Source organism: Equus przewalskii, chromosome X (genome assembly GCF_037783145.1).
Source record: "Equus przewalskii isolate Varuska chromosome X, EquPr2, whole genome shotgun sequence".
Classification (NCBI taxonomy): domain Eukaryota; kingdom Metazoa; phylum Chordata; class Mammalia; order Perissodactyla; family Equidae; genus Equus; species Equus przewalskii.
In genome coordinates this window covers 29265069-29841784 of record NC_091863.1, presented here as the reverse complement: position 1 = coordinate 29841784, position 576716 = coordinate 29265069, and the positions used below count along the sequence as shown (strand labels likewise).

The following is a 576716-nucleotide window of genomic DNA, read 5'->3' as shown; positions in this document are numbered from 1 at the left end:
TATTTTGAAATTTTATCAATTCCTTCTCATTTCCAGGGGAGAATGCCCTCTGAATAGACCATTTTTTATCACTATCATAATCACATTCTATTCTCATCATTCTTTTTACTGAATTAGCGTTGTAGAAGCTTACATTGATTACATTGATTACATTGTAGAAGCTCACTATGCCCTGGGCGCTATAAACACAGTGTCCTATTCAACCTTCAGAGTAAATGAGGCATCAGTGAAGCATTATTATTTCACTTTTACAGATGAGGAAACCAAGATTCAGAAAAGTTAACTCATAGGAAATTCTAGAGCTAGCGCGCTGTTGAGCAGAAACTTAAATTGTTCCAATTAACTATATCTGACTCCAAACATCCTACTATTTCCATTATACCATAATGCTTCACCACATCCTCATCTTCAGTTTACACAAAACATTTAATTTCCTGTTTTTTCTTCTCTATATCTACATAAATAATGGTAAAGTCATGTGTTACTTAACCATTTTATGAAGCCTTTTCACATAATTTATCCCATTAGTATTTCTCAAAATTCTGTGAAATGGACCAAATGGTATTATTTTCTTCATTTATAGATAAATTTTCTGAAATTCAGATTGCATAAGAAACTTTTGTAAAGTAAGACAGCTACTAAAAATGGTAGCATCCAGATCTGAACCTAAAATTTCAGATTCCAAATCCACGACCCTCAAAAATACATCACATCTTCTTGATGAAGTCTGTCTCTTTGGATATTGTGCATCTAAGGAAAGCATCAAAATTTGTTAACAAATCATTTTCATTGTGAGACAAAGTACATACTAGAGAGGAAATCAACAGGAAAATATGTATGTGATACTAAGCCAAAAATGAAGTAAAACTAATATATCCAAAAATATTTGAAATTAAATCTGGTTATTCTTTTTATAACATTTATCAATTTTATTAATTTTTACATAGAGAAAAGGGCATAAAATATAAAAATAAAATTTAACAAATAACTAAAAGGTAAACATCTAGTCAGAACTGGAACATTGCCAGAACACTCAGGTTATAGGTATACTCTACCAGAAGGAAAAAGATTCCAGGTGGAAAGTCTCAGATGGAACAAGGGAGGAAGAGTGAAAAATAGTAAATACACGTGTAGATTCACATTGATTGTGTTGAAATATTAATAATGTCTAATAGGTTTATAAATAGAATTATATGCAGGGCAGCATTACATGTTAGGATGAGATTAATTATTGTGCATTAAGCTCATTGTATTATTTGGGAAGATGGTAAAACTATTTTCCTTATTTTTAAATTAACTTTATTGTGTAATGTAACAAACATAGAAAATCCATAAAACATCAAAGCATAGTTTCGTGGAATATTAGAAGTGAATACCTTTATAACCATCCCATTTACCTATTGATCACAACCTCTTCCCCTCCGCCCAACGTCCGCTACCAGAGTAGAGGCTGCTCTGGCTTATGGTAATCACTTCTCTTTTTGGTTGCTATAATAATTAAGTATGTCCACTTTGTGGTCAATATTTGTAAGCGATCTATGTGATTGGAAATAATGTGTATTGTGTTGCTGTTGGGTCAAATGATTTATATGCACACACATGCATAACCATTAAGCCATGTTTGTTAATGGTGTTTAAATCTTCTATATCCTAATTGATTTTTTGTGTGATGATTGCCAAGAGGCATATGCTAAAATCTCCCATAATAGTTCTTGGATTTATCCATTTCTCATTGTAATTTTGTATCTTTTGGATCTATCTATCTACCTATGTATCTAATTTGTTTTTCTTCTTAATGAAACGGACTTTTCACTTTTATGAACTCTCTTTACCTCTTGTAATTTTTTATCCTAGCTAATTTAGAGTAGGACTAATTCATAGGCACGTGTTCTTGATTTTTTTCCCCTTTTTCTCCCACTCTGTTCAGCACCAAGATAATTTTTCTGCATCCCCTGGGGATGAGATTAGTTCTGGTTTACTTGGGCACTAAGGTTGTAATCCTTTGAGATCCTGGACTCTTCCGCTTGGACAGGCCCTGGGTCCCGACTTCTGTACTCCTCCCTCCTTCTTTCCCTCGTGCCTACTCAGGCCAGAGAATCTAACCCCCAGAATGAAAGAGGCTCACAGTCTTTGGGTGTGAGGGAGGGAGAGGTGAGACTGATTTTTCTGTGTTCTACTAAGCTCCCTGGGTTCTCATTTTAGAGTACAACTTTGGCCTGGAATTTTTCCACATCCTTATCTGCTATTTGATGTTTTTAAAGTGATGTTTTAAAAACTTTATCCAAAGTTTTGAGTTCATTTTAGTAGGAGGATTCGTCTAAATAATTTAGCCTACCATTACCAAAAACTGAAATTCAATAGATATAGCATTTTAGTGGAACAAAAAAAATAGCTGCTTTTGCATGAAATTTTAAAAACTCAGACAAAATATTCTTGATACCCAAGGCTTTATGCTGTAAGAGATGGCTTTTTGTATTGAGGAAATCATTAGAAACAAAATTTCCTGCCAACCCAGAAAACCTCTCCACAAAAGTGGAAGAGAAAGAAAACAGTTTTATTATTGACTAAGCAATAAACCAGAGTGCAATGTGCCTCACAGGCACCAGATAAAGTGATTGCAAAGACAAAAAGCTTACCATTTTAAATAGCCAAGTAGATGTAACCCATTACGTATGTGAGGGATAAGAATTTGCCACCCCACAATTTGTCTCTTAGGCTTGATCATTTTTAAGAACAAAAGACTCAGAAAGAATCTTTGACCTTCCTTCTAACTGCCTAGAAGAATTTAAGATAGAAGGCCTATGCCAGGAAGGAGCTATCACCATAGATAACACTGGGTATGGTAGACTGGAAGGAACCTAGCAAGATCCATTTTTATCGAAGTTCTCTCTCAGGTTCCATTGTCTATGATGGCCCAGCAGACATTTATTTACCAAACATTTACTTTTCCATCTCCATGTAAATTACCCTCCTCCCCTTTGAAGTCCTAACCACTACCCCCAACATCCTCCTTTGTCTTTAGCTGAAGATGGTATTTAAGGTGGTGGCTTCAGCCATTTTGGAGAGTTACTCAGTTTTCCTGGGTTTTTCTCATGTATACGTGTTATAAAATTTGTTTGATTTTCTCCTATTATTCTGTCTCTTGTAAATTTAATTCTTAGACCAACCAGAAGAATCTAGAGAGTAGAGGAATAGTTCTTCCTCCACATACATGTTCTTAAGATAAATGATACCTAATCCTCAAATAAGAGGACATGATAGCACCATTTGTTAAATATAATTTGTCCTAAATCTACTTGGTAATTGAGGTGGCCATCTGTGTTAGTTAATTGCTTTTATCCAAAGGAATAATACAACTTCTCTATATATATAACAGGTGAGTAGTTACAAGTTGGTGTCAGATGCCTAAGTCAGACTCTCAGGGAGGGGGCCAGCCCAGTGGCACAGCGGTTAAGTTCACATGTTCCGCTTCTCGGCAGCCCAGGGTTCACTGGTTTGGATCCCAGGTGCGGACATGGCACCACTTGGCATGCCATGCTGTGGTAGGCGTTCCACATATAAGTAAAGGAAGATGGGCATGGATGTTAGCTCAGGGCCAGGCTTCCTCAGCAAAAAAAGAGGAGGACTGGCAGTAGTTAGCTCAGGGCTAATCTTCCACACACACACAAAAAAAACTCTCAGGGGGACTAGAAGATGGTGATGGTGTCTTTCTTGATGTTTACATTTCAAAGAGATGTCTCCAGGCCTTTAAGAAAAATATGCCTGGATTGTAAAACTGGCAAGAGGCTTATTTAGCCTTTAAAAAGCCTTATATACATCTTATATAAATGCACAATTACAAATTTTCTAAAGGAAATACTTGAAGAAAGGGCAGGGGAAAGTTTCTTTCCTTTTTCTATTGCAGAGAATTCATTTTTTCCGTATTTTTGGTTTGTATTTACTCTAACATATGAGAGAAGAAATTTTTTTTCTGTGTTCCAAAATCTCTGCTTTTAGCATTGAGAGGTAAACCCCAAAGCACTGAACAGGTTTGAAAGAACCCATAATTATGAAAGAGCTGGTCTTTCCTACTCCTAGGAATACAGCTCCTTGCAAGAGAAGATAGAACTGAGAGAGGAGAGAAAGAGAGTCACTGATGTAGGTCCAGAAGGGGATGCTGCTAAGTGGAGCCAAACAAGTCCCAATTTATGATGAGATAGGATCACTAACATGATTTATTCCCTACTTCCTATCTGGAATTCCAAGAGTGCAACATGCCAACACCTACAGCCTCACAGTAGAAATGGCTATAGGTCAAATGTAATTGTGGAGAAATCCTGACACTGTCCCAAGTTGCTTGCATTCCCCAGTTTCTTACAGTCCAGCATGGCTATTGGAGAATGTTGTAGGTTTTAAACCACAAAAGATTTCTAGTGAACCTGAAAGGTGAATGGAGATAGTCTGAAGGAGAGTCAGTGGATTTGAAAGGACTCAGTGTTATAGATGAGGGAGGTGAGGTATGTCCCTTGTAAATCTGGCATCAGAGAGCAGGTCAGACATCATACATCAACATGTCACCATGGGATTGATGACAGAGTCAGAGGTGGTATCTCAGCAGAGGCCATAGTGTGCAGAAAGTAGTTGTGGACAAAATACAAAACCTAATATGACAATATAAAGTATCTCATTATGGGGGAGAAAAAAAATTTTCCCTCTATCATTCTAGGTTCTTGGCTGAGACTCCATTGTAAAAAAAAGACTGATTAACAGGTATAGGGAAGGAAGAACTATTCCTCTACCTCTAGACACTTCTGGCTGGTCTAAGAATTAAATTGACATGAGACAGAGTAACAGGAGAAAATCAAACAAGTTTAATAACACATGTACAGGGAGAAACCAGGAAAAGTGAGTAACTCTCCAAAATGGCTGAAGCCACCACCTTAAATACCATCTTCAGCTAAAGACAAAGGAGGATGTCAGAGGTAGTAGTTTGGGACTTCAGAGGGGAAGAAGACAATTCACATGGAGATGAAAAAGCAAATGTGTGGTAAAAAAAAAAAAAAAAATGCCTGCCCTGCCTTACAGAGACAATGGGACATGGGAAAGAATTTTATCAAATGAGCCTTGCTAAGTTCCTCCCTGTCTACCATGCCTAGTTCATATTATACTATAGTTCTCTATGGTGATATCTCCTTTCTGGAACAGGCCTTCTATCTTAAATTCTTTTAGACTGTTAGGGAGAAGGTCAAAGTTTCTTCCTGCATCTTTTGTTCCTAAAAATAATCAAGCCAAAGAGACACATTTTGGGGTGGCAAATTCTGGTCCCCCACACGGGAGAAAAACAAACAGAAAATTCAATAAAACGTATACCTCCTGTACATGGGAGAGACCTAGGAAAACTGAGAATCTCTCCAAAATGGCCTAAGCCATCCCCTTAAATCCCATCTCTAGCTAAAGACAAAAGACAATGTTGGGGATTGGGAGAGCCAGTTATGGGAGGTGACCAGGAAAAGCATAGTAGGGGCCAGCCCTGTGATTGAGTGGTGACGTTTCCTTGCTCCACTTTGGTTGCCTGAAGTTTGCCAGTTTGGATCCTGGGCGTAGATCTACACACCCCTCATCAAGCCATGCTGTGGCGACATCCCACACAGAAGAACTAGAATGACTTACAACTAGGATATACAACCGTGCACTGGGGCTTTGGGGAGAATTAAAAAGAAAAGAGGAAGATTGGCAACAGATGTTAGCTCAGGGCCAATATTCCTCACCAAAAAGCATACCTTAAAAAAAAAAAGGTTAAAACAAAGCATAGTAAACAAGAATAAGTTTGTTATGTACATTTAAGTCATTGCTTTTTTCATTGATAAGAGTTTTTAGAGATTTAGTCATCTTTCTCTTCCTGGTACGGAGAAGGAGACAACCATACAAATGTAGATTTCCCTTATAAATGTAAATGTCCCTTATAAAAGGGTAACTTCTACTCAGTTTTCAGAGCTTTTCCATGTATGCTGTTTCTTAAAAATAATCAGTCTAAAATAATCCTTATGCCAAAGAGACATATTTTGGGGTGGCAGATTCTGCTCCCCTTCACCACCATCCAGTGTAGGTAGCCCATTGGAAAAGCACTGAGGAAGGTGAAAATCAGAATTTCCTCTCTAAGTAATACTGAGAGAAATCAAGAAGTGGCTGAGTTTACCCTAAATGTTCACGTTTGTTTCCTTTTCTCAGCAAATTGGGAAATGGAGAGTAAAGTTTGCTAAAAAGGTAACACAAGTTACATCTTTGCACACTAGATTTTATAACTTTGGTAATTGTGTTACCCTAAATGGGGCCTGGTCTAAGTTTCCAAGAATCTTGTGCAGTGTATGTCTGCCTCAAGGACTGATACTAAGCCTAGATGGGAAGGGGAGTGAGTCAGTGTGAAGCCAAGCCTCTGATCTTCTGAGAGAAGAGGCATTGACTCTCAGAAGTCATTACTGACTTGCAAACAATGGATTGTAATGAGACTGAGTGTTAAGACTATTGCATAATTCATTGTATCCCCTGGGCTGACACAGGAATGTTACCTTAAGAAAAAACATTTATGGATGGCTATGGGAAAATATTATGAATGCCTCTATGTGAATTGAGTTGTTCCTGCAAGAACCAAACTTTTGAGAAAGGAAAAAGCAGTTCCAGCTTAGGGTGTTAAGAGCATTACCTGACAATTTGGTGTTTCCAGGAAGAAGTAGGAGTTCATTTCTAAGCTAAAAAGCCCAGTCAGTTCCTGGGTGGAAAATAAAAGTTTCTGGTCACTAATTCCAATGGGTGGGTGGGGACGAGGTTCACCACACTAATAAGTAATTTTCCAACACCAGTTGAGTGTCCTACTGTAACCACAGGACCAGGAACAGAATTTCCTACCCCAAAATGTGCCTCTTTGGCATAAGGGCTATTTTGAGCTGATGATTTTTAAAGGACAGTAGACACAGGAAAAGCTATGAAAACCTAGTAGAAGTTACCCACATGTAAGGGAAATTTATATTTATAAGAGAAATCTCCACTTGTAAGAGGGCTTCCCTGTCTGTGCCAAGAAGAAGAGGATGACTCTAAATCTCTAAAAACACTTATCAATAGGGGCTGGCCCCGTGGCCGAGTGGTTAGCTTCGCGCGCTCTGCTGCAGGCGGCCCAGTGTTTCGTTGGTTCGAATCCTGGGCACGGACATGGCACTGCTCGTCAGACCACGCTGAGGCAGCGTCCCACATGCCACAACTAGAAGAACCCACAACGAATATACAACTATGTACCAGGGGGCTTTGGGGAGAAAAAGGAAATAATAAAATCTTTAAAAACACTTATCAATGGAGAAGGCAATGAATTAAATCTACATAATTTTTTTTTATTGAGGTCATATGGGTTTATAACATTGTATAATTTCAGGTGTACAGTATTATATATCAATTTCTGTATGGACTGCATTGTGCTCATCACCAATAGTCTAATTTTTATTTGTCACCATACATATGTGCCTCTTTTGCCCACCCCCCACTTACTTCCCCTCTGGTAACCACTAATCTGTTTTCTTTATCCATGGGCTTATCTTACACATATGAGTGAAATCACATGGTATTTGTGTTTCTCTGTCTGACTTATTTTGCTTGACATCATACCCTCAAGGTCAATCCATGTTGTTGAAAATGGCATGATTTTATCTTTTTTATGGTTGAGTAGTATTCCACTGTATATATGTATACAACATCTTTATCCATTCATCCATTGATGGACACTTCGGTTGCTTCCAGATCTTGGCTATTGTGAATAATGCTTCAATGAACATAGGGGTGCATAAACCTCTTTGTATTGTTGATCATGTTCTTTGGATAAATACCCAATCATGGGATAGCTGGATCGTATGGTATTTCTATTTTTTTTTTCCTTTTTCTCCCCAAAGCCCCCCAGTCCATAGTTGTATATTTTTAGTTGCGGGTCCTTCTAGTTGTGGCTGGTATTTCTATTTTTAATTTTTTGAGAAATCTCCATACTGTTTTCCATAGTGGCTACACCAGTTTGCATTCCCACCAGCAGTGTAAGAGGGTTCCCTTTTCTCCACATCCTCGCCAACATTTGTAATTTTTTGTCTTGTTAATTATAGCCATTCTGATGGGTGTAAGGTGATATCTCATTGTAGTTTTGAGTTGCATTTCCCTAATGATTAGTGATGTTGAACATTGTTTCTTGTGTCTGTTGGCCCTCTGTATGTCTCCTTTAGAAAAATGTCTGTTCATATCCTCTGCCCATTTTTTGATCAGGTTGTCTTTTTGTTGTTGATTTGTATGAGTTCTTTATATATTTTGGAAATTAACCCCTTGTCAGATACATGATTTGCAGATATTTTATCTCAGTTGGTGAGTTGGCTTTTCATTTTGTTCATGATTTCCTTTGCCCAGCAAAGCTTTTTAGTCTGATGTAGTCCCATTTGTTTATTTTTTCTTTTGTTTTCCTTACCTGAGTTGGCATGGTATTTGAAAAGATGCTGCTAAGACCAAAGTCAAAGAGTGTACCACCTATATTTTCTTCTAGAGGCTTTATGGTTTCAGGCCTTACATTCAAATCTTTAGCCCATTTGGAGTTAATTTTTGTGTGTAGTATAAGATAATGATCTACTTTCATTCTTTTGCATGTGGCTGTCCAGTAGTCGCAACACCATTCATTGAAGAGAATTTCCTTTCTCCATTGTATGTTCTTGCCTCCTTTGTCAAAGATTAGCTATACATAGATGAGTGGTTTTATTTCTGGGCTTTCAATTCTGTTCCATTGATCTGTGAGTCTGTTTTTGTGCCAGTACCATGCTGTTTTGATTACCATAGCTTTGTAGTATATTTTGATGTAAGGGATTGTGATGTCTCCAGTTTTGTTCTTTTTGCTCAGGATTGTTTTGGCTATTCATGGTCTTTTGTTGTTCCATCCTAAAATTCCAATGAACTTTAGGATTCTTTGTTCTATTTCTGTGAAGAATTTCATTGGGATTCTGATTGGGATTGCATCGAATCTGTAGATTGTTTTAGGTAAGATGGACATTTTAACTATGTTTATTCTTCCAAACCATGAGTGTGGACTATCGTTCCATGTCTTTATGTCTTCTTTACTTTCTTTCAATAATGTCATAGTTTTCAGTGTATAGGTTTTTCACCTCCTTGGTTGAATTTATTCCTAAATATTTTATTAGTTTCTTTATGATTCTAAATGGGATTGTATTCTTGAGTTCTCTTTCCGCTAGTTTGTTATTAGTGTATAGAAATGCAACTGATTGTCATAAGTTGATTTTGTACCCTGCAACGTTTCTGTAGTTGTTGATTATTTCTAATAGTTTTCTGGTGGATTCTTTAGGGCTTTCTATATATAGAATCATGTCATCTGCAAACAGTGAAAGTTTGACTTCTTCCTTTCCAATTTGGATACCTTTTATTTCTTTTTCTTGTCTAATTGCTCTGTCCAAAAACTCCAGTACTGTGTTGAAGAGGAGTGGCAAGAGTGTGCATCCTTGTCTCCTTCCTGTTCTCAGAGAGATGGCTTTCAGTTGTTCACCATTAAGCATGATGTTGGCTATGGGTTTGTCATATATGGCCTTTATTATGTTAGGGTACTTTCCTTCTATACCCATTTTATTTAGAGTTTTTACCACAAATGGATCTTGTCAAATGCTTTCTCTGCATCTATTGAGATGATCAGGTGATTTTTATTCCTCATTTTGTTAATGTGGTGTATCACATTGATTAATTTGCAGATGTTGTACCATCTCTCTGTCCCTGGTATAAATCCCACTTGATCATGGTATATGATCTTTTTAATGTATTGCTGTATTTTGTTTGCCAATATTTTGTTGAGGAGTTTTGCATCTATGTTCATCAGCTACATTGGCCTGTAATTTTCCTTCTTTGTTTTGTCTTTGTCTGGTTTTGGTATGAGGATAATGTTGGCCTCATAGAATGTGTTACAAAACATTCTGTCTTCTTCAAATTTTTGGAATACTTTGAGAAAGATAGTTATTAAGTCTTTCTTGAATGTTTGGCAGCATTCTCCAGAGATGCCATCTGTTCACAGACTTTAGTTTTTTGGGAGGTTTTTGATTACTGTTTCAGTTTCCTTACTTCTGCTTGGTCTATTCAGATTCTCTATTTCTTCTTGATTCAATTTTGGAAGGTCTTATGAGTCTAAGAATTTATCTGTTTCTTCTAAGTTATCCAATTTGGGGACATATAGTTTTTCAGAGTATTCTCTTTTAATCCTTTGTATTTCTGTCGTATCCATTGTAATTTCTCCTCTTGCATTTCTAAGTTTATTTATTTATGCCTTCTCTTTTTTCTTAGTGAGTGTGGCTAAGGGTTTGTCAATTTTGTTTATCTTCTCAAAGAACCAACTCTGAGTTTCACTGATCCTTTCTATTGTTTTTTAAGTCTCTATTTCCTTTATTTCTGCTCTAATTTTTATTATTTCCTCCTTCTGCTCACCTTGGGCTTTGTTTGTTCTTCTCTTTCTAGTTCCGTTAGGTGTAGCTTAAGATTACTTATATAAGATCTTTCTTTTCTGTTGAGACATGCCTGTATTACTATAAATTTCCCTATTAGTACCACTTTTTTTGCATCTCATAAGAGTTGGTAAGTTGTGTTTTCATTTTCATTTGTCTCCAGATATTTTTTTATTTCTCCTTTGATTTCTTCAATGATCCAATGGTTGTTCAGTAGCATACTGTTTAGTTTCCACATATATTTGATTTTCCCAGCATTTTTCTTGTAGTTTATTTCTGGTTTCATAGCATTGTGATGGGAAAAGATGCTTGATATGATTTCAGTCTTCTTAAATTTATTCAGGCCTGCCTTGTTTCCCAACACATGGTCTATCTTTGAGAATGTTCCATGTGCACTTGAGAAGAATGTGTTTTCTGCTCTTTTGGGATGGAATGTTCTCTATATATCTATTAAGTCCATCTGGTCTAATATTTCATTTAAGTCCACTGTTTCCTTGTTGACTTTCTGTCTGGATGATCAATCCATTGATTTAAGTGGGGTGTTGAGGTCCCCTACTATTATTGTGTTGCTGTCAATTTCTCCCTTTAGGTCTGTTAATAGTTGCTTTGTATACTTTCGTACTCCTGTGTTAGATGCATATATATTCATAGATGTTATGTCCTCTTGGTGAAAAGTCCCTTTTATCATTATATATGGCCCCTCTTTGTCTCTCATTGTCTTTTTTATCTTGAAGTCTGATATAGTTATGGCAACACCTATCTTCTTTTACTTTCCATTTACTTGGAGTATTGTCTTCTATCCCTTCACTCTGAGCCTATGTTTGTCTTTAGAGCTGAGGTGTGTTTCCTGGAGGCAGCATATTGTTGGGTCTTGCTTTTTGATCCATTCAGCCACTGTGTGTCTTTTGATTGGAGAATTCCATCCATTTACATTTAGAGTGATTATTGATATATGAGGGCTTGATACTGCCATTTTATCAAGATAATCTTGTTTTCTGATTATTCTATGTTTCTATTGCTTTTTTTCCCTTGTGTTTCTGACTGCCATTTCAGTTTAGTGGTTTTTTGTGATGATTTTCTCAGTTTTCTCTTTATTTATGAATTTTGTCTCTGCTCTGATTTTTTTATTTAGTGGTTGCCATGAGTTTTCTATAAAAGAGCTCATAGATGAGATGGTCCATTTTCTGATAGCCTCTTATCTCCATTAGCCTAAGCAGGTTCCATCCTTTTCCTCCTCCCCTTCTGAGATATTGTTGTCACAAATTATTCTTTTTTGTGTTGTGAGTTTGTGACTGAGTTCAAGTGTTTATAGTTATTTTTGATGCTTTCTTTCCCTTTATATTTTATGTTATAATTAAATGTTTACTAACCTATTCTGATATAAAGCTGCAATTTTCTGATTTTATCTGTCTATTTATCTCCTTGCTCAATGTTTTGTGAACCTTTGCTTTTTAGTTTAAATTGAGAGGGCTTCTTTCAACGTTTCCTGTAAGGCAGGCCTAGTGGTGAGGGACCACCCTCAGCTTTTGTTTATCTGGGAAGGCTTTTATTTCTCCATCATATCTGAAGGATAGTTTCACTGGATAGAGTATTCTTGGCTGAAACTTTTTATCTTTCAGTATTTTGAATATATCATTCCATTCTCTCCTAGCATGTAAGGTTTCTGCTGAGAAATCCACAGAAAGTCTGATAGCCATTCCTTTGTATGTTATTCTCTTCTACCTTGCTGCCCTTAATATTTTCTCTTTGTCATTGACTTTTGCCAGTTTTAATATTATATGCCTTGGAGAAGGTCTTGTTGCATTGATGTAATTAGAAATTCCGTTGTCTTCATGTACTTGCAAGTCCAGTTCTTCCCCCATGTTTGGGAAGTTATCAGCTATTATTTCTTTGAACAAGCTCTCTGCTCTTTTCTCCCTGCCTTCTCCTTCTTGAATATCTATAATACTTATGTTGCTTTTCCTAATTGAGTCAGATATTTCTTGAAGAATTTCTTTATTTTTTAAAAATCTTAGTTCTCTCCTTCTCTACCCAAAGTAGTTCTTTATTTCTATCCTCTAAATCACTAATTCTGTCCTCTATAATGTCAGCTCTGTTTTGTATGGTTTCTAGATTATTTTTTATCTCATTAATTATGTTCTTGTTTTCCAGAATTTCTGTTTGGGTTTTTTTAGAGCTTCAATCTCTTTGGTGAAGTATTCCTTCTGCCCATCAATTTTATTTTTGGGCTCATTGAACTGTCTTTCTGAGTTTTCTTATAAGTCATTGAGTTTCTTTATGACAAGTATTTTGAATTCTCTGTCATTTAAGATGTAAATTTCTTTGACTTAAGGATTGGTTTCTGGGAGATTTGTCAGTTTCCTTCTGCTCTGAAGTATTACAGTAGTTCTTCATGGTGTTTGATGAATTGATCCTTTGCCAGTGTGTTTGTGGTTTATCAGGTCACAGATTCCACCTCCCACTGCTGTGGGGGAACAGGGGCTGTGTTTTCTGATCCTGCCCCACCTGCTGGAAGTTGTGCAGGTAGGGCTGGTCTGTGTTTGTGTGGGCAGGCCTTGGCCACTGCAGGTTGTACTCATGAAGGGTCTCAGCATTGGGCAGGCAGGTCATGCACTGTAGGTGAGGCCTTTGTGCTCGGTGGGCAGGTAGCTTTCATGTAGGTTGGGTCACCTCACTCAGCTGGGGACTGGCTGAGCTACCAAGCTAGGCTGCAGGGGCACCTACCTTGGGGCTGAGCTGCCACTCAGTGAGTCCCACTAGCTCCTGTGCTCTGTTGGCAAGGCGCCTTCTGAGCAGGCAGGGCACCTTCTCACCTGCACTGTGCTTGGTGGGCAGTCACCATCATGAGTGCTGACACACCACTCAGTGGGTCCCATAGAGTGCTGTGCTCCATGGGCAGGGCACTTTCTTATGGGGTGGGGTGCCTTCTCGCCTGTGCTGTGCTTGGCAAGCAGGTGCCTTCCTGGGGGATGAGCTGCTGCCACTTGGTGGGGTGCATTTCCATGGGGGAGGCTGCTGCAGCACAGTGCATACTCCCATGGACCAGGCTACCAGTCCAATAGCATTCGCATAGGCTGGGCTGCCCCTGCCTCATCTTAAAGTCACACTGGCCACTGTGTGAGGATCTGTGATTTGGCTCACTGCCACTGGGGAAGTGGAGGAGTGTGCTCACCTATTTCCACTGCCTTCTAGGGATCCACCTTCAGATACACAGCTGTGTGGATCTCTCAGACATCCTGTTGTGCTGTGCAGGGAATCCTCTGCTGGTTAATGAATGTCCATTTAGTTGTAACTTAGAGGGGAGAGACAAAGGGAACAACTCACTCCACCATGATGCTGATGTCTATATAACAACTTTACCTTTGTTTACTGTACTTTTCCCAGTAACCTCCCATAACTGACCCCATCTTAACAATAGTATGTTAAAGCTATTTTCCAGGGGCAGTGAGCCAGCCAGGAGCATGTGCAGAAGAGAAGATTTTGATCTACCAATCAAAACTCATCCTGCCAGCACTTCTGCATACAAGCTGGCCTTCCTTGACCCCTCAAAGTTTACCCCATACCTTGGGTGTGCAAGACAGATTTGACAGCCTGGCCTCCTGTTTCCTTGCCAATTGATTGCACAATAAAGCCTTTCTTCCCTCAAAGACCAGTGTTCCATGGTGTCAGCTTCTGTGTGCATTGGTTGGTGAGCCCTTGCTCAGTATCACCACAATTTAACTCAACTTTGACTCTATCTGCCTAGGGATAGTGTCAGTTCCTACACTTTAAGGGGTCAGTCCTACAAGACTGCCCTCTCCCCACTTCAGATGCAGTGTCAAGTCCAAGTTGTCACTTGTTCTTCTGACCAAACAGCTATAGATGGGCAGCTCCAATGACCACCCCCTTCCCCCTTCAATTCAGCTACTTTGCTAGAATGACTTGCAGAATGCAAGAGAAACATTTTACTTACTAGATCACTGGTTTATTATAAAAGGATATGACTCAGGAACAGCCAAATGGAAGAGATGCATAGAGCAAGGTATGAGGACAGGGCCACAGAGTTTCCAAGTCCTCTCTAGGCATGCCACATTCTCAAATATCCACATGATCACCAACCCAGAAGCTCTCGAAATCCTCTTCTTTTGGGTATTTATAGAGGCTTCATTACATAGGCATGATTGATTAACTCATTGGCCATTGATAATTGATTCAATCTCCAGCTCCTCTCCCCTCCCTGGAGGTCAGGGTGTGGGACTGAAAGTTCCAACTCTCTAATCACATGGTTGGTTCCCCTGGCAACCAGACCCCATCCTTAGGTTACCTAAGGGCTTTACAAAACTCTCTTTATTAACATAACAAAAGACATCTTTATAGCTCTCATCACTTAAGAAATTTCAAGGGTTTTAGGAGCTCTGTGCCAGAAATGGGAACAGAGAGAAAATATATATATATTTCTTATTATAAATCACAACATCACAGAAATGGTAGAGTATTTCCATGATAGCCAAATCTCTCATTATACCACAAGCCCCCTAGTTTCTACTTTCTTTAAAACACAAAAGCATAACCAAAAAATTTTGTACAGTAGTTCCCTCTTATTATCTGGGGATACATTCTACAACCCCCAGTGGATGCCTGAAATTGCAGATAGTACCAAACTCTATATATAGTATGTGTTTTTCTATATATACATACCTATAATAAAGTTTAATTTATAAATTAGGTAAATATATATTAACAATAACTAATAATAAAATAGAACAATTATAACAATATACTATAATAAAAGTTACTGTAGATCTTTGCAACCTCAGCATATGATTTTTTTTTCCTTCCTTATTAAGTCAAGAACTTTAACCTTTTCACTTAAAGGAAGTACTTTCCAGCTTCTTTTTGGCATATCTGAATTGCTACCATCACTACTCCCGTGCTTTGGGGCCATTATTGTTACTGCACAAAGGGCATGATCTGTTCACTGCAAGACAAAAGCCAATCCATCAAGAGGCAAGATAGTGGTAGAGAAAGGACTTTTATTAAGTGATGAGCAAGCTTATCAGAAGATGGTGGACTAGAATCCTAAAGACCCATCTTAAAGGGGTACAGAATCTTAAAGCAGTTATATAGGGCTAGTGGGCTATAGAGATGGGCGTCAAGAATGTTTACCCCCTAGTGTTGCAGACTGGGAGTCACCACATCAGACCTTTCAGCCATCATTGATGTTGGATACCAGTATAGAATCTCTGTCCAAGAGTCATTACATTCCTAAGAAACTCAAAAGAACAAACTTATTGTCTTTTCACAGCTGGAAGTTACATAGGCAAGCAGGGGCCATAAAATCTATAGAGCATGTATATCTTCTGGAGGGTGCATATCCAGCTGGGTTAGTTAATCACAGGTCATTCAAAGTTACAGCATGGCTTCCTTTCTACAATATGGCTTCCCTCTGTCAACCTTGTGTTGAGCTGGTATCATTATTAAGTAAAATAAGGGCTACTTGAACACAAGCATTGCCATACTGACAGCTGCTAAGTGACTAATGGGCAGATAGCATACACAGTGTGGATCCACTGGACAAAAAGTTGATTCATGTCTTAGGTGGGATGGAGCCAGATGAAGTGGGATGGTGTGAGATTTCATCAGACTACTCAGAATGGCATGCAACTTAAAACTTATGAATTGTTTATTTCTGGAATTTTCCATTCAATATTTTCAGACCACAGTTGACCACAAATAACTGAAACCAAAGAAAGCAAAAGTGCAGATAAGGGGGGACTGCTGCAATAAGTTATGTTAACCTACAAAACAGAAACCAGTATAAGAGACAAAGCATTTATTTGGAATCAAAGAATTGCAATTTGGGGAGCACAAATTCAGGTAGGAACCCGAATAGTGTTCCAATTATAGGAGAGGGGCTCAGTGTTTTTAAGGGAAAGATGAAGGAATATGAGGTAAGTTGTATTAAAGAAGAGTTCATTGGTGCTAGATGAGGTAAGGCCAGGTTTGTACTTTATTGATTGGTTTGAGATCTGGTCCTCAGGCAGAAGGCTAGATTTGTACCTCATTGATTGGGTAGAAATTCAGTTATTAGCAAAGTCCAATTTCATCCATCCTGTCAAACAGGATATTCTTGTCCTTACTGACTTCTTGAAATATTGGTAGTTTGGTCTAGTTTGGAAGATAAAACGAGAAGTGCAAAGCAATTCCTCTGAAGTGGTTGCTGCAGTTCTATTTTAATATGGCTCCACTCGAGGCATCTTTCACAGCTATTACCATTAAGAAAACATGGCCAGTAGTATAGAAGGTGAGGCAGGATTAGGAAGCCACTAAGGCCCAAGAGACTTCAGGAGTAGGGTCACTCTATTACTGAGAGAGCCTGAAGGTTGTCCTTACCTATGTGTTTTTGGAGCTAGACAATTAATGCCAAGAGACAGACTATTGTTACCCTGGCCCCCTGACCCCATAAGACATTGACCACAAACCCTGCCCAGAACAAGCCTAACACATTCTCTTTAGCTTACAGGAAACCACAAAGAGAGGAAGGAGGAGATGGCTGAGACATATAGTCGAAACCAGTTAAAACTGGTTGAAGGCAACGTGGCAGTCTGATTTGACCTGACATAGACCCTGCAGTTCTTTATACACTCATTGTAATACATCACCATGGTACATAAGACACCTGCTGATGCCATGACTGTTTAAAACTGCCATGGCAACAGAAGGATATAACCAAATAAGGAAAGAAAAGAAGTGGCACCTTTGTTCCCCTGAAAAGCCTACACAGTTCCCTGAATAACTATGAATATTCTTCCTCTTCATTACCTTGACCTCCTATAACAGCTGCGTAATCTCCCCAAGAGCTGAGAAGTTGATTTGTGAACGTAGTTCCTATTTCTCCATTCTTTGGCCATTGAATAAAAGCTTGTGCTGTTGAACACTCAGTTTTGGAATCATTTCAAATCTGTGACACCAAACAGAAAAGGACCATCTGAGGAAGAAAGGGCTGATTGTGGGTTCGAGGTCCACTGGCCCTGGGCTCTTCCATTCGTCCCTTCTGATTGTGGGTTCAAGTCCCACTGGGGGAAGAAAAGTTGGTAAGAGAATTTGGTGACCATGAAGGGACGATGGTGATCTCCCCACTCTTCTGTTTAGCATTTGCAGATTTCTCATTCTGGGACAAAACAGCCACTGGCCAAAATTGGGCGCTTGCCTTCCTGGGCCCTCTGTCCCTGGAATGTGTGACCCACCAGAAGCCAAATTAAGTCTGAGCAGTTCTCTTCAGTGAAGCAGGGGCGGGGTTCAAGTTCCCCCCAGGAGCTGGGTTCAAGTCCCACTCCAGGTAAGGAAGACCTCCTGAGCTACTACAGGAGAGGATGCTTGCCTGGATCAGGGTTGAGGCTTGGGATGCCTGGCCTATGGACAAGGGAATTTGTGGGTTAGAGTCCCACCATGGAGTTCAAGTCCCCCAAGAGTTGGGTTAAAGTCCCAACAGTACTAGAAGCCCAGGAAGGAAAGAACAAGGAGCTCCAGCCGGTAAGAAGTCTATGTTCTGCCTACTTGTTTCCTGGCAGTTTACCCTGCTTTTGCCACACTTGTGGGCACAGGTTGAGCACTTAAGTACTGCTAGGGTGCTCACCACTTGAAGACTCCTGTGAAAGGATTAGTTGGTCACAGACCAGGGTGGATTAGCTTTAGGTTCCCTGCTGACTGGAATCAAATGTCCATGCAACCAGGAACACCATAAGTCATATAAGCATCCCAAACCTGCAGCCTCACCCTTGCTAGGTTTTATCAAAAAGCTCAAGGGCAGAACTGAATCAGTCTGTCCACCTCTACCCATATTGTCCTCTCTGTGTACTGTACGTTTGTATGTCCCTTTTGAGTTTGTCACTGCTGGGACTTTAAGCCCTTTTAAGGGCCCTTTTGTGTCTGTGACAGAAGGAGCTGATCTCTCTGAAGTTATAGAGTCTGAGTCTTAGCCTGTATCTGTGGTAAAAAGTGGGGTTAGGTCCCTGCAGTCAGTCTTAACTGTTGAACCAATTGTAATAAAGTAGCTGGGGACGCCCAGCAGATTATCTTGATATCTCTTTCAGTTTCCTTAACAAACTTGCTTCTAGGTCTCTCAGATCTCTCTGTTCCTCTGTTTCTTTATCAGCAGTCAGTGGGGAAAACTTAATACCCCCTGTTCTTATTTCCCTTGCACTCTCTGCTAGATGATTTCCATCGACCTCTCCTTTCCTAGATTACATCTTCCTGGAGTCATTTGGTCTCTTTACCACCTTCAAGAGGCTGATTTTGCTTTTTATGGTGAAAAAAACTAGGCTCAGAACTTGAGAAAACACTATGACCGTTCTCTAGATAAGAAAGTATGGCCAGAGATTTATGTTTGGGGATCAGACCATTTTACGTGCATTTTCCAAACAAAGACAACACTCTATGCTGTTTTCTCAAGGTCATTTAAGACTGAGCACTACTATTACCAGGATTAAAATTTCTTTGTTGAGGTGAAAGGGAGACAAAGCAAGTGCTAAGAGGATATAGTCTCCTGGGAGAAACAAATATTGACTCCCAATGGAAGAAGATGAGAACACACCCTCCCAATGGAAAGAGATGAAAGGCTCCAGGTTACCCATATGATGACAGTGGACAGGGGTGTTATACTGCCTATTAATATATTTAAAATTCTAGACACACATACACACACACACATATTATATGCGTATTATTTAAATAGTTCAAACGCTAACTCGGGTCCAAATATCACACTAAAGAACAATGCACAATCTAGTCGTGGTCAGCTGGCACTCAAATAGGAAGTCCATACTCAAGAGGCAGCTACTGAAAGTTCTTTTGTTCCTTTTTTTTCAATCAACAAACTAGGCTTTGCAAACTAACATGTTAAATACCAGAAATAGAATGTTATTGGTGAAATAGGCATGTTGACTGGAATGCTGATTTTTGTAAATAGACTCACATATGTGAAATAAAAAGTAGTTAAGGTTTATGGATAGGCTGAATCTAGTGTGAGAGATACTGCCCACCCCTGCACAAAGAGTTTTTAAGAATTTAATGAGGTTCGTATACTTTACCCTTGGGAATGGAGCCCAGGGCTTGATTCCTAAGCAGTCATGTGTCCCGATACTTGTTTGAGAATATAGTTCTTAAGCTTGGCTGCACATTAGACGTACTTAGAATGCTTTTAAAAGCTGCAAATGCTCAAGCCATACCTCAGAACAACTAAATCAGAATCCTTGGGGGAGCAGTCCAGGCATTAGTAGTTTTTAAAGCTTCCTAGGTGATTCCAATGTGCAGCCAAGGTTGAGAGGCACTAGTCTGAGTGGATATATAGTCATAATTATTATAATGTTTGCAGATTCCAGCCTCTGTAATGATTTTGGATCTGTCTAGAGTGACCCTTTCATGCAAGGAGGTAGTTGAAGTACCTAAAGGGACAGAAATATGGAACTCACAGAATAGGTTGTATGAACTGTTTTGTGCCTGCTGATAATCAATGTTTGATTAATCTGTATCTGTATATGTGGCAGCATTTGTTCTAAGATTTAATTTTTCCTGACAGAAAATTTTATGGGGAAGCAACTGTCTTTCCCCTCTCTAACTTTTTAGCAGCATTGTCTACCAAGAATAAACTAAGGATTGTGCAAGGCCAAATTGGCCTAAGTCAGATTGCAGTGGGTGCTGGAGATGTAACCTATTACCGACCGAATCATGAGCTGTTTTGTGTAAAATAGTCACTACTTTAGGATGCTAAATTCTGGACAGAGACTTAATTATATTCATCAAAGGGTACAGACATTAGATAATAAGTAAATAATTTGTCTCTAATCAGGAAAGCAAAATTATCCTAGGTAGAGATATATTTGATATAGTCACCAACCACAGGAGGGTAAACATGTCCCTATCTTTTTGCCTCTGTAACTGGACTTAATTTTGATCTTGAGCTTTCATTTCAGCTCAGTGGTAGAAAATTTAATCTTTCAAATTGAAGGTAAATTCAGTAAATTCTAGTTTGAAACTCAATCTCTTTTAAGGTAGCACTCTTTTAGTTCAGGAATTTCCTGTCTTCCCTTTCCTTCTATTTCCCCTAGAGGTGATCTATGTTCCAGGGGGATTTGCAAATAACTAGGCATTTGGGATGGATGGAGAGAGAGAGGAGGGAGGGATTATGTATAACTTAACATTGGAACTAGGAAACCATGCTAGCTTTGGCTGAGATGTATAATTTTAGTTGGTTTTATTGATTGACATCTATCTTCTGTCTCTGTGGCTCAAATGCCCACATCCTTTCTGCTCTGTGACACCTAGTTTATGGCAGCCCAGTGTGCGTCTTCATTTTCCTGTTATTTTGAGAGCCCTCTGAGTCTCCAGCCTACTCTTAGCCATTTTTATATCCCTCTGAAGGGAATAGGCCATTTATGGACTCCTCCAGCACAACCGCATTAAGAGATGCACTCACAACTTGCTACTCTAAATTTCAGATGCCAAAGTGGCCTTGATACTTTTCCAGGGGCCTTTCACTAACCCCTTTTTATGTTTGGGTTCCACTAACCCTATCTAGATTTCTGTCACATACCAAACCCTAGAATCTGATCTGGGATATTTAATCTACAATTTAACTCCCTTGATCACCTCTGCCAAATATTTTGCTTTCCCTAAAGCAAATACTTGGGTTCTTTATCTGCCCAGGGGCAGGAAACTGTTCTCACATCTTTTGAGTTAAATGCTTATGGCATAAGCTGTAGTCTGCTTCCTTCAAGGCTGAGTTTACTGGAATGCCAGTTTTTCACAACTCTTGTGTCCTCTATGAGTTTAAAAAATGTCCTCAGAAACTCGCTTGACTTCTTTATTCTCAGCTGAGTTAGCCCTTCGCTGACTGTGGTAAAGAATGCCACTAACTAAAACTCAAGATTGTAAAAAATAATGGGAGAAAGAAAAGTCTTGGTTATCATCAAAATGTTGCTTCCTGCCATATCTGTGACAAAGACTTGTGGCTAATTGGATGGCTTGGCTCGGGATAACATTTTATCAGGATATCTGTATTAGCTTATGTTTAAAGTGCCTCCTTATGAGAAAACTGAAGCTCTGATGTATTAAGTGCTAATTAATAGCAACTCTGGGTACAGAAAAGTACAGTATTTTCCAGTTTCTGGAAGCTCTAAACTTGGATTGGAGAAATAGAAAGTAGCTTCTGGCTAGCTCAATATCAAGGACTCACAAACATGGCTGTGTATTAGAATCAGCCACAGAGCTTTTGCAAAGCACATATGACTCTCCCACAGAAAGCATGCAGATTCACCAGGCCTGGGTTATGTTCCATGCCTCTGTTTTTAAAAATAATCTCCACAGATAATTTCTATGCTTTATAAATTAAGCAAAGCTAAAGAGCATGTGTAATACACATTCAATCAGCCTCAAATGTTACCTTCCCTGGTGTCCTTTCAGCAGCTTTTTCCTGGTCTCTTCCAGCTCCCAAAGATCAAATAGGAGGCAGCTAAGGCAGGCATCAGCTGTAATGTATGCACAACTTGAGGCAGTGGTTTTAACACTTCTGTGTGCTTCCAGAATATCTAGGATACTTGTTAAAAATGTAATTATCAGGTGTTACTCCCAAGTTGCATGAACTGCTTTCTGAACACTTGATAATGGTTAATTAATGAATGGATATATATTAGAATTTGATCTGAAGTTAGTTTTTACTATTACCTGGAAGTGAGGCTTTGGGTCCAATTAAACACTTACCCATCTCAAAGCTTTTGGCTGCTCTTGTTGTGTATCTACCAAAAAGAACTTAATAAACATGAATGACCAAGTTGGTTTAGGTCATAGGGATTACTCACCCAAGTGTTTGCCTCTAGTAGCTGAACCTTTCTTCCTCTGGAGGCTGCAAACAGCCTGTCTCCTGGTCTTGCCTTTGGAACACAGCCTGGCAGTGTGTAGAAAGTGAGCATGTTTGTCTGTTGGGGGATTTGGCAGGAAGGCATTTAAAACATTTCCCAAAGTAATTCTGAACCTGCTCATAGACATACCAACATCCTTCCAAACCTATAAAATGAGCAGTGATATTTACTAAGCGTTGAGTTTGAAAGCACTGAATTTGCTGATTGATAAATGCCTATTTGGAGAACACAGAATGCCTGCCAAGCACAATCTGCCACTCAATAATTTTCAGGGAACACAGATGGCAAGAATGTTTGGACCTTAAAAGCTCTGGTGACCCAGAGGATTTGTTTACGGTTTAATTATTTTGCAGGTAAAACAGGGGACAGATGTATCACACCAGGTCCAGCAGCAGGATGAACCTGGGTATTGGACCAAACCATCACTCCTTGGCTCCTTGCATGAATTCTCCGGGAATATAGAGACAAGAGTCCAAAAATCTGTGTGCTGAGCTCCATATCCTGTACTGCCAGACAAGGCAGGTGAGAACCATTAGGAGAATGCCTCTGTCAGGATAATTATTGGGGCAGCCTCCTTACCAATAGATTTATGGCCAATGGGAGGAAAACTTGAGAGAAGGGGGAGGAAAATAACAAGAGAAATAAAGCAGAAGAAGAACTGGAAGATGAAACTGCAAAATTAGAGGTGATCCTGGGAAGACACTAAGGAAATGCTATTTCAGCCAAGAACAGCCTGCCTCCTGATTTGCTTTGCTGTCTGCTGCAGATCCAGGGAAGCCTAAAAATAGTGGGGAAGTCAGAAAACATAAAAGAAGTGACACCTGAAGAGCACTGAAAGGAAACGAAATAGAACAAAACAAAAACATTTTCTTATGGAAAAAATATCATTCTCCTTGTGACTGGTTTTATTCACTGAAGTGGCAGTGATGTAATTGTCTTTTTTATGTGTTACCCTAACTGCACTCTGAAAACGTTGAATGGAGGCATGATATGAAATTTACTGTGGTATTCCCAGCACAAAGCATGACATGTACAAATGGTAGGTGTTTAATTCATGTTTGTTGAATGAATGAACATAGTGAAAATGACTCTGTTGAAGTGGAAGAGTAGAATGAGGCCAGAAGATGAGATATGAATTCTATGGGCATATGTAAGGACACTCATACTTCTAAAATTGCGTCCCTATGTTCCTTATTTATTGCCTTCTTCCTCCCTCTCTCCATTATTTCTTTATTTCCTTCCCTTTCCTTCCCTTCCCATACTCCTTTCTGCTCCCTTATTCATCTCCTTCCATCTTTTCTTCCCTCCCTACCTCCCTCGCTCCTTCTCCTGAAACTGAGAAAACAGAAGCTGAAAGGGGCTAGATGACATTTCCAAGTTCCTCCATTAAGGTGATGGCAGAGCTGGGACAAAGACAACTTCTTTTGTGACCCAAGCTAGCTCTCTTTTCGCTACATCATACACACTCTCCCTAGTTTACATTTATGTACAATTGAAGAGAGGCAAGCTGTCACCTTGACACTGAATGAAGCTCCTAATTATTCTCTATGCATTTCTCTGAAATCATTACATCTAAAGAAATTAGAGGCACTTCACACTATGCTGTATCTCAGGCATAGGAAATGCTTGGCTGTAATGGCCATTAAAAGGACAGACATGAGTGATAGGAAATAAATTTTGTTAATAAGTACGTGTCAAAAAGTACAACATGCATGGATTATCAACACAATAAGTGTTTTCTAAAATGGACTGGTCTGAGTTTCAATTACTATCTTGGGCTTTGTCACACTTCAGCTGTATCCTCACAACACCCAAGTTAATATGAAAATATGAAAACTCTGTCAGTTCATATTTGAGTACACAATTCCATAAACGAGCGTGTGGTTTTTCCTGCTATATCAATCTGTTATTTTGGTATCATGCAGACATTTCTCCAATTATAATTTTACTTTTTGTATTGCTAAGTGAATATTTCAGGAGGCGGAAGACTTGCATATCCTTAGGGCTTTGACAGCCTCGCAGTAACTTGGAAATAAGTTACTTAGCCATGGTCCTACCCACTAATATTAAAACTCATAAGAAATACCCTTATACTGTTTCACAGAGGATTTTGAGGGCAAATTAAATGACATTCAATGCATAGAGGAAGTTTTCCAAGGACCAGTAGCAAGGATTATTCACTTTGGTTTTTAAGTGGAGTGAAATGGTAATATTTGTTGAGGGACTAGGAAGCACTATGAGGAACTGACCAACTTTATTTTCCCTCCTGCATCTTCTTGCTTTTCCCCAGAACTAATGAGCCCTGACTCTGCTCGGCAATAGAGAATAATCACATCCAAAGTTCTACTCAAATTTTGCTCTGCTGTTGAGTTTTTTCTCTTGCATTTGTACCTTCCATTTAAATTTACTTTCTCATATACACTTTGCTTATTAGAAATTGTGCTTTAGGGAAACTGTTTTAATTTTTTATTCTTTTACCTCTAGCCGTGATTCTTACTTGATGCAGTTTAATTTAAAGGAGTGGAAGGGAAGAAGCTGTAGGCAGGGAGGAGATTTAGAGGCCACCAGCTTGTGAATCAGTTAAGTCCTTGGTGAGTGACAATCAAGAATGCCATAAATTATAAAAAAGAAACATAGTACTTTTTTTTTATTCTGACCTAGAATTATCTGTTAGTTTTTATTGGCTTTTCTAAAACATGATAAATGAAGTTAATATTTTCTAAGTACTGGAACTCTAGAACAAAAGTTATATCCAATGAAAATATCTGGCTAGTGTCCCTCAGTCTTCTCTCCCATCTATAAGAAGTGCTAAAAACCGCAAAAATAACAACAAAAAAAGAGAAAGCAAAATGAGTAACATAGAAAAAGTAAGTAGTTGAAGACAATTTATCAACATAATCTGCCTTAGAAATTGTTCTTATTACTTGCAAGAAAGAGAACATAGCAAAGTTGAATCTTTTTTTTTTCCTTTTTTCTCCTCAAAGTCCCCCCAGTACATAGTTGTATATTCTTCGTTGTGGGTGCAAAGTTGAATCTTGAGTATTGGAAGAGATAAAATTCCACAAGTCATTTTGCACCATGAGAAAGTTGAACGAGATGTCAGTGAGTGGCAGATGGATGGAACCAGCTTGTACGGTTTTGCTGGTTTTGGGGCCTCCAATGTGAAGTTATCCTGGGGGGAGCTAATATGCCATAAATCTCTACGTCTCATTGGGTTTGGAAAATTACCCCTGAGTATGCACAGAGGTTTCACTTGACTAAACAGATCTAGGGCTTGTTAATACACTTTAATCAAGGCTTTCCTAATGAGCATCCAGGATTACTTCAGAGGCAGAACTATTATCCCATGCAGAACCTAGTGGAAATCCATTTCCCTTGGAATGGTACACTTAGATTTAAACCAACTTTAAGTTAAACATTCTTCCTCCTCCAGAGTCTAAGAACTTCTGAAAATGTTTTGTATGTGTGGTCATATTGTGTTATTTAAAGCTTTATTACTTGTGACTTTTTTGGTTTCTTGAAATGTAGGCAATAAAATTCACATTAACTCACTAAACTAAATCACCTCTTGGTTTTTTTTTTAAGATTTTATCTTTTCTTTTTCTCCCCAGAGCTCCCCCGGTACATAGTTGTGTATGTTTTTTAGTTGTGGGTCCTTCTAGTTGTGGAATGTGGGATGCCACCTCAGCACAGCTTGATGAGCGGTGCCATGTCCACGCCCAGGATTCAAACTGGTGAAACCCTGGGCTGCCAAAGCGGAGCGCGCGAACTTAACCACTCGGCAATGGGGCCAGTCCTCTGGTTTTTGTTTTAATGTTTTGTTTGTTTGTTTGTTCTTGGCCTTTAGCTAATCCTACAGTTTCAAATACTAAAGACTTTGAAGCATCCTGTTAAACCTATAGGTCATAAACTTAGATTGCCTTGTTGTAAATCCTATTCCTACTATTGACTAGAAAGGCACCCTTAGGTTACCTTGCTAAGCTCTCTCTTTCAGTTTTCTTATTTGGTAAATTGAGGAAGGAAAGTGGTATTTGAATTCCTTATTGATATGGTTGTGAGAACTTTATTACCTACCATATATCAAGCTCATAGTAAGCATTCAAGAAAGGTTAGCTATTAATAATAATTATTCAGTGTATAAAACTCATTTCTCCCACTGACTTGATTCTTATCATAAAACATGAATGGAGATTTAGGAGTGATGTCAGCAAGATGGCAGAATAGGAACCTTCAGACTGCATTCCCCACAGAGACATGGACTTAAAAATCATATATGGTCCAGAAAGCCTGTATGAGAACTCCAGAAACCAGTCAGGATGACTCAGTAACCCAGGAAAGGGAAAAGCCAAGAATAGCCACATTAAAATGGATCAGAAAAGTTGTTGCATTTCTCCCATGATAGCCCTTCCCTCAAGCGAGCACAGCTTGGGGTAATGGGAAGAAAACGCTCAACTCAGTGCTTCTCCTTCGGGAGGGAAAGAGAAGAGTAGAACATACATCCAATGTTCCACCTTTTAGGGGAGCTGCCTGAAGGAATGGATTTTGTCACACCTGACTCAGAGTGCTAATGAGGAACCAGCTTACTTTTCAAGCCTGGAGGCTGCTGAGAACAAAGAAGAGCTTGGCGGCTTGTTGCAGCACCAAAGAACCTAGAGAACTGTAATAAACACCAGAGGGAACAAAAGATTACAAGCTCCTTAAAAAGAAACTGGAAAATCTGTATAGTTGGGAAGTTACATGAACAAGTACAGAGAAGACACATCCTTAGAAAATGTTTGAGAAGCCCCTAGAATCTCTAGCCAGGTTGATTGGTGAAGGTCTTCTGTACAAAGCCAGTCTATAAAGACTGGAAGAGGTGGATGTTTTTTCAAATACCCAAATCCCAGCAAAAAATAATAAGGCGTAGAAAGACATAGGGAAATATAACTCAATCAAAGAAACAAAATGAGTCTCCAGAAATTGACCCCGAAGAAACAGACATCTATTAATTGACAAAGAATTCAAAGTAATTGTCTTATAGAAACCCAATGAGCTTCCACCAGAAAAAAGAAAAAAACAAAAAAAAAACCCAGAAAATAACCTGTTGGTGAGGATGTAGAGAAATCAGAATGTAAAATGCTGGGAATGTAAAATTTGTGCAGCTGCTATGGAAAACAGTATGGAGGTGCCTCAAAAAATTCAAAACAGAATTATGATTTGATCTAGGAATCCCACTTCTAGATATATAACCAAAAGAATTGAAAACAGGATCTCTAAGAGATATTTACATACTCACATTCATTGCAGGATTATTCTCAATAGCCAAGAGGTAGAAGCAATCTAAATGTCCATGACAGATGAATGAATAAGGAAAATGTGGGATATATGTAAAATGAAATATTATTCATCCTTAAATAAGGTGGAAATCCTGTTTTATGCTATAATATGGATCAACCTTGAGGATATTATGCTAAGTTAAATATGCCAGTCACAAAAGGACAATTACTGCGTGATTCCACTTATATGTGGTATCTAAATTAGTCAAACTCTTAGAAACAGAAAAGTGGAATGGCTGTTGCCAAGAGCTGCTAGGATGGGGAAAAGGGGAGTTGCCTTTCAATGAGTATAGAGTTTCAGTTTTGCAATATGAAAATTTTCTATAGGTTTGTTGCATAGCAATATGCTTATAGTTAATATTAGTATACTGTACACTTAAAAATTTTAAATTTTTAATGAGTTTTTTAACACAATAAAAAAAATTTCATGCTAAGGTAAGTCCTAAAAAACTTATTTATACTTCATCTATTCTCCTCTATTACTATGCCAGCATTTCATCACAGTTTCTCTTATTGTCTCTTCTTGAACTTACTACTGTGTCCATTTCCTTTGTCTTTCAAAAATGTCAACCATCTGAGAATGATTGTTTTCAAATTCCTTTAATAAATCCTTACAAGAAAAGTGCAAAATTCTGGAGATTCAATCAACAGATGTTGGTCTAAATCACAATTGTTTCTCCATGCTACACCAATCTGTAACTATGATTAGCTCTTTGCATAATCTATTGTTGGGGAGGAAAAATAATTTTCCCTCTACCCTTCTATGTTCTTGACTAAGACCCCTCTGTAATAAAAAGACGGATTAACAAGAAAAAAACAAACGGACTTTTAATAACATGTATACCTCCTGTATACATGGGAAAGACCCAGGAAAACTGAGTAACTCCCAAAATGGCCTAAGTCATTACCTTAAATACCATCTCCAGCTTAAGACAAAAGAAGATTGGGGAGGGGGTGGAGCCAGTTATGGGAGGTTATCAAGCCAAGCACAGTAAACAAGGGTCAGGTTGTTATGCAGATTTAAATCATTGCTTTCTCCATTGATAAGTGTTTCTAGAGATTTAGACACTGTCCTCTTCCCGGTACAGGAAATCACCCTTATGAGTGGAGATTTCCCTTATGAATGTAAATATCTCTTACAAAAAGGTAACTTCTACTTAGTTTTCAGTGCTTCTCCTGTGTCTGCTGTTTCTCAAAAATAACCAGCTCAAAATAATCCTTATGCCAAAGAGGCATATTTTGGGGTGGCATATTCTGCTCCCCTTTAGTATAAACCAATTCTAAATCTCGGGAAGGTATAGTAAATGTACCTCCAAATTTAGTAAAGATAAAAATACATTACACAAAACAAAAACCAAACCATGAATTGAGTACCCTCATCCTAACATTAGTTTCCTATCTTATGTTTTATCTCTTTGCCAATTGTCCCATCTGTTTGAAACCTATCTTATAGATTTCCCTTGTGTGAAAACTTGCTAAAAGAGTAAAGAATGTAAGTCTTACCTTCCTTTGTAAAGTCGAATTCCCATTTCCATTTAGAAGTTATTATTTTGCTGGAATCATGAGTGTATTTAGCATATCACTTTACCATAAATATTCACTCATTAAAGAAAGAGGAAGAGGTCAGTTTTTTAGGTTATTTTTTTTTTTGAGGAAGATTAGCCTGAGATAACTGCTGCCAATCCTCCTCTTTTTGCTGAGGAAGACTAGCCCTGAGCTAACATCCATGCCCATCTTCCTCGACTTTATATGTGAGATGCCTACCACAGCATGGCTTGCCAAGCGGTGCCATGTCCGTACCTGGGATCTGAACCGGCGAACCCTGGGCCACAGAAGTGGAACGTACGAACTTAACTGCTGCGCCACTGGGCTGGCCCCGGTTAATTTTCATTTTCTTTTGTTTTTTATGTTTTTGATTTTGAGTTTCTACACTTTGTCAAACACTGTATTAGGATGAGAGGATTAAATAACAACAAACAAATAAAATCCGTAGTTTTCTTATCCTAAAGATTCTATTACCACACAAAAATAGGATTCTCCTAGCCAATGCACATAAAAAAGCCAATTAATTATGGCATCAGCTTTTGGGAAAAGAAATCAACTTTATTATGCAAGATCGACCTGCAGGGAAACAGGGGGTGTGTGCCCTCAGATCTGTCTCCTCAATCCAAGGCTTGGGGCACAATTTATGGGATGAAGGGCAGGGTGGTCTGAAGTGTGGAGATAGATGAGGTAATTGATGATCTGTGCAAGTGTAGTCAAGCTTCATGCCTCTTTATAGTACACATGTTCACAAAATGGCAGTGTTACCGTGATATGAAGCTGGAGGTTTTAGCCCCTTGATGTCAAAAAGGTCACTTGTCGAGCATTTGAGCAGTTGATGGGTTTGTGGTCTCAACTGGCCTGAACTGGACAAGGGGTCTCAGTTCACTCTTTATTACTCTGTTGATAACATGTGGTCAATTCAACTGGTCCTGGATGGCCCATTGTTACAATTCTAGTTAAGAACTATACTAGAAACTCAAGTTGAACAAATTTAGGCACAAAGGGGACTTTACTGACATAGTAACCAAAGGGAAGGTGATCAGTGGTGCAGCCAGGCCTCAGAGACAGTGGAAACAGTGGCACGCTCTTTGCCAGGCTCTGTTTCTCTGTGGTGGTCTCCTTTTTTTTTTAAAGATTTTTTAATTTTTTTCATTTCTCTCCCCAAAGCCCCCCAGTACATAGTTGTATATTCTACGTTGTGGGTCCTTCTAGTTGTGGCTTGTGGGATGCTGCCTCAGCATAGTTTGATGAGCAGTGCCATGTCCGCGCCCAGGATTCGAACCAACGAAACACTGGGCCGCCTGCAGCGGAGCGCGCGGACTTAACCACTCAGCCACAGGGCCAGCCCCTGTGGTGGTCTCCTTTATCTTCTGTAGGCCAACTTCCTCCACAAAGTTCTTCAGCCTGGCTCCCACAGCTCTCCTCTTCACGGTTTCACCTCACAGTTTCAGAGAGGAGCTGAGCAGAGCTGAAGTCCCAAAGAAGCACTCTGACTCCCAGGTACAAACTCTACACTTATTGTGTCTAGGAAGGTGCACAACTGTGATTGGCAGTGTGGGGGATCAGAATTTGCCACTCCAAAATGTGTCTCTTAGGCTTGATTATTTTTAAGAACAAAAGACTCAGAAAGAAACTTTGATCTTCCCCCTAACTGCCTAAAAGAATTTAAGATAGAAGGCCTTGGGGCTGGCCCAGTGGCACAATCCTTAAGTTTGCACATTCTGCTTCAGCAGCCCAGGGTTCACCAGTTTGGATCCTGGGCGTGGACCTACATACAGCTTGTCAAGCCATGCTGTGGCAGGCATCCCACATATAAAGTAGAGGAAGATGGGCATGGATGTTAGCTCAGGGCCAGTCTTCCTCAGCAAAAAGAGGAGGACTGGTGGCAGATGTTAGCTCAGGGCTAATCTTCCTCAAAAAAAAAAAAAAAGAAAAGAAAAAACAAACAAACAAAAAAGATAGAAGGCTTGTCCTAGGAAGGAGCTATCATCATAGATAACTCTAGGTGTCGTAGATAGACAGGAAGGCACCTAGCAAGGCCCATTTTCATCAGTTCTCTCTCCTGTCGCATTGTTTATAGATGGTCGAGCAAATATGTATTTACCAAACATTTGCTTTTCCCTCTCCATGTGAATTGCCTTCCTCCCCTTTGAAGTCCCAAACCACCACCCCCAACATCCTCGTTTGTCTTTAGCTGAAGATGTTATTTAAAGTGGTGGCTTCAGCCATTTTGGTGAGTTACTCAGTTTTCCTGGGTTTCTCCCATGTACATATGTTATTAAACTTTGATTTTCTCCTGTTATTCTGTCTCATGTCAATTTAATTCTTAGCCCAGCCAAAAGAACCTAGAGGATAGAGGAATAGTTCTTCCTGCCCTACAGCAGCCTCCACTAGAATCCTTTTGTTGCAGTGAAAGTGCAAATGACTGAGCTGTGGCATATGCTATGAATGTTAATAAGTATTTTGTTAGATCAAAATAGATTTGGAAGAAAGTCCCATCCCCCCAGGCCTATGTTAGTTGAACGAGACAAAAAGGTATGGATGGATTCAACTATTATCCCATGGGGTATTTCTCAAAATAATTTTTCACCCGTATATTTTTCCCTTTCAGAGAGAAAGTTTAAAACAGCCTTGTTTGGAGTAAATACCTAGTTTTCTGTCTGGACATGATCATTTTTCTTGAAAGACTATTCATCTGTAAGTCCTTGGTATAAAATTACTGCTGGATCCTGCAGTTTTCTCCTCCTCCTATCCTCCTTCCAATACATAGCTGAGTTTTGCTTGTGATATTTTATGTCTAGGCATCTATTCAGGTCAATTTTGTTAATTTATTTCTCCACAGGAAGGGGAAAACCATGTCCCCTCCTGGCAAAGGAAGGATTTTATCTCATTTTATAGAATGTTTTACACAGCATTCATTTTCACTTTCCTTCATATGATGGATTGCAAATATCTCTCATATAATGTCAGGTCAGTGCTAAAATAAAATATGAAGATTTACAATTATCTTTTCAAAAGAAATATTTTCCATTCACTCTAAGGTAATTAAGAAAGCACTGGACAATGTAGCAGAATGAGGGAGAAATCTTGATGGTGGGAAAAAATTCCCAAAAATAGCATTTCGGTTTGGTTGACCAAAGGGAGACAACCTGAAATGGTGAGCAGCACAATGTGCTGAGGTGTGTGCATGATAATACCATGCACTAAAAAGTAAACCTCCCAATGACAAGTGTTTGAACTAGGTCATAAAAGGCCGATTTAGACGTGGTAGACTGATTTCTGCATCATAAACAAGGCCATATAGAGTGTGACTGCCATTAAAAGGACAGACATGAGTGATAGGAAATAAATTTTGTTAATAAGTACGTGTCAAAAAGTACAACATGCATGGATTATCAACACAATAAGTGTTTTCTAAAATGGACTGGTCTGAGTTTCAATTACTATCTTGGGCTTTGTCACACTTCAGCTGTATCCTCACAACACCCAAGTTAATATGAAAATATGAAAACTCTGTCAGTTCATATTTGTTTGAGTACACAATTCCATAAACGAGCATGTGGTTTTTCCAGCTAGATCAGTCTGTTATTTTGGTATCATGCAGACATTTCTCCAATTATAATTTTACTTTTTGTATTGCTAAGTGAATATTTCAGGAGGCAGAAGACTTGCATATCCTTAGGGCTTTGACAGCCTCACAGTAACTTGGAAATAAGTTACTTAGCCATGGTCCTACCCACTAATGTTAAAACTCATAAGAAATACCCTTATACTGTTTCACAGAGGATTTTGAGGGCAAATTAAATGACATTCAATGCATAGAGGAAGTTTTCCAAGGACCCGTAGCAAGGATTATTCACTTTGGTTTTTAAGTGGAGTGAAATGGTAATATTTGTTGAGGGACTAGGAAGCACTATGAGGAATTGACCAACTTTGTTGTCCCTCCTGCATCTTCTTGCTTTTCCCCAGAACTAATGAGCCCTGACTCTGCTCGGCAATAGAGAATAATCACATCCAAAGTTCTACTCAAATTTTGCTCCGCTGTTGAGTTTTTTCTCTTGCATTTGTACCTTCCATTTAAATTTACTTTCTCATATACGCTTTGCTTATTAGAAATTGTGCTTTAGGGAAACTGTTTTAATTTTTTATTCTTTTACCTCTAGCCGTGATTCTTACTTGATGCAGTTTAATTTAAAGGATTGGAGGGGAAGAAGCTGTAGGCAGGGAGGAGATTTAGAGGCCACCAGCTTGTGAATCAGTTAAGTCCTTGGTGAGTGACAATCAAGAAAGCCATAGTCTTCCACTCAATTGGTAAAATACCAAGAAGTATGATTGCTGGATCTTCTGACTAAACTATGTTTATTTTTGCAAGAAACTGTCAAAGTGTCTGCCAAAGTGTCTGTAGCATTTTGCATTCCCAGCAGCAATGAATGCAGGTTCCTGTTGCTCCACTTCTTCACCAGTACTTGGTGTTCTGGATTTTAGCCATTCTCATAGGTGTGTAGTGTTTTAATTATCAGTTTCCTAATGACATGATGTTGAGCATATCTTCATAAGCTTATTTGCAATCTGTATATCTTTTTTTGATGAGGTGTCTGTTCAGAACTTTTCCCTATTTTTTAATTGGGTTCTTTGTTTTCTTATTGTTGAGTTTTAAGAGTTCTTTTTATATTTAAGATATTTTATCATATATGTCCTTTATCATATACATGTTTTGCAAAGATTTTCTCTAAATGTGTGGCTTTTCTTTTCATCTACTAACAGTGTCGTTCACAGAGCAGATGTTTTCAGTTTTAATGAAGTCCAGTTTATCAATTTTTCCTTTCATGGATCATGCTTTTGGTGTTGTATCCAGAAAGTTATTGTTAAACCCAGGGTCACCTAGATTTTCTCCTATGTTATTTTGTAGGAATTCTATAATTTCGCATTTTAAATTTCAGTCTATGATCAATTTTGAATTAATTTTTGTAAAAGGCATAAGGTTTGTGTCTAGATTCAGTTTTTGCATGCGGATGTCCACATTATTCATTGCTGATTGACTTTTGTATATTGACCTGGTGTCCTGAAACCTTGCTTTACTTGCCCATCAGTTCTAAGATTTTTTTCCAAGAGTTTTCCAGAAGATCATTTGGGGATTTTCTAGAGAAATCATCATGCCAACTGAATAAAGACAGTATTATTTCTTCCTTCCTAATCTGTATAGGCTTGTATTTCTTCTGCTTGTCTTATTGCACTAAAGGAGTGGTGAGAGAGGATACTCTTGCCTTGTTCCTGATCATAGGAGGAAGCATCCCATCTCTCACCTATAAACTATAGAATTTTGGAGATTTTTTTTTAAATTGAGAAAGTTCTCTATTCTTTGTTTGCTTAGAGTTTTTATTGTGAATGCATATTGTATTTTGTCAAATGTTTTTTCTACAGTAATTGATATGATCATACAAATTTTCTTCCTTAGCCTGTTGGTGTGGTGGATAACACTGATGATTTTCAAATGTGAACCAGTCTTGCATAACTGTAATCAATTGCATATGGTTATGGTAAATAATAGCTTTTACTCTTTTCGGACGGGATTTGTTAATATCTGGTTGAGAATTTTTCTGTCTATGTTCATAAGAGATATTGGTCTGTAGTTTTCTGTAACGTCTTCTCTGGTTTTATCATTAGGGTAATTCTGGCCTCAAAGAATGAGTTAGGAAGAGATTATGGAAAGTTGGTATTATGTTTTTCTTAAATGATTGCTAGAATTCACCGGTGAAACCTGCACTTGGTGATTTCTTTCTTGTCAATTTATTAACTATCATTTGAATGTGTTTAATAAATATTGAATAGATATAGTGTTATTCATGTTATCTGTTTCTCCTCGTGCAAGTTTTGGTAGTTTGTGTATTTCAAGGAATTGGTCCATTTCATTCGAGTTATCAAATTTATGGGCATAGTGTTGTTTGTAGTATTCTTTTATTATCCTTTTAATATTCTTATATCACTAATGATAACCTTTATTTTTTTATATTATTAATGTGTGTCTTCTGTCTTTTTTTTTTCTAGTTAGAATGGCTGGTGTCTTATTGATTTTATTGACATTTTCAAAGAACCAGCTTTTGGCTTTGTTGGTTTTCTCTATTGTTTTCCTGATTTCACTTTCATTGACCTCTGCTTGAATCTTAATGATTCCTTTTCTTCTGTTTGTTTTAGGCTTAAATTGCTCTTCTTTCTGTAACTTTATTAAGATGGAAGATTTAGTTATTGAATTTAGATATTTTTTCTATTCTAGTATATGAATTTAATGCTATAAATTTCCCTCCAACACTGATTTTTCTGTATGCCACAGCTTTTGATGAGTTGTGTTTTCTTTTTCGTTCAGCTCAAAATAATTTGTTTACATTTCTCTTTAGTATTCTTTTTTGCCCCATGCCTTATTTAGAACACTTGCATCATTTCAAAATATTTAGAAATTTTCCTATCATTATGTTATTGTTTTCCAACTTAATTTCCTTTTGATCTGTATAAACATATTTTGTTGTTATTCTTTAAATTTGTTAAGGCATGTTTATGGCTCAGGATGTAAACTAGGTGAATTTTCCATGTAAGCTTGAGAAGAATATGCATTCTACCTTTTTTGGATAGAATATTCTATAAATCTCAATTAGATCATGATGATTGATAGTGCTGTTCAAGTCATCTACATTTTTAATGATTGATATATAAATTACCGAAAGAGAAGTACTGAAGTCTCCAAATCTTATAGTTGATTTGTCTTATTTCTCCTTTCAATTCTGTCATTTCTGGCCTCATGACTTTTAATAATCTTTTATTATGCACATATATGTTTAGGATTTTTATGTCTTCTTGGAGAATTGGCAACTTTAATACTATGTTATGTCCCTCTATATCATTAATAATTTACCTTGTTCTGAAATATGCTTTATTTTTAACCTGTTTGAGATCTTAGTTTTTATATTTAAAGTGAGTTTCTATTTTTATTTCTTTTTTTTAATCTACCTTGGCTATCCGTGACTTTTAATGGTGTATTTAGATTATTCACACTTAAGGTGATTATTGAGATAGTTGGATTAATATCTACAATGAGTGTAACTGCTTTTTATTTCTTGCATGTTTTTGTTCTTTTCCCCTTCATTTTCTACCTTCTCTGGTTTTAATTAATAATTTAATATGATTTTTTTATCTCCTCTCTTAGCATATCAATTATGCTTCTTCTTAAAAAAAAATTAGTGGTTGCCCTAGAGTTCAAAATATACATTTTTAACTATTGTAAGTCCACGTTCAAATAACACTATATTGCTTCATGTATAATGCAGGTATCTGATAACAGAGCATTACCAATCCCTCCCTCTCACCCCTGTGACATTGCTGTCATTCATTTCACTGATACATATGCTTTAATCACTCAATTCACTGTTACTATTATTTCTTTAAGAGTTATCTTTTTATATCAATTAAGGTTAAGAAAAAATATTTTATTTTACTTTCATTTATTCCTTCTTCACCATTCTTTCTTTATGTAGATTTGAGTCTCATCTATATCATTTTCTTTTCATCTGAATTTTTTTTTCCATTTCTTACAAGGAAGCTCTATTTGAGATAATTTCCCTAAGCTTTGGTTTGTGTAAGAAATTCTTTATTTTTCCTTCAATTTTGAAGGAAAATTTTGCTGGATACAGGATTCTAGGTCGTTGGATTTTTTTTTTAATCCTGAATCTTTAAATATTTTATTCTTCATGCTTCTTCCTTGGATGGTTTCTCACAAGAAATCCACTGTACTCCTTATTCTTGTTGCTATACAGGCAAGATGCTTACGACCCCACCATTATCTTCTTTCAAGATTTTTTCTTTGCCTTTGCTTATGTGCAGTTTGGATATGATATACATAGATGAGGCTTTTCGGTTGTGGTTTTATGTTGTTTTGTTTTTGGGGATTTATCCTGATTGGTGTTGTGTAATCTTCCCGGATCTGTGGTTTGGTGTCTGTCAATAATTTTTGGATGTTCTAGGCTATGAATACTTCAAATATTTCTTTTGTTCTGTTTTCTTTTTCTTCTGCTTCTGATATTCCAATTACTCATAATTTACACCTTTTGATATTGTACCACTGTTCTTGGATGTTCTATTCTGTTTATTTATTCTTTTTTCTCTGAGTGTTTAAATTTGAGAAGTATCCATTATGTACTGATAAGCCATTGAAGGCTTTCTTCATTTATGATACTATTTTTTTTATTTTCTAGCATTTACTTTTGATTCTTTCTGAACATTTCCATCATTTTGCTTATTCTACCCATCTATACCCATTCTTTCATATTGTCGATTTTTTAAGAACCATTAGCATATTAATCATAGTTATTTTATTCTTTTATTTATTTATTTATTTTAAAGATTGACACCTGAGCTAACAACTGTTGCCAATCTTATTTTTTTTGTTGTTTTTTATTCCTCTCCCCAAAGCCCCCCAGTACATAGCTGTAGATTCTAGTTGTGAGTGCCTCTGGTTGTGCTGTGTGGGACACCACCTCAATGTGGCCTGATGAGTGGTGCCATGTACGTGCCCAAGATCTGAACTAGTGAAACCCTGGGCCGCCAAAGCAGAGCACACAAACTTAACCACTCGGCCACCAGGTTGGCCCCAATCATAGATATTTTAAATTTCCTTTCTAAAAATCCCAACATCTGTGCCATATCTAAGGCTGATTCTGATGCTTATTTTGTTTCCTCAGACTATTTTCCCTTGCCTTTTGGCCTGCCTTTTCATTTCATGTTGAAAGCCGGACATGTTGTATCAGGTAACAGGAACTGAGGTAAACAGGTATTTAGTGTGAGTATTTATTTTAATCTTGCTAGGAGTTTGCTTGTGTTTAATGTTTGGTGTAGCTATAGATGCCAGAGATTTCAACTCCTCCAGTGTTCTTGATGTTTTTTCCTCCTCTTGACTTTACGTTTCCCTAAATATTGTTCCTCAGAGAGAGCTGTCTCACAGCTCTTTCAACTGTCATCCACTGTTATTATACTAGAGTCCTGTTGGTGAAGTGGTAAGATATGGGAATGGGAACATATTCTACAATCTTTTGGTTAAATCTCAGTCTTTCTGTGGCCCCCTTTGCAAGACTTTCTCCAGTGGTATAGCTTTTTTTCCTCCCCTCAGCTCTGTATTGCCTTCTCTGGATGCATCATCACAATTTATTTTCTTGAAGCCCTGAATCTTTTTGACTATGTTGTTCCCCCTTTCTGTGATACAGAAAGACTGGAGGAGACTGGGATGGGAAGAATTCCCTTCTCCCAGCTGAGATAATGCTCTGGAAAAGTCCTTTGCCCTGTAGAATTTTGTTATGGAGAAGGCTCAAAATATATTTCACAATGGTTACTCTTTTCTTTTCCTTGCCAGAGCCATGAGGAGATCTTTCTTGGATTTCACCATGAACGCCTGGTAAGGTTCCTAGAGATAAAGCCCACAAAAGTGCAGAGGCTCTCCTAAGACCGGCCCTCCAAGAGTTTCTCACTCTCATGCTAATTCACACCCAGCCTCTAGCTTTCCATCAAAGTTTCTATTTACATGTTCCTATCAGTTTATAGTTCTAGCAAGTTCTTCTCAAGTAAACAGATCTTTATTTTTTTTTAAAGATTGGCACCTGAGCTAACACCTGTTGCCAATCTTTTTGTTTTTCTTCTCCCCAAAGCCCCCCAGTGCATAGTTGTATATTCTAGTTGTGAGTGCCTCTGGTTGTGCTATGTGGGACGCCGCCTCAGTATGGCTTAACGAGCCGTGCCATGTCCGCGCCTGGGATTCGAACCCGCAAAACCCTGGGCCGCCCAAGCAGAGCACGTGAACTTAACCACTTGGCCATGGGGCCGGCCCCAGGTAAATAGATCTTGACTGTGTCTCTTTGGATGTGTTTGTCTCTTCAGATTTTGGGGTAGCAATTCACCCTGTGACCTTAGTTCTCTGATGGGTCCAAGAGAAGTCATTAATTTTGTTTGTCCAGTTTCTTCTTGTAAGGCTGGGTGTGATGACTTCCAAGCTCCTTATGTATTTGAGTGGAAATTAGAAGTGCAAATGTTTCTATGTACAGATTAAGCTATTTGTATCCATGAAGGTCAAATATAAAAAATATAATTTATTCTAGTTTATTCACAAAATTAATATTCAAAGTTAAAATATTTTTAGGAAGAATGTTTTATGTCTAATGAGAACATACATGGCAAAGCTGAAATAAAGTGAAGCTTGCACTAAATTTATGCCAGTATAATTGCATCTGTGTGAATTTGCTTCCCAGTAAGCATTTTTATACCCTAGACTGTGTGTGAAACGTGATTCTGTGCCCCATCAACACAAGGATGCACAAGAGTAAAACCACCAAACTCAGGGAGCTGACATTTACTTGGAGATAGACCAGTGAATAAAGAATATGACATATGTTATAAAGAAATATGAGCATGGTATTATGGGAAGAATGAGGTGCTTCTTAATATGGAAGTGCAATTTCAGAGTTAGTTTTCCATATATTCATTTATATTTCTGTCGCAAGTACTTTGAAATGCACTTGGTAAAAGGGTTTGTTCCCTGAAGGCCATGTGATTTTGGAGAATGCCAGGGACATATGTTAGAGGGAGTCGTGCACATAAATTGCATTAGCATCGGTGTTAATCCCTATTTACCTAATCAGCTTATTGAAAACCATATCCAATATTGACATTTCTCTGTCTTATCTTCTTTTCTAAGAACTTTATAGTCCAGTTTTGACAGGTATACGCATATTTAATTCTCAAGAAAAGTACAGATATTTGAGATATCACAGCCTTTAAATGGTTTTTCAAAAAAGCACTATTATTGCATTCTTGAAGAACAAAATGTGATGCATCGTCTCAGAAAGCAGAGATAGGCACTCTACAAAGAATTATAGAGTCACCTGACTGACACCGGGACATGTATTACCTAGCAACTTTCTGTGATTTGCATTGATTAAGTCAGCAGGTTCCATAGTCCCAAGGCATAAGGAGATCTCTGTACTATTCTTTAAAATATTTATAAAGTTTTTCAGCTTCCAAAGTTTGCACGCAGTCATTTCCTTTTGCTTTTATATTGTCCTTCTGGTCTGGGCATGGATTGATTTGTGAGTCTCCTTTGCAGTTTGACAATACACACAGACCATTTGCTTACAAAAAATGCTACAGTTCTGAGCTCTCTCTCAGACCCCTTGATAAAGTTGGCGTTTTGCCTATGCCTCTATTATTTTAATTTTCCTTTTCTCACACCCTCACCTCACAGACAATATGTGCCTCACTCACACAGCCACACCAGGGGTACTGATTTTTCTTGGTAAGTTAATAGTAGTGCCTCTTGGATTTTATAATCTCTAAAAGGCTAAGGAAGACTAGAGTTTAAAAGAAAATACTGAAATGCTTCCATAATTTAAAATGGAGTCACAACATCTTATTTTTATTCTTTTGGGGACCACCATTTGTTTTTGCTGTTATTGTTAAACCACAGAAAGGAGAGAGATATGTGCCCAAGTGAGATGACTTATCAGAATCCTCTTCAGAGAAGAGCAGTGGTGTCTCTGACTCAGTGTTCACGTCAAAGCCTGCTGCTGTATAAGCAGTGTCCTTTTCCTGCCCTCTCTTCTTACTGCTCTCTCATGAAGGCTGTGGAAAATTTAAAAAGACCAAAAGGTCTTCTAATTTTCAGTATTCTTCTCCCCATGTGTTCAAAATCTTAAACGGCCTTTAACATGTCTCTGTGCCTCTGGCTTCCCCTTTCTAAATGCTACAACATAAAACCTGAATGGCTCCCAAGGCAAGCCCTTGGCCTTGCCTTGCAAGCACTGGCCAGTCAGCCAGTATAGTTACACCAGAGCCTAGTGCTGGCCTTTGGGATAGTCATTGTTCAAAGCTGTCACACCTGAGCTCAGGCTCTCTATCCATAAGCGCAGTGGACATGGTAAAAGATTAGAAAATAAATCTTGTCAAGTTGCTGAGAGGCATATTTCTCTCTTCCTTTATTAAAGAGACTTGCTTAGTAATCATGAAAATGAAACCCTGTAGTTCTAGTTCTTTATGCCTTGTCACATATCCCGTGTGTAGGATAAGCTAACTATATGATCTGTTCTTTCACTGAGAAGTGAATGCAGGTCTCCCAGACAAAGTCAGAACAGACTGGCAGAAGCCCTCCATTGTGCCTGGTGGAGTTAGGGATGGGCCAGCCTCTGCAGTGGACTCACTCCTTTTCTGTGGGGATCAAAGTTGCCAGTGTCTGTGTCTACATATTCCCCCTAGATCCATCAGGACATATTTGAAGTAGATTTAGAGGATGCTTGGGAACCAACGTTAGCCTACAGCCTTAGCACATGCTGTCTCCACCTGAGTGATTTTGTTATTAAAAAGTTTTTGGAAGAGGGAGCACATGAGAAAAAAGTAGAAGCTCAGTCTACTAAATGTTCCCTAGGTTGTTCTAATATTTCCCTGCGAGAATAAACTAATGAATTCATGGATTATTGGTATACATATTGCTCAAAAATCCCTTTGGTCTTCTGGAGGCCATGAAAATGAGAGAGCCAAATGATCCACTTATTTCTTTCATTTAGCATTCATTTATCATCTGAAACATGGAACTGACATATGTTTGTCATAGCAAGTTGTAGATGCCATTTTTATGTGCAAGTTAATTCTCTGGGATTACTTGATTTCAAGTGCTTTTTCACTCATATAATAGTACATATGTGGCTCTTCCTCACCTCATACCCCATTCTTAATCTTATGTTATTTAAATATGAAGAAAAAAATCAAATAAGGAAAGACACTATGTTCACTAAGTACCTTGTGAAAAACATAGGCATCAGGAGAACTTGAGGCTTGATCTGTTCCCACAAGTAAGCTACAAATGGAGCACTTAGGCAATTCCACACATATCAAACTCAAAGGCTATTTATCTGAAATATCCAACAGATGGATGCTATGGTATTTTCTTGGCTTGAATTATTCACATGGTTTCCTCCATTTTCCATCTGGCTTTGTATAAACAGACCCAAGCCAAAACCAAGAGAAACCTCTGTCCAAAACCATATCCTCCATGGTCACTGCTTTCACTGTGACTGTTGGAGTTCATAAGGGCTAGCATTGTTGACTGGTGCCATATTGTTGAAGGCAGGTTGGCAAAGGGAGATATAAACAGTGAGAGAGTCAGTGAACAGGCGGCTGTTCTCCTGTGGGTGGGATGAACTCAGACTTAATTGAGGGCTTCAGAAAGGAGGGGTGATCCCCAGAGGACATTAAAGAGAACTGACCAGACTGACTTTTGGTGAGATGAGAGGGGTAAAGGATGATATTTTAAAAAATGGCGCCATACTTATGCTTCCAGCCAAGATACGTTAATGAGGACTGGATTTACCCTTTCACATAAAACAACTGAAAAAAACTGGCCAAAATGTATGAAAAACTATTTTTCAAAGCATCAAGCAATGAGGTATAGTGATTGCTGAGATTTGGAAAACAAACTCGTCAACCTAACTATTGATGAGATGGATGGGGTAAATATGATTAAAAAGTGGCAACGGATTTCAAACGCTGGGAGATGGACAGGTCATGCGCCATAAAAGTAAGAAAGCACTTAGACAAGCCACGACTGTAAAGACAGATGAAGGGTGATACTTTAGTTTGGACTTTTCTTTTCTTTTTACTTTTGCTTGTTTTGTTTGTGTGCTTTCCTAGAGACATGCTCCAAGTTCAGAGGTGAGATGGACAGGCCCTAAACACAATGCACTCTGTGGCCAAAGATCAGTAAATCAAGACCAGGAAAGAGGAATTTTTAAAAAATCAGACATTGACCAATGCCAGCTGTACTTTAAAAAAGATAGGAGTTCTGTAAGGGAGGTCAAATCAAAAGAGTTGAATGCTAAGACTGACCCATTTTCCCTAGAAAGTTGTTGAGATGCATTTCATTTTATCTTATACTAGATCTTTATAGCCCAAACTGTTGTGGAGGAGTGGCAATTGTCCACTGAGTTGAGGTAGTAAATAATTCAGCCTGAAACCTAGTATGTCTTCAATTTTTACATAGTAGAGTTGAAAAGCAGATGTCTAAGAAATAGTTCTCATTTGTCTGTGTTTGGGACATTTTCTTCTTGTCATTATCAGTAATCTAAATAAGAAGAAAATTCACAAGCTATTTATTAACATTATTTAAATATTAACAAAATAAAAAAAGAAGCTCCTTTAGTTTCAGCATAAACATATACGCATTCCTTTCCACTAAATGCTCTCCCATCTTTATGACATTCATTTGCTCATTTATCGCTGGGATTTCTGCCAAGCTTCTGGTGAAATAAGACATGTTTATGACTAAGACTTACTTTCACAGCTTCAAAAAACTTTTAACTAGGTACTTGAGAAACTTAACAATATCTTCCTTCCCTAAAGTCACTATAATTCATGTCAAGCATAATCAATGTCAAGCAATTTGAATTTCCTATGGTTGCCAGAGTTACGATCAGTATTTTATAGTTAATGGATCTATTAAGAACACCTTTACTTCTCTCTTGAGTTTGCCTGAAGAGTAGCTTGATTTCTTTGACCTGCTTTCATACCTTTCACCTTCTAGGGTTATCTCACGGGGTTTTATATTATTTCTCCCAATGGAAAATATAAAAGACTTTTATAAATTAGGGCTTGATATTTAAAATATTCATTGCTCATCAGATATACGGTTTGCAAATATTTTCTCCTGTTCTGTAGCTTGCATTTTCACTTTGTTGCTTCCTTGCTGTGCAGAAGCTTTTTAGTTTGAGGTAGTCCAATTTGCTTATTTTTGCTTGTGCTTTAGGTGTCATATTCAAAAAGTCATTGTCAAGACCAGTGTCGAGGAGTTTTCCCCTATGAGTTCTTCTAGAAGTTTTATGGTTTCAAGTCTTAAATTTAAGTCTTTAATCCATTTTGAGTTGAGTTTTGTGTATGGTGTAAGATAAGGGTCTAATTTCATTCATTTGTATGTGGATGTCTTGTTTTTCCAATCATTTATTGAAGAGACTATCCTTCCCCCATTGTATATGCTTGGTCTACTTGGCAAAGCAAATACTATATAATCTCACTTATATGTGAAACCCAAAAAAAATCAAACCCATAGAAGCAGAGAGTAGAATGGTGGGTTGTCAGGGGCCAGGGGGTAGGGAAAATGGAGGAATGTTGGTCAAAGGGTAAAACGTGTCAGTTATAAGATGAACAAGTTCTGGGGAACTAATGTACAGCACGGTGACTACAGTTAATAATACTATATTATATATTTGAAATTTGCTAAGAGAGTAGCTCTAAGTGTTCTCACCACACACAGAAAATGGTAATTATATGAGGTGACGGATGTATTAATTGGCTTGATTGTGGTAATAATTTCACAATGTATGTGTATATCAAATCATCACATTGTACACCTTAGATATATAAAATTTTTCTTGTCAATTATACCTCATTAAAGCTGGAAAATAATAAAATAAAATAAATATTCATTGCTTCGTAATGTTCCCATTTGGCAATGAGATTCAGAAATTACGCTGTCACTAGCTATGCAATATATTCAAATTTTAAAACTTGCCTCAACATGCACTGTGAAAACATAGATATTTGGCTTTGTTTTTGAACACTGTCACCAGCAGAATATTAATTCTTGGATAAGTGAGCTCAAAGTTCAACTCCAGAAGAGCTTGTGGCAATACCCACATACTCCTCTACCAGATTCTGATACACAAACATGTCACTCCTGTAACCCCAAGCTTCAAGCACTACTTCAGACCTGTGAGGAATGATGGTAGTGAAACAAACACTACTGTACTTCCATATGGCTTCTCTACCAGGCCTCCAAACTCTTCCCTGACAGCCCTTAAGATCAGCCAGTGTATTCTATTTCCTAATATTTATCAGGTATTTTTAAATATTTTTTGTTGTTATGTTTTTGGTTTTTTTTAATTATTTTATTGAGATCATAATAGTTTACAACATTGTGAAATTTCAGTTGTACTTAATTATTTGTCACTCATCATATATATGTGCCCCTTTACCCCTTATGCTCACCCCTCAACCCCCTTATCCTCTGGTATCCACTAATGTATTCTCTTTGTCCACGTGTTTGTTTATCTTCTACATATGAGTGAAATCATGCAGTGTTTTTCTTTCTCTGTCTGGCTTATTTAATTTAACCTAATATCCTCAAGTCCCATCTATGCTGTTGCAAATGGGACGACTTTGTCCTTTTAAATGGCTGAGTAGTATTCCATTGTGTGTGTGTGTGTATATATATATATATATATATATATATATATATACACCATGTCTTCTTTTTTTTTTGAATTTTTTTTAATTGAGTTATTGATAGGTTACAATCTTGTGAAATTTCAATTGTACATTAATGTTTGTCAGTCATGTTGTAGGTGCACCACTTCACCCTTTGTGCCCACCCCACACCCCACCTTTCCCCTGCTATCCACTAAACTGTTCTTGGTCCATAGTTTTAAATTCCTCATATGAGTGGAGTCATACACAGATTATCTTTCTCTTGCTGGCTTATTTCACTTAACATAATTCTCTCAAGGTCCATCCATGTTATTGCAAATGGAATGATTTTGTTCTGTTTTGCAGCTGAGTAGTATTCCATTGTATATATGTACCACATCTTCTTTATCCATTCGTCTGTTGATGGGCACTTAGGTTGCTTCCACGTCTTGGCTATTGTAAACAGTGCTGCAATAGACATTGGGGTGCACAGGACTTTTGGGATTGCTGACTTCAGGCTCTTTGGATAAATACCCAGTAGTGGGATGGCTGGATCGTATGGTAGTTCTATTTTTAGTTTTTTGAGGAATCTCCATGCTGTTTTCCATAGTGTCTGCACCAGTTTGCATTCCCACCAGCAGTGTATGAGGGTTCCTTTTTCTCCGCAACCTCTCCAACATTTGTTGCTATTAGTTTTAGATATTTTTGTCATTCTAATGGGTGTAAGGTGATATCTTAGTGTAGTTTTGATTTGCATTTCCCTGATGATCAGCGATGATGAGCATCTTTTCATGTGCCTATTGGCCATCAGTATATCTTCTTTGGAGAAATGTCTGTTCACGTCTCCAGCCCATTTTTTGATTGGGTTGTTTGATGTTTTGTGATTGAGTTGGGAGAGTTCTTTATGTATTAGGGATATTAAGCCTTTGTCAGATATATGACTTGCAAATATTTTTTCCCAGTTATTGGGTTGTTTTTTTGTTTCAATCCTGTTTTCATTGGCCTTGAAGAAGCTCTTTAATCTGATGAAGTCCCATTTGTTTATTCTTTCTATTGTTTCCCTTCTCTGAGAAGGCATGGTGTCCGAAAAGATCCTTTTAATACTGATGTCAAAGAGTGTACTGCCTACGTTTTCTTCCAGAAGCCTTATGGTTTCAGGTCTCACCTTTAGGTCTTTAATCCATTTTGAGTTTATTTTGGTGAATGGTGAAAAAGAATGGTCAATTTTCATTCTTTTACATGTGGCTTTCCAGTTTTCCCAGCGCCATTTGTTGAAAAGACTTTCTTTTCTCCATTGTATGCCCTCAGCTCCTTTGTCAAAGATAAGCTGTCCATAGATGTGTGGTTTTATTTCTGGGCTTTCAATTTTGTTCCATTGATCTGTGCACCTGTTTTTGTACCAGTACCATGCTGTTTTGATTACTGTAGCTTTGTAGTATGTTTTGAAGTCAGGGATTGTGATGCCTCCTGTTTTGTTCTTTTTTCTCAGGATTGCTTTAGCAATTCGGGGTCTTTTGTTGCCCCATATGAATTTTAGGATTCTTTGTTCTAATTCTGTAAAGAATGTCATTGGGATTCTGATTGGGATGGCGTTGAATCTGTAGATTGCTTTAGGTAGAATGGACATTTTAACTATGTTTATTCTTCCAATCCATGTACATGGAATGTCTTTCCATCTCCTTATGTCGTCATCCAATTCTCTCAGAAAGGCCTTGTAATTTTCATTATATAGGTCCTTCACTTCCTTAGTTAAATTTACCCCAAGGTATTTTATTCTTTTTGTTGCGATTGTGAATGGTATTGTATTCTTGAGTTCTTTTTCTGTTGGTTCATTACTGGAGTATAGAAATGCTACTGATTTATGCAAATTGATTTTATACCCTGCAACTTTGCTGTAGTTGTTGATTACTTCTAACAGTTTTCCAATGGATTCTTTGGGGTTTTCTATATATAAGATCATGTCATCTGCAAACAGCGAGAGTTTCACTTCTTCCCTCCCTATTTGGATTCCTTTTATTCCTTTTTCTTGCCTGATTGCTCTGGCCAGGACCTCCAGTACTATGCTAAATAAGAGTGGTGATAGAGGGCATCCTTGTCTCGTTCCTGTTTTCAGGGGGATGGGGTTCAGTTTTTGCCCATTGAGTATGATGTTGGCTATGGGTTTGTCATATATGGCCTTTATTATGTTGAGCTACTTTCCTGCTGTACTCATTTTATTGAGAGCTTTTATCATAAATGGATGTTAGATCTTTTCAAATGCTTTTTCTGCATCTATTGAGATGATCATGTGATTTTTATTCCTCATTTTGTTGATGTGGTGTATCACGTTGATTGATTTGTGGATGTTGAACCATCCCTGCATCCCTGGTATAAATCCCACTTGATCGTAGTGTATGATCCTTTTAATGTATTTCTGTATTCAGTTTGCCAATATTTTGTTTAGAATTTTTGCATCTATGTTCATCAGCGATATTGGCTTGTAATTTTCATTCTTTGTGTTGTCCTTGTCTGATTTTGGGATTAGGGTGATGTTGGCCTCATAGAATGTGTTAGGAAGTGTTCCATCTTCTTCAATTTTTTGGAATAGCTTGAGAAAGATAGCTATTAAATCTTCTTTGAATATTTGGTAGAATTCTCCTGAGAAGCCACTTGGTCCTGTACTTTTGTCTTTTGGGAGGTTTTTGATTATTGTTTCAATCTCTTTACTTGTGATTGGTCTATTCAGATTCTCTATTTCTTATTGATTCAGTTTTGGGATGTTGTATGAGTCTAAGATTTATTCACTTCTTCTAGATTGTCCAATTTATTGGCATATAGTTTCTCATAGTATTCTTTTATAGTCCTTTGTATTTCTGTGGTATCCATTGTATTTTTCCTCTTTCATTTCTAATTTTATTTGAGCCTTCTCTCTTTTTTTCTTGGTGAGTCTGGCTAAGGGTTTGTCAATTTTGTTTATCTCCTCAAAGAACTAGTTCTTTTTTTTTTTAATTGGTTAAATTGGTTAAATTTGTTCATAACATTTAGGTTTTAAAGATTTTATTTTTTTTTCCTTTTTATCCCCAAAGCCCCCTGGTACATAGTTGTGTATTTTTAGTTGTGGGTCCTTCTAGTTGTGGCATGTGGGATGCTGTCTCAGCGTGGCTTGATGAGCGGTGCCACATCCGCACCCAGGATTCAAACCTATGAAACACTGGGCTGCCTGCAGCAGAGCATGCGAACTTAACCGCTCGGCCACTGGGCTGGCCCCAAAGAACCAGTTCTTAGTTTCATTGATCCTTTCTGCTGTTTTCTTGGTTTCAATTTCATTTATTTCTGCCTAATTTTTACTATTTCCCTCCTTCTGCTGACTTTGGGCTTTGTTTGTTCTTCTTGTTCTAGTTCTGTTATGTGTCGTTTAAGATTACTTATTTGAGATTTTTTCTTGTTTGTTGAGGTGGGCCTGTATTCTTACAAATTTCCCTCTTAGGACTGCTTTTGCTGCATCCCATATGAGTTGGTATGGTGGATTTTCATTTTCATTTGTCTCCAGATATTTTCTGATTTCCTTAATTTCTTCTTTGATCCATTGGTAGTTCAGTAGCATGTTGTTTAGTCTCCATGTATTTGTCCCTTTCCCAGCTTTTTTCTTGTAGTTTATTTCTAGTTTCATAGCATTATGGTTGGAAAAGATGCTTGATATGATTTCAATCTTCTTAGATTTATTGAGGTTTGCCTTCTTTCCCAACATACAGTCTATCTTTGAGAATATTCCATGTGCACTTGAAAAAAATGTGTATTCTGCTGTTTTGGATGGAGTGTTCTCTATATATCTACTAAGTCCATCGAGTCTAGTTTTTCATTGAATTCCACTATTTCCTTGTTGACTTTCTGTCTGGACGATCTATCCATTGATGTAGGTGGGTTGTTGAGGTCTCCTACTATTATTGTGTTTCTGTTAGTTTCTCCCATTAGGTCTTTTAATAGTTGATTTATGCACTTTGGTGCTCCTGTGTTAGGTGCAAATATATTTGTAAGTGTTATGTCAACTTGGATGAGTGTCCATTTTATCTTTATATACTGCCCCTCCTTCTCTCATTGACTTTTTTTATCTTGAAGTCTACTTTGTCTGATATAAGTACAGTAATACCTGCTTTCTTTTCTTTGCCATTAGCTTAGAGTATTGTCTTCCATCCATTCACTCTGAGCTTGTGTTTGTCTTTAGAGCTGAGTTCTGTTTCCTGGAGGCAGCACATTGTTGGTTCTTATTTTTTAATCCCTCCAGCCACTCTGTGTCTTTTGAGAGGAGAATTCAATCCATTTACATTTAGAGTGATTATTGATATATGAGGGCTTAATACTACCATTCTACCACATGTTTTCTGGTTGTCCTGTATTTCCCTTTTTTCTTGTCCCCTGTATTTCCAGCTGTCAGTTCAGTTTGGTGTTTATGACGGTTTTCTCAGTTTTCTCTTTACTTATCATTTGTGTCTCTGTTCTGGTTTTTTGTTTAATAGTTACTATGAGGTTTGTATGAAAGATCTCATAGGTGAGATAGTCCATTTCCTGATAGCCTCTTATTTCTTTAGTCTAAGCATGTTCCATCCCTTACCTCTTCCCTAAGTTATTGTTGTCACAATTTATTCCAGTTTGTGTTATGAGTTTGTGATTATAATCATTTTTGGTGCTTTCCTTCCCTTTATCTTTAATGTTATAATTAAGTTTTTGCTAACCTGTTAACCTGTTCTGATAGAGAGCTGCAACTTTCTGATTTTGTCTCTCTATTTATCTCCTTGCTCAAGGCTTTGTAAACCCTTTCTTTTTTCTTTCAGGTATGTGGGCCTTCTTGATCATTTCTTGTTTGTGTGTTTGTGTGTGGGGGGGTCTCATCATTTCTTTATCGGGGAATGTTTTTATTTCTCGATTATACTGAAGGATAGTTTCACCAGATAGAGTATTCTTGGCTGAACGACTTTGTCTTTCAAACTTTTGAAAATATCATTCCACTCTCTGCTAACCTGTATGGTTGCTGTTGAGAAATCTGCTGAGAGCCTGATAGTGGTTCCTTTGTAGGTTATTTTCTTCTGCACTGCTGCCCTTAATATTTTTTCTTTGTCATTGACTTTTGGCAGTTTTACTAATATGTGCTTGGAGAAGGTCTTTTTACATTGATGTAATTAGGTGTTCTATTAGCTTCATTTACATGTAATTCCAGCTCATTCTCTAGGTTTGGGAAGTTCTATTATTTCTTTGAACAAGTTCTCTGCTCCTTTCTCCCCCTCTTCTCCCTCTGGAATGCTTATAATCCTTATGTTGCATTTCCTAATTGAATCAGACATTTCTCAGATAATTTATTCATTTCTTTTTAGTCTTAGTTCTCGCTCCCTCTCCATCTGAAGCATTTCTATATTTCTGTCCTCTAAATTACTGATTCTGTCCTCCATAACATCAGCTCTGTTTTTAAAGGAAGCCAAATTTTTCTTTATCTCATTAATCATGTTTTTATCTCCAACATTTCTGACTGTTTTTTTTTATAGTTTCGATCTCTTTTGTGAAGAATTTTCTCTGTTCATTAATTTTATTCCTGATATCATTAAACTGTCTTTCTGAGTTTTCTTGTAACTCACTGAGTTTCTTTATGATAACTGTTTTGAATTTTCTGTCATTGAGATTGTAAATTTCTGTAACATCTGGATTGATTTGTGGGTACTTGTCATTTCCCTTCTGGTCTGGAATATACCTCTTCATGCTATTTGATGGGGTGGATTTTTGCTGTTGCATAGTGGTAATATTTGGTTGCACATTCCACTTGCTACCACTGGGTGGGGCAGGAGCTGTGTTTTCTGAGCCCTCTGCGACCACTGGCAGATGTGCCTGTCTTTTGGAAGCTGTGCCGACAGGGCCCATCTGCATTTGGTCACTGGCAGCTGCTGCTTCACACACACATGCATGTACACTCTGGCAGGAATCCCCTGCTCTGGCAGACTGGCTGAGCTGGTCCACCAAGTGGGAGTGGTGCTTTGTTTTGTGTGTGAAATCCTGTGTGCTCCTGCTCTGCACTCACTCTCTGCCTGCCTGGGCTTCTCAGCTTGGCATGCACACCCCTGCAATTGCTTAGCTGCCTCAGTGTGGAGCATTCTCACAGCCTGGGAGGCAACTCCAAGAATGCAAGTGTTCCTGCAGAGGGCTGCCTTCTTCCCCTTCTTCTCTCAGTGTTGCACACTGGCCACCTGATGAGGTCCTGCACCCCAGATCACTGCCACTCGAGAGAGAGAGGAGATCTCCTTACCACCTTGCCCTGCCTCCCAGGGGGATCCAGCACTCCCACCTTCAGACGTGTGGCTGTGTGGATCTCTCAGATGTCTATTGTGTTGTGTGAATGTCTTCTGTTGGTTTATGAATTTCCTTTTTGCTGTATCTTGGTAGGGAGACACCAAGGGAAGAGCTCACTCTGCCATGATGTTGATGTCACTCCCTAAAAATATTTTTGCTGTAAAATTAATGATCAGTGTAGAAAATTTGGAAAATCTGGGAAAGTGTAAAGAAAAAACTTAAATAACCCATAGTTTTATACTCTAGAGAGAACTTCAATTGTTTTGGTGTGTTTCCTACAAATATTTTATGTTTTTGGTTTTTTTTTTTTTTTTTGCTGTATTACCCTGATCATTGTTTCATATCATTAAACATTCTGTAAAATTAATTATAATGGTTGTATAATGTTTTATTGTATTTATGTAATAATTTATTTGACCACATCACTATAGTTATGTATTTTAACACATAAATCTGTTTTTAACATTTTTTAATTTGGTGATATAGTACATGTGCTGGAACATAATCCTCTGACTCACAATAGATATATGCCTTATTTATGTATTTTTCTTTTTAATTATCTACTATCCTTGCCTTGGCTCACCAATACTCTCCATCACACTCTCTTGGAAACAGTGATTAGTCAAGGGGTGTTTTCATGACCTAGGTAGGTCAATCCAAGACATCTGGTTTGATAGGGAGATGCTAGGAGAATAGAAAAAGAAATGCTCTTTTACCTCTGTAGTTGCTAAAGCAGAGAGGATGGGAATCTGCAGCTGTTGGGAGCTATATTTTTTCCTTTGAGAGGAAACCTGTCTGAAGAATGAAGTTAAGTGAAACTGGCAGAGAGGAACAATAGACAGAGTCTCGGAGAGTCCTGGCATATACTGCCTGACCTTGGGCCCTGAGTGTTGCAACACTTCCTTCAATTTTGTGAATTTCCTTAGTATTCTTTCTAGCTTTAGGAGCAACCATATTTCCATTTTCTGCTTAAATTATTTTCAGTTGGGTTACCACCACTTACAACTGAAAAAAACTTTTGTTTATTCTCACATCTATGATTTCCTTTTGGGAACTGCTTTTTAGAAGTAGAATTCATGGCTCAAAGTATAATAACATTTCAAAGCTCTTGATATGTATTCCAAAATTGAATTCCAGAAAATTAATATTAATTTGAATTCTGTTGGTAATGAATGTATGCCACAGACAGTGTTCTGAAAAATCTCCAAATGATGATGCATCTCTGGGTTTGAGGCTGTTTATAGTTCTTAATCTTCATTTTATTTATTCAACCAATAATTATAGAACAGCTGCTACAGGGTGCTAGCAATTGTCCATGAATTAAAGTATAAAGAAGGAGACACAGGCCTAACTTAAAGGAGCTCATGTCTGGTGGGAGGAGGAGAAGATTTTCCATCTAAATATATCATGATGTGATCAGTGATATAACAATAACATGCTTGGAAAGTGAGGAAACAAAAGGCTATCAGCACCCGAACTGGCTTTGCAGGATTGATAGAAGGTATACAGTCATAAGTATCTTCCCACAAAATGGAATAAGAAGTATGGAGCAAGCATATCCTTAGAAAAGATCCGAGAAAACCTCAGAATCCCTAACAGGGTTGAAGGAAGATATTTCTCTCCCAAAGCCTGTAAAGACTGCAGGAATTGACTGCTTCTTCAAATGTGAAGTCTACAATGCAAGACTTCAAGGAACTTGAAAAATTGGGGAAATACGATGCCACCAAAGGAACACAACAATTTTCCAGTAACTGACCCCAAAGAAATGGAGATCTACAGTTTTGCCTGATAAAGAATTTAAAATACCTATTTAAACAAAGTTCAGCAAGTTACAAGGAAACAAAGACAATTCAATTAAATCAGAAAAACAATACATTAACAAAATGAGATGTTTAACAGAGGCAGAAAACATAAAAAAGAATGGAACAGAAACTCTGGAGCTGAAGATTATAATGAAGAAATGAAAAATGCAATAGGGAGCATCAATATCAGAGTGGATCAAGAAGAAGAAAAAATCTCTGAAGGAGAATACATATCATTTGAAATTATCCAGTCAGAGAAGAAAATAAAAAAAGCATGAAAAAGAGTGAAGAAAGCCTACATGAACTATGGGATATTATTAAGAGAAACAGTCTAAAGATATCATTGAGAGAAACAATCTACACACTATCAGTGTCCCAGAAGGAAAAGAAAGGGAAAAAGTATTAGAAAGGTTATTTAAAGAAATAATGGCTGAGAAGTTCCCAAATCTGGGGAGAGATTTGAACATGGAAGTTCATGAAATTCATAGATGTCCCCAAAATTTCAACACAAAATGATCTTCTCCAAGGCACATTATAAAAAACTATCTAAAATCAAAGACAAAGAAAGAATTTTAAAAGGCACAAGAGAAAAAAAAAAAATTCCTCACATACAAGGGAACCCCCATAACGCTATCTGTATATTTCTCAGCAGAAACTTTTCAGGCCAGAAGAGAGTTGAATGATATATTCAAAGTGCTGAAAGAAAAAAAACTGCCAACCCAGAATATTTTACCTGGGAAAGTTGTCCTTCAGAAATCAAAGAAAGATAAAGACTTTCCCAAGTAAAAGCTGAGTGAGTTTACCACCACTAGACCTGCCTTACAAGAAATCTTCAAAAGAATTATCTCTGTTTGCAGATGATATGAGCTTATAGATAGAAAAATGCCAAGACTCCACCAAAAAACTATTAGAATTAATAAATGAATTTAGTAAAGTCGCTGGATACAAAATAAACATATAAAAATCAGTTGCATTTCTATACATTAACAATGAAATATCTGAGAAGAAATAAAGAAAACAATCCAATTATAATAGCATCAAAAACAATAAAATATTTTGAGTTAAGTTTAACCAAAGATGTAAAAAATTTGTACACTGAAAATTTAAGATACTGATGAAAGGACTGTAAAAAGACAAAATAAATGGAAAGATAGCCCATGTTTGTGGATCAGAAGAATTAATATTGTTAAAATGTCCATACAACCTAAAGCCATCTAAAGATTCAGTGCAATCCCTATCAAAGTTCCAAAGGCATTTTTCACAGAAATAGAAAAAAAATCCTAATATTCGAATGGAACCACAAAAGACTCTGAATACCCAAAGAAATCTTGAGAGAGAATAAAGCTGGAGACTTTACACTTCCCGATTTCAAAATATATTACAAAGCTATAGTAATCAAAACATTGTGGTACTGGAATAAAAAATAGACACATAGACCAATAGAACAGAATCAAGAGCCCAGAAATAAACTCTCACATGTGTGGACAACTAATATTTGATGAGGGAGCCAAAAATACTCAATGAGGAAAGGATAGTCTATTCAATTAATGGTGATGGGAAAAATGGATATTCACATGCAAAAGGATGAAATTGGACCCTTATCTTACACCATTCACAAAAATTAACTTGAAATGGAATAAAGGCTTAAATGTAACACCTGAATCCATATAACTGCTAGATCTCAACATAAGGATCTTTGATATTGGTCTTTGCAATGACTTTTTGGATGTGACACCAAAATCACAAGCAACAAAAGCAAAAACAAACAAGTGGGACTACACCAAACTTAAACGCTTCTGCACAGCAAAAGGAACAATAAATGAAATGAAAAGGCAACTTATAGAGTTGGAGAAAATATTTGGAAACCATACATTGGATAAAGGGTTAATATCCAAAATATGTAAGGAACTCATTCAACTTAATAGCAAAAAAAATAAATAATAGGACTAAAAATGGGTAGAGGACTTGAATAGACATTTTTCCAAAGAAGACATCCAAATGGCCAACAAGTACATGAAAAGATGCTCAACATCATTAATTATCAGGGAATGCAAATTAAAACCACAATGAATCACACCTGTTAGAATGGCTATTATCAAAAAGACAAGAGATCACAAGTGTTGGAGAGGATGTGGAGAAAAGGGACCCCCTGTGCATTGTTGGTAGGAATGTAACTTGTTATAACCACTATGGAAAACAGTATAGCAGTTCCTCAAAAAATTAAAAGGAGAACTATCATTTGATCCAACAATCTCACTTCTGGGTATATATCCTAAGGAAATTAAATCATTATCTTGAGAATATATATGTACTCCCATATTCACTGCAGCACTATTCATGATAGCCAAGACGTGGAAACAATGTATGTGCCCATTGATGGATGAATGGATAAAGAAAATGTGATATATATAGACAGATAGGTAATGGAATATTATTCAGCCATTAAAAGATGGAAATCTTGCCATATGCAAGAACACAAATGGACCCTGAGGGCAGTATTCTAAGTGCATAGGATAGAGAGAGTATAGGCTTCTGTATTAGTTTGTTAGAGCTGCCATGACAAAGTACCATCAACTGAGTAGTGTAAACAACAGAAATGTATTGTCTCATAGTTCTAGAGGCTAGATGTTCAAGATTAAGGTGTTGGCAGGGTTGTTTCCTTCGAAGTCTGTGAGGGAGAAAATCTGTTTCATGACTCTCTCCTGGCTTCTGGTGGTTTGTTGGCAATCTGGCCTCCCTTGGCTTGTAAGAAACATCATCCTGATCTCTGTCTTCATCTTCACATGGCTTTCTTCCTGTATGCATCTCTGTCTCCAAATTTTTGTTTTTATGAGGACACCAGTCATATTGAATTAGAGCCCATCCTAATGACTTTATCTTAACTAACTATATCTGCAAAGACCCTATTTCCAGATAAGATCACCAAGGGTTAGGACTTCAACATATGAATTTTAGGGGGACACCACTCGATGTATAATAGCCTCCTTCTTGGCAAATCAAAGGGAGATGGAAAGTCTTCTAGAAGGTCCCCTGAAGAATCATGGAGATGCAATGGAAGACTAGAAATTGTGGTGTGGCCTGTTCCAGGTATAAGGGGCAACAGCACCCTCTTTCTCTCTTAATCATCCCATGGTTCCAAACAAATAACAGAGAACATCCAAAAGCTCAAATGATACCCCAAGAGACCATGGACGTTAGTTGAGAGAGAAATTGCTGGAATACCTGTAGATGTCTTGAAGCTAGCTCAAGGGAATGCTGCAACGGAGGGTGCATTTTGGACTGGCTTTGGGATTCAGGTGAGTTTGTGAGTCTCTGCTGATGGCAGAGTGAGAGGAGACAAACTCAAAGACCAGAGTGCATGAGTTATATCACTTTAGAAGCCAGCACAGGACCAACGTGAAGCAAGATGGAGAAATAAATGCTGCCTCTCCACCAATGACATAGTGGCATTTGTGTAAGCCAGTGGAATTTAAAATCAATCTCCCCCAAAACAGGGCTAGAGTTCAAATCCTGAATTTGTCTGAGTTAAAACTTAAATGACTGAGAAAATCACCAAAATAACTAGGCTTATCTGGAAGTGATGATAAGATCCTCGTTATTATTATTGTACCAGAGAGAAAAGGGGCTGGTGTAGTGTATGTAGTGATAGAAATTAAGTTAATTTGTGGAAAAAACTGGAAGTTACATTTTGTCACAGAACACCTAAGTTTGTGGTCTATCAAATTTACTTCCACTAAGTTTTCTTTAACCAAGGATATTCTAAATAGTAGAATATTGGATGGATGACTTTCTATGTTTTGATGTACTATTATGAATATTTATACAGTACTATATAAAAATTAAAAATTTCATATATTTTACTAGCTGGAAAAATGTATAGTATGGGTAAAAGCCATATTATGTTTTTTGGGGGTCAGATGATCAATATTCCTTGCTAATCTTCATTAAATATCAAATAATAAATGGATCACCTGAAGTAATATAGGAATAAGGCTTGTCCTTTTTTTTGTAGCATAAACTCCTTCCAATGGTTACTTACAAACACTTGTTCACTGTTTAAGGCAGATCAGCTTACTCCAGGAGACATGACCACAGCCACCCTTGCGTTCCACCTTCGGGTCTTTGACTTTACTCATAGCGAGCTGACTCAGGACAGTGTCAATTCTACCTTCCTCTCCCTCGATGCCTTTCCAGGTTATACACAGTCATTATACCCCCTTCCCTGCTTACTGGTAATTTTTTCCCCTTTAGTGAAGTAGGTTTTCTTCTGGAAAAAATCTTGGAGACCCTGGTTTTATAAGTTTGATGGCTCTGACAATAACTTGTCATTTAGAACAAAAATATGGCTTCCTAAACCATCTACATGTCGTGCACTATACATATGTTTAGGAGTGTTGTTCTCTTTAATTTTCACTTTTTTCACCCCTTCTTTACTAATCCTGTCTTTCCTTTTGGAAGCCTTACACGCCGTTCAGGAGGATGAGGTGCATGAGTGTTGCAAGAATCTCTCTTGCGGTTCCATTTATGCTTCCTCCCATCAATGCACCACAAATCAGGATCCTGATTAATGAACACGTCTCCTCTCACCTGACTGCCAAGCTGGACCACAGTCTCAGAGCAACTCAAGTAATAAGAACACTCTTGACGATTTGGTCCGTCACGGATGGCTCCTTCCTTCCAAGCCAAGGTCCTCAATCATTTTGCTTCTTGGCCTTTCCTACAATGTAACAACTACATTGAGGAATGCTTCCTCTCTCCCCTCATTCTTGCTACTTTCCAGTAGGAGTTTATGGGAATCTACACACTAAATCATCCCACAACGATGTAAGATTCTCTCTTTTATGGTCCTTTATATATTGTGACATTTAAAAATAAAGATTGGAACTTGTCCTAGTAGTTAAGACCACTATAAAGGAGCAGATAGCCTGTGTGTACTAAAAAGATGAGCTCTCTGAACAGGTTTTACACCGATTTGCAAGGGACAAAAGATGCCTTTATTTTGATTTGCTTTTTTGTTCTTGTTAAGTTAAATGAGAAATGACTCACAAAGTAGTCATGGCCACTGCACTCCTTAAGAAAGGAGTAGTCTGTTAGCAATATTTCCAAGGATATATGTATAAGCAAAGGCAATTTATAAAGAAAAATGTATACTATTCTAATAAAAATTAGTAACCATTTACACTGCCCTGTCACGTAATTCTCAATTTAAGTATTTATATACATTCCTACGTAAATTTTAAACTCCTGTAAGAAAGAGGAAGCCTCTATCATGTGTTTTAATTCTATCTAGGACATCTAACAAAGGGCTTTTCCCATAGTGAGGCTTTCATATACATGTCATGTATGTGAATACACGTGTATATACTAAATATATCACATATATATAAAGTATGCATATGATATATCTAATATATATATCTTTAATTAATATTTTCATACTTTGGTGTGATTCTCATTTTTAACAGACAATTATTTTTCCCTAGGAAATGACAGCCAAAGAAAAAGATTTAGAATCTTAAAGAGACCCATGTTGGACTTTTGGACATTAATGATGCTATGCTAACCAAACACGATTAAATGTTGTGAAAAACACTGGGTGGGAGCAAAAGAGAGGACTCTAGCTTGCAGAAGAGCCCTCATTCTCGGAACAGCAGGGTGAAATAAGGACACCAGAGCAGAAAGTGATCTGACGTAATTGTGAAAATTCTCCCAGGGGCAGGATACAAATCCCTCCCATTACATATTCTGATGCTGTAAATAGGGCTCATTTCACCATAACTGGAGAATTCCTCATTATTCTTTCACAATGTGGCAGACACAGCCTCTTAAGCCGTTTTGTGTGGCGCTCTTCAGTCTAGACAGGCAAGATTTGTTTGGATGTTGCAAGGTGAAAGGGCAAACTCCGGAAGGCTCCCTCATGAATTTCACAGGCAAGTCTCTTTAACTCAGTTGCTTGTTGGACCTGCCAACTGAAATAAGTGGGTGAGAAATAAAATCAGCTTCCAGCAAGAGGCTACAATGCCGGCTTAATCTCGGCCTTCATCTAGTGTGATTGTGTTTTAATGCAGTGGACGTAATTCCACAGGGAAATGGAACTATGGCAACGTGTTTGGATCGAAGATAAGGTTTCAAGACATGCCCCGAAAGGCTCGAGTTGGGACAAGTCCCCTGAGTCTCTGTGCCATGGCCTGTGGAGAAGCTGCTTTGGCAGCTGTCTGTGCATTTGCACATTCCCAGTTGTGGTTGTCAACTTGTCATCCTCAGCTGTACTTACCTCTTTTCTAGCTTATTCTGTAATCAGCATCACATAGTGTATAAATCTACTTCCTATTGCATGTCCTCCGTCGACCTGTTGGTGACTCTAATACCCAGGGTGCATATTAAACACACTCAGAGCACCAGAGTTCATTTTCAAGGCTTTCAAAGTAGATTCTCCTCATTGCCTTTCCCTTCCCTCCTTCCTTCTCATTTTCATGGCTTCATCTATGCAAATATGGCCTCCTTAAGATCTAAAACTGCATTCCACAGTACATATTCTGGCTCCTTCAGTATCAAAAGAGAATTATCTTTTCCTTAATTTTCCCCCTTTGGTGAGGGATGGAGGATTAGTATCGAGAAGCCAGACAGGACAATAAACCAAATTCCTCCACATTTTCGTACATGGATTACTAAATGTATATTGCTAATCACGTCATTTTGTTTATGCGAAACAAACCAGCAGAGAGAGAAAGAGAGAGACAGAGAGAATATGAAGATGTTGTTATTCACTGCTAATTACAGATGAGAGAGGATTAAGTTGGAAAGAATCTCACTGCAGGAAGATGGCAAAGGAAAAAAACAAAGAAAGAAGCCTAATATTGTTATTATTCAACAAAGACAACAAATAAAGAAAACAGAGTTTAAGCCTTTTTTCAAAGAAACTGTAGAGGCTATTTGATGGATTTTTACAATCTAATTAGCTTAGGGTTTTTTTACAATCAAAAGTTCAAACTGCACCATAAGTACATTTTTAAAACAAGTGAACTCACGGAATGGCAAACTTTCCCCAGCAGGGACAGGAAAGAAAAGGGCTTGGTAATTTCATAGTAAGGGGTTCTCTACTGGGAAATCTTTGATTTCTGTCCCACTTTTGCTGCCTTCTGCCCAGTATTCTCTACTTCCTCATAACATCATAAGCTTTACACCCAAGTCATCTAAGCAGCCAAATTTCTCAATATGCTTTTGAAACCGTATTTGTCATGCTACATTAATCTTAGCCTACAATGTAGAATACACATTCTTGTGACTCAGAAATGTATTTGTTCATTTTCAGGTGTTTGAAGGAATAAATTACTTTGCTGCATAATGCAACAATTCCATGCCTCATTGTGCTCTTAATACTGATTGAACTTGTCTGCTAAGAGAGAGGTTTTGAAAGTTAACAGCCTCAGATCTCCAAACCCAGTAAATTAATATTATCTATCAAACAAACATGGTGCGACCTATAGAATCGACAAGGAAAAAACTTGAGCCAATTGCTGAAAATAAATACCTTTTAAATTTGTACAGGTCTCCATCATTATGGAATAAAATGATTCCTCTTTTAATTAATACTAACAGTTTTTAAGTGAGATAGTGAAAAATAAAGTTTTCTTCCAATTTTTGAAATTATATTGGCTCATCTCATGATTCACTTGATTCATGTCCTATGATGTATAATGTAGCTAGAATGTCTAAAACTTTCATTATCCTTCAATAAATATGGAAATATAACTAACTATGAATATTTACAAAACTGGTAATATTATTTCTTTAGAGAAGTTATGATGAGCTGACTTTTGTGGGAGAAGAAGCAGAGTGAGCTAAAAGCTAATGTGATGGTATTTTGTCTGCTAATGCAGATAAATCTGCCCCTAATAAAGGCCTAGGGGTTTCTGCAAAATGCAGTTGTAGAGAAAAGTTGGTTATAAGGTAAACGATGTAAGTTTAGCTCATAGAGAAAGCAAAGGTAATTGAAATCTTTATATCGTTTCCACACTTTTAGATATTCATCTCTATCTTTTTCCAAAATAAATATTGTAACACAATCTATAGTGTTGTAACTTTTGAATATAAATCTAATGGTAAAAGAGCCACTTGGATTAAATTTTTTAGAATTGACGAGTCAGTCAATCAATCATTCCAAAAACAATTATTGAGCATCTACTCCATGCCACATGTGCTGGGGGTTAGAACTGTGATAAGAGATTCACAACCTGAGCCCTAACAGAAGCTACAGCTCCGCAGGTCTGAGTTTGCTCTATTTTTCTATTCTTCTAAGGCCGATAGTCATCCCAATCTCCTTTCACTAACAGCTGACTCCCAAGTAGAGCTGTGATCTGTGGCTGTGGCACAGAAGTTTCTCTTTGAGAAGAAATATCATGGGGGTGTAGGGGAGGAAGAACCATTCCTCTAGCCTCTAGATCCTTCTGGGTGGTCTAAAAATTAAAGTGACATGAGACAGAATAATAGGAGAAAATCAAACAAAGTTTAATAACATGTATACATGGGATAAACTCAGGAAAACTGAGTAACTCACCAAAATGACTGAATTCACCATCCTAAATACCATCTTTAGCTAAAGACAAAGGAGGATGTTGGGAGTAGTGTTTTGGGACATCAAAGGAGAGGAAGGCAATTTACATGGAGATGGAAAAGCAAATGTTTGATAAACAAATGCTGACCATGCCTTGTAAAGACAGTGAGACATGGGGAGGACTTCGATTAAAAAGCCCTGGCTAGGTTCCTCCCTGTCTATCACATCTAGTTTATATTATACTATAGTTTTCTTATGGTATTAGCTCTTTCATAGAACAGGCCTTCTATCTTAAATTCTTTTAGGCAGTTAGGGGGAAGGTCAAAGTTTCTTTCAGAGTCTTTTGTTCTTAAAAATAATCAAGCCAAAGGAACACATTTTGGGGTAGTGAATTCTGATCCCCCACTACCTGCTGATCTGCAACTGAATATCTCTTTGAAAGTTTGATGGATACATATCCTGAGCGTGTTTGATGTATCTCCTTTGTTCTAAAAAGGCATAAAACTATACTGAAAACTATGCTTCTCCAGAGTGCTTTCTTTCTTTGTGAAGGCTGCTCTCCCAGGTTATAATCCTCAGTTTGACTCAAGTAAAATTCACTTTATCTGTCCTATCTATAGAATGGTTATTGGTTATTTGCATTGACAATGGTACCTACAGACACAAGTGCCAGGGCTGGCTGACCACTAAGCAAACATCTCTGTGTGAATGTGGAAGGGAGGGGCTATATCAAAGGCACTGATGTCACTACCTGAAGAGAGTCTGATCTTTCATCAACAGCTGACACCAGAGCATGGAGATTCACAAAATTCTGTAAGCAAGGAAACCATTATCTGATAGAACAAATGGTATAAAGGGACCCTTAGCTCCCTGGAGGAAGCTGTGCTTACCTGAGTCCACATGGAATCACTTAAGGTTTAGTTCTGTATAAGTCAAAGTAAAATGGCTGAGAAATGGCATTTCTTTCAGAATAGATTGTTTTCATGTACTATATAGGAAAAAAAGTGAAGAAAATGAAAGGGAGCAGAATTTGCCATCCCAAAATATGCCTTTTTGGCATAAGGATTATTTTAGGTTGACTATTTTTAGTAAACATCAGACGCAGGAAGAGCTCTGAAAATCGAGTAGAAATTACCCTTTTGTAAGAGACATTTACATTTATAAGAGAAATGTCCATTTGTAAGGGTGCCTTCCTCTCTGTGCCAGGAAGAAGATGACTAAATCTCTAGAAACTCTTATCAATAGAGAAAACAATGACAAATCTATATAACAACTTTACCCTTGTTTACTGTGCTGACCTCATCTTAACAACAGAATGTTAAAGTTACTTCTCAGGGGCAGTGAGTCAGCCTGGAGTATGCACAGAAGAGAAATTTTTTTTTTTAAAGATTTTATTTTTTTCCTTTTTCTCCCCAAAGCCCCCCAGTACATGGTTGTATATTCTTCTTTGTAGGTCCTTCTAGTTGTGGCATGTGGGATGCCGCCTCAGCGTGGTTTGATGAGCAGTGCCATGTCCGTGCCCAGGATTCGAACCAATGAAACACTGGGCCGCCTGCAGTGGAGCACGCGAACTTAACCACTTGGCCACGGGGCCAGCCCCAGAAGAGAAAATTTTGATCTGCTAATGGAAATTCATCCTGGCAGTGCTTCTGCATACCAGCCTGTCCTTCCTGATCCCTTAATCCTTACCCTATACCCTGGATCTGGGAGACAGAGTTGAGAGCCTCTCCTGTCTCCTTACCAATCAATTGTGTAATAAACTTTCTTCCCTCCAAGACCAGTATACCACAGTATCGGCTTCTTTGCACACAAGTGGAGAGAGCGCTTGCTCAGTAACACTCCTTTAGAGAGTGAGATCTCTTTCTCTTCCTTTTCTTATACGGGCACTAATTCCATGCTAAGAATCACACCCTCATGACCTAATCTAAACCTAATTACTTCCCAAAGGCCAGATTTCCAAATGCCACATATGAATTTGGAGGGACACAAACATTCAGCCTATAACAGGGTGAGAACAAGGAATTTCAATTTTAAACAAATCTCCTGAGTGAATATTAAATGCATAATTTTTGAGACCATGTTATATACTTTTTAAAAAAATTTTTTAAGATTGGCACCTGAGCTAACATCTGTTGCCAATCTTTTTTTTCTTCTTCTTCTCCCCAAAGCCCCCCAGTACATAGTTGTATATTCTAGTTGTAGGTCCTTCTGGTTGTGCTATGTGGGATGCTGCCTCAGCATGACCTGATGAGTGGTGCCATGTCCGTGCCCAGGATCCGAACCGGGAAAACCCTGGGCCGCAGAAGTGGAGTGTGCAAACTTAACCATTCAGCCACGGGGCCGGCCCGTATACTTTTCATATATTTCCCTAATTTAAAGTTTATAGCAATAGTATGTGGTGCATTTTATAACTGGTATTTTTAAAAAGGAGGACTGAAAATTCAGCAAGACTGAATAATTTGCCAAATTCCAACAACTACAAAGCTCAGATTGATTTCAAATATGTGATTTCCCCACCATGTTTCAAGCCCTTTGTACGCCTACTACTTTTTATCCTTCTGGAACCCTTTGCACATCAGTCTAAGTCAAATAACAGTAGCTTGATTGTATTAAGGCTGAGAAAATACACTGGCTATCAAAAAAAAAAAAACAGCTGTGTTCTGGGAAAAATAGATGTGGTTGGTAATTCTGAGTTAAAAGTACTATGGTAAGAAGTCATCCAAAAGAACATAAAGAGAGCCATTTGGAGAATATATTCTTCATTATGATACTTTTTCAGTTAGGCATTGGCTGATGATAGAAAGACCATACTTCCTCTGTTTACAAAAGCTGAAGTAAGCTGAACCTGGGTTTAATGACATGTAATTTAGTGGACTCCAATTTATAAACAAAGTATAAAATACATTTTCTTTTGTAAGTTGGAGGGCCAGGATATGACCGTTTGCCATTTAGTCCTTCCCTTCCTCACTCCAGGGCACTGCTAACCACATCATCAATGGACCTGCAAAACATCATGCCATGATTCACCCAGTGATGGTAGCTTTCGCTCTGGGAGCAGGAAGCCTTCCACTTCAGCTACTGAGCTGGAATATCCTGGTTGTCCTTCTTCAACTGCATCTCAAGTGAAGGCTCATTTTTCACTCAGAGGTTTGAATGACACCATGGGAGAGAGTTCTTATTTTCAGCTCCTCTGAAAATGTTATGTCCTTATTGACAACACTCTGTGGCTTCCGGGGAAAACCTTTAGGATCGAGCATGCCAAGAAATAAGCAGCACATCCAATGAAAATTGACTCAGCACTGATGAAAATTCTCAGGAAAAATATATGTCCTCTGTGAAGTAGTCCCATGAGATACATTAAACGGTACAACAAATCTCAGTTTATCAGTTTGGTAATGGCAAATGTGCTCTAACACTGAATTAGGTTAAGGTGTTTCCTGAATGTTTAATATAGCTCAGAACAAACATGAAATAGGAATTTAGTGTACAAAGGGGGGCAGGGGGGACCCCCCAGAGAAAAATAGTTATCAAAGATAAAATTTTCAATTTTGAAAGTTTAAAACATTATCATTGACATATGTATAACTCTCACCCAACAACAGCAGAATATATATTTTTCTCAAGTACTTAAAATGTTCTCCAGGACAGATGATATGTTAGGCCACGAAACTAAAATTTTCAAAGTTTGAAATCATACAAAAGTTCTTCTCTGATCACAATTAAATTAAACAAGAAATCAGTAATAGAAGGAAAACTGGAAAATTCACAAATATGCAGAAATGAAACAACATACTCTTAAGCAACCAAAGTCAAAACGAAATAGCAAGTGAGATTGGAAAGCACAGAGATAAATGAAAATAAAAACAAAATATGCAAAAGCTTATGGAACACAGTGAAAGCAGTGCTAAGAGGGAAATTTATAGCTGCAAATACTTGTATCATAACAGAAGAAAGATCTCAAATCAATATCTAATCTTACACCTCAAGGAGCTAGACAAAGGAGAGAAAACTAATACCAAGAGTAGCATAAGGAAAGATATAATAAAGATTAGAGGGGAAATAAATAAAATGGAGAATAGGAAAACAATAGAGAAAATCAATGAAACCAAAAATCGGATTTTGTAAAAGATCAACAAAATTAACAAACCTTCAGCTCGATTTGCAAAGAAAAAAAGAGAAAAGACTCAAATTACTAAAATCAGAAATGGGAGTGGGGATATTAATACCAATTTTACAGAAATAAAAAGGATTATAAAAGAATACAATGAACAATTTTTAAAAAATTTTTCCTTTTTCTCCCCAAAGGCCCCCAGTACATAGTTGTGTATTTTTAGTTGTGGATCCTTCCAGCTGTGGCATGTGGGACACCGCCTCAGTGTGGCCTGATGAGCAGTGCCATGTCCATGTCCGTGCCCAGGATTCAAACCAGTGAAACCCTGGGCCGCCGAAGCAGAGCGCAAGAAATTAACCACTCAGCCACAGGGCCAGCCCCTACAATGAACGATTTTATGCCAACAAATTGGATAATCTAGATAAAACAGAAAAATTCCAATGAACATACACCTACCAAGACTGAAGCATAAAGAAAAGGAAAATCTGAATAGACCAAAAACTAGTAAGGAGAATGAATCAGTAATCAAAACTTTACAACACATAAAAGTTATGGAGCAAAGAGTTTCACTGATGAATTCTACCAAACTTTTAAAAGAAGAATTAACAGCAATTCTTTGCAAACTCTTCCAAGAAATTGAAGCGGAAGAAACACTTCCTAACTTATTTTATGAGGCCAACATTACCTTGATAACAAAGCCAACCAAAGATACTATAAGAAAATAAAACTATAGACCAGTATTTCTTTAAGAATATTGATGCAGGGGCCAGCCTGGTGGCGCAGCAGTTAAGTTTGCACGTTCTGCTTCGGTGGCCCAGGGTTCGCCGGTTCGGATCCCAGGTGCAGACATGGCACCGCTTGGCACACCATGCTGTGGTAGGCGTCCCACATATAAAGTGGAGGAAGATGGGCATGGATGTTAGCTCAGGGCCAGTCTTCCTCAGCAAAAAGAGGAGGATTGGCAGCAGTTAGCTCAGGGCTAATCGTCCTCAAAAGCAAAAAAAAGACAGACATATATCAATGGAATAGAATAGAAAGCCCAGAAATAAACCCTCTCACATATAGTCAAGTGATTTTCAACAAGGCTGCTAAGACCATTAAATGGAGAAAAGACAGTCTTAACAAAATGGTGCTGGGAAAACTGGATATCTTCATTCAAAAAAAATGAAGTGGGACTCATCTTACATCACATACAAAAATTGACTCAAAATGGATCAAAGATCTAAATGTAATAGCTAATACTATAAAACTCTTAGAAGAAAATGGAAGAAAGTCTTCATGATGTAGGATTTGGTAAAGATTTGCTTGGATAAGACATTCAAAGCACAGGTTAAAAAAAGAAGAAATACGTACTTTGGACCCAATCAAAATTAACACCTATTGTGCAGCAAAGAAAACATTGAGAGAATGAAAAGATAACTCACAGAATGGAATAAAATATTTGCAAATCATATATCTGATAATGAATTAATATGCAGAACATAAAGAATTCTTAAGACTCAACAACAAAAAAACAAACAACCCAATTAAAAGCTGGACAAAGGACTTGAATAGACATTTCTCCAAAGAAGATACGGAAACAGCCAACAGACCATGAAAGATGTTCAACATCAATAGTCTTTAGGGAAATGCAAATCAAAACCACAATAAGATAACACTTCATACCCATTAGGATAGCTTTTATCAAAAAAATGGAGAATCACAAGTGTTGGTGAGGTCGCAGAAAAATTGAAACCCTTGTACATTGCTGGTGGGAATGTAAGATGATGTAACCACAATGGAAAGCAGTTTGGTAATTCCTCAAGGTAAAATAAAAACTTTCATTTTTGAATTTTTTACTGATCTAACAGAAAATAGTTTGTTAAAAATAATAATAGCAATAATCTATTTGATTATGTATACATATATATAGTTATGTATACTTATGTATAAGTGAAATGAATGTCTGTAATTATACAAAGGACTGGAGGATGGAATTAAGAATATTTTGTTTTTATAAGGTATTTGCATTGCATGTGAAGCAGTATAATGTTATTTGAAAATGTACCTGGATTGGTTGCAAATATGTATGGCAAACTCGAAAACAGTAAAAGAACAGTAAAGAACACTAAAATCAGTAAAGAAGTATAATTTATATGCTAAGAACAGAGAGAAAATGGAATCATATAAAAAACTCAATTAAAACCACAAAAGGCAGAAAAAGAGTGAAATGCAAAAATAGGAAAAAAGGGCAACAAATGGAAAACAGTAACAAATATGGTAGATATTAATCCAAATATATACCAATGAAGAGACAGAGATTGTCAGAGTAGATCAAAACACAAGACCTAGCTATATGTTGTCTATAAGAAACTTACTTTAAATGTGAAGACCCATAGGAGCCGACCAAGTGGTGCAGTGGTTAAGTTTGCATGTTCTGCTTCGGCAGCCTGGGGTTCACCGGTTGGGATCCTGGGTGCGGACCTATTCACCGCTTGTCAAGCCATGCTGTGGCAGGCATCCCACATATAAAAAGTAGAGGAAGATGGGCACAGATGTTAGCTCAGGGCCAGTCTTCCTCAGCAAAAAAGAGGAGGATTGGCAGCAGATGTTAGCTCAGGGGTAATTTTCCTCAAAAAGAGAAAAAAACAAGTTAAATGTAAAGACCTATATAGATTAAAAGTAAAAGGACTGGAAAAACAAACAATTCAATTAAAAAATGGGCAGAAGATCTGAATAGCCATTTTTCCAAAGAAGACATACAGATGACCAACAGGTACATGAAAAGATGCTCAACATCACTAATCACTAGGGAAATGCAAATTAAAACCACAGTGAGATATCACCTCACACCTATCAGAATGGCTATTATTAAAAAGACAAGAAATAAGTGTGGGCAAGAATGTGGAGAAAAGGGAACCTTTCGCACTGTTGGGGGAAATGTAGATTGGTGCAGCCACTATGGAAAACACTATGGAGTTTCCTCAAAAAGTCAAAAATAGAACTACCACACGATCCAGCAATCCCACTTCTGGGTATTTATCTGAAGAAAATAAAAACACGCATTTAAAAGAGTATATAGACCTCCATGTTTACTGAAGCATTGTTTATAATAGCCAAGATATGGAAACAACCTAAGTGTTCACTGACAGATGAATGGATAAAGAACAGGTAGTCGGTATATATATATATATATATTTGTATACACACACTTACACACAATAGAATATTATTCAGCCATAAAAAAGAATGAAATCTTGCCATTTGTGACAACATGAATGGACCTTGAGGGCATTATGCTAAGTGAAATAAGTCAGACAGAGAAAGACAAATACTGTATGATGTCACTTATATGTGGAATCTAAAAAATAAAAAACAAACAAAAAAACCAAGCTCATATATACAGAGAACAGATTGGTGGGTGACAGAGGTGGTGGGTGGGCTTGGGGGTAGGCAGAATAGCTGAAGGGGCCCCCCCTCCCTGCCTGATCTGAATATCTCTTTTACCAGCCTGTCTTAATTGTTCAACTGATATCTTTTGGGTTAAAGTACTATTTTCTAGACAGCCCTGTGAGAATGAAGGTACACACTTCCAGGTATAGAATAAATAAGTCATGGGGATGTAATGTTATGGTGACTATAGTTAATAATACTGTACTGCATATTTGAAAGTTGCTAAGAGAGTAAATCTTAAAAGTTCTCATCACAAGAAGAAAAAACTTGTAACTATGTATGGTGACGGATGTTAACCAGACTTATTGTGGTGATCATTTTGCAATATTTTCAAATATTGAATCATTATGTTGAACATCTAGAATGTCAATTATACCTCAATAAGAAAAGTAAAGAAATGGAAAAAGATACACCATGCTAACACTAATCAACAAAAGTTGGAGTAGCTATATTAATTTCAGACTGAGCAGACTTCACAGCAAAGAAAATAATAAAGAGGGGCACTGCATAGTGATAAAGGGGTCAATTCTCCCAGAAGGCATAGCAGTTCTTAATATGTATACACCTAACAACAGAGCATCAAAATATGTGAGGCAAAATATAATAGAATTGCAAAGAGAAATAGATGAATCCAAATTTACAGTCGGAGACTTTAACACTCCTCTATCAGAAATGGACAGAACCAACAGGCAGAAATTAGTAAGGATAAAGCTGAATTCAAGAGCACTATCAATAAAGTGAATATAGTTGATGTCTACAGACTATTCATCCAACAACAGGAGAATTCACATTCTTCTCAAGCTCACATGAAACATTCAGCAAGATAGACAACATTCTGGGCAAAAAACATACCTTAATAAATTTAAATGAATATAAATCATCCAATGTCTGCTCTTCAACAACAAAGGAATTAAACTAGAAAGCAGTAACAGAAAGGCAGCTGGAAAATCCCAAAACACTTGGAGATTAAACAACACATTTCTAAATAACACATGGATCAAACAAGAAATCTCAATAGAAACACTTTGAACTAACTGAAAAAGAAAATACAACATATCAAAATGTGTGGGATGCTGAGAAAGTAGTGCTTAGAGGGAAAACTTCTAGCCTTGAATTTATATATTAGAAAAGAAGAAAGATATTAAATCAATAATCTAAGTTTCCTTCTTAGGACACTAGGGAAAGAATAGCAAAGTAGCAGAAGAAAAGAAATAATAAAACCTAGAGAAGAAATCAATAAAATTGAAAAGATGAAGTCAACAGAGAATATCAATAAAACTAAAATCTGATCATTGAAAAGATCAATAAAATTGGTAAGTTTCTAGCCAGTAACTAACAAAAAAAGGGAGAGGACACAACTTAGTAATATCAGAGATGAAACACGGGATGTTACTACAGATCCCATGGATCTTAAAAAGATAATAAAGAAATACTATTAACAACTCTCTGCCCATTAATTTGATAACCTAAATGAAATGCACTAATTCATTGAAAGATACAGTCTTCAAAAACTCACACAAGAAGAAATCAACAATCTGAATAGCCCTATATCAATTTAAGAAACTGAATCAGTAATTAATAACCTTAACCTTTGTCTTTCACCTCTGGGAAGAGGTTCCAAGGTCCTTTTTAAAAATGTCTATGATACAGTCCACTACAGTGAGGATGGGTACGTATGTAAGGCCAGTCAGTTAGTGTTAAGGGAAATTGAGTCTGATATTTGCATACAAATATTCCTGGTTTAATGCTGTTATGGAACTAGTTAGACAGAAATTTAATAGAGGTTAAATGGCGAAGAAAAACTCTGAATGTCGAATAACTTTTTTAGTCTCAGGAGAGCATCCCACACAAGTTGAAAGCAACACTAATTTATTACATTTTCACCACAAAAAAGAAGTAGGTAGGCCTTGAGCACCAATTATAAGAGAGCACAATTACTTTTATCTATCCAGAGTGATTTTATCTTATTAACAATGGAACTTATGGAGTGAACACTCCATTTATGTGGTGTTCCCTATTATTAGAAAAGCTCCTGGTTCATCAACTCTTCTATGAGGATGGAAGCTTGGACAGAATCTTTAATGTGTGGTGGATTTTAGAACCCCATATGGCAATAGAATTAGTTTAGCCTGCAGTGTTATATGCGACCATTTCAATGCAGGGGAGACATTTTCAAGATGGATACTTGATTGGTAACAGTATGATTCCTCAAGTTAATATCTCAAGCAGACAGGATTAATAAGCCTGCTGGCAACAACAGTCTTTTTTGTACACTAGGCAAACATTACAGTTTAAACAAATGCCGTTTGAATGTTTTGGATCTTTTGTTTGCTTTGGAATGGCATGACCCTCTTTGACTTTAGAAATGATCATTTCATTTTCTTCTTCTGACTGTCATTGATCATAGCCGTCATGCCTTCCAGCTCAAAAAGACATATGGCATCAGGCGCTGTCAAATCCATTGTGAAATAGAGTAACGACAAATATTGAGGCTTAAAAAATACTTTTGAAAAGTTTACCCTCCTTGGCCCCCCTCCCTGCCTGATCTGAATATCTCTTTTACCAGCCTGTCTTCATTGTTCAACTGATATCTTTTGAGTTAAAATACTATTTTCTGGACAGCCCTGTGAGAATGAATATATGGTGCATAGATGGGATAATATAGACACTGGCATACAGCAGAGGCCCAATAAATGTTTGCTGAATGAAAGGTTTTTGAAATAGCAACACTCTTAAGCATGTTAGTTTGGATTAAGTATTGAGTTCAAGATCATAAACAAAAATCCTATGAGAATGGGACCTAAAGCAGAGGGATGTCCATAAACTGGGGCAGGATACAGAACAGGAAGTACATGAGCGCTGAGATCTGTAAGCATTTATTAGAAGTAAGCTTCAAAAATGAAGGGACCTTGGCTGACCTTCTCCTCAAAGATAAACAGTGCCAAGAACAGTGCATGGCAACCTGCAAGGTGTTTAGTAAGTACTTTTAGTATAAGAAAGTGAAGGCAAGATTCACTCACATCAAAATTTTGCTTGAAATTAGATGCGATCCTGTTTGTGCTGCTAATGAGCATTTTCTTTCTAGAGCTGGAATTGTTGACCAGTAAGTGTTTCACACATACTCTACCCTGTCCTGTGAACAGCTTATTGACAATCCCTAGAAGAAGGCAGCCAATAAATCCCCAGCAGATTGATTCTCTGATGCTTCTAGAGAAGCCAGCATGATGTCCTAGAGAGGGCAGTATTCAATATCTTTAACATCCATTAGAAAAAAAGGGAGAGAGAAAATATCCCAGTTGAAAACTGAATTTAAAAATATACAAGCAATTCCTGACAGAATTCATGCAAATGCCCAATCAGCATATGAAGATATGTTCAACCTTAGTTATAAAGCATGGCAGAATAATATAACAATTAGATTACGTTTGCCTATAAAAATAGCAAATATTTTATTGCTCTTTTTTGGTGGGTGATGAATGAGATAGGTAATGAAATGTCTTATTTGCCGATCATTGGTACAAACTCTCTAAAAGGCAATTAACAACATGTTATCAAAAAACTTAAAAATACACGTGGTCTTTGATTAAGAAATTTACAATCTGGCAATTTAGTCTCAGTAGATAATAATGTATGTGTACAAACTTTAGCTACAAGGTTGTTCATCATAACATTTATTAAAGTAAAACAATCATAAACTAAATATTCAACAATAGGTGGTTGGTTAAATAAGAATGAGTAGGAATAAATTTTCTGAATGCAAAAATCAGACTTGTAATATAGGAAAATATCAAATACAGTCATGTGCTGCATAACGACGTTTCAGTCAAAGACAGCCCGCATATACGGCAGTGATCCCATAGGATTAGTACCATGTAGCCTAGGTGTGTAGTAGGCTACACCATGTAGGTTTGTGTAAGTGCACTCTATGATGTTCACATAATGATGAAACCACCTAATGACGTATTTCTCATGACATATCCCTGCCATTAAGTGACACACGACTGTAGTATCAAATATGATGCCAAATAGGGTGTGTGTGGGGTGGGGGTGAGGGGGGTTGTAACACAGGAAATGACTACAGAGGCTGAAAATTGGAGAATGCTCCAAGGGCTCAGCAGGGATTTCCTTTCTGTAAAGAAAAACAAAGAAGAATGAAATGGGCCAAATAGTCTATAAGTGAGGGGGAAAAAGGGTCAATAGTGAGAGAAGGCAATTAAGGTTTTCCTCCTTGAACAGTCAGTTTGTCATCTGTGTTGTGGAGCACTTTCATGTATTATCTCATTTACTCCTAACACCAATTATGAACTTACATCTATTATCATCTGTATTCTACAGATGAGGAAACAAAGACATTGAAGTTCACACAGCTAATAAGGGACAGAACTGAAATGCTAGCTTTCAGAGCTTTTGAGGAGACTGAACAGCGTAGAGGACATAAGATACTTGTGTACGTAAATAAGTTCTGCGAATCATGATTCTGAGTCTGGTGTGGGTAGGTGAGACTGGCCCATGGGCTTCAGGTGGTGTTTTGTCTCTGAGACACAGAGACACCCTGTGTCCTCAGCACCAACACTGCAGAGAGGCAGAGGTTCTATGAAAGATTGACATTTGGGGAAGCCAAGGTCATGGGGAAGAGTTTCAGCTTTCATATATCTGTGCTGTCTTCCTATCGGTTACACATTATTTTCTGAAAATTAAAATTTTTTACTGGATCTCTAAAAGTGCTCACTAGAATTGTAATATCTGTAGGGCAGCAGAGCAGGGAACAACATAATGAAAAAGAAGGCTAGCAATAGGTAGACACAAATATTCCTAGGAAGTCCCTATGCACCAAACTACTTGCATATTTTGTTTGATTTAATCGTCAAGGTGCAGGCCCCATGGCTGAGTGGTTAAGTTTGCGCACTTTGCTTTGGCGGCCCAGGGTTTCCCCGGTTCGGATCCTGGGCACAGACATGGCACCACTCATCAGGCCATGTTGAGGTAGCGTCCCACATGCCACAACTAGAAGGACCCACAACTAAAACATACAACTATGTACTGGGGTGATTTGGGGAGAAAAAGCAAAAAAAAAAAAGATTGGCAACAGTTGTTAGCTCAGGTGCCAATCTTTAAAAAAAAAAGAAAAAATCCATAAAAATAAGAAAACAGAGAAAGTTAAAAGGAAAACCTTATGAAATAAGGATTATTAGCATCACTGAGTGTTGAAGAGATTTATTTTGTCTCACAAACATTAAGACATTTCCCCAGTGACAAAGTGCTAACAGATGGTGGAGTCAGAATTGCTCTCTGAAAAATAAACATCAGAATGAATGACAGAACCCAAACTTCCATCAACTGATGAATAGATAATGTTGTATATCCATATAATGGAATATTATTTGACAATTAAAAGGAATGAAGTATTGATACATGCTAAAATATGAACGAACTTTTGAAACACTATGCTAAGTGAAGGAAATCAGTCACAAAATACCACGTATTGTATGATTCCATTCATATGAAACGTCCAGAATAGATAAATCTATAGACACAGAAAGTAGATCCGTGGTTGTCAGGGTCTGTGAGAAGTGAGGAAAGGGGAGTTACTGCTAATGAGTAAAGAGTTTCTCATTGGGCTGGTGAAAATGTTCTGGAGTTAGATATTGGTGATGATTGCACAACCTTGTAGACATATTTTGAATATCTAAAAATTGCTCAATTGCATACTTTAAAATGATGACTTTTATGGTATATGATTTATCTCAATAATAAAAAAAGAATGAATGACAACGAGGTTTTGTTGGGTTGGGTGATTATGAATTTTCTTTTTTTATCTTTTCCAAATTTCTGTAATGTGGTTAACTAATTTTCAAAATGGAAGAGGAAAAAAAAGTTAGACGTAGGTCTAAATAGAATCAGCAGCACTGACGACAGCCATATCATAACAAGTTACCAGATTTGTTCCCAGCTAAAACCTAAGAGAAAGGATCGTTACTACACAGGAAAAGAGTTTAGGAGCAGCTGCTCTCTGTTACCATGGCAACTGGAGGCCCTGACCTCCCTGAGATGCAGCACCAAGTAAAATCTACCAAATGCCTTTAATCCCTTCCCTCTGTAACAGAATCACAGTCAACAGGCCTGTTCTCCCTGGGAGACGTGCCTCACCCCTCCGACTAAGCTACAGGACGATGAGAAGAGGAAAGTGGGGCACGCTTTTGATTTAGTGAGATGGACAATGGTGGAGCTGTGGCCCCTTGAATGTTATCTTGGCCCAGCACTGACCAGCTGTGGGACCTTGGACAACTTACCTGACTTCTCTGAACCTTGTTTCCTCACTTGTTACCTATGGCTCAGTTGTCGCTAGGACTCAGGGACATATTAGCCTGCAAAGTGCTTAGCCCTGTACCAGGCCCTAAACGAGTGCTTAATAAACATGGCCGGTTCCACTATGGACTTTTATCATTTCTTCTCTTCCTTCTACAAACGTGTATTGATTGCCAGCTCTGTGCCGGGCACTGTTCTAAACACTGGGAACACAGCAGAAAACAAAACAGATAAAAATTACAACACTCACCTGCTGGTGGGGATACACACAAAGATTTAAAAATAATATATAGTATATTAGGTAGTGACAAGTGCTAAAGAGAAAAACATGAAAGAGGGAGCTGTGAAGTGTCAGTATGGAGAGCTGACTTTAGTTCGAGGGGCCAGGGAAGGCCTCACTGCATGGGACCTTTGAGTAGAGACATGAGGAAGCCATCGAGGAGCCGGGCAGGTATCTGGCAGAAGAGCATCTCAGGTAAAGCAAACGGCAAAACCAAAGGTCCTGAGTCGGGAGCTTGCCCGGCAGGTTTGAGAAGCAAGGAAGCTGCCGTGTTGAGATCAGACTGCAGGGGGCGGGGAAGAAGGGGGAGCTCTGTTCAGGGGCAGGAATTCAGGAATTCAGACATTCAGACCAGAGGCGAGCTTAGACCAGGCCCGTGATGGTGGAGATGCTGAGCAGTGGTCAGATTCTGGATATCTTCTGAGGGCAGAGCTGACAGGGTACGCTGATGGAACAGCACAATCGAGAAACACTGAAAAGCCAAGGCTCTACGCTAGTTTGAATCCACTACAAGGCGGGAAATAACGACCTACTTGTGGTGGGCACTTCCGAAATACCTAACATTCTCAGAGTTGGAAGAGTCTTTAAAGCCTGCCACTGAAGCCATGCTATTAGTCCTTGGCTTTTCTTTGTAACCACTGTCTGGGTTTAGTCAAACTAGTCTCCAACAAATGCCAGAGAACTCAGTACTTCTCAGGGCAATTCATTCTATCCTTAATCAGTTCTTATCTCAAGTGTAGACTATTTCTCTATAGCATTAAAAAACAAATAAATATGAGTATATGTAGATCTATTTCATGTTTCCAATTGCCAAGGGTTTTTTTTTTGAGGAAGATTAGCCCTGAGCTAACTGCTGCCAATCCTCCTCTTTTTGCTGAGGAAGGCTGGCCCTGAGCTAACATCTGTGCCCATCTTCCTCTACTTTCTATGTGGGACGCCTACCGCAGCATGGCTTGTCAAGCTGTGCCATGTCCACACCCGGGATCTGAACTGGCAAACCCTGGGCTGCCGAAACAGAATGTGAGAACTTAACCGCTGCGCCACCAAACTGGCCCCGCCAAGGGTATTTTTTTTATATTTAGTTTCTGCCATTGAACATAGTCTATTTCATACCAATTATTGTTGTGTGTACCTGGAAGTAAGAAACCTTTAAGATTTTATCCAAAGTACTGACATAAATGAGGAGGGTAGTGCCAAAGACAGAATGCTCCCACTGCAGATTTCTACTGCAGCCATGCCAAATCATTTTTAAGCAGCATTTTAGCCATGATAAACCAGCCAGTCACAAAATCACCTAACTATATAATTTAGCTATAGTTTTCCCATTCTTTTTTCCCTAGGAAGATAATATGACATTCTAATACTTTGTTGAAATCCAGATATATTATATATTTTGCATTTATTAGTCTGGTTGGTCTTTCAAAAAAATAAATTTGACTTTTCATAATTTATTCTTAGTGAACCTATGCAAGATCCTTGTGATTAGGGCTCAGTTTTAAAAGTACAGTATTTAAAAATCCTATTATTCATTATTCATCAACAATAATGGCTGGCTTTCTAATCATATTACTCTAACAGGACTGTAGATCATATAATTGATTCTCTTTCCCAAACTGAAAACTGGAAATGTATGTATACATTCCAACCTTTTGGCAAATGTCTATATCTTTCTGATTCTTCAGAGAACGTTAAAAGTTTTTTGAGAAAGGCGCCGGGCTGTGGGTGTCTATCACAGTGGGCTTGCTGAGGCAGAGGCAGCATCGAGAGGAGGCCTTTGCCCCCAGGCCGGATCGGGGATGTCGAAGAACACGGTGTCGTCAGCCCGGTTCCGGAAGGTGGATGTGGATGAGTATGACGAGAACAAGTTCGTGGACGAGGAAGACGGGGGGCGACGGGCAGGCCGGGCCGACGAGGGCGAGGTGGACTCCTGCCTGCGGCAAGGAAACACGATGGCTGCCCTACAGGCAGCTCTGAAAAACCCCCCATCGACACCAAGAGTCAGGCGGTGAAGGATCGAGCAGGCAGCATTGTCTTGAAGGTACTCATCTCTTTTAAAGCTAATGATATTGAAAAGGCAGTTCAATCCCTGGACAAGAATGGTGTGGATCACCTCATGAAGTATATTTATAAAGGCTTTGAGAGCCCCTCTGACAATAGCAGCGCTGTGTTATTGCAGTGGCATGAAAAGGCACTTGCTGCCGGAGGAGTAGGGTCCGTTGTTCCAGTCTTGACTGCGAGGAAAACCGCGTAGTCTGGCAGGAACTGGATGTCTCCTGCGGGTGTCGGAGTTGCTGGTACAAAGACCAAAATAACCAAATGCCACTGCTCCCCTTTGGGTAGCATCTGTTTCGCTCAGCTTTGCCTTCTTGCTTCCCTTTTCATATTTGTAAAGAAGAAAATTACATATCAGTTTTCCTTTAATGAAAACTGGGATAATATAGAGGAGATGTTTTAACAGGAGTGTTTCCTGCTCTCGGAACTATTTCAGTGACGTGTATACCAGTCTGTATATAATATGATTTACATTCAAGTTCAATTGTGCAATTTTTAACCCCTGTTGACTGGTGTTTTTGTTTTTTGGTTTTGTTTTTGACTAACAGTGAAAAATTTGATCAGGATTTGAGGCCAGTTTCCTGACTCATTGCTAGCCAGGAAATGATCTTTATAAAAGAAAATATGTTTGAGAGACTGGCAGCTATTAACATTGCAAAACTGGACCATACTTCCCTTATTTAAGCAAAATGTGTTTCTGGAACAAGTGGTGGGTGAACACCACTACCAACTTCCGGCTTTGTCTCTGCTTGCCTTCAGATCATGTGACTTTAAGTATGCCTCTTCCTCTCAGCGTCCCATAATCATGGCCTCTTGATTTCTTCGTGGTCACCCAGGGTCCAGAGCAAGGAAAGGAGTCTTGCTCTACACAAATGTATCTGTAACATACCAGAGCCTGTTTGGCGTGAGCGTACGACTTTTGTTCCAATCATATGGCCCTATTTGGAGAAACTGCTCCAAATCAGAAAGGATGTGGAAACTATGATGTAGTTCAAACTCTGGGCAGCTTCTGAATGAAATGCTGTTTTCTGTAGAAATACAGTAGCTGCCTTAGACATTATGAGGTATATAACTAGTATTTAATATGCCCTATAAATGTCTTCAGTGTTCTTCAGGGTAATTGGGATCTCAGAAGATTTGGTTCCGATCCAAACACATACACATTCTGTATTTTAGCTCAGTGTTTTTTAAAAAAAGAAAATGCCACACAGGAAAAAGTGTTTACTTCGTTGGACTAACCCAATCAGTTCTCAACAAATGACCGGTGCTTATAAAAAGTTATTACTCAGTAGCAAAAAGAAACCGCCTGAACGCATATGACCAAGAGAAAAATCAGCCTGTGTTTAGTATTTACAGTGGACACCAGTTTCATAATCACTGACTTGTGTGAAAACTGGTGCAGAAATTCTGTAAACTCTGCTGTTTTTGATACTGCTTTTTGTTTTGTAAAAATGATAAAGTTCAGAAAATAAAATGTCAGTGTTGAATAAAAAAACAGTTTTTTGATAACCTCACTATATATTGTTACTCTATAAAGCAAAACTTTTTGTAAATAAATTTTATTTTTGAAAAAATTCTCACCCTTTCAAGTCTTTCAAGGTACATTTTTAATCTGACAATTTGGCAGTGGAACATGGGGAGAGGAAAGGGCAGGCTGTCCACCCAGATTTCAATTCACATCAAAGAAACTATATCTAGAAAGAACCATCAAGTACTCTAAAAACATATTCCTCCTTAACTGGGAACTGTTTTCCTTGAAACATTTCAACTTGGGGCCTGGAATTTCTCTTTAACTCTTACGTTTGTTCTTCAATTTTCTTTTAAGAGTCATTCTACTTGATGGAAAAAAACCCCATAAGTAACATGAGATGAGGTGTTTCCTCTCTGTGATCTATTATCATAACATCAGCCCATCTCTTTTCTTATTCTATTTACTGCAAATATAATTCAGAGGTGATTTATTCTTGTCCTCCACATTTCTTTCTCAAGCCTCCATTTATTATAGATTTTAATTGACCTCATGCTAGTCTTATGGTTTCACTCTTTTCTATTTGCTCTTTCTGTTATATTTTCTACGTATAATCAGGATTCTTTATATATAACATTGTTTTTTTAAAAATCAGCACACACAACTTCCTAAGTGATGTAATTTAAGGAACATTGGGGAACATTTCTCTTTCCTCTCAAAAGTCATTTATAATGCATATTGGCAAGTAAAATTGCTTTAAAACAGTTGAAGCTTTCCTTCTGCAATTTTAGGATAGGCATGGAAATGCATGTAATCTTTAGAGAGCCAATGTTTTGAGATTAAACACCCACCAAGTATTAATGACTGAGGAAGTCCTTTATCAAATCGGGTTTCACTATGAAGAACTAGAGGAGAGAGCACAACACTGCCTAAAATGGTAGGACACCAGAACATCATGTCGTTTATACCCATAAACATCTTTTTCCTCACACAATATTGCTCTTAGGAAGCCAGACACATCACCAAGCCTAGGGTCCCACAGTTCCCTCTGTGCAGCCTCACCAGTCACACTGGCCCCAGCCAATGTGCTTATCCTGGATCTCCCAGCACTGGTCTTCCCTTCCCCCACTCAATTTTGGGGTTTTATTTTTATTTTTTAGTCTAACTTTTGGCTTAAATTAAGATCCTTGAATTTGTATCCTTCCGTTCAGGAACTCTCCCATATACCACCTAGCTAACAATTCACTTCAGATCTTTCTTCTTTGGAAGGCAGAGGGGTTATCAAGGAAAAATGAGAATGATCCTGCTTTGATTTTGCCTGGCTTCAAGGGATTCTCATGCCCTCTTTATACATCATAGGTGGCTTGACGTATAGGTGCTGGGCTCTCTCTTACATCATTATAACCTCTTGGTTTAGTAAGAGACCCATTTTCTCTTTCTAGGAAATCGATTTCTGAGAGGTTTCAATGGGAGTATCCATAACAAGGAATTTGGATGTGGACCACAAGAAGGCTAGGGGCATGAACATGCATCACTTTTGCTTGGAGGTCTTTAGGTGAAGTGATGACTGCTGTGAAAAGGAGTCCTCCTCAGATGCTTGTACAGCCCCAGGGCCCAGGCAATGCAAGGCACCTTGAAATTAGGGGTTTGGCAGTGGATGCTGATGACTCAATTTCAACAGGATTCCTGTGCACATTAACAATGCCCAAATATCATGGCCATTTGCTGCGCTATCATTCACTCCTCTTAGACAGCCCGTTCAAGTGTCTGTCTGTTCCTCCAAACTTCGACTGATGTTTTCTTTCTCGTGAATTTCTCCCATTACTTCTTTTATCCCTCAATCCCTAGGAATGCCTACAAGCCTAAATACGGAGCCTCACCATTTCCCAATCCCAATCTCTCAAACCTACCTTTCCACTCCCTATGGGTCATCATGAAAATGAAAATATATTCTTAGCATTTTTCAAGTGTCCCAATAAATTTAGTGAAGCTGTTTTAATTTAAGAACACGCAAATTTTCTTTTCAAAGAGTCAAAAGTTCTCTTACTTCATGCAAAAAGGTACTCTGGCGCTGCTAGAAACCGACTGTATAACTCTTTCTGTGAGAAGAATGGCCTGTTTTCTTTCTAGACAACTGATTCTCAGTCTGTCTGCTCATATGAGTCACCTAGGGATCTTTAAAAACACTGATGCCTGAGTCTCATCCTCAGACTGATTTAATTGATCTGGAATGAGGCCAAGATTTGGGAGTTTTTAAAAGCTCTAATGAGCAGCCAAGATGTATGACATTGGTCTAGTCCATTTGCACCTAACTCCCTTGAATCACAGAGAAAAGGAACTATTTGTCTCATAACCTATAGCCTGTATTTTAAGGCAAATTCTACCCTATGATACAGCTGCTATTGCTTTGATTTGACAATTCCAAACAGCAATTTTTCAATGCCTCTTTGATTTCTTACAACAGATATTCAGAGAAATGCTTGAGGGCATCAGATTTGGCTCAAGAGAAAAAAGAGGTGTATACATGTTTCAGCATTTTTTTCCCCTCCACGGAACAGAAGGAAGTCAAAAGATAGACATGTCTATTGCTTTGATTGTGGTGATGATTTCACAGGGGTATGCATATCTCCAAACTCATCAAATTGTATACATTAAATATGTGCAGTTTTGTTTATCAGTTACACTCAAAAATGCTTCTTTTTTTTTTTTAAAAAAAAAAGATACCTCAGCTAATCCACCCACACAGTTCCCCAGGAAGATTTACTTCATGCCTATGTAGCAGAAAAAATTGCTATAAGAAGGATCTTTTATGTACAGAATTATAATGCAACTGCTAGCTATTTATGAAACACCCATTTAAAAAAATTAATTTTCAAATGTTCATAGAAACTAAGTAGGAAATGATTTTTAGCATTCCGGTGTAAATTTCTCTAGGACAGTCTTGATTCTAAATTTCACATTTGTTCTTCTGACAGTGTGTCCTGTGAATTTCAGAAGAGAATTCCTTACTTTTTTTCTTGAAATCATAGATCTTAAAATGATGTCTTAGACTCAGATATAATATCATTCCTACGACATTTGGTCTCCAGTTCAGCAACGTCAGTATCTCCTAGAAACTTTTTAGAAGTTCACATTCTCAGTACCATGTCAGAACTCCTGAATTAGAAACTCCGCATGTGGGACCCAACAATCTATGTTTTAATAAACCCATGATTTGGACACATACTAAAGTTGAAGACTCACTGATATAGAAGATACAGGCATTTATATTTGCACTCTGGCCCTAGAGAACTTTTCAACTTGACTTGGCCCTAAAGAAAACTTTGGAAATCAGTTTATCTATTGTTTTCCCTAAACGAGGATCCACATGGACTTTGTAAAGAAAACCCCTAAAGGAGCCAGGACCACAAAACCATTGCATGATACTTTTAATATTCTTTAACTTCCTTTATACTTTTTGCTTCTTGTTCACTTTAGAAATAGCCAAGGCCACACCCATGTATTTGTTTTATCTCAAATATAACAATGTTTATCTTAATATAAATATCTGCATGGAATTCTCTTTAAAAATCTACAAAGGCAAGAAGGAAGACATTCTTGATAGTCTGCTCTCTTCTAGGAGTTTGTATTTGTTCTCCTACTGTCAATAAGACTCTTCATTTCATTCCAAATTTATTACCCTTCCTTGTCCCTAAGAAAAACCTCAAGGGAAGCTTAATGCTTAAATCTGGTGAGTAATTTCCCTCTTTTGTGATGTTCATGTTTCTGTTTTCTTCTTCTGTTTCATGTAATTCACATCACCTCATTTATCTTTGTGATTTCCTTATAATTGAAATCCTATTCCTGTTCATGACAAGAAGTCTCACTCATCTTCGCAGGATTTCTATATGACCCACTGCATGCACGCACAGAATCATTAAACTTATCATATCTTAGTCCAAGTTCCTTAGAAAACAGAGCTTATAACAAAGCTTAAATTCTAATGTTTCACTGAGGATGGAGTGGGAGGAGTGTGAAATCCCAGGGAAGCAAGTGAGGTGACAGAGGAGGAACTGAGGCAAAAAAGAAAACACAAAACAAAGGAAAAATAAATGTAACAGGTTGTATGATCAAGCTGGCCACAGCTTCATAAGGACACGTAGCTGTTTGCTTGATCTCATGGGCCATCCCTTGAGAGGATATATGAAGCCATTGTATCTCAGAAGAATATTTGTGAAGAAGAAAATGAGTAGGAATTATTTAACAAAATCTTTTTGCTTACTGTATTACACTGGCTCGTACTTGCCACACAGAATATTAATTCCCGAAGTCTCCAGGTTTTGTTACTGAGCTCCTCCAGGCAGCCACTAGGAAAGTCAGATCCCCTCATCCATGATGCAGGACGTCATATAAACCAAGAAGAGGTGGGAAGAGCAATAACTTCTGTGGGTTGTAGCCCTGGGGTGTCCGAACTGTGGTGGCTGCTGCTCTGAGACCATGTGGAAGCCTAGTATCACCCTGAGAAGCGGAGAAAGCTGGCAGTGTTAGGAGAGGTGTCCATGAAAATGATAGCTGAGGCTCTCCATGAAACAGGTGAGAAAACTTTAAGTGGTGGTTGTGGGTCATGTAAGGCCAAGAGAATCAGGGGAAGTACAAAAACCATGTTAACCAACTGTACCCCTCCAATCTACTTGTACTCTGAGAGTGAAAGTGAAGAGCCAATCTTTGCAAACTGGAATCTCCTAAAAATATAACTATTTTTGTGACTGCTGCTGTATCTGGTCTGGAGGCCGTAATAGATACTCACCATCTTCTCTTTTACCACAACTCCAGATTTCCGTCATCATCTGCCAGCACTTAATCCCATCTGGGTTGCTTAGCTGTAGGGTGAACCAGAACTTCATTTCCAAGGCGTCTATGCCCTTATTAGTCTTTCCCTCGTTGAGCCACTGTTACTAAAATTGCCCATTTTTACTAATCTCTTGAGATAGAAGCATCAAGAGATGTCCCAGTGAAACCCCCGGGTGTGAGATACACTCCCCTTTGCCCTTATTGTGCAGTAACATTTTTGTTCTTCATAGTAATCAAAGTATATTCCATTCCCCAGTTCAGTAACTCCTTACTTGCTTTCCCACTGATATAAGGAGTCCCAAATTGACGGGTGGTAACTGCATCTTCTCATCTAGTGGAATTCTTCACGTGTTCCTGTCAGTTTATTCCCCCTCTGGGAACTATGACCTCTAATCTGGGAGAGCTAAAGATTTCACAAGTGGGTCTGTGAGAGTAGTGGTGAAATGGGTCAATCCTACATTCTGTGTATTCTAGCTATTAAGGACAAAGCACCATATATTTTTTGTCGCTTCAGTGTATTTACTGCACTTGGGGACACTGCTGCTATCTCATATCTGTTTTGAATGGGGTCCGTTTTGAGAGAGGGCTCTTCAGCAAGTCTAGTGTGACGTACAAGTTGCATTAATCCTTGGGTCATGTGACTTAGACCTGATGATGCTAGAGGTATCCGGAGTGGATAATGATACTGTGTGAAGTCTCTGGCAAGCCCCAATAGGAAAGCAGTGGAGCAGACCTCTACAGTTCTGAAAATAAGCCGTGTTCTTCATGACAAAAAACTATCCTTCTAAAACAAACCCCAAAAATCAGCTCCCAGTGTGCTACTGGACCCTTGTAAAGACTGAGCTCCTGGATATCGAGTGGCTAAGAGACCAGAGCTGCTCATCATAAACCGGGTATTATCAAATCTATTAAGTTGTAAATTGAAGCTGAGTTAAAAAAAAAAAAAAGGAGAAGCTTATTAACTGGGTCCAGAATAAATCATGTAAGAGACTGTTATTGACTGAAAGTTTGTACCCCCCGAAATTCATATGTTGAAGTCCTAACCCACAATGTAACAGTATTTGGAGACGGGGCCTTTGGGAAGTAATTAAGGCTAGATGATGGGGCTCCCATGACCTGATTAGTGCCCTTATAAGAAGAGACACCAAAGAGTTGCTCTCTCTCAGTGTGTGTGCAAAGAATAGGTCACATGAGCACGCAGTGAGATGGTTGCCACCTACAAGCCAAGAGAAGAAGTCTCAAATTGAAACCTACTTTGCTGGCGCTCTCACTTTGGACTTCCCAGCCTCTAGAACTCTGAGAAAAGAATTTCTATTGTTTAAGCGACTCGGTATATGGTATTTTCTTATGGCAGCCTGAGTTGACTAATACAAAGACCAAAACAAAACAAAAATTTACAGGTACAAAAACATAGAATATTAAAGATAGAAGGGATCTTTGTGAATTTATCAATTCATTTTATAGGTAACTTGCAGAGTTCCTCAAAATCTACAGAAATTGAGAGAAAGAGGAAATTCCTTATGTTCCAAAGCTAAGTATGACTAAATGGGACCAACCCTACTGTTCTTTCCATTAAAGCACTTGGCTGCATTTAAAGATGGACAATGTGAATCAGAATCCAGAGAGCTCCATTTCACAAAACCAGCTACCGGGATAAGGGTAGTACTCACAATTCAATTTACACACCATCCAATACCTCAAGACTGTTACCAAGGAAGGTTCTAATGATGTTATAAAGCATATCACTTATGTAAAAATGAATGTCCTTTAATTTGTACGTCTTTCTAGAAAAATTCATAGCTCTTTTTTGCATCTCATATGAATGGAAAGGAAAAAAATAAATAAGGAAGGAAGAAAAAAGTAGGCTGATTTAGTTAGATTTGTATTTGAAAAAATAATTATATAGATCCTACTCTGTCAGTGCTTCATAAATATTACCCATTTGAGTTTATAACAAACATAAAGTAAGTTCCATTATTATTCTCTTTTTACAGATGAAAAAACTTTGTGACCTTGACCAATTTTTTGTCTCAGTTTTCTTTTTTGTTTTTTTTTTTTTTTTGAGGAAGATTAGCCCTGAGCTAACATCTGCTGCCAATCCTCCTATTTTTGCTGAGGAAGACGGGCCCTGAGCTAACATCCATGCCCATCTTCCTCTACTTTATATGTGGGATGCCTACCACAGCATGGCTTTTGCACCCGGGATCCGAACCCGCCAAACCCAGGCTGCCGAGAAGCGGAACGTGCGAACTTAACCGCTTCGCTACCAGGCTGACCCCAGTGTCTCAGTTTTCGTATCTGAAGTTGACAATTATATTACAGTTATGGAATAAAATGTCCTTATTCTTAGGAAATTCAAGCAGGAAGTGAACAGTGGGAGATTTTATTTTCAAAAGTCATACTGAGTATCACAATTCAAAAGTTTCAAAATTATCGTAAATCAGCAAAAATCATCACCAGAGTTTAGCCTTTCGTAAGATTCACAAATAACAAAGAAAGGCTAGTGTTTGTCATGACAAAATTAACTGATCTCCCTTCATAAAACAATGCTGAAATAAAATTCATGTTTTCAGCAACTGAAATATTAGTAAACCTGTTGTTAAAATGTCTGTGAATTCCAAAAAGAATCCTCAAACTGCAGAGAAAATAAGTTTACAGATATTGCAAATGGCCCATATTTGCAGCAATAAGAATAAAGTGTTTTTATCTGAGTTGAATGTCTTTATATCACCACTGAGATTCATTTCTTGGGAAAAAGCTAGAACCTATTTTCCCCAAAGTTCTAACTCTGATGGAAAATCAACTTCAGAGACAATAACAATCTAGTTGAAAAAGTTTCTCATCTGAGACACTCTGGGGGAGAAAACCATCCTTTTGGCTGTTGACAGATAACGTTAAGCAGTGGACCATGAGATAGAACAATATCCTTCTACTGTGCACTAACCGTGCCAATCAGGACTTGTCATGCACTGGAAATTCCCAGAGAGCTCATGAGATGTCAGTAGGATACTTAATGAGCAGCAAATTTCCTAAATGAGTGTATGTCTATCATAGAGTGTAGAAATGCCAATCTATTCTGCACAAGATTATATCTTGCCTCCATTTCCATTCTTTGTGATATTTGTCACAGGGAAATACGACTGGTATGCTGAATGGCCTTGCAGAAGAAGAGAGACTTTTGAAGATTCCTGTCATAGCAGTCTAGATTGTTCTGAGTGGGAAATGAAAGTTTGTGTGTTCTTAACTGATTTGGGCCCCTTAACTGATGCTGTTAGTGCCCTATGCCTCTACCCTTGGCATTGACCTCAACATACTAAAGGCTGCTTAATGCAAGCACTTGCTACTCTCTGCTTGAAGGCTTGTTTGGAGCTACCTCAGTCTCTGTAGTGGACAGACCAAAGTCCCCAAGAGAGTTAGTACCCCAAGAAGCAGCTCTCAAACAATGATGGGCAGGCCGGAGGTCCTTAATGGGACCGAGCTCCAATTGTTTGCAGTAGTAACCACCTTACTAATGCACTGTTTATGGCTTCCTCTCTTTCTTGTCTCACTTCACTATCCCCTAAGGAATTTCCAAAGAATAACTTCCAAATAAAATACCTGCCTCTGATTCTGCCTTTTAGGGAAACCCATGAACACAGACTTTCATTGATGAATTTTTAAAGCCCCTTTGATGGGAAGTAACATCCCTCTAGGCCATCAGGCCCAGAGTGAATCATATATATTTTATTATAGATGAAATAATTTTTTAGTAAACATCAATGCTGTCCTTTAAGAACAAAATATCTCACAAAATGCATATGCAGCTTAAAAAATATTTGAAAGGAAGCAGTTCTGTCTGTTTTGGCCTGCTGGCAGTATGGAGTTCACATCTTATTAGATGCAACATATATTTACATAGGTGAACCTAGGTATTTTGAGTATCACTTGTAGGAGCAATTGTTTTCATCTGCTTGGCCTTTGCCTCTAGATTCCCTAAGTCGTTTCTTCACCTGATTCATCAATATAGACTTAGATAAGAGCAAGATCTTTACCAACCAACACTTCTTAAACCTTGGGATAACCCTTGTATGGCTTTCCTTGAGAAGTTGGGAGCGGCATATTCGGGAAAAAGGTATGAACCAAGAGCAAAGGAAGGAATAAAGATTTGTGTTAGAGAATTAGGGAGGGCAGCATCCCCAGTGTTCAGGCTTTGCTGACATTCCTCTTCCTCTCCACCCAACATCATTGCCACTGATAAATCTCAAGTCTTTTAGATTTGGGTTGGTGCTTTGAGGAGAAAATCCCATGGGTGCTTTTTTCACAGTTGTGCCTTTATTACCCTGAGAAATATGTCTCCAGAAGTTCTTGGTGGCCAGGGAGTCCCAGGCAAAATTGTAAAACAGAAAAAAATATGTGCTGGAGTCTATGACCTCTCTCTGTGACAATTCATGACGCTCTCATCCAAGACAGTCTTTCTTTCCTACTTTACCCTTTAGACCCACTGTCAGGAAATATCTTCACTTCAGTTACTTACAAATTAGTTGCATTAGCTCTCCTAAAAGTATTTGAATTCTCCTTAATTATGTAATCGACCATTTTGTATCTCGTTAATCATATTTTGGACACAAGCAAGTAGGTGAGTAATGGCTGTAGGGAGTGGGAAATCTTCTGCTTAGAAAGGATCAACTCACAATTGCCTCTTTATCCCTAGAATTTCCCACAGCCATTTCTCCATAGAATTTATGTCTTTCATGGACCTTAAGTGAAATCATTCGACCTGTAATTTTGTTTCAAAGAATTGCTATTATCTGACTACATGGCAAACAGTATGTATTCACTGGACCACTTGGAATGAAAAGTGTGGCAAGGATAATAATTTCTTTAAAATTTGCCATCGGATTCTTCATAGTCTTTTTTTCTTATTGTGGTAACATTGGTTTTTAACATTAAGTAAATTTCAAGTGTATATCATAATATTTCTATTTCTGTGTAGATTACACCATGTTCACCACCCAAAGACTAATTACAATCATCTCTATGCACATGTGCCTAATCATGCCTTTTACCCTCCTCCCTCCCCACTCCCCCTCTGGTAACTACCAACCCAATCTCTGTCTCTTCATAGTCTTTTAAAACTCATTTTATTTGAGGGTTCAAATGTTGCTTTCCTGAACAATAAAAAGTATCATAAGTGTGAAGTCAGTCTGGTCCTTTACGGGAAAAAACTAAATGGGGTCAGTACGTCTTCAGGTGAAGCATGTAAGAAAATCTAGTAACACATGTCCACCTTACAGCATTTTATTGACAATATACAGAGCTGCATTGATCCCATTTCTACCCTATGAGGCCTGATGCTAACTTAATCTCAATTTAAGATAAAAATTTAGACGCTGAGGTAGAAGGCAGCAATAGGAAAGATTTGTTCTCTTCCTTGCAATTCTCTTCCTTGCAATACATGTAGCATGAATGGTTGTTACTTGATATTCTTTCTTACATATTAGATTATGAAAGGACATTATTCTTTTTAAATAATGCTAGTCATAGTCATATTATTTAGTGTACTTAGGTAATTTATTAATAGTTAATGTAAAGACAAGCATTTAAAAATTAAAAATGGTGTCAGCAGCTTGTTCAGGATTAATTCCTGTTGAAAAAAGACAACTCATATTTTGGGTTTTTTGAAGGATTTTTTTCTATTTCTGTGAAAAACACCATTGGAATTTTGAAAGAGATTGCATTGAATCTGTAAGGTCACTGGGCAGAATGCTCATTTTAACAATATTAAACTTTCCAATTCAAGAACACAGGAAAGCTTTCTATTTGTCTTTCAATTTCTTTCATCAATGTCTTATAGTTTTCTGTGTACAAGTCTTTCATCAACTTAGTTAAATTTATTTCTAAGTATTTTATTGTATTTGACGCTATTATAAATGGGATTGCTTTCTTAATTTCTCTTTTAGATAGTTTGTTGTTAGTGTACAGAAGTGCAACTGATTTTTGTATGTTGATTTTGTATCCTGTAAATTTATTGAATTCCTTTATTAGTTCTAACAATTTTTTGGTGGAGTCTTTAGAGTTTTCTATATATAAGATCATATCATGTGCAAACAGATATAATTTTACTTGTTCATTTCCAGTTTGGATGCGTTTTATTTCTTTTTCTTGCCTAATTTCTCTGGTCATGACTTCCAGTGCTATGTTGAATAGAAGTGAGAGTGGACATCCTTTTCTTATTTCTGATCTTAGAGAAAAAGCCTTTTGCTTTTAATCCTTGAGTATGAGGTTATCTGTGGGCTTGTTATATATGGCCTTTATTTTGTTGAGGTACATGCCTGCTATACCTGATTCGTTGGGAGTTTTTATCATGACAGGATGTTGTATTTTGTCAAATCCTTTTTCTGCATCTATTGTGATGATAATATGATTTTTATTTTGTGTTCTGTTAATGTGTATCATATTTATTGACTTGCATTTGTTGAACCATCCTTGTAGCCTAGGGATAAGTCCTTCTTGAATATGGTGTATAATCCTTTTACCATACTGTTGAATTATGTTTGCTGGTATATTTTGTTGAGGATTTTTGCATCTGTGTTCATCAGGGATATCGGTCTGTAATTTTCTTTTCCTGTATTGTCCTTGCCTGGCTTTGGTATCAGGATAATGCTGGCCTTGTAAAATGAGATTGGAAGTGTTCCTTCCTCTTCAAATTTTTGGAAGAGTTTGAGAAGGATTGGTGTTAATTCTTTAAATGTTTGGTTGAATTCACTAGGGAAGTCATCTGGTCCTGGACTTTTCTTTGTTGTGAGACTTTTGATCCTGATTCAATCTCCTTATTAGTTATAAGACTATTCAGATTGTCTATTTCTTCATGATTCAGTCTTTGTAGGTTGTATATTTCTAGGAATTTATCCATTTCATCCAAATTATATAATTTGTTAGTATATAATTGTTCACAGTAGTCTCTTATGATTTTTTGTACTTCTACAGTATCAGTTGTAATATCTACTCTTTCATTTCTGATTTTATTTCTTTCTTTTTCCTTAATTTTTCTCACTAAAGGTTGGTCAATTTTGTTTATCTTTTCAAAAAACTAGCTTTTGTCACATTGATCTTTTCTATTGTTTTTCTATTCTCTATTTCAATTATTTCTGCTCTGATCTTTGTTATTTCCTTCTTTCTGCTAACTTTGGGCTTATTTTTTTCTTTTGTTTTTCCTAGTTCTTTGAGGTGTAGATTAAGGTTGTTTGAGATCTTCATTTTTTTCTTCATGTAGACATTTATTGCTATAAACTCCCCTCTAGAACTGCTTTTGCAACATTCCATAAGTTTTGGTATGTTGTGTTTTTGTTTTTGCTTGTCTCAAGATATATTTTGATTTCTTCTTTGACTCATTGGTTGCTCACGAGTATGTTATTTAATTTTCACATACTTGTGAATTTTCCAGTTTTCTTCCTGTTATTGATTTCTGGTTTCATACTACTGTAGTCAGAAAAGGTAGCTGGTATGATTTCAATCTTCTTAAATTTGTTAAGACTTGTTTTGTGACCTAACATATGATGTATCCTGGGTAATATTCCATGTGTGTTTGAGAAGAATGGGTATTCTGCTTCTGCTGTTGAATGGAATGTTCTTTAATATTTGTTCTTTAGTATTTGGCCCCTGGAGACTGTTTATACTACCCTGCACAACATACCCTCATGTTTAAGGTGAAGTTGCTTTGCATTAATGATCATTTCTCCTTAATGTGATTAAAATAATTTTCAGAGCCTTGTGAGATAAAGTGGGCAGCACCCATTAATTTGTCTGTTTGCTGCCCCAAAAGGAAAAGAGAATCCTACTATTTATAATATTTCATGTAACTTTTGGGGTAATAATATAACATTTGCTCTGAAAATAGCCCACTGCTCACTAAAAATATTACCCAGCTATGGAAAAGTCTGACTCTTGTCATTCCCCTACAACAAAATTCAACTTGTCTTTTCAAAGGTTTAGGAAGCAAGTAGTTTTTTTAAAAAGGTAATTCTCTATAGAAAGAAGGTTAAATAGAATATTAAATAGATTTACTCTTGCTTTTTATGAACCCCAGTATGCATCTTTATCCCTTCTAAACTGCAGCGATAACTTTAGCAAGTGTCCTAGATGAGGGCTTTCCAAATTGCAATGTGCACAGAAAACCCCTGGATATCTTGTTAACATGCAGATTCTGATTCAGTGGTACTGTGGTGGGGTTCAAAATTCTGCATTTCTAACAAGTTTCTAGCTGATGCTGGACCATGTACCAGTCTTTAAGTAGTAAGCAGTCATACATGCTGAAGGGTCAAATTTATTCTGCCCAGAGCCCTGGTAGGAATAAGTTATCTTAACCCTTATTCCTTTCCATTTTGTGTTTTAGCTTGGCATGAGCAAAAGTGACCCACTTTGGGATAAAATTGCAGAGTTTGATTATAGTTTTAGGTGCTCTGAGGCAGAACCAAGTATAATAATTTTTTGTGAGATTTACACAAAATTTGGGCTATCTCTTCCTACATCCCGAATTGCCACATTTAGCTTTTTTGCACCTAGCTTGCTTTGAATTAATCCACACCAAAGCATTCTCTGCCTCCTCCCTTTCTTGTTCCTAGACCTGAAAAGAACTCAAATATCTGCATCCAGCACAGCAGCCACACACTCTTTTGAAAATCCTATAGAGCACACTCAAACGGAGAAGCAAACTGCGAAGTGTGTTTGAGGCCTGTTATCTGCCTCCCTCTCATCCCTGTTTAATTTCTTTGGACACTTGCACAGGGGAGCCCAGGCTTTTCTGATCACTGTAGTCCAGGACACGTTCCACTGGAGAAGTTGGCGACTGCCTCTGCAAACGGTCCTTCACTCTGACCAGGGTCTTTCTACAGCTCATTGCAGTTTGCGATATTCTGCACTGGTGAGCCTGACGGTATATCGATAAGTTGCAGCAACAGAAACAAAAAAAGAAAACAAAAACTGGAGCAGTTTCTAAAGTAGGAAAACTGCTATGACTTTCCCCCACTACAAGAAGACAAGCCATTTCATTAAAACTGAGTTGATTGGCTTTATAAAGCTTTCTCATTAGAGGCCAAGCTGGTAGCTAACAGATTCTGTTCCTTTAATTTAGTGTGTCTCCTTAATGGACCAGCACTACGTATGATTTTAGGATGAGATGAGCAGGAAGAAGAGAAGAAGGGGGTATTGTTTACAAAGGCTCCTACTAGAAAGGCCCTAATTAATTAAACAATACTGTCTGACAGGCCTCCTCTGTGTACTCTGCAAGGGATGCCATGAGGAATGGTGCTTTGAGGTGACATAATCTGCAAGATATACACTGCCCACAGCACTCGATTGCTATTAGGAAATGGTATTCTTAATAAAATTAAAGGAAAATGCCAGGGCCTTTTCATTTCCTGGGCATTATTAGTGTGAGCCTGACAATTACTGACAGCTAGTCAGAACATTGTTTGTATTCTTTGCTCTCTGGGCATTTCCTAATTATGAATAATAATTCCATTAATTATGCATTTGAAACAAGTAAATTATTCCAGCAGAACAGCATAATCAGTTGCATCAGAGAGCCTTCCGGGAAGCCCCCATGCGGCCTTGTTGTAGCTTCCCCGTTTGCAGCTCTCTCCAGGTACTTTCAGGAAGTCAGGAGTCAATGGCTTGTCTCCTAGCACAGGAAGGCATCCATTAGTAGATGCCTTTGCAAATGAAGCCACATCCTTTGAAGTAAGGGTTCTTATTCATTTATCTAGGTTTAATGACAGCTTCATGCTTTGCTAGACTTACCCTGTGGGTGACCACCAGGCGATGCTACAGGCTGACAGTGATCATTTGCTCCTTTTCCAAACCTTGCAAAGGACAGGTCCTTCCTTGGCAGCTCCTAAGGGTTCCTGACATTCATGTTTCATCCCAGCTGCCAGCTGGACCTCCCTGTTGTATTTAGATGTTCTGATCCTGGAAGTAAGCCTCCCCCAATCATAAAATTATCCTCAGTCCACCGACAAAATCAAAGGTGTTATTAAAGTTACTCAGAGGAGCCTCCCAACCTTCAAATTTGGTGAACAATTACTTCCTATAACCTTCTGCCTTTCCTCCCTCCCTCCTTTTCTTTATTCCTTCCTCCCTTCCTAAATTTGTGTTGATATATGAATGCTTGGATCCCTCAATTATAACATATCTTACTCCCAGCCTTTCTGGATGTCACTGGAGTGGCAGGTCCCAAAAAATGGTAGTCAATTTTTTTTAATATTGCATTTCTTCTTCTCAGTATTTCTTTTATTATCCCTTACTTTTGGGGATTTTATTCTTTCCATTAAGAAAAAGCAGACAAAATGAATTAATTTCAAAATCAGAGTCAGAACTACCAGCAATAGCAAGTGACACAAAGAAGCAAAGGGAAGAAGGTAAAACATTCTGTAGTCAGTTATTCTATTGAACATAACATTTACTGTGACCCTCCTGGGCAGCTGGTGCTGTAGGGGAGGAAGACATTTCCTCTACCCACAGTGGATCCTTCTGGCCAGAAAAAAAATTAAATTCACATGAGACAGAATAACAGGAGAAAATTAAACAAAGCTTTATAACATGTATACATGTGAGAGGCTCAGGCAAACCGAGCAACTCAGCCAACTGGCCGAGGCTACCTGTTTAAGTATCTCCAGCTACAGATAAGGAAGACATTTGGGGCAGTGGTTTGGGGTTTCAAAGGAGAGGAAGGCAACCCACGTAGAAATGGAAAAGCAAATGTTTGGTAAATAGAACTTTGATAAGAGTGAGCTTAGCAAGGATCCTCCCAGTCTACTGGAGTCCAAAGTTATCTATGGTGATGACCTGTCCTGGGGACAGGCCTTCATTTTAAATTTATTTTAAGCAGTTAGGGAGGAAAGGTCAAATGTTCTTGCTGAGTCTGAGACTTTATTGTCTTCAGCTCGAAATAGCCTGCATACCAGAGTGGGGCATCTTGGGGCAGCCTGCTCTGAATCCCATCAGTGCCCTGCCAGGCCCGGTATTTGTGTGTGTGTGTGTTGGAGGGAGGGGGAGGAGAAGGGAATGGGTATAAATATGAATAAAAGATACATATTTTTTTGTCAGGGAATACAAACTTTATTTGATCAAAAGGAAGCTGAAATGTGACACAAATTGAGTCAAGTCACACAATGACTCCAGTTCCATGTTTACTATATTTACTTTTCTTAACAGCTGAACGTGCTGGGTAGCCAAATGTTATTTGGCTGTATAGAAGTGGTTAATGAGTATCTAATGAGGCATCACAAAACACTAATTACACTTGTAAAATTAATAGAAAAGCTGGAGATGCAGAAATCTACTGTGTGATTAGGTGTGGGAGCCAGGGATATGTGCAGCTTAGATTTCCTTTCAAGAAAGAACTTGCTGTTCAGCTGCAAGAGGTGCAGTTGGCTGACAGTCTTCAGTTCTATCACCCTCAGGATCCAACTCAGGTGTTATGGACTGAACATTTGTGTCCTCCTAAAATTCACATGTTGAAATCCTAACACTCAATGCAATGGCATTAGGAGGTGGGGTCTTTGGGAGGTGATTAGGTCATGAGGAAGGAGCCCTCATGAATGGCATTAGTACCCCTATAAGAAGAGACATGAGAGACTACTTTTTCTCTCTCTGTTCTCCACCATGTGAGAATACAATGAGAAGACAGCCATCCTCAAATGAGGAAGTAGGCCCTCACCACACACCAGATGTGCAGCATCTTGATCTTGGACTTCTCAGCCTCCCGAAGTGTGAAAAACAAATGGCTAAGCCATTCAGTCTATGGTATATTTGTTATAGCAGCCCAAACTGACCATGACATCTTTCTAGCTTATGCCATGCTCTTCCTGGACGTCCCCTAGTCAATGGCTGTACAGAGTGGGATTACTAAGGTCCGGCTATTTCTGCCCAATGCAGAGGTCTAACAAGCAATCTTTGCTACCCAGCATCCTACTGGGTTGGTTGAGACTGTCAGATCTGCATTGTGGGCTAAGGCTCTCTCTGCCCAATCCTGCTACCTTCCTCTTTATCTTTCTCAGGCATTATCCCACAATAATCTTCTTGTACTCATAGCTCTGTCTCCATGTCTGGATCCCGAAGGACCCCAATGAGCCACTGTATCTGCCTAAACCTGTAACTAATTTAAAGAAAAATATAAATAATTTTAAATCAAGGCCAGAGACTATAAAATGTCTGGAAAATTCTCTACCCCTAATAAATTTTGTTTCCCTAGGAAAGGAAGTTTTGTTTCTTTGGGCAAATCACCAAGCCAGTGTAATGGCTTTTGGGGAGTCTCAGTTGAAAATTGTGTAACAAGAAGGAGGTTTGGTAGGGACTGCTCCAAGTACAGGGAGTGCATTGTCTCTGAGAGATTAAAAATAATAAAGTCAACTAAGTTTGTATGCTTTTATTATCAACATGTGCTAAGTAAATTTTTAAAATGTCAGTGATAAAATAGTTTTCTCTGTCAGGGTAGAATGCTCCTGTGCCTGCCACCCCCACTTTGGCACACCACTGTGAACTGGTTAAATTATAAACTTGAAATAGTCTTTCTTTTAACTACTTTTTAAACTATGAAATCTCAAATTCTCCCTTTTCCAGTCCCTTATTATAAATTTGGAAAAATCTTTTATATTTGGGCATTAAATTGTTGTCCTATTTAGAACTCTAATATCACATTTATTATTTTAAAGATCTTACAGTTAATATTGGGTTTGTGTGTCAAGAGGACTGGAATAATAGAGGTTGTGGTTTGTTCCCCTTCCCACTTCTCCTTCCCTTAATGTAGCACTTTATGTGTATGTGTATATGTTAGTGGGGTCTGGGTCTGGGAGATTTCTTTTATCTTGCTCTTACACATGTAGCTCCTCCAGGTTTGGGAACAGGGAGGGAAATCACGGGCTTAGAAATGCTCATATGTAACTGTTGCCTGTTGGAGTCCCATGTCTCACTCTAATTTGGTTTGATTCTGCCTGGCGCTATTGATACGTAGGTGGTGTGGATGATACTTGGGGTAGGCATCAGCTTTACTCTTGATCACTCCAGCACTGAGGACCCCTACAGAGCAGTAATGTATTATCTCCCTCTGGCTCCCTGTCGATATTCCATACTTCCAATCCCTTCTTTGGGTTGAGTGTTCCAATGCTTGGTCAGTCAGTGGCCTGAGAAACTCTGAGCTCCTCTTGGAGCCACAGGAACTGCTGTTGTCCCCTAATCTAAGAACTATGGCAAACTGGGATGGAATGAAGATGCTTCCATATTTTTCCAAGCCCTCCTATGCCATGATCTCTTGAAGCCTTGCTGGCCTCAACCTCTGCAGTGGGACTCCCATCTTCAGAAATCTCTAGATCAGAAAGTGGCATCAATCTCTCTGTTTAGTATGCACCAACCTCCAGAAAATGCCTGTCAAACTACTCCCAAAATTCTCTAATGACTGTGGTACCAGGACATCCAGATGAGTAAGGAGGAGTAGAGAACCCAGTTCCCCTTCTTGCAGACTCAGCCATAATTTATGAGTGATTCTCTTAGAACAGACCCATCACTATCACCACTTGGATTTAAGAGAGTCTTGGAGAGGGAAGGGAGGAGCCTTTCTTTGGGCACCTTGCATGCTCCCCAAACTTCAGGTATGATTCTCCTTCTTCCTGTTTCTAGGTCTTGGCCAATTCTGGGATGAGAGGGTGCATGACGGTAGTAGAGCTGATTCTGTTGCCTCTAAATACCTTTGAGTAGACGGTGTTCATAGAAAGACTCTCTTGAGATTAAGTGGATTTATAGGATCTTTTTTTTTTTTTAAAAGATTTTATTTTTTCCTTTTTCTCCCCAAAGCCCCCCGGTACATAGTTGTGTATTCTTCGTTGTGGGTTCCTCTAGTTGTGGCATGTGGGACGCTGCCTCAGCATGGTCTGACGCGCAGTGCCATGTCCGCGCCCAGGATTCGAACCGACGAAACACTGGGCCGCCTGCAGCGGAGCGCGTGAACTTAACCACTCGGCCATGGGGCCAGCCCCGATCTTTTTTTTTTTTTTTACCAATTGTTTTTCTTCATAGGCTAACTGGGGAAATCTCACTCAAAATCCCATAAATCCAATTTCTTACCTCTAAAATGAGGGATTAGATAAAATAATCTCTAAAAGTTTCTTTCAGTTCTAATAGTGTGTCAGCTATCTCTTACCAAGATTGGAATTAGATTACTTCATCACCCCTGAAGCTCATTTATTTACTCATCACACGTTTATTGAATCCTAACACTTACTCTATATCACATCACTACATAATTTGTTACATATGTCTCTTCCTATTATACCATAAGTTCCTCAATGGCAACGGAACTGTGTTTTATTCTTGGTGCATCCCTGTCACATAATGGACCCTCAATAAATCTTGTTTGAAGGAATGTGTTTTTTTATGCAAATTAGATTACTGACTGTCAGTCATGGCTTGTGGTTAAAAAAATATAGATGAGCAAACCAGTTTCTGTTATTCCCTTCTTATGAGGCCAGCACCATGTCATGATTCTGGAAGCTTGAGGGGAAACAGAAGACATGGTTCCGACCTCATGAAAAACAAACTCTAACCGGGAAAGAAAAATGAAACTAAAGAAGATAGAGCTGTGTCTTAGCACACAAGCTGGAGTTTTCCTAGAAAACAGATGAGCAAGAGATCAAAAAGCAAATATACTTCTAGTCATGTGCTCTTACAACTACCATGATAAGACATGAAATAAGTGGCCCTCCACTGGGGGTGAAAGAACACCCATTTATAGCTGAGGACCCCACGTCGCAAATATATACCATGCAAGCATTAGTTGTTCCTGCCGCCTGGTAAGGTAATAGAAAGTTGCAATTAAGTCCACAATCTCCAGAGCCAACACAGACTTTAGCTCTGTTATGTTACGAAAGTTAATAATACTCTCTGTGCCTTAGCTTCCACATATGTAAAATGGGAATAATCATAGAATTTTCCTCATTGGGTTATTATGAGCATCACGTAAGTAAATATAAGTAAAGAACACGGCAAAGCACTTAATTACTGCAATACCAATGTTAGCCTTGTTACTAAATATATCACACTGCTGAGGTTGTGAAAATACTAATGCAGAATTTGTGTTAATCTTAAACAACTAACAATCAGAGCCCTTGATAGGAGCTACACACACACACCTTGCTCATGCATTGCTCTCCTGACTTCAGTGAGCATCTTTATGTTATTTCGGATTCTCTGTTGGGCAATTTTCATATCTCTATTTCATTAGGGTTGGTTTCTGGAGATTTATCTTATTCTTTTATTTGGAAGGAATTTCCTTGTTTCTTCATCTTTCCTTTACTTTCTATGCTGGAGTCTGCACATTAGACAAAACAGCCAACTCTCCCAGTTTTCACAGACTGGCCTTGTACAGGAGAAGACACTAACCAATCAGCCCAGCCAGAGATTTTGGGTGCTTCTCAAACCTTTGTGCTATTCCAAACCACTGTCTTGTTCTTGGTAGCCCTCAGGCATCTAGAGCATGCCAGGTCTCGTTAGTGCTTGGAGACAGGCAAGACTGAAATCAGTCCCTTGAGTAGCAGCAAAAAACTTTGTGGTGCCAGATGTGTGGTCCAACTCCTTTGCTCCTCAGGAAAAACCTTGGAGCTGAAGTTTATCACCCGTTTGCTCTGCACTGAGCTGGAGGAAGAGCTGTGGTGTGTGCCCCTATGCTTGTTCAAACTGCTGCTTTGCTCTCCGTAGCCTCCAGGACCTGGCATATGTCAGGTCCTGTCAGCTCTCAGAGACAGGCAGGTTAGAAGCCAGTTTCTTGGGCAGCAGCCGGCAAAGTTGGGTGCTAAATGTGCAGGCTAACTCCTTCCAGGGAGAACATGGGAGTTAGGTTTTGTTGCCTGCTCGCTCTGTGCTGTGCCAGGTGGAAGAGCTATGGGAAGTGCCTGCATGCTTGTTTAAAACCGCCACTTTGTCCTCTGTAGCTCCCAGCCGAGTACCATATGCCAGCCCTTCCAGCTCCCAGAGACAGGTGAGTTAGAAGCCAGATCCTTGGATGTAAATACCCAAGAGACAGCACTTGGGGGACAAATATGTAATTAGGCATAACAGTGACCGGAGGTGGATTCCCCAGGAAGCAAATGATGCTTCAGCATCATCAGGACCTCTCAAGTGCATGGGCCCTTGAGAATGCTGGGAGTTCCTGGGGAGTTGTAGAGTGCTCGAGGTGAGGAGAAGAAGGGAGGTTGCAAACCGAAAACCAGTCTATGGAAGCATTGCTGGGAAATCTCCTTTTCCAAGACAATCAAAACTTGTTGTCATTTCTTTTCTCATTACAAATAATTATTCAATTTTCTGCCTAATCTTGTATTTATTATATCATTATCCTTATAGGTGCACCCCAAAATTGTATAAACTTCAGATCCCACAAAATCTGGACCCAAACTTGCAACTGACCTCTTAGTTTCTTCACTAACTTGTATTATTTGCTCTGAGACCCTTTCTCCATCCTGCCCATCCCATTTAATTTCTGTTGGTCTCCTCAATTCTAATTAGTGGGAGAAAGGTAAATATTCCCAAATTATTTCCTTTTTCATGAATCAGCAAACTAGGACTATAGATTTGATTTGGAATGTCAGTGAAAGAAGAGCTATTGTTTTATGTTTACAACTGCATTGTATTCAAATTGGTACTAAAGCAAATTAATTAATTATTTAATTAATTTCATTACAAGTAATCTAGGTCTCCAAGGCCATACCATCTTTCGATCAATTATAGCCTTTCATGCTGATTCCATTCTTTCTTTGGTAGGGACTAGCACACAGAAATAGAGTACTTCTGTCTACTATTTTTGATTATATAGCTGTTGATCCTGATTGATTTCTCAAGGTGGTCAACCTAAAATGCCTCACATTCTATGCACTGATGCAAGAATATGGATAATTTACCTGCTTAAAAAACAACAATGTCTATTTTTATCACCATCATCATTATCATACATTATACATATAAAATAGCATGTTACCATATATAACATATCTAAAAAATAATGAAGTGATCAATACAACCGCTAGCCAATACAATACCTTTGTGTGATTCGAGAAAACTCTACTTCAGGCTGTGCATCAAATTCTGGTCTTCCCAGGATTTCAGAAAAAATGGCAACATAGGACAACTCAACTTCCCTGTCCTTCCACAAATATCAATGATTGGACAGCAATCCATGAACTAACATAGCTCTGGGAGACCTCTAGAGTCCACTTAGGAAGTTTTAGCAACACAGTAGAACACAAAAACTGAGAATAATTGCACGAGAAGAAAAGGAAGACAACTTCATTTTGCCTTCATCATCCCATCCCCCAAGCTGGCATTGTTCAGCACCAAGAAGGAACTTCCTAGCTATTAAGAGTTCCTCTGACCGGGAAAGGAAGAGCGAGGTAAGTAACCAGCTTCTCAGGATACTGCGTGAAGGTCCTACTTGGGTTTCACCCCACCAAGGCCAGCAAAGCTGAGACAGTATTGAACTGGGAACAAGGAAGAAAAACAGAGGCTATTAATAGCAGACATGCAATGGGAGGAAGCTTGCTCTGCAGACAAACTTAGATTTTGCCACTTATGAAGCCAAAGGCCAGCACAGCCACTGCAGATTCCTAAAAATCTCTCCAGCTCTTGCCCATAGGTTTTCACGTTTGCTAATACCAGAAGCCTGAGTTGTTCCTTGCTTCCCCACTGCACTAGACCTGCACTGGCAGAAATCCATGGTCTCTGTGGCTGCACATGTGTAAGACACCAACTGCCTCAGTACCTCCTCACCCCCACTGGAGCCTGAGAATGACACTTGCAGCCAGTTCTGGCTTCTGCAGCTGTGAGAGTAAAGATACAACCTAAGCCCCCCTGGCTGAACCCCACTATTGGGCTATTGGGCCTGTGCTTGGGGCTAGCACATCCAAATGTGCATCTGCATGCCGCTGGCCTGACGCCAGTCACCAGCCTCCACTTCAGCATGCATACCTGGGGGGAGAGTGTACAGGCACAGGAGAGCACACTGAAAAATAGGGCCCTGGAATCTGCTTGTGGGCCCAGATCAGGCCCTGCCTTCTGTCACTAGCTGGCACCAATGTGCCCAGCTGTAGCTAGGTCCTCCAGCTGTGCACTTGCACACCCCAGCTAAACCTCTGTCATGGGACTTCACTGCAGTGTGCAGACCCAGGGGATAGTTGCATCTATAAGAGAGCATGCCGACAGCCAGAGTCTCCACAGCTGAGCCCATAGTGGGCCCTGGCCCTTGCTCTGTGCCTTGACCCCCATCACTATAAGTGTGCCTGCAACTAGCCCCTGCCACTACATAGGCACCTGCAAATGGCCCCCACAGCCAAATGTGTGCAAACAACTGACTCCTTGGCTCCAGCCACCACTGCTGCCTGCCCTGGTCCTTAGCTACCAGATCTGGAGGCACATATTAGGACCCCAACAGCCATTTTAGCCACTGCAATCCCCCCATAGTGTTCGCCAAGGACCACACAGTTGTTGATACTGTGGACTTCAGTGGCCTGAGATGAAGAGACTTCATGCCCTCTTTGACCCTGGTGCAATCACATGCCTCTGCACTTGCCACCCTGCACCACTATACCCAGGGTCACAGCACAAGCCAGCATACTCCCACCCACAGGTGAAAGGCTTCGCTTAATGTAAAGTCTGGAGGAGGTGACCGTCTCTTCAAGTGTGCAGACACCTATACAAGGCTACAGGGATTACAAAGAATCAGGGAAATATGTCTCCACCAAAGGAATACAGTAAATCTCCAGTAACTGGTTCCAAAGAAATGAAGATTCAGGAATTGCCTGACAAAGAATTCATAATAATTGTTCTACAGATGCTCAGAGAGCTACAAGAGAACATGAATAAATAATTTAACAATATCAGAGAACAATACAAGAACAAAATGAGAAGCTCTACAAAGAGATAGAAAACATAAAAAAGAGCCACACAGAAATTTTGGAGCTGAAGAATACAATGACTGAATGGAAAAATTCAATATAAAACTTCAACAGTAGACTTGAACAAGCAGAACAGAGAATCAGTGAGTTAGAAGACAGATCAATTGAAAAAATCCAATCAGAGGTACAAAAAGGAAAAAAAAAAGAAAAGGAATGATGAAAGCCTATGGGACTAATGGGATACTAGCAGAAGAAATAATGAATACATCATTGGAGTCCCAAAAGGTGAAGAGAGGGAGAAAGGAGTAGAAAGCTTCTGTCAAAAAATAATGACTGAGGGACCAACCCCATGGTGGAGTGGTTAAGTTTGCGTGCTCCACTTCGGCTGCCCAGAGTTTCACCGGTTCAGATCCTGGGTGCAGACATGGCACTGCTCATCAGGCCACGCTGAGGTGGTGTCCCACCTGCCACAACTAGAAGGACCCACAACTAAGATATACAACTATGTACTGGGGGAATTTGGGGAGAATAAGCAGAAAAAAAAAAAGATTGGCAACAGTTGTTAGCTCAGGTGCCAATCCTAAGAAAAAAATAATAATAAATGGCTCAGAAATTCCCAAACCTGGGGAGATACTTGGACATCCAAATTTATGAAGATAATAAGTCACCTCAAATTTTCAATCCAAAGTGACACAATAATAAAACTGCTTAAAGCCAAAGACAGACAGAAATTTTTTAAAGTAGCAAGAGAAAAAAAAAGTGTCTCAGAGAAGGGAACCCCAAAAAGGCTATCAGAAGATTTCTCAGCAGGGACCTTGCAGGCAAGGAGAGAATGGGATGACATATTCAAAGTGCTGAAACAAAAAAACTGCCAGCCAAGAATACTTTACCCAGCAAAGTTATCCTTCAAACTGAAGACCAAATAAAGACTTTTCCTAATAAACAGAAGCTAAGGGAATTCATCACTGCTAAATATGCCTTACAAGAAATGCTGAAAGTAATTCTTTAAGCTGAAGCAAAAGGATGCTAATTAGTAACATGAAAACATATGAAAATATACAACACACTGGTAAAGGTATGTATATAGTTAGATTCAGCATACCCTAATATTATTAATTAACTCTAGTATAAAGGTTAAAAGACAAAAAATATTAAAAATAACTATAGTTACAATAATTAGTTATCAGATACACAATATAAAAAGATGTAAAAGGTGACATCAAAAACATGAAAGGGGGAGCAAAAGGATGGAGTTTTTATATGCAATTTAAGTTAAATTGTAATCAGCATAAAATAGATTGTTACATACATAAGATGTTTTATGTAAGCCTCATGGGAACCACAAAGCAAAAACCTATGATATATACACAAAACATAAATAGAAGGAAATTAAAGTATACCACTCTAGAAAATCATCAATTTATAAGGAAGGCAACAAGAAAGGAAGAAAAGAAAAAAGGAACTATAAAATAGCCAGAAAAAAATAAGATGGTCTTAGTAAGTCAATGATTACTCTAAATTTTAATGGATTGGATTCTCCAATTTAAAGGCACAGAGTGGCCAGATGGATAAAAAAATAAGACCCAACTCTATGCTGCCTAAAAAAAATTCACTTCAGCTTTAAGGATACACACAGGGTTAAAGTGAAGAGATGACAAAATATACTGCATGCAAGTGGAAACCAAAAGAGAGCAGAAGTAGCCATATTTATATCAGACAAAAATAGGCTTTAAGCCAAAAATGGTAACAAGAGACAAAGATGACCATTATATAATATTAAGGGGGCCATTAAAAAGATATAATAATCATAAATATATATGCACCCAACATCAGAGCATCTAAATATATCAAGCAAATACTATATAGATCTAAAGGGAGAAAAAGACAACAACCCAATAATAGTAGGAGACTTCAATAGCCCCCACTCAACAATGGATAGACCATCCAGGCAGAAAATCAACAAGGAAACTTTGGACTTGAATCATACTTTAGACCAAATGGAACTAACAGACATATACAGAACATTCCATGCAACAGCAGCAGAATACACACTCTTCTCAAGCACACAGGGATTATCTCCAGGATAGATCATGTGATAGGTCACAAAACAAGTTTTAGCAAATTTAATAAGATTGCAATCATACCAAGTATTTTTTTACCACAATGGTATGAAACTACAAATCAGTAACAGGAGGAAATGTGGAAAATACACAAATATGTGGAGATTAAACAACAGACTCATGAACAACTGATGGGTCAAAGAAGACATAAAAAGGAAAAACAAAAAATATTTTGAGATAAACGCCACATACCAAAACTTATGGCATATTGAAAAAGCAGTTCTAGAGGGAAGTTTACAGAGATAAATGCTTACATTAAGCAACAAGAAACATATGTCAATTATATCTCAATAAAAAAAAGAAACAAGAAAGATCTCAAATAAACAATCTCACTTTATAATCAAGGAACTAGAAAAAGAAGAACAAACTATGCCCAAAGTTAGTAGAAGGAAGGAAAAAACAGAGATTGGAGCAAAAATAAGTGAAATAGCAAAAAAATAGAAAAGATCAATGAAACTAAGAGAGAACTCAAAAAATGAAATAAGAAATGAAAGAGGATACGATACAACTAATGCCACAGAAATACAAAGGATCATAAGAGACTACTTTTAAGAATTATATACCAATGAACTGGATGGCCTAGAAGAAATGGATAAATTCCTAGAAACACAAGACTGAATCATGAAGAAATAGAAAATCTGAATAGACAAATAACAAGTAAGGAGATTGAATCAGTAATCAAAAACCTCCCAACACAAAAAAGCTCAGGACCAGATAGTTTCACTGGTGAATTCTACCAAACATTTAAAGAAGAATTAACTCCAATCCTTCTCAAACTCTTTCAAAAAATTGAAGAAACGTAAACACTCTGAATGTCATTTTACAAGGCCAGCATTGCCCTGATACCAAAGCCAGGTAAGGACACTACAAGGAAAAAAAAAAAACTACAGATGTATATCCCTGATGAACATAGATGCAAAAACTCTCAACAAAATATTACAAAACATTAAAAGGATCATACACTATGATCAAGCAGGTTTTATTCCTGGGATGCAAAGATGGTTCAACATACACAAGTCATTGTGATACACCATATTAATAGGATAAAAGATAAAAGTCATATGAACATCTCAATAGATGTATAAAAAGCATTTGACAAAATGCAACATTATTTCGTAATAAAAAGATTCAACAAATTGGGTATAGAGGGAACGTACTTCAACACAATAAAGACCGTATGTGACAAACCAACAGCTGAATTATACTCAGTGGTGAAAGGTTGAAAGTTTTTCTCATAAAACAGGCACAAGACAAGGGTGCCCACTCTCACCACCCCTATTCACCTTAGTACTAGAAGTCCTAGCCACAGAAATATGCAAGAAAAAGAAATAAAAGGCATGCAAATAGGGAAGGAAGAAGTAAAATTGCCCTTGCTTGCAGATGGTATGTGATCATATATATATATATAGTAAATCCTAAAGATTCCACCAAAAAAAACTATTAGAACTAATCGATGAATTCAGTAAAGTTGCAGGATACAAAATCAACATACAGGAAACGGTTACTTTTCTATATACTAACAACAAAATATCCAAAAAAGAAATAAAGAAAGCAATCTCATTCACAATAGCATCAAAAACAATAAAATACTTAGCAATAAATTTGACAACATGCTGAAAGATCTGTACTCTAAAAACCATAAGACTTTGATGAAAGAAATTGAGGAAGACAGAAACAAATGGAAAGATATCCTGTGTTCACAGATTGGAAGAACTAATATGGTTAAAACATCCATATTACCCAAAATCATCTGTAGATTCAATGTAATCCCTATCAAAATTCCAATGGTATTTTTCACAGAAATAGAAAAAACAATCCTAAAATCTGTATGGAACCACTAATGACCTTGAATAGCGAAAGCAATCCTGGGACAGAAGAACAAAGTCAGAGGCCTCACATGTCCTGATTTTGAATTATACTACAAAGCTATAGTGAAAAAAAAATGTATGGTGTTGGCAGAAAAATAGACACCTAGACCCAGGGAACAGAATTAAGAGCCCAGAAATATTTGACACGGGAGCAAAGAATATTCAATGGGGAAAGCAGAGACTTCAGTAAATGGTGCAGGGAAAACTGTACAACCACACGCAGAAGAATGAAATTAGATCCCTATCTTACATCACTCGCAAGAGCGAACTCAAAATGGATTAAAGATTTAAATATAAGACCTGAAATTGTAAAATTCCTAGAGGAAAACATAGGGAAAATCTCCTTAACCTTGGTTCTGGAAGCGATTTCCTGGATATGATACCAAAAACCCAAGCAACAAAAGTAAAATAAAGAAGTGAAACTTCATCAAACTAAAAAGTGTCTGCACAGCAAAAGAAATTATCAACAAAGTAAAAAGGCAACCTGTGGAATAGGAGAAAATATTTGCAAATCATATATCTCATAAGGGGTTAATATCTAAAATATATAAAGAACTCATACAACTCAATAGCAAAATACCAAGTAAACTGATTAAAAAATGGGCAGAGGACGTGAATAAACAGTTTTCCAAAGAAGGCATACAGATGGCCAACAGTTACGTGAAAAACATGCTCAGTATCACTAGTCATCAGGGAAATGCAAGTCAAAACCACAATGAGATATCATCTCATACCTGTTAGAATGGCTATTATCAAAAAGACAAGAGATAAGTGTTAGCGAGGGTGTGGAAAAAGGGGGACCCTTGTGCACTGTTGGTAGGAATGTAAATTTGTATAACCACTATGGAAAACAGTATAGAGATTCCTCAAAAAATTAAAAATAGAACTACTGTATAATCCAACAATCCCACTTCTGGGTAATCATCCAAAGGAATTGAAATCAGAATCTTGTACACTCCCACATTCATTGCAGCACTATTCATAATAGCCAAGTTATGGTAACAACCTAAGTGTTCGTCAACAGATGAATGGATAAAGAAGATGTGGTGTATATATATATATATATATATATATATATATATATATATACACACACACACACATATATATACACATATACATATATACATATGTATATGTGTGTATATACACACACACACACACACCCCACACACACACAGTGGAATATTATTCAGCCATGAAAAAGAAGGAAATCCTGCTATTTGCAACAACTTGGATAAAGCTTGAAGGCATTATGCTCAGTGAAATAAGCCAGACAGAGAAAGACAAATATCATTTGATGTCACTTATATGTGTAATCTAAAATAATCTGAACTCAGAGAAACAGAGAGTAGAGTGGTGGTTCTCAGGGACTAAGGGGTGGGGGAAATGGGGGAGACGTTGGTCAAAGGGTAAAAATTTTCAGTTATAAGATTAACAGGTCCTGGGGATCTAATGTACAGCCTGGTGATTATAGCTAATAATAATAATAATAATACTGTATTATATACTTGAAAGTTGCTAAGAGAGTAGATCTTAAATGTTCTCACCACAAAAAAGAAACAGTAATTATATGACGGGATGGGGGTGTTAGCTAATGCTATGGTGGTAATCATTTTGCAGTATATAAGTGTATCAAATCAACACATTGTACACTTTAAACTTACACAAGGATATATGTCAATTATATCTCATTAAAGCTGAGAAAAAATTCAGGTATTCCCATGTGTCTTATTATGAAACACAGGCTGAAGGGACAGTGGCTACCTAGGGCATATTCTTCTCACGGCAGGAATCTAAATTTCCCAGAGGGGTGGGTGGAAATGTACAATGCCTCTCAAGACCTAGGTTTGGAACTGGCAAACTGTCACTTCCACCCATTTTCTATTGGCTAAGGCAAGCCACATGGGGAAGTTTAGCATCAATGGGCTGGGAAGGGGCAGGTATGCTCCCATTAAGGAGACCGTGGTGATAGATAACTATTTGCTGAAAAATAATATAATTTATCATAGCCATAATTTTGAAACCCCTTTTACTTCTTTAAAAATAATGCTAATATGTCTGATAATGCCAATATCTACAGTCTTTGTGAATCTTTTTGTCAACATTCTTTCATGGTATTTTGCTTGTGTGTGTGTATGTGTATTACTGTGATATTATATATCACAGAACTTTAACCAAAGCAATTTTTGGAGTTTAAATTACAACCTTCCAGAGAGAATTTGATTTACTTCCGCTAAGTAACTGACGATGTATTTAGCGACAGAGTTTGTGAGAATTCCAGCTCCCATACTTTTTGAAGGAAGAGGCAGTTTTTCAGGAAAGACACAGCAGAGAAATTAGCAAAGGAGTCAAGTATTCTCCAGAGAAAAGATGTGAATGGGATCTGACTACTTTCCCATTTGGAGATCCCACATTCTTTGAAAACCTTTTATACTTGAACTGGGTCAGAGAGCAGTAGGAAGGAATTCAGGGTGGTAACTAAGGTTTAAATCAGGCCTTAAGCTCTTAGGATGTATTAAACCAAGAAGGTTAACCAGTGTATCTGCCAACCCCCAAATCTTACTGGCTTAATGTAACTCAAAAGTAGCACTGGCTCATGCAACAGTTCCACATGGGTATTCGGTGGGTGGCCTTTGACGGAATGCTGCAGGGGCCAGCTTCATTCCTTCTTGTAGCACCACTACCTCCTAGGACCTCAGGGTCTCCTGCTGGGTTTTCTTTTTCTGCCAGAAGAAAGTGAAGGATAGTGCAAGAGATATTTTGATGGCTTGCATCTGGATGTGGTGTCTATAATTTCCATGCTCATGGCCCCATCTGCTGCAAGGAACATCAGAAAAGGTACATATGAATAAAAGGAAATTGGTTTGGTAAATAACCATCCCATGTCTGTGACATATGGAGTTATAAGCATAACGGGCTGAACCTGAAAACTTTCTAAGACTAAATAACTCAGACACCATGGGATGGCTTTGGTATTAGTGACTCTATACTAATGGCAAAATAACAGGTTATAATGTTGGGAAGTCTGACCTATGATGCTATGTGGTAGCCAAAGCTGAATGTGACAGTTGGGGGAGAGAGTACATTTTATGTCTATACTCCCTCACTCTCTCATACCCTTCTCATTTCTCTCGTCCCAAATAGCCACAATGACAGGAACCTAAAGAAAACCTGAGAAGTTACAACTGGACCAATAAATGTATTACTGCATCAGTAAACAGAAATGACATACAACTGTTGAAAGCATCTGGTTTTAACAGTGACGATGCAAGGTAGGGATAGTGTGGAGTCAAATCTGGCTCTGTGGGTTTTGCTTATGGTGAGTCATCTTGGCAGGGAAATAGAGGTTTGAGAATAGTCTCCCCAGATTTCTGTGCATGAGCATTAGTCTCTGGCTTCACTGTGAGCTACCTGGCTTCCAGTGGTAGATGTGGAATTGCTCAACTTCTAGTTGGGTTTCAACTCCAGACATGAACCCACAGAATACAATATTCCAGTAAGTGGTCTCTGACTCATACCGGGAGTGGCATGATCCTGGTGATGAGCCTATGGAAGGAGGGGTGGATAGTCTTGCAGTGCTGACATTGGGACCTCATAGAAATGCTGACTTTATTATTAAAATCGTTGTGACCTTATTTGCACCTCTAGCATGTGAAAAGGGCTTTATCAGTTACGGTTAGAATTAGAAAAATGTGATTGCTGCCTGTTACAGGGAGAATGAAATTGATCGTCACAAAATATACTCCAATTTTACCATCATATTGATGTAGCTGTGCACTTCCACGGTTTGTAGGTCTACTTGGCATGGCTTTCATTGCCCCATAACTTCTGAGTCCTCTGAAGCGGCACATAGATATGTGCGGGGGCTGACTTTCCTTTACTCAGAAAGAAACTCACCTTGAAAATTGCCATCAGCTGGCAAAATAATGACCCCATTTCCTGTCAAAATAAGCTATCCATTTGCTCCAAAAATATCTGTTGTAGAAGATGAAAAACAAGGTTAAAAAAATGCCCCGAACCAAGAAGGCTTGAGTTCGCAAATAGCATGGTTTGTACCCTGAATGCTCGAGGCACTGCTTCCTGCCAGTCCTTTTTGTTTTGATTGTCTCACAAAGCTGCCAGGGCCATGTGGCAGAAGAGTGGTGAACCAATGTTCTCCTGGAATAAATCTGGCCATGGTCAGTTTTCATTAGTATATTCTGTTTTTCATTTTCTTCAAATTTCCTGCTTGTGTTTTTCCACAGTGAGTACAAGGTGTTCTATTTGTGCTCAGTGTGCCTGAAGAAAAGCCTGACTCACAGGGGCTCCTTCAACTCTGATGTTTATGTCCTAGGTTGCATGCTCTGTAGTATAGACCAGGTTATAAATCCTTGACTTTGGGCATGAGATTTTCTGTCCCATAACACCAAAGCATACTGCTCACAAATCCACAGATTCTCAAGAGACTCAACCGATTTATTATAATGAATTGTTCCTTGTCTCTGACCTCTGAGACTTGTTCGCATTAGTACATGTTGTAAATCATGTAGAATCAGGAACTGGGACCTAGAATTTGAGTTTTGCATTGCATTTGGGAAGTATTCCTAAAGGAGAGAGAGGAACTAGGTGCGTACTAATCAAGCAAGGGAGACCCAGATGTCAAATTTCAGGATGAGATGTCAATGGGTGCTATATTTAAATAACAAATAAATAAAACCCACAGCCTGAGTTCCAGGTCCTTGTGGGTAGAGTAAATTGCTTTTAGGAATGGAAAAAAGTTTTATCATAAATCCAAGCAAATCTCAGGAATGCAAGAAAAAGGGACACTGGGGCTCCCCCCATGCAAAAAGCCACCAAGATTTACTATGTAAACAGTTCTAGTGTATGGTAAAACAAGAAGGCACTGATGGTAGTCCAGGTTCTGTCTTATCCACATGTGCCATGGAGATGAGGTCCAGCAGCAATATGTGCATTCCTGAATCAGGTCCTAGAGCAGGCCAAGTGAAAGCGTCCTATACAGGATTCCTAAGAAGAAAGTCAGGATGGGTTCTATATTAGGTACATTCAGGGGATGAGCCTCAAGTGAGGGCCAAGTGAAAGGGAGTCCTATGCTGGACTCCTAAGAGGAGCGTACAGGAAGTGGCCAGCTTATGTGCACTCAAGGCATCATGGACAAAAGAAGACATTGGTGAAAGGGCATCCACTGCAGGGTTCCTAAGATTTAAGGAGGGGAAGTTGCCTGCATGTTTGTACTCAGGAATCAGACCCCAGAAAAGGCCAAGTGAAAGGAATTCTATGCTGGATTACTAAAAGGAAAGAGCAGGAGAGCACCAGCATGTGTGTTCCTAGGGAAAAAGGCCAAGCGCTTTCACTTGCTCCTAACCTGGATTCCTAAGAAGTAAGGATGGGAGTGTCCTGTATGTGTGCACTCAGGGAATCAACCCTAAGAGAAGGTCAAGTGAAAGGAGACCCAGGCTGGATTCCTAAAAGTTAAGGGTGGAAAGAGGAGAGGACATGAGAGTAGGAGCTCCTAGGCACATCCATTATCAACTGATGAAGAGAATTTGACCAGATGTCATAAAGGGAGAAAGTGAATCTTGGCTAAGCTCTTTTGTTTCCTCCACTTTGGTTTTGCATCAGGGCAGTGAACACTGGAGCTACTGCTCCCTTACTGTATTTATTTATGAGTTCACATTATTTAAAACAATGGAGTAGCTTTTCTTCTAGGTCTTTGATTAGATATGATAACCCCAAGTCAAAAACATTCTAGGATGCAATGTATTGATAATACATATACCAGGCGTGGAAAATAAGTCACAGTGAAGAGATCAAGCTCAGACTGCAAAGGCAGTCTATTAGGACACAATTCTCCATGGGTCTCTCATATTTCTGCACATCTTATGAAAAGAGATTCTAAGTGCCTTTGTTCTAGGCTGTCTTTTCAAGGATGCTTGTATAATGAACAGCCTTGGAAGACAGAGGTAGTGTCTCTTTCTGGAATAAAGGGGAATTTCTCTTACTGTCCACTATAATAAACACAATATTTCCCTCTGGATCAAGGGAAGGCATGATTACTGCCCATTATAAAATGATTGAGATTCTCTAATCTCAGGGCTGCTCTTCAGAAATGCAACTCACTGTTTATGCAGACATCTGCACAGACCCATTTGTTGCCTCTATGGAACGTGGGGCAAAGGGAACTGATGCAAATATTCTCATGCTCATGCTACTCGCTGTGCTGTAAGTAATAATTTCATTTATCTCTGACACAGGAGTCTCATGTTTTCTGACAGTATCTTTGAGGGAGACTAACTTATTAGCTTACAAGTAGTGTAAATTCTGAGACCCTTCATAGTTGTTGACACAGCCTAGGTGGGAACTTGAGTCCCAAGCTGAAATATAAGCATATTAGTGATCTAGAGTTTTCAACTTAGGGTACTTTGCTGTAGTTTACAAAAATTGATTACTCACCAAGAACTCAAGACCTATATATATACTATATATTATTCTATTAGAGGCTTACTTATGAGTGTGTTGAATTGTTACCTGAACTAAATCATGAAGCTGAGAATAAAGGACAATTTTAGGTCACAAAAAAATTTCCTGAGAAAACATGTATTATTTGAGGTCTGTAATATGTCCATACTGATAACTAGAAATAAATAATTTCAGGGGACAAATAAAAGGGCCATTAACAGAAGGAAATTCAGTGTACATAAATTGTATGCACATTTAACTTAGGCAAATTCAATTTTATGTTTTTAGGAGAGAGAGTTATAGCAAGAATGGGAGTGACAAAGGCTGAGAATGAGGGGAGAGAGAGAATGGGGGTGGGAGAGAGAGGGAGAATAAAAGTTCAAATAATGTGAACAATTCAATCTACTATTCCAGTAAACATATATCCTAGAGGAAAAATAAGGTGAGAAGCATGAATATGCTGTTACCTTGGCTGGTCCCAGTTCAGGCACACCTCTCATAAAGTGAGCAGCTGTTTGTTTTGAGTGCGATTCTAGTGTTTAAAGATGTGTGCTTTTCATATAGTATGGCTTCTAAAAGCCAGCCGGTCACTGCATTTGGTGCTGAACAAAAGAAACAGCAACCTACTCCCATGCTTTGGAAAAATCACGTGTTGGACTTTTTGGGTAATTTTTTTAGCCCGTAATGTGTCACCTTCCTGAGGAATTTTCAATGTAATTTTGATTTAATCTAATGACTTTCATTCCTAACTCTCCAAACACTTCTTTCTCAGCATAAGATATGGATCCATGACTATCCATCAGAAATCAGTCAGCACGAGAGATCCCACCCTAAGCATCTCAAATAGAAAGGGATTTAATATAGGGAATTAGCGTATTAAACAACCATTGAAAATGCTGGAGAAGTAAAAGTCAGAAATAATACTCTTGGCTTTCAGGAAATCTGGAAGTGCAGGAATCTGTGCAAGCTGCTGAAGATGCTCTCAGCCACCTGCAGGACTAAAGCAAGTGATTCACAGGAGCTCACTCTAAGTCTACTGCAAGCTCATGTTTGCAATTTTCCAAGTCTCTTTTTAATGCTGCTGGATAATAATAGCTTCTACTTCTCTTCTGCCTTCCAAATCTGACATGGATGCTTCTTATTGGCAAACGCTAACCTGGAATTCTGCTGGCAGTGGAGTCCTAAAAATGTAGTTCCAAAGCTTCTCCACTGTGGTACAGAAGTATAAATCAGGGTCTAGATCATATTGATTTGACACAATCTGGCACACTATGCCCCTTTGACAAGTCAGTGTCTATACACACCATATTTAACTTTCAAATGACAAAAATGGGAACAAATCCTGCTTCTACCTAACACGATGTGGTTATCTCTGATATAAATAAGACACTCTCACTTTCTACCCCAAATATGAAACTCTAAACTCCCAACATTCCTTCATTCATTTTTCCGTGATATTTATTCCCCTTCTCTTTCAGTCATGGTCCATTTTTTATGTTCTTTAGTCTTAAAATTAAATTATAAGGTTAACCACCCTTGAGTACACATTAGAGAAAGTAGTACGTGAAGAGAAAATAGGGGACATAAATTAATATCTATGAATATATGACATAGCAAGCAAAAAAATCTAATGTCTTGATTTCTATAGTTGGTCACAATATAGATATTTATAACTTCTTTCTTCCATTATCCAATTATACCTTGGCTCACAGCTGATCACGGTTGTTTAAGCTTATTCCTAAAAGATGTGAGTCCTTAAAGATCCTATCTGCATTGGGTTGCTATATATTCCATCAGTTTTTAACACTAGACACAGAAGTACAAAGAGGTCTTCCAGAGAATCACTTGAATTCCATACTCAACAAATATCCACCTTGGTAACACAGTGAAGCAGCAACCCTACTTTCTCTTAATAATCAGGGTCAATTAACACAGGAACTAGAGTAATATTTTGCCTGTTAATTAACTGGTATGCTGAATCTTAAATGGATCATTTGGCAATTTCAGTTTTCACATTATTAGAATTGTTGTGGCTGTGGTGGAACTAATACTCTTAAACCAGCAGAGCTCTCAATGATGTAAAGGATTAATTGTAATCAGTCTGCCACCTTGTAGGTCACTGCCTTCTCCCCCACAATGGGGCCATGTTGGGTTCTAGCATTTGTCTTTGCTATTGGCAGATTGGTCACTCAGCAGTGGGAGTAGAGAATCAGTAGGCAAACTAAGAAACGGCGACTTACCTAAGGTAATGGGAAATCAGGGCAAGCCCTTTTTCTCATACTTAGGTTTTGTCAAACCTAGATTATTGCTCACATCATGTATATAAAGTTTTGTCCCCGTTGCATAAAAAAAATCTGTGAATAAATGTCTACATTTTCTTTCCCATTCATACCTCATTGGCTCCCAAGGAATTTGAAGACAAAAATTCTCTTTAAGATTGTGCAGCCAGGGACTGGCCCATTAGCATAGTGGTTAAGTTCATGTGCTCCACTTAGAGGCCTGGGGTTTTGGGGGCTTGGATCCTGCGTGTGGACCTACACACCACTCACCACTCATCAAGCCTTGCTGTGGTGGTGTCCCACTTACAAAATAGAAGAAGATTGGCAGCAGATGTTAGCTCAGGGCCAGTCTTTCTCACCAAAAAAAAAAGAAAGAAAGAAAGAAAAAAAGATTATGCAGCCAGATTATTCTATACCATCTCAAATGGCTAGATTGCATGCTTTCTTTTGGCTTTCTCACACTGGAACTAGAAAGTTGTCTCAAAATAGAAAATTTGAAACTTGTCTCAAAATATTTTTGACTTTTAATGGGTGCAACATTGATATTGCCAAAACAATTTAATAAACAATAAGAGTAAGCAATTCCAAGGCACTTAAAGTACTGTGAATTCTCTATGTGTAATGAGTCATTTAATCCTCACAACACCCTCAGGAGGTGGGTACTAAGTCACAACCATTTTACAGATGTAGAAAGTAAGGCAAGGTGGTTAAGTTACTTGTCAAAGTTCACACAGCTACAATTTGATGGAGTGGGTATTCAAACTCAAGTATTTTGATTCCAAAGTGTACGCTTCTATCCTCTTAGCTATATGTCTCACACTCTGCCCGCAATGGCACTTTTTTGCTAACCTCATTTTGAACTTTCATCATTAATTTACCTCCTAGCTTGCTACAGAATTTCTCTGGGAGAAAAATCAGTACATAGTCTAAAAATTGTCATGTTTAAAAGTTGTTGAGTTAAGCAAGATTTTAAATCTCTATCTTAATTTAAATCTTAACACAAAATATTTGAATTTAGGCATTGATAGCCTGTTATTTTGATCATCATTAGAACTTCCAAAAAAACCTTGTGATTTTATTTTGGAAAGGTTCAAGTTCCTTATCAAACAATGCATTAGATATAGTCTCAAATAGTATATGTCCAAGGGCTTTGACTTATTTAGAGATTTTCCTGTGTCCATTTATTCCCTTACTTAAAAAAGTCATCATGCTATTTTATGGTGTATTGATGCTTTTATAACCTTTTAGCTAATCTCTGAGCCTGGATATCTAAACAGTTTTGAGAAAATTAAATTGGTAAAGATGGAATAAAAGCACTGCAATATTACTGATCACATGAGTGAGCCCTGGTTAAAAGGTATCTTGGTATCAAGTGTTGGTTCAACTTGGTATATTAAGTTGGAGGGAGAATTGATAGAACAGAAACCAAATGAATGTTTGCCAAATATATGAGATAGCTATTGGCTTCCCAATTGCTACTCTGGAATCATTTAGGTACATGGGAAGTTGAGACAGGGAAGAAAGACATGAGAAATATATCCCCACTTTTATCAGTGCATTCCATCCCTGCCCACAGATATTTACAAACAATGTAAAGACCATGCCAGCAATATTAATTGAGAACATTACTCTAATATTGTTATAGCATCCTGTACCCGTGTATGGTCTGAGAGATACAGTATTGGCAATGTAGATGAATCCATATTTTAAGAGGAAAATCTAAATGATACATTACTAAGGCATCAAATTGAATTACCCTGGGACACTTTTGTGAATTCATAACCACAGATCAAACCTTCCTCTCCTTCTCTGAGGCAAGCAAGGAGTCGTACCTCTGTAGTAAACAGAACAGTTGCACTAGCTCTTTAAATATCAGTCCAATTAGCATAAAGAACTGTAATAGAGCAGAATGGTCACAGCCAACAAGCCACCTACAAACACTTCATATTCAAAGGAAGAATATTAGCATTTAATCATGGAGATAGTCACACTTTAACAGTGACATTTGAAAAATTATCATTACTGAGAAAGAAGGAATGTGACTGACGTGTAAAAGGAAAAAAATACCATTCCCACAGTCAGATAGAACCTTCACAAGGACAGATAGCATAAACTGGAAAGGCAGTATAAGCTTCACCCCAGATATTTACTTGATCTGTGTTGCTCCTTTGATCTACGTAAAATAGAACAATTCTCTCTTCTCTCACTTGCCCATTTCTTTCCTCATCTTTTCTTTCTGCTCTTTAAGTCTATCTAACTTTAATTTCCCACTTTTCTTGCATCTATCGTGGGTTGACTTTTGTCTCCCAAAAAGATATACTCAAATCGTAACCACCAGTACGTGAGAATGTGACCTTATCTGGAAATAGAATCTTTCCAATTTAATCCAGTGAAAATGAGGTTACACTGGATTAGGGTGGGCCTTAAGTCCTTATTTCCTTATCCTAGTGTCTTTATAAGAAGAGACAGAGACACAAGGGAAGAAGACTCTGTGATGATGGAGGCAGAGGTTAGAGTCATGCATCTTAAAGTCTAGTTTGTCTGGTATTAATAGAGCCACTCCAGCTTTTCTTTCCATCTTTTTACTTTCAACCTAGTTGTATCTTTGAATCTAAAGTGGGTGTCTTACAGACAACATAGACTTGGATCCTACTTTGTTTTTTTAAAATCAATTATGCCATCTCTGCCTTTTCATTGGAGCATTTGACCCCTTTTCATTTAATGTAGTTACAAGTAAGGTAGGATTTATGTCTGCCAATTTGCTATTTCTTTTCCATATGTCTTAAGTAATTTTTATTCCTCTATTCCTCCATTATTGCTTTCCTTTTTGTTACATTGTATAACATTTTAATCCCCTTGATTGTTTACCTTAAAATATTTTTTGAGTTATGTTATTATTGGTTGTCCTGGTGGTTACAATTAGCATATAAACTAAACTATCTAGTTTGGATTAATACTAACTTAATTCCAATAGCATACAGAAAATCTGATCCAATATAGCTGCGCCCCAGCCTTTTTCCTGTTATCATCATTATAATAACCTTTTCATACATTGTAAGCCCCTCAACATAATTTATATTTGTTGTCTTTTGCAATTGTATTTTAAAGCAGATAGAAAGAGGCATAAAAATAGATTTATACTATCTTTATGTTTACCTATCTTTACCTTTAGTGGTACTCTTTATTCCCTCATATGGATTCAAATTACCATCTAGAGTCCCTTAATTTCAGCATGAAGGACTCCCTTTACTGTTTCTTGTAAGGCTGGACTACCAGTGACAGATTATCTCAGTTTTTGCTTTTCTGGGAAAGCCTTAATTTATCCCTTATTTTTGAAGGCTAATTTTGCTGGCTATAGAATCCTTGGTTGACGGTCTTTTTATTCAGGAAATTAAATATATTATCTACCACCTTCTGGCCTCTGAGGAGAGAGGAAAGGGAGTGGGCCAAGCTAACATATCACAAAACCTGCTATTCTTACCAAGCTTCTACGGTTTTTCTTGAATAAATGCTACACCAATTTTTCCAACCCTTTTGTTAATTTCCAGAGTTCTGAAAAAGTTAATTTTCTTTTTTTTTTTTTGCCAATGTTTCAATGTTTTTATGGGGGAGTGAAGTTATGGAGTTCTTCATTGCACCATCCTGGAAATCCCACCCTTTCTATATTGTATTGTAAAGCACACACTTGCTTATCAATTATAAAAATAACCAACCAAGTGTTTTAGATCTTGATCCAAACAAGGGTGAGAATAAGGCACATTCAATCACTTTTCTGGGTATAAAATTGTTTAGTGGTGAAAGCCCAGTTTCATGATTGTAAGTAGCATCGTGATTTTAGTAATTTATGTTGAAAATATTTAGTCATCAAGAGCAAGACACTGCATCTTTGGTACAAACTATCATAAGAAGAGAGACAATTAAACGCTTTTTTGGCAGTCCTCTCGATATATGAAGAATTCCCTTTATTGCAATAATAGGCGTACTGGTAGAGTTGTAAACTCATGAAACATTGCTCATTTTATCTGTGTTTCACTTAGCTCCTCCAAACACATAATGTGATAGCTGGATGTAAATAGAATTGATATTTTTCACTTGTCTTTATTCTGAGGACAATAAAAGAGAAGTGTGGGCATTAAGCATTGATAGTATCTAGACCAGCCTTGTTTTGGGCCCATGTTGTACTTTCCATCTCTCTGCCATAGTGGACACTCTCTTATTGGGCCCATTGCAGCAGCTCTGGGGTATTCAAGGAGAAGCTTTCTGATCTATACACAGAATCATTCACTCTCTCCACTTGGTTATTGAGAGCATCCTGTGATATGAAGGCCCTCTGATGGGCACTGAAGTGAGATTTAATGATCTGAAAACTTTGCCTACTTATATAGGGACATACAGCTGCCTCTCCTAGAACTGTTTCCACAAATGTTCCAATCTTGTCCCTTCCAGAACTCTGACCAACCAGCCAGGACATGGATATTTCCCATTGCCCGGGAGTCCACATATGTCTGTTCTTAAGGCAGCCTCTCATTACATATGAAGTAAATGAAGAAGTGAACTATTCACAGATCTACCACTTGGAAGATCTCCCTTCACCAGTGTACTTTATGACTATTCCTAGGATTATCCTTGACTAGGACTCTAGTAAAGCAGCAGTCCAGTTTCATGTTGACTCATCTGGGAACCAAGCCCAAAGTCCTTTCTTATTACTTGACTATACTGAATTCCCCACAAAGTAATAGGAGTAAGGTTAGAAGAGGAATCGGTACAACAGAATTAGGTGATATGGGAGTCTTGGCCATATGTTCCTATAATTTACTTTTACCTTTAGGCCTGCTTGGGTCTGTTCCTAGCCCTTTATACAATGGTTTGGTTTTGTGTCTGTCATAATTTATGACTCAGTGAATTTGGCAATACTCGTATAATTATGGAAAGATCCAGTTGCACCATCATTTAGTGTGGACAAGAGGAAATGTTGAAGCCTAGAGGAAATGCTGTCAGCTCCTATTATGAAACCAGAAAAATCTTTGATGCCCAAAGCTGACAAGGGTGCTTTAAGAAAAGATAATTGCAGACCAATCTCCTTCATAAATACAGACAAAACATCCTCAATAAAATATTGTAGAAGTGAATAGCCAATATATTAAAAAATAAAATATCACAATCTAGAGGACTTTATATAAATAATGCAAGGTTGGTTCAACATTCAAAACCAAAGTAATTCACCAAAGTAGCAGAATAGTGAAGAAACATCATAAAATCATCTCAATAAATATAGAAGCATTTGACAAAATTAAGTGTCTATCAATGATTTAAATCATTAAAATGTTCTCAGCAAACCAGAAATACCAGGAATCTTTCTCAACGTGATAAAACACATTTATAAAACAACCTATATCTACAATGTTCTTACTGGTGAAAGAATGTATGCTTTCTCATTAAGCACAGGAAGAAGCAAATAATGACCATTCTTGCCAATTCTTTTCAATATTATTCTAGAGGTACTATCAAGTACATTAAGGCAAGAAGAAGTAATATCTATCTGCATATGGCACAATTGCAAGGAGATTGCAGAAATAATTAGAATTAATTGATGAACTTGGCAAAGTCACAAGATATGTGGTAAATAAAAAACTCAATGAACTATTATGAACTAGCAAACAATAATTAGAATATATTAGCTTCAAAAAATACAAAAGAACTTTAACAAAATATGGGCAAGATATATAACATGATCATGGATAGGAAGACTCGATACTGCTAGGATGTCCAGGCTCCCCAAATTTCCTATAGATTCAGTGCAATCATAACAGAATGCCAGCAGTCTATTTTGTAGAAATGTACAAGCTTGTTCTAAAATTAGGTGGAATTGTCATAGATCCAGAATACTTGAGACAATTATGCAAATTAAGGAAAAAGTGAAAATATCTATACTCTGATTCAAGACCTAGTATAAATCTATAGTAACAAGACAGTGCAGTGTTGGCATGAAATAGACACATAGATCAATACAACAGAATACACAGTTCAGACATATACCCACACATGTGATCAGTTAATTTTCAACAAAGGTGTCAATCTATTTTAATGGGGAAATAAAAGGATAATCTTTTTGACAAATGGAACTATGGTGCTAGGAGATTTGGATAAGTAGAAGGAGAAAAATAAGTATTAACTCATCAAACCATACAAAAAAAAAGTAATTCATAATAGATCAGACCTAAACATAAAAACTAAAACTGTAACGTTTTTAGAAAAAAAGAAGGAAAAAACTCTGTGATCTTGAGACAACTTTGTGTCCTTAAGACATCTCATAGGATACAAAAAGAACAACCCATAAAATAAAAAATAATAAACTGCATCAAAATTGAAAATCTCTGGTTGTTAATGAAAAGTGTTAAGAAAACTAACAGACAAAGATGTAACCTGTGGAAAAATATTCCCAAAGCACTCATTTGACAAAGGACTAGTATCCTGAAAATAAATACAAATATTTATTATTTATATTTTTAAGTAATATAAATATATATATAACAAACATACATGTATGTATATTTTACAATTTAATAAGAAGAAGACAAATGACAAAAATTGGGGAAAAATTTGAAGAGATACTTCAAAAAAGAACATATCGGAATAGCCAATATTGTGAAGCACATTCGATGATGATCAACATCATTAGTCATCAGGGAAATGCAAATTAAAACCAGTATGTGATACCAGTACACATCTCCCAGAAGACCAAGTGTTGCTGCAGATGTCTAGCAACTGGAACTCTCATACTTTGCTAGAGGCAACCACTTTGGGTAACAATTTGGCAATTTCTTATAACATTAAAAATATATTACTATATAACCCAGCCATTCCACTTCTAGTTTCTATCCAAGAAAAATGAAAGCATATGTCCACATAAAATCTTGAACATAAATATTCTTAGTACCTCTATTCTTAATATCCAAAATCTGGAAGTAAAGCATATGTCAATCAACAGATAAATGGATAAACAGACTGTTATATTCATATAATACAAAAGTACTCAGCAATAAAAAAGAATGAATTACTGATACACACAACATGGATAGATTTCAAAAACAGGTTTATTCAAAGAAGTCTCACACACGCACACACACACACACACAAACACAAACCCAAAAGCCCAGACTATCTAATCTCATTTATATATGTCTTTGGAAAGGGCAAAATTAATCTACAATTAAAGAAATCAGAGCATGTGTTATCTGGGTCAGAGAGTGGGAAGAGTTGACAGCATGGAACACGAGTAAACTTTCTGGGATAATGGAAAAGTTCTATATTTTGATGAAAGTGTTGGCCAAAATGGTAAATAAATTTTTTTGAAACTCCTTAAACGGTACCCTTAAAACAAGTACACACATTGTATGTGAATTTTACTTTAATAAACTTTATTTTGTAAAATAATTGGAAAGGTAAATGACCATTTAAGTACAATAATATTCAACTCAACATCACTTTCAAAAGCAAAAAGGTTGGAAAATAGAGATGTGTTCTATTATTTTGCTAGCGCTGCTGTAATTGAGTACCACAAACTCAGTGGCCTAAACAGCAGGAATTTATCATCTCATGGTTCTGGAACCTAGAAGTCTGAGATCAAGACGTCAGCAGGGTCATGCTCGCTCTGAAGGTGCTAGGGAAGGATCCATTCCGGGCTTCTCTCCCAGCTTCTGGTACTTCCTTGGTTTGTGGCAGCATAACTCCAACCTTCCCATAGTGTTCTCCCCGTGGGCATGCATAGTTGTCTTCACATGGCTTTCTTTTTTTTTTTTTTTTTTTTTTTTTTAAAGATTTTATTTTTTCCTTTTTCTCCCCAAAGCCCCCCGGTACATAGTTGTGTATTCTTCGTTGTGGGTTCCTCTAGTTGTGGCATGTGGGACGCTGCCTCAGCGTGGTCTGACGAGCAGTGCCATGTCCGCGCCCAGGATTCGAACCGACGAAACACTGGGCCGCCTGCAGCGGAGCACGCGAACTTAACCACTCGGCCACGGGGCCAGCCCCATCACATGGCTCTCTTTTTATAACGACACCTGTCATATTGGATTAGGGGTCCACCTTACTCCAATACGACCTCCTCATAACTAGTTACATCTGTGACAACTCTACTTCCAAAGAAGGTCACACTCTCATGTACTGGAGGTTAAGACTTCAAAACGAACTTTTTGGGGGAAACACAACTCAACCCATAATGTGTTTGAAATGATGCTATATCTGTGAATCAGAATAGTATCCAACTTTTATAAATCATGTTCTCAATTATAATTAAGGATATTGCAAAATACTGTTATGTTGTATTGTTACATGAGTAAAATCAGATTAATATATACACACATATGTATGAATCTATATAAAAATACATATAGATACATAAATATATATGTATATATGATGTATGTATATGATTTTTTTCTCCTTCTTCTCCCCAAATCCCCCCAGCACATAGCTGTATATTTTTAGTTGTGGATCCTTCTAGTTGTGGCACGTGGGGCACCGCCTCAACGTGGCCTGACGAGCAGTGCCATGTCTGTGCCCAGGATCGGAACCAGCGAAACCCTGGGCCGCCAAAGCGGAGCACGAGAACTCAACCACTCGGCCATGGGACCAGCCCCTGTATATGATTTTTATAAGTACAATTCCGAGCATAAGATAGGCACCACAACATTAACATCCTGTTATTTTCTGATGATACAAGTATAAATTTCTCGAATGGTAAGCTGACTATCCCATGGGGATGGATTTAGCTTTCTGAGTCCTCTCCTTCATTCACCACAAACTCACATGGAATAACAATAGCTCATTAGATGAGAGTTGGAGCTTTTGTATCATGCAAAGATAGTCTGTATCGATAGGATTATTGTATCATTGTTTGAAAAAAGTTTCTCCAAATGTTTCTAGATGGTAGGAGCATACTAGGAACATTGGATTTCAGAGTACATCAACTGAGGAAGACTGGTTCACTGAGTCTAAAATCTCAGATCCTGTAAACGAGTCATCAAATTTCCTTAAAAACCAATTTAAACTAGCTTTTATTCATAATATTATTTCGACACAGACCAAAGAGTCGCCAAGTTTGACAGGAAAGCAGCAACTGAGACAGAAAACATTAAAAAGTAAGACCCTCTGAGCATAATGATAGCAATGATTTGATCCTAATGCACTTTAAACATTTCACATTCATATTTTGAGGTATGGGAAGAAACTAAGCAAAGGAAAACTAAAGTATAATTTTATGCAATGGAAAGAAAATCTCTCTTTTAACATTTAGAGAGCTCTTGGTGTATTTTTAGTGGAGGATGGGCGAGTAAGCTGCCTCAGTTTCCCCAACAAAACTGAGAACAGAACAGCGTAAGAGAGACAAAGATTCCTGCAAGGTCAACATTTGTTTAGGCACCTTCTGAGCTGAGAGAAGGCAGACAGCACAGACACTGCATTCACCAAACAGTGAGCATACAGCCCCAGCCTCAGCACCCACATCGCTATTACATTTACCGTGAATAACACAGACTTGGTAGTTGCTGATGGTTTTATTTCAACTTACAGCAAAATTGCATCCATACTTTCTCTGGAAAAATAATATATATATAGCCTTGGATTAGACTGGTCAGAAACCAAGAGAACACCTGGGAGCCCCTAATAGTTACTGTGTCAAAGACAAGACTCTTCCTTGCATAATTTATGAGGTCACGAGTTTAGTTTCAACGTCAGTTATGGACCCATGACATAGCCCCATTGATATACCTGTTGTCCTAAGCAATGTCAGACATCTAACCATTTTACTGAGATTATTTGCCAACTCTCTTTTCATCATGCCAAATCGCAGGTGTGGAAAGTTTAGTTCATCAGACTCTCATCTTAAAATGCACTGATATTCCCCATCTGTGAAAGACACCTGTGCTGTGTATTTAAATTTTTACCTTTTCCCCATTTGTGCTCCCATTTTATTCTCTCCTGGAGTTGTCCCCTTTAATACATCTGACATATTCCCTCACATGTGTGGAATCTTATAAAAAATTTAGTGTAATTTTTTCTGAGTGTGTGTGTGTACCCAGGCACACGTATGAGTTTAATTTTGGACATGAGGAATTTGAGGTTTCTGTGCAGACACCCAGATGGAGGCGAAACTAAAGAACTACATATGCCAGTTTGAAACTCGGAAGTGGGATCTTAGTTACAGATAACACCAAGGATACATGAGCTTTTAGGTGACAGCAGGAGATAAGGGGCTAATGTAGAGTGAGAGAAGATATACATGCGTGAAACTTAATGCAGTGGGTTTAAAATGGCACTATAAACGTTCTGTGCTAAGGTACACAAGTATAGTGAAATATAAAATTGAAGAACTCATCTACATACTTAAGACCAAAACAGATACTTTAGTCTAAAATGATGACTTGAATCAATCAAGTTGAAACAATTTTATTTTCTTAGATTTCAACTGCATCATGTAAGGACCCAGCATCAGAAACTTTGATATGTTACAGCATATTCAAGCAAGGAATGCTTTCCAATATCTATTAAAAATTTGTATTATCTTTGTAGCATTTCTTGTAAGTAATAATAAATTGTTAGGATAGTATTTTTCTAAGGTAGAAGTTATAAGGGCAGATTAAGGGATTTCCTAAGATTTGGGGTAAATATAATGAATCAATTAAGTAACTTAGCCCTCTGTTCTGATTATGTCTTTCCCAGGAGTCATAGTATCATCTTGCTCCCTTGGTTATATTATTGCTCCGAGAATTTGCAATACTACCCTTCATTCTCTTTAATGTTGGTTTAGAAAATAGATTGCACAGAAAACCACTTAATATGTCCAAACACAAGTGACCCACTATTTTTGCCAAATGGCAAGGGCAGGGCTGGAAAACATAGGATCATGCTATTGGCACACTCTGACTTGATTTCCTCCACTAATACCCAGAATAGCTATAAAGGAAGACTATATTTCTATGCCATGCATTTCTAGAATGGAAAGGAATGATGTTTTCTGGCTAGTGTGGGCTCTCTGGCTAAGAGCACAAAAGATCAGAGTGACATCAAAGCCATATGGTTAATCAGCATTAGGAGCTTGTTGGGAATTTCCAAGGACTGAGGTTTACCCAACGTTCTTCATCAGTGCACTAACTGCTGAGGTTAACAAGAACCCTGTGGAGAACATTCCATAAAGAAGACACTTTGGAGAGTTTGACTTCAAACAGATGGGAGTAGTGCTGGTGTCATAGGTTAGTTATAGCGTTTCCTGGTTTTAACTATAATATAATACACATTAGGTGAGTGTCTTAAAGGTTTATAGGGACTAGGGAAACAAACAGAAAACTACTGGCAAGCAGTATTTTCCAGTGGCAAATTTGCACACAGGAAAATAAAAACTGGCAAGTTCCTGTACTGAACTTAACAACTAGGCCATGGAAATGGCCCCCCAGATACATTTGACTTTTAATGAAAGGGATTAATTTAGTCAATGGAAATTCTTTAAAAATATATCCGTTGAGCATTGAGAGCTATCAGAGGTGCAGGAGATAAGGACAGATGAGTGACATGCTATGTCTCAGCCCCAGGATCTTGCAATGCACTGAGGGAGGTATGAACGTATGAAGTAAATAGGAGCACAGAGGAGAAAGGCTAACTCGTTCAGGGAAGGACAATCAGAAAGCTTTTCATTGAGGAAGTGAAGTTTGAGCTGAGTCTACAAGTTCTAGCTCGTTAGGAAGACAAGGATAAAGGGCATTTCTAGCAGAGGGAATGGCATTTGCAAAATCATGGTGGCATATGAAGGCATGGAGGTTTTAAAGAACTAAAAGTAGTGTGGTACTCGTAGAGTGAAAGGCATGTGACGACGGATGGGGGAGTTGAGGCAAGAGAAATAGGGCTAAATCACAATGTATCTTGAGTACAAACTAACGGCATTCACCTTTATCAATCATCACCCATATGGACAATAATTACCCACAGCCTCAGGCTGAGTATTCAATGGCAAAAACCTGAACGTACATGGAAGAGAAGAACAAGGTATTTTGAGCACCTATTATGTACCAATTTCAAAACTAAGGACTTTTAACATATGGTCATTTTTAACTGACATAAAATATATGGAGAATTCCATCCCCATACACACTGCCACAGATAAACTCCCGTGCAAAGGTTCTAGGGGAAACACTATGGGAAGACAAAGTTGTGCCTATTGGCTGCTGCTGCTGCTGCTGCTACTTGAGTCGTTTAAGAATATCAGTTCTGGTGTGGGAGAGCCAGGATCAGGTGAATATATGAGAGTTTATGACCCTGCAGTGTCCGGCATTGGGTAAGTCCACCTCTCCGGACATACTTCCACTGTAAAACATGAAGGGATAGACCAGGTGACATCTGGTATTGTTTCCTGAAAAAAAATTTAGCTAGACTAAGAAAAAAGAGAGATGGCTTAAAGTAATGAAATATGAAAAAGACATTAAAACTGATGCCACAGAAATAAAAAGGTTCATGAGACTACCATGAATGATTATATACCAATAAATTGGACAACCTAGAAGAAGTGAATAAATTCCAGAAATATACAACTTACCAAGACTGAATTATGAAGAAATAGAAAATCTGAATGGATCTATAATTAGTATCAAGGTTGAATCAGTAATCAAAACCTCTCAAGAAAAAACGCCAATGACCAGATGGCTTCACTGGCTAATCCTGCCTAACATTTAAACAGGAATTAATAACTATAGTTAATAAGACTGGATAGTATACTGGAAATTTACTAATGTAGATCTTAAATGTTCTCACCACACCAAAAAAAAAAAAGGTAAGTATGTGAGGCAATCGATGTGTTAATTAACTTGATTGTGGTAACCATTTCACAATGTATATGTATGTTAAATCATCATGTTGTACGCCTTAAATATATACTTTTTTTGGTCAATTATACCTGAATAAAGCTGGAAAAAAGTTAATGTCAATTTTTCTCAAACTTTCAAAAAATTGAAGAGAAGGGAACACTTCCAAACTTGTTTTATGAGGCCAGAATTACCCTAATACCAAACCCAGACAAAGACAAAACAAGAAAAGAAAACTATAGGCCAATATCACAGATGAACATAGTTCTAAAAATTCTTAACAAAATACTAGCAAACTGAATTCAACAGCACATTAAAAGGATTATATACCATAAACAAGTGGGATTTATCCCTTGGATGAAAAGGTGGTTCAACATATGAAAATAAATAAATGTGATACAGCACATTAACAGAATGAAGTATAAAATTCACATGATAATCTCAATAGATGCAGAAAAGGTTTATGATAAAATTCAATACTTTTTTATGATTAAAAAATCTCAACAAATTAGGTATAGAAGGATTTTACCTCAACATAATATGATCACATCACCTGCAAACCCTAAAGACTGTACAAAAAACTATTAGAATTGAGAAATGAATTGAGAAAAGTTTCAGGATACAAAATCAAAATACGAAAGTCAACTGTATTTCAATACACAAACAACAAACTATCTGAAAAAGAAATTAGGAAAACAATCCCATTTACAACAGTAGCAAAAGAATATTTAGTAATAAAACTAAAGAAGTGAAGGAATTGTACATTGAAAACTAAAAAACCATTTATGAAAGAAATTAGAGACAACACAACAAATGGAAAGATATCCTGTGCTCATGGATTGAAAAAATTAATATTGCTAAAATGTCCATACTACCCAATGTCACTTACAGACTCAAAGCAATAGCTATTAATATCCCAATGGCATTTTTTTCAGAAATAGAAAAAACAATTCTAAAATTCATATGGAATCCCAAATAACTGAAACAATCTTTAAAAAGATGAATCAAGCTCAAGATATTACACTCTTGATTTCTATATATATTATAAAGCTACGGTAATAAAACCAGTATGGTACTGGCATAAAGACAGATGTATAGACCCATGGAACAGAATAGAGAGCTTGGAAATAAATCCATGTGTATATAGTTAACTGATCTTCCACAAGTGTGCCAAAAATACACAGTGGAGAAAGACTAGTCTCTTCAACAAACGGTGATGGGAAAATTGGATATCCACATGTAAACGAATAAAATTGAATCCTTATCTTACACCATACACAAAAATCAACTCAAAATGGATTAAAGATTTAAATGTAAGATGTGAAACTGTAAAACTCTTAGAAGAAAACATAGGGGAGAAGATTCATGACATTGATCTTCACGATGATTTCATGGACATGACACTAAAAGCACAGGCAGCAAAAGCAAAAATAGACAAGTCAGACTATATCAAACTAAAAAGCTTCCACATAGCAAATGAAGCAATCAATAGAATAAAAAGGCAACTTATGGAATTGGAGAAAATATTTGCAAACCATATATCTGATAAAGGGTTAATTTCCAAAATATATAAGGAACTCCTACAACTCAATAACAAAAACACCCGTAATAAGCTGATTTAAAAAATGGGTAAAGGACCTGAATAGACATTTTTCCAAAGAAGACATACAAATGGCCAACATGTATATGAAAAGATGTTCGACCTCACTAGTCATCAAGGAAATACAAATCAAAACCACGATGAGATATCACTTCACACCTCTTAGAATGGCTGTTATCAAAAAACAAAAGGCAACAAATGTTGGTGAGGTTGTGGATAAATTTGAACCCTTTTACACTGTTGATGGAAATACAAAATGGTGCAGTGACTACCGAAAACACCACAGAGGTTCCTCAAAAAATTAAAAATAGAACAATCGTATTACCCAGCCATCCCACTTCTGGGTATTTATTCATAAAAAATTGAAATCAGGATCTCGAAGAGGTATTAGCACTCCACGTTTATTCTAGCATTATTCACAATAACCAAAATGTGGAAACAACCTAAGTGTCCATCAACAGATTAGTGGATAAAGAAAATGTGGTGCATACATACAATAGAATATCATTCAGCCTTAAAAAAAGAAGGAAATTCTGCAATATGTGACAACATGGATGAACCTGGGGGACATTATGCTAAGTGAAGTAAGCCAGTCACAGAAGGACAAATACTGCATGATTCCACTTATATGAGATACTGAAAATTGCTAAACTTATGGAAGTAAACAATACAGTTGTGGCTTTCAGGGGTTCAGGGGCTGAGGGGAGGGGTAAATAGGGTGTTGCTAATCTATGGTTATAAAATTTCAGTTATGCAAGCTGAATAATTTGTAGAGATCTGCCGTACAATATTGTGCCCATAGATTACAATACTGTATTGTGCACTTAAAAATTTGTGAAGTGTTCTTAAGTTCTTATGTTAAATGTTCACAATAAAATTAATAATAATAAAAAGAAACCAACCTTGATCTTTGACTTCCAGCTTCCAAATTTCTGTTGTTTAAGCCACTGAGTCTATGGTCTTTTGTTACAGCAGCCCAAATAGACTAATACACCGGGGAACTCACTGCCATGTTGTTCCTCAAGTCTCAAGGTCCCTTGTCATCTCGCGTCTTCCTGCCTTTCAGAGTCTCCCTATGTTTGCTTGTTGTGTTAGGTTCAGGGCTTTTAGTCATAAGACAAGATCTGTAAGAAAAGGGCCTCCTCTATCTTGGCTGGAATGGGAAGTCTCCTCCTCTGTTCTTTGAATGCAAACAGTTAAGGGTCACCAGGCAGAAGTACGTGATGACTACATTATGTAAAACCTTTCCCATTTCTAAGGATCAAATAAGATAGGTATATTTCAGATATGTGTCAGGATTAGATACTTTTTTGTGACTCTCCTCTTTATATCATTACACTCTCAGTAAGAATGGGAATAAAATAAGCATCATTCAGTCCCCGTTTCACTGTTCTTTTCTCTTTTAATTTACTCTCTAAATAAGAATACCTGCCTAGAGACCCTGACAAGCTTAAGCACCTAGACTTGTTTCTTCTTTGCTAGTTCGTGCATCCATGGGGATTTAACTTCCTTTAAGACACATATAAACACCTATCTGTGCCTTCGTTATAAATCTCTGTAGTTGCAGGGTTGCAAGCCTTACATTTGCTCCTTGTGCAGCTTAACTCTAGCCTGTTGCTGTTAATATCTGCAGGGATTAAATAATAATAATAATTTTTTGGTGTTTTAAAGTTAAGTATCTACTTTATCCACAGGACACTTTAAATCTGTAAATAATAGACCACTATGGGATGGAAGGTGTTTCCTATGGATTGTTATGGAGGATTAACACTTTTTCTCAGGCCTGAATATTGCATTCTCTGAACCCAGAGTTCCCAGTACCTTGACACCTTCCTGGTCTCCCATTAAATTGTTCTTTAACAGTGATTGGAAGGAGTAAGCAGCAACTCTGAGAGCCACCGTGATGGCTCCCAGTCCTCAGAAGTATTATCAGCATCTGTGAGTGTGCAGGGTGTAATAACAAGGGAAGATCTGGCCTTCTCTTTGTAGCTCAATCATATCTGAGAAGAAAATGAGCTCTTTCTTAACTCCCAGACTGTTGGTTTGAAACCTCAGGAGATCCCCTCAGGGAAATTTGAAACTGGTCCTCATACATGGAGGGCAAGGAGAGATGGAAGAACAGACCACTCCAGATTGGTAGGTTGCAGTTTTTTGGGTTTTTTTGCTAAGGAAGTTTCACCCTGAGTATGAAATCTTGCCAATCTTCCTTTTTTGTGTGTGGGTCACCGTCACAGCATAGCCACTGATGAGTGGTGTAGGTCTGCACCAGGGAAACAAACCCAGGCCACCAAAGCAGAGTGCGCCAAACTTAACCACTAGGCCACTGGAACTGGCCCAGATGGCAGGTTTAATAAGCAAGGGGAACTCACTTACGAGGCTTGTCTTGAACTCACTTACGAGGCTTGTCTTGGGCGGCTGCAAGAGGAGTAGATCTCTGTACCCACTCAGAATCTTAAAGTTTATACAGAGGCCTTACCTGGGTTTAGTCACATATACCATCCAGATGGTTTCAATAACACCTTACACTCTCAAGGCCGAATCCTTGAAGTGGATCCTTGAGGGGAAGAAGGAGCCTCTGATTGCCTGGGTCGAGCTCTCGGGTCAACCTGTGGTCATGTTCGCCTGATGACCTCTTCCAACACAGACCAATACTATTTTCATTACATTAGTGATCTTCACATTTTAGTGATGTATCAGAATCACCCGGAGGGCATGTTAAACCACACACTGCTGGGTACCACCCTCGGAGTTTCTAATTCAGTTTACCTGAGATGGGGCCCAAGAATTTGCATTTCAAACAAGATCCCAGATAGCCGCTGATACTGCTGCTACCAGGGACCAATCTTGGACAACCGCAGCCCTATAGTAGTCTCCTCTTATATTTATATATTATTTTACATTTAAAGGAGTTTTTTAAAATTTTTATTTTGGAGAGTTTTGAAAAATACACAAAAGTGAACAGAAGTGTATTAGGAATCCTCAAATGTCTATCAAGCACTGACGCCCAGCCAACAACGGGCAAGCTCGAAGGACTTAACGTGCTACTTTACTTTTTTCTGCACCTTCTCCTGGGAGATAGGTACTCATAAGTTCCAAAATTCTAATGAAAATTAGGTTTTGTGTTATTACTCTACTAATTTTCAGTTTGCAGTGTTGCTTAATGTACACTGTCTCTACAACTCGAAGAAAAAGTGGAGACAGTGGTTCAGCAGCTTCCATATTACAGTGCGGGAAATGGAGGCTCAGATGGTTATAAAGTGGCTCACCCGGGACTTGTACTGAAGTCTGCCTCAAGAACTCATCTCGACAGATATTATTATTCAGTGGTTTCAATTAAAGTCAAACATATGATTTTAAGGCAAAAAGCACATTACTGGTGGCACTTACTTTCATACGTAGCCAATAATGGCGATCCAACTTTAGCACTTGTAGCCAAGTATTATGTGGTTGGTAGCACAGGAAGATTCAGACCTCCTAGTGGAGTGGAGATGGCTGCATTTTCAGTCAAACTCCCAGTGTAGTTTATTGCTATTAGGATTTAGACACCACCATCCGACTCAATGTTCATGCCAGAATATGGAGTTCTTCCTACATTTAGCACCTGAGCCCCGCTGGGACTCTTGTCTCTTGCTTTCAGAAATGTGCATGGTTTTTGTCATGTATGTGCCTCAGACAACTTGTGAGGCTTAATGAACTATTTTTTAGACGAAAGTTCATTTATAGTAGCGTGTGTCTGCAAATTGTTTTGTGTATTATACACACATATTCATATGCATACACATTATAAGTAATACATATGCACTTATGATTCATTACTCAGACAATATTATAAAACACCTATGTGTGTCAAATAAAATGCCACTGATCATGTCTTGTGAAATCTTATCCTAAACTTCTAACTTTTGCAATGTTCTAATAGATATCACCTTTGAGACATAACTGATTTAGTCAGTGTTGTCACGTGCCTCTCTGATTATTTGTGATGGACAGTGCGCTCTGGACGTTTCATGATTAGCACAGAACAAAAAGTAATAGGTCGGAAAAGCTCTGTCTGAGATAAAGCTTGGCAGTTACAGTACTTTCTTACCACTCACCTGTGGCTTTGTTATGTGATTCTGATTCCCTTTCTTCAAGTTTATTAAATTGGAATAATAATGAATGGTTTTATGGAATTTGTGAAATGACAGCTGTTTTTATCGAAGATCTATGAAGAAAAATGAAAATATCTAGTTTCTGATACATTTTTATTGAGAGATAATTGACATATAACAGTGTGTAAGTTTGAGGTGTACATGTTGGTTTGTACATTTATATATTGCACTATGATTACCACCAGAGCATTAGCTAAACACCTTTATCACGTCACACAGTTATCATTTCTTTTTTGGGGTGAGAACAATTAAGATCTAGTCTCTTGGCAACTCTGAAGTGTATCATACAGTATTGTTGACTATAATCACTATGTTGTGCATTAGATATCCAGAACTCAATCTACAAGTTTGTACCCTTAAACAACATCTCTCCAATTTCTCCATCCCCTAGCCCCTGGTAACCATCATTCTACTCTTGTTTTTACAAGTTCAGTTTTTTTAGATTCCACATATAAGTGATATACAGTACTTGTCTTTTTCTGTCGGACTTGTCTCACTTAGCATAATGCCCTCAAGGGACAACATGGATGGACCTTGGAGCAGTATGATACTTTTTATATAATTTGCTTCCAATTCAGATTGCTAATTAATATACGAAAAGGTGCTCAACATCATTAATCATGAAAGAATGCAAGTTCAAACCTCAAGGAGGCACCACTAGACCACCACCTGAATAGTAAACACTAAAAAGGCCGGCAATAGCACATGCTGGCAAGGATGTAAGGTAGCTAGAACTCTCGCACATTGTTAGTTGGAGGGTAGAATGGTAAAGCCACATTGGAAAACTCGTTGACAGCAACTAGTAAAGCTACAAAACAAATACCCTAGGAATTGGCAATTCCGCTCTTGGCTATATACATAACGGAAGTGTCTACACATATGCACCAAATAACACGGACAAGAATGTTCTTGGCAGCTTTGTATATAATGACCAAAACCTGGGAATAATGCAAATGTCTATCCACAGGTGAAAGGATCAATATATATGATATATTCATATAATGTGATATATTCATACAATGAGATATAACTCAGCAATCAACGGGATATAACTCAGCAATAAAAAGAATAAACTACTGATATATGCAAAACATGGATGAAACTCACAGATAAAATATTAAGTGAAAGAAAGACAAACAGAAAAGAAGACAAACTACATGATTCTATTTATATGAAGTTCAAAACACCCACAACTATTCCATAACGACAGCGTTTGAAATTGTAGTAACCTTATAGGGAGTATTAACTAGGAGAGGGCACAATGGAGCTTTCTTTAGAGCTCGATATGTTCTATTTCTCGATCTGGGTACTGGTATCATAGGTATACACATGTCAAAATTCATTTACCTTCATACTTGAGATTTGTTTACTTGCTAAAATATTTTAAATAGAAATAAGATTATATATCCAGTACTATAGAAAGGCCCTGTTGAAGTGATGCTTCTGGACTGGCTGATTTCCGGGCACCTAGCCTTCGTCCCAGAGTGACCTTATTTCTGGAGCTTCTGCATGGGCAATATAATCTAAATGCTGCGCTTAGGAGCAAGTGATGCTGAAATGTAGATCTGGTATCATCTCTTTTTATTATGAAATGCCACTCAGTCATATAACTCATCATTTTCTATTCTTAAACACAGAAGTTAGCAACTTAAAAACAATTTACAGCCTGCATACACCTATGTAGCCAGCACAACTTACACAGCTCCTTGTAAGCTATTGTTTAAGTAACTACTAGGTGTATCTATTCTTGGAAGACTGTAGCGTAAGTCTAAGAGAAGAGCTTTGCTTAATAAAATCTTTAACCTTTTTTGAGATTTATAAAAATAGATGTCTTATAAATATCTTATTTCATAATTTTTTCATTTATGTGTCTTATTTTCAGACATAATATATCATCGTTTCAAAGAATAATAAGTAATATGCAGACCTGGAAGAAAGGTCCAGCCCCCATTTCCAAACCACACTCTGAATGGGACTATTTTCTACTTGAGCTGGACTATCCTACAAAGGCACACAAAATAGGCAGGTGCTCTAGACACGGAAGAAATTCAACCACTAAGACATCTGCTGAGGTACTGAGTTTTGCTTTTGCTAGTTTTGCACGGTCCTCTGTGAGTGGTTGTCCCAGATACAAAATCACACAGAGAATTAACTCCCAGGGATGAAGCTGAAGTCACAGGTTTTGTTTGTCTTTGGAAATCTCAGAATTCTTTTTCAACACTGCCTTTCTGATCTTTGAAATGGAGCAAACCCTCATACTTCGGAGTTGATTTTTACACCAGAGGACAAGCTTGAATATCACTTTTCTTTTGGAAAGTGTCTGTGTCTTAAATGGTAACCTTGGCATATTATTAACTGTGTCACTTCTCCCAATTAAAATATCCTTTTACAAGCCAGGTGCCACTCTCAGCATTGTAATGGCTGAAACAAAGTAGAATATGAAAGATTTTTCACGTCAGTGGAAGTGGTTGAGCCAGAAAATGAATCGGATTCCTTTCAGATGAATCTTTTATGGATCAGCAGATTTATTCAGAGTTACTTAAAAAGCAGTTAATATTCCATTAGCAACAAACTGTGATCTGTGTCAGCAATAAGACACTCTTTAGTCATTTAGTGCAAGAAGCCACTTCAGAAAAAATGCAATTATTGAATATATAAGAGGCAAATAAATACTGAGGCAAAACTAGGTCATTTTTCTTACAGAATTATGGACATTATGCTTGATTCTTTGCTTCATTTAATCAAAGCATTTAGCTGTTTTATTTTTGTAAGTTTATGATCAGGAAAGATGAAATGATTTTTTTTAAAAGAACAGTAAAGCTAACATATTTTCACAACGTTCATAGCAATGATTTCAATACCAAGTGCTTGGAGTATTGTACAAAGTAGATGGGAGATGCTATTTGGGGTTTCCCAAGCCTATATTGTGGGACAGGGGCACTACCAGACATGAAGAGTGGCCTGGCCTCAAATGCTAGGGAATCTTGGAGAGGCCAGTGTTCATGTGTCACTTAACGATGATGATACGTTCTGAGATATACGCCATTAGGCGATTTTGTTGTTGTGCAAACATCATAGAGTGTACTTACAAACCTAGATGGTATAGCCTACTACACACCTAGGCTATATAGTACTAATCTTATGGGACCACCGTCGTACATGCAATACTCCAAGTCATATATGCCGTCCGTTGTTGACCGAAAGGTCATTATGCAGCATTTACTGTATGACTGTAATAAGAAAGCTATCATAAAAAAGTTATACAAAGAGATACTCTTAAAAACACTTTAGATGAATCAAAATGGGATTAAAATAATGTATAAGTAACCCACAACAAGATAAAATAAACAGAGAAACAAAAAATGGAGTGAACAAAGAAAAATTTAAAAATAAAATGATGAAGAAAAATAAGAAGATTAGCATTTTTCTATTAGGAAAGAAAGAAGTTGTATCATTACAGACCCTGCAGGCATCAGAAGGCTAATAAGGGAATAATACAAAAAAATGTCTACACACATACATTTGCCAACTCAGTTGGCAAGGATGTGCAGAAATTGGAACCCTTATGCATTGTTGTCGCTAATGTAAAATGGTGCAGGCATTATGGAAAATAGTATTGTGGGTCTTCAAAAAATTAAAAACAGAGTTACTTTATGACTCAACAATTCCCCTTATGGGTATATACTCAATAACTGAAAGCAAGGACTCAAACAGATATTCATACATCCATATTTATAGCAGCATTATTCACAATAGCCAGAAGGTGGAAGCAACCCAAGTGTCCATTGATGGATGAATGGATAAACAAAATGTGGTATATACATACAATAGGATATCGTTCAGCTTTAAAACGAAAGAAATTATGCTACAACATAGATGAACCTTGAGGACATTAGGCTAAGTAGAATAAGCCAGTCAGAAAAGGACAAATAGTGTATGGTTATACTTATGAGAGGTATCTAGAGTAGTCAAATTCATAGAGACAGAAAGTAGAATGGTGGTTTCCTGGGTCTAGGGGGAGGGAACAATGGGAATTATTGTTTAATGGGTATGCAATTTCAGTTTGGAAAGATTAAAGTGTTCTGGGATGGATGGTGGTGATGGTTGAACAACGATGTCAATGTACTTAATGCCACTGCGCTGTACACTTAATGGTTGAAATGGTAAATTTTGTCATGTGTATTTTACCATACATACATAAAAAATGTTAAAATGAAAAAAAAATACTTGACTCAGATATATAAATAAAGTACTCCATAGTATTTGTTTATTTCTGGTTATATACATCATCTCCCTCACCTGGACTTGGTCTGACCCTGGTAAAATGTGGAGGCCATGAACCTCCTATATCCCTTATTCCATACACCAGTATTCTTGTGCTTCCTCTTTAAACAGGTCCCGAAAGAAATCCATCTGCTAAGTTCATTCAGGGTAAAGAATTTTTGCCCAAAGTTTAAGTGTAAAGGAGATACCTGTCAGAATGATTCAGGTGTAACTCAAGGATAAACCATACAGGCAGACCTCCCCAGTGATATGAACAAGCCACTGGAATGCCATTAGTAAGCAAGACACATCATAGAATCTCCACTTTGTCTCCCTCTGTACATTTACCTTATTTCTCTATCTGAAGTCGGGCCTTATTGACGTTTTGCCTGCTGCATACATTGCCATCCCTCAGCTCCCAAGTTTACCTAACTGAATAATTGAGATCAAAAGAGTTTCTCCAGTTCCAATGCCAAATTCCTAGAGAGATAATCTGATGGCTTTTCCCAGGTCAGTACCATGCTCTTTATCCAATTGAGTGTGGAGTCATGTAGGAGGATGAATATGGATATTGAGGACTCAGATCTAGAGTCCAATGATACCTGTCTTTTGGAAGAGATGATGTGCAACATGAAACTATTGGTAAGAGAGAATTATAGGCATGAATGAAGCAGATAACTTTGGCTGAACCCTTTCTTGGTGTCTCACAAATACTGCTGTCTGGATAGCCTATGTATGCAGTGGGATGGCCTCATCTATCTGTTATATAGATTTCAAAAGTTCCTATATCAGTATTAGAGGATGGGAGTGATTCATCAGTTCCTGTTAGTACCTCCCCAATATTCTTCCAACACTTACTGTCCAGTGCCTGACAACCCTGTCCCATTGCGAATTTCTACCTAACGGCTTTCTTTCACACATGTGTGAGTTAATGCTCTTAGAAAGTCAATGCTCCCAGGGAGCAGCCCTTAGCAATGACAAATGGGAACTGGAGGATAAATATGAACCCAACTTGGCTCTGAGAAAGAAGGAAGATAACTGAGACGCAGTCTGTCCTGCAATCCAGAGATCCTGAGAAGTGAGCACCATTTGCATGTAGAACAAACCTAATAACTCATCCTTTTTTTTGGCTTCCACATATCATCTCGCTTTCTCACTCCACTAATGGTGCTTTCTGTGATCAACTCCCAAATAAACTACCTGCCCTCAAACACCTTTCTAAAGGTTTCCCTCTTTGGCATGCAACTTAAGACAGGGGCATAGGGCATAAATTGCCAAATGGCCCCTCTTCAGAGTTGGCATGATGGAGGGGAATGGGAGAGGTCAGTAGTTGACAAAGGTAAGAGAGATAAGCAGGAGCCATAAGAAAGCTTCAGGTCTAATGTGGATCTAGCTGAGTCAGGACACACAGCGTGAATACAGCTTGAACACTGGAGGAAGGTCTGATCTCTGCAGTGAAGGAAAAAAGAATCATTGGAGAAGAGGACTCAAAGTCCTCACCCAGATCATGGAACAAGATCCGTAACAGACAAGCTGAGTAGGACTCATCCCCTTGGAATCTCAGCAGATGGGAACATAAAGGGAGCAGGGCCTGCTGACTGCCTGGGGACATGGGATTCCCGGCCTGTGGTCAGCGACCTGAGGTGTATTAGGGAACCTTCTCAGCTGAGATGCAGGGGTGGGAATCAACCCGTCAATATAGTCCTAGTTCATCTGACTAACTGCTAATCTGTCTAAGCATAAGCATGCAGACTTATCCACAAATAGATCATTGGCTAATGTTTCACTTTAGATTAACGAAATGCTTCTTGTAAGAGGAAAGAGTTGTTTCCTTGTAGATATAATTTTAAAAAGATAAGGCCTTGATTTAAAAACTCTATAAAACACAATATTTTAAGGCTTAAAAACAGAGAGTACTTCAGAGTTTTACTCAGGAATATGTTAATTAACAAGCAAAGATACAAAGATCCCAACAATACGATATTCAGTGAGAATATGTGAACTCTGGCAGAAAAGGGCATAAAAATTGCTTAACTAATCCTAAAATGTAGAGACCAAGGCTCCTCTCAGTGATAGTTGATGAAGGAGAACCAGTTCTAATATTCTTCACTAGCTGATTGAATTGCAAAGTTTTACATAACTTTTAAAAGCTAAGCATCTCCTGAAACAGAGGAACAAAAAAACTTTAGTAACTGATTATAATCTATATATTTAAATCTCTAGAAACTCCATGGCTATTTCTACTTGAAAGTAATTAGATTTCCTTTATTAATTATATTTCCAAAACTCTAATGGAATTTGCAGTTTAAAATTAACTCAGAGACACTAGTAAAAAGGCACCCAATGTTCCTTCTTTGATGTATACCCTTCGGCTCTAAAAATTTAGCAATCAGGGATACAATATAAAAATATACAATCAAAGAGACTTAGAGAAGATAAACATGTCCATAGACAAAACACAATATAGAAAGCTGGAGTGGTTAATGGAGCTGACATCCAAGTTCCAAAGCAGGCAGTGGGAGAGGCAAGTTCACCTCCTTTGGGATAAGAAGGACTAGAGGTCTTTCATGTGAAAAGAGGAAATGGAATCAGCCTTACTGCTTGAATCCACAGCTATGATTCCTAAAAGTAGGGTGAACAAATACTGACAACTGCTGCCTGGGGCTACAGTTCACTATGGAGCTGCCTGAGGCTCACTAACCAGTTCTGCAAATCCTTCACATCCGGACCAGGGAGGAGGCCCAAGCCCTCATTATAAGAGCTGCTCCTCAACCAAGGGCCCCAGGACATTCATGGAAGTAGCACCGTAATTTCTTGTCAGGGAGGAAGGAGCCCACAGAGTGAAAGAAAAACAATGTAAAGCAAAAAGGACGTCTCCCTTAAATAAGCCTATGATCCACCATTCTAAAATGCATGAAGAAATCTAATGCTAAGAATGACAGCCAACAAGATAAACATCAGAACAGGAATTATGTCCTGATGATGTTATTATATAGAACATTTTCACGAATGTTTTATAGTAAGCATGGCTGAGATACTCAAAGAGATAAAAACTTAACATTCAAAAATGAATAAGAAAATATTAAACAAGTAGTTAAATATATTAAAAGGGAGAATATAAAAAACTAGTTGAAATATGAGAAATAAAAAATAGACAATAAAATCGGTAGATAGGATAAACTCTAAGCAGAACATTACCAAAGAAATTATTACTGACTTGGAAGATGGCACTGAACACTTCACCTACCGCACGGCAAAGAGGTAACAGGTCAAATACGTGCATGAGACCTTAAGATTCTCACAAGATCTACTGAAATCCTTTCCACTTCAACTTCAGGCCCTGATCTCTTGAGATCTCTTTCCAGAATATAAAGAATGCAGGCGCTGGCAGAGAAGGAATATTCGATATTAGCTGAGAATTTTCTGACGTTGAAGAGCGATATAAGTGTTCAAATCGATACTGTACTTTGAGTACCCAGCAGACTGATAATGATGATGATGATAATAATAATAATAATATAACAACATAATAAATCTATTGCTGGAAACATAGAGAAAGTTTTAGGAAATCAAGAATGAAAGAAAAGCTGAAAAGCTGAAAAGAAAAGTCAGTTTACTTAGAAGTTAATAACTTGACATATAACAGATTTCTCATTATCAACAAGAAAGGCCATAGAAAATGAGGTAATAGCTTCCAAGTGCTGAGGGGAAAAATAATTATGAACTCAGAATTCTATACCCAGGAAAAGTGTAATTTGACAGTAAAATGAAGACCTTTTTAGAAATAAAAAGACTAAAAGAAGTTGCCACAAACAAAACCTTACTTACCGATTTTGGTTAGAAGAAAGACCCTAAATGAATGACATTGTTTTTCTTTGGACAAGTATATTTCAACAGTGTGTTTACAGGGAGGTTGGACTCAAAACTTTCCCCAGGCTCCTCACATGCCCCCCTTAACCCTTTCCTTCCCAGTGGTAAATATACCACATTGTCCAGCCTGTTCTCCAGGAACTGTACCTCGCTATGTGGTTGGCTGGCTCAGTGGGGACAAGACCCCTGACTAGTGTACCCCTATGCTGGGAGCAGGATCTAGACGTTTCTTTTATCAATTTCTTCTCAGTTTATACGACTGCCTCTTCTTCTCTCTGCTTGCTACTCTTTAAAAATGTTTGTTTTTCAGAGTTGTATCAGTGCCCCTCTTCTTTTAATATTTTACCTTAATGTGTGAACATTAGAAACACCTAAACACATGTTAAAATGTAGATTCTTGCATCTAGCCCCAAACATACTGACTGAGAATGAAGGAGAGTGAACCTTATAACTCTTCATTTTTAGCAATCAACTCAGATAATTCTAACACATACTAGAGTTTGAGAACCACTGCTTGTATAAGCTTTCTATGCGTAATATCATGTTTAGCTTTGCTTTTGACTCATAATAAGTCACCGATACGTCTAAAAATTTCTACTAGAATCAAGCCCATGTTATAAGTTCTATATGAATATATCTACCTGCTAACTGGCCATTTCAATATAGGTGTCCTATATCTATATGTACAAAATAGTACATCCAAATTTGAACCCATCTTCTTATCCCTTTATTCCATGGAGTCCCTGAGCTGAGAAGGTGAATTACCTTAAGCTCCTCTGTTCCCACCTACATTTGTTCCCACGTTTTCTGTCACTCCCCAAACCATTTATCCTGAGCTCCAAGCACTGCTTACTTGTTCCTGGATGTGCTATGTTCTGTCACATTTGTATGCTCTGGCATATGTTCCTCCTCTAGCCTGAGAGGTCATACTCCCTTTCTATACCTGGAAGACTCCAACTCCATTAATACCCTGGTCAAATGTGACGTTTTCCTTGAGGCCTTTTCTCACTCCCCAGACATTTCCTCACCTCTGTTTCTACACCAAGGTCTCAATCACAGCACTTTCCATATTGCCTGGAAACTACCTGCTTACACTTGTCTTTCCAACCCAGGGAGCACTTGCAGGAAAGGTCTGATCAGGGCTCACTTGATTTTATGTCAAGGTTGAGTACAGAACGTAACTTGGAGCAGGACTTAACATCTGTTTATTAGGTAAGGGCATAAACACATGAGTGAATTAATACATATTTGACCAAGGTTTAAAGAATTCACAATAAAATTCTAAATCAGCATATGTAATTTTTAAATGTACAGTGTCAGCTTCATGTGGAACTTTCAGATTCCCAGAAAACTCTTATCTTTCATTCTACAGGAAAGTCACATACTAATGAGCAAGTCATGATCCTCAAATAAGAACCCCCAAGCAAAACCTCTTACTGATTTTTCAGACTCCTTTTCAAATACGAAGCTATAAACATCAACACAATAAAGCATAGTCCTTATTCTCTGAGAGTTAAGGAAGAAGTCTGTAGACATTATTAGACCTTTTTCTGGTTACTCCCCATGTGACTGCTCTGTCTAAATTGATTTGATGCCCTTTGATTTTAAAAGCCATTGACATTCACAAGTGCTGGACTAAGAAATATTCTGAAGTATACAATGCATTAGTTTCCTCCTCCTGCATCCTTTTCTGACAGCTTTGGATTCTTAGAATTTTCTTCACTATTCAGTTTTGTCTACTTGAGTTGCCCCCACCTCATTTTCATTTGGACAAATAATAGCACACTGACATTTCAAATTACAGATGCCTCTTCTGAAGAAGGTAATACCCAGAATAAAATTTGAAACATAACAACCTAGCATCAAAATTTTAAGCATTTTTGAAATATTCACAACATGAAATAGTTACTAGCATGTCTCCCAATATCTCATCCTCACTCCCGTCTCTGATGAAGAAAAGTCAAATCCAAATGCACTCCGTTCTGGGTACCTTAATTTCAAGTATTGGAGCATTCCAGATTGGAGAGCAATTGTGATTCTCAGAAGGCTTAATATAAAAAGGTATAAGATTATTTAAATATTGTGCATTACCGTAAACACCAAAACATCAAAGCAATTAGATCTTTAGAGATCTAATGTACTTAGGTACATTATGGCAAATGTGATTTTACTTTCCTAAGGATTTCGAGAGGTCTTCTGAAGGCTTTGAGAGAAATATACTCAGAGACTGACCACCCTGCCACCCCCTACATACACAGTACAGCAGAGGAAAGGACAGACAAATGCTCTGTCTCTGTACTCAAAGAAACATCTTTAGAGGGCCAGAGAACAAGAAGGGCTTTTAGAGATTCACAGAATTTTAGCTCTTATCCTTTCTAGGGATGGCAAATCTAGGGTACATGGGCCTCCACTCTCCTCTACTTCAATCACTGCAGACAAGAATAATTGATCCCACAGATGTGTCCCCAGAATTCTACTTAACACCATGTGGAGAAATTATGATCAACCCATTCGCAGTGGTTCCTATAGGCCAAGAAAGGTTGCCAAACTTTTTCTATAAAGTACCAGAGGGTAAATATTTTAAGCTTTGCAGCTATATGCTTTCTGTCCACTCAACTTTGCTGTTAGAGCATAAAAGCAGCCACTGACAATACAGAAAGAAATGACTGTGGCTGTGTTCTCATAAAACTTTATTTATAGACAATGAAATTTAAATTTTATGTAATTTTCTTGTGTCACTCAATAGTCTTCCATTGATTTGTTCCACCATTTAAAAATATAAAAATCCTTACTTACTAGTAGGCTGTATAAAAATAGGCGGCAGATTAGGTTTGGCCCACGGGCTATAGTTTGCCAACTCTTGTCCTACTACAGTTCTTTTATTTTGCACACAAGGAAACAGGATACAAAAAAGTTAAGCCACTTGCTTAAGATCATGTGAATGATTCGTGGCAGAGCCAGTCATTTTGTGTCAAATTGTCTTAAAGATGGTCCACATTAGCTGTTTATTATATTTCCGCTCAATGATAAGTACTAAGCAACATATTTTTCTTTACTTTCAGAAAATGAACTTTTCCCTGGATCATTTTGAAATATACCTTTATTATTTAAAGACTCACTATAGGAGCATATGGCCTACGTACACTTCTGTGCATGGATTTTTAAGTTGAAATCATTTTTCAGTTTTACTACAAATGTACTCTTGTACTTTAAAAATAAGACGATCTCAATATTTGCAACCCAGTATTTGCATTTTAAAACATACACATAACTCAGAAATTAGGTATAACATATTCAGAGAATAGATTTAGTCAATGTTTTAAAAAATATAGAAGGCCTATTATAATTGAAACATTATTCCTCAGAAACATTCCAAAAGATGAAATAGCATTCATGAAAATCCGTCCAATTCTACTTAAGACCAAGAAATATTTTGGAAAAAATGATTTTTTATTTATTCTTCAACATCAAAGGAGCACCCTTGATGGTAGAGGACACCCCTGTCCTTATGAGTTTAGCATTTTCACGGATAAAATTGGTCTGCTGAACTGGCTTGCTGTCAAAAATCTTGTTAGTAGTGTCAACTTTGGCTTTTACATTCTTTGGTGGCTCGGTAGCTTGAGGCAACCCATTGACATTGTACAACTGGTACATATTTTCTGTCTGGAAACAAAGAGAGGGAGAGATTTATATGAAATATCCGGGGACTGAGAAACACGTAGAAAAAAGTTTACGAAATTAACACTTTCTCTCTTCCGCATGTAAGGTACAGGAAAGATACAAAACTGAAACTGCATCGTTCACTAAAAAGTTTCTCACAGTTAGAGGTCTGCCCTGTGGGTGAACTAAGCATCCATCTGATCTAAGAGGAAGCCATCTCTTTGGTTTGTATGAAACTGTTGCCCAGCGTGAACTGTAACTAATGGAAACAATACCTTGCAAGATAAACTTTCCCATGAGAACTCAAGTGTGGCCATAGAACCGACTGATAAAATACATCCATCTTCTGTTTTTTAGATTATGAAAGTACATAATTAATACAACAGCTTGAAATTACTGAGCATGGGGTAAAATCACTAATGAGAATCATAATCTAAATCCAAGTCAGTACAACTTATACAGGGATTTATTTAAAAATCTTTCATTTCTTGTGCATATATGCACAGGGTGGCAATATTGAATTAGGTAGTCTAGCATTTTCTGAATGTTTATGTTCATACTTAAATCCTGTTGCTCTTGCAGAATTTCCTGACGCTCCCTGTGTTTTTCTAGGCCTTCTTTCTCACAGTGAGATTTGTATACCATGTATGTGCAGAAAACTCATTCAGGATAAGTCCAGGCCAAGTGAATATTGCAGTAACATCAGGGTTTATCATGTAGTGTTATCTATCAAAGAATGTTAAGTGTAGGAATTTCTTGCACATCTAGAATGGTCCTATTTTAATCATAACTGGCCCTTCTATCCAGTGTTCATGGTAATTCAGTATTCAGAATCAATGAGTTATAGTGGAACAAACCAAGAACCACACTAGAACTGGGTTAAATAACATTTTACTTCATATAAGAATGTTTAATTTGAAAAACAAAGCTTCATTTTGGTGACTGTGCATATGTCATTGTAAATTTTTATATTACAAGTGACCCATTTCACAAATACAAATGCGAGAGTTACATAAAGGGACTTGCTCTCCTGCCTGACACTTAGTGAGTACACAAGGAGTGAGCTACACGAAGGGATGTACACTCTGATCTGAAACCTAGTGGGTACAAATGGGAACTACATGTAGGGATTTGTACCTGTGCCTGACACATCGCCAAGACTCTTTGAAAATAATTACCTATAAACACACTATTTGTAAAGTCCTAAATGTTACTGTGTGCATTTCAATTAAGATTCAAATAATTTTGCAATAAGTGATGCTGAGTGTGTGTGTATATATATTTGTATATTCTCTTTTTCTTTTTGAGGAAGATTAGCCATGAGCTGACATCTGCTGCCAATCCTCCTCTTTTTTGCTGAGGAAGACTGGCCCTGAGCTAACATCCATGCCCATCTTCCTCTATTTTATATGCAGGACGCCTGCCACAGCATGGCTTGACAAGCAGTGTGTAGGTCCACACCCAGGATCCGAACCAAAGAACCCTGGGCCCACCGAAGCAGAATGTGTGAACTTTACCATTACACCACCTGGCTGGCCCTATATATTCTTAAATATATATAATCCAAATATAAGATATATTTGTAAGAAGTTCTTCGTGTCCTTTCTTCCAACAATCTATATGGTAATAAGAATATGTTTATTTTATAAAGATTAAATATTACAGCTCTTATATCTATAGTTAACTTCCCTCAATCAAATTGTGAATAAAAACAATTATTTATGTTTTCAAAAACATTTCAAAGACCTAGCTCTATATCTTCTACACTCAATCTCCTTTTGAAAATATAAATAAAAAAGGAGTTAAAATAATACAGGAATAAGTCAATAACTCCATGTCACTAACGCCTCATAGAATCACTGTGTTAATTTTTACAAAAGAATCCCAAATTGACAATTATACTCCTCAACTATTTATTTAAAGAAATATTAAAAAAGAACTACTTGTTAAACAGATAACATTTCCATATTTAGGTAATGTCCCTCTAGTCTGAAAAAGGATCAGCCAAAGCCAAAGAACCCGGAGAATAAATGCCCAAAGCTTTGTTTTAAAGGGCACATTCTTATGAATGGAAACAACTGATAACCCACTAGCAGATGTGGTCTGTGCCCACCGACATCCCTCAGCTGTTTCCATTTCACTGCTTGCCCCAACTTCCATTTGCCAGTATCTCCACCTCTTTGACTTAGAGTTTTTCAGAAACTCCAGAAAGCTTTTCTGCTTCCAGGGAATTAACAATCCCTGGGAGCATTCCTCAATCAATGATTGAACAGTGGCAGTTGGCATATAAACACCCAAACCCCTGGCCCCCTCGGGTGTGAATATTCTAGGGGTGCATTCCACACTATTTCTCAGAGAACTCCCATGGGATTGAATTCCAGGTGCCCACTGTGGTAGCTGCCTCGATGAAGCACCCTTTCTGGGTTTCCATTCCCTCTCTGTCTCATATCCTGGCTTCTCTATGTCTGTTTCTTGAGACCACATAGCAAATACGCTACTTGGACTTGAATTCTCATTTCAGCATCTGCTTATGAGGAAATACAAACCAAGATATATTTATATTGATAATGCTATTTCCCACAGTTTCATGACAATGACCAATTCCTTTAAAAGCAATGCATTTACATACATGTTACTCATGTCCGGTTATGTCTCTAGAGATAACAGGTCCGTCTATATATACAGACGGTCCCTTCTTATGATTTCTTTTACTTTTCGATGGTGTGAAAGCAATACGCATTCAGTAGAAACCATACTTCCGGTTTTGAATTTTGGTCTTTTCCTGGTCTGGTGATATGCTGTACGATACTCTCTTGTGATTTGATTCTGGGCAGCAGCAGCGAGAGCAGCTCCCAGGCAGCCCTGCCATCACCAGGGTGAACAACTAATACACTTACAACCATTCTGTACCCATGCCACTGTTCTGTTTTTCACTTTCAGTACAGAATTCCATACATTACAGGAGACATTTAAAGTTTTATTATAAAATAAGCTTTGCGTTAGATGATTTTGCCCAACTGTGGGCTAATGTAAGTGATCTGAGCATGTTTAAGGTAGACAAGGCTAAGCTATGATTTTCAGTAGGTTAGGTGTATTAAATGCATTTTCGACTTAAGATATTTTCAACTTAGGATGGGTTTATTGGGACCTAACCCCATTGCAAGTCAAGGAAGATCTATAAATATTACTTTTGTACAAGCATTATATGTTTTATATTGGATAATTCTGATGGTACTCAGATTTTTATATAAACTATGTAAGATTTATCATGTCCACCACGGAAAGTTGAGTGGACTATCTACTCTCTTTGAGTAGCACTGCTTTTTTTAACAGTCTGATCAAGTTAACTTAAGTCTCTCTAAGCCAGTGCCACATACCTTGTTTAATAGTGAGGGAAAGGCAGTTTTTAATCACTCTAAATATGGTTTAATTGAAAGGGAAATTACGAAGCTTGCTAATGTGATTGTTGAAGTTCGTGTAGGCTAATATTTAACTAAACTATTCTTAAAAATCCTCATTCTTACTTCCAAGTAAAGCACAATGAAGATCATGTTTCATTTATGTTACAGGTATTAATTGACAATGCATAAAATCAATATTTTTAAAAAGATGATATGTAAACAATAATTTTCATTTAGATAATGAATTACCTTTTAAATTCTTCACTTTTATCATGTGAGACATCACAGTGTTGTCATTAAGAGCAGGGTTTTGAGTAAGACAATGTTTGAACCATGATTTCAAAATCATTGATTTGATATATGCAGTAACTTTTGTGAATCTCAAAAGCATTATACTTAGCATAACAAGCCAGTCTCAAAAGGTGACATAGAGTATGGTTCCATTTATATAATATTCTAGAAATTATAAAATCATGGAGATGGAGAAAAGATAAATGGTTGCCAGGGATAGAGAGGGAGTTACAGTGTTGGACACGACTATAAAAGGTTAGCATGACACAGTTCCTCGTGGCAATGGAAGAGTTGTGTAGCTCAGTTGTGACTGTAGCCATATACATCTACACATGGGTTCAAATGGCCTAAAACCACACACACGCACACACACACACACACGCACACGCACAAATACGTGCGAAAAATGCTAAAAATGGAATAAGGTCTCTAGCCTAGTTACCAGTATTTTATCAATGGCAATTTCCTTGTTTTGATATTTTACTACAGCTATAAAAGATGTCACCATTGGGAGAAGATGGGAGAAGGAGTCACAGAACTCTATGTACTATTTTTGCAATTTCCTTTAAGTCTATACAGATTTTTTTAAGTTAAGAAATATGAGATTTATGAGTCAATTGGAAATTTGAACACTAAATGAATATTTGATAAGTGCTGATATTAAGGAATTATTTTTCGATGTGATAATGGTATCATGGTTATGATTTTTATCTTTTAGAGATTAATAGGAAATATTTGCAGATAATAGGGTGTCTGGGGTTTTCTTCAAAATAATATGGAAAGTGGGGAAGGGGGTGGGAATAGAGCTGAAGAAGGATTGGCCGTGAGTTGCTAAGTGTTCATACCAGATGATGAGTACATGGAGGTAAATTATTCTATTTCTACACATATTTGGAATTTTCCATAATAAAAATAGAATCAACAAAATAGTGACAAACACATTTCAATCTCAATTTTCCCCACATAAGCTTTGTCAAACTGTACTACTTCAGACTAAATGAAAATGTCATCTTCTCAGTTGATCCCATATACCAACTTATTCGCTCACAGAAACCCCTCAATTCTGCTGCCAGTGATTTAATTGTCAAATCTACACGGGAAACCAGGCAGATTTTGTTGGTAGAGCTTCTTAAGTAGTTAATTTCAGAAATGTCTACTGTATGCTAAATAAAATGAACACCATTTTAATTTGTAAATCTATTTTTAAAGATGTCGTTTTATCCCCTTAAAGTATATAATTATTTCTTGAGAGGCAGGTTCAACAATATGATCACTTTGAATCGAGTATCAATGCAGCAAAAGGATATGTACAGCAAGGCTCCAGAGGCTCTACATTTTCATTACTCGGGTTATAAAGACTCTCAGAAAGATGAAAAATATAAATAATTTTTGCAAGCAATATTCAACATTATTCCTTTTCTCTATTCATTAAGACAGTAACAACACATTTGTCTGCCCGTGGCACTGCCTAATTAGTGTCTTATTTAGAAGTCTAGTAATCACTTTAGCATCAAGTAGTTGTGTCTTGAAACATGACCACACATCCTTTGTGCCTGTGCTACTGAAAATAGACAGTGGCAATAGATATCTTTTCAGAAATAATTTGAAAGTTGCCTTTAGCTGAAAAGTTCTGAGTAGAATAGATTTGTGAAATTTTGTGGAGAAATTTTGCTTACCAGATAAATTTTCAAAATTTTTTTGATCTTATTTATTTAACTTTAAATAAAATGATCACTTTACCATCTTTTATATTAATGGCCCATTTTACATTGTGCTTTTTTCAATTCAAAATAAATTTTATCTTCTATTTAATTTTCTTCATTTTAGACTTTAACATTTTGACAATACCTTATGCCTTAAATCATAGGTTCCAAAATCTCTACCTCAAATCACCTAAAGTCTTTGACTAGGTTATTATGGAAAATAAGATGTGAGGGGCCGGCCCGGTGGCGCAGCAGTTAAGTTCACACGTTCCGCTTCTCCGCGGCCCGGGGTTCGCTGCTTCGGATCCCGGGTGCAGACATGGCACCACTTGGCACGCGTCCCACATGGAAAGTAGAGGAAGATGGGTACGATGTTAGCTCAGGGCCAGGCTTCCTCAGCAAAAAGAGGAGGACTGGCAGTAGTTAGCTCAGGGCTAATCTTCCTCAAAATATAAAAAAAAACATAAATAAAAAAAGAAAATAATATGTGAATATACAAATCACTTTACAGTAATTATTTATCTCTTCCATATTTCCTTAATATGGAAGAGGTAAATAATTTCTTACTTTCCACTGGTGATGGCAAATTTTTGTCATATTTCATATTTTGAAAGTTCTTTACTGGACAAAAAGAAATTAAAACAAGACAGAGCAGTTGAAATATGTTGACTTTTCCAAGATAATGTTGTTATTCTTTACCTGCGATCACTGGGTGAAACCTTTTCTCCCTAATTCATTTAACGCCTTTAGTAACATCAAACATCCTTGACTATTGCTTTTACAGAACTCACCTGTACTACTAAATTTGCTTTGTATTTCTTACTGTACATTTGCGGTTTAAATCCCACAGTGATGACAGTTCCTCTAGTGTTAAAAGGAAGAAGTTCTCCAACCTGAGGTTTTACAAAAAACTCAGGATCACTGCCAGGTAGGAAGTATGCAGTGAATGGCTCAGGATGTCTGGAAAAAAATATAAATATCAACCTTTAAATTTTATTATTACTCCATTCTCTTGGTGAGAACTTGATAGAGTTTATATCCGGTTGCATTGGACTACTGTTAAACATTAATGCTTCTATGCAGCTGTGAGTCTGATATTTGTTACTTGATGGAAGGCCTACAGAATAATAGTGAGGAAGCATTTTTAAAATTACTAAAGAGTATAATTCTCCCCAGGGTAACAAAATGGAATCTTAAAGATTTTGTCAATCACATCTTATATTTACAGTCTACAAAGAATAAAATGCTGTCTCTATAAAAATTGGAAGAACTCGATGTCCCAAATGAAAAATCAATCATTTATAAATAAATTCATATCTAAAATGCCTGATCACAAAAGCTATCATAAAGCCTTTGTTTTTACTACTATTCCAATGTGATATTTGCTCACTCTCCTTTAGCTTTCCAATTGCTAAGTCAGGTGAAAGAACTTTAGGTTCATTAAAGATTCAAGTAACTATCTTCATGTCAAAGATTATTATATTTGAGGTGAAGATTGTGAAAGTTGAGGAACTTCTTAGTAGTATAGAGCAGGAGAGAGGCACAGTACATGGGAGGTTGTAGGTGAGGAATTTAAAATCCAACAGACAGGGAAGATGCAGGTAGAAGGTAAAGAACAGTTTCCTAGAACAGATAAAACTGAAATGATACCAAGCATCTTTTCTGACCACAACAGTCTGAAACCAGAAATCAACTACAGGAAGAAAATCAGAAAAGACACAAATATATGAAGATTAAACAAAATGCTACTGGAACAACGATTGGTTCAATGAAGAAATCAAAGAAGAAACCCAAAAATACTTGGAGACAAATGAAAATAAAAATACAACATTCCAAAAATTTATGTGATACAGCAAAAGTGGTTCAAAGAGGGAAGTTTATAGCAATACAGGGTTCCCTCAACAAATAAGAAAAATCTCAAATACACACTCTGACAGTGCACCTAAAGGAACTGGAAAAAGAAGAACAAACAAAGCTGCAAATCAGTAGAAGGAAGGAAATAATAAAAATCAGGGTGGAGATAAATGAAATAGAGACTAAAAAAAAAAAAATAGAAAAAATACCAATGAAACAAAGAGCTAGTTCTTTGAAAAGATAAACAAAATTGACAAATCTTTAGCTAGACTCACCAAAAAAAAAGAGAGAGAAAGCTCAAATAAAATCAGAAATGAAAGACAAGAAATTACAATGGACACCTCAGAAATACAAAAGATTATAAGAGAATACTACAAAAAGCTATACACCAACAAATTGAATAATCTAGAAAAAATGAATAAATTCTTAGATTCATACAACCTTCCAAAACCGAATCAAGAAGAAATAGAGAATTTGAATAGACCAATCCCTGGTAAGGAGATCAAAAGAGTAATCAAAAAACTCCCCAAAATAAAAGTCCAGGACCAGACAGCTTCCCTGGTGAATTCTACCAAACATTCAAAGAAGACTTAATACCTATCCTTCTCAAACTCTTCAAAAAACTGAAGAGGAGGGGAAGCTTCCTAACTCATTCTATGAAGCTAACATTACCCTGATACCAAAACCAGAGAAGGACAACACAAAGAAAGAAAATTCCAGGCCAATATTACTGATGAACATCGATGCAAAATCCTCAACAAAATACTAGCAACTCAAATACAACAATACATTAAAAAGATCATACACCATGATCAGATGTGATTTATTCCAGGGATGCAGGGATGGTTCAACATCTGCAAAACAATCAATGTGATACACCACATTAACAAAATGAAGAATAAAAATGACATGATCATCTCAATAGATGCAGAGAAAGCATTTGACAAGATATAGCATACATTTATGATAAAAACTCTGAATAATCAGTAGCATTTCTATACTCTAACAACGAACTAACAGAAAAAGAACTCAAGAACTCAATCCCATTCACAATCACAACAAAAAGAATAGAATACCTTGGGGTGAATTTAGCCAAGGAAGTGAAAGACCTATACAACGAAAACTACAAGACTTTCCTGAAAGAAATTGATGACGACATAAAGAGATGGAAAGACATTCCATGCACATGGATTGGAAGAATAAACATAGTGAAAATGTCCATACTACCTAAAGCAATCTACAGATTCAATGCTATCCCAATCAGAATCCCAATGATGTTCTTTACAGAAATAGAACAAAGAATCCTAAAATTCATATGGGGCAACAAAAGACCCCGAATTGCTAAAGCAATCCTGAGAAAAAAGAACAAAGCTGCAGGCATCACAATCCCTGACTTCAAAGCATACTACAAAGCTACAGTAGTCAAAACAGCATGGTACTGGCACAAAAACAGGTGCACAGATCAATGGAACAGAATTGAAAGCCCAGAGATAAAACCACACATCTATGGACAGCTAATCTTCAACAAAGGAGCTGAGGGCCTACAATGGAGAAAAGAAAGTCTCTTCAACAAATGGTGCTGGGAAAACTGGACAGCCACATGTAAAAGGATGAAAATTGACCATTCTTTTTCACCATTCACAAAAATAAACTCAAAATGGACCAAAGACCTAAAGATTAGAACTGAAACAATAAGTCTTCTAGAAGAGAATATAGGCAGTACACTCTTTGACATCAGCATCAAAAGAATCTTTTTGTACACCATAACTCCTCAGACGAGGGAAACAATAGAAAGAATAAACAAAGGGGACTTCATCAGTCTAAAGAGCTTCTTCAAGACAAGGGAAAACAGGATTGAAACAAAAAAAACCCCACTAGTTGGGAAAAAATATTTACAAGTTATATATCAAAGGGTTAATCTCCATAATATATAAAGAACGCACACAGCTCAACAACAAAAAAATCAAACAACCCGATCAAAAAATGGCCAGGGGACATGAACAGACATTTCTCCAAAGAAGATATAAGGATGGCAAATAGACACATGAAAAGATGCTCAGCATCACTAATCATCAGGGAAATGCAAATCAAAACTATACTAAGATATCACCTTACACCTGTTAGAATGGCAAAAATAACCAAAACAAAAAGTGACAAATGTTGGAGAGGTTGTGGAGAAAAAGGAACCCTCATACACTGTTGGTGGGAATGCAAACTGGTGCAGCCACTAAGGAAAACAGTATGGAGATTTCTCAAAAAATTAAAAATTGAAATACCATATGACCCAGTCATCCCACTACTGGGTATCTCTCCAAAGAACTTGAAATCAGCAATTCCAAAAGTCCCATGCACCCCTATGTTCATCGCAGCATTATTTGCAATAGCCAAGACGTGGAAGCAACCTAAGTGCCCATCAACTGATGACTGGATAAAGAAGACATGGTATATACATATATATATATATATATATACAATGGAATACTACTCAGCCATAAAAAAGGACAAAATCATCCCATTCACAACAACATGGATGGACCTTGAAGGTATTATGTTAAATGAAATAAGCCACATAGAGAAAGACGAACTCTGTATGACTCCACTCATAGGTGGAAGTTAGCATATAGACAAAGAGAACTGATTGGTGGTTACCAGGGGAAAGCGGGGGTTGGGGGAGGGCACAAAGGTGAAGGGTGCACCTACAACATGACTAACAATAATGTACAACTGAAATTTCACAAGGTTGTAAACTATCATAATCTTAATAAAAAGTTAAAAAAAAACCCTCTGAATAAAATGGGTATAGAAGGAAAGTATCTCAACATAATAAAGGTCATATAGAACAAAGCCACAGCTAATATCATACTCAATGGAGAAAAACTGAAAGCTATCCCTCTAAGAACAGGAACGAGACAAGGATGCCCACTTCAACACTCTTATTTAACATAGTATTGGAACTCCTAACCAGAGCAATCAGGTAAGAAAAAGAAATAAAAGGGATCCAAAATGGAAAGGAAGAAGTGAAACGGTCACTATTTGCAGATAACATGATTTAGTATATATAGAAAACCCTAAAGAATCCACCAAAAAGCTTTTAGAAATAATAAATGAATATGGTAAAGTTGCCGGATACAAAATCAACATAGAAAAATCAGTTGCATTTCTATACACTAACAACAAAGTAGCAGAAAGAGAAATTAAGAATACAATCCCATTTACAATTACAACAAAAAGAATAAAATACCTAGGAATAAATTTAACCAAGGAGGTGAAAGACCTGTACACTGAAAACTATAAACCATTGTTGAAAGAAATAGAAGACACAAAGAAATAGAAAGATATTCCATGCTCTCGGATTGGAAGAATTAACATAGTTAAAATGTCCATACTTCCTAAAGCAATCTTCAGATTCAATGCAATCCCCATCAAAGTTCCAATGACACTTTTCACAGAAATAGAACAAAGAATCCTAAAATTTATATGGAACAAAAGACACTGAATAGCCAAAGGAATCCTGAGAAGAAAGAACAAAGCTGGAGGTCACACTCCCTGATTTCAAAATATACTACAAAGCCATAGTAATCAAAACAGTATTGTACTGGCACAAAAACAGACAGATAAATCAGTGGAACAGAATTGAGAGCCAAGAAATAAACCCACACATGTATGGATAGCTAATTTTCAACAAGGGAACATACAAGAACATACAATGGAGAAAGGAGGGTTTCTTCAATAAATGGTGTTGGGAAAACTGGACAGCCACATGCAAAAGAATGAAAGTAGGCCATTATCTTACACCATACACAGAAATTAACTCAAAGTGGATTAAAGACTTGATTGTAAGACGTGAAACCATGAAACTTATAGAACTTCTAGATGAGACAGTATGCTCATCATCATTGGTCTTAGCAGAATATTTTCAAATACCATGTCTGACCAGGCAAGGGAAACAAAAGAAAAAATAAACAAATGGGACTACATCAAACTAAAAGCCTTCTGCAGAGCAAAGAAGACCATCAACAAAACAAAAAGACAGCCAAACAATTGGCAGAAGATATTTGCAAACCTAATATCTGATAAGACATTAATATCCAAAATATATAAAGAACTCACACATCTCAACAACAAAAAACCTAACAATCCAACTACAAAATAGGCAAAAGATCTGAGCAGACATTTCTCCAAAGAAGATATACAGATGGCAAACAGGCATATGAAAACATGTTCAGCATCACTAATTATTAGGGAAATGCAAACCAAAACTACAACGAGATATCACCTCACACCCATCAGAATGGCTATAATTAACAAGAAAAGAAATAACAAGTGTTGGAGAGGATGTGGAGAGAAGGGAACTCTCATACACTGCTGGTGGGAGTGAAAACTGGTTCAATCTCTATGGAAAACAGTACGGAGCTTCCACAAAAAATTAAGAATAGAACTACCATATGATCCAGCTATTCCACTGCTGCATATTTATCCAAAGAACACAAAAACATGAATGCTTAAAGATATATGCACCCCTATGCTCACTGCAGCATTATTTACAATAGCCAAGACTTGGAAGCAACCTAGGTGCCCATCAAGGGACAAAAGGATAAAGAAGATGTGGTATATATAAACAATGGAATACTACTCAGCCATAAAAAGGATAAATCTGGCCATTTGTGACAACATGGATGGACCTTGAGAGTATTATGCTGAGCAAAATACGTCAGAGGGAGAAAGTCAAATACTGTTTGATCTCATTCATAAACAGGAGGTAAAAACAACAACAGATAAACACATAGAGACAGAGATTGGATTGGTTGTTACCAAAGGGGAAAGGGGGAGGGAGGAGAGCGAAAGGGGCAGGTAGGCACTTGTCTATGGTGATGGCTGGTAATTAGTCTTTGGGTGGTGAACATGATGTAATCTACACAGAAATCTAAATAGAATGATATACACTTGAAGTTTATATAATGTTATAACCCAATGTTACTTCAATAAAAAAAATAAAGTTTCATAATCTACCCCCCAAAATAAATAAATAAATAAACTTAGGTAAATTGCACTTAAAAAAAAAAAAGAGATCCCCAACAATCCCCCACTGCATACTGTGAAGATATAAATGTTTTCCAAAAGATTGTTACTTAGCCTGATAATTTTATAGAAGAATTGCAAAAATATAGTTGCTTTACTCATTTCCTGACCCAAATGAGTTTAGTCCTATGACTACAAAAATAATTTATTAATCGTGTCACTCATATATTAAAACTTCTCTAAATATTATCCATTACTTCAAAGTACAATCTTGTGGTTTAAGCTCTTGTTTGCCACATATACTATAAACCTACTGGAAGTATTTTTTTAAACCATTAACAAAGCTGTTGCTTTAACATAAAGCAATATTTATATCCTTTCCTTTAATGAAGAAAAACAGTAATATCTTTGGATTGTTATGAAAAAGGTAAAGGATATTTCTGGACTCAAGAGTCGAGAATTTTACATCATGGTTCCTCCCTTTTCTTTTTCTTAACTAAGCCCAATGATTACATCTTACGAGGAAACATTAGGGCTCTGGACACCTATCGAACTCCTATCAGCAAATTACATTTCTGCCAGATAAATCGCTTCCCCCCAAAGCATATGTTTTGAAAGTTGATCATTCATGCATTTTGCCATCAAGAGTTGCAATGTCTAGAGATATCACATTTACTGAGAAAGTGTTTAAATGGCCATTTTAAATTTTCCATTAAGGACAATAAGATATTTTATATATATATCTCAGTAAACACTAGTATAGACAATGAAACTCTATATGGAACAGAAAATTAAAATACACAATAAGTGTTACTGTGTTCATAAATCTAATAATACTAGTATGTGTTAATAAATACTAATATGATCCATATATCTATTTAATATTTAATTTTCTAATGCTTGTGATTTCTGAATAGCTGACTAGGTTGATCCTTGAGATGTTTCTCTCTATTCTAATTTCATGAATTTATTCATTTATTCACTATTTATTGAAGTCCTATAAGGTATAAAACACTTTACCAAATGCTGATGTTGTGCTCTAGAATCTCATGCTCTTGAAGAATGAGAGCTAAAAAAAGACATCAAATATTTACTCTAATTCTTGACTACAGAACAGACTTATGAGCACAGAGGAATAGAACAGGTAGGTGTGCAATAACCATTGCATTAATAAATCAGAAATGGTCACCCACCACATTATTCTGCTCTGTCCTTCAGGCATGATAAACGAATAGAATCACAGACACCAGGAGCCCTATGGTCCTCTAGTTAGGTACTTCTGAATAGATGCCAATTCAGCCTTACCTGCTCCCCGTCTCCCCATGGCACTCCAAACTCCAGCAGTTCTAACTACTTGCAGTTCCTTCAGTGGGACTCATTGTCTCGCCCCTCTGGAACTCTGCAACACTATACCCTCCTCCTGGAACTCCTTCACTCCCTTCCTTGCTCTGCCCCACAAATGGTGACTTAACCTTCAAGACTCAGTTTAAAATGTCTGTTGTTTGAAATAATTCATCAAGCATCTATGTAGTGAGTTTGCAAAGATGAATAAAACATGGTCGCATGTGGAACTCACTTTCTATACAGTAAAATATAATCGAAATAAAACACCACCTTTCCACATGCTTATTCCCTAATGATATATAATAATTATAAAGCTCTATCTTCTTTGTATTTGCCTGCAGCAAACAGCATGCCTCTTAGTTGATTTCACACCTAAATTAATATTTATTGAATACTAACTTTGATTCAATCATTTACAGGAGAAAAACATATTAAAATCTCATAATTCTTCAAAATAAATGACCATATTGTAAGTTTCATTATGGTTTTATATTTTAATATTCAGGTAGAGTGCCATTTTGTTCTCTTCCACACAACAGTAATTTTTCTAAGTGAACACTTGCATCATATTGGCCTAACTGGAATATTTATCTTTGGAAATTCTGTTGAATAAATAAGTAATTCTAAATTATTTTTCTAAGGTTGAGGCATTACTAGATATTTAATAAGAGGTAAGAACTAATTCTGAACAAAGTCCAGCACTGGAAATGTAAAGGACACAGGACAAATTTCAAAAAAATAAATTCTATATATTGCCTAAGGAATAACTAAGGAATTATATATATATAACCTGACTAGGAAAATAAGGAAAATGCACTAAAAACCAACAACAGAAACAATTATTGGTTTACACAGTGCTATAGGAGTTTAAGGTTTGAATGGTCAAGTAAGATTATATTGTGATGAGAAGAACAATGAGTAGAATTTAGAAAGTTGGAGAGGAGTTAAGAAGGGCATTTTAGAAGCAGAAAGAAAATGAACACAGGTGAGGAGTAATGGACAAGACAGGCTCTGAGAACAGTGCCTTTTTTTCCTAAGACTGAAGCATAAGATCTGTTTCAGACAGCAGAGAGAGGAAATCTGGAAGGTCAGAGTGGGCTAGGACCGTGAACAGCCTGCATAATTTGGATGCCACCTTGGGTAAGCAACAGGGAACTGTCAAATGCTCTTGCCAAGGAAAGTCACATGTTAATAACATCATTTTAAGGAGATTGGTTTTACTGCAATGTATAAAATGGCATGGAATGAAAGGGACTACATACAGGCAGAGAATCTAATGAGGTAATTTCAATAGCTCAAAATGAAGTGAAAACCATCTGAGCTAGGATGATATTACTGAGATAAAATATGTATAATGATTAAGAGTAGCAAATGTAACAACATTGGGTATAAATGAAAAACACAATTTGGGAGGCTTATTTTCAACTTTTTTTTCTTTTTTTTTGCCAATATGGCATTTGAGGAAATTATTGGTTATGTTGCAATCAGTTGAAACTATTTCACTAGCCCGGAAAAACTTTTTGAATGCATTAAATCAACTTACATGTAAACAAAAATATCTAATAACTTGAAATATCTTTGGAAGTTGTTGAATAAGACTATAACAGACTCAAGATGGCTAAGCGAAACCCAGTCCTATCAAATGTGAGAACTCCAAATATTACAGGGGATTATACATTTAACTGTCCATCATTCATTTTGAACTAAGTCCATAGAATATATTCATGCATGCCCAGTACCTTTGTAAAGTTAGTTTCTATGGTGAATACACAGACTAGCATGAGCCATCATGAAACACAGGCAGGCGACTCATTAGTTTTAGAAATGAAGGAAACCAATAAATTAAGTGCTGCCTTCTCATATTCCACTTCTCAGGTCTTGTGCAGCATAAGTGGGGAATGTGCTTACTATGACCCAGTAACAGGAAACCCTTCTTTCTCCACTCATCAAAGCTTAGCTTTCTGTGTTCAGTAGATAACCTTACTCTCATTAAGAAGGGATCTGACCTACACAGACCCTGTAGTGAAGAAAGTTAGAGTAATTACCATTAGACCCTAGTCAGCACTTTACATATAGAATTTCAGGGAACATTTATATGCAACTATAGTGTATTTAAAATATATTGTACAGGATTCACTTCCAGTTGACTGGGTGAGGTTAACAAATCTTCTCCCCCAAAAGCAACTATAAAGCTGGACAATGACCACGTTAAAAATGACCATTTCAGCATTCTGGAAATTGAGCAAATGTATACAACAGACGGAGAGGTGCTTATTCATGAAAACTACAGAACTTCAAATATGAATAGTGTAAGAAGTCACAGGCAAAAGACTACATATTGGAATTCCAGTTTCCAGATCCACATGGAAGGAGCTTGGAAGTCACCACTCCATTCTAACAAGTGAAAAGCTGAACAGACTGAAAAATCAACAAATCCTCTTGGATCCAAAAGAGAGGGGAAGAAGCAGGGTAAACTGCTGATCTCAAGATTAGACAGAAAGGCAAATACAGGGAGGCACGGCTTACTGGAGCAGAGTCATGAGTGGAAACTGCCACAGGAACCAATATCAAGGTAGGAAAACCTGAACCGTTACTGACGAATTGCTGGAGGCTCAGTGTTGACAAGTCTGGGAGTTAAAAATTCCATAGGACCCAGTCACAGGGAGGCCCCCAAAATATTCTGAAGTTTATCTCCAGTACCTTGAGCATATTCCCACAGTAAATATCAGAGAAAAATTCCTTTGGGCTTCTTGCAGTGAAAGGGGGAAGGGAACCATTTTAAAATACCCCAGAGCACTCTGTTCTTCCTAACAAGGTCTACCCTCAGGGGAAACTAATTAACCAGAGCCTAACCTGCTGAGGTACTATCAGAGCCTAACTGACCTGAGGAAGGGAAATACCCAACTTCAGCCCAATCTAGTCATTCTGTCCCACCTAAGAGGGGAGAAAAAATGAGAAACACTCATGGAGTTCAGTCCAGAGGCAGAGGCTCACTAAAAGAGTGAAAACTAATCATAGGACTATAGAACTCTTCGTCTCTCCACACACCACAACACCATGTTACTAAAAACCTATTTACACCAGTTTTCTTTTACCCAGTATATCAAGTCTGGTGATCAAGAAAAAAATTGCAAGACATACCAAGAGGCAAAAAACACAATTTGAAGAGACAGAGCAAACATCAGAAACAAACATGGCAGGGATGCTGGAATTATTAGAAGGGAAATTTAAAACAATTGAGATTAATATGCTAAAGGACAATGGATAAAGTAGACAGCATGCAAGAACAGATGAGCAATGTAAGCAGAGAGATGCAAATCTTAAGAAAGAACCAAAAAGACATGCTTAAGATAAAAAACACTAACATAAATGAAGACTGCCTTTGATGGGCTTATTAGTAGACTGGACACAGCTGAGGAAAGAATCTCTGAGCTAGAGGATATAGCAATAGAATCCTTGAAAACTGAAAAGCAAAGAGAACAAAGACTTAAAAAAACAGAACAGAATATCCAAGGACTGTGGGACAACTACAAAAGGTGTAACACAGATGTAATGGGAATACCAGAAAGCAAAGGAAGAGAGGAAAGAACAGAAGAAATATTTGAAACAATAATGACTGAGAATTTCCTCAAATTAATGACAGACATCAAATCACAGATGCAGAAAGCTAAGAGAACACAAAGCAAGATAAATGCCAAAAAACCCACTACATCTAGGCATATCATTTTCAAATCACAGAAAATCAAAGATAAAGAAAAAATGTTGAAAGAAGCCAGAGGAAAAAAGAATCTTACATATAGAGGGACAAAGACAAAAACTGCATCTGACTTCTCAGAAACCATGCAAGCAAGAGAATACAGGCATACCTAGGAAATGTTGCAGGTTTAGTTCCATGCCACTGCCATTAAGTGAATATCACAATAAAGCGAGTCATATAAATTTTTTGATTTCCCAGTGCATATAAGTTGTGTTTATACTATACTGTAGTCTACTGAGTGTGCAATAGCATTATGTCTAAAAAAATGATGTACATGCCCTAATTAAAAAAAACTTTATTGCTTAAAAGTCACATTATGGGAAAAGTAGTGCCAATAGACTTGTTCAATGCAGAGTTGCCACAAACCTTCAATTTATAAAAAACACAATATCTGTGAAGCACAGTAAAACAAAGTATACCTGTAAAGCACTTAAAGTTTAGAGAATAAACAAAAAAAACCCCATCAATCTAGAATTCTAAACCCTTTAGAAATGTCCTTCAGAAGTGAAGGAGATATGAAGACTTTCTCAGACAAACAAAAATGGAGAGAATCTGTAACAAGGAGACCTGCCTTGCAAGAAAGGTTGAGTTCTATGGAGAGAAGGAAAATAATATAGGTCAGAAACTTGGATCTACATCAAGAAAGGAAAAGCATGGAAGAAGGAATAAGTGAAGGCAAAATAAAAACTTTATTTTTCTTATTCTTAATTGATCTAACAGATAACAGCTTGTTCAAATAATAACAGCAGTGATATATTCAAGTATTTATGCTTATGTACATATATTGTGTGTGTGTATATATATCTTATGTATACTTATAAATAAGTGAAATAAATTATAGCAGTGAAACAAGGGATGGGAGGAAAGAATTAGGATTGTTTTGTTATTATAAAGTACTCACATTACCTGTGAAGTGTATAGTGTTATTTGAAAGTGGACTTGCACTACTTGTAAACGTATATTGTAAACTCTAGGGCAATCACTAGAAAAAGTAAAAAAGAAATATATGTAAAAAAGGAGAAAAAATGAATCATATAAAATGTTCAATTAAAACCACATAAGGCAGATACAGAATGGAAGACAAAAATAGGTACAAAGAACAAGGGCAACAAATAGAAAATAGGAATGAATATGGAAGATATTAATCCAGCTGTATCAATAATCACTTTGAATGTCAATGGTCTAAAAACACCAATTAAAAGACAGAAATTGTCAGGGTGGATCAAAAAACGTGAACTAACTATATGTTATCTACAAGAAACCCACTTTAAATATAAAGACACATATAGATTAAAAGTAAAGGAATGGAGAAAAATATACCATGCTAACACAATCAAAACAAAGCAGGAGTAACTATATGAATTTCAGACAGAGTAGACTTCAGAGCAAGGAAAGTTATCAGCGATAAAGAAGGGCATCACATAATAATGAAGAGGTCAGTTCTCTAAGAAGGCATAACAATTCTTAACATGTATGCCCCTAACAACAGAGCATCATTACATGAGGCAAAAACTGATAGAACTGCAAGGAGAAATAGAAAAATCCACTATCATAGTTGGAGACTTCAGCACCTGTCTCTCAGTAATACATAGATCCAGCGGGCAGAAAATCAGTAAAGACATAGTTGAACTCAGCAATACCATCAATCAACCGGATATAATTAACATCTATAGACCGCTTCATCCAACAACAGCAGAATTCACACTTTTCTCAAGCTCACATGGAACATTCATCAAGAGAGACCACATTCTGGGCCATAAAACACACCTTAACAAATTTAAAGGAATAGAAATCATACAATGTCTGCTCTCAGACCACAGTGGAATCTAACTAGAAATCAATAACAGAAAGATAACTTGAAAAACTAAAAATATGTGGAAATTAAAGAACACACTTCTAAATAACACATGGGTCAGAGAATAAATCTCAAGAGAAATTAAAAAATATTTTGATCAAAATGAAAAGGAAAACACAACTTACCAAAATTTGTGGAATGCAGTGAAAACAATGCTAGAGGGAAATTTCTAGCACTGAGAGCATATATTAGAAAAGAAGAAAAATTTAAAATCAATAATCTAACTTTCCACCTGAGGAAACTAGAAAAAGAAGAGCAAATTAAACCCAAATTAAACAGAAGAAAATAAACAACAAGAATTAGTGCAGAAATCAATGAAATTGAAAACAGAAAATCAACAGAGAAAATCAATGAAACCATACATATGCTGGTTCTTTGAAAACATCAATAAAACTGGTAAGCCTCTAGCCAGGCAAACTAAGAAAAAAGAGACAGAACACTAATTACTGATATCAGAAACGAAAGAGGGGACATCACTACAGATCCCATGGAAATTAAAAGGATAACAACAGAATACTATGAACAATTCTAGGCCAACAAATTTGATTTCCTGGATGAAATGGACCAATTCATTGAAAGACACAATCTGCCAAAACTCACACAAGAAGAAATAGATGATCTGACTAGGCCTATATCTATAAAAGAAATTGAATCAATAATTAATAACCTTCCCCAAAAGAAAGCAGCAGGTCCAGATGGGTTTACTAGTAAATTCTACCAAAGATTTAAGGAAGAAATTATACCAATTCTCTATAATCTCTTTCAGAGGATATAAGCAGAGGAAATACTTCCTAACTCATTCTATGAGTCTAGCATTACCCTAATAGCAAAACCAGGCAAAGATACTACAAGAAAAGAAAACTAAATACCTATATCTCTCATGAACATAGATGCAAATATCCTTAACAAAGTATTAGCAAACTGAATCCAAAAATATATAAAAAGAATTAATACACCATGCCCAAATGGGATTTATCCCAGCTATGCAAGACTGGTTCAACATTTGAAAATCAATTAATGTAATCCAGCACATCAACAGACTAAAAAAGAAAAATTACACAATCATATAAATAAAGGCAGAAAAAGCATTTGACAAAATCCAACACTCATTAATGATAAAAGTTCTTAATAAACTAGGACTAGAGGGGAACTTCCTCAACCTAATAAAGACAATCTACAAAAATCCTACAGCTAACATCGTACTTAATGGGGAGAAACTCACAACTTTCCCTAAGATCAGGAAGAAGACAAGGGTGTCCCCTCTCACCATTCATTTTCAACATTGTACTGGATAACCTTGGTAATGCAATAAGGCAAGAAAAGAAAATAAAGGTATACAGATTGAGAAGGAAGACATAAATCTGTCTTTATTTCCAGATTACATGATCATCTATGTAGATAATCTCAGAGTCAACAGTAAAACTGGAACTAATAAGTGATCATAGCAAGGTTTTAGGATACAAGATTAATATACAAAAGTCACTTGCTTTCCTATATACCATCAATGAACAAATGAAATTTGGAATTAAAAGGGTAAGACCATTTTCATTAGCAACCCCCAAAATGAAATACTCAGGTATAAATCTAACAATATGTACAAGATCTATATGAGGGAAACTACAAAACTCTGATGAACAAAATCAAATAAAAAATAAATAAATGAAGAGATATTTCATGTTCACAGATAGGAAGACTCAATATTGTCAAGATATCAGTCTTCCCAATTTGATCTATAGATTTATGCAATCCCAATCAAAATCTCAGGTAGTTATTTTATGGATATCAACAAATGGATTCTAAAGTTTATAAGGAGAGGCAAAAGACTCAGAATAGCCAGATCAATACTGAAGGAGAACAACAAAGTTGGAAGACTGACACTCCCTGACTTTAAGACTTACTCTAAAGCTACAGTAATTAAGACAGTGTGGTATTGGTGAAAGAATAGACAAATAAATCAATGGAACATAAAAGAGCCCAGAAATAGACCCATGTAAATATAATCAACTAATCTTTGTCAACGGAGCAAAGGCAATACAATGGAACAACAAATGGTGCTAGAACAACTGGACATCCACATGCAAAAAAAATGAATCTAGATACAGACCTTACACTTTTCACAAAAATTAACTCAAAATGGATCCTAAATCTAAATGTAAAACAGAAAACTTTAAAACCTCTAGAAGATAATATAAGAGAAAACCTAGAAGACCTTGGGTATGGTGATGCTTTATTAGATACAACAGGAAAGACATAATTCGTGAAAGAAATAAGTGATTAGCTGGACTTCATTAAAATTAAAAACTTCTCCTCTGTGAAGGACAATATCAAGGGAATTAGAAGAGAAGCTAGAGACTGGGAGAATACATTTGCAAAATACACATCTGATAAAGGACTGTTATCAAATATATACAAAGAACTCTTAAAACTCAATAGTAAGAAAACAAACAACCGCATTGAAAAATGGGCCAAAGATCTTATCAGATACCTCACCAAAGAAAATATACAGATGGCAAGTAAGCATTTGAAAAGACACATGACATCACATGTCATAGAGAAATGCAAACTAAAACTATAATGAGATACCACTACACTTCTATTAGAATGGCCAAAATCCAGAACACTGGCACCATCAAATGCTGGCAAGGAGGTAGGGCAACAGGAACTCTCATCCATTGTTGGTGGGAGTGCAAAATGGTACAGCCACTTTGGAAGACCGTTTTGCAAATTCTTACAAAACTAAATATATTCTTACCACAGGATCGAGCAATCACGCTGCTTTGTATTTACCCAAAAGAGTTGAAAACATATCCACACTAACACCTGCACCCAGTCGTTTATACCAGCTCTATTCATAATTGCCAAAACTTGGAAGCAACCAAAATTTTCTTCAGTAGGTGAACGGATAAATAAACTGTGGTATATACAGACAGTGGAATATTATTCAATGCTAAAAAGAAATGCACTATAAAGCCATGAAAAGACATGGATAAACCTCAAATGTAAATTACTAAGCAAAAGAAACCAATCTGGAAAGGCTACATACTATATGATTCCAATTATATGACATTCTGGAAAAGGCAAAACTATGGAGACAATAGAAAGATCAGCGGTTGCCAGGGGTGGGGAGAGAGATGAATAGGGAGAGAGCATGGAGGAATTTTAGGGCAGTGAGAACACTTTGTATGATATTATAATGATGGATATATGTCATTATACTTTTGTCCAAACACGTAGAAGGTACAACACTAAGAGTGAACCCTAAGGTAAACTGAGGACTTTGGGTGATTATGATGCGTCAATGTAGATCCATCCTTGTTAAAAAATCTATCATTCTGGTGAATAACGTTGATATTGGGAGAGGCTATGTATGTGTGGGGACAGGAAGTGTATGAAAAATCTCTCTACCTTCTTCTCAATTTTGTTGTAAACCTAAAATTGCTAAAAAAAAAAAAGTTAAAAAAAGACTATATATTGAGTGATTTTATTTATATGCAATATCCAGAAAGGCAAGGTTATAGAGACAGAAAGCAAATCACTGGTTGTCTGAGACTGGGAGAGAGTGCAGGGGATGACTGCAAAGGGGCTTGAGGGAAATTTGGGGGGAGATGGGAAAGTTCTAAACCTGGAATGTGGCTATGATTACAAATTCTATAGATTCTCAAAAAATTAAAGCAATACACACTTACAATGGGTGACTTTTATGGTATGTATGTTATACCTCAAAAAAGCTGTAAAAATATACTTTATGTGTGAGATAGGCAAAAGTATCGTTTTTCAAAAATTTATCTTATTGAGGTCACATTGATTCACAACATTATATAAATTTCAGATGTACATCATTATATTTCGACTTATGTGTAAATTAAATTGTGTTCACCACCAAAAGTCTAGCTTCCATCCATCACTGTACATGGATGGACCTTGAGTGTATTATGTTAAGCGAAAAAAGTATTGTTATCATGTTATCTATGTTATTACAAGTATCACAAAGATATCTATGGTTGAGCAGAATAATAATATAGAAAATGGAGTCAACATAGATTACTCAATCATCTTTGTTTAGTCAAACCACTTGACAATCCAACACCATTAAATTTACTGAAAGACATTCCATCTATCTTTGAAAAAATACAGTAAAATATCCTTTGAAAAGTAAATAGAAATATTATCCTAAATTTTAATAAATAACTATTTACTTTTGCTTCTCATTTTTTGGTCTTCATGTTGTAGAACCTATTTTCCTATTTTTAAATAAAAAACTATGAAATATATAAAGCTTTGATTCATAGAAGCAATACTGCTCTGACTTAACCAGCAAAAGATGACATAATAGAATTTTCTGTCTTAAATTTTCTCAGTTCAGCATAAATTACATTCACAAAACCAGTTACATAATTTTGCTTGATATATTACCTTGTCTGACTTGTCAGCCTGAAGTCAATAGTAGATTCCTTAAATAAACCAACTCCTTCAATATCAATGACATCGTCCACATCAGGCTGAGAAGCAACTAACGTTATGGGAAACTTCCAGATCCCATCTGTTATGCACTCTATTTTCAGTGAAATATGAGACCTTGAATAGAAAAAGAGATTATAAAGGATACCACAGGAAAATTAGCAAAGAGAATATAAGATAGTAGATCGATATCTGAGATGAAAATGTAAGCAATCCCTGTGGTTTCAGTAAAAACACTGGGATTTTTCATTCTTAAAAAAAAAAAGTAGATGACTGTTAACTACATTCAGGAATAATTTTTAGGTCACAGGTTATATTATTCTCCTCATAAGGTAATTATTTTGTAGTACATCTTATCTACTCTCTAGTTATTTACTAAGAACCAGTAGCATATGCAAAATTGACTCCATGAACTTTCTGTACCCAGCATAGAATATCAGAATATTTAAGAATCTAAGGGGAGTTCAGCAAATGGATTCAAGTGTTACACCAATAGGTATTCCATATGGGAATTTTCTGCCCAAAATGAGACACTGTGAGAAAGTTTTTTCAACTCTTTCTTCACACAGAAAAATTATATTTTCTGTGAACACTTGCAAAGCCCCATAAAACTGACAAACTGAAGCTTTTAAGAAATTCAATTGCATTTGACAAAGACCACAAACACCTCACGGGGTAACATATAACTGAGTGGCAGTTGAATTAAAGAGAGTAGAGACGGCTTGCCTGAGCATTTGGCTATGAAGAGTGGAGCCACAGGGAAGTTGCCGGAGTTGAGGACTGGTTACCTGTTTGTTTGCTTGCTTAGCGGGGAAATGACTCAAACATGTGATGGTGTGGTTGCAATATCACATGTCAGGATTGGACAAAGAAATTAAAATCCTCTTATCTAAAACTGTCAGAGAGAACAGTTCTGGAACTCCTATCCTTGTTAGATATGACTATAAAGTTATTCTACCATTTGGGGAACAATTGGAGAATATCTTACCAAATTTGAAAGTTGCACACACTAAATCAGCAATTTCACTATTAGTAATTTCCCCCAGAGATATGCCTCAAAGATTTCAAGAAGTGATGTGTATGAGGATGTTCATTGCTTCATTATTTATGCTATCAAAAAACCGGTACTAAAATTTTAAAAATATTCCTTCAATAGAGTGCCGCTAACAATAAAGTATATTGCATTAAAACAGTGGGATACTAAGCAGGATAATTAGCCCATGGTGACTGATATATCATCTTAAACTTATACCCAAAATGTAAACCCTAAACCTATACCTCTCTCACACTCTCCTGTCTTAGTAAATGAAACTGTATTCCTCTCAGCACTGTTTCAAGAGCGCTAATTCAGTAACTGGTCTTCCCACTTCTACTCTTGCCATCCCACAAGGAGGAGAGGACTTCCACAAGTTTGAGCTATTGTTTTATTTTGGTTTTTCTTATCTAATTCTGTATCTACCTTTCAACCATCTCAAATTCATTTGGAGCAAGAAACAGCAGAAGTAATGAATATGTACCTGTATGCACAAAATAGAATCGTTACACTACATCAGACCATCATAGAGCACTTACAGAATTTTATGAATCCTGTACACAAATTGTCCTAAATCAGTCCCCCCTCCAATTTATCCTTCAGTCATTTCCAATCATTTCTGGCATAAAAGACAAATTTATACGCTCAAGACCCCGTGTGATGGGATCCTGGCCAAACTCTCCAACCTTACTTTCTCCTTTGCTCACTGTGTTAGAGAAACATTGGCCTCCTTACTATTCACTGTTCATACCAAACATTTCCTGGTCCCACAGCCTCTGTTTCAAATACCCTTCCAAGCTCTTCTCATCTGTAAGGTATTCGTTCAGAAATCTCCTGTCCACAGAAGCCTAACTGTCCACCTTGTGTGATGTACATCCTTCATAGCTCTCTATTTCTCCTTATTTATTTCCTTCTTGGAACAATCTAAAATGTTGTCGTTTACTTATACATTTCTCTCTTATCTATTACTCTCACTAGACTATATACTCCAATAGTGCAGGGATTTTGTTTCTTTTGTAGATGCTAAATGATTTTTAACAAATGGACGGACATGTTCAAATGAACAATGTTGAATAGTTCCATTCAGCAGACCAATTCTCTGAGTTAGTGGGAAGCCACTGAGTCAACCTGTTTGTCCCAAAGCCGAGGAAGACTACCCAGTTTCAGCGATAACTCAGCGAACCATTTTATGGTCAATACTGTGGATGCCTAACAGTGTTCATATATGATATTTCCTATGCCAAGTTGTCTCTCCCAAACTCTGTGAAATAGAACTTTAGGTTCTCATTCTGTTCATCTCTTGAGCAGGTGAAAAGTTCCAGGAAAAAGTCAAGCTAGGATAATCATTATTTCTAAAGACACCCTAAGACAAATTATATCTATCATTTCTCTATTTTAAAAAAAAATGTTTAGACCTGTATTAAGTTAGAATCATCAGACTCATTTATGACAATATTAACTATTGATCTCTTAAGTTTTTGTATTGGACTCGATTTTTATTGAAAGAAAAGGTCAAGACCTTTAGGAATAATATCCACACCCTTTCTTTTGGTAAATTCACCATTTAGGGCTCTGACCATTATTTTTATTATATACAATACTATTCTGTGAAAAGATAGATGTGAAAAATTACCTGTATTTATCATTGTGAAACAATGTTATATTTTCTTTTTAGCAAAACGTGAAAATTTTGTCTTTTTACCTTGCCAACCAAGAAGAGAAGAGTTGAATTCGATGCTTATTTTAATTATCAAGGTAAAGCATGGTTTGGGTATAATTATTTTCTTATTATTCTTTTTCATATTTAGAGCTATTGGTTTTATTTTGTTTTTTCTTACTTAACTGTGTGTCTTGCAGTAAACCACTTCAAATACACATAAATGACAAAAGTAAATAAACATATACATATATGCACAAAACAGAATTATTAAACTCCATCATAACATCACAGAACACTCACAAAAATTTATGAATCATGCATACAAGTTGTCCTAAGTCAGTTTCTCATGTCTTTACCAAGAAGCCCTAAATCACAAAATTTCGAATGAGTATAAATTCACACTGCTTCTGTTCATATTCACCAATGTTAACATTTTCCCTTTCTGGTTGTTGCTAGTACTTCCATATCATTAAAACAATACAATACAAAGCTAAGTGTGAAAAAATGCTAATAAACATAGAAAACTATGAAAACGAAAGAAAAGATAAAAGAGGGTAATGTCAACATTTATAGTGTACTTTCTTCCTGCAGCCTGACTTTATTATTGCTCCCTGAAGATGACTATTGTATCTTTTAGTTATTGGACTACATACTCAAAGCCACTTTAATTACATGCCTGGCTACATCAAATACATAGTTAAACTATAGAAATGATGAAAAGCATAAGTGTTTTTTCATTGCCACGCTGTATTTTGTACTTTGTGTATACTGTGGTTCTGATTGGTATCTTTGCATAAAGACATAAATAAAGGCATGTTTCAGATGTGACATATCACAGTATTTTCAGGTGCTAAATATCAGTTGCCCCAAAAATAAATATAAAGGTACTGGATGAAGTTTCCCAGAGGACAGACATTCAAAGCTCACTATTCTCATAGATTCCAATATGTTCCTCTTAAACCTTACTCGAGGATGTGCAATGTTATGGTCTTGGGTGGTAAAAGGGTAATGATGTAATTGCAAAGCAGAACATAGCTTACACATTTTCATCATTTGAACTGGTTCTGAGAAGTAGTATCAAGAAATATCATGTTGCCAACATACGGCATCAAGTCAGTAATTTTTTTTTAAATTTTACAAAGTAGACTGCTTTCTTTTGTTAGTATTATACCCTAATGACCTTAGGGAGGTCACAATTCATGAGGGATATCTTAGATTTCTACCCATTTAGGTTATTTTTTCTCATCAGAATACTTTTCATAGCTTGATAGCTAGAAATAACCTAGCCCAAAATATTTACCTCAACAGCATCGAAGAGGTAATACAATCCAAATAAAGAAAGATGGAAAGAAAACTCAACGTTATTTAGTTTAAAAGAGTAATAATATTTGGTTTAAAAGAGTAGTAACATTGTTTAAAGAAAAAAGGGGTAAAAGCAGGTTTACCTCAATGGTTTCTTTGGTGCAAATATCACAATGAAGACCAATGTTATCTTTTCAGCACTGATACTATAAGATTTTTTGATCAAATATAAAGCCAAGCAAGATTCCAAGTTAGACTTATCAACTTCAGATTCAAATTGAATTTCATATTCAAATTCACGTCTTCCAGACAATTCTAGGAAAATCAAGATTAAAATATACTTCAATTTAGTTAAATATGTACAGATTGAACATCAGCTATATGCCAACAATAATCATGCACAGGTATTTACAGGGAGTGAGAGGGCATATGTTACTTAGCTTTGTGTTCATAATACCTAGTGCATTACCAGGTATATAATAGCACTCAGTATGTTTTTGTTAAAAGGTAAATAAATAAATGGATGAATATAAAAAAATAAATGCAGAAGACAATTCCTCCCATCCTTAAATCTTTAAAATTCAGATTTATGAAACAAGAATTAGCCAAATGGAAATTAATATTTACTAAAAAATACAAATAATATGACATACTCTAAATAATTAATATATTAAATGCCTATAGACTTGTAATTTATAAAGAAAGATTCGAATTAAGTTTAAATAATGTTAAAACAGCATCCCAATATATTAGGGTAGAATTTTCAAGTTCTGGTATATTTTTATAAAAGAAAGAGTTCTTCATATTTTAGTCGGGGTATTATAGACAATATGTTTAACCATATTTTCTTAACCAGTAGGCTACCAGAGGAAAGTTATATCAGGGTTTTGTTAGGTATATGTGAAAAATATCTTAAAACCAGGACTGGCATGTAGAAGAGAAACACAAACATCTATTATATTTACTCTTCATGTACATGTAGGGAGCCCAAATCCCAAATCAAGAAGTTTGTTGCACGAAGATCATGGAAGAGAGGTCAGAGAACCATGGCTTGACCTGGTCCTCAGCTGAGCTAATTTCTAAAGTCTGTCTCTAGTGTATAAAGGTAAAAGTGATCCTTGGATTCACAGAACTGATGGCCATCTTTCCCTAAGCAATCCTAACAGAAACCAGACCACCTTTCAGAAGTCATTGATTATAATTTCTGCTATAGAACTCTGAAAAATAGCTTGGCTGTAACAAGCCCAAGTCACATTTAATGATTATTCAGCAAACCTTATTAATGTAAAATAACTGACTGACCCACACCCTTACAAGATCTCTTTTTTTCTTTTTCCACAAGTAAAAATAAATCTCTGACCTCCTGAATTGCTGGTTTTTACCCTATTGACAAAATCGGCAATTGTTGTTCCTATCAATAACCATCCTTTGCTGTAGCAAAATCAATGTGTCTACATATAATGTGTCTTTTTGTTCTGGGAATGGGACATGGAAATGTTCCATAGGAAGTTATAATCCATAGAGAGAAATAGCATTTAAGAATTTTAGAGTGTTTAATGGGAGATGAAATTTCCCTTGCATTCAAATAACATAATATTTTCTAAAGCAAATACTGTATGTAGTTGAGACCTGCAGCTGTTTCTGCTTAATCATTGAAGCCTTTATGGGAATGGCTGTGTCAGAATGAAGATAGGAAACGAGACGCTAAAGTTAAGTTTCAGAAGCATTGGACTCCCTGTGGGGAATCTGTGACTACCGATGTCATAATTCCAACCATAAGAAGATCCATTGGTCCAAAATAGAGATATGATCATCAGCTAGGGGATGGGGGCGGGGGATGAGGCAAATAGCAACCACATGAATCTATTTTTCAAACTACACATACTCCCCTCCCACCCTCATCTATAACTCCAACGTATTGATATGAGCACCGAAGGGAGGGGGACAGAGTCTGGTGGGACAAAATCATGATAAACTGACATTGCGTATTGTGTCTTAAAGCTATTCTGTTAGAGTTTCTGCATTTTATTTGAAAAGTCATGGTACCAAGTAAGAAACATGCCTTTTGTTATGTTCCTAACTTGAAGACAATCTATACACTACTTTTATGTGGATTAGGATGGTAAGAGCTAAATTAGTGAGGCCAGTGTAAATTATCATCTGATTATTAGATAAAATTAATGTCTCATGACAAACGTAGCTCATGACTTTAAGAGAATAACTGCACTTTTTAAAAAAAAAGTATTTAATAAATGTAGTTTCCCATAATACACATTACAATTTCAAAGTTATTGGGACTACTGTAATAAATTTTTCAATATTAGAGGAAAATTCTGTCCTTTTATAGAAAATCCTTAAAAAGACACTTGAATTCATGAAATTAATAGGATAAATATACATTTAACTTCAATTGTGTTTTAAAAGGTATGTAAATGTTTACTAATCTCTGTGGGGTTTTTCAGTACTGTACTCATACCCTTAACATATATACAAAATATTTAATCAAACAGGTTTCAGAAAATTGCAGAATATGATATCTATCCATGTATCTATCTATCTAGATATCTATACCTATTTATTAATCTATAGTGTCATAAAATAGTAATGGTAATAATCGTTTGAGTATGGCAGCAAAGTCATTATATTGAACAAAAGGGGTAAGTCTCCCATAAAGATATTATTCATGCATAATTATCATTCAACCTAATGCCTGTATCATAGTGCCAATAAATTATGAAGCGGGAGCTATGTTGGCCAAGGGTTCCTGTTACTTGGGTGAATTTTCTCAGGACAATGACTCAAATTTATTCAATGTGGAAGAATATCAGTGATTTTTAAAAAGAGAACACGACTAAATACAATAAATAATCAAAAAGTATTGAATTATAACAAATCTATTTATAAAATATGCTTTGAAATTATGTATTATTATGCCATATACATTTTCATCTGTAAGAAATATATTTCAGGGGCCGGCCCAGTGGCACAGCGGTTAAGTGCACACGTTCCGCTTCTCGGCGGCCCGGGCTTTGCCAGTTCGAATCCCGGGTGTGGACATGGCACCGCTTGGCATGCCATGCTGTGGTAGGTGTCCCACATATAAAGTAGAGGAAGATGGGCACAGATGTTGGCCCAGGGCCAGCCTTCCTCAGCAAAAAGAGGAGGATTGGCAGCAGTTAGCTCAGGGCTAATCTTCCTCAAAAAAAAAATAAATAAAAGAAAAGACATATATTTCATAGCAAACCAGCAAAAACATCTCAATTATGGAGAAATGAATATCAAAGTATAATGAACATTGTTATTCATGTGATTTCTCTAAATTTCTGCAGTTCCCTCTTCATTGATAATATGCATATACATTTATTTGACAGAACATAATAATAATATAAGGAATGAATGGAGTACTGAAGATAAATCTGAAACAGCATGAAGGCAACATGATATTCAAAGAAAATAGAGAATGCTGGATAAACTACCTAAAGCTATTTTCTTTGAACAGATAATGAAGAATGGGCATCCGCACACTCCTATTATTTTTATAAAATTGTGAATCTTTTTGAAGGAGTATTTCATTTATGTGTTTTACTTCACTTTCATAAGGTCATTTAATAGACCAAACATTTTGACTAATTTAAAATGACCACATGTTCCTCTGATATGACTGCAAGTACAGTAAACTACAAAATGAAAATTAAAGGAAGAAGGTGACCACACAGCTGATGCTCTTCTTACTCATTTTATTTTAAACAAGATATCAGAAATAAAAGATAAAAGGACTTCTTGTACCATAAATATTTTATCTGAGCTTTTAGCAATTAGCATCAATTTCAGACTCTAAGATTTAGGTACTATTTTTTTCTCCTTTCTTTTTGATAGAATATTCTTTTACGTATTAATGAGAAAACTCACTGAATGTCATTGAGAGGATTATGTTTCCATCTGAAAACACATTTGTTGGCGACTGAAGATGGGCCCTCTAATATATCACTGTCACAGAATACCCAACTAGAGTTTTAAATGATAATAACGGTAATATCTAACGCTTATGGAACACTCACTGAGAACAAGGCACTTTGAAGAATTCCATGCATTTACACTTAATCTTCAGAAATATCCTATGAAGCAGATACCATTACTATCTCCACATTACAGTTGAAGAAACTGAATTTATAGAGAGGTAAAGTAATTTTCTCAAGGCCCCACAGAGACTGAAAGGAAGAACCCAAGCTGTCTGACTTCAGACTTCACAATCTAGGATCTCAGGCCTGTCATACAGCACAATTCCTGAAAAAAAAACATCAGCATCATCACCTGGAAGTGTGCAGAACATAACCTATGACCTGTGCAGTGGAGTGTCATGGCCCTAAGGCAGAGCCCTGAGTCACTCAAACATTTAGATCCTGATCAGAGGAAAAGTAGTCAACAACAGAGTTGGAAAAGGAACAACCAGTGAGATAATAAATGAATAAGACTACTCCTGAAAACCAAGAGAAGAAAGTTCTTCAATTGAGTCAACTGGTAAACACTGCTGACAGGTTGAGTAAGCTCAGAACACAAATCTGACCATTGGATTAGGCATACTGGATAGGGTTGACAGTTTTGTCAAGGGTAGTCTCATTAGAGTAGTTAAGACAGAAGACTTAATGGAGTGAGTCGAGCAGAGAAAGCAAAATGTAGAGAAGCAGAGGAAAGTGTCAAGGTGTGGAGGCTGGTGTGGAGGCCAATGTGGGGTCATGGGAGGACCAATAACAGGTTTCTCAGGAGCTGTTTGTGATGACAGACCAAACCCAGCATGGGCGTTTACGTACAACATGCAAACAACATACAGCAAGATGACTGGCCTTGAGTGAAATGAGACCAACGTAACACCTAAATCAGCAAATCAGACACAAGAAAGACAACAGATTAATCAAAGAAAAATATCCTCAAGCTACAGAACACCTGGGAAATAAGAGGAAGAGGCATGAATCTGATGTGCAGTGAAATGATAAATCCACTCTCACAGAAAAAGTCCCACAGAGAAAGTCACTGAACTAATCCCCAGAGAGGCACAAAGAATACGTGGACCAGCAGTTATTTAGGAAGAATAAATACCATTATAGGGAAAATCCTGCCCACAGAGAATAATTCATAATCTTATAGAAGTGACATTGCAAAATACAGTCTAAAAATCCAAGTATAATCATATGCCATAGGGCAATACCAATTGATTTAAATAGTACAGGCGCATAAATCCAACATGTTGGATGGATGTTCTTTGAATTTCTTGACAACAATCCACGTCTTGCTAATTTTGGCATCTCTGGGGTTTAGTATAATATCTGGCAGCAAAGATGCTTGCTAGATTGTTGTTGAATGAAAAAGATATGAAAGTGATCAATCCTGGTTAACTCAATGGTTTGTGTGAGGAGTGCTGGTATTTTCATTTAATGAAGCTTGATAGTTTTATTAGACTCTCCAATAACGGGAGGATGATGGGAAGGGAGTGGTGGGGATTCTTATCTCCTACTTATCATGTTTACATAGAAGGGCCTATTCACTCACAAGAAGAGCAAAGTATAGGAGGAAAAAAATCACAGCCTCAATCTACCTCCTCCATCATGACTTGCCGTCGGAGGAAAAGCAACACATTCGATCAGTGAAGGAATGGAACATGAGCAGATGAGCAGACTCTTCTCTTTCTTTCCCAATATCTTGAATTCAGGACGCACACTTTCTCCCCCCTCTTCACATGTAGGTTGTTTGCTCTTGCAGAGAGTCTAAAACTGGCTATTTGGGGATGAATACACTCTCAATTTGGGTGGAAGGTATTAATAAGCCCAAATGAGTCCAACCCACCAACTTGGAGGAAATATCTGCAAATCATATATCTAACAAGGGATTAATTTCCCAAATACATAAAGAACTCATACAACTCAACAACAAAAAAATGAACAACCTGATCAAAAAATGGGCAGAGGATATGAACAGATGCTTTTCCAAAGAAGATATACAGATAGCCAACAGGCACATGAAAAGATATTCAACATCACTATCAGGGAAATGCAAGTCAAAACTACAATGCTATCACCTCATGCCCATCAAAATGGCTATTATTAACAAGACAAGATATAACAAGGGTTGGAGAGGATGTGGAGTAAAGGGAATCCTTATACAGTACTGGTCGGAATGCAAATTGGTGCAGCCACTATGGAAAACAGTATGGAGATTCCTCAAAGAATTAAAAATAGAAATACCATATGATCCAGCTATTCCACTTCTGAGTATTTATCCAAAGAACACGAAATCAATAATTCAAAAAGATTTATGCACCCCTATGTTCATGACTGCATTATTCACAATAGCAACACATGGAAGCAACCCAAGTGCCCTTCAGTGGATGAATGAATAAAGAAGATGTGGTATATTTATACAATGGAATACTACTCAGCCACAAAAAAGACAAAATTGTGCCATTTGTGACAACATGGATGGACTTTGAGGGTATTATGCTAAGAGAAATAATCAGACAGAAAGACAAATACCATATTATTTCACTCATATGTGGAAAATAAACACATAAAGAGAACAGATTAGTGGTTACCAGAAGGGAAGGGCACGGGGGAGGATGAAAGGGGTAAAGGGGCACATATGTATAGTGACAGATAAAAACTAGACTATTGGTGGTGGACACAATGCAATCTATACAGAAAATGAAATATAATGATGTACGCTTGAAATTTACACAATGTTATAGGCCAATATGACTTCAATAAAATAATTTTTAAAAAATCCAAAACTATTTTACTATCTCTCGTATACTCTCTCTATATTCTTGTATACTCTTCGTCTCTCTCTTCAGTTATATCTCATTTATATTCTTTTATCACTGAAATAATTAGATCAGACACAGAGATGATAGTCCTGAGATCAAAGTAAAAACTATAGCTATGAATGAGAAAACCAGGGAAGATATTTGTTTCTGTAAGGAATTTCATACTTAATTTTGTGGTCAATTTGTTTTTTAAGTAATACATAAATATAGATTTTTCCTCCTTGATTTTAATGAAATACTGCTATAGGAATGTCCCTTTCACTGTGATATAGGAGCATTCTACTTTAGTTCATCTGGAAGAAAGTTGAAAAAGAAAGTTTGCATCACTGGGATTTGATTTTGCCAGACCACCATATTAACTTTTTGAAAAGTCTTGTTTAAGACTCTAAATGTCTGAGGAATTACTATACAAAATTTATTTGGGTATTACATCTAACTTATGTTAATTTTTCTATTTCTTTAAATAAGAAATATTTCATTCAAGGTTGTGCTTCTAAATTTAAAGCTGCAAGACATGGTTTCAACCAAATGTCTTAAGTCAGAAAGAGAGAGCAAAGAAGAAATTAAAGTTGAAAGAAGCAGAAATTACAGTTACTACAGTTTTTCCTCTTCTCACTAATGACAGAATCACAATCTATTCTTATAAATCCACTAATAATACATTTTGGGGATAACTACCATATGAACAGAACAAACAGAACTGAATGCTCGTTGAGCACTACTTTATTGTAAAGGAAAAATAAACGGGCATGGATTTTCGTGAAACCGAGTAATCAGCAACCTGCAGTTTAAGGAAATTGAGTTTTTATTTATTATCATTTTTTTATATCCACGATTGTGGTTCTCTTACCATTGACATCTTCATAAGAATCATATGAGGTTCTTTTTGGAATCACTACAAAATCCATCGGTTCTAAGATAGGATTTTCTCCCCCAAAATCACCAGTCATTGTGACTTCCACATCCTTTTCTACCCGCTTCCGGGCTTGACATGTTATGACAACTACGGGAGAGAAATATTTGCAGTTAATTTAACTGCTAGGTATTATGATCATTCTTGAGATGGAAGAAAAGGAATTATGTCATGAAAAATAAAAGTTCCTTTGGCATCCTTTGACTTGTCACTGCATCTGGCATTAGTGCACAAACATACACTTACACACACATGCTCATGCAATATCTACATACATTGACATTTTGGAAGCAAATATGAATATTAAATAATATGTAAAAATAGCATTACTAGAGATAAATCTGGATGCTAAACACTAGATTATAGAAGATTATATTAGGATGTAGAAATTTGATTTAGGAACTAACCTAGTTATATCAATAATTCAACTGGTGGTTATGAACAAGTGAATTTTTCAGCTATCTGTATGTTCATTGTGGTAAATACCAAACTCTACTTACATAATAACATTATAGCAAATACCTTCAAATAATTTTAAAAATAAGTTCTGTAACATTTATTTTGTAATAACACTTTAAAAATATCTCCTATCAGATTATTTACTTACATGCACCTTAAAATTCATATTTAAATTAAGCAAAATATTTTGATTTTCATTTGTGAATTGCTTTTAAATTTACAAAATAGACTATTTAGCAGTTAAAAATAAAATTATAATGAATTATTTAAAATAATATTAAAATGTGATTACATGTTAATTTAATGTATAGCATTAAAACTTTATATATTTATATATAAATTAAATTCCAATATTTTCTTATATAAGAAGTTGTCAATGATCTTGTGAGAAACCAAAATATTGTTTCTATATGCAACTAGTAATTATATAAAGGAGTATTAATGGATTCCTTTGGCATTAGCTCTATAATATTGTGGGGCCATGTATACTAGAGTCCACATAAATAAGAATATTATCCCTCTAAATTATATTAAATGTTGTATTTTTATTAATTCAGATGCACATAGGACATGAATATAAGGGATAAAAAGGGAATCATAATACTAAAAAAGCTACTGAAATGTATTATGCTATGCTTTTGTGGCATCCACCATAATATATTCACCTAAACTGCAAAATGAATAATGTACTCAGATTTATGTGTTTTCACAATACATACCACATTTATAGTATAAAAATATTTAAAATAAATTTATTTTTACTTCTAAAATTTATAAGTTGACATTGAACATTTTGGACTTAGAATAAGCATGTGAAATGTACATTAAGGGTACAAAGTTAGATGTAAATTAAGAGGGTTGAAATGGCTTAGGAAAATGTACAAGCTTTTCTGGTTATAATTAGTTTCACTCTTAAAGCAGTAAATTGGAAATTAGTGAGATCAAAGTTACAATTAGTATCATGTCACTGGTCTTGTCCTATAAGTCCTTAGGAAATTAGTGCCCTGGCAATGTGAGGATCACTAAATCACAATGGATTCACACTCCTTTGTCTTTACACTGTGACAGGTAGGGGAGTCCTTTTCCAATTATCTGCCCCAGTGGACAGGAGAAGATAAGAATGCACAGAGAGAAAAGGTGGCTCACAGAACAACAGTACCCTGGGTTTGAGAATAACCTGGGTGATAGACACATAAAAAAGAAAAGAAACAATAAATATTGATAGCGATATAGTTGAGCAGGGAAAGCAATAGACTATTTCTGATGTGTTCTTCAAAATGAAGAATGGACTGTACAGAAAGTAAATAATATGTATTTATAAAATTATACCCATTTGTTTCTCAAGGGCATTTGTAGATAAAAATAATTACTAGAATAGGTTTTAGACTTTTGGTAAAATGATTTAATAGCTAGTACCCAACATGTTTCACAGCACTGATGTCACTACTAGGCTGTGCTAATACATTAAGCTAATACATAAGCTATTTACACAACTCACATTTAATTTAAAAATTGAAGAATTACCACGAGAAGTAACTTGACGGAAAATGTCTTTACATTTCTGGAGCATGTTTAACTTTCTTTGAAGAAGACTGTGCAAGAAATTTATGTTTTTACGTTCTCACAGGCTTTGTTTTAGACTGAAAAAAATCTACTTTAAATCTTTAATCTGAGAAAAACAAAACTGTCTGCAGCAGACATGAGCAACACTGCTGTTAAATTCCAACAGAGTAATGTCTCGGCTTTATCACATCCTTTGATCAGATAACTGTATTATAAATTTTAAACCGTTCGGCTCTACAGAAAATATACAAAAAACTAATTTCTAGAAGGAAATAAAAGAAACATCTTGACATGTTCGTGAAACATTCTGAAGATAATTTAGTATATTTGAAATACTTGTATGTATTAATAATTTTTTAACTCAAGTAAAAATACTTGAAATAAAACAGATGACATTTATTGTCAAAGGTATTGCTAGGTATGTGGATTTTTACTCCAGTTAAAATTAAACTGCATAAGGAATATGTAATCTTGGCCTTTCTTGATAACCAGTGTATCTGGGGAAATGCTGTCATTCACAAGCAAAACTTACTCTTTTCTCTTCTTTCTAATTGTAGTGATGTAATAATTTATGTCAGTGGAAGATGAACTATTTTGCACTAGCAAAGATTGGTATTGGAGGGAAAAGGAAAATTCAAAATTGCAAGACTTGTTTTAGCTCATCTGTGTTGCCCAAGGGGGAGATCCAAAATAGATACCCCTTTGCTGTGCAGAGCAATTCAGTGCATCTCAGTTATGAGGAACTATGCCTAGAGCCTGCTAACAGGTTGGGATACTAAATCTCGCTGTATGGTTATCTAAGAGGAATTGCATTTCTTAGGCTGATCCTGAGAAGAAAATGGAAAAAAATAAAGGAATGTGGAAGAAATGAGAAGAGTATTGAGGAAAGAGAACACACAGAAACTTGTGAGAATCCTGGAGTATGTGGAGAAAAGAAGGGGCTCATTGAGAAAAAGAAAGGCATTTTAAGAGTAGAGAGTTTACGTTGTGTGTTTAGTGGCAAAGCAAACCTCCTTGAAAACTTGAGTACATTTTTTGTCCTCTGCCTGGTTTTTGGAGAACATCATAAACGTTTGTGTCTGGGACAACTAAGAGAGGGATCAGCGTCTCCATAGGATAGTTCTTGGATAAGACTTGGAGTTACACAGAAGCTGGAATACGATGATTAAATGTGACCTGAGAACCAAAGTACCTGGGATCTTACAGATCTAGTGCAGGGCTCTGTACGCCTCACAGAATTTGGGATAAAGGGGCCTGAAGTTAACGTTATTTCAATCTTTCCTGATTTCTAGGTTTCACCAACAGGAAGGGCAACAGGAAATGGTGTGGTTTTATGGAAAGATCTTTAGACTTATTGTTAGAAGACCAGATTCAGTCCTAGCACTCCCCTCAATAGGGCTGGTCCCTCCACAACTTACTTTCTCAGGACTGTGATTTTCCTACTTACACAAAGAAGAAATGGGAATTGAGGGCCCTAAGGTCCCTTAGCATCCTGATGTTCTCTGACTCTAAGATATACCTACCTGGAGGAGGTTTAGGATGTGGTGCCTGTGGGAGTCCAAGAATAGGGTACACCCAGTGTATCGCTTGCATTTCTCTGCTGTCTATTCCCATATATCTAATTAGAAATTAAATTATTAAGAGTGAACAAAAAACATAAACACTTTCAATATTAGCATAAATGAGCATATTCTTTATTAACCTAATAGTATTTTAGCAAAGCTTGTGAATTTAACTTTGGCAAGGAGAAACTAAGTATGAAACACAAAACATTTTCTGCAAACGTTGATTTCACAAACACTTCAAAGCAAACCCTGGGAAATTATCACAAAGAAAAACGTAATGTAACCATCATGAAATGTAAGTTAAAATTAAAGAACTTTTTCCCCTACACTTAAAGGTTGGTATTGCTATTTATTGATGTGACTCTACTACGATTAATCAGAGGTAATACAGTTCCCATGGGTTACAGAGTAAATTGGACAGGCAAAGCACAAAACACAGAAAACGCCATGAAGTACAAGACTTCAGAAATTGATGGGGAATCTACTTTTAGGGGATACTAGTTAAAAGAAAGAGGGCATTTGTCAAAATATTCTAAGTCTATCATACACCATCAGGAGGACAGCAATACTAGAAAACAGTTCTGATCATTGTTGAAAGCGGGCTTTTCTTGTTAAAGATGAAACATAAATCGTGGCAGGTAGGACCAGCACTGTGGGCACGTGACCTGTGCAACAGTGCAAGAATCCCACACTTGGAATTGCTCCATGCTTGTTTAATGCACTACAGTAACTGTCTTGAAATTCTTAATAACTTTTAAACTTTTTCATTTTACACTCGGACCCACAAATCACTTAGGCAGTCTTGACTGCAGGAGTGTGAAAACATGGCAGAGTGGACATGAATGGGCCCAGAGGAAAGAATATTTTAAAATGTGAAGAAATAATGCATATGAAGGACAAAGTAAGAATTTCTTTTTAATTAAGATTTCTAGGCCATTACTAATTAAATTATAAAAGCACAGAAAACATTTAAATTTTCCATAATTTTATTGGAGCTTAAATTTCAGCTCAGCAAAGAGGTACTTGCATTCTGGCAATGACACAGTATCCCCTAGTCACAGCAGTGTTTTCTCAGGATGTCATATCCTCCAGGCACAGTGCCATCACTTGGTGAATGCCAGCATTACAAGTCCTATTCTTCGCCCAGACAAGCCGTTTCAGGTTGCTTTCTAGATATAGATTATTTACTGTCTTAGAAGTAACTATTTTCCCAGTCAAAAAGGAGTCCCTTTGCATGTCTCTGACTCTGATTCATTGATATGATACTTAACATTGGCTTGTTCATCACCATGAACTTCAAATCAGCAATGATATATACTATACCCATATAACAAATATATTTTCCTCCTCTGAATATATACATTTCAACACTTCAGAGAATATAAAATCATGAACTTGACATTGCATAACATGTAAAAGAAACGCATCACATTGTCACATTAGTGCCAGTCAAAATGAAATCATTTTCCTTCAATGTCCTTATCTGAATGTTACCTTTTCATCTCTGTGTGCAATTCATCAAAATTGTCAATAAGCCAACTTCTTCTATTTGCCCTTATCATTCGAACAATGACCATTGTCTTGTATAATTTCATAACTTTGGGGATAAATAACACCGGGATATCTACATTCCCTTTAGGAGGCAATGCAATTCCTGTAAAACACACAAAAATAATACTTAATGTGGTAAACATTTTTGGAGTGCAATTTTAGTCGCAGAAAGTAATCTCCTAATTCCTTTACTGATTATCAATTCTTCAAAATCACCTGTGAACAAAAAATACATTATGCTACATTATAAATGGACTTCACTGGCTTCACTAATTTTCCTCAAATGTCATCAACCCAACTGAAAAACATTTTATCCTGAGGCAAGAAGGCTCCCTTGAAGAGGCTGGAAGGGCTGAAGAAATGTTGAAAGTGATGGCTTGGGTTTCCCAGTGTGATAAAAGAACCATAAGACCCACGAGTCTTTTCAAGTCTTATCACATTTTTCAAAAGAGAAAGTATAGCAATTTTTTGAGCCTTTACTTTCTTGTGTATTTTTTTTCCTAGACTATAACAGCTCTAGGTTTCTGCTTGGAGCCCCAAAATTGTTACCAGTAAACTGTTCATTTATTTAACTGATCCATGAGGGAAGCCAAAGCTTATCTGTGAAAGAAAGGGGCATCCACTCCAGGTTGTAAAAATCAGAAGGCAGAAAAACTAACAGCATTTTCTTGTATTCTGACGGATTCAAATTTTTCAACCTTTACTTTACATAAGAACCCCCTGCAAAACTTGTTCAACATGAAGCTTGCTGAGCCCCAAGTTGAGAGATTCTGATTTATTCAGCCTGGGCTACTGCCCAGGAAGCTGCATGCTTAAGTAGCACCTCATGGGATCCAGAAGCAGACAGTCATGAGACGATAATTTGAAAAAAAAAAACATAACTCTACCTGTTGGACAAGTATTAAGAGGTTGGAAGAGTGGTGAGCTTCTGGCCATTTGTCACAGTGAGGATTTCCAAGTGATGGGGGTCTTTATTGTGAAGAGAAACACTACTTCTTTATACGAAAATGAGAGATTATTGACTATAGTCTGTCTTTTTAAATTCTTTGTTGTAAGAGAGATGATATTCAAAGCCATTTTGTCTCAGATGAGAATACTGTACTAAGCTATTAAGAACATCAAGAAAGGAAGTGGAAAATGGCCCCTACGCAAAACATCTCAACTCAAAATTCTTTCAAATTTTCAGTTTTATTCCCTTAGGAAATGAAAACGTTCTAGGGTTTAACATCATGGTTAATAACAATTAATAATTAATATGATTACTAGTTAATATTTATTGAGTAGTGACTATATGCTAGGCTCTGTGCTAAATACTTTTCACACAATGTCTCATTTCATTCTCAGAAAATCACCATAAATTAAGTGCTATTATGTTTCTCAATTTAGAGATGGGGAAATCGAGACAATTTGGTTAAATAACTTGCACAAAGTCCCAATGAAAGATTATATTGTTGACTAAGATATCTAAACAATGCATGTTATCTTCAACTTTCTCTTTATGAGCTCTATATTTTTAATGTATCATTGCATTCAAATGAAGAAAACAGTAAGAGCTGGTATAAGATAGGATAAAGAGCTGGAGCATGATAAAAAATAGCAGAGCTGAGTCAAATAGACCATACATGCATCCCCAAGGAAATCCAGTTTAGAAATGATCATTCATCCTTACAAAATTATATTATCACTAAGAATAGGTTATGTTATGACTAAAAACAAACCTACACATTTAGATGGTGTAAGGAGTCAAGACAGAGATACAAAAGGGTAATTCATTGCTTACACCATACTTTCTTATAATGTTTGAATTGAAAGTATGGAAAGATAATGCCATGATAAATAAGCCCATTTAACCAAAAATTTAGTAACCAGTTTGTGGCTCTAACTTTTTACCGGTCTACAAGTAGAACTGTAGCTCCCTGCTGACTTCACTGTAAGTTTCTTTAACTATCATTACACACTTAAACAGTAAGAATCGCTGTGATGTTATATCACTTCCAAGATATCACTAAAATTTAACATTGAAAAGAATTTGGGGAATTTATCAAATTCATTTTGTGTCTCACAAATGAGTTTTATTTCCTGTGGTTTTCCCATGGTCCTTTGCAACACTTTGAGTAGAGACAGGAAAGCTGTCCTCACTTCTATCTTACAATCTACCCACGTTTTCTTCTAATACCTATATGCTTTCATTTTTATAGATAAATATTCAGTCCATTTGTAATTTACCCATGTGTATGGAATGAAGAGTGTATCCTATGTTATTGATTTTCTGTATGAAACCAGTTATCCAAAATCCCCTTATTTCAAAGATTACTGATTTGAAATGCTGCCTTCATGGCATTTCCGTGTGTATTTTGGTCTTTTTCTGGATTCCCCAGATTTCTTTAGTCTTTCTTTCTCTTCATGTGTAAGTACCACCTTGTTTTAATTACAGATGCTTTATTTTGTAGTAGGATTAACTGCCTCCTCCTCCAGCTTATTCTTTAAAAGAATTTTTCTTGGAATGAACAGTTAGCTCCAGGAAATGGATGGGGTGGGGCAAATAGTGCTTTTAATGGGAGCACCCTACATTTATACACGAATTTAGAAATAATTGATACTTTGTCCATTCACAATCCATCCAAGAGCAAGAGCATAGCCTTTATTTTACTTTTCTCATTTGAGCATTATATAAGGTGCTTCTAGGTTCTTGGAGTAGGTTTTTCAACCGGTCTCAGTTTTCAGTGTTATTAGAGGCTTATTTCAGCATCTTCATATGTGTTTAGCAGGAAGCTGGGCAGAAACCACATCAGTTGTCTTTACCTTCCAACTGCGAAATCTAGATAGTATGATGATTACTATATTTATTAGCTTAAACAATATCATAAAACATATTCTAAACTCAAAACATTTTCTGCACCCATCTCTTTCTGTTTTACTCTATTCTCATATAGTAACAACAAAAACTACAGATATATTTATTTTTTCTATTATAGTTATCATTCTTGAGGTTCAAAACCCTAATAAACATCTGGGGGAAAATGTGCACCTTTCATTTTACATAATTTGTGTATTTATATATTTTACGAGAGGTATACATTATTTATAGAATTTTCAAAACCCTACTAATACTTCACGCTTAGTATCTGAGAAATATTTAAAAGAGTGACATTCATTGTATTATTATGGTTTTGCTTTTGAAATCTGCTATGGCCCAGTTGTGCTTAGCATTCAAATTTTAGTCAGTGTATTTTAAAACTGCTATTTTGATTACTGGTTTGATTAAAGGTGTTAGAAATGTTTATGTACTATTCTCCTATTTGAAATATAGAAATTGTACAATGCTTTAATGGCTATGAGGTTTACTGCCTTCCTAGAATAAAATCTTATTAAGAGAGTAAAAAAGGCATAATCCTCATTTTAGTGATGAAAATAGTTCATTCTGGGAGATTCATTTTTAATCACTTTAGTGGTATTACGTTACTGCTCCCCATAGCATAATTTCTAATATTTAGCATGGCATTAGAAATGGCCCATGTCAGGTAATCAAAGAGATACTAAGAAACATACTAGCACCTAAGTCATGCTATTAACTTTGCTATAGCAGTTTATTATAATAAGAATACCAGCTTTTATTTTTAAAACATCATCACCGAGAACATGACTTTTCGTTAACCATTTTCAAACATGAATTCTATGCACTTGCCAATTGAATATATTTTTAATAACTGATTTTTTGGGAAAAATAATCTTTAAATTATGACTAAAAATGGAACAGAATCCTTAACGTGGTGGTTTGGAGAAGAGTCCTTTCATTGGTTCTTCTCAGATATTATAGGCTGAATTTTGTCCCTCACCCCTATTTATATGCTCACATCCCAAGCCCCAGTATCTCAGAATGTGACTGTATTTGGAGATAGGGCCTTTAAAGAGGTAGTTAAGTTAAAATAAGACTGTTAGGGTTGGCCCTAATCCAATCTCTCTGGTGTCCTTATTGTAAGATGAAATTTGGACACACAGACACACGCTAGGGACACACACACACAAAAGAAAGACCCTGTAAGGATACAGTGAAAAGGCAGCAATCTACAAGTCAAGGACAGACACCTCAAAAGAAATCAAACTTCCTGGCTCCTTGATCTTGGACTTCTAGCCTCCAGAACTGTGAAAAAATAAATTTATTTTGTTTAAGCCACCGAGTCTGGTATCTTGTTATGGCAGCCCTAGCAGACTAATACATGAAATTGTCTTTTCTTTTATGTTCTCTCAGAGTCTGAGGCACGGGATGCCACTGAAGTCGCTTACAGAAATTGTAACTCCAGGCTCTCAAAACACAGGGCAGATAGAGAAACTTGACCCTGATTGTCACTTGGCGGTGGCGGCTACGATAATGGAAAATCTAGGTACCAAGCATTCTTCCTTTCCTACCTGTGCCTCGTCAACTGAATGGGGGCATCTATTGAACAGCAAGAAGGGCATTTAAGGGATTGAATTTTCTTCCTGAAGGATTAGAGACTGTTGCTGCTTTATCCTGCCCCTCTTTTATAGAGCTACCTAATATTTGAGATTTAATAAAGAAGTTGTCGGAAGAAGACAGCATCAAAGGGACTAGTGTCGAAAAAGCCAGCACTAAGCAGAAGGTCACATTTACTCATAGAGGCGATTGGGGAAAAGACACAAGTCCATGCTTAGAAAAAAATGTTCAGTTTGAGACATAATTTTTTTAAGTAGGTTTTGGGGTTCTTCAACACAAATATGATTGCTAAGGTAAATTTTACACCATGAATTAAGCGCCTGTAAAAGTTCAAGTTTTATGTTTGCTTTTTTATCTTTTTTTTTTTATAGAGACTGAAGGGTTTGTTTGTTTGTTTGTTTTGTTTTTTTCTGGGAAAGATTCGCCCTGAGCTAACATCTGTTGCCAATCTTCCTCTCTTTTTTTCTTTTTCCACCCCAAAGCCCCAGTACATAGTTGTATATTCTAGTTGTAAGTCCTTCTAGTTCTTCTGTGTGAGCTGCCACCACAGCATGGCTACTGATATGTGGTGTCACGTCAGTCACTGACGAGTGATGTGGTTCCATGCCTGGGAACTGAACCCAGGCTGCTGAAGTGGAGCATGCCAAACTTTAACCAGTAGGCCATCAGGGCTGGCTCTATGTTTGCTGTTCTAAAAAAAGCTAAGAATACACTAGCAAAAATAAAAACAAAATTATACTTAAGAAATATACTTAAGACATAATTAAGATATACTTAAGTATACTTAAGATATAATATACTTAAGAAAATATTGATTTTAATGTAAACATTTCATTGCTACCTCAAAATGAGTGAAAGAACCACTATCAGAGCCTCCTGACCAGAGACACAGTGAAGGAGAGCATTTCCTGTCATTGAAGGCCATCAAGCACATGCCGCATAGCCAATGACAGCCAGAAGAGAGAAGGGTTTTGAGCTTTCCATGAGGGTTTGGAATAAAATATCTTAATGCTCCTTCTAGCCCTAATGTTCTATGATGACATTTTTCCTTATAAATAGAAAAGATAACTAGGATTAAAAAAGTTAATGTCAGGGAATTGAATATTTTCTTGGAAAGCAGATAATTTTAATTTCAATTAAAATTACCCACAGAGAATTTTAAGATAAAATAATGTCTACTACTACGACTAATATTTAAATTTTGAAGTGAGCCTTTCCTCATATGAAAAAAGAAGCTAATATAATATATATAGCAAGGTTTTGCTATGGCAAAGGTACTACTCCCATTCCATCCAGATCATCCCATTTTGTACAGTATACACTGATTCTACACCATCTTGTTCTTTCATTTATTTATTCAGAAAATACTATGTGCCATGCATTGTAATAAGTACTAGAGATAAAATAGTGAAGAAAATAAATCCCCTGCTTTCCTGGATCGCATACTCCAGAATGTGTTGGGGGCGGGGGGAAATAGAAGGCAAACAACAAATAAAATGTATTACATGTACATATGGTGTTGTTAAGTAAAACAATAAAGGGTTAGAGAGTGATGTAGATATTAATGTGAGGTGGTCCAGGAAGACCTCTCTGATAAGGTGTCACTTGAGCAGAGCACGTAAAGAAGTTGGAGAAGCCTCATAGACATTGGTGGGGGGGGGATATTGAGATACCAGGTAGATATATGAGTCTGAACGCAAGCAGAGATCAAGGCTGGGGCTATCAATTTAGAAGTTGTTGGAATCTCATGTTCGATTAAATGAGATCTCATCAGGAATGAGTGTGGATAGAAATGAGAGGAGGAAAGAAGACTGAGTCTAGCACCTCTGGGAAGTCAGGGGGATAGGAACAGGAGAGAAACATGCAAAAGAGAAGGAGGAGGGCTTCCGAGAGAGATAAGAGGAGAATCAAGCAAGAATTCAGTCATGGAGGCCAATTGTTTCCAAAACAGTGAGAGATCAGCTATGTCAAGTAGAGCTCATGGGGTGAGCTATGTCAAGTAGAGCTCATGGGGACTGCATATAGATGATTAGATCTGGCAATGTTATATTACTGATGACCTTAAAAAGAGTAGTATCTTATTACAATGCATGGCACATAGTATTTTCTGAATAAATAAATGAAAGAACAAGATGGTGTAGAATCAGTGTAGATTGATGGGGAATAAAGCCCGATTAGCTTGGGTTCAAAAGATAATGGTATAAGAAGTAAGGACAGTAAGTATAGACAACCTTTCAGGTTATTTTGCTATAAAGAGGGATCAGAGAAATGGGATGGTAGCTGGCAGGGATAAAGGATCAAGAGAGGCACATCTTTTAACATCAAGAACTACTATAGCATGTGCATGTTGATGCGAATAATCCCATAAGAATTATTATAGAGAAGACAGACGGAAGAACTGCAGAGTCCCACATAGTTGAGTAGGTGTGAGATGCAGTGAACAAGCAAAGGTCTGGCCATAAGAGCACAGAGAGCTTTTCTGATGATTACATCAGAAACGGGAGGGGGTACAAGGCACATGGATGAAAACAAAACTAGGCTGGTTGATGTAATGGGAGAAGCAGACAATTAGACTCTAATTTGACTCTATATTCTTAATGAAATAGGAAGGAAGACTACCACATGAGAGAAGGGAAGGAAATGCTGGATGCCAGTAGTAGACATCAGATTTTAATTCACTGTAGGAAATTTTACCATGGTCAGTTTTACTAAAGGAAAACCACGCCCCATCAAAAGTTCATACCTCACTCACAATTTACTTCATTCTCTCTCTCTTTTTCTACCTATCCATCCATACATCCATCAACCATTCTCCCTGTCGTAAAGGCCTGACATTCTATAACTCCTAAGCAGATATTAGTCCTCTCTCTGTTAGAATATTTACCTGCATTTCTGAGACTAAGAAAATTGCATAAAATGACAGAAAAGAGAAATGGCACTGTGCCTTGGGTTCTACTTTACAAGCCCAAATCTTATAAACTGTTTTAATAAGTTCAATTTCTTTTCTCTTCATAGAAATATTCTAGTGGTATAAGTAGGTCTAAATTCAGGTTGTAGACATTTTTCTGAAGGGCAGGCATCCAGGCACCTTTGCATAACAAGAGCTGTAGCTTTGCGTTTTACAATAAAGTCAGTAGCTTCACTGACTAGCTAGGAAATCCACCTGCTTTATGCTAAAAATCATAATTACAAATCTATGTGACTGGAACCTGCGTTCATTTGTGTGGAAAATTGGTCATTTGACATAATAGGAAGGGAAATATTATAAAAAGTGTGATATCATGCTCAGCTGCCGACATAATTTAATAAGCACTCATGACAATTATCTGGAGACCTGGGTATGCTTTATGTCAGGCAGCAGCACACATCATTAAATGTCACTAAGCAGTGAGTTCTTGAAGATATTTTCCAATTCACACATAGCAACATTCAATTTCAAAAACACATTATTTTTGCAAATAACATTTTTATTATTGATGTCAAACTACATGATATATGATAACTAAAATTGACATGTGACAGCAATTATCTCTCATAAGGGAAAAAAATGTCTCTTTTCTAACTGCTAATGATAGAACTCTGATTATTAGCAATCATATGAACACAAATGATGCATATTTTGTCCTTTAGAAAACAGATACTACAGATACGAAACATAGTGTATATCTTTATCCTTTTGGCTATTCTCTTATATAATATGATATAATCCTTATCCAATACAAAAATATTTGAGATAGTTATAAACATCCACTTGTAAGAAATGAAAGAGAAATCCCATGTACCCTTTACCCAGTTATCTCCCAGGGTAACATCTTATAAAACCATAATACAATACAAAAAACCAGAATGTTTATATTGATAGTCAAGATATAGAAGTTTCATCACCATAATGATCCCTCTGGTTAAACTTTTATAGACACCCCACCCCACCCCACTCCATCCCTGAATGATTACAACCACTTATCTATTACACGTTTCTATAATTTTATCACATGAAGAATGTTAAATAAATGGAATCATACAGTATATCACCTTTTGCAGTTGACCTTTTCACTCAGCATAATTCCCAGGACATTCAATCAAGCCGTTGTGCTTATCGATGCTTCGTTCCCTTCTATTTCGGGGTAGTACTCCCTGGTATAGATGTACCACAGTTTGCTTAGACATTCACCCATTCAGGGCATCTAGGTTGTTACCAGATTTTGGCTATTAAAAACAAATCTGCTGTGAACATTCATACGCATGTTTTTGTGTAGAGATAAATTTTAATTTTTGTGGAATAAATTCCCATGAGTGCAACTGTTAGATGGCAGGGTAGTTGCATATTTATTTTTATAAGAAACTACCAAACAGTTTTCCAGATTGGCTGTTTCCTTTTACATTCCCACCAGCAATGTATGAGCAAGCCAGTTTCTCTACATCCTTCCTAACATTTGATGTTGTCACTATTTTTTATTTTAGCCATTCTGATAGGTGCGTAGTGAAATCCAATTGTGGTTTTATTTTGCATTTCCCTAAAGATTAATGATGTTGAACACCTTTTCACGTGCTTATTAATCATCAGTATATTCTCTTTGGTGAAATGACTGTTCATGTTCTCCGCCCATTTTCTTTTTTTTTTTTTTTTTTAAAGATTTTATTTCTTCCTTTTTCTCCCCAAAGCCCCCCGGTACATAGTTGTGTATTCTTCGTTGTGGGTTCTTCTAGTTGTGGCATGTGGGACGCTGCCTCAGCGTGGTCTGATGAGCAGTGTCATGTCCGCGCCCAGGATTCGAACCAACGAAACACTGGGCCGCCTGCAGCGGAGCGCGGGAACTTAACCACTCGGCCACGGGGCCAGCCCCTTCTCCGCCCATTTTCTAATTTAATTGTATTCTTATTAGTGAATGCTCAGTATTTTTAATATAGTATTCTAGATACTAACCCTTTGTCACATGTGTGGTTTGCAAATATTTTCTTCTCCCAGTTTATAGCTTTCTATTTCATCATCTTCTCATGGGCTTTTACAGAGCAAAATATTTTAGTTTGATTATGTCCAATTTATTAATTTTTGCTCTTACGGAATTTGCTATTGGTGAAATCTAAGAACTATGTGCTTAGCACAAGGTTGAGTTAATCTTTGCATAAGAAGTGAAAATCTTGACTGGAATTACATTAAACCTGTAGATGAACTTGGGAAGAACTGTCATCCTTACTATATTGAGTCTTCCAATTCATGAATACAGTGCACCTCTCCATTTATTTATATGTTTGATTTTTGTCATTTTCGGTATACAAGTTCTATACATGTTTTGTTGGATTTCATTTATTTGGAGAGATTGTAAATGGTATTAAGCTTTTAATTTCAGTTTCACATTTCCATTGCTAGTATATATATGATTGATTTTTTGGTGGTGTTCTTGTTGATTGTGACCTTGTTGAACTCACTTAATACTTCTACAAGCTTTTATTTTTGTTTGTAGATCTCTTAGAATTTTCTGGTAGACAATCACGTGATGTGAAAATAGGGGCAGTTTAGTTCTTCCTTTCCATTCTATTTGCCTTTTGTTTCCTTTGCTTGCCTTATTGTACTAGCTAGGACTCCCAATAGGATGTTAAATTAGTGGTGAGAGTGGGCATCCTTGTGTTACTGCCTATTTTAGAGAGAAAGTATTCAATGTTTCATAATCGAATGTGATTTAGCCGTAGTTTTATCATGTAAGCTCTTTATCAGGTTGAGGAAGTTCCCTTTTATTCCTAGGTTGTAAAGAGTTTTATAAGGAATGGATATCGAGTTTTTTCTAATGCTTTTTCTACATTGATTGACATGTGATTTTTTTTTCCCTAGTATTTTCCACAGGGTGGATTACATTAATGAAATTTCAAATATTGAACTAGCCTTTACTTCTGGAATAAACCCCATTTGGTTGTGGGTATATTTTTTGTTATAACTTTTTGGATTCAGTTTACTGACATTTTGTTGAAGATTTTTGTGTTTAATTTCAAGAATAGTATTAGTTTGTAGTTTTCTTTTCTTTTAGTTTTCTGGTTTTTGTATCAGGGTAATGCTGGCCTCATAGAATAAGTTGAGAAGTGTTCTGTCCTCTTCTCTTTTATGGAAGAGTTTGAGAAGGATTTATGTTAATTCTTCTTTAACTGTTTGGTAGAATTCACGAGTGAGGCCACCTGGGCCTCAGGATTCTTTTCGGAAGCTTCTCAATTATTAATTCAATTTCTTCAATAGTTATAGGACTATTATATTATCTATTATCTATTTCATCTTTGGAGAATTTTAATAGTTTAGAATTGACTAGAAATGGATCAATTTCCCCTAAGTTGTTGAATTTATGTGTTTAGAGTTATTTATAATATTACCTTATTTTCCTGAGGTCTTAGTTTATCTGTAGTGATATTGCCATGGGTTACTTGAACCTATTGTAGGATTTATAGTATTTTTGAGTGTATCACTTCATACAATTTTTTTAGTTGTTTTAAATGGTAATTCAATATGCATATGCAACTCATTGCTGTCCACAAGTATCAATGTTTTACTACTTTGAATGAAGCATATAAACTTTATGTTTTAAAATGTACCTGGGATTTGTTTTAATCAGGTATGGTAAGAAATGCAGACACAGAAATGACCATTATGAAGGAAGAGGTTATTACACTCAAATATCCCTAGAAACAAGAGGCACGGCATGACATGCAGGGCCACATGGAGAAGCATCAGAGTTGATCATGGGGTGGGGCAATGGGCAAGAGTCTTTACTGTGGTTTTCATGAGAAGGAATAAGCAAGATAGGGTAAGTCGGCTAGTGGGGTTAGGACTGGCTAGTTTGAGTAATTTCAGTGGGCTCTGAGGTGTAGGAGTACCTGGCCCAGGAGTGATAAGGGTAGGGGAATATTGGCCTGGAATGTAAAAGCCTGATAGAAGAGGTATGGGAGGTATGGGTTCTGGATTGGTTAGTTTGCATATGAAAGGCACTCTCACAAATGAGTCATTTACTATCTGGAGGAAGTAGCTAACCCTAGGAGGTGCAGTTCCATCCCAGTCAGCAAGGTCCCAGATACCGGAGCACCAAAAATACAGAATATAAAAAAATATAGTTAATATAACTGATTCTATTTAGATCACTTTATCTGCTCTATAGTTTAAATAGAATTATCTTAAGACTTTCCTCAATCTCTTTCTCTCTAGACAGAAAGATATAGATAATATAGACTCCATATCAGACAGTGTTGTAATTTTTGCTTCAATCAGAAAATATGATTTAAGGAACTCAAAAGAAGTAGAATCGTTTATTATATTAACATTTATTTTATGCATTCTGACGTTCTTCACTTTCTGAAGTTCTAATCTTTCTGTATGTTATCATTTCCTATCTGTTTAGAGAACAACCTTTAGACATTCTTTAGGAGCTGGTTTGCTTATAACAAATTCTCTTTCTTTTCCATCATCTGAGAATGTCTATAGTTTTCCTTTATTCACGAAGGATATATTCTTTAGATATGGAGTTTACAGTTCTTTCTTTTCAGTACTTGAAAAATGTGTACCACTTCCTTCTAGCCTCCACGGTTTCAGATGAGAAATCTGTCATTTGAATAGTGTTTCCCTATAAGTAATGCACTGTTTGTCTCTGGCTGCTTTCAAAGCTTGTTTATTTTTAGTTTTCATAAGTTTAATTATGATGTGTCTTGTCATGGATTTCTTTTACTTTAAACTATTTGGAGTTTACTCAGCCTCTCAAATCTCCAGGATTATGTATTTCATAAAATTTGGCAGGTTTTTCAGACATTATATCTTTGAATAATGTTTCAGTCCCATACTCTCCTTTCCCTCTGGGGCTCTAATAATATGACTGTTATCTCTTTTCTTATTTTCCTAGGGGTTCCGGAACTCTGTTCATTTCTGTTTTCAGTTTATGTTCTCTCTGTGGCTCAGACTGTGGAAATTCTATTCATCCATCCTCACATTCGCTGATTCTACTCTCCATCATCTTCATTCTATTCTTGATCTCATCCAGAAAGACATTTATTTAACTTTTTGAATTTCATCTGTTCTATAATTTCCATTTGGTTCTTTATTTAACTTACATTTTTCCCGAGATTCTGTATTTTTTCATTTGTTTCATGAGAATTCAAAATCATTTGCTGAAGCAGAACGTGGGGCACGATTAACATTGCCTCATTACAGAAGGGTACTATAGAAGTTCTGCTCCCTGTTAAGCCCAAGAGAAGAGGTGGAAGGAAGCAGAGTGCCAACCAAGCTCTACCTCTCACCACTTCCTACTACCTCATTGATGTTACATGGAGCGAGAGGCTTAGTTCCCCACTGGTCCTTGCTCACATTTGGAGAGAAGGGAAGCAGAATGCCAACCATCCTGCCTCACTTTTCTTCACTCTACCTTGTTGATGCCTGATAGGAGTGAAGACTGTGTTCCCCACTGGATCCCACTGACTCCAGGGATTGGGTTAGAGTAGGAGTGCCTGCTGACCCTGCATTACATCCTACTGGATCTTGCTGACACCAGGGGTGGGAAGAAAAGTGGATTGCTTACTAGCCCAACCTACACCAATTTGCTCAGTTTCCTTGACAACAGGTGCAATTAGAGGTGACTAGACCCTCCAGGCATCATCTCTTTAAATCTCGTTACCGCTGGCTGGGGATAGACTCTCAGCTTGTGACAACCCTGTTGACACTACCCTGGTGGGGTACTTGGAGCTCCACCTGCTTCTGCCAGGAAAGAAATAGAAGATAAACTCCCCTCTCAGTCCCACCAACACCATTCTGGCAGGGGAAGTGGAGGACTGCCTACTTCAAATGTGAGAGTGATAGATTAGTTTTCTGCTTGGCCCCATCAACACCACAGATAGGAGAGGGGAAGGAAATCAGAGTGTACTGCTTGTGAGGCATGAGGGTGGCATGGGGGAGGGTACAAAATTAATTATCTGCTTGGACCCACTGAACCTATGTGGGTGGGAGACATGCGGTTTTTCCATTAATGTTTGGCTAGAATAGGGTGGGAAGGAATAGGACTGTGCTATCTTGGCAAAACCAGAAGTCCAATAAATAGGAGTATTTAAAAAATGTTTTCTCAAATATAAATTGTTTCCAATATTCACAGACAATCCAAGATGTTTTTTCCATTTATATATTATGATTCCCTTAGTTCTATAAGTTTTTTTTGGAGTGACAGAAAATGTTGCCAAACATTAAAATGTAAAAATCAAGGGACACAAATAATTTGGATACTTAATGCCACCATCAATAACAATAACAGTGTATTTCAAAGTGGTGAGGAAGATTTTTCTAATTTCAGAGAACCAGTGTCTTCTCAGGGGAAGAGTCAAGAAGGTACAGAAAACATTCAGAGAAGTTGATTTAGGGGATATAGGGTATTTTCCTTATGAGAGATCATGAATTCTAGAGGATGGTGTGGTAAAATTTTAGGATTTGCAAAGGAGTGAGAGTGGTAAAAAAAAAAAAGTGGATGTACACTGCCCTTTGGGATATGAATGCTGAGAATGAGTGAGGGATGACCCAAAAGAACTGGTGTTCATGTGCCAGCAGCTATAAAGAGGGATAAATGTATAATTACATACTTCAACATGGAAGGAAGACAGATGATGATGGTAAGATCTCACACTCCTACGATCTTTGGGGATGAGACTTTGGAGGTGGATAGGAATGGATAACTTAGCAAACATACATCACATAAAAGGATTTGCTAATGGCTTGAAAATAATCCACCAAGTATTCAACACTTTCACTACCTAAACATATGTATATACTTTGCTATAAATGAATTTAGCATTCTCAAAACTCAGCCCTGACAAGTAACAAACTAATGTCAAACGTGGAGAGCTTGCTAATATATTCAGAAATTGAGTTCTTGTCCACAAGATAAATGTCTCACCATTTACTTTTCCCTCCTATCAGTTTTATTCCTGATAGAAGTTGTGATAAAAATCACAGTACCATTTACATGTGATAATAAGATGAATAACACTCAGTGATGGCTTCTTCTGCTCCTATCAAAGAGCCAGGGATTCCAATACATGCCCAGTTGCGATAGGAAAGGAAATCCATTATAGCCACCAGAATTCAGAAAGAATAAAAGTGGTGAAAGGTAATGAGTGGTTGTGCCTAGTCAAAATAGGGAAATTCTAGAATGGATGTTTTCATAAAATATATTCATCATTTCCCTTTTATGAGATAACTGAAAAAATGTAAATCTAATCCCTTCTGTAAGATTAAATTTTGACTTGCCCACAGAGCTGGTGACGGTAAAGAGTTTCAACTGTGTACTTATTTCCTGCTCATGGAGAGCATGACAGCATATATCCATTTGATCTTACTTTTAGACTTAAATATACATAGGGATGTCAGCTAAAAAATAAAATAAAATAACAATTTCAGCTCAGGTGTAATTGGATTTTTGACATATCAGATAGAGCTCTGATTACATTTGACAGATGCATATTGATTTTCATTTTAAACTCTTCTTATCCAACATATTTTGTTATTTCTTGAATTTTGTGCTGTAAATTAAATAAAGGTTTGAAGTGATAGAAGATTTTAATTAACCTCACTGACAATGTAATACCTACTCTGGAACTAGAGTCCAATATTATAGTTTTTCATGCAAAAAGAAACATAATGAGAAATTTAATATTTGTGTAGCATAAAGCAGGAATTCTGTTGTTTTGATTGTACCAAACAGGTCATAAGGCATGGTTTAGAACATATTTTTGCTTGTCAGAGTCTAAGAATTAAAACAAAAATGTGAAGTCTACAAAATTGCTTTGTTTCTCAAAAGTGACCCAGATGTGTTAAAGCTGTCACCACCTTTACTATTTCTCCAAACTTTCCTTACAGCTTCCATGTCTTGAGGCTCTTGCATAGAAGCTAATGCATTCTAATTTTTTCCATACCAGTGGATTCCATGCCAGTGATCTTCCATATTTTTGCCTTGATTTCTTCTCTATCTTATGCATGTGGCTAAATGCTCAATTTTAAGCATGTTTTCATATGTTTCCCCAAGGAAGGCTCTTGATATTTGCTCCCACCACAATAAAAACATTACTAGACCAATAAAACTGGAAAGAGGATACTGATACTACATTTTAAAAAACAAAATTGCACTCTCTAATTCACATCTTGCTTGATTCCAAAACTAGTAGGAAAGTATATGATTTGCCTTTCATTTTACTATCTGAGCACTTATTTTAAATTTTTCTTTCTTATGTCTTTTCTAGCATCTAAGAAAAAAAAGTGTTCCATTTTTTTAAGAAAGAGAAAATATTTTAAACTTAGCATCAAAAATAGATTATTCCGAAAGCAAACAAACCTATATAGATCTGTTTTTATTAATATCATTAACATAGACTGACAGAATCTTTGAGTTCTAATTTAATGGTCCTCATGTATAACCTCCCAGTGAATGCAGGAATATATTCTAAAAAGTCCATGGGAGATGGCCCCTCAGCAACCATTTGGACCCATCATCTGATGAAGAGTTCCTATTTCTTAAGGTACTCAGTTCCTGCATGAAGCAAAATTAGAAAGTTCTTCCTTGTTTTAGTCCCTAGTTCCACTGCTTGGAGCTACCAGTTTCTGGTTGAAGTTCTAGTCTCAGCAGCAATATAGGAAATCAAACTCCGTCTTCCACACTTGGAGAAGTCACTTTTCCATGCTCACTATAATTTATTCCCTCAAGCACTAGACCCACTTCTATACATCCGTCAATGTCTTGCTAGTTATCTAGGCTTCCAGGGATTTAAGATCCTGACTGTCTTGTCTTTGCTAGGTCCTTCAATATGCGATCCCAAACTAGTAAGGTTAGCTAGGTGTTATATTTCATCTATGATGAGTGATTTTCTGGATCTGCAAATACTGCCCTTGTTTTGGGACATCACCATTTCTACCTAGATTATAACATGTTGACTGTTGCCTTATCCTTAGTGTAAGATTTTCCAAATTTCTGACTTCACTCCTTCCTAACAGCTGTAGCTATGTCTGGTTTCTGCAGCACCAGTGTAGGTCTAGTTGCAGGTTTCGGTTACAGGTACCTGCAACAGAGTTGTCTGGCCATTTATCAGGTATTTACTAGCCATTTCCTGAGATATAACATTACACAATAGCCTTCCTTACTCACTATCCATGCAAAGAAGCACTCTATCTTCCAGTATCTTAATATACAGTATGTTTAATTGACCTAAATTATCCAGGTATGATCAAACTAGTGTGAAGCAGTTTGGAGCAATTACCTATATTCTTACATGTGAGAAAAGTGATTTTACTATTATGGCTCAAATTTACTTTAAATTTTTAGATAAACTTACTACAAAGTATGTTATCAAGAATGAAGTAAGCCAAAACCAAGTATGTGCTCCCAAGCTGCACACCACCATATTCCGTTTATGCTATTGATGCTTTGAACCCAAATGTCAGACATTCTATTATTTCCTTAATACTCTGTCTTAAAGACCTCAATAAAACATTACAGAATACTGAGATTAAATATGCACTTGGCATTCTAGCATATTGGTTTTCTCTTCCTGTTTTTTTGTGATACATAAATTTACTAAATAGTTTATGGGTTTAGACAAGATAGAAGTGGCATGGACTCAGATAAGACTCTATCAGCAATATTATAGCCATCCCTGCAGGATAATTCATTCATTCACATTGTCCCTTCACTAAGGACTTTCCTAGCCAGCATATTCAAAATTGCACCTCCAACACTATGATTTTCTTTATCTCCCTCCCCTGCCCATTTTCTCTCCCCATCCTGTTTGATTATTGTCTGCCTCTTCCCAACAATATGTAAATCCCAGGAGGGCAAAGATTTCTGTCTGTTTAGCTCCCTGCTGTATCTACAGAATTTAGAACAGGATTTTAGCATATAGCAGTTCTCAATAAATATTAGTACATGAATAAATCGAACAAGGAACTGTTCTAGTTTCTAGGAATACCGTAAAAAGTGAGACAAAAAATATCCCTGTGTCATGGAACTTCTAGTGGGGAAGAAGAAGAGGAATAAACAGATGACTATGTAATAGGTTTTAGGTTAATTATTTAAAGATAAAGGCTGTTTTGGGGGAAAACTTCTCCAGAAGAGTGACATTTAACGTAGGCTTAAAAGATTTAGAGGAAGTTAAACAAGAAGTGGGGATAAGAGTGTTCCAAGCAGAAGGGTGAGCAATTTAAAGGCCTAACTAGGAATTGGCTCAGAACGTTGATGTAGGATCTCAGGAAAGAGTGGGAGAGATTAGAGAAGGGAAGGTGAGAAAAAAAAGCAGGGACCAGCTCCTTTGGGGCCTTTCTGACCTTACCTCCTAAAGTTGAACAGGAAAACATGGGGAGCTTTTAAACAGTATGGCCCAATTTATGTTTTCTGAAAGATCATTCTGTCTTCTGTATGGAGGTTAGAGTGTAGGGTGCAAGACAGAAATAAAGGGAGCTGTTGCAGTAGTTCAGTTCGTACAGACTAGGGTGAAAGCAGTGGAGGTGGTAAAAAGTGGTCGGAAATGGGATATATTTTTATGGCTTTGGTATCAGTCTTCACTGATGAGCTGGAAAAGTGCAATGAGAAAAGGAAGGACTTAAATATGATCCTAGGTTTCTGGCACAATAAACTAGATAAAGGTGCTATTAACTGAGATGGAGAAATCTGTGGGGAATAAATTAGCATGAGAGGGAAGGGACAGGTATATCAAGACTAACATTTAGCAAGAGATACCTACTAGAGATCCATGTGAAAAAGAAAATATGCAGTTGAAACTCGAGAGAAAGTTTGGAGTTGGAGATATAAATTAGGAGGTCACAGTATATAGATGGAATCCACAAGCCTGAAAGAAATGACCAGGATGATAATATAACTGGAGAAGAGACAGGACCGAGCCCTTAATCAAGCCAACACCTAGAGTTCTGTTAGCAGATAAGAGACAGAAAAGAAGACTCAGAAAGGCGGAACAATGACGTAGGAGGAAAACCAAATGCCTAGTGAATATAACATTTCAAGGAGAGCAAAGTCAACTATGTCAAATGCTACTGAGCAATGAAGCAAAAGAAGAACATAGCATTGACCTATAGATATTACAACATGAAAGCCATGATTTCCCTAAAAAAGGCAATTTCAGTCGAGTTGTCAGGATTAAATCCTCACTGAAGTGAGTTAGAGAATTGAGAATAGAGATAAAGAAGTATAGTAAGTATAGACATTTCTTTCTAGAAATTTTGCTTCAAATAAAAAGAGAAAAATGCATCAGTGGCTGCAGGTGCCATCAGATCAAGGTGTTCATTTATATATATACTGCTATCATAACAAGCTAATATATACTGTGGGAATCATCCAGTCAATACAAACGTTGCAGATGTAGGTGAGATGAGGAATAATTGAGAGGCAAGGCTGTTGAATAAATTAGAACAGGTGGGATCTGGGGCTCAAGTGGAGGGGCTGCCTTGAGATAGGAGTACAAATAATTTGGCCCTAGTAATGGAAGTAAAGCCAGAGTTCTTTTTGTTTGTTTTTGCTCTGTTTTTTCTTTTTCTTTGTGTCCTTCAGCCATATTCAGCTCTACGTGTGCAAGTATAGAAATGGCAGAGAGTTGGTTTGTGTCTGATGTAGTAACTCGATCACTTTTCCCGATACTTCACTCCCCCTCTTTATTATAATTATATAATCCTGGCCATGCTTCGATTGTGATTTGACTTTAATGTTTCCTGTGTTAAGATAGGCCATTATATTTCCCATCTCCACTGATACTAAGCATGACTTCATCGACCAATGTAATGCGGGTGTGGGTGAGAGCATGCAAGTTGAAACCTTAAGAAGTATTTTGTATTTCCACTTGCCCTCTTGTGCTTCTTCCAGCCACAATGAGAACATGTTCTAGGAAAGTCTCAGAAAAAGTAAACATATAGAGCAGCCCTGAATCTGATGCACAATCTAAAGAAGAGCTTCCCAGATAATCAGCAGATCCATAAGCAAGGAAAATAAATGTTTCTGGTTATAAGACATTGGGATTAGAGGGATGTTTGTTTGCAGTTTTAATGCAGCAATCACTGACTAATTCACCATGGTTGTGGTTTTGCCTAGTGTATAGAAGGAAGATGGACAAGGGAGTTGAAAGCATAAAGAAGGGAGTGACTATAATGATAGATTGTAATGACCATTTATCAGAAGTTTGGGCTGTAAGTGTTCAATATACTAAAATCCACATACTTGTATCACAAGGATATAACGGAATTTGTCCAGTGCCTTGTGGAAAATGAAGAACATAATTATGACATATTTTCCGAGATCTAAGAGTTTAGCAAAATAAAATTAGGTCAATGTGTTAGAACTTGCTCTTAATCTACCCATGCTATTATTACTATTCACGTTTGTTTTTATTGTAAGCATTCTAAATGATTTTAAAGATATATTAATATATTTTTAGGAATTAAACTAACTGCTTAGCTTTGGAATCCTCCTTGTTCCACTTTTTGTGCAGTAGCAACCAAAACTCAACTTATCATCACATTACCATCCCAAATTCACCTAACACAAAGAAAGACACAGTCTTACAGGAATTCTAAAACATGCCATAGATTTTTTACAATAAAATTAAAAAATAATTAGTATTCAGAATAATTCCAGAAATGATATTATCTGACAGACTTTTAAAAAAAACTTTTTATTTGGAAATGTACAATTATCAAAACTAAGAAAGTAACATTGGTATAATATGATTAACTAAGCTATATACTTTATTCATCAGTTATTCCCCTAACGTTATTTTACATCCCAGGATCCACTCCAAGATTCCGCATTGCATTTAGATGCCATGTCCCCTGAGTCTCCTTCAATCTATGACTCAGTCTCTCCTTGTCTTTTATGACATTGACACTTTTGAACAGTACTGATAAGTTATTCTATAGAATGCCCCTCAGTTTGAGTTTGTCTGATGCTTTCTCATGGTAAGGTTGAGGATATATATTTTGGGGAATGATACCAGAGAGATTACTTCCCCTTCTCAGTGACTAATTATCAGGAGATATAATGATGTTGATATATTTTAATCCCAGTCATGTTAATCTTAATTAATTTGGTTAAGGTGGTATCTGCCAAGTTCTCCAGTGTAAAGTGAGTATTTTCTCTTTGTATTTAATAAATATTTTGTGGAAATACTTTGAGATGATGCAAATATTCCCTTTCTCTTTGAACTTTCACTATCTAATCTGATCATCCATCAGTGGACCTAGCTTGTATCAATCATTTATTTAGTACTACTTCAGACCCCAAAACATTCAGTTGACTATATTTGTGTGGGTCTAAATCTGGGTTTTCTCTTCCATTCATTTGAGCTTTATGACGATCTTTAGTCAATACAAATTGTCTATATGTCTATGTTTAGCCAATACAAATTAAAGTATTTTTTAGGTATATCTTAAAATCTGTTAGTGTAAGTATTCCAATTTTGTTCTTCCCTCTCAATTTTTTTTTGGAAATAAGTTCTTTTGTCTTTCCATATACATTTTGGAATCAGCTTGTCAATATCTACAAAAAAAGTCTGATGAGAAATAGATTGGAAATACATTGGATCTATATATCAAATTGAAGAGCATTGACATTTTAACAATATTAGGTCTTCAATCAATGAATGACATACCTATTTATTTAGGCTTACTGGATTTCTTTCATCAGTGTTTTGTACTATTCAGTATACAGATCGTGCACATGTTTTGTTAGATTTTTACCTAAGAATTCCAGGATTTTTTCTTATTGTAAATGATATTTTTAATGTCAAACCCCACTTGTCCACAGCTAGTATATAGAAATGCAATTGGTTTTTGCATATTGACCTGAAGAACTCTTTAATTCCACATTTTGAAAAGTATTTTTGCTGAGTATAGAATTATAGATTGACAATATTTTTTTCTTTAATCACTAAAGATGTCACTCCATTATCATCTAGCTTGCATGGTTTATGAAGAGAAGTCTTTATTCTTCCATATGTAATGTGTCTTTCTTTTAAATCTATCTCAAGATTTTCTTTTTGTTGCTTGTTTTCAGCAGTTTAAATATGATTTACCTAGGTTTTTTAAAAAAATGCACAGCTATTATCTTTTCAAATATTTCTACTTTTCATCTGCAGTATTCTTGCTATCTTTCTGCCTTCTGGAATTGCAATTATAAGTATGTTAGACTGTTTGATATTGTTCTATAGCTGTACAAGCCTCTTTTGTTTTCTATCTTATTTTCTCTTTATCTTTAACTTAGTGTAATTTCTATTGACTTGACTTGAAGATCACAAATTCTTTCCTTAGCTGTGTCAAATCTACTGACGAGTCCATCAAAGGCATTATTTGTACCTTTTTTTGTGCTTTCATTTCTAGCATTTCTGTTTGGTTCTTTTTAAATAATGTCCATCTCATTGCTGAAATTAATCCATTCTGTCACCTTGTCCACCTTTTCCATTCGAAGCTTAGATGTATTAGTCATAGTTATTTTGAGTGCCCTATCAGATAGTTTGAACATCTGTGCCATGTCACAGTTTGGTTCTAATAACTGATTTTTTCTTCAGAGTGTGTTATTTTCTCCTTGTCCTTTGTATGTCTCATAATTTTTACGTTGAGAGTGATACAATTTTGTTTAGTGTAGGGGCTAGTTTGCCAAAGGGTTTTTCCTAATGTCCATTCCACCCTCAGCTTTAGGTCTTCCCTTGGCACCATACCTCATATAGGGTCTGCCTTTTGCAACTTGTGCAGTGTTACTTGTGATTAATGCTCGTTAACCTTGTCATGGAATCAGTGACGGCAGTGTTCTCTGTTGTTCTGGTCAAGCCTGATTCCTATGCAGGCATCATGTCCCTTGGTCTTAGGGATGTGGCATTCTCAGTTTTATTGTCCCTCTGCTAGCTGTAGTTCTGCGTCTTACACATATTCCTGCTTCTCCTCAGGATTAGAAGTTTTTTTCCTCTCTCCTTCTTCCAACCAAAATGGGTTTTCACCAGGGCCCTACAGGCTAGGATATTTGTTGTTCTTCACCACATAGGTTAAGGCTTTTGTTAGGGAATATAAGAGGGAAGGGTGCAGGAAGATTTTATGCCCTTCTCAGAGAAGCTGCAGATCCCTTTTCCAAGAGACAACTTTTTAGAAGTTTTCCAGTTTCTTCTGTGAGAGCCAGAGGGGTTTTGGGGACAAAGCTTCCAAGAGGGTGCCATAGTCCCTATAACTTCAACCCTTGGCATCTTTCTACTCTTTCATCAGTGCACATTCAGTGTCCCAATTCTCCAAACTCCCTAGCTGAACTCTTCTTACAAGCGTAGAACTGTACTTGCATTTAACATCTCTCTGCAAGTGCCAGTCTTTGCTTAGATTTGGGGCCAGTTGATTTCCCTGTGACTTCAACTCTCATTAAAATACGAACTTTCTGTTTTGCCATCTTTTTGTTGTTGTTATGCATGTGAGCAATGCCTTTTCCATTGCTAAACACTGAAACATTGCTGAGCAGAACCTGGAAATGCCAACTGATAGATTTTTAAAATGAGAAAACTTCAAAGGTCTAGAGGATGTTTCTTGCCTAAGGTTATAGGAGCTGGCGGCAGGGTAGAGTTCACTGTAACCACATCAGCAAAACACTATTTCTATGGACCATTTGCTGGGGCATTAAAATATTTTATTACAAAGAAACTTTCTCTAAAACACATTTCTTTTAAATGGTGTTTATGATAATGGAGTTTTGTTTATACAGTGATACCTAAAGATGTACTAATTTTTAATCCATTTTGGTCTGTTTCTCTTCTGGAGATATTTGTTTTATTTTCTGAAGTAACATTAGTAACAATATGTTTTAAATGCAGCATTTTTTATTTCTGGGTGAAATGGATTTTCACTGGGGAGGAATTATTTATATAGTCCTTTAAAATGCTGGTATTTTACACTTTACTAAATATCTAGTGAATAACTGAGAAAACATGGTTGTTGCATTTAAAGCTATTAAATTCTAAAATACATATTCTTCGAGTATGTAATTTCTATTGATTATAGTAAGGATTCCAAAATTAGAATAACATTAATATTAACAGTGAAAGCAGTTGCAACAACAATAAAAGCAAAATTATTATCCTATAAATTTGTATATCCCTCTACATGTATAAAATGCTTTGAGACACAGAGTTTTGGCTTTACATTTATTATCTGGATTAATGCTGAATTAGAACATTGTCTTGGTGAATCATCATTAGCATAACTCATTGCTTAAAAATATACTTTCTCATTTTAAGGATTATACATAATACTTTCTATAAAAACATAACAACATAAAAATAAGAAAAATTGTATTATTTTATTCCAGAGAAGGATTTTGACTTTCATTCACTGGCAATAATATAACTGAGTTTTAACTAAGAAATGCTCACTTGAGAATTTATGAAATCATTTTTCGAAAACAAGTGTTTAAGTTGAGTGATATGTGTTGCCATTTAAACATTATAGACAGGTAATATAAGTAGAAGAGAAATTAACTTATCAAAAGGCACATGTAAAACTGTACGAAATACTGTATATAGTCACTGATAGAATTTTGTTCTTACTTCCCAGATATCCTATGCTGATGGTGGGCTATTTTTTAAACAACATCAAAATGAATAATTTATATCCCTGGTTTTTGATGTTTTATACTGAGAATAGAGAAAGGGGCTAGCCTTATCAGATAAACACATACTATAAAAATCACAATTTTTAAAAAGTAAGGTACTGACTAATTATAGGCAAATTAATTAATGAATCAACAAATAGGATGACCATAAATAGACCATAAAGTATGTGTGTATGAATATATTAACTATCTCATTAATATATCAATTGATAGACTAATAATATTGAATATATTAAACATTTAATATATTCAGTTATGCATCACTATATTATATATTTCCATATAAATTAACTTATAAATAACTGATTTATATTCGTTATAATAATTAATAAATAATGCATCATTTATATATTAATTACATTAATGGTATTTTTTTTCAGTGGGAAAGAGCTGGTTTATTTCACAAATGATACAATCGAAACTTGCTATCTAGCTAAAGGAAAAACAAACAGGAAATTTCACATACCAAATATAAATTCCAGATGAATTGCATATTTAAATTTTTTTTCTGCTTTATCTCCCCAAACCCCCCCTGTACACAGTTGTATATCTTAGTTGCACATCCTTCTAGTTCTGGGATGAGGGACGCCACCTCAATGTGGAGCGGTGCCATGTCCGTGCCCAGGATCCGAACCCTGGGCCGCCGCAGTAGGGTACGCTAACTTAACTACTCCGCCACGGAGCCAGCCCCTAAATATTTTTTAAAACTGTAAAAGTCTTGGAAAAATTTTAGTAGTCTATTTTCATGTTTGAAGGAGAAAACCTTTCTAACCAAGACAGGTGACTCAGAGGATATAAAAGACAGGACCATTCTACTATATAATTGGAAAAAAATTATGGGAAAAATTCTATAATCAAACACAATAAACAAATAATAGATTGGAAGAAATATCTCTCAGAGAGATATCAAAAATGTTTTTTTTCTTCTTCTCCTCAAAGCCCCCAAGTACATGGTTGTATATTCTAGTTGTAGGTCCTTCTGGTTGTGCTATGTGGGATGCTGCCTCAGCATGGCCTGACGAGTGGTGCCATGTCCGTGCCCAAGATCCGAACCCGTGAAACCCTGGGCCACCAAAGCAGAGCGTGCGAACTTAAACACTCGGCCATGGGGCCAGCCCCTAAAAATGTTTTTTAATGGATAATATGAGAAAGTGTTACAAATTAATGGCAGATAAGAAAACAACCTAATATCACATAAAATGGGCAAAAATTATGAAAATATGATTTACAAAAAGCCAACTATGAACAGCAATGTTAGATCTACAAGTTCTGTTTCCTGGGACCCAAAAGATTTCTTGTATCAGCCAATTAAATGGCTTCATGTTGACAATAGAGACATTAATTCGAAAAGAAGAAAGGGTGATGTTACCTAATATTTATTGATCTACCTATATATCTGTATTTAAATAAAGCTAAAATAGAATGCTGAAATTTTTAAAAGTTACATGAAAATGACACTAACTAAAATTATATCCAGTTAGTATTAATTACATGTAGAAAATTATGTGAAAAATAAAGGTTTGATGTTTTAAAGAAAAAATAAATTTAAGTGGAATAGAGCAACATGGTTAAATATATCTTCCCTGCTTTTCTGCCAGGAATCTTTATCAGACCAGAAGTAGGATTCCCTAATATTGCGATTACTCTGATGACAACAACCTAAATTGAGGCTCTAAATCTTTTCTTTTAAATTAAAGATAAAATTTAATGAGCACTTACAGAAATTATTAACATTGTGTAAAATGTTTTGAATAGCGTGCTAATCCTTTTACCACTGCATCATGGAATATCAAGAGTGCTAAAGTGATATAATAGTCATTATATAATAATACTTTTAATTATATTAATCTTTCTCATGAAAATGACTAAAGATTTTCTACTCTTGACCAGAGAAAATAAATTTTATTTATTTATTGTATTGAGGTCACATTGGTTTATAACAGTGTGTAAATTTCATGTGTACATCATTATATTTTGGCTTCTCTATAGACTGCATTGTGTTCACCACCAAAAGTCTAGTTTCCATCCATCATCATACATATGTGCCCTTCTACCCCTTTCGTGCTCCCTCCACCCTCTACCCCTCTGCTAACCACCAATCTGCTCTCCGTATCTCTGTGTTTGGAAAATTGTTATTTTAAGCAAAGCCTTCATGTTATCTACTAAGCAATAAGAGAAAATATGATAAAGTAAGCTGTTATGTTTAATCAGTAATAAAATATTAAGTATAAATAATCATAAAAGTAGTTTGTATTATGTGACAACAAATTGTATATTTTCTGTTGCTCTAATATCACAAAAAAGAATGAGATATCCTGTTAATACTATCGCTATTTTTAAAAGGTGCTCTAAAATGGTTTTGAGCATGATTTGTCCATTAGAACACATGCAAAAAATATGCAAAAATAAAATTTAAACATTTCTGAAGCACAAAGTTGATGAATTAGTGAAAATAGATAAAATCGACATTGATACAAAGATTCAATATCACAGAAATGTCATTTCTTCCTACGTGTATAAAGTTATAATTTAAAATAATCCCAATAAATACTCTATCAAGTTTTCTCTGGAGGTAGTCAAGTTTATTATAAGGTTCATATAGATAAAGAGACAGGGAAGAAGAGCCAGTAAAACCCTGAAAAGGAAAAGTAATGTGGGAGAGCTATCCTCAACACATATTAAAGTGCACCATAATGCCTCTCTAATTCAAAGAGTGCAGTTTTGGCTCTTAAAGACAGAGATCAGTGGAATAGTAGAGATAATCCAGAAAGAACCCAAGTACATATGGCAGTGTAGTCCATGATAATGTTGGCATATCAAATCAGTGGGGATAAGATGGGTTTTTAAATAAATCTTGGAGAAACAGCCATTTGGATAAACAGATGGAAGGAAATACCATGTTCTCAGATTGAAAGACTCAGTAACAATATTTCTAAAATGCCAGCTGTCCCCAAATCAATGTATAGTTTCAATACAATTTAAATAACAGTCCTAGCAGTGGTGTGTGTGTGTGTCTATGTATCTGTGCATCTGTTTGTGTTTGGAAATTAACTAGCTAATTCTAAAATTCTTAGGAAAGTGCAAAGGATCTAGAATAACTAAGAAAATCTTGAAAGAGAGGAAAACTTGGAAGGATTTATGTTACAACATAACAAGACTTGCCATATAGCTATAATACTTAAAACAGTATGGTATTGGTGCAAGAATAGACTCATAGAAATACTGTCACCAGATTCGGAAGAAGTGTCACTGCAATTCAATGAAGGAAAGGATAGCCTTTTCTATAAATGGTACTAGGACAATATGGTCTACATAATGAATAAAATGAACCTTGACTCCTGTGCCGCACCATATTTAAAATTATTGAGCTATGTTTCAGGAAAATTAAACAATAATGCTTCTAGTAAAAAGAGGAATATATCTTCGTGACTCTATGCTCCAAGTTATTGAGATTATTGCCAGTATACAGTACCTAGATATCAACTCTCTGGGGGAGTTGCCTTCAGCCGAAGAGAGTCACCTGACCAAGGTCTAACTCCTTTCCTGGGGCAGAGTGCATTTACTAATGGATTGATGTGGGCAGTGGTCGGGAGCGGGGGGAATGAAGGTATAAAATCCTGGCCTCCTTATTCCAAATTGGGGCAACTCTGAAGAGCTGTCCTAGTTTCAGTGCTTGCCACGGTGTGAGCTGATACCTCTGCCCCCAGCTTCTCCCTCTGCTCAGTCTTGCTTCATTCTCTTCTTTCCTCAGGGGTGTTGGTCCTGAGAGGACTCCCTAATAAACTTCCTGCATACTCACTTCCTTCTCGGAGACAGCTTCCCAGCAAAACTGTTTTGCAATAATGATACTTAAGATACTTCTGAGTGAAACTTGGACAGATATTTTAAAGTTTTATTTCATCATTTATTAATTGATATTTTATAGCTATCTTCTGTTTATCACAGTATTGTGTAGTTGGGCAAGAACCCAAGCCCTACATTCAAACCCAAGCTCCAGCATGTATTGTCTATGTGATTTGGGGCATAGCTCCTATATGTCTCAGTATACTCCTCTCTCACATAGGGGTATTAATAGACTCTATCACATAGGGTTGATGTGAGGACTAAATCAATTAATATTTGTAAAGTGCTTAAAATTGTTCCTGGCACAGAGTACAGTGCTATTGCTCATGGGAAGTGACACTGGTTTCCATTAAAATACTATTAAGTAAATTATTATATAAATGAGACAAAAGTATGGCAAAATTTGTGAAAGTGGTATATGAAAAACTGAAATTTGATGATTTTTTTAAATGGAAATGTTGAATAAGAGTAGAATACATAAAGGATTAGGGATATCAAAAGGAAGAACAAGGTTGGGTTATTTTAAAAATATAGATACAGACATAAATATAGATATTTACAAAGTTGGATACTTTTAAAATATAGCTATCTATATAGAAATAGATATCTACTGTTCTGTAAGAAATCCTTTTCTAGAAAACTGGTATTCCCCAAGAAAACAAGACTATTTCATCAATGAGTAACTGATGAAAATTAAAATCATTTGTCTAGTAATTGTTTTACCTAGGGAAAAAACCAGATTTCAGAAGAAGAATAACTATTACGTATTTCTTTGTTCATTTTTCAGAAATACATTTGCTGGCATGTACTGGCAGTGTTAGGTCTTGTTTCTTATAAAACCGAAGACAATCAGGAACCCATCGTTGCATTTTCCTATCTTCACCTATACAAACAATACTAATAACCAATGCTTGTGTATAATTTTAGTGTTTAGAAATTTCTTCAGACACACAAGTACATTTGTTCTTCCTAAAAATATCCTGTTAGGTAAAACTGATTTTCATTTTTTTTATAATGTCCAAAATGGGGTCTAGAGGGGTCAGAAACTACCTCAAGCTAACACAACTTTTCCATGTTACGGTCAAAACCAGAACACAGATTCTCCGACTACAAGTCTAATGCCCAGGCCCTGCAGCTTGGCTCCCTTCCTAAAGTCTCATCTTATACAGATGCACATTTGTAAAGTAGCACCTTATTCCCTAGTGCTACAGTATGATATATAACAGTGCTAATCCTCCTCCCTCCATTTTTTTAAATATCACAATCAGAGGACCCAGGAAAATGTTACAGCTAAGATTTTTTCCTCAAAGGTTTAATCTTGATTTTGCTTCAGTGACATTGGATTATTTCCTAGTGAAAGAGAAAAAGAACACTGCAAGTCTTATAAATGTATAAGCTTTGTAGAAGGATGTCTTCTGAGATTACAATTCATCTATACTCTTGTCTCATTCTTGGTTACTTGGCCTAATTAGATGTGTAGACAAGAATGAGCTTCAAAATGAAAACCTGGCAGGTTAAGATTCTTTACTGACAGGAAGACCTTTTTTCCCCCTCCTGTCTAGCTCCTGTCACCCATTTTGAGAGAAAGATAAGAAAAAGAACAGTGAGCTTGTTAAAAACAAAATGATGCATCTAGTTATCTATAGCATAGAATGGAATTCATTCTAAGGAAGAAAAGTTCTAGAAAAAAATATTTCCTTGGAGGAATAAAATGTCTTTCCAATGTAAAAAAATAGCGTCAATGGCTAGAGTTGTAGTGTTGGCCAATACCATAATATATAGAGATCCAATTTTATTAAAGGATTTCATAAATGCAAAAGAACTTGAAATTTCAGGAAGAAGTTAATATAAGGAATTTTTGCAGAAATTAGTTTTATCCATGTCTTTTTGTCACATATAGACCAAAATGTTGGTAAAGTCAGGTTGAGACTAGGATGATGCAGAGAAAAGCTTATCATGGAATGAAACAGCAGCATTCGTATCTGAGGTACACATACTAGTCTGGCCAGCTGTCACTTGGTCTCCTTTTAACGGCTAGCACTTAACTGAATTGAACTGAAGGCACTGTCACATTATACGGCAAATTGGAGGATACAAGTTTAGAACCCCTCTGCTGAATCAGTTCATCTGAGAGCACATTTATAAAGGTATGTTTCTTGGCCAGATATATGTTCAAAAAAATATAGCATTTCCTCCCTATGGAAATACACACGGCATTAGAAGAAAAAGTCCTAGGAAAACTTGTCATAAAGAAACTTTTGTTTAAGCTGGTATTTCACAAATTTATTTGAGCACAGAACTTAGTTTTTCTTTTTGTTAACATCATACCTATTTCCATTCCTTGAAATTAATATTCCACTCTACACATTTAGGTAAACACTGGTCAAGAACAGAGCCTCAAATATTCACCAAGGAAATGTTGCACTTAGATGTAGAAAGACTTAGTTTTAAGGTTACGAATGCTTTATATAGTATATGAGATTATCCCTAGAGGTAATTTTTACAATATGGTCAATGAATCCCAAAGTCCCTAAAAACGCCAAAATCAGTGTAAGAAATAGAGCTCCCATGTCCATTTACTCTTAATGTTTATGTTCCCCAGATCATCAGGACCATCCCTAACACTAATATTATACCATGCAAGAATATCAGAGCAAACAAGAAGTTTCTAGAAAGTAAAAAGAAACCCCTTTGGAGATTTTATTATATGGAACAGCAGGGAGTACATGTTGAACTGTTGACCCACTGCACGGGCAGAGTATGCATTGCTTATTGTAAAGACAAGTCACGGCAGGGACTGGAGAAATCAATAAGGAATCCACCAGAAAACTGGATTAAATTTGAAAAACAGTTGAAGACAGTAAGAACAATATAAATTATAATTAAGATCGATGAGATTTAGGATGCTGACATAAATGACTACAGTAAATATAAAAGAAAGTCATGAACCCATTTGTATTGGGATGTTAGTAGTGGTTACTTATTTCAGTTAGTAGTTTTGTATTAATTATGTTAAGATAATTCGTAGTTTATATTTACCATAACCATAATGATTAGTTTTTTGTAATTAAAACAAACATTATTTTAAGAAAATTCATATTTTTTAAATCTTCATTATTTCTTATGCCTTAGAGTTTTTCCTATTCATCAACATGCAGATGGGATGATTCATATACAGTACAAATAGATAGACATGCTGCAATAAATTTTCAGGGAATCATTAGCTTTGCAAAGATGCAATTATTTTTCATAAGTGTGAGTAGCTTTAGTACACTAGTTATTTTAAATTTTCCAAAATCTTCTCTGACTCATATACTTATGCATCAAGTGCTATGACATTTAATCATTCAAAATCTCAAAGATAAAATATTTTGCAAGTTGTACTTGTGTGTTATGGAATGAAAAACAGTGCAGATGTAATGAATATACATAAAGTTATACCATCCATATTTTTCTATCAATTTACGAAAATTTGTCAAAATTTTTAAATTGTATATCTAATTTTTATTAAATATTTATTAAGACAACATATATTTCATAATCTCTGAAATGTGATAGCAGATAGAATGACAGAATATAAGGTAGAAATCCTGTACCTTGTGTCCGACTCAAACCACCAATCTTGAACGCAGAAGTCTTATTGAGGAAGCTCTCCCAGTAATCGTCAATGTTGAGATGTCTGGGCCTTTCCCGACCTAAGGAAAATATAAAGAGCTATTACACTTCAACGTCACATTCAAGAGGAAAATATCAGTGGAGACTGAAACAGAATCAAAACTTTCCTCGAATGGGAAATTTCTCAGATTATTTTTCAAAGTATATTTTAAGATGACATTTAAATGGCACTTCTGAAGAACATATCCAACACTACAAATGGTTTTCTCTAGAACATTCAAAAACTACTATAAAATCAGCCCATAAATTCTTGGAATTTTAATTTAAACTACTCAAATAACAGATATTACGTAGACCCTGTTTGAGCCTGCTATCTAAAATTGGATTATACTGGTTAATATTTACATATGCAGACATATACATTTATGCAATGTTAACAATAATTTAAACCAATAAATACAAAGTCAATCAATTATCCAAAACATACTGGCTACATAACAGGTATTTGCTTTTAGTGCTACCACGTATAAAAGATAAAAATCTCTGTTAGTACAAACATTTATACTTTTAAGTATATTGAACTAAATATCAGCTGACAGTGTCCTTGGAAAGGAGTGGGAGTGCATAATGTTACAATCCTTATGAAGGGGATTTTTGTAACATATAGTAAAATGGTATATATATTTACTGCTTTACTCATCAATACCAATTGTAGAAATACACCTTAAATATACACCTCAAACAGGAAACCATATGCATACAAGGGCATTATTTGTACAGCAATATGCATGGGGCATTATGTATCCAGCAAATTATTACAAATTATGAAAAGGTCCATGTCCTGGTGGCTAGTTGTATATAAACAAGATACAGCAAAAAATTGAGGTACTAAAATGTCATAAAAATCAATGGGAAAGGTGTCCATTAACTATTTTATTGGGATTCCAGACATATTGTTAGGTAGTTAGCAAGGTGAAAAAGAAATTATATAGTATTCTACCTTTGTGTGAGATAGAGGATGAAATAGGACAATGTGTGCATATATGCATTTATTCATATACACTCATTTTTGCAAAAACAAACACAGTATGGATAAATTGGAATCAAGTGGAGATGGTCACCTATACAGTTGGTTGAGAATGTGGTGGATCGTGTAGACACGGAAATGGGATTTCTTTAAGTAGAACTTTGTATACAGCTTTGAGTTTTGAACAATATGTGTCTCAGAAATTCAAAAATAAAACTAAATTTAAAAAGTTTGAAAAAGCAAACCTTAAAACTGAATTTAAATAAAAAAATAAGGGCTCCATCTTTGTACAGACTGACAACAAAACTACACAGAGTGAAGAATTAATTAAAGAATATTTTGGCCACAGTTCTCTGATTTTTCTACTGCAGTGCAACATATTCTAGGAGGAAAAAGCAACTGCAAGATAGCTTGAACTTTATTTAGTAGTTTTTGGTTCCTTTTTGTTTTCTCCTCTTTTTTTGTAGTTGTGAGAATATAGTAATTTTGAAAATATGAGGGCTGCATGGCTGTGATAGAGCAAATGAGTACTGAATTGATGAGTTGGGAACCAGCTTTTTCATGGGGGAGAAGGGAAAGTGAGGTAAATTGAGGAGATTAAGGAGAATGCTACTAGTGAATGCTTACAAGGTTCAGGAAAATTGGTAATGTTTGTGATATGCTCCTGATGGCAGCATGAATTGCAATGATATAACCATTCTGGAGAGTAAGTTGGTTTTTATATCAAAAATCTTAACATATATATTCCTTTTAGCCGAACAATTGAACTATATAAAATGGATCACAGTAGTAGTAATTTTAGTAGAAGTAGAAATAATAGCTTAAAAAGATAAAATTAGTAACATCCAATATTAGATTTAAAATGTGTTTCAGAAAACTCATAATGAGTTGATTTTTATTTCAGACTCACACTATTCAGTCATTAAATAAAAAGTGATCAAAAACTCCACACGGTCTAATTTAAAAACATGGGTCTTCAATATGACAGGAAAAAGAGAACAAGCTTGGTTAGCGCCCAAATTTAATCCAAATATGCTATTTATAAAGAAAAGGGGGAAAGGAAACAAAGTCAGAACACTAGAATTTCTATAAACTTGTAAGGAATAAGCATTGGCATATTTGAATAATATCATAAGAATCTTACATAAGAATCTTACATAAGAATCCGTAAATCAACTAATTTACATATTTGGCTTTACAGATGAAATTGGAAGAACTTGACTTGGTAGATAGATTTCTACTTTCTGATTCTGGCTCCACCATTTACGAGCTGTGATTTCAGCCAAGATACTTCATCCCTCCCACCTTATGTTTTCTCCTTTATAAAATGATACTGTTGAGCTAATGGGTCTCCAAAGCTAAAATGCCTTGATTCTATGACACGATAGATGATATGATAATCTATGATAAAATAAGTTTGATTAATAATTACAAAATAACATATGAAAACATAAGAAAAACAACTTACTTGTTAGTATGATATCAACTAAAACATGTTCCTTGGTGGGATTGTGGAAACGTATAAATGTAGATGAATGAAGATTAAGGTACGTGGTTATTCTTTCTATGTTTAGAGGCCGAGGGACTAGCCCTATTCCAGAGAGGCAGAATCTCCATTCTTCAAACTGTTTCAAGACAAACACTCATAACATACATGTCCTAATTGCACACAGTCAATTTGCAACCCTTAATAAATGTACTACACATAAAATTACACAGGTAAGATAAGTTTCATTGTTAATATTTAACATGTACTGTTTTATCACTCCTTTCTTTTCCAAATTCCTATTGATTTTATTGAAAAATCAATGTGGTTTTACACTGAAAAGAAGAGGGCAAAAGACCGATATTCAAATATTAAACATATTTCAATGCATACAAGTTTATTTATAGCAAGATAAAAAAGAAATCTCAAGGAAAACCTTGCATTTCTGCTTAAGGTTTTTAAGAAAATCAATTTGTCTAACAAACTGGGTACTAAACACTGCATGAAGTTTCTAAAATCTTAGGGTGAATTTCAAAAGAAATCCAGAAAGTTATCACATGAAGGCAAAGAAGGTGAGGCACAGGTTGAAGTCCTATTAATAAGAGCACAACTGCGTGCCATATTATTTATCCCCATCATCTAGTACAGTGCATGTGCTGTTATCACGTGATGTGAACGAATGACTTGAAAATGATGTGAAGGAGATTGAATGTGCCCATTGTTCTTATCTGGGTTTCATAAGCCTGCACGGCTCTGTTTGAAATTGTTCTCTGTATTCATCTAGAATAAAAGTCCCCTGAGAGAACAACAGACTGTGACTCAGTTCTGCAACGAACACTTTGCTAATGTTACAGATGAATGAAGAGGTCATTCAATAAAAACCGACAAACAATAGGGGCCCGCGCAGTGGCGCCAACGGTTAAGTTTGCACGTTCTGCTTCAGCGGCCCAGGGTTCTCCGGTTCGGATCCCGGGTGTGGCAAGCCATGCTGTGGTAGGCGTCCCACATATAAAGTAGAGGAAGATGGGCACAGATGCTAGCTTGGGGCTGGTCTGCCTCAGTAGGAGGAGGAGGATTGGCGACCGATGTTAGCTCAGGGCTAATCTTCCTCAAAAAAAAAAAAAAAACCACCAATAACCTAGTTTATAATCTCTCAAATTATATAGGTGTTTCCAATCCTAAATCCCAATAAAAAGAGAGGAACTTGCTTTAAGATTGTTTCACAGTAGGATGGGTGGTGACAGGAAATCCATAAAATGCTGTCTCTGAGTAGGGAGGATTAGAGGCAAGTTTTATCTGCATATTATGTTCAAGTGACTGTATTGCTTTTAGTTAGAGATTCTACTAGCATAAAATAAATTCACTGTTTTCACTTATGATGTCTTCACTTGATTACATGTAATTGACTGAAATCAAGCATCAGGGTTCAATTAAATTGACAACTGTTTTACGTAAATTATTTACTTTTTGGCTACTTAACAAAATAAATCCTGAATGACAGAAATCAGGTTACTTTAAACCATTGGGAATGAGCCAAACTACAAAAACAAGGTTATGTTTTCATATTTTGCCAAGTGACCTGGAATACTGGAGCTCCTAAATGAAGCCACATGCCACCATCATTGAACACTAGCATGCAACAAGTGCCCTGGCATTACTTAAACTATGCACCTGGTTCAGAGAGGGAAATTAGAAAGCATCCCAGTGAACGTGTACATTAAAAATAATGTTTTTAGTGTGTCTTTATCTCAAACTTCTTTGAAAGGAGACAGAGTAAAACCATTAAAGATCCTATCCAATGTTTCTGAAAGATAAAAGAAGTGGAGGTAAAAGACAGTAAATTTGGCTTGCACACTGAGCAGAGCTCAAGGGCATTAGAGCTTGCTAAGAACGAACAGTTTTCCATAGACACAGGCTGCAAGGATCATAGACTCACACTGGGTAATAAAACCACTCTGATTTTACATCTTCTTCCTTCACTTTTGCTATTCCGACCTTTAGATACAGCGAATCACACAATCAAGTATGAATGAAATAGAGTGGCAACTGTTTGAAAATAAAAAGGAAACAACTGAAAACTGAGAAAGAAAATCTCAGAACATAATGTTCGATACCAAAGAGAAGGCCTGATTATCACATTTGCTGCTTACTATGGTTCCTCTTCTGTTATGCAGTAACACAGTCTCATTTAGAGACTAGAATTAGGAATTTATTATATTTGCAGTGTGATGTCCTAACCAAATTAATCTCAGGATTCAAAATCTGCAGCAACAACTAGCCTAAAGTTGGATTTTTACAATGCAGAGCTGCTCTTCACATGGATCCAAACCAGAAACAGGTGAAACAAATAATAAACCATAGCCATTTCCTTAAGTTCAGCAAAGAGTCACATTCAGAAACAGTTAAAACTTATCCTATAAGGGAGCAAAATGGTGGGGTGAGCTGACCCGGGATTCTCTCCCCTCCAAAATACAACAAAAGATTGGAAGAACTGAATTTCAGAGAATAAACATAATGCCAGCTCGTTAGAGACCTACAATACCAAGAAGGCGGAGATCATAAACCTTGCAGATGGCCTCAGAGGCGCTGGAACGGTAGGAGAGGACATCACTCCCTTCCCTAGAGTCTGCGATCGCTGCGGCGCGGGTTGGGAAGGAGCGGGGGAGGGGCTGCGCGAACAGGGGATCATCCAGGACTCCTGCTGCTGATTCAGTGGAGACCCGCTGACTGGGGGAAAGCTTCCGTCCGCGGGGACCCCATAAATCAAGGGCCTTGGGAGACCAGAGAACAGAACTGATCTGAACCCAGACCGGTGCGTGTGAGTAACAGCCCCTCCCCCCAGCAAAGCCAGTGGGCGCAGCCATCTTGCCCCAAGGCAGAGAGCTAACACGCTGCTCTCAACCCCCATCTAGTGGCCACAGCCTGTAACTGCAACTGAATTCTACCACCATGAGAAAAAACCGCTCCTCTACCATCCAGCAATTTATAAAAGCCCCAGACCAGAAGGAAAACAATAAAAACACAGAATTAAGTCCTGAGGACTTGGAATTAGGTAAACTAAGTGATAATGAATTCAGAGCAGCTATAATCAAAAAACTCAATGAGGTAGAGAGAAAGATAGAGAAACAAGCTGAGTTCTGGAGTTACTTCACAAAAGAGATTGAAATCATAAAGAAGAATCAAACAGAATTACTTGAGATGAAAAACACAATGGACCAGATAAAACAGAATACGGATTCCCTGAATGCCCGTGTAGACAATATAGAGGAGCAAATCAGCATAATCGAGGACAGACAGGCTGAATGGCGCCAGACAGAGGAAGAAAGAGAACTAAGAATTAAAAAAAACGAGGAAAATCTCCGAGAGATAATGGATTCAATGAGGAGTAAGAACATAAGGATCATAGGAATTCCCGAGAATATGGAAAAGGAAAATGGAGCAGAAAGTGTGCTTAATGAAATTATTGAAGAGAACTTCCCAAATCTAGGGATCAACGGAGAAATGTGTGTAGAAGAAGGTTTTAGATCTCCTAGATTTGTCAATGTAAAAAGACCCACCGCAAGGCACATAATAGTAAAGTTGGCAAATAGGAATGATAAGGAAAGAATACTCAGGGAAGTAAGAAAAAAAAAGAGAATAACCTATAAAGGAGCCCCTATCAGACTGTCAGCGGATTTCTCTACAGAAACCCTACAAGCTAGGAGAGAATGGAGTGATATATTCAAAGCTTTAAAGGATAAAAACCTTCAGCCAAGAATACTCTATCCAGCAAGAATTTCCTTCAGATATGAGGGAGAAATTAAATCTTTTCCAGACAAACAAAAGTTAAGGGAATTTGTAACTAAAAGCCCTCCATTACAAGAAATCCTCAAGAAGGCTCTCATACTTGAAAAAAGAAAAAAGGGAGAAAGGGGACACAAGCTACAGACTAGGGAGACTGATGGATAGAACCAGAACAGGATAGCAAATGTTCAACTATAGCATTAGGGTGAAAATAAGGAAACTACCAAAACAAGGACGATCTTAGCACTCTAACTACAAATTAATAAGACGAGTTGGAATAAAAACTGAAAATAATTATTTAGGAGGGGAAGAGCAAAAGGTCTAAATCAGTATTGGTCAACTAAGTAAGAGACCACCAGAGAATAGACTATATTATACACGAGATTCTAAATACAAACTTCAAGGTAGACACTAAAATAAAGTACAGAACAGAGTCACAAATCATAGATAAGGAAAAATCTAAGAAACCCAGCATAAGAAATTGCAGTATTAAATGGATAGTCTAAAGAACACAGGAAAAGAAACACAGGAAAACAAAATAATGAGCGACAGATTGACAGCATTAAGTCCAAACGCATCAATAATCACTCTCAATGTGAATGGATTGAACTCTCCAATAAAAAGACACAGAGTGGCAAAATGGATTAAAGAACAAGATCCAACAATTTGTTGCCTCCAGGAAACACACCTCAGCCCCAAGGACAAACACAGACTCAGGGTGAAGGGGTGGAGGACAATACTTCAAGCAAATAGCAAGGAAAAAAAGGCAGGTATTGCAATTCTCATATCAGACCAAGTAGATTTCAAAATAAGATAGGTAAAGAGAGACACAGAGGGACAATATATAATGATCAAAGGGACACTTCATTAAGAAGAAATAACGCTTATAAATATCTATGCACCCAACACAGGAGCACCAAGATTCATAAAGCAACTATTAACAGACCTAAAGGAAGATGTTAAAAACAACACAATAATAGTAGGGGACCTCAACACCCCACTCACATCAATGGACAGATCATCCAGACAGAAAATCAACAAGGAAATAGTGGAGCCAAATGAAAAACTAAAACAATTGGACTTAATAGACATATATAGATCACTCCACCCTGAAGGAGCTGAATACACATTCTTCTCAAGTGCACATGGAACATTATCAAGGATAGACCATATGTTGGGAAACAAGGCAAGCCTCTACAAATTTAAAAAAATTGAAATAATAACAAGCATCTTCTCAGATCATAGTGCTATAAGGCTAGAAATTAATTACAAGAAAAAAGTTGAGAAAAGCACAAAGATGTGGAGACTAAACAACACACTACTGAACAAGCAATGGATCATTGAAGAAATTAAAGAAGAAATAAAAAAATAGCTGGAAACAAATGAAAATGATAGCATGCCATACCAACTCATATGGGATACAGCAAAAGCTGTATTAAGAGGAAAATTCATCGCAATACAGGCACATCTTAACAAACAAGAAAAATCCCAAATAAGCAACCTTAAAGCACACCTAACTGAACTAGAGAAAAAAGAACAAACGAAGCCCAAAGTCAGCAGAAGGAGAGAAATAATAAAAATCAGAGCAGAAATAAATACTATTGAAACAAAAAAGGCAGTAGAAAGGATCAATGAGACAAAGAGCTGGTTTTTTGAGAAGATAAATAAAATTGACAAACCACTAGCCAGACTTATAAAGAAAAAAAGGGAGAAAGCTCAAATAAACAAAATCAGAAATGAGCGAGGAGAAATAACAACAGACTCTGCAGAAATACAACAGATTATAAGAGAATACTACAAAAAACTATATGCCAACAGAATGGATAACCTAGAGGAAATGGATAAATTCTTGTACTCCTACAATCTCCCAAAGCTCACTCAAGAAGAGGCAGACAATTTGAACAGACCAATCACAAGGAAAGAGATTGAAACAGCAATCAAAAACATCCCAAAGAATAAAACCCCAGGACCAGATGGCTTTCCTGGGGAATTCTACCAAACTTTCAGAGAGGATTTAATACCCATCCTTTTCAAGCTATTCCAAAAAATTAGGGAAGATGGAACACTTCCTAACACATTCTATGAGGCCAACATCACACTGATACCAAAACCTGACAAGGACACCACGAAAAAAGAGAACTACAGGCCAATATCACTGATGAACATAGATGCAAAAATTCTAAACAAAATTTTGGCAACCAGAATTCAGCAATTCATCAAAAGAATCATACATCAGGATCAGGTGGGATTTATACCAGGGACACAGGGATGGTTCAACATCTGCAAATTAATCAACGTGATACACCACATCAACAAACTGAGGAATAAAAACCACATGATCATCTCAATAGATGCAGAGAAGGCATTTGACAAGATCCAACAGCCATTTATGATAAAAACTCTGAACAAAATGGGCATAGAAGGAAACTACCTCAACATAATAAAGGCCATATACGACAAACCCATAGCCAACATCATACTCAATGGGCAAAAACTGAACGCCATGCCCCTGAAAACAGGAACGAGACAAGGATGCCCTCTATCACCACTCTTATTTAGCATAGTACTGGAGGTCCTGGCCAGAGCAATCAGGCAAGAAAAAGGAATAAAAGGAATCCAAATAGGGAGGGAAGAAGTGAAACTCTCGCTGTTTGCAGACGACATGATCTTATATATAGAAAACCCCAAAGAATCCATTGGAAAACTGTTAGAAGTAATCAACAACTACAGCAAAGTTGCAGGGTATAAAATCAATTTGCATAAATCAGTAGCATTTCTATACTCCAGTAATGAACCAACAGAAAAAGAACTCAAGAATACAATACCATTCACAATCGCAACAAAAAGAATAAAATACCTTGGGGTAAATTTAACTAAGGAAGTGAAGGACCTATATAATGAAAATTACAAGGCCTTTCTGAGAGAACTGGATGACGACATAAGGAGATGGAAAGACATTCCATGTGCATGGATTGGAAGAATAAACATAGTTAAAATGTCCATTCTACCTAAAGCAATCTACAGATTCAACGCCATCCCAATCAGAATCCCAATGACATTCTTTACAGAATTAGAACAAAGAATCCTAAAATTCATATGGGGCAACAAAAGACCCCGAATTGCTAAAGCAATCCTGAGAAAAAAGAACAAAACGGGAGGCATCACAATCCCTGACTTCAAAACATACTACAAAGCTACAGTAATCAAAACAGCATGGTACTGGTACAAAAACAGGTGCACAGATCAATGGAACAGAATTGAAAGCCCAGAAATAAAACCACACATCTATGGACAGCTTATCTTTGACAAAGGAGCTGAGGGCATACAATGGAGAAAAGAAAGTCTTTTCAACAAATGGCGCTGGGAAAACTGGAAAGCCACATGTAAAAGAATGAAAATTGACCATTCTTTTTCACCATTCACCAAAATAAACTCAAAATGGATCAAAGACCTAAAGGTGAGACCTGAAACCATAAGGCTTCTGGAAGAAAACGTAGGCAGTACACTCTTTGACATCAGTATTAAAAGGATCTTTTCAGACACGATGCCTTCTCAGAGAAGGGAAACAATAGAAAGAATAAACAAATGGGACCTCATCAGATTAAAGAGCTTCTTCAAGGCAAATGAAAACAGGACTGAAACAAAAAAACAACCCACTAACTGGGAAAAAATATTTGCAAGTCATATATCTGACAAAGGCTTAATATCCTTAATATATAAAGAACTCTCGCAACTCAACCACAAAACATCAAACAACCCAATCAAAAAATGGGCTGGAGACATGAACAGACATTTCTCCAAAGAAGATATACTGATGGCCAATAGGCACATGAAAAGATGCTCATCATCGCTGATCATCAGGGAAATGCAAATCAAAACTACACTAAGATATCACCTTACACCCGTTAGAATGACAAAAATATCTAAAACTAATAGCAACAAATGTTGGAGAGGTTGCAGAGAAAAAGGAACCCTCACACACTGCTGGTGGGAATGCAAACTGGTGCAGCCACTATGGAAAACAGTATGGAGATTCCTCAAAAAACTAAAAATAGAACTACCATACGATCCAGCCATCCCACTACTGGGTATTTATCCAAAGAGCCTGAAGTCAGCAATCCCAAAAGTCCTGTGCACCCCAATGTTTATTGCAGCACTGTTTACAATAGCCAAGACGTGGAAGCAACCTAAGTGCCCATCAACAGACGAATGGATAAAGAAGATGTGGTACATATATACAATGGAATACTACTCAGCTGCAAAACAGAACAAAATCATTCCATTTGCAATAACATGGATGGACCTTGAGAGAATTATGTTAAGTGAAATAAGCCAGTGAGAGAAAGATAATCTGTGTATGACTCCACTCATATGAGGAATTTAAAACTATGGACCAAGAACAGTTTAGTGGATACCAGGGAAAAGGTGGGGTGGGGGGTGGGCACAAAGGGTGAAGTGGTGCACCTACAACATGACTGACAAACATTAATGTACAATTGAAATTTCACAAGATTGTAACCTATCAATAACTCAATAAAAAAAAATCAAAAAAAAAAACTTATCCTATAAGCATTGTCATTGCTAGATTTTAGATTAATCAGCTACTCAGTTGTGTGTGTCACTTCAGACATATTTATCAGTGAAATCAAGAGAAGGACAGAAGCCTGTGTGTTTTTCCCTAATAGCTACAAGTAATTGCAAGCTCTTAGACTTAGAAAAGTAAACCCTGAACTTTTATTTTAAAAAATATTTTCCTTAGGGGCTGGCCCTGTGGCCGAGTGGTTGAGTTCGCGCGCTCTGCTGCAGGCGTCCCAGTGTTTCGTTGGTTCGAATCCTGGGCACGGACATGGCACTGCTCATCAAGCCACGCTGAGGCAGCGTCCCACATGCCACAACTAGAAGGACCCACAACGAAGACTATACAACTATGTACTGGGGGGCTTTGGGGAGAAAAAGGAAAAAAATAAAATTAAAAAAAAAAAATTTTTCCTTAGATGCCTACACGTATATAATGTATACTGTATTTTCAAAAGTTCATTTAATTAATACTTTAGGATAAACTCATTTTGCTTGCAAAGGATGTTGACTGGATAAATTAAACAAAAAAAGGAAGACGCAAATGATTCAGAAATGAAAAAGAAAGAAAAAATAAAGGCAAAAAAAGAAAAGCAAGAAAAATCACAAAGGTTGAAGGGCTCTGGACTCCGTAGCTGAAAGGATGAATTCTCAAGTTAAGTCTAACCACAGATGAAAGCTTGGAGATTTGTTCCAACTTGCAAGCAGATGTTCAGAGTGACTGAAATCAACCACTAGTGTTAAACTGATTTTACAAAAAGTTTCAGTTGCTTACTTACTTCTTTGAGGTCTTTTGTTTAATAAAGAATTTCAAATTCAACTTCTAGGCTGGGATTTTCTAAAGCTATTAGCATGTAGAACTGATAATTGCCCTGCTGATGTGCTAGACTATCCTTGAGTAGATATCATTTCCACCAGAAATGCAAGGAACTAAATTGTCCCCAATAATTAAGTAAGCTGAATGGGCTAACCCTGCTATGAAGCAATGATTTAAAAGATATGCCTTTTTAAAATTATTTTTGTAAAAGAAAATAATCTCCACTATATTTCCCTTCTGGATGAGAATGATTACTGTTTATTTTCTTTAATAATTTTGAGAGTCAAGCATACTTCCACAGTATTTGCCTCAGGTCATGTATAAGTCAGTAATTATGCAGGAAATTTAATGGCCTCAAAAATTCTTTTCTAAAGGTTAATTCCACATATTATATTTGATTCCACTGCATCTCAGATGACAGGGTTTTGTAAGCTACTTGGTTTCCCCCAGGATATAAAGTACGTGCCTCCATTTACTTTCCTCCCCTGATCAACACTTGAAGAAGTACAAAATAATAAATGTAAAAAGTTATGTAAAATTTTTATTTGCAGTAAGTTATAATCACTTGGCAATCTGTAGATAGCTGTCAAAACAGTCATGAAGATGGGTTGAAGCCAGATGTTCTGGGTTCAGGTCTGGGTTCAACCTTTTACTAGCTGCCTGATCTTAATTTCCGAGTTTCTTATATTTCTGACCCATAAAATGGGGTTGATAACACTTCTACTATAGGACTGTGGTGACAATGAATAGAAATAATTCTTAGAATGGCAGGTAGCAAGTTTGGAGATGCTTAAAAAATGATTATTGTAGTTTCTAAAAATCATCATTATTCCGGAACACTGTACAGATGAAATACAGTGAAAAAACCCACAATATTTGCAAGATCATATCTTCTACAGTTTTATATTTAAGTTTGTGAAAATTGAATAGTAAAACGCAAGTCAGAAAATTAACATAAATGCCAACGATTTGGTATTTACATTAAAATACCTATATTTTAAATCCGAATGTATATTCTCCTTCATTCAAGCAAACGCCTTCTTTAGATGCCTGCACATACATAAAGTATATCATATTTTCAAAAGTTCGTTTAATTAATAATTTACAGTGAACTTGTTTTGCTTGCAAAAGATGTCAACGGGATGACTTATTTACTTATTTATTGACTTTGAACTTCAGTTAACTTGGTCCAAGAATACTCTATCATACCTGAGCACAGTGGAAGACAATAGAAGCTTCATGACCAACTCTTCCAAGTGCAGAAGGACAAAAGTGAACAGATACCTCTTTGGTGGTGTGAGGAGGTACGATCAGCTATGTAAATTCAGAAAGAAGAAAAAAAAGAATCAAAAATTAATACTTTTGTTGAGTCAGCATCTTTGTGTGCTGAGTATATGCCAGGTTGATGTTCACGTGATTAATGCGTTGCCTTGTACACATTATCCATTCTTAGTATGCCTACTTGGCGAATACTGATAAAACAGCTCATGATATACAGAGTTTAGTAGTGCTCAACCATGTTCTTCCTCCAGACAATGACCACATGGAGTTACTCGCTCTATAAAAGGAAATCAGGATTAGTTTTTTAAGCTGAGTTAGAACCCCCAATAATATAAATATGCGTTTTATTTAAGAACCTGTAGTTTATTGTCCACCCCAAGATACATATCAAACCACTGGGAACCTAACTTGTAGTCCTGCAATGTCAAAAGAAATGAACTGATTTTAAACGTAGATGTAAGACATGCTTCTTTAGTATACAGTGAAGTTTTCCTCTTTGTCGTATCACACACACACTCAAGGTGTGACCTGCTGCAATAACTCGAGTCTGAACAGTAGTAGTTTGAGCTCCCTCTTTAGGGATTGTGAAAAAAGCCAGCAACTCTCTCATAATACAATGAGGGCTTGAGTATCTCATGTAATCAAAATTCTACACTGTGAATAATATAATATTTAATATCAAGACTTATAGAATGATAGGATGAGTGGCACATGTCTGAAAAGGGAGCTAATTATTTTTTTGCTAATGTATTTTGCCAGGTAACTTTTGAAAAAGTAAAACTGCAATTTAGCAGCATCATTCAATCCTGGTAGAATATAGCACTGGGCGCTCAATAAACTCTGATAATAACCATGAAATACAAGTACAAACAATGTTATATTTAGAACAGAGTCACCTCCTCATTATATGTATGTGTGGTTTATCTACAGCAAATATTTTTATCTCAGGCTGGCTCCCCCTCTGATTCCTCGAATGCTTCAACGTTATCAGTTAATGCACACTGAAGGAGTTTAAATTAATTTTAGTATCAACTTTAGCAAAATAATAAGAATAGTTGCATTTCATATATTCTTTCAATATAGCAAACATCACAAAAAAGTTCTATTTATGTATATACATGACAGAAATCATCTATTTCATTGGAAAAAATCATATAATACTACATTAACTTGGATTTTAATCCAGTCCTACCACTTACTAACCATACGGTTTAAGTATTTTAGCCTCTCTGGCCTCAAATTCCTCTTATATAAATATATGTCAGTCATGTGGTAAAGATTGAGGTAGTTTATATAACCAAGCGGTAACTCAATAAAATTCCTTTATTTCCACCTAAAATTCACTGAAAAATGCATCTCCCATGGTTTCAAGGAAAGAAAGATAAACACCATTGGTTGGAATTGAACTATAGCAAACCTACTGGTTTAGTGTAATGGGATATATATATATGTAATATGTTAAATATAGGGCCTTTTTGAAACTTAAAAAAATTTCATTCCAAGCATCATTATGATAACCAATTCCAATGTGTATGCTTACACTGGATCCTAGTTCAAAAGGGAAAGATAATCTTGTGACAATTGAGTAAACTTTAATCTGGACAGGATACTAGATGATGTAGGAAATTAATATACTCTTAAGAAACATAATCTGAAGTATTTAGTGTTGAAATATCATACCTACAATTTACCTTCAAATTAAACACTAAGAACTGTAAGAGAGGAGAAAGAGAGAAAAATGTGGCAAATTGTTAATATAAGAACCAAGATAGAAGGTATAAGTTTCTGCATTGTATTTTTCGTTCAATTTCTGTATCTTTTTGAAATTTTTCATAAGATATAGTCGGAGGGAAGTGAGTTTTTTATATCACTATTTGCCTTGATAACCAATCTATGCTTACTTATTGAAGAATTTATGGGTAATTGTCAATATTTTAAAGTCTTTACTTATTTAAACATGAATACTATGCAACAAAACCACGAGCAAAATTGGACCTATTTATACTTTCCATTTATTATCATTACCATTAATGTGTGCTCCTATTTGTCCTATATATATAATAGTATTTTTCTCAACTATAGATTTATTTTTGAGTTTTTCCTAATATTAAAGTTAATTGCATATTCAGTGCTCAAAAATATTTGATAAGTATATAAAAGAATGAACAGACTAGAAAGCGATGGTTGGAAATAATGCACAGTCTATATTCTTCATTATGTAATGTAAGGTGGCGTGTGTTATAAATTTACTACATTTGTTTTCTCTTGGATCACAGTTTACATTCTTCTCTAACAGTAGTGATTCAAAGGATATGAAAACACCACTTTCTAATGAGTAATTTCAGTTATATGTAAACTATAGCCTGAACATCATATTCCATTTAATTTGTGAAAAATATAGTGTTAATACAAACATGTATGTACATTTTAATATATTTTTTCTAAGATTAAACTATATACACCAATTTTAGCAATATAATACTTAGTGATAGCTAATTTGACATATATGGCAGTTAAGAACTAATTTTATATCATGATATTATTAGTTGGCAACCAGCGATTGACAAGAGACAGGTATTAAAGTATAAATAAAGAGATCACATTGTAGATTTGTTAAATGACCACTAAACAGCAAATAGTAAAGACTTTTATTTAAATACCATATCTACTTAATAGGGCTTCACGATGTACTGTGAGGTCATCTGAAGAAAACGATCTATTGCAATTATCCTTTTGAAGTTTACCTGAAAGCATGACTTTGGCATTCACTGCACATATTTCGTATCATATGTTTTGGAAACATAGATAGTCACGATAAACCTTTAGATCTTGTTTTGTTACTTAGGGGAGGGGAAAGTGATTGAGGCCCATTGACTGGCTCTAGTCTCTGCCAGGGACCAAGGAATGAGAAAATGAGGCAGAAAAAGGAGAGAGGGGCAGAGCTGTCAGTACTGCCTGGAAGTGGGGGAGGGGGCGGTGGGTAGGAACTCATGGAAGGCTAGAAAAGAACTGGCCTCTTGGGACCCTGGAAACATAGAGTGACTGCTGAGTCAAAATCAAATTACTGGGAGACTACTGCAAAAACTAATTAGCAAAATGGTCAGAAATAAAGCACAATCAGTTTATGTAGAACTCAATAATAATGAGCATGAATCTAGCATACACAATTTCAAAAATTTATATGAATATGATATTGGTTTTTTGGATAAATTAAAATTGGGGATATATATATATAAATTTTATTTTTTAATTTTAGGCATTTGAAACCTTATTAATAATTCAAATGCTAATACTCCATGTTGTCCCAGAATGAGAACAGGACAATGCTGTAGTAGTGGTAGGTTACTTGGCTTTCTGAATATACTTACTGGTGATCTTTTAAAATCCAGGACAAAATTATCAGGATTACTGTTTGTTGCTTGCAATTCTAAGGTTTCGTGCGTAGGATTAACCAAAGGAATTATCTGAGTGACACACCTGGAAGGAAAAACAAAGCTAGTAAACTTTTTCTTAAATTTGCTCAATGATAATTTTAAAAACTTGATGACTGTTATGGGTTGAATTGCATCCCCAAAAAAGATATAATGAAGTCCTAACTCCCAAGACCTCAGGATGTGACGTTATTTGGAAACAGGGTCATTGCAGGCGTAATTAGTTGAGATGTGGTCATACTTGAGTAGTATGGCCCTTAATTCAATGACTGGTATCCTTATGAGAAGACAACGTGAAGACTCACAAGAAGATGGCCATACGACAATGGAGTGATAGATTGGAGTGAGGCATCTATAAGGCAAGCAACAGCAAGGACTGCTGGCCAGCACCAGAAGTCAGAAGAGGCAAGGAGAGATTCTCCCTTATTGGTTTCAGAGGGAGTATGGTCCTACTGACACCTTGATTTCAAACTTTTAGCCTCCAGAACTGTGAGAGGATAAATTTATGTTATCTTAAGTCACCCAGTTTGTGGTACTTGTTACAGGTCTAGGAAACGAATACAATGACTTGTGTGAGTTTCAAAATAAGAATAATCATGTACGAATTAGCGACATTTTGCTAAATTAAATAATCTCTGATTCTATGTTTTTGAGACAAAATGTTATTTCAAATTGGTTACTGACATATATTCCAGTTTTAGGAGCAATGTTTACCTATTATTTTGCAACTGCTAAGTTCAGCCAAAAAAGTTAACATAGTCTAGAAATACTAAGAAATAGTAATAAATTCACAGAGTTCTGTCCATTACATTGACAAGCTCCAAACTGATGATGAGTGAATACCAAAAAAAAAAGTGATTGGTATTTATGCTGAAAGCACAGAATAATCAAGAGGTTTCATAATTCTCAATCCACCATCATTTTTTTAAATTAAGACACTTACTTTAGTAGATATTAACTATGTACAATCCAATGGTCTGACCTTAACAAAGAATTCAAAAGAAACTAGTAATTTCATATTTTTAAAATTAATTTTTTTAATTTCGGTAACATTGGCTTATAACATTATATAAATTTGAGGTGTACATTATATTTCTATTTCTGCATAGATTACATCACCTTCACCACTCAAAGACTAATTACAATCCGTCACCACATACATGTGCCTAATCATCCCTTTCGCCCTCCTCCCTTCCCCCTTCCCCTTTGGTAACCACCAATCCAAACTCTGTCTCTATGTGTTTGTTTGTTGTTTTTATCTTCTATTTATGAGTGATGTCATATGGTATTTGACTTTTGCCCTCTGACTTATTTCGCTTAGCGTAATACTCTTAAGGTCCATCCATTCTACCATCGTTTTTAATGACTTTTGGCACACAGCATCAAAATTGTCATTGCAGAAATATAAATCAAAGCCACACTGAGATTTTACCTCACATCTGTTAGGGTGGCTATTATTTAAAAAAAAAAAAATAAGATAACATGAGTTGGTGAGGATGTGGAGAAAAGGAAGCACTGGTACACTGTTGAAGGAATGTAGATTGGTGTAGCCACTATGGAAAGCAGTATGGAGGTAGCTCAAAAAATTAAAAATAGAACTACTATATGACTCAGCAATCCCACTTCTGGGTATATAGCCAAAGGAAATGAAATCAGTATCTTAAAAATGTATCTGCACTCCCATGTTCATAATATTTCATTATATATCTCTATCTATCTAGCAGATAATCCACTTAACTATATTATCCATTATATAGATAGACAGAGAGAGATATATAATTCAGCCATAAAAAATAAGGAAATCTTAACATTTATGACAACATGGATGAACCTTGAGAACATTATGCTAAGTGAAATAAGTCAGACAAAGACAAATACTGTGTGACCTCACTAATATGTGAATCTAAAAAAGTCAAAGTCATACAAGCAGAAAGTAGAATATATTTGGTCCGAAATGTATGCTTATAGCATTCACAATTACAACGTAAATAGAATCCTATTATATTTTCACTATAAAAAACAGTGTAAGTTTTGTGGGAATTAAAATAGATTTCATTGCAAAGGATTAATATAACTTAATGACATTCGAAATGAGCAGAGGTGCAGAAAGTAAGAGAGCTGTGTGTAGCTTGTGATTGCCAGTGGACCAACGAGCAAAATATAAAAACCAAAGAGGTGCTTGATTCACTGTTCATCCAGAAAACGTTTTTGAATTGAATTGAATCTAATAGATCTTTTCTTTAATTGCTAGTTTTGCTGATAATTAGAAACGAAATTTGTAGATGGTAAATGCATATACTGAGAGTTGTCGATGCACATCTTATTTAGGTGCAAGATTAAATTTCTTACATGTTTAAAATGTTACCACTTTCTCTTTGGGTTCTATGTTTCTCAATAGTCATGGTAAAATATTTTTTCACTGAGACTGTTTCAAACTTGTTAATAGAGAATAACAAGGGAAAATTAAAATAATATTACCTGCCAAATCAATGAAAAACAAACTAATTTTAATGTGAACCAAGTAGGATTCCAGGGTGAAGGATCTATGGGAACTCTGTATCGCTTTTTCAACTTTTTATGAGTCAAACTCTTTAAAAATAAAAAGACATTTAAAAAACATTGTGCAGAATGCTGGTGATGAGAAAATATCATGAACCACTGGGAAGAATGCACTTACCGTAAAATGCATAAACCAAAAATCGCTTCTAATATGTAGAAGTTCTTGGAGTTACTTAATTCAGTTAATTTTATGTTACCAATTATTATTAAGTGACTCATCTATCATTCTGAGATTCATTATAATAACTGGTAGGGTAAATCATACATGATAGGAACACTGTCTCTGACTTGGAAGTGCAAGGGCACAGTCCTAACTCTTACTCTACTCTGCTTGTCCTCAGTACAAACCTGGGAACAACTAAACATGTATCTCCAACACGAGTGTTTCTACTGCACTCCAGGCTTTTTAATAAACTTCCTACTCATCATTCAGATGTCTAACAGGAACCAAAACTGAGCTCCAAATATCTACCTTCAAACCAGCTCTTCTTGTAGTCTTCTCTGTCTCAGTTAATGTCAAATCTTTTGTTCCAATTACTGAGGCCAAAACCCTTAGTGTCATCCATGCCCTTCTGTTTTCCTCACACCTCAAACATTATTCGTCAGCAAAGCTCATTAGCTCTACTTTCAAAAATACACCATGAATCGGACACTTCTCACAACCCTCACTGTCAACATTCTGGTTCAAGCTGCTATCATGTTGGCCCTGAATTAGTGTAATGACCTCCTAACTGATGTTTCTCGCACATCACATACAGATATCAATTCCAGATAGACTGTAGATCTGAATATGAGAGGTGTAGACAATACATTTTTCTGGAAATGACACAGAAGTTCTTAATGACCTTGGAGTATGGAAGAACTGGACAAAACAAAAAGGTTGATAAATTAACCTACATTAAAGTTAATAATTTATTTTCATCAAAAGACTCCATTAAGAGATTGAAAAGCAAACACAGTCTAAGAAAAGGTATTTGCAACATATAAATCCCACAGGGTTTGTATCCAAAATGTATAAAGACCTATAAGTTATAAAGGAAAATATAGACAAAGTAATAGGAAAATGGTCAAGGGACGTGAACAGGCACTTCAAAAAAGACTATATCAAAATGGTCTACAAATAGATGACAAGGTACTCAACCTCATTAGTCATGAGGGAAACGCAAATTAAAAGTACACTGAGGTACCACTTCACACACACCAGAATGGCTAAAATTAGTCTTACAATGCCCATGTTCTCGAAGACGTGAAGCAATGACAATTCATAATTAGCTGGTGGGAGTGTAAACAGGTACAACGAATTTCGAACTCTTTGTCATTATCCACTAAATTGAAATGATATTGCCTTTCTGTGTTTATACCAATAGAAATGAGCACAAATGTGCAGCAAAGGCACATACAATGTTACAGACAATATTTTTCATGATATATCAAACTTAGGAAAAAAACAAGTCCATCAGCAATAAAAAGGAATGGTTTTTGCAGCAAAGAAAATAAATGAAGAATGGCACATAGAATAACATGAATGGGTCAATAAGGCCTAACTACCACTTTAGAGCCTCACACATAATTATGAGTAAAACAAGCGTTGGAGAAACAATGAAATAGGAAAGAATGAAAACAAAACATACACAAATTCTGAGCGGAAAGGCCAAAAAGTAAGAAAATTAAAGTATTAGCTCTCAAGTTCTAAATCCAAAACATAAATGTCACAGGACAAGAGAAGAGAGACAATAGAGAGATGGCATAATTCAAGATTTCCAGAAACTGAAAGTCATGTGTTTTCATATTGAAAGAGACCCCAACTACCCAGAAAAATTTATGAAAATAGAGCCACACCAATATATATTGTTAAAAGTTTTAAAGACACTGGGTACAATTACAGGTCATGCAAACTTTCAAAGAAGATAAGGATCCAGGATGAAGCTGGCTAAAAAAATAGTTACTGTGAAACATCTTTTAATATTATGTGACTTTTAATTATACAACAGTATGACAGATAAAAAGAAATTAAGTTTTAAAAAAAATGTTCAAAAATAACGAGAACTTAAAAAGAAAAAAAGAAGGCTAGCATCTTTTAGTGAATGAAAAAACCATGATTATAAAACTAGTTGAGCCAAATATGTTCACATAACGGTCTCACATCTCTTAATAATTTTATACACATATACATTATAGTTTTCATCTATTAATATATTTTTAAAACATATAAAATAAAACTAGAAATAAGTTTGTTAATAACTTGTAGCAGACACTGCTGGTGTCCGATCCAGTGCCCTAGAAGATTTTTACCAGCTCTCTGCCCCCATCCCCCAACTTCCACATGCTTGCTGTTCATCTTCCATCTGAGACCTTCAGATGATTGCCTTTGGTTCCTGGAGCCTCCTCAACCCTACAGACAGCAGATATGCCTGGGAGTTTATATCTCATCCCGAGGAAGCTTATGTGACTAGTATGGGAGTTCAAAAGCCTAGCGTCTTTGTGCCCAGACAAGACAAACTCTCAGATGTCACTTATGCACCAGAGCTCTCTGTTGGACCAGATAAACTCTGAGGCTGTACCTGCAATCACACCCCTTGCTTAGTGTCCTCCTTTTCTTATCCTGCGTCCCCTGTTCTCTTACTGATTTTTCTTACTTGGATCACTTCCTTAATAAATCACTTGCAGTGATGTTTTGGCTCAAGATCTAGCACTGGGAGAATTCAATCCTCTTTTGGTGTGCTAAGGGAGAGAAATTAACAAAAAGGCAAGGATTTGCCCACTAGTGCATATCGTCTTTAAAAGCAGAAATTGTGACTTGGTTATCCCTGTGTACCAGCACCAAACTTGTGCCAGACAGGCAATAGGAACTCAACCACCTAAGTAAAAATGGTCATATCTCAAGGGCACACGGTATTAACCAAGTGACCAAGTATTCCCAATTGCCCATTGTTTACCCTCTGCTTTGCCTTGACCAAACTTTAGTCAGCCTTCTATCTTTCCCACAGGCCCCTGAACTCTGCTTGTCCCCAAACCTGAGCAAGCACAAAAAAAGTGGAACATACCTCCCTTCTCGGCTTCTCCCGGAAATCAGCTCACCACAGTGAGATCCTTTTCCTATCAGTCCCCATGGGTGATTTTCCCTTCCTTGTCCAACGTTCCCTCTAAAGATTCTGCTTATCTCTGCTTGCCCCTCCTTTACTGTATAAAAGAAAAAGCTTTTCTTGTTTGATTTCAAGACGCTTGTCGATTTCTGAAGAGCAAGTAGAGATAGTCCTTTTCCCTCCCTTGCAATAATAAATAAAAGCCTTCCCTTACTAAATCCTGGCTTGTTTTTCTTTCACATAAGTTTTCCACAGGATAGTTTAAATATCAAACCTTCCCTGGAAAAGAAAATCAATTACTAAAAATATATTGATGTCATTAAAAAAGATTAAATGCATTATAACAATACTCTTTCAGATAAGCTTTTTTTTCTTCCATGAAATAATTTTATCTATTAAATAGAACTTACTTTCCAAGGTCACATTGTATTTCGGGAAGTGTGGTTGGTTTTGGTAATTCAATAGTTAATTTCACTAAGTACCAGAACTCTAGAGCAAAATCAGGTTGAAAAACAATGCTGGTGGAAAGAAATATACAAAATCTTGTCAGTGGTTTTAGTTTGTACAATAAGTTGACAGAAAAAAATCCTATACAACTTTAAATACAATATTTCACAACTGCTCTGTGATACATTCTACTCTCGTTTTAGATATATTTTTAAATTTTCCATTTTTAGTGAGAAAAATCACTTATTCAAGAAAAACAGTGTCATCAGTAATATCTGTTTAACAAATGCCTGTTCAATCAATGAAAAATGTTTAAACACCAGTAATTCAAATGTCTTGCAGGAGCTACAACAAGAAAAGTCCTGAGCCAGGCCTGATGGCCTAGTGATTAAAGTTCAGTGTGCTCCACTTCAGTGCCCAGGTTCAGTTCCCGGGTGCAGAACCACACCACTCGTCTGTCTGTTAGTAGCCATGCTGTGGTGTTGGCTCACATAGAAGAACTAGCAGGACTAACGACTAGGAAAATACAACTATGTACTGGGGCTTTGGAGAGAAAAAAAGGGGGAAGATTGGCAACAGATGTTAGCTCAGAGTCAGTCTTTCCCACCAAAAAAAGGAAAAAAAAGGAAAGTCCTGCTTTTAAGCTGTGATTGAATCAAATTTAGTTTGTTGAATTGAACATGTTTATATTTTCATGTGAAGGCTATCAAGTAACATGCAGCTCTGGAGAGCTTCCTTTATTATCAGTGTGTGCTCACCTTTGGGGAAGACAGAGAGAGAGTGTCACAGTCTAAAGTATAACTGGGCTGGTATCCCAGCTCTGTTATCTTTTATTTGCACAACCTTGAACAAGTCACCTAACTTTTTGAGCTTCAATTTCATCATTTATAAAACGCGAGCAATCACTCCTACCTCTTATGGTAACGTTGAGAATTTTATGTCTGTATCTTGTAAAACACACACCCCAGCGACTTAGAGAATAGAGTAAGCAGTAGTAAGTATTGGCCAAAATTATGTCTTTTCAGATATGCTGATAAAGAAAATTCAGAATTCAGTCTGCATTCACAAAGCCTTTGTGGTCACACTGGGGAGAGGAGACTAGCCCACATTTCTAATGGTAATCTATCTAAATAGTGTCTTTTATAATGCATTGTGTTCTCATTTTCATGCTTTACATTACAAAAATTTTTATCTTTTAAAAATTTCACAAATATATTCATTTAGTCATCATTCATTAAAATAAGAATTATTCTCTCAAAGAGCACATAAACTAGCAAAAGGCCATTTTAATGGAATAATGGAATGCATTGTACATTTCAATACTAGTCTTTAAAACTATAACAAATATTACCTTTAAAACAACTATAGTTGATTATTTTACCATAAACTAATTGTGTTAGTCATGAACATACAGGTTATGTGTTTGTGCATGTACGTGAATATATAGTGCAAAAAAAGTTTTTCATAATTATCGTGCTATAAAAACACTTGTCATTACATTGCTAATATATATGTGTATATGGGTGTGTGTCTGTGATATGTCTGTATATATGTCTGTATGTATTCAGCATGGTATAATGCCCTTAATTTTCTCTAGGTCCTCCAAGTGGATGATTTGCATTTAATTGAGAATATAAAATATAAATAAATTTTCATCAAAAAAGTTGAAAGTTCAACTCCTAGTCCTTGTGGAATTATTTTCATTTGGTTCAATGTTTGCACCTAGAAAAATCTGCTTAGTGAAAAGTGAAATGAAAGAGGGTATATAAGGAGCAATTTAGGAATTATTTAATTTGATATTCCAATACATAATATTTTCCACTGAAGAAAACAATGGTAACTCTAAATTAGTACATTTTATGAATGAATGGTATTAAGGAAAGCCAAAACTATGAGCAAGTGTAATCTGAATGAATATAGCATGCAAAAAAGTAACAATTTTAAAATCTTAATTTCAAAGGATCAACAATGAAATATAATGCCACACTCAAACCGTACCTTTCATCTTTATGGCCTGTAGCTGCTGGAGAATACCGTACCACATACTTGAGGCATTGTAATGGATACAGTACAAATTCCTTGAGTCCACTGAAGGCAGCACTCGATAATAGCACATCTAAGTGAACAAGCTGCTCTTTTGGATTAAAGAGAGGTATTTCAATGCAAACACCCTCCTAGAATTACAGAACAAATATATAATCAGCTCTTAGTGTCAGCATAGAGTCATCGTCCTAGAGAAGCAAACGCAAAGAGAACTTTTGTACAATTTAAGGCCATTTGTTTTCTTTTTCTCCTTGATTCACTTCCCCATGCTATCTCACTTGCTTTTAATCTTTTATATATTTTCCTTGATTACTCTTGGTAAATGCTAACACTATTTTTTTTCAACAAGTACTTCAAGAGATCCATCTAGCTAAATGCTAAGGAAACTGTAAATTTATTTTTAAAATACATTTTTCTTCAGTACCATTATGACTGTGAGGTCCATTTGCCAATGTTTCCTTTAGCTGTGGCACTCAAACTTTCACATGCATAAGAATCACCTGTAGAGGTTGCTCAAACACAGATTACTGGCCCCTTGCCCCAAAGATTCTGATTCAGTAGATCTTGGATGGGGGCTGAAAACATTATTTCTAAAAAGTTGTGGCTTCTGTTGCTGATCCAGAAGATGCACTTTAAGTAGCTCTGTACATTAGCATCAAGTGGTAGGGACAATCTGAACTAACAATTCAAATTATACCGATGATACGACTACCTTCCTGTTTAGATTCCTTCCTTCTGTTCTGGTTTCTCCTGTCCTGCCCCCCTAGCTACATCCACTCAGCCCTGGAAGGCACTCTTCAAGTTCCAAGACATTTCCTGATCCTCATTCTAACCCATTCTGGCTAATAACTTATATTTCATCCCATGACAGCTATGATTTCCACTAAAGTAAAAGCCATTAATTGAAGCAAATGTCTTAAAGGTGATTAATAGACAAGACATATCTCAATCTTAACAAAGACCAGTTGTCTATAATGCCTTAACCTAACAAAATGGAGGATGTTGAACATTTCCATCATAATTGAAAACTTGGTAACAGATGTACTTTAGGACATGGAGCTATTTTGAAATTTATCAAATCACATTACAGGAGTGACCAAAAAATCCTTGATAACAAGTTGATGGGGACAGGTGGTGATGGGGAGAGGGTTATTCACAAAATTTATCTTCAAGATAGACATTACAGCTTTGTCCATGGAATAAACATTTGCTTGATTACCTCTACAAAAATAAATGACTGGATAAATGCTACATTTTAAGGGAATGGAAATAGCATTTAGCGTGGTGAACAAGATCAGGCAAGGAAAGATGGAAATCAAGGATATGTACAAGTGTACAGCTAGATTAGTGTAGATATTTATTACAAATCAGATTTAATTATAAATGCAACAAAAAATGGCCATCTAGAACAGTTTCAGGAGATATTAGGATCATGGATTCCTAAAATAAATGGGTATTTAAATTCCTAGAGTAAAGTATCCAATGCTCATAATTATAAAGAAGTAAAAACATAAAATGCAAAAAAATCCAACCATGGTATTAATGTCACAGAATCTACTATTTCTAGGCAACCTAACATGTTTTATAAGACTGTCATAGAACTTAGCCTCCTAAGAAGTTTCTAAGGATCAAACAAATCAACTAAGCCAAAGGAATATGCCAGGATAACAAATATCAATAAGGATATATTGGCCTAGAAACTTTGCCTAGGTCTTTAGACAGAAAATTGAAATGAGACATTTTGGATTAGATATTTGTCTTTCTATTACTCAGATATTTTTCAGAGAAGGTCAGTGTCAGTTTAAGCTTCTTTGCAAAGGCAAAAATGCCAGGTTCTAAACTACTGATTTTCAAAATGTTTTAACTGCAACCCAGAGTAATTCATTTTACATCATGATCCTGACCATATACACATACCACTGAAAAAAAAAGCTTCACAAAACAGTCCCTACTCTTACCACCTATCATGTTCTCTGATATTTCCTATTCTATTTTATTCTATGTCTTAAAAAAATAATGCTCATTTTGACCCACTCACATTTTGAAAACTGTACATTAAAAAAACTCTGGTCTAAAGAGGAATAAAGTACTGAAATATTGAATTGCTTTACATTTTATCACATAGAAACTTTGAACACAGAAAACAAAACCACTTTAAATCTACTGTTTGCTCTGTGAACCACAAGCCATATAACAGAAGCATGCCCTCGTGTTAGAAACGTGTCATGACATTCTGTGGTTGACTGAATCTTAAAAGAAGGAAATGAGGATGACACTTGGGTCACAGCTCCTCCTTGCCACATCCTGGCAAACATCACTACCTGGTCATCTCACTCTTATTCAGTAGTGCTGGATGCCCATTCAACATCCTTCACCGAGCAGCCTTTCAGACAATAATCATTTAGTTAAGCGTTACCGGCACTAACTAGTACTGTAATTTCTGGAGAATCCCTGTAATTTAATTCTTTCTCAAAAATAGTAATCGACTCAAAAGAAATGAATGTTTCATTACTGTAAAAAGCTTTAAGTTTCCAATTAACTGTTCTCTATTCCTAGTATGGTAAAACATATGTCAAATTTCACTAAAATATTATAAAAATAAAATCTAACTTTCATTATGGTTTGAATGCTATTTTCTTCCATGTTTAAATAGATAAAAATCTCTAAATGACATCATTAAAAGATGGTATTATATGAGTAATTTCTATTAAATATCCATGTGCCAGAATACTGTCAAAATTAATTTGGACAAGATTAATTTTCTAACTATCTATATTTCTTAAGGCCAAAAAATTAGATATTTCTTTAAGTATTTGATGCATTCAATAAGTTAAAGAGAAGAAATTTTTGTCATTCATCATTTATGAGATGATCAAAATTTGTAGGGTTATTCTTGGAACACCTCCTTTGTGTTATTTATACAATCCAGAAATGCATAACTATTTTGAGCAAATAACACACAAAATAAAACAGGTATTTATCTACAGAAATGGTTAATAATCTTGTTGTCTAAAGTATCCTGCCACCCCATTCCACTTTATGATAAATAACTTTTACTCAACTGGAAGTACAAAGTCAGGTGAAATTTCTGTGAATATTTTATATATCAAAAAGGTTTAAAAATATTTGACTAGTATATGTCTTGCCAAGAGCATATTTCTCCACTTTGATGAGTGGTTCTTTAAGGCTAACTTATGTTTAGACTTAAATATAAATCTATTTTGACTCATTTCTTTTTTCGGAAACAAGTAAAATAGTAATGACTATACGCTGAACTCAAAAGCTGTCTTTCATCTTCACGTGGCCCCTTTTAGCTTCAATGATAGAGAGCATTCCTTTATAAGGGATCCAGTATTTTTCTCTTGATTGTACTTAAAGAATTTTTACCTAACATAACAACTGTTTAAAGAAATTACTTCAATTTCTCGCAATCCTTTGTAAAAGGATTAAAATATATATTTAATTCTGTGGACTATAGGTAAAGATTTTAAAGCATGAGGACATTCATAAGACGCTAAAATTTAGAATATTGAAAAAAATTCAAATACTCAGATAAGATTGGAATACTATTTTAAAATATGTACAGATACATTGAATTTTGCAAGTTATAAAACTTTTAAGAGGAAATTTGAATACTTACATTCATTTTCAAACAAATCTAAAACATTTTTAGCATTGAAATATAATTTATATGTTTATTTTCTTAAAATAGAAAAAATTTTGAAAGATTTAAAAATATAAATTAGAGCAGGTCATTCTCTCTTTGCACTCTCTAGTGACTTCTAATTGCACATGGAATAAAATCTCTCATTTTGCCCTTTGAGGTCCTACAAGATGTCGTCCTGCCGACACCTCTAATCACAAGTCAGTCCTCTACCATTTCTGTCCAGACTCCAGCCTCATATGCCTCTTGTCTGTTCGCGGAATGCCTGGGCTCCTTCCTGCTGGGTCTCTTCCCACCAAGCTCATTCTGTCCTGAGGGCTTGTGCATTTGTTAGTTGCTCTACCCGGGTGCACCACCCCAGTCTTCATAGCACCCTCAACATCACCTTGGACTGTTTTTTGCTCGTAGAATTACCAGTCTAAATTTATCTTGGTCATTTATTGTCAGGGTAATGGGTACACTGGATGGACTAAACTTGGTGGAGTGTAATGTGAAAACAGTTTCTCTCCCACTACTGCTCTTGAAACCAGGCAACATCTCCCGTTCTCCATCCCGTTGTTTTATTAGTATGGTTCTCGGTGCTTGGAAGCCTCATTTTCAGATATTTAAAGAAGTGCGAAACCAACACTTTCATCTCACATACAATGAATGCTTTTCCTGATCTTCCGTCCCTGGTACCCCAGCCCCAGCCCCAGGACTTCTAGTAATTTTTCAGATGGCTAGAGAGGAGGAAGGTGGACACGACCTGCTCTTTTCAATCCCCTGCTCTAACTTCCTCTCCTCCTGCAATCACTGTGCTAATACGGCCCTTCAGGTTACAGGATGTAGATAGGATGAGAGGTAAAGGAACAAAGGTCATTTACTTAATGGGTGCTGGCTGATCTCCAGTTGACCTTCCAGTTTCCTTCTCTCTTCCTCTTTCGAGCATTACCCCATGGAGACTCTTTCTCCTGGGTTCTTCTCACTCTAGCAGAATGTATCTTGAGGCAGATCCTTTTAAAGCAGCCCAAGCCCAGTCTCCTTCCACGGAGTAGAATCTACTTTGATCCAAAAGGTTTTGTCTCATGCCAGTGGAAGTGCAGCTGCTCTCACTAGCCATTTTCCCTCCATCCATGGTCCAATTTGTTAGCAGGAATGCACCAAAATCCAATAGATGCTAATCTGTCAGTTTCCATTCTTTAAAGAAGGCACTCCCACTCTGTTTGTGTTCTGGCCATTATATATATAGGCTGGAAGTGGGTGATAGGCTGAAGATTTCTCATCTCCCTTGACATGACAGAAATATCACCTCTCTAGCAAAACTCTGTGCTCCTCTTCATAGCATGAAGATATCATTGGGAAGCAGCTGTCCAGCCAGAGGTTACATTTTCAAAATGTTCTGGCACCCAGGCATAGCCAATTGACTAATTCTTTCCAATAGTATATGAATGAAAGTGATATGGGTCACCTCTATGCCAAGATGATTAAGAAACTAGTGGAAATTCTCTTCTCTCCATTTTCTCTTTCTCTACCTACGTGCAGGAACCTCTGAGTCCCTAAAGGATGGGAGGAGCTTGGCTCCCTGGATCACAACATGGAGGATGCCAGCCACCAATAGGGAACAAATGCACCAGACTGTTACAATTATTAAAAAACTTTTATTGTGTTAAGCCATTGAAATTCTGGAGTTAATTTGTTATAGCAGCTAGAAATACCCTAACTAATACATTTAGTGAGTCCGAAACAAATGGCATAGCAACACCTTTCATAACATGGAGATAGAATTATCTATAGTTCTCAGGTTTGTGTCTTTACTTGAAAATCTAGAACAAGAAAAGAATTTCCCATGAAATATCACATTTCAATTATTTTAGTTTTGTTTTCTGTCTAACTGCACCAGAACATTAGCTTCATGCAAACAGAGGCCTTGTTTGTATTGTTCAGCACTGTTCCTCGGCATCTAGAATAGTGCCAGGGATGCAAGAGACAACAAATATTCATTAAAGGACAAAATGTGCAATTCATATGAAGCTTTACTGTTTGTATATACATCTGACTGTTAATATGTCTGATATTCTGGATAATAACAACTTTAACCTAAATAATACAGCAACCATGTGAAAATCTGACTCAGGAAGAGTTTAAAAATTTGAGTTAACCCAGGCTGCCTCTTTTATGAAGGTTATTGGGTAAGGACGGCAGCCTCAGATGGGAGAAAGACGGTGGGTTAACTTTGTCATTTGAATGCCAGTTCACACATTCTCCGAGCAGGAAAAAATTAATTCACTATTTGCACTGAAAACTTCATGACTTCCTACTCTCACCAGTGTGCCCATAAAAGCTTAATTGACCCAATGACAATTCACTGTGCACAAGTAGGAAGTAGTTTTCGCCATATCCTCTTCCAGAAGATACTCATGAGTTCATTATAAAAGATTATTTTTGAGGTTCAAAAAACACAATAATATTAATTTAAAGTAATGCATATTATTGAGGAAATCTTCAATTTTAATTTTATTCAATTTGAAAACTTTACCAAGTCAATAAACAAACTATACCAAAAGGTATTTTGAAACATACCACATAATTCAGAGGAAGTGTTAGCTATCATCTGTCTTAATAACTTTCCTAAACTGCCAGTGACAGCAGTTCAGAACTCAGAGAAACCAAGTTTGCACCTGTTAATTAGAAACACTTTTGTTATTCCTCTGCATCTGCATGTCACTGCCATTGGTATGTCACTGTGCCTACGGAAGTAATGCCTCACCCACCCACCCCCATCTCCAATCCTCCATCATCCAACCTGAGACATACAGAAAGCAGAGGTGCAATCAAGGCGGGTGGGTGCTAATGCCAGATTAGGAGTGGTATGGCACCGAGGAGTTGTGAAAAAGCCAGAAACTCCTGTAGAGTCTATAGGCCTGTTCACGTGTATTTAGACATTTCCCATAACCTGCGGGATGGTTGGGGGTGGACTATGAAAAGCAGTGACGAATAGGAACATATCTAATTGTAGGGACAGGTCCCTAGAAAGTACTCTTTTGTTTAACTGTTTAAGATACGTTCGACAGATAGATAGACAGATGATAGATAGATAGATAGATAGATAGATAGATAGATAGATAGATTAGATAGATAAATAGATAGAGATAAATTTCTATCCATATATATGTAGCATGGCAATATATTTTGTGATTTAACACAAATTAGGCCATGAGATATTTAAAACAAATTCCTATTTAAGAATTGTTCACAATTTGTCAAGATAAATTTAAAGCAGAATGCTAATTTTCGCTACCACAACATTTCATGAGGAAGAACAATTTCAATATCATACACAACACCCAAGATAGATGATTTTTCACCTAGAAAAATAAAGATTATAAAATATGAAGGAAAGAAGAAAACATATGAGTACTTCAAAATATATTTTTCTTACTATGGAGGCTAAAATTTTAAACTAAAAACTTACTGAAAATGGTTGGCAAACTCACATATGTTATTCTGTATTAATATTTTTATATTTGACATCAAGTGGATTAATAGTGTTTTTAACTACGGCTCCTCTCTTACTTGCTTATGGGGAGATTTCTAAGTCTCCGATTATTAAAAATAGACTGAATGTAATCAAAGTTTGATTATAGAATGAAAAAAATCAGTAAAGAAATGGTCATGCAATTGTCACTGACCACAGAACAAATATGATGAAGGCTATGACTAATCTAAAACTTAAAGCATATAAAGTTTTGCTCACACATTTAAGTTTTGTTATATTTATAGCTCCTTGCTGTATACTGAAATTATTGAGTGTCAGTCGGAAGTTAGTAGATTACTCTCATTCTCCCACAGCCAAACTATATGACATACAAGAGATTTTTGAGTTCAAACAAAATGGAACAGCAGCTATTACATGTCAAAATTCCCAGGAGAAATTCTAATTACACCAACAGAGAGTGAACTAGTAACAACCAATTATTGTTTATGGTGAATATAATCTGATTTTTGGAATCTGCTGTAAGAAGTAATTAAATTTATGTGCCTCAAGGGTGTAAATATTTCTTACACAAACCCTATTTTAGAGAGATTCTGACCATTCATTCATCTCTAAGGAAGATATGAAAATTGGGTTGAATGTAATGAAAGGTGAGATGCAGATGGAAAATCAGAGATGGCTTAGTATCTTGAAAGCTCCATTGCTACATCTGACAATCTGAGGTTTAAGTAAACTATTTCTTGAAAGTTTGGCAAAACACCAAATGCAGTCAAAAATATTAGGAAATAATATATAGATGAGGACACCAATTTTAGTGTACTTTGGAAAGTATTCAGAAAGTATCTTCTTCAAGAAGTGGACAAAGGTTTATTTGATGGGATTATTTAAAAGAATCCATATCATCTTCACCAACTAAATCTTCATGTCTGAGAGTTTAAGAGTGTCTAAGTTTTTACCTTAGGCAATTACTATTAGAAAGGTCAGAAAACTTAATAACTTGGCAATAACATCACCTGTCATTGGTAACCTATGTGTGTAGAACTAGTCGAAAAAGACTACCCTTCACTCCACCAACCTCAGTTGAAAGTGAACATTTAATTAGTAAGAACACCTGCCTATAGCGACAAACATAGCAACCTAACAGATGACGGTGCTAAGTTTAGCTCCTATATTATGATGTAAAACTATTCAGTGGAATGGGGGCTCAGGAATTGCATTTTCATCTGTGTAGACCTTGAGAGAAAATTATTTAAATGTCTTTATGAAACAACTATGTTAACTATTCAGTAATATAATTGATAATAATTAGAATCAATCCATACATATATATACACACACACACAAGATGTGTTATAGATAGCCCACTGTAGTACCAAAACCAGGAGAGGTTTAAATTAAAAATTTATAGTAAATCAACATAAACTGAATTAGGATCACACGATAATAATGGAACTTATTGTATGGGGAGGGGCAAGACCTTTACAGAAAATGGACAGGGGCCGTTAATTGAAAGTATATTATTTATGAAAAGAATGTATTCCTGAAAGTGTATATGCAAATCTTAATTTAAAAAATGAAAACATATTCAAAGTTCATTAAAAGAGACAGGTGGTGGCTTCTTTTTGCTCAGTCTTCTGACATATCCACATAAAATACCCAGATGGTGTATGTTTCTCAACCTGCATGACAATCTTCACCATTCAAGGTTGAGAGTTATAAAAAAATCTCAATTTCTATCAGTATTTTCTTGAAGAGTTAATAAGTCTTTCTAAAAAGGAGGCACTTTATGCACCATTTAATGAGAAGATGCAAAAGTTGTTTGTCTATAAGTAATTTTAGAATTACATCTACTTTTACTAGTTTGTGTTGCATATTTCTACTCATTTCTATTCCTATTTTAAACATATAGTTAATAAGGAAGCCAATGTTTCCCTTTTTTGGATAGCATGGTCCCAATTTCTCCTTTTATAAAAAATTTTTTGCCTGTGTCCTGATAAAGAGATGACTGTTAATCCAGTAATCATTTTCCACAGCAAGTGGTTCCCTAATTAAAGTTATGTCATTTAAAAATAACCTGTAAGAAAGATTTTATTCTACAGTGATAACAGGGTCATGGAAATAGGCCATTTTCATTGAGTAAAATGATCTTATCATCATCATATTAAATCATTTTCCACTTAGAATAAAATGCTTTTCCAAGCTATACTAGAGTGCATTTCAATAGTCTAACCATTCATTTTCTATGCCTCAATGGACATTTACCCAGAAATGAGTGGGCAAATAATTGATTTATAGACAAAGTATTTTACGTCTTTTCTTATTTTCTATTTGTTGGAGAAAAAGTTCAAGATTCGAAATAATCAATTTTATGAAAAAATCTCTCTGCCTATTTAAAATGAAGATAACCTTTATTTATTATCAATTTAAATATTTTAGTACTAACAATAAGGAAATTAAATCTGATTAAAACATGATTATTGGCAATTAATATTGTCCTCCTATTTCTTTCAAACCAAGACTCTCAATATTTGACTTTATGAAATAATCCTGGACATGGATTTAGTAACACTTTAATAATCCATATGAGACAATTGTATTCTTAGTGATTATTATTTAAAACCTCAAATCTATGCCAGTTGCTCCAAATATGTTTCAAAGTGAAAGGCCTGCTGTGGAAGCCAAGAAGAATCATGACTGAGAGAGTCTCGAGAGCACAATCCTGCTTTTATCATGTGTGTGAGGGCAGCACAGAGGCTAAGGGTAAGTCTGCCCTGGGAAGTCTTGAAACGTGCAGGTAGAATGCTCACCAGGGCAGCCACTATAAGACACCATAGAATTGAAAGATGTTTTCCATAAGCGTTTAAAGTCGGTATTACTGGATTTAAAAAAATACCATAATTTGAATAATTTATCCCAATATGCTCATTTAATATGGATATTTTTTATAGACAGCAATTTAAGTGTACAACAAAAGCTCTGTTTGCAAAAATATAGAGTCTATGAATACTTAATGGGCTCTTACCAGAGCAAAACAGTTTATTTCGATAACGTTTACAGGTGGTCCAGGAGAGCTATGGATCTCAAGATAATACCAGATGCGTAAATTGCTAAAACCATCATCTGAAAGAAAAAATAGCGCTTAATATAGGCTTCAGAACACCATACTTAATATAAAAGTATGAGAAACATGAACAGATATCATTTTCAAACTCTTTATGATGGACTCATTTGTTAAAAGAGCTGAGGGGAGGGTGAGAAGCTGATTTCATCACAGTTTGTGATTGATTAAGAGAAGCGCCATCCTGCATGGCCATGAGAATGCCCTGGAAAAGCTCCCTGCCCTATGCCTGCCCCAGTAACTCATTAAGTTCTCCACAAAAATAAACTTAAGACTGTTTTACGGTTAATTTAAAGATTAATACTTCGAAAGAAATAAACCAATCTTTTCCCTGTAATTGGTCAAAGCATTCAGATATTGCATGTAGAAATGTCTAAACATGGTATTTTAATTCACAACAGTACATTTCTAGTACCATAAGAATCTAGTCTAGGGGTCGGCCCTGTGGCCAAGTGATTAAGTTCATGCACTCTGCTTTGGCGGCCCAGGGTTCACTGGTTCGGATCTTAGGCATGGACCTAGCACCACTCATCAAGCCATGCTGTGGCGGCGTCCCAAACAGAAGAACTAGAATGACCTACGACTAGGACACACAACTATGTACTGGGGCTTTGTGGGGGCGAAAAAAAGAGGAAGATTGGCAACAGATGTTAGCTCAGGACCAATCTTCCTCACCAAAAAAAAGCATACTTCAAAAAAAAAAGAATCTAGTCTAAGGACAAAGTCAGGAACAGTTCATGAGATTTCTGGCTTCTTGGGATTGTGAAGAAGGATCCTAGCAATTTAGCCCAAAGAAAGCTGGAATGGGATATGGACCAAGTGGTGAAAAAGATATTTATACCTGGATTCCTCATATTTCTTTAAAAAGCAGGTGTTTCTGCCACTGGTGATGTCCAAAGTCACACTCTCGAATCCTGAAACCAGAACCCTGGTCTATCACAACAGCCCTGTGTGGCAGGGTTTGTACTGGCATCAAACCCAGGTTCTTTCCATTCATTCTCATCTGTTCAGATACTCACTTGGATATTCTTTATTCTCCAGTGTTGGGCTAGTTTACAGTTTAAGATATCCTCCAGTTTCAGTTAACTGTATGCATCTTCATATCAGTATTGTCATGTTTTAAAGATTCCAAGAACTGCTATGTTTGATTAACTTACTTAGGTAAATCACTAGCATCTCTGGGCCTCAGTTGCCTCATCGATGAAATAAGAGGCCCAGACTAGTGGAATTCTCAGTCTCTCTCTTCTGCAAGAGAGAGTGTATTGTTCTGCATTGCATTGCATGCTACCGTAAGGCAGTGAATGACATTGTATTGCATTGTACTGTATTGTATTGCATGGCATCGTTTCTTATTGCACTGCACTGTTTTGTACCACACTGTCCTGTATTCCATACTATTCTAATACTTTAGCTTTCAAGCAGCACTTATCAAATTAGCGGATGTGAGACCAATTGAGACATTCAGAGCAATCAGATAGTGAGAGGGAGAAAGACAGGAGGTCTGGTGAGTTCTTATTACAAACACCTGTGAGAAGTTCTTGAGGGCGCACATACCTCCACATTTTGAATTGCCTCTTGTGCTTATTAATTTACAGACACTAGTTAATTCCCTTAAAACTATTAATGTTCAGAGAATAAGTTACCAACTTTATACTGATGTTAGTTTACTGAGGAAACCTCTGCTCACGTTTGTATTGGCTGTTTCTTCAATTCTATGTCAGTGCTTTAAATGCTTTTATGATGTTTAAATGTGACGTCTCAAAATAAAGTTCTTAAAATGAAAAGTGTTTCCTCTTCTAGGTAGCTCATGTATATTTTATGGGTTTTTCCAATGCTTTAATCCACAATGAACTCACAGGGAAAATAATTCTGGAGAGAAAGTGTCTCTATAACTAAGAAGACTGAATGCTCCATAACTCTGCATTAGAGCAAAGAGCAGTAAAACGGTCTGCTCATCTGTGGTCTGTGGAATGAGGACTGTATTAGTCAGGGTTCTCCAGAGAATGCGAACCAACAGAAGGGGGGTGTGCGTGTGTGTATAAAGAGAGAGAGAGAGGAGAGACAGAGGCAGAGAGAGATTTATTTTAAGGACTTGGCTCACATAATTGGCTTGGTAAGTCCAAAAGGTGCAGGTTGGGCCAGCCAGCCTGGATCTCCAGGTCCAGGGAAGAGCGACAGTTTGAGTTCAAAGGCAGTCTATTCGTAGAATTTCTTCTTGCTCTGGGGAGGTCAGTCTTTGTTATATTAAGACCTTCAACTCATTGGATGAGACCCACCCACATTATGGAGGGCAAATCTTCAAAGTCCACAGATCTAAATGTAATGCTCATGCAAAATCACCTTCACAGAAACATCCAAAATAATGTTTGACCTAATATCTGGGCACCATGGACCAGCCAAGTTGACACATAAAATCAGCCATCACAGGGACAATAACACCTCCTATTTGTAATTGCTGTAATTATCACATAAGGCAGTGTTGTGATAGTTTATTTGATTTCTACATTGCTAAAAATGTACAGCGAATATGAATATATTGGTTAGAGTGGGATTAGTGGTGATTAATAAGAAGAACAAGAAAGTTATTAAACTTTGTTTAACTACAGGCTTTGAACATATTAAATTTTCTTCTGATTATAAAATCAATAACGCTCTCTATAGAAATTTGAGAAATTCCTGAAAAGCTCAAAGAAGATGAAAATTAGTAATTATTTCAAGACCCAGAGAAACTCCTTAATTTTTTTGCATTAAATAATAGGCTTAATATATCAAAAAAGACATAGATATAGATACACATATAAATATATAAATACATTGGGATATACCAATTACATATAATTTACTTATTCAAATGTGTGTATATAGATATAAATATGCATACATATATCTAAATATATACTCATTTCTATAATTCAGAGAATATTCACTATTAAAATTTTATTTTCAATTGTTCCACATAATATATCACATAAGGAACATTCTTATATAAAATATTTGTGCATATCTTTGGTTATTTTATTATAACAAATTTCTTAGACGGAAATCATTGCATCAAAAGGGGTAAGCAATTCTTAAAAATTTTAAACATATTGCAAATTCTCTCTTCAAATTTTTATTAATTCAAACTCCCATTATAATACATAAGATTATCTCTTTCAACCTGACCCTCATTAAAACTGGGTGTTATTATTTTTCATATTTCCCTATTTGGGAGGTTAAAAAATTCTTATTTAGTTTTCATTTCTTTTTTGTCCCAGCTTTACTGAGGTATAACTGACTATTAATAATTGTATGCAGGGGCCAGCCTGGTGGTGCAGCAGTTAAGTTCGCACATTCCGCTTCGGTGGCCCGGGGTTCACCGGTTTGGATCCTGGGTGTGGACATGGCACCACTTGGGCAAGCCATGCTGTGGTAGGCGTCCCACATATAAAGTAGAGGAAGATGGGTGCGAATGTTAGCTCAGGGCCAGTCTTCCCCAGTAAAAAGAGGAGGATTGGGGGCAGATGTTGGCTCAGGGATAATCTTCCTCCAAAAAAACAATTGCATATATTTAAGGTATACAACCTGATTGGATATATGTGTACATTCTGAAATAACAACCACAATCAAGCTAAGTAACATATCCATCACATCACACAGTCACCATTTTTTGGCAGGGGGAGGTGAAGACACTTAAGATCTACCTTCTCAGCAAATGTCATCTACACACTACTATATTATTACCTATAATCAAATTATTGTACATTAGATGTGTGGAACTTATTCATTTTGCATAAATGAATCTTTCCTAATAGAAAAGAAATACACCGCTGAGCAATTTGTAAGAAAAAGACCCATGTTATTATAGGGGATGGAGGGTTAATCCTGTCTGAGTAGGGATATGGGAAGACGTAAGAATCGGGGATATGGGTAATATTATTAGATGCATTTTTCCTAGCTCTTAATCTACCTTGCAACCTGTCATCACGCAGCTTAGTAATTTTTTATTAGACATCACTCTATTTTAGTCCATTAACATGACACCATAATATTCTGATTTTCTTTCAAGGTTCTTCTGCCTTAGATATTGATGAGGGTTTAACTCTTAGCATAATCCATCTACAACAGTCATCTATTCTTTGGCCTCACCTGCATGATTTCAATGGACGAAACCTTAAACCTTTACAACCCGTTTTATTATTTTTTTCACCTTGTCTCTGCTCCAAATATTCAACTAATGACTGGATCTTGTCATGTAATGTCTTGCTGTCACATCAAAATCAGGAAGTACAAAACTGTGTTAATAAGCGTTATGACCTCCTAGACTTTTCTGTTTATTCTTGTTGAGTTTAGTAAACTATGCTCTAACATTGCTGCTTTGGCATCCATTTTGTGTGCCCAAGTGCAGGGGCTTGAACTGACACTAGCCCTTCCTGCTAGCACATGCCCTAGTGACAGCCTGCAGTGTCACAAATAAATGTAAATGTCTGACAAGTAAGAATGTAATGTAAGTCCCAACCACTCTGTGATAAGCAGTCTTCCCTGCCTCCCAGGGTCATCCCATAGTGCACGGCTCACATAAAGCCCCATGAAGCTTACCAAAAACCACCACTCTTTTGGGTTTGAACTGATCAATCTGGCCTTAACCCAGAACCCCAAAGCACTCCACCCAAGGATCCTAATAAAGGCATGTGTCCCAGGTCCTTTTCTGCTCTCTCTGCCTGCACCCTGCCTTGACCTCCCTGTGTGGCCCCTGGAGACATGCAGTGTGCCTCCTGTAGGACCTGTGAGTAATAAACTCCTCTATTTCACTTTTTTTTTTTTCCCCAGGAGAAGTTTCGCCCTAAGCTAACATCTGTTAACAATCTTCCTTTTTTCTTCCTTCCCCCCCTCTTAAAGCCCCAGTACATAGTTGTGTATAGTCGTGAATTCTGGTTCCTCTATGTGAATGACCACCACAGCATGGCTACTGACAGACGAGTGGTGTGGTTCCACACCCGGGAACAAACCAAGGCCACTGAAGTGGAGCATGCCAAACTTTAACTGCTAGGCCATCAGGACTGGCTCTCCCTTGTAGTCTTTTGTTGAAACTTGACTCATCATCCAAGTTGCCAGGCTCTACTTAACAGATGTTAATTTAATTAAGACACAACACTTCTAAATTTCTGTCTTAATATTTTTCTATTCACCAAGATATAAACAAACCTTGTTATATTTTGGAACCAATCCCTTCTATCTATCTCCTCTCTCTAGAGTCATCTAATGCTAATCTCTGAAATGTTTTCCATCTTGAGTGGTATTTCTTTATCCCCATCACCACCATAAAAGATATTGTTCTCTTCACTTCAAACCCAATTTTCTGTTGCAGTGTCCTAGCTGGCCCCAACTGCTCTTCCCTTTCCAAATCATTTTGCATAGTGCCTGAATATCAATCTTAATCCATGTATTCTTTGAGGGTTAATTTTATGTGTCAGCTTGGCTGGACTATGGTGGCTAGTTGTTTGATTAAATACCAGTCTGGATGTTGCTGTGAAACTATTTTTTTAAAAATGTGATTAACATATAAATCAGTAGACTGTGAGTAAAACAGATTACCCTCCATAATGTGGGTGGGCCTCCTCCAATCAGTTGAAGGCCCTAAGAGCAAAGACTAAGCTTGCCTGAAGAAGAAGCAATTCTTAGTCAGGACTGAAACATGGAAACCCTGCCTGAGCTTGCAGCCTGCCTGGGCTGCCCTGGGGAAGGAATTTGGACTCAAGACAGCACCAGTAACTCCTACCTAATTTTCTTCCCTCCTTACCAGCCCTACAGATTTTGAACTTGCCAGTCCCCACAATCATGTTAGCCAATTCCTTAAAATGTCTCTTTGTCTTTCTCTCTCTCTGAATATGTGTATATATATAATATTGTATTATTTATATTATGCTATAATATAATATATTATGGTGGTGTCTGTTTCTCTAAGACTTCTGATGAATACAAATTCATTCAATAAAGATTTCTTCCTTGGTATACCTCTGGGTCTCCACAACTTTGCTCTTGGTGACCCACTCTTCTCTAAAGCCCTTTTATGTCCCTGCTACTCATCCATAAGAGAACTCATTCACCCATTCTCCAGGAAAACTGCCCTGACTATTCCAACTCTCCACCATCTCATTTTCCTTTGAATTTCTACTAAAAAGATACAGTATTGAACAACAGTCAAATAATATAGGAAGGGAAAAAGTATAGCATTTACTTTCTTTTCATATGGGAAAGATTGCTATCATCTCCTATATTGACATAGGGAAGAATATTACATTGTTAAAATAATATACTCATTAACATTTTATCAGAAATGTACAGTAACTTTTTGTTTAATAATGGAAATATATATAAAGTTTTCACTTATGAAAGAGTAGGCAGACTTCAAGCTGAAGTATTATAATCTATTAATGTTAAAAGCAGTATGAATCTAGAAAGTAAGCCACACAGTTAATCCTGAAATAATACAACAAAATTCTTACTGATATATGCAGTACACAATTGTCTATGTACTATGAATGTAAAGTATCTATTCATTTAAAAGTGAATGAGGGGGGCTGGCCCCGTGGCCGAGTGGTTAAGTTCGCGCGCTCCGCTGCAGGCGGCCCAGTGTTTCGTCGGTTCGAATCCTGGGCGCGGACATGGCACTGCTCATCAGACCACGCTGAGGCAGCGTCCCACATGCCACAACTAGAGGAACCCACAACGAAGAATGCACAACTATGTACCGGGGGGCTTTGGGGAGAAAAAGGAAAAAATAAAAAAATCTTTAAAAAAAAAAAAAGTAGCATATTAGAAAGATCAGTTTAAAAAAAAAAAAAAGTGAATGATGAGGGTTTACGAAGAGTAATCGTGAAACTCCACATAATAATAAATTTACCTGAGTCTTCCTCCCCAAAATCTTGAGATAGTTCTGATAATGATTTCTGAAAGGAGGGTATTCGATCTCGATCTTGATCAGAGTCTTCCTCAGAATCATCATCTTCTCTGCTTTTAACGGAAAATGAAATCGTACCTACAACACATTAGTACAAGATGGCAGATTAAACAGGGATTCGTTTTTAGAATGAAAGGTCAGTTTCACGTATCAATGTTGCTCTAGCTTGAAACTAATAAATACAAAGCCAAGCATAAATTCTAGGTGTTAGTATCAGAATTAAACTTGATGGTGGTACTGAAGAATTTAATGGAAAGTTCAAGGAAATATTTTCAAAATCTCCATTAAAACGGTAATTTTTAACAGCTTTCTTATAATTAAGAAAATGTGGCAAATAATAGAACTGTATCAGCTTTCAGAAAACTTACTGGTCTTGGGTGACCGTTCTTACATATTTTCTTCCTAAATCATTTTTAACACTATTTATTACCTAATTTAAAAACTTTTTATTTTGTCTTATAAAATACCCTAAGCATGAATTTTCCTTTAAACACTTAATATGTAAGATATAATTGTATTACATATTAAGTTGTCAGTGTCAAAACTTGGCACTCTATCTGGAATTTTTGTTACACTAACATTAACTTAGAAAAGATTAGTATTAATTTTTACATTGAAATTAATATACATATGGAAATAATTCAGAATTGGCCTTGATATCTCAATACCAGCTTGCCATATTCATATTCTTCTTATTCACATTTAGAGAATGGTTCAAATCTTCTTTCCCCTCAGACTTCCAACACTTCCTTCTCCCTCCTCATTCCTAGTTGATCATCTTGTTTCTATTTCACTAAGAAAATTGACACTTTCAGGAAAGAACTTCACAGTCCCCTCACCACATTGACCAACTCTTCACATCGGTGACCGTATCTTCTGGCCTTCCTCCTCTATGAATCCGGGACCACCCCTTGGATCTGTGCACTCGATCCCCATCTACTCCAGTCTAACAAGGACCTTGCTACTATAATGTTCCCCACTCTCTTCTGCATTTTCAATTTCTCCCTCTTTCAAACATGCTGTAATAACACCTAACTTCCAAAAAGCCTTCTCTCCATCTCATGTGTGTGTGTGAATGCATCTATTTGTATGTTTACATACACACACACAATACTTTGTTAGGTTCAGTACTAAAATCTGGAGGAAATGCACAACATAAATCACCAAAAATGACTCAAGGCATAAATATATTCATGGATATTAAACAAATTTTTTAAAAAAATCAAAGAGATATCTGGCACTGATCTAAGCAGGTTTAATAGGTGACTTCTTTCAAATGGGAAAAGAACAGAATATTGTCACACTATTAAGATTTTTAGAGAGAATTAAAGATAAAGATAAAAAAGAGATAAAGTTATGGTGGAATATTTAAAGCTAAGATAACACATACCAAACTACTAAAACTGACTCATAAATAAACAGAAAATTTGAATAGACAGAAAACTAGTAAGGGGATTGAATCAGTAATCAAAACCCCTCTACAAAGAAAAGCCAAGGAGCAGATAACTTCACTGTTGAATTCTACCAATTATTTAAAGAAGAATTAACACTATTCTTTCTCAAACACTTTCAAAAAATTGAAGAGGAAGGAAAACTTCCTAACTCATTTTATGAGGCCAGCATTGCCCTGATACAACAGACAAACAACAACAGTACTAGAAAAGAAAACTAGAATCCAAGATTCTTTATAAATATGAAGCAAAAATTCTCAACAAAATACTAGCAAACCAAATTCAGCAGCATGTTAAAAGAATTATAGACCATTATCAAGTGGGATTCATTTCAGGAATGAATGAATGAATGAATGAATGAAGGGTGATTCAACATACAAAACTCAATCAATGTAATATACCACATTAACAGAATGAAAGAAAAAAACATATGATCATCTCAATTGATGGATAAAAAGTATTTAACAAAATTCAGCAGCCTTTCACGATAAAAACACTCAGTAAACAAGGAATAAAAGAAAACTTCCTCAAAACGTTAACGACCATATATGAAAAGCCCACAGCTAACATGCTCAATGGTGAAAGACTAAACACTTTTCCTCTAAGATTAGGACCAAGACGAGGATTTCTTGTTTTATCACTGCTATTGGACATGAATACTAGAATTTCTACCCAGAACAATTGTGCAAGAAAAAGTAGAGAAGTCATTTAAACTGGAAAGGAAGAAGTAAAATTATCCTTGTCAGCAGACAACATAATTTTATATGTAGAAAATCTTAGTGATTTCACAAAAAAATTGTATTCAGCAGATTGGTAGCATACAAAATCAACACACAAAATCAGTTGAATTTCTATACACTAGTAATGAACAATTTGAAACAGAAATTAAGAACACAATTCAGTTAGATAAAACCATTATTTGGAAAAACCTACATATGTTAAACAACATGTGTGCACTGAATAATAAGGAAACCTAATCAATATTCCAAATACTATGAAATAATCTCAAGAATTAAAAATACATATTCTCCATTCTTTCTCATTTCAGTCTATTTATATATTCACCATAATTTTTTTCTCCAACACATCCATTTAAACATTATTACATTTTTATTATCCCTTAACAAATAGAAATTGAGCAATCATTTGTAAAACAATTCAAAAGCCCTATGTGAGTGTAACAAGACCATATATTACAGACCAGAATGAGAAATTAAGTATCTACTTCAAAAAATAGCAATGGGTGAAGAAACTATGGAAACAATTACAGGTTATTTAATAGCTTATGTTTTAATTGAAAGAACACTTTCAAGCAATGCATCTTAGAATTATGCCACTAATTTATACACAGTTTTTTCTAGTGAAAATCTTTTCCTTGGCAATATAATTTTAACTTTATTTCTAAATAATTACATTTTTAATTGCATCTTTATTTTTGGTTATTAATTAGCTACTGTAGAAGAGGAGAGCTGTCAAATTCTTGTAAACTTGTTACAAAGAATAGCATTAGACTCAGCAGTCTGTCAGCAGTCAACTTTCCAATCAAATGCAGGAAATAATGATTATGAGAAAAATATATGTTTCAAAAGATGATCATTTTTTTCCACACTATATGTACATGTGATTACTGTGTCCCCTATATTCTCTGATCTGGCTAAGGCCAACGACATCCAAAAAGAAACAAAAATAAATAACAGTTTGATTGTTGGTGCTTGAGTTTATCAGAGTAATAGGAAAATTATCAGACTGCTTTGGAAAAACTATAGGTATAACAGATATCAGAGTAGTGACCCAAAGCAACTCTCCAAGATACAACATCTTGTTGGAGATTAACGTAAAATTACATTGATTAAGAAAATCATAATGGAGATTTTTGGTTTGTCTGAAGAGAGTGTTACAAAAAAACCTAATAGGAATAGTAATTATAACTGCTATATTTTCAATAGCACAAGCTTTTATTTTGACAAACGGAGTTTTTTTCTCTGTTAAACACTCTAAGCATTTGATTTTCCAAAATGCTTTTTTCAATAGTCAATAAAACAAGGATTTCATAGTATGTCATTTTTTAAAAATTAGGAATTTTTCCCTGATTTCATACTATCTTGTAAAATGTAAATATCAGACTCAAGTTTAAAGACTGAGTAATGGAATTTTATATTAACAGTTTTTCTTTGGAAAAACCATTTATTTAATGCCTGCTCTGTTAGGCATATGCTAAATGCTTCCCATTCATTATCTTATTTAATTCTTTTAATAAACATGAGTTAATTACTCATTAGGCTCATTTTAAAGCTGAGCAACCTGGACATAGAGAAGGTTGGGTAGCTTATGCCAGGTCACACAGGTATTAAGTGGCAAAGACATATATATTTCCCTGACATAGAATATGGGAAATGGCACATTAAATCATGTCTAAATATCACCAAGGATACCACAGAATAAACAGGCTTTTGATTGGAAAAATAGCAAAATCATTCACATACTTAGAAAACCTTTACTTTGACCAACAGTGATAGGTCTCAGATACTGCTCATTGATCACCTAAACTATTTCATCTCTTAGAAAATTTCTAAAAGCAAGTTTCCATGGCAACAGTTAAATCTGGCAAGGTCTCTGATCTCTTGGCACTTGGCCCCCTCACACTCACCCTGCTCCCTCCACTGGCTTCGTGCTTCATCTCTCCCTGTTGCTAATGAGGAATAATACTAAGAAAAATCTCCATATGGCTGGGATTTATCAACTTGTGAATTTCTCAGAGGCACATTAATTCCATCAAGAAGTTTTTTCATAAGTATTTGCTCTATGTACATTATATTACACATGATCAAATGAATTTCAATTGTTTTGTTTGTCTTCTATCATACTACCCTATAAAATCTGAACAGCAAGACTAAAGATGAAACCCTAAGGAATCCTCTGCTAACCCTCCACCTTCCTCTATCTTTTTCTTCCTTCATTTTAACCTTATTTCTAACTCTCTTGTTTTTGTTTTATTTCCCCTTCATTAGGGGACCAAAAGGCAAGGCAGACAAACAAAATTATGTGGCTGATATAGAAGAGAGATTAAGAAATCGGTGCTATAGCCACATCTGTCTTTATTCTGTGTATAATATGGCTCTTGTCTCCCACTCTTTTAGGCTCTTAATTTTTATGATAAAATGTATAGTAGTTTAGCACCCAACTGTAGTCCTATAGGCTCCATTTTTTTTGTGGTATTATACTGCTTGTTTCTTCTATAACACATTTTTGACATGAGTATAACAGAAGACACCACAGACAATAGGGAAGGCTTATTAACATCTACAGGATTCAGATTTGTGTTGTAGAGGATGGTTGATTATGTTGTAACTTTAGTAAGAATCATGCTTTCATTTCTGGGGCAGGATGTTAAAGCAGTGATAGTCTAGATTGCTATTAAAACCACATGTTCCTTCCTGATCCATATAAGAAAAAAGCGATAAATTGCATTTCCTCAAAATTAGTTCTCATCAAAACTTCTATAATCATTTCACAATGAATACATAATCAAATCATCACATTGTGCATCTTAAATATATACAATTTTTACTTGTCAATTATACCTCAATAAAGCTGGAAAAAAATTAAATTTCTGCTACTCAATAGATGCTGTTAAGAAAATTAAAAAGAAAGCCAAAAACTGGGAGAAAACTTTTGAAAGCCTGTATCTGATAAAGGACATGTATCCAGATTATATTTTTTTTAAAAAAAATCTCAAAATGCAACAATAAGAAAACAATCTAATGGAGAGGGAGTAGGCAAAAGATTTGAAAAGGCATTTCAATTAAGAAGACATATGGATGACAGACAAGCACAAGAAAAGATGCTCAACATTATTATTCATTACTGAAATGAAGATTAAAACCACACTGTAATAGCACTGCACACAAATTAAAATGGATAAAATTGAAATGGCTAACTCTACTCAGTATGGTCAAGGATGTAGAGAAACTGGAACTTTCATACATTGCTGGTGAGAATGGGAAAAGGAACAATCTCTTTGAGAAACTGTCTGGCAGTTTCCTGAAACATTATAAATTCAACTACCATACTATCTAGCCATCCCACACATAAGTGATTCATGCAGGAGAAATGAAAGCATATGCTCATACAAAGACTTACACATGAATGCTCATATCAGCTTCATTTGTAATTACCAAAAGATGGGGAAAAAACCCAAATGTCCATTAACAAGTAAATAGATAAATCATGGTACAGTATGTCTTGCTTAATGACGGGGATACGTTCTGAGAAATGTGTTGTTAGGCAATTTCGTCATCGTGCGAATATCACAGAGTGTACTCACACAAACCTAGATGGTATAGCCTACTACACACCTAGGCTACATGGTACCAGTCTTATGGGACCACTGTTGCATATGCAGTCCATCGCTGACTGAAACATCGTTATGCGGCGCATGACTGTATAACCATTCCACGGACTACTACTCAGCAATAAAAGAAATAAAGTATTGATCCATGTACCGTGTGGATGGATCTGAAAATAATTATGTTGCACACGAGAAAACAGTCAGAAAACGATGTACATTGTGTGATTTCATTTATATACAATCTTATAAAATGCACTTAAAGTGAAAGAAAACAGATAAATGATTGCCTAGGGCAAGGGTGGCTTGGGGCACGAGGGGAGGAGAGGGCAAAAGGATTAAAAATGAACACAAGGAAACTTTTTGGGGTGACATATTCATTATCTGAACTGTGTCAACGGTTTCATGGGTGTATACATATGTTAAAACTTCTCAAACTGCATACTTTAAATATATACAGTTTATTATATGTCAATTACGTGGCAATAAAGCTGTTAAAAATATACACTGCATGTTATTATACCCACCACTGCTCAGCAGGTAGTGATAGGAATTGAGAACCATCACCCAAAATCGGAAGGATTGTAGAAGCAGGATTTGTAAGTGGAGTTCACAACCACCTATTGGTATCTTTCCTGCAGCAGGCAATAGCATGTGCAAGATAATTAATGCAGCATAATTCATGAAGCCATCATATTGAGATGCCCAGAAGACTTTTATCTATCTACCTAGGTATCTATCTATTTATCTATCTAACATATTTATCTGCATCTCCTTTTAGTTCCATAAGGTCACGTATGTTTCACCGCCATCGAATGCTATTCTTTGTTCATCTGTTTGGGATTCACCTCACTGTGAAGTTTATATTCAATAGAGGATCAACAGCCTGCCTTGCATTCCCAAGGAGAACTACGTCTCTAACACATAATCAAGAATTACAAGTGAGTGTTGTACCAATTAAACGTGGGCCTCATGGTAAACAATGAAATTCCAGGAGTATCTTCCTTCAGCTTGACAGAAGAGGTGCCATTTTCAAATTCATGCTTTTCTCTAAGTTTGTAAATCTTCCTTATTCTCATATTTTACCGCACTTCTATTAGTGCACTACTAAGCAATTTTTTAAATACTTCAGAAACTATTTTCGAAGTGTATTGTTTCTTCCTTTGATATTCACTGGATAGCTGCTGTTGTTTGCCGGGTGTTGGTCTGGAGGCCAATGCTGGCCTGACAGTCAAAGGACAGATCACCTTGTGTAAAGGCAGAAACTGCAGTATATGTCATCACTCATTGATCTATTGACATGAATGAGTTTATCTGTAGACAATCATCTAAGTAGGGCTTGAGACTAGAGTTAACACTTATTTTGATATTGTAGTCAAGGGGCAGGAAAAAGGTGTAGTGCTCACAAGCCCTTGAAGGTAATACCATGCAGGTGGCCAAAGCTATCATGAAACATCAGAGCACCCGCTACCTGGGAAAGCAGAGATGGTAAAAGCAAAGAAGAGAGCCCAAAAGACCATGAGAGCATCCTAGCAAACCCAATTTATTCTCTCTGCAGCACCTCAAGGCCCTGCTTTTGGAAACCATTTCTTTTATCCAAAAGAGCATGTAAATGCTTTATAGCAACCAACACTTGTTTTGAAAGACCAGGGCCATCCGACTAGTTTTTATGCTTTTATGCCTATGTAGCAGTTCACAATGGTGGTGGGAGCAAGCCAGTAAGACCCAAATTCAGTTTTAGCCAAGCTTTGGATAGCATCCTCCCTGGCATTTTCATTGAGATAAACTAGGACAGAGTGGGGACAAAAGCTTCAAATACCCCCATATATCCATATCATGTTAGGAAATTTTAAAAAATGGGAGTTATTATATTAAATAAGAGTGATAGGACCAGCCCTGGTGGTGTAGTGGTTAGGTTCAGTGTGCTCCACCTCTGTGGCCCAGGTTCAGTTCCTGGGTACAGACCTACACCACTCATCTGTCAGTAGCCATGCTGTGGTGGTGGCTCACATACCAAAAAAAAAAAAAAAAGAGGAAGACCGGCATGGATGTTAGCTCAGGGCAAATCTTCCTCAGAGAAAAAAACAGAGTGATAAACATTGACTGAGCAGCTACTGGATGAGCACTTTTCATATATTCCAATTTAATGCTCATAACTGCCTTAGAAGGTCAAATATTATCTATATTTTACATGTAAGAAATCTAATATTCAGTGAGGTTAATTATATTACCAAGATCATACAACCAGAGAATCATATAATTGGAAGTTGAGGTCATATTTGACTTCTGAACGTGTTCCTTTGCAACATAATAACAGTAAAATAGGAAATAGCAAAGCGAAAGATGTGCAATTTTGCCATTTCAACGTGGTGGTTAGCATGAATATACTGCCCAAGCGTTAAATGAAAAATGCAAATTTAAATAGCACTATGTTTACTCAGCATCACATTCTGAAAGTACACGTGACAAGCAGTGCTTTTCATGACATACAATATTAGAAATCTAATTTTGAACTGAATCTGTATTTCAAAGATGGCAACTGGTAATACATATCTTTCTGCATAGCATATCATTTCAGAGAGTAGCAGGATGCCAACTATAAAAACTATTTCTATCTTGTTTAAACATAGGCCTAACATAAGAACTTTATTGTGCACACATTAAACGTTTTGTTTTGACATTCAGTAGAAGTTTATTGAGAAGAAATCTTAAAAAGTCTTAGCAAAGCTGACTGAAAGCTTGTTTGCAATTGTTTGGACGAGGGTTTCTGGTGTCAATGTCATAATAGATGACATTCCAGCATACAGACTTTTGAATTGCAAATTTGCAGAAATGAATTCTAGTTATAATTCACAGTTGTGCTGAACTGAATGAATACAATCACTTTTCAGCAAGCAAAAAACCCCGCTTTCATTTGCTATTGAAAAAATACAAGGTAATTGTTGACTGCACCAAAACCGATCATTGTCACCTACTTTCCGGAGCTACCGGCTTACCAAGGGTCACAGAAAATAAGAATCTCAGATTACTCTATCTTGAATGTTCAGAGTGGAGACTAAATTTACTAATATGAGTGTAAATCACTTTAAATGTGTATTTTCAATATTTAGTTTTCTAACGTGGAATAAACAGTTAAAGCACCTCGGTGATGGCAATGAACCGTGCCCACGTAGTATTCTATAACATCTAGAGACTTGACCCTCTAAGTAAATGCTATATGAAAATTTTCCTTATTTTTTTAACTGAGATATGATTGACATACAACATTGTATTAGTTTTAGGTGTAAAAATAGTCTTGTGTAAAATTTAGAGATCATTTTAGGCCACTAGGCCATGATCAACATATTAAATTATTTCAGCCTGATTTTTTGTTCATACATTTGAATGACTCATAACTCAATAAACAATCCTCGTTAATAGTTTTCTCTATTGTACTTCCATCACTCCTTGGACAAAGGTAAAATATTCAACTACCTGAGTTCCCTCCTTTGGTTACAAACAAATGTCATTAATGATTCTTAGAATTCTAAAGACTTTTCCCCTGGAGATGAAGGTATGTTTGTTGCTCACAAGTAGGAATTCATAAGACATAATTATGAAGTCCTATACTTGTGTTAAAAAAAATCAACTGCACTAGTTAAGAATAGATAAAACATGTTTAAAATATTTAGGGTTTGCCATTTTACAATATGTTGGAAGTGATGTTCAGAGAACTTCCTCCCAACCAAAACTTTTAAGTTAAACACACATACAAACTGAGAACGCAGGAATCCAGTGTAGTGAGTCATCACTGGAGATGCCATTTGTTCTGTGACACAGGCTACTCTGTGGTGGCCTGGGGTCTTCACTTTTGGGGCCATAATTGGGAATCAGAGAAAAAGTCATCAGCTGAAGAACCCACATTTGCGTGATTTGGGGCCCAGATTTCACATTATAGTTTTGGACCACCAAACCCCAAACTAATTATTTACCTTCATAGCTCTAGACATAGACAGGGGGCCCTAGAGGCATGCCAACAAGTTTAGACAGTCACCTGTTTGCTGTTATTAAAATGTGCTTTTAAAGGTTATATTATGACCCTGATATTCACGAACTGGAGGGCACTGAGCTGATTAGTGTGACATCCTCACAAGGGACTCAGAAGAGTTATGGCAGAGACATATGTGCTCCATGTAGATTGTTAAAGAGCAACTAGAGCTAATTACTAAAAAAAGTGATATGTAAGTTATACCAAATTATACAACTTTAATTTTTACATGGACAAGTTCATTTTCTTAGTGCTTTATTAGAAGTGAACTGCTCCATGTCGTGGACATGCATGTTTATAGCCATCTCTAAATGATATTTATGAATCACATTATGTTACTGCAATCAAAATTAATTTAAGGATTATTGTTACTAAAGTATATGCTGACCACTAAGGCCTAATCATCTTTACGGAAGTATTAGTCTTATGCAAAAAATAAAGCTTCCCTCTGAGACAAATGGAGATTTACTTGCATATTTCACTAATACAAATAGGCAACAGGCCCTTACTGCATTTGTACAATTACATACAATCCTGTAATAACAGACAGTAATATTAGCTTTGCACTCCAGACTAAAGAGGTTATTTCCTGGTTATTAAGGAGAGAATTAAGCCATTATATTTTAAGGCATTCGGTTATTAACACATTACTTCTGCCATGCCTTAACGCATGATATTTTTGTTTGGTTTTGTTTGTCTGTTTCTTTCCCTTTTAGGTTACATGTTTTCATATCTAGGTTGACTGATTCAACATTTTTCCATTTTTCTGAAATTTATTGACATAAAAAGATAATTTTCAAATCAAGATAGAACTGGGCTTTCCCTTCCTAACTAGTGAATCTATCCTACCGATTGTTTCTCTCTCACAGTTAACGGTACCACCTTCCTCAGAGTTGCTTAGTATCAGAAGTACATTTGACCCTCCTTTCCCCCTTCTCTCTCCATATCCAATTTTCATCAAATGCAGCTGTGGTGGACACTATGCTGCATCAACCATATTCCTTTTCAGGAATGAAGAACTTATTTCTGTAGCTACTGGGAAACGATGTCTGGAAGATGCTGGAAGATGACCGTCATCAGGTCAGTCCTCTGTAGGCATTACCTGACTCGAAGAAAAATGACCCATTCAAGTTCAAACCTCCTTCCACATGCAGCCTACTTTCAATGACTGATCAACACAGCAGTATAAAGGCCCAGTCCTCTGCTCCCAACTTGGGACAACTCTGAAGGGCCATACTAGCTTCAGAGGCCCCAATGAGTTGACTGAAGCCTTCACTGGGCCTGTCTGGAAGCTCAACTTCTCCCTCTGGCCGATATACTTTCTTACCTCTCCTTCCAGAGGTGTTGAGCACAACACATTCCCTAATAAATGTCCTGAATGCTAATCTCCCATCTCACAGACTTTGATTCTGTGGAAACCCAAACTGTTACAGCAACAGTTTCCCTTTTTATAGGCATGCTCGGTATAACACTGTTTTGGTCAACAGTGAATCACATATACGACGGTGGTCCTATAAGAGTGGTACCACATAGCCTAGGTGTATAGTAGGCTGAACCATCTAGATTTGCATAAGTACACTCTACAGTGTTTGCACGATGACAAAATTGCCTAACACCGCATTTCTCAGAATGCATCCTTGTCACTAAGCAACGTATGACTGTATTTCTCTTGAAACTGCCCCTCTGTTTTTTAACCCACTATCACTGGCCTAGTTTGGTCAGCCTTTCACTCTCGCTTAGAATGATCAGTCTTAACATTTTGTTGCATTAGCCAAATAGGCATTCAAATTCAAACCTCCTCACAGGCACACTTGAATCATGATTGTAGCTCACTGCAGGTTGCTGTGAAAATTCCAAATTCATCCATTTCTCAAAATTTCTACCTACCAATCGATACGCCATGATACCCACTTTAGTATATGCTCTCAGTGCCCCAATAAAATTCCCTCTGCAGACAGTTTCCACCCACATCAGTGGTTTCCTGGGACTCTTTTCCAGTGGGAATTCACTGCCATGGGAATCTTTCCTAAGAGAAACTTTAATTAATAATTGATGGAAGTTAGTGGATAAATACCCCAACTTCCTCACCCTTTTTATTGACTTTCTCCCTTCAGCATCTGACTTCCCCTCATTCTCTCTGAGTGGTCCTGTGATCACCTCTCAAATAAACTACTTGCAATTAAACTCTTTCTCAGAGTCTGCTTTTGGAAGAAATGGCACAAACAAATATTGAGAACTGATCAATGAGAATATTGCTAAAGGCCCCTAAATGATCTCTCAGATCTAACTGCCCTCTCTTGCCCTTCCTATCTGTTTAATATATTATCTCCAGATTTCTATTTCTAGAACTCAGTTGACCCATGCCCCTCAGAAATCTTCAATGGCTCCCAGTACAATAAGAAGCAAAACAAAACTGCCCAACAAAGTCTGCCTGTATTTCTCAGTGTATGTCACCCTGCGTTCGCTACCACAAACACACACTCCAGACACACCCCTCTATTCATTGTTTACAGAAAGTGTTTTCTCTGTGTTTCCAATAAGGTTGTTTCCTCTGCTGGAATACCCTCCCCACCATATTGGCTGATAAATCCCAGCCCATCCTTAGAGCTACAGATAAACCCATTACCCCCTAGGAAGCCCTCTCAGATCCCCACTGTTAGGATTACTATTTCCCTCTACCATGCTCCCCAGTGCCATGTTTAAACTTTTGGTAAAACAGACTGTACCTAATACCGAGATGACTTATGGATATGTACTTTCACTACCAGATATGAATTCCTAGGAGGTAGGAGTCATATGATATCCATATTTGTATCCAGTGGCAACGTTGGAAACAATTAACAAACCTATATTCCAGCTCTGACCAATGAAAGGATGCTGGATCAAAGTCCTGAGGCACTCTGATGCATCACGTGTTAACTCTTTAGTTGCTGCTGGATTGTTGGGAAGTCCAGGGGGGGTTGGAGGAGGGACTGTGGTGGTTAGGGTGGCAAGGGTTACACAATAGTGGAGCTCAAACAATTGAGCATTTCTCAACATATAAGGAAAAGCATCTTTCACAGTATTTTAACAAAGAGAGCATAATTGGTTGAACGTCAGTTTTGTTTATAACTACTATGCTTATCAAGGCTTCCCAAATTATAGGTCTTATATAAATAATTCTTATATAATTAAGAACAGAATTGAAAAAGAGCACAAAGTTGTTTTAAAAGACCACTGATACACACACACACACACCTGATATACTTCTTTAACCAGGACAAGTAGGAACATTTTCATGTATGTCTGAAAATGTTATAGTCTAGTTTTCTTTATATCATATCAGATTAGCGGCTGTTCAGAAGCAATTGCCTTTATACTGCTTAAAATATCGTAGAAGTCTTCCAACAGTAATATCAATAAAAATGAAGCTAGCTTTCTTTACAGGCTCAGTTTCTCTAAATCATACTGAATTCAACTCTAAGGGACTACCCTGGGAAGAACGATCATGATCGTGCCTTGCAAATATTTTTCAAAATTATTAAGGCTGCAAAACGTCTTGTGTAGCCAGTCAACATTTACCTACTTCATCCTCACTTAATAATGCACACTGAGTTGCCTTTAACTTCCCCAAATTCCTTCTAAAATCCTCCTAACCAATATGCTAAAGAGTCCATATCTGATTAGTGAAAATATGTACTGAAATTTTATGGTCGCAAATGCTACTAAAAGCAACAAAAAAATGACTATACAAAGGAAAAGCACATTAAGTCTGATTATTTAATTCTTCTTAGTTCCATTTCTATAACCTTAAGAGTTTGATTCATGGACCAGGGGTTTTGTTTAAAGTAGTTGTAAATATTCATAATTCAACAATATTCTACAGTTTGAGGTCCCTCTTATGGTCCTTCTCATACATAGCAGAATTCACTGCCTTCTTTGAACAAGAAATTGAGATTTATTGCATTTATCAAAAATAATAATGGCAATTCTGAATGACTTGCTGCCCTTTACAAAAGACTAGTTAAAATCCTAAAACTAAGGAAAATTCACCAACCATTGGGATTGTCATTTGATGATTAAAATGAAAATTGAAATTGATATTTCTTAAAATCAATTCAGATCATCTCAATTACCTTAAAAAATGATGAAATATGGTACTTTATTGACATGCTTAGAATAGGCTCACTATCAAAATCTACCTATCACATGGAGAATTATTAACGGACTTTGTAAAGTCTGAAAATGGAAGATTTCAGAAGATGCGAACGACTATGACTGTAGGGACATCTGAGGTCAAGCCAATAGAAGCAGAGAGTGGGGGTGGCAGGTTGGCTCTTCCTTCACTGCACATTCTATTACAGTGGTATTGATTGGGTTGTGTTTGCCATTCTAAAAGGTCCCGTCTGCTTGTTAATAGCATTGGCACCCAGTCTAGGCTCTCTGTACTTCTTTGGAGCAGCTCTCTACACCTTCTAAGCTAACACACTCTGTTGAGGCAAGCAGGGATGAGAGGCTAGTACTTCCAGGGAGCACAAGATTGCTACTAAGCGTATGCTTTCTACATTTCTAAATTGTGTCCATTTACCTACGTTATAATAATTTCCTCAGCAAAAGCCAACCACCATGGGGCACTGAATTCTCTCCCAAATAGGACAACTAATTCCCTTGATGAATTACAGCCCCTCAGTTCTTCCCTATTACTCTTCTACACTTATCATCCCTGTTCCCTTCAAAACCTTGTAGGAATACCCCTCGCCCCCATTCGCAAGCAAGCAATGCTGTTCGGCAACCATCAGGGAAATTTGTATAAATAATGTTTCATTCGAGACAAAGGAATAAAACTTCACATGTATCAAAACCTTTAACCTATTTTTCACACATCAATTAAGTGCATATACATGTTTTTATAATACCTAGCCCTATAAACAGACATTCTCATAGGATGCTATCTGCTTCATAAACTGGCATAACTATTTGAAAGGATTTATCACAATTTTAAATGCAAATATCCTTAACAAAATATTTCTACTTCTAGGAATTTGTCCCACAAATAATTTCAAATAAACGAACAAGAGAGTATAGTCCTACACCTAAAATGTATGCTCCAAAGCTCTGATTATTTAGAAAGCTAATGAGTGAAATGGAAAACCAAATTTCCCTCTGGGTCATTTATTAGAAAGGGGAAGTGTAAATTACATTTTCATTTCTTCTCATCATGTATCAGTCCTAGCGTGGTAGTTAATAATATTTTATGAATGGTTTTGTTACCTTTGAATACTCCACGTTTCCAAGGGCAGACGTGTAGAATATACGAGACTACGTTATCAGGGTCTATGGTGATGTTTCGACTTCCCCACACTATTGGAAGATCTGAAAACACCTAGAAAAGACAATTCAAAAACAAGAATTATATAATGTCAATATTTACATGAAATTAGTGTAGCAAGCTAAAGCACAGAAAAAACTGAAATTTAATTTAAATACTTCCATTAAAACTGTTCACTTTTAAACGAAAATCAAACCAGAAAAACACTACATACAGCAAAAGAAAAATTTGAGACTAGGCCTATGAAAAAAATAGAACAAAGGAAATGATTCTCACAAAAAGAACAATGTTTATTTTCTGTGGCTACTTGTAGCAAGATCACTGATGCTTAGACAATCTGAATATCTTTTATAGGCCATGCACAATTTTCTTTGTGCAATTTGATGTACAAAAGATGAACCATTTCAATAGGTTTCTACATCAATATTAATGTAGCATATAAAGACTATTTAAGCAGCACTTGACCACAACTCTGGTTAAATTCAACTTTCAGCTTACTGAGTGCTTACATCTCACCACCCTCCACTGCCCAGGCAAACACTAATCTACCTTTTGTCTCTATAGATTTGCCTATTCTGAACAATTCATAGGAAAGAAAACATGTGGTCTTTCGTGACTGGCTTTTTTCACTTAGCATAATGTTTTCAAGATTCATCTATGTTGTGGTATATATCACTTCTTTGTATTGATGAATGATATTAAACTGCATGATACGTTGCATTTTGTATATCCATCGTTTTAATTATTATTTTTATAGCCATTTTTAAGTTGGTGGAAATTTGGGCTGTTTCCACTTTTGTCTATTATGAACAATGCTGCTATAAAAACATGTACACATTTTTGAGTGAACATAGATCTTCATTTCCTATGAACATACAGAATTGCTGGGACATATGATAACTCGAAATTTAACCTTTTAAGTTACTGCTTTCCAAAAGTGTTTTCCAAAATGGCTGCACAATTTTTCTTGCCCACCAACAATGCATGATGGCTCCTACTTCTCTACATGTTCTCTCAAAGTTTTTATTGTCTGTCATTTTGATTATAGCCATCCTAGAGAGTGTGAAGTGATAACTCATTGTGATTTTGATTTGCATTTTCCTAATGACTAGTAATGTTGAGTATCTTTTCATCTGCTTATTGCTCATTTGCAAATCATCCTTGGGAAAATGTCTATTCAAATCCTTTGCACAGTTTTAAAACTGTGTTGTCATTTTATTATTGAGCTGTAAGAGATCATTATATATTCTAAAAACAAGGCCCTTATCAGATATATGGCATGTGGATATTTCTCTTATTCTGTGGGTTCATTTTTTACTTTCTTCAAGGTATCATTTGAAGCACAAATATTTCAACTTTTTTTTTTTTTTAAAGATTTTATTTTTTCCTTTTTCTCCCCAAAGCCCCCTGGTACATAGTTGTATATTCTTCGTTGTGGGTCCTTCTAGTTGTGGCATGTGGGACGCTGCCTCAGCGTGGTCTGATGAGCAGTGCCATGTCCGCGCCCAGGATTCGAACTAACGAAACACTGGGCCGCCTGCAGCGGAGCGCGTGAACTTAACCACTCGGCCACGGGGCCAGCCCTGAAATATTTCAACTTTTAAGTCCAATTTATTTATATTTATGTTTTGTCACCTGTGCTTTTGATGTCATATCTAAAAATTAACTGCGTAACCCAAGGTCATGAAGATTTACTCCTATGTTTTCCTTTATGATTTTTATAGTTTTCGCTATTAAATTTGGTCTATGATCCATTTTGAGTTTACTTTTGTACATGGTATGAGTTAGGGGTCCAAATTCATTCCTTTATATGTGACAATACAGTTGTCTAAGCATCATTTTTTTAAAAAGACTGTCTCATTAAATTCTCTTGGTATCCTTGTCAAAAATTGCTTGACCAGGGCCATCCTGGTGGCAGAGTGGTTAAGTTCAAGTGTTCCGCTTTGGTGGTCCAGTTTGTGGGTGCGGATCCTGGGCACGGAGCTATATACCATTTGTCAAGCCATGCTGTGGTGGTGTCCCATGTACAAAATAGAGGAAGATGGCCACAGATGTTAGCTCAGTGACATTCTTCCTCAAGCAAAAAGAGGAAGATTGGCAACAGATGTTAGCTCAGGGCCAATCTTTCTCACAAAAAAAAAAAAAAAAAAAAAGATCAATTGACCGTTACTCTAGCCTATGGATAAATTGCAGGATGTTCTATTTTATTCCATTCATCTACATGTCTACCACATGCCAGTACATTTTCTTTAATATTATACTTTTTTAGTTAAGGTTTTGTAGTAAGTTTTAAAAGCAGGAAGTGTGAGTCATCCACTAGAGAGTGAGGAGAAAGGTCAAATTGTGACATGTCCTGGGGATGGGAATTATGAGGAGAGTCACACTCAGTCTGCCTCTTCCTTTGTTTGCAAGGTTGCTGCTTTTCATAGCTCCCCTGGTTGTAAAGACTGGAGCTCAGGAGAGGAGAATAAAAATAGGCCAATTCAAAGTGCCACAAACCAAGCTGCTCTTACCAAGCTTCTGTTTTTCTTGAAAAAATACTCCTCAGATTGTTTTAAGTCTTTATTTAATTTCAAAATCTGAAAAATTTCATTTTGACAATTTTTGCCAGTGTTTTCATTGCTTTTAAGGAGGAACAGATTTATGAAACTCCTTGTTCCACCATCCTGGAAGTCTGGCACCTCCTCTTTTCCTTATTACATAACTATTTTCTACCACTTTGTCACTTTGATAAAATGTCACAGCATTTACCTGTATCTCAATTAGGTTCTCTGATTTTTATTTTCTCTTTGATATTAAGGAAGTCTCATCCTTCTATTACAAACTGTTCTTGTAGTAATAATATACATGTTGAAAGGCTTTCTTTTTTTTTTAAATACAAAGCATCTTAAAAATGACTACTAGCAGCAATACAAAATAGAACAAGGAAAAGATATGAAAAGAACATTCTGGATTTGAGTTGTTAGCAGATTGTTAAAGTGCAGGTGAACAGCAAGCAGTTGAAAATGAGAGGCTAAAGCTAGCACATACATCTTGAGTGAAAGTATGGACTTGGTATTCGTACCTAAAAGATAGTTTGATCTGCCAAGTGGGATGTTGCACAGATCTAAGAATGCTTGGAAGATGGAAACTTGAAAATAAGTCATAAGGTTAGAGGAATAAAAGGGCCAGATAAGTAATGATCAAGAAATGACAGGGAAATGAGAAACATTAGAAGGATATAAAATAAATAGTGAAGAGTGTTAAGAAGGCAGATCAACAGTGCCAAACACTACAGGAGTTTTGAAGCAGATAACTTGGGAAAATAACTGAATTTTCTTGACCAAAAGTCATAGGTGATCTTTGTGGCAGCAGTTTGAACAGAGTAGAGAAGCTACCAATGGATCGTCATGAAATAAGAAGTGATTATGTAAATAGTACTTTTTCAAGAAGTCTAGCACTCATGAAAAATAAAAAGGATAATAGTTGAAGAAGGACTATTGTTAGAAACAAGTTTTCTCTTATAATGGAAAAATTTGAGAACATTCATAGATTAAGGAAAACAATCCAACGAAGAGGAAGATACTAAAAGAGAGAGAAAGAGAGGGGAAAAGAATGTGAACTGGCCTTGAACACATAGAGGTAAACTTCATTTTACAGATCAAGGAATGAAGATGGAAAATCAGGAGGGTTTCAGTGGTCCCAAAGTAAGTATATAATGAAAGCTGAAACTATAAAGCAAAGATTCTCAGCCTAGCCTTTCTTCTTAGCAGCATCTCAGTTGTTTCTCAACAAAATTTCCATTGAAATATGAGCAAGAAACTAAATATTCTGAATGAAAAGAAATGGCAAATCGGTAATATGCATTAGGATGTGTTGATTAAAGTTGATGGCAATTTTCAAATTAAAAAACGTGTGGGGCCGGCCTGGTGGTGCAGGGGTTAAGTTCGCATATTCTGCTTCTCAGCAGCCCAGGGTTCCCCAGTTCGGATCCCCAGTGCGCACATGGCACCACTTGGCAAAAGCCATGCTGTGGTAGGCATCCTACGTATAAAGTGGAGGAAGATGGGCATGGATGTTAGCTTAGGGCCAGTCTTCCTCAGCAAAAAGAGGAGGATTGGCAGCAGTTAGCTCAGGGCTAATGTTCCTCCAAAAAAAAAAAGGTGATATTTCATCCATTGATAATTATCTCCACAAACAAATGTTACTTAGGTCTTAAATATGTTTCTGTTCTGTTATAATTGATGGAGCTATTTAAACATGAGGAAGACCTGGAACACATGAACAATATTATTAATATTTTAATGAAATAACATTTAATTAACTTAATGGGTAATATCTTTAATTACAGAAAAGGCCTCACTGAAAATCTGTACCCTAAAAGTAAAATGACTAGATTCTTCAGTTTTATTTGTATATTAAAATGACAAAAATATAGACTTCAACTATTATTGTTTGTGGAGAGCAATTTTGCTATGCATAGAATTTCATGTTTACATTTAATTAGATAAATATAGTTAATATAGTATAATTATTATTAATAAAGGCGTACATTTTTTTAAATGCATTCATTCTGGAGAATAAAATTTGAAAACCTATAGACATCATCTCTGCCATAACAACAAAATGAAACAAGCAACGTTATTGAATCACAGGTTTTTCTTTAACCTGTTTTCATCAAACTCTTAAGACAGGATTCCTTGTTCACAGTAAATTCTGGAAGGGGAGAGGGAGAGGGAAAATGATTTTTTCATTATTTATAGTAAATCCAAGTAGTCATGGTTTTTTCTCTTTTTTTTCTTTCCTTCCTTCCTTCATTTTAAATGCCGCCCATTATGTTTGTATCTGTTTATTAAACAAATCTTCCTTGAAAAACTATTGTGTACTTGATACTATGATTTATGTTAGGTATAAAAATGTGGGTAAGAGAGGCATGCCCCTTTTGTCACAGTTTATAATCTGATGGAGAAAGGTAAACAGGTAATAGCAATATGATGTAGAATGTATGATGGTCGGACAGGTAAAAAAATGCTGTGGAAGCACACGAAAGGCATCTAACTGAGGTTTACGGGAATAGGAAGGATGTTTAGAAAAGTGGCATCTAAACTTGCCCTGAAGAATGAAAAGGAGTCAGAGAGACACAGAGAAATGGACGATAGGTTGTTGGGCAGAGATTTCCAGACAGTAGCGAAAGGAAACACTGTATACAAGCCTAAGTGTTGCTGGAGCCAGGAGTGGCAAGAGAGGAGGCTGAGCAGATGAGCTCTTGAAAGACAGTGAAAGCCACTGCAGGGAGTATGGACTGGATCCTGAAGGCATGAGATGACACTGAAGAGTTTTAGTAGAGGAGTGACAAGATGAGATTTTCATTCATAATATTCACTCCATTTGCAATCCAGTAAGGAAAGAAGAAGAAAACCAAAGTATATATTTTTCAAGATAACAAAAAAAAAGCAGAGGGCAAACCAGAGAATTTCCAAACTTCAGGAGTACTCGCTCAGGCACCTGTGATGGACAGACATTTGAAGCTTCTTTTGAGGATTCTATTAGACACACAACAATTCTTAGATAAATATGGGGGCGAGAAGTGGAAAAATTTATTTTAGGATGGGCTTAAACAAATGAAGTGAGGAGGACCAAGTACAAAAGCTTCATAAAAAATAAAGATGAAAATAATTATGCATTTCTTCACATTCTCATTATTATTCACACTGGTAAACGATAGGATACACTTTAGAAATTTTGTGCCTACAGATTTCACATTAAAAATTTTAAAAGCTGTTTAAAAATTTTTTTGAAAATACTTTTTATCATGTATAATTTCTGCAAGTGAAAATACATATGACTCAAATAACTAGATTTTCATATATTTTATGATATATACTAATATTTAGATATAAAACTTGTTTGGGGCTAACTCAACTTTATAATTGAAATGAAATTTAGTAGCTGTTGGACTAATATAAAGAATTCTAAACTTCTCCTTATGAGACATTGCTTTATCTAGTTAAGTAAAATGAAATATTTTTAAAATTTCATATAATTCCATATACTCCTTCTGAAAACACTTTTATATTAAAAAAAAAAAAATCTTACCTTAAATGTTAGGATGGTCTTTGTATCATTGGGCACCACTATGGCTTTATTTGTTACGTTCCCCACTTGACAGTCTACAATGATGTGTTCCAAGGCCAGGGGTTTTCTTCCAGTCCCTTTTATTTCAAAGACATGTGTCATGCCATCTACTTGATTTTGTAGAGTAAGTTTACCCTGTGACAAATCAGCCAAATTTCAGCTCTATAGGAGTCATAGTTAGATGCCAAACTACTTCTGTTATCATACTATTCTTGAATCTGATTAATGAAATGAGCTTTCAAGGAGGCGTTAGCCATTGACTTTCCCAGTTTATGTATAAATACGTCTACTGAATGAAGAGAAATTTCCTGTAAAAAGCTCTTTCTCTTTACTTTCTTTAAATTACAGAATTTATATAGGCATTGTCATACATAGCAATTATATGTGTGTTTATATCCTTGTCAAAGAAATATGTCTTAAAATATTTTCCAAAGTATCAACTTCCTTAATAAATAAAAACAAAAAGAGCAATGATTTTACTTTGTTAGACATGCTAAGTAAAAATAATCTGGATATAAGTATTGGCAGCCAATGGCATTGTGACTTTCAGAACATTTATCCCTCAAGTTAAAACATTTATTAAACTTTCAAGCAGAGTAATCACTAATGATCAAATTCATGGAAAATATAACTTTTCTGAAAAAAGATTTCTCATAAGTTATATAGGTTAATATCACATATTGGTTTATTGACATATTAAGACAGGGGAAAAACATCAATGAGTTCATACCATAATTTCACATTCCAAAATAGGTTTGAAAGTAAGAGGATATTGCACAGTTTCACCTGGTCCGACATATAAAATAGAAGGTCCATAAAACCATTCTCCTTCTATAGTCGCTTGACATTTCCATTCATTCTGTGTTTTATTATTCTAAAGCATGAAAAAAAGGTAGAAAAATATCAGGGGGATGATGTTGATGAAGTTGAATTACATATTAATTCTTGGTACTTTTAATAAAATTATATATTGTATTTTTAATTGCATTTCTTAAGAATCATCATTTGAAAGTCACATTTGTTAAGAACAACTATCAAAAACGTGAACATAAGGCACAAGGGTGACTATATACCCTTTCAGTGTCACACAGCAACATTGCCTAATAAGTTGATCCACGAAGTATTTAATATCTAAAGGAATATTCCTTTGTTTGACTTACTAATTACTGTTAAAATGGTAAAATGGTCTTGGAGTTACACATTCTACTCCTAATTATAGGTAACAAAAAGGGTTCTACCTGGTAGATTGCTCAGATAGCAAAGCTTACATTTCTCATCAAAACAAATTTTTGTGCTTTGAGCAGACTTTTGTTATATCTTTAATAAACAAACAAAAAACAATTTCTCGGTGTAAAAAACTCAAAATTCCTTATAACTATATCAGCTTCTTCTAGGCTGCATTATTGCTTTGACTAATAGATAGCCAAGCTATAGTCAATCATTGTTCTTAGTGCCTATGAACTCATCTTAATCAAGTGTTAAGATCACAACGGAATTAAAGCAGAGTGATCTGAGAGACCATAACTCAGCTTGGTAGAGTCAGGAGGCAAGGCTTTTGAGTAAGAATTTGATAATGGGTTAAGGAAGTTGGAGTTAATTGTTTAAGCAAAGACATCCAGAGAGGTGATTAATCAGGTGAGTAACACGATAACGTATATTCAGGAACAAAACTCTGACATTAATGTGGAGAAACCAATGGCAGCAGATAAGGCAATTAGAAATTGGTAATAGTTCAAGATGAGAGGTTTGGAGGACTTTGAGACAGTGGCAGTGGGAATGAAGAAAACAAAAAAAGTTTGGCCTTACTATTGGAATATTCTGGGTAAGGGCTTCAAATGCTGCCGTTTCAAATTCAAATCTGGCCTCTGGATGTTCTTCATCCACCACACCTTCAACGTGATAGACACGCACATCATACCTTGATGTCAACAAAATTTTACAAGGGTAGTGTCCAGGAGTGAGAGGAACAAATCGCAAAGGAACCGGAACAAATCCATCTGCAGCTATCAAAATAATTAAAAAATGGTTTAATTATTATTTTTTTTTTGAGGAAGATTAGCCCTGAGCTAACCTCTGCTGCCGATCTTCCTCTTTTTTCTTTCTTTCTTTTTTTTTTTGTACTGAGGAAGACTGGCCCTGAGCAAACATCTGTGCCCACCTTCCTCTACTTTATATGTGGGACACCTGCCACAGCATGGCTTGACAAGTGCTGCACAGGTCTGCACCCAGGATCCGAACCAGCGAACCCCAGGCTGCCAAAGCAGAATGTGCAAACTTAACTGCTATACCACCAGGCCATTCCCAAAAAACGGCTTCATTATTTTTAATGGCATAAATCCTAAAATTCATCTTGAGGTAAAGCAATATTTAATATCTTTGTATTTAATCATATTGTATAATCTAGAAGACTAGGTTATACCAAGGTAACACAATACCCCTAAATTTCCAGGGCATATTTTATCATTGACAGAATCATTCCTGGACAGGTCAGAGGAAAGTCTGCTCCATAAAGTCACTCAGGGATCCACGCTGTAAATGACACCACTATCTTGTAGCTGTGCCATCAGGAACATCTCTCCTCCCTCACTCACAGGTCCGGGGAAAAGGAGAGGCTGGAAGTTTGCTCAAGGGTTTTTCAATGCTCGGCCCAAAAGTAACACATGTTAAATTTAATTGTCCAGAACCAACCACACGGTGCAATCTAACTGAACAGGGACTGAGAAATGAGACAGATATATACAATATTTGGTAAGCATTATTGTCCATCACATTTCTATGACTTAAGGGCTCTGTCCCACAGCAACCAAAATAATTTGCAACTTGACCAGCATATAGAAATCATTCTTTCTCAGTTAATAACCAAGGGAAGCAGCAAGAGGCATGTCTAATTAATACTTCTCATATCACCTTGTTATAACATTTACCTTAAGTTAGTAGCTAATATAGTTTCTCATGGTAGGCAGGCTATCTATCCCGGTCCTTTCCTTCTAAGCAATACCACTCTTTCTCTGAAGGCCACCATTTTCTTACTCTCCATAAAATGAGAAAATAGTTATAAAAATCTCTCACCCCTAAAGTAGGATGCAGTGTAAGTATAGAACACAAATTTCATCGCTAATACCAAAGTATTTAAGTAATCAATGAAAAACAAATGATAAAAAATGTTTAGAAGCCTAAATCTGTGATAGGAAGTTCTCCAAAACTAAGAAAATAAATCAAGCTTATTAACCAATGGACCAGACAAGTATTATGACATTAATTGCCTATAATTTTAATTCATTCAGATTTAACAGCTCAAATGTGAAAGATGGCAAACCTGTTTTCAAATACACTGAAGTCCATATGCCAAAAAAACCAGTCACCTCTCCAAGAACATTAACTGCTTCACGTCATTTTAAAAACAAACTCAGGATTTGAATGTGTGTAAGTTATACGATACATATAAAGTTATATTAATTATATATTATATAGCATATGTTGCATGTTATATATTGCTATATGGCATATATTATATATCATGTGTAACGCTATAGTTACATATCATGTATTAAAACCCACTGACAATGGACCACATTTGAAATCTGTATTACATCTAACCAAAGTCCAAGATTCTCAGTTGGTCTAAAGAGGAAACAAAAGCTGTCAGAATGTTGCTATTTTAATTTTTATTCCATCCTTTTCAAGTACAAATTTAATTTTAGGATAAAATTTTTTCTCGTCATAAAAGACTCCAGGCACATTTTATCATCTATTGTTCGCTGATTACTTTGATTCCAAAAGAAGCATTTGAGTTGTGGCAACATCATTAGAACAAACCAGGTGATATAATTATTTGATCAAAATTTGTTGCTTTATTAACAGAAATAAAGAAAGCCCATTTTTCTCTTGCGTGAACAGACCAAAATGAAAATATTTAGATTAGATAATTTAAATAAAATTAAGCTGCTTAGAATAGGAAATTTAAACAATTTAATAGTAATTATTTTCATCAAAGATAAAGAATAACTAGCCATTTAATAGTAAACAATAATTGAAATGCACAAGTTCAAGTATAAAGCTTCTATCCAAAGCTTTATGTTATACATTATTTCCTTTTCCCTAAAAATATCCATTTCCTAATGATACTGAGTCTGAAAGTAAAAACCAAGGACATTCTTAAGTGTACATTTTCCAACTCATGAAATGTTCATGAGCAAAGACCCTAAGGATTGCACAGTGCCAGCTCCTCTCCCTTACAAGTTCAAAAAGGAATCCATCATAACAGTGGAATTCGTGGAAATGATGGTTTTATTTTTGAAGATGTACTGACAAAACAATATTGTTTCTTTTTCTTAAACATTGGAAACAATTTAATTGGTCCATGCCAGAAACATAAGTAGGAGTATTATCATATATTATCAACGAGGAGTCACTTCTAGGTGAAGGTATTCAGCAGCAGTTTCCACAGCCCCTTAAGACGCAAAATGGTAGAGGGAGGAACTATTTTGATTTTTAGAAACCTGGCAATTTTACTGGCCACATTGTACCACCATACCATTATTCTCTTTTAGGGACATATATTCTCAAAGTCCTTTCCAATTCTGCACTGTAGCAGATGTCATCCATGCCTTGCCATGTCGCCTGGGCATTTAAATCCACCCTGCAGGACAATGGCTTTATGGAAAACTGTGACTTTCTCCTTGAGGGCTTGCTTTGGTCATAGGAGGTTTGCTCAGCCCTTGCAAGGATCTGGCCAGAAGTGACAGTTAACGCCTGCAGTTGCAGTTCTCAACAAATAATGTATCAAATTGGTGGAAAAATAACCGAGCGTCTTTGCCCTTTGGTTGGAATTAACTCCAAGATGAATTCTACACCAACTCCTAGAGATCGCCAGTGCAATTGAGCCTAAACTGCTCACAGTGGCGACTGCTCATTAACACTCCTTGAACTGGCTTCTTCCCTTTGCTGTCTCTCACTCTCTCACAGTCCTACCTATGGTTCCTGAGATTACTTCTCAAACTATTTGATCTCAAGACCTGGTTTCAGGGTCTGCTGTTGGGAATCCCTAACCTAACAAAAACCCCTAGACCCAAGACAGAGAGCTTCCTGTCCTGGGCCTCATGCTTTCTAGGGCCTTACTCTGAACCTCCTCTGGCACTGTCTTTCTGCAAGTGCAAGGAGTACAGAGGCCCAATGGGACAGGCCTACATGGAGCCCAGCCTCACCATGTTCCACGTTCTTGGGATGCCACAGTTCACAATCCAAAATGCTTTGATCCCATTTCCAGTGCCTGTACAGGACTCTTTCCTATGTCAGTCCTCCTGTTGGAAGACTCCTAGAATTGAAGGGTAACTAAAAGATGGCTATTTAGGGGAAGATGTGGACCAAGATTAATTATGTGGGCTGAGGTATCTCACACATTTATACACAAGACCCCTTACAATATATGTTAGAGTTCAAGTAGGAAAGAGAACACGGTGGGCACCTGAGCAGGGCCCAGCTATCCTGTGCTGCCATATTCTACCACAAACTCTGAGAAGTCCAAGAATTCTAAATTTAAACTTGGTCTTCCAGGTTGGTATAACTTTATATTTGTCAAGGTGAGATAATAGAATGTATTCTATTTAAAAATGTGTTAGTTTGATTTGCAACTTTTAAAATTTTAGAAATATGGTATGTGTGCTTCCATTTGTACTTTTGACCTGGGCATCACAAATGTTGGGGACAATCTGGACTTGTCCCTTCCATCCCTACTCTCCTCAAATGTAGCTCACCGGGGGCCTTTCCTTTACAGGTGATCCTGGTAACTGTGGCAGTTGCCAGGGTTCTGTGATTCAACATAACCAAATATATCTCAATTTACCATATTACAGTTACTGAAGAAAATAACACAACATAAAGAGAGAATCTCTCTATTGAAAGAATACTTAATTTTATATAACATTAGCTACTGGAAGAAATCAGTGTTTTTGAATCAGAAGTTTTTGAAATAATCCACAAAAATGTGCTATGCTCAGATCCTAGAATAGGTCATGGTTGGGAGAATAAATTAATACTGCTGTTTTGGTCAGCTCTCATGCAAAACAAACTACCCAGAAACTTCGTGGTTTAAAGCAACAACCATTTATTTGCTCATGATTCTGTGGTCAGACCTCATTTGGGAAAGTTTATCAGCTCATGTGTATTGGCTGGGCTCATTCATGAATTAAGACCTCATCTGGGAATTCTGTCCATGAGCTCTCTAATCTTCTATGAGATGAGCCCAATATTTTCCACATAGTACAGAAGAATTACCAGTAGCAAAAGAATGAGAGCCCTAATGTTCAAACGGTTATCATATATCTGCTTCCTTCACATTTCTTAATAATCCATTGACCAAAGCAAGTCACCTGGTCAAGACCAGGGTCAACAAGGGAGGGGAGACTACAGAAAACACGTGTGTAGGCAGATATGATCCACTTGAGCTTTTACTCAAACAATCCACCACGTCTACACTGCAAAGGAAGATACACGTATAAAACTGGTGAGATGAAAGATGCAATCAACGGAGAGTTAAAAATCCTGTTTTCTGGTTTTAGTTCCTCTCCTACATTGCGCAACCTTGGGCAAACAACTTAAAGGTTTTTCTTATAACTCAAGTTCTTATTCTGTTTAAGCAGTAAGATTTGATCAGTAGCTTCCAAACATTTTATTTTTTTGCCTCAGGGGTACTGTGTCTGAAGAACACCTAAGACAGAATCTCAATATACAAAACAATTAATCTGGAGTTGATCTGGTTGAAGTAGGATGAGAAGCTAGAAGCTTCCATTCATTTCCACAGCCTTTCTATTGACAAACCAAAGAGCTTTAAAAGAATGCTAGGGCTGTATAGAATATAATTTGAATAATTTGTCTCTTAGGTTTCTTTCTGCCTTACTAGTCCATGATTATATGAAAGTACATCAGAAATGTGGAAGAGACTCAGTAATATAATAAATTAGTGATTATCTTCTACAGTTAATTATTTAGATATATTATTAGCAAACAAGTCTCAGAAGCTTTAATCCAGAAAACAACGTATTAAGAGAATGAATAACTATATTTACAACATGATTTCACTTATATAAACAAGTTTATAATAGATACTTATTTGTTGTATTTAATGTATGAGTAATTATATTTTCAGAGAATTTTTTGGCCTATTTGCTAATCCCACTTCCATCTACTACTGGAAAGTATTAGTGTAGATTTCTTTTCTGTTAAACAAGTAAAAGACCAAATCACATGCTAGTTAAAATTGTACCCATTCTGGTTACTTTACTATTTCTTGGCACATGAGCATCTGTCTCACAAACACTCTTGATAAAGTAAGTGATAGATCCATTGTGTGCTAACAATTGCTCATTACTGAGTTTCCTCATTTAATATCAAAAACATGAAGTGCGTCATAACCTTCACATAAAAAAGAAGAGGATTCAGCAACTACAATTTTTAGAGTGTGCTTAATTTATTTGGTAAAATGCTTTCACTAGTAGAAATGTAGTTTACTATCTTCCACTCAGGAAAAACCATTTTCTGAAATGATTTAGCAGCATAAATTGTCAAATTTATTATACTATTCAATAAAATAATAATTTAAAATGATAAAGATCCATACTAATTATTGACAAATTTAATTTTTGAAATATGGGTTAAAATGGGTTTTATCACATCAAAAGAGGCTGAACTACTTTTGCTTTTCTATCACCTGGAAGATCTAAAATAATATAATACTTAAGGGTGAAAAGAAAGAAGGAAAGGGAAAAAGGAAAAAAGGAAGAAGGGAAGAAGGAAGGAGGACAAAAATAAAGGAGAGGGAAGTAGGAATTAAGGAAAAAAAAAGAAAGTCTGGGAGATGCTAAGAGAAAGGCATGTGACCCTTCTTCCCTAACCAGTCCCAAATGGCTGAGGACATTGGACTGGTCTTTCCGTGAAGTTTCTAAGTATCCGCAAGCAGGAAAAACTGGTGTGCAGTTCTGTGTCACATTTTGCTGAAAGCGAATTCCTGCACATCCTCCCAGGTGCCCTAAAGCACAAGAAAAGGGCCACACAGAGATATCAAAGTGCTGTAGTAAGCAAATGGCAAGGATTTCCAATTTTTTCCAGCACAGCCAAGCTAGGCTCAATAAGTACAGGAAAACCTAATCTTACTAGTTGCATTGGTCAAGTCTAGTAGAGCCTTACTAATGTTTTGTCTGCTTGATCTGTCGATTATTGAGAGATGTATGATAAAATCTCCTACTCTAGGTGTGGATTTGTTCATTTCTCCTTCCATATTTGCCAATTTTTGCTTTATTCATTTTGAGTTTATGTGGTTAGGTGGTGGAAATAAGTTCTAAATTTTTCTCTACATTGGACTATTCCTTTTTAAATGAATACATTTATTTGTCTTAAAGTTTACTTATTCTAATATTAATATATTTATGCCAGATATTTTTTAATTAGTAAATACCTGGTATAGGTTTTTGGATATTTTACCAGGTGATTTTGTAAACAGTAGAAAGCTGCATTTCACTTTCCACTTTTATAGTTTAGTCTGTTTATATTTATCACGATTAATGATACATTTGTGCTTAATATCTCATTTTGTGCCTCTCTTGACTATATCCTTTCTTTAGTTCTCTGTTTTTGTATTCCATTGGACTCATCAAGTTTTCCTTATTTCCTTTTATGCTTCCACTGGTTTAGAAATTACACATTCCACCTCTTGATTTTTTGGTTGTCCGAAATTTTCAACATTCACACTTTACATAAAGATGTCTTGAAATAGTTCAAACCTGTGCTCCCCAAATATAAGAACTTCAAATGCCTATTACGGCAATAACTCCTTCCTTATAAAGTTATTGTCTAATAACTGAGTTCACTTTGCTTTTATACCATCTGAATTATTTGATATTATTATTTCCATAGGCAAAGTTCATTGAGATTTACCCACATTTACTGAGCATTTCATTAACCACTGCTCTTGGATCCCAATTCTTTCTTCTGAATTCAATTTTCTTCATCATAAATAGATCTTGCATTTGTTCTTTTAGTAAATATCTGTGAGTTTTAAATTGTCTCAATTTCACTGTTGGATTGAAAATATTTTTATTTCATCTTTACTCTTAAGTGATAGTTTACTGGAATTAAAATTCCAGGCTGACAGTTTGCTTCAGCACTATAATTCCATTGTCTTCTGGCTTCTATTGTGGCTGTTGATAATTCTGTCCTCAATATAATTTTTAATCCTTTGAAAATAACGTGTCTTTTTCTCCTTTTGCTTTTCAGAATTTCTCTCGTCTTTGCCATTCTACTGTTTCACTACACTCCATTTAAGTGTGAACGCAGGTGTCTCTCTTTTATCTTCTGGCTTTTAAAAATGTTACTTCTATCTTTTTCTTTTCTCATTTGCTCCTATAAATAAGAGAGGGTTATCTTTCCTGGGTAGTCACTTGTCCATGGTCTCGTTCCCCTTTTTCTTTGCAGTGATCTCTTAGACCTAAACATGGAGGTAGCTCAATGCACACACTTGGGCCAATTTCCTATATCAAACGGTGTCTATCCATTGGATGTATGGAAAATATTTACTTACATCCACTGGCAGTTTTCAAATAATCTAGGGGAAAATTTACATCTTAGGAAATTTCATTATCTTCCTGTTAATGGATAAACTCTAATCTCACTGACAACATGCACCACAAACCACTTGGACTCTTCCCATCTCTGCCACCACCACCAGACTGACATGCTGGATCTTATACATCCTTGGTAGAATGATTTTCCTCCATATTTTCCCCTACAATTACAGTCATTTGAAGTCCAGGGGGTTTGTTTTCTCAAGAGGGATGCCAACAGAGAAATGCTAATAGAGGGCCACCTTGGAAGGTATTTCACATATGTCCATTCATTAGCAAAATATTTTTGAACACCTACTATGTACTAGGAGGTATGCAATGAGGAAGCAGCTTCCTGGTTTTCTGGTAGGTGGAGATAATAAACTTCAGAGGAAAAGGCAGATCATGGTGATGAGGATTATTTTAGGTTGGTTACTTTTAAAAACTGCAGACAGGAAGGAGGCTCTGAGGAGTGGAATTTGCTTGCCCTTTTATGAGAGACATTTGCATTTGTGAAGGAAGTCTCCATCTGTGGGGGTGTCTCCCTCTCTGCACCAGGAAGAAGGGGGGATGGCCTTATCTCTGGAAACTCTTAATGGAGATGGCAAGGACTTAAGTTTTGTTTATTGTGCTTGTCTGGTAACCTCACGTAGCTGACTCCCCCGACCACCAACATCCTCCGGGAAGCATAGGACATCCTGACTTAATCTGATCTGATTCTTATCTAGAGTTATAGGACCACCCAATAACCAGACCCCACCTGCTCTGAAACCATTTTAACAACTTTTTTTACATATTCTTTCCTTTGTCTTGTAAAGAGATAACTCACATACCTATGCCTTAAATTTAGCCCTACTCTCAACCCATGTTTGCAGCAGTAGCAGCAGCTCTGACTGCCCATGGGTCCTGTCCCCATGCTATTCCACACTATTCTCTAAATAAAAGAGCACTACTGCCAGACCTTGAGAGTCCGAGAAATCTTTCTTTCGACTCTTCGGCTCGCTGACCCTGCATCAATGGGACTAGACTGTTTCCTCTGTACACCTAAATTATGTTTTAATTGAGCATAGGCCTGCAGAGGCTATTAAACGTGTTTTTCAATCAGGCCACATCAGCTCAGTAATTACTGGAAATTCCTCATAGGATTTATGTAAATGGGTGACTGTTATCTTTCCTTTCCATTGCTATTGAATTTTTAAATTTCTGTATGTCATCATGGATCATTTAATGGAAAATAAGAGAGAGTCTACCATGAAGTTGTAGCTTGACAGTATTTTAACTAGGAAGTTGTCTTTTTTCATGTAATTTCTTAAGAAGACAAAATTTCCAAAAGAAAAGAACTAAAATAAGATTTCACTTGCTAATTAACCCCTCCATGGGGAAGGGAGCAAAGGAGTGCTGACAGCAAATTAACTTTGTATTTTGCATTTTCAATTCTGAATATTATAAACTTTCTCTAATTGGCTTGTATTAAAAATAAAATCTGCTTTGAACAAAGTTGATGTTTAAGTTCTTGTGGGTTGATTTACTATGTGTGCAAATTAGTTTGAATGAGCTGTTAGCAGCCCATAAACTGCACGTTCTCCGGGACTTAAACTAGGGGAAAGGCTTATACAATCTTTGATTAAATGTCTCCCGAAATGTATTCTTGCGTAGCATATGTTCACTATTGAAGACCTAATACAAAGAAGAAGACATTGTTTAAAAGTTCACATATTTTTTGCTTGCTGGCTCTATGTCCATAGATATAAAACAATAAAAAGCAAAATGAGACACTGATTGATCTAAAAATATCCTATATTAAAACACACTATAGGGATAAAGAACTTATACATTCTTGGATATAACAATTATTTTGACTTGGTTATAGCAAATTATTTGACTTCAAGTGTATCTATTTTCCTTGATAATATAGGACACAATCACGTCTCATTGCTGCATGGTGCAGCACAGAAAGAAGGAACTTGAAGCTGACAAAAAACCCAAAGGTTAGAACAGGACAGACACATAATGGCAAGTGAACAAGCTGTAAACTCTGACTGTGGGAGGACAGGTATGGGAGGGCAGGCAGATGAGAAAGGCATATATTAGTCAAGCAACAGTTATGGCTGGGATTTTCAAAAGCAGGAAGTGAACTTATAATCAGGCAAGTGGTCCAGAGAAAAGAAGAACTGGATCAGGTTGATGTCAGAGTCCTGTTCCACAGTCAAGAAAGACCCAGGATCCCATGTTCAGGGGTAAGATTCTTGTTTGAGGGGCCTTGGGCTGTCCAGAACAAGGGTGGATGGCAGGAAGAGCCTACCAGTACCCAGGGAAGGAGCCTGGCGACAATGTGGATTTTTAAGAAATAAAGTAGAAACCTATACCTGGGGACTGGAACACACAGGACAGTAGGAGATGCATCACAAGGATGGGAGTGTGCAAATGAGGAACCAGTGCTGCCAGATTTAATATTGGAATAGTCCTCTTGAGACTTCACGGATGACACTGGAGACTGGTGGTCAGCACAGATGAGCTCCTAGATCCCAGGTCTGAGACGAGAATTGGCTCAGGGCCTGGGGTGAAGCATGTCAGCACAGATGGTAGGGGAAAGGGAAAGAAATTGGACATTGTCTATATTGAAAACTGCTGACAGCGTAACTAGTGGAATTCTTTAAAATATTAAAAATAAGACAACATTCCTGTTTGGGATACACTGTATGTGCTTCCTGAGATTCCCTTGGTTCCACTGCCTCCAGCAACCTCAACCACCTGTCCCATCCCCACGTTCCTCTGCCTGAGGATAACCTGTAACTTCCTTCAGAACTAATGGAGCCAACCCCTTGGATGCTGCTCTACAGACAGGAAAATCAGTCCCATGCTCTGAATTCCTGGCTCCTCTTGCCATGGTAGGGCATGGAACCTGGCACTCCATGGAGCCAGGGAATGCCACCTTGAAGCCTAGGACCATTAACTCCCATGGAGTAAAATCTGGCCAACAGGAACAGGAGATAAGAGGTAAACACAAGATAAAATCCCTTTCCTTCCTCTCTCACATTGATTGCTCACAGGCACTTTCTTTTCACATAGCTTTTCAAAACCGATGCCTGCTGAGCAATCTGTTGCATCTATTCATTGGAGGTAAGTAGTGGACACTGAGGCAGCAGCTCATGCATCATTCATTGCTTTGCTTCCTATTCTTTCCTTCCTTGTTTCTCTTCTTTCTCACTCATTGCCCTGAGTCTGCACCTCCCCAGTAAAGCATTGGTATTTAATTCTTGCCTCAGGCTTCATTTTCTAGGGATTCAAACTAAGACAACTACTAACCTAGGACCAAAGAGCAGTCTGACTATTCTACGCAGCAGAGCATAACGGAAACAGCAACATAACATGAACGTAAGTTTAGACATAAACTTAGTAGACCTGAGTGCTTACTCAGGAGACTTGATGAGACCTCTTACATGGCCTTCTGAAGGGACTTAAATTTCCCGGGCCTGACTTTCTCCATTTGTAAAATGGAGCTAGAAAGTGGCGGCTTTACACTGTTAGCAGTGGTTCCCTAGCTCGAATATCTGGGTTAACTACAGCAGTGATGTGGAGGGGAACTTTTAAAATACGGGTTCCCAGACCTCTTCCAATCTGGGAATGATTCAGTAGGTCTAGGGTTGGGCCCGGAATCTGTATTTTGTAAAAATTACCCAGGTGCCACTGAAGTACAGCCAGGGTTGGCAACGACTAGCAGAGTGGAAAGAGCTTTGGATTCTGCACTTCTCAAATCATTTTCATTTGTGGCAGAAACCCAACTAAAACTGGCAGGAGCTACAGAGGTAATTTATGGACTCAATAACTGGCAGGTACAGAGGGAATGGCCACCTTTACAATGACAGCATCCAGAGATGCTCCTGAAATCATGACACATCATCTTTCTCTGCCTTTTGACTTTGCTTTCCTCTGTGCTGACCTCATTCCTGGAGACTCTCCCCACTTACCCCAGACTTACATCCTACCAGCTTAGTAAGCCTGGCAGAAAAAAAAAGCCATCCCTTCTCCAAAATTTCAGCAAAAGTTCCAAGTCTGACTCTCCTTGAATCAACGGTGCTCAACTCAAGCCCTGAAACAATTTCGGTAACCAGGTGAATAGAAAAGCCAGTGACCAGAAAGCTAAGCAGACAAGCACTTATCAGTTTGAATTATATATAGAGGTTATTATGTGACAAATTGCTATCACTTCCACGAGTCTATAACCTTCCTGAGGACAAGAACTTCGACTTCTTCCTCATTTGAATCCTTTGAAACAAATCCAAATGAATAAATAAAACCCTTTTTAATCTTCAATAAAATATAATGAAGTTCCTAACGTAAGTTTTAAAAAGTAACAAAATGTGAAGAATGGAATCGGTAGAAATATTACAACTACACTACTAATTTTAGGATAAATAATTACATGACATGCAACACAGCTTAGATATGGATATAGACTTATAGATCATTAATTAAATCATTTTTATATGTGAGATAACATGTAGTATGCCCCAAAAAGTTAATCCAAGCTATCAATCCTTCACAGCAATTCTTTCCTAACTTTTCCAGTAGGTATTTCCAGTTCCTTCTCTCCATATTATCTTACAATTTGGCAGAATCACACAATTACAGCTCAATTATTCTGGTAAAGATTTATACATTATTGTATAACATCCATCGCAAAAAACACAATGTTAACTGCAAGTCTAAAATATCTTTTTCTGAGAAACACCAAGGTTGTTGGGTGGAAATAAAATGAGAAAAAAAATGATGCTTCTAAATATAATAGGGAAAGTTCATACAGAAGGGAGAAACTCAATGTTCTAAGCAGATTATAACCCCCCAACAGGTGGGGCAAAGGAAAGAACTGGAGAAGACCTACCCTGAAGTGGAAAGAGATGGGAGTGACTATTCTCAGCAGCCCAATCATTTGCCCACCATAGAAGCTGCTTGGGCTGAGGCCAGATCACAAGAGCACATGACCCAATTTTCTGACTCAGCCAAGGAATCTGTGAGCAGTGACATGAGACATCCTTGTGAATTGAGGACAGTAACACTTTGATCAATAGGACTGAGCCCTGCACCCAGAAGTGTGATTAGGGAATAGGAGCAGAGGATTCAGTTACTGCCCATGAACACATTCTTCAAAGGTGATGCATATATCAATGACTCAGATTAGGATAAAAAGCATTACAGAAAGCAGGGTAATCAATAAAATATAAATATCAATGGTCAGACTCTGAAATTTGTAGATAAGATGTTCGTAAGTACTGTACTTATTAAAACACAAAAGACAAAGATCAAAATGTTTTAAACATAAAAGACAAAATAAAAATTCTCTAAGATTCCATGTCTAATGGTAAAATAAAGAAACTTACTAACTGTAGGAATGGTAAATAATCAGACATAATGTTACAAAGAAGCTAATTTCAAATACCTTCATTATGTTTTATTACACCTTTGTGTAATATTACAATGGAATATGCCACTAGTTAGCATTCATTGCACTCACATTAGTACTACAATTGCTCACAAACTTAAAGACAAATTCTGCTTCAGATATTATTTTTCTACTGACTTTTATTTCTTAAAAATGAAAAGGAGTTTTATACTCTGTTCACCAAAAAATAAAATGATACAGCAGTGACAAGCAAAATCAGAGGATTTTCTAAACTATGTAAGTACAATTAAATTACCTAATTACTTTACTCATTTCTAAATTTCACTATACTAAAGTTCTATGCATTAAATTTAATAAACCTTAATTTAAAATCCCTTTTTAACCTCCATGCTCGAAAATATAAAGTGGATTCATAAAATAAAATTGCATCTTCATTTTGTTTTTCTGAAAAGTAAAATAAGAGTGACTATTACACCAGAATTGTCAAGTAGTAAAAGAAAAATTGATCAAACAGGGAAAGAAGACCATGCAATTATTTTCAATCAGATACTACGTTGGTCGAAACAATTTATTTAAAATACAAATGGCTGAGAGTTATGAACAGAGCTGACAATTATACCTATCTAACATGTCAATCTATTCACTACATTTAAAATCAAAAACCAAGGGCTAGACCCTTTTATTGAAGCAATATTGCTAAAGTCAAAATTTGCATTGAATTCTCATGTGGCTAGTCATATTTCTCTATGCTACAACCACTTTCGGTACATCTAACTGGCTAGTTATCCAAAAAAGTAATACTCTGAGTCACAAGATGGAATGAAAGAATGAGCCACAGAAGAGTGGGAGCCAATGCTGAAAATGCCATTCAGAGTAGATGCCCCAAGCATGGCGAACACCAGGACAACTTTCCACATCAAATTTCTAAAAGACAGGGACCTTCTCTGCCATGTTCACTGCTATATCTCTGGAGCCTAAACACTGCCTGCACACAGTAAGCTCTCAATCTATCTTTGTTGAATTTGCTCAAAGAGGCTGAAGATGTATGTTCAAGAGTGAATTCTGCCACTAACTACTTGAATCTCATTAAATTCTTCAACCTCTCTGTGTTTCAATTTCCTCATCTAAAAAACGTAGAGGTTGGAGTAAATCAGTGGCTTTCAGACTGTATTCATCAGAGCCTTATGAGAATCTGCTTCATGAGTCACTGTTGGGGATACAAGAAGAGGTGGGGGAAGGGCAAACCGACAGTTCTGGAGCATCTTCTCTAGTTTTGAACAGAGAAGCTCTACGCTTATCTCATTTATGTATTGAGTATTTCTTAATATTTCAACTTGCCTCCCAAAACATCTATTATAACTGTTAAAACACTCAAACAACCAATGGGTCAAGAAAAATATCTGGAGAAATTAGAAAACACTTTAATGAAAATGAAGATAAAAGATTTGAAAACTTATGGGATTCAGCTAAAGCAGTGCTTAAGGGAAATTTATAGCTGTAAATGCCTATAAGAAAAAAAGAAGAAAGATCTGAAATCAGTAATCTACCCTTCCATTTTAAGATACTAGAAAAAGAAGAGCAACCTAAGCTTAAAGAAAAGCTTAAAGAAAGTAGAATAAAAAATCTAATAAAGATTGAACGAGAAATTAGTGAAACAGAGAAGAGAAAACAATAGAGGAAATTGTTGAAACCAAAACCTAGTTCTTTGAAAAGAATCAGCAAAATTGATAAACCTTTAGCTACATAAACCAAGAAAAAAAGAGAAAATATTTAAATTATTAGAATCAGAAATGAAAGTGGATGCACTCCTTCTGCCTTACAGAAATAAAATGGAATGTAAGAGAATGCTAGAAGCAATTGTATGTCAAAAATTAGATAACTTAAATGACACAAACTAGGAATAGATGGGAAGGTCCTCAACCTCATAGAGAGCATCTATGAAAACCCTACAGCTATCATGATACTTAAACCATTAAAGACTGGATTCTTTCTCTAAGTTCAGAAAGAAGACAAGGATGTCCCCTCTGATCACTTATATTTAATGTGTACTGGAGGTATTACCAGATCAATCAGGCAAGGAAAAGAAATAAAAAGAATTCATTTCAGAAAGGAAGATGTAAGACCATCTAAACGCATATGACATTATCTTGTATATAGAAAATCCTAAGGAATTCAGTAAAACATATTCGAATTAAAAAATTAATTCAGCAAGGTAGCATATAATTTCAATATACAAAAAGCAACTATATTTCTATACATTTGAAATGAATCGTCTAAAAATAAAATTAAAACAATTCCATTTATAATATTACTAAAAAGAATAAAATACTTAGGAATATCTTTAACAAAAGAAGTGCAAAACTTACACTCTTAATATTACAAAACATTGTCAAAAAAGATTAAAGAATATCTAAGGAAATGGGAAAATATTGTATGGTCATGAGCAAGAGTTACTATTGCTAAGATGACAGTCCTTCCCAAATTGATCTATAGATTCAAGGCAATACCTGTCAGAATGTCAGATGGCTTGCTTGTAGAAATTGTCAATCTGATTCTAAAATCCATATGGAATTGTAAAGGATCCCAAAACAAGATGGTTTAAAAAGGACAATGTAGCAGGAGTCACACTTACTACAAAGCAATAGTAATGAGTAAAGTGTGGCAGTGAGTAAGGACAGACATTTGATCTATGGGATAAACTAGAGAATCCAGAAATAAACAATGTATCTATGGTCAGTTGATTTTCAACAAGGCTGCCAACATCACTTAACGCTGAAAGAATAGTGTTTTCAACAAATATGATGAGACCTCTGGATAGCCAAATGCAAAAGAATGAAGTTAGACGCTTACCTCAAACAAATACAAAGATTAACTCAAAATGAATCAAAGATCTAAATGTAAGGGGGTCGGCCTGGTGACGCAGGTAAGTCCACACGTTCTGCTTCGGCGGCCCGGGGTTCGCTGGTTTGGATCCCGGGTGCCGACATGGCATCGCTTGTCAAGCCATGGTGTGGCAGGAATCCCACATATAAAGTAGAGAAAGATGGGCACGGATGTTAGCTCAGGGCTAGTCTTCCTCAGAAAAAAGAGAAGGATTGGCAGCAGACATTAACTCAGGGCTAATCTTCCTCAAAAAGAAAAGAAAAGAAAAGAAAAGACTTACATGTAAGAACTAAGGCCATAAAATTCTTGGAAGAAAACAGAGGGCTAAATCTTCATGACCTTGAATTTGGTAATGGATTCTTAGATATGATATTAAAAGCAAGAGCAATAAGAACAACAATACAAATAGAGAAATTGGACTTCATCAAATTAAAACCTTTGTGCTTGAAAGAATACTATCAAGAGAGTGAAAAGACAACCAACAGAATGGGATAAAATATTTGCAAATCGTAAACAGTCATGCGTTGCTTAACAACGGGAATATGTTCTGAGAAACGTGCCATTAGGCAATTACATTGTTGTGCAAACATCACAGAAAGCACTTACACAAACCTAGATGGTATAGCCTACTACACACCTGGGCTATACAGTACTAATCTTATGGACCACTATCATATATGTCCACTGTTGATTAAAATATCATTATGCAGCGCATGACTGTATCTGATAAGGTATTGTATTTAGACTATAGACAGAACACTTGCAACTCAATAATAAAAAGACAAACCAATTTAAAAAATGGGCAAAGGATTTGAATAGGCATTTATACAGAGAACATAATATAAGTGGCCAATAAGCACATGGAGAGATGCTCAACATCATTAGACACCAGGGAAATGGAAATCAAAACCACACGAGATATCATTTCTACATACTAGGATGGCTAGAATAAAAAAGTCAGATAATAGCAAGTGTTGTTGATGATATGGAGATGCTGGAACCCTCATACACTGCTGGTGGAATGTAAAATGGTACAGCCATTTTGGAAAACAATCTGACAGTTCCTCAAGTGTTTAAACAGAGTTACCATATAATTGAACAATTCTACTCCCAGGTGAGTGTGCGTGTGCGTACTCAAGAGAAAAGAAAACATATGTCCACACAAAAACTTGTACACTAACGTTTATGGCAGCATCATTCATCTTAGCCAAAAGGTAGAAACCACCCAAATGTGCATGAACTGATGAATGGATAAATGAAATGTGGTATAGTCCTACAATGGAATATTACCTGGCTATTAAGGGGAATAAAGGACTGATATATGATAAAACATGGATGAACTATGAAAACATTACGCTAAGTCAAAGAAGCCAGTCACAAAATATCTCATATTATATGATTTCTTTTATATGAAATCTCCAGAACAGGCGAACCTATATAAAGAGAAAGTAGATTAATGATCGTTTAGGGCTGGAGGGAGGAGTGGATGATAGGGGGTCGCTAGCTAAAGGGTACTGGTTTCTTTTTGAGGTGATGTAAATGTTCCAAAATTGACTGTGGTAATGGTTACACATAGCTATGAATATACTAAAAACAGTGAATTATACACTTTAAATTGGCGAATTGCATTATATGTGAATGATATCTCGATAATGCTGTCAAAAATGAAATACCTAAATAAATTGAAGAAAAAAGTTTTGAACGTGAAGTATAGGTAAATATCTTTTTATTTTTCACTTGATGCAAATTCAAATGACAGGTATTATCTTATATGATTTTGCTTACAAGTTTTCTCAGAAGCTAGACTATAACAGAACCTATTATATTTGTAATGAAATTTAAAGATCAACAACAGAGCTGTATGTTCCTTGCTTTTCCTGGCTTTTGTCCTTTGTGATCTTATGAGATTTCAATGTAGTATATGGATTATTGATGTCCTTCCAGAATTTCATCCCATTCTTTTATAGACTGTAATTCAACTTGATGGTTTACAATTGTGGTGATTCTATGTGAAAAATGTATTTGAATTATATTTCTAAGTGAATTAAAGAAATCCTATTTCAAAAAGTCCACAAATTTGAAAAGCTTTTGCTAAAAACAAATATAACAAATATAATAATACCATAAGCTTAACTCAAGACACTGAGAAAATTACAGCACACTTTTAACATTAGGTGACCCCTGGCAATGCTGACAATAAAATATAGTAGATTGCTTCAATTAAACTCAGTTTAACCATTAAAACTGACATTAAAATGATACTCTGTTAAATGAAATTTATTTTTCTATTCTATTTGAAATGTATTTGTGGTTATTTGATATAACGCAGAGATGTAGGGTTTATATTTCAAAGAATATTTAATACATTTTAGTTTAGCAGGAACTTAATTTTATTTTTATTGCAGCAATTTTGCAGTCATTTTAATACTGAAGGATAATTTAGCTATTACAATAATGCATTTAATCTTTGTAAAACAGGTAGAGTTACATATAGTGTTAGTTCATAATAAATGTTTACAATCACATTACATATTAAACAGCTGTCATGGAAGGATTTAGTGGATATTTGCTACCTATTAGACAGCTGATTACTAGCAAATATTAGAAAATTAAGAAAATTGGAATTAGATGGGAGCAGGGAGAGAAGAACAGTGTTCCTACAATATGTGCTTCCAACATATCTGCCATATATCCCTTGAGAGAGAAGAAATTGGGTCAACACAAAAAACTAAAAATTGAAGTGATAACCTTTAGGAATGAGGCTTTCGAGCTCTGTGTAAGTGGATCAGCAAAGCCAGCCCAGAGCGTTTCGTTTGAGTGCTCTTGTACACATTTGCATGGGTGGTACAGAACACAGAGGACCCTCTATATTGGGGAGGTGGACCTTACCTTTGCCTACTTAAGGTCCATAAAACTCTTCCTGTCCGTAAATTTCAACATCCTCAGAGCCACAAGTAGATGTGATTTTAGGTCAATAACTCCACCCAGGTAAAAGTCCAGGTTTTATGGGGCCTGAGGCTTTTACAATGTAGGGGGCCTTCTTTGAGAGGAAGCATGTAAAATTACAAACATAAAACTAGGTATAGAGACTAGGAAAGGGGATCAAAAAAGTGAAGAATCATAAAGTTGATGCTTCTTTGGTATCAAAGTAAATTTGCCCCTGAAATTACTAAATGTTTCAGTAATATTTCATGGTCAGATTTAATCATTCTTGTGCCTAGAGGTGAAGGGCTTTAAGGTGACAAGATTAGAATATTATTAATAGCCAATGTTTGAAGTATATCATAGCATTTATATTCTTAACATGTTTCTCATAAAATATGCACGTTATTCAGAAGAGGTAGACGTGGTAATTTTCTCCATTTGTAAAGTGCTAATGAAGACCTGCATCACAGCTATGGGAGTAGAGAAAAAGAGAAGGAAATAAATCACAGAAAATTTAGCACTACAAGATGAATTGCAGGTATGGCTCAAAAGAGAGAAGCTTCGAGCAGTATGCCTAGATTTCTAGAGACAGGTCCCATTATATGAAATGATAAAGATTATATGATGAGGAACAAATAAATGGAGAATAATAGTGTATTCATTTTGAATTTGAGGGATGTATCTGTATATCTCTTTGCTATTTAAAAGTAGGCAGGTCTAGTCTGCTTCTGAATATATAAATTGAAAATAGAAGGAAAATGGTAAGAATAGAGATAAATGTTGGTGATGTTAATGGTAGTTGTAAGTATGGGAGTATACAAAATCCTCTAGGGGATGCCAAAAAGTAATGACAGCCCCAGTAGGAAAAGAGCCTTAAAGATTCCCACAGTAATGAGATAAACAGAAAAACTCACAGAGACTGAGAAGAAATCTTGTCAAGGATATGACAAAATGTAGGGAACAAGGATAAAGCCTTATCTCAAATGTCTAGAATTCTAAGAGTAGATGCTTAATCATCCAGGTTAAATGCAATAGAGATCCAGTAAGATGTAGACTGAGGACGGCCCCCTGGATTTGATAATTAGAAAGCAACTGACTGTTGTGCTGCAGTGGCAGAGCAAAAACGAGACATGAGAAGTTAAGAATTAGTCATTCAAGAACAGAAAATGCAAATGCAGATCCCTCTACTGGGAAGTACGTTTACCCTGGGAAAGGTATGAATTTCTTTAGTTACTGAAGCTTGAGAAACTCTGGGAGCCAAAAGTGAAGGAACTACTTCTCAGAGAAGCAGCTGTGATAAATGATGGAGAAGAGCCCAAGAACAGGTTATCTGGGACACGATAAAAGACACACATAGCAAGATTGATAGATTCCTATTCTTCAGAGATGAGGGAAGGCGAGGAGGGGGTTAAGGAAGAATGTGTGTTCATTAGCCCCTTTCCTCCGTGAGAGAGGAGGCACAGTCATTTGCCCAGTGGAGGGTGGAGATGGGGAAAAGATTGGAGTGAACAGGATGTTTGAGAAGACTAATAACAGAATGCAAATGTTGTTATGAGAAATGCAAGAGTCCTGGATAAGCAAGTACGGGGCTGAATGCTTAGATGGGATCTGAGACAGAAATATCTATTGGGAGGATTAAAAGAGAAAAAGTATACAAACCAACCATCACAGTGCTTTGCACATTGTCAGTGATCAATAAATATTAGACCCAACCCAGTCCACAAACATAAAGGAGTCACAGGATCTCTGAGATCTATGAAGTGGGACAACAGGTGGTGTCTCTTCTCCATGGGAAATTGTCATACACGTACATCTGTCACATCTGCAAAGACTGATGCACCTACTTGTGCGCACATGAACTTTCTTTACAGCTTTGTCTTCTTCAGATGAAAGCATTATAATGTTAAATGGTAGAATGGGAAAAATAATACTTTTCCAAATGATGGGGCTAAAATAGATGTGGATTTAAGTAGATTATTTTTTAATAATTTTGCTATTAGCTATTGTTAATCAGAAATTTCATTAAGAATTTCAAAAAGGTAAAGACTGACAGGCAACATTAATATGAGAGGGCAGAAGACAGTCAATTTTAATACCTCAAAACTAGATTGTTTTGGTGAGTTTAGAAGTTCAAGAGATTATAAATATGACCCCACTCCCAGACCTTTCCTGCAATCTGTGATAGGAGCTGTCTCTACTTCTCCACACAAATGTGTGTCATCTCTTTCTTTCCCCATGCCACTCATAAAAAAATAGGATTTGTTTCTATATTATTATATTTATTGCTAGGAATTTGCTGGTTTGTTCTCTTCAAACTGGTTTACACCATAAAAATAAGTTTTTAAACCCTTAGCTCTAATATTCTTTGTCTCAAATTCCAATAGAATGTTATTTATTAAAGTTAAAATGCTTACATTCTCTTCCTTTTCATTAACCAAGTCCACTGCTTAAGAGCAGAATGCACACTGTCTAGGGTGTGTATTTTATTTGACCTGCTACTATGCTGAGTTAGAACACTCTGTTTTTGTAAACTTCCTTTATTTAAATGTATGCTGAAGGAAATGGAAACAGAAATTTGGACCGAAATCTTCTTCTATAGATCAAGTTAGATTTGAACCCTGATAGGCCAATTACATTTTAGAAGTTTTATGCATAATCTTTTAAAATTTTTTGCAGTTCTATTTTTTCTTAATTTTCACAATAATCTTCTTACTAAAATGGACAGTTAATAATTGATATGAAAGGAAAATAACAGTCCTAGAAAACTATCTGAAAGACTTTTAAATATAAATAACTTCATACTTATTGATATTTAAACAGCATCTAAATACGCCAGTCTTCATTAGTAAGACTGTACTGTGAGTTTCATCTCAAGTCTTTGCTGTGTATCTTTAGCTATGTGTTTTCACTGAGTGAAATTCTTTAAAATTTGAATTATCCTATATAATTAACTGTATTAATGCTAGTTTTAGTTGTAAACACACTCTATATAAGTGCTTCTCTACCAATATCACTTATCCTATTCTATTAAAAGAGCTACTTATCTGTTAGTCTTTAAAAGAGATAAATATTGCAGTTTTCATGATTTTGCCCAAAGGAATTGATGCTCAGTAGTGTTGCTGAATGAATGGCTGAATAAATGAATTGCTTGGACTGATAACCTTAACTGAGTTTATAATACACAAAGCTTTATCCAATGATCTCAAAAGGAATTAAAAAGTTATCAAAATAAATGCTTCACTTCAGCACATTGAAAAGCTGGAGGTAATAAAGATTTAAAAAAAGACAACAACTTGACATGAGAAGTCTCAGACTGATAGCTGGTGAGTCAAATATGCCCTCACAGTTGTTTGGCTAGCTCAAGCTTTTATTTTTATTGTTTTGAATTTGAACGTTTAGACAGGGCATCTACTCCCCAGTTTGTCATAGGCTCCATCATCCCTGTTGCCTTAGACCAGATCTAATTCTTAAATCCTTGTGACCTGCTTGGCCACTTAGCATTTGAATCTGGGATCTCAGATCCTAGGAAGGCAAAGTGAACAGATTACCCTGTACCTTATAATTTGCAACCAGCATTTCAGATTTAGAAATATTTTATAGTTAACACAGTCATAGGAAAATAATAAATGAAAACTTAACAAAACCAAAGTTAGCACAACGTAACTTAGAATCCATGACACAGGAGTTATTGTACCTTGTAGGAATAGCCATAGTAAAGAAATTATATTCCTATAATTATCCACCAGCTTGGAAAGAAGTGAAAGAAAAATGTAAATTTTGAATACTTTAAATTATTTAGTCACATTGTTTACATCTTATCACTGTATTTAATAATGTAAATTTATTAATATTCTATTAAATCTGGCTTAGTCCTTTCTGATCACAGAAACGGAATTAAGAACCACCAGGAGCCCAAGAGTAGGTACTGTGGGGGATCAGGTTTGGCCACCCCAAGATGCGTCTCTTTGGCATAAGGATTATTTTGGGCTGGTTACTTTTAAAAACTACAGACATGGGAAAAGCTCTGAAAACCAAGTAGAAGTTACCCTTTGTAAGAGATATTTACATTTCTAAGGGAAATCTCCATTTGTAAAGATGTCTTCCTCTCTATACCAGGAAGAAGGGGGGATGACCTTATCTCTAGAATCTCTTATCAAGGTGGAAGGCAAAGACTTAAATCTGCAGAATAACCTTACTCTTGTTTACTGTGCTTTTCTGCTGATCTCTCATAACTGATAGCCCCACCCACAACATCCTCCTTTGTCTTTAGCTGAAGATGGTATTTTAAGGCAACAGCCTCTGCCATTTTGGCGAGTTACCCAGTTTTCCTGGGCTTCTCCCATGTATACAAGTTATAAAGCTTTGTTTGATTTTCTCTTGTTATTCTGTCCCATGACAATTTAATTCGTAGCCCAGCCAGAAGGACCTAGAGAGGGTGGAGGAAATGTTCCTCCTCCCTGACAGTACTCAACTAATAAAGGCCCCAGTCCAGACCAAAGATATATTACTCATAAATGGTATTGTTCTCCTCTGACATGCTCTTGACATCAACATCTCTCCTATCCTTTAGAGCCAGCCTAAGCCTCAACTCCAGCACAACTTCTGTAACCAAGTTTACTCCAACGCAAGAGCTCACCTTTCTCAAAGGGCACTTATTGTCTTCATCAGATAACTTTCTTTAACAAAGACAAGCCTGCAAATTTCAGTACCAGTAATTTAGCACCCAAATTCAGTACCTAATTTATATTACGGTGATGTAGTACACTGCTTATTTATAACGCAAAATATCTTTTGATAATTGGTAGTTGAACTATCTCTTCAATTACATTAAGAACATCCTATTAGTAGGCATCATCTCTTCTTTATATTTTAGTATTTCACAGTGCCTAAGACAGTGTTAGAAACTGCAGTCCACATGTTACTGATTACCTGCTGTATTTGCAGATTCAATTCCTTCAGACTGAGTCAATTTAGCTTGAGTTTCTGGAATTTGAGGAAAGTAGATTTTCTTGGGGATACTGAAATGCTGTGGAAGGCTCAGTTCTGCTATGTATAAAACGGACTTAGGCTTCTTCAACTTTGAGGTATTAAGGAACATAGAAAACTGCAAATAAACAGAGGGTAAAATTAGAATGAAATTCTTCTACCTCCAAAACACAAAAGATAGCATTATGCATTTACACTCCATATTTGGGAACAAATCCACCAAGGGATTGAATTTTGTTCATATTCAGACACGTTATTATTCAATTGGTGGAACACAACACTAACACGTTTCATAGAATCAAGGGAGTCAGCCTTTATTGAGAGATGCTGAATATTCCCTGCTCTAATTCTTTCAGTGTTGAGGAATTCATTGCTTCAGGAAGAAACCATTCCACTGGCTAGCAGCACTGAGAAAGTGCTTCCCTCCTTGAGTTGAACCCTGTACTCCTTAACATCTACCTAACAGTTCCAGTTCTTATTAGCAATACAGAGTGAGTCCCCTCTCTTTCACTAATCACAATTTTGTGAATACATATAACTAGGTCCTGCCCCTCCACAGATCTCTATATATCCCTTTTAAATAGGTTAGATAATTTTGTCCCTCAACCAGTACTTATACAATGTGGGTTACAACACCTCATGCCCCTGTGTATGCTCCTCAAGACACAATCTAGCTCAATACTGCCCTTCCTAAAATGGAACACCGAAGAGAAACCTAGCTCTCTAAGTGTGAACCAAGCAATGCAGAGCACAGAGGTAGGCAACCATTTATTTTTATCTGGATGTTCTACTGCTAACCAAGTAGTACAGCCCTATGGTTAGACCAAGCATTCTGGAACCAGCCTGCCTGCATTTATACCCCAACTCTAAGTAAGCTTGGCCAGGTTATTAACCAAAGCCACAAAGTCTTCATTTGTAAAATATGGGTGATAATAGCACACACTGCCTTTCCCTGGTGAGAGTATTCAAAGTATAATAAATGCCAGGTCCTTGGAGCATATTTTAAGTATTCAATAAATGTTGGCTATTATCATCATCATCATTGTCATTGTCACCATTGTCATCATCATCATGATCGTGATCATGATATCATTACTCAGCAAACATAAATGTTGGTGCCTTTAGCAACTGTCTCAGTCACTGGGTTCATTATCTATAAAATCCACAAGTATGTTTTTATACAAAGTCACATTTTCCACCTACTTTATTTTGGTAATTAAGATCATGTAAGTGTAGAAATTTAATTCATTTATATTTATCATTGTTTGGGTTTGGTTAATTTTTCTAGTCACTGTGAATAAATTATGTATTCACATCAGCAATTAGCTCTTTAACTTAAATATATATCATCTGCCTTCTATACCTTCAAGTCATTCAAAATAATATGTATTGACACAGACTCTCTTTTTGAACACTCCAGTCAGGCTCCTCCAAGCCCTCTTGTCAACTAGGCTGCAAACTCGCTCTATAAAAACTGCAGATTCTCAGCACAAATGATTTTGTCTACCCCCTTCCCTCATATACACATACTAGGAGACTTGAACAAGCACTAACATAGCTTCTAACAGCTCAAGTCCATATCCCTAAGATCATTCCAGTCCTCCTTAAAGTGCCTACCTGAGAAAGCTTAATGCTGCCAGGAGAATATACTGTTTGTTCCAGCCAAAACCTGGTGATAGGCAGATAGGCCCCTGAACTCCCTCTTAGAGCAGTTACTTTAGAAAGCTTGCAATTATAAATCTTTTCTCTCCCCTTTCGAGATGTAAATCTTCCACCAGCCAGAACTGTCTACTCAAGGACCTCAGAGCCCTCTCTTTGAAATGCAAACATTCAAGGAGATAAGGTTCCCAGCCAGGTGGGTACCTTGGTCTAACTTGCATTACTACCTCCAGTCAAAAAGATTCCAGAAGATTGTTTCTTCTGCAGGTAAGCATCAATTAACAAAAACAGATCACACTGACCAATCCCTTCCCACTTCTTGTAAATGTCCATTTCCCTGACTCTGCACAAGGCCCCAGCTCAGTCTCCCTCCTCACTTTCTCATCTCTCCTTTAATACTCCCAGTTACTTCTGCGCATACTGAAGTTGAGTTCAATTCCCGCTGGATCCTCCCTATTGCAATAGTTACTGAATAAAGTTTATCCTTATTGTTCTTAACTACTGTCCAGTTTTGTTTATCTTTGACAATACCAAGAGGATTACTTCATGATTTACAGTGCGCTTAAATCATACGAATACAAAAACTTTTTCCTTTACCCATCTGAATCCACACCAAGGAGATCTTTTGGATTTCCTTTTTTTTTTTTTTCTGAAAAAGATTCGCCCTGAGCTAACATCTGTGCCAATCTTCCTCTATTTTTTTTGTGGGTTGCTGCCATAGCATGGCCACTGACTAGTGGTGTAGGTCCACGCCTGGGACCTGAACCCAGGATGCCGAAGTGGAGTGTGCCTAACTTAACCACTAGGCCACAGGGCTGGCCCCTGGATTTCCTTTTTTAAACATATCAAATTTCAAAATTTCAATGATTTTTCCTGCCATTTATCCCAGAGTACACAGCAGGGCCTTTAAACCATAAACATGAGAAAGTTAATAGAAAATATGAGGAAACTACCTTGTAAGCTCTGAATCTTTCCAGAACCACTGAGTATATATATTAGAGTTGGTTTATTAATGGCCAGCAAGATATGAATTCAATAAATGAGTGCTAAGTGGTGAAGTGTCAGAAATTCACGCTCCTGACAAAAGATCCTGTCTCTCACAGTAAATAAAGTAGATACATCATATTGCCATTACCCTATAAATATTTCAAAAATTCAAATTGCACATGGTTGTATAATAAAAAATTAGTTAGACATGCCACTTTTCTTTGGTAGAAAAGTGATTACATTTATTCAAATAGATTCAGTTCTAAACAGATTTATTTCAAGGATGATTTTAGATTTTATCTGTTATACAGCAATTTTATGCTATAACAGAGCATTCTAGACTTTCATTTATTCCATTAAACAATTTCATGGTAGTAGACTAAGAAGTGAACATATGATTTGGAGGCTATGCAGGGTAAGGAAAAGAGTAATAAACTGGGAGGCAGAGACCTCTACAATTCTCTATGAGGTCATCAAAATAATTTGAAAAGTGCACATAAAAGCATTTTTGGGGAACAAAAAGGTGTAAAATACTATACAAGGAAAGAGTATTTTTAAAATTAATCTTATTTACTGCTCTGCTACAAAAAGTATTAGCATTATGGTATTTCAAGAGTGCATTGACAGTTGCACTTGAAAAGAAAGCTTTATGACTAGATGTATATAACCACACTAAGATGAGCCTCATTTGGTTCTCATTTGGTGTAGCTGGTTTTCTTAAACTGGCACATTCAACGCTTCTTGAGTTCTTTTCAGCATTTAGTGAGCTTTTGCTATGTGGGGGCCTGGAATTGGCCACCCCAAGATATGTCTCTTTGGCATGAGGATTTAGGGCTGGTTAATTTGCAGACAGGAAAGCAACTGAAAAGTAGAATTTACTTACCCTTTACTAGGAGGTATTTCCATTGTAAAGGAAATCTCCATCAGTAAAGATGCCTCCCTCTCTGTACCAGGAAGAACGGGGATGACTTTATCTCTAGAAACTCTTAATCAATGCCAAAGGCAAGGACTTAAATCTGCATTTTGTTTACTGTACTTGTGTGGTAATCTCCCATGATCGACTCCCCCTCCACCCCCAACATCCTCCTTTGTCGTTAGCTGAAGATGATATTTAAGGTGGGGGCTTCAGCCATTTTGGCGAGTTGCTCAGCTTGCCTGAGCCTCTCCCATGTACACATGTTATAAAGCTTTCTTTAATTTTCTCCTGCTATTCTGTCTCATGTGAATTTAATTCGTTCTCGGGCCAGACAAACCCAGAGAGGGTAGAGGAAATGTCTTCCTCCCCTACAGTTACAACAAAAAATGCATGATATTCATAGAATCCAAAAAAAACAGTAAACTTCAGGTGAAAAAAACTTTCAATTTTTAAATTTAGAGACTACTTAAAACATGTCAATTATAATTTTTAAAAAGCCAACGTTTATTCATAAATTATTATTATTATTATTTCCACTAACAAATTCAGAGAAGCGTACACATAAAGATACTCATCTGGAAAATGTGGGAGGGAAACAAGAAGAAGTAAACAACAAGATGACTTAGACTAAAACATCAGGCTATGAAACCACCTGGATAGACATCAGCCTATATCTATGAAGTGTCCAGGTTTAAAGTGTCATTTGTTTGTTCAGGCTCATGTTCAATTCAATTAAGCAATGCCAGAGCACCCCTGACACACAGGACATTGAGGGGTAAACAAAAAACCCATAAGATTTTAGCTTTCTAGGAATTCACAATCCTAGAGAAACAGGCAAACATAAAAATGAATCTTATACAAAATACAATTTGATAAATGCAATACTAAACACAAAATGTGTGCTGGGTTCCAGGGAGAAAGCTAAAAGTAGAGGGAGAAAGGTAGAAACTATATACATGCATAACTAATAGAAGGGGGATCCATGGACAAAATCCATCTCCCTCAAGCATTTTTCATTTAAATAAAATGTTTTGACAACAGCTAAGAATGAAGAAAATGAATTTAAAAGGAAAAAGAAACAGGGGCTGGCCTGGTGGCATAGTGGTTAAGTTCGCACGCTCCACCTCGGTGGCCCAGGGCTCACAGGTTTGGATCCTGGGTGTGGACCTACACACCACTCACCAAGCCATGCTGTGGCGGTGTCCCACATACAAAATAGAGGAAGATTGGCACAGATGTTAGCTCAGGACCAATCTTCCTCACCAGAAAAAAGAAAGAAAGAGGAAAAAGAAACAGAGAGAAAGAGCATTATGCTAGGCTTAACGTTTGAAAAGGCCACATATTGAAAATGTTTCTTGTAATAGTGTATTGAAAGTTGAACATAAATCTTCGCACATTCCCTGTTCTGTAGAAGTAAGCATTTTGGTATGAGCTGAAGAGAGCCATCAGCTTCTCAGATGCACAGTGTGGATGGGTCAGTCCAGAAGGCATCAGAGCCTAGGGGCTTTTATTTTGGGGCTCATCAGAACTTAAAAATCCAGGTGGTCCATCAAATATCATCATTAACTGTTAGAAATCTGTGCTTAGACTGCATTGATTCTAGCCTTCTGACAAATAAAAAAAGAAATCACCCCTACAATGCCAAGGATTTTGTTGTAATGTATGTCAATGAAGGTAAATCTTCAACAAGGATGAAAACAGTTACCATTAATTCCTTTGCCGAACAAAGATTTTGTGACTACCTTTGGCACAGCAAACACTTTCCTAGTCACTGGTGATATGAGAGTTAACTAAACAAATATCTTCTTACAAATGCCCTTGCTGAAGACAGACAACGAGTAAACACATAAATACACTACTCTCAGGTGAAAGAGAAAACTGAAGGAGATTTAGGATTTTCAGAGGGCCTGGTGGAGGTAAGTGATGCTTTTTAAAAAATAGAAGTTAGCAAAGCAGACTCTCAGTGAGAGCATTCCAGCAGACTTGAAGTAACTGAAGGAGGTAGCCTGTAATATCCAGGGAAAAGTAACAAAGACAGTGCGCAGGCCGTGGGGAGCACGCCCTGGGCGTTTGAAGAATAGAAGGAGACCTGTGCTGCGGGAGCAACATGAGTGCATGCGCTCCGGCGGAGATGCTGAGATCACAGAAGCAGGGAGGTGGGACTAACCAGCAGGGTCATGAAGACCATCCTAAGGAATTTGGTTTTTATTCTGACATGAGCTGGAAAGCCAGCAGAGTAATTTGTGCAGAGGAGCAACAGGAGCAGGTTTACATTTTAAGAGAATCACTTTGGTGGCTCTGTGGAGAATAGACTGTACCTCATTTCAACTATAAAACAGAGGTCAAGCTGTACTAATAGAGTCTATAGTAGTAGTAATAATAATAACAACAATGCCATACATATAGACAGTACTTGATTATATACCAGGTAATGTGCTAAGAATTTGACATAATTATCTCACTTCTTTTCCATAAATTACCAAAATTTCCTGATTAAAAATATAAAAATTAAAGTTGGACGATTTTCAAGTAACCAGCCCACAGTCACACAGGTCCACAGTGTTAGAGTCTGGATTCTCAGCCTGGTAATCTGACCCCAGGGACGATCCTCTCCAGATGCACAACAGAACATCCTGGGTCACTTTCAGAACGTGTCCTCAGCCACTCCTTATCAGAGATTTGGATATGACTGTTCTGGAGCAGGGCCTGAGCACTGGTATTATTTTAAGTTCTCCTGGACATTCCAATGTGCAGCCAGAATTGAGGACTACTGTGAATTAAGTGACTACACTATCATGCCTTTAATTACCCAGTAGAATGCCTTGTTGTAGATTTACTATTTAGCGAGGGAAAAAGGAAAAAAGCTACTGAGCTGTCTTTCTGGGGAAAACCAGCTTTCATCATTTTTCTACGTAAAAATATTGTTATGATTAAGTAGTAACAGCTCTGTATATTTTTAAGGAGAGATGAATTTAAGTGCATCATCTGGCCTCGATTCCCACCTCAATCTTGGTCAGTCCCAGGAGGGCGATGGCCACGCGGACACTACTGCTCTCCAGAGTGCCTGTAATCAACCTTCTCTCATACTCTATACTCGACATCTGTTGCTGCGCTGCAAAAACCAAAGCCTTTTCCTTGGCATCATTAATCAGCGGCAATCTAAGGTCCACATCCAGGATCTGACGGAGCTTGCATTTCAAATACAGAACTGGATCTTCATTATTACACTCTAGAGGAAGCAGAAACATTCATGACTGCAATGATCATTTATGCCCTCGAAATTGTTATCCAGGATGGACTTGGGGGGTTTGAAATAGAAAACTGCAGTTATGACCTTCATTAACCAGAATAAAAATATACAGGTAACACATTTTTAGTAACCCTAATTCAGTACAGTCCTGCATCGCTCAGTGACGGGGATATGTTCTGAGAAACGCACCGTTAGGTGATTTCCTCATTGTGCGGACATCATAGAGTGTATCACACAAACCTAGATGGTATAGCTACACACACACCTAGACTATATGGTACTTATCTTATGGGAGCCCCGTCGTATATGCAGTCTGTTGTTGACTGAAACACTGCTGTGTGGCGCATGACTATAATTCAAGAGTATGCCTTCAGGAATCAAAGATATTTTACTGGTATTCTCTAAAAAGAGTTCCAGCAATGGTTCTTTCATAGACACATCATCAACATGCTCAAAAATGCAGTGACCACTGTGCTCTTATGAGCGATTAGAAGGTAGGAGGAGTAGAAATAAACGTGAAGAAAGACATCTGTCAAGGACTGGTAAGAACTGCCATTTTCTCTCACAACCTTATACTTTAAACTAGAATATAAGGTAGAAGTCCAGGTTATATTATGACATATAGAATTTGAAAGTGTAGCGATTTTCAAATTAGTTGGGAAATGTAAAATTTTTCTAAGTAAATATTTTGAATGCCAAATTTCAATTTACTTGAAAACGGAAAAATAGATTTAAAAAGGAATCACCATTGACATTTCTTAATTTGTTAAAATGGTGCTCTATTACATGGATGCTGATATCATAAAGTGAAAAGGGAGCCTTCCAAAATCTAATTACATATTGGAAAAACTTGCCACGAGGATGCTTAGGTGACTATATGAGGATCAGTCCCATCCTGCAACATCATAAATGAAATAAAACATACATAAACTGTACCTTCTTCTGGAGAACTGCTGTAGTCGAGTGGATTTGAGGAAGAACTCATTGGAAGGAAGCTGGAAGGCAAGGGGATCATACCGTTTCCTTCCACAGCATATATTAATTCTCCAATCTAGAACACAACCATATAATAATATTAAATTTTCAAAGCTCAGAAGAAAATTAGGCTAAATCTTTCTGCTATGACGAAAATCTGTATATCATAAAAACATCCATGTATTGTGCATTACTAAGCAACATAGGACCTAAATGGGGAGAAAGGTACGGCTTAAATACAGCCCCACCATAGCGTAGGGGAAAGGATGCACACAACCAGAATATGCAGATGGATTAATAAGGTCCCAGGATGGCAGTGGCAGAAGTTGATCTTTATAGCTACAAATATCCTTGGTAGGCTGCTAGCTTAAAACAAATAGACAATCAAGCAAAAGAGGAAATTTTTTTCCTTCAATGCGTAATTTATTGTTGGAGGGGAGTGACATCATTTTTGCAGGGTGTCTGAGTCCCCAAGAGTCTGTACTTTAAAGTGGAAGTTTTCTAAATGAGCAAGTGAGGGTGTGAAGATCTTTTAGAATAAGTAATCAGTTAAAAAGTACAAAAGACTAAACAGAGAGAGTGAAAATAAAAGTGAGAACGATGCAAGGGCAGCAACATGAGAGAGGAAAAAATCAATAGAGGTGGGCAAGCCTGGTTTTAATTCTGGCACTGTCATTTACTAGCTAGTAAGCCTCAGGCAAGCTTACTAAATCCCCGAGTTCCATGTTCTTCCTCGTAACATGAGACGAACAAAACCTTTATTCTAGGAACCTAGAGATTAAACGAAAAGGACGGAGAGAGACAGTCTCAAAAGACATATCATTCAACCACAATAGATGAACATTATTTAGATCTTGATTCTGAACGGTAGCAGAATATGCCACCCCAAAATATGACTGTAGGGGTTCAGGACATGCCACCCCAAAATACGCTGGTTTGGTATATTGATTATTTTGAGCTGTAGGCACTTGAAAATCAGCAAACGCAAGGAGAGGCTTTCTCTGAACTCTCCTTAGCTGCCTAAAGAGAGATCCTTCAAAAGGAACTCAGTTGTCATAAATTCCCTCCCTGGGAGTTTTATCAACGAGGGAAGAATGACTCATCACAGGAAGAGACTAGAAGTTGACACCATACACAGACTGTCATATTTCCCATCTATTCTTCTAAGGGCCCATTCATCTTTCCTAAAAATCATTTCCTCTCCTCTATGTGGCCAACATCCCCTCTCCCCTTTCCCTACTAAAATAGTATTTAAGCCTGAATTCTAAGCCACCTCGAGGAGTTACTCATTTTCATGTATACCTCTGCCATGTATACACGAGGTATACAAGTTAATAAACTTCTGTTTGTTTTTCTCTTGTTAACCTTTTTTTACTACAGGCATCTCAGTCAGGAACCCAGAAGGGTGGAGGAAAAATTACTTTTCCTCCCTTACAATTCAAACAAAGACACTTAAAATGAAATGACAGAAAAAATATACTAGCAATCATGAGACAATCAGGGAAATATGAACAAAGCCTGGATGTCTGATGTTTTTAAGAAAAAAAATTGTACACCTGAAATTTATATAATGCTATACCAATGTTACTGCAATAAAAAGAAGAAAAAAATTCACAATATTCTAGAAGTAACGGTATCATGGTTATATAAAAAAAAAGAGAACCTTTTGGTTGTAGAGACACTTACTGAATTATTTGTGGATAAAATTATGTGATGATTGGGATTTGCTTCATTATAATCATGAAACATGTTTGGCCATGCACTGTTGAAGCTGAGCAAAGGGAACAGGGGGATTTATCCCAGCTTTATTTCTAGAATTGTGTATATTTTATATTTTCCATAGTAAAGGCTTTTATAAAAATGCTTATATCTTTTTTTTAAATTATTGATCACATATTGGTTTATAACATTGTGTAACTTCAGGTATACATTATTATATATCAGGTTCTGTACAAACTGCATCATGTTCACCACCTAATAGCCTAGTTTTTATCCATCACCATCCATATGAGCCGCTTTACCCCTCTCGCCCTCACCCCCACCCCTTCCCCTCTGGTGACCACTAATCTGTTCTCTTTATCCATGTGTGTGTTTATCTTCCACATCTGAGTGAAATCACACGGTGTTTGTGAGCTGGCCGGCTAGCTCAGTTGGTTAGACTGTGGTGCTGATAAAAATGCTTAAATCTTAAGAAGTGGAATGATAGTTAGGATGCTGTAAGGACTACATGAGGTAGCACATATGACCCGTTGCCTGGCATTTACCAGGTACTTAAGAGACCCATTTAAATGGACTGGGAACATTCTTTGAGACTAGGGCTCAAACTTTCCTGTGCATACAAACCACCTGGGGATCTTGTGAAACGCAGATGCTGACACAAAAGATCTAGGGTGGGGCCAAGACTTGAGAGGATCGATGAAAAGGAAGACGGGTAAATTTAGGTTTAAGACACACAATGAAGAATTTCGTACCAGAATTTGCTTGTGACAGGCATGCAACTAACTACTAGGAAAGCAAAAGGAAACAAACCTAACTTCAAAGCTGGGATTGTAACTAGTTTGAACTGACCCACAATCTTAATATTAACTGTATGCTTTTACAGACTATTCCAAAGATATCTTTGAGCAGGCAATATATACATAAAATATATAAAAGTAAACTGATCACATAATAAAAATATATATGCCAAGATATTGTAAATATCTCAGAGGAGTGAAATGGTAAAAATTAAAAATTAATCTGGAAACAATTTAAGCATAAGTAATTTCTGATTGTGAGGTCAATTTATTTATAGCTTTATTATCCCTCTCCAATTGAGATTTGTTTATAATAAAATTAATTTCGTCATTTACTTTCATATGGTAATATTCCATAAAATTTTACTGATTATGATCCACAATTATCTTTAATTTGTGCTGAAAAAAGGAATATGGAAAAGTTTGAATGTTTTTAATTTTTTAGTATTTAAATCCATGCACTCCTGGTAATAAAGGGTACATTAGATACAATTTTCAAATGGCAATGTTTCCTAAGCAGCCACGTACTTTGCACACATAAATCTAAGCTAGCAATCTGAAATGTGTTTTCTGTGTGTGTGTGTATTTTACTACAAATACAACTGAGTAATCAATATAAATGATGTGAAATTTTCAATGACAATTGAAGTAGATTACAAATGCATCAGTTCCCCAGAGACTGGAGAAAATGATATATTAAATTTTTACTATTTTCTTGTTTTTATTTTTATCTAAAAATCAGTTGTTTTAACCAAAATATAGTATTCATAAGAAATCAGACTCAGCGAGTAGAGTTATCATAATTACCTGTTTTTTAAATGTGTGCCTGAATGAAACCTGATCTTATAGCTTGTCTACTCCATGCAAATGAAAAACAACTCATGGAAGTTGACAGAAAAGGAGCAAACTGCTATTTGCCAGAATATTTTTCTTAAATATAACTTGTAAACAGCTTCCTAGCCATTGATTAGCCAACTGAAATATCAGTAACTAAGTCTCCATTCAATTCCATTTAATTCCACATCTTAGACAATATATTAAGATTTCTCAAAAGCTTATTTTGTCTAACTTGCTCACTTTCAATGTTCTTTTTTATTAAAAAGAAGCTTAATTGAAAATAATGCTATGTCAGGAAATTATTCAGGAAAGTCATCTGTAGTATTGTCAATTTCCCTCCACTTTTCTTTAAACAAAATCAGACCAGGAAAGGAATACAAATGCAACAAAGAACTCTTTTAAAGTAGAAAAGTCCCTTACATTCTCAGTCTAGAGGCTGTGACAAGGGAAATGAAATTATCCAACACATAATAGACACTTGTCAATGAGGGATATTCTAATAGTCACATATTAAATTTCCTTTCTGCTCTTAATTTCATATTTTCCAGTCAGCAAGTTTACTTGGATTTATATTTCCCAGAAAGAGGCCAAAGCCCATTGTCAATTGTAAGAAACTCTGACAAAAGATATTTTGTTCTTCCTGTCTATCTAGTTAAATGCAAGTCGTCAACTAATACAGTTGCATGCAACTTTACAAGAAGACCTGCTGTTAATGACCCAGAAAGGAGGAAGACAAACACAGAATTGGCAGGCAAGTTTTAATCCCAGCTCTGTCACTAATTAGTTGGGTAACCTTGGACATGCCATGGACGTCCTCCAGATACAAATAACCTCAATCATTAAAAAAAAAAAAAAAAAAAAAGCATTTCTGAAAATTCCCATGTTTTTTCATAGGTCTTAAATTCCACTTATCCTCTTATCTTGGGCCTAGATCTTGATAGGTTTTGTAATTTATTTGTTTGAATTGGCTGAACAATATTATATTATTTTGAGGGCTAAACAGGCACATGAGACTAAAGCTAAAATTCTAAAATGTTAAATTCTATATACTAGAGAGAGATCATTAATCATTGTAGCTGACTATTTGACTTTGCCATAATTATAATGTGAAACTGACTACTAAGAATAATCGCTGTTCTTTTAAAATACTATTTTTCATATAATGATTGAGCTACAAGACTCAGCAAGGGTGAGATGGAGCCGTACAAAAAGATTTATATGCCTGCACTAAAACTTTCTTAACACAATTTTAACGCAATCCTAATTGCATGCCTGAGAGATTATTCCACAGACATTTGGAGAAGGCAATATATATTTAAATGGCATATAAATTGATTGTTTAATAAAAAGACACCATAGATTGTAGGAAAACTTCTCATCAAATAACAGAAAGCTGGGCCTAGACTCTAGAAGTTAGTGTGGCAATGAGATTAACAGTCTCTCTTCACCTTTATCACCATATTTTTCAGAAGAGTTCTCTTCAAATTTTTGCCACCAATTTGCCCTACAAGTAAATGAAAATTTGCTTCCCTTCAAGTGTGACTATTACTCAAAGTGTCATTAACATTGATCTTTGTATCAATATTCATGTTTATAGTTTTCTCTTGTCCTCGTCTTCCTTCCCCCAAATCTATCATCACCATCTCATTTTTCACCATTGCTTCTCACATCCTTCTCTCTGTCTTTACTCCTAGTAAGCAAAAAGCAGAGGGCTGTATAGAATGGAGGTGCATGGAGCAGTGTAAGAGATTGCAAGAGTTTCCTAGCCATTCTCTCGGTCTGCAGTTTCTGTCTCCAACTCTTAATCTACTCTCTGTTTCGGCTCCAGAGGTGCTTTCTAAAACAAAGATGAAATCAGATAATGCCTATGCTAAATATCTTCCATTGAGTTCCTGCTTTCAATAAGAATAAAAATAAAATTAAGTTATTCAACTTAAAATTCACTGCCCTCCTCATTATCAGTCTGACTGATCTATCCAACTCATTTTCTGTCATATCCAACAAATCATTCTCAGAATTGGCAATTCAAGTGTCCATGAAATTTCATGCTTAGCTATTTTGCCTCATGTTCTTAGAATCTTCTCCTGAACACACTTCTCCCCAGCCCAAACTCTGTTTTACTGGCAAATTTCTACTCACCTTTCTTACCCAAACTCCTCTATTAATCCATTATTCCTGCCTGTGCTATCGTATAGAAACACACCCTTCCCTCTATTCTAGAAATGGTCACAATCTGTCTGACTGTGTTATAGAAATTAGTGGACATGTTCCAGGACACCATGTACACAAGGAAAGATTACGTCTTGCAAGGGGCATCTTGTTGAGGGCAAGGTTGTCCCAGCTCAATGTTGCATTCACTGAAGGAAAGAATGCATTTTTCCGATTCTTATGAATGTGCCATGTGTTCAGCAAGCTTTTTTCATCCACCTGGAGGGGGTAGCTACTTCAAATTAACACAAAGTTTCCATGTGAGCTGGGCTAACCTTCTTCAGATTTCTCTTCTCCACTGGAATGTGATTCCCTTGGGTTCAGGGTTCATGCACTTTCTGTGCATACATTCTCTCCACACCCAGAAAACTGGCTTTATACTATTGGGGAATTAAACTGTATTTGGAGGAGTGAACAAAATAATATAATGAGATTATTGAGAATACAGCTTGATGGTGTCAAATTTTAAAACTTGCAATAGTCATTCTCCATATTCTACAGTTTCCTTCAAGAATGAGAGGGTTCTAAATTTGCAACTAGTATTTAAGTTCTGGAAATCTAATGTACAGGATAGTGATTATAGTCAACAATACTATAGTATAAACTTCAAAGTTGCTAAGAGACTAGATCTTAATTGTTTGAACCACAAAAAATAAATGACAATTGTGTGACATGATAAAGGTGTTAGCTAATGCTACTGTAGTAATCACATTGCAATATATAAATGTATCAAACCAACACTGTACACCTCAAACTTATACAATGTTATGTCAATTATATCAATTAAAAACAAGAATTAGAGGGTCCATAAAATTAACATGGATTTGGGAAAACAGGAATTACAGCTCCTTCATATTCTACATGTCATTTGAAGTGGTGTCCCCTGAAGCTAAAATATTGGTACCCCAGAGGCATGTGGAATCTTTACAGACTAACTCGTAGTATCACTGGTAAGGAACCCAGAGGTGACCACCAAGAATAAATAACTACCATTAGGTACAAAATTCTCTTTTTCAGATTTTCATCTCATATTTTTCTTGAAAAAGTCTGCACTGCTTATTGTAGGATGATGGTTTCCCAGTAATGGGGGAAAGGAAGGTGGGTGAAGTAAGAGAAAGCCTTGCAGCGTGGAGGGGGCTCAAACCATGTGTAACTTCATGAACATTTACCACACTGGGACTTCCAAGTTTACCTGACTTGCCCCCATATTGCCAGCAGGCATTCTGAGGTTAATAAATGTTTCAAAGTGTTTATGGGCCAAATGAAATTTCATCTCCTCTACGCTTCTCTAGGAACAACTCAGGGGTATGGCCTGTGGGGAGGAATGTAGCTATCAAAAAAAAAAAAATGCAGTGGTAACAAATCCAATGAAAAATCAAAGGGCGAATGAAACGTGGCTTACCATTAAAAATCATGGAAAATAAAAGAAACCACCCTCAAATAATACTCAGTCCCTTCAGCTATAAAAATAACTTTCATAAAACTGAAGTTAGTTTGCCTAAATGTAAAATTACATAAAGAGTTTAGCATAATATAATGTTTTCACCTTCACACTCAATAAAATTAAGCAAAAATCAGTATTATTAAAGTCTGCACATAAATTATGATTGAAAAAAGTTGCACGTTGATTGTAGAATATTTAAAAATATACATAATAGAGACTGCTAGCTTAATCTCTGCATCAGCAGAGACAGAAAGACACAAAAGACTGACAGAGAAGGAAATGAGAGATAGTCAGACGAGTGGTTGCACTTATATATGCAAATATAAGGGCCAGAGTGACATACAAGATACTTAACAACTGGTATGGCATAGCCTTAGACTAAATTGTCGTAGACAATAAAACAAGGAGGCAGCTTTGCAGGGTCTTCTACCTGGGAAGAGGGCACTTTTGCCCTGTCCACATTTTATTTGACTTGGCAAGGCTGAAACTCTCATTGGTGTGTGGGGCCCTGGTGTGGGACTGGACCAATCTGCATAAGTTGCTCAGGGATGCTGACTCCCATCCCTGCTGCCTCATGTCAGCAATACCTGGACTTTTGTTTCCATTTGTTCTGACCAAATTTTGTAGACAGAAATGGACAATGAAAGACTAGGAGATAAATTTACCAGAGGGGAGAAAGAGTCTGGTTTGGCTCAATAAAAAGGATCGTGGGTTGGTGGAACCAGGCTGGTTAGGTCACAGCAAGTGGCTGCAACTGGAACCCACTCTTAACCCAGGCCCCATATCAAGGATCCCTGCTTGATGCCCCTGCCTCTCTCAAATGGATGATCCCAGCAATGCCAGGTGGTTCCCTACCTGGGAACCCAGGACTACACAGGACAGATGTTCACACAGGCAAGACAGTGAAGACAAAGCCCCAGCATTGTGTCATACACTGCTTTGTATTCCTGAGGTACAATTCCTCAGGTCATGATTCTACTCCAGGTTCTTCCATTGAATCTGTCCCCGTCCACATGCCAGCAGAAACTTCTTTGAATTTCTGGCATTTGAGAGCATGAATTTTTAGGGCTTTTGTAGGTTTTCCCCTAAGCTAAGAATTTCTATGAACACTGATGGAAGTTTTGTGAAACTGTTTCTACTCTCAAACAGCTGTTACATAAATCATTTCATTTTTTATTTGAAAGTTCAAATGGAACATCCAAAATGAAACCAACGGCCTTTCCTTGATAGCAGTGTTAGTAGAAATGTGTCTGTGTTACACATGGAAAGCTATCAAACTGAGGCCTAATTACTTTATAGTTTTCAACAGGTGGTTCTTAATGGCAAAGCAGTTATCATACATTTAATAAGAACAGGAGCTAACTACGTGGACTTGGATGTTTGATTATCTATTTAAGCATGTAATTGCATTTTTCAATGTAATTAGCAATAAAATTGAATGTGTAAACTAATAGATGTGTTTGCCCAGATAAGTAATTGTAATTCAATGCAATACTTTAGATTAAGGACATTATTTCCCAATTGATAGGAATATAATTTAATAATTATTGTTTTTCTTAATATTTTTTCTGACAAGAACAAAATATATGTAATCAAAAGACATGTTTTAATAAAGTGAGATGCCAAGTTAAACGTAATTACATTTTGATTAATTTAGATAACATCTATGGAAGTAAATATTAATATTCCAACAATCTAATTCAAAGAATAAAATCAACCTCTTTACTATGCTATTGAGAATTAACTCCAGCATTTTTTCTAGGGCTATATAATAAATTGATATAAAAAAGTAATCGTGAAGCATTTGATTAAACTACTGATCACACTATAGTTACTATTTTTCACAGTTTTATACACAGGATTTCAGTTAAATCTTGAGCTTCTTTAAAGGAAATTTCAAAAAAAATATTTAGCATTACTATAGAACAGCATTTTTCCTCCTAAATGGTAATTTTAAGTGTAAAATTAAACTTTTCTGTACATATTTAATAGGCCATATTATTTTTCATGTGTAAATGATCCTATAGACACCTGGTCAGGATAACACCTCTTTGCAAATACCATTATTTCATTGCACATGCATTCAATGTAGGGCATAACTGATACATTTGGGACTATCTCCTGTGGGTTATAAATTCCCTCCTCAGGTCAACACATGGCAGTGTGTTTCTAGAAGGGGATAATGGCATAAAACTTTTCCTCCAAAGTCTCTTTTCTCTGTCTCTGTCTCTGTCTCTCTCCGTCTCTCTCCTCTGCTGGCTTTAAAGAAGCAAGCCGCATGGATCCCAGAGCCACTAGGCAATTAATTCTGCCAACAACTTGAGAGAGCTTAGATGCAGCTCAATGGAGCCTCGGAGGAGAATCCAGCACTGGCTGATCCCTTGATTGAAGACTTGATAGAGCTTAAGCAGAGGACCCTTCCAGCTCATGTCTGGAGCTCTGACCCACGGAAAATGTGACATAATAAATGTGTATTGCTTTAAGTCTCTCAGTGTTTGATAATTTGTTACGCAACTATAGAAAACTAATACAGATAGGGCCACAGCAAGGTTAGGCATGCCTTCACTCTGCTTATGCAGCCATTACAAAATGTACTCACAACCAGTGTAACTCTTCGCTTATTCTTGAGGATAAACTCTTTGTTTAGTGACTAGAAGGTTAAAATTGTTATCTTCATGACTAGAGTCTTCAGCTGCCTTCAAGTTGCCTGTACTGGTTATTCCACTAAAGTGCCAGCCCATGATGAAAGCATACACCACAATTCTGTTCTCACCTCTTTGTTGCTTAGGATGATGACACAGTAGCGTGTGTGGATGTCAAAGGGAAGAAAGAAGAGCTCCAGGTTTGAAGTCCCTTTCACTCCCAGGTGAAGAGTACGTGAGGAGCAGAAGAACTCTCTGATGAAATTGGACTTAATTGCTGGCAAAATAAGAAGCAGAGCTTGTTTACATATCATTTCACAAGTGCTGCTCAAAGAAAGCAGATGTTTAAGTTAGTGATTAAAATTTGGGGAAGAATACAAAAACTGTTCAAAGTATTAGCACGCAAAGTTAGATGACACACACATTTGTTAATGAAAGTACAGGTGATCTCAGCCCAAGCTTGATATAATAAAAAATGCATAATTATAACCCTCTATTAAAGATTCCTTAATAAATAACTTCTTTACAAAGGGAACTACACTAGAGTTTAAAATTAGCTTGAATACACATATAGAAATAGCAGAGAGGTCATCCAAGAATCTTCAACATTTTTTGTGGACTATGTAATTGTTCACATTACGGGGTGTAATAGACAACTTGAACTGGAAATAAAAGACTGCTATATATACGTATCTTTTTGTTGGTTTTAAAATATGCCCACAAATTCTTCAGCAAGCCTCAAATGTGATGACCTGGTGGGCCAGTCTTAGTGAATTGATCCAAAGAATCAGAAATGTAATACAACTTCTTCCTAACTATCTCTCTTTCTTGGTTCACTTACTTTTAGAACCAAGTTATCATCCTGCAAAGAAGTGTAGGCCACTTGGAGAGGCCACATGTAAGTGTTCAGCCAACAGTCCCACCTGAGGTCTAAGCCGAGAGACATTAACCCTCAGACATGTGAATGAGGAAGCCTTTGGGATGACTCAAGCCCCAGCCTCCCTCTCACTGTAACTGCATGAGAGACCCTGAGCAAGACTCGCCTAGCTGAGCCCAGTCATGACAGAAGTGTGAGAGAGAATATCATAGTACGTTTTTATTGTTTAATGCCACTACATTTGGGGTGGTTTGCTCTGTAGCTAGAGATAACCAGAATATTTCTATAGCCATTGTGCTATCCACCATTCTATCCGTATTTTCTAAATCTGTAGTTATTCCATAAAACAAAGTAAACCTTATAATTTTAAACATGGTGATACCAGTCACCCAAATAGGTTTAAACAGTTCAGAATAAGCCAAAAGAAACATACAGGTCATTTATCTAAATATGTTCATTGTACAGGTGAGGAAACTCAGACTCAGCAGTGAGAGGACAGATGCAGGCAGCCTCCTCCAAGGGTCATGAACAGAAAAGGCTGAAGACCGACGCTGGGGCTCCCACTCAGCCCGCGGTGCCCAGGGCTGGCCTTTCTGTCTACAGTTGTCACCACCCTCTGTGGAATATTTCATTTCATATTATGCCCTACACATAAAAATAGGACATGAAAACAAATAAAAGCTTTTATTTGAGGCACTCACAGGTTTTTAAGGCACTTGGGCCAAAAGAAGAGCCCTCAGCACTATCACGTCTACCGCTACTCACAGCATCACTGTCATAAGTAAATAGGAAAACAATGTCAACAACACAAACACAACTCAAAAACAATTCTCTATCTTAATTAAATCTTATAGATCCTTAAAAGTTATGGCCAGCTGCAATATGATATGCAAAGACCACAGATTCATTTCAGATATCATTTTTATGTCTATATTGTTTTAGAAATGTTAAAGATAAGAAGAATGCAAAAAGGAAACTTACAATCATCTATATTTCCACTACTCTTTTTTAAAATTTGGCAAAAACAATTCCTTTTTACTTTCAAATACTGTAGAGAAGTAAACTTTAGATAATAATAAAAATAACCCAAATCCTGAAACTCAAAAGTAGGTGGTCTCAATTTAGGACTACATAGGTACTCTCTCCAAAAGTGAGTCTAGAACTTGATTTCTTGAAAAATTCTCTCTCTCAGCTTATTGTTTCCACATTTTCTTCTTTCTTACAAAGGAAGGAGATTTGAGCAGCTGTTTAATCTCTGGTTCCATTTCTCAAAATGAATTAGCAGATCACAGCCTGAGGCAACTACCTCCCTTGAAAGGTTCTGGGTCTTCCAGAATTCATCAATTTTCCCCAGATTGCTCTTAGTATTCATGATTACTTTACCCAACAAGCTGTCAATTAGCATCTGACCTCTCAGATACTATTTGCCTGATATTTTCTGAGAACACAAAAACTCCATATTTTCTCACCTTGTCACTTGCTTTTTGCCTGAATTTGATGCTGTAAAAATATATTGACTATTTCCAAGTAAAGTTCTAACCACATGCATTCCTTTTCTCTAAACACTGTATTTTCCTTACACCACATTCTTAATAAGGTTATTTACCACATCTTGTAATTATTCTGTGCTTTACTTCTACGCACAGGCATTCTGATTAAGTTTAAGTAACACCTTTTTTTAAAAGTAAAGAATGTTTGGGCCAGACCCAGTGGCTTAGTGGTTAAGTTTGGTGAGCTCCACTTCGGCGACCTGGATTCAGTTACCAGGCACACACCTACACCACTCGTCCATCAGTGGTCACGCTGTCACAGTGGCTCACACACAAATTAAAGGGACATTGGCAACAGATATTAGCTCAGGGTGAATTTTCCTCCGGGGGAAAAAAAAAAGTAAATGTTTAACATTTCATGCAATTTGAGCATTTGATAGGTATTTTAATTTAAGGCTATTGTAGACATAATTGATGGATATTTTAGCTTTCATAAGGGAGACCATACAAAGAGTAAAAAGAACAACAGAAAATGCTTATTTCTCAATGCATGGCTCCAGTGCCATCTCTTTGATAATAGAGCTCTAGGCAGAACGCCTGATTAAAATCCTCAGATAATCTCCAAATCTCATTTTGTTCAATACTTGCAATCTGTAGCCCTTCAGTCATTTTTTTCAGTGAATAGAAAAGCAGAGCAATTTAGGCTTCATCTCCTCTTTCTTTTCTTTATCTATTTTGTTGGAGAACAGCTAGTGAAAGTGTCTTTTGAATAAATCAAAGAGTTGCTTCATCCTAAAAGGAGACTCTCAAACCTAGAAAAATTGAGCTACCTGTACTACTTACGGTAAAGACAGAAAAAATTTGCGGATCGAGGAATTCTATTGACTTCCTCATAAAGCTAACAATTATCGTGATTAATTCACAGACATCAGAAAATAATTTAATAAAATAATTTGGCTCAGGAAAATTCTGTTACCTGATCAATGTTCTTGAGTCTAGAAATTCAGTGATAAATCCAACTTGTTTAAAAAACTAGCATCTTGCACGTCCCAAAGAAAGAACAGGAAACAGCTTAACTCATTTACCTTTTTGTTATTCCCTGCACCTCAGTCTATGTTTTCATTTTCCTAGATGCGCACTGATTATTGTTGAAGTTATGGCAGAGACAGCATGTTTAAACCCTTGGTCTTAAGGAAGAAATAGCATCAAACGAGGCTAAAATTATACAAAATACTGTAGATCAAGCAATGGAATATTTTCTGCTAATTTAGTAGTGGGTCAAAATCAGGGAATGGGACCTACTTATGAGGTATGAAAGGATGACATTCCTTTTTCCTCTGTACTTGTGGTATGCAGCTCTTTTCAAGCTAAAACGATCAAAATGACATTAAAGTGGGTCTATTCAGGGCATGAATAAATCCGCCTCAAGAACGACTTCCTACTCAAGCCTTTCCCAATAGGGAAGGAAGATCTTTATTACAAGCCTTCACAAAGCTACTCCTGGGTCAGCATTCAGGGCTTTGTCCAAACCAAATGGCAAGTTATCTGGTTCAAGTCTAGTTTCTACGCATCATGAGAAGGAATACAAGAGGATCAACTTTTAGATTGATTCTATCCTCCATGTGTCCAGAATTCTTCAAAAAAGGGCCCAGTCACCATCTGGAGGACAGTAAAAATGGGATGTTTGCTGCTTTTTGTACCACTTTGGCCCCTGAGCAGTTGAGAAGTCTCCAAAGCAAGAGGTGCTAACTTGGGGTCCAAGGATTGAGTGGATCTGTGAATTTAATTGGGGAAAATTCGATCTTGACTTCCACTAACTCCATAGCAATTTAAACCAAACCACAGTAGTATTAGCTGTACTATGACTTGGCCACCAAATAATCACAGATAAGTTTATATTACATTTCAGTTCTTGCATATATCTTGAGCTATTATTTATGTTCATTACTACTTTTAAAATATGGTAGCTATTATCTTCACTAGATCTTATTATGCGTTGTGTTAATGAAGAAGTAAATATTTTAATATATCATAATTTTTAAATATTTTGATAATCGACTGGAATATTAGTTTCCTCTATGTTATGGACTGAATTGTGTCATCTTTAAATTCATATGTTGAAGCCCTAACTCCCAAAATGACTATATTTGGAGATAGGGTCTATAGAAGGTAAATAAGGTTAAATGAGGTCTTAAAGGTGAGGTCCTGATACGATAGAATTAGTGCCCTCATAAGAAGAGACACCAGTGAGCTCACTCTCTTTCTCCATGTTCCCACCAAGAAGAGGTCAGGTGAGCACACAGAGAGATGGCTGCCGCCTGCAAGCCAAGAGAAGAGTCCTCAGGATGAAACCCACTGTGCCTGCACCTTGGATTTCCCAGTCAAGGTGGGAAGTCCTTGGACTTCCCAGCCTCCAGAAGTTCCCAGCCCTCAGAACCCTGAGAAATAAATTTCTGTTGTTTAAGCCACCCAGTCTATGGTATTTTGTTATGGCAGCTGAAGCAGATTAAGACACTCTGTAATTGTTGCATCTTATTTTTTGCATTTATAAAACACTATTCTGTGAAGTGGAATAGGCTTCATCAGACTACCAAAGAGCCTGATGACATTAAAAACAGGTAGAAAACCCTAATCCAGAGGAAGAAGATCACGGCAGATTGCTACTCTTAGTATATACATCTGGCTTTCAATCCACTCTGCTTTCCTTAGAGACTTGCCTAATTCTAATTGCTACTAATTATTCAGTGTAGTAGAATGAACTATTTAAAAATTATGGCTCTCCAGAATCCAGCTTTTTTGGGTTTTTAGCAAGAATCAGGACTCAGAAAAATATCTCTAGTAGGGTCTTCTTTCCTTTGGGTGGCATTCTGGGCCAAGCCATTCCGGGACACAGGACGAATGATGAAGCCCCTAAACTCATGGAATATGTGATCTGTCATGCAAAGCAGGTCTGCAAGAAATAATTACAAAGCAGAATGCTAAATACTTTAACACCTTTTCAACCTTAATTCACACTCTCCTATACTCCGCATGTATAAGCATAGGTCTTGTACCTCCCCCACCTGCCCCCTCATTGCTTCCGCAATTCCCTCTTTATGCTCCTTCTATACTTGTAGGAAAGTTCTCCCTCTGATCTAGATTCTGACCACAAAGATCTTACTCATATTTCAGATCCCAATTTGTATATTATAAAGGAGAACAGAGTATAGTGTATGCATAGAAAAAAAGTGCTTAATACCTCATTATTTCCCTTAAATGTCTTTTCTTCCACAAAGATCGCTAGCATATCTAGATAGCGTTATTCCTTGCCAATGAGTTCAAAGAGACTATTTTTTTGTATAACATACACTACTGAATGCATTCTGCCCTGTACACTTGCCTACATTTGTGTAGATTGTTTTTCCTTCTCTATTTGATGGCTAGCTCCCTGAGGACCAGATCTCTGACTTCTTTATCCCCATCTTTCTCCAGTACTAAGAACAGTGTTTCACGTGCCACTTAGTAAGAATTTATTCAGTGATAAATAATTCACTATCACTGGAAAAAAAACAGCAAGTCATACCACTGTAGGAAATTATTTATAAAGTGCTCATTTCTGAGCACTGCTAATTCATCATTCAATTTTAAAGTGTGGCTAAAGTCAGTCTCCCATCCTGATCTTTTCTCACAATCTTTTGGATTTAATTAGAATTAAAACTTCTTAATTGCTTTTGCTTATGCTCATGGATCATGTCCCATAAAGGAAAATGTGTGATGAATATAAAGTTTTATCATCCATGTGGTTTCAAATGTGCTGCTTTACATGTATCTGTTGCTTAAAGAGAGTGATATATAGATAGAGGCATTTTTTATTTTTTAATAGACTTTTTTATGCCACCTGAAAGATAATTTCGGCACCCTACTGCTCATTTGGCAAGAGAAAATTTATTATCTGGGGAAATACTGGCTGAAGAGACTCTGAGGAGGAGCATCAGTTAGCACGTGCTGGGCGACGCTGCAGTAACAACTCCCTATCTCGATGGCTTAGCACAATAGTTCACTTCTTGCTCACACCACACGTCCACCCTGGTGGAGAGGATACACTCGGAGATCCTTGGCGAAGGAGGCTCCATTCTACAGGGGCTTCTCTAATAACTGCAGCAGGGAGGGGGAACAAGAACAACTGCTCACTGGCTCTGAAAGCTACCACTTGGAGAAAATGTTGAGCACTTGTTTTCACATGTTTTTGGCCAACTAAGTTATATGTTCACATACGACTTCACCATCACTGGGGAAGTGTTAAATTACTGAGTGCCTAAAAAGAGGAAAACAGGGATATTTTTAAAAAGCTCTAAAAAAATACAGACTGTTTCTGGAGATTTTTTTTAACCTTTTCTTGTTCTCTTATGTTACCTTGCTGATTAAAGCTAGAGACCAGACCAGGGTTTTATTGCGACAATGTAATGCTTATTATATGGTATATTACATAAGAAAGTTAATCAGAGAGGTACTACACAGACTTCCATTTTAGTCATGATTTAAAATGCATGTTCATAAATTTTATTTGCCTCTGGAAATCTATTCAAGATAAACATTAAGGAGAGCTTTAAGAAAAACAGGATGGCTAACATTACTAAGCATTATTTTACTAAGACATATTTAAAGATCAAAAGGTCTCATTACGCTGATGAAGTCAGATCGATGAGACATTAGATAACTTTGTGCTATTTGGAAATAAAACTCTCTTCCGTGTACCCTCATGGTGGAAATTGTTGGTTGCCTATCCCAGTAACCATTGGCCCTTTCCTTCTCACTGACAAAACCCTCATTCTATTTTGATGTGTATGTGGAGGAGGGCGGTTTCTCAGTCTTCCTTCCAGCTAGGTTTGGTCATCTGATTAAGATTTCACCAAAGGGCTACAAGCAGAAGTGCTGTAGGGTATTTCTGCGAAGCTTCTCTAACAGAGAAAGGGCACGCTCTTATCCTTGTGCTTCCCCCTTTCTGCTGCCTATAAAGTGGATTTGATTGTTGGAGTACTGGATACTTTAGCTGATCCTTGGGAAACGTGACTAAAGATGTGCTTGCTACATGAACTGGAGCCTGGGGGTGTTATACAGCAAGCAGTCAGGACCCCAGAAAAGAAGCCATAGTAAGCTTCTAATAAATCTCTTCAGAATTGTCCGGAAAACAGCCTTTTTGATGAACTTGAGACTGTTCCATCTCAACTCAACATAAGGATCTGGGGCTCAGCATTCAGCCCACACCAGTGCTGAAATGACAAACCATGGGCCAGCGCTTTTCCTTGAGAAACTGTGTGGCTTTTGCCTTTGTAAGTCCCACTCTTGCCTTTGATCTGAGAGACAGTCTTCACAGAGGTGCCCAAGAGTGAATCCTCAATTCTTTAAACTAATGGCTCCAAGTCATTCTTTGAGAGTTCATCTACAGAAGTCTGACTATTCTACGTTGGATTATGTTCTCCCTGATCCAACACCAAATGTCACTGTACCTTTATGTTTCTTTTTATCACAGGAAAAGCTCAAGAGAAGAACTAAGAAAGTATGGCATTTTAAATACAAATGGAAGACACTATATGAGAAAGAACAATCAATAACATTTGAGATCAAAGTGGACACAGACATATTTCTAAGCCGTACTTCATGCTGAGTTGGCAGTTATTTTGAATGAGTACTTCCAAAGTTTCCTTTCCTGCCAAAATTAAATTATAAATGTCTTCATATTTGTTCATCCCATTTTGCTTTTGATTTGAGAAGCATAACATAAAATAGATGTCTTTACCTGTAGCTTCAACAATTCTGGAACTTTGGATCTAATCAAAACTATCTCAAAATATTATATGAAGGAAAATCATATTAAAATTTAGGATACAGAATTCCTATACTGCATTCCAAATTATAAAGGTAGACTCAATTTTGCTGTTCATTAAACTGATCCAACTTTGACCGACTTATGCTCACGGCTACCTACAGCATTTCTTTGAGATCTGACTTTATTTAATATGTGATACTATAAATTATTTGCATTTAATGTGAAGAAATTATTTCAAGGCCATTCAGGTAAAATCTATGATCACAATGAAGCTGCTTAATCACTAAGCAAGAGACTAAAAAGATAAAAACCTAGGAGAATTGTTTACTGAAGAGTTTTTAGCAATACTAGCATTTTATACTATAAAGAAATTAACACAAAATGCCTACAATATTCTTACGGTATCTATAACGTTGCCTTACAGCCCAATGTATTAATTCATATTTTATTGTTCATTAAAGCTAAATGTGAAAGGAAGACTTTAAATGCCTTAGTTAAGCATGAAATTAGCATTCAATAAAACAAATGCAGTGAGACAAAAATGGTTTCTCCTTTAACAGTTTTTCTCACAGAACAACCAATGAAGAAATCAAATGCCTTATAATAAATGCAATGCTTATAATCTCCTAAAACTATTGGCTTAAATACTATTCACTTTTGGAAAATAAACTATATTCATTTTTTTTCCTTTTTGGCAAGGAAGATTGGCCCTGAGCTAACATCTGTTGCCAATCTTTTTCTTTTTTTCTCCCCAAAGCCCCAGTACATAGTTGTATATCCTAGTTGTAAGTCATTCTAGTTCTCCTATGTGAGATGCCACCACAGCATGGCTTGATGAGCAGTGTTAGGTCTGCGCCCAGGATCCGAACCGGCAAGCCCCAGACCACTGAAGTGGAGCATGCGAATTTAACCACTATCAAAATTGCCAAATCCTTGCCTCCTGAGATGTTTTTACATCTAAAAGGATGACACTGATGCTGTCAAGCATTATACAGAGACAAAGGTGTAAAACAAACTAACAACATAGTAGTAATGGTTAACATACGCATGCATTTTGCTAATAGATACCTGCATTATTTTCTTTCTGTCTGACCTTCAACCTTGGTAACCTTGTTTTGATTCTACTTCACTTTATATAGCTATTCTATAGTTTAAAATAGATGAGAAATATAAAGCAATCTAACTTTAAAAAACTCTGCTTCTCTATTCAGAAGTCAAAGTTCTTTCCAAACTGAATACAGACCTCCTAACGTAGGTGGAATAAGCTTAAATACAGTCCGTCCTCATTATTCATGAATTCCATTATTTGCAAATCCGCCTACCTACTAAAATTGATGTAAGACGCCAAAATTAGTACTCATGGTGCTTTCACGTGCTTTTCAGGTGTTTGCAACCTGCACAGAGTGGCGAAAAGTTCCAGTCACTGGTCACACACGTTCCCAGCTGAGGTCAAACAATGTGACACTGGGCCCTTCTGTTTCAGATCTCATACAGAGACGACCAGAGGATGGAGCCGGAAGGGGGCAGTACAGAAGGAAAGAAGTACAGAAGCGCAAGAGCCTCCGGGTCTGGGGCCAGGTGGGCGGGGTTTCAAACAATCCCCCAGCACCTGTTAACAGGTTGGCCTCAGGCAAGTCATTCAACACTTCTGAACCTCATTTTCTCTGTGCAAAGTAGAGAAAAGAGAATCTACCAGGACAGGTTGTTTTCAGGATTTATGATTATAATCTATGTGATTATATATATTTCTCCTAAACAGAATGGCTCAGTGTTCACTAATGGAGGCTCTGTGGCAATTTTATAGAACAGAACTACCAGGAATGAATAATGGGAATCCACTGTATTTAATCAAGTGCATATTTATTCAATTTTCATGCACATAAACCTAGTAACACGTAATAAGACAATAACAGCGTGAATAATATAAATTATATATATAATATAAATTAAATACTTCAAATAAATGAAAACTATTGTGTAATTATATAACAAGTTTACTTGAATGCTAATTTCTCAGAGTTTTTCCTCAGATAATTATAAGCATAAAATATATTGACATTTACTCATGGTTCATGTGGTCAACGAATTGTCCAGATGCAGTTAATTCAGATGGCAAAGAGATAAATGTTGAGGATTCCACCAAAATGACACTAAAATAAATGAAAAAAGGATTATTTTGAGTTCTACTGTAACAAAATTCAGATGACCACAAAACATTCTTCTTTTAATTTTTTTCCATCATTCATAAAATATAATTAGAATCTGAATAAATTATAGTTAAAAAATCCACATGTTCTCAGTCTGCAACTAAAACCATACATTCTTCTCAGTCTGCAACTAAAACCATACATACTAGAAAGAAGGGAAAGATCTAGAATGGAAATATGTAAGTAATAATATTCTTTTATATAGAAAGGCAACACTGAATTCTCATAGCAAGGAAATTTAGAACATAAATGCCTGCCCAAATTATAGTCCAGAAACAAAGAAGAAATCTCACGCTGGTCTCAATGCATTGTCAGAGCTGTACATATTTCATGATTTCTAATCCTATTTCCAAAAAAGAGAAATGTTTCTTTCAGGAGTGGACATGAGGCATGGATGCTAGTTAACCAGTGCATTAATAATTATGCCATCTTCTGGAATCATGCAGCGGTTCAGTCCTTCTTATATGATAATGCTCATTCATTCAAGAATTAGTTACGGAGACTCCATTATGTGTCAGGTGTGGGACTACATGCTAGAAAATACAAACATGAATATGTTATTCCCTCTGCCTTAGGTTGCCCAGGCTGCAGTGGGAGGATAGTGTGGAAATGATACTCTAGCGGTAGGCGAAGGATGTCATGAAGAGTCATGTCAGAAATGCCTAATTCCACCTGCAGAGCTGAACAGGATCTGCATAATATTGTAAAGAACAGATTTATCTAAACTTGATTTGTTAAAAGAAATTTTTATCATGTAACAGTTATTAAGATCTCACAATGCTAGCTTTACAATAAAAAACAGATCTGTAATAAATTGATCAAATGTTTTAGTCTTAAAACACATATACAAACACACACGCAACTGCATACACAGACTAAAATACAACACATTCATATATCCTAATGTTTGAATGCTAACATCAGTGTCTGCCCCCTTACTTTTTTTTTTTTAAAGATTGGTACCTGAGCTAACAAGTGTTGTCAATCTTTTTTCGCCCCCCTCCTTCTTCTCTCCAAAGCCCCTCAGTACATAGCTGTATATTCTAGTTGCGAGTGCCTCTGGTTGTGCTATGTGGGATGCCGCCTCAGCATGGCCTGACGAGCGGTGCCATGTCGGCACCCAGGATCCAAACCGGAGAAACCCTGGGCCGCTGAAGCGGAGCACACGAACTTAACCACTCAGCCATGGGGCTGGCCCTGCCCTCTTATTTTAACTTAATATTTCTGACGCTTCCATATGAGTTGTAGGGAATTATGTGAATATTAAATACTAAAAATTTTTAAACAGACAAAATTAATTGTAGTAAAATGTAAACTATGAACTATGCAACACATATATCAGACTACCAGATTTGCTTCTATCATTGTAAAGTTACAGTTAAGCAAATGCAGGAAGAGCTCCTCTCCAGAGAATAATTTAAATTTAAAATCAGGCACTAAATTCTCATTTAAATTTCATAAAATTATGAGAGCAAAAAAATTTACAATGTTTCTTTATATTTCTATAAATCCAGGGTGAGTCATTGGAGCAATGTTTTTGGTTATAATTTGTTCTGGCTAGAAAACAGTCACAAGAATAATATAATTTGACACACAAAAACATCAAATCAATATAATAAATATTAGATTTTTTCATACTATGCATGTACCATTTTGAGATAAAATAGCGTTCCATACGCTTCCGGTTAAAAGTCTCTGCTTAATTACAATGAGCATGCTTTCCTTAAAACAGACAGAAATATTAATTGTAAAAATGAAATACAAACTGCCGTTAAAATGGAAGAAATCCTATTTGATTACTGTAGCTTCTGAATCAGTGGGTCTTACATTTCAATGTACATGATATAATCGTCTGCAGTGCTTGTTCAAAACGCAGATTCCCAAGCTTCTACTTGCGTGAATTCTGACTTATTAGCAAGTCTGGCATGGATTGCAGGAAGCTCCATTTAAAACAAGCTCTCCCGATGCTTCTTAAATAGCTTTCCTATGGATCGAACTTTGACCATCCTGACTTAGAGCAGTACTGATCTAACAGGAATGTACAAACAAATCCCCGGAAATGTTGCTGAACGCAGATTCTGACTCAACTGAATTGCAGTGAACCTGAGATTCTGTTTTTCTAACAAGGTCCCAGATGATGTTGATTTTGCTGATTCAAGAATCACACTTTGAAAGCAAGAATCTAATCTAAAACGAAAACTATTTTTCAAATTAAACCAGGCTACCAGGAAAAGAAAGGCAGGGAATGGCAGAGTTAGAACCACCATATATTCATCCCTCTATAGAAGCAACAAAAACACAGAAAGCACTTATCAAAATTAACTTTTTCAGATCTCTGGTTAATTAATGAAAGGCTTGCAATGATCTGAGTTGTGTTTATTCAAGAAAAATTGCCAAATCTTGGTAATAACAGTAGAGTGTGTGGCCTAGTAACTTTTATGTTGCAACTCCCATTCTTCTCTCCACAGTTCTGCAGTAGCCTTGAAAACTAGCAGCCTTGCAACCCAGGTAGTTGTGAAAACCTGTAGGCTCTCAGCCACATGAAGGGACAGACTGAGATTGGAGCACTTCAAAAAAATACCATGCCTAGGCTGGCCTTGTTGCCTGGTGGTTAAGTTTGGTGCACTCTGCTTTAGTGGCCAGAATTTGGTTCCCAGATGTGGACCCACACCACTTTTCAGCCATGCTGTAGTGGCAACCCACATACAAAATAGAGGAAGACTGGCAACAGATGTTAGCTCAGGGCAAAACTTCCACAAGCAAAAAGAGGAACATTGGCAACAGATGTTAGCTCAGGGCAAATCTTCCTCAGCAAAAAAAAAAAAAAAAAGAAAAGAAATCCATCCCTGAGCATTATTACTGTTTAACTTGCCTCACAGGTCCCTGGAAAAAGCTCAGTTCGCAAGGTGTCATCTTTATTCGATCTGACTCAAAGGAAAACACCTATCCCCAGGATGTTTGTTGAAAACAAACAGCAGCAATTGGACCTGTGGCTGCTACAGCAGTTGGACCAAATAAAACCCTGTCAAAACATAAAAGCGAGATGTGGGGAACAAGATGTTCATACGTGGGGTTGTAGTAGCTTGCTAGATCCCCAAAATATGTCAAAGATCTTCAACCCCACCTATGGGAGACAATGATGTCTCACCAAGTAACGAATACGAATAAAGAGATAGAAATTATACAAAAGAACCAATTATAATCTCTGGACTTAAAAGGTACAATATCTGAAATAAAAAAAATCACTAGAGGGACTCAACAGCAGGTCTGAGGTGGCAAAAGAAAGAACCAGTGCATCTGAAAATAGGTCAATGAAAACGATTAATTCTAAAGAACAAAAAGAGAAAAGAATGAAGAAAAATTAACATAGCCCTAGAGAACTGTGGGACACATTAAGCCTACAAACATAAGCCTAATCAGAATTCTGAAAAGACAAGAGAAAGAGGCATAAAGAAAATGTGAGGAAATAAATGATGAAAACTTCCCAATTTGATGAGAAACATTAATTTACACATTGAAGAAGCATAAAAAATTCTATGCAGGATAAATCCAGGGTAATCCCAAACTAGACAATAACAGTCAAACTTTTGTAAGGCCAAGCCACAGTAAGCAGCAAGAGAAAATTTACTCAAAATCTACGTTGCTCCTCAATAAAATTAACAGTTGAATTCTCATCTGAAACCACAGAGGACAGAAAGCAACAGGATGCTATATTCAGTGTGCTGAAAGAAGACTGTCAATAAAGAATACAGTATACAGCAAAACTGTCCATCAAAAATGAAAAAGAAAGTAAGATACTATCAAATAAACAAAAACTGAAAAAATTCACTGCTAGCAGACCTGCCCTACAAGAAATACTAACGGGAGTCTTTCAGGCTGAAATAAAAGGACACTAGAAATTAACTCAAAACCATGTGATGAAATAGAAGGCACCAGCAAAGGTAACTACATAACTAAATATATAAAACAAACAAACAAGCTATAAATGTCTTTTCTTTGCAACCCTTTTTATTCTCCTTTCTGATTTAAAAGAATAATGTGAGACAATAAATATAAAACTGTTTTATGGGCTTATAATGTGTAAAGATGCAATGGGTGTAACAATAACAGCAATAATAAGGGGACAGGAAAAGGAGATGTATTGAAGGCAAGTTTCTGAATTACAGTCACGCACCACATGACAATGTTTTACTCAACAACAGACCATACATACAATGGTGGTCCCATAAGATTTGTACCATGTAGCCTAGGTGTGTAGTAGACTTATACCATCTAGGTTTGTGTAAGTACACTCTATGTTGTTCATACAATGACGAAATCACATCATAATTTCTCACAACATATCCCCACTGTTAAGCAACGCATGACTGAATATTGAGATTAAGCTGGTATTAATTTGAGCTAGATTTTGTTTTAAATTAGGATGCTAATTATAAGCTTTAGAGTAACTAAGAGAATAACATATAGTAAAAGAAACAAAAAGGAATTTAAAAGGTAGGCTAAAAATAAATATTTAATACAAAATTAAGCAGTAAGGAAAAATAGAAGAACAAAGACATAAGACATATAGAAAACAAGTATCAAAATGGTAGACATAAATCCTACTGTATCAGAGATAACATTAACTTTAAACGGATTAAACATTCCAACCAAAAGGCAGGGACCGACAAAATGGATAAAAACAGACTAGAAAAAAGACAAACATTGGTTCAAAGACACAACTAGAGTAGGAGCAAAAGAATCAAAAACTACTTACCATGAAAACAGTGACAAAAAGAGAACTAGAGTGGCTGTACTAATAATGGACAAAACAGAACTTAAAGCAAACATTTTTTCCAGCATGACTGCTCCATGGACCCATGAAAATGATTTTTTCCCAGGGAAATGAGTAAAAATTATAAAAATCAACTATTTAAACTCTCTGGAAATTATCCTAAGGGCACAGGACAAATGAAGAAAAATCTACCCAATATTTACTAAATTCAGTAAAAAAAAAAGGTAAAATCTGTGGCATTTGAACCAAGACCACTCCCACCATCCTCTTTCCCGACTCAGCATGACAGAAACTCTACACTAGACTGGTACAGCTAAAAATACAGGGCTCTCTCTTCCTCCAGCTCTCGGCTGAGAGTTATCTTTCTGGGAGCAGTAGTATATCAATATTTCTCATCCTGCCTCCAATACATGTTGGTGAGGCTAAGTTCTGGGCAAGAGCAGTTGACAGGAACTGAGGGGCTCCCTTCTTCTGCCCAGAACCCACTCATGGGACAGAAGCTCTCCATGAGTGTGAAATCGCCCTTGCCCTAGCTTATAAAGTGATTTTCTATACTGGCAGAAGCAAGCCAAGAAAACCTAAAGCTATTATCCCCTATCCCATCTAGCACTCAGCTCCGAATGAGGGGGTATTACTTGGGGGAAAAGAGCACCACTGTCCTCGCCTCCAGCTACAGAGCCATGGCTCAAAGATTTTGCCTGGAGGGAGAAGCTGGCCTTAAAATCAATAGCTCTTATATTCCTAAAGGAACAGATTTCATCTTCAATGAAGCATGGAGAAGATCAAGCCAGAAGGTGCTCTTAAAATAGTGCAGGTTGTGGTGAAAGGCAATTGGGAGGAGATTGGTAGATTCAGTGAAGATACAGGCTAAAGTGTAGAACTGGTAGTTTGGTGGAGAAAACTGGGGAAAGAGACAGCTGGGGAAAGCCCTCCTGGAATCAGAATAAATCTCAAACACTGACCTAAGGAACTATTATTTCCAAGGAGCCTAGATTTGATGGACTTGGTCTGAGGAACAATTTACGCCTCCTGTAGAATTGAAATTAGTGGAATTTAAGAGCTGGGTGTGCACAGGGAAAGGAATAGTCAAAGGGAGCCTGCCAAAGCCACTGTCATGCCAGAGTGTCTGTGGGCATGTCCAAGGCTATGTCCCCTGACAAGCAACATCAGAGTCTTCACACTATGTGTGTGGGGGGGTTCTTGGGGGGAGGGGGTAGACATGGCTAAAATAAGCCAGTAAAATAGGTCAGTAAAAAATTTAAAAACCAGAAAACATTAACATTAACCATCCTATGGGAGATGGGACCAATACTCAGAGTTGCTACAAAGAACTGAGAGAAAATAGAACAAAGTAAAATAAACAGTGTCTCATACATATACGGTAACCAGTAAATGCAGCAATATATCCATAATGGAATTACCAGAAGAAGAGAGAGAGAGAAAGGAAAAGAAAAACCATCTGAAAAATGAGGTGGGTGAGAGCAAAGCTGGATTGGGCTATGGAAATTATTCCAGAAGGTAACATCAATCCATAGGAACAAATAAAAACAGAAATGAGAAATAAGAAGGCTAATATAATAAAAACCCTAACTATACACTTTCTGTCATGGGCTGAATTGTGTCCCCACTTAAACTTCATATGTTAAAGCCCTAACCCCTACTCTCACAAAGTGACTGCATTTGGAGACAAGAGGTGATTAAGTTAAGATGAGGCCATTAGAGTGGGCCCTAATCCATTGTGCCTGGTTTCCTTCTAAGAGGAAATGTGGACATACAAACAGATATGAGGGACGCACACACACCGAGAAAAGACCATGTGAGGACACAGGAAGAAGGTAGCCGTCTGCAAGCGAAAGAGGCGGGCCTCAGGAGAAACCCAATCTGCCAACACCTTGATCTTGGACTTCCAGCCTCCAGAGCTGTGAGACAATACATTTCTGTTTCTTAAGCTACCCAGTCTATGATATTTTGTTATGACAGCCCTAGCAAATTAATACACTGTCCTTTCTTCTCTCAGCTTTCTTAAGGTCATAAAAATTATACAAAATTTAAAAAGAGAAAATACTCATAAATATTATATAATGTTATTGATCATTGTAACATTACTGATATAATACATATGATAAAAATACAAAAAAAGGGGGAAGGGAATTGAATTTTATAAGAGTAACACTTTGTGAATCTCACTGGACTTACGTTAGCATATATCTGAAGCTGATTATAAGTTAAGATGTATATAGTAATCTCTAGCACAACCACTAAGCACATAACTCCAACAATATAGTTAATAAGTCACTAAAGAAATCAAAATGCTACATTAGAAAATATTCACTCAATGTAAAATAAAGCAGTCATGGCAGAGTAGATGAACAAAAAATGTGAAATATATAGAAAAACAAATGGAAATTGATAGATGTAAATCCAACTATGTCAATAATAACATAAATGTGAATGCATTAAACAATTCCATCAAAAGGCAGTGATTATAAGACCAGATTTAAAGACAAACAACAAAACAAGATCCAACTATATGCTCTCTGCAGGAAACACACTTTAAATGCGAAGATACAAATAGATTGAATGTAAAAGGATAGAAAAATATATATCGTGCATACAACTACAAGAAAGCTGCAGTGGCTATACTAATATCAGACATGATAGAATTTGAAACAAAAATGGTAACTATAGATGAAGAGAGACATTTTGTAATGTTAAATACTTCCAAACTCATTTTAATGGATGAGCACTACCCTGATAGCAAAGCCAGACAAACATGCTACAAGAAAAGAAAATTACAGACCGATATCCCTAATGAGCATCCTCAACAAAATACAAGCAAACCAAATTCAACAGCACGTTGAAAGGATCATAAAACATTATCAAGTGAGATTTATCCCTGGGATGCAAGGATGGTTCAACATACAGAAATCAGTAAATGTGATACACAACATTAATAGATCGAAAGTTAAAAAGCATATGATCATCTCCATAGACGCAGAAAAAGCATTTGACAAAATTCAACATCCTTTCATGATAAAAACTCTCAACCAATCAGGTATAGAAGGAATGTACCTCAACATAATAAAACCATATATGACAAGCCCACAGTTAACATCATATTCAACAGTGAAAACCTGAAAGCTTTTCCTCTAAGATCAAGAACAAGATGATGGCCACTCTCGTTACCTCTATACAATACATTACAGGAAATCCTAGTGAGAGCAATCAAGCAAGAAAAATAAAAGCCATCAAAATCGGAAAGGAAGAATTAAAATTATGTTTGCAGACGACATGACCTTATTTATAGAAAACTCTAAAGACCCCACCAAAAAACCCAAAACTGTTGGAACTAATAAAATTCAGTAAAGATGCAGGATACAAAATTAACATTAAAAAAATAGTTGTGTGGGGCCAGCCTGGTGACACAGCAGTTAAGTTCGCACATTCTGCTTCAGTGGCCCAAGGTTTGCCGGTTTGGATCCCAGGTGCAGACCTATGCACTGCTTGTCAAGCCATGCTGTGGCAGGCGTACCACATATAAAGCAGAGGAAGGTGGGCACGGATGTTAGCTCAGGGCCAGTCATCCTCAGGAAAAAAGAGGAGGATTGGTGGCAGATGTTAGCTCAGGGCTAATCTTCCTCAAAAGAAAAAAAAAGAAAGAAAACCAGTTATGTTTCTATACACTAACAACAAACTATCTGAAAAGGAAATTAAGAAAACAATCCCATTTACAATAGCATCACAAAGAATAAAATACTAAGGAATAAATGTAATCAAGTAAGTCAAAGACTTATACACTGAAAACTATAAAACACTGATGAAAGGAATTTAAAAAGACAAAAAAATGGGAAGACATTCTGTGTTCATGGATTGGAAGTCTTATATTGTTAAAATGTCTGTGCTAACCAAAGCAATCTACAGATTCAGTGCTATCCCCATCAAAAGCCCAATGGCATTCTTTACAGAAACAGAAAAAACAATCCAAAAAAAATTCACATGGAACCACAAAAGACCAAGAATAGCCAAAGTGATCTTGAGACAGAAGAACAAAAATTGAGGCATCACACTTCCTGATTTCAAAATACATTACAAAGCTAAAGTAATTAAAACAGCAGGGTACTGGCATAAAGACAGATATACAGCCCAAAGAAAAATAATAGAGAGCCCTGAAATAAACCTCATATAAACTGTCAACTGATCTTTGACAAGGGTGCCAAGAATACACAATGAGAAAGGATAGTCTCTTCAATGAGTGATGTGGGGAAAACTGGACAGCCACATGCAAAAGAATGAAATCAAACCCTATGTTATACCATACACAAAAATCAACTCAAAATGGATTAAAGATTTAAATGTAAGACCTGAAGCTGTAAATCTCCCAAAAGAAAACATAGGGGAAAAGCTTCTTGACACAGGTCTTGGCAATAACTTCTGGGATATGACACCAAAAGTACAAGTAACAAAAGCAAAAATAGTCAGGTAGGACTACATCAGACTACACAGCTTCTGCACAGCAAAGGAAACAGTCAACACAGTGAAAAGGCAACTTACAAAATGAGACAAAATATTTGTAAACCATTATCTGATAAGGGGTTAATATCGAAAATACATGAGAAACTCCTACAATTCAATAATAACGGGGAAAAAAACCAAATAACCCAATTAAAGGGACATTTCTCCAAAGAAGACATACAGATGGCCAACAGGTAGATGAAAAGGTGTTCAATATCGCTAATCACCAGAGAAATGCAAAGCAAAACCACAATGAGATATCACCTCACACCTGTTAGAAGGACTAGTACCAAAAAAGCAAGAGACAACAAGTGTTGGCGAAGACATGGAGAAAAGGGAACGCTGTGCACTGTTGGTGGGAATGTAAGTTAGTGCAGCCACTATGGGAAACAGTATGGAGGTTCTTCAAAAATTAAAAATAGGGGCCAGCCCAGTGGTGCAGTGGTTAAGTGCACACATTCCACTTTGGCTGTCCGGGGTTCGCTGGTTTGGATCCCAGGTGTGGATATGGCACTGCTTGGCAAGCCATGCTGTAGCAGGCATCCCACGTACAAAGTAGAGGACGATGGGCATGGATGTTAGCTCAGGGCCAGTCTTCCTCAGCAAAAAGAGGAGGATTGGCAGCGGTTAGCTCAGGGCCAATCTTCCTCAAAAAAAAAAAAAAAATTAAAAATAGAATCAGCATATGATACAGCAATCCCACTTCTGGGTACTTATTCAAAGGAAGTGAAATCAGCGTCTCAAAGAGATAGCTTCACTCTCATGTTCATTGCAGTATTGTTCACAATAGCCAAAATATGGAAACAATCCAAACAACCATCAACAGATGAATGGATTAAAAAAAATGTGGTTCTTGTGTGTATGTGTGTATATATATGGAATATCATTCAGCCTTAACGAAGAAGGAAATCCTGTAATATGTGACGACATGGATGAACCTTGAGGACATTATGCAAAGTGAAATAAGCCAGTCTCAGAAGGACAAATACTGTATGATTGCATTTATATGAGGCATCTAAAATAGTCAGGCTCATAAAGCAGAAAATAGATTGGTGGATGCTAGGAGCTTGGAGGAGGATGAAATGGGGAGTTGTATAAAGTTTCAATTAGGCAAGATGAGTAAGTACTAGAGATGTTCTATACAACACAGCGCCCACAGTTCACAGCAAGGTATTGTTAAGCACTTAAACATTTGTTAAGAGGGTAAATCTCCTGTTAAGCATTGTTACCACAAATAAAAAAAAAGAAAGGAACACAAGGGAACTTTTGCAAGTGACGGATGTTTATTACCTTGATTGTTGTGATAGTATCATGGCTGTATGCATATGTCCAAACTCATCAAACTGTAGAAATTAAACGTGCAGTTTTTTTGTATATCAATTATACGTCAACTAAGATTTTTTTAAAAAAAGATAAAAACAATAGAGAATATCATGGAAATCAGAAGAAGGTTCTTTGAAAAGATCAATAACATTGACAAATCTTTACCTAGACTAATCAAGAATAAAGGAGAGAAAAATCAAATGACTAAAGTAAGGGATGGAAGAAGGGCCATCACTACTGACTTGCCAGGAAAGATAAAAGACTATAAGGGAATACTATGAAAACTTCTGTGCCAACAAATTCGACAATTTAGAGGAAATGCACAAATTCATAGAATGGCATAAACTATCAAAACTGATCCAGGAAGAAATAGAAAATCTGACTAGGCCTGTAGCAAGTAAAGAGATGACATTAGTAATGAAATGACTTCCCCCAAAGCAAAGCTCAGCCCCAGATGGCTTCAGGTGTGAATACTTCCAAACATCAAAAGAATTAACACCAATCCTTCAGAAACTCTTCCAAAAAGTAGAAAGAATCACTTCCCAAATCATTCTCTGAGGCCAGTATTAATGATACAAAAAACAGATAAAGACATCACAAGGAAAGGGAATTACATTATGAAATCCTATGATTATAAATGCAAAATCTTCAACAAAATACTTGCAAACCAAATCATATAACATGTAAAAAAGCATTATACAGCACGAATAGTTACATTCTGCAAAAAGGAATTTGAAAACTACTGATCTGGCAGACAGAGATGTGGGAGCTAATCCTGTCTCTGTTAAATCTAAACTCGGTTGCCTTTTTTGTTAAATTTTGATAAAAAATGATCAAATCCGGTCACTGTGCTACACATAATTTTGGGGAAAATATATAGAAATTTTATTTTAAAGTATGTTTAATATGAGATTGTTAATAACTAAATTCATCATTTTTAAGTGTAATATTAAAAACTAGGTCACTTGTTATACTGTTTATAACATAAAAATAGTCTCTATATGAATTAACTGGCATTAAATGTCTTATCTATTCTTTTAAAATTTAAAAAGTAACATACGCCTACCGTGAAATATTCATTTTACAGATTTTGTGATTGGTTTTAAAATTTTGAGTTTATATGCCCATTGCTTAAGTTTGAGGGGCACATTCATACGAGGGAGGAAGGAGTCAAAATTCCTCAGCTAACAATCTTGTCCTCTACTGAACCATGCACCCCTTACAAGAAGTAACGACTTTAATTCACCGTGAAATAAACCATAAAATAACAACAAAATATGCTGATTTTTTGAGAAACATACAACTATAATGTTCCACCAATTCCTGGCACTTTGACATCTTCCTTCAGCTCTAACACAAGAATACGTATGATCCTGATTTCTTCTGAAGAACAGTCATTTGGTTTATTTAAGGGCATATTTTAATGCTGGGTTAATGCCACATATTCTGACATTTTTTGATTCTCACTTCCTGATATAACACTTTAACAAAATTACAGTAAATAAAATTCTCGCTCACATGAACATGGGAACCATAAATTCACCGATAACTGTTTTAACAAAAGAATTTTTTTATCAACAATAAATGGTATTGTTAATAAGAAACTACCAAAAACCTAGATGTACAGTGATTTAAAAAACTAGAAATTATCAAATACTAAAATAATAAGCATACATACAACTTGCAGTCTCAACACTAAGTATTATTGTGAGGATATGATTTCTAAAGCTAGTGGAAACAGTTCCTAATTTAAGTAGTACATAAGGTACCATTGTCCATCTTCTTCAACATGTAAATTTATAGAAAGATATTTTTCTGTTGTGACCCTAAATAATACTTATGCATTTTAGTGTCTTTTCATTTCAAATCTATGTTGTAGTTAGTGGTGTTAAATCTCAAGATGCACAAATATACACTTAATGTGCTGTTTTAATTAATCATGATTCCTTAAGTAAAAATGCATTTTCTGCTTGAATCAATATTTCACTTTTGGAAATCAACAGATGGAATAAAATACAGATGGAATAGAAGTAAAAAAGTCTATTAATTATAAATTTTTAAAAATTGAAAGAATAATACATCTCAATAAACAAAGCTTATAGATAAAATTCATAAATTTGATATGATCAGTCTTCGCTTTGTATAGATCAAATAGCATTTCGAGGAAAACTGATTTACCTTGATTATTTCTTCTGTTTTACCTGATGATGCTTATAAATTTATAGCAACATAAATATATAACATTTCTCCTCAAACTGATTCATGTTGAAGAAAATTACATATTTCCCTTAAGATTGGATATGGCTAATTGCAATGAATTTACACTAAAACAATAACTTACCTGAAGTCCCCAGCAGTACTGAAGGGATTTTTAACATTCACAGTGAATTCTTTCCATTTATAACATGGGGATTTGCATTTTATAATTTCCTAAAGTAAAAATAAATAAAACATACTATATGATAATAACAAAAAAGACTATCCTGAATTATAAAATATAAACTTAAAGTATTACAGTGATATTAATTTACATAATTCCCCTTTCCCACAAACATTGTACTGCCAAAATCTGGGAGGAAAGAATAAAAATAGATTTAACATCATCACTGACCCATAGTGCTAACACCTGAACTATCTGTTACACTAGTGTCTCCCAAATTGATTTCCTTACAATTGGTTTTGTTAATGACTGAACATGATTTCACAGGCAAATTAATCAATCATATATATACCTAATACACATGGCATAAGGAAGAGGCAGGAGTGTGTGAGTGCGCGAATATCTGTGTATGAGTGTGTGTGAGTGTGACATGCCTACGTTTGTAATGGGGTGGCTACACTGACATATCCGTACTATAATAAAAGCACAAATGTAAAATTAAAACTTCAAATTACCCAAAGGACTTCCATGAAGGAAAAGATACTAGGAATTATACATTTTTAGACTGATCATGTTCTTACCTTATTTTATTTCTCCATTATTATCCAATCCACTTCCTGGTGACTAAGACCATGAGTAGCCAGATGGAGAAGTAAACAGAGACTGCATGAGCTTCAGGTGTCAGCTTTTCTGCCCCAGAGCCATGCTAACAACAGGCTAAAACCATCCATGTCTCTAAGACACATGTGGCAAAGCAACGTTTTGTTTCAGAGAATTTGTGTGAGAGGGTTGGGAAGTCTAAGAGTTCATTATTTAGGAGGAAATTCAAAGATCACAATACACATCTCTGTGACAATCAAATGCCTACTTCCTGTTCTGGGTGTCATTATCCAATAAGCCAGTCTGTCTTAATGCTCTCCTCACACAACTGTCCATTACTACTCATTCTCTTTACCTGCTACTCATGACACTGCACACTTAAAATTCTCTACAATCTATATGGAAATCTGGCAACACAACACATTTACTTCTTTTTTACCATACATCCATGGTAGAAAATAATATTTAAACAAAATAATGGCTATAAAAAGTCAATCATAGCAATGTCACAACCATTTGACAGAGATTTTACAATCCTTTTTCCCTATCCTTTGACATATAAACAGTTAGAACTGGAACATCATCACTTCTCAATAAATGCCAGTCTTAGCATCATCTTTACCATCGATTTGATCCACAGGACACTCAAGATAAATTGATGAATGTTGCTATCAGAGAAGAGAAACATTTTCTTTGCTGTCTAAACCACTAATGTTTAATTCAAACAAAAACAGTCAAAGGCCCAGGGACTGCTTTAACTTAAATCCCAAGTTTCCATGGCAGAAGGGCATGTAAATTGCTGTGTGTGTAGTGGACAACTCCATCATGAAAAGAACGAAATCAGATCTTAAAAATCTGACCTTAAAGTAACAATCAATACAAGTCCTTTTAAATTCTATTATAAAACTGGAGACTTATTTCCACAGAAAGAGTGTCAGGGCAAGAATATCAGAGACCCAGAAGCCAAGAATCGTGCAAATCTAAGTATGTGCACATCTGTGTGTCTGGACACAAACGCTCTCAAAGAATAAGAGCTGCATGGAAATAAAACCTGAAAGAACAATTGTGCGTGGGCAACTCCATGGCCTGGCCTGAGAAGAGAAACAAAGACATACAAAACAGGGAGAATGTACTTACAATGGCTTTAAAATTGAGCACTTCACCCTTAAGAGCAAAGGCCATCGTAGTGCCTCTTACTGCATTCCTAGGTTTTGAAATTAGTATCAGTAAAGCTTCAGCAGGATGAAGGAAGCGACTCATGAATTTCACAGTGAGATTAACTTGGTCTCTGTTTAATAAAAGGTAAAAGAGAAAATATCGTATTGAAAAGATCCAACGAATAAGCATCTATTCAGTGTAGATCATGTACCCAGTGCCTACACTCGGCAATATACTTACTTCTACAATAAAATTAAAGACGGTTACAGACCTCAGGAAGCCTGCAACCTAGTTACTGTCACCAGTTAAAACATCTTGATCCAGCGTATAAAATCTAAAGTTGCCTTCAAATGTATGTAATCTGCCAAATATTGGATTTTCTAACAGCTAGCCATAGGAAATCATATACATTTTTGTGTGAGGTTCACAGGACATTCTGTGCTACCATTTACACAAATACTTAGTCATACCACTGGTTTTTTATCACACAGAGAAAAAAATGAGAAAAGCTAAGAATTCAAAAAAATATGTAATGCTGTGGTTGAAAATAAAATTCAAATCTCAAATCAAAATAATGGTTATATAAATAGCATGATTTTTACTTGAGAGAAACACTTGATTCAAAGAAGGAATTAAAAAAAGCATGTCCATCTCCCTTAAACTTCAACTTTCTAGTCTAAAACATGGCAAAATGGTAGGGAGTCTATGGACTTGGAGATGTCACTTACCTGTTTGTAGAGGAATGAATACACTGTGGCACCCTGGCAACCTTACATGACAACACATACGCCATGTATGCAAGGCCTAACTGCAGTATCAATCTTGGCGGAAAGTCCTGTAATCCTCTCATTACATAAGAGCATGGAGGCTCAGGAAGAGCTGCTAGGGGACGTTTCTCACTTGCCTCCCTAGCTCCCCTGACAGGCTGTCACCAGTTCCTCATTGCCTCCTAGATTCTGATGAGGTATGAGGCTTGCTGCCTAGCCCCCTTCAGGGTAGAGCTACAGGCTATCAAACTGCTCAGTTGCAGCATAAAATTGGCTGTCAGCAGCAGCGTGTCCTACCATCCATGATGCAGTCATCTGGCCCCTTTTGTTTGGATGTTGCCCTGCACAAGGGACATGAGGATCTGCCCCCTTTGATTACTTTGTTTTCACTGTTTATGTACATAATGAACTCTCCAAATAAAAAAGTGGACTTAGTGTTTCCTTACTGGCTGAATCTTTCAGCCTTGCCTTGCCAGAGCTGTGGGTGATAAATCTTGGGGAAATTTTACCTTTTGCTTTCGCTCTGGCTTTTAGCATAGTTAGCATTATACACCATATCACAGATATTCCTTTGTACAAACTATCACCTATCGCCTTCTCTTAGGATACAGATATTTGGGAATGGAGATGGAAATAGATCCTCAGTGTCAAACTTCAGCTTAACTGCCCCAGAACTCTTGTGGAATGATTGTTGAATGTGTAAGTCTAGGCAGTGGCAAAGAGTAAAGTGAATGAGGGACTTTCAAAATCAACAGAAATGTTCTCAAAATTGTTTTTTAGGGAAGATTATAGCTTACATCTAGCAGGAGTGGGGATGGTTTTTACTCAGAAATGTCATAACTGATCTCCTCAATTTGTGCAAGAGGACATTTCCTTGGCCATTATGAAAAGCTCATGGACTTGAAAAACAAAGGCTATTTGACCTTGAGATCTTTTTCTGGGTGTATAGGCTCAAATTGTGTGTTAGAATACCTACGAGTGATTTAGGACTTTTCCAGATATTCTAAAATTCATCATTAGATAAAGTCATTCATTCATTCAACTGATATTTATAGAGAATTTATAATGTTCCAGGCACCGTTTTAGATTTTTGGGATACAATAATTAGAAAAAAACACACTATTCCCGATCTCCTGGATCTTCCCTTCTACAGGACATGGCAGATATTAACTATGTCATCACAAAATAAATGTGAAATTACAAATGAGGTCTGTGCTATAAATGGTATGAGAACCTAGACTGGAGAGTGTGATATAGTCTGATGGGATATGTTAGGTGGGATGTGAAGGATGAGAATGAGTTAGCTAGAATGAGCAGGGAAGGAAAGAAGGAATCCAAGCCCTCTGATATGAGGAATTATGCGTTTGAAGAACTTGCCAAAAGCCAGGGCATCTGAAGCTTAGAGAGCAAGGGTGTTAGTGATGCAAGATATAGCCAAGAGCCAGCCATGAAAGGCCACATGGACCAGGTTGAGATATTCAGTCTGTATCCTAATGGTGATGGGAAACTACGGAAATATTTTAAGCAGAAGAATAACCTAAGTAACAAATTTGCATTTAAAAAAAAAAAAAATATATTGTCATGGGGCTGGCCCCGTGGCTGAGTGGTTAAGTTCGCGCACTCCGCAGCAGGCGGCCCAGTGTTTCGTTAGTTCGAATCCTGGGCGCGGACATGGCACTGCTCATCAGACCACGCTGAGGCAGCGTCCCACATGCCACAACTAGAAGAACCCACAACGAAGAATACACAACTATGTACCGGGGGGCTTTGGGGAGAAAAAGGAAAAAATAAAATCTTAAAAAAAAAAAAAAATATTGTCATTATAATATAGAGGATGTATTGCAAAGAAGCCTACTAGGAGTCTATTGTAGCGGCCCAGTTTAAAGATGATGGTTCATCAAATTAGAATGGAAGAGGCAGATAAGGTGAAAAGATGCCAAATGTAAGACATACTTGGTAAAATCAATAGGACTTGGTAATGGACTGGATCTCCGTGGTAGCTGATGAAGAAAGGTGTTCAAGAATGATCATAATCTAAATAACATGCACTTAAGTGAATTTATGACTATGCTTAAGTCCTATGAAATACATTTTAAAATACAGTATCCTTTTTATGTCATTGGCTAGTTTTAGGACCATAAAAATTTGAGCTTCTCTTGAGTATAGATGTTCCTTTTAAAAATTTTGTACTCATAATGAAGCAAGTAAAGGACAGGATTTCTTCCTGAATGTGTTAGAAAGTTCAGAAGCAAACGGGTGGTCCACTTCAGGTAAGTGTCCTAGGGCTCCAGACGTGTATAACTATAGGTTTCATCTTCATTTTCTTATCTTTTTGTTTCTTTTTTTTCCAATTGCCTCCTCCTCATTTAAAAAAAAATATCCTTGATATTACATGTATCTCATAAACTACCTCAACTTGGCTTTCAGAAAAGATGTTAAATTTATAACACATCAATGTCAGTGCCCATAAGGCTCAATGAGAATAATAATGAAAAAAAGAAACAGAATGGTTTTCTAAAAGTATTTTTGTTGTTAGTGCCTTAAGTCGATTCTGACTCCTGGCAACCCTGTGTACAGCTGTGTACAGCTGTGTACAGGTCTTTCTTGCACTATCCTCTCATTTTTCGGAGCTCTACCAGACAATGCACTATTGCTATTCATAAGGCTTTCATGGCCAAGTTTTTTGGAAGTGGGTGGCCAGGTCCTTCTTCCAATCTGGACGCTCCACTGAAACCTGTCCACCATGGGTGGCCCTGCTGATACTTGAAATACTGGTGGCATAGCTTTCAGCATCACAGCAACATGCAGCTGCCGCAGTATAACAACCGACAGCTAAGAGGTGTAGTTCCCTTGATGGAGAAATGAACCTGACCATGGTGGTGAGAGCACTGAATCTTAACCACTAGACCACCAGGGCTAGCTTTCTAAAAGTATACTTTCACTTTAATGGCAGCTACTCCATGGTTACAGCTAAATGTAGTCATCAAGTTAGATGCAGAAACAAACATGTTTCTATGTTAGTGTAGCTGTTTAATCTTTTCTATATTAATGATATCGCTGGGAATGTAAGTCCACAGCTGGCAGAAAGAGCCACTATTAATAGTGATTAAGTAGAAGCTAAGACAGGATGATACACGGATCATTATATAATATCTGATAATAATAAAAGTACAGATTTTTTTAAGAAATTTTCTGAACCCTATTTGAAAAACACAAAGACTATAAAATTATTTAGTATAGCTAAAGAGATACTTAAAGGACCACCTAATAACAGTATTAAAGCTTACAAAAGAAAACGCATCCAGAAAAGTGAATAATTGTTTTCCATATACATTAAAAATTAAGCATTACCTCTCCTGGGAACCCTTCCATGATTTGCCCAAGAACACTTAGGTGCTTCTTTTTTCCATTTTCCTCTAGTTCTATACATATGTCACGAATAAAATAATTATCGAATTATATCTTCATTGTGTGTTTGCTCGTAGGGCACCCTGCTAGAGTGTAAACATGTGGGTAGTGTTGATATATTTTCATCTATGAATCACCAGCACTTTGAATTTAGAGCGAGGGGGCAAATACTTATTGATTGCTTCCTATAAGTTCCAGTTACACTACTAGGTGTTTTGCCTATATAGTTACATTTATTACTGACAAAACTGTTGGTAAATAATTCTGATTCTCATTTTCCAAATACGAAAAACAAGGCTGGATCATAGAGCCTGTGCATGTCAGTATCAAGGCTCAGCACGTAATTGTTAAAAGACATAATAGAAGGGTTCTAGACCCCAGTGGCATCTGAAGCCCAGATTCATCACCTTGCTCTCTAAGAAAAATCTCATTAAAATTATAATAAAGGGTTTTTTTTTTTTAAGCCTCTAGTTAGAGGAAGCTATCAATGAGCATCTACACAGAGGCTAATAAAAGAAACAAAGCTGCCCTGGAGACTCCTGGAGAGGCCATTTCCGGAGATGCCCACTTGAATGGAAGACAAGATGGAGTTCAGACAACCCCACTCTGCCCAATGCCAGTGCACAATGCCAGGAAATTGGGCATAAAAGTAGGATGTTTTTTACTCTAAAGCGAAGTCTGTCAGTTGACAAACCTGTGCATATACAGACTCACAATATACTCTTCTATTGCCTTATTATTACATATGAATGGATAAACAAGTATCACAAGTCATTAGAATGAATCCTTAAATATGAAACACTGAAACCAAGATAAACAAACATAACTGACATCAAAGAAAATATAATAACAGGTAATAGATGAGAACATAAAAGTCAGAGACATTTACAAAGATACTGCAATCTGAATTTAAGAATAGGATGCTATGAAATAGGGTTATTCACTGAAAAGGAAAGTACTCTTACAAATATATATGTATAGAGAGTCTTTCATTCTGTCTCTCTCTCCCACAGGAAACAGGTGGAAAAGGCAACATTGATAAAGTGACGAAAAAGCAATGAGATGAAAAATACTAGTCATAGGATAGAGGATACAATTAACAGGTTCAATATCTAAGAACTAAAGGTTGGAAAACGAGAACAGAGAAAAACAGAGGGGAGAAAATTAAGAAAGAAACAATTTAAGAGAATTTTCCAGAGCTTATGATAAACAACTTCATAATGAAAGAAGTGTCTGTGTATGCAGACAATTAAAAAAGACCCTCCTTGATGTATTCTGGAACAACATAAGAACACAACAGAAGATCCTAAAAATTTCAAGAGGTGTGCAGAAATAGACTTATATAGACTGTCTCATCACAAATACAGAATAGTATGAGGCAGTGGAACAATTATTTTAAGAGTTATGAGGAAAAATCTTTTCAACTTAGAATAACATACCAAGAAAATATAAGTCAAATGTAAGGGTAGTAAAAAGACATGCTTCAAAAAAGCAAAATCTTGGGAAATTTACCTCTCCCATACTTTTTATTAGAAAGTTTCATAAGGATTTTTGTAAAAATAAATAGTGAGTAAACTAAGAAAGATATTAGTTTCTATCCAAAGAGAAATAAAGAAAATCCCAATATTGACATCTCTTCAGTATTTCTTTAGAATTTACTAATTTTCTCAGCTTAAAAAAGGAGTCAAAAGACACTTTATATATTGATGGTATAAGAAATATTTATAAAATACATTTTTACTCTTGAAAAAGTAATAAACAGAAGATAAAACTGGTGATGTTGGGTGGCAGGTCAATAAATCTACAGCAGTAAGTAAGCTAGACCATTAAATATTCTAGCTATATGTCAATAGATTATTTCTGAAGTTGATATATCAAAAATATTGACAAAGATATGTAGATTAAATATTTACGGAGGTAACCATCAGAAGAACTCAAATTAGACATAACTGAAAGAGTTAAAAGCAGGTGCCTCAAGAAGTGGATCTCTGGAGACAGGGATGTGAGGGAAAAAGAACTTGCTTTTCATTTTAAACTCCTCTACATATTTGAGTTGCTAAAGCATGTGCAAGCTAAATTTTGATAAAAAAAAGATAAATAACTTGAAGACAAGACTATGTACATGTACAATATGGTCAAAACATGTTTAATAAATATTAAGTATTTTTAACATTTACATATATGATGCATTATTTTGTAAATAGCTAACAATACATATGGTATAACAAGCCACATACTTGTGCATATAAAACGACTGGAAGGAAATGAACTCATAAATTAGCTGTGTTTATCTGATGGGATTCTAGGTGATTTTTGTTTTCCTCTTTATAGTTTTCTGTAACAGTCCAATTTTCTACAATATACAGGTTGTACATTTACAATAAAAACTGTAAATGTTGGGGCCAGCCCAGTGGCATAGTGTTTGAGTTTGCGCACTTTGCTTCAGCAGCCCAGGGTTCATGGGTTTGGATCCTGGGCACAGACCTACACACCACTCATCAAGCCATGCTGTGGCAGCACCCCACATATAAAATAGAGGAAGACTGGCACAGATGTTAGCTCAGGGACAACCTTCCTCATAAGTGAAGGCAGCTCAGGGACAATAATCTTCCTCACCAAACAAACAAACAGACAAACTATATATGTTAATTTCATTAAAAAGAAATATTGTCTTAAGCTAAAATCTCAGGGGTTTAGGGTAGTTGTTAGGAAGAAGTTCCACTTAATGAGAGATTTAAAATACTGGAAGAGGGGCCAGCCCTGTGGCCGAGTGGTTAAATTCATGTGCTCCACTTCCGCGGCCCAGGGTTTCCCTGGTTTGGATCCTGAGCATGGACTATGGCACCGCTCATCAGGTGATGCTGAGGCAGTGTCCCACATAGCACAACCAGAAGGACCTGCAACTAGAATATACAACTATGTACAGGGGGGTGTAGGGAGAAGAAGAAGAAAAAAATACTGGAAGAGGCTATTAGGTTTATGAGTGAAAAAAAATAGGGGAGAAACCCAAATCCTTTTCACTTGTATCATCCTATTTGAAGGGCAGAAAACAGATCTCAACTGTCAAAGACTTAAGGGAAGACAAATGGTACTGTGACAATGTCCAGATGAACTTGTATTACCAAAGTTGTGTTTTATAACAGACATGTAAGAAGTATAACTTGGAAAATGGGTGGAATGTACAAATGGTGTCAAGATGGTAGTGCAGGCAGACTCTGAACTCACCTCCTCTCATGGACACAACAAATTTGCAACTACTCTTGGAACAATTACCCCTAAGAGAGAACTGAAAACTGAACAAAAAGAACCCCCACAACAAGGGACAGTGCTGACTGAGGTAGAAGAGACAGAAATTCCTTTCTAGAGAGAAAAAAGCCGCCTTCTAGCTGCAGCATCTCACAGCCAGCCAGGAGCAAACTTAAGGTATGAAGCCTTACCTGGAGGAGTGGGGGATCTGAGCAGTGGAGCATTATCACAATAAGCAGCTTTTGGACTCAGTACAACCGAGACAAGTGTCATAATATCTGGCTTTTCTGGCTACTAACTACAATAGGGAATGCCCCCAGAAAAGCTATCAGACATAAGGAAAAAAGCCAGCTCTCAAAGGTCCCACACGCAAATTTACCAATTTCAGAAAGCAACCTAAAATCACCAGAAATGTACGCAGTCCTTTGGTAAAGAGACTCACTTAATAGGTCGGTGCATCTTGTTGAGAGGTGAGACCTCTCGAAGGACTGAGACATTGGCAGCAGTCATTATTGTGACCTAGTAGAGGCGTGCTAACATGGATGAGGCAGATGCCACTGGAGTTCTTCCCCTTGCCTGTCAGCACAGGGGTCTGCCCTACCCACTAGAGCACCAATTTAATGCAGCTCAGCCGGGGCAAGCAGCTCACCCTAGGGACTCACCCCACTAAACAGCAAGCCTACAGGCAACTTGTGGGCCCACAGAGGTAGGGAAGCTGGAACCTCTGCAGTCAGGCAAGTAAGTCCAACTCAGCAGGGCAGTGTGAGTGTGAGGGGTACGCTTGCGTTGTTGGAGCGTGTGGAGCCCCTACAGTGGAGCAATTGGGTCTGCTTCAGTGAGCTGGGGTGCACATGTGGCAGGACTGTGTTGATGGGGTGTGTGGCCCTGTGGGTGGTGGAGCTTGTCAGCTGCAGCAGACTTGTGCTTGTCAAACAGCCACATAGGGTATCAGCTCCACTTTCCAAAGCCTAAAACAATTGGGTGCTTCCATAACTGGGACTGGCCCCACTCAGCTGCAAGCCTGAGGAAGATGACAAGAGCCTTTCAGGCCAGAGTCCTACAGCAATTGTAAGCCCCTGAGCCTAGCAACCAGCCACACTGGGGGCCTACTCACTTAACAGAAAAACTGCAATGGGAATGCGCTATTAGACTGTGTAGTCAACTGTGCTGGGGGGTCCCTGCACCTGATAAAGTGTCTGAAAGGTCCACAGCAGAGCCACATGCAGTTGAGCTTTACAACCAGCCAGACCAGGAGACAGCCTAGCCTCCCTGGCCACCTGCAGCAAAAGCAACCCTGCCACAACAGAAGGACACATGTAGCCCACACAAGGGACACTGATGGAACATTTGGGACTGGTGAGAAGAGGAAAGCACACTGCTGGGACTCATAAGGCATCTCTTACATAAGGCCACCTCTCCAAGATCAGGAGACATAGCTGACCCACCTAATACGTAGATACAAGCACACAGAAAGAGGAAAAATGAGGAGACAAAGAAATATGTTCCAAATAAGGGAACAGGACAAAACCCTAGAAAAAGAACTGAATGAAACAGAGATAAACAATCTCCCTGACAAAGAGTTCAAACAAAAAGTCATAAGGATGCTCACTGATCTTGGGAGAAGAATGGATGAACTCAGTGAAAACTTCAACAAAGAATTGGAAAATATAAAAAGAACCAATCAGAAGTGAAGAATACAAAACTGGAAATGAAAAATTCACTAGAGGGAATCAAGAGTAGAGTAGATGGTATGGAAGAACAGATCAGTGAGCTGGAAAAAAGACTAAAGGAAATCACCCAAGCTGAACAGATAAAAGAAAAAGGAATTTAAAAGAATGAGGACAGTCTAAGGGACCTCTGCGACAACATCAAGTGCACTAACATCCATGTTATAGGTGTCCCAGAAGGAGAAGAGAGACAAAGGGGCAGAGAATCTATTTGAAGAACTAATAGTTGAAAACTTTCCTAACCTAAGGAAGGAAACGGACATCCAGGTATAGGAAGCACAGAGAACACTAACCAAGATAAATCCAAAGAGGCCCACACCAAGACACATTATATTTCAAATGTCAAGAATTAAAGATAAAGAAAGAATCTTAGAAGCGGCAAGAGAAAGGCAACAAGTTACATACAGAGGAAACCTCATAAGGTTATCAGCTGACTTCTCAGCAGAAACCTTAAAGGTTAGAAGGGGGTGGCACAATATATTTTGAGTGCTGAAAGGAAAAACCTACAGCCAAGAATACTCTACCCAACAAGGTTATCATTAAGAATGGAGGGAGGGGCCAGCCTGTGGCGCAACAGTTAAGTTTGCACATTTTGCTTCTCAGCAGCCCGAGGGTCACCAAGTAGCATCCTGGGTGTGGACATGGCACCACTTGGCAAAAGCCATGCTGTGGGAGGTGTCCCACATATAAAGTAGAGGAAGATGGGCATGGATGTTAGCTCAGGGCCAGTCTTCCTCAGTAAAAAGAGAAGGATTGGCAGTAGTTAGCTCAGGGCTAATCTTCCTGAAAAAAAAAAGAATAGAGGGAGAAATAAAGAGTTTCCCAGACAAGCAAAAACTAAAGTTTATCACCAAGAAACCAGCCCTACAAGAAATGCTAAAGGGACTTATTTAAGTAGAAAATAGAAGATCACAAATAGGAATAAGAAAATTCTCCCCAAAAAAAGGCAGTAAATTCATTGGTAAAGGCAAATATACCACAAGGTAGCTGGTCAACCACTTTTGGAGCTAATATGAAGGTCAAAAGACAAAAGTACTAAAATTATCTATTCCCATGATAATGGGGTAATGGATCACCAGCACAATAAAAGAAGTTAGATATGGTATCATAAACATAAAATGTGGCAGGAGGGGAGGAAAAGAGTAGAGCTTTTAGAAAGAGGACAAACTAAAGAGAATATCAACTTAATATAGATTGATATATACATAGATTATTATATATGGACCTCATCATCATCGCAAACCAGAAACCTAGAATAAATACAAAAAAAAAATAAGAGAAAGAAACCCAAAAGTAATACTAAAGAAAGGCATCAAACCACAAGGGAAGAGAGCAAGACAAGAAAGGAATAGAGAAGAACTACTAAAACACTCAGACAAAAGTAACAAAATGGCAATAAGTACATACTTATCAACAGCTACTTTAATTATCAGTGGACTAAAAGCTCCAATCAAAAGGCATGGAGTGGCTGATTGGATATAAAAAAGACCCATATATATGCTCCATTGAAGAGAAATACTTCAGAGCTAAAGATATTCACAAACTAAAAGTGAAAGGACAGAAAAAGATACTCCATGCAAATGGAAATGAAAAGAAAGCTGGGGTGCCAATACTTATATCAAACAAAATAGACTTTCAAACAAAAACTGTAACAAGAGACAAAGAATGGCACTATATAATGATAAAGGGAACAATCCAAAAAGAGAATATAACACTTGTAAATATCTATGAACCCAACATAGAAACACCTAAATAATAAAGCAATTATGAACAGACACAAAAGGAGAAACAGACAGTAACATAATAGTGGGAGAATTTAACACTCCACATACACCAATGGATAGGTCATCCAAATAGAAGATCAATAAGGAAACATTGGCCTTAAAAGACACATTAGACCAGAAGGACTTAGAAGATATATAAAGAACATTCCATCCAACAACCACAAAATACACATTCTTTTCTAATGCACATGGAACATTCTCCAAAACAGATCACTATTAGCCCACAAAACAAGTCTCAATAAATTTAAGAAGACTGAAATAATACCAACCACCTCTTCTGACTACAATGGTATGAAACTAGAAATCAACTACAGGAAGAAAATCGGAAAAGACACAAATACGTGGGGATTAAACAAAATGCTACTGAACAACAATCAGGTCAAAGAAGAAATAAAAAACATATCTGGATACAAATGAAAATGCTACATGCTAAAATTTCTGGGATACAGCAAAATCAATCCTAAGAGGGAAATTTATAGTAATACAGGCCTACCTCAACAAACAACAAAACTCTCAAATAAATAATCTAATGGTGCACATAAAGGAACTGGATAAAGAAGAACAAACAATGTCCAAGATCAGTAGAAGGAAGGAAATAATAAAAATCAGAGCAGAAACAAATGAAATCAAGACTAAAAATAGTAGAAAAAAATCAGTGAAACTAAGAGCTGATTCTCTGAAAAGATAAACAAAATTGACTAGCCTTTAGCTAGATTCACCAAGAAAAAAAGATACAAGGCTCAAATAAATAAAATCAGGAATGAAAGAGGAGAAATTAAAACCAACATCTCAGAAATACAAAAGATTATAAGAGAATATTATGAAAAGCTATATGCCAAAAAATTGGATAATCTAGAAGAAATGGATAAATTCTTAGAATAATCCAAGCTTCCAAAATTGAATCAAAAAGAAATAAAGAATTTGAATATACCAATCACCAGTAAGGAGATCAAAACAGTAATCTGAAACCTCCCAAAATATAAGAGTCAGGACCAGATGGCTTCCCTGGTGAATTCTATCAAATCTTCCAAGAAGACTTAATACCTATCCTTCTCAAACTCTTCCAAAAAATTGAAGAGGAGGCTTTCTAACTCATTGTACAAAGCCAACATTACCCTGACACCAAAATCAGGCAAGGACAACACGAAAGAAGAAAATTATAGGCCAATATCACTGATGAACATTGATGCAAAAGTCTTCAACAAAATACTAGCAAATCAAATACAACAATACATTAAAAAGATCATACACCACGATCAAGTGGGATTTATTCCAGGGATGCAGAGACTGTTCAACATCCACAAATCAATCAATGTGATACACCACATTAACAAAATGAAGAATAAAAATTACATGATCATCTCAAAGGAGGCAGAGAGAGCATTTAACAAGCTATACCATCCATTTATGATAAAAACTCTAAATAAAATGGGTATAGAAGGAAAGTACCTCAACATAATAAAGGTCATATATGACAAAGCCACAGCTAATACCAATCTCAATGGGGAAAAACAGAAAGCTAGCCCTCTAAGAACAGGAATCAGACAAGGATGCCCACTTCACCACTCTTATTTAACATAGTATTGGAAGACCTAGCCAGAGCAATCAGGCAAAAAAAAGAAATAAAAGCGATCCAAATTGGAATGTAAGAGGTGAAACTGTCACTATTTGCAGATGACATGATTTTATATATAGAAAACCCTAAAGAATCTACCAAAAAATTTTCAGAAATAATAAATGAATATGGTAAAGTTGCAGGATACAAAATTGACATAGAAAAATCTGTTGCATTTCTATACAGTAACAACAAAGTAGCAGAAAGAGAAATTGAGAAGGCAATCCCATTTACAATCACAACAAAAAGAATAAAATACCTAGGAATAAACTTGACCAAGGAGGTGAAAGACCCATACACTGAGAACTATGAAAAATTGTTCCAAGAAAAAGAAGACAAAAGAAATGGAAAGATATTCCGTGCTCTTGGATTAGAAAAATTAACATAGTTAAAATGTCCATACTTCCTAAAGCAAACTACAGATTCAGTGCAATCCCTATCAACATTTCAATGACATTTTTCACAGAAATAGAACAAAGAATCCTAAAGTTTACATGGAACAACAAAAGACCCCAAATAGCCAAAAGAATCTTGAGGGAAAAGAACAAAACTCCCTGATATCAAAATATACTACAAGGCTATAGCAATCAAAGCTATAGTAATCAAAACAGCATGGTACTGGCACAAGAACAGACAGACAGATCAATGGAACAGAATCAGGAGCCCAAAAATAAACCCAAACATCTATGGGCAGCTAATTTTCGATAAGGGAGCCAAGAACATACGACGGAGAAAGGAGAGTCCCTTCAATAAATGGTGTTGGGAAAAACTGGACAGCCACATGCAAATGAATTAAGGCAGACCATTATCTTTCACCATACACAAAAATTAACTCAAAATGGATTAAAGACTTGAATGTAAGGCCTGAAACCATGAACCTTCTGGAAGAAGACATAGGTAGTACACTCTTTGACATTGGTCTTAGCAGCATGTTTTCGTGTACCATGTCTGACAGGGCAAGGGAAACAAGAGAAAAAATAAACAAATGGGACTACATCAAACTAAAAACCTTCTTCACAGCAGAGGAAACCATCAACAAAATGAAAAGACAACCTAACAACTGGGAGAAGATACTTGCAAACCATATGCCTGATAAGGAATTAATATCCAAAATATACAAAGAACTCATACATCTCAACAACATAAAAACTAACAACCCAATTAAAAAACGGGCAAAAGATCTGAACAGACGTTTATCCAAAGAAGATATACAGATGGCCAACAGGAACATGAAAAGATGTTCAACATCACTAATTATCAGGGAAATGGAGATCAAAACCACCATGAGATATCACCTCACTCCCCCGAGAATGGTATAATTAATAAGACAGGAAACAGTATGTTTTGGAGAGGATGTAGAGAAAAGGGAACTCTCATACACTGCTGGTGGGAGTGCAAACTGGTTCAATATCTATGGAAAACAGTATGGAGCTTCCTCAAAAAATTAAGAATAGATCTAGCATACAATCCAGCTATTCCACTGCTGGGTATTTATCCAGAGAACATGAAAACATGAATGCTTAAAGATACATGCACCCCTATGCTCAATGCAGCATCATTCAAGACTTGGAAGCAACCTAGGTGCCCATTGAGGGACAGATGGATAAAGAGATGTGGTATACATACACAATGGAATACCACGCAGCCATAAAAAATGATGAAATCTGGCCACTTGCAACAACATGGATGGGCTGATGGTATTATGCTAGGTGAAATAAGCCAGAGGGAGAAAGTCAAATACCATATGATCTCACTCATAAATAGAAAATAAAACAAGAACAAACACATAGAGCCAGAGATTGAATTCGTGGATACCAGAGGGGAAGGCAGGAGAGAAGAGGGCTAAATGGGTGATTAGGCACACGTGTGTGGTGATGGATTTTAATTAGCCTTTGGCTGGTGAACATGATGTAATCTACACAAAAATTGAAATATAATGATGTACACCTGAAATTTACATAATGTTATAAACCAATGTTATCTCAATGAAAAAAAGTAACACTAAAAAGAAAATGTGTGGAATATTTTTATAAAGAGTTTTACTCTATGATTTAATTTATAACATAAAAACAGGTGATCGGGGAATTATTTCCCTCATATTTAATTCAATTTGGATATAGCCCCAATCATGAATGTTTCAGAATTTATAAATTGTATACTCCTTTAGCATGGAGCAGTAACTGAGGAAAACAAACACAGGCTAATGACACAACTCAAGGACACTGTTGCAACTAGGTTTCTTGGTATTTTAAATACTAATTGAAAACTCCCCCCATTTCCAATTATTCCTGTGTTTGATATACTACAATCAATAAAGATTACATTGTGAAAAGTAACTCATGTTAACATGTAGCAAAAAATCAAAAAGTAAACCAGTGAAGTAACTTTAGTAGTTACATTCTGTCACTTTGCACTGGGAAAAAATTATTATATGTAAAAGCAATGACTAAAATTCAAGACTGTTTAAAATCTATTAGTGGTTATCAAATTTGTCAACCTCTGTGGTACTCACACAGCTATTCTCATATCATCCATTGTATTATGTAATAAGAGTATTTGCATCATTAACCCCTGTTGGCATATTAAATAGGATTTGTTGATCTGGGAAAAGTCATATGTTGTGCTCATATTTTATTCCTCAAGGCTATTCTCTGGGGGTTTCATTTGCACTTTATTTTTGGGTGTAGGATGGCAGTAGAAACATTGAACAAGTATCATGTGGACCAAATCAGATAAAAATGAGACTCCATAGAATGTCAGTACAATTTGGGAGTTTATATACCTGCATATATCTCTGTATCTCGATATCTCTGCATCGATCGATAGATCAATCGATTGATCCATACGTATGACCATGAAGGGACAGAGAAAAATGGCAACGTTGGGAGTGTCTTTGAGGTAAGATTATCAGGCTTTTACATTTTTTGTTCTTTATACTTACATAGTTTCTAAATTTCTACAATGAGCACAGTGCTTTTGAGAAACAACTACATATGTTGTATATATACATAAATCTAGCACAGACTGTTTCCAGTTTCCTGCAGGAAACAGACCTGTAGTACATAAACAAACAACTTATAGTCTAATCTCTAGGGCCCATATGCATGCAAAATAAGCTAAAATGAAATGCATACACAAAAATCAGCTGCTTTAAGTTGTTAGAATTATTTTAACAAAACTGGTGAGGAATCTCAGCAACATAGGAATATTTTATCTATGTGTGAGTGACAGTCTTTTCATTATATACATATCAGTTGAAAACAAATCCAGATCACTCTTTTAAAGTTGTAATACACATTAAATCTCTAGGGTTGATATGTACAGTGAAGTAAAAAACAAAACAAAACTTACTTTGGAGAAATTGTCACAACGTTTCCTGTTTGGGAGAGGGAGAAATCAGTGGCATCTCTTCCAATAATTGTGGCATTATACACTAAGTTTTTCAGGCTTGAATTTTTCAGTAGAATCTATGTTGAAGGAGAGAATATAAATAAGATCATAAATTTTAAAACTATATAATTTGACATTTCTTATTTTTATTAAAGGAAGTTATATATTTTAATCATGAAAATATTTATTACTAGTGCACTAACTGGAGGAAAGAAGACTTTGTATTTAAAAATAGTATATATATAGTGGCCAGCTGGTGGCGCAGCGGTTAAGTGCGCACGTTCTGCTTCAGCGGCCCGGGGTTCACAGGTTCAGATCCCGAGTGCGGACATGGCACCGCTTGGCAAACCATGCTGTGGTAGGCGTCCCACATATAAAGTAGAGGAAGATGGGCACGAATGTTAGCTCAGGGCCAGTCTTCCTCAGCAAACAGAGGAGGATTGGCAGCGGATGTTAGCTCAGGGCTAATCTTCCTCAAAAAGAAAAAAAAATTTTTAAAAACAAATATAAAAAAAATAGTATACATATACATATATAGTTTAGCAGAAGTGCACAGGGAGGGGCTGTCCCCAGGGCTGAGAGGTTAAGTCCGTGTGCTTCACTTCGGTGGCCCAGGGTTTCGCTGGTTCAGATCCTGGGCGCAGCAACGGCACTACTCAGCAGGCCATGCTGGGGTGGCATCCCACATAGCACAAACAGAGGCATTCACAACTAGAATCCACAACTATGTACTGGGGGGCTTTGGGGAGAAGGAAAAAAGAAAACCCATCAGAAGTGCACATTTGTGAAAAATAAAAGCTGTCTTTTATCTATAATCTTACAGTGTGAATATTATTTCTAGTAAATAATTAAATGTGGAAGAAAATCATGTTTCCATTTCCATATGCTTTAATTTGATTTTTAACATCACAATTATAATTTATGTTTATTAAAAATGTTGTCTAAACACTAGCTTGTGTTATTAACTACTTTTTAAAAATAATAACATTTAAATGGCAGAAAGAAATACAAACATGGACAGAGTAGGAGAACCAGTAATAACACCTAACGGAAATAAATCACTGCTCAATTTAATTCAGACTCCTCTTATCTTTGCAGGCTGAAGGAAAGCATTTCTAACTCTTTAGGAATTTTATTTTGAAGTCAAAAGTGCTCTCCAATATAATTACAGCTCTAGGCTAATTAGTACCCAAAGCCCTTAAATATCATCGCACTTAGTGAATTATCATAGTAAATACTGTTGAAAAAAATCTCTAAAGAGTTTTATATCTCTTTTCCCTACAAAAAAAAGGGGAAGAAAGAAAATTAAATAATAGCGATCATATTTCAATATGTGCTAAAAAAAATCAGAAGGAGGGGGTTTTCCTCTCCCTAAATTGAGTCCTTTACACTTTGAGGCAAGAACCTGTGTTTTTCCCTATTTTTAACTGAATCCTTACCAACCATCGCTTATACCGTCACAGAGGATACACAGTTATTTTCTCAAAAAGCTTACAACTACAAGTCAAAGATCATCAGGACATATTTTTTGAAGACCAAATATGGACATGTTTTGCATCGAAAGTATAAAATTACTCCCCCAACTTAATAAGAGGAAGGATACATAAAACAGCCTGAGGAAAAGGAATAAACATGCTATGACCAAAGGGGTAAATTAACTTTTGTACAGAATAAAATGCTATCAGCCCACACTTTCCTGAGAAAGAAGCAAGTCAAGAGACCTATAAATCTGGTTGAAGATTTTATGAAAACTAGTAGAAGGAATAATCTTAGATAAATATAAGCAATCCAAAATTGTATGCTAGGAGATATTTCACAAGTGTTAATATGAAACAAATTGTTTGAAAACCAAAGTGAGGTCAATGGTCGCTAACAAGATATTTTTCCATCAAAGATATTTTCCACTTGCAAAACATGGACATACTTATATAGATTTATTATTGTCACAGGATTCAAAATTTCATTTTCAATTTTTTCCTGCAAATTAAAAAATTCACTGCTTTGGGCCAGCCCGGTGGCGCAGCAGTTAAGTGCGCATGTTCTACTTTGGCAGCCTGGGGTTTGCCGGTTCGGATCCCGGGTATGGACATGGCACTGCTCGGCACGCCATGCTGTGGTAGGGGTCCCACATAAAAAGTAGAGGAAGATAGGCACGGATGTTAGCTCAGGGCCAGTCTTCCTCAGAAAAAAGAGGAGGATTGGCAGCAGATGTCAGGGCTAATCTTCCTCAAAAAAAAAAAAAAATTCACTGTTACACATTTAGCAGCTCCAGCATATGTAAACTCGTTTAGTGGGAATTAGGTGGCCCTGGTGAGGAGCACTTTTCACTATGGACTTCCCTTTCAACATTTTCGTTTGAACAAAATCTATCCGGATCTGTAAACTGCTCCCTGAAGGAAAGCCAAGCATATTCTGATCACAAGTTTCCACTTACGGTATCAGTCCTCTTGTACATGAAATGGAGTTCAAGTTTCCGAAAGGATTTCTCCTTCAAAGGGCTTAACTTTCATTTTCTACCTCCTCAAAGCCCATTCCTCAATGGAATGAAAGAGTCATCATTTCACTGCAGGTGGCGATTATTGTTAAGCAAAAAGTGTCCCTTTTACTCTGCTATACTTTTGGTTTAGGAGAAGCAATGTTTGTTAAGGCTTATCCTATTATATTGATACTTTTGTTAATTTTGGATTGAGAAAGAAATATCTAAAACCCCTCTTAAGTGTTTAACTCCCCATATATTTTGGCCTCAAAGCTGTCCTTACCCGTCTCAGCACAGTGTCATGTAGAGTACAATGAAAGAGCACCACCTTCTTGGGGAGATATGTAGGGAGGCTTTCGTACATGTAGACACAAAGCATGAGCATCAGGATTGGATTAGGGTCACAGATGTCGGTGGCCTAGTTTCAAAGAAGAGAAATATAAATTAGAGGAGATACAGATAAAACACATAAAAAGAGCTAAAGCATAATACACCACTTGTTGAATTACTTTAAAACATTTTAAAATCTTACTGATTGACAATGATGCTGAAATGTAGACACAGCAGGCAAAATATTGCTGTGAATCAGAAGCTTGACCTAAGTGTTAAAAGATGAATTAGCTGTGTTCTAAGTAGAAGAATGACCTCACAACCTCAAAGACTAGCCAGAGGTCAGAAAAATACTATGAGCGAGAAATATTGACTAATGTGACTAAGACGCCATCCCCGTTTTAAAGTATCCTATAATGCAGTAAAAGAAAACTGAGAAGTAGATAGACTACTGAGGTAAAAGATGGCAAGAGATTTTCAAGCAAAATCCCATGGGAGGAGGCAGCACATGAGATGGACTTAGAGAATGCTTGGATTTTAAATAGGTTGTCTGGCATGAAGAAAAAGGTGCATTCTATCAGAAAGGCAAAGAACCACAGGGCAGGGATATAAGGCAGTATAGCATTCGCTCTGGAAAGAAGAATTACAATCTGAATCATGCATAAGGTAAGGAGGGACAAGTATTGGAAGAAAAGACTAAGGCGTACCAGGACCACATTGTGGAGCGTGTGGTTGTCAGGGTGAGGGTCTTGATTTCTGAACAAGGAATAAGACAAGAGCAACAATTCAGGCAGATTAGGCAGGGGTTGGCTGGGGAGGTACTTTTCCCAGAACAGACAAATTAGAATAAGGCAGAAAATGTAATTATAATGATAAACAAGATAAATTAGTGATGGTTGTTGGAACAGATTTGAGACAAAATCCAGAATTACAGAGGAACAACAGCAGGGACAATCAACATAGCCAGAATGTGCATTGAGGCCAAAAAATAGAGTCAGGAACAGAAGGAAGAAGGATTTTTTCTAACAGTTTATATAGTGCCTATGATCTTCTAGAAAAAGGTGGAGGTAGTGTGGGAGAATTATTCATAGAAAAGGAGTATTGGGATTGGTCCAAGGCAAGGATTCAAAGACACGTAAAACACCACTCAGAAACAAGCAAGTCTGTCATTGACAATGTACAGGGAGCTCTTTACATTTCCATAAAATGAAGATCTATTAACGGCACACATTCAAGTTAGCAAGTGAAAATGATCTGGGCCTGGCCTGGAAATGCAAAAAGTGCAAGAGCTGAGGATGCCTCACGTGTTATGTGGAACTAACACACTTGACTGAAGTTTGGCAGCAGGTATCAGAGAATAACGATAGCCCTTCTGATCATCTTTGAGTCCACATTTTCAAATACATTCTTTTCCTTCTTTGGGAGAAGAGAAGGGTTTGTTCTTTCTTGTTGCGTCAATAAGCGGAAAGGCTAACCAATAAAGGCGCCTGGGGAGGGAACTGTTAGTAAAAATAAGAGAGCCGGCCTGTCTCAGCAGGGTAGAAAGCTGCTATTAAGTATGATTTGAGGAAAACTGAGAAATACAAGACTCCAAAGTTTCTTATCAGTATTCTGTGGTCTCACATTTCTTCAATAAAAATGTTAGTCAAGAGATGTAGGAAATTATTTAAGATAAGAACAAACTAAGAAACAAAATACAGAGTTTAATTTCCACAAAGTGAAGAATGGTCCTCCTGGGCCTTGTGTGATGGGCCAGCCTATGGGTGTGATCCAAAGAGGACCATCTAGGGTGACGGGAAATGTGTTTGTTGGGGAAAGGGTAGAACCAGCGGCAGAACACTCTGGGGTCAAGTCTGGGCTCAAGAAAAGTCTTTGAACACTGGTTTATTGACTATGACATAAAATATACAGGAAGCAATATAAAATTATTTCAAAACATCTTTGAAAAACATACAATAGGGTGAAAATGCAACAATTTGGAAATGAAAAAAAATTATCTTAATGAAAAAATACATTTGATAATTAGGATATTAGACTGAAAAACCAGAGAAAAAAACATCCTTACCTTTCTCGGTGATACATTTCAATAAAAATAACCTAAACCAATTATACTTTAGTCAATCCTAGGTTTAAAAAACCAAATGTCACATGTGTGTGGTGATGGATTGTAATTAGTCTTTGGGTGGTGAACATGATGTAATCTACACAGGAATCAAAAATATCATGATGTACACCTGAAATTTATACAATGTTATAAACCAATTTTACCGCAATAAAAAAATAAAGAGCCAAATATTAAAATAAGTTAGGTTTGTTTAAGACCAGACTTTCACGTGAAATATCTTTCAAAGATATAATCATGACTTTCTCTATACAGGTCTAAGCTAGAAGAACTTCAATTGTATTAGTCCATTTTTTCCCCCCATGGGAAAGTATTTTCCTATTGGACTAAGACAAGGCAGAGGATTAAACAAAAAAAGTCATACTAGAGAGAAATGCTGGAGTAGAAATGTGCTAAACTAAATTCAAGTCCTGCAACCACATAGTGCCATGATCTTAACTAAATCAATTGGTTTCCCTAGGCCTCAGTTTCCTCATCAGCAACAAGAAGAGGTGAGATGATCCTGAGCTTCATGGTAAATGTAATCTGCTATGATTTCAAGATATCATCAGCTTTCAAACTAGATACCAACTGTAACTAGCAGTATCCACGGACATACTGTAATCCTACAGTGAGCACTATTGATTGCAATCCCAACAGCAATTTTCCCCTTTGTTCTTTACTAAGAATCTCAATTCTTGTGGCTGTCCCATTACTTTTATCAAACACTGGTTTAGCTACAAGCATCGGATGCAATTCTGGTCAACGATACACAATGGGAATACACAATGCTGTGGGACCACTGGGAAAAGTTTAGCCTATGGGAAAACAGAAGCAAAAGAAGAGGTGCTACTCAACAGCCCCAAGAAGAGCTGTGTGAAGGTGCTACGTGAGAATTTCAGTAGAAACTTTGTGGTTATTAGTGCACAGCATGCTGGGAAGGGCTGAGCAAAAATGAATCTCTGATCACTTTTTTGAGACACTGAATAACTATCCTATAATCTTCTACCACCTGACTTCATCTTATGTAAAATAATGAATTTCTTTATTTTTCAAACACTTTTATTCATGAATTCTGTTATTTAAGGCTGAAAACATCCAAGCTGACAAAAACAAACAAAATTTTTAACAGGAAAATAGATTATCTATTCACCCTTAGCTCCTATCACTATGCAGTGAATTGTGTGTGGTGTCGCCTCTATAAACGTTAATTACATTTATTATTTTTTTAAATCCATCTCTCTACATGAGGGAATAAAAATACACTCTATGTTGAGTCCAAACAATTCCCATAATATTTTTGCTTTAACTATAGAGCACGTCATGAAAGGGAGAATATGTAATAACTTACATTCCAGCTGGCAGGATTCACAAAAGGATGTGACATTGGCACAGAAACTCATCCAGCTGATTCAATAGTTTCAAAGAAGGACATAATGAATAAGAAACTTAAACCTTAATAAATAAGTCCAGTAGTGAATTTCACAGGATTCAAATGTGGACCAGTGCTAAGCATCAGCATTAATTCACTATGGCTAAGTTAATTTAAGGGTGCTATTTTTAAACTTTGTCATTTAATACGGTTGGTACATCCAGGCTGGTAAAAAGTTAGGGAATTGGAACTGGCTGGTAAAAGCTTGGTAATTATCTGCTAAGTTAACGGTCAATTTCTCCATTCATCAAATCTTTGACATCTTCTCTACATTTTTATGTAGTAGATACTCATCTTTTAAAATATTTTTTGGCTATACAATAAAATAAACATTTTGAGTAAACATTTCTGAGGAAATTGAAAAGCAAAGGAGAGAATCAAAGTGTATGATGAATGATGTTTTCTAAACAGAGACATCTTAAGTTTCTTGTGAACCCTTACGAAATTCTCAAGGCCCACCTTAAACACCAAGTGTCTCATGCACCTCATCCTGGTTCCTTTATCGAAACGATTTCTCTCCCCTTTGACTCCCACAGCTCATTGTTTCCATGTCTACTGTGGCAATTGCTATCTGATTTGCATCAGCTCTTTTTCATATACTTGTTGCTATTAGCTGCTAACATCTGTGAAGGCATGAGTGTGGTTTAACCATATCTGTACCCCTTGTAGGGTCTATCCAGTGTCTTTCATGGAGGAGATTCAATTTGTCAAACTGACTGAACTGGAATATTCTTATTCTTCCAAACCAAAGTCTTTTATTATAGTTTATAATATCCATCTTATCTAATATCTATCTTTTATTATGTTTATGTAAATGTCAGACCTGGTACAAAGTGACTTTAACATGCAAGTGGCTTTAATACAAGGAAAAAGCAAGCCATTGTAAAATGTTATTTCTCCAGCAGGTGTAAGGAACCATTTTATACCCAGCCATATGTGGGCACTAGCATGGTCAGTCTCTCTGCATCACGGAACAGAAAACTCAGTTAGTTGTAATGGTCCTTCTCCTGTCTCCTCCTTTTGTGGCTGGTCACCAGGTCTAGCAAACTTCACCATGCCTCCTACATCAGCTTATTATTTTAAGTCCTCATTAAAATGATATGAGTAGAGAAAACACCTTTCTCCTTGACCAGTTGAAACTGCATTTTGATTGGTCTGCGTTCCCTGTCTCCGATCTCTCTCCTCAGTCCATTCTGACCATTGTTGTAAGAGTAAATGCTTTTATTCCAATAATACCCACATGGTAAACTCCTAAATCTTTATACTGATATCCAAGATCCTTATATATGCCTATGTCTATTTTTCTAATCCAAAACTTCAACTAAGGCAACCTAGTCACACAATTTCCTTAATGTATATCATTTGTTCACATTCTACATTCTGTTTATGTCATTTCCTCTGAGTAAACATCTTCCTCTCTTACCACCACCAATCCAAATCCAATCCACCCTTCAACACCCCAAATAAGTCCTGCCTCCTTCACAGTCTTTGGTCGATCAGTCTAGATCACAATAACCTCTTCCCTTATCTGAATTCTGTATTTTTTGCATACACTGACAATTAAATGAATAGTATATTATCATTTAACATGTACATATCTTGATAATTCAATGAGTTTGTATAGTCTTTGAAGCCAGGAATCATCTATTAAGCTATTTCACTACTCTAAACTAACAAACAAAGGGCTCAAAAAATGATAAGGATATAATATGCTTTTGATTATTGCTATTGAGGACTTGATGTGAAAGGCCAGATGGAATTATAACCTGGAGGTCCGAATACAATAAAGATGTATATTGCCACTGTGATCCCTACATAAATATTTATTTCAAGACCAAAGTGAAAAATTTTCTTTTTTGCTACTAAATTAGAAAATGATAATACAACATCCATATTCAAACAACTCTGCTCCTTTAATTCATTTTTAGAGCTCGAGTAATATTAATAAAGCACTCAAGCTTCACTCTTGTGGTTTAAGAAAACTGGACCTATAACTACAACTATTGTCTTATTATGCACACTTGGATGTACCTAATTATACATATTTAAAAATATCCAGTAGATTTCTATGAAGTCATATTTCAATTTCCACATTTTAGCAATATCCCATTAAAAGATTGTTTCAATTTAGGTTTACAATTTATGAACAAAGGAATATTATAAAGGACTCAACTAACAGTTTTCTGAAGAAGACATACAAATGGCCAACAGGTACTCAATATGAAAAGGTGCTCAATATCACTAATCATGAAGGAAATATAAATCAAAACCACAAAGAGATACCACCTCACACCTGTCAGGATGGCTCTTATCAAAAAGACAATGGCTTACAAGTGTTGGTGAGGATGTGGTGAGAGAACTCTTGAGCACTGTCAGTGGGAAGGTAAATTGTTACAGCCACTATGGAAAACAGTATGGAGGCCCCTCAAAAAACTAAAAATAGAACAACTGTATGATCCAGCAACCCCACTTCTCAGTATATATCCAAAGGAAATGAACTCACTACTAAAAGAGAGATCTGCACCTCCATGTTCATCGCAGCATTATTCCCAATAGCCAAGACATGGAAACAACCTAAGTGTCTTGCGATGGATGAATGGATAAAGAAAATGTGGTACCAAATTGACACAATACTAAATGGAACATTATTTAGTCATAAAAATAAGGAAATCACCTCATTTGTGACAACATGGATGAACTCAGAGGACATTATACTAAGTGAAATAAGTCAGACATAGAAAGACAAGTATTGCATGGATTCAATTATATATGGAATCTAAAAAAGTCAAACTCATAGAACCAGAGAGTAGAATAGTGGTTGCCAGGGGATGAGGATGGAGGAAATGGGGAGATGTTGGTCAAAGGATACGAACTTTCAGTTATAAGATGAGGAAGTTCTGGAGATGTAATGTAAAGCATGGTCATTATAGTTAATAATATACTGGACTGTATACTTAAAATTTGCTACGAGTGTAGATCTCAAGTGTTCTTACCATAGGAAAAAAAATGATAACTATGTGAGGTGAAGGATGTGTTAATTAACTTGATTCTAGTAATCATATCACAGTGTATATGCATATTAAAACATCACATCGTATACCTGAAAACATCACATTGTAAGAATTAAATATATACAATTTTTATTTGCCAATCAAACCTACTAAAGCTGGAAAAAATAAGAAAAAAACTCATAAAACATTTATAGAATGTGTGATATCAACACCCACCTGTATGTCCATGTCAAAGCCAATTTCATGAAGAACATTCACAATAATCAGGCAATTATGCAGATACTGTTCACAACTTTTTGGTTGTGTGTACATATTTACAAAATGAGACTCAATCTAGAAAAGACGACAATCAAACCTTTTAATAATGGAATAAATATTACTGCTTTTTAACTCTGTAGTTCAGCAAAGAATCACTTAAATATTAACATTTGTCAGTAGATTATTGTAATCAAAATACAAGAATAAACAAAAAAGAGAACACTAGCCATGCAGATTCAGGTGTGACTTAAAATTAAAACATTTAAAAGAGTCAGTTTGCAGAAAATACTTGAAATTTTAATTACTAAGTTCTTTCAAATATTAGATGACCATTCCGCATAAAAAATCGCTCTTACCAAAAATGGGCAATAGGCTCCCAACAGTGTTGCAAAAACAAGCCCATCCAAAAGGTCTTTGTCAAAATTTATGATCCATCTCTCAGAGGGAATAACACCTGTTCCAAAAAAGAGAGAGACAGTATAGTTTTATTTTTCCAGAAAGATATCTTATGGAAATCTGAGCAATAGTCAAAGAAAATTTTGTCTTTGTTTGGAAAAGAAAAAGCATTATTTGGGAAATAAAGAGAAAATTTAAACCTCAGAAGGTTAATACCATGAAATATATCTATAAGCTTTTATAAACAACTGCAAGCAGTCTCTTTTATTTCTATTTGAAGCACTCTGAAGACTATACTACCACGTTGTAATGGAAGAAAAGTCCGGATTTCAAAATTACTCATTCTGTTGAGTACCTGGGAGTCCAAATGTTTCATTAATGATCACCAACATGGGTAAGGAGGCTCTGAAGGCAGGGGCTTTCTTGTAACTCTAAAGTTTTAGTGCCAGTTTCCCTATTAGTTGCAGAAATTCCTCACCATGTAGGGTAAATATGTGAAAGCAGTTGGAGATTTACAGCTTAAAGAAACCAGAATTGACCTATAAAAGGTAATATAAGACAGAGGCATAATAAAAGGAATTTTCAGTTACCAAAATGACTACTACACTGAGACTGGAACAAAAAGTGAAAGTATCTGGCTATTTAGTAAATATCTGAAAGACTGCCCTCTATTAGGGAGAGAGAGTGATTTAAATATTGGAAATTATTGCTATGTTGAATGTGACATTTACTTTTTTAAAAAGTTTCCAAAGGGCCTAGATTCTTGATCGTTTGAGATGATTTCTTATCTGAAAACAAGGGGAAACACTGGTGATCCTCATAAATCCCCTGAATCCCTTGACTCCCATTTTCTGTGAAGAAGAAACCATGACAGGCTATGTTCATGACAAGCACATTCACTTCACAAACCAGGACTGCTTTACATCTGGAACTGGAAGACTGAGTTTTCTTTGGAACCACAGATGTCCTGGATACTTCACAGAAACAGCATCTGGTACTTTTTCATCTGAGATGCCACAACACTGAACGTTCCTATAGGATTTCTATAGCACATTATTGCAAAATCAGCTGGCAAACAAAGATCACCAGGAATTTTCAACTAATACACAGCAAACAACATTCTGCACTATATTTTTCAAGCATTTTTTCCTAATAGAAACCTATAAATAACTGTCTATCTGATTTAAGATGCGACAGAATTAAAGCAGTGATTTTAAAATGCACATTTCTAGTTGGCTGAATAATTATAACCTAAATGTGCTTCTCTTAACATGTATTTGCCACCCATGGCTTTTAATAAAAGCAAAGGGTCTCACTTTTGTAGCCAATATTCTCATTTATGAACTAGAAGCAATTCTAACTTTAATCTGAAAAAGGCAATTTACTAGCCTTTTAAGTTGATAGTGAATCAGTCCGTTAGCAGGGGATATAGACCGTGTCCTATAAACATCCCATTCTCATTCTGTATCGACATTAGAGAAGGGGTAGAAATTCCCCTGAAAGAATTTAACATCTTGTCAAGGAAAGATCACACCAATAACAGGAAAACAACTAATGAAAAATCTCCTAACTAGAGGGTAATGAACAGATAACAATAGAGCAAAAACAAAGCGTTCTACTGTTACTTTCAACTCCTCCAAATACAATCCAGCACCACGGGATTCATTATGACCTTGTCCCTTTCCTTATTTCTAACTTCTTTCTCAAACAGTTAAAAACCTGGCTCTCATTATCTACAATGTATTTACTTATTTGTTCAACCCTAGTATACATGACAAAGTACTTTCAGAGTTGCAAACCCATACCCCTGTAAGAAAGTAGAGTGATGTGTGTGCACAGTTCTTTTTGTCTTTAGTTGTATAGTATGCAGTCATGACACTGTTTTCAAAAGAGAAAGTCAGCTCCTTTCTTCACCATTACACTCAGTGAGGTTGTCAAACATTTGTAATGCAGTTAGATTCATTTATCACAGTCTGCATTCCAGCCTGGATTACTTCCCTGTCTTGGTTGATTAAAAAAATACAGACATACACTAACATTTACCTTTGTGGCGTACACTTCTAGGATTTTGAGACATACATCATCGTATACTTCCCACATTTCCATACAGAAAAGTTCCATCACCCCCAAAATTCCCACATGCATTTTATAGTCAACTAACTTATATATACATATATATTTTAAAAAGTGTAGTGGGACTTTCTTTGGAGTTACCTTAAATTTATAGATCAATTTGACATCTTAACAACGTTTAGTCTTCCAACCTCATGTGCATGGCATATTTCTCTATTTATTTGGTCCTCTTTGATTTCTCTCATCAGTGTTTTCCAGTGTTCAGCACATACATCATGCACATATTTTCTTAGGTTTATACTTAAGCATTTTATTCTATGGTGCTATGGTAAATTATATATATATTTTTTAATGTCAAATCCCATTGTTTACTACGATTGTATAGAAATAGAATTTATTTGTATACTGATCATAAAACTTACAACCTTGATAAACTCATATACTAGTTCTAGCAGCTTTTTTGTACATTCTTTGGGATCTTTTATTTAACTATCATGTCAAATTCCAGTTCCTTTCCTAGCAGTAAAGGTGGTTTAATTATTATTTATTTATTTGTTTTTAAGGTTTCTTTTTGCAGCTGCAATGAGTTTTCACCAGGGCCCTAAGGATGACAGTAAGCATTGTCCTTCTTCCCATAGAGTAAAGCTTTTGTTCCAGAGGGAACATAGGAGTCTGTGCAAATTGCTTGCCCCTTCCCCAGGTCTGCACTATAAGGGGCATATTCTCCAGACTCACTCCAGTCATTTCTGTGAGCAAGCAGCGAGGTTTGTGGAGTAAAAACCCACAAGAGGATGCAGACTCCCCTCTAACTGTGACCCCGAGGGACTTCACACTCTCTCACTAGTGTACACTTGGCCTCTACCAGTTCACCAACCACTCTAACTCAACTCTTACCAGTGTCTAGCCATCTCTACCACAAGTAGCCAATTGTAATCATCCCATTTCTTCCTGTGAGCACACACTCCTCCTTGGACTGTGGGTCACTTTGTTGCCCTATGGCCTCAGCTTCCTAGGGGAGCTTAAAAAACTGAACATTTGCTGTTTGTATGGCTTTTGCTGTTTTTGTTATTTTAAGCGGGGGAGCAAAGCTCTTTCCAGTCCTCTACCTCCCTCAGTGGAAACCAGCGGCACCTATCTTTGTTCAACCCATCACAACTTTGATATTACTTGCTGAACACCAGTTGGCATGGGCTGTTGCTGCTTAAACATGGCTCTCAGTGTGAACAGGACGGCAATAATTCTCCAGGACAATGTTGGGAAGAGGTAAGAACCAAACTTCAAAGCTCTTCTCTAATCTCTGAGCCCACGCCTGTATCCTGCCGTTCATACCCAAGGCTGCTGCCTAGCGCCCCCACAGTCTACCACAGCCTTAGGCGTGCCAAGGATTTTCTCTGCTTTTATATTAATTCCTTTATCCCAGCTGTTCTCTCTTCTATACTCCCTCTAAGATTCTGCTACCCAAAGGCGCTATGTGAACCAGCAGCACCCTCATCAACTGGAAGCTTGTTGGAAATGCAGAATTTCAGGCCCCAGTCAACACCTACTAAAACATAAAAAACGGTTTAACAGAATATCCAAGCGATTTATGTTCACAGCACTGTCTGAGAAGTGTTGGTCTAGGGTTGTTTTTCAGAGGGAACCAGAAGTCTAATCTAGTCCTCATTTGCCAGGAACCAGAAAGTTCAAGTGACATTCCTAAGACTTTTAAAATTTTTAATTTAGAAGTTATATTTTCATCTGTTTTTACATTATATCACTACAAGTATTCAGAAATATTAAAATATGAATAAAAATGCTGGTCCTAAACAGTATTGTGAATCAGCGATATGGCTGTTAAACACAAAACTGAATCATTTTATGTATTGAAGGAATAAGTGCATTCACTTATTTTTATGAATTTCATAACTGCTATATAAAATTATATTTTATATGATTATAACAATACATTTTCATAAAAGTTTTATTGATATATAATTCACATATCATAAATTTTGTCCAATCCATTGTTTATTATTTTCACAAAGTTGTGCAATCATCACCACTATCTAATTTTAGAATATTTTTATCAACACATAAGGAAATTCTAGACTCATTAGCTGTCATTCCTCATTTCCTCCTTCTCTCATCCCCTGGAAAAACTAACCTACTTTCTACCACTTTGGATTTGCCTATTCTGGACATGTCATAGAAATGGAACCATAAAGTATGCATCCTTCTATACTGACTTCTTTTACTTCACATAATATTTTCAAGGTTAAAGGCTGCAGTATATGTCAGTGCTTCATTCCTTTTTATGGCTGAATACTATTCCACTTTATGAATATACCACACTTTGTTTATCCATTCATCAGTTTATGGGCATTTGCATTGTTTCCACTTTTTGGCTATTATAAATAATGCTGCTATGAGCATTTATATAGGAGTTTTTGTGTAAACATGTTTTCAATTATCTTGAGTAATAAAGCAATAAGTGGAATGGTTGGAAAATATTAATCTATTTTAAACATTTTGAGAAACTGTTAAACTGTTTTCCAAAGTGGTTGTACCATTTTATAATCTCTTTAGCAACATATGACGTTTTAATTTCCATAAATCCTTGCCAATACTTGTTACAGTCTGTCTTTCTTTCTTTTCTTTTTTTAAATTTTAGTCATCCAAGTTGGTGTGAAGTGCTATCTCATTGTGGTTTGGTTGTACATTTCCCTAATGACTAATTACATGGAATATCTTTTCATGTGCTCATTGCCATTTGCTTATCTTCTAACTTTTAGAAATATCTATTCAAATCCTTTGCTCATTTTTTAATTGGGTTATTTGCATTTTTATTGTTGAATTATGTGTTTTTTTATATATATTCTTGGTACAAGTCTCTTGCTAGATATGTGCTCATTGCCACTTGCTTATCTTCTAACTTTTAGAAATGTCTATTCAAATCCTTTGCTCATTTTTTAATTGGGTTATTTGCTTTTTTGTTGTTGAATTATGTGTTTTTTTAAATATATCCTTGGTACAAGTCTCTTGCTAGATATGTGATTTTGCCGTTGCTATGTCCTTTGAAATGTTCGTTTTTTTCCCCCTTTTTATTCTATCTATATGGTATATCACATTGATTGGTATTTATATGTTCAATCAATCTTGAATTCCTGGGATAAATCTCATCTGCTAATTTTGTTTCATCCTCTTTAAGTGTTGCTCCATTCTGTTTGCTAGTATTTTTGTGCCCATATTCAAACAGATAACATAGTACATTTTTTTGTTTTAAAGATTTTATTTTTTCCTTTTTCTCCCCAAAGCCCCCCGGTACATAGTTGTATATTCTTCGTTGTGGGTCCTTCTAGTTGTGGCATGTGGGACGCTGCCTCAGCGTGGTCTGATGAGCAGTGCCATGTCCGCGCCCAGGATTCAAACCAACGAAACACTGGGCCGCCTGCAGCGGAGCACGTGAACTTAACCACTCGGCCACGGGGCCAGCCCCATAACATAGTACATTTTTAATTGTTTTTTAAAACACTTTGGAAATGCAATGTAATATATGCTTTAATGCAGAAATCATCTTGTCTCTAGAAGTAGTTGAATTATGAAGATATGTGAACTCTAAATAATTATAACATCAGTTACATATAATAAATATAAGATGAGCCACATGAGATTGAGGTAACGCATATAATACTTAGTAGAACGTCCATATAAGCGCAGCATTAAACTGGAAAGAAAGTAGAGAATCTTCTGTACTAAGGTGATAATTACTATGGAGAAAGATTGATTAAAAAAAACAAGAAGGGGGGCTGGCCCGGTGGCACAGCGGTTAAGTTCGCACATTCCACTTCTCGGAGGCCAGGGGTTCACCAGTTCAGATCCCGGGTGCGGACATGGCACTGCTTGGCAAAAGCCATGCTGTGGTAGGCGTCCCACATATAAAGTAGAGAAAGATGGGCATGGATGTTAACTCAGGGCCAGCCTTCCTCAGCAAAAAAGAGAAGGATTGGCAGTAGTTAGCTCAGGGCTAATCTTTCTCAAAAGAAAAAGAAGGCATAAGAAAACAATATTGAAAATAAAAAAGAAAATAATTACAGCAGTTACATATAAGAAAACAGATACAATAGTCAATGAATACTATTATGCTAATACATTTTTAAAATTTAGATTATATTCATTAATTTCATAAAATATGTTACAAAATCTCACTCAGTGGAAAACACAAAATAAGAATAATCTTATAACAATTAAAGAGTTGATGTAGTTATTTAAAATCATCCCACAAAAAAAATAATAGGTCCAGATGGCTTTACCAATAAATTCTACAAAATTTAAGAAACAAGCAATTTCACTCTTATAGAAACTCTTTCAAAGTCTACAAAAGAGGGAAGGTTTTCCAAGTAATTGTTGAGGTTTGCATAAAATTATAACAACTAAAAAGTACAGAAAATAGCTATAAATTATTACTCATGTAAACTGAAGGAAAAAATTAAAATACTAGTAAACTAATTCTAGCAAGGTATTAAAAAAAGATAAGCTATCATGGCAAAATTGAATTTGTGCCAGGACTGCAAAGAGAGGATATAAATTACAGAACATAATCTGCAAAATAATCCTATAGTAAATATCATAATTATTGGTGAAATGTTGAATGTACCCTGTGTAAGATTAAGTAAGAAAAAGATTAAGTATAATACAAGATTATCTATGTCAATAGAAGGTTAGAAAAAGTCTCTTCATGTCTCAGTTTCAACCAATATCTTAGACTTCAAAAGGAGTACAAGAAAATACCATAAATGTCAAATTTACAAAGGAAATGTTTTAGAACGGGTTTCACACTCTCACTCAGTTTGAGAATATAAAAAAGTCTAAAGCCAAAAAAAGCAATTCACTTATAGGAGAAGAGTTATCAGGCTGATCTCAGCTTTTCAAAGCTGTTTTTACAGGTATAACACAACGCAGTACTGTCTCTAGAGTTCAGAGAAAAATAAAGAGTAAGTCCCAAATTTGATTCTCAGTCAAGATGCCATTCACATATAAATAAAATTAAGACATTTACAGAGAACTCAGAGATGAGACCCTTGAAATGCTAATTAGAAAAACAAAATAATTATGAAATCCAGCCATCCGATAACTGAATCAAAAATAATTAAAAATGGAGATTTAAATGTAGGTAAAATGACACATAATGGAACACTAACAGAATAGAATGTGTGTTATAATTATTGACAATATAGGCATAATAAACCTAACAAAATAATGACACTGAGGCAGGAAGGTGAGAGGAAATGAGAATAATAATGACCTCATTGGTGATAGCAATGACTATGAATGCTGTGCAAATTCGAAACAAGTAGCAACAAAACAAAACCAAGAAAACCTCAGAACTCATAATGTTATTCATAAGTTTCTTCTTTTAAATTTGGGACATATTTTAGGAAACATTATTTCTTGTGGTGGACAAATATTTATCATATATGCTATCTCTGCACTAACTATTTAATCTTATTCCCTATTTCCATATTTGCACGCATTAGAGTTTTTAACCTTCACTGCGCATTAGAACCACCTACAGAGCTTTTTGAAAAGCTACACATGTACAGCCAACACCCCAAAGACTCTGTTTCAATTGGCCAGGGGTGGGGCATCAGTATATATGTTTTTAATTCCTCAGGTGATTCCAATGGGCATCCAGGTTTGAAAAACCACTGCTGTGGATGAAAAAGGAAATGAGACATCTCTCTGGATATCAGAAAAGAATCTGCAAAAATTGCATAGCTCTAAGTCAAAGAAGAATTCATCTTCTGAAGGAGCAGCATCACACAATGATACTTAACGTGAGCCTTGGAGCGGAACTGTTTGGATTCAAATTCCTGCCAACTCCTTTCCTAGGAAAATAAACAAAACTTCTCTGCTTTAGTTTTCTGTTAAGTAATAGTAATAATAGTTACCTGATCGTGAAGTATATGTAAAATTCTAAATGTTGGCTGTTATTATAATTTATCACCGTTTTGTCTAATGTCCAATTAGAACTGTGGTCTACCATATTGAAGAGAAGGTGATGACTGAGTCTATCTTTCATTTTGTCGTATTCTAGGCATGCTTTCCTTCCACAAGGCTGAAAATCCCCTACTAGTTATTTTATACATAGTCCTGAGGCTCCCTCCCTTCAAAGAACCAAATAATATTTGTGAATCTTTTTTGAGCATTTTGAAAGCAAGCTAAATATTAGAAGAATTCATATAGAATGCCTAACGTATGGGACTGTCAGAAGGTCACTGTTAACATTACAGCTAAAATTATGAAATTTTAGATAAGACATAAAAAAGATAAGAACTTTCCAAAATTGAATTATCCACACAGTAATCTGACATGATGGAATATGATGGTTGGCTGTCTGTCTCATTCCTTAACTTGCCTTTTACAGTGATATCATAAGCACTGACACTTCCTAGACCATTAGAAATGGTGACAGTTTGCCCTGATGATGGGGGTAGGAACAGAAGAGGACGAAGAGGAGATCAGTGGAGTGGAGATGTTGATAAAATCGTTGGTGAATTGATGTATATTTACTTATGTAGTTGTTCTATATTTTAAAACTGTTAAATCATATGTGTATATGTGTGTATGTATATGTATACACACATATATATGTTTATGATTCTATTTCTTAAACTATTTTTTCACTTCAGTGAGCAAATAAGGGTTCCAACCACAAAGATAATAGGGTTTTAATTAATCACCTTGTGAAGATGTTGTGAGTGATAAAAAAAAATTCTCACCTACCACTCAGGAGATTAGACTCATTTCCAAGTTTCATGCGCTGACTTCCTTCTTCCTACCAGAAAGTAACTAACACGACAGAAGGAATTTGGGCTCTTTTGTTCTCTGCTGCATCTCTAATTTCTAGAACAGTGCTTGGCATATAAACTGGCACTTAATAAATATTTGTTAAACAAATTATATTTTTAGTGGCTTCTGTTCTTGTTAGAATGTTTAAAAATCAACTGTCATACCAAACTCAGACAAAGATTACCTTACTTTTTGAGTTATTTTATAGTCTTTGTTTTTATACTTAATACTTTTCCATACATTTAGAATTCATTTTGGTATATAGTATATGGTACAGAGTTAACTTTACCTTAATTACAAAGTGTCAGCCAATTGACCTAGCACTATCCACTGAATGAACTAATATTTATTATGGATTTTTAAACACCACATTCATCATACTAACTTCTATTATATACTTTCATTGTTCAGAGTTACCTATTATGTTCAATGCAATTGTGAATATTCCTCTGATTCTTTTTAATAATTTACTATTAAATGATATTAATTATTTAATATTTAATATTTTTCTTTGTAATATATTTTCTTTAACTTTTCCTCTGTATTACTTTCTTCCAAACGTTATTATTACAGTGCCAACTCTGGAAACCTAGCAAGTGAATAAAGCATCTAATTTCAGAAAAACATGGTGGTAGACAGGAGTAAGAGGATTTTATATAAGCACATATTAAAGTATACTAAAAAGAAAAAGTTAAAGAAAAAATATTACAAACTGAAAATACTGAATGTGCAACATCATTAGTCACTAAGGAAATGCAATTCAACCCAAATAAAATGCCACTTCACACACACCTAATGACTATCATCAAAAAGACAGACAGTCACAAGTGTTGGTAAGGATGTGTAGAAATTGGAACCTTCATACATTGATGGTAGGAAAGGAAAATGGTGCAGCCACTTCAAAAAACTATTTGGAAATGTCTCAAGATGTTAAACATTCGGTTATCATATGATCCAGAGATTCCACTCCTATGTAATACTCAAGTAGAATGGAAAGATATGTACACAAAAATTTTCACATGAATGTTCATAGCAGCATTATTTATAATAGCCAAAAAGTAGAAACAAGTCAACTAGCCATCAAATGATAAATGGATAAATAAAATGTGGCACAGCCATAAAACGGAATATTATTCATCCATGTATGAACTTTGAATAATTTAAAAAAATAGTCTCAGGCCAGTCCAGTGGTGCAGCGGTAAAGTTCACACATTCCGCTTTGGCAGCCAGGGGTTCACCGGTTCGGATCCCGGGTGCGGACATGGCACTGCTTGACAAGCCATGCTGTGGCATGCATCCCACATATAAAGCAGAAGAAGATGGGCATGGATGTTAGCTCAGGGCCAGTCTTCCTCAAAAAAAGAGGAGGATTGGCAGCGGATGTTAGCTCAGGGCTAATCTTCCTCAAAAAAAAGAAAGAAAGGAAAATAGTCTCAAAGATATTATGTGATTCCATTTCTATGAAATATCCAGGATGGGCAAATCAATAGACACAATGTAGATTAGTATTTTCCTGGTGCTAGGGGAGAGAGAAGTGACTGCTAATAGGTACACACTGTATCTGTTAGGGAATGATGAAAATGTTCTAAAATTAGATTGTGATGATGGTTGCACAATCCTACCATCATTTTGAAAACCATTAAATCATACACTTTAAATGGAAGAATTTTGTGGTATTGGAATTACATCTCAATAAGTTATTAAAAATGCACTTGCCATACAACTCAGTAATTTCACTCCTAGGTATTTACCTCAGAGAAATGGAAACATATGTCTATAAAAGACTTGTATATAAATGAGCCTCACGGAGGCTTTATTCATAACAGCCACAAAATGGAAACAATACAAATGCTATCATTCAGTTAAAGGAAAAAGAAATTATAGAATGTACACAATAAATTCAAAAACATTCACCAAAGTCAACAAATTCAAGACCAATGAGTCTCTCCTCTTCAAAAAGGAAAAAAAAAGGTTTCTCTCTCTGTGCTTTAATTTATAAATCCTTTTATATTTTTAAGGAACTTGACACTGATTTCATGGTTCTTGACCTTTAAGACCACATTCAATACTAAGTCAGTCAATACTGACTCGACATTGAGTGAGGCAAGCCAATGTTGGGTTACCTGATTACATTCTCTACCGCCACAATGGCGAAAGAGTTAAGCTGTAAACTCCTAGCAGACAGATTTTAACACTGATTTATTTAAAGTTAGCAAATGTTAGGGGATAATGGTTGTTAATTGTTGCTTTTAAAAATATATGCTCTCATCTATTTACAAATGTAAAATGGTCTGAGACCAATTACAACCTGGGGGGAAGGGGGAGGTTCCCCCGACACCACCAAGCAATGCTCAGGACACCAGCAGTGTCCAACTCAATTCCGACACTATCTACCTGGAGAAAGCACTGGATTCTACACATAGAAGGCTCAGTCCCACAAGACCGCCCTCCACTTCGGACGCCAATCACAGGCCCAGGTTAGCACCTGTGCTGACCAACAGGCTCTAGATCAGAGGTTCCAAGGACCCCCTCCTTGCACTTCAGATGGCAATAGCAAGTCTAGATCATTACCTGTACTTCTGACCGATTGGCTATAAAAAGGGTTCCCATCACCTCCTCCTCCTTCAGGTTTTTTTTTTTTTAAAGATTGGCACCTGAGCTAACAACTGTTGCCAATCTTTTCTTTTTCTGCTTTTTCTCCCCAAGTCCCCCCAGCACATAGTTGTATATTTTAGTCGTGGGTCCATCTAGGTGCAGCATGTGGGATGCCGCCTCAACGTGGCCTGACGAGTGGTGCCATGTCCATGCCCAGGATCCGAACTGGCGAAACCCTGGGCCACCGAAGCGGAGCGTGCGAACTTAACCACTCGGCCACGGGACTGGCCCCCTTCAGATTTGATTAATTGACTAGAGCAAATCACAGAACTCACGGAAATTTACCAGTTTATTCTAAAAGGATACAATAAAAGATACAGACGAACATCCAGATGGAAGAGATGCACAGGGCAAAGTATGTGGGAAGGGGCGAGGAGCTTCCATGTCCTCTCCAGGTGCACCACTCTCCCCACATCTCCAGGTGTTCAGCAACCTAGAAGCTCTCAGAAACCTGTCTTTTTGAGTTTTTATGAAGGCTTCATTACGTAGGCATGATTAATTAAATCCTTAGCCAATGGTGATCAAGTCTACCTCCAGCCCCTCCCCCTCTTCAGAGGTCAAGGGGTGGGACTGAAAGTTCCAACTCTCCAATCACAGGGTTGGTTCCCCTGGCATCCAGCCCCCATCCTTAGATGACCTAGGACATTCGAAAGTCACCTCAGTAGCACAACAAAAGATACCTTTCTCTCTTTATCTATCACTTGGGAAATTCCAAGGGTTTTAGAAGTTCTGTGCTAGAAACTGGGAGGAAGACCAAATATATATTTCTTATTATAATTCACAATATCACAAAAGGTTAGGAGAAATTAATGCAATGATTTATCATTTCTTACAGGCCCTAAAGGTTCATTTCAGATGAAGTCATGTTTCAAGCATAATTCTTAATACCTTCTATTTGGTGATTTTGGTGAAAAAGGAAAACAGCCCCTGATATCTGAGAGCTCGCCTAGTATTATCAGTTGGGCTTTGGTATTGATAGCAGCTGAGCTGATACAGCTAGGTCATATTATTCTCTTATTGAACACAGACAGGCTCACCGAACACCAATATCATACAAGGTCACTCTGCCACTTTGATGAAGCAGGAGAAAACAAGAGCATTTCATAATCTTGTCTAAGCACAGACGAAAACAAGCTCATTATGTAAACCACAAAATACCAAATACTTCCCCCTCCTGGCTGAACTAGGTGAGCGCTGCTCTTGCCAATTAAACAATTAGCCTCACTGAAGTCTTCCTCCCTCCAGATAAGATTTATTAAATTAATCAGAGGATTACCACTGTCCCTGACAGCATACAATCAAGGCAAATCCCTGTTTCCTTGAACCTTTCCCCAATTTACCTAGGCTATGAACAAATCCTATCATGACTTTCATAATATCCTTTACCTTGAGACACCCCATGATTCTCCATAATGTGTGGTCTCTCTCGTTGTAAGCATTAAAAGAATTTGTTCAACTACAGATGTGTTCCCAGTGGTCTCTGGCTGGAAGGCATTGACACCGAATAGGTATGAATATGAGAGGGAAAGAATGTGGTCCGGCTGTGGGTGAATTTTTATATCCTCCGTTTTCCAGGACACACGGTTATTGCCTTGGTTCACCATGATTTATTGAACCACACTGCTAATCCACTGGAAATGGTTTAACTTTCTGTTCTCACATTTGTTTGACTGCTTGGCCATTTCTCTGAATTTACTGCTGAGCTTCACACTAATCATGACTTCTATATAGTGACTGACAGTCACATTCCCAAAATAAAACATTGTAGATTTAACATTAAAGTGTAAGATTATACCATTTCTATTGTCTGTGTGTATTTCAATCTTGCTACATTGATGATAAATATTTAATGCTAAACATTAAAGGGCTAATTTTATTTTTTTCTTTTTTTGCTGAGCAAGATTCGCCCTGAGCTAATATCTGTGCCAATTTCTTCTACTTTTTAGTATGTGTGCTCCCTGCACAGCATGGCTACTAACAGAGAAGTGTAGGTCTGCACCTGGGAACCGAACCTGGGCCGTCAAAGCAGAGTGCACTGAATTTAACCACTAGGCCACTGGGGCCAGCCCATGGGCTAATTTGGAACTTCTGGAAAAAATATAAAGTTCTTCGTAAATAATGACTATTTTCTGGTTTAACAAAGTTGAAAATTAGACACGTTTGAAACAACCAATGCATACAAATTTAAGACCTCAACACCATACTGGTTTTAAGAATAGACAGCGTTATTAAAAGGCCAAAACAACCTCCAAAATGTGTACTGAATATTGTTTACTTTAACAAACTATTATATAATAAATGAAATCAGGGGCACCTTTAGACAGTACATAAAAGATAAATGTTGCCAAACATAACTCTGCTCTGCTAAAGAAAATAGAATAAGAAACATTATTTTTCATTCATAAGAACTATAATTGTTACTTCATGAAAAAATGTTGAAATAAGCATGAGTTAAATAAAAAGACATTATTTTGTAGAATAGAGCTCCTTTGAACAGACAGTTCAAAATGTTCCAATTTCAGGATTTTGTTAATGTGTATGCAAATGAAAGTACTTAGTCCTGTCAGAAATTAAACTTTACATTACAAAATGGTCTGTTGCTGCTCTCAAAATTACCAGGCGATTACAGGATGATAAAATTTCCACTAGCCATCAAATGTAGCAATTGAAGCCAAGGGTCCAAAGGAATCCCATAGAGGACACTCTATCACAGGTGTGATCTACTGAAGAAGATACTGTCACTAAGGTGTGAAAAAATGGTCCATCAGTGAAAAACATTAACTTTAGTGTTGATGATAAAAGGGCTTAAGCACATACAATACACAGAGCTACTGGGAACAGAAGGATGAGTATATAGGAGCAAATGTACCTCTTGGCAAGTACTGAAAAGATCCCCTATTTTCATGAGACAGGGTCCATTCATCACATGGAAAATGCTTTTTGACTTCATAACACTTACAACAAATCACTACATGTTATGGATTTTCAAACACAGGGTGGGTACATTTTCTTTCTTTCTTTTTTTTTTTTTTTTTTAACAGTGGTTCCCAGCAACCATCTGTAGTTAGGAAACAAAGCTTCCCTAAACTTTGATTGACTGCCTGACACCATGTACTCTTGGGCAAATTCATAGAAAGTCCAGGGTTAAGACATCTCAGTCTGCTGCTACAGCTAAATTCGGATGTGCTGATTGAAAGCATGGGACTTTCGTGCACTCCAATCCATGGACTTGCTGCTGCCAGACCAAACACTCATTTTATCACAGCAGTCACCAGCTCAGCCATTTCCCAATACTCTTCAAGGCCAACAGAATAAAGTCCTAAAACATTGCCCTGATATTCAAGGCCCTTGATGGTTGGGCCTCTGAGCCAACTGATCTCAACTTTCCTCCTCGATACTCTTCAACGTGCCTTCCTCTACGAAGAACGCTCCCTCACTTATCACATCCTTCCTAGTTCCATCACTGCAAAGAAATTCTAATGAGAGAAATGTATCTGACCTGCCCTAACTGAGGTAAAGGTGCTGATAAAAAGACTCAGCAGAGATGTAATACGGAAACAACCTGTCATGTTGGTTCCACTGCTATACTCTCAACAGTTTCTGGGAAATCCATAAACAACTAAATGACTCTTTATTTCTTGCCCCATCAGGATGGTCAAGGGCAAACTGTCCATAAGCATGATTCTACAAGCTGCCAACTCAACAGTTTACCAAATAACTTGTAAGCAAGGCCCACTGTCTATTCTCTGCAATGTTTTCTCCTTCACTATTGAAGGATAATGTCGCAGGGTACAGAATTCTAGGTTGCCACATTTTTTTGTCTCTCTCAACACTTTCACGCCACTCCCTTTCTGACTGCATGACTTCTGAGAAGTTGGATGTAATTGTTATCTTTGGTCCTTGTCAGTAAGGTATTTTTTTTTCCTTTAGCTTCTTTCAAGATTTTTTCTTTATCTTTGATTTTCTGCAGTCTGTATATAACATGCCTAGGAATAGAGTTTTTCTGGCATTTATTCTGCTTGGTATTTTCTGAGCTTCCTGGATCTGTGGTTTGATGTCTGATATTAATTTGGGGACATTCTCAGCCATTATTACTTCAAAGAAATTGTTGTTTAAAAGAAGGACTTTTTGGAAATATAACTGGTGAACGATTTAAAAGCACTAATGAAGCCACTTTTTGTGATACTACAGCCTAATTGTTTCATACTTTAGTATGCATCAGAATCACATGGAGGGCTTACTAAAATACAGATTGCTGGGCCTCAACCCCAGAGTTGCCCAATCAAAAAGTTTGGGGTGCAGCCCTATCCCTCTACAACACCTCTGCATCAAGTTGTAAGCACAGTCAGATTTACCATTGGAGTGGAGTGAGGAGAGCATCAATGTTGAGAGGTAAAAATCTGGGGCACTGAGTATGACTTTTTCTCAGTCCACATTAACCTAAGTGAAATCTTTCACAGAGCCTCTCCTCCTGGACTGCCACAGTTACTAACCATGAGAACATGTACTCGTATGTACTGAACAAGGAAAGTGTCTCCTTTTACCTCAACCATTCAACCTCATCCCGCATTTGTAAAAAAGGTACAAACTGGTAAGCTAATATATATTCAATTATCTGGAATAGGGTAGAAAAATGTATAAAATCTGAATGCATTTCTTTATTCACTATTTGTTCATTTATTTACTCAAACCATATTTGGTATCTGTTATTTTCCAGGCACTGTTCCAGGCTCTGAGAATACAATGGTGAACAACAAAACAGACAAGACTGTTCTTGTGAAGAAGCTCACATTCTACTGGAGGAGACAGACTACGTATATTATTTTGAAAAAACGCTATTGAGAAAAATAGAGCAAGAAAGAGGACTGAAGGATATGCTATGTTAGAGAAGGTATTGGGAAAGCTTCACGAATAAGGGGATATTTGAGCAGGGACTTGAGTGAAGTGGGAAAGGGAATCATGAAAATATCCAGGAAAATAATGTTCCAAGCAGAGGGAATAGGAAGTGCGAAAGCTTTGCAAAGGCATGGGACTCAGCGTCTTAAAAAATAGCAGAGGAATCAGTGTCTATAATGCATTGCTCTAACAAATTAACTTGTAATAGACCATTCTGTTGGTAAAAATAGAACGATAATAATTTTATAACAAATGAACATATTAATTTCAAATATACACATATTTTATAACACTCTGGTTAAAATGTTACTCCTCAGTAATCAAACTACTTAAGCCTTGTTTTTTATATTTTTAATTGGCCAAATACAGTTTTATAGGATATGAATCTTGTTAAGTTGTAGTTTCAAGTCAAATTGTTTGATAATATCAGCATGTCAGTTAGAAGGTAATAAAATAGTCTCCGTTTACTGTTCTCTAATACCAATATATCAATATATCTCTTTCAATCTTGATGTCACTGTGTTTACTAGGTAATGTCTTCAAGTTAAGAGCAACTGTAATTCCAAGTCTCATTTTAAATGACATCTTAATCTTCTTCTTACTTCTAAAGTTTAGATCAAACTCTCGAGGGTTCAGTATAAAAAATAAACTTAATGATTATATGTTAAAACATGACCCATTCTGAACATAATGGGGTTTGTATGTACTTAGAAGAGGGGAGCTGAACTGAAGCCAAAGAAACAACCAATATGCGCACCATCCTCCTTCTCACTATTCAATGCTTATGACGGAAAAGAAAAAATACACAGCTATACTAGCAAATTGGAACTTTTTTAAAAAGAGTTTGAGGTTCTTGAGATAGAAATTTATAGAGCCTCATTCCTCCCGGGCAGAACCAGAGAGTACCCACCTAAACACTGGATCAGATCTACTTATGAAGACCCACTTGTCTTGGCATATGGACCTAATATTACCTACCTTCCTCCAAATTCATGAAGCATTATTGCATTTAGTGATTTACTGTCACGATGACATATAAGATGTTTTCTAGTCAATTTTCAGTTGATCTCAACTAATCATGTACAAGGTTTGAGCAGTGTCACCTAAATTTAATACTTTATAGAGCTGAAAATACCAGCAATGATATTAAGGCTTTCTTTCATTTCCAGAGCATCTCTACAGAATTTTTATCATTTATTCTTCAAAAGAAATTGAAGAAGCATCTTTTATTACTTCCATTTTACATGTAAAGAAACTGATCTCGAGGACGTTAAGGGACATCCTTTTTTGCAGAACAAAGAGTATATGCTGTAGCCACGCCCAGAATCCATGGATTATTCCGAGTCCAGTTCCATGGTTCCCTCTACACTGTCACACTGCAATTTGAAATAATTTGTTTAAAGGAAAAAAACTCACATTTCTCACAGTCTTTCCATATAATATGTCGGGTATTCTCATAATTTGTGTTCATCCAATTCAGCAGAATCCTTTCAGAATTAGAATATATGTTGCTGGACATAAAACAAGAATTGACTTCTGGTGAATTTCGCATACACATGGGGAGCAGGTTACTGCTGCAATGTGGTACAATCCGGGAAAGTATCAGAACCTGAAATTGGATAAAAGAGAGAGAGAAAACTTTTACTAGACCTGAATGGCAACATAAAAAATTAATATTTGAAAAGTAAATTAAAAATATGACAGGTAGATAAATAAAGGAAGGCATCAGTATTTTCTAGTTAATTACATCCATTCAAGAGTAAAAGAATAGATCAGATGACCCCTTAATGCTCATTTTAAATTTCCAACTTTTTGCTTCTATAGCATCTGGTCTATAAGGCACCACACTATGTAATTTAAAAGAAGCTCATTACCTAAGGGTTCTGGTCATCAATTTCCAATGTGTGTGTGTGTATGGGGTTGGGGGGCTTCCCCACAGCACCAAGCAATTCTCAGACACATGCTGGGTGTCCTACAATTCAACTCAATTCTGACACTATCTACCTGAAGATGGCATCAGATTCCACAGGTTAAGGGCTCAGTCCTACAAAGACTGCCCTCCACCTCAGCTACCAATCACAAACCCAGGTTGTTATCTGTGCTTCTGACCGAGGGGCTACAGATTGGAGGTTCCCATGACCCCCTCCTTGACCCCTAAGATCTAGTCATTTGCCAAGTCCTATTGAGTTCTACTCAATATTTACGAAAGCTGCCTTTTTCTCATCTTTCCCTCTACCACCAGCATTCCCAGCATCAGACACTTAACTATATCCCCAAACAGTTTCAACACTGTACTACAGTGATTACTCCAGAATGAAAAGCTGCTGACACCAATTTTATCTTTAAAACCCTTCAATACCTCTGTACTTACCTTCTGCTAAAGTCCATAAAGTCCAGATTCCTCAGTTTGGTTTAAGGAGTGAACCACAGCCTGATTTCTGATTGGGACTACACTCCACTGCTCTTACTCCCAGCCATACTGTGTTTATTCCTCAGAACATACCATGTTCTATCTAACCTCAGGCATTTCCACACTAAATTCCCTTTGTCTTGAAAAATGTTATTGCTCTGCCCCCCAATAAAATTCATCTACCACCTCCTTCACACAAATTCTATTATCTCTCTCTCTCTAACCTATGACGCACCTTGCCTAGCAAACTCCTAGTCATTTCTCAGTGCTCAGTTTAAATTGATCTTCTTTCTGGAAACCTTCCCCAAGGAAAATTAGGTTCCTCTCTATGTGCACTCAAACTTAGTTCTTTGAGCTTACTTTGTCATAGAATTTGTCATACTTCTTTATAATTATATATATTTAGTTGCTTCTATACTCCAGAACACAAAATCCTTGAGAAGACAGACTATATCAAGTTTACTCTTATAATACCAGAGTCTAGTACAGTACCTGGACTATAATAATTGGTGAATAAATTCAGTCAAAAAATATTTGTTGAGCATCTATTATGCAGCTGACACACTATTAGGTTCTCAGTTTGCAAGTGATGCTTGGTTTCTAAATTCATAGGCTTATAGGTTGGGGAAGATGGATTCAATGAACTAAACATATAAGTGAATGCATGCATGAATGAGTGAGTGAATAACGTCCACAAATCAGGATTAGGCCTAGTTTGTCCATAAAGCAGGGCATTTGCTGTTATTCTGTTTTGGAGTCACTCCTCTGTATCAGTGGGCAAAATTATAGCTGATGCAGCCTGGAGTTAAAGAAAAAAATGTCTTTTCCCAAATCTAAGCTTCACCGAGAGTCACAAATACCCTCATACATTCTTCTGAGACTTATTTAAGAAAAAAATGGCATTTCTCCTCTTGACATCCAGAAAGAGAGACAGGGAAGGCTGATGGGGGAAGAAGAGGCGGAGAGGAGGAGTAAGTGGGAATCAGGTAGCAGACGGAACTTTCCAGAGGGTAGGCCTGGGTGGCTGGCTGTAGTGGAGGCTTTAGACTGCCAGAGGGCAGCAAGAGGCCCTGGGGTCCTGCGCCCCAGCAGAGAACAACAAAGAAGAAATAAACTTTACATACATCAGATGGTTTTATACGGCCCAAATCAGGTGATCTCGGAAGAAAGTATATAAGCCTGCAAATCTTAGTTTCCTCATCTCTAAACTGGGGATTACTGGTTGTGAAGATTAAACAAGATCACATTTAAAAAGCATTTTGTGACAAAAGTCTTACATATACTACTCACTATTTAGCTTTTAATGTTGTCCTTTCCTGTGAGTGACTAATTGCTACTTCTATTTAACTTAACTTCTGTTTCACCTCTCTGTCCTACAGCTCATCCTGTCTGTGGCTGCAACCTTGAGGACAGAGCAAAAGCCTCTATCGGTCTTAGTGGGCAAGATCTCTAGTGCCACATTTGGAAACCTAGGGAATGATCTCCAGGACTGAAACTAGTGCTTGTTTAAGCAATAAAGATGTAAGGTGTAAAGGCATAAGCTATGTCATGTAAATTTACCCACACATGCAACTTGACATGAAGTAAATTGGAGAATGTCATCAACACCTGGTCTCACCTATAGTTGTATGATTCCTAGTGAATATCTTTCCAGAATAACTCTATAGCAAGAGTCTACTATGTCTTAGAGGTGGAGACCATAATTTTCACCAACATCCATTCTTCTATCCTTCCTTTAAGTGCCAGAATACACCTATAACTACTAATTTTAGAGACTACATTTCTCGACTTCCCTTGAAGCTAGATGTGATCATACGACTAAATTTGCCCAATGGAATGTGAAATGGAAATAATGCATTTTTAAGGTGACATCCTTTAAAGGTATTTACTTGCCCTCCTCTACTCCTTTATCTGTTCTCGCTTGTTTTGAGAAACTGACCTAGAGATGAAAACCTAGAAGATAGAAGAGACACCCCACTATCTATAAAACACTTGCTTCTCAACAGTCCTATGAGAAAGAAAAATAAGAATTCTATCTTACTTGAGCCATTGTGTTTTTTAATCTTTTACAGCAGCATTACCTATACCTTAACTAATACACTATTCATATAAATCAACCAAAAACCCAAGCAGTGAACAAGAGTGGAAGTGTTACCTTGTATGTCTGAAGGAATACATCTGTCCATGCCCGTTTACTACAGGCTTCAAACTTACTCATCTCTATAACAATGGAAGGCTCTTCCTTAGGTACATAGGAACTCACAGGGAAGGTATTGGTGGAAGACTTTTAAGAAATAAAACATTACAACATGAATTAAAATGCAAGGCAAAAGTAAGTCCAAAGTTTTAACTATTTAGTTAGCACGTAAGCTTTTTTCTTTCTTTTTATAAAACCTTTGCATGCCTTTTTTATACATTCATCAAGATCTCTAATTCTCCATGTGCCAATAGTAGAAACTACCCACAGAGGTAACTTTCTGGAACACATAGCCCCTTACTGAGGTCACAGATTTATTCATTCAACGCATCTACTGCCTCACTGCATGGGAGAAGTGGTAGAATGAGATGCCAAGCTATTCTGAATTCTGAGCCCCCAAAAGAGCCACACCCTTTGGATTAAGCCACAGGAGCTCAGCAGAGTGCCAAAGAACAGACCCCTGAGTCTCTCACTCATGTCTTGTGGTAAAGGCATAACAGTGGCACAACTAAAGAAGCGATGTCTCAACGCCTGCAGGCTTCTCAAAACAATTCCCCTTCTCAGTAGGTTCCCATAAAATGAACTGTATTCTTTGAAAAAACAATAATGCATATCTTGTCTAATTTCTTTCTGTTTTCCCCTAAAATTGAAGAAGGGAAGTGGCAAGTGGTGGGGAAATTAAACCAGGATTTTCTTTGGAAGATACATATTCTAAAAATTTAAGAAGAAATTCACATAAGCATACACCATTCTTCATTTCTAAATCCCCTAAAAGAAGCAATTATTTATATATTTATGAAAGCCATGTAATTGTTTTTGTATAAGAACTCCACTGAGATTTTTAGACAAAGACAAAAATATATATATATGTGCTATCCAGAGAGGCATAATCCTTAGGATATTTCATAAACAAAAAAATCAAGGATTCTAAAATGCAATCTTCTAGCAAAGACCAAAAACCAGTAAATTCAATAATAACTGTGCAGATTGTTTCTAGAAATTATATTCCCTTACTGTAATTTCAATCCACTTCTTATAATCTTCCGGCTCAAGCAGAAATTCTGGCAGTACATGAGAAATACATGCTCCTTGAGTACTAAGATTGAAAAAGAAAAATCAAATTATTATAGTATAACATTCAAGATGCATTTATCACTTGCATTTGAACTTCAAGTACATTATTTCAATGTCATATAGTTTATTTAATTTTAAAATTTAAAATTTACATAATTAATTTTTAAAATTTCCTGTAACAATGAAACGTGTATATGATGTTTCCTTTACAGAACTGATTAATGAGAAAGAACTTACTAAGTGCCTGTAATCATCCACATCTACTCATATGTTAATGGGATATAAAGAGTTATATGACTCAGCCCCTGTTGCCAAGGCACTAACCATTTTAATGTTGTTATAATATTATAAAATTGGAAATATATGGAAAAAGTTTGAATACAATAAAACATCTAATAAGCAGATCATTAGTTACTCAATGTTCATTTAATGCCTATCACCTAAATATAGAAAACCTCCAATATAACATAATCCACACTTATTTTTCCAAGGAGAACATCCAAAAATTGTGGCCTCTTTGATTATGTAAACTTGTAGTGGTATATCTGAAGCACCAAATATCTATTTATATTATTTTATACATTTAAAAGCATATGTACACACATATTTATATGTATATCATTTATCACATTTAAGATTATATATTTTTTTCACTGTCAAATTTCTTGAAATATTTTTATCCAAACTCTTCATATGCATGTCCATCACCACCAGAACCACTTTAGAGACATCTAATATAGTTTTGGCAGGAGAGTTTCCTAGTGGGGATTTGGGTGTTTAGGTCTAACTCATTTAGTGAGACAGAATACCACTCACCATAAGCATTTAATAGAGATGAATGCCACATTTAGTATTCAACTCTGGAGACACACTAAGTTTGCAGTCCTGTAACTACTGAGAAGTGGGAAAAAGAAAAAGCAGAAAGGAGCCTGAAAAGGATTCTGAAAGCTCAAACCTTGAAGATAGCACAGACGAACAGGAGAAGAGAGACGTGAGGAAGGGAACCCTGTGGGACTGAAAGCAGTGAACACAGTTTTGAGTTGTTAAGTTTGAAGTGGCCCTAGGCCAGTAGAAGCTGGTGGAAGAAATCATGCTGCAGACATAAAGCTCCTTTGTTTGGAAATCAAGTATCATCCCTTCTCTTTGATTTTCACACATTACCCATCTGCATCTACATTATTCCTATGAATCTGCATTATATTGGAATTACTGTAGGTTTAAATAAAATCTAATTTTAATGGAACACCACCCCTTAGCAGGCGTACCCAACGTAAAGTCTATGAAAGAACTCAATGAGACGATGTCCCATTAAGTTGAAATTCGAGAGAGTGAAACAAAGACAGATAGCTCAGAGACATGTGAAGAAACTGGAGTACTTCCTTGCATCCAAAGCCAAGACAGGATTGCAGGAGGAACGGATCACTTTTATCAAATGCTACTGAGAGCCTAAGGAAAACTAGCAGGGAACCATTACACTGAGAGCTTCCTGAGGAGGAGACCACATGGTATGCAGTTGAGCACTCACAGTATCCAGGAAAGAGTACGTCTGCAGTAAAAAGTTGAGGATAAAGAATGCATTTTTGCATTATTAAAGACAACAGGCCAAAAATGGAGTTGCTTATGCTAAGCCCTATGTCACCAAACTGACACTGAATTAAAGTTTCAGCTCTCTCAGAAATGGAATCTTCAATTAGTCAATCAGGAATCACCTGATAAGCATTAGTTAGATTATTTGCCGGATAGATCCATGCCACCCCAAAAAGAAAGTAACCTTACAATAACTGATGTGCTTTTTTTGCTGTAGGGGTGAAAAAATTTTCCCTTCTTCCCTTCTAGGTTCTTTGGCTGGTCTAATAATTAAATTGACATAAGACAGACTAACAGGAGAAAAACAAATTTAATTATGTACCTACAGGAACTGTACAAAGACACGAAGACTCAAAGGCAGTCAGGCAATTGAGGTTTATATACCATCCTGAGCCAAGAAGAAGGAGGTAGGGGTCTGGGGCTTCAAAGGGGAGGAAGACAGTTCACAGGAAAATGAGAAGAACAAATGTTTGGTAAACAAATGTTTGCCATGCCATGCCAATAAGTCTTCCTGATATAAAAAGTTACATCTGGAAATAACTCTCTTTCTGGGCCAGGTCCACTACCTAAATTCTTTCAGGCAGTTAAGGGAGAGGTAAAAAGTCTTTCCTGAGTCTGCTCAGTCTCAACTGCCTTCAGCTCAAAACGATCCATATACCAAGTGGCACATTTTGGGGTGGCGTATTCTGCTCCACCTCATTGCCTAAGTACGACTTCCTTGTTCTTGCTCCCTTCTGCCTATAAAGTCTCTTGCCTGTGTAGCTCTTTGCAGTTCCTTTCTCTTAGATTGGATACTGCCCAATTCATGAATTGCTAAATAAAGCCAATGAGAGCTTTAAAATTTACTCAGCTGAATTCTGTTCTTTAACAGCATTTTACAGATGCTATTATGAAGTGAAGGGTACTGATACTGGCTCAACACAAGGCTGACATAAGGGAAGCCATACTGTAGAAAAGAAACCATACTGTAACTTTGAATGACCTCTGACTAACTATCCCAGCTGGATATGCACCCTCCAGGAGATCCACCTGCTCTGTAGATTTTATGACCCCTGCTTGTGTATGTACCTCCCAGCTGCGATAAGATGATAACTTTGTTCTTTTGAGTTCCTTAGGAATGTGATGACCCCCACACAAAGACAGAAAGTCTATGCTGATAGCCATCATCAATGACAACTGAAAGATCTGGTGTGGCAACTCCCAGTCTGTAACACCAGAGGGTCAACATTCCTAACCCCCTCCCCTATAACTCCCTGGCCTATATAACGGCTTCAAGATTCTGCACCCCCCTCAAGATGATTCTTTTGGATATTAGTCTCCCCATCTTCCACCTTGCTAGCAAGCTGTAATAAAATTCTTTCTCTCCTACCACCTTGCCTCTCGACTGTTGGCTTGTCTTTGTGGCGAGTAGAAGACCCCCTTTTGGCAGTAACAGTAGCAGAATATGCCACCCCAAAATATGCCTCTTTGACATACTGATTATTTTGAGAAACTGCAGACAGAGGAGAAGCTCTGAAACCAGAGTAGAAGTTACCCTGTTGTAAGGGAAATCTACATTTATAAGGGAAATTTACATTAGAAAGGGGGCCTATACCAGGAAGAGAGCTATCACCAGAGATCCCTTTTTCACCTGAGAGACTTAACTGAGGGCAGGGCAATCTCTGTTTACCAAACATTTCCTCCTCTCACTTTCCAGTGAATTCCCCTCTCACGCACACTGTGAAGTCCTAGACCCCTATTCCTTTTGTTAGCTCAGAATGGCATATAAGCCTGAATTTTCTGGCTGCTGTGGAGACTCATTTCTTTGCCGGGCTACCATACTTAACTGACATAATTAAAACTGCTTTTTTTCTCCCGTTAATCTCTCTTTTATTATGGAGGTATTTCAGCCAAGAACCTAGAAGGGAAGCTTATTTTTCCTCCCCTACATGAGACTTGTTTCATTTTGAATATTTCTCAAGGCTTAACTTTATCAGTCCATAAGATACTATTTACAATTATGTTTTGTCAATAGATTTTATGCTTTGTAAGTCAGTAGTTTTTATAGAGTTGACTGTCACAACTGATTTGACTACACTTTCACACGTTAGGTTTTCTATTTGAATATTTCTTCTGAGTTTGCACTAAGTAGAACAAAATAAAATTAGATGTGATGAGTTATTCAATTCTAAACTTAATCTCCAAAATTACAGTTTCTCATTTATTGCACAAAATAGATTTAATTTCACTTGTACAAAAGTCCTCACTCACTGACATCAAATTTAAATGGTGACGCTAATAACATTTATGATTATTTTGAATTTTAATACATTTATTTCCATCATGACACATATGCACATGATTAATGACCCAATTTTATTAACCATACTGCCACTTTCAAAATGTTGGGGAATTTTATCACAGCCAACATATCCTGATAGGCATGTATTTGCTGATAAAAGAGCAATCAATTTGAATGGCTTGGCTTTAATGTCAAAATCATTCTTCCCTACCTGCATCCTCGCACCATAAAATGTCAAAACAGAAACCACCCATGTTAATGTCAACAGAACTGGGAGCTATGCCAACATAATACTACAAGAATAACACGATGATCACAGGCACCACAGAGTGTAATGATCCTCTCAGAAACGGTTTGATTTCTACAATGCACAAACAATAAGGATTTATTTAAGTATCCAAACCTCCTTCTTTTGCTCACAGTTAACATTTCATTAAATTTTAAAAGCACAACTAACTTTCTAAAATAAGAATGGGCTTAGAGGGCCAGCCCCGTGGCCGAGTGGTAAAGTTTGTGCGCTCCGCTTTGGTGGCCCAGGGTTTGGCCAGTTCAGATCATGGGTGCAGACATGGCACCGCTCATTAGGCCACGGTGAGGTGGCGTCCCACATGCCACAACTAGAAGGACCCACAACTAAAATATACAACTAGGTACTTGGCGGATTTGGGGACAAAAAACAGGGGAAAAAAAAAAGAATGGACTTAGAATTTTTGCCTTATTGAATTAGAGTATTTACGTTATTGAATCAATCATCAAGGACCAAGAGTAGGAAGTGGTAAAATTAAAAGAAAAGTCATGTGTTTTCTATGTTAAACTTATAAAAATTTAAATAGAGTTCCCACTTTATCTAATAAGGACACTCTTGATAAATACTGGTTTTCCGGCATTCTTATGTCAACAAACATTTATTTCTAATAGAACAGATTTTTAAAAGATTCTATTTCAATGATAACGACATCACAAGAGTCAGTTTTCAGTATGTCACTAACAGTGACCATATTGGAATTATTTAAGCAAACATTTTAGCATATGAAAGCCATAAATCATAATTTATTGCATTTAAATTAATAATAATCATCATCTACTATGTGCAATGTAATACACTTTTTATCATTTCTAAATCTTTTACCAACCAAGCAAGCTTGGGAATTATCACCCTCCATTTTACAGATATTGAAATTGGAGCTTAAACAGGTTAAGCAACTTGCGCAAAGTCACAGGAGGACTAGAGAGCCAGACTTTAAGCCCGTATCCACCTGATTCAAAAGCCATGGTCTTACCCAATTTCAGTGTGATCTTCTTGAATCACTTTGATTATTGCTTTGAAACATTCTCATTCTTAGATGCAATTCCATTAATAAGATACCATAATGGTCATGCATGAGTAAGAAGAGTATAAAGTTTTTAAAGAAGTAAAATCACAAATGGGATTAAATTTACTTGCAAAGGAAAGTGAGTTGGTTTTTCGAACTGGATTTATTTTGGTGAATGGATTTTTTTTTTTTAAATCAATGGAATTAGAAAGTAAGAGTTACAGCAGTTTTATATTATGTGATATCCTACTTTCAGTTTCAATACAGGGAACATGGTGTTAACGTTCTTCCTTTAGTTTTATATTGTGAAAACTATAAACCAAAAAAGTTTTCTTCAATGAAAATTAACAACATCATAAAAAGGATTATTGGTTATAAACAAATGAAATTATATCAAAGGATATTAGTCACCGTATTAGTCAGCTTGGGCTGTCACAACAGAATGTCACAGGTTGGGTAGCTTAAACAAAAGAAATATATTTCATCACAGTTCTAGAGGCAGGAAATACAAGAACAAGGTGCTGGAAAAATTGGTTTCTGGTGAGGCCCTTCTTCCTGGCTTGCAGAGGGCTTAGGGTCCCACCTTTATGATGTCATTGACTATAACAACATCCTTAAAGGTCTTATCTCCAAATACAGTCACATTGGGGTTAGGGCTTCAACAAGTAAATTTTGGAGGGAGACAGTTCTGCCCATGATAGGCACAAATGACAGGAAAGATTAAGCATATTCAGCCACAGCAACATGAAGCTTATTGTAAAACATAACACTCAATTACATAATGTTTTTTATAATCCAAGACACATGGCATTGTCATGGGCTGAACGGTGTCCTGTGTTGAAACCTAAACCCTCAGTACTTCAGGATGTGACTATATTTGGAGTTAAGGCCTTTAAAGAGGTGATTAAGGTAAAAGGAGGCCATTAGGGTGGACCCTAATCCAATCTGACTGATGTCCTTATAGGAAGAGGAAATCTGGACAGACATCAAAGACGTGTGCACACAGAGGAGAGACCACGTGAGGATGCCGAGAGACGGCAGCCATTTGCAAGCCAAGGAAAGAGGCCTCAGAAGAAACCCAATCTGCTAACACCTTGATCTTGTACTTCCAGCCTCCAGAACTGTGAGAAAATAAATTTCTGTTGTTTAAGCCTTCCAGTCTGCGGCATTCTGTTATGGTAGCCCTAGCAAATTAATACACATATGATGGAATAAATCCCTTAACAATTAAAGTTAGATTTAAGAGTTCATAGTTTAATACTATAAATAAAGTTCAATGTATAACATTTATAGTACACATCCCACCTTTCTCCAATTTGACTGTCTCTCACTGATTACACCTTCTCTCTTGGAATGCAAATCCTCTACCTTTTCCTCTTTTACCCCAATTTTTATATTTCACAAAATTTTCCTCATTCTTATCTGACTCTCCTGAGACCCAATTTCAAAGTTTTATTCCTTTCACCACACAAACTCAAAAATCAAATTCTGTGAAAGACAATGATAATAAATAAACATTTAATGAGCATTGGCCCCATTCTGTTATCAATCACCTTGGGTGTTAGAGACGCCAGATGAAGGAGATGTGCTTCCTGCCCTCAACATACTCACAGATTAGTGGGGTACCTCACTCATGAATGTCAGTGGTGCTGAAAATAATTTACAGAGTTATACACAGCTGTGCCGTTTTCCTTAACTGATATAATCTTTCTCATTCTCCCACCGAGACTCAGCGGAGAGGAGTAGAGAGAAACTGTAGACTGGAATCTTCACCATATCTTAGTCTCTTCTAACCTGAACAGTCTCTTTACAGTAATTCTGTTCTTTGGGATGAACGATCAAAATTTCAGACCTCCCATCCCCCCACAAGATGGCATCTGGGAAGAGGTAGATTTATTGTCTAGTTAATACAATTTCAACTTCACGTTTCTTCACTTTCGTGAGTCTCTGCTAAAGCCATGTATCTAATTTTTGTATTTTGAATTTGATATTATTATATAAAGGAGGGATCACCCAATTGAGTAAGGCCTCTCCGAACATGGAGCAGCCCTGCATTTGGGCTTACATGAGGTAGGTGAGAGGGACTCTTGTATCTGGACATGCAGGTCTGTGACTGCTTTTCTGGATCTTCAGTCTCTTTGGCAATGCCCCTCTCTGCCTGGAGCATAGCTGTCATGTGGGCATCTGCTGCTGAGGCCTGAGATGGGGATCTTGTGTTTCCCCTCTTAGGCCCCATCAAGGACCAAGAGGTCCCTCATAACTGACTCAGCCACTCCCCAGGCCTCATATATTTGTCATTCATATTGTGGCTTCAGAGACAGCCATCCCTACCCTTTTGCCTCTTCAGTAAAGTCCCTCTCATTTAGTCAGCTTCCTTAACAGGCTGCCTGGGTCTTAATGCAGTCACCTTCAGTGACTTAGAAACTTCTAGATCCCTTCTAAGCCACATGAAACTCAAGCCAGGTTTGGCTATTGATGTAGACAAAAGAAGTGATATAAATTCACCAGCACTCCCCTCAGACTTTTATTAAACATTGCTTTTCCATTTCTTGGCCACTCACCATTTAATTTCTGCGGAGGAACACAGATATTATGATGACAAGTAGTTTCCCTATATTTTTTATCAATCATTTATGGAAATTTTCATCTGTCTATTATTTTAATATTAAAAGACTATAACTACGCAGACTAAAAGTTCACAGTATCCATAACTTGAGATTATACTAACAGTAACCTGAGGAATAAATTTATTGGTTTCATCCCCTTTTTGTTCAATGGATTTATATATTCGCCTTATATGAGGATTCTCAAAATGAGGTCATGAACCAGAAGTATCAGTATCACTTGAAACTTGTTATAAATGAAAATTAACATGATAAACCCTGTGGGTAAGGGCCAGCAACTTGTTTAACATGCCATCCCAGTGATTTGGATGCATGAGAAAGTCTGAGAATGATTGCCTTAGATTATAAATTCAATAGCTCATGAAATACTTATTTTCTATTATTTTTCCAAGGTATATATTACAGGGTTATGTATATAGTAGAAACTTGGCAAATATTTTATAATAAGACAAATAATATCAAAGTCTATCTGTCTATCTACCTACCTATCTACTTACTTATCTATCTAGCCAAGTCACAATTACATCTTTAAATTAGCACATCCGTGTTTTTACCTGAGAAAGTCAAGAAGTGAAGAATGTTGCAAACGAAGTTGAAGCACCCTTTCAGTGTGATCCACAGGTAAAGACTGACTAGAATTAATGCCATCTGGCATTTTTCCACTCAGGTGAAGCATCACATCATAAATGGTCTTATTATATTTCGAAAAGTCATTATGTACAAATTTTTTGGATGACGAGGGTGATGAGCAGCATCGTATTTTATACACATCCCTATGGGAAAACAAATTCAAAATTTTTTTAAAATCTCAAAATGTTATGTTATGGAAAAGAAAACATGCTTGATGACTAAATAAAATCCTATTTAAAATGAAACAAGAAAGAAATTACAAAATTCACTTTATTCAGCTACCCTTTGTTAGTAAAAATTAGATTTTTTAATAACCCCTGAGTTCTCCAGTATCTTGTTTTAAATACATACCATTATTTAATGTTATAATTGTCAAGTCTGAAAGACTGGACTACGATTAGAAAATGTAAGTGCTTTGCAGAAACAGTACAGAGGTCAGATCCTGGACCCATCACCTACTAGCTGCCTGAGTATGACAAGTTAAACTCATTGAACTCAGTTTTGTACACTATAAACTGGAGATGATAATGCCTATAATAGTTCATAAGACAGATTTCAAATGTTCATCACACATGTATATGCAAAGACAAATGTACACACATTTTCTCAATATTTGTATTTTAATACTTAGAAGGGCACATCCTGCACATTGGCCATGTGAGTAGGGATTCTCATTTTAAAGATAAAGTCCAGAGATCTATTGTTTCCATATATTTGTCTGTTCTTTAAACAAGACAATGCAATCTCTATTTCCTGATAGATCCTGCACCAAGTTATGATGCATGTTAATTTTTAAATGGAGTAAAAAATTCCAACCAATCTTTGCTGTCTACAGTTTATCCAATATCTAATACTATACTATTTGTTTGCTGGCAATCAGAGTCACAAATGTATCAGTAGCTTAGACTGACAAATAAAATGTGCCCAACGGGCCATTTTGAATGGGAGTTCTCCAGTTTGGTAGCTAGTAGGTCTGTCTCACATATTACAGGAGAAAGTACATTGATTTAGGTAAGGGTTTGATGACCATTGCTCAAATTCTGGCTCTTCCTCTTACTGTGTAATTTTACGGAAGTTACTTGACCTTTCTGTTCCTCATCTTTCTCATAAGTAATATATATAATAGAGTTAGTATATCCTGAAGTTACCAAAGAAGCAAACAAATATTTAAATATTTCATGGAGAAAATTCACACCATCATGGGCCTTAAAATATGTCTACAAAAAATTATGAAAAAGATAAATAGTCTAAAGAGAATTAAAACATAACCAGACAATGACTAAATAAGAAGGATAAAAAGCAACAAGATGAATACAAATGGAAAGAAACAATAAACAATATAAACAGATACACAGGGGACCCAGATATTATGGTTGTAAGATAAAGATTTTGAAGTAACTGTATGTAGTATGTTTAAGATTGAAAATTTTGTCATTGAACTATAAATTATATAAAAAATGACCGATGGAAAATTTAGAAATAAACAAGTTCAGTAAGTAAAACTAAGAGAGCAACGGATGAGCTTCACAGCAGATTAAATCAAGCAAAGAGAGAATTAATGCATGGGAAGACAGGCCATAGGAAAGTATTTATACTGCAATAGAGAGGGACAAAAGGATGGAAAATACACAAGAGTGAGCAAAGGAGAGGAGTCCGAAAGAATGCAGGAGTCACATAATTTGAAAAAATGTTTGTTGAGAACTTTCCAAAATTGACAATAAAAAATAAAACCACAGATTAAAGAATAACTATGAACCCAAATAAGAATAGCTACAAAGAATACTTTTCTCACCACATCAGAGTGAAGCTGCTGAAAACCAAATATAAAGAGAAAATCTTAAAGGTGCTACAAAAAAAAGATAATACCTTCAAATCAGTAAAAATAAGGATATCAGATGATTTCTTAACAGAAAAAGTAGAAGACAAAAGTAAATAATACAACTTAAATATGCTGAAAGAAAATAACTGCCAATGTAGAATCCTATACCAAACAAAACTATACAATCAGAATAAAAGTGAAAAAATACAGCTATTTTTGGAAACAAACTAGAAAAATTTGTTACCAATTGACCTTAAATAAAAGATCTACAGAGAATTACTTGAAAGGAAGAAAATAATCTTACACAGAAGATCAAAGATACAAAAAGAATGAAGAATAATGAAACTGGCAAATGTATGAGCAAATATTGACTGGTTAAACAATAATAATATCTCAGGTGTATACATAATTACAATACACAACAACAATGGCATATGTCAGGAGACAAGAAAATAAAGTTAAAATATCATAAGTCCTTGCAACATGAGGGAAGAGGATAAAATTATTAATTAGAACAAGACTTCTTATATGCTGTAATGTCACTCATCAAGAAAACAAGAAAAACATATTAACTTCTAAGCTGGCCAGGGATAAATCACGAAATAAGAAAAGAATATTTAATCAATCTAAGAGAAGGCAAAAAAGGAGAGAGAGAATGTGGAGTAGACAGAAAAATAGAAGAACTTAAAAACATTATAGATTTAAATTCATATTTACAGTAATTATATTAAATTTATGTGAACCATAAACTTGAATGAAAAGACAAAGATTCAAAGAATAACACGAAACAAGCTAAAGATAGGGTATACAAAAAGACATAACCAAAAACATAGGAAACAAAAAGATTTATGAAAAAGATACAAAAAAAGTTATGTAAATATTAACTAGAAGTAATGTATCTACATTAATATAAGGCAGCTTAGAATTTAAGGCACAAAGCATTACTAAGTATAAAGACAGACATTCCATACGCATAAAAGTTTCAGTACACCATGAAGGTGTTACAATTGTTCATTTGAATGCACTTGGTAACAGCCTCCAAATGTATAAAGCAAAATTGATGAAATTAAAAAGGAACAGCCAAATACACAAATATAAGTAGAGATTTTAATGACTTCATGCTAGCAACTGGTAATTTAAAAATCAGTAAGCACATATATTAAAGAGTATAATAAGCAAACAAGGTTTAATGTACAAACATGGAAGATAGCTTTCCATAACTACAAAATACAAAACATTTTCAAGTTGAAATGTTTACAAAAACTATATAAATGCTGGCCAATAAACAAATGTCAAAAAATTTCAAAGAGGATGGTCTCAGACCTCAATGAAATTACACTGACTATCAATAACAAAATCACCAAATATAAGCTTCTAAATAACCTTTTTAAAATAAATGGCATTGGGGCTGGCCCGGTTGCACAGTGGTTAAGTTCGCATGTTCGGTTTCGGCAGCCCGGGGTTCACCAGTTCGGATCCCGGGTGCGGACATGGCACCACTTGGCAAGCCATGCTGTGGCAGGAGTCCCACATATAAAGTAGAGGAAGATGGGCATGGATGTTAGCTCAGGGCCAGTCTTCCTCAAAAAAAAAATGGCATTGGAAATTAGAAAAAATATGAATGTGATGAAAATAATACATTACATATAAAAATATGCAATTCAGGGGCCAGCCCTGTGGTTGAGTGTTTAAGTTTGCGTGCTCTGCTTTGGCAGCCCAGGGTTTCACTGGTTCAGATCCTGGGTGCAAACAAGGCACTGCTCATCAGGTCGTGTTGAGGTGGTGTCCCACATAGCACAACCAGAGGCACTCACAACTAGAATATACAACTATGTACGGGGTTGGGGGGGGAGGGTGCCTTTGGGGAGAAGAAAAAAACAGATTGGCAACAGATGCTGGCGCAGGTGCCAATCTTTAAAAAAAAAATCCAATTCAGATAAAGCCAAATTTAGAAGAAAATTTATAGTTTAAAAATTATATTTTTTCAGAATAAAAACATAATAACTAGAAATAAAAATACTTCATAGACTGATAAAGGGTTTCTATAAAAAGCACAGAGTGAACCTCATACTTAATGAAAAATGTTGAAAGGTTTTCTCAAGATTGAGATTAAGAGGAGGATGCCTACTACTTAATATATAACTAGAGATCCCAGCAAATGTAATAAGGCAAGAAAAGGAAATCAAAGATGTAAGAATTGACAAAGAAAGAAAGCGATTATTTGCAGATGACATGTCTTTAGAAAACACAAAAAAATACCTACAGATGAATTAGAATTAGTAAAGCACCATAAAAACACAGTTGGATAGATGTCAGAATATGATAATTAACATTATTTATACATAGCATATAGAAAAACAAAATAAAATTGAAAAAAAGGGGCCTTTTGCCAAAACTTCAAAAAATACTAAATACCCAGGGATAAATCTACCAAAATATGTGCAAGAACAATAACTGAAAACTAAATCATCACTAAGATAAAATTTAAATGACCTAAATAAGAGAAGATATAAGCTCTGTCCTTTTCTACTAAGGCAATATTGTAAAGATGTCATTTCCTTCTAAATTTACCATAGACAAGGTTCAATCACAATCAAAATACTGGCAAGGTGACTTTTTTCTTTTTGGTAGATATTTATAAGTGATTCTAATATTTATATAGAAATGCAAATGGCATAATTACCTAAGAGAATATTGTAGACTAACAAACTTTGAGTATTTATACTAGTAGATATCAAGAACTATAAAGTAATAAAACTTAGGACAACTTGGTATTGATGCAAAAGTATACAAATTGATCAAAGGAATATACTACACAGATTCACAACTATACAAATACTTGACTTATGAGAAAGGAGGCACTGTAGAGTGAAAAGGGAGGAGGAAGGATGGTCTTTTCCCTAAGTGGTATTGAGTCAATTGGATATTCATATTTTCAGAAATAGGGAAAAATAAAATATACTTTGACCTTTATTTCACAACATACACAAAAGTAAATTTCAGGAGGACTGACTATCAAACATGAAAGACAAAACAACGAAACTTCCAGGAATAGCAAAAGAGGATATCTTCACCTCTCAGGGACAGAAAGATCTCTTAAAGGGCAGACAAAAGCAATAACCATTAAGGCAAATATTCAAAAATTAGACGTTAAAATTAAAGAAAAGATATTTGTAATACATACAACCAACAATAAATTCACATACAAAATTCAAAAACTTGCTACAAATAAATACGGAAAAGAGAATCCATTTTTTTAAAATGAGGAGAAAACATAAACAGGCTCTTTATGATACAGCATTTCCAAATGACAAAGAACATGGAAAAATTTTCTTAATGCCGATAGCAGTAAGATGTCAATTCAAACCACACATACCAGAAAGAGCTAATATTGAAAAGATTGACAATATTAAATATTTCTTAAAATACAGAGAAACTGGAACTTTCATACATGACCTGTAGGAGTGGAAATTGGTACAACCACCTTGGAAAATTGTTTGGAAGTACCTCCTAAAGGTGATCCTATTTCTATCTTATGATCCAGCAATTTTACTCTTACATATATGCCTTTCAGAAGTATCTATACCAAAAGACATGTGCTAAAATTTTTATAGTAGCATTATTCATAATAGAAAAATCTGGCAGCCAACGAAATGTCTATCAAAAGGAAAATGAATAAATTGCAGAATATTCATACTATGGCCTAGTGTGCAGCATTAAAAAATAAATAAACTACTCCTAAATGCAAATATATATGAATCACGTGAACATAATATTGAGCAAAAAAATCCAGACACACAAAAAAATGCAAACTCTATGATTCTTGGTATATAAAGTTCAAAAACAGACAAAACTAATCTCGTGTTAGAATTCAGGATAACGGTTGCCTCCTTGAGAGGCAGATGGGGATGGAGGAGGTGGAGGGGATTTAGGGATGTTACCAATGTTCTACTTCTTGGCCTAAGTGGTGGCTACACTTGTGTGTTCACATAGTTATAATTCTGTCTGTAGGTTACATAACAATAAAAATTATTAAAATTCAAAGAAACCTTAAACTCTGGAGTTCACAGATCTATGCTTGGGTGATAAAACTTAAAAAAAAAAAAAAGAGCAAGAAAATGATTACCCTAAAAGTCAGGCTAGTAGTTTCCTTTCAATTGTAGAGATTTGGTAGTGTTGTGAGGGTCACAAAAGTTTCTGGGGTGCTGGCAAAATGATGTCTGCACAATGGTTTGCTCTAGGAGTAAATTGAGGAGTAGCACTTGGTTTGTGAACCATTCTCTATGTGTGTTTTAGTTCATGACTTAAAAAACCAAGAAGAAACAGCTTGGGTCCAAGTTCCTCTCGGAAATGAAGATTGTCCGAAATCAGCTAGTTAAAATCAGTGTGGAGAGGTTTGTTAGAGGAAAAAGCGACACTGTTAGTCAATAACTGAATTGCCCACTGGGAGCACAAATTATGTTAAAAACTACACAGTCTTTTCTTTAATATCTATATGTATGCATATCCTACAAATGTAGACTTTGTATTAACTAAAAGCTTGATAATTTTTAACCATATTCTTTCTCCTCTTGTTTAAGCATTAAGAAATCAAATGATTTCAAGTTTCTTTTTCAATTATGAGAGTCCCCCTACTTTGGAGATTGAAAATATACACAAGCAAAAGCTCAGTGTATTTATGATCTATCTTTCCAGATAAAGAAATCACCCACCACTTACCACTATCATCAGCAAGCAAGTAGTAAAATGGTTAAGGAAGGAAACTATTTTGAAAATACAAGTTGTAAAATGTTTTATTATTCTTACAGTAATGTGGAGAAGTGAAAGAATTCAAGGAAGTCAACTCTAACCAGTTATTATAACCACTTGCATTTTAACTCTTTGTTTCAATCTAAAGACACGTTTTTGTGACTTTGTTGGACATGGTGGGCAGGCAGCCCAGAAATGGAGAAGACACTTTTATGTTTACATTATTAAGTTTATCAGTGAGCTTGCCAGCAGCTCAAAATTGCAAAGAGAAAAGCATGTTATATATATATAAATATATATATATATATATATATTTATATCAAAAGTTTGTATATCAGCAGGGAGGAAATATTGCAAAGGAAGGAAAAATATTATTAATGATATATTATTTGGGTAAGTGCTTGGAAAAAGTGGGTTTTAAATTTACCTTCCACTGCCAAACAGAAGAAGAGCTGGTGAATATGACTCATGAAGTCAGAAATACATAACACTTTAAACATAATCCTAATTAAACTTAATAGCTAACATTTATTGAACACTTACTATGTCCTAAGCTCTGTTCTAATATAAGTTAAATATCACAATAATCCTATAAGGTAATTATTGTCATTATCTCCTCATCTTTACAAATGAGGAAATGAAAGCCTAGAGAAAATATTTTATTTTGTAGGCCCTCATTACAAATGGTAGGACATTCCACTGATTAATTTGATTTTCTGTCAGATTCTATATACTTGTACTAAATGAGAGCTTCTGGGATGGAATATCTAGCTTTGGAACAATTGGAACCTTCCCCCATAAGCTTCCTGGCTGGCATTTCTGGATGTGCTCTTGGTGTGTGGCAGCTGGAGTGAGGTACATGCTGGAGTAGAAGCTTGGACTAGCACTGATGTGCGTATCTTTCCATCTTTTGGTTACTTGGGGAGGTGGCTGAAAATAAATAACATCTAAGAGCCTCTAAGAATTGAAAACACTGAAAAATATTTCAAACACTGAAAACTGAAGACTAATAATCAATAAATAGGCAATCCTCTTAAGCAATTTCTTTGGTTTCTGCTAATCCACTTGAATATCTCTTAAATCAACCAATGAAAAGGATCATATTGCCCTGCTGCTGCAAATTGGTGTTTGTAAAGAGTCAAATTTCCTGAGGTAACAAACCAATAAGGCAGCATTACCAACAACCCCTATCTTCAGGTTCAAGAAGGTGATCCATAAATACGTCAAAAAATGTTCAATAATGTTGGAAAGAAAGAAAAACTTGTTGATATTCACAACGAATTCCAGTTTTCCAGGTAAAACATCCCGTAGTGGATGACTCTCCAGCTGGGAGTTACTGCATACAAGGCCAGACAAATTCCACTTTCCCTGTTAACATGCAGGGCTGCACTAGAGTTCATGGCTTACCCAGGACTTTAAGCTTCACTTCGTCTGAAATCCTAGATTCAGCCTACAAACATTAGGATTCCATACCTCTCCTCAGTTCTAGACTACTATATTCTTAGTCTTCTTGAACTGATGTACCTAACCACGGGTACTTATAGTGTTCAGCCTAAAGCCAAAGACAAAAACGCCTGGAATGGAGTGGTAGAGTTCATGTCTTGCAAGCGTTAGTTTCCTAAATCTTAATGTGATCCACCTAAAATTGGCAAGTAATGTGATGCTTAAAAGTACGAGCTCTGGAGTAGAATGCTTGGGTTCAAATCTTGGCTCTGCTATTTACCAGCTGAGTGACAGAGAATGGATGGAATTGTATTGAGGAATAAATCAAAATGAGGGACTGCATAGCAGTGGGCTACAGGAGAAAAGGAAGCCATTTTTCCTAGAGGAACATTAGAGAGGTGTCAGGTTTAGAGCTGGCAGATACAGAGGGATGAAGTGACCTGTGGTACAGTAATCATGATGATGAATAGAAGTACTGCATATGGAAGAGATAGTTGAGATGGCATGCATCCATAACACAAAAACAGGATGCTACTGTGAAAGAAAAAGACGGAAGGAAGGAAAGAAGGAAAGATGGATGGAAGAAAGCGGGGGAGGGAGGGGGGGAGGAGGGATGAAATAATTAAAGAATAACAGAGTTCTTGGAGAACAAAACTATAAATACCAATTTAAAATTTTTATAAAAGACTGGAAGAGGAAGTGAAGGAGAGCTGCAAGTATAAGAAAGCAAAATATAGAAAAAGATGAAAACATAAGGCACAATTGAGAGGGATATAAAGGATCAGTCAAGCAGGTCCACCATCACTCTAAAGGGAGACTCAGAAAGAGAAAGACAAACTCTGTATGATTCCACTCATATGTGGAAGATAAACAAACACATGGACAAAGAGAACAGATTAGTGGTTACCAGGAGGAAGGGGGGTGGCAGGTGGGCACAAAGGGTGAAGTGGTGCACCTATAATATGACTGACAAATAATAACGTACAACTTAAATTTCAAAAGGTTGTAAACCATCATAATCTCAATAAAAAAATAGAAAAAATAACATAAGTAAATGCCCAACAATTACTGTGAGTGAGCAAGTAAATAATGACAAGTGAATGAAACAACATATTATACAACAAATTAGCAATGGTTAGTATAGTAAAAAAAATATAGAAAATAAAAATTAAAATCACAGGCTCTATAAAAAACAACAAAAATGAGAATGCTTAACAGCAAAAATTCTGGGACGCATCCAATGTGGAATAAAGAGATAAGTTTATAGACCTGAAAATAATTAAACATATAATCTGAGTTACAGAAAAAGTAAATGATAAAGCAAAAATCAGAATTAAGTGATTTAGAAACACAAAGAAATGGATAAATTAATCCAAGAATTTATTCATTATACGAGACAAAAAAGTAAACTGCTAATATATTATCAGGAAAAAATAAAATTAAAATTATCAAAGAGGAAAAGACTATAAACACATAAACAATAGCACTGTTAGTCACAACTGTTAGATAACGAATTTTAAATGCCCAATGGTTTCTCCTAAACTGAAAATAAATCATTAAAACTTATTCAAATACATGAAATTTTCAGTAGAATAAACAGCAAAGCTGAAAACTGAAAAGTTATAACAGAATAACTTTTCTAAAAAATTCCCTGGCATCAGATGATTTTATGATAAAACCTGTAAATGTTCAGGGTATCTGCTGCCTTCATTTCCCTCAACATACACAAAGATGACATATTAGCTCATTCATTCCATGAAGCTGATGTTGTCCTGTTAGTTAAAAAACTGAAAAATTTAGCTCATAGGAAAACTATAGACTTCGCATAACCTAGCTCGCTCCTGAATATAGATGCAAAAATTCTAATAAAGCCCTTCCAGGTACAGAGATCAGTACTCACCCCCACGGTGCCAGCAAGTTACCCCAGGGCTGAGAAAGGAGGTAGAAAGCTCTGAGAATCACTACACCAGCAACATTATAACAAGGGAGGTGCCTAAATTCCTCTTTAAATTAACACAGAATTAAGTGACTTGATACAAGCAATGCAGTTTAACTATTTTAGACATGCTGAGTAATAAAACAACACATGGCAGAGTGAGGCAAACGTATCGTCAAAGAGGAGATGTGTGCTCTCTGTTCTCTAACACTACTGTCTACCTGACTATACTCCAGATCTAGGCCTGCTATTTCATTTATATAGACAAGTGGAGTTTCCAAATCTTTCAAGTTTAAAAGGGCTTTTCCTACCCATAGTTGACACTTTCTCATTTCACAGATGAGGAAACTGAGCTTCAGAGATTTTCAGCGCTTGCCTAAAACCACCAGATATTTCAAAGAAATACAGTACATGTATACTAAAGAGTTTATATTTGCATCATTTTGCTTTTCTGAATAACCTCATAATTTACCAGTTTTGAAGAAATTATTTAATATTGTATTTCACTTAAAACAACCCCAATAAATAGACTATATTTTATTATATGATACAAAACAAGGGATTTAGAGAAACATGCAAGCATCACCTTCTTACAGTTTCTGGAATAGAAAGAGAATGGGGTCCTTCAGCCCAGCCGAAGAGACTGAACCAGGTCTGAGCTGCATTTACAACCTTCTGAAAGAAGTGGTAGGCCTGTGTTCCTGCTTCAGGAAAAAAGAAATCCTCATTTTTCTCCTCCTTTTCCATACGTCTATTGCCTTCTTTCTTTGATGTTCCACTTTTGCCCAAGTTCGATCTTTCATGTATTGTTTCCATTCCTAAAATTCACATTTGGTTGTAAAAAAGGGTTACTTGACCATAGAGAAAAACACTCTGTCAGGAAATCTGTCAGCTCTTGCTCTTTGTATGTATACAAATAGAGCTCATTTATTTGTATACATATCTTCTATATATACAAATCATTCTATGTATATAAATCATAGAAATCACTCTATGCTTTCAAAGAAATTCTATCAATTTACTCTATCTTAAAATAAAGAAAATAGATTTATTTTCAAATACCCAACAGAAATACTTTAAAAATAGAGGAATTTCAATAAAGAAAACTATTACATTTTCTTCCTGCCATGATGGTATGTGAAAACATTCCCCCAAATGGAAATGTGAAATATTTTGACAATTGTTCAGCTTTACTTGTTAGACAGCATTAAACATTAGCTGAAAAATTTATAGAAACAAAATAGTGGTTTCAGATTCAAAATGACTTTCTATCCAAGTGAAACACTTCAATAAAACAAAACATTTTCAAGTTACAGAAATTTTCAAGAATATAAAATGATTTTATAATGTTTCTTTCAAAAATACCTGCCTATGTAATGGCATAAGTACACACTCATTTAAAAACCTCACAATATTTAATTTGGTTTGCTCTATTAAATAAAAAGGAAAATTTTCAACATTATCCATATCCAGAGAAAGGAATATTTGAATAGTTAGTTGCAAATAATATCAAATTCACATATTTATCTGTGTTCATCTCTTTCTAAGGTAGGTGACATTGGATCCACCTAGCTAACTAGGAGATAAAACCCTAGCTAGGCAGTTCCCAAACTGTGGACAGAGGGTACCTGCAATGTCCCAGAAAATTCACAGAGGCTCTGCCAGATATTCAACATTTTAGTTAAATATCACTTCAACACGTGTTGGATATGACACGAACTACTATCCTTAGGTTTTTGGACCAAACCACTTAATAAATGGAACTGCTTGCTACATCTTTTGGCCCAGGGGAAAAGTACTCACACTAAGAATGCCACGAACCAAAAACATTCAAGAATCGCTGTTCTAGATCACTGGAGAGCACTCCCAAAGCAGAGGAGCCACTTAAAACTAATGGCAAATTCATGGTTTTATTCATGGCTTTCTTATTCCCTGAAAAAGTTGAAGTTTTTAATTAAATAATATTAAACAGATCATGTTATGGACTGAGTTTGAGTGGTACATTATATATTTGCCACATACCAACAAATAATTTTTTCCTTGCAGGCTCAGCACCACCAAATTTAGTACGAATAGGAGAAGGTAATTCAGCTTCTCGACAGGAAAGCACAACAGTGTCTCTAGTTTTCACGGGACTGGCATCTCGATCTACAAAGGACACATCGGGTCACAAAAGGTCAAATAAGCATTTGTGAATTCACTCTCAAATAATTTAACCTGAATTTCATAATTTCATATATATGAATGCACATTATAAGTATGTATATATATACATACAGTACCAAATAAAAGAAAAAAGTCTAAATGTCCATTATACATGAAATAAGATGTCAATTAAGAAAAAAAATAACATGAAGGGTGATGTGGTTTTCTGAATTGAATGAACTTTATTTGATAAGGCAATTGTTATGGTATATCAACATTTCAGGAGAATGAACAATGCCCAACTTCAGCATAAATAAGAGACAGAACAAAATTTTGGGAATTATTACATATGGTGCTCAAAATTGAATATAAGAAGAGCATCACTTTAAAAAAGTAGTTTCTTCCTAGTTATTTTTCTGAAATGAAATCCCTGCTTGGTTATGAGCTGAGACCATTTTGCACAGCTTTCAATCTCTATTCCAGTTAGAGTTGCTGTATATATACTAGAGTTTGCCACTGTGGTAATCCAAACCCAACCAAAGGCACTGTTGACCAAGAAAAGGCAGTAGCCCTGACCTAAGGCCAGATTATCTATCTATCTATCTATCTATCTATCTATCTACCTACCTATCTATCTATCTATCTGTCTATCTATCTATCTATCTATCCACTTATGTGTATATACATACACACACACACACATATACACATATTCATAATGTAGTTCGATCAGAAAAGCATGGCCTGCGCAATTAGAAAGATCTAATTTGAAAGCTTGGCACCACAACTCCTGAGCTGTTAAACCATGAGTGTTACACAAGACCTCTGAAATATGTATTTTTATCCACAAAATGAAACCAAAGGTTCTAAGCTCATGAGTTTGTTGTGAGGACTACTTTACAGGCAATAACACATATAAATAAGCTGGTATATACTAAGTTTCTTCCACTCTTTCAAAACAAAGCCATTCAGAATTTGCCAGAGAACCTTTACCCAGTAGATGTGCACATCTCCAGAATGCTACACCACTACAGACTTCATAGAAGTGGGCATTAGAGAACTCAATGATGGAATGATTCATTGTGGATGCATTAGGCAGTATCTTTTCAATTCACCATCAAGTGATAAAAAACTCCTAGTGGGGTACAAACTCACATCTGTACCCTTCAACTAAAGCCAGTGATTCATACAATAGTTTGCTATTGAGTATTTTAATTATAACAAGTAAAACATACTGCTTTCCTTTTGGATATACTTAATATATTTTAAGATTTCACCTTTATTGAACATATCATACTCTAGAGCACAGTAGCTAAGTATGTAGGCTCTAAGTCTCACAAATTTGGTTAGAATTCCCTGGAGCAAGCTGCTCCACCTCTCTACGACTCAGTTTCTTAATCTGTAAAGTGAGATGAACAAGAGTTTCAAACGCAAAGTCGTTGAGAGGACTAAATGAAATAACAAATAGAAGGCACTTAGCAGAGCACTGCATCCCTGGGAAGCACCAAATATATAATATAAATTATTATTATATATACTTCTAAAGATATTTTAGAACATTTAAGAATCACGATGTCTTTCTATAGTATTTACCCAAATGCATGCATTATTTTTAACCAGAAAACTTTACACTCAAACAATCGCATGAACATAAAGATTTCATTCTTTTCTTTTTCCTTTAAAGAGATAGCAATATTTTGTATAGTGATTCCTCATCTTCTGGGAGGATATTGTGAAAAATACAAAAGAGTAGTAAAGCAATAATAACAGTTATATATATAAAACTTCATATATATGTGTTATATATATACATATAATAGCAATAATAATGAAATATAATAATAATACTTCCTAGTTATTTACAGTCTATGAGTCCTCACAAAAGCCTTTTGAAATAGATAAATAGATATTGTTGGTATCCTGCTACTCGCTCGCCATGGACATTTTGTTTAGTAATAGATGTTTGAGGATCTGAGAATTGAAGAGAAAATCATATGGCAAAACGGTGAGGTTAGAACACAAAATAGAATTTCCACCCATGTCCTGTGACTTTTCATCCACTTCCCTTTCTATTATGTTGTGTTATCTGACATCTTCCCCTCCCTAGTATATTAGAAGAATATAAAAATATAACATCAGGATTCATCAGAAAAATCTTTTAAATTTTCTACAAAATTTGTAATATCTATGTGCTCAGAAGGGACAGTTAGAAAGTTGAGAAAAGACTCAGAGAAGGATGGCAAGTGGAAGCCCAGAGAAAGTATGATGAGAAAGAGAGGGGCAGGGGCGGGGGGTGGTTCAACACTGTAAACGGCTGCTCAGTAGTGAAATAACAGCAGCATGATAGACAAACGTTTCTTCCTCATCCCTGACCTTTCCTTCCTGTTAAAGGGAGCTAAGGCATTGCAATTGCCTAAATTCACCCTTTTTCCTCTTTTGGAACAAGCCTGTCCACTGAGAGGATATAGTCTCCTCTCCTCCCTGGTGTCATCTGGCACACTCCCCCAAAGCAGCTAAGAGGGAGGCAGGAGTTGAAGGGCAAGAGTAAGCCAGGTTAGTTGATTAAGCAAGGTCCCTGGATAGTGGGATTCAGATAAAGGAGTGGCCTAAGGCAGGAGAGAGTCTTGTCTTCCAGCTTTGTGACAAGAGAGATGATGATTCCAATGCATGCTTTGTATTTGGAAGTTCAGAGTGCTCCTGCCTGATGGTCTCTATTTCTTCTGAAAGTTAAAGAAAAGGTCAATCCCCTGAGACTGAGGCAGAACAGAATTGAATAGGTTTTACAGGAGTGCTAAACATTTGGAGAAGCAGGTGGAGAATATGAGAAAACTGGTTAAAAACACAGAAAAGACCTCCAATTCAACACTGAAACTTCAGGGGTTGACAATCTACACAGATGGAATTTTTTCCCACTCTCCACCCTTCCTCCTCCTCTGAGATCTACACTATCGATTCTCCTCTGTATCTTGCATTTCAAATCTCTCCGTGCTCAGCAGCTTCTCTTCTATTTTTCTTAGCTTCTCTCACCATTTTCCCTGCAGCATCTCCCAATGGGTCTACTGACCACTCTCTTCCCCGCTTTAATTCATCTCACATCCCAACAATTGCTCCTTTTCTAAATCACTGATACTCAAAAACCACAGAAAGTTCCAACCATAACAGAATAAACGATGCAGTGGTGCGGCCCTGTACCTACACTGCCTGCCTTATGTCTCCCATCACACCCCCATGCTTGCTATATTGCCCTTTGCCCACATCATCCTGTTCAAGATCATCATTTCTCAAGCTCTACACAAAGGTCATCTCTTTTATAGTGTCATCCCAGACCCCCAACATCAATCTGCATTAGCCTCTGCACCACCTCCACATTCCCAACACTTCAATCGACTCATAGACAGAGCTTGCATTCAATCTTTTGTATTAATTTATTCATGTACCTTTCACTAGATAGTGACTTCCGGAATTAAGAGACACTGCCATATTCTACTCTCAATGCTAAAGACAGCTGCTGGCAAGGGTAGGAGTTTAATAGACACCTGTTAATTTTCTTTCTTTCTTTATTAGAAAGACATTTTATTTCTAGATGTTGGCCTCAGATAACAAGAACATATACAGAAAGAGTTAAAGAGACCATAGTCATATGTAACTTACCAGCCTTTAAAATAATTTTTTGCTTATCAAGATGAGTTGCCATATATGGGTAAATAGTAAGAATGCAGTTTTCTGCTGTTGCAGTAACTGGAAGTGAAAACCTAAAAGTAAAAACATTGCATTTCAATGAAATAACATTTTCCGATGCAATAAATACAATGAAATATTTTTTAAGTATCCTGGATGCCTTTAATAATTAAGACATGAATTATTCATCATTTTTGTTTCCACCTACTTTGTTTTTCTTAACCACCTACTGTATCTATTTTAATGGTTTAAGAATGCTTACTTTTAAAGTTTTTAACAGAGATAGCAAATTTCACTGTCAAGTGTGCTCTAGAACACAGCTTGTAATTACACAGGTTCACAAACAGATTCAGGAAATTTTAGAGTTGAGGGAGACTCAGAGTTAACTTACTCATATTCTTCTTCTATAGAATCCCTGACAAATGGTATCTAGCCTAAGATGACACTACCAGGGAAACACTATCAGGGTGTCACTCATGACTCAGAAACAACCCATTTCATATCTGGAGAGCTGTAACTTCAGACATTCTGTTTCAGAGCACAGAGAACAAAACCTACAATCTGATCCCCATTACATTTCTTCAAATATTTAAATACAGTCATTCTATCTTCTCTAAGGTTTCCCTTCTTCAGATTGCAAACATTTAAAATGTTCAGGGTGAAGAGGAACAAAATTTTCCACCCGAAAATGTGTCTCTTTGTCTTCAGGATTATTTTGGGCTGATTATTTTTAAGAACAAAAGACTCAGGAAGAAACTTTGACCTTCCCCCTAACTAACTAACTGCCTAAAAGAATTGAAGACAGAAGGCCTTTTTCAGGAAGGAGTTATCACCACAGAGAATTATAGTATAATATGAACTAGGTGTGGTAGACAGGAAGGAACCTAGCAAGGCCCATTTGATCAAAGTCCTCTCCATCGCTCATTGTCTTTGCAAGGCATGGCAAACATTTGTTTACCAAACATTTGCTTTTCCATCTCCATGTGAATTGCCTTCCTCCCCTTTGAAGTCTCAAACCACTACCCCCAACGTCCTCTTTTGTCTTTAGCTGAAGATGGTATTTAAGGTGGTAGCTTTGGCCATTTTGGCAAGTTACTCAGTTTTCCCGGGTTTCTCCCATGTATGTGTGTTATTAACTTTAACTTTTTTCTGTTGATCTGTCTCCTGTCAATTTAATTTTTAGACCAGCTGAAAGGACCTAGAAGGGTCCAGGAAAATTTCTTCCTCCCCTATGAAGTGTTCTTTCAACTGCAAGGTCTCCCAATATTTCACATACCCTCTAACTTCTTTAGATGATCCTTTGTTTTCTGTTTGTCCTTTTTTAAATGTGTCTGGAACTGAAAGCAATACTGCAAAAGTTATTCAACCAACTAATAGTACTATTACCTTCCACAACCTGCATACTCTATTTTATGAAAGCATTATGAAACTGTCTTATTTTTACCAGCCACAAAACACTCAGATTATATTGAGCCTGTCTAACTTATGTGACAACTCTGTCCTTGTAAAACCGATTTTTTAATAGAAGTACTATATTTAATATCTATACCACTATAATATTGCCTTATTGGTTTCAGTTCTACATTATAGTACACCAAGATAATTTTAGTCTTGAATCAGCCATCTATCATATTTAGCCCTTCTATCTAGCCTACGGTCACTGGCCAAGGTGAAATGACAAAATCCCATGTTATAATCTAAGTTGATGCAAGTGAAATATAGAATAGGATGAGACTAAGAAAAATTTTGTAGCTGAAATATAATGAGTTGTCAGGGACATTAAAACAAACATATGTTATATATTAATTGATTTTCACTTCAATTCTGCAAATGGTATTTTCCCATAAGGAACACATTGTGTTTCTCTTTATCAACTGATGTTATTGAAATATTATGCAAAATATACATATTCAACATTGTCTGGTTTAACCAACCTTAATGATTCCATTATATCATCCTAAGCATATGTATCACATTGCCCTGTCCAGGATTAATTTGTATTTCTATATGCAACTGTTTTGTCTATATGATGTCTTTTTTAAAATGAAATTTAAAATTCCTTGATAACATGAATCAATGTCTACATATTGCATATTTATGATAACATAGTGATCAGTCAAAATAGCATTAACTGATCAATTCTCTTTAATATTTTTTCAGATTAAATAAAATAGTTTAACCACAGACACCATCATCATTGCTACCTTAGAATCAAAAATGCTATGTTTGTCTTAATGGTGATTACAGAAGGAGAACAAAAAAGGAAAGGAAAAAAGACTGCTCTGGCAAATGCTGTGGATGCTATGCCCTTATGTCCTTATCCCGGACGACGCAAATTCTTGGTGTTGGGCTCCCATCTTCTGGGTGGGCATGGTGGGCTAACTGTAACCTTCTTTGGAGAACCACTGTTGGGCTACTGGAGCTGCCGAAAGCCACAATTGCCTCGGGAATTTATAATCCCCAGGACAGTCCTGTAGCCAATGCCTGTGTGATGTGGAAGCTCGGTAGCCCAGCTCCTTTGCTTCGAATAGGACAAAAACTCTGGGATGTAACTTCATCTGTGGGGAACCCTATGGGATCACGCTGAGTTTGGGACTTGGACCTAAATTTCACATTTATTTGGGATGACTGATTCCCTGTTCTGCTTCTCCTGCCCTCTTACTTGTGTTTTTCCTGGGATCACTTCCTTAATAAATCACATATTCATGAATCCTCATCTAAAAGTCAGCCTGTGCACAGCTCTACCCAAGACAACTACCAAATGATCAAACAAAAGAAGCACTATGACTTGAAACATTTCAAAATGATAAGGAACTAAGGAAAATAAAGTTGAAATAAAATTTCATTCTCAGAATGAAATGAGAATAAATATACTAATTTTTTTCTCTTATAAAACTAGTTTGTTGAAAATGATAATATGTGATTTCAGATGCTCCTCAGAGTAAAGAATAACCAACATATACAAAATTCACTTAACCAAATCCTTCTGCGGAGCACAGGACACAGAAATTGTATAAGTTATATAGCATAGTAATATGGACACTTTATATATTGATATCATTATTATTAAAATACTTTAAAACAGAAAATTTGTAGTTGGTAATACTAATACTCTACATTTTAACAAAAATATTTCTGGGAAACTAGGGCACTTTATGGTACCTTATCAGAGAATAACGGTATTATTTATGGATTCCCTATACCAATCCATATAAGCAGGAACCATTAGTGGTAGAGGAATCACTCTAAAAATACTCAATATTACAGTAACAGTGAAATGAAAAGGCACTCTGACATTATGGCTTTCAATCCCATTTTGGGATTTAAATAGCAATCTTCCGGCATGAGTGATTCAGAATAGTTCCACTGGGCAAAAATCAGGATGGACATTCCTGGTAACAACAGATTGATATGATGCAGATGTTGATGAAAGTAATGGAAACGGGCTTAGACTATGTGGATGCTGCCATGCTGAGCATCTAACATGCATTATTTCATTTACATTTGAGGATACATATTATTAACTTTCTCAGCCTTTGGTTACAATAGCAAGGTCCGGAAAAAGTCAGTAATTAGTTAAAGTCATACAATTAGAAAATAGAGAGCCCAAGTTCAAGTTCAACCTGCCTGAAATAAAGCTATGTTCTTAGCCACTGCATGGAAATAGTTAGTTTCCAGATCTGTCTTTCTGGATATATGCTCACAGTTAGGAAGTGTGGATCAAACCACCAACATGATGATGAATCTAAGCACTTACAAGTTTTTTCACTAGCTTATTTTATCAATTATTAAACAGTACGCATTTTAATACTTCTGGCTGTTCTAATAACGTTAAATTATATAAGTTACTATTAGAAACTGGTTTAAATAAAAGCCTTTTTTGGAAGCTATAAATATTCTTCTAGGTTCTCAGGAAGAAATATTTCAGTAAGCAACATTTACAAAGTCAACATAAACAAATTCTCCTGTTGGACACATGAAAATTCTTAGAGAGGCGGAAAGTTTGCAGTTGCCTACAGAAACAAAAGGTACTGCTGTACCCCAAGGGACAATGCAAAGTGTGAGAAGGAAAAGTCTGGCTACTCCCTACCCCCCAGTGTTTCAGATACAAGTGTCATGCACAAACTACTAATACTTTAGTATGATAAATCAAACAAATAAATACCATAATGCATAGAAAGTCTTATATGGAATGCAAAATCTACTTTTATCCTTTGCCATTTCAGGCTCCCCAATATTCCTGATCAATGATTTCTTCCCTTTCTGTACTTTAAATTTTTCCAAACTCACAGGAGACTTGAAAGACTAGTAACATAAACACATATGTACCCTTCCCCCAGTTCATCAATTACCATTTTGCCACATTCATTCTCTCTCTTTCTCTTTCTCTTCCTCTCTCTTCTTTGATTTGCAATTTATTTTCTTAAAATGTGCATACAAAAATTTATCCCTAAATATTCAACATGTATCCCATAAGAAGAGGAACATTCTTCTATATAGTCACAATTCTATGATCACTACTATCAAATTTAACATTAGTACAAGAGTATTATCTAATTTATAGCTTATATTCAAGAGCTCCAATAATGTCAGTGTCTAAATTGGGATCACCCATTGAATTTACTCTCCTTCAATCCAGGACCGTTCCCTAGCCTCCTTTGGTCCTTTACAGCATTGACATTTTTTGAGTCAAGACTAGTTGTCTGCTTGTCCTCTCATGACTGGATAAGGTTTAAATATTTCTGGCAAGAAAGCTTCATACTTGCTGTGGTGTAGTTCCCATTTAATCCCATCAGAAAGCACAGCAGGTCAGTGTGCTTCATTATTATTGATACTTTGGTTATTTGCTTATGGTAGTGTCCATCAGATGTCTTCTGGCAGCATTTAAAAGATATAATTTACATATAAAATACATCCTTTTAAGATGCATAATTTAGGAGTTTTTAATATATTTACAGAGTTGTGTAACCATCACAACTATCTGATCTTAGAACATTTTTGTCGTCTGTAAATGAAACCCCACATACATTAGTGGGCACTCCCTATTTGCCTCTGTGTTCACAAACCACAATTTTGATATTGAATGGCATGATGGCCACATATAATTCATTAAATAAGATGTAGAAAACCTCATCGTTCATCTCTCTGGTCCTTAGCTAGTAAATAATTCACACTCTAATTACACATCTCTAATTCTTTCCCCATCAATAGTGAAGATAAGAGACTCTTATGCTTGTCATCTCATACAATTTTACAGTTGAAACTTTGAAGCTTCATGTTAAACCCTTGTGATACATGGCCTGGTAATTAAGTATTTTATCACTTTCCAATGGCATGTGAAGTGCTGCGATGGCCTGCCAACAATATGTCAAACACCATGAGTAATATTATGATATTATTTATATCTTTCTCATCTTAACTAAGGTTCTGCTCCTATCTGTACTATTTAAAGGCAGATCTTACATTCTAAAAGGAGCCCTATTGAACACAGTTTTAGTTCATAGAGAGATGAGCAGAGAAAGAAGGAGGAGTGGGGCTGCAAGCTGTGATTTTTGGAAGCAAGTCTCTTTAGTCTTAATATGGTTGTCTGTCCAAACCTTTTCCGACAAGGCAGCTAGAAAATTACAAAACTGCATGTTGGAAAAACTGGCAGTGGCTATGAAGGGTTAAAAGACGAGTTTACTGCTAACACTGTTTTGTATTAATGATCTTGATTTCTATTTATAGGGCTGAATAAAGTGAGAAAAAGGAGAAGGAGAAGAAAATTTCTGGGTCAACCCTGTGAAAATGCTTTTCATCGTAAAACCCACTACCACCAACATCACCAAGAAATAACGTGATTCTCACTTATTTGTTTTTCAACAGCCATTCTTCAGTGGAGAGAAAAGGAGTAAAGTTATAGCTGTTCTTCTGGGCATTGCAATGACCCACAATACATGTTATCTGCAGTCCATCAGGAAACTGTTATTGATGAACATTAATAATTCTAGCAAATATGTGCTATTCACCAAGTTAGTGACTTAAAAGAGATTTTAGGTTTGGTTTAAATGTGCATAAATCCATCGAAGTATGTTTCATATGTGCCTGTATTCCACTGATTTGTATCACAGCAAAGTAAGGTAGAGAAATCTTTAGATCACATGAGAGATCCATAGATAGCCATCAAGTATAGAAATATATGTTCATGCAGCAATATTTTAAATATATATCACTTCTTTTTACACGAATCATCTCATTTTCAGTCTGCTCAACAATCTGGAAATAATCCTGCAATTTATGCAAACCATTTTGAAATCGCAAAATCTCTCTTTACGGCCTATTTTCATAATTTTAAATCATTACCTTTGATTAATATATATCAATATATTTGATTTTTAATTCAGTGTTCTTATGGGAAAATAATATAGCTTTCAAACACAGCTTAAAATGGGGTTTCCAGGAAGGAATTGTGGCAAAAAGCAAAATTTAACACCATTGAAATATGTTTATATTTGGAAAAATTAAATATATATTCACATATGGACATATTTGTGCATATAATAGATATGTATTCTATTAATGTATAAACTATTATCTATTTATGTTTTCACAAAGGTATATAAATTTGCTATATCTCAAAAATACACAGAAAATTTTAAAATTTAATCAGAAAAAAATACAGAGTACTTTAACACAGTAAACGGCACTACCTTCACTCCCAAAAAGCAGAACTGCTAAATATGGTGGCTTACTCTATAATGAAATCAATGTAATGATGTCTTAACAAAGTTGAGATAAAAAATTATTTCTAAGTTGGGTCAATCATTAGCTGTTCTGCTGCTCGCATCTTTATATATTTAATGGCTAATTCCAAAATACTTAGAGCTGAAGCTCTAAGTATTAGATACTTTATACGGGTCAACATTTGCAAGTTGATAGAACCAAACACTTCAACTCTCTTCATGATGACATGAACTCATATAAAACAATAACCTCATCTTCATTAAATCATTCTTAGACTGCTATAGTGCACTTTCCTTTAGAAGACAACCATGATCTAGCAAAAACACAGGCTGGGTAATTTTTACAGGTTATTTTCATTGTATGTCTTAGAAGATTTCAGGATACATATATTTTTAATGAACATAAAAAAGAAGGGACCTGTAGGATTGGAAACATCTGGAATCAATCTATTCTAAGGAAGGGGTTTTTATAAACAGATAATAACACAGACTAAGATCAGAGTTGGTCAGGTTGAAGCCATCGATTCTGTGCCATGATGGAACTTCCTCTAATAGAATTCCTTGTGAAAAATCATTTCCCCAACCATCTGGCCAAAGGCCTGAAATCCCACTGAAAAATGTATTCTCATTGGTTAGAGCAACGCAATCCAGAAGAATATTTGTTGATTATAAGTTATTAGCTTGAAGGTTAAATATTAACACCTAAGCAAGGGGACACTTATTACAGATTAATTAGGATACAATGAAATGATCACAGGGGCATGGGAAACCAGGAGATGGTCTGGCACCACTTTCACAGGGAATATGGTTGCAGGGGGTGGGTTAGCTGGGGACTCCGGCAATAGAGAAGTGGTTCAGAAGGAGAGGGAGAAGTAAATTAACTAGGAACTACAATGTACTAAGTACAGCATAAAACACTCTTACCTCATTCATATTCCAAAGTTAGACTCTCTCTTTCAGAATACTCCCATTGGATGTAAATCCAGTGATAGGAAAACAGAAAAGGTTTCTTTGAGTTGCATTGTTTTCTTCCTTTCCAAAAAGAGGTAAATGAAACTCATGCAAAGGTATCTCCACAATACCAACAACAGACTTGGAGCGGTAAAACTACCGACAGGTTTCGATAATCTATGAAAATGCTTCCTAATTTGTAGGCTGCAGATCCTTACAAAGCAGCACAGGGTATGCAGGCACTAAAGAATAATTTGCCTAACACATGTTTGAGAAAATAAACTTACAGATTACAGTATGTGCTCCAATAATAATTAAAACAAATACTTTAAAGTGTTACTGAATTTAGGGTAACTTTTGGTAATGTTTCCTCAAAAAAAGAGAGTAAAATATAAGTACTCTCATGTAGAGGGTCTAGTAAATGGCTGGACTTAAAAAGTATGAAACCATTGCTCTTCAGCTTGAATATACTCTAAATCAGAGCACACTAGTCTCCCATTAGTTTACAAGACTGAGACAAAGATCATTTAGAGTGCAAGAAAGATAAATGTCACATTATACCCTAAAGTAGAATCCTGAACTACTATTTTCATGTCAGCATGGAAGAAAGGAATTCAACTTGCGGCCATTGATGCTTCTTTATGAAGGCGTATCTAGTACTAACGGGAAACACTATGTCCAGCAAGATCCGGGAAAAGATCAGATTCCAAGACCTACAAACACCCATATGCTGGCTAAAAAATGTACTTGGAGACGGATTCTCATAGTTACAGGGCATATGTTATTAAGATCATAGGGTGAACATTTGCTGCTGGATTTGGAAATTAGAAAATAAAACCCTTAAAATATAATAACCCTGAGGTAAACAGTTGTCAAGAGAACAACAGTGTGAGAGTGGGAGGAAAGAAAGGCATTAAAGAGAGTATAAAGCATAACAAATTTGCACGGTCATTTCAATAAGTTGACTGATAAGGTTGGGAGCTTTACTAATGACTACAAGGGCTATATTCGAGAGATTAGTAGGGTATAGGATACTTCATTAACAAATAAAAGTAAAGAAATATTCAATTACACAAAACCAACTAGAGCAAGCTACAAAGATTGTGACAATGTAGCACCCAATTTACATTTATATATGCTGCTTTTCAACTTTCTTTCATTTTAAAGGTTTGTTGATATCCTACATTGCCACCAGTCACCACGTCTTTATATTTATTCAATCAAAATCACTCTTTCTTTCCCATTCATCACTTTTTTTCATTCTAACTACCACCACTGTGGTTCTGCACCTCTTCACAGCATCAGTTTGGGAAAACTTGTTTATTGGTCTCTTTACTTCTGGCCTTTGTGTATTCAGTCACCTATCATAAATATCTTCTCTCTTTCATCTAGCTAAAGCTTCTTAAAGGCAAAGACCAGCGCACAGCACATAAAAGATACTTGGAAGTTTTGACTGCATACATGAGTGGGTAGGTGGATGGATGGATGGATGGACGGATGGAGCGATTGACATCCTCAGTCAAGATCCATTTGAGCTAACGGAAAAGACTACTTCATAGCCGTGATCAGGGACTCCACAAGTATAATATTCAATCCCTAACTGTCATAGGTTCGGTTCGTTGAAAAAAGACAGTCTGGGGTTTAAGAGGTTCATTAGGATTAACACCTGTGTGAGGAAGGGGGAAGAAGCAGATTGGAGAAGAAGAGCAAGAAGAAGGGGCAGGGCTGCAGGGTGTGGAGAACAGCATGATGGGAACATCTATGTAGGCTCAATAAGGCCTTGGCCAACTGGGCAAGGAGACCTGGATTGCCCTTCAGTTTCTGACACTGGGCTGAAATGCCCGGCCCTCTAAACCTGCCTCAGTCAGTCGGGAAATGTAGGGTTGCCAGGTCGGGTGTAACCTTAGGCCAAGTGGTACTCTGCAGCTAAGACAGATCCTGTAGCAGCCGACAAACGGAGGCAGTCAGTTGAGCTCACTCCACATGGCTGGGCAGCAAATCCTACCTTGAAGGGGCACTATGAGGTGCAGTTCCACGTACTTCATGCTAATCAACCCACTTTGATCTCGATGTCTAATTCAGAAAAGCCTAACAGGTAAGATCACGTAGTCTAGTAAGCTGTAAAACTGCTAACCCAAAACTCTTGGTGTGTTTGACAAGAGAGAAGATGCACATTGGTCAATACACCATTTAAGCAGCCCTGCTTAAGTAAGGAGAGACTGAATGGCAGCCAAGGACTTCATATTCCCCCCAAAGCTGTGAAGCCCTTTGGAGAGCACAGAATCTTGTGGCACTTGCTGGAATTCTACTGACTATAAATGTGAAATTCCCTTCTTAGTCAATTTTCCTCATGCCCAGCTCTTATTCATTAGTATGAATTCAATGTATATGTCACACATCACTCATCTTTTGCAATCAGTATTATTTGAGTACCTAACCACCAAGGCGATGCAGTCTGATATTTAAAGTTATGGTTTTAACAAGTGGGAACCACCTGAATGCAAGTAGACAATACTTTTATTTTGAAAGTAAGGGCATGACTTCATCCTCCAAGATTCATTACAATGACATTCATCTTTAAATAAAATCCAAGCATTTAAATGATGAATTTTAAGCAGTCTGTTGAAATTCTGAAACACCACTACTAAAGCATTTTTTATTTCAGTTTCTATTTGATTGGAATACTGAAAATGTTCAGGCTATAGGTAAAAGTCAAAGAAATTTAAATAGTGAAGTTATATAAAATTAAGGATATTAAAATAAGATAAATACATTTAATAGAAGTAATTAAATGAGAAATGGATGCAATACTGTTACTTATAAGTTGAATATAAATTTGTAGACAAAAAGATATTCCAATTAGTTGTACCATATTCTGCCTTTCTTTATAATTTGAGGGAAGTAAGTAAATTTTGCTTTCTAATAACACCTTCTGTAAGCATAAAGCATAAGTTTGAATATCACCTATCTACTGTGAAATGCCCAAAATTACAGAGAGCAATAGTCATAGAGAACTAATGGCTGTAGAAATTAAACCAGACTGTGACTGGAAAGAAATATACATGAGATCTCCAGGGCATCAGTGATGTTCTATTCCTGACCAGAGCGGTAGAAACAAGAGTTTTTACTTTACAATGATTTGTTAAGACACGCAAATTAGTTTCACATAGTTTTATCTATATTGTTTCAAGAAGGAAAAAAAACTTTCAGAACAAGCCAAACAATTAATCAAAAAAGCAATCTGTAAACTAAATGCCCTCATATTGAGACTGCTATAGTAGCTGAAAATTATCACTGTGAAAGTATCATTTCCACTGAGTACAAATTTAGAAGTGATTGGCAATCTCTTTGCAAATGTGGAATCAATGCTGGCAGTTAGAAATTGGGAATGTTAGCACAAATATCTCCCCACATTATCTCCAAACCAAGATTATAATCAGCAAAGACAGCAGGAGGCAACCTTTAGTGGTCAAGAGAAAAAAACCCAATATGCCATCCTATGAAGTATCTGAACAAACTTCTTTTCATTAATAATAGATCAATAATACCAATATACCTGTTTGGAGGAAGTTGAAATGCAGAATGAACAAACCTAGAAGTCAGAGTATATTTAAAAACAAATCCAAGGGTTCAATACAAACACAAAAGGATGAACATATCTGAGCAGGAAAAGGATAATTCAGGGAAGTTGGGGCCAGCATGCAGCCATGCCACCCTCTTGCACGTCGATCCTACTGAAACAACTACCAAGCCTGCTTGCGGAAAGTGGCCATCAGCGTCAGGGCCTTCTGGGCCTTGCAGACCTTCTGGCAAAGAAGGCCAAATCTGCAGTTGCCTGAAGGGCCTGACTTTATGAAATGCAATTGGAACACCAAGAACGGTTTATAGAACATAAAAAGACTTAAAATTTAATAAAATATTGAAAGTACTACTTGGGTCAGAGTCTGCTGTTGCCCAGAACCATCTTCTTTATAGAAGCAGAATCCCCTCCCCAAGTGTTGGCAGGACACACAGCCATGCAGGTACACACTCTTGCACCTAGGCACACACGTGGGACTAAGCTAGGGTCAGTGACACATTAGCAAAGGGGATGAGTGTGTTTTCCCGTTCATCTCCTTAAAAATTTTTGTCTTTCACCCCCTGTATTATATTCCATTAGCCTGAAAACGACAATAGCAGGAAGCCACCTCAGAAGTTGCATGTTAAAAATGATAGAGCTGGGGGGGTCAGCCCCGTGGCCCAGTGGTTAAGTTCGCGTGCTCCGCTGCAGCCACCCAGGGTTTCGCTGGTTCGGATCCTGGGCACGGACATGGCACCGCTCATCAAGCCATGCTGAGGTGGCGTCCCACATGCCACAACTAGAAGGACCCACAATTAAAAATACACAACTATGTAGTGGGGGGATTTGGGGAGAAAAAGGAAAAATAAAATCTTTAAAAGAAAAAAATTTTAAAAAGTTAAAAAAATGATAGAGCTGCCCCATAAGCCCCAGACTGCTATCCTACTCAATTCTGTTGTGTGACATATGTGCAAAAAGTACCCCCCACAGATTAATAGTCATAATGTTACATTACCTTAAAAACAATCCATATCTATACACCACACATACTTCTCTATACACATATACATACATAGAGTTGCACGAATTTGTGTAATCAAAGATACTATACAAAAAGATACCACATTTTTAAGACATCATGTGACCATGTGTGTGGAATTAAAAGGTGGAGAAGTTAACTATTAATAGTATTTTTGAAGTTTTTGCATGGCTTGGATTGTTATAATGAGCATGCATTCCTTTTTGTTATTTAAATGTCTGATTTTCTATGCATAAAGCAAATATTGCAATCAAATATTATAATCCTGTCTGGAAGAGGCATGCTAAAAATACTTTTAAAAATACTAGAAAGGGACCCAAAGTTGCCAGGTGCACCCTACACAAATACTGAATTATGCACTGAGTAAAACAATAATTAGAATCAGCTTTCATTATTCCTCATTTCCTTTTTATTGTATTGAATGCTTTAAAAATAATATAATTTCAATTTGTGATTGTCAATGTCCTATTATTTTAATGAGAGTAAGTATAACAAGTTTTATTATGTATCAAAAATGCTTTTGAATCCATAACAATGTTGACAAAATGCTACTATATGTACAAAAGAGGGATAAAATTAAGAGCTGTAGATTTTCAGTTTTAAACAACAAATCTGTACATTTTAAAATCTATTTTGCCACCAGCAAAATGTCCAATATATTTGTAATTAAGACTATGGGCTTTATCTCTAAAGTTAGAATGGAATGACTAACAGGTATCAGTGAAAAAGGTAGAAATTATAATTTATTGTTGAAACTCCCTATTAATGCATTAATTTATCTGTATATGCAAGTCCTTACTGTACATGTTTAACGTCAGAACATATATATAATCCAGGACCTTAAAACCAACAACGTACCAAATAAAACAAGAATGTGACAGGCTATTTTTAAGAAAAGGCCAAGAATGCTATGAAACCGTATCTTGCTCATGATTAGGAAAACTACAAATTTGTATTGGTTTAGAGTGAGCAACTAAATCAGGCAAGACCCCGGAGTCCATGTGCCAAGAAATTCATAGAGCAGACACTTCAGTGGCAGCTTTGCTGCTAATGACACTGAAGCTTCTGAACCCCAGCCAATCGCAAATTTGTAGGATCACTGCTCCTGATGTCATTAGAACTACATTAACTATGTTTTCTGGATACACAATCATGTTTCATATGGAAAAAAGAGTGATATTCCAAATATTTATCTTTGAAATATTGCCACTTTGTAAATATTGAAGGAATGAATGAATGAGAAAAAAATCTACTTGAGAAACAAGAAGCCTTTTCATGGACAAAGGGGCTAAAATATATTGGAAGCACAAGTTTTTGGTGGTAGGGAATGACCGGCTGACCTCATCACTGTTCAAAAGTCATGGCTGTTGTATTCTTTCACTAGCTCAGAATCATGCAATGGCTCCTCATTTCAATCAGGGTAAAAGTCCAAATCCTTACAATTTGCCTCAAAGGCCCTAAACAGTTCGGTACTGCTGTTACCTCTCCAGCCCTTTCTCCTAAATCCCTCCCTTTGCTCATTCCACTTAGGTTGCACAGGCCTCTTTGTAAGCACCCACCTTGATGATCTTCCACCAGCCATTCCCTTGATCTGAAAGGATATTCCCAAATATATTTCTAACCCTACCCTCTCCTTGGAATCTCTTCTTAGATCCCATCCTCTTAAGGGAAGCTCTCCTTATCACCCTATGTCACACTGAGATCTAGTCACTCGCTTTCTGGCACCCCCCCATGACCTTACCCTGCTCTTGATCTTTTTCCTGAAGCCTCCATCAATTATCACATACCTTACACTTTGTTATATTTACTGTTTGTTGTCTGTTTCCCCTGCTAGACCTAAGCTCCACAGGGCAGGGATCATGTTGTGATGTAACCCCCCGATGCAACTCCAGCACTTAGAACAGTGTCTAGTAGGTATCTGGTTCATGGTAGACATTCAATAAATATTTGTTGAATAAAAGAATGAATGAATGAATGCCTCAATCTTTACTCACAATATCAGACTGTTCATTGATAATAGCGTTAAAGACATTTGCATGACCAAATTGGAAACTCACTTTGAATGTTCAAGGCCATCCTTGACTTCGGGCTGTGCTAAATTGAATACCTAGACATTCTTATTTTTCAGCTCCAGTTTAAATGTCTATCAGTTACCCAAAGCAGATGTCATTATAGGCATATTATAATTTCCAAAATTCTATCTTCTCCTTCGTTATTTTATATTGATGACTTCATTTTAAAGGGACTTGGGGACAACCTGCAGACATTTTAGAAGTTCACTAATTTTATTAACAATCAGTTAACATCTCTTCTTCAAGGTAGGCTATTTCTTAGGATGCTTTCTACAAATTTTATCTACGTAAGGAAATTCCTGTTATTCTATTCAGGGGTTATTTCTTGATCCATTCCCTAATTTTAGAGAGTACAGCCTATTTAATATCTGTAGCTTAAAACATACTTAATATTATATTATTATAAACTGAATTCTTTGGTGCATACAGGCAATACAGAAACTAAAATGCTAAGTTTAGGGAAAAAAAACAGGAAACATTCTAGATAAGAAGTCATTTTAGTCAGGTAATTAATGGAGATATATATATATATTCCTTCTCTCTCACACATACACACACAAACATATACACATCCCTACATCATTGCCTCATAGGCCAAAAGTAAAAATGAGGAAAGTCACAGTGGCTAGTCCCATGGCTGAATGCTTAAGTTCACGCGTGCTGCTTCGGCAGCCTAGGGTTCTCTGGGTTGGATCCTAAGCGTGGACCTAACACCGCTCATCAAGCCATGCTGTGGTGGTATCCCACATAAAAGAACTAGAATGACCTGCAACTAGCGTATACAACTATGTACTGGGGCTTTGGGGAGAATAAAAATAAAGGAAGATTGGCAACATATGTTAGCTCAGTGCCAATCTTCCTCACCAAAAAAAAGTATACTTTAAAAAAACATAAAAAGAAACACACTTGCCAGAAACTTAAAAAAAGTAATAATAAGAAGAAAAGTCAGGAAGAAAAAAGCTGAATTGACAAGAACATAAGATAATAAGTTAGCCTAGAATAGAGGTTGATTCATAAAGCAACAGTGAAAGGAGTTATATTTTACTATTGCATCCCTTGACTCTCTCAAAAATCATTCTTAATATCATTTAAAATATTTTATAAACAAACACAAAAATCCTTCATAAAATGCTAAACTTCTAAAATAAGCCACAGTTTGTTTCAATAATAAGTGCATGCTTCTTTGATTTTTTTTTGTAGAAAAAGAAAATATTTTAATTTTTACAAGGAATGTGTGTTCTCCATTTTGAAATTTTATTGACATGAAATGTACAATTTCAAAAGAGCATTTAAGCAGTTGTTTTGATACTGAATTTCAATTTAATATGTTGATTTGAAGCCTTTTGCAAACACTATTAATTTAAAATATCTAAAAGAGTTGTATAATATCTTCTAAGTATTCATATATAATAAATTTATTGTCAAAAATCATCTTCTGCTTACTGATGGTAGTTGTAACACGGACTTTTTCAGTGAAACTGTAAACATTCACTAATTTATGCTATAACTACAGAGACAATGTATGAGTTTTTACCTCATCAATTAATTAATACATCATAAAAACAAATGAGTAATATCCCAGTTTTTATTGGGTACAATTTAATTGTCATTACTGTATGTTAAATGTGGAGTCATTAATGAGCATGTGTGTGTGAAAGAGAGAGAGGGAGACAGAGAGACAGAGTAGGAAAGGAGGAAAATATACCATCTCTTTTTCTTATTCTTGGAAAGTCTACATATGACATATGAGAGTGTTACTCTCAAAAATATTATACCTATAATAAAAATCTCTATAGGATTCTATACAATCTAAGTGGTATTAAAACAAGGTGACTAAGTGCATAATCTTTGGAAAGAGAATTTTGGTTCAAATTCCTGGCTCTTCCACTTTACATTTGAGTGAACCTGGATAAGTTATATCCCACTACAGGCCTTAGATAGATCTTCTGTAAAACAGAGATGAAGATCTAAAAACATCCCACTTCCCAGGCTGTTGATATCTAGCCTATGACCTAGGACCTGACTTGTGTTAATTAGCAGCTGTTGACTTCATGCTTCCTGTATTTATCCAAGCTTTGATTTCCATAATCAATCCTGGCTCTCTTCCTATGCCTCACTCATGGATACCAAAGCAGAACGTGCAAGACTCTCATAATCTGCTCCTGCTGCCCTTTCGGCTTCATTCTCAGTTCTGCCTTGCCAGTATCCATCAAACTGAAACCACCAAAAATATACTCCAAAGACGAAGCTGCTTCAGCCTCCATACCTAGTGCATTTTTTACTGCCCATATCTTTTTGGCCATATCACCAATACTCTTGCCCATATCACCATCCCTCCCATAGATATATACAACCTCCATGGCCAGATTTTTTGGGACTTTGGGGAAAGGGCAAGCAGGGTGTGCAAACTCTGAGCTGACGGCAGGTGAGTGTGGAGGGGACCATTATCAGTGGTAGCAGACATGTTAGCAGGAATAATATCGCTATAATTTATAGGTCTTGGGCCAGTTGAGCCAATCCAAATGTGACAAAGTCTACAGAAGGAAACAAAACAAAAAGCCAAGCATGTTAGCCCCTAAGGAGAGCCCCAGTGTGAAACGGTCTTACATAAGTAAAAGAAAGCAAAGCTTGAAGGAACAAGTGTTTTATTTTTTACCGAACCCATACACTTCAGCAAGGACAAGGTGGATGCAAAAAAAAAAAACGGCTTCAACTTAGGACAAACACTGCCAAGTGCAATCTGTCCTTTGAGATTTTACTCAGAAGCCTATGCAGCCATATAGGGGTGAGTCCCCACCACCCCAGGACATTATTAGTTGCTCCATTTGTGTTGCATTTTCTATCTACCTCTCTTGGCACCGAAGAGTATATTAAAAAATCTTGTTTAAAGTCTACCTTCCCTACTACACTGCCTTCCATCATGGAAGGGCCCCTTTCTAATTCATTTTTGCTTACCCAAAAGATTGGGCAGAGCACATAAGGATGACCTACAATAAACATAAATTAATATATGAAAAGCAATAAAAGAGGCAAATTTATTCCAAAGAGAAATTCTGAGGTGAAAGGGAAGCTCTTGAGGAATTTCTTGCTGGAAGACTTCATTTATCTCAATGAGACCAAACGTGGAAAGCCCAGAGAAAGAAAGGCAAAGACAGCTTCGGAGAGTTGAGAAGAGAAGGCAGATCTGATCATATGCACTAAGGGAAACTAGACAGGAGCTAGCAATGCATGAGTAAAAGCATTTGCCAGGATTATGGTCCCAGGGAATGCTCATGATTCTTCTTCATCTGGATGCATGGAAAAGCCTTTTGTAGCCCATCTATGATTTTCAAATTTTCTAAATTCGTTCCATAGCTCTACTTTATCCCAAACCTGCTGAGGGTTGAAATGCAGCTTAGTGGAAAGTAAAGTAAAAAGAGTGAGAAAATCCAGGTAACAGCAAACAAGTCTCAAGGCTGAAAGGAAACACACAATAACAAAAAGAAAAGAAATCAAATACAGCACCCTCCTCCTTCTAGAGACTGTTTTCACGTCTCCTTATCATCTTTTTGCTGACTAGACATCAATACATTGGCGCAGTGAAGTCTGTTCACGCCCCTCTTAGAGGCAATGGTACCCTTGTCCCAGAAGCCATCTAGTCGGCACAGTATTTGGCGAAACTATTTGCTTCCTCATCTGGTTAATGTGGTCTGAGTCTCCATTAGCTTTAAGACATTCATGGATAAGTTATTCATGATTTTTATTGGTGAGCTCAAAGGGACACCCTACGTAGTGCTTTGGGTAAAGTGTGAGTTTGTGGACTAGAGTGAGGTAAAGGTAAACTCTTAGGAACAAAGTCAGTAGTGTACAAAAAGACAGAATGGCTCCCAGGGCAGGAGTTCAGTGCTTGATAGGAGCCCAAAGCAAAGGCATTAAATTTTTTTTTAAATTTCAACGAAAGATGAACTGTCACCATCCAAAGAGAAAAATGAGAGTCTGAGAGGTGTAACTTAGATGATTTTATCCATCAACATAAACGAGAAAGAGATATGACGTATCTCAACGTATATGAGAACTCCGGAAGCCAGAGCTCAGGAGAACTCTGTGCACTGTGTCCTGGATACACCACACTTGGCCTTGGATGCAACATTCTGGTACCATCTGTCTCTCTCCCTTCTAATTCCTGGCCCATAAGTCAATCCTTTGACTATGAATGTAGTATATAGTAACGACCCCACTAAAAGTTAATAAATCGTCACATCAAGCACATACGCTAACACTAATCTTTAGTGCACAATTCCCTCTAATGCTACTTCTCACTATAAACATTTTTAATAAACTTTATTGCTCTACACTTAACCTCTTGTCATTTGGTGAGTCAGATGATCACAGGGTATAACGTAAAAGTGGAATTTCTGGTCCTACAAGGTAAGAAATCCAGAAACATGGTTTCACCAAGGTGTATTTGAATTTCTCTGAGCCTGGAAAGCAACATCTAACAAAACCATATTGTTTGGAAACTCGTTGTGCTGCTATTTCTCATTTTCATTTAACACTTATTTAGCATTTCCTTTGTACCAGTTCCTGTCCAATTACTTAGTAATGATGAATTCAGTGAATTTCTCATGATTACAGATGAGACAGGTTCTACTACTAACCCCATCTCAGAGATGAGAAAACTGAGAGGCTCAGAAGATTAAATAACTTCACCAAAGTTAACAGAGGCAGGATCCAAACCCCGGCAGCCTAGCTCCAGAGAACATGCTGGTAACCACTATCATCCTGTTTCTCATGAGAGCAACATTGCATTTGGAACTTTAAAAAAAAGTCTTTATGTCCAAAGTCATTATTTTAGATGTCTCTCCTTTTAACGTTTCACAACAGTATAGAATATAACCTATTATTCTTCACTGTCAGATACAAAAGAATCCGCATTTAAATATCTTACCACTTATCTCTGCTATCACAGAAAAGAACATTGGCGATAAATGACACAGGTTTAGAGGATTTGAAGCTGAGTTGGCAGATGAGCTCAGTATTAATTCCATCTGGAGAGCCTCTGATGACTCTGCCTTTTGGAAGTGTCACAGAAAGAGGGTGAATCTCATCACCGTCAGAAAGCCTTGCTGTGGGAATCTGGATTGTTAAAGTTGAATCTCTGTTTAAAATTAAAACAAAAAAAATCAGCTCAAAATATGTGCAAGTAATTGGATTTAAATGTTTTCCCCTATTTTTTGAATCATTATAAATATTAAAACAACAAATATATACAATATGTCAAATTATTAAAGATATTTTTGTATCATCTTTTATTATTTTCTGGTCACAATATAAGTAAGATTGATAATATATTAATTTAACCAAGAACCTGATCAAAAGTTTCTTTTAACCTCTAAGGATTAAAAAAGAGGGTTAAAACACCTGATTAAATACAATGTGTTTTTAAACAGCTATGATATAAATAGTATTCTCTTTAAATATATCCTGACAAAAATTTACCAAAAATTACCACCTTAATAGCTAAAGCTTTATCGCATGTCAACTAAATAGCATTAAGAGATGCATACACACATATAATTTTTTTAATTTGAATACTCTTGAGCACTTTTATACACATATCATGAATATTTTTTCAATCATTACTACTAAAAAATTCCACTCAATGTTCATATATCTCATTATATAGCTATAATTTATTTATCCAATCTAAAATGTTTATGATTTTTAATAACATAGTATGTAGTATTCACTTTTAAATCTAATTAATACTTGATAATTTTTAGTGGTAATAAATATTTAACCATATTACTTTGTTTTATTTTATTAAAAATACTTTCTAGCACAATACAATTCAAGCCACTTCTATTTACTGTTTAAGTAACAGAGGTTAGCGTCTACTATTTATAAGAAAGAGTCTTGAAAGAACTATGAATCCCAAAGTTTTAAAGTTAATGTTGAAGAACTACACTCTCTCACAAAATCGCATTTAAAGCAAGCTCCATGGCATAAGTCAACACTTATCACATCTTCCAGGCCAAATATTAGAAAGGAAAAGTTGTTCTATGATCTTCAACTTGGATGCTTTTCATTTATTTTCAACCGTTACCTCACACTTATTTTCTCTGTATCTCAGAATGCTTAACTGTAAAATAAGGGATTGAACTAGAGAAGCTCTGAGACGGCTACAAGATCCAGAAGTTTATGAAAATAAGCTTATAGGAAATTCACATTGGCACACAAATCTTCCCAATTTATATAATTTTAACATATCAACTAGTTACTCTTTATACCTATTCCTTTATATCTACAGATAAGTGTATATTTCTAAATAAAAACTTGTTTGGCTTTCTGTTTTTGCTGTTTTATATAAAGGATATCAATATATGCAGTCTTCCTTGACTTGTTTTTTAAAATTTTATCTCAATATTTTGTTTCTAAGACTCCTAAAACAGTTCTCATTAGCTGAAGTTCATCCATTTCACAGCTATAGAATATTCAAGGAACACATATATTGCAAATTATTTATCCCTTCACTTGTCACGGGATGTTAGTGCAGTTCTCAGATTTTGCTATTCTGAATACTACTACTACTATGAATAATTTCAAACATACCTTGTAATATACATGTGCAAGAGTTTTTCTTGTATATACTGTGAAGCAGAATTGTTGGGCTGTGAAATATACAGATGTTACACTTTGCGTAGTATTATCCAGTGTGGTCCTACTCCTTGACACTAACTAGTTACCTGACTTCATAATGTTTGCCTACTTAGGACAGGCAAAATGCTATCTTATTGTAGTCCCTAATGTTCATTTGCAAGTTTACAAAAAAGTTACTTATATGTTTTCAGATGTTCATTTTCCATTTATGGAGCCTCTTCCATGAAGTACCTATTGAAGCTTTTTGTCAACATTTCTATTGAGTTATTTGATATTTTTCTAATTTTTATCAGTCATTTATTTTATTGTTAGCATGATTTTAAGTCTGGCTTAAGAATCTTTCATTACCCACAGACATTAAAATTGCTTTGTATAATTTTTTTGACATTTTGCATTTCACATGTAATATCTTAATCCATTTGTAATGGATTTTTGTGTGTTACGTGAGACAGAAATCCAGTTTGAAATATCCCATACAGATAATCAATTGTTTCAGCACCATTTACTGAATAGTAACCTCTTTTCTTCAAAGATCTACATACCACCTTTGTCATACATTCAGTCTCCATGCATGTGTGGGCCTTTTTTCTAGTCTCTCTATTCTATTCCTTCGGCTATTTTATCCATTGCTGAACCACTATCACATTGTTTTAGTTTTGATATTTAGTATGGCAGGCTTTTCTCATTGTATTCTTCTTCAGGGGTGGCTTGGCTATTCTTGACTTTTGATACTCCCACATAAAATACAGAATTTTACTTGTCAATTGCTATGAAAAATTTTTTATTTGACTTTTTATTGCAGTGGCATGGAATATGTAAGTTGATATGTGGATAAACTGGCTTTTGTAATATTGAATATTTCAATTCATGAATATGGTGTAAATCTTCATTTATTTACGAGTTCTTTGACTTAAGTCTTATAATTTTTTCCATACAGTTCCATACAGTTCTTCCACATCTTTTGTTTTGGTTTCTTCCTATTAGCATTAATTTTGAATGTTTTTATAAATAGTAATTTTAGAGTTGTATGTTCTAAATGTTGTATGCTGAAATGCTATTGAATTTTAACTATCAGACTTATATTTGTCTATCTTGATAAATGATCTTCATAGCTTTAAAAATTTTTCCACAGATTCTTTTAAATACCTATATGGAAAATCATCTAATCTACAGATAATGATGGTTCTGTAGCTTATTTTCCTATCCGTACATATTTTATTTCTCTTAACTCCCTGCATGGACAGGGTTCTTCAGTAAAATGTGTTAGAGAGGCAGTGGTAATAGGCATCCTTGCCTTTTCTTTTTTATTTAAAGAGAATTAATGTATGGCCCAGTATCCATCATAACGCCTCCTCTAGGTTTATAATAGGAAACTTTAACAACTGAAACAATATCTCTTTTACTCCCATTTAAGAGTTTTATCATGAATGGTTTTGGAATTCTATCAAATGCTTTTTTTTACATCTATGGAAATGATCAATCATGTCATTATTCTCTTTAATTTATAAATGTGGCAGATGAAATGAAAAGGCATTTTAGATTTTCTAAAATTAGGCAAACCTCGCAATGCTGGGATACATCTAGATTGGTCATGACCTATTAATACATTTATATTATACTATATTATGTTATATTAGTAATGTATATTATATATCCTTTAATTCATTAAGGATTATTACATCTATATTCATAAGAAATACTGGCTTATAATTTACCATTCTCATACTGTCACTGTCTGGTTTTACAATAAAAAATTTCTGACTTCATAAAACAAATCAGAGCACATTTTCTCATTCTATTCTCTGGAAGAATTTGTACAAGTTTCGATATATCAGTTTCTTGAAAGTTTAGTAAAACTCGCTTGTAAAAACATCAGAGGATGGTGTTTTCCTTGTCAGAAGATGCTATGTACTGATTCAAAGACTATTTTTTGCCAGTATGGTTTAATTAATTATATGTTTTCTACAAATTCTCCATTTCATTTAAGTCTTCAAATATATTGGAATAAATTTCTTCACAGTATTTTGCTTATCTCATATTTTCCACTGGATATATAGTTATGCTCCATTATTCCTAATATTATTTAGTTATGCTCCTTTCTTTTCTTTCCTCATCAACTTCACTATATTAGTGTCTATTGTGTTAGTTTTTCAAAGAACGAACTTTTGCTTTCAGTGACCCTATCTATAGAGCTTTTGCCAGCATTCTGGTTTTAGTTTTCTCTTGCTTTTTAAAGTATGTTTCTCTTTTTCTCTCTTACAAACTTAACTGAGGTTTTGTTTGTTTCTATACTGTTTGTGTAGTTATATATAATCTTAGATTTAGTAGACACCCTTAAAATTTTACCCTACACACTTTATTTTAAAATTTCTAAAAGTTATATTTAGTTCATTTTCAAATCTATATTGTATAATCCCATGTTAATTACTAATTTTTTGTAATGTCATCTTTTATTTTTTAATAAATTATTTATATTCTGTGTCTGATCATTTCAATATCTGAATTACCTAAGAGTCTAAATCTCAAGATGGTTGTTTGTGCTGACTCTAAGTTACGGTCTCCTCCCTCCTTGTGAGTTTTGTCATGCTTGATACTGTGCTCATGCCTGGTTGATAGCAATCTGTAGAAACTGAAATATGAGCCAAAACTGAGGATGGCTTCATTTAGAGTACAGGTTCACAAAGTGTGGTCCATGGATCAGCAACGTCAGTATTATCTAGAAACTTATTAGAAATACAAATTATTACATCCCATTCCAGGCTTCCTGAATCATAAATTCTGGGGAGGGGACGTAACAAATTCTGTTTTAAAAAGTCCTTCAGCTGATTCTGATATACACTAAAGTTTGAGAACCACTGACCTAGAGAATATTTGCTTGCTACCGCTAAAAGGTTGAAGGATTTACATGGAACCATTTTCGCCTCTTCAGCGTCCTTGGATTAATCCAGGAATCTGAGATTAAGTTTTCCTACCTTGAAGTTGTCCCAAGATTTAAGAACAAGCCTGCATGTGGCATATTATTGCAGCTCACCACTCCTACTCTGGTTTTAGCTTATAAGTATGTATTGTTTTGGTTTGGTTTGACTTGAGCCCTTTGAAGACCTCCCACATTTCTCAGAAGCCCAGCAATTAAATATATGTATAGATATATACACACACATACACGATCTACTTGTTTTGTAGTGTGAGGACTCGTAATGTATCTAGGCCAATAGTATTGGGATTTGGGCTATTTATAAATTCAAAAAAAAAAAAAACAGATTGCATTCCACTATAGTGTGTGCATGTGTTAAGCAGAATTCTGAGATGGCCCCCAAGAGTCCTGTCCCTTGGTGTACAAATTCTGTATAATTTCTACCCCTTGGGTGTCACAACCTGTAAATATGATGAGATATCTCTTTGGTGACTAAGTTATGTTATATGGTAATGGTAAAGGGACTTTCCATATTTAATTAGGTCCCTAGTCAATTGAATTTGTGTAAAGCAAAAGGGAGACTGTCATGGGAGGATCAGACTTAATCAGGTGAGATCTTAAAAGAAAGTTGAAAAGTGAAAGATGGAGAAATCAGAGAGACGATCTACTTGTGCCTTTGAATGAGTAAAGTGCCATGTTGTGAGGAGGACCTACATGGCTCAGACTTGAGGGTGGCTTTTGAGGGCTGAGATTGGTCCCAGCCAACAGTCAGCAAGAAAATGATGTCTTAATCCTAGAACTATATGGATTAATTCTGCCAACCACCGGAGAGCTTGGAGGAAGACTGAGCCTCAGCTGAGACTCCTGCTGTGGCCCACATCTTGATTTCTGCCTATTGAGACCATAAGCAGTGGACACAGCTAAACTGACCAAGACTCCTGATCCAAAGAAACCGTGAGATAACAAGTTCATGTTTTAAGGCACTAAGTCTGTGGTAATTTGTCACATAGCAATAGAAAACTAATACACTGAGTTTTTAAGCTTGCTTCTTATACCATGGAGACATAATAAAAATTTTTACAAGAAAATTAAACGACTGTGAGATAACTAAGTGGGCTTTTAAAAAATTTTCACCTTAAAATGTAAAGTTACATATTTTGATAGTTCGTTTCAACTACAGAAACAAGTCAGACATTGCTCATGACTCAAATAACAAAGACACGAACAAAAAAGTACATAAAGAAAATGTGGTAAATTCACATTAAGCATTTACCTGAAATAGTTTTGAGGTAAAATGCTGATATCCATCACAGTTGTTACATCCAAAGGAACAGGAGTGAAAAATATGAATGGAGGGTTGAACAATAACTTGGGTGATTTTACTTCTCCAACCAGACACAAAATTCGATAGCAAACTGGATTATCATTTAAGCGTATAGGAATATTAGCTGTGTATTTTCTAGGATGATCTAATGAAAAAAAATTTAAGTATTTTACATTAATTCACACACAAAAATATCATTTACATAGTTTAAACCTTACTAAACATTAAAATGTACTCTGAAGTTATAGGTCAATGGAGTAGAACAGACTACCCAGAAACTGGATTTATCCTGCCAAGAAACTTAAGACATGTAATGAGGTGTCATTAAATAAAAATATTAGAAAGGGGGTCGGCCTGGTGGCACAGTGGTCCTGGTTCAGACCCCGAGTGGGGACACGGTACCTGCTTGGCACGCCATGCTGTGGTAGGCGTCCCCACATATAAAGTAGAGGAAGATGGGCACAGATGTTAGCTCAGGGCCAGCCTTCCTCAGCAAAAAGAGGAGGATTGGCAGCAGTTAGCTCAGGGCTAATCTTCCTCAAAAAAAAAAATATTATAAAGTACACTATGTCTAGAAATAAAGCAAGTCTCCTTAAAGTAAATTTTCATTATATATATGGAAATACATACATCTTGGGGAAACAGTGCAACAGGACTTCTTTTCTGACTGTTTTCTGCACCTTAACAGGAGCTGCCCATCCCTTTAGTATATGCAGTATGAAGATGAGGTCAGATAACTGCCATACGGATCTCAGGGGACTGTTGAGAAATGGATGTGCTAAGAGGAAAGGAATGTGCTTTCTCCCAAATTTTTAAGTTTATGAAAGGCTTCAAGGGTTCACTGGCCAATTTCACCTGGCAGGAAAAGACAGGAAATACCCATGTGGCAACTCACTATAAGGAAAGGCAGTTTGTGTTGGAGAAAAGGGCTCAGCATAGGAGGCTGCAGGCTAGTTCTGGGTGAGAGGTTCCATACAGCAAGCTGCCAGCGCCCTTTTAGACTCAAATCCCCAAACTTAGTGTCTCATAGGGAGAAAAATGTGATCTGTTGAATATGAATTCAAGGTAATATCTTAGAATTCAAAAACAGGACACCAGAGTGGCCTGGCAGAGATCAGGGCCATCAAGGGTATCATCAAAGCAGAGGATGAGAACGTTCTGGGTGACGCAGGGCCACGTTCAAAAGTGACATTGTGAACCATACACAAAAGCAATAGACTTATTGAACTGATCAAATCCACTAGTTCTCTCTGTACTGGATGCCTTTACTTGGTCAAACAAGCCCTTCACTTGTTCAAACAGTCTGGAAGCCTTGGAAAATGGTGGCTTGGAAAAAGAAGGGAGTGGGGACTTCCTACCAATAACGACAGAAGAGTACTGGGAATACTGTGAAAATATGAGGGACTGTATCTGTACTTTGAGCTAATCAAATGAGTTATAACAATTTACATATTTAAAACATTGCAAATCTATAGAAAAATGATGGTTTCATTTAATGAATCTGATATTGTCAAAATTATTTTGGGGAGGAAGAAAATCAAGTTAATTTCAGACTTAGGCAAGGTTTGAAGACTTACTGAATTCTGAAATCGAATGGGCTGCTTTGAGATTATTTCTGGGTTTCAGACCTGTCAAAGGTTTCTGGGGTCATGGAGAAGGTGGTTCCTTGTGTAACCTAATATGACTCTGGATTCAATAACATGTTTTTAAGCTCAAGTGTGCCTTCTCTAGTATCTGAGATGCAAGTAATATAAAGGTGTTACAGGCATGTTCAATGTTTTTAAGAGTTAGCTTGAGATCCTAAGGAGGGAACCCATAGATTTGACTGCTTAGGTTCAGCCCCATACGGAAGGAAAAGTCAGACAGAAATGTTTCTTATTTCCTTCTGGACTGTTCAGTCCATTTCATCTGTATATAAATATTGATAGGGACATAAAGGAAAAGCTCTGTATAGAAATACAGATGGTGGCTTTAGCTGGACTAGCTTTTGTGCTATTTCTTTCAGGACAAGACATTGAAACTGAGAAGAAAAACACAGAAATATACAGAAATACATAATGAAACCTAGTTATTTTCACAAAATAAACTTCAGAATATGGAGAATATTTGATGTTTTCTATCACATTTTGAGTTCTAAACAGAAGTAATAAAAGATGGAACATTTCTTAAATCTACTAATCACAGAATCCTAGGTACTGTTTCTCATACATAAACTAAACTGATTGTACAATCCTATGTCAATAGATGGAGCAGGACATGGAGTTAATGCAACATAGTGCTAATAGAATATTATTGAGAGAATACACAGTTCAATGAACTGTCTGAAAAGCTTAAAAGTTATAATAGGTTCTTTCTGCTGTTGTTAAGATTGGCACCTGTTGCCAATCTTTTTTTTTTCCCTGCTTTATCTCCCCAAATCCCCCCTGGTACACAGTTGTATATCTTAGTTGCAGGTCCTTCTAGCTGTGGCATGTGGGATGCCACCTCAACGTGGCCTGACGAGCGGTGCCATGTCTGCGCCCAGGATCCAAACCAGCGATACACTGGGCCGCCGCAGCATACCACGTGAACTTAACCACTCAGCCACGGGGCCGGCCCCTTTCTTTTGATAATATTAGTCATATTTTATTTAGATTGTAGTATCCCAAAGATTCTGCTGCAAGTGATTTACAGAGAGAGTACTCTCAGGAGGAACCTTAGGTAAAGTGGGAATCAGAATATGGCAGGGCAAGAAGCTATGAAAAGTTATGGTTTGCGGCCAGCCCAGTGGCATAGTGATTAAGTTTGTGTGCTCCTCTTCGACGGCCCGGGGTTCATGGGTTTGGATCCCGGGCATGGACCTACACACCGATCATCAAGCCAGCTGTGGCAGGCATCCTACATATGAAACGGAGGAGGATGGGCACGGATGTTAGCTCAGGGCCAGTCTTCCTCAGCAAAAAAGAGGAGGATTGGCAGCAGATGTTAGCTCAGGGATAATCTTCCTCAAAAGAAAAGAAGTAAGTTTCAATTCAATATCTAACCTTGCACCACAAGAAACAAGGGAAAAAGAGCAAATTACAACCAAACAAAGCAGAAGAGAGGAAATAGTAAATATTAGAAAATAAATTAATTGAATAGAGTATAAGAAAAAATTAAGAAAATCAATAAAATCAAAAGTTGGTCTTTGAAAACATTATCAAATTTGAAAAGCCTTTGGCAAGAACGACCAAGAAAAAAAGAGAAGATTCAAACTACAAAAATCATGAATAAAAAAGGGAAAATCACTATTCACTTTACAGAAATTTAATAAAAGGACTGTAAGAGAACACAACGTACAGGTGTATATAAACCAACTAGATAACATACAGGAAATGGACAAATCCCTAGAAAGACACAAAGTATTTAAACTGATTCAAGAATAAATATAAAATCTGAATACACTTATAGAAAGAGATTGAAGTACCAATCAAAAACTTCTCATGTAGGACAGCCGAAACCCAAATGGCTTCATTGGTTTGAAATCTACTCAACATGTCATGAAGAAGTAATATCAATCTTCACAAAAATGGAAATGAAGGGAATACTTCCCAAGCCATTCTCTAATGCCAGGGTAACAGAAAGAAACATTTCTGTTTATGGCCAATTGATTGTCAACAAGGGTACCAAGACAATTCAGTGAGGAAAAAATATCTTTTCAATAAATGGTGCTGGGACAAAGATATGCCCATGCAAAAGAATGAGGTTGGAGCCTACCTTAAACCATATTAAGAAATAACTCAAAATAGATCACAGACCTAAATGTAAGAGATAAAATTATAAAACTTTAGGCAAAAATATGAGTAAATCACCATGACCTTGGGTTATGTAATGTTTTCTTAGATATAACACTTAAAAAACCTAAGTAACAAAAGAAAAATTAGATAAACTAGACTTCATCAAAGTTAAAAGCTATTTTGCATCGGTTGTCATTCATCACCAGAAAGTGAAAAGACAAATCTCAGAATGGAATAAAATATTTTCAAATAGCATATCTGATAAGGGAAGTTCATTCAGAATATATAAAGAACACTGACAACTCAAAAATAAAAAGACAGTCGAATTTCAAAATGGACAAAGGATTTCAATAGACATTTCTCCAAAGATGATAAACAAATTGACAATAAGCACATGAAAAAATGCTCAATATCAGTAGTCACCAGGGAAAAGCAAATAATAACTACAATGAGATATCACTTCACACTCATTAGGATAGCTATAATAAAAATGATAATAAGAAGGGCTAGCAAGGATGTGGAGAAATTGGAACCCTCATTCACTGCTGGTGGGATTTTAAATTGTTACACTTGCTTTGTAAAAACAGTTTGGCAGTTTCTTAAAATGTTAACCATCAAATTATCCTATGATCTGACAATTCCACTCCAAGATATACACCTAAATAAATGAAAACATGTCCACACAAAACTGTACATGAATGCTCATAACTACTTTACTCAGAATAGCCAAAACATAGAAATGATCCAAATGTTCATCAACTGAATGGGCACTGAATGTTTAGGAATAGACAAAATGTGATATATCCACACAATTATTTGCCAATAAAAAGGAATTAAGTACTGGTTCATGCTACCACATTGATGAATCTTGGAATTACTATGCTATGGGAAAAAAGCCAATCACGAGAGGACACACATTGTACGATTCCATTTATATGAAATGTCCACAGTAATCATATTCCTAAAGACAGGAAATAAATTACCAGTGAGCAGTAGTCAAATGGAAGGGGAGATGGGGAGTGACTACTAATGGATATGGGCTTTCCTTTTCAGGTGATGAGTATGCTCTAAAATTAGACTGTGGTGATGGTTGCACAACTGTGAGTATCCTGAAAACCACTATACTGTGCACCTTTTAAGGTGAACTTGTGTGTGAATTGAATTTAAATAAAATTGCTATTAAAAACTAAGTATAGTTATACAAGTATGTAAAAATAATTGCATCTGAATGTGCATTTTGTCTTTCTTAAGGTATCTAATTAAAATATAAGAATTTAAGGGGCTGGCCCCGCGGCCGAGTGGTTAAGTTTGCACGCTCCACTGCAGGCAGCCCAATGTTTCGTTGGTTCGAATCCTGGGCGCAGACATGGCACTGCTCATCAAACCACGCTGAGGCAGCGTCTCACATGCCACAACTAGAAGGACCCACAACGAAGAATATACAACTATGTACTGGGGGACTTTGGGGAGAAAAAGGAAAAAAAATAAAATCTTTAAAAAAAAAAGAAAGAATTTAAGGCAAAATAGAAGGTATCTTTTTCTTCCTCTAGAAGTTTCCTCAACTTAACGAGCAGTAAAAACAACTCAGAAAACCAGAAAAGAAATACATACTTGATTTGGAAATAACTAATAAGGAAAAGCTTTGAGGGCTATGTTCAGTGTCATATAAGCAAGGAAAAGCAAAAATGGCTACACTGAAAGAAAAAAAATAGTGGCAACCAGAGGGTCAAGCAACTCGAGCTGGAACCTCGGTTCCAAGTCAAAATTACCCTGTAATTCAACTCTAACTCTTCAAGGATTCCATTCTCCATCCAGCTGCTCGATCCTGACAAGCCCAGCACTCATCTAATCGGCTAGCTTTGATGTGCTAGCGCCTTGCCTCCTGCTACCTCAATGCCTGAGAGATGGAGAAGTCTCCAGCCCACTGAGTAAGAAGAGGGGGCGAATGGAATGATGCACGATGTTTTACAAAACACACTAACTGGAAATAAAATTCCAAATTATTTCAACAAATTCTTGAGCTACTGAGAATAGAAAGAAAGAAACTCCTACTATGACTTTTACTTTTTCTGTGGGTAAGTTCACTGATACTGTTTCATCTTAGAACTGATAGGAAAATATATTTCAAAAATAAATGTTTTCAAAGGTTTAAAGAAAACCACGTATAGAATAGAAATAAGATGTATAGTATGTAAAACAAAAACTTGATCAATATATAAAATTTAAGACAATATGATACAAATGAAATATGAAATAAAATTGCATGAAAATGAACAAATAGGTATTATAACATGAAATATAAATAAGTTCAATTCCATTCCTAAAAACCACATTTCAATCTTTCTCAAGAAGAAAAGCAAATTCCTTTGGTTTACAATATTTACCCTAAATTTAAAAGACACAGATTGAAAATAAAGTGATATATCAGCCAAAGGCAGACAAAATGGCAATATATCACACAAACAGCATTCAAACAAAAAGCATCTGGTAGAACAAAGAATATCATTTTAAATGTACATACTTATTTATAAAAGATAGACACAAACTTTTCATAACATTCAAATATACAGAGAAAAACTATTGGAGTCAAGAAAATTTTAAGAAACTGCCATTGTAGTAACACATTCAGACAGACTGCAGTAACAATTGTAAAGCAATGTAACAACATTGTATTAACAGATTCAGGAGGAGGATAAGAGGGAGGAGGAAGAGAAAAGGCATAAATATCATAAATGAAGAGACAAATTTATTAGTTACCATGATTTTAGATTATAAACTATGTACTTAGAAAGCTATAGAGAATAATATTTGTAAACTTCCATTTCTAACCAGAGAAGTTCAGTCCAGGAGCCAAGTGCCAGATAAAATACAGGTATATTCTTTTCACACAGTGATGGTTAATTAAAAAGAATAATGGAAAAAAATCTCATGCACAATAATGATGCATATAAAATAAAACTTTAATTACTGGAAAAATATGCTATTCTTTGAAAGGAAAAACTCAATTACATGCCTTCTTCTAGAAACTAGAAAAAAATAATCTAGAGTTCATTTCAAAAAGTAAATGTGTAAGAATTACCAAGAATTCTTGTAATAGATGTTTAATGATAGAAAATTTGTCATACCAATTATAAAAAGGTACAACAAAGTTGATGTAATAAAAAACAGTCAAAAAGAAGTGGAAATACAGAGAGACAAGGTGGCCAACTTCCCCCAAAGCAAGCATTCCAAGAGTACAAACCAGATGTTGCAATGCCTTTTCTGACCTAGTCTTGGAAGTCACACACCGTCACACCCATAATATCCCATGGGTCACATGTCAGCCCTATTTGATGTGGGAGGGGACTATTCAAGGGCATGAACACCAGGAGGTGAGGATCACTGGGAGCCACTTTTGAGGATGGTTATCACAAAACTTAGTGATAAACTTCTTGAAAGAGTTTTAAGAACATATAATAAATAATCTAAACTTTTGTATACATCATAAAATAAAATAACATGGAAGGATAAATTCAAATATCAACAACAAATATAAGGAAAAGTACTTACTTGGACAAAAACTTATGGAAACATTACACTCTTCATGTGCTTGCAAAACCCCCTTCAGTACACTGAACTTGAATGTGCCATCTCGGAAAAGTTTGCCAGTATTACTAATATCCAAAGTCCATGCCACAGCTTTTTTTGAAGTATTATGTAAGATAAGATCCTATTCATACAAAAAGAAATAAAAGAAAAAAATTATAAAAATTATGATGTGCAATATAAAATTTAGTTTGTATTACATAACAACTTGATGGGCCTATACACAAAGTGAAGCCATTAAAAGTGGTAATCATAGGTAAAATGTTTTAAAAGAAATGTTAGGCAAACAAAGGGGTATGCAAATATGTTCAGAGCCTATTAACAACTAGGAAAAGTAGACAAAGGATAGAGGTAAAATAAAAATAGCAAAATATTATGCTAGCTAGCAAGGATGCAAGAGTAACAAGAGCCTTCATTCATGCTTGTGAGAATCCAAAATAGCACAGTCACTTTGGAAAACAGTTTGGCAATTCCTTATAATGTTATTATGGTATTGAAGTGGTAGATCAGTTATTCTATACATTTTTTAAAACCCATAGATCTGTATACTACAAAGAGTGAACGTAAATGAATAAAAATTTAAAAAATCAACCAAGATGTTGGAGATCACAGGATGGATTGTAGACTATGACAAACTGTATTAAAAATGTATGAAACAATCTTACTGAAGTTAGTGAGTGTAGGGGGGAGTGGCCAAAGTAACTTCGGAAGACTGCTTTGACTGGAAACTATAAAGCTAACGACAAAAAGTTACTCTTTATAAACACTGTACTCTAGTGGTAAATGTTTTAGCAATTCTAATGTGCTACAGGTTAAAAATTCTGAAACTTCTTTACTAGTATACTAGGGTCATACAATAGGTAAACAGATTGTAAATAAGACAGCCAGATTTCTCATTGTAAGAGAAAGGAGTTAAACATGAGGAAGGAAGAGACTGGAATGAACCTTGTGGTGCTGGGTTAGAGTCAGAGATATCAGTCTGAACTCATGTTTAGAGATAGATGCATAGATAGATTGATAGCTAGATAGATAATAGAGAGGTAATTCTATGTGTATTCACAGGTTGGCACACATACAAATATTTCCTCACTCTATTTGCCAAAAGGGCCTAGAACACATGACCCTCCATTAGCAGCTAGCAAACCTAGTGCACAGATGGTGGTTTCTAAATACCATTCTCCCATAAAAAGTACTGGGGCTTCTCAGAGAAAATACTGATTCTAGAGCTGGAACAAGTAAAGTAAAAGACAATCCTAGACCATTTTGTAGTGCCAGAAAGTAAGAGAATGCTCAAAGATCATGATAGGAGTATGTCAAAGAGCCAGTCTAAAAGAGCTCCTAACGGCCAAACTGAAACAATTTTAGCAGCAAAACAATGTAATATTGGATTATAACTGAAAGTATAAAATAAATGTATGTAAGCCCATACTGATATTTTAAGTAATAAAATAAAAAATAAATGGAGGGAAAGAATAATCTTTCTTACAGAAAAATTGCAAATAATATATGTAAACACCCCTCATCCAGAAGGTGGAGCTTAACCCCCTATCTGTTGAGTGTGGGCTAAAACTGACGACTCACTTCCAACGTATAGGGTGTGGAAAGGGAAAAATAGTTTCTCCAGGTTTACAGTGAAGAAATCTAGTATACAAAACCAGTGATAAGTCACGTTAATATCAGGGACTCCCTTCACATGATGTGACAAAAAGGACATTCCACCTCCCTGACATTCTTCCCTAAAACCCATAGAAAATAAGAGCTCAGTCTAGTCAGATGGAAAGCATCAGATAAACCAAAACTAAAGAACATTCTGAAAAAAATGCCAGACCAGTACCCTTTTTAAAATTGTCAAAGTCATATAAAAATTAGCAACATTGAGGGCCTGTCACATGACAGAGGAGAGTAAATGCAATATGGAATCCTGGATTGGACTCTGGGACAGTAAAAGGACATTAGTGAAAACCCAGTGAAATTCGAAGAGAACCTGTTGTTAGTTAATAATATTGTACTAATGCTCATTTCTTAGTTTTGAAAAATGTTCTATGGTTGTATAAGGTGTTACCATTAAGGAAAGTTGTGTGAAAAGTATAGAGCAACCCTCTGCACTGTCTTTGTAACGTTTTGGTAAATCTGGGGGCTATGGGCAAGAGTTGTGTACAGACTCATCTTCCCAGCGCAACCTACATTAAAATGAAAACCTTCAACCAGGTTTTCTATTAACTTTACTCTTCAAAAATCTGAAGAGTACAGAATGATCCATGCAATGGTCACCCCAACAAAATAATGTACTTTGTTTCTTTCTAAAGTATGATTGATTTAAAATATTTAGCATAAAAAGAAGAGTTGGTTTTACTCCTAATGTCTCTAAGTACTTGAACATCTATTTAGTGCTAATATTTGTGTCTTTTATAACAAAGTTTATTTGCATCTTATAAATAAAACATCTTTTAAAACAGAAGGTGGGCACAAAATCGTACTGGCTATTTGAATGCCTCATTTTTCTCATTCTGAAATTGAGCAAATGGTGTAAGATCTCTAAAATACTATCCATTTCCATATCCTATCCTAAGATTAGAACTGACGCAGTCAACTATAGAGGAACATTGTTTAGTTTGTTTAGTATGTGTAGTACTGTGTTATTTTTTTACAATTTTATCAAAATGATACATGTACACAGCTTACACAGAAAGTTCAAAAACGCTTATAAAAAACAGCTGTCCCAACTCAATTCCTCCTCATCAACAGTTCTGCTTTCCAGAAGCAACCAATTTCAGCCAATTCTGATTTGGATTTTCTCTAATAGTTAGAGCCTTATTCTAAATGCAATGCTGATATGGCTTCCTTTAGGTTTTTTATTGCTGCCATAACAAATTACCACAAATGCAGAGGTTTAAATAACACAAATTGATTATATTACAGTGTTGTAGGTTAGAAGTTCAACACAGATGACACTGGACTAAGACGGAGGCGTTAGAAGGAACTATGAGACTTTCTGGAGGCTCTAGGGAAGAATGTGTTTCCCTGCCATTCTCAGTTTCTAGAGGTCAGACATTCTTTGGCTGGCAGCCCCCCTTCCACTGTCTTCAAATCCAGCAACATCGCATCTCTCTGCCCTTCTTCTGATCACAGTCAGGAAAGGTTCTCTGGTTTCAACTACTCCTGTGAGTAGACTGGGACCACCCAGAAAATCTAGGATAATCTCCCTTGTTCAGGGTCCTTAATCTTAATCACATTACACATCAGCCAAGTATCTTTTGCAACATAAAGTAGTGTACTCACAAATTCTGAGGATCAGGATTTGGACAACTTTGGGGGCCATAATTCTGACTATCACATGGCTATTTCATGATTTATCAGATTCAGATACTGCCTCTTGATTGCCCACTGGTAAAGACAAGGATTTCTCTCATTTGCACTACCTCCACTCCTCTCACCTCCCCATTTTGGATATTTATACTCTCTTAATTCTTTCATTAGTCACCTGGTAACTTTAAGTGATATATTTATATCTCTAGTTCTTTTTCTGTCAACTGTAGACAACTCCCTTTAATTACCAACTATGTAAGACAAATTTCACTCCTCTTTTTTCTACCATTCCCAACTCTCCTGTCAACTTAACCTTCACATACATGTTGTACATATTATACACGTCATTTTATATATAATACATTACATATGATCACATTTTAATTATGCTCCATAAACATATTGAGACTTCTCTGTATTATACATTTTATTCTGACTCTGTAAATATTATTCATGGCAAATCCAAGCAGTGTATTAGAGTCACATTTCCTTTTCTGTGGGGTCAATGTGACTCCTTTGCCACTCAAGAGAGAAGGCTTTTATTGTCCAGATCATCTTTTATCATACCAACTGAATAAAATTTCAGTGATTTAAATAATCCCACACTTATGAAGGGATTGTTTTTCTCTAGAACTCAATCCAATTCACTTCACTAAAGCTTCCTTTCTAGCCCCACATACAAGGCCTTCTGCACACTTGAAGTCACATTACAGTTAGAAGTCTTACTGACTACAATTCGAAATATATTATGATGTACATCTGAAAGTTATATAATGTTAGAACCCAATGTTACCGAAATAAAAAAAATAAAAATAAAAAAGGATATACATATATAGCAAATGAACACATGACAAAATGTTTTTAACATCATTAGTAATTAGGGAAATGTAAATTAAAACCACAATGAGGGGCTGGCCCCGTGGCCGAGTGGTTAAGTTCGCACGCTCCGCTGCAGGCAGCCCAGTGTCTCGTCGGTTCGAATCCTGGGCGCGGACATGGCACTGCTCGTCAGACCACGCTGAGGCAGCGTCCCACATGCCACAACTAGAGGAACCCACAACGAAGAATACACAACTATGTACCAGGGGGCTTTGGGGAGAAAAAGGAAAAAAATAAAATAAAAAAAAAAAACCACAATGAGATACTATCACACACCTATCACAATGCCTAAAATTAAAAAAATAAAACTAGCTATTTCAATTAAAAAAGGAAGTTTTACTGACTATTTTTGCTTGAAACAGTCACATTTTAATTTCAGAAGAGGTCCTTTATTGTTCTCTACCTCTAATTTCATATAGCACTCTGCTATTATTTTATGGATGTGATATTAAATATTTTCTCCACATAATTTTCTACAAAACTACAGAGGTTCAAAATTGATTGTAGGAAAAGCAATATATAAGACAGAAAAGGGGAACTACAAATACAAATCTCTACAAGGTACACATGAGCTTTCTTCTTACGCACGTCTCTCGTTTTTTTCTCTCTAGATGGATTCATAATTAGAAGAGAAGCAGAGATATCTAGCAGGAAAAAATCAGGTTATCATAGAAGTCACTTTATAATATACATGGACATTTTCCATTTTTATTATTGCCTCTTACCACATTTCCTTACCTGTATGGAACATATTTTACATTAATTTTAATCATAGCTTCCATTTATACAAGGAGAGAGGGATAATTTAATTCTATTTAAACTATTTTGAATAGTCTTATTAAATATATACATATATAAAATAAATGGCTTTATATGTGTTTGTATGCTTTGACCATTACTTGAGAAATACAATATATATATATGCAAGCTCTCTCAAAATGAAAGTATTCTTACAACACATGCTTCAAAATAATCAACTCAATAAACTAAAACAGTTGAAACTGCACCAGTTCTCTATACATACCTGAGTTTTTGTGACCTTCTTTTTAGGATCCATAGTATGTACTGGGATTTCAAAAATAAAATCAGTGCTAGACAATCTCACTGGTGCTTGCAGTACTATGAGAGGGAAGTAAATACACTGATAAAATATTAATAGATATAAGCTCATAGATAATTCTTACCATACTTTTCAACGTGAAACAGTAAAAAATACGTTTTTTCTATTTTTTATATTCCTAGCCAGAAAACAAAATTTCATTTTAAAACATTTCTAGAATACCTTGGTTTATCACATTTATAAAGTTCCAATTTTTCATTTTTAATGTTAATTAATTACAAGTAAAATAGAAAAATTACCCTTGAGACAATCAAAGAATATAAAATATACTAAATATTGAGCTGAGAAAAAAGTAAACAAAGTTAAACTGATCTCCATACTAGAGTTTGACCAATGCACAAGTGAAAAAAAAAATAGAGGAATATAAAAGAAAAAACATGAGAATAAAGGGAAAATATATAGACGGCATACCATATAACATTTCATACATGAAACAAGAAAGCTTTACGGTGAAAACGGCTATTCTATTGAAGATTAGGAATGGCACAATCCATAACAATACACTAGAGAAGATACTACCTCCTGGAAAATCTTACAGTTTTTAATACCAGATTTATTTTTTAAGAGCAATTTTAGATTCACAGAAAAGTTGAGCAGAAAGTGTAGAGAATTCCCAAAGACCCCCTTGCCCTCACACGTGCATAGGTCCCCTCCACTATCAACATCCTCTACCATGGTGGTATATTTGTTACAGTTGATTAACCCACAAGGACACACCATTATAACCCAAGTCCACTGTTACAATTAGGGATCACTTGTGGTGCGGTACACACTATGGGTTTGAACATATGTATAACGACATGTATGCATCATCATAGTATGATACAGAGGAGACTCACCGCTCTAAAAATCCTCTCTCGTCTGCCTATTTATCTTTCTCTCCCCACAATCCTCAGAAACCACTAATCATTTTACTGTCTCCATAGTTTTGCCTTTTCCAGAAAGTCATACAGTTAAAATGATACAGTATGTAGCATTTTGAGATTGGCTTCTTTCACTTAGTAATATACATTTAAAGTCCACGGGATCTGTATCAAGGACTTGATAGCTCATTTGGTTTTAGCACTGAATAATATTCCCCTGTCTGGATGCACCACAGTCTATTTATCCATTCACCACTGAACGGCATTTTGGTTGCTTCCAAGTTTTAGCAATTATTAACAAAGCTGCCATAAACACTCGTGTGCGGGTTTTTGTGTGGACATAAGTTTTCAACTCCTTTGGGAAAATACCAAGGAGCACGATTTCCTGGACCATATGGTAAGAGTATGTTTAGTGTTGTAAGAAACCACCAAATGCCCAACTATCTTCCAACATAGCAGTCTCATTTTATCATTGCTATCAGCAATGCAATCTCACCAGCAATTGCATTCCCATCAGTTTCTGTTGTTCCACATCTTCTCCAGCATTTAGTGTTGTCAGTGTTCTGGATTTTGGCCATTACGATAGGTGTATCGTACTATCTTACTGCTGCTTTAACTTGCATTTCCCTGATGACATATGATGTGGAGGATTTTTTCATATGTTTATTTGCCATCTGTATATCCTCTTTGGTGACGTCTATGTTCAGATCTTTGGCCCATTTTTTAATTGTTTTTTTGCTTATTGTTGAGTTTCTAAGGGTTCTCTGTGTATTTTGGATGGCAATTCCTTATCAGATATGTCTTTTGCAAATATTTATCCCAGCCAGTGGTTTATCTTTTTAGTCTTTTGACAGTGTCTTTTGCAGAGCAAAAGTTTTTAATTTTACTGAAATCCAGTTTATCAATTCTTTCTTTCATGGATCTTGCCTTTGTTCTACCTAAAATGTCATTGTCAAACCCAAGGTCATCTAGATTTCTTCCTAGGATATCTTCTAAGAGTTTCATATTTTTGCATTTTAAATTTAGGTTTATGATCCATTTTGAGTTAATTTGAGTGAAGAGTATAAGGTCTATGTCCAGATTCGTTTTTTTGCTTGTGGATGTCTAGTTGTTCAACATCAATTTTTGAAAACAGCATCTTTTCTGAGTTGTATTGTATCTACTCCTTTGTCAAAGATCAGTTGACTATGTTTATGTGCGTCTATTTCTGGGCTCTCTTTTCTGTTCCATTGACCTATTTGTCTGTATTTTTGCTGATATTAAACTCTCTTGATTACTGTACCTTTGTAGTAAGTCTTGAAATCAGATAGTGTCCGTCCTCCAACTTTGTTCTTCTCTTTCAATAGTGTGTTGGCCATTGTGGGTCTTTGCCCTTTCCATACAAACTTTGAATTAATCTGTCTGTCAATATCCACAAAATAACTTACTGAGATTTTGGTTGGGATTACACTGAGTCTGTAGATCAAGTTGGGAAGAGCTGCCATCTTGAAAATATTGAGTCTTCCTATGCACAGACATGCAACATTGCTCCATTTATTTAATTCTTCTTTGATATCTTTCATTACAGTTTTGTAGTGTTCCTCATATAGATCTCATAAATATTTTCTTAGATTTATACATAAGTATTTCATCTTTTTGGGTGCTACATTGGCACCCAAATACTGTTGACATTAAATAGTATTTTCTACTTAATTTCAAAAAAAGAAAACTAGAAAAGCCACAAATATATGGAGATTAAACAAAATGCTACTGAACAACTACTGGATCAATGAAGAAACCAAAGGAGAAAGCAAACAATACCTGGAGACAAATGAAAATGAAAATCTTACACGCCAAAATTTATGGGATACAGCAAAAGCAGTTCTAAGAGGGAAGTTTACAGCAATACAGGCCTACCTCAACAAACAAGAAAAATCCCAAATAAACAATCTAATAGTGAACATAAAGGAACTGTAAAAAGAAGAACAAACAAAGCCCAAAATCAGTAGAATGAAGGAAATAATAAAAATCAGAGCAGAAATAAATGAAACAGAGACTAAAAATAAAATAGAAAAAAATCAATGAAACTAAGAGCTCGTTATTTGGAAAGATAAATAAAATTGTCAAGCCTTTAGCTAGACTCACCAAGAAAAAAATGAGAGAAGCCTCAAATAAGTAAAATCAGAAATGAAACAGGAGAAATTACAAGGGATACTGCAGAAATACAAAAGATTCTAAGAGAACACAATGAAAAGCTATACACCAACAAACTGGATAATCAAGAAGTGGATAAATTCTTAGAATCATAACCTTCCAAAACTGAATCAAGAAGAAACAGAGAATTTGGATAGACCAATCACCAGTAAGGAGATTGAAACAGTAATCAAAAACCTTCCAAAATTACAAGCCCAGGACCAGACAGCTTCCCTGTTGAATTCTACCAAATATTCAAAGAAGATTAATACCTATCCTTCTCAAACTCCTTCAAAAAATTGAAGAGGAGAGATAGTTTTGTAACTCATTCTATGAGGTCAATATTAACCTGATACCAAAACCAGACAAGGACGACACAAAAAAAGAAAATTACAGGCCAATATCACTGATGAAGATGGATGCAAAAATCCTCAAGAAAATACTAGCAAATAGAATACAACATTACATTAAAAAGATCATGCACCATGATCAAGTGAGATTTATTCCAGGGATGCAGGGATGGTTCAACATCCACAAATAAATCAACGTGATACACCACGTTAACAAAATGAAGAATAAAAATCATATGATCATCTCAACAGAAGCAGAGAAAGCACTTGACAAGATAGAACATCCATTTATGATAAAAACTGAATAAAATGGGTATAAAACGAAAGTACCTCAAGATAATAAAGGCCACATATGACAAACCCACAGCTAATATCATGCTCAATGGAGAAAAACTGAAAGCTATCCCTTTAAGAACAGGAACCAGACAAGGATGTCTACTTTCACCACTCTTATTTAACACAGTATGGGAAATCATATCCAGAGCAATCAGGCAAGAAAAAGAAATAAAAGGGACCCAAATTGGAAGGGAAGAAGTTAAACTGTCACTATTTGAAGATGACATGATTTTATACATAGAATATCCTAAAGAATCCACCAAAAACTATTAGAAATCATAAACGAATATGGTAAATTTGCAGGATACAAAATCAACATACAAAAATCAGTTGCATTCCTATAGACTAACAACAAAGGAGCAGAAAGAGAAGTTAAAAATACAATCCCATTTACAATTGCAACTAAAGGAATAAAATATCTAGGAATAATTTTAACAAAAGAGGTGAAAGACCTATACACTGAAAACTATGAAACATTGTTGAAAGAAACTGAAGAAGACACAATGAAAGGAAAGATATTCCATGCTCTTGGATTGGAACAATTAACAGTTAAAACATCCATACATCCTAAAGCAATCTACTGATTCAATGCAATCTCTATCAAAGTTCCAACCACATATTTCACGGAAATAGAACAAAGAATCCTAAAATTTATATGAAACAACAAAAGATCCTGAATAGCCAAAGGAATCTTGAGGAAAAAAAATAAAGCTGGAGGTATTACACTCCCTGATTTCAAAATATACTACAAAGCTATAGTAACCAAAACAACATGGTACTGGCACAAAAACAGACATTCAGATCAGTGGAACAGAATGAAGAGCTCAGAAATAAACCCACACATCTATGGACAGCTAATTTTCAACAAGGGAGCCAAGAACATACAATGCAGAAAGGAGAGTCTCCTCAATAAATCGTGTTGGGAAAACTGGACAGCCAAATGCAAAAGAATGAAAGTAGACCATTATCTTACACCATACACAAAAATTAACTCAAAATGGATTAAAGACTTGAATGTAAGACTTGAAACCACAAAACTTCTAGAAGAAAGCATAGGTAGTACGGTCTTTGACATCGGTCTTAGCAGCATATTTTCAAATACCATGTATGACAAGGCAAGGGAAACAAAAGAAAAAATAAACAATTGGGACTACATCAAACTAAAAACCTGCACAGCAAAGGAAATCATCAAAAAAATGAAAAGACAACCTAACAATTGGGAGAAGATATTTGCAAACCATATGTCTGATAAGGGGTAATACCCAAAATATATAAAGAACTCATACATCTCAACAACAGAAAAACAAACAACCAAATTAAACAATGGGCAAAAGATCTGAACAGATATTTTTCCAAAGATATACAGATGGCCAACAGGTACATGGAAAGATGTTTAACATCACTAATTATTAGGGAAATGCAAATCAATACTTCAATGAGATATGACCTCACGCCCGTCAGAAATGCTATAATTAACAAGACAAGAAATAACAAGCGTTGGAGAAGTTGTGGAGAAAAGGGAACTCTCATACACTGCTGGTGGGAGTGCAAACTTGTGCAGCCACTATGGAAAACAGTGTGGAGATTCCTTAAAAAATTAAGACTAGAACTAGCATATGATCCAGCTATTCCACTGCTGGTTATTTATCCAAACAACATGAAAATACAAATGCGTAAAGATATATGCATCCCTATGCTCATTGCAGCATTATTCATAATAGCCAAGACTTGGAAACAACCTAAATGCCCATCAAGGGACAAATGGGTAAAGATGATGTGGTATATGTATACAATGGAATACTACTCAACCATAAAAAAAGACGAAATCTTGCCATTTGCAACAACATGGATAGAACTTGAGGGTATTATGTTATGCGAAATAAGTCAGATGGAGAAAGTCAAAGATGGTATGATCTCACTCATGAACAGAAGCTAAAAATAACAACAACAACAAACAAACAGATAGATACAGTGATTAGATTGCTGGTCCCCAGAGGGGAAGCAGGGCTGGAAGAGGGTGAAACGGGTGAGTAGGCACATGTGCGTGGTGAGGGAAGGTAGTCTTTGGGCAGTGAACCTGATGTAGTCAACACAGAAATAAAGATATAATGATGGACACTTGAAATTTATATAATGTTATAAACCAACGTTACCTCAATTTTGTCGATCATTTCAAATAACCAGTTTTTGGTTTCACTGATTTACTCTATTGATTTGTGGTTTCAAATTTCATTGACTTCTGCTCTAATTTTTATTATTTCTTTTCTTCTGCTTTCTTTGGATTTAATTTGATCTTTTTCTAGTTTCTTAAGGTGGAAGCTTAGATTATTGATTTTAGATTTCTTCTTTCCTAACAGATATAGTCAATGTTATAAATTTCCTCTAAGCACTCTTTCATTTCATCCATCACATTTTGGTAAGTTGTGTTTTTGTTTTCACTTAGTTCAAAATCTTTTTAAATTTCTCTTGAGATTTCTTCATTGATCCATGTGTTATTAAAAAGCATGCTGTTAAATCTCCAAGTATTTTGGGATTTTCCAGCTCTCTCTCTGTTATTGATAGTTTCTAGTTTAATTTCACTGTGATGTGAGAGCACACATTATATGATTTCTATTCTTTTAAATGTGTTAAAGTGAGTTTTATGGCCCAGAAAGTGGTGTATCTTGGTGTGTTCCATGTGAGAAAAATGTGTATTCTGCTGTTTTTGGATGAAGTAGTCTATAGATGTTCATAATATACAGTTGATAGATGGTTTTGATGAGTTCAACTATGTCCATACTGATTGTTACCTGCTGGACCTGTCCATTTCTGATAGAGGGGTGTTGAACTCTCCAGCTGTAACAGTGAATTAATCTATTTCTCCCTGTAGTTCTATCAGTTTATGCCTGACATGTTTTGATGCTTTGTTGTTAGATGCAAGCATGTTGAGGATTGTTATGTCTTCTTGGAGTAGTGACCTCTCTATCATAATGTAATGCCCTTCTTTATCCCTGATATCTTTCTTCGGTCTGAAGTCTGCTCTGTTTCAAATTAATATAGCTGCTCCTGTTTTCTTTTGATATGTGTTAGCACTGTATTTGTTTCTCCATCCACTTATTTTTAATCTATATGTGTTTATACTTAAAGTGGGTTTCTTGTAAACAACATACAGTTGTTTTTGACCCACTCTGACAAGCTCTTTTAATTGGTGCATTTAGACCACTGACATTAAAGTGATTACTGATATAGCTGGATTAATATTTATCATATTTATTACTGTTTTCTATTTGTTGCCCTTGTTCTTTGTTCCTATTTTTTTCCCACTCTTTTCTGTCTTTTTGGTTTTGAGTGTTCCACTTTTCTCCTCTCTTAGCATTTCTATTACACTTTTTTTTTTACCCTTTTTAGTGATTGCTCTAGATCTTGCAATATATATTTACAACTAATCCAACTCCACTTTCAAGTCACACTGTACCACTCCATGGGTAGTGCGAAGGCCTTATAATAACAGAAGACTTCAAATTCTTCCCTGCCACACTTTGTTTCATGGTCATTAATTTCACTTACATATAAGCATACATTAGTATATATATATGAATACACTTGCTATTATTACATTGAACAAAGTTAAATGTTAGAGCAGTTAAGAATAAGAAAAATAAAAGTCTTTATTTTACTTTCATTTATTTTGTCTCCAACGCTCTTCCTTTCTTTGTGCAGACCCAAGTTTCCCAAGTGTATCATTTTCCTTCTCTCTAAAGAACTTCTTTTAATATTTCCTGCAGGTCTACTGACAACAAATCCCCTCAATTTTTGTTTTTCTGAGAAAGTCTTTATTTCTCCTTTACTTTTGAAGTATAATTTCAAGGTACAGAATTCTAAGTTGGTGTTTTTCTGTCTCTCAGCATTATATATTCCACTCCATTCTCTTCTTGCTTGCATGGTTTCTGAGGATAAGTCAGATGTAATTCTTATCTTTGCTCCACTACAGGTGAGGTGTTTTTTAACTCTGGACTATTTCAGGATTTTTTTCTAATCTTTGATTTTCTGTAGTTTGAAAATGATACGCCTAGGTGTAGTTTCTTTGGCACTCGTCCTGCTTGGTATTCCCTGAACTTCTTAGATCTGTAGTTTGGTGTCTGACATTAATTTGGGGGAAAATCTCAGTCATTATTGTTTCAAATATTTCTTCTGTTCCTTTCTCCTTCTTCTCCTTCTGGTATTCCTATTATGCATATGTCACACATCTTGTAGGTGTCCCACAGTTCTTGGATAGTCTATTCATTTTTTTCAGTCTTATCTTGGCTTTTTTTTTGAGGTTTCTATTGAGATATCCTCAAGCTCAGAGATTCTTTCCTCAGCCGTGTCCAGCATGTCCAGTCTACTAATATCCCATCAAAGACATTCTTCATTTCTGTTCCAGTATTTTTAACCTCTAGCATTTTTTTAAGATCTTTCCTAGAATTTCCATCTTTCTGCTTACATTGCCCATCTGTTCTTTCATGCCGTCTACTTCATCCATTAGAGCCCTAAGCATATTAATCATAGCTGTTTCAAATTCCCAATGTGATAATTCCAACACCCATGCCATATCTGAGTATGATTTTGATGCTGATTCTGTCTTTTCCAGCTGTGCTTTTCACCTTTCAGTATGTCTTGTAATTTTTTCTCAACACCTGGACATGATGTACTGGGCAAAAGGAACTGCTATAACTAGACCTTTAGTAATGTGCTGGTAAAGTGTGGGGGGAGGGGAACATTTTATAATCCTGTGATTAGATCTCAGTCTTTTAGTAAGCCTGTGTCTCTAGACTACGAACTTCACTATGAACTTCTCAGTATCCCCCACCCCCAATTTCGGACTGGATGGCTAGAATGGACTGGAGTTAGTTATTTCTCTTCTCCCACATAGAAGGTTTTTTTTTTTTTGAGGAAGATTAGCCCTGAGCTAACTACTGCCAGTCCTCCTCTTTTTGCTGAGGAAGCCTGGCCCTGAGCTAATATCCGTGCCCATCTTCCTCTACTTTATATGTGGGATGCCTACCACAGCATGGTGTGCCAAGCGGTGCCATGTCCACACCAGGGATCTGAACCGGCGAACCCCGGGCCGCCGAGAAGTGGAACCTGCTAACTTAACTGCTGTGCCACCAGGCTGGCCCCTCCCACATACAAGGTTAGAGAGAACTGAAGATGGATATTTCCCTTCTCCAAGGTCAGTTAGGCTCTGATTAAACCCCAGCAGGACAGGATCTGGTTAAATAATTTCTCCTGAAGACAAACCTTTTTAAGCAGAACAGAATGCTCTGGCACATTTCAAAATGATTCCTTTTCCCTCCCCCTGCCAAAATCACAAGGGGGATTTTTCTTTGATATTCACTGAGAGAACCAGGTCAAGCTTCTGGAGGTAAAATTCAAACAAGTTTTGGGGCCCTTCATGACTGGGTCCCCCTGGAGATTTTCTCTCTCAGATTTGTCCAGGCTGAGCCTCCGGCAATCGATCAATTACAGTCCAGGGCTCCTTACCCAGGCAGTGACACCTGCAGTGGCTTCTGCTTATGGGTTTCTGTTCCATCACTGTAATTTGTGATTCTCTGTATTCACCTATCAGTCTCTCCAATTTCGAGGGCAGCAGTTTGCCCTGTGACCTCACTTCTCTTATATATCTAAGAAGATTTGTTGATCTTTCAGTTTTTTCAGTTTTTTTACTTGTTGTTAGGATGGACTGGTGACTTCCAAGCTTCTTACATGCTGCACCAGAAACCAAAATTCAAAACCTATACTTTTTGAAATTTACCTTGGAGCCCTTTGTAATCTTTAACAAAAACTCAAGAGTCTTACAAGCTTTGGGAAATATAAGTACCTGGAAAGAAACTAATTTCTGACCTTAAAGATTCATATCATATCCTTTTATTATACCACTGGAGTTAATGGATGCTTTAGGAGGGCATCAGGACACGTGGGATAGGAGAAATGCGTAGCTAGTGTTCCTCGTTGTGTCACTCCCAAAACTTGTCATAAGAAATCCCAGAAAAGAAGATGCTATGGCACGTATGCAGAAAGTGGCATATCTAAGATGGTCTGCCCATTCGAAAACTGGAAATTGGGGATAATCAGTGAAAATAATAGATTTTAAAACATTAAAAAAACATTAAAAGCATTATTTTGGCATGTTACTTTACCATTTAGAGATTTCTATTTCATTTATAGAAAGAAGTTACATTCTCCCCAACACAGATTGTTAGAGAACCATTTTCTGGAGAAACTGAACTGCCCAAGATTAAAGTCTTACAGACTAACATTTTGGTTCCCCTGAATTAAAACATTTATTGGCTACAGATGGTCAGGCAATGATACGATAGTGGGTGCTGAAACCAGCATCGTGAGACTCACTAATAAACATGAGAGAATACGCAAGCGTCAACAAACACTTAAGGAACTCCTCAACATGAAGGAGACAGATATAAGGGAAAAATAATTCAGCAAAAATTGAGACAATGTAGTCATATAAGAAAATTTCAAAGAAATTATCATAGTATAATTAGAGGTAAAAAGTATTGTTTTCATTTTAAAAGTCTATAAGTAAAGAAATGATCAGAAAAAAGTTAAGAACTCTTGTTAGTTTAATACTGTCAAAATAATTTTTTAAGACATAAAAAAGTCAAGTAAGAAAAATATCCTGGGAAGTACAACAAAAAGATGAGGAAAAGGACAATAAATGAGAATATATAAGACAACAAAAATATACATAATATATATAAAATATATATATACCATATAATCCAGCAGGTACAAAGTCCAACCAATAGGAGTCTGAGAGAGAGAAACATAGAAAATGGTGGGAAGGGACTTTTCAAGGAAATAATTTATGAAAATTTTATAGAACTGTAGGACATGAGTTTCCAGACTGAAAGAGTCCACAAGAACTTAGGACAATGGCAAAAATGAAAGATTCACACCAAAATCATCAGCATGAAGTAATGGAGTACCAGGGATAAAGAGAAGTTTCTAAAAGCTTCTAAAGGGGAAACACTGGGCCATATATAATGGATGGGAAAGAAGAATGGCATCAGACTTCTAAATGCAACAATGGAATTTAGAAGATAATGATAATACCTCCAAAATTTTGAAAGAAAATTTTCTCAATCTAGAATTCCATATTCAACCAAACTATTGTTCCAGTGTAGGAGGAAAAACAAATTTCCATGCTGTCAGACATGGAAATTCTCAAAAACTAACTCCCTTGCACACTTTCTTCAGAAGCTCCTGGAAGATGTAATGTACCAAAATAATGAAGTAAACCAAGAAATAGGAAGGCAAGGGATTGAAGAAACAGGAGATTCAGAAAAGAACGGAAAAGAATCAAAAGGAATGCCCACAATTACAGCGAAGGGAAGTCTCCGACAAAAGTTCTCTCATGGACAAAGAAAGCATCTAGTCCACGGTGGAGCAGGAGACTGACGTGCTCTAGGAGAGCTGCTTCAAGAGAATCAGAAGACAGGACATATTATCTGACAGGCTAGACTATATGCAACATTGTCTTGACAAGTATATTATAGAGCTTTATGGCATGGGAGGATTTAGTCAAATATCTAATGACAATTAAGTAATTATTAACTCCACCAAAAACCAAAAAGTTGAAAGAAAGGAACTAAAACAATGATGCATGATACACCACTTCGTCAACAAGCAACAACATATTGTCATAATAATTAAATCTCTGATAAAAATTTTAATTGAAATTTAAGGTATAATTATATCAGGAAAATGGATAAGAAGAATTAGAGTTTCAAGTGAGTGAAGGTGCTTGTCATTAAATAAGTGTTTTCATTAGATAATTAACGAGGAAACGAGGAAAGTCATTGCCTCTGGGCACAGGATAAGCCTTGAGGAGGAGAGAGAGAATGGATTACAATTCTGGGTTAGCACTATATTTCTTTTTTTATTTTTGCTTTTTCTCCCCAAAGCCCCCTGGTACACAGTTGTGTATTTTTAGTTGTGGGCCCTTCTAGTTGTGACATGTGGGACACTGCCTCAGCATGGCCTGAGGAGCGGTGCCATGTCCGCGCCCAGGATTCAAACCAGGGAAACCCTGGGCCACCACAATGGGAGCACATGAACTTAACCACTCAGCCATGGGGCCGGCCCCTGGGTTAGCACTATTTTAATTTGAAAATGAATGCATGTAATTTGGGAGTAAAGAGACAACAGCAGGCTTGTGAGCCTCCTACTGAGACATCATCCTCCTACTGAGGTGATGGCTGAGGGAATAATGGAGTTGACAAGATCTCCTTGTAAACATAAAAATGGTATTAACCAGTGAACTTATACAAAGAAGGTCCTTGACATACATTATCTGCCCGTATGGCCAACCAAAAATATCTGAAATTTATGGATTTATGGGGCATTGATGGTAGGAGAATGGGAATTCATCACAGGCATTTCCCATCTGTGTAATATTAAAGGGTACAAAAATGGCAACTCCAAACAAAAACGTCATCCTTTGAGAAGAAGGTTTCTAAAAACGTCATTCGAAAGTCATCTGTTAATTCAAAACCAAAACACATCCTAGGGAGGAAGAAAGGGACAATTTGGAAGGTGTGTCTCATGGATGCCAACTTCAACAGGAAGAAATGTTACATCTCTGCCTGAGTTTACTTGTATCATTGGAATCTTTAGGAAACTTCGGTGTTGGTAAGTTATATAACTGTCTGCTTTGACATTTTAACCCTTTGTGGAAATACAATCATATTTTTTAGAAACTAAGTATAATAATTGTTGAACCATAAAAATTTTAAACTATTAAAAATACAAAAAAAAAAACCCACGATTACATATCTATCAATCTTGTAGATGGGGAAGATGAGCTAACTGAAACCAGTAAACAGTAATGATTAGGTAGATAGTAACTAAAGATTTTTTGTTTTTTTGCAATTTATGATAATAGTTTTTAGTTGTTACCCACCCATTGTTAACTGTGCCATTTAGGCAATATGCTACCCGACTTCCACTAGGTTCCTCTACATAATGTCTCCCTGGAACCTGGGTCACCATGGAAATGGGTTTTTGAGCTGTTTTTCAGGAATTAGGATCCCTTTGTCCAGTTCAGGCTAGCTGAGACCACCAACCCATCCACCCGGCCCACATAGTTGTCCGATAAGTGATCTTTTGACATCAAGAGGCTAAAAACTCCACCCTCAGATCATGCTAACGCCACCATTTTGTGAACATTCGTCCTATGAAGAGGCATGAAGTCTGACTACACCTGCGCAGATCATCGATTACCTCACCTGCCCTCACCTCCACTCATCCATCTCCATACTTCAGACCACCTTGCCCCCTACCCCATAAACAGCCCTGAGTTCCCATTTTTGGGGAAGCAGATTTGAAACTCATTCTTCCACTTCCTCACTTGGCTGCCTTGTGATTAAAACCCTCTCTCTGCTACAATCTCATCATCTCGGTGTTCGGCTTTCTGGGCGACGGGCAAAAACAAATCTGGTTCGGTAACATAATCTTTAAAGGAATGTTAGAAATCACAGAGGAAATGATAGCTAGATTTCACTATAAAATTATTTTAAAAGTCTATTGAAAAATGAATAAAACTAGAGACAAACAACAAATCTTAGAAAACATTCACAGTAAATATGAAAAAAATAATATAAATAAAGAGACTACTGACACCTATCAGACAAATACAAAGTTCAGTGATAAAGGCAAAGTTCATGAACAGATTATTTACATAAGAAATATATAGTTAATAGCAAAGATAGAAAATTTTAATCCCCGTGAGCAATGAAAGAGATGAAAATTGAAATGATGTATTTTTAATCACATAGAAAGATATCCGATTTCTTTAATTCAGTGCTGGTTAGAATTTACACTGGAGGAGAGTAAAACAGCAGAACTCTTTACAAAAGCCCTTTTACAAAATCCATCAAGAGCTTTGACATGTACAGACTTTAGAAGGAACGCAGCCAATTCAGAGAATCTCACTTTCAAAAAAATCAAATTAGAGAAAAAGTATTAGACACAAAAATGTTCACTATTGCAATATTTATATTAACAAGAAAATAAAGGAAACAATCTAGATGCTTACGACTATACTTCAGTAATCTATAAGACACACTTACCGATTAAATATTCTGCAATAGTTATCAGTGCTAATTTATAATATTAATAAGCGTCTATAACATCCAAATAAAAGTTTCTATTAAGAGTGAACAGATTAATATAATATAGGCAATAAGATCACAAATACATTAAAAAGTAAACTAATAAAAGCAAATTATATAAAAAAAGAGAAAGATGCAAAAATATTAACAATAGCATGTTCCTAATATTCACATTCCAGATGATGTTTTCTGTGTTTCTATATTTTCCAATTTCCCTTAATGATGATATATTAATTTTTAATTTTCAAATAAGTAAATTTTATTTTATTTTTCAAGAAAGTAATTTACCTAACTCAGAAAACAAAATTAGACAATGATTATTTTCTTTCCCTAAGAAGATATCTGAAAACAAGGGAGAAAACTCTAACTTCCTGGAGCGTCCCTACCAGCTGTGGAATTCCTAATTCTGTATTTTAAATGAGAGTGAAATAAATCTCTACATTGAAGATGCTACTTTAATAAAGCTTCTCTTACTAGGTGCCAGGTGCAATTATTAACTGATCACTATTTTATTATTAATGACAACAATGTCAGAAGTATAAAAACAAAATATAGTATAATATAGTATAGACTAGACTCAACTTTTCATGAAAAATATTTAAGCACATATAAGAAAATGCTAAGCCAAAGATGTCAAAAGCACGGTTTGCAGAGTGCATCAGTTTTATACTTTAATATTTAGAGAAAGCGAGTAAATATTTAGCAAATAATTCAAAATTTTAATATACTTATCCCTTTTTACATGTACTTAGTCATTTAGTAATCCACCCCTTTGGGGGAAAAAAAATTTCCTAAATAAAATTTCATCCTTTCATTTTATATCTAATGTATTTTATTTTAATAATTTACATTTTGATATAATCATTTAAAAACTTCCCACACAATAAATACAGTACTAAACTGACCTTTGTTTTTAATCATATCCTATTTTTTTAAGCAAGGGTCACTTATCTGAGATTATATCCATGCCATTTATCAAAATTCAATCTCAAAGACTCACAATTTAAGTGACACACAGGAACAATATCATGATCTTACTTTCTAATATTTCTATTTTAAAAAAATAAATATCATATTCTGCTTTTTTAAATTTTTGTTGCTTAAGTGTAAATATTTGGTTTATGTACATCAAATGAATGTTTCGTATTACATACCAGCAGCTTGAACATAACACGGTCGAATAAGTGGTACCGTCTTTGGAATCATAGGAGAATTTGACAAACAATACTGAGTGTAAAGTTTTGAAGCCTCAAAGAAATTAATTCGAACTTGAATGCTAAAGTCATGAGTTGCCACCTGACAGAGAAAAAATACATTACACGTGTGACTATTTTTGCTATAATACATTTGTGATATAATTTTTTATTGGATATTTTTAAAGTGTACAACTTGATGACTTGATATATATATACATAATGAAATAACACAACACTCAAGCTAATTAACATATCCATCACCTCACAGAGTTACTTTTTTCTTTTTTTTTATGGTGGGAACACTTAGGATATTCTCTTAGCAAATTTCAAGTATAAACTACACTGTTGTTACCAGAACTACCATATTATCCAGCAATCTCACTTCTGGGTATTTATCCAAAGGAAATGAAATGAGGATCTCGAAGAGATACTCACACTCCTATGTTCATTGCAGTATTATTCACAATAGTCAAGATATGGAAAGAACCTGTCTACCAAAGGATGAATAAAGAAAATGTGGTATACACATACAATGGAATATTTTTCAGCTTTAAAAACAGAAGTACATCTCGCCACTTGCAACAACATGGATGGACCTGAAGGACATTATGGTAAGTGAAATAAACCAGACACAGAAAGACAAACAATGTATGATACCTCACTTACGTGTGGAATCTAAATCTAAAATAGTCAAACTCATAGGAGCAGAGCATAGAATAGTGGCTACCAGGGGCTGGGAGGAGGGAGATATGGGGACATGTTGGTTAAGGGGTACAAAGTTTTAGCTATGTAAGATGAATAAATTCTGGAGATCTAATGAGATATCATGGATTGAGTCAAACAGTTAGTAAAAGACAGTTTCAAAAAGAAAATTATCTTGTGACATTGAAAGTACATTTTTTTCAAAATAAGATGGCTCATTTTTCATGAGTTCCAAAAGAATTCTTAAAAATAAATAAATAAATTTAAAAAATAATTCTTATTAATTCAAAATGGACCAAAGACCTAAATATAAAATCTAAAACTTTGTAGAAGAAAATATGGGAAAAAAATCTTTGTGATCCTTGGTTAGGCAAAGACTTCTTAAATGCAATAATCCCAAAAGAACAAACGATTAAATTGTGCTTTATCAAAACTAAAAACATTTGTTTTGACAATGTTAAGAAAATCAAATTACAATCCAAAACATATTTCTAACAAAAAAATTCCAACTTGTACCCAAAAGATATAAAGGACACACAAAGATCAGTTAAAAAATAAAGTATCTAATGAAAACCTAGGTAAAAGATTTGAAAAGTCAATTCAGAAAAGAAAATACGCTTATGACATATTGCCACATGAAAGGATGTTTAACATCATCAGATATTAGGGAAATGCCAATTGAAAGCACAGGAGATAACATTTCGCACCTATCGCAACAGCTTAAACAAAAATGACCTTATCAAGTGCTGGTAAAAACATGAGGACTTAATACATTCACACATTGCTGATAGGATGCAGTATATTATAGTCATTTTGGAAAACAGTTTTCCAGTTTCTTAGAAAATTAAATATATATTTAACATAAGGCCCAGAACTCAGAACTTCGAGTGTTTACCAAAGAGAAATGGAAACTTATTCGTACAAAAATCTGCATGCAAATGTTTATAGTAGCCTTATTCATAACTGCCAAAACCTGAAAACAAGCCAAATTCTCTCCAAATGGTGAATGGATAACAAAGTTTAGTCAATCTATATAACAGAATACTTTTCCACAATAAAGTAGAATGAACTACTGTTACACATAATAATATGGGTGAATTTTAAATGCATTATTCTAAATGAGAGAAACCAGATTGAAAAGGCAAGCTACCTTATGATTTCATTTACGTAATATATAAGTGAAAAGGCAAAATTATACAAACAAAATGAGATCAGTGTTTGCCATGAACTGGAGGTGGGAGACAAGTTGACTGCAAATACGCACAAGAACAATTTAGGGGAGGTGAAGGAACTGTTCTCTATATTGATTTTTATATTTGCTATACAACTGCATAAAGAAAAGAAGTTAAAGCTAATCCCTTAGCTCTGATTTTTATACATCTGGCTTCAAAATCTAAAACAGATTAACAATATAGGCAGCTAGTCAGATGAGTCATAGAAGAATGAACACTTAGAGCTTCATAGCACCGTGGCAATTATATAGCGTTAGCCCTTCTCTTTAAAATGAAGACACTGTGCTCCAGCCTTGATAAAAACACAAGTGCGCATCAAGGAGAAGAAAAAGAACCAATCTCGATGTTTAGGGCCCACACCTCAATGAAAGGAGAGACTGACATCAGCCAAATGGTGGACAATCAGTTCCAAATGCCCATCCCTCCACAGAAACATTGAAAAGTAAGCAAAAGCTGTCAGGAGCAACTTTGAACTCTGGAAAATAGTCAAAGGTTTACAGCAAAGAAGTGAACACTGAATCAAGAAAAAGACAACTTAAAAAACAGTAGGATAGCTTTGTGGCATTTTTACTTGCCCTTGTGCCTCTCCCTTCCAGACACAGTGGAGGTCTTAAAGACGGCAGCCTGCATCCCGGTAACTGGGTTTGGATGGAAAAGAGCAGATCTTATTCACAAATCATTGTATTTGTGTGTTCTAACCTGTCTGGGGCTACCTGAAGGACTGATGCAAGGTGCCTGTCTTTCTTTAACCTGATCTCAAACTCACTCAGGTCAGAAAAGCAGTAGACATTGCTCAAAAATATTGTCAGGCAAACCAAAAACTTGGAGCCACGTGAGACAAAAGATTACGGTTGAAACATGCAAGCACAGCTTAAAACCTGGAAAGAAAAGCTGGAGAGAGAGTTTCTTTGGGAAATTAGAGCATTCAAAAGCACCCATGTGTACTGGGGCATTCAGGAAGCCACAAGCATGCCCAGGGAAGGACATGTGCTCAGGAAAGACCTGAGAAGACTAAGCTATCACCTTTGTCTGATCTCTAGGCTAAGTGCAATCAGGAAATAAAGGCTGGAATAGAGTTATAAATGGCCTGGCTAACTGCTGAATAAGAGAACTGGCACAGAGTCAATCCATAAGGAAATCTCTATCAAAACATTAGCTGAACATAAGCTAAAGGAACAGAGACTTCAGGGACCACACACAGCAAGGGCTTTGCAAAACATAATTTGGAAAAGTCACTAACCAAATGAATGACTGCAGCCTTCAACAATCAAGAACAGTAAATCTTGGGAAAAGGAGAGAAAATTTGATTTCCAGAGTTACCACATTACAATGTTCAAATATCCAGTTCTCAACAAAAAATCACTTTGCATACAAAGAAACAAGCAAGCACGGCCCATTCAAAGGAAAAAATAAAATGACAGAAGCCATCCCAGAGGAAGCCCAGGCAATAAACTTACGAGACAAATACTTTAAATTCACTGTCTTAAATACGCTCATAGAGCTAAAGGAAAATATAGAAAAAGAAAAAAGGAAAACAAGAAAATGATGTATGAAAAATGAGAATATCAACAGAGACAGAAATAATAAAAATAAATGAAACCAAAAGTTGGTTCTCTGAAAAGATAAAAAAGAAAAAAAGGACAAAACTTCAAGCCAGATGGAAAAAGGAAAAAAATCTAAGACATGAATAACTAAAATAAAAAATGAATATTGGACATTCCTTAAAACCATACAAAAAAAAGGATTCAAAGAGAATTTTATCAACCATTGTGTACCACTAAAGTAAATAATCTAGATGAAACTGACAGATTCATAGGAAAACAAAAATTACCAAAACTGACTCAAGAAGAAATAAAAAATATGAACAGACCTACAGAAGTGCAGGATGAATCAATAAGACTTCCCAACAGCACAACTTCATGAACGGAAGGCTCCACTAGTGAATCCTACCAAACGTTTAAAGAATTAATACTATACTTCTCAAAATCTTCCAAAAGAAGAAGAGGAGGGAAAACTTCCTAACTTATTATATAAGGTCAGCGTATCTTGATATCAAAGATAGATGAAGACATTACTTTGCACAGGGAACCTCCATGGGTCCCCCAGGCTGTGACTTGCTCTCAACTAACAGTCCCAAAAGTCAGGCTGGCGCATGTGGCCAGGGCAGAGAGCCAGGCTGCCTGAGCATGGCAGGGGCACCTCCGTGGAGTGGAGCATATTATAAGCATTATACACCATGACCAAGAATGCAAAGGTGTTTCAACATACATAAATCATGTATGTCATGTCAGTTGATACAGAAAAAATATTTGACAAAATCCTACACCCTTTCATGATAAACACTGAAAATGGTTAAGACGGCAAATTTTATGTTATATGCTTTTTTACTACAATAAAAATGTAAAATATTGTGTTCAGTGAAAGAAGCCAGACACAAATGGTCACATATTGTGTAATTCCTTTTATATGAAATATGCAGGATAGATCCAGAGACTGAATGCAGACTGGTGGTTGCCAGCCGCTGGTGGGAAGAGAAATGGGGAGAACCTGCTTAATGGGTAAACGGTTTTACTTTGGAGTGATGAAAACGTTTTGAAATGAGACAGAGGGAGTGGTTATACCATATTGTAAAGCCACTAAATGCCACTGAATTGTTTACTTTAAAATGGTTAATTTTAGTGGTTACCAGGGGAAGGGGAGTGGGGGGTGGGCACAAAGGGTGAAGGGGCGGATTTATATGGTGACTGACAAATAATAATGTACAACTGTAATTTCACAACGTTGTAAATTATCATAACCTCAATTAAAAAATGGTTAATTTTATGTTATATAAATTTCCCCTCAATAAATTATTTTTAAAAAAATAAAGGAAAGGGAAATCAATCAGAGGCTTCCAAGAATTCCCAAGACACCTACCATTTGATGATCTCAAGGTTTTACAGAAATAAAAAATAAGTCTATTTTTGTAAAATGATTGAGAGACCAGATCTCATATGAGATTATTTTATTTATTGAGATTAAACAGCTTAACTATTCTTCCCACCTAATATTCTCCTGTCTTTCACATGGATGCCTCTGACAGACAAACAGCTCACTTAAAAATTGAAACGGGGGCCAGGCCAGTGGCACAGTGGTTAAGTTCATACATTCCGCTTTGGAGGCCTAGGGTTTGCCAGTTCAGATCCCAGGTGCAGACATGGCACCATTTCTCAAGCCATGCTGTGGCAGGCGTCCCACATATAAAATAGAGGAAGATGGGCACAGATGTTAGCTCAGGGCCAGTCTTCCTCAGCAAAAAGAGGAGGATTAGCAGCGGATGTTAGCTCAGGGCTAATCTTCCTCAAAATAAATTAATTAATTTAAAAAAATTGAAATGGTCAAAACCTTGAATTCTAATTGGTAATTTATTTCCTCACCCTGAGCTCATCAATTAAAAACTAAAGAACCAGCGGACAGTGTGCCTGCAGTATTTGGAAGCGGCTCCAGACCCAAATATCAATTTTGGAAACTAAACTGAAAATTTTATAAATTATACAATTTATTAGAAATTTAAACTTATAAAAAATAAAATTATACATAAAAGAACAGAAAATGCAACTGAAGTAATGTCAATGCTAAAATATTTATATATGTAAAAATTATTACTGCATTTCAGCTTATTCAAATTATAAAATATGAAAATGATCGTCATTTTTTCTAACGACCCATTTAATTTTTTAACTATGTATTGATTTTTTATTAAAAACTAACATTATTTATGTTTGAAATAATTTTAGAAATATCAATCCTGCAACAACTGTTGCTCTATGGCTTATTGATAAGTTTCTAGGGGTGGGGAGAAGGGAAATAGGCCAGAATGGCAAACGTTTTAAATGTAGGAAAGAGACACATCTCAGTTTCCAAGATCATGACAACAAGCATTGATGGTTTCAGAGGGACATATACTTAATGCTGTGCCATACACATAAAGCCCATGCTGACAATCTGAAAAGGTCTAACTTAAATGAGTAGCTCAATAATAGAAAGGGTATACTTACAGCTCCAGTCATGCATATTATCTTACTAGGCAAAACACCTGGGTCTTCATTTTGTTTTTATTTAACCTTAGCTGGCTGCTATGGTCCGAAAGTGTGTCCCCCAAATTCATGTTGAAATCCTAACCCCCAAAGGTGACAGTATTAGGAGGTGGAGCCTTTGGGAGGTGCTTTATTCATGAGGCTGGAGCCCTCACGAGTGGGATAAATGCCTTATAGAAGAGACACTACAGAGATCCCTAGCCCTTCCACCACGTGAGGACACAGACAGAAGTCTGCGACCCAGAAGAGGGCCGTCACTCTACCATGGTGGACCCATGATCCTAGACTTCCAACCTCCAGAACTGTAATACATTTCTGTTGTTTATAAACTACCGAGTCTGTGGTATTTTGTTACAGCAGCCCAAACAGACGAAGACACCGGCTATACCACTGCTAGCTCCACCTCCTGTCATAGAATCTTTTGTAAATAGTCTGTTCTCATAACATAATTATAGAAGCCCAAAAATACTGTAGCATGTTTTATTTTCATGGATGTTTCATTTATTTTGACAAATCAGAGGAACCAACTCATTCCCATGATAATCTATTTCTGCAGTGACACCAGAATACAGACGTCAAGAAGTAAATTGAATAAAGATATATTTCATGTACAAATACTACCTGCTTTCATATTTCAGTCCTTAAAACAAAACTTTGCTTGATCCTCTTTCCACTGGAATTTCTCACTATTAATCATCAGCAACTAGTTACATTTTATCTCATTTCTATTTTTCCTCTTCTAGTTTGTCTGCCTTTTTTTTCTTATTTGGAGTATTAATATAAATCGATACTTTCTATCATATGTATTTTAATAGTTTTCATATTATTTCTAGGTTACTATCTTATTCTTTACGTTTTTTTCATATAACATATACTCATATTTTAAAGTCAAATAATATCTAAAAGTATGTTTGCCAAACCATCACCTTCAGCTGACTGTGATGGATGGAGATAGGTTCTCAATGGAAGAAGCTGAGGTGAAAGGAGGAGGAGGTTAATGGAAACGTGAAAACAAGGAAATGAGAGGCTAGGGTTCTGGACGGACCTCCAGAGGATACTGAAATCACTTAGAAAATGAGAGGAGTAGGGTGCAGAATAGATAAAAAGCCTGGCTGGTAGCAATGTCTAGAAATTACTACTCAGAGTAAGAGGGAATAGTAAATTCACATAATACAAAGTTCAAAGAAGCAGACATTTTTAACAGATAAAGACCATTTTTGGGGAGCCTAATCTGACACCCCAAAATGTGTCTCTTTGCCTTGAGGATTATTTCGGGCTGATTATTTTTAAGAACAAAAGACTCAGGAAGAAACTTTGACCTTTCCTCTAACTGCCTAAAAGAATTTAAGATAGAAGGCCTGTTCCAGGAAGGAGCTATCACCACGGAGAACTACAGTATAATATGAACTGGGTGACATGGACAGGGAGGAACTTAGCAAGGCCCATTTCATCAAAGTCCTCTCCATGTTCCATTGTCTTTGCAAGGCATGGCAAACATTTGTTTACCAAACATTTGCTTTTCCACCTCCATGTGACTTGCTTTCCTCCCCTTTGAAGCCCCAAACCACTACCCCCAACATCCTCCTTTGTCTTTAGCTGAAGATGTTATTTAAGGTGGTGGCTTCAGCCATTTTGGCAAGTTACTCAGTTTTCCTAGGCTTCTCCCATGTATATATGTTATTAAACTTGTTTGATTTTCTCCTGTTATTCTGTCTCATGTCAATTTAATGCTTAGACCAGCCAGAAGAACCTAGAAAGGTAGAGGAAAATTTCTTTTTCCCATATACATGTAGGAAAATCAACCCAGGCAGCAAGGCTGCCAGAAAGCATCACCTCTAGAGGCACACCCAGATCCCTAGGAAAGGCTACATGAGCAGCAGTGCCCTAGAGATAGCCACGTTCATAATTGAAGAAACCATGAATAGAAAAAAATCCCTAAAAACCTAGAGGACTTATGTAAATACAGGGATCCCAGAGGGCAGAGGGGAAGGGAAAGAAAGCCAAGTGTAAGGGAATTCAGAGCTAGTAGGGATGAGAATCTACTCACAGAGAGCTCCACTTCTGCGGATGAGTGAGGTAAACAGGGATCATGATGATTTAAATCCTGACAGTTATTGGGTATTAAGTCTTGACTGTCATTGGGTCTACTGCTGGGTCCCAAAGTCAGGGATGATAGGAGTGGAAGGCTGGAGTGGTGGGAGAGGTTTAACATAGAGCGTGATTGTGGGCTTTATTCAAGAATGTCTGATGTTGTCGATGATGATTATGTTGGTAATTATCAAGATAATTCAACGTACTGGTCTGAGCCCTTGACTGTCTCTTCTAATTTAAGATGAGGCTTTTCTCCCTCCTGAAACACATATATATTTTCTAAAACACTGTGTGAATTCACAGAGCTGAGAGTCAATCCCTGCCTTTTCTAATTGCCAATTGTGTGTATATGGGAAGTCATACTGGACTTGACTTCTCTTAACTCGCATCTTCACAGACAATTCACATAAAATGTGGTTTTACCCAAGGTAGCCCTGTAATTACCCAGAATGCAAAATTGAGAGGTTCCATGATTTCTTCACTCATGTAAGTCATATGCCCTCAGCAAAACTGTAAAAGTACAAGACTTATCTTTCACACAGAAACTCAGTGACACAGAGAGAGAAAAGATGAGTCCTATCATTGTGAAACCACTGAGGTATCCAATGAAGCTGGAAAACCCTGAAAGTTCTGTGATGTGTGCCAATCTAAGTGCTTTCCTAGATGTTGTCATTCAAACCAAGGAATACTGCAAGTTGAAAAACGATATTCTGATGAAGAAAAGATTTCAGTCCCCCAGCTAGTGTTGGTAGACAAAATTGCTTATGAATAGAAAAGGGGCTCATTCAAATATCCTCTCTTTTAATCCTTAAAGGATCAATCTTAGCTTCCTGCAAGAATGACTATAAATCTAGAATAACCATTGTGAAAAGTCTACCCAAAGTTTGCATATCCTTAAAGGGCAGACAAAGGTTGGTGAAAAAAAAAAGAGTGAACAATTCTCCCTCATTTTCAAGAGCTTTAAGGCAAATATAGGGCAGCTGAGATGAGAGCTGCAGAGAGCTGCAGAGCAACTGAGCCGCTACGGCTTAACCAGCCTGTGCCACAGGGCAGAAGCTGAGCCAAGCAGCAGGAAACGAAAGGGTAAAAATAGGGGGAGATCTATACCAGGACTGTCAAGTACAACTTTCTGTGATGGTGGAAATGTTCCGCACCGTCCAGTAGCCATATGTGGATACTGAGAACTTGAAATGTGGTGTTTTGACTGAGGAAATACACTTTTAATTTTAATTAATTTATGGTTTAATGTAAATAGTCACACGTGGCTAGTGGCTACCATCTAGGGAAGCACTCTATACACTGGCCCAGAAGACATGTGAGTGGCGCACAAGGAAAGGAAGGACTTGAATGACCTGGTGTAAACAGACTACTCCAGCCAAGGGTACCAAATACAACTGAAATTACCCTCCAGCTCTTTTGATTGTACCCAAACCGGGTGCAGTGTAGGAAAGGAAGGGTTGCAACTAGGAATAAATCAAGTCTTTTATTGCTGATTTCACATTTTCCTGCTACATAGATCAACCAAGAGAGCACCCACTGGCTATTTACATCTACACACACTCTCACACACACACACACACAAAGACAGACAACTTATAGCTAGCTATAAACATAGTGGAGAATATTTGAAATGACTGGAAATCAGATAATCAATTTGCCTCACTTGCAAAAATTTAGTAAGTAAATTCTCACATGGTGCGCTGTCAATGCAGGATTTTATGTTCTTCTCATTGTTGGACTGAATTATACTCCAATCCACTAAGTAAGTCTCCCTTTAAAATACCCAGTAAAGGCAGAACAATTCAAAATCTTAAGCAATGTGTGGTACTCCAGGGAACTGTAAATACATATAATTTATTTTAATTTTATAATCAATTTTTAGCACCTTAGAAGAGCCACAATCTAAACATTTAAAGACAGACTTACAAGTTTTTAATTGTTGATAGTAGTAAACAGTAAACTGGACTCAAAAAATGAAAATATCAAATTGCATATGCATTCTCCCAAAAAGTCATGTAACAGATTTAAGTTGGACTATACATTTTTTTTAATTTTTAGTGACACTTAAGTTCAATGCTTTTGTGGATGAATGATGACATTAAACGTAGTATGGGGCCAGCCCGGTGGCACAGTGGTTAAGTTGGCATGCTCCGCTTCCGCAGCCCGGGATTCACAGGTTTGGCTCCTGGGTATAGACTTAGCTCTGCTTGTCAAGCCACACTGTGGCAGCATCCCACATAAAATAGAGGAAGGCTGGCACAGATGTTAGCTCAGCGACAATCTTCCTCAAGCAAAAAGAGGAAGACTGGCAACAGATGTTAGCTCAGGGCCGATCTTCCCCCCAACACACACAAAAATAATACATACTTCCACTGTACGAAAAAATAAACCACAATATAGACTTATTTAAGAGGCGTAACTTGACCTTAACATACTTAAAAACACACAGATTAAATTACTGTACAAACTTATTAGTTTAATTTCCTTACTGAAGAATGTTTGTGTGTGTGTGTATGTGTGTGTGCGCACACCTCTGTGTACATGCAAGATGCAGGCATTGAATAAGAGAATGACATACCTTAATACTTCAAAATACTAACTTATTATAAAAGGATTATTTTCTTTTTGAGTTTTTGTTTCTATCAAAATTATAAGAGTACATATTTTAAAAAATTAAACAAAAATAATCCAACTAAAGCTTATTTTGAAAATCAGGATTCCCTTCCCTCTACCATTGTATATTCACACACACGTACACACAGACACATATGCACACGTACATGCACAAACACATAAATAAATCCAGATACAATAATTTTCAAGTCTCTTAGTTGTTTCTTTTAGATTTAAATGACCTAGATAGAGTGTAATAAAAATGTCTCAAATTTAAATTTAAGTAATACACAATGGAATTATATTAGAAATCAATAACTGAAGGAAATTTGGTAAATTAATAAATATGTGGAAATTAAACAACATATCCTAAATAACAAATGGGTCCAAAAAAATTATATAAGAAATTGCAGGGGCTGGCCTGGTCACAGAGTGGTTCAGTTCGTACACTCCACTTCAGTGGCCCGGGGTTCACTGGTTCGAATCCTGGGTGTGGACCTACACACCACTCATCAAGCCATGCTGTGGCAGCATCCATGCAGAAGAACTAGAAGGACATACAACTAGGACATACAACTATGCATTGGGACTTTGGGGAGAACAAAGAAGAGGAAGATTGGCAACAGATGTTAGCTCAGGGCCATTCTTCCTCACCAAAAAGCATACCTTAAAAAAAAAAAAAAGAATGGAATACTACTCAGCCATTAAAAAAGACAAAATAGTCCCATTTACAACAACATGGATGGACCTGGAGGGTGTGATGTTAAGCGAAATAAGCCAGACGGGGAAAGACAAATACCGCATGATTTCACTCATACGTGGAAGATAACAAATACATGCATAAAGAGAACAGATTAGTGGTCACCAGAGGGGAAGGGGGTTGGGAGTGGGCAAAAGGGACAAAAGGGCACATATGTATGGCGATGGATAAAAATTAGACTACTGGGGTAAGCATGATGAAGTGTATTCAAGAATTGATAAACAATAATGTATACTCAAAATTACACAATGCTATAAACCATTATAATCCCAATAAAATTACTTAAGAAAAATAAACCAGAAACGGAAAATAAAAAAAAAAAAAGAAATTCAAAACATTGATGAATACAAATGAAAACACATCATATCAAAACTTTTGGGATTCAGGTACAGCAATGCTTAGAGGGAAACGTATAGCTGTAAAACCTATACAAAAAAATGAGCAAGATCTCAAATCAATACCCTAACCTTTCATCTTAAATAACAAGAAAAAAGAGAAGCAAACTAAACCCAAAGCAAGCAGAAGGAAGTAAATAATAAAGGATAAAATGGAAATGAATGAACAAACAATATAAAACACTACAGAAAATCAACAATACCAAAAGTTGAATCTGTAAAATGTCAACAAAATTGACAAACTTTTAGATAAGCTGACCAAGATGAAAAGAGAGATGACTCAATTTAATAAAACCAGAATGAAAGAGAGGACATTATTACATACCTTACAGAAATAAAAATAATAAGAAAACACCCTGAATAATTATATGCCAATAAATTAGATAACTTAGATAAAATTTCTCAAGAAGAAACAGAAAATTGAACCACCTTCACCCAAAGGTAAAAAGTTCCAGTTATAAGATAAATAAGACCTGGGGATATAATATACAGCATGGTGACTATAGTTAACAACACTATGTTGTATACTTCAAAGTTGCTAAGAGAGTAGATCTTGAAAGTTCTCATCAGAAGAAAAAAAATTTGTAACTGTGTATGGTGATGGATGTTAATGAAATTTACTGTGGTAATCATTCAACAGTATATACATATATCAAATCATTATGTTGTACACCTAAAATGAACACGTTATACATCAATTACATCTCAATAAAAAAAAAAGAAACAGGGAAATTTGCCTGGAAGAAGTATTAGAGAAAACTACTAAGATACAGATGAAGTGGGGAGGGAAGTATGGGGGAACTATTGGCCTATAGTTTTCTGAAAGGAAGCCAGAGAACTGATTCCAGTAAAATACAAAGTTTCCAAGAGAGAAAACATAACTACTAAAGGAACACAAGGTCATTTCAGAACGAGCAATAGGAAATTAAACCAACATTCAATGGGCTCCATCCAAAGTGGGTCATAAGATAGAGGAGACTCATGTGAAATCTATATGAAATCTAACAGGCAATACTGACAAAAAAAGAATTGAGGAATGAGAAACAAGAGGAACTCTCCTTTTATCCTGGATGCTATAAATTTTTACTAAGAGGAATATATGCAACAAATTTTTTTAAAAGTTTACCCATGATTTGACCAGACACAGAAATGCTATTCATGTTTAAGAACTGGGATAGCAGATACCTTGTCAAGTAGTGTAATCATGCCATCTCCAGTGACATGGAATTAATTTTTTGAGTTGTCTTGTATAGATTATGATCTATTTAATTCAAGATAATGTTTCCCAATATTCTACAAAATCCTGACAAATGTCAATTTCTTTTCTTTGATTCCATTCTATTATGGGTTTTTCTTTATTTGCTTCTACAGACAACTTTGTAAGATATAATCAAAGGCTTAAGCATCTAGAAATTATTCTCCAAATAAACTTAATCCTAGAAGAAACAAATTGTGACTGCAAATTTATTCCCAAAAATATGGAAAATGGAACACAAAAGAGACCATACAAAAGTGCTAATCGACATTTTGATGATTGCAACTTTATGAAATTGAAGATTTTGAATATTAATGACTAGGAGGAAAGTAATAAACCTAAAGAATGGATATGAGAATTTTGTGTCCATAGGCTGAAGAAATATATACTATTTTCTGTCACGTTTGGATTTATAACATGGTATCATGAAGGCTAAGTGGGTCAGGAGGCTGAGGACATAAGATCATATAGCCCAAGCTCTACAGGTCACCAGCAGCTAGCCTTGACAAGTCACTTCGTCTCACTGTGCCTCAGCTTCAACGATTGAAGAAAGGAGAAAAATCTAAGGTCTCAATGCTTATCTTATTGGATTCATGTGGAAATAAAGTGATATTGGATATAAGGGCACTTTATAAACTCTAAGTACTATATAATTATCAATTAAAGGATGGTTATTATAATTTAAAAAAGAAGTAGAAAATTTGAACATATCTATAACAAGCAAATAAATTGAATTAGTAATCAGAAAGAAAAGCCCAGGAGCAGATGATTTTAATGGTGAAATACATCACTAATTTAAAGAAGAATTAATACAACCTTTATAAATTCTTTCATAAAAGAAGAGGAGAAAACACATCTCAACTCATTTTAAGAAGTCAATATTACCCTGATACCAAAAACAGACAGTTAAAAAACAAAAACACAGTTATAGATCAATATTCCTTATGAATATAGATGCAAAACACCTCAAGAAAATACTAGGAAACTGAATCCAGCAATATATAAAGAAGATTATACTCCATGATCGAGTGGTATTTATCGCAGGAATATAAGGTTGGTTTAACATGCAAAAAATAAATCAATATAATGTACCACGTTAATAGAACAAAGGGCAAAATCATGTGATCATCAAAATGAATGCCAAAAAATTTACAAAATCCAGCATTCTTTCATGATCAAAATACTTAACAAACTAGGAACAGAAGGAAACTTCCTCAAACTGATAAAAGGAATCTACAAAAAACACACATTGCTAACACCACATTTAGAGGTGAAAGATGTATGCTTTCCTCCTAAAATCAGCAACAAGGTAAAGATGTTTGTTCTCAGCACTTCTATTCAACATTGTACTGGAGGGTCTAGAAATCAGGCAGTAAAAAAAGTAAAAGCCATCCAGATTGGAAAGGAAGAAGTAAAATTTTCTCTATTTGCACATGGCAGGTTCTTGTATATAGAAAATTCTAAGAAATCTACTAACAATCTATTGGAACTAATGAATGAGTTCAACATTGTTGAAGAATGTTAGATCAACGTTTAAAATTAATTGTTTTTCTATACACTTGACATGAACACTTTGAAAATGAAATTAAGAAAATTCCATTTACGACAGCATCAAAAATAATTTAGAAAAAAGTTAATAAATGGGAAATTTGTACACTGAACACTACAAAACATTGTTGAAAGAAATTAAAGAAGATCTAAATGAATGGAAAGACATCCTATGTACATGGATTATAACACTTAACATTGTTAAGATGGTACTACTCCCCAAATTGATCTACAGATTCTTCATAACCCTTATCAAAATCCCAGCTGGATTTTTTGCAGTAGTTGACAAGGTGATTCTAAAATTCATTTGGAAATGAATGGGACACAAATTAGCCAAAAATATTACCAAAGAAGGAGAACAAATTTGGTGGACTCACATCGTCCAATTTTAAAAATGACTAGAAAGCTAGAGTAATCGAGACTTTGGAATAAGGATAGATATATAGATCAATGGAGTAGAATTGAAAGTCAAGAGATAAACACTTTTATTTATGTTTAATTGACCTTAGACTGCAGTGCCAAGGCAATTTAATGGGGTAAAATAATATTGTCAATAAACGGTCCTGAGACAAATGGACATCTCATGCAAAAGAATAAAGTTGGACTCTTACCTTACACCATATACAAAAATAATTCAAAATGAATCATAGATGTAAATGTAAGAGCTAATACTATAAAACATAGAAGCAAACAAATTTTCATGACTTGGGTTAAGTAATAGCTTCTTAGATATGACACCAAAAAGCACAAGTGACAAAAGAAAAATATCTACATTGGACTTTAGTCACATGTGTCTTTTATATTGGCAAATGATAATACCCAGTGTAAAGAAGATGTGAAGAAAAGACCGCATGGTGCCTCACTAGGATGTAAGCTTTCTACTATAACCCCAAGGTCAAGAACAATGAAACATATCTAGTAGGTGCCCAATAAATATTTGTTGAATGATGACTACTGAAGGAAATATAAATCGATACAAGTTTTGTGGTAGCAATGTGGGTATATGTACCAATAATTAAAATACACGTATCCTCTCCTCATCAATTCCAATTCTAAGTATCCAAAAGAAACAATACAACAAGTTCTTAGAAAGAAACGTGCAGGTTTATTCACTGCATTTTAACTCATTCATTGAATATATATTTACTGATTGTCTGATGTGTGCCAAAAAATACACTAATGCTACAAATATAATGCCAAATTATATATCATATTGTCTTCCTCCTTTGAATAATAATATGATTGATGGCATATAGATATTTCACTAGATTAGAAAAACTATATCTATTCTGGATTAAAATTTGTGTTAAGTACTAGAAAGATTACTTCCCAACATGGGCTTAAAATGTTATATTGCTTCACAGAAAATTAGGAATAAGGTAAGCCAAGAAAATAATTTGACCTTGTTCTGGAAATTCTAAACAACGCAACACGGTAAGAAAAATAGGTAGAGATTATAATTACTAAAACGGAAGAGATAAACAACAATACTTGCAGTCCATTAAAGTATTCCTGAAAACTCTAAAGTAAATGGAAGGATAATTAAAAGCAACTGAAGGTTAAAGTGAGACAGATAGTTTTACACCTCATCAATATTATTAATTTTCAAAATATAAGAGCATAAAAATATATAAAACCCAAACATTACACTGTACAAAACAGCACAGAAAAATTACTTCAAAATATTTCAAAATTTTGCTGAGCAGTAGAAAAGGCTTTAATAAAATAAAAGCCATATCTTATTTCTGAATAGGAAGCTCAATTTTATACAGAAATCACTTCTCTCTAAATTTTTGTTTAATGCAACACAAATCAAAATCCCCATAGAAATTTTAGCTATAAACTTGAGAAAATTATTCCCGTTCATCAGGAAAAATAAAACAGAAATAGCCAATAATATTTTGAAAAGAAAAGAATAGAGGCTACTTATCCTACCAGAGTTAAAAGAATTTTAATAGGACCAACCAGGTCAAATTGTTAGCAAATAAATCATTACTGTTGTTATGCAAGAAAAATCAAAGAAACATAATTTAAAATGTATCTTTCGCCTATCAGACTGGCAGAACATTATATATGCATACATACGTAACTGATGCAACCTACTCGTGCAAAGAAAGAAGACAATGAGCAACATTTTACACTGTTACTGGCAGATAATATAACTGGTATAATCTTTTTGGACAGCAATTTGATAACATCTATCAACAGCCGAAAACATGTGCCTAGAGTTTTACTAAATTATTACACTTCTAGGAAGATATAATGAAAACATATAATGTGAAAGCAAACATTTGTCTACAAGGATGTTTCCTACAGTTTCATTTATAAAGGCAAAAAAAGGGAAAAATCTTAAGTGTACAGCAAGAAGGATTAGTTAAGTAACTATAACAAAGCATAGCCAGAAAATAATAAAATATAGGTGCTGCAGCGGTTAAGTGTGCACGTTCCACTTTGGTGGCCCGGGGTTCGCCAGTTCGGATCCCGGGTGCGGACATGGCACCGCTTGGCACGCCATGCTGTGGTATGTGGTAGGCATCCCACATATAAAGTAGAGGAAGATGGGCATGAATGTTAGCTCAGGGCTAGTCTTCCTCAGCGAAAAGAGGAAGATTGGCAGCAGTTAACTCAAGGCTAATCTTCCTCAAAAAAATAAAAAATAAAATATATCATCCCTAAAAAATGACACTGTATTTAGAATAATGACACAAAAAGCAAGTCATAACATTTTAATTGATACACTCAGTAAAAAGTGCAGGTTAAAAATAGTTCATAAATTATTACTTCATTATAATTATAGATGTAGAAATATAGGTATAGAGATAGGAGAGAAAAACAGCAATATCTCAAAATATAACAAGGGGTCATTGTTAAGCATTAGGATCTATTTATTGTTTATTTTTTCTTTCTGCTTTTCTAAATTTCTCATTTAATTTTGATAATAAAACTTAATAATCAGGAAGAGAATCTCACTGATATGCAAGATTAAAATATAAGTTGATGCTTACAAAACTTGCAAATGGTTAGGATACGTGAGAGGTGAGTAGGCTTCGAAAGATATTAGAATACTGTAAAACTTAAAAGATAAACATCCTCCAAATCTCTTCAAATATTGTTAATTATGCTTTTTGTCTGAATTAGAAAGACAAATTAGAGATTTCATTATTCAACAAATAACTGTAACACCTTGACAATATTTCATGTACTTCAAAATCCTTTGCTGAAAAGATAAAAGGAAAAGCTAAATAATATTTGTATTCTGATATTATCTGATAGCCTAAGTTAGGCCAAAGAAAAGTATTCACAAGACAATTTTCAAAAAAAGCAAAGATGTTCCCTCTCTTCTTGATAGCCTTGCTAATAAACACTATCTATCTACATATCACTGTTCATTAACATAGACGAATAATTACTTTACATCAAACTTACAGAAACTAAATACAGCATAGTATACATCTGAGTATACTTAGTGTTGTGTATAAGATAAAAGAATTTTCATTTTCTTTAATATCTGAAAAGTAGCCTTTGCTACCTCACCCACTATGGTTGTCTAAAACTAGAACAGACACGAGTGAACTCTGTAGACAGTATCATTCCATGTGAATCACATGTGCACGAAAACCACAAAACATAGCCCAGCCAATGTATTGTACTTAAGAAGGCAAAACTAATCTGTAACATTTTCTTAAATCTAAACACGTCCTCAAACGTTCCTTACTTTTTCTTCCTAAGAGCTAAATAACAGCTATCACTGCTCCTAAAATAAAATTCAGTCTCAGCAAACTATGTAGTTTAGTAATATTACTAAAAAATGGATTATTAAAGAAAGTACTTAGCATTCAATACACTTTCTTCTTCTGTTATTAATTATTTTCATTTAGTTCATTCTCATCTATACTTATTAGGTACAATGGACCATACCAGTTGTGTTGAAATATAAAAAATGTTTTAACATAAGAATCTTACACTCTAACTGCCATATAGAAGTTTGATTCTGGCTTGGGAGGATGTGGCAATATGCCTTTCCACATCATGGGTAGCGAGAATTTCTCTCCTTGGTATTTTTGTTGCAGAAACTCTGAAGCAAAAATGTATCCGAGATGGTCCCTGAAACTTTGCCAATGGTACCCCTTCCTCCTTCGCACATTCCAAGAAAGGTACTTTCTTTGATTTTGTTTGCTGTTTTTAAATCACTAAACATCAAGGGACCCTATAAAAAGAGCCAGTATCACAGCAACTCCTCTTAAATCCTCCTAGCACATCTTTGGTGGCTTCAGGTAGTGATTCCAAGAGTCTTCAGCATACCCACTCAGATATAAGTACAAAGGAGATGCTAGCTCAAATATAAGTGATTTTTTTGCTTAGTCTCAACTTTCCTCTCCTTCATAACATGTCATATCTTGAATTTTCTAGAAAGCATAACCAAGACCACAAGACCATAGCTTCCTTGTGCGTGCCCTCTGCACCTCTTGAGACACTCTGCAAGCATGAGCCAGATACCTCTGGCAATCATTTTACTGAAATAAAGGGTACACCCAGGCATGCTCACAAATTACAAAAAGACCCCCTATAAAAAAAGCTTAGCTGATCGTTGATAGCTTCTGAGTTGGGATTATCTTAACTCCACTACTCTCCAGTAATATGAGTAATACAGTGCTGAACTTACTTCTGTTGGAGAAAATGCTATGCCACATTCCAGAGATGTCTTTTCCTCTAGCTCCAAAGCATATATGTTAGGAAATGCAGGGTCTGTGAATTCCCCTACAAGACAAGAAAAAGGACATATGAAAAAAAAGCCAGATACTTACCTATAATATCATTGTTAAACGTGGAAATGAAACCTCGAGAAACTGCATTAACACATTCATAACAGTCAAAAAGCAGCCGCTGAAATATTGGTGCAGGGCTGCATAAGGGTGCTGGGTCAAAGAACTGCTCTTAATACGAAGATTCTAATCAGCAAAAGTGATATCCAAACATGGTGCAAACATACATTCAATCAGCAGAACAAAGAGAGTAAATCCACTTTAAAAAATCTCCAAAGTTCAAGAAGCACATAACAGTCATGTTCAGATGAATGTGGAAAGGAATAAAGGTGAAGGTCAAGTAACTGATTGAATCTTAGGTCTGAGAAAGTTGGGAGACACCTTCTCCAGTGGAGATGGAGCAGGGAAGACCCTGATGCCTCAAAGAGTCCACAAAGAAGATAAACACAGTTTTATACAGGGAAATTTTTCAACAAAATGGAATCACTCCAGATACAAAAGCATTAGGTGGAGATACAGAAAAAATTGTCAAATAGTAATGCAAGCCTCAGGGTCAAAAAATACAACCACTTAAACAAACTTCATTTATTTATTTATTTATTTATTTATTTTATTTTCTGGTGAAGAAGACTGGCCCTGAGCCAATTTTCCTCCATTTTTTTTTTTGTATGTGGGATGCCATCACAGCACGGCTTCATGAGCAGAGTGTAGGTCTGCGCCCAGGATCTGTACCCTTGAACCCTGGGCCACTGAAGCAGTGTGTGCAAACTTAACCACAATGCCACCGGGCCAACTCCTAAATAAACTTCTAAAAGAAGTTCCTGAAAGATCAAATGTTAATTACAGTAGCACCTTTGTCCTCATCTAAATGATTCTAAAAATCCTCTTTTCTCCCTAAAGTTTTCTGATTAATCCAAGGAATGATAATTTCAATTGCCCCTGTCTGGAAAAGAACTTCAGTAACTCATCCCACTCTCCTTCATCCTACTCAATTTCACTCACCTTGATGTATGAATAAAAACTATTAAACAAAGGAACAAAAAAACTCATTAAGGGTATATTACTACAAGCATTGTTTGCAGTGTGGGAAAAGATACACATATTATACAGCAAAGAACATCCACCTAGAATGGATATATACCTAGAACACAGAAAACATAATAAAAATAGATGGATAAATAAACCAATATTCATAAATATACTTGGAGTATATATAAACACATAGCTTTTGAAATGCAATAATCCAAGATAGCCTCAATAAATATTTCTCTTGTGCCTATAATGTGCACAGCACTATACTGGACAACTCCAGAGAAAACGAAAATTGAAAATGCAGTCCTTAACCTCACAGAGCTCACACTGTAGCAGCAGACACAAACAGGTACACAACTCTTTCTGATATAAGGCAGAATTTGGTTAGTGGTGTAATAAAATTTACACGATGTCCTAAGGCAGCAAAGGTTACAGAAAGTAATTTCAACCAACTGGATAGGGGTGGGAACAGGGCTAATGACTCACAGGATGCAGGAGGTTGAAGTTAATTTATAAAAGAGGGTGGGATCTCAGGCAGCAGGGACAGAAGAGGAGGAACCATCCTAAGAGAAGGGAAGCACAGTGCCGTTGGGAGGAAATGCGTAACACAGTCTCGCAGTAGCAGAGAGAGCCGATGGAGCCTACAAAGGAGAGGCGACTGGAAAGACAAGGTGGAGTCACCCCAGCGCATCTCCACATTTCCTCTCCCATAAGTCCTCTGTCAAAGAATCCTGCAACGGTCATGTGGAAAACCAAGTCTAATTCGTCACAGAAGGGCACTGATGTGTTAAAATACTTATAATAATAAAAGAAGTTTTCAGGACATTTTAAGTATAAACTTTACTGCAAACTGTTAATAATCATTAAGATCAACTTATGTACCTCCTAGACTGTGTCAGCAGCCTGCTGAGAACCACGCTATTGGTAACAGGAAACCAGCAAAGCTTTTTAAGCAGAGGAGAGGTGTGATGAGATCTTTTGCTTTAAGGCAACCACTCTTTGGAATAGGTATGAGGAGAAAGGGTTGGAGGCAGAGAAAGCATTTACAAAGATGACGCAGTAGCCTAGAAGGGCGGCTGAGCTAGGGCTAAGGCAGAATTGCGGAAAGAAATGTACTTTGCAGAGCAGCTCTGAAGAATAACCAAGAGTCTGTGATCCATTGAACAAGGTACATGAAAGTATATAGGGAGAGTAAAGTGTTAAAGCAGCTAAAGTTTCAACACTCAGATTTTTACAAAATGAATATAGATTTTACACATATTTCCAACTGCCTTTTGTTATCATTCCTGGGCTATTCCACAGTCCGCGTGAACACAGCATGCTTACCTAAACCTGATCCTCCTCCTGTGCTACACCAACTATGAATTGTATCTCCAGCCACCTACTTCTTACAGTCAAAACCTGAGAGTGATCTGAGACCTCCTCCTCTTCCCTACTACCCATGTCCACTTGGTAACCAAGTCAGAGCATTTCTAACTTCTCAGCACCTTGTATTCTCTTCTTTCCCATCCCTGGCATCACTGCCTGAGTTCAGGCTCTCATCATTTCTCACCTGTATGGCCACAACACCTACCTGATCTCCCTGTCGCTCATCTCGCCCTTCCCACACTCACCTTCTCCTGCAGCCCATCCTTGACTTTGCTCCAAAAGGCAAATTAGTAAAGTACGAACCTAATCACACGGTCACCTGGATATAAATCCTTTAATGGTGCTGCCTAACCTCTAGGATAAAAGTCCAGAAAAGACCCTTCGTAACCTGGATCTCACTTGCCCCTCCAGTCCTGCCTCTAGGCTCTGGATATCCCGAACTACTCACCATCTTGACTCACTGATAGGCCTTTTCTTGCATTCTTTCACACATCCCCTTTTCTTGTGTATCTCCTGCTCATTCTTCAAGACTCAGATTAGGCATCAACTTCTCCAAGAACTCTTTCCTTATGACTGATTCTTGGCTAGTTTCCCCTAATATATGCTCCCTTAGCACCACACACTGCCTTGTCTTATATCACTGGCCATGCTATATGGTAATAACCTGATTCTTTGCCCACCTCTCCTGTAATACGTGGTCTTCATTTGTCACTTAGATCCAAGAGCCATCTTTCTCTGCTCTGCTCTGTCCTGACCTCTAAAGACTGATTCAGGCAGACTCCTTGCTCTTCTGCCTCTAATTTGGTTCAAGCACAGGGGACACCAACAGGATATCAGAGAGTAGGAGGTATATTTTATGCCCTCATGTCTTCCTGCCTTGGCTACACTTCTGGCAATAGCTGCATTCTTTTACAGCTATAGCTCTTATCAGTTGGCCCCTCTTTCATAGTTCCACCACTCACAGGGCTCCAATAATATCTTGCCTCCTCTGGCTCCTTCAGGCCTAGAGGTGGTAACAGCTTCACTCCTTTTTGGTTTCCTTTATTCTGCCTCCCATCTCTATAGATAATTCCTCCATTAACTTCTGTTCAGCTAAACTCTCTGAGTGAGTCAACTGTTTACTACTGAGACCCTGACTGATAAACTTACTGTTCACTTCTTGAGAACATTCAAGATACCTTATTATCTTTATAGATGCAAAGTCTGGTATCTAGCCTATAATTGGTTTTAACAAATATTTGTTGAAGAAAAAATGACTAAACTAATGGTTGGCAAGCATTTTCTGTAAGCGTCCAGATAATAAATATTTCAGCCTTTGCAAGCCATATGACTTCTACCACAACTATTCAAATCTACCATTATAGCATGCAAGCAGCCATGACCAATATATGAACAAATGAGTGTGTCTGCATTCTAATAAAACTTTATTTATAAAAACAGGCGTCAGGCGAGATTGAACCCCCAGGCCTTAGTTTGCCAAGCCCTGGAGTAAACAATTGAAATGCACTTACGAAGGTGTCTATTTTTTAAAAGTTATTTAACACAAAGATACCTAATACATAAGTAAACATATAGAGAGAGCTCTCCAAACACATTTATCTGAGCTTCTTGAGCAATTAATAATTTTATTTTTATTTATAGCAAATACTTATCCATAACATACTTAACTTACTATATTAAGTCAATAAGCATGGTTATATGTCATGCATTACCAAGTGTTCTGATATTAATATTGATGTATTTCTAGAAAAGAAACACCATGACGGGTTATAGAGTATAAGAAAAACATGTATCGAGTCATTAAAAATATTTAAGAATAATTCTCCTTGACTTATAGTATTTTTTAACATTCTACCTTAGAGCAACTTAAAACTGTTTTACATTTACAATAATATCATTATAGAATAAAATATATACCTGATTTGTCTTTAAAGTCCATTGAAAATTCTTCAGAGTATTCTAGATTAAACTCCACTCTGGCACGTGTCATACCTTTGTTTTTTACTAAAAATGGAATAATCTGGGTAGAGCCAATATAAGTGCCACTGAAGTTAAATACATCCTAAAATTTTAAAAAGGAAATAATAGTAGAGTAATATTTTATGAAAACAATATAAACTAAAAATTATACTGTAAGAGAGTATATCTTAAAAGTCCTCATCACAAGAAAAAAAAATTTGTAACTATGTTTGGTGACAATGTTAACTAGACATTGTGGTGATCATTCTGCAATATATACAAATATTGAATCATTATGTTGTACACCTGAAACTAACAATATTATATGTCATTTATACCTCAATAGAAAAATTATACTGTTATGTTTATCAAGGATATTACTAACTACAGTACTCTGTAAAAATTAGTCACATTTTCCTCCCCCCCACCTCCTATATGTTACCAAATCCCATTAATTCTGCCTCCTTCATCACCTTTTATCCTTATCATAATTGTGTGAAGTTAGTAACTCATCACTTTTCATTTCGTTTCTAGATTTTGACTTTCTCCAATTCTCCCCTACACAACTAAGTCACAATTAAACTAATTGAAAATCTGAGCACACCACTTCCTATTTTGAAATTTGGTGCTTCTCCTCCATCTACAGGACGATGTCCAAGCTCCTTAGCAGGGCTCATACAGTTCCTCAGGTCCTTCCCCTGCCTCATGCTCCAGTCTCACCTAGCTCCACTCTCACCCTACCGCTTCATACTTCAGCAAGCAGTATGACTTGTCCTTTCCAACCAAGCTCTGATGCTTCAGCCTTCCTTGTCTTTATCCAGGTGTCCCTTCTGTCAGGAAGGCCCTTCGCTAACTTGTAAGCGCCTGATAAAATACCATGCCTCCTTCAAAGCCCAGTTAGATAAAGCACAGTGAATTATGCTGTGCTCAGGACTACATCCCTTCCTTATATTTACTTATTTTATGACATCACAAAGTCGATTTACTTCTTCACATATCTGCCTCTCCTAGTGGACCTTAAGCCTGATTCATTTTTGCATCCCTGGGACCTATCTGACACCTAGTTTAAATATATAAGGAATGTTTATTGAATGCATCTTAACTTTAGCTTATATGCCAGGCATACGCCTACACCACAAAACTTTGTAGGATTCCTCCTTCTGGTAGAGTTACTATATATACCCTACTATTCCTTAGTAAAAGAATTACATATAACATTAAAAGAGAAAGAGGCAACAGTAGCCTAATGTTGAGGAAAATACTACATTAAGGTCCACTGACCACTATTTGTTTCACTTAAAATATCAACCCAGTTCTACAGGTGAAATCTGTAAAATCCAAAATGGGTAATGAAAGTTTAATACTTTATATATGCAAAAAAATCACTCCTCTTATCCCATTCTGGCTTTTCTCATATGCTCATTTGGATAAAATTTCCTAATTGTTATTAAGATACATAGTCAACACCATACAGTTATTAGATGTGTTGCTGACAATATCTGGTGATACTAGAATATTGTTTTTAAAGGGCAGATAGGCAGCTATGTTTAAAATCCAACATAATTAGGAAATATTGATAAATACATATTAATGTGAAGTTCTATAAATTACTCACTTGTACCATAACATGCAAAGCATGCCACAAATGTCTTTAATCTGAGGAAATAAAGTAGTGAAAGTCTCAATACTTGTCTAATACTGTTCAAGGAGGGACACCATAGCAATGGAAAAAACACGGTGGACACTATCGACTTTAATCTCCAGGAATTGCCATAGTCTTGGACAAGCTAGCTTAGTATCTGTCAGTCTATCTGGACTTATCATGCCTTCAACACTGAAAAAAATAAAGGTTAGAAAATTATAACTTAAAGCCAGACCCAGAATTGTGGTGAGGCCATTAAAGTGCAGACTAGTAATGAGGCCCTACCTGAGGCAACCAGCAGCCTCATCAATTTCTGCTCAATTTAGTTCAGCACCAGAATGGTGCTAGGTGCTGGGGTACTATCAGGAGAAAAAAAAAAAGTGCAGACAACCTGAAAATGATAGACAATTGCTATGCTGGAGATGTTCATAGAGTTTAAGATGTTCGTAACATCTCACAAATGTCAAAATGGAAGGACATATGGGCCTGCTTTGAAGGATCAGGGAAAATTTCTTTGGGTAGATGAGACCAGATCTAATTCCTTAAAGGCTGGCCAGAAAAAAAAGCAGCATGTGCGTGTGCACTCTATCAATCGTAGAACAACATTTTACCAGGGTATAGAATAATTCAAAAAATAAATACGACTACAGTTCAGAAAATGCGAAACAAGAAAACAGTGAGATATCATTTTATACTCAATAGGATTGTTAAATGTTAATTCTTACAATACAACTTATGCAGCAATGGAATGTGAGTCGATGGAAACTTGGGAAGAAAATATGGAAATTATCTCATGAAGTCAAACATGCACATACTCTACATCTTAGCAACTCCACTCCTAGAGAAACTCTTGCTTCTGTACCTCTGAAGATATGTATATGAATATTCATAGCTATAGTGTTTGTAATAACAAAAAACCAGAAACATGTAATTAGATGGACAACGGAAGGAGTTTACAAATTATAGTATGTCTACACAATAGACTATTCAGCAATAGTGACAAGGAATAAAATACAGCTCCACACAACTTAGATGAACTTTGGAGCCACAATATGTAATTACAAGTACCTCACCAAAGACAGTACATCTTTGTTATAAAGCTCAAAAATGAACAAACTAAATTAAATAATGAATAGTTAAGGAATTCATACATATGTAGTAACCCAATTAGAAAAAGTAAATGGGTAATAATCACAAAACTCAGGAAAGTAGTTATCTCTTAAGAGTGGTAGGATCATGATGAAGCCTACAGATGATTTCATGGTATTGGTAGTGTTCTGATACCCAAGTTCAGTGGTGAATTCAACCTTCATTTACTATTCTGCTTCATCATTTATATGTATAGTACATGTGTTAATTTCAATGTGTCAAATTACTGCAAAATAAATTTTTTTAAACATAAATGGGCTGACTAGGGACATATAACAAATCAAAATTACCACACTCACAAAATTGATTACACAAATAGGTAACATACTCACTGGATCGATTTCGACATCAGCAACTTCAATAGATCCACCAATCCTAAGGTCTATGACATTTGCACGGTGAATAGCAACCTTATTGAGAAGAAATAAAAAACACTTTAGAAACCACTTAAAACATACTCACACACTGCTGAAGTACTACCTGGCATTTATGTAACATTTTATAATTTAAATAATCATAACATATTATAAATGTCACAAGATTTATTCTAGCAGTTGTCATCACACTTCTTATGCAGAATTGATATTCCTAAGAGGAGTGAATGTTCACCTCTTACAAATCTCCACCCTGAATGGGACCAGGCGACAGCTTGTGAATTTGACTGCAGAGTTCTACCCACTTGACGAGACATTACTGCCTCAAACTTTCTGTAACCCTTTTGTATTTACCTAATTTCAATCGATTATTCAAAATTAAAACAAACAGAAAACTAAGTGCAAACATACTTCTTCCCATAGAAAGATACTAATTTCCACAATGACCATAATAATAATGAGAAAAGCTAAAAATTGCCGAGTATATGGGCCAAGTATAGCACTAAATACATTATCTCCTGTTTAATCCTCAGTATTCTGTGAGGTCACTACTGTCAAACCCTAATTTCCAAGTGAGGAAAACTGAGGCTTAGAGAGGCCTTTTTCTTGAGATCACAAAACTTGAAAGCAGCAGCAGCTAAACTTGAACCAAGGACTTCCTAAGCACTCAATTTCTTTGAAGAAAATTAAGATAGTGAAATAAGAATTTAGCTGTATAATTCCTACAAAATAAGAACTGTAGATTAACTGAAAATATAATTGTCTAAGCAAAATCACAGAAGCACAAAAATAGCATTCCCTGAAAGCCTATCTATAGAAGAATAGGAAGCAGTCAAGCTCTAAATTTAAATCTAAATACATATTATATCTAAGAAAGAGATATGAGTGCATTTCACTCTTTCCACAGAACCAGTAACAAATTTTATAGGCAAAGAAACCACAAATACTCTTTTTTCAGAATTATTGGGGAAAGCGATGTGCCATCTACATAGTTTTATCAACCAAATTGCTGTATTCATAATAATATATGACTTCCACATTTTATTTAAAGAATATATAATACAGAAACAAAATACTTGACTAAAATCATAAAAAGCATGATTTAATGATTCAGAGGAAATTACAAATCGACATGTTCTTCATTGATGAACCCCATATATAAGTTTCAAGTCCCCATGGCTGCCTTTTACTCATCTCCCCATCATTTGTCATTCACTGAAGATTCTTGCCTGTCATAACCCATTCACCACCCTAGCCCACTGCTCCCTTGACCTTTTCATCTTTAGAGACTTAAACTATACCCTGGACAATGTCACCCCTCACAAATGCAAGACCTCTGAAGTCATACATTCATCTATCCCTCTTGCTCACAACCTTCTCTCATCCCTGCTTTCTCACTCATTTTCAGAGACAATAGTTCCTGGATGTCACACGTCACAGGGACTTTCAAGTCTCTGGTGTGTGATGTTTTCCTGATCAGCCCCAATTCGCCTGTCTCCACTTTCTCCTTTATTCAACTTCTTCCAAAGTTTATCATTTCAATTTCTCACTTATCAATATATTCGGCCCACTTACCCTCATTTTGATCTTCACAGGGGTAATAGAAATAATCTCTATCATCTCTAAAATTAATCCTTAGCCTTCAGACCAATATGCACATGCAATGGCCTCTTTACCAGACATCTCTACATGGAGATCCAAAACGTACCTCAAACTCACAATTTCCCTCTAAAATCTGCTACTTATCCTCTGATCTCTTTCTCACTGAATGTTGCCACCACCAATCTCACTTTTGAATGACCTATTTTATTTATATGTGACCCCGTTTCAATCACCAAGCCACATATATGCATCTCTTAAATTTGACTAGAATTTGTTTAGAATCCTACTTCCTAAAAGAGAACACCATCTTCTCTTGCCCAGACATCTTCACCTGACTACTAACTCCACACTCAATCTTGCTGGCCCCAGTTTACTGCCTGCTCTATAACCAAAGTGATCTTTGAAAAATAAAAATCTTGTGAAATCCTCATGCTTAAAACTCCTAGCTCTTAAGATGAAGTTCAGACTTCCTAACGTTGTTGACAAGGACCTGTATGACCTAAAACTTACACAGGTCTCTAAATACACCTTTCCTCACTCTCATCCATGTAATCTATAATCTAGTCATGCTAAACTTTTATTATCCATGCAGTCTATAGTCTAGTCACACTACGAGCATTTAAGGAAGCACAAATGGAATGTGTCAGGCATAGGGGCAAAGAGATAGCTCCCTTAAATTCTCTTTCCTCCTCTCCTCCTCCACCCCACTATCATCCCTTTCATCTGGTTGATTCTTTTTTGTTTGTTTGTTTGAAGATTGGCCCTGAGCTAACATCTGTTGCCAATCTTCCTCTTTTTTTGTTTTGCTTCCCAAAGCCCCAACACATAGTTGTATATCCTGCTTGCAAGTCATTCTAGTTCATCCATGTGGGATGCTGCCACAGCATGGCTTGATGAATGGTGTGTAGGTCTGAGCCTGGGATCAGAACCAGTGAACCTCAGGCCACCAAAGCAGAATGCACAAACTTAACCACTCGGCCACAAGGCCTGCCTGCATCTGGCTGATTCTTAACTTCAGGTGTCTTTTCGATCTATCTTCCCCTAGGACACTGTTCCTGACCCTTTAAGCCTGGGTTGCAAACCTCTCCTGTGTACTCCCTTAGGCTGCTGCATTTCTCCATCACAGTATTTACTGCACTATATTCTAATTTTCTTTTGAATTGTTTGTATCCTCCACCAGATTGTAAGCTCTTTGAGATCAAGGACCCTGGTTATAATGTTCAATTTTGCATCCCTAGCATCTACAACAGAAACTAACACACAATGTGTGCCCAATAAATGTGTGTTAAATGGACGAATAAGTGAATCTCACTATGTTATACTGTTAAAAAGGTAAGCTTTGTAAAAACAGCATAATCCTCTAAAATACAGTGGAAATTAATATTTTAGTAAAATATATATTATGGTGGCCATGTTTTTTATTTTTTCTAGAATACTACGTTTAAAAATTCTGCCCAAATTTCAGACCATACACCACAATACATAATCAGACCATATACCACAATACATAATTTATAAACACCTTTCAATACATATTTCTTTATAAAAGTAAGATACAATAATTAGGTTGTTTGTTTTGGGGCCAGCAAATCAGTATTTATCACATTAAGCTAAATATTATTTAAGAATTAATTGTTATGGGAAATGGAAGGATAAAATGAGGGATAAATCTAAAGCTACTCATTTTGATCTGACGACAGTGTAGATATTATTTCTTAATGTGAGTAAATGCACACAGTTGATCATCAGATTGGAGATCAAGAATATTCCATTCCTTGAGTTTAAAATAAATAAAATTTATCACAGACAAGTCTTACATGTTTTATTTATTCTGTTTAATGGACACTTAGAGAAGCCTCTAAAATCAAGGTAATATCTTTTCATTTACTAAATTTCCAGAACATAAAATAGCAAAACATTTTATGTGGGTTATAAAATCATATAGAATTTGCCTACAGTTCATATAGTCATTAAAGCTATTTAGAATTAGCATTCCAAAACTGATTACTTTTTCCTAAGGTATCTAATTAAATAAAGTATCTAATTAATGCCATGAAAAAAGCCATCCTTTGCTCTGTGAAGGCTTATCACAACTTAGAGATGCCAAATATCATTCTAATTTCACACGAAAAATGCCTCATATTGATTACAGGAATTCATTTCAACTTAGTCAAAATTTCCATTATCTAATTTCACCAAAAATATTTTCTACAGATCCTCTTGCCAAGTTCTGCCAACCATTTCTACAACAGATGATACAGGTAAGGTTGCTTGTCGTATAGATCTTTAAAAACTGCATTTTTTTTTTAGCGCTAACTCAATTGCTAGAAAAATAACAGAAATCTTAAAAATACTCTTTGGTATCATAACATTAAAATCCAATCCCGTTAGAAGAAATCATTAAAACATGCTTTCTAAGAATAAACATGGATACAACATTTTACTACTATAAATATCTTCAATGACTAAGCAAATAACCACACAAACATATCTAAGGTGCAAACACACAAATGTATAAACATACCTTTGCTCTTGTATCAAATTTTTCTGCCACGGTAGGTGTACAGGAGATATTGAGAACAGTCAGCCCTCCCAATGGAATTATACCTTGTGATGGAACAATATTAATGGTAGACAAAAGACTCTGGTCACAAACCTGTAATTGAAAATTTGCAGAAATGCTACATTATTCTTTAAAGGTATTGTTCCAAAACTTTCATAGGAAAGCTTCCAAACTACTACCTAGAGAGAGGACCCCCAGGCACAGGGCATAAGATGATTTTGTAATAGATTTTCAAACACCACATACACAAATAGTTTGAACTTCAACAAGGATTTACACCCCTAACCCAGCAAATAGAACTTTCAGTAGTGGCATCTTCCAATTCAAACAGGATGATGAAATTTATCATCTGAAGTGTTTTCAAGACCTCACAAAATTTACAAAGATGAGATATATCTGTTAGAGAAGATGCCAAAATTCTAGATACTGCTTTGATAGCTTGCCTTTACCCTGATCCTAAAAACTGAAAGCAAAATTAGTGGGGAGGCAAGATGATAAAGTAACCTCCTCTTTTTTATTACTTCCTTGATATCCTAATGTCTAACATCTCATTTTGACCTTTAGGAAAGTTATAAGTAACTTACCAAAGGATTTATGGTGTGGTCTGTCAGAGGTCAATTTAGGCCTATCTACCATACTTTAAGTCAGAATAATTTAAAGGGAAATGGGTTAAGATATTTTTGGGGATAAAGGAACAAATAGACTTCAGAACTAATTCTGAAGTAACAGTAGAAAAGAGTATCTGCATTTGTTTGTTTGGGCAGAAGACGACGTAGATATAAAGCTTGAATGAAAGATCTTAAATGCTAATCTCTATTGTCACTATTGGGGGATCTTAATATATTTTTCAGTAGAAAAACTCTGCTACCACTTTAAACAACCACCCCCCCTGCAATTTAAATCAGGAGCAACAACTATAAATAGAGCATCTCTAGAACGGTCTTGATCTAGGTCCCAACTGCTACCCTAACAGTCCTGATGACAGAGTGGAAATGAGGAGAAAAGGAAAAGCTCGTAATTAAATATGGAGTGTAACATCAACAATGCACATTTTTTAAAATGTTTTTTTCAAATCATCTATCTTTTTTTTCAATAAAACAAAATAACAGACAGGAAGAAAAAAAGGGGCAAGAGGAGAAGAAAGTCTCATATGAAATATCTAAAATCAGCATTAGTTTATAAAGGCTAAAGTATTAATGCCATAGTTTTCATGGCAAAAAATTAATTCAAATGATAATATGATTTGATTCAGATAAGATTCCAAGAGTACATTACCTTGAAATAAGCATGGTTTTGTCCTACATTGTGGAGAATGGCTTTCCTCCAAGTTGTTAAACCTTGAGGGCTATTATTAAAGAGTATTCTTGGCTCGAAAAATACGACCTTGGTGTGAGCAAACTAAGAGGAGGAAAGGGAAAATGCAATTAAAAGAATAGTAAATGTTTATTATCACCTACCAGATAACTCAAAATTTTTCAGTTCATGGAAATTTCTAATATGAAGTGTTAGATTTTATGATGTGCTTAAGAGGAAGGAAAATAGAATGGAATATTTAAAATGTACTCCTAAACTGAAGAAGGCAGGGGGAGTAAGATACTCTATAGAGGAAGTAAATCCACGACTGAGAATCATGTGTTACCATGTGCTATGCAAAAGGAAAGAGTTCAAGGGTCACGTAAGTATGGGAAAAAAATGTGCCAAATGAGACAGGGATGTTTCCACTAGAAGTCTTCTCATAGTGCTTAATATGCTGATAATGTACACTTTGCTTATCTGAGAACAGGGAGGTGGTTCACTGAGATCCACAGAATTACTTAGGCATAGGAGTACCCTCATCCCACACAAATCACTTCACAGAACTAGCGCATCATAGAACACTTTTTGGAAATGTTGATATTATCCACCACTCCCATTTTACAGGAAAGCCAACAACAGCCAAGGGGAACTAGAACCCAAGTTTTCTAATTCCTCATTCAATGCTCTTTATACCAGACCCTATTGTCTTCATCTATGATATATTATTTCGTATTGTCTTAGGAGGCTTTTAACACATTCTTATAATTATTTGAAGAACGTGATTTGGGTAATTGGAACAATAAATTTTCAAACAAAGCTAACAGAAGAGAAAATGGTAAAGTAAGTCCTTCATAAATTAATGATAAACTGTAAATGAACATTTTAGTTAATCACTTCATGTTCCTTCATCTTTACTTTCTTAACACTCCACAGTTTATTTAACTTTAAGAGCTTCAAAAATTTATTAAAAAATAATCTAATTCATTATTCTGATATCTCAGGGTTGTTTTTTTTTTTTTTTGAGGAAGATTAGCCCTGAGCTAACATCTGCCAATCTTCCCCTTTGTGCTCAGGAAGACTGGCCCTGAGCTAACATCCATGCCCATCTTCCTCTACTTTATATGTGGGATGCCTGCCACAGCATGGCTTGCCACCAGTGCCATGTCCACACCCGGGATCCGAACCGGAGAACTACGGCCACCAAAGTGGAATGTGCCCACTTAACTGCTGCGCCACCAGGCCGGACCCTCAGAGTTTAATTCTTAACAGTCCTAGTGTAGGGAAAGCAGGAAGCAAATTTTATCAAAGGGTAACAGCAAAGGCTGTGGAGGCAGATCGACCTGGATATAAATTCCAACTAGGGCATTTTCTACATGTGTGAACTTGTATTAGTTAATTAACCAGTTTAATCTTCCATTTCCTCACCCATCAATTGAGTTATTAGAACACGCCTTATAGAGTTTTTGTAAGGATTAAATTAGATAATACATCACCAGCATTTAGCATCGTGCTGACACACAGTAATTAATAAATGGTACCTGTTATTAATGCTAAGTCTACATTACTAAATTGCTAATCTTTTATCTGTTTAAAAAAATACACATGGGGTGTGTATGTGGGCAAATTTATATTGGCAAACTTGCCAAACACAGTTATGTAAATAACAGTTAAAGAACCGTGCTCATATGTTCGCCAAAAGAAAGTTACAAGCACTATTATAACAGAATTATATATATATATATTATATAACAGAAGCACTATTATATTAGCTAAAAATATGAAAGAATCCAAACCCCTACCAGCTGTGTAATGGAGAAATGATGGTATAGTCACACAATGCGATACTATTCAGGAATGAGAATAATCTAGTACTACGTACATCAGCATAGATGAACCCCACAAATAATGATGAACAAAAGAAGCCAGACACAAAAGAGAACATATGGTTTGATTACATTTATATAAAGTTCAAAACCAAAATTAACCTATGCTCTTAGAAGTAAGGATAGCAATGGCCCTGGGAGGGACATGTAGTGACCGGAAATGTGGCCTGGGTGGGGGGCGGTTCTTTTGTGATGCTAGCCATGTTCTGTTTCTTGATCTGGTTGATCTGGGTATGAGTTACAAAGGTGCTATCAGTCTGTAAAGATTGAGGGATACATAATTTATAACACGTGCACCTCTCTGTAGGTGTACTATACTGCACTTCAACAGAAAGTTTTAAAAAGAATAATAAGAGATTTAAACAGTGAAAGCACTAGGACCCAGCTTATTTCAAGCTTGGAACAGAGGAAAGAGCCTACTGATTTCTGACTGCCACTTGCCATCATTAAAGTGGATGAATCTGTCATCTCTTAAGGCCATAAGCTCCTTCGTAGCTTAAATATCTAAGAGCATGATTACGGCCTAGAGATAGTGATGGGACTTAGTAAGACAGCATTTGGCTTGTGGTAAATTACTAAGAACACTGGGAGAGAAATTTGGTACACAAGTAAAGTTGATTCTTGGTGATTAAGAGGTATAAAGTTAAAGCTAAAGCTTTCTGGGATCCACCACAGAAGGGAAGTCAAAATTACATATTGCAGCTTTCACTTTACTCACATATTCATTACAAGAAGTATATTCTAAAAAAGAAGAATTTTCCATATTTCCTTGCTTATGTAAATTACATGATCCATTTCATATTGAATTATTAATTACAACTAGAACACTAAAAATGCAATACAGTAAAGCAAAAATATAATTTTCTCTATTTTTCTTCAATGTCTATTAATGAAATAATTTAATTTCAAGTGGCTCCCATGGTATTACATATTTATAGAGGCTCTAATAACAATCTAGCATTCTTGGCACAAAAGTCTTAGACTTCTGAGTTAATTCTAAATAACACAACCCCTTTTTTAGCAAAGTCTTCATTTATGGCAAAGAAGTGGCTCCAAGAAGATGCTAAGATAATTTAGTTAACTACGTATTGCATGCAGAATCAGTCTTTACTAACATAGTATGTATACTCAACTATATACACTTATGTATTTCCAAACAATTCAGAGCCCTCAAAATAAAAATCATATTCAAGAGAAATCATTACATGTGCAACACATTTTAGTGTCTGCGTGTTTCCTTCATTGACGTGAAGAGTAAATTCCCCCTTTTCTGGAGCATTGAAACCCGGCTGCCATGTTACTTCACATTCCAATGAGGAGAATGGTTCAACAGTGCCTAAGAGGATTTAGAGAGAATACGACATTTACCACATTTTAATTATAGTTATTTTTTTAATATGCAAAACAAGAGCTGGCATAAAAATGTAATGACATTATATAACAAATTATTTAAATTAAACTCAAAATACAGGGAAATGCTCCATGACAGATTATCAAATGAGTATAGACCTATAGACTCTGATTAAAATCTAAAATACATACCTTATTTCCCAGTTTTAATAGGCAGATCAAAATATTTGACAAAAAGTATGACAATATTTTAGCAAAAAACAGAAATTTATCAATGAAGCAAAACACTCTAGGATTAGAGATGGCTTTACACATAGACAGTAGAAAATCATTTGTGATCCCTGATTAAATGTCCCCTCCATATGTTTCCTAACACTCTAAAATACTTACTAACATCAGATACTCATTCAGTTTCAGAGGGAGGAATTAACATTACCAGAGGCTTTCTTTTTAAATGTTCACATCCCTAGAGACGTAACTTCTGATGTAGCTCTTAGTTATTAACACATTTCTGTAATTCAAATGTATTGAGAACCCAGGAGGTATCAGGCACATTGGTATGAGCTGCTTTATCTGTTTAAATTCATCATCTCCTTTGGAGCAAGAAAATAATACTCAGTAGAAAGAATGACTTGGAAGTTCTTGCTTTAGGAAGAGAGGATCGCCTGAGATTCAAAAACACAGGACACTGAATGGAGAATGAGTGATCATCACAAACAAACTTTGCTTTGGGTCAGGTTGACTCTCACGTGACGGTAGTTTCCTCAATCTTAAAAACGATAGTGTCCACCTCCCACTTTTGCAGTGACTATGTAGGGAGATAACAGCACATGTAAAGGAATTAACAAAGCATGTGACGCCTAGAAAGCACCCAGTGTCACATATTATTAACATTCTGGAATGTCAATACTATGGTAGGCACAGTAATTTATAAAAAGAAGAAAACTGGACACAGAAGAGCTAACAGTCTAGTGGCGGGGTGCAGCAGGATTATATTTGTCTCTAAGTAACAAAAAGTCCTGTTACAGTGGGTTAGGTAGATAGGGGTTTATTTATCTTATGCAATCAGAAGTCCACAGATAGGTTATTCCAGGGTTGTCTTAACAGGCTGACAATGCCTTCAAGGAGCAATGCTTCTTCTAGCTTCCTACACTATCACTCCTTACCATGTGGCCTTCCTCAGTGTGGAAAGGTATCACGGCATAGTGGTAAAAAGAGCACAAATTCTAGCGTCAGATTCCCTGGTTCAAATTTCAGCACTGCCCCTTACTAGCTGAGACCTTGGACAATTTAGTTAACCTATGTTTTTTGTTTGTTTGTTTTGTGAGCGAGATCGGGCCTGAGCTAAGATCTGTCGCCAATCTTCCTCTGTTTTTGCTCGAGGAAGATAGTTGCTGAGCTAACATCTGTGCCAATCTTCCTCTATTTTATGTGGGATGCCATCATGGTGTGGCATGATAAGCAGTGCTAGGTCCGTGCCCAGGATCCGAACCTGCGAACCCAGGGCCACTGAAGCAGAGTACACAAACTTAACCATTATGCCACTGGGCCAGCCCCAAGTTAACCTATGTTTAACACAGTTTCCTCATACATAAAATGGGGATAACAGCCAGAGAATCATTGTAGGGATTAAATAAGCTAATATATGTAGAAGTACTTCAAACAATGCCTAGCATCTAGAAGGAAGATGGAGCTAAAAGAAATTTCTGTCCACATCTCATTGGCAAGAAAGGCTGGCGAAAAGAGATTTCTACATAAAAACATTGTTTCCCCAAACAAAGTGAGGGTCCTGAAAGGAAGGGAAATGAATATCAGATATATCAGATATGGGCAACATCTATTACAAAAGGAGATGGATATAAACAAATAATTGTAGATGACATAACAAGTACACAATGGGAGCAGAAAAGAAGGTGGGGAGGGAGTCTAAATCGGCCCAAGAAAGTAGATGAAACTTCATTATAAGGAGATGGCATTTGACTTGTGACTGAAGGATGAGCAGGAACTCTGCAGGAAGACAAAGTCTGGGGGAAGTGTAAAAGTCAAGCGACAGTGCTGGAAGAGGGTGGTGTGTGGTAAAGACTGTGATGGAAAGTAACTTTGGCAAAGATTCCACGCTATATATATAAAGACACCGAAGCATGCTGAGAAGAGTTGAGAGTAGCACAAGGATCACAGACCCATGTTGAGGGGTCAGCAGCTTGAGGCGAATATTTTCCCTTCAATCAGAATGGCTATATATTTTTCTCCAAGAATATTATGCATATCAGAGGACAGGAGAAATCAGCTAGATGGATGGATTGAGCAAGGCTCGGATTGGCAGGGCAGGTACCACAAATGGCCAAGGAGTGAGAGAAATGAGAAAGATAGTGAGAGTGAACTGAATGAAGACAAGTTTGAGGATTGAGCGGACTCAAGGGTTCAGTAAGGTTAAAGACAACAAGAATGAAAACAACAAAAAAAAACGAGCAGAAACATGAACAATACCTAATGAATAAGTCAAATTAGAAGTCAATTCTATCTTAGAAAACAATCCACTCTTACATTCAAACACAAATCCAAAATATATCAGGCCTCAGGGAGAAAGGATAATCACAACATAAAATTTAATTTAGAACTATTCATTTTAGTTTACAAAAATATACAGAGGGATACAATTAAATGTATTATTCAGGATGTAAAACTAATATAACAAAAGGGATATAAGAAAAATGACTTGATAAAGAGATTTATACCAAGAGGCAAAAACAAAACTGAGTAATTATTATATGAATATTCTGAACACCGAAAGGAAAATGGTATTAGAGAAATCTACACATATAAATTATGCATACTTTCCTCAATGCTATATTAAATAGATTTCAGTACTGTATCATTTGTGTTCTAAAAAAACTGAAAGTACTTAAAAGCTAATGGTATTACTCATATAAACACCCTATTTTGAACTAAATGTCTTTATGTTTTTGTGCTTTGATTAAAAAAATGGAAGAGGTGTTATGAGAAACCCAAAGAAAATAAAAGCAGATAGTAAAATCTCTCCTGTAAAAATAAAGTTCTAAAGACCATGAGAAGCATAACTGGTGCTCCAATTATAAGACAGTTGTAATTCCACTTCTCTTTTGACCAAGTAAGCATCGTCATGGCATTTCCATAGCAGCCACAAGGGGGAAGCCCAGCCCACTCAGCCCTGGTTAGGATGGAGAACCACAAGGAAAAGCGCCCGCGCAGCGCTCTGTGCCTTTCAGAGGCTTTTAATGCCGTGTCACGTGCTTGATCAGAAGTTATAGCTGGAATGCAGATAATATAACTATGGCTGTTGGATACCTGTTCAAAACAACTCGAGGTGGTTTATCTAGAATCTCGGAAATCTGCAGAAACATTTTCTCTTTCTTTTCTGATTATTCACTCAGCTTTTCTCTAGATTGGGATGGGACCCAGTATTACCAGTATTAACAACAAAAAAGAAGAGCTTGGTCACATGAATCTGCTAAATATTGATGGAAGTATACCTTGAATACTTTAATAAATTATAATCTGGGATTGTGCTAAATCAATCCAGGTTAATAAAAAGATGAAATATGCCTATATCAATGATCTCCAATGCTTATGATGGGACGGTCCTACTCTTCCACTTGTGAAATTTGTCAACATCTCCACCTATAGATCCACACTAAAATTAAGTGAATTTAAATTAATAGTTAAGTTCGTTTATAACACTCCCTGTTAGAGAAACTGGTAGAGTTATATAAAAATCATGATTTGGAAATGACTGATATAAGAAAATATAACTACGGCAAGATTTTTACAAACCAGGACTCTTCTACGATTAGAAGGATCATCTATTTAGATCCCAAATGAAGACTATTCCTAAATCAGAGATGAAGAGGGAGGGATGGGAAGGAAAGAAGAAAGTAGGGAAGGAAAGAGAGAGGGAAGGCAGCAGGGAGCAAGGAATTAATAATAGACATGGATGGCAAGAAGCAGGACAGGCTGTTACTACTCTGAGGACACTTTCAGGACAAAAAAGAGTCCAAACAATTCTAGTAAATTTTCATAATCAAACAGCTGCCTACCCTTCGCCCAGTCATTATAGGAGTTTCCCATACATTTAATCTTTATGAGAGATATTAGACTCTCCATTTTACAGATAAGGAAACTAGTGCTTATATAGTACTTTTCTTAATATCACGAAGCTAGTGAGAAGGTAAGACAAGTTTTGAAATCAGGTCTGACTCCAAAGTGTGTTTTATTTTCCATTCATGCAGAATTGCACTTTAGCTGGTTATCAAGCACTATACGAGTCACTGCAGATACAAACATCCAGATCTGGGGTCAGCCCCGTGGCCAAGTGGTTAAGTTCATGTGCTCTGCTTCAGTGGCCCAGGGTTTTGCTGGTTCAGATCCTGGGCGCAGACATGGCACCCCTCATCAGGCCATGTTGAGGCAGCATCCCACATGCCACAACTGGAAGGACCCACAACTAGGAATGTACAACTATGTACTGGGCGGATTTGGGGAGAAAAAGCAGGAAAAAAAAAGAAGATTGGCAACAGTTGTTAGCTCAGGTGCCAATCTTAAAAAAAAAAAAAAAAGATGCAGATCTTTCCATCTAGCTGGAAAGGCATGACATGTCCAGAAAACAAAGATACTGTATTAATCATTCAACTTCTAAGTTGCCATTTTATTTCTTTAAATGATAGGTTGTGTCCTCATGAGGTCCTCATAGCACATCACAAAGATGTTTGCTGAATGTGACAGGCTACTAGGTAAGTGACAGTTTAGTAGTTACCAGGGCTCAGTTTTGTAACAGGTACATTATGTGGAATAATAAAGGACAGTTTTAATTTCTTAGTGCTATTAATTGGATTTTATTACCTGTGTTAAATATTGATTATAAAGAATTCTTAGATCCTTCTAAAAGAATTCACAATCTAACAAAATATAAGTCATTCTGAATCATATCTTATTATCATTATCAAACTAAAACTAAACAAAAAGTAGTTTTTATCAGTCTCTATGATAGTTAATTTTATTTGTCAACTTGGCTAGGCTATGACCCAGTTGGTTGGTCAAACATTAGTCTAGATGCTGCTGTGAAGGTATTTTTTAGATGTGATTAACATTTAAATCAGTAGACTTTGAGTAAAGTAGATTACCTTCCGCAATGTGGGAGGGCCTTGTCCAATCAGTTGAAAGCCTTAAGAGAAAAACTGAGGTTGCTCTGGATTCAAGACTGCAACGTCAATTCTTCCCTGGGTCTCTAGCCAGCCAGTCTGCCAACCTGCCCTGCATATTCCAATTTCAAGCTTGCCAGCCCACATAATCGTATGAGCTGGTTCCTTAAAATCTCTCTATCTCTTCATCTCTCTCTCTCTGTACATACATACATACATACATATATATATATATATATCTCCTATTGGTTCTATTTCTCTAGAGAACCCTGACTAATACGGGATCCATATTTTAAAATCAAATTTATATATTTAAGTATGTAAAAATAAATGCCCCAATGACCAAATGTGATTTACTTCTATGTTCTTAACACCACTGTACAGTACACACTCAATAAATGATTAATGCCTGAATATATGAATAAATGGATGTCTAAATCAAACAAATAGAATAAACTATTACCTTTAGCTGGACGAATGGAAAATGCCATCCCTCTTCCTTTGTTTACCGGTTGCCATTCAAATTGTGCAAAATAATTCTGACGATTATACAACCTGACTGTCCCCCGAAAACATGTTTTCACCAAGAAGCCTTGTGCTCTCAACACTAGCTCATTAGAAGATAGCTCAAGTCTTACTGGCAGGACAACTGCCATCACTAGGATGTGCCCACTGGGTATATTGTTCACAGTAAAGGTGAAAGACCTGGAACACAGCAAAAGCCTCCAAACTTAACAAATAGTTATTTGCAATTACAGAATTCAGTTACATGTAAAAATGCATATACTGTTAACATCCACAATTAATTCTTAGCAAGTAATACATCAAAATAATTATGAGTGATAATTAGACTACCATTGAAATATGAATCTACAAATCTACAAGTTGATTTACACACAGTTTCTATGTTTTGAGACCAAATATAACATATACTACAATTATTTGGGCAAAAAAATACATATTCTACAAAAGGACTTTTTGATTCTAGCATGCAGAAATTCGAAAATAAGTCCTACTTCCAAAATTTTCCCATGGTGGCAGATTCAAATTTCACTGAAATGTAAGTACTGGCTGTAGGTGGAATCACATATGAAAATTGGTTGGTTTTCCGAAGTTCTTCCAAATTAACATCTAACTGGATCAGAACATGAATAGATAGCATGTTAACAACATGCAGTAGATGAGTATTTGTGGAATTCACACAAACATCGCCAAAGTTAAGGACAGAGGGCCCTGAAAAAAGGAAAAATAAGTTAGTAAGTTTCATGTTGGCAAATGTGTTCATTTATTTATTTTTTCTGTTTTCATGCTATAGTTTGATCAATTAATTTGTAAAAAAAATGGTACTTAGAAAAACATTTATTATAATACCAGAAATTATTAACCAAGCTTTTAATCTAAATGTCCATAATTTGATGTTTGGAGATTATTGGCTAAAATTCAATATAAAATATATTCTGATTATATGGAAAATTATATACGAAAATTAGTAGCACTCATTATAACTCAACTAGTACACTGACTGGATACTCCAACACCCTCTCCACTCCCATCGATACATTTATGTTCACTTATCCAGAATTTACAGAAATTGGCAATTTTCCCACGACTCATTGTTTAAGTTTTCCTCTTTAAATGCCAAAAGTTTTTATATCGTAACAATTTTATTAATTATAAGTCTTATCCTGTTTTTATAACAGCTTGGTTTAATTATAACTGATATATAGTAAACTGTACATGTTTAAAGGGTAGAATTTCCTGAGTGTTGACATATGTATACACCTGTGAAACCACCATCACAAGCAAGATAGTGAACATCCATCACTCCAAAAAGCGCTCGTGTCCCTTTATATTCTCTCCCTCCCACCATCCTCCATGCTCCCCCTTCCCAGACAACCACTCATCTGCTTTATGTCACTGTAGCTCATTTTTCATTTTCTAGAGTTTAAGTGGACTACAGTATGTATGGTTTTTCTCTTTCTTTCACTCAGCAAGTTCTCTGAAGATTCATTCAAGATGTTTCATGTACCAATAGCCCACTCCTTTATATTACTAAGTAGTTAAGTATTAGTCCATGATAGGTGAATGTTTGTCTATTCACCTGTTGATTGACACTTGGATTGTTTCCAGGTATGGTCTATTACAATTAAAGCTGCTAAAACATTTGTGCATAAGTATTTGTTTGAACATATGCTTTCATTTCTTTTGGATAAACATCTAGGAGTGGAATGGATGGATAATATGGCAGATATCTGTTTAAACGTATAAGAAACTGCCAAACTGTTTTAAAGTGGTTGTATAATTTTACATTCCCACTAGGAGTGTATAGAAGTCCCAGTTCCCTCGCATCTTCGGCACCAACTGAAATGGCGAGTTTTTTGTTTTCTAACTTTAGCCATTCTAATATATTTATAGTACTATCTCATGGTACTTTTATTTTGTTTCCCTTACAAGTAACAATGTTGTGCATCTTTCCATGTGTTTATCTGTCATTTATATATCTTCATTGATGAAGTTTCTGTTCAAATCCTTTGCCCACTTTTTAATGGGCTTGTTTATTTTCTTAAAACTGAGTCTCAAACGTCATATACATTCTAGTCGCAATTCCTCCATCAGATATATAATTTGCAAATATTTTCTCTCAGTCTATGGCTCATTTTTATCCTTTTATAAGTATCTTTTGAATAGCAGAAGTATTTAAATTTGGTCAATTCAAATTTATCCATTTCTTCTTTTATGGATGTTTTTTGTGTCATATCTAAGATGCTTTTGCTTTCCCCATGGTCACGGATATTTTTTCTTATCCTTCCTTCTACAAGACTTATGATCTGTTTTGATTTAGTTTTGGTATATAATATAAGATATGGATACAAACTCTTTTTTTTTGAGTGTGGCTCATGTGTTCCAGCACTATTTATTGAAAAGAATATACTTTCTGCACTGTATTGCTTTTGTAGACTTTTGTCCAAATTCAGTTGTCCCATATGTGTAGGTCTATTTCTGAACTTTCACTTACGAGTCATTGGTCTATGTGTCCATATTCATGTCAATACCACATTGTTTTGCCTACTATAGCTTTACAATAAATCTTGAAATCAGGTAGTATTTTTTTTTTAAAGATTTTATTTTTTTCCTTTTTCTCCCCAAAGCCCCCCGGTACATAGTTGTATATTCTTCGTTGTGGGTCCTTCCAGTTGTGGCATGTGGGATGCTGCCTCAGCGTGGTCTGACGAGCAGTGCCATGTCCACGCCCAGGATTCGAACCAACAAAACACTGGGCCGCCTGCAGCGGAGCGCGCGAACTTAACCACTCGGCCACGGGGCCAGCCCCGAAATCAGGTAGTGTTTTATCTCTAATTTGTTTTCCTTTTTCAAATTGACTATTCTAACTATTTTGCATTTCCATGTGAATTTTACAATGAGCCTGTCCATTTCTAAAAAAGATCTCATTGGGATTTTGATGGGAATTGTGTTGAATCTGTAGATCATATGGATAGCTTTTTAGTATCTTTTATGTGTCTGCATAATTTTTGAATATATGAAATACAGTTATAAAAACTGTTTTAATGTCCTTGTCTGATAATTCTAACATATATATATCAGTATTAGGTAGGTTTAATTGATTAATTATTCTTCTCATTATATGTTGCGTTTTCCTGCTTCATTTTATGCTAGTAATCTTTGTCAGATATAGCTAAATTTTATCTCAGTGGTGCTGGGTATTTTTCCTATTCCTATAAATATTCTCGAGCTTTGTTCTGAAAGGAAGTTACTTTGAAACAGACTGATCCTTCCAGGTCTTGCTTTGATGAAAGTTACCTGGGTACAGATAGTGCTCTGAATAGTAATAACTATTCTCCACTACTGAGGGGGGCACTTCTGAGCACTCGGCCCCAGTGTTCCATGAACTATGAGGGTTTTTTCCCAGTCTGCCAGGTAGGAACTTTCAGTCACTATTCCTGGCCTGTATGACTACTGGATGATTCTACAGTCCTTTCTAATGGGTTTTTCCGTACCTCTACACAGTTTCTTCACATCCATGAGCCGACCAGTATTTTTTGGAATAACTGAAGGGAACCCTTGGCAGAACTCTGAGGTTTTCTTTGTGTGCAGCTCTCTCTTATCCTATACTCTGCCCTGTGAGTTCTGGTTTACTCGATGACCCCAGTCTCTCAGCAAGGTCTCCTCATCTCGAGGATTCCATCAGGTTCTTCCGGGTTCCTTCTCCTTGTGCAGTGGCCTGGACAGACTCTCACAGCAGTAAGCTTCGGTAAGGCTCATGTAGATTTTTCCCTGTCAGATACCATCCACCTTCATTTCCTGATATCCAGTATCTTGAAAATTCTTGTTTTATGTACTTTTGTGTGTTGTTTTTGGTTGTTTCAGGTAGACGCGTAAATTTGGTTCCCGTTACTCCAACTTGGACAGAAGTTGAAGTTTCCCTGCCTTCTTAAACTGAGTTGATAAGTTAAACTTTATGAATGTGTTAGTGTCTGTTATAATGAATATCACTTACTAGATGCTTAAAAGGTCTTTGTTGCCTATCTAAACAATAAAGACCTTGGATTGAGGATCCAGAGTCTGGGGCCGGACATGGGGATAGGATGGGACTGAAGAGCATGTTACAGAGCATGGGGACTCAAAAACCAGTGTGAAGGGAGAAAGCTGGAATCAGACTCAAACACGCATTCCTGGTCTCCAGAGAGTAAATGCAGACAGACATAGACATGGGACAAGAAAATAGGAACAAAATATGAGGAGACACAAAACATAGCGAGGTGTCCTGACACTGTATCCCTGGCCAAAGGGCTGCCTATAGGAATTAGTAACCTCAAAAAAGAAGGGTAGGACCTGGAGAAGGGACAATCTGGTTTGAATAACAACAGTCCTTAGAGCTCCTGGAATTTTTTTCCTGTCCGTCCCAATGGCCCTCACCAGTATACATGGTAAAATCTTGGCCATTGGATTTTAATTTTTATGCTCTCTTACATTATGATAAGGCTATGAAGCTTCCATTCTCTGTGCTCTGTTCTCCAGCTCTTCACAAAAGAGAAATACAATGTATGCGATAAGTATTGCAGATTTTAGAATACTTCTATTCCACATTTCAAGAATGTATTAATTGAGTAAACACAATCCACTATATTCCACTGCTAATTAAAAATAAAAATGTTGACAAAATCCATAAAGTGACTATCAGAAACCTTTGAAAGGTATCAAATATGGACTGGCTGGGGATCTCATAAATAGAAAGATGAACCTATGGTGAATTTCCCTGGGTTATGATCTTGGCCTGGGTACTAGAGTAGCCTGCAACCCATGCTCTCTACCCAAAGAATCTGGAAGAGGGTAACCCCACAGGGCCAAATCCTTTTGACTATACCTGCCCTGTTCCAGGCAAATGCCATGAAAGAAGTTGAGCCCCTTAACACTAGGTGCTAGAAAGACTGTGGAGTGGAGCCCTGGCAACCATCGCTGCCCTGCACTAAGACAAAGAGAGACGTCACTCCTTCCCCTCTCCACTAAGTGCTCTGGAGTTCCTGGAATAGAGGTCTGTCAACCACACCTGCCCTGCACTAAGCCTAATGGAGGCAGTGTCCCTCTCCCTCTGGACCAGGCACTTAAGAGAGTGTAGGATGGAGTCCTGTTGCCTACTCCCACCCTACACGAAGAGAAGCAGTAGTAATATCTCTCCTCTCCTCACTTGGCACCGCACAGTCTGTGAGATGAAGGCCTGTTGGCCAAAGCTGCCTTGCGCTAAACACACATTAGCAAACAGATGCTGCCCTCTCTCCCTACTAGCATAGTGACCACAGGAATTGTGGGAAGGAGCCCTGTTGACTATCTCCACACCTCACTAAACTAAAGCAAATAGTTGACACCACTCCCACTCCCACCCAGAGAGCAGAGGAAGGGTACAGAGAAGTGGGAATTAGAGAGAACCTATTTTAAATCTGGGCATGAAGTTATGGTCATATCCGGAGTAGTCCATATGTGAAACCTACCAGAACCAACGCAGCAAATACCTTAAGAACTAAACTACAGTGTGAAATAATGCCTGTGTTTCATGTTGTCCTCTGGGTAGCACACAAACAGAGCAAACCAAAATAGCACTGCAAAAGCTTTGAAAATTAAATTGGTATTTGTAGTACAGCACACAAATGTGGACTAGAACATGTGTTCTGAAGCTAACTGGATTGAGTGCATCCCAAAATAGACGATTTAAATAGTAAACAGAGTCTCATAGCACTCAAAACATCCAGGGTAAAACCAAAACTACTGGGGCTGGCCCGGTGGTGCAGCGGTTAAGTTCACACGTTCTGCTTCTCGGCGACCCGGGGTTCGCCGGTTCAGATCCCGGGTGCGGACATGGCACCGCTTGGCAAGCCATGCTGTGGCAGGCGTCCCAAGTATAAAGTAAAGGAATATGGGCATGGATGTTAGCTCAGGGCCAGTCTTACTCCGCAAAAAGAGGAGCATTGGCAGTAGTTAGCTCAGGGCTAATCTTCCTCAAAAAAAAAAAACAAACAAAACAAAAAAACCAAAACTACTCATCATACCAAGAAACAGAAAAATCTAAAAAAATACCAAGACTAAGATGACAAAGACATTGGAATTATTCAACAAGAGTTTTTAAAAAGCTATTATAGGGCCAGCCTGGTAGAACAGTGGTTGAGTTTGCATGTTCCGCTTTGGCAGCCCGGGGTTCACCAGTTCAGATCCCAGGCACTGACCTATGCACCACTTATTGACTCATGCTGTGGCAGGTGTCCCACGTATAAAGTAGAGGAAGATGGGCACAGATGTTAGCTCAGGACCAATCTTCCTCAGCAAAAAGAGGAGGATTGGCAGCAGACGTTAACTCGGCTAATCTTCCTCAAAAAAAAAAAAGGTATTATAGGGCCAGCCCTGGTGGCCTAGTGGTTAAGTTCAGTGCACTCCACTTCAGCAGCCTGGGTTTGCTTCCTGGGCAGACCTACACCACTCAGGGTGAATCTTCCTCAGCAAAAAGAGGAAGATTGGCAACAGATGTTAGCTTAGGGAGAATATTCCTCAACAACAACAAGAAAAAAAGCTATTATAAAAATGACAGAATAAGTAATTATGAATACTCTTGAAATAAACAAAAAAAAGGTTTCAGCAAATAAATAGAATATCCAAAGAAGAGCTAAGTAGAAAATTCTACAGTAAGAGAAATAGAAAACTAGTGGGTAGGCCCAATAACAGAATGAGATGACAAAAGAAAGACCTAGTGAACCTGAAGAAATATCAACAGAATTTATCCTATCTAAGGAACAAAAAGAAAACGGATTAAAAACAAAATTAAGAGAGTGATGCTACTGACACAGGCATTGAAGGATAATCTGGGAATGCCACAAATAACTCTATGCACATAAACATGGCATCTTAGATGAAGGGGAGCGATTGCACAAAAAAACTACCAGAACTCTCCTAAAATGGTGTAGATTATCCGAATAGTCCTCCAACTATTAAAGAAATTGAATTTGTAATTAAACATCATCTGAAAATCAAATCTCCTTACCCAGATGATTTCTCTGGAGAATTCTATCTAACATTTAAAGAATTCTACACAATCTCTTTTAGAATCTAGTAGAGGAGTGAATACTTCCTAACTTTCCCAACTTAGTTTAGGAGGCCAACATTCCTCTAATGCCAAAACAAAGATACTACAAACAAAATAAAACAAAGCAAAACTGCAAACTAACGTATTTTATGAAAATATATGCAAAATTCCATATTATGAATTAATAATACTGTGAGGCAGATAAAAAGGAAGTTGGGGGAAAAGCTGAGAGAAATATGCTGTACAGAAAAATACAGATTGTGAAAGAGATATGGGAAGAGAAATTGAGATAGAACGTATGGCTAGAGAAACCTAATTTCAAATCCACTCCTTCCCACTAAATATTTGAGCAACTTGATCAGGTGTTTCACCTCTCTGGGCTTCATTTTGCTCGTCTCTAAAATGGAAATGAAAGCAGTTACCTCATAAATTATGTCATTTAAAAATTTAAAGGAGATCATGTTTGTAAATTGTTCAACACAATGCCTGGCTTTAATATACATCAATAAATGGCAGTTTAAAACCAAAATGGACATACGCTGATGAAGCAAACAACACTTTGCACAATTTCCAATGTAATCCAGACTCCTATAATAGTTTTCACTAATTGATTCCATTAATCTTCCTATCCTCTAAGTGTCTTTTGACAATCACTCTAATTAAAAATATATATATATATTATAAATATAGAGCAAAATTTTCTGAAACTACAATCTTCTTTGATAGTTCCAGTCCCTGTTCTGTGCACAGGCTTCAGAAAGCACCTTTACAGTGTGAAAATGAGGGTGACCCTCCCGCCCAGTTCATAAACTGCCACATCCATACACGCTTCCTCCAGCAGATCCAAAATTCCCACCAACAGGGTTGCTGACCCTGTAAACACAGACAGGGCCCTGTCCCCAGAGAGCCACTATTAAAATGGCCAGGACGCCAGGTGAGGAAGGAGAGAAGTTGATGGAGGAGTTGTAGAAGAGGCACTGGACACTGTCTTCTAACTCTGCTCCTTTTGCATTTGTGTACATCTACTTGCCTGACTGCTCAGTCACCAATTTGGAAGACACAAAGCATTTACCACCCAACAGTGAAAGCTAAGTTCCTGGTGCTACAAAGCCCAGTACCTATCACATGCCTGGCACAAAACAGAGAGACAGTGAATGGTGTTTGACCTGAACTGAACTGCATACACAAGCCCAGACAGGCAAGGAACTAATGAGTTTCCAGACTGCGATGCCCAAGTGCCTCGTTGTCATCGTGTGGCAGGGAGGTTTAGCTCCAGTGCTCTTAGGGTATTCAGTCCTACTTCTCATTCAGAATCGCAGTCCAACTCTATTTACCAGTCCTGCCACCCCTTTTCCCCAGAGCCAGATCCTGCTCTGGGCATTTCCCGTAGGCCTCACTGATCTGAGACTTGGCCACTGACCGGCCAAAACAAACCGCCACCACCCAGATATTTAATCACTTCCCACTGCTTTGCCTCTGACCTTGCACCTCTTTGGACATCATCTTTAGTCTGGATAATATCAGAGGTGGCATTTACCAACTAATTAATCATCCTCTGTCCACGTCTCCCTTGGGGCCACCCTAACCTTGCCTAGAAGGAAATTCAAACTCCCTCTTCAGACCAGTAGAGCCATGCTTTCTTTAACTGTAAACATCCTTTAACAGGCTTGGTGAATATGACCTAGGGAGGGAAACTATGTGATACCTCTGCAAGGTTAAGGGGGAATTTTCACTTATTTCCTAACTCATGTCTAGGGGTGTTATCAAAATAATAATGATCTCAACGGCAAATATTCAGGGAAGGTCAACATCATGACGTGAGGTTTAATACAGGTTAGGACAAGCAACAGACAGAGGAGCCAGAAATATTAAGACAGAGATGCAGGAACAAGACAGACAAAATAGGTCTTAATAAGATCCTATATATACCTAGAAAGGCCAAAGCAATCTTGAAAAAGCAGAGTAAATTTGGAGGACTTACACTTACCGATTTCAAAACTTACAGTATCAAAGACAGCGTAGAACTATCATAAGGACAGACATATAGATCAATGGAACAGAAATGAGACTCCAGAAATAAATCCCGATATATGGCCAACTGATTTGCCACCGAGATGCCAAGGCAATTCAATGAGGAATGACAGTATTTTCAACAAATGGTGCTGGGACAATTGAATATCCACATACAATAACATGAATTTAGACTTGTAAAGCACATCATAAACAAACATTAACTCAAAAGGAATTATAGTCCTAAATATAAGATCTAAAATTATAAAAATTTTAGGAAAAAACAGGAGTCTTTGAGTTAGCTAAAAATTTCTTGGGCATGATATCAAAAGCATGATCTATAAAAGAAAAAATGCGATAAATTCAACTTCATTTAAATTAAAAACTTTTGTGCTTTAAACAACATTATTAAGAAAATGAAAAAAAAATATGCCACAGACAGAAAAAATATTTGGAAAACATAAATCTAATAAAAGACTTTTATCCAGAATATATAAACAATTCTTACAACTCTATAATAAGGCAAATATTCAAATTAAAATTGGGCAAAGAATCTGAAAGACATTTCTCCAAAGAACATACACGATTTAAATAGACATTTCTCTAAGCAAATACATGAAAATATATTCAACATCTTAGTCACTAGGGAAATGCAAATCAAAACCACAGTAAGATAACATTCCACACTCAATCAGATGGCTGTAATCAAAAAGAGAGAAAATAAAAATTGCTAGTCGGAATGTGGAGAAATTATAACCCTCATACATTGTGGGTGGGACTGTAACTTGGTCAGTCACTTTGGAAAACTTTTGGCAGTTTCTTTCAAAGATAGACAGCAATTTACTATATAACCCAGCAATTCCACTCCTAGGACTCTAACCAAAAGAAATGGAAACATTGTGTTCACTCAAAGAATTATATGTGAATGTTTATTCACAATAGCCTCAAACTGGAAACAGCTCACTGTCCATCAACTGGTAAAGTATAAACAAAATGTGATAGTCCCATAAAATGAGACACTACTTAGATATAAAAAGGAACAAAATATTTATTCCTACCACCCCATGGATGAACCTCAAAAACATTATGCTAAGTAAAAGAAACAGTATAAGAGAGACCACATATTGTACGATTCCTTTTATATGAAATGTTCAGAATAGGCAAATCTGTAGAGATGGAAAGTTGACTAACAGCTGCCTGGGGCTACGGGTGGGAATAGGGAGTAGCTGCATGGGGTCATGAAAGTGACAGCAGCATTCTAAAATTGAATTGTGACGATGGTTGCATAATCTTGTAAATTTACTAAAATTCATTCACTTGCATACTTTGGTGAACTTTATGGAATATAAATTATACTCCAATAAATCTGTTTCAAAAAAGACTTTAGTAGAGTTTTTATAGACTCTTACCAACGATTACTTGATGAATTTGCTTTGGCGTCAAAATTAAGCTGCAATCATGTTTTTCACGGGGTGTGGATGGGTCTGATTTAATTTCTTTGAGAACCTGTGAAAAATCACACTATTCCAAAATTAATTGTTCAACATCACCAAAAGATATTTTAGGAATTCTCATGGCATAATCAAATGTAAAATATTGCACATGCCTTTCTTTTGAGAGACTTTGTCTCCTTGGATGCTATATGCCTGGTACTTAGCAACTCCTTAGGTTTGATCCGACGCTCCACTGAAGATAGGTCCTCTTCTATTTCGCCTTCTGAGAGTGAGGGTGACTTCAGACCCGATCCTGGCTGTAATCCTATGTCTTTATCATTATACGAATACATGTGCTCCCTATGGAAATCATAATAATAACTAACTGAGGCCAAGTCTGTTAGAAAATACATCTGTAAATCCAAATATTCCCCATTGTGCATGCTGTCGCTGCCTCACTCAGATCCACTTAAGGAGACTGATGCGCTAATCTGCATAAGATTGCCCTCAGCTGAGGAGACCCCATTCTCAAAAGCCTCCCCAAGGAAGTTACGCCCACCCTACCATACCCAGGGACAGCTCACAGTCCGTGACTGATGTGGAGCACAAAAGACAAGCCCCCTTGGCTCAAGGCAGGAACAACTATGTGATATGATTTACCAAAGAGACCCTAGGCATCAGGCTGAGTGTAAATTTTATTTGAAACACATCCTTTCTGAGTTCCCTCCCCTGCCCTATCCTGCTTCCCTCATCCTGGACAGCTTTCTCCTAAAAGAACACTTTCCAAATATCGCGTGTGCTGGAATCTGTCTCAGGATCTGCTTCTGGAGAAAGCCACCTAGACATTCCCAAATCAAAAGCGAGAAAGGAAATAATTGCAGTTAAAGTTCAATATTTTGCTATTTTCATATGTGAAAAAGTCACTTAAATCACTAAAAAGAAACTCAAGAGTAAAGAAAAAAATTCCAGCTCTGTAGGCATCATGATCTGTTTCATATTGTTTGAGGAAATACTTTACCTCTCTGCTTGCTTCCGTAGGCGCACATTTCTTAAACATTTAATGTATCTTGTATAATAATCGTCATGTGCTTTCTTTTCTATATTTTCTAATTCAGTGTATGCAAAATCAGGATCCACATAGTTATATCTGGGAATCTTTGTGAAAATCGTCCTATAAGATGAACAAGTCTTATTAATATTTATATATATATATGTGCATTTATTCAATCACTATTTATTGAGTGCTACCCATGCCAAGGATTGGACGTAGAATAGTGAATGAGACAGAGTCTAGTCCTTTCCCTCACATGTTATTATATATCAAGATACTATTACATGTAGAACTAGTGTGATATCTAATTTTCTTCTTAAGCTAATCAGAGACAATCCCTAAGGTCATCAGGATGTAATGGCACTTACCTTAAACGCACTCATGGGAAATTAGTTCAGTGAGCAATTTGGACACTTCTAGATTAGAGATGGGACTAGATGTGAATCTGATTAGTGTTTCCTAAAAGTTAACTGCCTTTAGACCATTGTGATCAAAATTAGAAAAAGAAATATAGAATAATGAATCCTTTTGTTAAACATTCTATTTTCTTGATCTCTCAGAGCTTATGAAATAACTATCAACAATAAATCTACACAAGAAAACAATTCATGAAAGAACTGCAAACTATTTATGTCTATATTGACTCAACTGGGTTCATGCTCTTTCCTTTCACCCACCATATATTTTCCATAAAAAACAAAAAGTACAATTATTCACATCTTCTGGCCTTGCTCTACCTCAATCCTCAGTAAATTTTATTAATCATTAAGACTCTCACACTCAATAATTAACTAGTAAGTATGAACCTATTAGTCATACAGTCAGATGAAATTTAATCTAATATTTCCCTGTTTTCAACAATTCTTCAATGGTTATGGGAAGACAGCTTTAACATAGTTAAAGTCTTCAAGAGAGAAACAAATGTTTTGTTTTTCAAACATAGTTGTTGATTTTTAAACTTCCCTTCAGACTCTGGAAACCTTAACCACCTTTAAAACCTAGAAATAATTCCTATATCTGAAGTCCCTATGTATGTAACAGGAGAAAAGGGAGACTTGGAAAGGAGTAAGTAACACCATAAATTCCTGATGTGACAAAGAGCTGGCTATTAACATATCTAAGTGTTTATCACTCCTTAAAGAATACATATCAAGAAGTACTTCTGCAGTGTTGAGTAGCAGATTTTTTTAAATGCGCAAAATACAGGGGGCAAAATTGCCATGTAAATAAAATATTTTTCCTCATTTATTTATTAAAAAAATATTTACTGGGTCCGGCCTAGTGGCGCAGTGGTTAAGTTCACACACTCCGCTTCAGCAGCCCAGGGTTCGCCGGCTTGGATCCCCAGTGTGGGGATCCCCGGCGTGGACCTATGCACCACTTATCAAGCTATGCTGTGGTGGACATCCCACATATATAGTAGAGGAAGATGGGCACAGATGTTAGCTCAGGGCCAGTCTTCTTCAGCAGAAAATAAAGAGGAGGATTGGCGGCAGATGTTAGCTCAGGGACAATCTTCCTCAAAAAGAAAAATTTACGGAGTACCTACTATATGCCTGACACCGTTCTAAGCACAAGACATACTGCAGTAAACAAAAACCAGACAAAAATTCCTACCTTATTTATTTTTATTTTTTATTTTTTTCTACCTTAATTTCCTCTCAAAACTTGGAAAGGTAAAATGCATTAAAAATAAAATAGAAATTATGGTTACCAACAATTTAATAAACTGTAAAATTTCATTACTTAAAGTTACTAATTGCTAGCCAGAAAATAAATTTTGGACTAAATTTTGTATTTCTATTAATATGGAAAAGAGTAAATTGAGAAAAATAATTATGGCCATGAGATAAATAGGAAATGCTTAGCTTTCTTCAAAAAAATTCTGGCATTTTCAGATCATCTGATTAATATTGATTTAGAAAGAAACAAAATATTAATATTAAATTAACACATTATACCTCTCTCTATATATATATTTGTACAAGCATAGGAAAGAAGTGAAAAAAATACATAAAACATTGTTTCCAGCAGCTCCCTCTGCAGGGTGGGTGGAGTGCAATGAGCCAGACAGAGGGATGGGCTTGCCTTTTTTATACTATACAATTAGTGAACATGGAGCCTCAGTGATTTTTACGCTGCTGTGTTTTATGGTACTTGTCAAATAAAAAAGATAGAGAGAGGCTGATGTGGATGAAATCTGTAAAATAAAATAATAAGATAGACTATATAAAAACCCAGAATTTTCCAATTGTGGATAATAAAACAATTATGGCCTAAAAATCAAAAGATATTGCAAGAAAATGGCTGTAAAATTAAGTGAGCTTAATGACTCACCAAAGGTAAAGAGACAAGTAGAGATAGTCTACTAGAAACACACAAGCAGGCAGAAAAGAAACTCATTTCAGTCTCAAATGTGTAACAAGTGGCCCTGGTCTAACGGCTCAGATAAAGTTGTCAGGATGCCTGGGTTTCTTGTCACTAAGCATTGGTAAGCTAGTAATTTCTTTGAGGTTTGGATAAATGTAAATTGAGGTTTAACATCACTTATGGTCCTAATTGGGGAGGTTTCAGTTTAATTTAGGAAAGGTCATCGGAAATGTGACTTTGAGGGAAGTGAACAAAGATGACAACAACGACTATCGATCTTTCACAATTTTAAATTTTTCTTTTTAGTCTGAGATAAATTCAAGCTCTCAGCCATACTTAATGAACATGATTACTCAGAGGACTTGATACATTTCAAAAAGTGATTATTTCTATTATTACTCTACACTTGTCAACAGCATATTTTAAAAATCATCTGGTAAACCATTCACTTCCTGGCAAGTACACAGTAGAGGTAATGAGAGGTTAGATAAAGCAAATATAGTAGCATTCAACAACCATCTCCTTCAATGTAAAAAAAAGAGAGAAAATAAAATTGTATTACTATTATTATTATTATTATTATTATTATTATTACTATCATTAGTTTGTTACAGTGAAGTCTGGTAAGACCTCTGTATATCATGTTGGTCATTTCATCTTTCAAAATTTCAGGTTTTTAGGGGCTGGCCCTGTGGTCTAGTGGTTAAGTTCAGCAGACTCTGCTTCAGCAGCCCAGGTTCAGATCCCTGGTGCATACCTACACCACTCATCAGCTATGCCGTGGCAGCGACCCACATACAAAATAGAGCAAGAGTAGCAGAGATGTTAGCTTAGGGTGAATCTTCCTCAAAAAAACAAACAAAAAACAAATTTAAAAAATTTCAGGTTTTTAATATAGCATATTACCTGAAATGTTTATCCTGCTCTCCAGACCTGATACTCGCAATTCGGTCGTTGGGAAAGGCTATCAGTGCATCCTTCATTGCCTTTTTACTTGAGCGATGATCGTGAATGTGTGTCATGGCTGACTGAAGCACTGCGACAGGTAAACAGTCCTTGTATTTTGCCAAGTCTTTGATGACAAACTGTCCCGTAGGATTACTGACCAAAGGGGATATACCTTTTATAGAATTGGATATTAGGTTTAAAAATGGCTTTTTGAATTTCAGCTCTCCAAATAATATCCATGAACTAATACACTAGGCCAGTGGTTCTAACTTAAAGTGAAATCCTTAAACACATTCAGAAAATGCAAATAACTCATTTAACAAATGGATCTACACAAAACAATTTAGCAAAATAATGCATGCATAAAAAATAAAACATAGTAACTTGAAGGAGTGGGTTGGCCCAATGAAACAAGTTTTTATAGGTTAAAGAGGGTTGAATATTAGCAATTTCACATGGTTCGATGTATAAAAGATAACTCAGGACTAGACGAAACAGCAGCAACAGGAAAATCCATGAAATGGTCAAAACCAGTTTATATTATAGACTCAAACAAAAAAGTAGAAGAATAAAACATAAAAACCATTAAAATTTTTAATAAATTTTATAGATCACTAAACCATTGCTATTCAAAGTGTGATCCTCAAAATGGCAGCATCAGCATCTATGGGGAACGTGTTAGAAATGCAAATCTTTGGGCTCCAACAAAGACCTACTTAATAACCAATGCTAGGATGCAGGCCAGTGCTATCTCTTTGAACAGGCCTTCTAGGTAATTATGATCCATTCAAAAGGTAAGAACAACTACATTAGACCACATTTGATATATATAGCTAAGCAATTAGTATATTAATATAATCCTATATTAACCTAAAAACAAAAAGGTAAGCCTCCACAAGAGCTTACCAGGATTAATTTTCATCACAACTTTCTTAGTGGAAGGTTTGCAGACACTGTTGAAATGTAAATATATTTGATGAAAAGGTTTCATCGATGACTTCAAATTTTCATCTGCTACTAAGCCAATAATTTCTAGCAATTGCTTCACTTTAAAGACTCCAACTTGATGTGGAATGAATGAACATGTCACATTCTAAAAAAAGAAGAAAAGTAACCAATCGCTATAGGCTGAAATGTTTGTGAACCGTCAAAACGCATATGTTTAAACCTAATGCCCAATGTGATGGAATTAGGAGATGGGGTCTTTGGGAGGTGATTAGGTCATGAGAATGGAGACCTCCTGAATGGAATTAGTGCTGTTATAAAAGAGGCCCCACAGAGCTCCTTAGCTCCTTCCACCATGTGAGATACAATAAGAAATGTCCAACCAGAAAGAGGGCCCATATCCAACCATGCTGGCATCCGAATCTGGGACTTCCAGCCTCCAGAACTGTGGGAAATAAATTTCCGTTGTTTATAAATTATGCAGTCTATGGTATTTTGTTATAGCAACCCAAAGGGGTTAAGAAAACAATACTGAACTGTTAGGAAAAAATAAAAAGCAAATCCAAAAATATTGTGTATAAAAATTTTAAGGAAAGCTAGTTCATCATGGTGATATGAAAGTCTTTAAAAATATCACACACAGTATTTTAAGATATACATTATTGGAAATTTATGTAAGAAAAAATTAAGAATAATGGCACTTAAGCGCTTTCAGAATGGCAGATTAAGGACCTCGAAAAATTTACTCCTCTACACACAGAAAGAGAAAACTAGGAAAATTTTCCAAATCAACTTTTCAGATATTTGAAAATTACCTAAAAGCTTGCAAAAATCCACCAAGTATTTATTTAAGAAAAAATGGCTGAATCTGTGAGTGAATAACAGGCTTTGTGGCGTTTTTACTCGCTGCAATCCCTTCCTCCTATTCCCAGCTTTGAGCCCTCCTTGAAAGACAACAGCATTGCAACTATAGTAGCTGTGAAAACTATTAGCCTAGCAGCAGCCAGTGAGGGAGAAGAATGGGTTTGAAGCTCCCCCAAAGCCCCATCCCCAGAGAACTGTCCCTATTTGCCCTGTCTGGAAGCTAGCTGAAAAGTCTATTATGAGGGCATGTCTTTAACTGACCTGATTCAGAGCTCACTCTGTGTAAACAACTCCTGCTGGTCCCCTCCCTCCCTACCCCGCAAGAAATAAAACACAGTGGCAATTGCTGAACATTACAACCTGAGATAACATGACCATTTAAGGCTAATAAGAGACTAAACAAAAAAAAGAAAGAAAGAAAAAGAAAACAAATGCAAAATATTCAGAGCGTATTTGAAGAGCACTGACATGTTCTTGGGAATCTAGATTGCCACACACATGTGAGGATATTGTACACGCCCAGGAAGGTTTGAGAAAGTGCTAATCTGTCACCTCTGGTTGACTCTGAGACTCTGTACAAGGAGGAATCGAAGGCCAGAAAGAGTTGTAAACTAACTGACTCAGCACTGAAGACATGCCGCATCCAACACACTTACACAGAGGTACTTGGCAAAGGCTGTGAGACTTGATTCAAGGAATTTAAGGGAATCTCTGCCTAATCATTAGCTGACCACTAAATTAACTAGGCAGACACCTGACTGGTTGCACACAACAAAGCAAATAACCTTTACAGAATTAATCCAGAAAGTCACTAAACAAACAAAACAACAACAACAAACAGCAATGACAATAAATCCTGGGGGAGATTTGATTTCCAGAGTTGACAAATTATATTATTTAGAATGCCCAGCTTTCAACAAAAAATTATGGGACATCCAAAGATATAGGAAATTACGGCCAATACACAGGAAAGATGCAGTAAATAGAAGCTGCCCCTGAGGAAACCCAAATGTTGAACTCGCTGGACAAAGAGAATAAGTCAATGATTATAAATATGTTTAAAGGACAAAAGGAAAACTTGTCTAGAGAATTAAAGGAAGTATGAGAACATCTCCTCACAAATAGAGAATATCAATAAAGTACAGAAATTGTTAAAAAGAACAAAGAGAAGGAAATATGGGAAACTTGCAAATACATGGAAATGAAACAATACACTCCTAAGTGACCAATGGGTCAAAGAAGAAATCTCAGGGGAAATTAGAGAATACTCTGAGATAAAGGAAAACTAAAACACAACATACCAAAACTTATGGAATTCAGCAAAAGCACTGATTAGAAGTAAATTTACAGCTGTGAACACCTATATTAGAAAAAGACAGAGGCCTTTAATCAGTAACCTAAACTTCCACCTGACAAAATAGAAAAAAGGAGAGCAAAGTACACCCAAAGCAAGCAGAAGGAAAGGAATAATAAATATAAGAGCTGTAACAGATGAAATAGAGAATAGAAAACAATAGAGAAAATCAACAAACCTGAAACTACGTCTTTGATATGATCGACAATATAGGAAAAATCTTTAGCGCGACTCGCTAAGCCAAAAATAAGAGAAGACTAAATTTACTAAAATCAGAAATAAAAGAGAAGACATCACTTTACATCAATAAAAAGGAGTATGAGGGGCTATGATGAACAATTGTATGCCAACAAATTAGATAAGCTAGATGATATGGACAAATTCCTAGAAAGATGCCAACTGTGGAAATTGATTCTAGAAGAGAGAGAAAATCTGAAAAGTCCTAGGATAACAAGAGACCGAATTAGGAATTTTAAAACTTCTGACAAAGAAAATCCCACAATCGGAAGGCTTTGATGGCAAATTTTACTGAACATTTAAAGAAGAATTAGCACCAATTCTTCACAAACTATTCCAAAAATTAAAGTGGAGAGAACACTTTCCAATTCATTCTATGACACCAGTTTTACTCTAATGTTAAAACCAAAGACATGTAAGAAAAGAGAACTACAGACTAATGTCTCTTATGAATATATATGCAAAACTTCTCAACTAAATACTATCAAATTGAATCCAGCAACACATACAAAGGATTATTCACTATGTACAACTGTGATTTATCCCAGGTTTATCTAAATATGTATTTATTTATCTAAATATCAATCAATGTAGTACACCATCTTAATAAAATAAAGGACAAAAACCACATTATCATTTTAATAGACACAGAGAAAGTATTTGAGAAAATACAATACATTTTCACAATAAAAACACCAAAAACACTTGGAACAGAAGAGAACTTCAAGTTTATAAAGGCAATCTATGAAACACCCACAGCTAACATCACACCTAATGGTGAAAGACTAAACGCTTTCCCCTTAGATTAGGAACAAGACGAAACATCCTCTCTTGTCACTTCCATTTAATACCATGATGGAGGTTCTAGCCAAGGCAATCAGGTAAGAAAAAAAGAAACAAAATCCATCCGGGTTAGAAAAGAAAATGTAAAATGATCTCTATTCATGGATAACATGATTTTATATCCCAAAGAATCCACTAAAAACTATCAGAACTAATAAATGAGTTCAAGGTTGCAGGATACAAGGTCAACGTACAAAAATCAATTTCATTTCTATACACTGGCAATGAAGCATCCAAAAATTAATTTAAGAATACAGTTTCATTTACATAGCATCAAAAAGAATGGAATACTTAGGAATAAATTTTTTAAAAGAATTGCAGGAATTGTACACTGAAAACTGCAAAACCCCATTGAAAAGAATTTAAGATATAAAATAAATGGAAAGATATCCTATTTTCATGAATTGTAAGACTTAATATTGTTAAGATGGCAATACTCCCAAATAGATTTACAGATTCAACACAATTCCTATCAAAATCCCAGCTGCTGGGGTTTTTTTGGCAGAAATTGGTAAGCCAATTCTAAAATTATATGGATTTTCAAGGATCCCAAAATGGTCAAAAATATTCCTCCAAAAGAGCAAATTTGGAGGATTCACATTTTTCAATTTCAAAAATTACTACAATGTTCATCAGTACATTGTGATACTGGCATAAAGATAAACATGGATAAACAGAATAGAATTGTGAGCCCAGAAACAAACTCTTACATTTATGGTCAATTGATTTTTCAATGAGTCTGCCAAGATCCTGGGATAACTGGAAGTCTATATGTAAAAGAATGAATTTGGACCTCTAAATAACACCATAAACAAAAATTTAAATTCCTAGGGGAAAATATAGGAGTAAATCTTAATGACCTCAGATAGTCTATGACTACTTCAATATGATATGAAAAGCACAAGAGACACAAGAAAAAAATAGATAAACTGGACTTAATCAAAATTTAAAACTTTGTACTTCAAAGGACACTAGCAGGAAAGGGAGAAGATAACCCACAAAATGGGAGAAAATATTTGCAATTTATATATACAATAAGGGACTTGTATCCAGAATACATAAAGAACTCTTGCAGTTCAACAACAAAAGGACAAATATCCCAATTAAAAATGGCTAAAGGATATTGTAGTAGTTTCCCACTGTTGTGATAATGAATTATGAACAACTTTGTGGGCTAAAACAACTCAAATTTCTTATCTTATACTTCTGTAGGTCAGAAGTCTGACTCAAGTCTCAATGGACTAAAATTAAGATTTTAGCAAGACTATATTAATTTCTGGAGGCTCTAGTTGAGAACCCATTTCATTACCTTTTCCAACCTTCTAGAGGCCATCACATTCCTTGGCTTATCACCCTCCCCTTCCATCTTCAAAGCCAACAGTGGATGTTCAAGTCTTTCTCACATCACATCACTCTGATAGTGACACTTTTTCTGCCTCCTATTTCCATTTCTAAGGACCCTTGTGATTATATTGGGCCAACTCAGATAACCTAGGCTAATCTCCCTATTTAAGGTCAGCTGATTATCAACATTAATCCCAATTAAAACCTGAATTCTCATTTGCTAGGAAACATCACATATTCACAAATTCCAGAAATCACGATAGGGACATTTTTAGGTGGCCATTATTCTGCCTATCATAGACATGAATAAACATTTCTCCAAAGAAGATACACAAATGCACAATAAGCACATGAAAAGACATTCATCATCATTAGTCACTGGAGAAATGTAAACGAAAACCACAATGACATGCCACCTTGCATCCCCTAGGATGCAAACTATAAAACTGCTAGAAGAAAACATTGGGAAAACACTTCTTGACACTAGTCTTAGTGACAAATTTTTGGAAAAGACTTCAAAAGCACAGACAACAAAAGTAAAAATAGACAAGTGAGATTGCATCAAACCAAAAAGCTTCTGCACAGCAAAGGAAACAATCAACACAGTGAAGAAACATCTTATGGAATGGGAGAAAATATTTGTGAACCATATATCTACTAAGGGATTAATATCCAAAATATATAAGGAACTCCTACAGCTCAACAGCAAACAAACTAATAATCAGATTAAAAAATGGGCAAAGGACCTGAATAGACATTTCTCTAAAGAAGACATAGAAATGGCCAACAGGTACATGAAAAGGTACTCAACATCACTAATCATCAGGGAAATGTGAATCAAAATCTCAATGAGATATCACTTCAGATCTGGTGTAATGGCAATTATCAAAAAGACAAAAGATAACAAGTACTGGCGAGGATGTGGAGAAAAGGGAACCCCTTGTTTACTGTTGGTGGGAGTGTAAGTTGATACAGCAATTAGGGAAAATAGCATGGAGGTTCCTCAAAAAACTGGAACTATCACATGATCCAAAAATTAGAAATAGAACTACCATATGATCCAGCAGTCTCACTTCTGGGTACATATCCAAAGGAAATGAAACCAGTATCTCCAAGAGATATTTACACTCCCATGTTCGTTGCAGCATTATTTGCAATAGGCAAGAGTCAAAAACAATCTAGGGGATGGCCCTGTGGCTGAGTAGTTAAGTTCTCACACTTTGCTTTGGCAGCCCAGGGTTTCATTGGTTTGGATCCCGGGCGCAGACCTAGCACCGCTCATCAAACCATGCTGAGGTGGTGTCCCACACAGAGGAACTAGAAGAACCTACAAATAGGATATACTACTGTGTACTGGAGGGTTTTGACGAGAAAAAAAAAGGAGAGGAAGATTGGCAACAGATGTTAGCTCAAGGTCAATCTTCCTCAAAAAAAAAAATCTAAATGTTCATCAATGGGTGAATGGATAAACAAAATATGGCATGTGTTTATATATATAGACGCAATGGAGTATTATTTGTTCTTAGAAAAGAAGTAAATCCTGTCATTTGCAACAGCTCAGATGAACCTAGAGGACATTATGCTAAGTGAAATAAGCCAGACACAGAAAGACCAATGCTACATAATCTCACTTATATGTGGAATCTAAAATAGTCAAACTAATAGAAGGAGAGAGCAGAATGGTGGTTGCCAGGAGGAAATAGGAAGATGTTAGTCAAAGGGTACAAAATTTTAGTTATACAAGATGACTAAATTCTGGAGATTCAATGCACAGCATCGTGACTATAGTTAACTATATTGTATGCTTGAAATTTGCTAAGAGGGTAAATCTTAGGTGTTCTCACCATTAAAAACAAATCATAACCATGTAAGGTCATGAATATATTAATTAGCTTGATTGTGGAGATCATTTCACAATGTACACATATATCAAAACATCAAGTTGTACACCTTAAATATATACAATTCCTATTGGTTAATTATACCTCAATAAAGCTGAGGGGGAAAAATAGAATATTGAGAATAAAATTGGGGAAGTGTAGGGCAAATATAAACTGTTTATTTACTGCCACATCCCTTCAGAGCACTTTGATCTGTATTAAAATTTCTGAAGTTTCTTTTTGTTTTATTATACACTTTGTTTCTATAGTAGAAAACACATACATATATACACGCATACATACATACAAAAGCCTGTCCATACAAAAACTTATACATGAATATTTATAGCAGCCATTATTCATAATAGCCAAAAGGCGGAAACAACTCAAATGCCCCCAAGTGATGAATGGGTAAACAAAAGATAGTATATCCATATGTTGGCGCCCAGGGTAGGCCACCCCAAAATATCCCACAATAGCATATTGATTATTTTGAATTCAAGTTACTTGAGAAGCAAAAAGGCATTCCGACCCTCCTGTCTGTGTTCCCCTGAAAGCAGGAAATAAATCTCCTGTGTGGAAAGTGCTCTCCCCACATCCTTATCACCAGAGCTAGGAATTCAGGGCTGAGAAGCCTGCGTAAACAAGCCTTGCTAATTTACTACCTCAAGCCTAAACTCTGCTTAAATTCCTCACTATTTATGTACCTCAAATCTAAGTTTCTTTGTCTTGTCAATTCTTCACAAATTTATTGTTTCTTTGTGTAAAAGGTCTATATACTGCCTGCTTTGTTCACTCTCTGAGCATCATTTCTTTATGCTCTCTACTACATACATAGTAAACTGGGTTTTCTCCTGTTAATCTGGCCTTGTGTCAATTTTATTATTAGTCTGGCCATAAGAACAAAAGAAGGGAAGAAAAGGGATTTTCCCATGCCCTGACACATACAATGGAATATAATTTGGCCATAAAAAGGAATGAGGTACTGACACATACTCCAACATTGATGAATCTTGAAAATATTATGCTAAATCAAAGAAACCAGACACAAAGTCCACAATTATGATTATATTTATATGCAATGTCAAGAACAGGGAAATTCATAGAAATAGAAAATAGATTAGTGTTTGCTAGCCGCTGAGGAATAGGGAGCAGAGGGTGAGACAGATAATGGACGTGGTGTTTCTTTGCGGGGTGATGAGAATGTTGTGGAATTAGTGCTGATGACTGCACAACTCTGTGAAAATACTAAATACCACCAAACTGTGTACTTGAGATGTGTGAATTTTACGCTATGTGAATTATACTTCAATAAAGCTGGTATTGAAAAAACAGAATAATCTTACCACACTTCTAAGCAGTCAAAGACTATTTGACCAGCCTGTGGAAGTCAAACATCTCCAGTGTCCCCCGACATTTCCTACATTCACTTTTTATAATTCAAAACTTACTAGGGCTAGAGAAATCCAGAAATGCAGAGGGTTAAAAATTGTATTAGGAACTCAGCTATCACATACATTTTGAAAGACGTGCATGCTACTGGAGAAAATGAATTGAATTGGTAGGTTTAAAAGACTTGAAGTAAAGGAAGTCTAGGAAGTGATTAAAAGTTTCTGCATGATGTGGTTAACTCCTGTTATTTTACGAAGACTGATTAAATCTATCCAAACTTGAGGGGAGTTGTCATTCTAATGAAACAGGAAGAGTTATAAATACGAGCTGCATGCATTTAAACATGTAAACAAGAGTTCTTGACTGCAATTAGGAGCAAGCTTCCATTGATAACTTTACGAACCATATCACTATGCACTGGAGAAAAGATGAAGAACCTGAGGTGAAACTGAAAGCATTCATGTTGGCTACTGTTTAGAGCAAGGCTTGGCAAATTCTTTCCACAAATTGCCAGACAGTAAATATTTCAGGCCTTATGGGCCATACAACTCTCTCACAACTATTCAACTCGGCCTTTGTAGCATGTATGGGGGACGAGAGTTTGCCACCCCAAAATGCTTCTCTCTGGAATGATTATTTTTGGGAACAAAAGACTCAGGAAGAAACTCTGACCGTCCCTCTAACTGCCTAAAAGATTCAAGATAGAATGCCTGTCCCAGGAAGGATCCATCACCATAAAAAACTCTAGGTGTAATAGATAGGAAGGCACTAACAAGTCCATTTTTATCCAAGTTCTCTCTCCAGTCTCACTGTCTATGATGGCCCATCAAACATCTGTTTACCAAACATTTGCTTTTCCATCTCCATGTAAATTAGCTTCCTCCCCTTTGAAGTTCTAACCACTACCCACAACACCCTCCTTTGTCTTTAGCTGAAAATGGTATTTAAGGTGGTGGCTTTGGCCATTTTGGCAAGGTACTCAATTTTACGTGTCACTAAACTTTGTTTTTCCCCTGTTAATCTGTCTCATGTCAATTTCATTCTTAGACCAGCCAGCGGGACCTAGAGGGTAGAGGAATAGTTCTTCCTCCCCTACATGTGCAAGCAGCCACAGACAATAGGCGAACAAATAAGAATGGCTATGTTCCAATAACAGTTTACTTTAAAAAAAAAAAAGGCAGGGGCCAGCCTGGTGGTGCAGTGGTTAAGTGCGCACGCTTGCTTCGGCGGCCGGGGGTTCGCTGGTTCGGATCCCAGATGCAGACATGCTGTGGCAGGCATCCCACATATAAAGTGGAGGAAGATGGGCACAGATGTTAGCTCAGGGCCAGTCTTCCTCAGCAAAAAGAGGAGGATTGGCAGCAGTTAGCTCAGGGCTAATCTTCCTCAAAAAAAACAAAAGGCAGCAGGCCAGATTTGGCCTGTGGACTACAGTCAGCCAACTCCTGGTTTAGAGGATCTGGGAAAGAGTTATCCGAATAGAGAGAAAGAGAAAACCAGCCCCTGACATCCAGAAGCTGGCCTTCTGCATCCAGAAGGGATGCCTCTGGGCTCAAGTTTTCTGCTCTGCACCAGCAGTAGGAGGCCTAGGCCAGTTAACTATTGTCAGTTTCAAATTTGAAAATTCCACTCAACCTTCAAGGTCTGGCTCATATGTTACTGTCAGTATCGGATGAAGCCCTTTCCACCTGGCTGGAAGTAAACACACTGTGCTCTGAGTTTGCATATCACTTTGTTACAGATCTCAACATATTTTGCATTCTTCTTAAACCCTACCTATTTGTATCTACATCTTACACTTCAGTAATGCATTAAAAAACTCTCACCAGGCAGAGCATTCGGGGGAAGGAGGCAGCATTGCTGTCTGCACCAACAAGGCCACAAACGTGCTGCCCTCAGCGGAGGTGCTGGGTGGTGTGGGCTGCATCCTGGCCCGGCTCCTGTTGCATCCACGCCACCTTAGCGCTCTGCTTTCCAGGAGCGGGGCTCATGTTGGGAGCGGGAATGCGTCTGCAGCCCGCCTGCTGCCTGGGCCACAAGACACAAAGCCCACTAGCCATGCTGCGCAACGAGATGGTGGGACGTGTCCCTGCTAGGCCAGCTGCTGGGCTTGTACAAATCCACCCAGGACTACAAGCACCTCTGCCAAGACCTAAGCCTATGGCCAGGACCTGTCATCCTCCTTGCACTCAAACAGCTCCCACCCACCTGATGCTGGCCCCCACTACCCACCCGAGGCTGGCCTATCTGATGACAAACCCTTGATGCCAGCCTGCCTGAGGACCAGGCACCCATCACCAGGTCCCAGAATCACAATGCCTATGACCAGTGGCGGCAGGGCACCTTCCACATCAGCCTCTGAAGAGCTGAGGGGATGGGGAAGGCAAGCACCTCTCAGCAAGTACTCAGACCATAGTGCCTGGTTTGCCCCATACCACCTCACCTCACAGAGGAGCAAGGCCTGAACCCCTCAGAGGGAAAACTGCCAACCACCTCTCTCCTGTCTTGGGTTAGCGAGCACTGGAGTGGGCACCTGAGCTACAGCCCCTGCCCATGGCATTGGACCTCCACTTCTATATGTGTGCACCCCCAGCTTGGCCAACCTTCAATCTGGGAGTGGGGCCTGAAGCATCTGGCACTCCCCTTGGTGTCTCTGGGCTTGGGAGGAGTGCCTGGCTCTCATCTCCTTTTCACGTTTTGCTGCTTTTGGCAGCTGCTGGCTCAAGGGCATCCCACCTCTGGTCCCTGGGTTCCACTGCCCTATACAAGGACTCCAGGACCCATTCCTGCACCCACTCATGGCTGGGAGGGCCAAAGCTCTGTGCTGGATATTTACGTTCAAGGGCCAGCCTCCTGGGCTGGTAGATAAATAAACACTCTCTGAGAAGAAAAAAAAAATTCTTAGAATATGTAATTATGTGTCGCACTTCTTTATATTCGCTCTAGTGTCAAATGCTTTTCCTGCCACATGAAAGGCATTTAAATAATTACAGATACTACATGAGTGCCAACACAAAAGTATTCATAAGAAGGCCACAGAAGAGACACAATTTATTAAAATGTAGTTTTTAAGCCTCTGCATGGCATTTTAGCAAACCTTAAATGATTTCAAGCATTTGAAAGCATAGAATAATTGTCTTACCTGGATACATCCTTCATCAATCCTGCCCCTTTTAGGATCAATTTTAAAATTTGCAGTTTTCTGGAAGTGGTATGTCACAGGGAGTGCTTTGGATTGATTTTGCATAATACACTGAATCTCCGAACATTCACCCATGAAACAAGGTGCAAAATTTAGGACCCTTCCTGTATCAAACTGTAATAAGACAGGAAGTCCTGAGCCTGTCAGCGCTAATTCCAGTTTCTGACATCGATCACCTGTAAAAGCAATAATAGCTTTTTAACATAAAAAGTGTTTTGGGAATCCAGAATATATTTGCTCAGTCCAAATAGTGTCATCTGAAAGAACTGATGAGACATGAGTAGCTCATTCAGTCTTTCATTCAACAAAATTATTCATTGCCTTCTTAGTGCAAGTACTCTTCTAGGCCTTGGGGATACAGCAGTGAATAAAACAGACATTCCTGTTCTCATGGACTTCATTCTAGTGAGGTGACATTAATAATAAAATAAATAAACATTACATTTCAGAGAGGATAAGTGCTATGGGGAAAGGAAACATAGGGTAAACGGGAGCAGAATTTGCCACCCCAAAATATGCCTCCTTGGCACGACGATTATTTTAGGCTGATTATTTTTAAGAAACAGGAGACACAGGAAAAGCCTGAAAACCTAGTAGAAGTTACCCTTTTATAAGATACATTTACATTTATAAGGGAACTCTCCACTTCTAAGGGTGTCTCCCTCTCTGTACCAGGAAGAAAAGGATGACTAAATCTCTAGAAAGTCTTATCAATGGAGAAGGCAAAGACAAATCTGCATAACAACCACGCCCTTGCTTACTGTGCTTTTCCTGACAACCTCACATAACTAGCTTTCCAACATCTTCTTTTGTCTTTAGCTGGAGATGATATTTAAGATGGTGGCTTGGGCCATGTGGGAGAGTTGCTCAGTTTTCTTGGGCATCTCTCATATATACAGGAAGTATATGTGTTATTAAACTTGTTTTTCTCCTGTTAATCTGTCTTATTACAGGGGATCTCAGCCAAGAACCTAGAAGGGTAGAGGAAAAATTATTTCTCCTCCTCTACAAGGGTAAGACAGAACACAATGTCTTGGGACTGCTCTTTTATATGGAGAGGGTCAAAAAGGTCTCTCTGATAGAGAAACATTTGAGCAAAATATAATGGAACTCTGGAAGAAAACCATGTGAAAATCCAGGAAAAAGTGTATTCTAGGCAGACATAACAGCAAGTACAAAGGTTCTAAGGCAGGAATTTGTTTGGCATGTTCCAAAAAACCTAAGGAACCAAATACTACTGGGTAAGAGTAGAAGAAGCATGGTGAAAAATGGTCATCTTTAAGATACATTTTTGAGGGTAGAGTTAAAATTTGCTGGATTGGATGTAGAATAGGAAATTGAACACATGATAAATGTTGATGCTAAGGTTTTTGGCCTGAGCAACTGAAATGATGGCATTGCCATTTCTTGAGACAGGAAAGACTGAAGGAGGGACAGGTTATGGGAAAAGCAGGAGTTTTTGAACATGTGAAGTCTGAGATGCCTGGTAGATATCCAAGTGGAAATGTCTACTACGTTACTTAATGTACTTACAAGCTTAGAGTGAAGATAAAGGAGAAAGGATTGGAGGTTTGAGGCAAGAAGAGAAGGTGTGTATATGAATCTCAGACTGTGAGAAAGTGAATGAATGGGGGAATGCAGCAGAAATGTCGAACATCATAAAGGACCCACTTGGGGTTAGTGATTAGAGATTAAAAAGTGAAACCTCGCGGGGCTGGCCCCGTGGCCGAGTGGTTAAGTTCGCGCGCTCCGCAGCAGGCGGCCCAGTGTTTCATTGGTTCGAATCCTGGGCGTGGACATGGCACTGCTCATCAAGCCACGCTGAGGCAGCGTCCCACATGCCACAACTAGAAGGACCAACAACAAAGAATATAAACTATGTTCTGGGGGGCTTTGGGGAGGAAAAGGAAAAAAATAAAATCTTAAAAAAAAAAAAAAAAAGTGAAACCTCGCAGAAGGATTTTGTGTTTTTCTCCAGCACAATTAGCTTCGCAGGTGCAGACTCAGAGGAGGCTGAGAGTTGAATTTAATCTCTATAGTGGCCGCCACTATAGAGATGGGCCAAGAGATTTAAGTGCACATGGAAAAAGGTGATTAAAATAACGGACAATGGAATAAACGCTGGGCAATAACATAAACATGAAGTTTTGGAGATACTAGAAAGAAGGTAGGAACTATGAGTTGTAGCTCTAATTGAATGAAAAAATAGTTTTGCAGAGAGATCAATGTAACTAGAATTTAAAAAAATGAGTTTCTATTTCTTCACTGATGCTCTTACTAGCCAATCCTAGACTCTAAATTACCTATAAGGCCAACCTAACATCGCCATCTCTAGCCATTCAAAAGTAGATTAACTTGCAAACCTCAAACAAATGTTCTGTCTATGACCAGCACACAGAGCTCAATATCACAAACCATGACATAAATAATAACAAAGCAATCAATTTCTGCCCTTAGGAACATAGTTCAACCATGCTCAATGATATCACTCATACTGACATGCAAATCTTCTAGACACTTGACTTGCCATGGCTCATCTTTCCAGATTTGATCCCTCATCTCCCTATATCTTTATTTTCTCTTTTATCTGTCTTGCTAAACTGGACTCCAAGTCTTGTTCCATATTCCTCATTGTAGCCCATCTAATATTACCCAAGAATGTAAAAGTGGACTGCATCTTGACATGTGGCCTGCAAAGCCTACGCACTTATTAATACCTTATAACAGGATATTGGACTCAATTTACTAGAGCTCTAGGTCTTGCTCTTTGACTGTTACTGTGAGTAGATTCTAAGACAGCTGAAGGTTTGATGGAGATGGAATGGTCATCTGTTCCCATATGGATCTCTAAGAGAAAATCTAGGCTTAAATAGGAAAAGAAGTCACGTTTTTTTCTTTTCTTTTTCATTCCTTAAACTCTAGATCATCACGTTTATCTGATGTCATTTTAAAATAATAAAGTCACCTAAATTCTAACTTGGAAAATTATTATGTAAATGATTCTGAGGTTGACTTCTTTCTTAACATGCCACAGAATACTTTTTAAAGTCTCTTCAATGTTTGCATTTTTGTTCTATTCAGTAATTACATAGTTTTGATTAAATATTGATGTCCAAACTTTTAAACAATTTAAACTGCTATGCATTTGATGATTATGTTCATTTTGCACTTACTTTTGATGGTTTTATTGATATCATCTCTCAAAAAGCCATCTTTACTTCCTACGGACTCAAATCTCAAAAAGACAGCATAGTCTTGCCTGTGTGAAGGATCACTATTCTTTTTACCATCAACGATTAGCCTGTAAAGAATTACAATCAATTATTTTTAAAGCAAGGATGATACACTTTATTACTGCTCAAAAGGGAATATCAACTCAATCCTTAAATCTATGCCAGTAGATAAAAGTTCAGGAATTAAAATATAACTGTGATGCACTTTCCAAAATTACTGCATAGACTTGCCAGAAGAATGGCATGAAACGTAAAGATCCAAAGAATGAGTTCATGACAATATTTGCAAGACAAGCGCAATTTAAATACACCAAGTTGTCAAGGTCCAACTCCAATGCCACTTTCTATGTAGAGGATTTTCTTTCCAGGCAGAGCTCATTGCCAGCAAAGGACTCTGTTCAGTTCTACGTAATAGTCCTTCTTACCCCTGAGTGTAATTGCAAACCTGTTACATATCTGTCTCCTGTGGACTAAGCACATACTTCTAGCCACATTCTGGTTAGAGGGGAACAAGTAATTTGGAGAACAACAGCCAAATCTTATCAGAGGAGAAAAGGAGAGGAAAGATGGGAAGAGGGGATGCAGGACCAAAGACAGAGACACACTATATCACAGGCCTGGCACTAGCTATCTTTACTTGCCTTACCTAGAGGTCAGCTTTTTTAGCAGTGGATACTCAAATATTCACACAAAAGGCTGATGTGAAATATTACATAAGAAGGCAAACAGCATGTTGAGAACACATTTAAGTAAGACTTCAAATCATACTCATACCTATGAGTTTATGGTAGACTCTCAAATAAAGTTCACATGCTGCCATGAAAAAGAATATTTAGAATTTCAAAGATGGTATATTAAACGGAGTCTTACAGATTGACCAAAGAAATTTCCTGTATGAAGGTATGATTAACAAGGCAATTATAGATTATACAAGTAGAACAATTACTTAATTTGTTACCCTCTTTAAATTAAAACACAACTTAGTCTTCAACAGACAAGGTGTATCACCAATTGTCCCTGTGCCACACAGAAAAGCACATTAAGCATTGCTTTCTCACAAACAAGGGTAAACATGCTTACAATTTGATCAGTTATTGCCACACAGTGCAACCTATCAAGTGTAGCTGAAATTGCTACTATATTCAAAATAGCATTTCCAAATATATTTTCAAATTAAATAACCAAATCAAGTTCATGGAATGGAAAAACACACACTGGCAAAAGTCCTAAAAGTCTGTATGAATTTCAGCAAGCAAGTGTGGTTGATCCCAGCGCTGCTATAGACTTAATATTCATGATACTCAGTCAGCAAGCATTTTGCCCTGGCAGGAGCACTGCATCTTCTTTGGAAGCACCTAGAACATACTGCATGCCACTGCCATCACTAGACTATTTCCACAGGGACAACAAGGTCTTGGTTGTACAGATTGCTTTGGGGCCACAATCAACAACCCAAAACTTCCACTTCCACCACCCCATTTCCACAAGGTCTGGGGAGATTTTTAACTTAACATGAAGTATTTAAAATCATATTTTTAAATATTGAAAATAATATTAACCATGTTACAAATATTTACAGCCATAATGAGAAAAATCCAATTGGTGCCTTCTGACAAGTTTTACTATTAAAATCAATCTGATGACTGTATGGTTAATATACTTTCCATTAATAAGTAACATCACAATGGAATTAATTTTTGCTTACTTTGGGCTGAAACAAAACGAAATTACAGCCTTTTGATAAGGTAGTAATCTCCCTTCATTGGGAACACAGGAGATAAAAGTTGCAACATCTATTTTCTTTATTTTCCTTAAGTAGGTGAGATTATTTAAAACAACATCTGTTCTTTGCTGAATATTTGTACCCTATAAAATCAGAAATAAAAGAGTATTAAGGCAAAACACAAACAAAATAAAATATTTTAAGAGGAGGTCATAAAATATTGAAATTTCAGAGTCTAGAAGATAGAGAATATGTATGTCTTTAAAGTAACATACATAAATTTGATTAAGGCACATTATAAAAGTTAAAAAAACTACTGAAAAACTGGTGAGAACAAAAATTATATATATCTATCTGCATGTTAAAAAAATTATAAAAATTAAAGTTTCCTAGTTATTAGTTCAAAACAATCTGTTTCAAAACATAATAACTGATCTTCCCCTTTTACACTATTTACTTACCAATTCTTCTCCAACTGAATCATCTTGTATTATGGCCACCCAATTTATGGGTTCTGGGCTATTATTGTATAGAAGTGCACGTTCGATTTTTGATGCTCCGAAGAAAACAGAACCAAAGTGTATGCATTCCAGCTTTTCGTCACTACTCATGTTTAACAATTCAATAATCTGCTCAACCACATGAGCTTTGACACTCAAAAGTATGTTTGGGCGGTCTTGCAAACTCACTCTACAAGATAATGAATCACACATATATATTTTAATTAAAATTCTATATACTTTATTTTTCTCCTGGATATTTGGATAAACAGAAATTTTATAAAATCACATTATAATTCAAATTCAAAGGCCTAAGAGCAGTTCTTGTCACATACATGCCAGAGACTGTCATGTCCTTCTGTCTGTCTGAATCTGTAGAATGGCATATATGCAACCTAATTCACTGTCTCCAGGAAACAACAAAGTTGGAAAACAATCACACAAATTGACCCCAAAAAGAATTTATTGGTATGTCCATATCACCAATTTTGTAAATACTAGAGTTAGATGGGATGATTTATACGGTCACATCTAGTTCTAGAATTCTGAGCTGCTTTTCTAACTCATCCCACTCCCCCAAAGTCCAACAGCCAACCTCACCCTCATCCTAATAAGCTAATTCCATGCAAAGTAAAGTATCTCAGCAAAACCCCACTTCTTTGCTGAAACGAATATCCCACCAGAAAACTTCACTTCCCAGACTAATTTCAATTTCCTTTTGAAACTCTCTCCCTAACACACACACACACACACACACACACACACACACACACACACACACACATATTTACCCTTCCCTGGCATAAATGCAATCCTTTTGAATCTCCCCCCATCAGATACCACAAATAACTTACCACTCCACAACTATCACCTAAGTTCTCATCTTACACCATATTGCTGTCACATTGGGCATTGTTGACACCATCTCTTTACACGTCTCCTCCTTTAGCTTCCCAGACATCATCCTTTCCTGGTTTTCCTTCTGATTCATTCAGACTCTACCTTCTCATTCTTCTAAGACTTGCATATTTTGTAAACTCCACGAATAAGGATTTCTGTCCTACTCTTTCATACTCTGTTCTTCCTAAAGCTATTTTCAACACTTCCATTATTCATCCACAATTTATACAGACAACCCTCAAACCAATATACTTAGCCCAACTTTTTCCTGGGACTCAAGTAAATCTAGTAGGTTCTAACTAGCTCCACAGGATTCTGCAAAGCAAATCAATTCCAACATGTCAAAACTGAACTCGGGATCTTCTCCCAGAAACCCATCCCTCCTCACACCTTTGCCATTCCACAACCAGTCACTAAATCCGGTCAAATCCATCTCCACAACATGTCTCCAATCTGCACACTTCTCTCCATACCCCCAATCTGTACCTTAGCTCAGGCCTTTATCATTTCTCTTCTGCTATAGTTTCTGGTCGGGCTGACCACTTCACATCTGTACTCCCTGATTTGTTTTGCACACTGCTATTGCCATGCCCTTTGTAAAACGCAAACTAATCAAGACACTCCCATCTTAAAACCTTCCTGAGATCGCACAGCCTTCACAATAAAACCTATGCTCCTATAAGGGCTCATAACTGTTTCTCAAACATTTTTTTGGCTGTGACCTTCAGTAAGAAATGTATTTTACATTGCAGTGTAGGATATCTACATACACACACACACTTGAAACAAGTTTTACAAAACAACATTTACCCTTACTATGTGAGATGCATTCTGATATTTTGTATTTCATTGTTTTGATACTGGTGGCGATGCATTATAGTGACTGCACATCCTACTAATGAACTGAGACACACAGCACAAAAAAACCCTGTCCTATGAGGTCTTTTTCTGGACTCTGCACCATTCTGTTTTTCTGTTCTCATCTTGCATCACTCCTTACCTCCATCTCTTTGCCTCTACAGTCTCAGATCTCTCAGTGTGTTACACTGTCTATTCACTTCTAGGATTTCAAGTCTTCCACTTGCTCTGAATGAAATCACTCCTCTAATCCACTCCCATCACCAGTGCCCACCTCCCCTACACACACACACACACCCCCCAAATTACACCACTGCTCTTTGCTTCATTGATGCCTACTCTCGAATAAGTGTTTGGTTCAACTATCACCTCCTGAGTGGAGCCCTTTCCTGATCCACTCCCTCACTCCTACAAAATCTAAACTAGGAGCTCCTATTATGCGTACTCATAAGCCATCCTCTGGTTCTTCCCAGTTTTGAGTCCCTAGTGCTTGGCAAATAGTAGAGACTCAATGAATGAGTGCTCACTGAAAGAACAAAGAAGCTAACATGCATTCAAAGACAACAGGCATACCTGAAAAGTGAAATAGCAAAGTACTAAGTACTATATTAGAATTAGGAACCATAGCATACACTCACATTGCCACTTCATTTACAGTTCTGGGCTGGTCTGCACAGAAATCCACTTTAACAACCACTGATGACTTAGGTTCCACAACACCATCAGTTGGAAAAATGACAATGGGTAATTGACCCTGGTATTCCGTTTTAAATATACCTAAGGAGAACAAGAGCAAATGGTTTACATCTGAATCCTTACAATGCTACATTCACACTCTTAGTAAGGGACGGACACACATTACAGAGTATATGGTCTACTGTGGACCAAGAATCACAGCTTTGATTGTAAGTCGTCTCTGGGATTACTCAACAAAGGTGAACATAGTGTTAGGACTCAACTCTCATCAATAGCTAAAAGAAACTGTCTGCTTACTGTGTCCCGACACACATGCTAAGAACTTCGCATACGTGATTCTATTTAAATCTCATAATAATTCTATGATATAGGTTCAATCATTACCTCTATTTTATAAATAAGGAAACAGACACTTAGAAAGGTTGAATAACTTGTGCAGAGACACACAACTATTGTGACAGTTTAGATTGTTATTCTCAATTCTTCACCCTTATCTACATCCTTACCTTTATCCTATTATGAACAAAGTATGTTTTCCTACCCCTTGACTTTGAACTTAATCATATGATTTGCTTTGGCCAATAGCATGTGGGTGGAAATGACATGCTATTGAACATCCAACTCCAGATGTTCTCTTGTACTTCTCCTATGGAAAGTGCTTCTCTTGAGTAGCTGCTGTCCCTTTGGCCTATGCCCCAGAATGAGCAAGTGTGGGGCAGAGCCACGAGGTGACTCACAGACCTGCTCTGCGGTTACAGAATAGCCCCAGTTGCCTCACCTTGAAGCAGGGCCACCCAGTTGAGCCCAGCTTAGATCAGTCAGTTCCACCCAATCTACACAAAAATGAACAATTAAAACATAATTGCCTTTTTAAGATACAGAGTTGTGGGGTGGGTTGTTACATAGCAAGAGTTGACTACTACAGTTAGTAACTAACACAACTGGAATTTTCACTTGGATGTTTCTGACCATGGGGCTCACACTTATAGCTACTGCCACTTCTCAGTTCACACAGGAAAAGGGCAAAAGAAATGGGTTTCTAGAATCAAATAGCATATGGGAAGGAGTTTACAAAAACTTCTTATTCTGAAAGCAGAAATGGTTCAAAATTTATGGTAATATCTGGTATTTATGTTAGAGCATGCAATCCTTGAGATCAGATACTATCTCTTTTTCATCTCTGTGATCCTGACACCCCACACAGTGCCTAGCACCAAGCAGTGCTCAAAATATGCCCAACAAATGGACGTAGCCAGTCATAAGTTTCTTTAATATCATTATACAATATTAACATAAATGAGTACACTGCTGACATAAACAACTTTGCAAATTCCTAACTCATCAGTTTTAAATCACATTTGATGACATTTTCAAAAATTCTTCATTTAACTTATGAGAATAAAATACTAGCATAATAAAGGTACTGAAAACATAAAATGAGAATAAAACTTTTTTAAGTACAGAGATGACCTGATAGAAAAGGCGCACAAACTCACAGTAACAAAATTTGTTAATCTAATCATTTTTAGAGAAGCGTTAATGACATAATATTTAAGGTTTATTTTTTCTGTCATAAAATAAAAGAAGAATCTGTAAAATGTTATCCATTTCAAATAAATAAGGATTACTGACTCACTTCTTCAGAAAAGGAAAACTATTTAAGTCCAGTTAAGGCTGAGTCGGCGAAATGGTTCCTATGTTGTAACCACTTACACAATTTGTCAAAAGAGCTTAAGTGAATGTTTCAAAAGCTTATTCAGGAACAACCCAAAAACCAAAAAACATTGTTCAATCTTCTAAATATATTAAAACAGTGGGTACACAAACATTACTGTCTTATATAACTTTAATACTATTAGCAATAATGAGATATTTGACTGTTTCATTTTTTAATTGCTAACAATAGTAGCAAGGACATCATCCAGAGAAGGGTGGCATTGAAGGAAGGATGTTACAAATGAAATTTATGTCATCAAATTTTCATTTCTGTTTTGATATGACACTGGCTAATGTGTGGAAAATGAACTAGAAGGAGATAAGAGGAGACTTCAGAGAAATAATTTAGGTTGGTGTAATTACTAGGCAAGAGAAGATGATGGCCCGTTGTACAGAAGTGACAATAGGACAGAGAAAAGTGGGATTATTGACATAATTAGGAAGTGAATAGACAGGATTTAATAATTGACTGAGTAAGGCAGTAGGTGGTGAAAAAGACAGAGGTGTCAAGGATTTTGCCAAGTTTCTGACTTGCCCAAATACATAGTGGTGACATTTAATGAAAAAGAGAAAAAAAGTTTTGAGGAGAAACCGAGGAGTTTAGTTTTGGACGTGTTAAGTTTTGAGAAGACTAAAGGAAATGCAAAGTATTGTACAGGCCTCAGTGAAGTAACAGGAATGGAAGTGATTGCCTGGGAGAGCATGTTGACTGAGGAAACATGAGGGTCCACGACAAATCCTAAGGAACAGTCACATTTAATGTACCAAAAAAAGGAGCGGCAGTCCATAAAAGAGAATTGGAGAGGAGGGAGAAAAAGAATAATTCTACATCAATACTGAACATTTATTGAATACTTAATGTTTGTCGGAGTGTCCGCTAAGCATTTTATTAATCATTACCACAATTATAGCAGGCAAGCACTAGGTTTATCTCTAACATATAAGTGAGGCAATGGGTATTCAGGAAGAGTAAATCCCTTGCCTGGGGCCTCCCGGCCAGCAAATGTTGTAACCAAGATTTAGGCCCTGGAAGACCCCACTCCCGGACCTGAGCTATTAACCACTATTTTATGTAGGAGAGTGAAGGGTCATAGAAACCAATATTTATTTTTTTCCATGAAGATGGCAGTGGCCATCCATGTCAAATGTTGCTAATAAGCCATGTAAAATAAACACTTAGACTTGCCCACTGATAAGACTTAGGAGAGCACGTGAGATGTGAGGGTACCCACAGCTGCGGGTAAGATGAAGGGTCCTTTGCACAAACTTGTATGTGTTTTGAATCTGAGCGCTGCTCTACCTTCTCTAGAGAAGCAGCTTAGACAGTTGGGCGGCAAAGTATACATTGTTACCTTGCCTTTACTCCTCCAAAACACTTTTAGAAACTATCTTATTAAGTAGATTTTTGTGTAAAAGTATTTATAAGATCAAGCCAGGACAGTCCGTAGTTTTATAGGATGCTACCAAAAATCAAGTCATGTACCCCAGGCCATTGTTATTTCCTATGTATGCTTTTTGTTTGTTTGTTTTGTTTTAAGTTTCCTTGGGTCTAAGCACACCACAGATGCACCAGTCTCCACATCTCTTCAAAGAACTAAGTTCTGAAGATTCTTCAGAATGCTCATATAGGATTAAACAGGTTACTTCTGAGTTCATTGAAAGCTTAATGGTTCTTTACTGAAACTCTGAGAGATGGCTGAACCAAAGCAAGTAAACAAATGTTTATTGAATGCCTGCTATATGCTCAGCATTCTATTATGCATGAAAAGTATATTGAGATTTCATGACATTAGTTTCCAAGAAAACAAAACTGAAAACAAAAAGTATGCACTGAGAATAAGTAGCGGGTGCTTCTTTGCATAGTTGGGGAGAATCCTGAGGCCCACTCCTGGGGTTGGTCTGAGTTAGCAAATTTCATGGTTTACAGATGATGCCAGGTTTTTCTAGACAATGAAGTAGAGAGAAGATGCTGACGATGAGGAGAAGGGGGATAGTGGGCATTAAGAGCTAGAAAAAGGTCATTTGTCTTGGGCAAAATAACCCAAATAAACCCAAAGAACGATGAGTTCTAAGGTAGCTGTTCAAACACAGCAATGGTGTGTGAAGATCACACTAGGGACTCGAAAGGCTGTTCTACAGCATAACGCTGTAGTAGAGAACGTTAACTCAAATATTCAAGGATACTGACACGAAGAGGGAAATGATTGCAATTCAAGGCATGCTAAAATAATGTTTTCTCAATCTTCAAAGACAAAAACTGAGAAAAAACAGAAACAAACTCATAGATACAAAGAACTGGTGGTCGTCAGAGGTGAGGGGGTGGATGGATGGGAAAAACAGGCGAAGGGGCTTAAGAGGTACAAACTTCCAGTTATAAAATAAGTCACGGGGTGTAATATACACACACACACAGGGAATATAGTCAGTAAAACTGTAATAACTTTGTACGGTGACAGATGGTTACTAGACTTGTCGTGGTGATCATTTCATATTGTATATAAATGTTGAATCACTATGTTGTACACCTGAAACTAACATAATATTGTATGGCAACTATACTTCAATTTAAAAAACCTGAGAAACAATAAAATCATAAAAGAGACATGGAGTTCACCAGCTCACAAAAGGACTAATATTAGAGACTTTGTAAAGACTAAACCATGTCTTTTTAAAATGAAAAGACAGGCGCTCCTTTGCACAGTCGGATGTAAACTTAAGAAACATTCTTATAAAGGGTGAGAAAATAAAATGTATTCAACGACATTTGACTAAATCCATGGATGGTTACTCCATAATGGGCTATTAAAATAAAACATCATGAAGTTGTTACATAAACTTGGGGGTCTACAAAACCAAAGATAACAACCTCAGTGACACTACCAGAGAGACAAAATAAAGCTGTATAAATCACGAATCTGCCGAGGGTGGCTTTTTAATGTCCTCTTAAGTATATAAATTTGTAAACATTTGATCTTTGACTCTAAAACTATAAAATATTTGTCACATAAAATCCTTTTCTTAAATTTTGTTAAAATCGTCTTTGGTTGCTGAATCTATTTTCCACATAAGTGTTTTTCTTCATGCAAATACATCGTTATTCTCATGAATATTTATATATTGTGTTTGTAGGTAATAAGGACTTTATGACACTTTACAGACACTTGCTATTGTGAATATAAAACATACTATCAGGGGCTGGTCCCACAGCCAAATGGTTGGGTTCACACGCTCCGATTTGGTGACCCAGGGTTTTGCCAGTTCAGCTCCTCAGTGTGGACCTAGCACCGCTCATCAAGCCCTGCTGAGGCGGCGTCCCACATAGTAGAACTACAAGGACCTACAACTAGAATATACAACTATGTACTAAGGGACTTTGGGGAAAAGAAGAAGGAAAAAAAGACTGGCAACAGATGTTAGCTCAGGGCCAATCTTAAAAAAAAACAAAACATACTATCGATTTTGGCAAGGGTTGAAAAGATAATACCATTCATCTCTAAGAATGAAGGACAAAGTCAATACTAAAAAAATGTGTTTCACTGATAACAAACTGTTCAGTTTGTAAGGTAATAGTAATTAACATTTCACAGTACTTGATTATAATTTACCAATTGTAGTTTTCACTACAAATACTATGCACACACAAAATTAAATACAATACTAAATTAATACAATAAAAAATTAATACAATACTAAAAGCCAATGTGGATTATTTTTCCTAAAAATGTATGGACCCAGGTCTGAGGCTTAATTTTATTTTATTAAATAAAATAATATTAAATATTCAACTAAAACTAAAACCATATATTTTTTTACTTATAAAGAGCTTTTATATGTAATAAAACTGTCTAATTTGGTGAGATTTTAGAATAAAGCGAGGATATCATCACAGCTTTGAAGGATTTTGAATGGAGAACATTAAGAGAGATTTTAGGAAAGTAAAATAATACAAATAAAATTCTCTCAATTATATATCACTGCTCTAAAATATAACCAGAGAGTCTAAAGGACCATATAGCCCACAGTCACTCACCATAAGAGACTTCATCCTTAACACTGGAGTCAGACCACAAGTGAGCCTAATATCCTACCATCCCACAGGCATCAGAAATTCAATCATTTAAAAACCAAAGCATGGAGGCTGGCCCCGTGGCCAAGTGGTTAAGTTCACGCACTCCGCTTCGGTGGCCCAGGGTTTCACTGGTTCGGATGCTGGGCGTGGACATGGCACCGCTCATGAGGCCATGTTGAGGCGGCATCCCACATAGCAGAACTAAAAGGACCTACAACTAGAATATACAACTATGTACTGGGGAGCTTTGGGGAGAAGAAAAAGAAAAAAAAAGAATATTGGCAACAGACGTTAGTTCAGGTGCCAATCTTAAAAAAAAAGCATGGAAAGTGAAATGAGCAACATTTAATGAGGAACGATTATCAGTTTTGTTTGTTTATACCCCAGGAAGAACTCAGTAAAGTGACAGACTGCCTTTGTCTTAATAATTCCCACTGTCCATTCAAGCAGCCCCAGAGAACACCCTCTCTTGGTGTAAAACGGGTTCCGATTTAAGATCTGTTTTATGTACCCAACAAGCAGTCTCAGAAAGAAATGCTCTCCCTGTCTGGAACTAGTCCTCATCTCAGACTGGCAGAAATGCCAGTCTTGCCACCCAAGATGCTGACCATCCAGTCAGGAGAATGAAAGGATAAGTGATTTTATGCCTACTGTATACCATCAGTGAAGAGTGTTCATGAATATATACATACACACATGCCTTTATGGAAACTCTTAGGTCACAGTAAGAATCTCAAGAAATAATCCAGTCTGGAGAAGAGAGAAGCATTTACTCTTTCCACAAAAAGTTAGTAAGAGCCTTCTAGGGATGATCATGTAAATTCAAAGTTGAATATGATAGAGAAAAAGAACAAATATTTATTGAGTGCCTATGATAAGTCAAGTACCATATGACAACCTTAAATACATACGTAATCAACCACAGTACATTCTATTAGCCACAGTTTATAAATGAGGAATCTCAAGTTCAATAAAGATACCTGCCCCAGATCACACAGCTAGTAAGGCACTGTGCCCTAATTCTATCTCTGGATGGCTCTAAGGACTATATCACCTCCATGATGCCATCCTGCGTTCTATGCTCAGGGAGATCACCTCTCAGGGAGAGTCAGGCTGTGTTAATCAGAATCATAAGGAGACAGATTCACATTTCCTAAATTATTGCCTGTCAGTTTTTTACAGTCATCCTATGTAAAGGCCTTCAGTTTTGAGCTACTGCAAATGATAGACATCTTTTTTGGAGGGTGAATCAGAGAATCCATTAATTATACAAAGGATACATTTCAGATAGTATCAACTTCTTCCAAAAGTATAAGTTAATTTATATGACAGAAAGTATTACCTGGAACTCTACCATGGTTAATGATAATAATCTCTTTACAATGTACTTTACTATTGGCAACCAATGTGCCAAAATTAACTTCTGACTCAATTTCCAATTGACAGGATGGAATCAACCTAGGGAGAAGAAAAAAAGACCACATAATGAATTTTAACATTTATAACCTCATGGTTAAATTTATAGGGGGACATATATAGAAACTTTTAACTCAAAAGACAGTTCAGTTTCTTACAGGTCTACTGGTGGCATATTTGGCAGTAAAAGGAACTGTGAAATGAAGACCTGAAAACAAGATAGTGAGACATATTTTTAACAAAGAAATCAGGCTTTATGCATCTAAGTACATGGTATACCCTCCCAAATACTCACCTTGAGGTAAAACGTATCTCACTATTTTTGTTGCTCAAAACAAAAAGCAACATTCGTTGCTCAAAACATGCTCAATATTTTTGCTGCCCAAAACATATTTGCAACTCTGTTTTGCAATCTCCACCTAAGCCTATAATACATTCTTTTGACGCTCCACAGAAAGGGTGGAACTGATCTTAACCAAGTAAAGTAGTTTGGAGGACACCAAATCTGATGAAATGAAAGAAGGTGTGACACTATAAAATATCATTTGGGGTCTAAAACAAGGTCTAGGTACAAAAAGGTACAACTGATTTTTCACGTGTGTCTCTAATTTAAAGGGCTGACTATAGATATCTGTAGCATATGTTTTCATACATGTGTTAAAAATCCATATAATCCTATATACATGTCTTATACACATATTTTATGTTTGGATAATAATTTATAGTTAATAAAGCACCATTAAGTATATTATCCTTTTTAGATTTAAAAACTCCTGAAAGGTAGGTAAATATTATTTTGGCTCTTAATGTTAAACACGAAAAGTCAAAAACTTAAAAAGCCTAAATGACTTATCTAAGGAATTATCTGGATAGAATGTTGGTGAACTTAGTCTTGAATCCTTTTGTTAGACTTCAAATACACTACCCTTACAGACCTAACAATGATAATAACAGCACCAATAATAAATATAGTAATAACTGATCTTTGTTACCTCCTTAGGTTATGTGCCGGACACATGAATTAAGTAATTTACTCCACATTGCATTCAACCTCCAAAGTATAAATACATACACACAAAAATACATAAACAAGAATACTTGAACAAAACATTCGCAAATACTGCTTGATGCATTGGTGGTCAGGGCCTTCTTTCTGGGGTGTGTGTTTATATGTGAGTGTTTGTGTATTAGATAGGTACAGACATGCCAGAGATCAGGCAGGACTGACATATATATGCTGTATCTCCTAAGGAATACCCATGTTCTTCTCGTAAGGAGATTGTATTTTTGTGACAGGAAAAGGAAAGATCAATGACCTTAATAATAATTTCATTAAAAGAGCTTATAGTATCTAAAAGAGGAACTCATTACACAAAACTATAAGATGTGAAGCCAAACATTTTTTCAAACTATTTCTCTAGCTTGATGGAGAAAAGTGTCTTAAGAATAATTTCTTAAGAATCTTCTCTCACACACACACACACACACACACACGCACATACGTATACATACATGCACAGAAATATATATGGTTTACCCTAGTAGTAAGGGCTTTGTAATACAGTAATATATAACAGTTTCTCTAGAGCTTTCCCTTTGGTTTCTCTTCCATCTGATTAAGAAAAGTATTTCCAGTAACATTTTACTTTTTATGTTAACAGAGAGTTTACATTAACAGAGAGTAGAATGGTGGTTATGAGGGGCTGGGAGGTGGGGGAATTGGGTAGACGTTGGTCAAAGGGTACAAACTTGCAGTTAGAAGATGACTAAGTTTCGGGGATCTACTGCACAGCTTTGTGATTATTGCTGATAATACTATATACGTGAAAGTTGCTAAGAGACCAGATCTTAAGTGTTCTCACCACAAAATGAGATGATAATTACGTGACGTGATAGAGGCGTTAGCTTAACACTACAGTGGTAATCACATTGCAATATATAAATGTATCAAATCAACCACCTGTACACCTTAAACTTGTACCATGTTATACGTCAATTTTATCTCAAATAAAAAAAGGGAAAAAAAGCTTTTAATTTAAAAATATCAAAAAGTAAGGGGCCGGTCCAGTGGCGTAGTGGTTAAGTTCACACACTCCCCTTTGGCGGCCCGGGGTTTGTGGGTTTGGATCCTGGGCATCGACTTACACACCACTCATCAAACCATGCTGAGGTGGCATCCCATCTACAAAATAGAGGAAGACTGGCACAGATGTTAGCTCAGGGACAATCTTCCTCACCAAAAAGAAAAAAATATGTATGGTAGAAATAAAATAGGATATGAGGTCAAGAAAAAAAATACATGCAATAGTTGAATATTTTTAAGCTATTTTAATAAAAATATCTGAAAACTAGTCTCCCATTTGTTTTATTTTTCTATTTATTTATTTTTTAGGAAGATTAGCCCCGAGCTAACTATTGCCAATCTTCCTCTTTTTGCTGAGGAAGACTGGCCCTGAGCTAACATCCGTGCCCATCTTCCTGTACTTTTTTATATGTGGGACGCCTACCACAGCATGGTTTTTGCCAAGCGGTGCCATGTCCGCACCCGGGATCTGAACCCACGAACTCCGGGCTGCCGAGTAGCAGATCACGCGAACTTAACTGCTGCGCCACCAGGCTGGCAACTCCCATGTGTTTTAAATACCACAATTTGCTAAAAGTTTGTCCTTTAAGTTCAGTTGTAAGAAAACCATAGACAGAACATGGCCCATTATTCAGGGAAAATACAGAATATTACTTTGACCCTTATTCTTATTTGAAGAGTGCTCAAAATGTCAGCATGAAATATGAAGAACACATACCCAATTAGAGGAATCTCTAGTGTTTTATTTCCTATTGAAATAAGTAGTTGGTCAAAAGTGTCTTCATCTTTATCAGGATGATATTCCACTATAGCTGTCATCTGAAGTCCAGAAGCAAGTGCTTTATCCAGATTTGCCAAAACCAGTTTGAACTTCAGTGGGAGAAAAAGAAATCAAATTACACATCTTAACTCCTAATAAGGAAATCATGTGAGCAATTGCAGTTAGGAGTGTACATTATTTCAAGAGATGTGTCAAGACACAGGCAATATTCCTGCCCTAAAGGCGAAGATTTAATGACCATATTTATACCTATCAGATTCTAGATCCTTCAGATAAGCTTTTAACAGCACACAAATTGAAACCGACACTGCAGTCAGTTGAAAAATATGTAAATGCTCATGGGCTCCTTCAGAAGTATGAAGCACTTAAATACAGAAAAAAGGAAGAACAATCTAATAAAAATGTTGCTCAATCATATATACATACATAACACATGCATGCATATATACATACATACAGCATTTTATATACTTTCTTTATGGGGATTCAGACTTCATAACTTGGAGGAAACATAAAAAAGGAATAGACCAAAGAGGAAAAACCACTTTTGTTCTTGTAAAACATTTGCTAGACTCCAGGAGAAACATGCAGGGAGAAAGAGAAGAACTGCTAACTGTTGAGCACACAGGATAGGCCAAGCATTCTTCATCTATTATTTCACTTAGTATCTTTCTACAGGCCTGTAAGGCTGATATTAAGGCTCCCAGAATACAGATGAGGAAACTGGGACCTGTAGAGTATAATTAATATCTAAGGTCACTGTGGCAGTAAGGATTCAAAACACATCTATCTGACTCTAAAACTTAAGCTCTTTCCCCACAACTAGAAATAGTCCCTCTCCTGAATATAGCATCCCTTTAAGGAAACACACAATATGTCCCTTGAAAATTAATAATATAAGCCAGGGACTAATTAAGTGTCATATGAGTGATGCAGACATAAGTATCATGACAATCCATGAGAGAACATGATTATCATGGGCTAGGAAGGAGTGCACTTGGTCTAGGCTTAGAGGATAGATGCAAAAGGTGGAGAAGAAGCAAGGAAGATGCTTCCTATGGGGGCAGAAATATCTCAGACACAAGCAGAGAAAAAATAAGCAAAACAGTCTGTCAGCAGCCAGCTAATAAGCTAGCCTCCCTGGGCAAAGAGCTGCAATCAGTAACAATGGAGATCATGTTGAAATTAACTATTCAGGGCTTGTAAGGCCAGGATGAGTCTAAGCAGCGCTTTCCAGCAAGGAAGGATATAGAGCATGGAGAGAGTTGTTGATATCACTGGTACCAGGTCATACTTCGAGCAAACAACGACTCTGATACCTTGTAACTACCACAGTCCAACTTTCAACCTCCCTGCAATTACAAAACAGAAAATGTAGGGGAGGAAGAATTACTCCTCTACCCTTCTATGTTCTGGCTGGTCTAAGGGTTAAACTGACATGAGACAGAATAACGAGAAAAACAGACAAAAGTTTAATAACGTATACATGGGAGAAACCCAGGAAAACCAAGTAACTCATCAAAATGCTGGAAGCCCTCACCTTAAATACTATGTCCAAAGAGCTAAAGACAAAAGAAGATGTTGGGAGTAATGGTTTGGTACTTCAAAGGGGAGGAATGCAGTTTACATGGAGATGGAAAAGCTAACGTTTGGTAAACAAATCTTTGCCATGCCTTGCAGAGACAATAGGGCAAGGAGGGGACTCTGATCTCTAGCCCATGCTGAGTCTTCCCCACCGCACTTAGCCCATATCCTTTGTTGATATCTCTGGTGATAGCTCTGTTCCTGTTACAGGCCATTATCTAAATTCTTTTAGGCAGTTAAGGGGGGAGGTAACAAGAAAAACTTTCTGAGTCTTTTGTTTCTTAAAAGTAATCAGCCTCATGTTAAAATAATCCTCATGTTAAAGAGACACATTTTGGGGTGGCAAATTTTGTTTTCCTTCAAAAACAAAGGGTAGATTATTCCCCACATAGGCCTTTCGGTGTTCGAGGTCCACATATCAGGTTTGACCATCTTCCTTTAAGGAAACTCTGTCTCGAAGAAGGGAAACTAGTGCTTCAGCAGCATGGCTTCTGGCCAAACCACAAGTAGCTGAGCACTCAGTGGTGTACAGAGGTGTGTAAGGCAAGCACCCCTACTCTTAGGAGCTTATGAACTGACCCTTCAGGGAAATCTAACATTTACCAGGAGTCATCTGGACAGAAGTCCAAACTATGAGGAATGCCTGTAAATGTAATTGGTATCCAGTAGAGAAGAAATAATTTGGAGATAATATGATAAGAGAAGACTTGTTAGAGAAAATGAGAATTCACACTGACCCTCAAAGATGGGTGGGATTTGGAAAGGGGTGATTCTTGCAGCGGGGGGAATGAAAATATGGGTCAAAACAAAAGGAAGCCATGGGAGTAAGAGGACAATTACGAGTAAGACGGACTTGACTGAACCAGAGGCTGCAGGAGTCAGCAAAACACTGAAAACATGGACTATGTCTCCTTTATTTTCTACCAGCAACCCACAGTAGATGGTATATAGCACTGCATATGGCACATGGTAGGTACTCACTACACCGACAATCCAGGATCTTAAGCCGGGGTGGAAAACCAGGACTAGCGTGTGTTAGGAGAATCATTTTCTAAGTAATTATAACAGTGATGATGACAATGCTCTTTATGAAACACCTTGTTTTTCTTTTTTCTTTTTTCCTTCAAGACAGTTAACGCAGTTTTTCCTAATCTACCTCCTCCCTAATTCCCTTTATGCCTATGAAGGATCAGGAAAGCATAGCACGGTCTTGCAACAAAGAAGAGTTCACACTGATATTGGGCTCATGGCTTTGGCCTCTAACTAGTAGGCCTGTCTAGCCATTCTCTGGTCCATGTCAAGACCTGTGGTCTAAATAGTTTCCCTTCAGGGCCAGCCCCGTGGCCGAGTGGTTAAGTTCACACGCTCTGCTTCAGCAGCTCAGGGTTTCACTGGTTCAGATCATGGGTACGGACATGGCACCACTCATCAAACCACGCTGAGGTAGCATCCTACATGCCACAACTAGAAGGACCCACAACTAAAAACATACAACTATGTACCGGGGAGCTTTGGGGAGAAAAAGGAAAAATAAAATCTTTAAATCGTTTCCCTTTATAACTCTAGATGCAAATCAAAATAAAACTAATGATAAAAATCATCATTTTTCTTTTGACTGCATAAAAATCACCCATACAAGTATCTGTCTCCTAGACATCCATAAAATAGTGTTTGCTCACATCTGGGATTTACTGCCAGCTTGAGTTTTAAAGGAAAGCATTTTCAGATATACATTCAATTGTTCCATAAATATGTAGTAAGGTAGTAAAATAATAAACTTTCCCCCTAATTTTACAGTATTTGGAGTAATCAGGTACTTTTTGATTTAAAGAATAAATAGTGTCTTGTGATGTACTATTTTATTACAAAATAAACACATTACCATTGTTAAAACATTTGTTGTTGTTAATGCCATGGATTCCCACTCCTAGCAACCCTGTATACAGCAGAGTGGAATGCTGCCAGGTTTTTTTGTGCACCATCCTCTCATTTTTCCAGTGCTATAATACTCTGCTGCTATCAGAGGGTTTTCGCGGCCAATTTTTTTGGAAGTGGGTGGCCAGGTTCTTCTTCCACATCTCAGTCTGGAAGCTCCCCTGAAACCTGTCCACCATGGGTGACTGTGCTGGTGTTTGAAATACTGGTGACATAGCTTTCAACATCACAGCAACATGCAGCCACCACCGACAGACAGGTGGCATGGTGCCCTGACCAGGAAAGGAACCGGGATCACTGCAGTGAGAGCACTTACGCACTAGACCACCAGGGCCAGCTTGTTAGAACTTGCAAATACAGGGGCCAGCCCAGGGGCGTAGTGGTTAAGTTTGGCGCGCTCTGCTTCGGCAGCCTGGGTTTGTGGGTTCGGATCCCAAGCGTGGACCTCCACCACCCATCAGTCACGCTGTGGTGGCGACCCACATATAAAGTGGAGGAAGATTGGCACAGATGTTAGCTCAAAGCTAATCTTCTTCAGCCAAAAAAAAGACCCAAAAAACCAAAAAGAAACTTGCAAATACAAAAACTAATAAAGCATGATTCCATTTATATGAAACTCAAGAGCAGGCAAAACTATTCTGTGGTGTTAGAAATCAATACAGTGGTCCAGGGGGTGATTACTCTGGGTACTGTAGGGAACCTTCTAAAATGCTGGAAATATTCTATGATCTGATCCAAGTGGTGGCTACATGAGTTTCTACATATCTATAAATTCATTAAGCTTTACTTTCAAGATTTGGGCACTTTAGGTAAATAGTACATCAAATTTTTAAAGTGTAAAAAGTAGAACATGAAAGTCCTTTTTCTCATTGCCCTCCTAATCAGTACTGTACATTTTTCTATGTTATCTACAAATATATGTAATTTTAACAAAAAATCCTAGACACCTTTCCATTTCTGTACATATAAGTCCAGCTGCATTCAACACTATTTATCATTAGGAACATCCCACAAAAAAATTGAGTTATCACTTACAAAACAAAAATTCTTATCACGTGTCCTACATCAAAAGTCTCTCTGATAACTGGTGATCACAGTAAACTAATATCCATGCATTCACACACACAATCGAAAATAACAGTGACATGGAGATGAAATTCTGTCATCTTTTAAATTAGAAGATGGGGACAGCCTTTCAGAACATTTGGCTGGTGGTTAGACTGTACTGACTCCCTCATTAGTTTCTAAGTACTATGAGGGCAGGGTTATGTCCATCTTGCGTTCCTCACATCCACTGCCTATTATATAGCAGGTGCTCAACAAACGCTTGTTAAAATATGAGTAATAAACTTTTCCACTATCCTACAATATCTGGAGGAATCAGGCACTTTATGATTCAAAGGGTAGCTAGTGGAGAATTTTGTCATAATTCTACAGTATCACGAAGCATAGATTCGGGGCTGTTAAGAGGAGATAGATAAGGAATCCCCCTCCCTCCTTGCCAACCCCAGAATGAAGAGATTGGAAAGTTCTAGATCGTCTTTTCCCCACCCTGTCTCCCAACCCAAGCAAAAAGGAAAAAAAGGCGAGCATACGTATACACAGAGATACCTAAGTCACCGTTCTCCAAGTTCACTCCCGCCCCCACCCCGGCAGGAGCCAGGTGTCTACTCCTCGGGACAAACTGGGCACCCTGGTGGGGAGGGGTTCTCAGAGCCCCGACCCTCCTGAGGTCCTGAGGTCCTGAGGTCCTGCTCCGAGCACCCCTGGGTGTGTTACCTGTGGCTTGACTGGCTCCTGAAACCGGATCTTCTGGTTGCAACGGCCGAGATTGTGTACAGTAATTGGGAGGCGGTACACTCTCCCGGCCAGCGTGTCCAGAAACTTCACCTCCGACGGGGTCACCCGCAGCTGCATCTCCTTCGGAGTCTCCACGTCCCGGGGGACGAGGGAACCCCTCTCGGTCTCCATGTCCGCCCTGTAAGTAGACGGCAAACCGCAGCGAACTTGACCGATTGAGGACTAGTGCGGACGCCGTCGCTAGGCAACCGCCAGACTCCGCGCGCGCCTCAAGCCCAGCCCGTATTGGCCCAGCCCGTATTGGCCCCGCCCAAGCTGCGCGAGTTGGCAACCCAAACAGAGGGGTCTGGCCAAAGGACCCGGGAATCACAGGTGTTATCAGAGTAACTGGAAAATGTTCTATGATAGCCCAAATCCCAGAGACATCTCACTTTGCCGTGGCCTGGCGGGATTTTATTAAATTGGTACCTGAGCTACCAACTGTTGCCAATCTTTTTTTTTTCCCCTGCTTTATCTCCCCAAATCCCACCTCCCCATAGTTGTATATCTTAGTTGCAGGTCCTTCTAGTTGTGGCATGTGGGACGCGGCCTCAACGTGGCCTAATGAGCGGTGCCACGTCCGCGCCCAGGATCCGAACCGGCGAAACCCTGGGCCGCCGCAGCGGAGCGCGGGAACTTAACCACTTGGCCAGGGCCGGCCCCGAGCCTGGCAGGATTTTAAGATGGCATTGGCGGGGTGGGCATTTTCCTGGACCTCTCTTAAGACTAAGCTTAAAGAGCAGAGGAAGTGATGTGCCCCCGAGGTCTATTCAAGCAGTAAGATGTAACAGTAACGGAAGAATTCAGGAAGAATTCAATGGAAGCAGAGTCAGGGCCCCGGAGGCGTCCTGCTCAGTGGCCTTTAGGCTACATTTCTAAGAATGTAATAGGAGTCCCCTGGGTCTTTTGTTAAAATGCTAATTCTGTTTCAGTAGATCCGGGGCAGGGCCTCAGGATCTGTATTTATAACAAAGTCCCAGGTGATTTCAGTGCTGCAGGTCCAGGGGTCACACATTGAGTACAGAGAGGCTGTAGGAACTTTGTTAACTACTCTAGGTGTAAGTTTCTTCATTTATGAAATCAAGGTGCCGCTCAGAAGGCAGGGATCAAACACCTCCATAGGTAGATGAGCACCTTTCCAACAGGCCCAGAGTCACACTGCCCAATCTCTACTCTCGCCTCATCTTTCATCTGCTGTGATGGTCTTAGGGTTTCAAAACATACTAGGTGAGTGGTATTCCCCTTCGTTAAATCTGCCTCTTATCATAACTTTATAACACGCTTCTTCTAGGACCTTTATTAATTTGGAGCTAAGCACTGCAGAAATAGCTTTTATTTTTGTTTCTTTTTTTAAAAAACTATATAGAATTCCCCACTTACATAAAATATACATATACATATATATATATATATATATATATATATATAGTGCTTTTATTTCCTTCTTGCCTCTGCCTAAGATTTTTCACTCTGGGGGGACTGGCCTTTCCATCTGCCGGCCAGTTACTCATCCATCAAAATCTAAATATCTTTATAAAACCTTTTCCACAACTGTTTTACAAGATTCCCACAGTACCAAGGTGATAAATAAGTTATTACTTCACTTTAAAGTTGCCCTAAATATAAAGAGAGGTTTTAAAATTTCTTGGAATTGTTGTTGTGAATAGTTGAAAATAGTAAAGTAGTGGTGTTGGTGATTATTATTTGCAGGTTCTTATGAATTGATGGATGAAAAGCATCTGCATCATGTCTCAAAATTATATAGTTTGCCTTAACAAGTAGATTTTTATACTAATCATTACTATGATACAAATGCGGTCCATATCCTTGAACCCCTATGCAGGGCAATTTTACCGTGCTGAAAGGACAACAGTGGCCAGAGGAACTTGACTAAACCAAGACCACTGTCCATACAAAGCCCTCTTGCAAAAATTAGAAACTCCAAAGAGGTCTCCAGATTGCCTACTGTCCGCTCTCAAGAAGACTGACCCAAGCCTGGACTTCTGTGTAGACCCTAAGGATATAGTGATACAAATCAAACGGATAATAATTTGGTGTCGCTCTTCTGTTGATACTCTCATCAACTAAGGAAGGGTGTCACATAGCTCTCTGCAAGTTCACCAAGCCTAAAGCTCTATCCATTGCCCTTAGTAACTATAGTTAAGCCTACTTGATTTTTTGCCCACAATTTTATCTAGTCTAAATGAAAATTTTAGATGAAGTATTATAAAATCTGCATCACATGTTTACCTCCAAATTCTCTTGCCCCATTTCTACGAGCAAATAATGGCCATATAAAGGCATATTTTGGTGAATTATAAGCTGGTTTTGGCCAAAATTTTCAACTATGCATGATTATGTAGTTACTTTAAGGTTGGACAACTAACACATAATGATGAGATTTTACATAATAGTAATTCAAAAGATAAATAATACTTTATATATTCACTTTTTAATATTCTGAAGGCTTCAGGGAGAATAATGTTGAGTATGTATCATGGATGAAATGTGTGTGTTCATCTTTTGTTCAGATTCCAAGGCAGCATAGTTGCAGGACTTGTGCGTAAAAATCAAAGTAGGCATTCTGACTGGAATAGTTTATATATTACAACTAAGGTTAAATTTTATTCCTCATTATAATGAATGATGAACTATACTGTTATGGAGACTTGGAGGTTAAGGAGAGACGTGCTAAGTGTCCACTGCAGACTTGCCATTCTTCTACTGTGAATTAATTTAAGAGAAAAATGTAACTATCTATTGACTATATATTTTGCCATGTGAACTAGAAATCAGAAGTCCTAATTCATACTTTGCTAGTGGAAACTCTAATGGTGGGTAGAGTTTCTGAACACCAAGGAAAGGATAACAATGAGGAAGTAAGCAAAATGAATTTTTGGATGTTTACTTCCAGACCTGTTTAAAGGACTGAAAAAGTTGGTAACAAAGGGAAAACAGTGGATATTATTTTGATGATTTTAAATATTCAAAAGTTCAAATAATTTTTTGAAAAAGCAGTCTGAATGCAGTTCAGGAAAATCTATCATAGTGGTTAGAGTACTACTTAGAAAGAGGAGCTACTGAAAGAGGATAAACGGACCTTCTCCAAGCACAAGAGAATTAAGTGTGGTAATCAATGTGTTTGTAAAATAATTTGAAAGTGGTAGCATACAATGAAATTCACTAAGACTGCATATGATTAAAAGTTCTCTCAGATAATGAAAAGCCATGCCAATAAGAATAATTTGATGAGACTAATGCCTAGATGGAGGAGAACCACATAAATTGGATAGCAGTAACAAACAGAAAAATAATCCATTATTTTCACAAGGCATATAGTGTATGACAGAAAGCCACTAACTGACCCAAGCCCAAGGATACAAGTTTCTCTATTGTTAGTAACAAGTGTGTCTTACTACATACAGACATTATTTCAGAGATTGCTAATTGTGCCCTGGTATCCATTTTCCCCTTCTTTCATGGTGGAATTTTTAGCTATGCATATGGCTGTACTAATTAAGACTACATTTTCTACATTCTACAGCCTCCTTTGCTGCTGGATATGGCCATGCAAATAAGTTCTGAATATGAATGGAACCGACGTGTGCCACTGCTGAATTGTACCCTTAAAGTAGTTCCTGAAAATAATGGGAGATGTCTTCTCCTTCCTCTTACCCTGCTTTTCTGGCTCACTGTAAATGTAGGAGTGGGCCATGTGATCACTTTAAGGTAGATACAGCAAGAAGATAGAAGCCTGGGCCCTGACAAAATTGCATGGCAAAGCCACCACCCAGCTGGGACTTTTGATTGAAAGGAGTAAAACTTAATCTTGTTTAATCCACTATTGGTCTGACTCCCTTGAGAACAGCTGAACTTAATCAATACAGAGAACACAGGGCAAGAACTCAAAAGGACGTGTTCCCGTGAAGGGGATCGGTCGCAATAACACCACTCTATTAGACTGAGCCTCATAACTCTTGCAAAACCTTGTTTCAGCCATCTGAAACTCCTGCCAACCCTTCCCACCTCCAAACTGCTGTGGTGACTCTGGCTTTGCCCCGCATGCTCACTGGGTACAAATACCTGGTGGCAGGTAATATCATCTTTGCTTTCTGAATAATTATAGGTTTCTGAGTGAAGCAATGAATTAAAAGTCAATTACCTCATATAATCTCTCTCAGCAGGACAGGCCTCACTTGCCACTAACAGGATAGTCACTTCTGCTTTATCTTACCCTCCTACAGGACCATCTCCCATCCTACCTGAAATGACGTTGGCGCTTATGGTCAACCAGTCTCGAGAAAGATTCAGCAGAGTTGGAGAAGGACATCTAAAAGAATCAAGGAGAAGACAAACAATCTAAAATATCACTACTTTCCAGTATGGAAATATGAAGGATTAGGAAAGAACTGGGCTAAATTTTATAATACTTAAATAAATGACCAGAATGAACACAAACTTTTCATGGACCCTAAAACTAAGGAGACCCTGGGAATTTCAAAAAGGTAGTTTTAGAACAGAGTTTCTCAACCTCAGCACTATTGAAATTTTGGGCCAGATAATTATGTTTTGTAGGATGATGTTCTATCTGTTGTAGGATGTTTAGCAGCCTCCCTGGTTTTTACCTACTAGATATCATTAACACACTCCCCTCTAAAATTGTGACAACCAAAATTATCTCCAGATATCACTATGTGTCCCCTGGGGGGAATTACTACTTTTCCCTCTTTTTTACACCACTGATAGCATACTCTCATGTCGTTCGCCTTCTGCTTATTTCACTCAACAATACACCTTGGAAGTCACATCGGTACATAAAGAGTCCTCTTTTTTTTTTTTTTTACAGCAGCATAGTATTCCATTATGCACCTGAACAATAATTTATTGGACTGGTTCACTTCTGATGCACCCTGGATTGTTTCTACTCTTTTACTATTACAAATGGCTGTGATGAATATCATCATGCCTATCTTCTCTCACATGTGTGAGTATATCTATAGAACAATATAGAATTATTATAAGTAGAATTACTGGGTCACAAGTCTATGCACCTATAATTTTCAATAAGTGCTATCAAAGTGCTCTTCAGAGAGTTTGTATAATCATAGTCTAGCTAGTAATAAATGAGTACATGTTCCCCCATACCTAAGCTATTACAGTATGTGTAGTAGGCAGGATTTCTAAAATGTTCCCCTTAAAGATATCCTGTACTAACCCCCAGAACCTGTGAATATGATAATTTATCACTCCCATGATTCTGGAGAGTTATATAGCATTGCTGATCTTAAGAGGGGGAGAGTATCCAGATAGGCCTGACTAACACCAGCCCTTTTAGGTGAGCTTTCTCCAGCTAGTGGCAGAATGAAAAGTCAGAGATATTTATGAAGAATTTACTGCACCGTGGCTGTTGTGAAGATGGAGGGATCCATATGAGGAGGAATGAATGACCTCAAGGGGCTGAGAGAGAAGTCCCTGACCAATGTTTAGTGAAGAATGGTGTTGGTTCAAAACCTTGGGAGTTCCCCAGGTAAAATTCAAAACTGGCCCCCCTACATGGAGGGCAAGAAGAGACTGGAGAAAGAGGCAGACCACTCCAGATTGGGAGGTGGCAGGCTTAATAAGAAAACTTACATACGAGGCCTGTCTTGGGCAGCTGCAAGACAAGTTGATCTCCGTGTCCACCCGCCAGAGTCTTCGAAGTTTATATAGAGGCCTTAACGGGTTTCAGTCACTTATACAGTCCAGACGGACTCAGTAACACATTACTCTCTCAAGACTGCATCCTTGAAGTGGCTCCTAGTACAGGAACAGTGGGCGGGACGTACATTTCAAGGACAGGGGAGGGGGCAAGGAAACTCTAATTGCCCAGGTTCAGCTTAAGGGTCAACCAGGGGTCACATCCTTTACAGTGACCTCCTCCGACAACTGCAAGGAATTGAATTCTGTTAATAACCAAAATGAGTTTGGAAGTGGATTCTTCCCCCAGATTCTCTCCTCCAGAAAGGAATGTAGCTCTGTTAGCACATTGATTTTGATCTTTTGAATTTCTAAGCAGAGAATCCAGCCATGCAGTGCGCAGACTTCTGATGCAAGAAACTGAGATAAATTTTTGTTGTTTTCAGTTGCTAAGTTTGTGGTGATTTGTTATGCAGCAATAGAAAATTAAGAGGGTGTTATTAGTATTTTGATTTTTGTTACTGACTTGGGTAAGAAATGATATTTCCATGCAGTTTAATTTTTATTCTCTTATTTTGATGAAAATGAACATCTTTTCATTTATTTAAAAGTCATTTTTATTTCCGTTTTCTATATCATCTATTCATAGATGTTTTCTTGGAATGTTGATCTATTTCTTATCAATAGTGGAAGTGCCTTATATATTAAGGAAATTAGCTTTGCCTGTGATAAGATTTGTAAATATATGTGTATATCTATTTCTCTATTTTTGTTGTTTTTTTTTTACTTTTCTGATTGTGTTACTCAAATATATCATTATTTTGCTTTACAGTGGCAGGTTTTTAAAGAGTATTCTTATTTGTTCTTACAAAGGCCTTCCTTTAGCCAAGATGATACAAAAGTTCTTCTATGGTTTCTTCTAGTACTTTTACAGTTTTGTTTGCAACACTTATATCTTCTATCTGATGAATAAATGAAAAGCAATAAGATATATTGGCAAATATGAGGAAGCCATTTGGTTTAAAACTAATTCGGCCTGACCTTGTTTTTCCAGAAAAGCCTGATGTGGCCTGTCAAGCATACACTGTACATCTGCTTTAAACATTTATAATGTCTCAAAGCCAAGAATGATGCCCTTAAAGATAGGGATGTTGCCTCCCCCCCATATCAGTGTTTCTTTATAAATAAGCATTTCTTCCCAGAAACTAAGGATTAATTACTGACCTACTGTGCTCAACTCATGACCACTGACCTCCTGTGCTAGCAAAGCATCTCGTGACAGTAGGGAAAGAGATATTCCTGCCATCTTTGATGTATGTTCCTTGTTCTAAGACAGTATATAACGACTCTGTACACCCTGCTTCTTCAGAGTGCTTCCTTCCTTGGGGAAGGTTGCTCCCAAGCTGTAATCCTAAAAACTGGCTCATATCATAAACTTACCCCAGTTTTGATTTACAGACTGATTATGGATTATTTGCATCAACATATCCATATGAAATTTATCCTGGTATAAAAGTGAGATATCAATCCAAACAACCCGCCAAAATCATCTATTGAATAATTTACAGTAAGAATTTCAAAATATGGTCCCTCAAAGTTTTCTTTAGTGCTGACTTAGGTGCACTTAATAATTGAACATAATTCTCTTGATAACACTTTCTATTATTTTTTTCTCTGGGAATTTCTTGCTGAGATTCAATACTTCTGTCAAATACATTATCACTTTTGTATACTGGTTTACCTCTATTTTTCTCTTCCATTTGTATTTATAATTGCGTTTCTCTGTTATGATTTAATCTATCTAGGACATTGCTCCAAATTTATTATTATTATTATTAATTATTTTAATTATTTTTCATTCCGATTTTTTTCACAATTTCAACATGCCCTGCATTTTTGCCCTTTCTCTCTGTCCTACATTTTCAATTCCTTTTTTCTCATTTCTCCCTTTACTTTTATGCTTTTGCTGAAGTAAAAATTGCCATTTCTTTCTCTCCTTTATTTAAGAGTTCAGTATTTGATTGGTGAACCACATAACACCAGTGTTCTAGATAGGACTGGTTTCATAGTACAGGCTTTGTATCAAATTTTACTGGGCTATAAGATATTGATGTCTATTGAGTTATAAAATGCCACCACCATCAAATCAGGACCTGATAAATGTGACTGGTTGATGGTTGAAATCAATGTGAAAAAAAGTTACTATTATGAAAGCTATTGTTTATCAAATGATTCAAGACACTTTCATTCCTCAATTCATTTATATCTCTATATGTACTTTATTTCCTGTTTGACCCCAGTGAATCCCAGAACCCCTTTGGTATTACTTATTTGATATAGAATAAAAATTCTGTTTCCAAAGGGCTTGTGAGACTGGCAAAATAAATGAGACAATTTAAAAACCCATTCTGTAATGGAAAGGCGGAAAAACCTGTAAAACAGGTAATGAAAAAAATCTTTTCAATTACAGATTCTAAAAGAAATATATACCTATGTATATATAATTTGATATATTCATTTTCAGTATGCTTTCCTTATCTATAAGTTTGTAAGTAGCTGACTTTTAATAAAGAGCAAGTCTTTAAAAAGACACTGATGTTTTGAAACTCAAGTGTGCCAGAAATTCCAGCAATTACAGCTTTCAGGGCAGACATGGAGAGGTGGAGGTGGGAAAAGGAAGCTTTGTTCCTGTTTAGTAGGTGGAGAAATTAACTTGTAGTGTATCCAATTCTGTTATACAAGTCAATGTTGGATAAACTGCCTTTTACAACCCTGTAAGCAGATAGCAGAAACTCTTTCCTCTGCCCTTCTCCATGAAGGAGCTTTTGAGAGTTTTCTTGTCTCTTCCTCCTTGTCTCCCCAACCCTTCTTCTCCCCCTTCTTCTCCTTAGTTCTCTTTTTTTCAGCTTAATCCTCAATACACTCTTGCAACCAGATTTACATACAATTTCCACAAATGACAGACATTTCATTTATATCAATGAAATAAAAAAGAAATTCCGACACCTAGGACTTTCTTGATGTAATTGTGAAGGGATGCTATGCTACATGTTAAGTAGAACAATTTTAAATTTTCTGATAAGAAAGAGAAAAGCCTTGGGTTCAGAAGCTTCAAAATTTAGTTCTCACTCAATTTCCAATGTTTAACAGAAATACATGTGTTTGTGTGTATGTGTTGCATATACATATGTACACACATACAAAGAGAGAGAGAATAGGTGGTGGGGAGAAAGAGAGAGAGAGTTGAATTGTCAACTGTCAAGAATATTTTTATTCAGAGTATCACACTTCAAAGTGACTTACAGATAGTATTTTCCATGTGTGCTATGATATGAAAACAGACTGGAGAGCACTGTTTGTAGGGAATTTCTGAACCAGTGAAATAGTCCTTCTTCAAACTGAGATGTTAATTCCTTTATTTATTAATGAGGATTAGGTAGGCCTGCCCCTCCTAAACTGGAATTTTTTTCCCTATAATCCACCCTTTGCCTAAAAAATTTTGTTCATCCTTGGGAAATGCGCGTGTGTGTGGATTTGTGTCTGCTCTTACCCATGTATTTGATTAGAGGAGATAAAGATATTTGAGCAGTATGTCTCGAAGTAGGGTCCATGAACACTTTGTTCCTGGTCCATGATAAGTACAGAAATTGAAAGGAAGAGTTTAGACACTAATAGCAATTCGATATTAGGCCTTATGCTCTCTCTCCTCATGATGAAGGAAAGCTTCTGACAAGACATTTAACAGGATTTGCCACAGGACATCATGTTCTGGACTGCTGATGTTCCACACATGGTTCCATTTAGAGCTGAATAAGCCAGATTTTTGAAAATTATTATTAATTGTGACTGACCTGGTCACCCCATGAATGGGCCAAGCCACACTCGATGGGAGAATGAGATGTCCTTAAACATTTATAATCCTAGTACAGAAGACGAGGTGTCTTCTGACAGCAGAAAGGGAAGAACTGACATCTTTCAGTGGGGCCAAAAAGCAGATAGGCCTGGACTCCCAAGTGGGTGGGGCTGCCTAAAGAATCCCATGAGTAAGAACTGAGCCAGCACATATGCGGAGGCCTGGTGCAATGAGGCTGAAACTTAAGAAGAGGTCAGGGTTTTTGGGCCCTAAACATGGCCTCTTCAAGAA

The 576716-nt window shown here is 36.5% G+C and overlaps 1 protein-coding gene and 1 pseudogene across 1 annotated transcript; one reads left to right on the top strand and one right to left on the bottom strand.

Moving 5' to 3' along the window:
• Window positions 1-78000: 78000 nt before the first annotated feature.
• On the top strand, window positions 78001-79806 carry LOC103545077 (actin-related protein 2/3 complex subunit 5 pseudogene; annotated as a pseudogene).
• A 64383-nt stretch (window positions 79807-144189) lies between these two features.
• Window positions 144190-567096, bottom strand: CFAP47 (cilia and flagella associated protein 47). The gene is made up of 64 exons (XM_070603391.1): window positions 566837-567096; window positions 561476-561627; window positions 558601-558716; window positions 551416-551554; window positions 548981-549209; window positions 548502-548662; window positions 546737-546864; window positions 543504-543739; window positions 532409-532595; window positions 531461-531674; window positions 528152-528304; window positions 527307-527493; window positions 527110-527206; window positions 517122-517338; window positions 516569-516810; window positions 510787-510917; window positions 507678-507800; window positions 506364-506495; window positions 502196-502273; window positions 499031-499175; window positions 494614-494708; window positions 475237-475378; window positions 460115-460209; window positions 454870-455029; window positions 447515-447710; window positions 441616-441825; window positions 422319-422419; window positions 418545-418670; window positions 417109-417340; window positions 406500-406718; window positions 398081-398162; window positions 397025-397153; window positions 393876-394068; window positions 375968-376065; window positions 375570-375686; window positions 368763-368897; window positions 365965-366080; window positions 350046-350196; window positions 348270-348358; window positions 335176-335262; window positions 326518-326588; window positions 325071-325216; window positions 315254-315368; window positions 314070-314296; window positions 307449-307623; window positions 283524-283720; window positions 282448-282591; window positions 281679-281852; window positions 275546-275657; window positions 260416-260550; window positions 253437-253534; window positions 243234-243409; window positions 241199-241306; window positions 235084-235192; window positions 231644-231748; window positions 221242-221398; window positions 218728-218826; window positions 187148-187307; window positions 185612-185706; window positions 182004-182156; window positions 174483-174654; window positions 170300-170461; window positions 152849-153017; window positions 144190-146665 (listed from the first exon to the last, which is right to left on the bottom strand). Exons 1-64 carry the CDS (start codon window positions 567026-567028, stop codon window positions 146453-146455), a joined length of 9504 nt encoding a protein of 3167 aa, XP_070459492.1. The 5' UTR covers window positions 567029-567096; the 3' UTR covers window positions 144190-146452.
• Window positions 567097-576716: the final 9620 nt, after the last annotated feature.

Bases quoted from the DNA above. Each gene is read 5' to 3' on its own strand.
- CFAP47 (XM_070603391.1), bottom strand. From the start codon at position 567,028: ATGGAGACCGAGAGGGGTTCCCTCGTCCCCCGGGACGTGGAGACTCCG. The intron at 527,207-527,306 runs GCATGTGCAATA...GATTTTTCACAG, and splicing joins CAAAGTCTCTCAAAAGAAAG to GTTCTCAAAGAAATTAAATC. The intron at 375,687-375,967 runs GTAAGAGCGATT...CGTCTTTTCTAG, and splicing joins GAGCCTATTGCCCATTTTTG to ATTGAGTCTCATTTTGTAAA.